The 576,716-nt window shown below is 43.9% G+C and overlaps 2 protein-coding genes and 1 long non-coding RNA gene across 6 annotated transcripts; 1 reads left to right on the top strand and 2 right to left on the bottom strand.

Moving 5' to 3' along the window:
- The first annotated feature begins 126,121 nt into the window (after window positions 1-126,121).
- Window positions 126,122-561,874, top strand: MCPH1 (microcephalin 1). Of its 4 annotated transcripts, XR_013221834.1 has the most exons (15): window positions 126,122-126,367; window positions 133,119-133,210; window positions 143,624-143,742; window positions 143,977-144,064; window positions 144,817-144,931; window positions 167,216-167,350; window positions 178,185-178,271; window positions 185,923-187,014; window positions 222,029-222,141; window positions 255,643-255,680; window positions 308,299-308,461; window positions 320,769-320,846; window positions 518,074-518,311; window positions 539,889-539,998; window positions 558,608-561,874. XR_013221834.1 is itself a non-coding variant. In XM_077290055.1 (14 exons), exons 1-13 carry the CDS (start codon window positions 126,325-126,327, stop codon window positions 415,970-415,972), a joined length of 2,181 nt encoding a protein of 726 aa, XP_077146170.1. In that variant the 5' UTR covers window positions 126,122-126,324; the 3' UTR covers window position 415,973; window positions 518,074-518,120. The 4 variants fall into 4 exon arrangements, 3 of the variants coding, with proteins under 3 accessions (XP_077146170.1, XP_077146169.1, XP_077146167.1); XM_077290055.1 differs by lacking the exons at window positions 539,889-539,998; window positions 558,608-561,874 and adding an exon at window positions 415,955-415,973 and having other exon boundaries at window positions 518,074-518,120; XM_077290052.1 differs by lacking the exon at window positions 539,889-539,998 and having other exon boundaries at window positions 126,123-126,367; window positions 558,608-561,873.
- Window positions 336,221-385,858, bottom strand: ANGPT2 (angiopoietin 2). Its single transcript, XM_077290051.1, has 9 exons — window positions 385,390-385,858; window positions 363,739-363,894; window positions 359,082-359,203; window positions 351,826-352,058; window positions 348,032-348,162; window positions 344,244-344,345; window positions 342,028-342,194; window positions 339,767-339,897; window positions 336,221-338,640 (listed from the first exon to the last, which is right to left on the bottom strand). The coding sequence occupies exons 1-9, from the start codon at window positions 385,687-385,689 to the stop codon at window positions 338,468-338,470; spliced, it is 1,515 nt and encodes a 504-aa protein (XP_077146166.1). The 5' UTR covers window positions 385,690-385,858; the 3' UTR covers window positions 336,221-338,467.
- On the bottom strand, window positions 407,360-421,628 carry LOC143807938 (uncharacterized). Its single transcript, XR_013221835.1, has 3 exons — window positions 421,502-421,628; window positions 420,992-421,247; window positions 407,360-408,271 (listed from the first exon to the last, which is right to left on the bottom strand). It is a non-coding gene; the product is annotated as an uncharacterized LOC143807938 (long non-coding RNA).
- Window positions 561,875-576,716: the final 14,842 nt, after the last annotated feature.

Genomic DNA, 576,716 nt, shown 5'->3' with positions numbered 1-576,716 from the left:
TATCTTTAACATTGGGTACGCAGGACATGCAGATGTATGCGGATGTATGCGGATGTGTTGTTTTGACATGCCCGCCATGTGCATTGGGAACGTAACAAGTTGCATCTTGTGTGGACGGCATGCGCATCAAAACAATGCAACCACTTACATCCGCATGTCCTGTGTACCCAATGTTAAAGATAGGTACGCAGGACGCATGCAGAAGTATACGTAAGTAGGCGGAGCTTAACGGAGGAAGTACACAACCCTCCGCAAAGCCCCCAACGCAAATGTGAACCCTGTCTAAGCCTATCTATACACAGCCTCCTTATCTCAGCCCATCTACAGTATACACAGCCTCTTTATCACAGCCCATCTATATACAGCCTCCTTATCACAGCCCATCTATACACAGCCTCCTTATGCAGTACATTATTTGGCAACTCACTGTAGTGCAGTGGGGTTGGTGCAGTGCAACAGATAGGCAGGGACCAAAGAAAGTTCAATATAAATGGAGTCTTTATTCTCAGAACTAACACATAGGAGTGATGTCCTCCAGATCGCAGCCGGGTTTCCATAAACACAGTCCAGAACTCACAACAACATGTTGCCATGGACAATGGCACCTCCATGTCTTTTGGGTGTGTCAGTCGCCTAGAAGTCCCTGGCTCTGTGATAGCTCCACATAGACCTGGGTTGCACAGAGCCACTTGCTCTGCAGCTTGCAAACTCCAACACTAACACACCCAAAGCAAAAATGACAGATTTATATGGAATCGTGGCCATAGAGCCACTTCCAAATCCTGGAGTGGAGAGAGGGATTTACCCCACTATCAAACCTGCAAATCCCTCTAAAAATAAAAGCCCTTAATGGGTTTTCCTAAAAATCTGACTGAGTCACTACTTGGACCCAATCCATACTTTCTTTTATTTTGCCTTGTGACTCACAGGCGTCCTGCTGTGAACACAAGACACTCCAACGAGCTTAATAGGACTCCATCCGCATCCTGGGGGACACATATCGACCTTCGCATATGATCCCCTCACTACCTCACATCCTGCATACGCAGCTTCTATATGCAGTACATTTCTCCTCAGCCTATCTAAACACAAGCTCCATATGCAGTACATCACTCCTCAGCCACTGTATACACTGCCTCCATGTGCAGAACAAAACTCCTCAGCACCTATATATACAGCCTTCACATGCACTTCATCACTCCTTAGCTTTAATAGTCTCCATATGCAGTACACTCCTGAGTCCCTCTATTCAAAGCCTCTAAATGCAGTACATCATTTCTCAGTCCTTCCAATTGGAAGAGTGTTTCAAGTTGGGTACAACAAGACTCTGTCTTGGCCCCAGTGTTGTTCAACATTTTTATAAATGATGTAGCTAGGAGAACTATTATTATTATTATTATTATTATTATTATTATTAAGATTATTATAATCAAATTTGCAGATGACACAAAACTAGGAGGGATAGCTAATACTAGAGAAGATACAAAAAGGATTCAGAAGGATCTAGATATGCTTGAACGATGGGCAGTGACTAATAGAATGGTATTTAAAAGGGGGAAGTGCAAGATTTCAGATCTGGACAAGAAAAAATAAAACAACGTCTACAAAATGGGAGTAATAGAACCAAGCAACAGCACGTGTCAAAAAGACTTGGGTATACTAATAGATCACAGATTGCACATCAGTCAACAGTGTGATGCAGCAGCAAAAAAGGCAAACACAGTTCTGGGATGTATTAAGAGAAGCATAGATTCTAAATCACTTGAAGTAATTATCCCACTCTACTCCTCGTTGGTCAGGCCTCATTTGGAATACTGTGTCAAGTTCTGGGCACCACATTTTAAAAAAGACATTGAAAAACTGGAGCAAGTTCAGAGTAGAGCTACCACAATGGTAAGTTGACTGCCAACTATGTCGTACAAGGAATGGTTAAAGGATCTGGGAATGTTTATCCTGCAAAAAAGAAGGCGGAGATTTAATAGCTGCTGTGGTAGAGTGGCTCACTCAGGCTGGTTTCACATTTGCGTTTGTTGCTGCAGCGTTTGTACCGCATATAAACGCATGCGTCATGTTTTCCTATATTTAACATTAAAAACGCATGCGGTTTTTTTTGTTCATGTTTTGCCGCGTTTGACGACGCATGCGTCGTCTCGTCGTTTGCAGCTTGGCGCGGAAATGCAACATGTAGTAATTTCTAGAGGCATCTATTTGCCACCAGGAAACGCATGTGGTCCATTGCGCAAGGATTGCGACCAAAAAACGCATTGCTGTCTATGTAAACGCAAATTGCCTCTTCTGAGAAAAAGAGGACTTAACTCTATAGCGCCACCTGTTGGAAGTAGCGATCCTACAAATCACAATCAACCCTCTAACAAGTCGATTTGGCTAGGTGAGAGGCTCTGGACTGGGGTCTAAGGGGTATCGTTTCTCCTTATGGAGAGTGACATACCATCTCTGGCTTGTCAAGGTAAGGAGGCTTATTTGCCGTACAATGCTCCTCTGGAAAATTAAATATGCAAATTGCCTCTTCTGAGAAAAAGAGGACTTAACTCTATAGCGCCACCTGTTGGAAGTAGCGATCCTACAAGTCACAATCAACCCTCTAACGAGTCGTGAAATATGACTTAGGATAAAAGCCAAATCAGTATCTCAATTCACAGACATGGTGTTTCGGGCTGTTGGCCCTCGTCAGTGCGAAGCATGAGAACTGATTTGGCTAGGTGAGAGGCTCTGGACTGGGGTCTAAGGGGTATCGTTTCTCCTTAAGGAGAGTGACATACCATCTCTGGCTTGTCAAGGTAAGGAGGCTTATTTGCCATACAATGCTCCTCTGGGAAATTAAATATGCAAATTGCCTCTTCTGAGAAAAGAGGATTTAACTCTATAGCGCCACCAGTTGGAGGTAGCGATCCTACAAGTCACAATCAACCCTCTAACGAGTCGTGCAATATGACTTAGGATAAAAGCCAAATCAGTATCTCAATTCGCAGACACGGTGTTTCGGGCTGTTGGCCCTCATCAGTGCGAAGCATGAGAACTGATTTGGCTAGGTGAGAAGCTCTGGACTGGGGTCTAAGGGGTATCGTTTCTCCTTATGGAGAGTGACATACCATCTCTGGCTTGTCAAGGTAGGGAGGCTTATTTGCCGTACAATGCTCCTCTGGGAAACTAAATATGCAAATTGCCTCTTCTGAGAAAAAGAGGACTTAACTCTATAGCGCCACCTGTTGGAAGTAGCGATCCTACAAGTCACAATCAACCCCCTAACGAGTCGTGCAATATGACTTAGGATAAAAGCCAAATCAGTATCTCAATTCGCAGACACAGTGTTTCGGGCTGTTGGCCCTCGTCAGTGCAAAGCATGAGAACTGATTTGGCTAGGTGAGAGGCTCTGGACTGGGGTCTAAGGGGTATCGTTTCTCCTTATGGAGAGTGACATACCATCTCTGGCTTGTCAAGGTAAGGAGGCTTATTTGCCATACAATGCTCCTCTGGGAAATTAAATATGCAAATTGCCTCTTCTGAGAAAATGAGGACTTAACTCTATAGCGCCACCTGTTGGAAGTAGCGATCCTACAAGTCACAATCAACCCTCTAACGAGTCGTGCAATATGACTTAGGATAAAAGCCAAATCAGTATCTCAATTCGCAGACACGGTGTTTCGGGCTGTTGGCCCTCGTCAGTGCGAAGCATGAGAACTGATTTGGCTAGGTGAGAGGCTCTGGACTGGGGTCTAAGGGGTATCGTTTCTCCTTATGGAGAGTGACATACCATCTCTGGCTTGTCAAGGTAAGGAGGCTTATTTGCCGTACAATGCTCCTCTGGGAAATTAAATATGCAAATTGCCTCTTCTGAGAAAAAGAGGACTTAACTCTATAGCGCCACCTGTTGGAAGTAGCGATCCTACAAGTCACAATCAACCCTCTAACGAGTCGTGCAATATGACTTAGGATAAAAGCCAAATCAGTATCTCAATTCGCAGACACGGTGTTTCGGGCTGTAGGCCCTCGTTAGTGCGAAGCATGAGAACTGATTTGGCTAGGTGAGAGGCTCTAGACTGGGGTCTAAGGGGTATCGTTTCTCCTTATGGAGAGTTTTTTAGCACATGCGTTTGGTTGCGTTTTTGAACGCATGCGTTTCAATTGAGAAAAACATGTCTAGACACTGATAAGCCACCCCCCACCATCAAGGTGATAAAAGGGAGGGTGTTGACAGTTGCAGGTCACTTCTCACCAGACAGCCAAGCAGAGCAGACGGACCACAGTGGACAGCCAAGCAGAGCAGACGGCCCATGGCGGACAGCCAAGCAGAGCAGACGGCCCACAGCAGACAGCCAAGCAGAGCAGACGGCCCACAGCGGACAGCCAAGCAGAGCAGACGGCCCACGGCGGACAGCCAAGCTGAGCAGACGGACCACAGCACCTTGGAGCAAACAAGGCTCAGAACAATGTGAGTATATCCTAGCCAATGCCTTTATTTTCTATTTTCTGTCTCTCCATGTCCTAATTTCTGCAATTTCTTTCTTTCTACATGCATCAGAATGTCTTCGGATTCTTCATCTCGTGAGGAGTTTCGGCCAGGACAGTCGGAAGTGGAGCATGTCAGTGAGGTGAGTACTTGCCTCGTCAGATTGGTAAGTATTCACTGTCACATCGACATATGTGACAATTTACATTTTTCTTTTTTTAGAGCTCTTCTACTGCGGCAGAGACAGGGCAGGAGCAGCGGAGTCAAGGTCCGGTGGAAAGACGGCAGCGGGTATGTATACAAGGCTGACTGTCCTCAGTGTAATATTCTTGAATCTTCCTTTCTTTCCATTCTTATTTCTTTACTTTTTTCTTGTGGAATCCTTTTGTATGTTGACTTTACTATTCATGTCATTTCTCAGCATCTTTTTTCTTTCTTTTCCTTCTGTTAATTGAGCAAACTGTAATGACTTTCTTTAATTTTTAGGTTTCACAACGGGAGGATGATCTTATCGAGAATGACCTCCTCATCCCCCTGGTCCAGGAGAGAGTTCCGTTGTGGGACACCCGGGATCCACTGCACTCAAACAACATGACGATCCGGCGGGTATGGAATGAGGTGGCCCAAGCGATGTGGGATGGCTGGAACAACGCCCCGACATGGGTCCGAGCTGCATTTGGTAAGTATTGCACTGCAGTGTGAAGCACCAGAGACCTTGGCCATGCTCACTCGACTGTGTGTGATGAAATAAACTTTCTGGAGTTTCTCTCATCACACACAGTTGTGTGAGCACGGCCAAAAGTACTTTTTCTGACCACCATTTTTTTTTTAACAGTATCCAAAGTCAAAACACGTTGGCGTTCGATGAAGGACCGCTTCAACAAGGACCTGCGTCAAGAGAGCCATGTTCCCAGTGGTTCAGGAGCAAGGATCAGAAGATACAAATACCATTGAGTTCTGGCATTTTTAAGACTGGTCCTTGCCCAGAGAACGTAAGTATTTATCACGTGCATTAGGTTGTATTGTATTGCCATAATCTGTATTTTTACATTCCACAGGATTTTGTGTCTGTTAAATTTTTGATAGTAATTTTCTTTTTCCTTTTTTCACAGCACATACAGCACTACTGTTGGCCCAGGTTCTGGAGCGGTCCTTCATCCGACAGCCACAGACCCGTCCCAGCCATCCAGCAGCGCAGCAGCAAGTGGGCCTTCCACACTAACTGGAGACCAGGGAGCTGGTCCATCAGGTTTTCCCCTTTCGCAGTCCTCTTCCACTGCCCCTTTTTTCGGGGGGCTCCTCTCTGCAGCGGCAGAGGGCTTCGGACAGGTCACTCATGCCCGAGTTTTTGCACTTGAGCTCGGTTTTACACGAAGCAATCAAGGCTTTGGGTGACCGAATGGATGTGTCACATAGCCTCTTGAATGCACGTATCCAGGAGGTCAGCAAAAGCCTTGATCAAGTGAAAGCCAACCTCCAGAGGCCAGCACATCATTTTTTTAACCAAATTGAGCAGGGCATGTCGGAACACCTTACTCCTGATCTCCAGCTGAGTGTCATGCAGGTCTGCAATGCTGCTTACGTGCAGGCTATGCAGCAGAGTTGGTATTTCCAGCAGACAGTGGGGGCATATCCACCTGTGCCTTCACTGTCATGCTTGACCACAATGTCGACCTCTGCTGCATCCCACTGCACGGCCACGTCAATTCCTTCTGCAGCCGGACACCACTACAGCACCACCACCATGCCAAGTGCAGTTGGACATCCCACCGCCACCACCATGACTTCCGCTGCTCCTGCTTGGACCTCCTCCACTGACACCATGATGCAGCAGGACCCTGGCATGGCCTTTCGTACCGCCACCTCCACGATGCAGCAGGACCCTGGCATGGCCTTCCGTACCGCCACCACCACGATGCAGCAGGACCCTGGCATGGCCTTCCGTACCGCCACCACCACAATGCAGCAGGACCCTGGCATGGCCTTCCGTACCGCCACCACCATGATGCAGCAGGACCCTGGCATGGCCTTCCGTACCGCCACCTCCACGATGCAGCAGGACCCTGGCATGGCCTTCCGCTCTACAAGCGCTATGGACTCTGGCATGGCTGCACGCTCTACAAGCACTATGGACTCTGGCATGGCTGCACGCTCTACGAGCACTATGGACTCTGGCATGGCTGCACGCTCTACGAGCACTATGGACTCTGGCATGGCTGCACGCTCTACAAGCACTATGGACTCTGGCATGGCTGCACGATCTACGAGCACTATGGACTCTGACACAGTGCAGCCGGACCCTGACAGGTCACCCGCCGCCACGCCACACCATATGAGCCCACCAAGACCTCCCACAACCAGGCAAACCAAAAAGAAAACACAGAAAAAAAAACAACAAAGGACTCTTAGCATTCCTCCCCCTTCATCTCCCAATGTGTCTGTAATGTCAGGTTTGTCTCACCCTTCCAGTGCATCTCAAGCCTCTCATGTGTCAAGCCCCATCCCCGAACTTCCAGACCCTTCTACTTTCATTGCCCCTACTCCTGCCACCTCTGCTTCGTCCACGGTTAGCCAGGCCTCTGTTCTTCACACCCCCTGTTTACATCACTCTACCCCAAGCCGGCGCAGTAAATAATTTTTTGAGTTGTTTACAAAATAAAAAAAGTTTGATTTGCCACAATTATGTTTGGTTTCTTGTGTCTTCCGCCGCCGGCAACACACACCGTGCGCCAAGAAACTTCGCCACACACTTACTTTTTGGGCCACATCATATCTCCAGTAGTTAAAAATAAAAAACTGCAGCTTTGTGTGTCTTTAGTATACAGATATGAGGTGGGCCAAAGAATATTACATGTATCTCCATAATCTCTTTTTGTCTGTGCCTAGTGTGGCAGTCTGAAGAGAAAATGGTGGAAATACAGTGCAGACCTCTACTGAACAGGTCAGGTGTCAAAAAACTCATTAGTTATGACACCTGACCTGTTGATTAGAGAACTGCCTTGTATAACCACCATTTTCTCTTCTTCATACATAATCTATTACACACAACTTGAGGGACAATGGTGGTCACACACTACATATCTATGCTCACCTGCACAGGTGTCAGAAATAGTGAATTCATGAGCATGTATATGTTTATCATGAATTCATTATTTCTGACACCTGACTTGATGAGTATAGATAGTGTGACAGTGATTGTCTGTTCAGTTTGTGTCCAATTGGTACAGGAGAAGAGAATCATGACGCAATGACGTCAACAAGCTTACCAATAAAGAAACATGGCTGCCATTACAAGCAGTATGTGCCCAGTGTTGTATATCAGTATTTGTAAGCCAAAACAAGGAGTGAACAATTAGAGGTAAATTATGATATTAACATAATAACTAGCACCTCGGCTTTTATCACCCACTCCTGGTTTGAGATTACAAAAAATTATATTAAATACAGATCAAATATTGCAAGTTTAGGACAGCCTTGGTTTGGAGAGGAAAAAGATAGAAGACACGGTCAACTCAACCAAAACTAAAGTTTATTAATGAGAAATATTATAAAGTTTATTAATGAGAAATATTATTATCATTGTAGAAAATAACTGGTACAGATCGAATTACAACTGGACATTTACACAACATTGTCCTGCCATGACACACGTCCAATATCTGAATCAAAAAAGGCTGCAAATTGGTCCCGCATGTGACCAACTGCTGCAGTTGACCGCAGAGGGTGATGCTGGAAATTGGGCAGTGGGTGTGCAACTGGTTCATCCAGTTCAATGTTGGGTTGCTCCTTAACCATTATATAATTATGCAGAACCACACAGGCTTTGACCACCTCGTCATCTGTTTCCACTTTTAGATTTATGGCTGATGCAAGAATGCGCCATTTAGTGACCAGAATGCAAAAGGTACACTCTACAGTTCTTCGGGCCCTGGTCAGTCTGTAGTTAATGATCCTTCTAGTGTGGTTCAAGTCCCTACTGGAATAGGGCTTCAGTAGGTTTTCACACATCTGAAAGGCCTCATCCCCAACCATAACAAATGGCATTGGTGGTCCTTGAGTGTTGTGGAGAGGTTGTGGCGGGGGAAAATTGAAATTGTTGCCATACACATGGCGTCCCATATCCAAGTTCTTGAAAGTCTGGGAATCGTTGCCACGTCCAAAAGCTCCAATGTCCACGGCGATGAAGCGACAGTTCGCATCGGCAATTGCCATGAGCACAACAGAAAAATATTTTTTGTAATTGAAGTACTCTGATCCTGTTCTGGCTGGTTTGATAATGCGAATGTGCTTTCCATCCTCTGCTCCTAAACAGTTGGGGAAATCACACACACTCCAGAATTTCTCCGCAATTTCTAGCCACATGTCCATGGTGGGTAGGGGTATAAACTCATCCCGGAGTACATTCCACAAAGCCCGGCAGGTGTCCACAACTATTCCGGACAGGGCGGATATTCCAAGCCGGTTTGGAAGTGGAGGGATGATAAACTCTCTCCGGTGGCCAGAAATCTGGAAGAAAAACAAACACAAAAAACATTACAATCTATTCTTTTTATGGTGTGGTTACGCTAAAGAAAGAAAGGAAAATACCCAAAAAATACATGTCTGAAAACACTAAATTTGGACTGTCATTGGTTTAGATTTTGAACGTACCTTAATGTAACCAGCAGACGTTCCTTGGGTGAAATCGCTCTACGGAGCTGGGTGTCCTGTCGCCGTATGGCTCCTTGGACACGAGAAAGCAAATCCCGGAATGAGCCTTGCGACATTCGTGTGTATTCCTGGAATTTCTCCGGGTTGGCATTAAGCTCGGCATAGAGTATGTGGTAGGCTCCACAGCTCTCACGTAGTTCGATAATGGGGTGCCTCCAAAAACGCCTACGTTGTCTCCTTCTCCATCTTTGGCGATTTCTGTCTTGCTCCCAAGCAAAAGCACAGACAAGAAACAGTTTGAAGCTGAAATCCAGGTTGAAATAAAAGCTCTCCATGCGAAGATCCATCATGACCCAGGATACAGTAGCAAACTGTTAAAATTTCAGTAGCCCTAGGGTCTATATATAGAGATTCCATAATACACACCCTCTGTAGTCCCATTGGCGTTGTCTGGTTATCTAGATTTTTCTCTTGTGAAATTTCTCATCATGCGCACCAAAAACGCAAACGCAGGAAAAAAAGCATGTAAACGCATACAAACGTGGCGTTTTTTTAACCGCATGCGTCAAAAAAACGCCGCATTTGTACTCGTTTATATGCGTTTTTTCCACCACTTGCGAATGCGTTTTAAACGCTGCAGATTTAAACGCAAATGTGAAACTAGCCTCAGCTGTACACAGAGGTAGGCACAGGAATGCTATCTCTTTAAGTCCTTCACGGTTTTATTATGTACATGGGGAATAAACCACGGTAAAGAAAAATAAACACGGCCCTTAGTTCAAAACAGGAAAACAAAGCTAAATCATTTATCACAGTCCATACATCTGCGGGGATCTGCCAGCTCAGGAGAATTCAGCATCCAAAGGTTCAGCTTTCCTTAACAGGACACAAAGCACTGGAACTCCACTCTCCAGGCCTACCAAACACTGAATGCCTCTGGAGGCTGTTTAAGCTCCAGACCACACGCTGGGGTGGAGATAAAGTGGACAACCTCCCACCCGCTCTATACTGTAGTTGTCCACAAAAACCCAGCAATCAAACTAAATGGCTGATTAACACCTCTCAACACTTAGTGTGCTGGAGAAAAACCTCTGGGTTTCAAATCACTGAAGCCAATAGCCTCAGCGACACATAACTCCTTTCCAGCACTTTGCCAGTGATTTTATCACATATCGCCCCCTCTGCCCAAAGTCGGGGGTTTTCGCACCTTCACTCACTAAACAGGGAAGTCTGGACAGGGCATCTGCTTTACCATCTAGCTTCCTGGGCCTGTGCTCCACATGAAAACTACAGTCCTGGAGCGCTAGAAACCACCTTGTCACCCGGGCATTTTTCCACTTATTTTTCCTCATCCATCTCAGGGACACATGATCTGACACTAGCCTGAACTTTCAGCCTAACAGGTAATATCTCAGGGTGTCAATTGCCCAATTGATAGACAAGCACTCTTTCTCTAAGATGGCATAGTTCTTTTCACAGGAGGAGAGCTTCTCACTCAGGAATAGGACTGGATGATCATCCCAATCTTTTTCCTGGGACAGTATAGCTCCCAGACCTCGGAGGCATCCGTCTGGACCACTTACTCCTTAGTGAAGTCAGGTGCGACCAAGATCAGCTATTTGCACAGGGAGAGCTTCAACTCCTGCAATGCCATCTGTGCTTCAGAGGACCATTTGGCCATTGACGTCTTTGTGCTCTTGGGAAGTTCAGTCAGGGGAGCAGCCATCATGGTGAAATTCAGGATAAATCAACGACAGTATCACACATTCCTAGAAACGCCCTAACTTGCTTTTTGGAGACCAGTTGCGGCCACTTTTGGCTTGCCTCCACCTTATATATTTGCGGCTTTATTTCGCCCCTCCCAACGATGTAGCCAAAGATTTTGCCTCTTCTTTCCCCACGGTGCATTTTTGGGGGTTTATGGTAAACCCTGTCTTCCTCAGTGCATCCAGTATTATCGCCTGGATATTCCACAGGTGACTTCCCCAATCCGGGCTGAAAATCACAATGCTGTACAGATAAGCTACAGCATACTTTTTGTGAGTGGCTATGATCCAGTCTATAGCCCTCTGGAAGGTAGCCCCAGGCTCCCTGCAGATCAAATGGCATCCTGGTATACTGAAAGCACCCATCAGGTGTAGAGAAAGCTGTCTTCTCCTTGGCACTTGGAGACAGGAGAATTTGCCCTAGCCTCTCAATGAGCTCGTCGACCCAGGGCATCGGATATGCATTGAACTTGGACACCTCATTCAGCTTCCTGTAGTCTTCACAGAAACGCCATTTTCTATTCGGCTTCGGCCCAAGGACAATAGGGCTGTACCAACCACTCTTTGACTACTTGATGACGCCAAGACTCAACATTCTCCTCACCTCCTTAGAGATCACCTTGAGGCGAACTTCAGGAATCCGAAATGGCTTTGCGTTCACCCTCACATGTGGTTCTGTCAGGATTTCATGCTCCACAACCTGCATACAACATGGCAACTCCGAAAACAGGTCCCGGTTGCCCCAGGCATGTAGCTTCTACTGGTTTCCTGTCTCGCCATGGTTTGAGCAGGTTAATGTGGTACACCTGGTACAGCTTTCTTCTCCCTGGTTGGTTAACCTTGCTGTTGACATCACTCAATTTTTCAACCACTTCATATGGCCCTTGCCACTTGGCCAGGAACGAACTTTCCACCGTGGGGATCAACAACAACACCTGGTCTCCAGCGCTAAACTATCTCAGTCTTGCCAACTGACCCTTGCCTGAACCTCTTGAGCTTGAAGGAGGCTCTCCCTCACAATCGTCATCATCTTCGTGATCCTGTCCTGCATGTGAACCACATGCTCAATGACCATTCGGTGGGGTGTTATCTCCGCTTCCTAGTTCTCCATTGCAATGTCCAGAAGTCTCCAAGGGTGCTGTCTGTATAGCAGCTCGAACGGCAAGATTCCCGTAAAGGCCTATAGGACTTCTCTCATGGAGAACAGTAGGTATGGTAATAGGTAATCCCAGTCCTAGCCATCCTTCTCCACAAACTTCTTTAAGGGAACCTGTCACCAGGTTGGCCGATACAAGTTAAGGCCACCCCCTTTCAGTGCTTATATACAGCATTCCATAATGCTGTATACAGTATATGCCCCCGATACAACCTGTAAGAGAAGAAAAATAACTTTTTATTATACTCACCTGGGGGTGGTCTGGTCCGATGGGTGTCACTCGTCTTGGTCTGGCACCTCCCATCTTCTTACGATACCCGTCCTCCTGCTTGCTTTATGTGGATGATGCACCCTGCTTCACCCACACAGGATCCCCAGAATCATGCTCCTGTGCAGGCGTACTTACCTGCCCTGTGGAGGGAAGAGCAAAGTACTGCAGTGCGCAGGCACCTCGAAAGGCCCAGGACTCTCAACAGGGCAGATAAGTATGCCTGCGCAGGAGCGCAGTGTTGAGGAGACTGTATGGATGATGCAGGGATGCATCATCCACATGAAGCAAGCAGGAGGACAGGGATTTTAAGAAGAAGGGAGGCGCCGGACATAAAAAACAAAAGTTATTTTTCTTATCTTACAGGTCGGACCGGGGGCTTATATGCAGCATTATAGAATGCTGTATATAAGCCCTGAAATGGTGTGGCCGTAACTCGTATCGGCCCAAACCTGGTGACAGGTTCCCTTTAAGCATAGATTTTAAGGTCTTGTTGAACCTCTCCATGAGGCCATCAGTCTGCAGATGGTACAGAGATGTCCTGAGTTGGGGAATCTGGAGGGCCTTTCATAAATATTTCATTACCTTGGACATTCCTTGGTCTGTCAGAATCTCTCTTTGCATGTCCATCTGGAAGAAAATATGGAAGAACTCTTGAGCTATACTCCTGGCTGAGGAATTCCTCAGTGGCAAGGCTTCTGGGTACCATGTTGCATAGTCCATGATCACCAAGCTGTATTATTGGCCTCTGACAGACTTAACTAGGGGCACTACAAGGTCCATGGCAATCCGGTCATATGGGACCCCTAAAATGGGTAATGGAACTAGGGGACTGTGGAAGTGGGTAACGGGAGAAGATAACTGACATGTAGGACAAGATCAACAATAATTAACAATCTCTCTGTGACACCCAGGCCAGTAGAAGCTTTCAGGGGCCCACTCTTGGTTTTATCTATGCCTAGATCCCCCCCCCAAGACATGAGAATGCTCCAGATCTAGTACCCTATGCTTATAAGGTCCTGGGACTAACAGCTGTTCTCATACTTCCCCTCGCTGTTTAGTGAAACGATAAAACAAATCTTAATTAACAGCGAAATAAGGGAAACTGGTATTGGCCCCCGGCTCTTGGGCAACCCAATTTATCACAGTCACATTGTCCCATGCCCCTTATAACTTAAGGTCCTCCATTTGAGCAGTCACAAAATTCCACCTAGAAACCTCCAACTCAGGAATCTCATCCTTATGGGTCACTGTCTCTTCTTCGTCGTCATCAAGTACACGCAGGGGCAACTCATCCGCTGCCGACTGCAATGGGATTATTCCTGGATGAATACACTCCTAGATTAAACAGGAGAAAATGAGTCAAAAGAATGCTAGTATTTGAAAAAAGTAAACAAACTTTATTAAATCACACATACAAAAGTTAAAAACCATTTAGAATGTAACGCACAAAATTCATTCAGCAACCAATGTATGGCATGATTTTATGAGGTAAGTGACAGAGTTACCAACTAGGTGAGTGCTGGTAAAGCATGCCTGCACAAATGGGATAACATAAAGTGTAAAAGATGCTGTGTAGCAAACAATGTACAAAGCTAAATGTCACAAAACATTTAGAAGTTAGAGGCTGCTAGAAAGAGTGGTGGCAAATATAGCTGCCGCTAGTGCAGATCCATGTGGATGTCAAATACTGCCGACATCAATCCTACACTCTAACAACAATCCCCTAGCTTTATAGGTATACTTCACAGCAATGTATAGTAAAGTTCATAGTTCATAAAGTAAGTATAGTAAAGTTCATAGCCCATCTTGGCGTGAGGGACAGGAAGGTGGTGGGAGCAGCTCTGAGGAAGAGATTCCCCGTACGGCCCAAAGAGGGAGAGGGAGAGGGAGGGGGAAGACTGCGGATCCTGCAGCCTCCGCTTTGGCACCCGTTAGGAGCATGTCTCTTCCAAAAGCCAAAAAGGGCGCTCCCAAGACTTGCAGTGCCTGGTCCTTTTTTGACACAGTTGCAGATGACATTTGCTATGTCAAATGCAAGGTGTGTCATCACAAAGTCAAAAGAGGGAAAAATGTCAGCAACGTCAATACCTCCAACATGTGGAAACATGTGCGCACCAGGCGGAGTTAGAAAAACACACTGAAGAGCTAGGCCAACCAACAGCGGCAGCTACCACCTCTTCAGCTCGTGTTGCTTCTTCTTCCTCCAGCTCACACGCAGCTGGTTCGGCTTCCTCCCAGGATCGCCGTGGAAGAACCTCTGGCCCTGTTGTCCAGAGACCCGCTGTAATTCCACCCGCAGCACCACTTTCCCAGTCATCCACACACTCCCAGCCCAGTCTACAGCCATCGGTAGTACAGGCATGGGAGAAAAGGCGGCCTTTCTCGTCAAACCACCCACGAGCACAGGCTCTGACTGCAGGCATTGCCAAACTTCTGTCACTGGAAATGCTGTCATTCAGGCCGGTGGAGACTGACAGCTTCCGTGACTTGATGTCATTGGCAGTCCCACAGTACAATGTGCCCAGCCGCTTTTACTTCAGCAGGCAAGCCGTCCCTGCCCTGCACAAGCATGTGGAGGGACACATAAAACACGCGCTACTGAATGCCGTCAGTAGCAAGGTCCACCTCACCACCGATGCGTGGACCAGTCAACATGGACAGGGGCGATACCTTTCCCTCACTGCCCATTGGGTTAATGTCATTGAGCCGGGTACAGATCGTGCGAGTGGCGCAGGACGTGCCCTGCCCACTCCAAGGATTGCAGGAATCCATTCTGTACGCATTGACTCCTCCTCTTACACCAGTTCCTCAGAATCATCACTGCAGGAGCCGTCACAGTCCACCTCCACATGGACCCGTGATGAACGTTTACCTGTTACGACCGACATGAGCACAGCCGTGGCCAAACGTCAACAGGCCGTCTTGAAATTAATTTCTTTGGGGAATCGAAGCCACACAGCGCAGGAGCTCTGGAATGCCATCAAGCAGGAGAGCGATGTGTGGTTTGTGCCAGCGAATCTCCAGCCAGGCATGGTAGTGTGTGATAATGGCCGAAATCTGGTGGCAGCTCTGGGCCTCGGCAACCTCACTCACATCCCATGTCTGGCACATGTGCTCAATTTGGTCGTGCAGAGTTTTTTGAGGGACTATCCGGATCTTGATGCACTGCTGCACAAGGTCCGCCTAGAGTGTGCTCACTTGCGGCGTTCCAGCACGGCAAAAGCGCGCATTGCGGCTCTGCAGCGCCGACACCGCCTGCCGGAACATCGCATCATATGTGACCTACCTACCAGGTGGAATTCCACGTTACATATGTTGGAGCGGTTGTGTGAGCAGCAGCAAGCTGTAATGGAGTACCAGCTGCTTCAGGCGCAAAGAAGTCGCAGTCAGCGCTGTACAGACTTCACAACCACAGAGTGGGCCACTATGAATGACGTCTGCCAGGTTTTGCGTCCCTTTGATTATTCCACGCAAATGGCGAGTGCAGATGATGCACTAGTCAGCATGACTGTCCCCCTTATCTGCCTGCTTGAAAAATCACTGCAAGCGCTAAGGGATGATGTTGTGGAAGAGGTGGAGGATGAGGATTCAGCATTTCCATCATCTTCTGGACAGTCAGCGCCACGTGGTTCCTCACAAACGCGTAGGCAGGGGACAGTTTGTGAGGAGGATGAGGAGGAGTCAATGGAGGAGGAAGACATCCGTCCAGAGGAGGGAGTTAAACAATTGTCCAGTACTCAGTGTGTACAGCGAGGGTGGGGTGATGACGAGCGGGCAGAGATCACGCCTCCAGCAGGGGACAGCGTTTCTTGGGCAGTTGGCAGTCTGCAGCACATGGTGGATTACATGCTGCAGTGCCTGAGAAACGACCGCCGCATCGCCCACATTCTCAACATGTCTGATTATTGGTTGTTCACCCTCCTCGATCCTCGCTACCGGGACAACGTAGAAAGCCTCATCAAACCGTTGAACCGGGAGCGAAAAATGCGGGAGTACCAAGACACACTGGTGAATTCCATCATCTTCTCCATTCCAACTGAGAGAAGTGCTGCTAGTGCATTCCAAAGCAGTTCAGTGCGTCCAGGCAGTGATGGAGGCTCTGCACAAAGAGGGAGCAGAAGCAGTGCCTCTGCCCAAGGCAAGACCAGTATGGCCCAACTGTGGCACAGTTTTCTGTGCCCGCCACAAAAGTCTACACCATCACAGACGGCTCCAGTCAGCAGGAGGCAACGGTTCCGTCAGATGGTGACAGACTACATGTCTTGCCCTCTTGCTGTACTCCCAGACGGCTCTTCCCCTTTCAAGTTTTGGGTCTCAAAGCTGGATACATGGCCAGAGCTAAGCCAGTATGCATTGGAGGTGCTGTCTTGCCCTGCGGCCAGTGTATTATCGGAACGTGTCTTTAGTGCTGCAGGTGGTGTACTAACTGACCGTCGCATGCGACTATCCTCCGATAACGTTGACAAGCTTACTTTCCTGAAAATGAACAAGGCCTGGATCTCGCAGGAATTTGCCACTCCTCTTTCTGATTAAATAATTAGGTGACTGTCTACAGTATCCAGGTCTCCTGTTGTGTTCATCTTTCTACCACCTGAACTTAAATTCCTGGGCTCCAACACCGCCAGTTGAGGCTCAGAAGTGCCATCTGCACAGTCAAAACATACGACCCAGTGTTATTGGGTTTCAGTAACGTCAGCTGATCCCCAGCTGTGTAGCCGGCAATGTGTCCTGCGACCGCCACGCTGACACAACAACTGAAATGTAAGGGAACCTGTCCCCCCCCCCTCAAGGCGTTTGTTACTGAAAGAGCCACCTTGTACAGCAGTAATGCTGCACAAGGAAAAGGTAGCTATTTTTGTTTAGCTCCTTGCACACGCAGAACTTAACACTTATAAAATGTGTCCACTGATACCGTAAAACCGTCCCGGAGGTGGGACTTTCCTTCGTAATATGACGCAGCACAGCCGTCATTCCTACCCCCTTGGCGCCGTGCCCCGGCTCCTCAGCGTTGTTTGATTCCGTCCCGGAGCCTGCGCTGATATGTTATCCCTTGGCCAGGCACACTTAGCGCTGCCCGTCTTCTGACATCATTTGGTGTCAGGATGGCTGCACCTGTGCGGCCGCGCTGGCCGAGAGCCCGCCTCGCAGTGTCTTCTGATTTAATCCCACTGGGGGCCTGAGATCCATGGACATGCGCAGTGCATATCTGAACCTCCACCTCTCACTCATCTCCCTACGGCTTCTTCAGACTGTGCGGTGTCAGCTGGTCCCTAATAGCATGCCACGGCCGTGACACCGCACAGTCTTAAGAAGCCGTAGGGAGGGGAGTGAGAGGCGAGGATATGCACTGCGCATGGCCACGGATCCCAGGCCCGCGGTGGGATTACATTAGACGACACTGCAAGGCGGGCTCTCGGCCAGCGCGGCCGCACAGGCGCAGCCAGCCTGACACCAAATGATGTCAGAAGATGGGCAGCGCTAAGTGTGCCTGGCCAAGGGATAACATAACAGCGCAGGCTCCGGGATGGAATCAAACAACGCTGAGGAGCCGGGGAACGGCGCCAAGGAGGTAGGAATGACGGCTGTGCTGCGTCATATTACGAAGGAAAGTCCCACCTCCGGGACGGTCTCACGGTATCAGGGGACACATTTTATAAGTGTTTAGTTCTGTGTTTGCAAGGAGCATCATGAAAAGAGCCACATTTTCCTTTTGCATCTTTTTTGCTGCACAAGCTGGCTCTTTCAGCTACAAACGCCTTGGGGGGGGGGTTAAAGGTTCCCTTTCGACTGTCTCCAATCAGGCTTCGGCCTACATTGTGTTCCTCTGCTTCTCCTCCTGTCCCTGGGCTCCAACACCGCTAGTTGCCGTCCAGAAGTGCTGTCCGCACAGTCCCAACAGTCGCTCCTCTGTTATTGGGGTTCAGTAACATCAGCTGTTCCCCTGCTGTGGGTGTGGCAATCCCTCCTATCTCCTCCACCTCCACCTCCCCCTCCTGTCCCTGGGCTCCAACACCGCTAGTTGCCGTCCAGAAGTGCTGTCCGCACAGTCCCAACAGTCGCTCCTCTGTTATTGGGGTTCAGTAACGTCAGCTGTTCCCCTGCTGTGTGTGTGGCAATCCCTCCTATCTCCTCCACCTCCACCTCCCCCTCCTGTCCCTGGGCTCCAACACCGCTAGTTGCCGTCCAGTAGTGCTGTACGCACAGTCAACAGTCCCTCCTCTGTTATTGGGGTTCAGTAACGTCAGCTGTTCCCCTGCTGTGTGTGTGGCAATCCCTCCTATCTCCTCCACCTCCACCTCCCCCTCCTGTCCCTGGGCTCCAACACCGCTAGTTGCCGTCCAGTAGTGCTGTACGCACAGTCAACAGTCCCTCCTCTGTTATTGGGGTTCAGTAACGTCAGCTGTTCCCCTGCTGTGTGTGTGGCAATCCCTCCTATCTCCTCCACCTCCACCTCCCCCTTCTGTCCCTGGGCTCCAACACCGCTAGTTGCCGTCCAGTAGTGCTGTACGCACAGTCAACAGTCCCTCCTCTGTTATTGGGGTTCAGTAACGTCAGCTGTTCCCCTGCTGTGTGTGTGGCAATCCCTCCTATCTCCTCCACCTCCCCCTCCTGTCCCTGGGCTCCAACACCGCTACTTGCCGTCCAGTAGTGCTGTACGCACAGTCAACAGTCCCTCCTCTGTTATTGGGGTTCAGTAACGTCAGCTGTTCCCCTGCTGTGTGTGTGGCAATCCCTCCTATCTCCTCCTACCTCCTCCACCTCCTCCTCCTCCACCTGTCCCTGGGCTCCAACACCGCTAGTTGCCGTCCAGAAGTGCTGTCCGCACAGTCCCAACAGTCACTCCTCTGTTATTGGGGTTCAGTAACGTCTGCTGTTCCCCTGCTGTGTGTGTGGCAATCCCTCCTATCTCCTCCACCTCCACCTCCCCCTCCTGTCCCTGGGCTCCAACACCGCTAGTTGCCGTCCAGTAGTGCTGTACGCACAGTCAACAGTCCCTCCTCTGTTATTGGGGTTCAGTAACGTCAGCTGTTCCCCTGCTGTGTGTGTGGCAATCCCTCCTATCTCCTCCACCTCCACCTCCCCCTCCTGTCCCTGGGCTCCAACACCGCTAGTTGCCATCCAGTAGTGCTGTACGCACAGTCAACAGTCCCTCCTCTGTTATTGGGGTTCAGTAACGTCAGCTGTTCCCCTGCTGTGTGTGTGGCAATCCCTCCTACCTCCTCCTACCTCCTCCACCTCCTCCTCCTCCACCTGTCCCTGGGCTCCAACACCACGGCTAGTTGCCATCCAGAAGTGCTGTCCGCACAGTCCCAACAGTCGCTCCTCTGTTATTGGGGTTCAGTAACGTCAGCTAATCCCCTGCTGTGTGTGTGGCAATCCCTCCTATCTCCTCCACCTCCACCTCCCCCTCCTGTCCCTGGGCTCCAACACCGCTAGTTGCCGTCCAGTAGTGCTGTACGCACAGTCAACAGTCCCTCCTCTGTTATTGGGGTTCAGTAACGTCAGCTGTTCCCCTGCTGTGTGTGTGGCAATCCCTCCTATCTCCTCCACCTCCACCTCCCCCTCCTGTCCCTGGGCTCCAACACCACTAGTTGCCGTCCAGTAGTGCTGTACGCACAGTCAACAGTCCCTCCTCTGTTATTGGGGTTCAGTAATGTCAGCTGTTCCCCTGCTGTGTGTGTGGCAATCCCTCCTACCTCCTCCTACCTCCTCCACCTCCTCCTCCTCCACCTGTCCCTGGGCTCCAACACCGCTAGTTGCCGTCCAGAAGTGCTGTCCGCACAGTCCCAACAGTCGCTCCTCTGTTATTGGGGTTCAGTAACGTCAGCTGTTCCCCTGCTGTGTGTGTGGCAATCCCTCCTACCTCCTCCTACCTCCTCCACCTCCTCCTCCTCCACCTGTCCCTGGGCTCCAACACCGCTAGTTGCCGTCCAGAAGTGCTGTCCGCACAGTCCCAACAGTCGCTCCTCTGTTATTGGGGTTCAGTAACGTCTGCTGTTCCCCTGCTGTGTGTGTGGCAATCCCTCCTATCTCCTCCACCTCCACCTCCCCCTCCTGTCCCTGGGCTCCAACACCGCTAGTTGCTGTCCAGTAGTGCTGTACGCACAGTCAACAGTCCCTCCTCTGTTATTGGGGTTCAGTAACGTCAGCTGTTCCCCTGCTGTGTGTGTGGCAATCCCTCCTATCTCCTCCACCTCCCCCTCCTGTCCCTGGGCTCCAACACCGCTAGTTGCCGTCCAGTAGTGCTGTACGCACAGTCAACAGTCCCTCCTCTGTTATTGGGGTTCAGTAACGTTAGCTGTTCCCCTGCTGTGTGTGTAGCAATCCCTCCTACCTCCTCCTACCTCTTCCACCTCCTCCTCCTCCACCTGTCCCTGGGCTCCAACACCGCTAGTTGCCGTCCAGAAGTGCTGTCCGCACAGTCCCAACAGTCGCTCCTCTGTTATTGGGGTTCAGTAACGTCAGCTGTTCCCCTGCTGTGTGTGTGGCAATCCCTCCTATCTCCTCCACCTCCACCTCCCCCTCCTGTCCCTGGGCTCCAACACCGCTAGTTGCCGTCCAGTAGTGCTGTACGCACAGTCAACAGTCCCTCCTGTTATTGGGGTTCAGTAACGTCAGCTGTCCCCCTGCTGTGTGTGTGGCAGTCCCTCCTATCTCCTCCACCTCCACCTCCCCCTCCTGTCCCTGGGCTCCAACACCACTAGTTGCCATCCAGTAGTGCTGTACGCACAGTCAACAGTCCCTCCTCTGTTATTGGGGTTCAGTAACGTCAGCTGTTCCCCTGCTGTGTGTGTGGCAATCCCTCCTACCTCCTCCTACCTCCTCCACCTCCTCCTCCTCCACCTGTCCCTGGGCTCCAACACCGCTAGTTGCCGTCCAGAAGTGCTGTCCGCACAGTCCCAACAGTCGCTCCTCTGTTATTGGGGTTCAGTAACGTCAGCTGTTCCCCTGCTGTGTGTGTGGCAATCCCTCCTACCTCCTCCTACCTCCTCCACCTCCTCCTCCTCCACCTGTCCCTGGGCTCCAACACCGCTAGTTGCCGTCCAGAAGTGCTGTCCGCACAGTCCCAACAGTCGCTCCTCTGTTATTGGGGTTCAGTAACGTCTGCTGTTCCCCTGCTGTGTGTGTGGCAATCCCTCCTATCTCCTCCACCTCCACCTCCCCCTCCTGTCCCTGGGCTCCAACACCGCTAGTTGCCGTCCAGTAGTGCTGTACGCACAGTCAACAGTCCCTCCTCTTTTATTGGGGTTCAGTAACGTCAGCTGTTCCCCTGCTGTGTGTGTGGCAATCCCTCCTATCTCCTCCACCTCCACCTCCCCCTCCTGTCCCTGGGCTCCAACACCGCTAGTTGCCGTCCAGTAGTGCTGTACGCACAGTCAACAGTCCCTCCTCTGTTATTGGGGTTCAGTAACGTCAGCTGTTCCCCTGCTGTGTGTGTGGCAATCCCTCCTACCTCCTCCTACCTCCTCCACCTCCTCCTCCTCCACCTGTCCCTGGGCTCCAACACCGCTAGTTGCCGTCCAGAAGTGCTGTCCGCACAGTCCCAACAGTCGCTCCTCTGTTATTGGGGTTCAGTAACGTCAGCTGTTCCCCTGCTGTGTGTGTGGCAATCCCTCCTACCTCCTCCTACCTCCTCCACCTCCTCCTCCTCCACCTGTCCCTGGGCTCCAACACCGCTAGTTGCCGTCCAGAAGTGCTGTCCGCACAGTCCCAACAGTCGCTCCTCTGTTATTGGGGTTCAGTAACGTCTGCTGTTCCCCTGCTGTGTGTGTGGCAATCCCTCCTATCTCCTCCACCTCCACCTCCCCCTCCTGTCCCTGGGCTCCAACACCGCTAGTTGCCGTCCAGTAGTGCTGTACGCACAGTCAACAGTCCCTCCTCTTTTATTGGGGTTCAGTAACGTCAGCTGTTCCCCTGCTGTGTGTGTGGCAATCCCTCCTATCTCCTCCACCTCCACCTCCCCCTCCTGTCCCTGGGCTCCAACACCGCTAGTTGCCGTCCAGTAGTGCTGTACGCACAGTCAACAGTCCCTCCTCTGTTATTGGGGTTCAGTAACGTCAGCTGTTCCCCTGCTGTGTGTGTGGCAATCCCTCCTACCTCCTCCTACCTCCTCCACCTCCTCCTCCTCCACCTGTCCCTGGGCTCCAACACCGCTAGTTGCCGTCCAGTAGTGCTGTACGCACAGTCAACAGTCCCTCCTCTGTTATTGGGGTTCAGTAACGTCAGCTGTTCCCCTGCTGTGTGTGTGGCAATCCCTCCTATCTCCTCCACCTCCACCTCCCCCTCCTGTCCCTGGGCTCCAACACCGCTAGTTGCCGTCCAGTAGTGCTGTACGCACAGTCAACAGTCCCTCCTCTGTTATTGGGGTTCAGTAACGTCAGCTGTTCCCCTGCTGTGTGTGTGGCAATCCCTCCTACCTCCTCCTACCTCCTCCACCTCCTCCTCCTCCACCTGTCCCTGGGCTCCAACACCGCTAGTTGCCGTCCAGAAGTGCTGTCCGCACAGTCCCAACAGTCGCTCCTCTGTTATTGGGGTTCAGTAACGTCAGCTGTTCCCCTGCTGTGTGTGTGGCAATCCCTCCTATCTCCTCCACCTCCACCTCCCCCTCCTGTCCCTGGGCTCCAACACCGCTAGTTGCCGTCCAGTAGTGCTGTACGCACAGTCAACAGTCCCTCCTCTGTTATTGGGGTTCAGTAACGTCAGCTGTTCCCCTGCTGTGTGTGTGGCAATCCCTCCTATCTCCTCCACCTCCACCTCCCCCTCCTGTCCCTGGGCTCCAACACTGCTAGTTGCCGTCCAGTAGTGCTGTACGCACAGTCAACAGTCCCTCCTCTGTTATTGGGGTTCAGTAACGTCAGCTGTTCCCCTGCTGTGTGTGTGGCAATCCCTCCTACCTCCTCCTACCTCCTCCACCTCCTCCACCTGTCCCTGGGCTCCAACACCGCTAGTTGCCGTCCAGAAGTGCTGTCCGCACAGTCCCAACAGTCGCTCCTCTGTTATTGGGGTTCAGTAACGTCAGCTGTTCCCCTGCTGTGTGTGTGGCAATCCCTCCTATCTCCTCCACCTCCCCCTCCTGTCCCTGGGCTCCAACACCGCTAGTTGCCGTCCAGTAGTGCTGTACGCACAGTCAACAGTCCCTCCTCTGTTATTGGGGTTCATTAACGTCAGCTGTTCCCCTGCTGTGTGTGTGGCAATCCCTCCTATCTCCTCCACCTCCACCTCCCCCTCCTGTCCCTGGGCTCCAACACCGCTAGTTGCCGTCCAGTAGTGCTGTACGCACAGTCAACAGTCCCTCCTCTGTTATTGGGGTTCATTAACGTCAGCTGTTCCCCTGCTGTGTGTGTGGCAATCCCTCCTATCTCCTCCACCTCCACCTCCCCCTCCTGTCCCTGGGCTCCAACACCGCTAGTTGCCGTCCAGAAGTGCTGTCCGCACAGAGCCAAACACCTCGCCAATGTGTTAGTGGGGTTCAGCACCACCAGCTGTTCCCCTGCTGTGTATACGGCAACGTGTACTGCGACCGCCACGCAGGCACAACAAGTTAAATTTAAGGGAACCTGTCCCCCCCCCCCAGGCGTTTGTTACTGAAGGAGCCACCTTGTGCAGCAGTAATGATGCAAAGGGAAAAAGTGCCTCTTTTCGTGGTGCTCCTTGCACATGCTGAACCTAACACTTATGAAAAGTGTCCCCTCCTACCGTGATACCGTCCGGTTGGTGGAACTTTCCTTTGTGATGTGACGCAGCACAGCCGTCATTCTTACCCCCTTGGCGCCGCCTCCTCAGCGTTGTTTGAATCAGTCCCGGAGCCTGCGCTGTTAGGTTAGCCCTTGGCCATGCACACATTTTGCGCTGCCCGTCTTCTGACATCATTTGGTGTCAGGCTGGCTGCGCCTGTGCGGCCGCGCTGGCCGAGATCCCGCCTCGTACTGTCTTCTGATTTAATCCCACTGGGGGCCTGAGATCCATGGACATGCGCAGTGCATATCTGAACCTCCACCTCTCACTCATCTCCCTACGGCTTCTTCAAACTGTGCGGTGTCAGCTGGTCCCTAATAGCATGCCACGGCCGTGACACCGCACAGTCTGAAGAAGCCGTAGGGAGGGGAGTGAGAGGCGAGGATATGCACTGCGCATGGCCACAGATCTCAGGCCCCCAGTGGGATTAAATCAGAAGACAGTACGAGGCGGGATCTCGGCCAGCGCGGCCGCACAGGCACAGCCAGCCTGACACCAAATGATGTCAGAAGACGGGCAGCGCAAAATGTGTGCATGGCCAAGGGCTAACCTAACAGCGCAGGCTCCGGGACTGATTCAAACAACGCTGAGGAGGCGGCGCACGGCGCCAAGGGGGTAAGAATGACGGCTGTGCTGCGTCACATCACAAAGGAAAGTTCCACCTACCGGACGGTATCACGGTAGGAGGGGACACTTTTCATAAGTGTTAGGTTCAGCATGTGCAAGGACCATAATTAAAAGAGCTAAGTTTACCTTTTCCAGCATTAGTGCTGTACACGATGGCTCTTTCAGCTACAAACGCCTGGGGGGGGGGGTTAAAGTTTCCCTTTCAACTTGCTCCAGTGCAGGCTTCGGCCTACACTCTGCTCCCTCTCCTCCTCCTGCTGACCCTGGGCTCTAACACCGCCAGTTGGGGCCCAGATGTGCTAGCTGCACAGAGCTAAACACCAGCCAATGTGTCAGTGGGGTTCAGCACCGCCAGCTGTTCCCCTGCTGTGTAGCCGGCAACGTGTCCTGCAACAGCCACGCAGACACAAGAACTGAAATTGAAGGAAACCTGTCCCCCCTCCCCCAGGCGTTTTTACGTTTTACAGCCACCTTGTACGACAGTAATGCTGCATGTGTGCAAGATGGCTCAGAAACTTATTCTCCTTGCCCATGTTGAAGTGAACACGTCTAAAAATGAGTCCTCTGCGACCATTAAAACGTCCCTCAGGTGTGATTTTCCTTTGTATTGACACGCAACAAGCTCCTTGGTAGCGCTGCCCGTCTTCTGGCATCATTGTTTGGCTGCCTGCGCCTCTGCGGCCGCCTTGCCCCACACAACGCCCCTCGGTGTCTTATTTATTGGGACTGCGAGGGTGTGATTGATGGGCATGAACGGTGCATTTCTTCGCCTGTCCCTCATCTCCTTCCGCCTTCTTCGGACTGTGCGTCTTCATGGCCGTGGCATGCGATAAGGGATCAGCTGACGCCGCATAGTCTGAAGCGGGTGTAAGAACCCAAGCGAGAGGCGAACATATGTACTGCGCCAGGCCATGAATCCCAGCCCCGCAGTGTTTTAACAATGTTAAGACACTGGGGGGCTGGGATTCATGGTCATCGCAAACCGCAACGGCCGACATAACATGATGTCAGAGGATGGGCAGCGCTAACAGCGCAAGGCCAAGGGATAACACAAAAGCGCAGACTCCTGTGCAACAAATAACGATGCTCAGGAGGCCGCGCAAAGCACCAAGGTGGCATTTTTGCCAGCTGTACTGCGTCTCTTTACGAAGGGAACTCACGCCTCAAAATCAGTTTGACTGTGTAAGGGCCTAAATGTTATACGTGTTCCTTTCAGCGTGTGCAAGGAGCAAAATTAAAAGAGCAACCTTTGACTTGTGCAGCATTACTGCTGCATAAGCTGTGGCTCTTCTACTTTGTAACCCCTGAGGGGGGGTTAAAGGTTACCTTTGAAATTGGTTCAATTAGGCTTCGGCCTACACTCTGCTCCCCCTGCAGAGCCCGGGCTCCAAAACCGCCAGTTGGGGCCCGGTACTGCTAGCTGCACAGAGCCAAACACCAGCCAATGTGTCAGTGGGGTTCAGCACCGCCAGCTGTTCCCCTGCTGTGCAGCCGGCAACGTGTCCTGCAACAGCCACGCAGGCACAACAGACCCAAAGCTGCCGCCAGTGCAGGCTTCGGCCTACACTCTGCTCCCTCTCCTCCTCCTGCTGACCCTGGGCTCTAACACCGCCAGTTGGGGCCCGGTACTGCTAGCTGCACAGAGAAAAACACCAGCCAATGTGTCAGTGGGGTTCAGCACCGCCAGCTGTTCCCCTGCTGTGTAGCCGGCATCGTGTCCTGCAAAAGCCACGCAGACACAAGAACTGAAATTGAAGGGAACCTGTCCCCCCTCCCCCAGGCGTTTGTACGTTTTACAGCCACCTTGTACAGCGGTAATGCTGCATGTGTGCAAGGTGGCTCATAAACGTATTCTCCTCGCACATGTGGAACTGAAAACACGTCTAAAATGTGTCCTCTGTGTGACCATTTAACCGTCCCGGTGGTGTGACTTTCCTTTGTAATGACACGCTGCAACCCCCTTGGTAGCACTGCCCGTCTTCTGGCATCATTGTTTGGCTGCCTGCGCCTCTGCGGCCGCCCTGACCCACACAACGCCCCTCGGTGTCTTATTTATTGGGACTGCGAGGGTGTGATTGATGGGCATGAGCAGTGCATCAGTTCGCCTGTCCCTCATCTCCTTCCGCCTTCTTCAGACTGTGCGGCTTCATGGCCGTGGCATGCGATAAGGGATCAGCTGACGCCGCACAGTCTGAAGCGGGTGTAAGGACCCGAGTGTGAGAGGCGAACATATGTGCTGCGCCAGGCCATGAATCCCAGACCCGCAGTGTTTTAACAATGTTAAGACACTGCGGGGCTGGGATTCATGGTCATCGCGAACCGCACCGGCCGACATTAAATGATGTCAGAAGATGGGCAGCGCTAACAGCGCTAGGCCAGGGGATAACACGACAGCGCAGACTCCTGTACAGCAAATAACAACGCTCAGGAGGCTGCACCCAGCACCAAGGTGGGATTCTTGACATCTGTGCTGCGTCTCATTACGAAGGGAACTCGCGCCTCCAACACAGTTTGACTGTATAAAGGGCTAAATGTTATACGTGTTTCATTCAGCGTGTGCAAGGAGAAACATTAAAAGAGCAACCTTTGACTTGTGCAGCACTACTGCTGCATAAGCTGTGGCTCTTCTACTTTGTAACCCCTGAGGGGGGGTTAAAGGTTACCTTTGAAATTGGTTCAATTAGGCTTCGGCCTACACTCTGCTCCCCCTGCAGAGCCCGGGCTCCAACACCGCCAGTTGGGGCCCGGTACTGCTAGCTGCACAGAGCCAAACACCAGCCAATGTGTCAGTGGGGTTCAGCACCGCCAGCTGTTCCCCTGCTGTGTAGCCGGCAACGTGTCCTGCAACAGCCACGCAGACACAAGAACTGAAATTGAAGGAAACCTGTCCCCCCTCCCACAGGTGTTTCTATGTTTTACAGCCACCTTGTACGACAGTAATGCTGCATGTGTGCAAGGTGGCTCAGAAACTTATTCTCCTTGCCCATGTTGAAGTGAACACGTCTAAAAATGAATCCTCTGCGACCATTAAAACGTCCCTCAGGTGTGATTTTCCTTTGTATTGACACGCAACAAGCTCCTTGGTAGCGCTGCCCGTCTTCTGGCATCATTGTTTGGCTGCCTGCGCCTCTGCGGCCGCCTTGCCCCACACAACGCCCCTCGGTGTCTTATTTATTGGGACTGCGAGGGTGTGATTGATGGGCATGAACGGTGCATTTCTTCGCCTGTCCCTCATCTCCTTCCGCCTTCTTCGGACTGTGCGTCTTCATGGCCGTGGCATGCGATAAGGGATCAGCTGACGCCGCATAGTCTGAAGCGGGTGTAAGAACCCAAGCGAGAGGCGAACATATGTACTGCGCCAGGCCATGAATCCCAACCCCGCAGTGTTTTAACAATGTTAAGACACTGGGGGGCTGGGATTCATGGTCATCGCAAACCGCAACGGCCGACATAACATGATGTCAGAGGATGGGCAGCGCTAACAGCACAAGGCCAAGGGATAACACAAAAGCGCAGACTCCTGTGCAACAAATAACGATGCTCAGGAGGCCGCGCAAAGCACCAAGGTGGCATTTTTGCCAGCTGTACTGCGTCTCTTTACGAAGGGAACTCACGCCTCAAAATCAGTTTGACTGTGTAAGGGCCTAAATGTTATACGTGTTCCTTTCAGTGTGTGCAAGGAGCAAAATTAAAAGAGCAACCTTTGACTTGTGCAGCATTACTGCTGCATAAGCTGTGGCTCTTCTACTTTGTAACCCCTGAGGGGGGGTTAAAGGTTACCTTTGAAATTGGTTCAATTAGGCTTCGGCCTACACTCTGCTCCCCCTGCAGAGCTCGGGCTCCAACACCGCCAGTTGGGGCCCGGTACTGCTAGCTGCACAGAGCCAAACACCAGCCAATGTGTCAGTGGGGTTCAGCACCGCCAGCTGTTCCCCTGCTGTGCAGCCGGCAACGTGTCCTGCAACAGCCACGCAGGCACAACAGACCCAAAGCTGCCGCCAGTGCAGGCTTCGGCCTACACTCTGCTCCCTCTCCTCCTCCTGCTGACCCTGGGCTCTAACACCGCCAGTTGGGGCCCGCTACTGCTAGCTGCACAGAGGAAAACACCAGCCAATGTGTCAGTGGGGTTCAGCACCGCCAGCTGTTCCCCTGCTGTGTAGCCGGCATCGTGTCCTGCAAAAGCCACGCAGACACAAGAACTGAAATTGAAGGGAACCTGTCCCCCCTCCCCCAGGCGTTTGTACGTTTTACAGCCACCTTGTACAGCGGTAATGCTGCATGTGTGCAAGGTGGCTCATAAACGTATTCTCCTCGCACATGTGGAACTGAAAACACGTCTAAAATGTGTCCTCTGTGTGACCATTTAACCGTCCCGGTGGTGTGACTTTCCTTTGTAATGACACGCTGCAACCCCCTTGGTAGCACTGCCCGTCTTCTGGCATCATTGTTTGGCTGCCTGCGCCTCTGCGGCCGCCCTGACCCACACAACGCCCCTCGGTGTCTTATTTATTGGGACTGCGAGGGTGTGATTGATGGGCATGAGCAGTGCATCAGTTCGCCTGTCCCTCATCTCCTTCCGCCTTCTTCAGACTGTGCGGCTTCATGGCCGTGGCATGCGATAAGGGATCAGCTGACGCCGCACAGTCTGAAGCGGGTGTAAGGACCCGAGTGTGAGAGGCGAACATATGTGCTGCGCCAGGCCATGAATCCCAGACCCGCAGTGTTTTAACAATGTTAAGACACTGCGGGGCTGGGATTCATGGTCATCGCGAACCGCACCGGCCGACATTAAATGATGTCAGAAGATGGGCAGCGCTAACAGCGCTAGGCCAGGGGATAACACGACAGCGCAGACTCCTGTACAGCAAATAACAACGCTCAGGAGGCTGCACCCAGCACCAAGGTGGGATTCTTGACATCTGTGCTGCGTCTCATTACGAAGGGAACTCGTGCCTCCAACACAGTTTGACTGTATAAAGGGCTAAATGTTATACGTGTTTCATTCAGCGTGTGCAAGGAGAAACATTAAAAGAGCAACCTTTGACTTGTGCAGCACTACTGCTGCATAAGCTGTGGCTCTTCTACTTTGTAACCCCTGAGGGGGGGTTAAAGGTTACCTTTGAAATTGGTTCAATTAGGCTTCGGCCTACACTCTGCTCCCCCTGCAGAGCCCGGGCTCCAACACCGCCAGTTGGGGCCCGGTACTGCTAGCTGCACAGAGCCAAACACCAGCCAATGTGTCAGTGGGGTTCAGCACCGCCAGCTGTTCCCCTGCTGTGTAGCCGGCAACGTGTCCTGCAACAGCCACGCAGACACAAGAACTGAAATTGAAGGAAACCTGTCCCCCCTCCCACAGGTGTTTCTATGTTTTACAGCCACCTTGTACGACAGTAATGCTGCATGTGTGCAAGGTGGCTCAGAAACTTATTCTCCTTGCCCATGTTGAAGTGAACACGTCTAAAAATGAATCCTCTGCGACCATTAAAACGTCCCTCAGGTGTGATTTTCCTTTGTATTGACACGCAACAAGCTCCTTGGTAGCGCTGCCCGTCTTCTGGCATCATTGTTTGGCTGCCTGCGCCTCTGCGGCCGCCTTGCCCCACACAACGCCCCTCGGTGTCTTATTTATTGGGACTGCGAGGGTGTGATTGATGGGCATGAACGGTGCATTTCTTCGCCTGTCCCTCATCTCCTTCCGCCTTCTTCGGACTGTGCGTCTTCATGGCCGTGGCATGCGATAAGGGATCAGCTGACGCCGCATAGTCTGAAGCGGGTGTAAGAACCCAAGCGAGAGGCGAACATATGTACTGCGCCAGGCCATGAATCCCAACCCCGCAGTGTTTTAACAATGTTAAGACACTGGGGGGCTGGGATTCATGGTCATCGCAAACCGCAACGGCCGACATAACATGATGTCAGAGGATGGGCAGCGCTAACAGCACAAGGCCAAGGGATAACACAAAAGCGCAGACTCCTGTGCAACAAATAACGATGCTCAGGAGGCCGCGCAAAGCACCAAGGTGGCATTTTTGCCAGCTGTACTGCGTCTCTTTACGAAGGGAACTCACGCCTCAAAATCAGTTTGACTGTGTAAGGGCCTAAATGTTATACGTGTTCCTTTCAGCGTGTGCAAGGAGCAAAATTAAAAGAGCAACCTTTGACTTGTGCAGCATTACTGCTGCATAAGCTGTGGCTCTTCTACTTTGTAACCCCTGAGGGGGGGTTAAAGGTTACCTTTGAAATTGGTTCAATTAGGCTTCGGCCTACACTCTGCTCCCCCTGCAGAGCTCGGGCTCCAACACTGCCAGTTGGGGCCCGGTACTGCTAGCTGCACAGAGCCAAACACCAGCCAATGTGTCAGTGGGGTTCAGCACCGCCAGCTGTTCCCCTGCTGTGCAGCCGGCAACGTGTCCTGCAACAGCCACGCAGGCACAACAGACCCAAAGCTGCCGCCAGTGCAGGCTTCGGCCTACACTCTGCTCCCTCTCCTCCTCCTGCTGACCCTGGGCTCTAACACCGCCAGTTGGGGCCCGGTACTGCTAGCTGCACAGAGGAAAACACCAGCCAATGTGTCAGTGGGGTTCAGCACCGCCAGCTGTTCCCCTGCTATGTAGCCGGCATCGTGTCCTGCAAAAGCCACGCAGACACAAGAACTGAAATTGAAGGGAACCTGTCCCCCCTCCCCCATGTGGAACTGAAAACACGTCTAAAATGTGTCCTCTGTGTGACCATTTAACCGTCCCGGTGGTGTGACTTTCCTTTGTAATGACACGCTGCAACCCCCTTGGTAGCGCTGCCCGTCTTCTGGCATCATTGTTTGGCTGCCTGCGCCTCTGCGGCCGCCCTGACCCACACAACGCCCCTCGGTGTCTTATTTATTGGGACTGCGAGGGTGTGATTGATGGGCATGAGCAGTGCATCAGTTCGCCTGTCCCTCATCTCCTTCCGCCTTCTTCAGACTGTGCGGCTTCATGGCCGTGGCATGCGATAAGGGATCAGCTGACGCCGCACAGTCTGAAGCGGGTGTAAGGACCCGAGTGTGAGAGGCGAACATATGTGCTGCGCCAGGCCATGAATCCCAGACCCGCAGTGTTTTAACAATGTTAAGACACTGCGGGGCTGGGATTCATGGTCATCGCGAACCGCACCGGCCGACATTAAATGATGTCAGAAGATGGGCAGCGCTAACAGCGCTAGGCCAGGGGATAACACGACAGCGCAGACTCCTGTACAGCAAATAACAACGCTCAGGAGGCTGCACCCAGCACCAAGGTGGGATTCTTGACATCTGTGCTGCGTCTCATTACGAAGGGAACTCGCGCCTCCAACACAGTTTGACTGTATAAAGGGCTAAATGTTATACGTGTTTCATTCAGCGTGTGCAAGGAGAAACATTAAAAGAGCAACCTTTGACTTGTGCAGCACTACTGCTGCATAAGCTGTGGCTCTTCTACTTTGTAACCCCTGAGGGGGGGTTAAAGGTTACCTTTGAAATTGGTTCAATTAGGCTTCGGCCTACACTCTGCTCCCCCTGCAGAGCCCGGGCTCCAACACCGCCAGTTGGGGCCCGGTACTGCTAGCTGCACAGAGCCAAACACCAGCCAATGTGTCAGTGGGGTTCAGCACCGCCAGCTGTTCCCCTGCTGTGCAGCCGGCAACGTGTCCTGCAACAGCCACGCAGGCACAACAGACCCAAAGCTGCCGCCAGTGCAGGCTTCGGCCTACACTCTGCTCCCTCTCCTCCTCCTGCTGACCCTGGGCTCCAACACCACCAGTTGGGGCTCTAGGAAGACAAGCTTGAATAGGTCCCCATCCTGGTTCCAGCACCGTCAGCTGGTTTCGGGCAGAGCCTTTGGCTTAGGTGCCTCCCTCTGGGTATCCGAGTTCCACCAACGTCAGGTGGTCCTTGGTAGTGCTTTCAGGCACGGGTACCTCCTGCTTAGTAACCGGGTTCCAGTAACGTCAGCTGGTCCTCGGTCATTCCATTGGCTCTTGGACCTTCGGCTACCCATCCGGGTTCCAGCACCGTCAGCTGGTTCTCGGCAGTGTCTTTTGCTCTTATACCTTTTGCTCCCCATCCTGGTTCCAGTACCGTCAGCTGGTTCCGGGCAGAGCCTTTGGCTTAGGTGCCTCCCTCTGGGTATCCGAGTTCCACCAACGTCAGGTGGTCCTTGGTAGTGCTTTCAGGCATGGGTACCTCCTGCTTAGTAACCGGGTTCCAGTAACATCAGCTGGTCCTCGGTAGTTCCATTGGCTCTTGGACCTTCGGCTACCCATCCAGGTTCCAGCACCGTCAGCTGGTTCTCGGCAGTGTCTTTTGCTCTTGTACCTTCTGCTCCCCATCCTGGTTCCAGTACCGTCAGCTGGTTCCGGGCAGAGCCTTTGGCTTAGGTGCCTCCCTCTGGGTATCTGTTGTGGATTCTGTTTGCGGGCTCCCTCTGGTGGTTACTGCTGGTACTGGGTGACTTTGGTGGGTTGCGGCCTTTGGTTTCCATCTGTACATCAGAGGCTGGGTGTTTCCTATTTTACCTGGCCTCTCTGTCATTTCCCTTGCCGGCTATCAATGTGTTCAGATGTGCTCTGTTTGGTTCCTGCCTACCTGCTCCCAGATCTTTCAGGATAAGCTAAGTGCTGATTTTCAGTTGTTTGGTTTTTTTGTCCAGCTTGCTTAGAATGTCTCTTTGTTAGCTGGTTGCTCTAGTGGACTGAGGTTCTCCCCATGTGCCATGAGTTGGCACATGGGTTCTTGTAATCTCAGGATGGTTTTTTTGATTAGGGTTTTTTGCTGACCGCTCAGTCCCCTTTTGTGTCATTCTGCTTTCTAGTTTTCAGCGGGCCTCTATTTGCTAAAGCTATATACATCATCTCTATGTGTGTGCCTTCCTCTCATTTCACCGTCAATACATGTGGGGGGCAACTATATCTTTGGGGTTAATTCCTCTGGAGGCAAGTGAGGTCTTTGTTTTCTCTGCAGTACTAGTTAGCTCTTAGGCTGGTGCGTGGCGTCTAGAACCAACGTAGGCACGCTCCCTGGCTATCTCTAGTTGCGTTTGTCAGGTGTAGGGCAGCGGTCAGCCCAGGTTCCATCACCCTAGAGCTCATCCGATATTTATTATACTTTGCTTATCCTGTGCTATCCCTAGCCATTGGGGATTCATGACAGTATAGCCGGCCCACAAAGTGTTAATTGTTTGGGCAGAAGAGAAAAAGAAGTGTTCAAGGAAAATTTTTTTTTTTTTTTCCTTCAGAGTTTTGCTGCCTAGCCCTTAATTGCTGTCTAGCTGCTTCTTACCTCCTCTTAACCCTTGAATGGCTCTGATCTTAGCTGTTTATCATGGATGTCCAGAAGTGAACGGCAAAATTATAGGCGGAAAAATGGTTTGTGTTTTTATTGTGGTGATTCAGCTCATGTTATATCAGCATGCTCTAAACGCACAAAAAGGGTTGATAAATCTTTTGCCATTGATACTCTGCAGTCTAAGTTCATTTTGTCTGTGACTCTGATTTTTTCACTGTCTTCCATTTCCGTCGATGCCTATGTGGATTCAGGCGCTGCCCTGAGTCTTATGGATTGGTCATTTGCTAAACGCTGCGGTTTTAGTCTAGAGCCTCTGGAAGTTCCTATTCCTCTGAAAGGAATTGATTCTACACCATTGGCTATGAATAAACCGCAGTATTGGACACAAGTGACCATGCGCATGACTCCCGTTCATCAGGAGGTGATTCGCTTCCTTGTACTGTATAATTTACATGATGTACTAGTGCTTGGTCTGCCATGGTTACAAACTCATAATCCTGTCCTGGACTGGAAAACAATGTCTGTGCTAAGCTGGGGATGTCACGGGGTTCATGATGATGCACCTCCGATTTCTATAGCTTCATCTACTCCTTCGGAGATCCCTGCGTTTTTGTCGGATTATAGGGATGTTTTTGAGGAGCCTAAGCTCAATTCGCTCCCTCCCCATAGAGAGTGTGACTGTGCTATAGAATTGATTCCTGGCAGTAAGTTCCCTAAGGGTCGTTTATTTAATCTGTCACTGCCAGAGCATACTGCTATGCGGAATTATATTAAGGAGTCCTTGGAAAAGGGACATATTCGTCCATCTTCGTCCCCTCTGGGAGCAGGTTTTTTTTTCGTGGCAAAAAAAGATGGTTCCCTGAGGCCTTGTATAGATTATCGCCTTCTGAATAAGATTACAGTCAAATACCAGTATCCATTGCCATTATTTACTGATTTGTTTGCTCGCATTAAGGGGGCTAGGTGGTTCACTAAAATAGATCTTCGTGGTGCGTATAATCTGGTGCGGATAAAACAGGGTGATGAGTGGAAAACCGCATTTAATACGCCTGAGGGCCATTTTGAGTATTTGGTAATGCCTTTTGGACTCTCCAATGCTCCGTCAGTCTTTCAGTCCTTTATGCACAATATTTTCCGTGAATATCTGGATAAGTTTATGATTGTGTATTTGGATGATATTTTGGTGTTTTCTGATGACTGGGAGTCTCATGTTCTACAGGTCAGGAAGGTGTTTCAGGTTTTGCGGGCCAATTCTCTGTTTGTGAAGGGCTCAAAGTGTCTCTTCGGAGTCCAGAAGATTTCTTTTTTGGGGTACATTTTTTCTCCTTCTACTATTGAGATGGATCCCGTTAAGGTTCAGGCTATTTGTGACTGGACACAACCTACATCTGTTAAGAGCCTTCAGAAGTTCTTGGGGTTTGCTAATTTTTATCGTCGGTTCATTGCTAATTTTTCCAGTATTGTTAAACCTTTGACTGATTTGACTAAAAAGGGTGCTGATGTTGCTGATTGGTCTCCTGCGGCCGTGGAGGCCTTTCGGGAACTTAAGCGCCGGTTTTCTTCTGCTCCTGTGTTGTGTCAACCAGATGTTTCACTTCCTTTCCAGGTGGAGGTTGATGCTTCCGAGATTGGAGCGGGGGCGGTTTTGTCACAGAGAAGTTCTAATGGCTCGGTGATGAAGCCATGTGCTTTCTTCTCTAGAAAATTCTCGCCCGCCGAGCGCAATTATGATGTGGGTAATCGGGAGCTTTTGGCCATGAAGTGGGCATTTGAGGAGTGGCGTCATTGGCTTGAGGGTGCTAAACATCGTGTGGTGGTCTTGACTGATCACAAGAATCTCATTTACCTTGAGTCTGCCAGGCGTTTGAATCCTAGACAGGCTCGTTGGTCGTTATTTTTTTCTCGTTTCAATTTCGTGGTTTCATACCTGCCAGGTTCAAAGAATGTGAAGGCAGATGCGCTTTCCAGGAGTTTTGTGCCTGACTCTCCTGGAGACACTGGGCCTGCTGGTATCCTTAGGGATGGGGTAATATTGTCCGCCGTATCCCCAGACTTGCGACGCGCATTGCAGGAGTTTCAGGTGGATAAACCGGATCGATGTCCACCAGAAAGACTGTTTGTTCCGGATGATTGGACCAGTAGAGTCATCTCCGAGGTCCATTCTTCTGTGTTGGCTGGTCATCCTGGAATATTTGGTACAAGAGACTTGGTGGCCAGGTCTTTTTGGTGGCCTTCCTTGTCTAGGGATGTGCGTACCTTTGTGCAGTCTTGTGAAGTGTGTGCTCGAGCTAAGCCTTGCTGTTCACGGGCTAGTGGGTTGTTGTTATCCTTGCCCATCCCGAAGAGGCCTTGGACGCACATTTCCATGGATTTTATTTCTGATCTCCCGGTTTCACAGAAAATGTCCGTTATCTGGGTTGTGTGTGACCGCTTTTCTAAGATGGTTCATTTGGTGCCCTTGCCTAAGTTGCCCTCCTCCTCTGAGTTGGTTCCTTTGTTTTTTCAGAACGTGGTTCGTTTGCATGGGATTCCGGAGAATATCGTTTCTGACAGGGGATCCCAGTTTGTGTCTAGATTTTGGCGGATGTTTTGTGCCAAGATGGGCATTGATTTGTCTTTCTCGTCTGCATTCCATCCTCAGACGAATGGCCAGACGGAGCGAACTAATCAGACCTTGGAAACTTATTTGAGGTGTTTTGTTTCTGCTGATCAGGATGACTGGGTTGCTTTTTTGCCACTGGCCGAATTTGCTCTTAATAATCGGGCTAGTTCGGCCACGTTGGTCTCTCCTTTTTTTTGTAATTCGGGGTTTCATCCTCGTTTTTCCTCTGGTCAGGTGGAGTCTTCGGATTGTCCGGGAGTGGACGTGGTGGTGGACAGGCTACATCACATTTGGAATCAGGTGGTGGACAATTTGAAGTTATCTCAGGAGAAGACTCAGCAGTTTGCTAATCGCCGTCGCCGCGTGGGTCCCCGACTTCTTGTTGGGGACTTGGTGTGGTTGTCTTCTCGTTTTGTCCCTATGAAGGTCTCTTCTCCTAAGTTCAAGCCTCGGTTCATCGGTCCTTATAGGATCTCGGAGATTCTTAACCCTGTATCTTTCCGTTTGGATCTCCCAGCATCGTTCGCTATTCATAATGTGTTCCATCGGTCGTTGTTGCGGAGGTATGAGGTGCCTGTTGTTCCTTCGGTCGAGCCTCCTGCTCCGGTGCTGGTGGAGGGAGAATTGGAGTATGTTGTTGAAAAGATCTTGGATTCTCGTGTTTCCAGACGCAAACTCCAGTATTTGGTTAAGTGGAAGGGTTATGGTCAGGAGGACAATGCCTGGGTGGTCGCCTCCGATGTTCATGCGACTGATTTGGTCCGCGCCTTCCATAGAGCTCACCCTGATCGCCCTGGGGGTTCTCGTGAGGGTTCGGTGACCCCTCCTCAAGGGGGGGGTACTGTTGTGGATTCTGTTTGCGGGCTCCCTCTGGTGGTTACTGCTGGTACTGGGTGACTTTGGTGGGTTGCGGCCTTTGGTTTCCATCTGTCCATCAGAGGCTGGGTGTTTCCTATTTTACCTGGCCTCTCTGTCATTTCCCTTGCCGGCTATCAATGTGTTCAGATGTGCTCTGTTTGGTTCCTGCCTACCTGCTCCCAGATCTTTCAGGATAAGCTAAGTGCTGATTTTCAGTTGTTTGGTTTTTTTGTCCAGCTTGCTTAGAATGTCTCTTTGTTAGCTGGTTGCTCTAGTGGACTGAGGTTCTCCCCATGTGCCATGAGTTGGCACATGGGTTCTTGTAATCTCAGGATGGTTTTTTTGATTAGGGTTTTTTGTTGACCGCTCAGTCCCCTTTTGTGTCATTCTGCTTTCTAGTTTTCAGCGGGCCTCTATTTGCTAAAGCTATATACATCATCTCTATGTGTGTGCCTTCCTCTCATTTCACCGTCAATACATGTGGGGGGCAACTATATCTTTGGGGTTAATTCCTCTGGAGGCAAGTGAGGTCTTTGTTTTCTCTGCAGTACTAGTTAGCTCTTAGGCTCGTGCGTGGCGTCTAGAACCAACGTAGGCACGCTCCCTGGCTATCTCTAGTTGCGTTTGTCAGGCGTAGGGCAGCGGTCAGCCCAGGTTCCATCACCCTAGAGCTCGTCCGATATTTATTATACTTTGCTTATCCTGTGCTATCCCTAGCCATTGGGGATTCATGACAGGTATCCGAGTTCCACCAACGTCAGGTGGTCCTTGGTAGTGCTTTCAGGCACGGGTACCTCCTGCTTAGTAACCGGGTTCCAGTAACGTCAGCTGGTCCTCGGTAGTTCCATTGGCTCTTGGACCTTCGGGTAGCCATCCGAGTTCCAGTTCCATCAGCTGTTTCTCGGCATTTTCTCAGCCTTCTTGTACCTTCTGCTACATTTCCAAGTTCAAGAGACTAAACACGATGACCCGGAAGACCACCCCTAAGATGACGACGACACCAGAGACGACAACCACCGTGATGACGACGACCCTGGAGACGATGACCCTGAAGACCACCCCGATGACGACGACCCCGGAGACGACAACCACCGTGATGACGACGACCCTGGAGACGATGACCCTGAAGACCACCCCGATGACGACGACCCCGGAGACGACGACCCTGGAGACGACGACGACCTGGAAGACCGAGAAGCAGAAGAACAAGAGGCTGCAGAACAAAGAGCAGAAGAACATTAAGCATAAGACTAAATATCAGAGCAAAAGATATTATCTAAATTATAAGCAGAAGAAGACTAAGCAGTGTATGGGGGTGAGTCCGTTCCTCCTCGTAGTGCCCCTGGATAAAGCCTGATGCTGCAGGCCAAACTGAACGCGGACAAATGTAACTGTTTTGTGACAGGCAGAACGGAAGGTGTAATCTTCAAACTTTTATAGATAACAACTACGGGAATGCCTGTCACAAATAAGAATATGATGAAGAAGTTGAATATGAAGAAGATAACACAGGTCAACAAAAAAAAAAATTTTTTTTCTGGTGTCCAAAATATTTTAATGAATTTGGGGTATTTTTGGGGTGCTGATTCTGAATATGCTATCAGTTTTGCCAGATTGGCTCAAGTTTTTGAGATTTTTGGTATCTTATTTATTTCACTTGTTGGTAAATGCGACGCATCATCTCATTAATTTCTTTGGATTAGTACTTGAACTGAGCAGTTCTCAATATAGTTTTGTGTTAATTAGTGTTCTAAAAGTTTGTTCATAGCTTGATTTTTGCACTAACTTTATGTTGTTGTCTGTTTTCCAGTGAAAAGCATGAACTCATCAAGAAGAAGTTGTCTTAACGATCCAGACTCATTCTGTTACATTTGTGGTGAATACACACTGCCAAAACATAGAAGAAACATAACAGACTTCGTAAAAAAAAGTGTATTTTGCCTATTTTGGGGTTATGCTTGGGGACCAAGACAAGTTTTGGGCACCACACATAGTGTGCAAAGCATGTATCGAATTATTACGAAAATGGAGCAAAGGACAAAGAAAAAGCTTCAAATTTGGTGTTCCAATGGTGTGGAGAGAGCCAAAAAATCATCATGATGACTGTTATTTCTGTGCAGTGCAAGTGCAAGGATTCAATAAGCATAAGAAACGAAAATGGGAGTAACATGGAATCTGCAAGAAGGCCTGTCCCTCATTGTGAAGATGTGCCTGTACCTGTGTTTACCATAAATAACAGTCATCATGATGATTTTTTGGCTCTCTCCACACCATTGGAACACCAAATTTGAAGCTTTTTCTTTGTCCTTTGCTCCATTTTCGTAATAATTCGATACATGCTTTGCACACTATGTGTGGTGCCCAAAACTTGTCTTGGTCCCCAAGCATAACCCCAAAATAGGCAAAATACACTTTTTTTACGAAGTCTGTTATGTTTCTTCTATGTTTTGGCAGTGTGTATTCACCACAAATGTAACAGAATGAGTCTGGATCGTTAAGACAACTTCTTCTTGATGAGTTCATGCTTTTCACTGGAAAACAGACAACAACATAAAGTTAGTGCAAAAATCAAGCTATGAACAAACTTTTAGAACACTAATTAACACAAAACTATATTGAGAACTGCTCAGTTCAAGTACTAATCCAAAGAAATTAATGAGATGATGCGTCGCATTTACCAACAAGTGCTATAAATAAGATACCAAAAATCTCAAAAACTTGAGCCAATCTGGCAAAACTGATGACATATTCAGAATCAGCACCCCAAAAATACCCTAAATTCGATTAAATATCTTTGGCACCAAAAATGCTGTTGACCAGTGTAATAGTAAAATAAAAAGAATATGAACAATGTAACAAAAAAAATAATAGGTAGAAGATGAAGAAGATGAATAAGGTGAAGAAGTTGATGTCAAAGAAGCTGATGATGAGGATAATGAAGAAGAAAGTGTGGGAGAAGTAAAAAAGAAGGTGAAGGGCGTGGAAGTAGTGAAACATCAATATCTGACAAAATAAAATAAAAAAAAATAACAGTCAAAATCTTTCTAACGCCGAACGTCATAAAAAAAAATAAAAATCCTGCTATTCTATTTGATTGGGCTAAACCTCTGTGCCTTTAATGTCTCCGCCACCTCCCCCAATACATCCTACATTATTCTTAGTTGTTTTCCTTCATGTAGAATGAACCTACAAGTTTATAAAGGGTTTATTTTAATTCCGATATTTTCGTCCCATTGACTTGCATTGGGATCGGGTATCGGTATCGGATTAGATCCGATACTTTGACGGTATCGGCCGATACTTTCCGATACCGATACTTTCCGATATCGGAAGGTATCGCTCAAAACTACTGATTAAGAAAACAAGCATTCCTAGTGTAACTGCAAAGATTAAATCAGTTAAAACTGTACATGTCTTTTAGAAGAAAGATGGTTCTTATCTATGTTGCTCATGACACTTGCATAGCAGAAATCTGTACAATTAATGAATACAAATCATCACAATGTGGGAGGAAAATGTTTCTGAAGTAACAGGTGGCACTGCACTAATTAGAGATTTTAACTGTGTAAAACTGATTAATTGAAGAAACCAGCTTATAATTAAGAAACTTTCCTTTGAAATGGTAGACATCAATTCAAGAGCAGGTGCCAACTCCACATGACCTTCTTAAAGTAGTTTTATATCCCAATGCCCCAGCAGCCGTAGCATTTCATGAAAAAGCAATTGTGCCTGCTAAGCTTTAGTAGTTAGCTGCATATAAAAGTGATATTGTTACATATCAGGCATAATTGTATGTAATATAATCAGATATGAAAGTCAATCTGTATATTGTGAGCATTATTAAAACTATTAATCACATTAAATGAAAAGTGTTAGTTGGGACATACGGTAATTTACCATTAATTAGTATGATGTTTTACATTTATAAGGCAGGAATTAAAAAAGTCATAATCCTATATAATAAAAGAATAAAACATTGTTTTACGTACTCTCTTGGCTCCTCTTATATATATTCTTATATATATTTAGAAACTAATATTGGACATTGAATCTAAAGATAATTTTTCCCTTTAGAATAACATTATTAGAATAGAAAATATTGTTTCCGTTTTTTATTAGCTAGTTACATAGGCTGAAAAAAGACACAGGTCCATAAAGTTCATCATTTCTCTACCAGTTGTACATTCTCTATCACTAGATTATTTATAATCCATAATGGCTCAATTTTTCCAACCTCTCTTTATAGGAGAGACCTTTCATCTTATGTAGTAAACTACAATAATTAATACAATAATTACACCTTTATTATATTACAAAAATGATATAAAATACAAACATCTCAAAAGAAGAATGAGTGCAGAGAAACTATGCCACTCAGGAATCCCTCTATACAGTAAATAAGCAACAAATGTCCATGTTGTGCCTAGAAAGAGAGCAGTGCAACATTAGCCCCATCACTCCGTGCCTGTTTACACCTTCCTGACCGGGCCAATTTTTACAATTCTGACCAGTGTCACTTTATATGGTAAAAACTCTGGAAGGCTTCCACGGATCCTAGTGATTCTGAGAACATTTTCTTGAGACATATTATACTTCATGATAGTAGTAAAATTTGTTCAATGTGACTTGCATTTATTTGTGAAAATATAGGAAATTTGGCAAAAATCTTTAAAATTTCACAATTTTTAAACGTTTCATTTTTATGGCCTTAAACTAGAGAGTTTTGTCACACAATATAGTTAATACATAACATTTCTCACATGTTTACATCAGTACAATTTTTGAAACAGATTTTTTTTTGTTAGGAAGTTAGATGGGTTAAAATTTGATCAGCAATTTCTCATTTTTCTAACAATATTTACAAAACCATTTTTGGGGGGACCACATCACATATGAAGTGACTTTGAAGAGGCCTTTATGACACATAAAACATAAAAGTGACACTATTCTAAAACTGTTCTCCTCCTCTTCATGTGCTTCACAGGCATTAATGCAATGTAGAAGGAAAAAATGAACATTTTACAAAAATTTTATTATAACCCCCAAACCCCAATTTTTTTTATTTTCAAAAAATTTCTTGTGCAATTTCTTTTGACTATGCAGATACTCAATATGTGGGTGAAAACTACTGTTTGGGCGCACGGCAGGGCTCGGAAGGGAAGGAGCGGCAACTGGTTTTTGGAATGCTAAATTGCTTAAGTATATAGCGGACACCATGCCATGTTTGCAGAGCCCTTGATGTGCCTAAACAGTGGAAACCCCCCGCAAGTGACCCCATTTTTGAAACTACACCCCTCAAGGAACATATATACAGGTGTGTTAAGCACCTTCAACCCACAGGTGCTTCACATAATTTAATATCATTGAGCCATGAAAATGAAAAAATACATTTTTCTTACAGAAATCCACAATAACAAAACAAACAATTATCCCCATTTTTTATTTTCACAAGGGTAGTAGGAGAAATAGGAGAAAATGGACTACAAAATTTGTAGTGTAATTTGTCCTGATTACAAAGATATCCCATATGTGGTGGAAAACTACTGTTTGGGCACACAACAGGGCTCAGAAGGGAAGCAGAGCCAATTAAATTCTGGATCTCAATTTTGTCTGGAACAGATTGCCTGACATGCCAAAACAGCAAAATGTCCCACAAGTGACCCCATTTTGGAAACTATACATATTGAGGAATTCATCTAGTGGTATAGTGAGCATTTTTAACCTTCAAACGCTTCACAGAATTGTATGAGATTGAGTCAATGGAAAATTACTATTTTTCCACTAAAATGTTATTTTGGCATTCATTTCTCAGTTTTCCAAAGTACTAATCCCCCATAAGTGACTTCATTTTAGAAACTACACTTTTAAATGAATTCTTTCCATGGGAACCCTGGTGTAAGCGCTTAGCGTAGAGCACAGGATTATTGTGAGCTGAGCCTAACTGCAATCTTTGGGAGGCAAAATGAAAAAAAATCAACAGCAGGTAAAGAATTTCTCCTGCGGTATAAGTGGTTAGATGACTTTATTCTGTATGTAGTTGCAACTACAGCAATACCTGGTTTATATCAGTTTTGTTTTTGTTTTGTTACACACTAAAAGATGCTTTGTTTTGCAAAATAAAGTTTTTGCATTGCCATATTTTGAAAGCTATAATTTTTCTATATTTTTGCCGACAGAGTCATGTGATGGTTTGTTTTTTGCGGAACGAGTTGACATTTTTATTGGCATGATTTTCGTTCACATAAGATTTTTTGATCGCTTTCTATTCTGATTTTTGGGAGGCAGAATGAACAAAAATCAGCAATTCAGGAATTTTTTGTTGTCTTTTAATGCTGTTCATTGTGTGGTAAAAGTGATAGCGCAGCTTTCTTTTTTGGGTCAGTACTATTAGAGCGATACAACAATTATAGATTTTTTTATGTTTTGGCTCTTTTGCACAATAAAAACTATTTCATATAAAAAAAGAATTGTTTTTGCATAACTTTATTCTGAAAGCTATAACTTTTTTATTTTGGCATTGATGGAGCTGTAAGGAGGATTGTTTTTCGCAGGACAAGATGACATTTTCAGCGATACCATTTTTATTAACATTCGTCTATTATATCGCATTTTATTCTACTTTTGTTTAGCAGTATGATGAAAAATCATATTTTGTTGCCATTTTTTTACAGTGTTTACTGAAGGGGTTTACTAGTGGGACCCTTAACGACCAGAGGTAAGTTTGGTTTTGGATTTTCATTTTTGCTCCCCTTCTTCCCAGAGCCATAACTTTTTAATTTTTTGGGTAAAAATGGCCATGTGATGGCTTGTTTTTTGCTGAATGAGTTGTACTTTTGAACAACATCATTGGATTTAACATATCATGTACTGGAAAATGGGAAAAAAATTCAAAGTGCAGTGAAATTGCAAAAAATGTGCTATCCCACAGTTGTTTTTTGTTTTGCTTTTTTACTATGTTCACTAAATGCTAAAACTGACCTGTTATTATGATTCTCCAGTTCATTATGAGTTCAGTGACATTAAACATGTCTAGGTTCTTTTTTATCTAAGTGGTGAAAAAAAATCCTAAACTTTCTTAAAAAAAATAAAATGAAATAAAAATTGCACCATTTTCCAATACCCGTAGCATCTCCATTTTTCTTTTGATCTGGGGTTGGGTGAGGGCTTATTTTTTGCATGCCGAGCTGATGTTTTTAATAATACCATATTAGTGCAGATATGATATTTTGATGGCCCGTTATTGCATTTTATTGCAATGTCCCCCAAAAAACGTAATTCTGGAGTTTTTACTTCTTTTTCTCACTATGCCATTTAGTGATCAGGGTAATCCATTTTCTTATTGATAGATCGAGCGATTCTGAACACGGCGATACCAAATATGTGAATGTTTGATTTTTTTATTGTTTTATTTTGAATGGGGTGAAAGGGGGATGATTTGTACTTTTATATTCTTTTCATATTTTTAAAAACATTTTTTTTACTTTTTGCATGTTTCAATGGGCTCCATGGAAGACTAGAAGCTGCCATAACCCGATCGGCTCTGCTACATACTGGCAATGATCAGATCGCCTATATGTAGCAGAATTGCTGACCTGCAAAGAGAGCCTACCACCGGGCGTCGCTCATAGCAATCCAGCAGTGACAACCAAAGAGGTCTGCAGGAGACCTTCGTTTGTCATGCCAACTCATCGATGACCCGCCATCACGTGACGGGGGTCACCGATGGGCGGATTTCTGGCACAATTACCAGAATCGCATGTTAAACGCCGCTGTCAGAGTTTCACAGAGGCATTTAACGGGTTAATAGCAGCTGGTGGATCACGATTCCACCCGGCTGTTCCGGGCACATGTCAGCTGTTCAAAACAGCTGACATGTGCCGGAAAAGATGTGGACTCACTGCCGGAGCCCACATCAAAGGGAAGGAGTCTGACATCGGTGTACTATTACGCCCGATGTCAGAAAGGGGTTAATAGGTTGAGTCGTTATGGACGCATCTATATCAAATATGTGTGCTTTATTAGTTTATTTTTGCTTTTACATATTGTATATGTATTTATTGGATTCACATTTTTTCTTTTTTTGTTCTTTATTTTGTGATTTTTTAAAAAAAATATTTTTAGATCTTTTTTGTTTACTTTTTTACCTTGTCCCAGGATGGGACATCAATTTTTCTGCCCTGATCACTGATCTAATACTCTGCAATGCTTTTGTAATACAGCATTTGGCAGTCAGGGAGGAGGCGTGTCAGCTTCTGCTCTGAGTAGGAGCTTACAGGCTCCCATCCTTGGGTGACTGTGCAGCCATTTTTCAGCCTGGGGTCACCATGGAGACCATCAGCATAATGCATTGCGCTGTGCCGATGGGAGCAGAGAGGGAGTTTCCTCCCTCTGCGATGCCCATTGATATTGTCACTTTTTACAGCAGCATCAGGGGGGTCAAACATACGCGATCGGTGCTAGCACTGATTGTGGGCATTGCTGCAGGGTGTTAGCTTTCATTTTGAGCTGACACCAGCATTTGATCGTGGCGGTGCTCGGCGTGAGCCAGCACAATCGTCATGAAGTATATATATTCGGTGGTTTGCAGGAACGCAGCCTTTGCAGTGCCGTACATATAAGGTGCATGTCGCGAAGGTGTTAAAGGGGAGGTCCGAAGGCAAAACATTTTTCTCCTAACTCCCTATCTATTAAAGGGAACCTGTCACCCCCAAAAATGAAGGTGAGCTAAGCCCACCGGCATCAGGGGCTTATCTACAGCATTCTGTAATGCTGTAGATAAGCCCCCGATGTATCCTGAAAGATGAGAAAAAGAGGTTAGATTATACTCACCTGGGCAGGCGGTCCGATCCAATGGGCGTCGCGGTCCGGTCTGGGGCCTCCCATCTTCATAGGATGACATCCTCTTCTTGTCTTCACGCTGCGGCTCCGGCGTACTTTGTCTGCCCTGTTGAGGGCAGAGCAAAGTACTGCAGTGCACAGGCGCCGGGCGCTCAGAGAGAAACACGTGTGCTCCGTGACTGTGAATACAAAGCATGTGCCACATAGAGAAAGCTGAGCACTGGACAGACATCTGCGGCCTACCTTGCCAGTTGACACTGGCCAGTCCACGTTGGGCTCTGTCAGTGCTGCGACCCTGTTTGCTTTGGCTGCACCAAATTATGGACTAGGGGCTCAGTGGAAGGTGCCGGAGATCGACCGCTGCCTCCATAAGACGGACCGTTGTTTGCAGGACCCCACTGGAACAGCACTGCGCCAGCCGTTGTTGGCGTCACTACCTTCAGAGCTTCAGTTGTGAACTGGGGAGCCTCTGACACAATAAGTGATTTAAAGAACTGCCGTTATGCTGTTTATTGCTCATTAACTTTGACTATTGCTTGCCATTGAACTGTTTATCCCTCATTTAACCATTTATCTCCCTGCAAGGAGTTAAACCGCTGTTAAATTAAAAATGTTAAATTTGTTAACCCTTGCTCTGCCTTCTGTCTGTCACTGCATCCTGCAACCTGATTACCGAGGCAGAGCTGGGGGTGGAGCCTGGGCGGAGTATCAAGGGGGCTCCAAGAAAAAAAATTTACAGTATGTGTCCTGAAATTCCTGGTGGCAGCCCTGTATAAAATAATCTTGTTGCCCACCTCAAAACCGACTCTAGCTTTCCAAAATCCTTTTTAAAAATGTGGAGCCCATATTCTAGATATGGCCATACAAATGATTTATAGAGGGGTAACAATACATTTGGATCACAGAATTGTATCTCTCTTAATACACATTAAAATCTGATTTTCTTTTGCAGCTGCTGCTTGACATTGAGTACTGTTAAGTTAATTTAATATGGTGTCGGTCCACCTTTTGCGGCGATTACAGCCTCAATACTCCGAGGTATGGATTCATACAAGGAGTGAATTGTTTCCAAAGGAATTTTATCCCATTCTGCAGTTAAAACACCCCCCAGCTCTTTGAGCGACGATGGTGGCGGAAATCAACGTCTAACTTGAATGTCTAAAATCGACCATAAATGCTCAATAATTTTGAGGTCTGGGGATTGTGGGGGCCAGATGAAATGCTCAACTTCATTAAAATGTTCCTTGTGCCATGCTTTAATGATTCTAGCTGTATGAATTGGTGCATTATCATCCTGAAAGATGGCGTTCCCCTCCGGGAACAGTGTTTCAAACATTGGATGCACTTGGTCGCACAAAATGCCTAAATAATCTCAGCTGTTAATTCTTCCATGAAGGGATATCATTGGCCCAGCGGATCTCCACAAAATAGCACCCCAGATCATCACAGAACCTCCACCATGTTTTCGGTTAGGAGAAGGCAGTCTGGATGGAATGCTTCTTTTGGCTGTCTCCAAACGTACACTTGGCCAGAGGTCGGAAATAGGGTAAACGATGTCTGAGAATATCACATGTTTCCACTGCTCGAGGGACCAATTCTGGAGGTTTCTACACCACTCTAAACGCTTGGAAACATTTGTCATTGAGAGCAGCGGTTTTCTAATTGCAGCTCTTCCATGGAATCCAGATTTGTGCAGCTCCCGACTAACAGTTTTCGTGGAAACTGGGTTCTATAGGTGTTCATTGAGCTCAGCAGTGATTTTCGGAGCCGTGGTCTTGCGATCCTCTCTCACAATTCGCTTTAGAGTCCGACGGTCTCTCTCAGTCAACTTTGACTTTCGGCCGGACCTGTGCTTTGCTGCGGACGTTTTTCCTTCTCTTTCAAATGCAGGCATTACTTTGGAGACAGTATGTCTTGACACGCTAAGCATTCGGGCACTTTCTGTTACACTAGCGCCTGCCATACGAGCACCAACAATTTGACCTCTTTGAAAATCCAAGAGGTCTGCCATTGGTATCAGGTTCTCATCAATGTTCTTACAATTATGCAAAACAAACAGTTAATTTACATACACATATCACATAACACAAATAATCAGCTACAAAACATTACCATATGTCACGGTTTGCATGTTTATCACATGTTCAAAGATTATGATGCCAAAACGTTAGGTGTTTCCATTATTTTGTCCAACCCCTGTATATGCAGCAATTGGATTACTTTGGCATTACTCTACATTTATCAACATTAAAATCTATTTGCCATGTTTTTTGCCCCTATGGCCAGCTTATCTAGAGAGTTTATCAATATAATAGAGTCAAGCTCAGTTTTTAGAATCATTAATAAAAAGATTAAAAATAATTGGGCCTAACACAGATTCTTGTGGTTCCCACTAGTGATGAGCAAGTGTGCTCGTTACTCGAGATTTCCGAGCATGCTCGGGTGGTCTCCGAGTTTCTTGGGAGTGCTCGGAAATTATGTTTGAGTCACCGCAGCTGCATGATTTGCGGCTGTTAGACAACCTGAACGCATGCAGGGATTGCCTGTTTGTTACGGAATCCTCACATGTATTCAGGCTGTCTAGCAGCCACAAATCATGCAGCTGCGGGGACACAAACATAATCTACGAGCACACCCAAGATACTCGGAGAACACCCGAGCATGCTCAGGAAAACTCGAGTAACGAGCACAGTTCCCACTGCTGACTTTTTTCCATTTAGAGAATGTACCATTTACAATTACTCAATTTCCTATTCCCTAGTCAGGTGCACATAGTGACCTCTAGTCTCTGCTTATGAAGCGTTGTTATGTAGGACAGTATCTAATGCCTTTGCTAAGTCAAGATATTTTTATTAAGGTTTTTTGGAAAAAATATGTATGTGGTCAATTTAAGGAGCGCTATGGCTATAGAGCACACTGCAATAGATTAGTGGTAAACAAACCGTTTATTAAACCACTACGCGTTTCGGCAGCGGACTGCTACCTTCCTCAGGTGGATTTACAGATAGTGTAGGAAGTGACACATTAAATAGGGGTAGTGACCAATAGGATGGAAGCATTTAATGTTGTCGATTAACCCTTTCTATACAAGCAGTCAGCTGTCAGAAATGCAGCAATAAAACAAAAAATATAAAAAACAAAGTAAAAAAATGCTAAAAAAATAAAATGATATAAAATGTACAATATATAGATGTAAAAATATGTAAAATATAGCAATATCATGATAAAATGAAATATAATATTTGACCTAAAAATAATATATTTCAAAGTGATTCAACCACCTAATCACCTACAAAACTCTTTTTACAAAATGTTTTTTACAAAATATTTATCATACACAATCTAAAAATACTAATAACAGATTAAACTGTAGCATATAAAATTCTTATTTAAAAACTATAAGAACACAAAGGAAATATGAATTGATCCATTTTATCTTTTTTCTTTATTAATGTCATAACCAGAGACTCCCAGCCTATCTCCCATGCTAGTGCTGACCCAGCCTCAACGTGTTTAGCATCTACAATCTGACAAGGAAATGCATATTCAGTCCTTCCCTCCTATCCTTTTCTAATCATTACCATGCAATGCATTTCTTTTATCCTTACTACTGTTACTTAGCCACATTCTCAATGGCTAAGTTCAGACCCTCAGGACTCAAAGTACCCAATTTAAAGATCCAAAAACGTTCCTTCTTTATCAAGCTGCTATAACGATTCAGACCAGTAACAGCTGCTTTTATCTATAATTATAAGTTTTAAGAATTTGGGATATTTTTGGAAAGTGCAAAAATGTTTGGACACACTATGTTGTTGACACCTATTGCATATATTGTGACGATGCTTGTTTAATCTAGCATGCATCGTCTCAATAGTGCGACCCACATATTGTAGGCCACATGTGCATTGCAGGAGATAAACAATATAAGTGGACTGACAGTCCACCCTGCAATTGATGGTGAAGCTCTCCCCAATACTTGCTTAATAACCTTTGAATTCTTGCTCGAGATTGGTTGTAAGTGGTTACCATACTCCATTCCCTAGATTTAATTTCATTGATCTTATTATCGGAAAGGATTTTTGCAATGAAAGAATCTTGTGTGAGAGGTTGAGTTCTCTTATAGGCATCTATTGATAACTTCTTAGGATATCCTTTCTGTAGGAATCTCTGCCTAAGAATTCTCGATTCCTTCATGAAATCCTGATCGTTTGTGCATTTTTTATGAACCCTCCAATACTGGCCATATGGAATATTAGATGGTGGCCCGATTCTAACGCATCGGGTATTCTAGAATGCACAGCCACGTAGTATATAACACACCCCACGTAGTATATAGCATAGCCACGTAGCATATTGCACAGGCACCTACTATATAGCACAGGCCACGTAGTATATAGCACAGCCCATGTAGTATATAGCACAGCCACGTAGTATATAGCACAACCACGTAGTATACAGCACAGCTCACGTAGTATATAACACAGGCCACGTAGTATATAACACAGCCCACGTAATATATAACACAGCCCATGCAGTATATAACACAGTCCACGCTGTATATAACACAGCCCATGCAGTATATAACAGCCCACATAGTATATAGCACAGCCCACGCAGTATATAACAGCCCATGTAGTATATAACGCGCTCTGGTCCTAAGAATGCATTGCGGCAATGAGTCGAGATCATGTAGCGGTCTCGCAAGACCGTCACGTCATCACCTTGCGAGACTGCTACGTGATCTTGAGTCAGTGCCGCAATGCATTCTTAGGACCGGAGCGCGAGGAGCGGGAAAGGCTGCGGCGGACTTTGGAAGGTGAGAATATAATGTTTGGTTTTTTTTTATTATTTTTAACATTCTAAGTGAAGCGGTGTTCAAATCCCGCCCCAATCTCGCTGACAGCGATTAACCACTTGTGGAATCTTAAAAAGAATATAATGTTAAAATTAGTACAAGATTATGATGCAAAATACTGTTAAAACCGATAAAAAACCCATCCCTAAAAAAGATGCTTCAAATAGTTGTATTATTCCCCTGGGGCGACAGGGGAACGCCGGACTACCCGATACCACTGAATACATTGTACCCACCTACCTAGGTGTTGCAGCGGTGAGATAACTTATATCTTTTAATTTTTGTACCTGTTTGCCTAAGCAACATAGAACGGATTCACCGTGTAATGAAATATGGCTAGTAGGCATGCATTGGGCTGATTGAGCTATACACTGTAATGGTTTATAATGTTTCTAATCATGTGGGCCGTTCTATTTTCTATGTTTTTCTGATGGCATATTTATTATTTATTTTTTTATGACGGTATATACATATTTGGAGGGTATTTTCCGGTCCTCTGGGTATTTCTTTGTTCTATATGTTCCATAAACCATTGTTTTTATAAATTTGATTAAATAAATAATGGATTTTATTCAGTCTCTTATGGATCTCTTCATTGGAGTCAGGGGTTAATTCCACTGAACTTCCAAATTGTTGTTTCTTGTGCTGGGAAGTGCCATACTATATTTTCGGACACAGTTGTTGAATTATATATAGATTCTTGATCCATCTGGGGAGGTGCCTACTATCAAACCTGAGATAGCTGTTTACATAAACAGGTTTGAAATGTGTTAACGTGGACAACCTCCCCAGATCATCCACTTTAATGAGATCAAGAAATTGGATGGATAAGTTGGTCATGGATGCTGTAAATGATAAGCCCCATGGATTCCTATTTAATTCATCAATGAAATCAAGGGCCGTAATTTAGGGGCCATTCCAAATCAAAATCAAATCGTCTATGAAACAATGGTAAAAATTAATACGGCCCATTGCCAGGGGGGGGACTGCGCGATGAAAACGGACTCAAAAGGGCCCATATACAAGTTGGCAAAACTTGGGGCGAATCTCGTCCCCATCGCACAGCCCCTGACCTGTCTGTATATTGTGCCATCAAAAGTGAAGACATTATTGTTTAAGATAAAACTGATGGCTGCTAAAATAAAATTCCTTTGTTCCTCCGGCATGGATATGTCAGTACTTAGAAAATGATCCACTGCTTGCATACCCAATTCATGGGTGATATACTGCTATACAGTGAAGCCACATCTAAAGTTAGCAATAAACAATTACTCTGAGGGGGTAGATCCCTCACTAATTTGATAAATTCAGAAGAATCTTTCAAATAGGAGTCCAAATTCAATACAAACTTTTGAAGAAATAGATCAACATAATGTATTAAGTTTGAAGTTATTGAGTTAATACCCAAGATGATAGGGCGGCCAGGGGGGTTGGTTGCGTTCTTGTGTAATTTCAGGAGGTAATAAAAAAAGGGTGTTCTATAACGGGGGATATCCCAAAAAAATTTCTCATTTTTATTCAGGATCCCTTTTTCCCAAGCTTTCTTTACCAGAGTATTATAATTCAAATAAATTGATATGGCAGGATCTGAACCTAACTTCTGGTAGTAATTCTGATCACCCAAAATTCATTTGCCCTCATTCAAATACCAGGTTATGTCCATTATCTGGACTTTTTATTATAATCTCTTTGTTCTCCCTTAGGGATGTTATTGCTTTCCTTTCTTCCACTTTAAGATTATCCACTTTTTTACAGTGTTCAATCGAGCGCAAATTTATTAGTACTAATTGTTGGAAGGTTTCAACATGAGCACCTTTATGGTGTAGGGGATAAAAATTATTTGAAGTCCCCTTTACCGGTACATGTGCAAATTGAATGTCAGGAGTCGTGAGGTTATTTCCACCAACACCTATAGCTAACGAGGGAGTTGAATTAGTCTTGCTCTTCTATGATAAAATGACGTTTAATTGTAATTTTTCTGAAGAATTCATTTAGGTCTAAATACAACTTAAAAGTATTTAACATGGAATTAGGGCAAAATGAAAGACGCTTTTTCAGGAGGGAGGTTTCTCCACTATTTAACTCATAGCTGGAAAGATTGAAAATGCCGGTTGAATCAATATTAGTATTGTCTTTATTTCTAATCCTAATTAAATCGCTTAAAATTTTTTTTTGTAAAAAACATTTTGCAGGTGATTAGGTGTTTGAACCACTTTGAAATATATTATCTTTAGATCAAATATTATATTTCATTGTATCATGGTACTGCTATATTTTACATATTTTACATCTATATATTGTACATTTTATATTTTATATCATTTTATATCACTTTATTTTTTGAGCACTTTTTGACTATTCATTTTGTTTTATTGCTGTATTTCTGACAGCTGACCACTTGCATAGAAAGGGTTAATCAACATCATTGAATGCTTCCATCCTGTTGGTCACTACAACTATTTAATGTGTCACTTCCTACACTGTCTGTAAATTTACCTGAGGAAGGTAGCAGTCTGCTGCTGAAACGTGTAGTGGTTTAATAGAAGGTTTGTTTATCCCTAATCTATTGCAGTGTGCTCTATAGCCATAGCGCTCCTTAAATTGACCACATACATATTTTTTCCAAAAACCGTTGATATTCCCTTGAGGGATTGTGGCTGGAGCAGCTTGGAGCCATAGAGTTCATCTCCAGAAAACAGAACCTGAAGTGACGTCACATCCTGTGTAGTGGCATCACGGGACTGGATCTTGGGCCCATGTGACCAGACCAGGAAGCGCAGCAGAGGAGCAGTCCCGGAGCAACACAGACGGAGTTCTCGGAGACGTATGCACGGAGGGGTGCACAACCCTTCCAGGTGAGAGGCTAATCCCCCCACCTTTCATTGAAACATCCCAATTAAACCACCTGGTGCTTCTCATGCTGCGCTCTTCCATGTTTATTGTCTTAAGATGTTTTTATTAGTTAGTTCTAAATCAGGTGAACAAAGATAGATAACATAAAATAGTAACTGTTTCAGTATAAAGGTGGTAAAAGAATGTGCAAACTTATAAAGTCTAGTAGAGGTGTATTACGTTATTCAGTTTATAATTGAGATGGCTTTTTTAAGTAGCACTTGTCACAATTCTCGGCCATGTGTGTCCCCCTTACATTGAACCTGTACAAGAGGGAATTTCATGTGCAGTGGCTAGGAGCAGGATCCTTCAGGAGTAATTACTTTCTTTAACAGGTTCCAGGGCTAAGGAATGCACGGTGACATGAGCAACAAGAAATTGAGCTGTCAGCCTGGTCATGGTATTAAATCCGGCAAAGTAGGTTTGCTTCTGCAGCTTCTTTTCAGTTTTCGCTCTCTGCTAGACACGAGGTATAGGAGCCTTCGGGCAAATGAACTGAAGAGAAATTCTAGACCGCTAAATGAGAGAAAAGACTAAATATAAAATATAAGATGATTAGACCCCCAGGAATCAGGCACTTTCACTGACCACCAGATACAGGCAAATACGGTAGGGCTGAAAATCAAGGACTGGATGACAATTGTGACTTAACAATAAATGTTCATGAACCACCAGTAACAAACACTGTAAAGAGCTTAGTGACATTCTAAGTTTATAACATGTCACTAGAATATATTGTAATTTCCTCATCTGTGGTGTTATGAATTCTGGGAGCTCCAGAATCTGAAAATAACGCGAAGTAGTGTGAAGCAAACACTCAGCACAGAATTTCCTAACAATTATACTACTTCCACTATGTAACAATTTACAACACAGCACCTTAAAGGGAATCTATCCATAGGATCAACCCTCTTAAACCATCTATATGGGTGCGCAGGTCGTAGGAAGCTGAATTAAAAAACTACCTAAATATATGTGATCCAATGTCTTATTCCACAGATATCCATGTTTTTATTAATTGTAAATGAGCTGTCCAGAACTATGGGATGGACATAGATCTCCCTGAGAATCTGCAATAAAAAGGCTTTGTAAACCCATAATGCATCAAGAAATAGTAATATGGGGCGTAACAACTATAAGAATCCAGATCAGACTAATACCGCGACTTTAAATATATCAAAGAGAAATATAGATCGAAATAGTTTCATGATTAAACAGAGTAATCTTTATTACAAAAATCACACAGTGAGAGAAAGACAGTACAAAAAAGCCCCCCCAAAAAACCTTAAAAAGTTAGGGCAGTATGGTTCAGATAAAAAATAAATAACTGGCATGTATAAATATGGCATGTGTTGCACTAGAAATGCTACTCCAAAAAAAAGACTGCAATAGCATTTCTGCTGTGCAAATCGCTGGCATTTTTTATGAACTTATCGGGTGGCAAAGTGGACAGTCTCCTATCATCACTCAATTCTGCAGAGCTTATTCACACTGGCGCGGAAATGCCAAAAGTCAGAAAATGTTTGCACAACTGCACATTACGCAAAAATTGGTGACTTTACACAGCTTTTTCGCTACTTTTCTGGCATAAAATCCATGATGAACTGGCCCCTATGCTTGTATAGTTGTCATTGCCATAACCTTACTAACCCAAGGAAAAAATTACTAGAGTATTTGGCTGTGTAAAAACAATTCCCCCCCCCCCCCCCCCCAAAAAAAAATGAGCAAAATTTTATTTTTTTTCCAATCTTTCAGTACATTACATGGTGAAATGAATAGAGTGATGCAAAAATATAACTTGTCCCTCATGTCAGCTATGTAAGAAAAACCCCATTAAAAACATTATACTTATTTTAAAGAGATGAGCAAAAACCAAAGAGTTAACAAGCCTTGCATTTGCAGAGCTGTAGTTGGAAGCATCTTGTCTAGTTCCTGATCATAACCACAAAATTGCCTCCTATCAGATAAAATGAGTTTAAAGGACATATGTATTTCTCTATTTAATGTTCGCCTTGGGTCAATACTGCACGTATGATGGTATTTTTTCTTTAGTATGAGTTATTATTACATTTTTCAGTTTCCTATTAACAAAAAAAGGGAAAAATAACGAAAGTATCTTTAGATTAGTTGAATGTCACGTGATGCCACCTAAGTGTTGCCACTTATGCGACTTTTAGCTCTTAAGAAATGTAAAACTAATGGTTTGAAAAGAGTAGGTTCTTTTGCCTCCAGACAAATAAAGCCTAAAACTGCAGGAAAAGCATTAACGGATGATTCTGCAAGTGGAAGACAGTGAAGCAATCACCGTTCCATCGCAGACTGCTGTTTAGACAGCAGAGTGCATTATGCAAGAGCCGGTATTAAAAGAGAAATGGCTGCCAAGATCAAAGAGAAAAGTCTATCACAATCTCCCTTAGATGAGGCAACTGAAATGTAAGCAAGTCATTACATTGCCAATTTAGAGCACTCAGCAGCGTTCACGCCACATCCTTATTTGGGGTATTATGCTTCAAAGGTTCCCCGATGCAAAAATGGAACAATTCAAATGCAAAATACTGCATTCATTAAGAAGAAATAATATCATATTAATGTCTACAGATGTAAATTCCTCTGCTAAACACAAAGATTTAGTCTCATTACAAAATGAACAGTAATTCCTACTGCAGTTCATACAGTTTTAGACCAAGGTAGTAAATATTCAGATGAGGAAGCAGGTTTTGAGGGAACGCTGAAGAACTGAGCCACGTTATGAATGTACAAAGTAAGGCTCTGACAGTGAGATCTGAACATTCAATTCTATGAGCGAGCATGTGTCAGCAGTGTGATCAGCCAGGACTCCAGAGCAACGTGCATATTCCTGTAGGAAACAGTCAGTACAATGTAAGGCTCCGACAGTAAGAACTGAACATTCCCTTCTATAGCGAGCATGTGTCAGCAGTGTGATCAGCCAGGACTCCAGAGCAACGTGCATATTCCTGTAGGAAACAGTCAGTACAATGTAAGGCTCTGACAGTAAGAACTGAACATTTCCTTCTATAGCGAGCATGTGTCAGCAGTGTGATCAGCCAGGACTCCAGAGCAACGTGCATATTCCTGTAGGAAACAGTCAGTACAATGTAAGGCTCCGACAGTAAGAACTGAACATTCCCTTCTATAGCGAGCATGTGTCAGCAGTGTGATCAGCCAGGACTCCAGAGCAACGTGCATATTCCTGTAGGAAACAGTCAGTACAATGTAAGGCTCCGACAGTAAGAACTGAACATTCCCTTCTATAGCGAGCATGTGTCAGCAGTGTGATCAGCCAGGACTCCAGAGCAACGTGCATATTCCTGTAGGAAACAGTCAGTACAATGTAAGGCTCCGACAGTAAGAACTGAACATTCCCTTCTATAGCGAGCATGTGTCGGCAGTGTGATCAGCCAGGACTCCAGATCAATGTGCATATTCCTGTAGGAAATAGTCAGCACAATGTAAGGCTCCAATGGTAAGGACTGAACATTCCCTTCTATAGCGAGCATGTGTCGGCAGTGTGAAGAGCCCCATGTCAGCAATTAGTCATGCGAGCAGCTCTCTCTTGATTCTGGAAAAGCTGATCACACCCTTACTAGAGTTTTCCAGTCGGCAGAAACTGGACATAATGTCACAGCTGAAGCTATACCCCCAGTATCTGCCACATTCTCCTCCTGCTCCAGCCTGCCCTTGCAGCACACAGGCAGCAGGGTTAAGACAGCAGGGGAATGTGTGTGAAGGACCTTTGGGTCACATGACCGCCTCATGTGACTGGAAAACAGAAATAAGAAGGTGCTGAACACCCAGTCCTCTCCTGAAACTCCAGGAAGGAAAAGGCTTCTACATAGACACACACAGCACATTATACTCACCTATCTATCCAAAATCTATCTATTAATCTAGCAATCATCTACCTATCCCTTTATTTATCAATCTCTTTATCTATATATATGAGGCATCGTGATTACTCGCTAATCCCACCCCCTGCACAGTAGCTCCGCCCCCCACCATATCACCACACATAATCCCGCCCCTTCAACACATCACCACACATAATCCCGCCCCCAACACATCACCACACAATCCCGCCTCTCCACCACATCACCACACATAATCCCGCCACCCCACCCCATTACCACACATAATGCCGCCCCCCACCACATCACCACACATAATCCCGCCACCCCACCACATTACTACACATAATCCCCCACCACATTACCACACATAATCCTGCCCCCACCACATTACCACACATAATGCCGCCCCCCACCACATCACCACACATAATCCCGCCACCCCACCACATTACTACACATAATCCCCCACATTACCACACATAATCCTGCCCCCACCACATTACCACACATAATGCCGCCCCCCACCACATCACCACACATAATCCCGCCACTCCACCACATTACTACACATAATCCCCCACCACATTACCACACATAATCCTGCCCCCACCACATTACCACACATAAAATTTACCACACATAATCCCACCCCCCCACCCCATTACCACACATAATCCCACCACCCCACCCCATCACCACACATAATCCCGCCACCCCACCCCATTACCACACATAATCCCCCCCACCACATTACCACACATAATCCCGCCCCCCACCACATTACCACACATAATCCTGCCCCCACCACATTACCACACATAATCCCACCCCCACCCCATTACCACACATAATCCGGCCCCCACCACATCACCACACATAATCCCGCCACCCCACCCCATTAACACACATAATCCTGCCCCCCACCACATCACCACACATAATCCCGCGACCCCACCACATTACTACACATAATCCCGCCCCCCCACCACATTACCACACATAATCCCGCCCCCCACCACATTACCACACATAATCCGGCCCCCACCACATTACCACACATAATCCCACCCCCCCACCCCATTACCACACATAATCCCACCCCCCACCCCATTACCACACATAATCCCACCCCCCACCCCATTACCACACATAATCCCATCCCCCACCCCATTACCACACATAAGCCCACCCCTCACCCCATTACCACACATAATCCGGCGCCCACCACATCACCACACACAATACCGCCACCCCACCACATTACTACACATAATCCTGACCCCCACCCCATTACCACACACAATCCCGCCCCCACCACATTGCCACACACAATCCGCACCACATCACCACACATTCCCACCCCCCCACAAATCCTGCCCCCCACATCACCACACATAATCCCGCCCCCCCACCACATCACCACACAATCCCGCCCCTTCAACACATCACCACACATAATCCCGCCCAACACATCACCACACATAATCCAGGCGCCCCACCACATCACCACACATAATCCCCCCACCACATTACTACACATAATCCCGCCCCCCCACCACATTACCACACATAATCCCACCCCCCACCACATTACCACACATAATCCCGCCCCCCACCACATTACCACACATAATCCCGCCCCCCCACCACATCACCACACACAATCACGCCACCCCACCACATTACACATAATCCTGCCCCCCACCCCATTACCACACACAATCCCACCCCCACCACATTACCACACACAATCCGCACCACATCACCACACACATTCCCGCCCCCCACAAATCCCACCCCCCACCACATCACCACACATAATCCTGCCCCCCACATCACCACACAATCCTGCCCCTTCAACACATCACCACACAATCCCACCTCCTCAACACATCATCGCACATAATCCCGCCACCCCACCCCATTACCACACATAATCCCGCCCCCCACCACTTCACCACACATAATCCCGCCCCCCCACCCCATCACCACACATAATCCCTCCCCCCCACCCCATCACCACACATAATCCCTCCCCCCCACCCCATCACCACACATAATCCCTCCCCCCACCCCATCACCACACATAATCCCTCTCCCCCACCCCATCACCACATATAATCCCTCCCCCCAGCCCATCACCACACATAATCCCGCCCCCCACCGCATCACCACACATAATCCCGCCCTCCCACCCCAATACCACACATATTCCCGCCCTCCCACCCCATTACCACATAATCCCGCACCCCCACCACATTACCACATAATCCCGCCCCATCACATTACCACAGATAATCCCACCCCCACCACATTACCACACATAATCCCGCCCCCACCCTATTACCACACATAATCCCGCCCCCCACCACATTACCACACACAATCCCACCCCACCACCCCACATAAGCCCGCCCCCCACCCCATCACCACACATAAGCCCGCCCCCCACCCCATCACCACACATAATCCCGCCCTCTCATCCCATCACCACACGTAATCCCGCCCCCCACCCCATCACCACACATAATCCCGTCCCCACCACATCACCACACACAATCCCGCCCCTTCAACACATCACCACACATAATCCCGCCCCCAACATATCACCACACAATCCCGCCTCCCCAACACATCACCACACATAATCCCGCCACACCAACCCATTACCACATAATCCTGCCCCCCACCACATCACCACACATAATCCCGCCCCCTCACATTACCACACATAATCCCACCCCCCCACCACATTACCACACATAATCCCGCCCCCCACCACATTACCACACATAATCCCGCCCCCCACCACATTACCACACATAATCCCACCCCCCACCACATCACCACACACAATCCCGCCACCCCACCACATTACTACACATAATCCTGCCCCCCACCCCATTACCACACACAATCCCACCCTCAACACATTACCACACACAATCCGCACCACATCACCACACACATTACCGCCCCCCCACAAATCCCACCCCCCACCACATCACCACACATAATCCCGCCCCTCCACATCACCACACAATCCCGCCCCCCAACACATCACCACACATCCCACCTCCTCAACACATCACCACACATAATCCCGCCACCCCACCCCATTACCACACATAATCCCGCCCCCCACCACATATAATCCCGTCCCCCCACCCCATCACCACACATAATCCCGTCCCCCCACCCCATCACCACACATAATCCCGCCCCCCCACCCCATCACCACACAATCCCGCCCCCCCACCCCATCACCACACATAATCCCTCTCCCCACCCCACCACCACACATAATCCCGCCCCCCAACCCCATCACCACATAATCCCGCCCTCCCACCCCATTACCACGCATAATCCCGCCCTCCCACCACATTACCACACATAATCCCACCCCCCACCACATTAACACACAATCCCGCCCCTTCAACACATCACCACACATAATCCCGCCCCCCAACACATCACCACACATAATCCAGGCGCCCCACCACATCACCACACATAATCCCCCCACCACATTACTACACATAATCCCGCCCCCCCACCACATTACCACACATAATCCCACCCCCCACCACATTACCACACATAATCCCGCCCCCCACCACATTACCACACATAATCTCGCCCCCCCACCACATCACCACACACAATCCCGCCACCCCACCACATTACACATAATCCTGCCCCCCACCCCATTACCACACACAATCCCACCCCCACCACATTACCACACACAATCCGCACCACATCACCACACACATTCCCGCCCCCCACAAATCCCACCCCCCACCACATCACCACACATAATCCTGCCCCCCACATCACCACACAATCCTGCCCCTTCAACACATCACCACACAATCCCGCCCCCGAACACATCACCACACAATCCCACCTCCTCAACACATCATCGCACATAATCCCGCCACCCCACCCCATTACCACACATAATCCCGCCCCCCACCACATCACCACACATAATCCCGCCCCCCCACCCCATCACCACACATAATCCCTCCCCCCCACCCCATCACCACACATAATCCCTCCCCCCACCCCATCACCACACATAATCCCTCTCCCCCACCCCATCACCACATATAATCCCTCCCCCCAGCCCATCACCACACATAATCCCGCCCCCCACTGCATCACCACACATAATCCCGCCCTCCCACCCCAATACCACACATATTCCCGCCCTCCCACCCCATTACCACATAATCCCTGTTATGACCCCAATGGCAGAGGGTCTCAGAAATAAATACCAAGTCTGCAAACACAAAAAACCAGCTCATAGGGCAGTGGTAACTGGGCTGACCGTATATCTAATCCTAGCACCACAAATAGCAGCAGCCGGGGAATGTGCCTACGTTGGTTCTAGACGTCTCGCGCCAGCCGGAGAACTAACTAACCCTAGAAGGGAAAAGATAGACCTTTCTTGCCTCCAGAGAAAAGACCCCAAAAGTTGGATACAAGCCCCCAACAAATAATAACGGTGAGGTAAGAAGAAAAGACAAACGTAAGAATGAACTAGATATTTAGCAAAGAGAGGCCCACTGACTAATAGCAGAATATAGTAAGATGACTTATACGGTCAGCAAAAACCCTATCAAAATTTCCATGCTGGATATTCAAGAACCCCCGTACCGTCTAACGGCCCGGGGGGAGAATACCAGCCCCCTAGAGCTTCCAGCAAAATCAGGAATCACATTTAGTACAAGCTGGACAAAAAATAAGAGCAAAGCAAAAACCAAAAAACAAAGAAGCAGGACTTAGCTAAATTTTGCAAGATCCAGGACCAGCAGACAGGAGCAAACAGAAAGGAACTGATTACAATGATGCCAGGCACCAGACTGAGAATTCAGGAAGTTTATATAGCAACACCCCTGGACTAACGACCCAGGTGGGTGCCAAACTGAGGAAAGACAATCCCAGAGTCATATCACTAGTGACCACAAGAGGGAGCCAAAAAAGTCTAATTCACAACAGTACCCCCCCTTTAAGGAGGGGTCACCGAACCCTCACCAAGACCACCAGGGCGATCAGGATGAGCAGCGTGAAAGGCACGAACTAAATCGGCCGCATGCACATCAGAGGCAACCACCCAGGAATTATCCTCCTGACCATAGCCCTTCCACTTGACCAGATACTGAAGCCTCCGCCTGGAGAGACGAGAATCCAAGATCTTCTCCACCACATACTCCAACTCTCCCTCAACCAAGACCGGAGCAGGAGGCTCAACAGAAGGAACCACAGGTACAACGTACCGCCGCAACAAAGACCTATGGAACACGTTGTGAATGGCAAACGACACCGGAAGATCCAAGCGAAAGGACACAGGATTAAGGATTTCCAATATCTTGTAAGGACCGATGAAGCGAGGCTTAAATTTAGGAGAGGAGACCTTCATAGGAACAAATCGAGAAGACAGCCATACCAAATCCGCAACACGAAGTCGGGGACCCACACCGCGGCGGCGGTTGGCAAACCGCTGAGCCTTCTCCTGTGACAACTTTAAGTTGTCCACCACATGATTCCAAATCTGCTGCAACCTATCCACCACGGAATCTACCCCAGGACAGTTAGAAGGCTCCAAATGTCCCGAGGAAAAACGAGGATGGAAACCAGAGTTGCAGAAAAATGGCGAAACCAAAGTAGTGGAACTAGCCCGATTATTAAGGGCAAACTCAGCCAACGGCAAGAAGGTCACCCAATCATCCTGATCTGCAGAAACAAAACACCTCAAATAAGCCTCCAGAGTCTGATTAGTTCGCTCCGTTTGTCCATTAGTCTGAGGATGAAAGGCAGACGAAAACGACAAATCAATGCCCATCTTAGCACAAAAGGATCGCCAGAACCTGGAAACAAACTGGGATCCTCTGTCAGACACAATATTCTCAGGAATGCCGTGTAAACGAACCACATTCTGAAAGAACAAAGGAACCAGATCGGAAGAGGAAGGCAGCTTAGGCAAAGATACCAAATGGACCATCTTGGAAAACCGATCACATACCACCCAGATGACAGACATGCCCTGAGACACCGGAAGATCTGAAATGAAATCCATGGAAATGTGTGTCCAAGGCCTCTTCGGGACAGGCAAGGGCAAGAGCAACCCGCTGGCACGAGAACAGCAAGGCTTAGCTCGAGCACAAGTCCCACAGGACTGCACAAAAGACCGCACATCCCGTGACAAGGAAGGCCACCAAAAGGACCTAGCCACCAAATCTCTGGTGCCAAAAATTCCCGGATGCCCTGCCAACACCGAGGAATGAACCTCGGAAATGACTCTGCTGGTCCACTTATCAGGAACGAACAGTCTGTCAGGTGGACAAGAATCAGGTCTACCAGCCTGAAATCTCTGCAACACACGTCGCAAATCCGGAGAAATGGCCGACAAAATAACTCCCTCCTTAAGAATACCAACTGGTTCTGCGACTCCAGGAGAGTCAGGCACAAAGCTCCTTGAAAGAGCATCAGCCTTCACATTCTTTGAAGCTGGTAAATACGAGACCACAAAGTCAAAACGGGAGAAAAACAATGACCAACGGGCCTGTCTAGGATTCAGGCGTTTAGCAGACTCGAGATACATCAGATTTTTGTGATCAGTCAAGACCACCACACGATGCTTAGCACCCTCGAGCCAATGACGCCACTCCTCAAATGCCCACTTCATGGCCAACAACTCCCGATTGCCAACATCATCATTCCGCTCAGCAGGCGAAAACTTCCTAGAGAAAAAAGCACATGGTCTCATTACAGAGCAACCAGGGCCTCTCTGCGACAAAACGGCCCCTGCCCCAATCTCAGAAGCATCCACCTCAACCTGAAAGGGAAGTGAGACATCAGGCTGGCACAAAACAACTCTTGGAAAGCTTCCACGACTGCAGGAGCCCAGTTAGAAACATCTGAACCTTTCTTGGTCATATCCGTCAAAGGTTTAACAACGCTAGAAAAGTTAGCGATAAAACGACGGTAGAAGTTAGCAAAACCCAAGAACTTCTGAAGACTCTTAACTGACGTGGGTTGAGTCCAATCATGAATAGCTCGGACCTTGACTGGGTCCATCTCCACCGCAGAAGGGGAAAAAATAAAACCCAAAAAGGGAACCTTCTGTACTCCAAAGAGACACGTTGAGCCCTTAACAAACAAAGCATTCTCACGCAAAACCTGAAACACCATCCTGACCTGCTCCACATGCGAGTCCCAATCATCAGAAAAAACCAGAATATCATCCAGATAAACAATCATAAATTTATCCAGATACTTCCGGAAAATATCATGCATAAAGGACTGAAACACTGAAGGAGCATTAGAGAGCCCAAAAGGCATCACCAAGTACTCAAAATGACCTTCGGGCGTATTAAATGCAGTTTTCCATTCATCTCCTTGCTTAATGCGCACAAGGTTGTACGCACCACGAAGATCTATCTTGGTGAACCACTTGGCACCTTTAATCCGGGCAAACAAGTCCGACAACAGAGGCAAAGGATACTGAAATTTAACAGTGATTTTATTCAGAAGCCGATAGTCAATACAAGGTCTCAAAGATCCGTCCTTCTTGGCCACAAAAAAGAATCCCGCACCAAGAGGGGAAGAGGATGGACGGATATGCCCCTTCTCCAGAGATTCCTTGATATACGAACGCATTGCGGTATGCTCAGGTACAGACAGATTAAATAATCTTCCCTTAGGAAATTTACTACCTGGAATCAAATCTATAGCGCAGTCACAGTCCCTATGAGGAGGCAGAGCACTGGACCTGGACTCGCTGAATACATCCTGATAATCAGACAAATACTCAGGAACTTCCGAAGGAGTAGAGGAAGCAATAGACACCGGCGGGGAATCACCATGAATTCCCTGACAGCCCCAACTTGACACAGACATTGCCTTCCAATCCAAGACTGGATTATGGGTCTGTAACCATGGCAGACCCAAAACGACCAAATCATGCATTTTATGCAGAACAAGAAAACGAATCACCTCCCGATGTTCAGGAGTCATGCACATGGTTACCTGTGTCCAAAACTGCGGTTTATTTTCCGCCAATGGCGTAGCATCAATACCTCTAAGAGGGATAGGATTTACCAACGGCTCAAGAGCAAAACCACAGCGCTTGGCAAATGACAGATCCATAAGACTCAGGGCAGCACCTGAATCCACAAACGCCATAACAGGGTAGGAGGACAATGAGCAAATTAAAGTCACAGACAAAATAAATTTAGGTTGCAAATTACCAATGGCGACAGGACTAACAACCCTTGTTAGGCGTTTAGAGCATGCTGATATAACATGTGTAGAATCACCACAGTAAAAACACAGCCCATTCTGACGTCTATGATTTTTCCGTTCATTTCTAGTCTGAATTTTACCACATTGCATTAAATCAGGTGTTTGTTCAGACAAAACCACCAGAGGATTAGCGGATTTGCGCTCCCGCAAACGGCGGTCAATTTGAATAGCCAGCGCCATGGAATCATTCAGACTTGTAGGAATGGAGAAACCCACCATCACATTCTTAATGGCTTCAGAAAGGCCATTTCTGAAATTTGCGGCCAGAGCACACTCATTCCACTGAGTAAGCACGGACCATTTCCGAAATTTTTGGCAGTACACTTCAGCTTCATCCTGGCCCTGAGAAATAGCCAGCAAGGCTTTTTCTGCCTGAATTTCAAGATTGGGTTCCTCGTAAAGCAATCCGAGCGCCAGAAAAAACGCATCAATATTTGCCAATGCCGGATCTCCTGGCGCTAGCGAGAAAGCCCAATCCTGAGGGTCGCCCCGTAAGAAAGAGATAACAATTTTAACTTGCTGAGCTGAGTCTCCAGATGAACGGGGTCTCAGAGATAGAAACAATTTACAATTATTCCTGAAATTCCTAAACTCAAATCGGTCTCCAGAGAACAGTTCAGGAATAGGTATTTTAGGTTCAGACATGGGACTACTGGTAACAAAATCTTGTATGCCCTGCACACGAGCAGCAAGCTGATCCACACTTGTAATCAAAGTCTGGACATTCATGTCTGCAGCAAGCTTAAGCCACTCAGAGGTAAAGGGGAGGAAGAAAGAGAGGAAAAAAAAAACAAAAAAAAACTCAGAATTTCCTTTCTTATTATCCCACTTCTGCAATGCATTAAACATTCAACTTTGGCCTGGCATACTGTTATGACCCCAATGGCAGAGGGTCTCAGAAATAAATACCAAGTCTGCAAACACAAAAAACCAGCTCATAGGGCAGTGGTAACTGGGCTGACCGTATATCTAATCCTAGCACCACAAATAGCAGCAGCCGGGGAACGTGCCTACGTTGGTTCTAGACGTCTCGCGCCAGCCGGAGAACTAACTAACCCTAGAAGGGAAAAGATAGACCTTTCTTGCCTCCAGAGAAAAGACCCCAAAAGTTGGATACAAGCCCCCAACAAATAATAACGGTGAGGTAAGAAGAAAAGACAAACGTAAGAATGAACTAGATATTTAGCAAAGAGAGGCCCACTGACTAATAGCAGAATATAGTAAGATGACTTATACGGTCAGCAAAAACCCTATCAAAATTTCCATGCTGGATATTCAAGAACCCCCGAACCGTCTAACGGCCCGGGGGGAGAATACCAGCCCCCTAGAGCTTCCAGCAAAATCAGGAATCACATTTAGTACAAGCTGGACAAAAAATAAGAGCAAAGCAAAAACCAAAAAACAAAGAAGCAGGACTTAGCTAAATTTTGCAAGATCCAGGACCAGCAGACAGGAGCAAACAGAAAGTAACTGATTACAACGATGCCAGGCACCAGACTGAGAATTCAGGAAGTTTATATAGCAACACCCCTGGACTAACGACCCAGGTGGGTGCCAAACTGAGGAAAGACAATCCCAGAGTCATATCACTAGTGACCACAAGAGGGAGCCAAAAAAGTCTAATTCACAACAAATCCCGCACCCCCACCACATTACCACATAATCCCGCCCCATCACATTACCACAGATAATCCCACCCCCACCACATTACCACACATAATCCCGCCCCCACCCTATTACCACACATAATCCCGCCCCCCACCACATTACCACACATAATCCCACCCCACCACCCCACATAAGCCCGCCCCCCACCCCATCACCACACATAAGCCCGCCCCCCACCCCATCACCACACATAAGCCCGCCCCCCACCCCATCACCACACATAATCCCGCCCCCCCATCCCATCACCACACGTAATCCCGCCCCCCACCCCATCACCACACATAATCCCGTCCCCACCACATCACCACACACAATCCCGCCCCTTCAACACATCACCACACATAATCCCGCCCCCAACATATCACCACACAATCCTGCCTCCCCAACACATCACCACACATAATCCCGCCACACCAACCCATTACCACATAATCCCACCCCCCACCACATCACCACACACAATCCCGCCACCCCACCACATTACTACACATAATCCTGCCCCCCACCCCATTACCACACACAATCCCACCCTCAACACATTACCACACACAATCCGCACCACATCACCACACACATTCCCGCCCCCCCACAAATCCCACCCCCCACCACACATAATCCCGCCCCTCCACATCACCACACAATCCCGCCCCCCAACACATCACCACACATCCCACCTCCTCAACACATCACCACACATAATCCCGCCACCCCACCCCATTACCACACATAATCCCGCCCCCCACCACATCACCACGCATAATCCCGTCCCCCCACCCCATCACCACGCATAATCCCGCCCCCCCACCCCATCACCACACATAATCCCACCCCCCCACCCCATCACCACACATAATCCCGCCCCCCCACCCCATCACCACACATAATCCCGCCCCCCCACCCCATCACCACAATCCCGCCCCCCCACCCCATCACCACACATAATCCCTCTCCCCACCCCACCACCACACATAATCCCACCCCCCAACCCCATCACCACATAATCCCGCCCTCCCACCCCATTACCACACATAATCCCGCCCTCCCACCACATTACCACATAATCCCACCCCCCACCACATTACCACACATAATCCCGCCCCATCACATTACCACAGATAATCCTGCCCCCACCACATTACCACACATAATCCCACCCCACCCCCCCACATAAGCCCGCCCCCCATCCCATCACCACACATAATCCCGCCCCCCCACCCCATCACCACACATAATCCTGGCCCCCACCACATCACCACACATAATCCCGCCCCCCACCCCATTACCACACATAATCCCCCCACCACATTACCACACATAATCCCGCCCCCACCACATTACCACAGATAATCCCTCCCCCCACCACATTACCACACATAATCGTGCCCCCCCACCTCATCACCACACATAATCCCGCCCTCCCACCCCAACACCACACATAATCCCGCCCCCCACCCCATTACCACACATAATCCCGCCCCCACATTATTACACATAATCCCACCCCCCCACTACATTACCACACATAATCCCGCCCCCACCACGTTACCACAGATAATCCCTCCCCCCACCACATTACCACACATAATCGTGCCCCCCCACCTCATCACCACACATAATCCTGCCCCCCACCACATCACCACACATAATCCCATCCCCCCACCCCATCACCACACATAATCCTGCCCCCCACCCCATCACCACACAATCCCGCCCCCCCCACCACATCACCACACATAATCCCACCCCACCACTACATTACCACACATGATCCCACCCACCACATTACCAAATATAATCCCACCCCCACCACATTACCACACATAATCCCGCTCCCCCACCACATTACCACACATAAACTCGTCCCCCACATTACCACATATAATCTCGCCCACCATCACATCACCATACATAATCCCGTCCCTCCACCACATCACCACACATAATCCCGCCCCACCACCACATTACCACACATAATCCCGCCCCCACATTACCACACATAATCCCACCCCCCACATTACACACATAACCCCGCCCCCCACCACATTACCACACATAATCCCACCCCCCACATTACCACACATAATCCCGCCCCCCACCACATTACCACACATAATCCCGCCCCCACCACATTACCACACATAATCCCGCCACCCCACCACATTACCACACATAATCCCACCCCCCCACCACATTACCACACATAATCCCGCCCACCACATTACCAAATATAATCCCGCCCCCCACTTCATCACCACACATAATCCCACTTCCCCACCACATTACCACACATAATCTCGCCCCCCACCACATTACCACACATAATCCCGCCCCCCCCACCCCATCACCACATAATCCCACCCCCCCACCCCATCACCACACATAATCCCGCCCCCCCACATCATCACACATAATTCCGCCCCCCACATCACCACACATAATCCCGCCCCCCACCACATCACCATACATAATCCCGCCCCCCACATTACTACACATAATCCTGCCCCCCACCATATTACCACACATAGTCCCGCCCCCCACCACACATAATCCTGCCCCCCACCACATCACCACACATAATCCCGCCCCCCAACACATCACCACACATAATCCTGCCCCCAACACATCACCACACTATTGTTATTAACTTCATTTTAAGTTAATTTACCACCTGCGTTCTTTATTAACACAACTTACAACAAATAGTTAAAAACAATTAAAACGTCAAGAAGGAATACGGTGATCCCATATTCATTTTTAGTGGTGCCCTCTTTTTCATTGTATATTAGTACCCTTGAAATTGTTCCAGAAAATTATTGCAATTACACATGTATATGTTTTTCCTTTGTGTGTATTGGAACAACACAAAGAAACAGAAAAAAAAGTAAAATTGGAAGTTGAGTCGCCCGCCAAGGCCTAGGGGTACTCGGTACGGGTCCGGTCGTCATTAAAGGGGAGGTCACAGTGGCGGCGATCCGGTCCGTGGCCCTGGGCGCCCAAGTAAAAGGGAAAGTTTTTAAAGGGAGTTGTAAAGCAATAAAAGTTTGTGACGCCACCTGTGGTACTCGGTCAGGGGTGACCGACGCTGCTTAAAGGGGTCCTCTGGGGGTGATGGTACGGCAGCAAGATGGTATCGCTTCCCACAGGTGAAGCTGGGTCCCCAGGGCTCCTGGTGTGCTAGGCAGGGATGGTGTGGTGCTGGTAATAAACGGAGGACATGGGGTTGCAGTTTCTTTACCTGGTTTACTGTTGTAGACAGCCTCAGTCCAGGATATTGGCAACAGGTGTTGATGGAGTCCAGGCAGCCTGAAAACAAGTGGGAATCCCTTAGCCAGGTCAGTTTGGGAGCCTTCCACTATGCGCTGGTTACTAGTCCCTTGCTGCCTATGGCTTACTGACAAGGTCCTCATTTACTCTCTGTCCTGGGACAGTCCCTGCATGGTAGGCAACGCGAGCCATTCCCTTGGGGTCTCTATACACGGTGACTCCGGGCTTTGGATGTTGCTGTACCTCAGGTGTAGTGTGAGCAAGTCACTTTCAGCTTCCTGCCCTCCGGTTCTGCCGTGGGACTTGTAGTTCCACACGGCCTTGGGCTCCTGGTGCCCAATTTCTGCGCCTCTGCCCTTCAAGCTCTTTGGTTCTCCTGTGCTCCTTCTCTCTTCCTTGTCTGCCCCAGACTAACTAGCTCATCCTCCAGACCAGAATGTATAAAGGGAAGTTCCCCTGAAAACCGGGTTCAGAGCTCCCCTTCTGGCCTTGAGTCAGAATGTGTTGAATGTACAGCTTACCTGCCAAAGGGATCCTCCTCGTTTCCAAGCATGGCATCACCCTCCCCGAGAGGAGGGCAATACCTCTGTGGTACCTGACAGTGGCGTATCCAGGGGGGGGCAGCCGGGGCATGTGCCCCGGGCGCAGCCGACAGGGAGGAGCCAGTGGGCCGCCTGATGATGCGGCGGTCCAAGGAGGGGGTTGGCAGGGCCAGGGAGCGGGGGCTGTCTAATTATACTCACCTCCTGGTGCGGTCCCTGCAGGTCCCTGGCTGCCCGGCGCCCCGGCTTCTTCCTGTACTGAGCGGTCACATGGTACCGCTCATTACAGTAATGAATATGCGGCTCCACCTCCCATAGGGGTGGAGCCGCATATTCATGACTGTAATGAGCGGTAATGGTGACAGCTCAGTACAGGAAGAAGCAACAGCGCCGGGGAAGCAGGGACTGCACAGCGCCAGGAGTAGGTGAGTATAACGGGGAGGGGGAGCGCTGCACTGCGCGATATTCACCTGCTCCTCGTTCCAGCCGCCGCTCCGTTTTCTGCAGTGACGCTGAGGTCAGAGGGCGCGATGGCGTAGTTAGTGCGCACCCTCTGTCTGAACGTCAGTGCAGAGGAGGCGGAAGATGGAGCGGCGAATGGAACGAGGAGCAGGTCAATATTGAAAGTGTCGGGGGCCTGAGCGACGGAGAGGTGAGTATGTGATTTTTTTTTTTTATCGCATCAACAGCAAATGGGGCAAATATCTGTATGGGGCATCTTATGGGGCTATAACATTTGTGCAGCACTATATGGGGGCCATAATGTTTGTGCAGCACTATATGGGGGCCATGTTTGTGCAGCACTATATGGGGGCCATAACATTTGTGCAGCACTATATGGGGGCCATAACATTTGTGCAGCACTATAACGGGGCAAGTGTCTGTATGGAGCATCTATGGGGCCATAACATTTGTGCAGCACTATATGGGGCAAGTATCTGTATAGAGCATCTTATGGGGCCATAACGTTTGTGCAGCACTATAATGGGGCAAGCGTCTGTATAGAGCATCTTATGGGGCCATAACGTTTGTGCAGCACTATATGGGGCAAATGTCTCTATGGAGCATCTTATGGGGCCATAATCAACGTTTCTGCAGCATTATATTGGGAAAATGTCTCTATGGAGCATCTTATGGGGCCATTATTAACCTTTATGCAGGATTATATGGGGCTCCTGATTCAATATGGATATTCAAAAACACTTAACCTACTGATGTCTCAATTAAATTTACTTTTATTGGTATCTATTTTAACATTATGGAGATTCAGGAATGTACCTTGGCTTGGTCATACAGTTTCAATAGAGTTAAGGTTCAAATGGGGGAGGTTTTTTGGGGGAGGAGGTTTGGAGGGGGGGGTTTGGAGGGGGAAGGGGGGGCACCAAACTGATCCTTTGCCCCGGGTGCAGGAAAGGCTAGATACACTTCTGGTACCTGAACTCCTGGGGTGCCACAACATAATTTCACACAACTAATAAAGCTGCACTTAGTAGTGCTATAGCATGAAAACATTAAACATATGAAATTTGAATTGCATCACAGCCCTAGAAAATAGGAAGAAATTAGAATACTTAGCGCCTAAATTGGCCAATTCATGTATACTCAGCAGCTGCGAAAAGGCAATTCTCAAATCCTTTGGTAATCTTCAGATTTCATGGTGCCTTGAACGCAGTAATAATAATAATAATCTTTATTTTCATATTGCGCTAACATATTCCGCAGCACTTTACAGTTTTGTATACATTATCATCGCTGTCCCCATTGGGGATCACAATCTAGATTTCCTATCAGTATGTCTTTGGAATGTGGGAGGAAACTGGAGTACCCGGAGGAAACCCACGCAAACACGGAGAGAACATACAAACTCTTTGCAGATGTTGCCCTTGGTGGGGTTTGAACCCAGGCCTCCAGCGCTGCAAGGCTACAGTGCTAACCACTGCACCACCATGCTGCCCAACGCAGTCAAGACACACAGTGCCAGAGGCAGCAAAACAATCCCAAAACATCATTGAACTTCCATCATATTTGACAATAGGTATTGTGTTCTTTTCTTTGTAGGCCTCATTCCGTTTTGGGTAAACATTAGAATGATGTGCTTTACCAAAAAGCTCTATCATGGTTTCATCTGTCCACATGACGCTCTCCTAGAAGGATTTCGGGTTACTCACGCACATTTTGACAAATTGCAGTCTAGCTTTTTTATGTCTCCCGCCATAGCGTTTCATTTAATTTAAATCTCAATGGATAGTTAGTGCTGAAATTGATGCACTTTGAGCCTGCATGACAGCTTGATTTTCTTGAGAACTTGATTGGGGCTGCTTATGCACCATCCGGATTGTCCTGCGTTGCAACCTTTCATTAATTTTTCTCTACTGTCCTCGTCCAAGGAAATTAGTTACAGTGCCATGGGTTGTAAACCTTTTGATTATGTTGCGCACCCTGGACAAAGGAGTATCAAAATATCTAAAGATGGACTTGTAACCTTGAGATTATTGATATTTTTCCACAATTTTGTTTCTCAAGTCCTCTGACAGTTGTCTTCTCCTCTTTCTGTTCTCCATACTTAGTGTGGTACACACAGACACACAATTCAAAGATTGAGTCAACTAACTTCTCTCCTTTTTATATGGTTTCAGGTGTAATTTTCATATTGACCATATCTGTTACTTGCCACAGATGAGTTTGAATGAGCATCACAAGCTTGAAACAAAGTTGTTTACCTACTATTTTGGAAATGTTCCAACGATTTTATCTTGCCCATTTTGGGGGTTTTGTGTGAAATTACATCCAATTTGCCTATCTTTTACTCTGTTTTTCTGTGTTGTTCCAAATAAAATAAACATACAAACATACGTGTAACAAAACAAGTTTAATTGCAATAATTTTCTGGGAAAAATACTTCATTTTCTGGAACTATTTCAAGAGTGCCAACACTTTCGGCCATGACTGTTTCTATCTATTAATTATCTATCTCTCTATACTAATCTTTGCACATCTTTAAAGGGAACCTGTGACCAGCAAGAAACGCTATTAACTTGCAGATATGGGGATAATCTGCAGAGTGTGAGGGGTTGACACACTCAGCTGCTTCCACAAGGTACACAGGAACGGTTCTGTTAGTGGATCACCTGCTGGTTTGTTATGGACAGCATAAACCTTAGCAGGGTTCAGCATAATAACAAAGCCTTTCTGGCATAATGATAAAACAGAACAAAGATAAAGTGCAAAAGAGTCCTTTTCCTGCAGGCTACATGGGAGTTCCTGCTCTCCAAAGAGACAACACCCCACTAACTCTCTAGACCAGCTATTTAAGCTAGACCATCTGATGATCACCTGACCGTGACATCATCCCAGGTCCTGTCAGTACACCTGCCGGTGTTGGCTCTGCAGGTGGAGATATAGCAGGCATCCTCCCACCCACTCAATGGATGCCCACATAAAACCAGCCCATGTATGCAACTTTAAATTAACCCTCTCAACACATAGTGTGCAGGAGGAAAAATATTCTGTTTCACATCACTGATGCCAATATGTGCAGTGGCGCATATCTCACCTCATGCACTGTGCCAGTGACCCTGTCACAAGCATAATACTGCCTGGCGCCTGCACTTTTCAAAAAACTGTGGGAAGAAAATTAACTTTATCCCCCACAGCATTCTGTTTTCAGTTACTGGGATGCCAATGTCACATTGCAGCCTACAATCCAAGATGCAGGTTTGCCGGACCTACCCTGGACCCAGGTGTCCTTTTGCAAGCAGAATATCCTTTATACCATTCAGTGACCTTTGCCAACAGCGACTATATGAATAAGATCCTATGAGGGTCGAAACGTTATGTTCTTGTCGCCTCACCATTTTCTCTATCCCTGCGCTAATTCCTTATTCATGAATTGTGTTATTGCTGCATCTATATCTGTACAATAAAGTCCTCACAAGCATCTATCAAGAGTGTACGGTGATGGAACATTACACTATTACGGGGATTGCCATCCCACTTCAGCAGCAACTCGGATCTCCGCAAAGAGCTCGCCACACTACTCGTCCCACTGTATATAGTGTAGAGGTAATACAGTGATCAGCAGTGACATTACACACAGGAGCTCTGCATATATAATGTCAGTGTACAGGTAATACAGTGATCACTAGTGACATTATACACAGGAGTTCCGTATATAGTGTACAGCATATAATGTCATTGTACAGGTAACACACTGACTCACCAGTGACGTCTCTAATTGAAGTCCTTCATCTTCGCTTTTCTTCTTCCTCCAGTTCAGACCACCATCACTTCTTCTAACCAGGACTTGTCTCTGCAGAACATAACAGTTACCTAGAGCACATTCCCCAATTTTTCCCCAACCTCTACACTACCCCAGATGAAGAAAAAAGCGACCGTGTCACCCTGCACAGTAACAGGACCTCTCCTCCCCACAATGAAAGCAGTATCCTCAAAAATAATATCCTTTAATTGGCCTCAACAGTAATAATATCCCACATTCTGGACCCCACATGTCCTCCCATTCTGCCTCATGTCTCTCCATATTGCCCCCCATAGTCAGCCATAATAGTATAATGCAGCCCCATAGCCATAAATAGTCATATAATGCACCCCTATAGGGGTATAATGCACCCCATAGTATAATGCACCCCCATAGGGGTATAGTGCACTTCATAGTATAATGCACCCCCATAGTGGTATAATGCACCCCATAGTATAATGCAGCCCTATGGCAGTATAATGCAGCCCATTGTAGTATAATGCCCCTCATGGTATAATGCAGCCCCATAGTAGTATAATGCACCCCATATTATAATGCACCCCGATAGTGGTATAATGCACCCAACAGTATAATGCAGCCCTATAGTAATATAATGCACCCCATAATATAATGCACCCCCATAGTGGTATAATGCACCCCCATAGTGGCATAATGCACTACCATAGGGGTATAATGCACTCCTAAAGATGTACAGTGGGTACGCAAACTATTCAGACCCCTTTAAATTTTTAACTTTTTGTTTCATTGCAGCCATTTAGCAAATTCGAAAAAAGTTCATTTTTTTCACATTAATATACACTCTGCACCCCATCTTGACTGAAAAAAACCAGAAATAAAGAGATTTTTGCAAATTTAATAGAAAAGAAAAACTGAAATATCACATGGTCATAAGCACTCAGACCCTTTGCTCGGACACTCATATTTAAGTCACATGCTGTCCATTTCCTTGTGATCCTCCTTGAGATGGTTCTACTCCTTCAATGGAGTCCAGCTGTGTTTAATTAAACTAATAGGATGTGATTTGGAAAGGCACACACCTGTCTATATAAGACCGCACAGCTTAAAGTGAATGTCAGACCAAATGAGAATCATGAGGTCAAAGGAACTGGCCAAGGGGCTCAGATACAGAATTGAGGCAAGCAACAGATCTGGCCAAGGTTACAACAGAATTTTTGCAGTACTCAAGGTTCCAAAGAGCACAGTGGCCTCAATAATCCTTAAATGGAAAAAGTTTGGGACCACCAGAAGTCTTCCTAGACCTGGCCGTCCAGCCAAACTGAGCATTCGTGGCTGAGCTCCAGAGATGTAGTAGGGAGATGGGAGAAAGTTCCACAAAGTCAACTGTCACTGCAGACCTTCATCAGTTGGGCCTTTATGACAGAGTGGCTAGACGGAAGCCTTTCCTCAGTGCAAGACAAATGAAAGCCCGCATAGAGTTTGATAAAAAAAACACATGAAGGACTCCCAGACTATAAGAAAAAAGATTCTCTGGTCTGATGAGATGAAGATAGGCCTTTTTGGTGATAATTCTAAGCGGTATGTGTGAAGAAAACCAGGCACTGCTCATCACATGCCCAATACAATCCCAACAGTAAAACATGGTTGTGGCAGCATTATGCTATGGAGGAGTTTCAGCTGCAGGGACAGGACGACTGGTTGTTATTGAAGAAAACATGAATGCGGCCAAGTAGAGAGATATCCTGGTTGAAAACCTCTTCCAGAGTGCTCTGGACCTCAGACTTGGCCAAAGGTTCACCTTCCAACAAGACAATGACCCTAAGCACACAGCTAAAATAACAAAGGAGTGGCTTCAGAACAACTCTGTGACCATTCTTGACTGGCCCAGCCCTGACCTAAACACAATTGAGCATCTCTGGAGGGACCTGAAAATGGCTGTCCACCAACATTCACCATCCAACCTGAAGGAACTGAAAAGGATCTGCAAGGAAGAGTGGCACAGGATCCCAAGATCCAGGTGTGAAAAACTTGTTGCATCATTCCCAAGAAGACTCATGGCTGTACTAGCTCAAAAGGGTGCTTCTACTCAATACTGAGCAAAGGGACTGAATACTTATGATCATGTGATATTTCAGGTTTTCTTTTTTAATAAATTTGCAAAAATTTCTACATTTGTTTCTTTCTGTCAAGATGTGGTGCAGAGTGTACATTAACCCCTTCATGACCGTGGGATTTTTCGTTTTTCCATTTTCGTTTTTCACTCCCCTCCTTCCCAGAGCCATAACTTTTTTATTTTTCTGTCAATTTGGCCATGTGAGGGCTTATTTTTTGCGGGACGAGTTGTACTTTTGAATGACACCATTGGTTTTACCATGGCGTGTACTAGAAAACGGGAAAAAAATTCCAAGTGCGGTGAAATTGCAAAAAAAGTGCAATCCCACACTTGTTTTTTGGTTGTTTTTTTTTTGCTAGGTTCACTAAATGATAAAACTGACCTGCCATTATGATTCTCCAGGTCAGTACGAGTTCATAGACACCTCACATGTCTAGGTTATGTTTTACCTAAGTGGTGAAAAAAAATTCCAAACTTTGCAAAAAAAAAAATAAATAAAATTGCGACATTTTCCGATACCCGTAGCGTCTCCATTTTTCGTGATCTGGGGTCGGTTGAGGGCTTATTTTTTGCGTGCCGAGCTTGCGTTTTTAATAATAGCATTTCAGTGCAGATACGTTCTTTTGATCGCCCGTTATTGCATTTTAATGCAATGTCGTGGCGACCAAAAAAACGTAATTCTGGCGTTTCGATTTTTTTTCTCGTTACGCCGTTTTGCGATCAGGTTAATGCTTTTTTTTTATTGATAGATCGGGCGATTCTGAACGCGGCGATACCAAATATGTGTAGATTTGATATTTTTTTTATTGATTTATTTTGATTGGGGCGAAAGGGGGGTGATTTAAACTTTTATATTTTTAGTATTTTTTTCACATTTTTTTTAACTATTTTTTTTAAATTTTGCCATGCTTCTATAGCCTCCATGGGAGGCTAGAAGCAGGCACAGCCCGATCGGCTCTGCTACATAACAGCGATCATCAGATCGCTGTTATGTAGCTAAAATGCAGGTGTGCTGTGAGTGCCGACCACAGGGGGGCGCTCACAGCCACCGGCGATCAGTAACCATAGAGGTCTCAAGGACCTCTATGGTTACCTTCCTGACTCATCGCCGACCCCCGATCATGTGACGGGGGTCGGCGATGCGCTCATTTCCGGCCGCCCAGCCGGATGCGGTAGTTAAATGCCGCTGTCTGCGTTTGACAGCGGCATTTAACTAGTTAATAGCGGCGGGTGATCGCGATTTCACCCGCCGCTATTGCGCGCACATGTCAGCTGTAAAAAACAGCTGACATGTCGCGACTTTGATGTGCGCTTACCGCCGGAGCGCACATCAAAGCAGGGGACCCGACATCGGACGGTATAGTACGTCCGATGTCGGGAAGGGGTTAAGGAGTAAAAAAATTAACTTTTTTGAATTTATCAAATGGCTGCAATGAAACAAAGAGTGAAAAATTTAAAGGGGTATGAATACTTTCCATACCCAGCGTATAATGCACCCCCATAGTGGTATAATGCACCCCATAGTGCGGCTTTACAAAAAAATAAAACAGTTTCTCTTTAACTGGCTGATATCCAGCGGTGTCCTCCGCTTGATACATCTGAGGCGCGGATCTTCGTTCCGGAGTATGACAGTGATGTCATACACTGGCGATGTGCCCACCGACGTCAGCTGCCAGCCTGTGATTGGCTGGCGGCTAACTGTTGCTGTGCGAGAGGAATCTCCCACATGGCAACAAATTCTAACTGCCCGGGCGTCTGACCATGCATGGGCAGTTACTGAGCCTGCAGAATCCTGCCACTGGGGCTCCCTGAGCAGAGGAGAGGGGGCACGCTGCAGTTTAACAGTTTCAAACGCAAGTCATAAGTAACAACGTTAACAATACAATAATTAAAGCACAATAAGATGACCCTACTTGTGAGAGCTTACAATCTACAATGAGGTGGGGGAGATACAAAGTACAGGAGCTTATTTACAATGATGTATTTACGATGGCCCAGCCATCTTCAGGGGTGAGGGATAGATGGAAGTAGTGAATTGGGCTACACACAAGCCCTTACACATAAAATGACTTTTATTAGGGAACGTGATAGGCCGCTCTAAAACTATGCAAATTGTGAATGGTCCTAACTTCTTGGGGTAGAGCATTCCAGAGGATTGATGCAGCGCAGGAGAAGTCTTGGAGACAGGAGTGGGAGGTACGGATTAGTGCAGAGGTTAGTTGAAAGTCATTTTCAGAGCGCAGCGGTTGGCTAGGCCAATAGACCGAAATGAGGGAGGAGATGTAAGGGGGTGCTGCACCGTGAAGAGCTTTGTGGGTGAGAACAAGTACTTTGAATTGGATCCTATAATGAATAGGTAGCCAGTGTAACGACTGGCGAAGAGCAGCTGCATCTGAATACTGATTAGCCAGGTAAATGACCCTGGCTGCTGCATTAAGGATAGACTGAAGAGGGGAAAGTCGAGTAACGGGGAGGCCAATTAATAGAGTTACAGTAGTCCAGGCGGGAGTGTATCAGGGCAACAGTGAGGGTTTTCGTTGTTACCATGGTGAGAAAAGGGCAGATTCTAGAGATGTTCTTTTAGGTGTAAGCGGCATGAGCGGAAAAGAGATTGTGGAGAGGTAATGGGTAAGGCGGGAGTAGACCAGGTGCTCCAAGAGTTTAGAGATGAAGTGGAGGTTGGAGACTGGTCTGTAGTTATTTGTGCAGGATGGATCGACAAAGGGTTTCTTAGTGTGGAGTAATGATAGAGTGTTTGAAGGAGGATGGGAAGATGCCAGAGGAGAGGTAGAGATTAAAGATTGTAGTTAGGTGAGTTGTGACGACTGCAGAGAGCGACTGGAGGAGGTGTGAGGGAATGGGGTCAGTAGTGCATGTAGTCAGACGAGAAGAAGAGAGGAGCCTGGAGACTTCTTCTGTGATGGGATCAAATGTGGAGAGTGAGCCATGGGAAATGCAGGGAGGGATGGGAGTCACAGCACTTAGTGGCTGGGAGTGGATTTCCTGATGGATATTATCTATTTTCTCTATAAAGTGGGAGGCCAGGTCATCAGCACATATGTCTGTGATAGGGGCTTGTGCTTTTGGCCTGAGGAGGGAATGAAAGGTGTGAAAATGTTTCTTGGGGCTGTTGGATAGTGAGATCAGGGTGGTGAAGTAGGTCTGTTTGGCGAGGTGAAGGGCAGAATTATAGGTTCTTAATGTTAGCTCTTTCGGAACTCCTAAGGTGAACCCACAGAACCACAACAACAAACCTCCCAAGGGCGAGCTGGCCAGGTAGACCACCCCCAATACAGGGAGCGTTAGGGGCAGGCCTGAGGGAGAATATTGCCGCAGAAGCTGATACCCGGGGACAGGAAGTAGGAGGGAAAAGACGCAGAACTGGCTAAAACGGAGACACAGGACTGACTGGCAATGACCGAGACAAAGAATAGGCAGGGTATGGCGGACGACCAGGACAGACTGGATATGGCGGGAACACAGGACAGGCAGCGTATGGCGGAAACACAAGACAGGCAAGGCACGACGAATGCACAGGACAGAGCAAGGCACAGAGGGACCTGGGTCAAATGAGGACAAATGACAATCAGGCATGGAGCAGAGGAAGGAGTTACCTTAAATAGGAGAGACGCAGAAGGACTTCCGGGTCAGGGTCCTCCAGGGTCAGAGAGAGGAGGAAGGGAGCGTCAGTAGAGCAGAGGAAGGAAGTGCGCGTGCGCGGAAGGAGGTGGAGAGAGGAGTGCGCATGCGCACCCGATGGGAGCCAGGTGCCGGCGGTGAGACTGGAGAAGAGACCGGAAGGCGCGCGCACACCGCAGGAGCGCGCAGGGTCGAGTAAGTATGCGGGCGAACAGTGGGCGGAGCGGCAGGCGGGGCGGCAGAAGCGGCGGCGCTGAGTGGTGCCGTGACAGTACCCCTCTCCTTACTCCCCCTCTTTCTAAGACCAGAAAGGAATCTGGCTAAAATACGAGGAACCTGTATGTTTTCACAGGGTTTCCAAGACCTCTCCTCAGGACCAAAACCCTTCCAATCAACCAAAAAGAGTTTTACCTCTAGACCTTTTCATGGCAAGAATATCTTTAACCTCAAAAACGTCCGGGTCAGAAACCGGCAAAGGAGTTTGAGCAAGAGAAGCATGGAACTGATTGAAAACGACTGGTTTCAGAAGGGAAACGTGAAAAGAGTTGGGTATGCGAAGAGAAGCGGGCAATTTCAATTTGTAGGCAACGTCGTTAATACGAGCCAAAATCTCGAAAGGACCAATGTACCAAGGACCCAATTTATACGAAGGAATTTTAAGACGAATGAACCTGGAAGACAACCAGGGCTGTTTTACTCTGTGCTTGGAGGTTCTGAGAGAGAGGGGCGCTACTTGGTCCAGGGTGCTTCTAAGAGTGTCACTTTAGTGGATGTAAGGTTTGTACTCACTCAGGTGCGTTGGAGGAAACAGGAGGCACATTCTCTTTAATGTCCATGTGGATTTATTTGCTCCATAAACCAGCAAGGCAGCAACAATAAGGAAAGCAGTCCGTATATCAGGCCGACACAGCATAAAAGTCCATAGAAGAGCTCTGCTCTTCTCAGGCCTGACGTCACACAGGCTGTGCAATGTCCAGCACTCAGGCTCTATCTGAAGCCACAGACACAGAAGGGCTTCTTCCTCTCAAAACACAGACTCCTGTCTGTAGTGTCCACCTGGACACATGGAAATCTGTCCACCCTGACAGACTCCCAAACACTCACTCCATGTGCTAAACACTAGCCTATCTTTTATGGATCTAACCACAAACAGGAAGCCATCACATGATTAGACATGTGGTTATGACATCACCACAGGTCCTGAAACACACATAGATAGGCATGGTTATGCCCCTTACCCAGGGGTGAGGTATATGGGTAGCCAGACCCTCCCATCTCTCATAGCTACCCGTAACCCGGACCCAAATATACTAAACAATTCCTTATTGCTTTATGTGCATTAAATAAAACACTCCGGGTTACATCACAGCGACAAGCCTTCTCTGTGATACATACCTCCCGTTGACTATACAACCTTTGGCCACGCTACACGTGTACAGCCAGATCAGGACGGAAAAAGAGGAGATTGGGGACCATGATGAGTGAAGGGAGTCTGAAAGTGTATGAGGGTTAATAGCATGTAGATTTCTGAATGTGTGGTAGGTAGGAGTGTGCTGGGGTGGGTGAGGAATTGTGAGTGTGAAGGAGAGAATATTGTGGTCAGAGAGGGGAAGTGGTGAGTTATCTACAGGTCCTTCTCAAAAAATTAGCATATAGTGTTAAATTTCATTATTTACCATAATGTAATGATTACAATTAAAATTTCATATATTATAGATTCATTATCCACCAACTGAAATTTGTCAGGTCTTTTATTGTTTTAATACTGATGATTTTGGCCTACAACTCCTGATAACCCAAAAAACCTGTCTCAATAAATTAGCATATCAAGAAAAGGTTCTCTAAACGACCTATTACCCTAATCTTCTGAATCAACTAATTAACTCTAAACACATGCAAAAGATACCTGAGGCTTTTAAAAATTCCCTGCCTGGTTCATTACTCAAAACCCCCATCATGGGTAAGACTAGCGACCTGACAGATGTCAAGAAGGCCATCATTGACACCCTCAAGCAAGAGGGTAAGACCCAGAAAGAAATTTCTCAACAAATAGGCTGTTCCCAGAGTGCTGTATCAAGGCACCTCAATGGTAAGTCTGTTGGAAGGAAACAATGTGGCAGAAAACGCTGTACAACGAGAAGAGGTGACCGGACCCTGAGGAAGATTGTGGAGAAGGACCGATTCCAGACCTTGGGGAACCTGAGGAAGCAGTGGACTGAGTCTGGTGTGGAAACATCCAGAGCCACCGTGCACAGGCGTGTGCAGGAAATGGGCTACAGGTGCCGTATTCCCCAGGTAAAGCCACTTTTGAACCATAAACAGCGGCAGAAGCGCCTGACCTGGGCTACAGAGAAGCAGCACTGGACTGTTGCTAAGTGGTCCCAAGTACTTTTTTCTGATGAAAGCAAATTTTGCATGTCATTCGGAAATCAAGGTGCCAGAGTCTGGAGGAAGACTGGGGAGAAGGAAATGCCAAAATGCCTGAAGTCCAGTGTCAAGTACCCACAGTCAGTGATGGTGTGGGGTGCCATGTCAGCTGCTGGTGTTGGTCCACTGTTTCATCAAGGGCAGGGTCAATGCAGCTAGCTATCAGGAGATTTTGGAGCACTTCATGCTTCCATCGGCTGAAATGCTTTATGGAGATGAAGATTTCATTTTTCAGCACGACCTGGCACCTGCTCTCAATTGGCCTGCCAACTCTCCTGACCTGAACCCCATAGAGAATCTGTGGGATATTGTGAAGAGAAAGTTGAGAGACGCAAGACCCAACACTCTGGATGAGCTTAAGGCCGCTATTGAAGCATCCTGGGCCTCCATAACATCTCAGCAGTGTCACAGGCTGATTGCCTCCATGCCACGCCGCATTGAAGCAGTCATTTCTGCCAAAGGATTCCCGACCAAGTATTGAGTGCATAACTGAACATTATTATTTGATGGTTTTTTTGTTTGTTATTAAAAAACACTTTTATTTGATTGGACGGGTGAAATATGCTAATTTATTGAGACAGGTTTTTTGGGTTATCAGGAGTTGTAGGCCAAAATCATCAGTATTAAAACAATAAAAGACCTGACAAATTTCAGTTGGTGGATAATGAATCTATAATATATGAAAGTTTAATTGTAATCATTACATTATGGTAAATAATGAAATTTAACACTATATGCTAATTTTTTGAGAAGGACCTGTAGGTAGGAGATTGAGCAAAACCGGGCGAAGACCTGGTCAGGGGTGTTATCGTCTTTGTGTGTTTCAGAGGTTGAGAGCTGTGAGAGGCCGAGAGAAGTGGTTAGTGATAGAAGCTGGGATGCAGATGTGGAAGTGGGGCTGTTTATGGGGTTGTTGAAGTCTCCCAGGATAAGGGTTGGGAGTTCTGAGGACATGAAGTGTGGCAGCCAGGCTGAGAAGGGGTCAAGGAACTGGGTAGGCGAGCCGGGGGGCCGATATATGACCGCTACTCTGAGGGAGAGGGGACGAAAGAAACTGATGGTGTGGACCTCAAAAGAAGGGAATGAGAGTGATGGAACTGGGGGGATGACCTGGAAGGTGCATTGTGGAGACAGGAATATGCCGACTACACCACCATGTCTGTTTGTGGGTCTCAGGGAATGGGAGAATTGTAAGTCACCATAGGAAATGGCAGCAGGAGAGACAGTGTCAGAGTCCTGGATCCAGGGTTCAGAGAGGGCTAACAGATACAGAGTTGTTCAGAAAGTAATTGTGCAGAAAAGAAAGTTTGTTACATACAGACCGTGGATTCCAAAGGGCACAATAAAAAAGGATATGAAGGAGTGCAAGTAATTGTCATGCTCGCGTCCAGACTGGTTGGCGTGGGCGTGCGTGGGTGTGGCCCCACTGGACCACAGACCAGACTACCCTGGAAGGGGCGTAACTAAGTAGCTTCCTTGGTATTCGCTGGAGACTCTGATGGTGAGGTCAGACTTGTGCGGCAGGAAGCTACCAGGTACCACTCCAGGGTGGCGTCTGGCTGTGACTGCTGATCCCACCGGAGAACGGAACACAGACAGGCAAGCGGGCACAGCTGGCACTCTGGCAGACAGGTGGGCATGGCTGGGACACAGGCAGGCGGATGGGTACAACAGAGACACTGGCAGGCAGGCGGGCACGGCTGGCTCTCTGGTTGGCAGGCAGGTACGGCTGGCTCTAGCAGGACTGGCGAACAAGGCTGGTACACTGGAAGAACTGGGAGGGACCGGTCTGCAGGCAGGTATGTAAAACAGGTAAGAACCTGTTCAGACAGGAGGACTTATGAATAAGTAGAGAAAGACCGCAAGAGCGGATGCAAAGCGGAAGCACAGGAGCTAGAGCCAATAACAGAAACGCAGGAGGCGGAGCCAAAAGCAGGAGGCGGAGCCAAACACAGAAATGCAGAAGGCGGGGCCAAGAGCAGGAGGCAGAGCCAAGACTTCTATAGACTTTTCACTTCACAGTACTCATATGCCAGGGGTGTTGTGGAGATGTGAAGCTCTATCACCACTGTGGATGTGATGTGGGGACATGTGAAGCTCTATCACCACTGTGGATGTGATGTGTGGATATGTGAAGCTCTATCACCACTGAGGATGTGAGGTGGGGACATGTGATGCGCTATCACCACTGTGGATGTGAGGTGGGGACATGTGAAGCTCTATAACCACTGTGGATGTGAGGTGGGGACATGTGATGCGCTATCACCAGTGTGAATGTGATGTGGGGACATGTGAAGCTCTATCACCACTGTGGATGTGAGGTGGGGACATGTGAAGCTCTATCACCACTGTGGATGTGATGTGTGGACATGTGAAGCTCTATCACCACTGTGGATGTGAGGTGTGGACATGTGAAGCTCTATCACCACTGTGGATGTGAGGTCGGGACATGAGAAGCTCTATCACCACTGTGGATGTGATGTGGGGACATGTGAAGCTCTATCACCACTGTGGATGTGATGTGGGGACATGGGAAGCTCTATCACCACTGTGGATGTGATGTGGGAACATGTGAAGCTCTATCACCACTGTGGATGTGAGGTGGGGACATGTGATGTGCTATCACCACTGTGGATGTGAGGTGGGGACATGTGAAGCTCTATCACCACTGTGGATGTGAGGTGGGGACATGTGATGCGCTATCACCACTGTGGATGTGAGGTGGGGACATGTGTGTCATGTCAGACGCTGTTCAGACCAGGTCGTTCGACAGACAGCGGTAATTCCGCTTTTGACCACTATTTGCTCACTGGCGTCGGCTAGATTTTTTCTAGCTGTTCCAGGGTTAATTTACCTGATCCTCGGATTGGAAGCTGTGCCATGCCCATTGCCTTTAAATAGTTCTCCTGATCATTGGGCGTCGCAGATTATAGCTTCTGTCTTGTGCGTTGTTATCTTGGTCTGAAGTGGAGAGCTGGTTGTTGGAGATTCGTTGCTGGTGGTGTATTTTCCTTAGTCTTATTCACTCCTTCCTATATTTGTATTTATTTTGCCCTGCTTATAGTGTATTCCTGAGTGACTGCGGCGTGGTGTATATTTTCCTTTATCCTTGTCTGTGCTAACTGTGGGTATTGGTGTATTACCTCTTCACTGGGTGGTGGGCGGAGGTTTCAGCCTAGGGTTGAAACAGGAGAAAGGGTGAGGTTCGAGGCCTGGACATGCACACCATCAGTGTAAACTCCAGGTAGAGGGTCAGTCAGGATTTCCCTAGTCTGAGAGAAATTGCAGGGGCCCGGGTTATTAGCTCTCGCTCACCTAGTCTCCCCGTGACATTATAATCGGCCCAACAACAAAAAAGAGAAAAAAAAAAAGGGGTTTATTTTTTTTTCTTTTGTCATGGATCCCATGACTTCCATAACCCGCCAGTTGGAGGCGCTGTCCCTACAGGTCACTGAGTTGAGGGGGGCAGTTCAGCAACAGGGACTAGCAGTATCTAATGTGCAAGCTGGAGCAACAGGAAGAGTTGCTGAGCCTAAATTCCCTTTGCCTGAAAAATTTGCTGGGGAACGCAGTAAATTTGCTTCTTTTCGTGAAGCTTGCAAACTATATTTCCGTATGCGCCCGATCTCCTCGGGTAATGAGGCTCAGCGTGTGGGCCTGATGTTGTCATTGTTAAGCGGGGATCCCCAAGCATGGGCATTTTCTTTGCCATCTGATTCTGCTGCATTTGACTCTGTGGAGAGTTTTTTTTCCTCTCTTGGAAAAATCTACGATGAACCTGACAGAATGGCTCTAGCAGAATCTAAGATACGCACTATTCGCCAGGGGGAGCGAGTTGCAGAGGATTACTGTTCTGAATTTCGTCGCTGGGCGATCGATACACAATGGAATGATCCAGCATTGCGGAGTCAGTTTATTCATGGGGTTTCTGGAAGGGTTAAAAAAGCCCTTCTGATGTACGAGACTCCTGCTTCTCTAGATTCCGCTATGAGTCTGGTTGTCCGCATTGATCGCCGTTTGCGTCAGGGGGAGCATGAGACACCGCCTATGGGAGAGGGTTTAGGTTCACGTGAGGTTGCTGCAGGTGAGCCCACGGAGCCTATGCAAATCGCAGGGGTGTCACATGTGAAGCGTCGAGCCCCTGAGCTCAGGAAGCAGGGAGCCTGTTTTTACTGTGGTAAATCTGGTCATTTTATTAACATCTGTCCTCTGCTGTCTAAGAAAAACGCAACGGCAGAAAACTTCTAAGCTCAGAGGGTGTGGAGGAGACCAATCTGAGCTTATGTATATCCTACATGGTGGTTTCTCAATGCATGCTCCCTGCTAAGGTTTTTATCGCTGGCAGTGAGCTGCCAATTACTGTTTTTGTGGATAGTGGTTCAGCCACAAATCTCATTGATGAGGAGTTTGCGCGCACAGCAGGTTTTAAGATTGAAAAACTGTCTCATCCTATCCACGTGGTCACCATCAATGCTGCTCCTCTCTCTCAGGGGGAGATTACTGAATTTGTGGCTGAGGTGAAACTCCACATTGGGGTTCTACATTCCGAGCGGGTTACATGTAAGGTGCTCAGGAATCTTCCTGCTCAGCTGGTTTTGGGTTTTCCTTGGTTGTCCATGCACAACCCGGTAATTGACTGGAAAACTCAGGACATAATTCAGTGGAGCGAGTTCTGCCAGGAGAATTGCCTGGCCACATGTGTGGCTGCGGTGACTTCAAGCGTTCCGGAGTCACTTCTGGATTTTGTGGATGTGTTCTCTGAAAAGGGTTGTTCAGAGTTGCCGCCACATCGTCCCTATGACTGTTCTATCAGGTTTAAACCAGGGGCCAAGTTGCCTAAAGCAAGGATGTTTAACATCATCGGTCCGGAGAGACAAGCGTTAAAAGATTATATTGCTGAAAGCTTGAGCAAAGGGCACATCAGGCCGTCATCCTCGCCAGTGGCAGCAGGGTTCTTCTTTGTGAAGAAGAAAGATGGTGGATTACGCCCGTGTTTGGATTTCAGGGAGTTGAACCAGATTACGGTTTGTGATCCATAACCGATGCCACTGATACCAGATTTGTTCAACCAGGTGGCGGGTGCTAAGTGGTTTACCAAGCTTGACCTCAGGGGGGCGTACAACCTCATAAGAGTCCGTCAAGGTGATGAGTGGAAGACGGCTTTTAATACCCCTGAGGGTCATTTTGAAAATTTGGTGATGCCTTTTGGGTTGACTAACGCACCTGCAGTGTTCCAACATTTCATCAATGATGTGTTCTCGCATGTTTTGGGGAAATTCGTTATCGTGTACCTAGATGACATCCTCATATATTCTTGCGACCGTGATACTCATTTAAATCATGTCAGGCAGTTGTTACAGCTTCTCAGAGAGAATAAGCTGTATGCTAAACTTGAGAAATGTGTATTTTCTGTTCAAGAGTTGCCTTTCTTGGGTTATATTGTGTCTGCTTCTGGTTTTAAAATGGACGCCGCTAAGGTGCAAGCGGTGCTGCATTGGGAACGTCCTGATAACCTGAAAGCACTTCAGCGGTTCCTTGGGTTTTCTAACTACTATAGGAAATTTATCAAGGATTTTTCCATCATTGCTAAACCGCTAACTGACATGACTAAAAAGGGTACCAATTTCTCCGTTTGGCCTGAGGCTGCTGTGCGCGCATTTGAGTTTCTTAAGAACAGTTTTGTTTCAGCCCCCATTCTTGTGCAGCCAGACGTATCAAAACCCTTTGTTGTGGAAGTCGATGCGTCTGAGGTTGGTGTGGGGGCGGTACTATCTCAAGGCTCATCTTTGAGTGGTTTGCGTCCGTGCGCCTATTTCTCCAAGAAACTGTCGTCCGCCGAACGTAACTACGATATCGGCAACAGGGAGCTGTTGGCAATGAAGTTGGCCTTTGAGGAATGGCGACACTTCTTGGAGGGGTCGGTACATCAGGTTACTTTTATTACCAATCATAAGAATCTGCTGTATTTGGAGTCAGCCAAGCGTCTGTCCCCCAAGCAGGCTCGCTGGGCATTGTTTTTCACGCGGTTCAATTTTGTTGTCACTTACAGACCGGGGTCTAAAAACACTAAGGCGAATGCTCTGTCCAGGTGTTTTCCGGGGGGTGAACCTCGGGAGGATCCAGTACCCATCCTCCAAAAGGGTGTTGTAGTTTTGGCTCTCACTACCGAGGTTGAGGCTGAGATTGCCGAGGCTCAGGAGGAGGTATCATCTGAGCTTCCCATCAACAAATCTTTTGTACCGCTTCATCTCCGCTTAAAGGTTTTGGCGGAGCATCATGATGCTGTCCTGGCTGGCCACCCAGGGGTTAGAGGTACCTTGGAGTTGGTGTCACGTCGGTTTTGGTGGCCCAAGATCCGACAGGACGTGGTCTCATACGTGTCAGCTTGTACCACGTGCGCTAGGGCTAAGACGCCCCGCTCCCGTCCTGTTGGCACACTACTTCCTCTTGAAGTACCTAGTAAGCCATGGACAGAAATCTCCATGGATTTCATCACTGATTTGCCCTCATCAGCTGGGAACACGGTCATCTTGGTGATTGTTGATCGGTTTTCTAAAATGTCGCACTTTGTGTCTTTGCCTTCATTGCCTAACGCTAAGACTCTGTCTCAGGTATTTGTGCAGGAGGTGGTCAGACTTCATGGGGTTCCGTCTGACATCGTGTCTGATAGGGGGTCTCAGTTTGTGGCAAAATTTTGGAAAGCATTTTGCTCACGGCTGAGGATCAAGTTGTCTCATTCTTCGGCGTTCCATCCTCAGTCAAATGGTCAGACTGAGCGTATGAACCAAAATTTGGAACAGTACCTACTCTGCTTTGTCTCTGATAACCAGGGGGAGTGGTCTACCTTTCTTCCTTTGGCTGAGTTTCCCATCAATAATCACCGCCAGGAGTCGTCTGGGGAGTCTCCGTTTTTTTGTGTTTACGGGCTCCATCCTCAATTTTGTACCTTGAGTCAGAGGGGCTCTTCCGGCGTTCTGGAGGAGGATCAGTTAGGAGCACAATTGTCATCAGTCTGGAGGAGAGTTAAACAGCGCCTGTTGAATGTGGGTGCTAGGTACAAACGTGTGGCTGACAGTAGGCGTGTGCCAGGTCCGGACCTAAGTGTGGATGACTGGGTGTGGTTATCCACAAAAAACATGAGACTCAAAATACCGTCCCTTAAATTGGGTCCACGGTTTATTGGTCCATTTAGGGTCACCGCCGTCATTAACCCAGTAGCGTACCGATTGGAGCTCCCTACGGTGTATAAGATACACAACGTGTTCCACAGGTCTCTTCTTAAGAAGGTGGTGGGTTCTCTGGACGCGGCGCCTATGCCACCTCCAGTCTTGGTGGATGGTAATTTGGAGTTTGAAGTCTCCAAGGTGGTTGACTCTCGTGTAGTGCGTCGCACTTTACAGTACTTGGTACACTGGCATGGTTATGGGCCTGAGGAGAGGTCCTGGGTACCAGCCTCGGATATTCATGCGGATCGGCTGGTCAGGTTTTTTCATCGTCGCCATCCAGACGAGCCGGGTCCTATAAGCCGTGAGGGCGGGGTACTGTCATGTCGGACGCTGTTCAGACCAGGTCGTTCGACAGACAGCGGTAATTCCGCTTTTGACCACTATTTGCTCATTGGCATCGGCTAGATTTTATCTAGCTGTTCCGGGGTTAATTTACCTGATCCTCGAATTGGAAGCTGGGCCATGCCCATTGCCTTTAAATAGTTCTCCTGATCATTGGGCGTCGCCGATTATAGCTTCTGTCTTGTGCGTTGTTATCTCTGTCTGGAGTGGAGAGCTGGTTGTTGGAGATTCGTTGCTGGTGGTGTATTTTCCTTAGTCTTATTCACTCCTTCCTATATATGTATTTATTTTGCCCTGCACATTTATAGTGTATTCCTGAGTGACTGCGGCGTGGTGTATATTTTCCTTTATCCTTGTCTGTGCTAACTGTGGGTATTGGTGTATTACCTCTTCACTGGGTGGTGGGTGGAGGTTTCAGCCTAGGGTTGAAACAGGAGACAGGGTGAGGTTCGAGGCCTGGACATGCACACCATCAGTGTAAACTCCAGGTAGAGGGTCAGTCAGGATTTCCCTAGTCTCAGGGAAATTGTAGGGGCCTGGGTTATTAGCTCTCGCTCACCTAGTCTCCCCGTGACAATGTGATGTGCTATCACCAGTGTGGATGTGATGTGGGGACATGTGATGCGCTATCACCACTGTGGATGTGAGGTGGGGACATGTGAAGCTCTATCATCACTGTGGATGTGATGTGTGGACATGTGAAGCTCTATCACCACTGTGGATGTGAGGTGGGGACATGTGAAGCTCTATCACCACTGTGGATGTGATGTGGGAACATATGAAGCTTTATCACCACTGTGGATGTGAGGTGGGGATATGTGATGCGCTAGCCTATCACCACTGTGGATGTGAGGTGGGGACATGTGAAGCTCTATCACCACTGTGGATGTGATGTGTGGACATGTGAATCTCTATCACCACTGTGGATGTGAGGTGGGGACATGTGAAGCTCTATCACCACTGTGGATGTGATGTGTGGACATGTGAAGCTCTATCACCACTGTAGATGTGAGGTGGGGACATGTGAATCTCTATCACCACTGTGGATGTGAGGTGTGGACATGAGAAGCTCTATCACCACTGTGGATGTGAGGTGGGGACATGTGAAGCTCTATAACCACTGTAGATGTGAGGTGGGGACATGTGAAGCTCTATCATCACTGTGGATGTGATGTGGGGACATGTGATGCGCTATCACCACTGTGGATGTGATGTGGGGACATGTGATGCGCTACCACCACTGTGGATGTGATGTGTTGTGAATTAGACTTTTTTGGCTCCCTCTTGTGGTCACTAGTGATATGACTCTGGGATTTTCTTTCTTCAGTTTTGGCACCCACCTGGGTCGTTAGTCCAGGGGTTTTGCTATATAAACTTCCTGAATTCTCAGTCTGGTGCCTGGCATCGTTGTAATCAGTTCCTTTCTGTTTGCTCCTGTCTGCTGGTCCTGGATCTTGCAAAATTAAGCTAAGTCCTGCTTCTTTGTTTTTTGGTTATTTGCATTGCTCTTATTTTTTGTCCAGCTTGTACTAAATGTGATTCCTGATTTTGCTGGAAGCTCTAGGGGGCTGGTATTCTTGAATATCCAGTGTGGGAATTTTGATAGGGTTTTTGCTGACCGTATAAGTCATCTTACTATATTCTGCTATTAGTCAGTGGGCCTCTCTTTGCTAAATATCTAGTTCATTCTTACGTTTGTCTTTTCTCCTTACCTCACCGTTATTATTTGTTGGGGGCTTGTATCCAACTTTTGGGGTCTTTTCTCTGGAGGCAAGAAAGGTCTATCTTTTCCCTTCTAGGGTTAGTTAGTTCTCCGGCTGGCGCGAGACGTCTAGAACCAACGTAGGCACGTTCCCCGGCTGCTGCTATTTGTGGTGCTAGGTTTAGATATACGGTCAGCCCAGTTACCACTGCCCTATGAGCTGTTTTTTTGTGTTTGCAGACTTGGTATTTACTCTTGAGACCCTCTGCCATTGGGGTCATAACAGTATGCCAGGCCCAAGTTGAATGTTTAATGCATTGCAGAAGTGGGATAATAAGAAAAGAAATTCTGAGTTTGTTTTTTTTCCTCTCTTTCTTTCTCCCCTTTACCTCTGAGTGGCTTGAGCTTGCTGCAGACATGAATGTCCAGACCTTGATTACAAGTGTAGATCAGCTTGCTGCTCGTGTGCAGGGCATACAAGATTTTGTTACCAGTAGTCCAATGTCTGAACCTAAAATACCTATTCCTGAACTGTTCACTGGAGACCGATTTAAGTTTAGGAATTTCAGGAATAATTGTAAATTGTTTCTATCTCTGAGACCCCGTTCATCTGGAGACTCAGCTCAGCAAGTTAAAATTGTTATCTCTTTCTTACGGGGCGACCCTCAGGATTGGGCCTTCTCGCTAGCGCCAGGAGATCCAGCATTGGCAAATATTGATGCGTTTTTTCTGGCGCTCGGATTGCTTTACGAGGAACCCAATCTTGAAATTCAGGCAGAAAAAGCCTTGCTGGCTATTTCTCAGGGCCAGGATGAAGCTGAAGTGTATTGCCAAAAATTTCGGAAATGGTCCGTGCTTACTCAGTGGAATGAGTGTGCTCTGGCCGCAAATTTCAGAAATGGCCTTTCTGAAGCCATTAAGAATGTGATGGTGTGTTTCTCCATTCCTACAAGTCTGAATGATTCAATGGCGCTGGCTATTCAAATTGACCGGCGTTTGCGGGAGCGCAAAGCCGCTAATTCTCTGGTGGTGTTGTCTGAACAAACACCTGATTTAATGCAATGTGGTAGAATTCAGACTAGAAATGAACGGAAAAATCATAGACGTCAGAATGGGTTGTGTTTTTACTGTGGTGATTCAACACATGTTATATCAGCATGCTCTAAACGCCCAACAAGGGTTGTTAGTCCTGTCGCCATTGGTAATTTGCAACCTAAATTTATTTTGTCTGTGACTTTAATTTGCTCATTGTCCTCCTACCCTGTTATGGCGTTTGTGGATTCAGGTGCTGCCCTGAGTCTTATGGATCTGTCATTTGCCAAGCGCTGTGGTTTTGTTCTTGAGCCGTTGGTAAATCCTATCCCTCTTAGAGGTATTGATGCTACGCCATTGGCGGAAAATAAACCGCAGTTTTGGACGCAGGTAACCATGTGCATGACTCCTGAACATCGGGATGTGATTCGTTTTCTTGTTCTGCATAAAATGCATGATTTGGTCGTTTTGGGTCTGCCATGGTTACAGACCCACAATCCAGTCTTGGATTGGAAGGCAATGTCTGTGTCAAGTTGGGGCTGTCAGGGAATTCATGGTGATTCCCCACCGGTGTCTATTGCTTCCTCTACTCCTTCGGAAGTTCCTGAGTATTTGTCTGATTATCAGGATGTATTCAGCGAGTCCAGGTCCAGTGCTCTTCCTCCTCATAGGGACTGTGACTGTGCTATAGATTTGATTCCAGGTAGTAAATTTCCTAAGGGAAGATTATTTAATCTGTCTGTACCTGAGCATACCGCAATGCGTTCGTATATCAAGGAATCTCTGGAGAAGGGGCATATCCGTCCATCCTCTTCCCCTCTTGGTGCGGGATTCTTTTTTGTGGCCAAGAAGGACGGATCTTTGAGACCTTGTATTGACTATCGGCTTCTGAATAAAATCACTGTTAAATTTCAGTATCCTTTGCCTCTGTTGTCGGACTTGTTTGCCCGGATTAAAGGTGCCAAGTGGTTCACCAAGATAGATCTTCGTGGTGCGTACAACCTTGTGCGCATTAAGCAAGGAGATGAATGGAAAACTGCATTTAATACGCGCGAAGGTCATTTTGAGTACTTGGTGATGCCTTTTGGGCTCTCTAATGCTCCTTCAGTGTTTCAGTCCTTTATGCATGATATTTTCCGGAAGTATCTGGATAAATTTATGATTGTTTATCTGGATGATATTCTGTTTTTTTCTGATGATTGGGACTCGCATGTAGAGCAGGTCAGGATGGTGTTTCAGGTTTTGCGTGAGAATGCTTTGTTTGTTAAGGGCTCAAAGTGTCTCTTTGGAGTACAGAAGGTTCCCTTTTTGGGTTTTATTTTTTCCCCTTCTGCGGTGGAGATGGACCCAGTCAAGGTCCGAGCTATTCATGATTGGACTCAACCCACGTCAGTTAAGAGTCTTCAGAAGTTCTTGGGTTTTGCTAACTTCTACCGTCGTTTTATCGTTAATTTTTCTAGCGTTGTTAAACCTTTGACGGATATGACCAAGAAAGGTTCTGATGTTGCTAACTGGGCTCCTGCAGCCGTGGAGGCTTTCCAGGAGTTGAAGCGCCGGTTTACTTCGGCGCCTGTTTTGTGCCAGCCTGATGTCTCACTTCCCTTTCAGGTTGAAGTGGATGCTTCTGAGATTGGGGCAGGGGCCGTTTTGTCGCAGAGAGGCCCTGGTTGCTCTGTAATGAGACCATGTGCTTTTTTCTCTAGGAAGTTTTCGCCTGCTGAGCGGAATTATGATGTTGGCAATCGGGAGTTGTTGGCCATGAAGTGGGCATTTGAGGAGTGGCGTCATTGGCTCGAGGGTGCTAAGCATCGTGTGGTGGTCTTGACTGATCACAAAAATCTGATGTATCTCGAGTCTGCTAAACGCCTGAATCCTAGACAGGCCCGTTGGTCATTGTTTTTCTCCCGTTTTGACTTTGTGGTCTCGTATTTACCAGGTTCAAAGAATGTGAAGGCTGATGCTCTTTCAAGGAGCTTTGTGCCGGACTCTCCTGGAGTCGCAGAACCAGTTGGTATTCTTAAAGAGGGAGTTATCTTGTCAGCCATTTCTCCGGATTTGCGACGTGTGTTGCAGAGATTTCAGGCTGGTAGACCTGACTCTTGTCCACCTGACAGACTGTTTGTTCCTGATAAGTGGACCAGCAGAGTCATTTCCGAGGTTCATTCCTCGGTGTTGGCAGGGCATCCGGGAATTTTTGGCACCAGAGATTTGGTGGCTAGGTCCTTTTGGTGGCCTTCCTTGTCACGGGATGTGCGGTCATTTGTGCAGTCCTGTGGGACTTGTGCTCGAGCTAAGCCTTGCTGTTCTCGTGCCAGCGGGTTGCTCTTGATCTTGCCTGTCCCGAAGAGGCCCTGGACACACATTTCCATGGATTTCATTTCAGATCTTCCGGTGTCTCAGGGCATGTCTGTCATCTGGGTGGTATGTGATCGCTTTTCCAAGATGGTCCATTTGGTATCTTTGCCTAAGCTGCCTTCCTCTTCCGATCTGGTTCCTTTGTTCTTTCAGAATGTGGTTCGTTTACACGGCATTCCTGAGAATATTGTGTCTGACAGAGGATCCCAGTTTGTTTCCAGGTTCTGGCGATCCTTTTGTGCTAAGATGGGCATTGATTTGTCGTTTTCGTCTGCCTTTCATCCTCAGACTAATGGACAAACGGAGCGAACTAATCAGACTCTGGAGGCTTATTTGAGGTGTTTTGTTTCTGCAGATCAGGATGATTGGGTGACCTTCTTGCCGTTGGCTGAGTTTGCCCTTAATAATCGGGCTAGTTCCGCTACTTTGGTTTCGCCATTTTTTTGCAACTCTGGTTTCCATCCTCGTTTTTCCTCGGGACATGTGGAGCCTTCTGACTGTCCTGGGGTGGATTCTGTGGTGGATAGGTTGCAGCAGATTTGGAATCATGTGGTGGACAACTTAAAGTTGTCACAGGAGAAGGCTCAGCGTTTTGCCAACCGCCGCCGCGGTGTGGGTCCCCGACTTCGTGTTGGGGATTTGGTATGGCTGTCTTCTCGATTTGTTCCTATGAAGGTCTCCTCTCCTAAATTTAAGCCTCGCTTCATCGGTCCTTACAAGATATTGGAAATCCTTAATCCTGTGTCCTTTCGCTTGGATCTTCCGGTGTCGTTTGCCATTCACAACGTGTTCCATAGGTCTTTGTTGCGGCGGTACGTTGTACCTGTGGTTACTTCTGTTGAGCCTCCTGCTCCGGTGTTGGTTGAGGGCGAGTTGGAGTACGTAGTGGAGAAGATCTTGGATTTTCGTCTCTCCAGGCGGAGGCTTCAGTATCTGGTCAAGTGGAAGGGCTATGGTCAGGAGGATAATTCCTGGGTGGTTGCCTCTGATGTGCATGCGGCCGATTTAGTTCGTGCCTTTCACGCTGCTCATCCTGATCGCCCTGGTGGTCTTGGTGAGGGTTCGGTGACCCCTCCTTAAAGGGGGGGTACTGTTGTGAATTAGACTTTTTTTGCTCCCTCTTGTGGTCACTAGTGATATGACTCTGGGATTGTCTTTCTTCAGTTTTGGCACCCACCTGGGTCGTTAGTCCAGGGGTGTTGCTATATAAACTTCCTGAATTCTCAGTCTGGTGCCTGGCATCGTTGTAATCAGTTCCTTTCTGTTTACTCCTGTCTGCTGGTCCTGGATCTTGCAAAATTAAGCTAAGTCCTGCTTCTTTGTTTTTTGGTTATTTGCATTGCTCTTATTTTTTGTCCAGCTTGTACTAAATGTGATTCCTGATTTTGCTGGAAGCTCTAGGGGGCTGGTATTCTCCCCCCGGGCCGTTAGACGGTTCGGGGGTTCTTGAATATCCAGCGTGGGAATTTTGATAGGGTTTTTGCTGACCGTATAAGTCATCTTACTATATTCTGCTATTAGTCAGTGGGCCTCTCTTTGCTAAATATCTAGTTCATTCTTACGTTTGTCTTTTCTCCTTACCTCACCGTTATTATTTGTTGGGGGCTTGTATCCAACTTTTGGGGTCTTTTCTCTGGAGGCAAGAAAGGTCTATCTTTTCCCTTCTAGGGTTAGTTAGTTCTCCGGCTGGCGCGAGACGTCTAGAACCAACGTAGGCACGTTCCCCGGCTGCTGCTATTTGTGGTGCTAGGTTTAGATATACGGTCAGCCCAGTTACCACTGCCCTATGAGCTGGTTTTTTGTGTTTGCAGACTTGGTATTTACTCTTGAGACCCTCTGCCATTGGGGTCATAACAGTGATGTGGGGACATGTGAAGGTCTATATCCACTGTGGATGTGATGTGGGGACATGTGAAGCTCTATCACCAGTGTGGATGTGATGTGGGGGCATGTGATGCGCTATCACCACTGTGGATGTGATGTGGGGAAATGTGAAGCTCTATAACCACTGTGGATGTGATGTGGGGACAAGTGAAGCTCTATCACCAGTGTGGATGTGATGTGGGGACATGTGATGCGCTATCACCACTGTGGATGTGATGTGGGGACATGTGAAGCTCTATAACCACTGTGGATGTGAGGTGGGGACATGTGAAGCTCTATAACCACTGTGGATGTGATGTGGGGACATTTGAAGCTCTACAACCACTGTGGATGTGAGGTGGGGACATGTGAAGCTCTATAACCACTGTGGATGTGGGGACACGTGAAGCTCTATAACACTGTGGATGTGAGGTGTGGACATGTGAAGCTCTATCACCACTGTGGATGTGAGGTGGGGACATGTGAAGCTCTATCACCAGTGTGGATGTGATGTGGAGACATGTGATGCGTTATCACCACTGTGGATGTGATGTGGGGACATGTGAAGCTCTATCACCAGTGTGGATGTGATGTGGGGACATGTGAAGCTCTATCACCACTGTGGATGTGATGTGGGGACATGTGAATCTCTAACACCACTGTGGATGTGATGTGGGGACATGTGATGCGCTATCACCAGTGTGGATGTGAGGTGGGGACATGTGAAGCTCTATCACCACTGTGGAAGTGATGTGGGGACATGTGATGCACTATCACCACTGTGGATGTGATGTGGAGATATGTGAAGCTCTATTACCACTGTGGATGTGATGTGGGGACATGTGAAGCTCTATCACCACTGTGGATGTGATGTGGGGACATGTGAAGCTCTATCACCACTGTGGATGTGGTGTGGACATGTGAAGCTCTATCACCACTGTGGATGTGATGTTGGGACATGTGAAGCTCTATCACCAGTGTGGATGTGATGTGGGGACATGTGAAGCTCTATCACCAGTGTGGATGTGATGTGGGGACATGTGAAGCTCTATCACCACTGTAGATGTGAGGTGAGGACATGTGAAGCTCTATCACCAGTGTGGATGTGATGTGGGGACATGTGATGCGCTATCACCACTGTGGATGTGAGGTGGGGACATGTGAAGCTCTATCACCACTGTGGATGTGATGTGGGGACATGTGATGCGCTATCACCACTGAGGATGTGAGGTGGGGACATGTGATGCGCTATCACCAGTGTGGATGTGAGGTGGGGACATGTGAAGCTCTATAACCACTGTAGATGTGAGGTGGGGACATGTGAAGCTCTATCACCACTGTGGATGTGATGTGTGGACATGTGAAGCTCTATCACCACTGTGGATGTGAGGTGCGGACATGTGAAGCTCTATCACCACTGTGGATGTGATGTGGGGACATGTGAAGCTCTATCACCACTGTGGATGTGATGAGGGGACATGTGAAGCTCTATCACCACTGTGGATGTGATGTGGGAACATGTGAAGCTCTATCACCACTGTGGATGTGAGGTGGGGACATGTGATGCGCTATCACCACTGTGGATGTGAGGTGGGGACATGTGAAGCTCTATCACCACTGTGGATGTGATGTGGGGACATGTGAAGCTCTATCACCACTGTGGATGTGATGTGGGGACATGTGATGCGCTATCACCACTGTGGATGTGATGTGGGGACATGTGAAGCTCTATCACCAGTGTGGATGTGATGTGGGGACATGTGAAGCTCTATCACCACTGTGGATGTGAGGTGGGGGCATGTGATGCGCTATCACCACTGTGGATGTGAGGTGGGGACATGTGATGCGCTATCACCACTGTGGATGTGATGTGGAATGTAGTGACTGTGCTGCTTTCCACAGATTCGGATGCAGGATCACTGCTCTCTTTCCAATACTGAAGTGATGACAAAGGTCAGAGAAGGTGCAGATTACTGACAGCCAATGAGTGTGCAGTGGGTGGGCAGAGGAAGGTGCTGGATACTGAGGCTGGGTGGTGCCAACTCTGACTGTGAGGTTAGATAATACAACACATGGAGCTGTCATGTTTAGTAGAGCCGCAGGTAAACAAAGTGGGTGAACGGAATGAAGTGAAATTCAGGAGGAACAAAAGAAAAAAGCAAAATATATAGAGGTGTTGTATAATAGACCACAGTACAGATTAGCTTAAAAAATTGGATTTGGGGGTAGGAGAACCTCTAATGCAGCCGAATTGACATAGAAATGTGGAGCTGATACAACAGAGCTGATTTTGTAATGATGGTTGAATGCGGCTGAGGTAGAAGAGCTATGTAGCAGAGTTACCTTGGCAAAGGGGAACCACAGTAGAAAAACCGAGTTGCCTGGAGAGGTTCAATATAGCAGGTTTGGCACGATGATGTAGCAGAGATGATTCAGGGAAGGGAAACTGGCCTGGGAGGATGAGGTCATTAGAACACATCTGGATGCTGTAGGACCCAGGAGAAGAAGACATAGGATGTAGTGCCAGCATTGTAACCATTGTGGGGAGCAAACATCATTACCTAAATATTCAGGAGCTAAAATGTTGGAGGACTTTACAAAAAAAAAAAAGAAGAGCAATAACATTATGGCAGTGTTTGATCCGAATCATGGCGGTCACTGAAATCACCCAATGGACCCCATGAACTAAGATGGCCCATCAAGTTACCATCACTGTGACCATCTGTTTACCTGCATACTAATTTACACACAATAGGCTGACTATAGTCTTAAGGCCCCGTCACACTTAGCGACGCTAAAGCGATCCCGACAACGATACGACCTGTCAGGGATCGTTGCTGCGTCGCTATGTGGTCGCTGGTGAGATGTCAAACAGTGAGATCTTCCCAACGACGCAGCAGCGATGCGGCGACCTGTACAACGATGTCGTTGGTCGTTGTGACCCTGTCACATGGCAGCTATTATGACGATTCAGACCTCGATGAGGGACGTCCTGTGTGACGTTGTAGTCAACGAGGTCGTTGGTAAGGTGTCAAACACAGCGATGTGTGCTACCCAGCGGGACCTCAACGATCAAAAAAAGGTCCAGGCCATTCCAACACGACCAGCGATCTCACAGCAGGGGCCTGGTCGCTGGTACGTGTCAAACATAGCGAGATCGCTACTGAGGTCGCTGTTGCGTGACAAAACTTGTGACTCAGCAGCGATCTCGCTAGCGACCTCGCTTAGTGTGACGGGGGCTTTAGATGCAGTAGATATGACCAAAGCCCTAAAGTGTTATCTAGTCTTCTTTTCTAGCAGACCTTTGTTTTTTTGCCAACAGAATCTAGAACTGTATGACTCCAGACAAGAATATGAGAGGCACATACAGAATTTTGTGAGGTTGTGGGGGAGGGGTCAAGACCAAGTACCTCAGGGGTCTCAAACTTGACTGGCTAAATGAGCCGCACATAGAAAAATTTGACGGGCCACATTCTTTGCAGGGCAAGATGACATTTTCAGTCATTCCATTTTTTTCTATACAACTCTTTGATGATTCTTGCTGTGTTTTTTTAATATACTTCTTTGTATAGTTTATAGTACAGATTTAAAACTTGGCTTGTTACGGATGCAGTGCCAACAAACATTTACTTCTTTAGTTTGTGCATAAAACAGCATTTTTAGTCGCAAATAATTTTTGATTATTTTTTCATACTGTATTTGGAATTATTTTATATTTTTTTCCTTTTTCTGTCCTCTAATTGACCCTATACAGTAATGTTTTCTTACAATTAGCACCATATAGTAATTATGGCCAACATCTTCTAACAGTGTTCCCCTTCCTGGTCCCATCTTGTAGGAATGTCTCCAATCCTGGTCAGTCCCCATCTTTTAGCACTGTCCCCATACTGGTCTCCATCTTGTAGTAACAACCCCCATCTTGTAGCAGTGTCCCTGTCCCCATCCATGTTGTAATATCTCTCTCCATCATAGTCCCAATCTTGTAGTAATGTTGCATCATACTGGTCCCTTTCTTGTGGCAATGCCCCATCCTGGTCACCTTCTTGTAGAAATGTTCCTACCCTGGTCACCTTCTTGTACCAATGCCCCCATCCTGGTCACCTTCTTGTAGAAATGCCCCCTCCCTTGTCGCCTTCTTGTAGCAATGCCCCCATCCTGGTCACGTTCTTGTAGAAATGTCCCCTCCCTTGTCGCCTTCTTGTAGCAATGCCCCCATCCTGGTCACCTTCTTGTAGAAATGTCCCCTTCCTGGTCACCTTCATGTAGAAATGTCCCCATCCTGGTCACCTTCATGTAGCAATGTTCCCATCCTGGTCCCAATCTTGTAGGAATGTCTCCAATCCTGGAGATGATGTCTCCAATCCTTTTAGCAATGTCCCCATCCTGGCTCCCATCTTGTAGTAACAATCCCCATCTTGTAGCTGTGTCCTTGTTCCCATCCATGTAGTAATATCTCTCCATCCTGGTCCCCATCTTGTAGTAATGTTACCTTATACTGGTTCCTTTCTTGTAGCAATGTCACATACACAAACAAAAAAAGATCTTCCTGACCTGACTTTGCTCTCTCGGTGAACAGAATCCTTTTCTCTCTGCACAGCTGTGCCGCAATACATTTCTAGTGAATGTGCATCCAAGGACGCACATTCAGCTGAAACAAAATGCTGGAGTCTGTGGCCCTTGAACCTGGGACACGATCATCAGGGGGAGCCCCGCTGTCTGCGAGCCACATGATGACGCCTCAGTGGCTGTCTGTTTGGTACCCCTGATGTACAGTACACTGTGCTGTCCAAGCCATTTATCAACTACTAGATGGTGGCCCGATTCTAACGCATCGGGTATTCTAGAATATGCATGTCCACGTAGTATATTGCACAGCCACGTAGTATATTGCCCAGCGACGTAGTATATTGCCCAGCCACGTAGTATATAGCCCAGCCACGTAGTATATAGCCCAGCCACGTAGTATATTGCCCAGCGACGTAGTATATAGCCCAGCCACGTAGTATATTGCCCAGTGATGTAGTATACAGCAAAGAGCCACGTAGTATATTGCACAGCGACGTAGTATATTGCACAGCGACGTAGTATACAGCACAGAGCCACGTACTGTATTGCACAGCGACATAGTATATTGCCCAGTGACGTAGTATATTGCACAGCGACGTAGTATATTGCACAGCGACGTAGTATACAGCAAAGAGCCACGCAGTATATTGCCCAGTGACGTAGTATATTGCCCAGAGACGTAGTATACAGCACAGAGCCACGTACTGCCCAGCCACGTAGTATATTGCCCAGCCACGTTGTATATTGCCCAGCCACGTATGTCACAGGTTAAAAAATACACATACTCACCTTCCGATCCGAGGGCCCCTTGTAGTTCCAACATACTCCCCATACTTGTAGTTCTGTCGCCTGTGCGCGGTACAGGCGGCAGCTTCCGGTCCCAGGGTGTGATGACGTCGCGGTCACATGACCGTGACGTCATGGCAGGTCCTGCTCGCGCAGGTGCACAGGGCCTGTGATGACGTTGCGGTCACATGACCGTGACGTCATGGCAGGTCCTTCTGCCATACGATCCTTGATACCGGAACCTGCCGCTTGCACACAGCGGTTACCGGAGGGTGGCGAGGAACGGGAAAGGCGGCGGAAAGTGAGTATATAATGATTTTTTTTAAATTATTTTTATTATTTTTAACATTAGATCCTTTTACTATTGACGCTGCATAGGCTGCGTCAATAGTAAAAACTTGGTCACACAGGGTTAATACCGGCGGTAACGGAGTGAGTTACCCGCGGCATAACGCGGTCCATTACCGCTGGCATTAACCCTGTGGGGAGTATGGAGCAGCCGCCCGGCACTGACTGCAGGGGAGTAGGGAGGGACTAATTGGACTGTGCCCGTCACTGATTGGTCGCGGAAGCCATGACAGGCAGCTGGCGAGACCAATCAGCGAATGAATAACCGTTACGGAAGTTGAGGACAGACAGACGGAAGTACCCCTTAGACAATTATATATATAGATGTGCTGTATTCATTATGTCTAGTTGTGCTTTTTTGCAGTGTTTAGGAAGCCTTTGCTGCCATCTCCTGGCCATTGTGATAATACACTTGTACTGTATGTGCAGCTGTAATTTCCCATTGTGCCCTTGTCTCTGTAACGCCTCCTATTCTATTATCTCACATCCTGTTCTTACACTGCCATCTAGGGAGAGATATGCATCGAAGCGGGAAGCAGGAAGGACAATTTTCCTGTAAACTTCATCCCTTCAATTTCTCTAGACCTCTCCATCTCATCATGTAGATACGATCAATAAACTACCTAAGTGGTTTCCATTGCACCTTCCTCACTGGATTGCGTACATGCAGCTGGTGTGGCGAGAGAAGTACAGAGATCGTCGCTCTGTTCTTTCAGACACATTGATGGCAGAATATACACACCGGCAAAGTAAAAGCTTACACACAAAACACACACATTCATTGAAAAGCACCAAGAAAAATACTGTGATGGATATAGAAACACATGCATAGTATACACTGTTTGACAATCAATTTCACATGCTGTTGTGTAAATGGAATAGATAACAGATGGAAATTATTGGCAATTATCAAGACACACTCAATAAAGGAGTGGTTCTGCAGGTGGGGACCACAGACCACATCTCAGTACCAATGCTTTCTGGCTGATGGTTTGGTCACTTTTGAATGTTGGTTGTGCTTTCACACTCGTGGTAGCATGAGATGGACTTTACAACCCACACAAGTGGCCCAGGTAGTGAAGCTCATCCAGGATAGCACATCAATGTGAGCTGTGGCAATGTTTGCTGTGTCTGTCAGCGTAGTGTCCAGAGGCTGGAGGTGCTACCAGGAGACAGGCTAGTACACCAGGAGATGTGGAGGGGGCCGTAGGAGGGCAACAACCCAGCAGCAAGACCGCTACCTCAGCCTTTGTGCAAGGAGGAACAGGAGGAGCACTGCCTGTGCCCTGCAAAATGACCTCCAGCAGGCCACAAATGTGCATATGTCTGCATAAACGGTTAGAAACCGACTCCATGAGGATGGTCTGAGTGCCCGACGTCCACATATGGGGGTTGTGCTCACAGCCCAACATCGTGCAGGACGATTGGCATTTGCCACAGAACACCAGGATTGGCAAATTCACCACTGGCGCCGTGATCTTCATAGATGAAAGCAGGTTCACACTGAGCACGTGTGACAGACGTGAGAGTCTGGAGATGCCATGGAGAGCAATCTGCTGCCTGCAACATCCTTCAGCATGACCGGTTTGGCAGTGGGTCAGTAATGATGTGGGGTGGCATTTCTTTGGAGGGCCGCACAGCCCTCCATGTGTTCGCCAGAGGTATCTGACTGCCTTTAGGGACCGAGATGAGATCCTCAGGCCCCTTGGGAGACCATATGCTGGTGCGGTTGGCCCTGGGTCCTCCTAATGTAGGACAATGCCAGACCTCATGTGGCTGGAGTATGTCAGCAGTTCCTGCAAGATGAAGGCATTGAAGCTATGGACTGGCCTGCCCGTTCCCCAGACCTGAATCCAATTGAACACATCTGGGACATCATGTCTCGCACCATCCACCACCATCACGTTGCACCACAGACTGTCCAGGAGTTGGCAGATGCTTTAATCCAGATCAGGGAGGAGATCCCTCAGGAGACCATCCGCCACCTCATCAGGAGCATGCCCAGGCTTTGTAGGGAGGTCATACAGGCACGTGGAGGCCACACACACTACTGAGCATCATTTCCTTGTCTTGAGGCATTTCCACTAAAGTTGGATCAGCCTGTAACTTCATTTTGCACCTTGATTTTGAGCATCATTCCAAATCCAGATGTCAGGACTCTGAACATTTTTTTTTTTTTTTAGCTTTTATGCATTACTGCCCTTTTCCAAGATGGCGTCTTTGGTCTCATGTGCACTATGTCTTCCTGCTATAAAACTCCACCCCAGCCTTCAGTCCGTGCTAGAGTATTCTGCCTTGCATCCAGCTCCTGACTCCGATTACTCCCTGGCTGTATACCTGCTCCTGTGTGGTGATCCTGCTACTCTGGTCTGAGTTCCTGCTGCATTCACCAGTTTCCAGTAATCCTCCGTCATCTGCTGCTCATGTTTACTTCCATCTGCATTTGCTGGACATGTAAGCTGCTGCTGCTCTGCAAAAACCTGAGACTATTATCCAGGCCACCCTGGTTGAGCTAAGATATTATGTGAACTGCCTTATAAACATATGTATCTGGGTTTTGGACTAAGGAAGGACTCATTTGTGTCAAGTATCCTCAAGAATAATTGTGCTTCATAGACTTTCTGCGTGATTGCATTTTCCTATGAAGCTCCCTATAGACTGCTAAGCTGCGTTTAATATTTACACCAAGTGTTGTGGACTTGAGTTTCTCTCTGCACCTGTTTGAATCACCGTGTGATAATATAGACTTTACCAGTTATAAAACTGTGTCCTGTAGTTGTCTTTTTCCATGCAAAGAGTCTCCTGAGTTATCCCCTATAATTATTACACCAGACGTCCGTGGGATATTAGTTGTGATTTACCTTGATTATTTTTAGGTTTTATTGTTCTCAACACATTCCACTATGTAATGAATAAAGAATTACAACTGGAATATTTCATTCAGTGATATCCAGAATGTGGTATTTTAGTGTTCCCTTTATTTTTTTGAGCAGTGTACATCTAAGGAAACACATATAGACAGAACTGGTGTATATAAAAAATATTCCTAGGAGCAGTGACAATTGAGCCACGTCCTACATTTACAATAAGTAGGTGCACGTTTCTAACTGACATCACTTCACAGTCGGCATATTCATATGTTGTTGAAACCTAATGCAACCACCGCAAAATATAGAAAAGTGTTTGATGAAGGAACACAGGTATCAGTGCATGCCTTAACCCCTTCATGACCCAGCCTATTTTGGCCTTAATGACCTTGCCGTTTTTTGCAATTCTGACCAGTGTCCCTTTATGATGTACTGTAATAACTCGGGAACGCTTCAACGGATCCTAGCGATTCTGAGATTGTTTTTTCGTGACATATTGGGCTTCATGTTAGTGGTAAATTTAGGTCGATAATTTCTGCGTTTATTTGTGAAAAAAATGGAAATTTGGCGAAAATTTTGAAAATTTTGCAATTTTCACATTTTGAATTTTTATTCTGTTAAACCAGAGAGTTATGTGACACAAAATAGTTAATAAATAACATTTCCCACATGTCTACTTTACATCAGCACAATTTTGGAAAAAACATTTTTTTTTTGCTAGGAAGTTATAAGGGTTAAAATTTGACCAGTGATTTCTCATTTTTACAACAAAATTTACAAAACCATTTCTTTTAGGGACCACCTCACATTTGAAGTCATTTTGAGGGTTCTATATGGCTGAAAATACCCAAAAGTGACACCATTCTAAAAACTGCACCCCTCAAGGTGCTCAAAACCACATTCAAGAAGTTAAGAAGTTTATTAACCCTTCAGGTGTTTCACAGCAGCAGAAGCAACATGGAAGGAAAAAATGAACATTTAACTTTTTAGTCACAAAAATTATCTTTTAGCAACAATTTTTTTATTTTCCCAAGGGTAAAAGGAGAAACTGGACCACAAAAGTTGTTGTCCAATTTGTTCTGAGTACGCTGATACCTCATATGTGGGGGTAAACCACTGTTTGGGCGCACGGCAGAACTCGGAAGGGAAGGAGCGCCATTTGACTTTTTGAATGAAAAATTGGCTCCAATCTTTAGCGGACACCATGTCGCGTTTGGAGAGCCCCTGTGTGCCTAAACATTGGAGCTCCCCCACAAGTGACCCCATTTTGGAAACTAGACGCCCCAAGGAACTTATCTAGATGCATAGTGAGCACTTTAAACCCCCAGGTGCTTCACAAATTGATCCGTAAAAATGAAAAAGTACTTTTTTTTCACAAAAGAATTATTTTAGCCTCAATTTTTTAATTTTCACATGGGCAACAGGATAAAATGGATCCTAAAATTTGTTGGGCAATTTCTCCTGAGTACACTGATACCTCACATGTGGGAGTAAACCACTGTTTGGGCACAAGGTAAGGCTTGGAAGGGAAGGAGCGCCATTTGACTTTTTGAATGAAAAATTATCTCCATCGTTAGCGGACACCATGTCGCGTTTGGAGTGCCCCTGTGTGCCTAAACATTGGAGCTTCACAAATTGATCTGTAAAAATGAAAAAGTACTTTTTTTTCACAAAAAAATTCTTTTAGCCTCAATTTTTTTATTTTCACATGGGCGACAGGATAAAATGGATCCTAAAATTTGTTGGGCAATTTCTCCTGAGTACGCCGATACCTCATATGTGGGGGTAAACCACTGTTTGGGCGCATGGCAAGGCTCGGAAGGGAAGGCGCGCCATTTGACTTTTTGAATGGAAAATGAGCTCCAATCGTTAGCGGACACCATGTCGCGTTTGGAGAGCCCCTGTGTGCCTAAACATTGGAGCTCCCCCACAAGTGACCCCATTTTGGAAACTAGACCCCCCAAGGAACTTATCTAGATGCATAGTGAGCACTTTAAACCAACAAGTGCTTCACAGAAGTTTATAACGCAGAGCCGTGAAAATAAAAAATAATTTTTCTTTCCTCAAAAATGATTTTTAGCCCAGAATTTTTTATTTTCCCAAGGGTAACAGGAGAAATTGGACCCCAAATGTTGTTGTCCAGTTTGTCCTGAGTACGATGATACCCCATATGTGGGGGTAAACCACTGTTTGGGTGCACGGCAGGGCTTGGAAGGGAAGGCACGCCATTTGGCTTTTTGAATGGAAAATTAGCTCCAATCATTAGCGGACACCATGTCGCGTTTGGAGAGCCCCTGTGTGCCTAAACATTGGAGCTTCCCCATAAGTGCCCCCATTTTGGAAACTAGACCTCCCAAGGAACTAATCTAGATGTGTGGTGAGCACTTTGAACCCCCAAGTACTTCACAGAAGTTTATAACGCAGAGCCATGAAAATAAAAAAAAAATTTCTTTTCTCAAAAAATTTTTTTTAGCCCTGAATTTTTTATTTTACAAAGGGTAACAGGGGAAATTTGACCCCAATAGTTGTTGTCCAGTTTCTCCTGAGTACGCTGATACCCCATATGTGGGGGTAAACCACTGTTTGGGCACACGTCGGGGTTCGGAAAGGAAGTAGTGACGTTTTGAAATGCAGACTTTGATGGAATGCTCTGCGGGCGTCACGTTGCATTTGCAGAGCCCCTGATGTGCCTAAACAGTAGAAACCCCCCCACAAGTGACCCCATTTTGGAAACTAGACCCCCAAAGGAACTTATCTAGATGTGTGGTGAGCACTTTGAACCCCTAAGTGCTTCACAGAAGTTTATAACGCAGAGCCGTGAAAATAATAAATACGTTTTCTTTCCTCAAAAAAAAATTTTTTAGACCTGATTTTTTTATTTTTCCAAGGGTAACAGGAGAAATTTGACCCCAAGAGTTGTTGTCCAGTTTCTCCTGAGTACGCTGATACCCCATATGTGGGGGTAAACCACTGTTTGGGCACACGTCGGGGTTCGGAAAGGAAGTAGTGACGTTTTGAAATGCAGACTTTGATGGAATGCTCTGCGGGCGTCACGTTGCATTTGCAGAGCCCCTGATGTGCCTAAACAGTAGAAACCCCCCCACAAGTGACCCCATTTTGGAAACTAGACCCCCAAAGGAACTTATCTAGATGTGTGGTGAGCACTTTGAACCCCTAAGTGCTTCACAGAAGTTTATAACGCAGAGCCGTGAAAATAATAAATACGTTTTCTTTCCTCAAAAAAATTTTTTTTAGCCCTGATTTTTTTATTTTCCCAAGGGTAACAGGAGAAATTTGACCCCAAGAATTGTTGTCCAGTTTCTCCTGAGTACGCTGATACCCCATATGTGGGGGTAAACCACTGTTTGGGCACACGTCGGGGTTCGGAAAGGAAGTAGTGACGTTTTGAAATGCAGACTTTGATGGAATGCTCTGCGGGCATCACATTGCGTTTGCAGAGCCCCTGATGTGCCTAAACAGTAGAAACCCCCCACAAGTGACCCCATTTTGGAAACTAAACCCCCAAGGGAACTTATCTAGATGTGTGGTGAGCACCTTGAACCCCCAAGTGCTTCACAGAAGTTTATAACGCAGAGCCGTGAAAATAAAAAATCATTTTTCTTTCCTCAAAAATAATTTTTTAGCCCGCAATTTTTTATTTTCCCAAGGGTTACAGGAGAAATTGGACCCCAAAAGTTGTTGATCAGTTTCTCCTGAGTACGCTGGTACCCCATATGTGGGGGTAAACCACTGTTTGGGCACACGTCGGGGCTCGGAAGGGAGAGAGCACCATTTTACTTTTTCAACGCAGGATTGGCTGGAATCAATGGTGGCGCCGTGTCGCGTTTGGAGACCCCCTGATGTGCCTAAAAAGTGGAAACCCCTCAATTCTAACTCCAGCACTAACCCCAACACACCCCTAACTCTAATCCCAACCCTAACTACAACCCTAACCCCAACACACCCCTAACCCTAGTCTTACCCCTAATTCCAACCCTAACCCTAAGGCTATGTGCTCACGTTGCGGATTTGTGTGGATTTTTCCGCAGTTTTTGAAAAATCTGCAGGTAAAACGCACTGCGCTTTACCTGCTGATTTACCGCGGATTTCCAGTGTTTTTTTGTGTGGATTTCACTTGCGGATTCCTATTATGGAGCAGGTGTAAAACGCTGCGGAATTGCACAAAGAATTGACATGCTGCGGAAAATACAACGCAGCGTTTCCACGCTGTATTTTCCGCACCATGGGCACAGCGGATTTGGTTTTCCATAGGTTTACGTGGTACTGTAAACGTGATGGAAAACTGATACGAATCCGCAGCGACCAATCCGCTGCGGATCCGCAGCCAAATCCGCACCATGTGCACATAGCCTAATTCTAACCCTAATTCCAACCCTAACCCTAATTCTAACCCTAATTCTAACCCTAATTCTAACCCTAGCCCTAAGTGCAACCCTAGCCCTAGGTGCAACCCTAGCCCTAGGTGCAACCCTAGCCCTAAGTGCATCCCTAGCCCTAAGTGCATCCCTAGCCCTAAGTGCAACCCTAGCCCTAAGTGCAACCCTAAGTGCAACCCTAAGTGCAACCCTAGCCCTAAGTGCAACCCTAAGTGCAACCCTAGCCCTAAGTGCAACCCTAAGTGCAACCCTAGCCCTAAGTGCAACCCTAAGTGCAACCCTAGCCCTAAGTGCAACCCTAGCCCTAAGTGCAACCCTAAGTGCAACCCTAAGTGCAACCCTACCCCTAACCGTACCCCTAACCCTAATGGAAAAACAATAAAAATAATTATATTTTCTATATTTTATGGGGGTGATAAAGGGGGGGGATTTATTTACTATTTTTTTTATTTTGATCGCTGTGATAGAACTTATCACAGCGACCAAAATGTGCAGGAACGAATCTGCCGGCTGGCAGATTCGGCGGGCGCACTGCGCATGCGCTCGCCATTTTCCAAGATGGCGGCGCCCATGAAGAAGACGGCCGGACACCGGGAGGGACATCGGAGCTAGGTAAGTATGGGGGGGTGGGATTGGAACACGGGGGGGGGGGGGGGAAATCGGAGGACCTGGGGAGCGGACAGGAGGACCGGGGGAGCCGACAGGAGGGAGGAGGGGAGCGGAACGGAGATCGGGGCAAAAAGGACGACTGGGGAGGTGATCGGTGGGGTGGGGGCAGATCGGGGTCTCCAGCCATGGCAGATGCTATTGCAGCATCGGCCATGGCTGGATTGTAATATTTCACCATTTTCATAGGTGAAATATTACAAATCGCTCTGATTGGCAGTTTCACTTTCAACAGCCAATCAGAGCGATCGTAGCCACGGGGGTTGAAGCCACCCCCCCTGGGCTGAAGTACCAGTCCCCCTGTCTCTGCAGATCGGGTAAAATGGGAGTTAACCCCTTCACCCGATCTGCAGGGACGCGATAATTCTGTGACACAGCATATGCGTCACAGGTCGGATTGGCACCGACTTTCATGACGCATACGCTGTGTCACAGGTCGGGAAGGGGTTAAAGAGAATTTGTCACCAGATTTTGCTACCCCATTGGAGAACAACATAATGTAAGAGAAGAGACCCTGATTCCAGTGATGTTTCACTTACTGGGCTATGTTATTTATTTTTATAAAATCACTGTTTTACCTGCTGCAGATCTACCAGTTCTCTGAATCCTGAGCTCTGTATAACTCCGCCAACACCCAATTGGCAGCTTTCTGGGTACACTGTGCATAGGCAGAAATCTGCCAATCAGTGGTGGGGTTATATAGAGAGCATGAGTATGGAGGACTAAATGGCAGGTTTACTAGTTCCTAGTGTTAAAGGGAATCTGACAACATGAGGTAAGGGTAGAGACCTGGATTCCAGTGATGTATCACTTAGTTTACTGAGTGTTGCAGTTATAATAGAGTTACAGTTTTCTCTGCTGATGAGCTAATAGGGCAGCACGGTGGCTCAGTGGTTAGCACAGCAGCGCTGGAGTCCTGGGTTCAAACCCCACCAAGGACAACATCTGCAAAGAGTTTGTATGTTCTCTCCGTGTTTGCGTGGGTTTCCTCCGGGTTCTCCGGTTTCCTCCCAGATTCCAAAGACATACTGATAGGAAATTTAGATTGTGAGCCCCAACGGGGACAGCGATGATAATATATGTGCAACCTGTAAAGAGCTGCGGAATAGGTTAGCGCTATATAAAAATAAAGATTATTAAAATAAAGATTATTTATTTAGAGATAACATGCTGATTTGTGTTTAGACTTACCTATACTACTGGTTTGCCGCTTTCTGTGTATATTATATAATGACAGTAAGCTGCTAATCGGTGCTGGGGACATGGTTTGACTAGCTCAGTTGTCATGTAGTGATAATCTCCTGCTGATAAAACACTGATTATACTGAAAGATCAAACAGTAAAGCAAGTAATACATTGCTGTAATCAAGCTCTCTTCCACACATCATGGTGCTCTCACATTACATAGCAAAAATCTGGTGACAGATTCACTTTAATCTATTGATAAAACTGTGATTACATCAAAGTCAAGCAAACCAATAAGTGACACTTTGCTAGAATCAGGGTCTATGTCTCTAACTTATGCTAAGTTATGACAAGGCTAAGCGCCAGAATATGCCATCTAATAGATGTGCTATTTCTGGGGCAGTGGAAGGATAGTGTTATTAGTCTGGGAGGGGGCCAATATCCATGGCCCCTTTCCAGCCTATTAATATCAGATTAATATTAGCCCGCAGCTATCTGCTTAGCCTTTGCTGGTTATTAACCCTTTCAACCCCGAGACAGTTTTCACCTTCATGACTAAGCCAAATTTTACAATTCTAACCAGGGTCACTTAAATAACTCTGGAACGCTTCAACGGATCCCACTGATTTTGAGAATGTTTTATATGACATATTGTAATTCATGACAGTGGTAAAAAATTTTTGCTATGACTTGCATTTATTTGTGAAAAAAATCAGAAATTTGGAGAAAGTTTTGCAATTTTCAAACTTTTAATTCTTCTGCCATTAAATCAGAGTTATGTCATACAAAAGAGTTAATAAATGACATTTTCCACATGTCTACTTTGCATCAGCACAATTTTTGAATCATATTTTTTTTGTTAGGTAGAAGGGTTAAAAGTTCACCAACGATTTCTCATTTTTACGAGAAAATTCTATATGACAGAAAATACCCAAATGTGACGCCATTCTAAAAACTGCACAGCTCAAGAAGTTTATTAACCCTTTGGGTGCTTCACAGGAACTGAAGCAATGTGGAAGGAAAAAATTAACATTTACCTTTTTTCACAAAAATTTTACTTCAGACCCCTTTTTATTTTCAAAAGGAGAAAATAGGCAGGACAATAGGTTGTGGTGCAATTTTTCCGGAGTACGCCAATACCCCATATGTGGGGGAAAACTACTGTTTGGACTAATGGCAGGACTTAGAAGAGAAGGAGTGCAATTTGACTTTTTGAATGCAAAATTTGCTGGAATCATTGGCAGGCGCCATGTCGCGTTTTAAGAGCCCCTGATGTGCCTAAACAGTGGAAACCCTCAACAAGTGACACCATTTTGGAAACTTGATCCTTCAAGGAACTTATCTAAATGTGTGGTGAGCACCTTGAACCCCCAGGAGCTTCAAAGAAGTTTATAACGTAGGGCCGTGATAATAAAACACAAATCACATTTTTCCCACAAAAATGTTTTTTAGCCCCAAATTTTGCATTTCCATAAAGATAACAGGAGAAATTGCACAATACAGTTTGTGGTGCAATCTCTCCTGAATATGTCTATATGTGGGGAAACATTACTGTTTGGGTGCATGGCAGGACTTGGAAGGGAAGGAGCTCAATTTGACTTTTTGCATGCAAAATTTGCTGGAGTGCCGAAACAGTGGAAACCCCCCACAAGTGACCCCATTTTGGAAACTAGACCCTTCAAGTTACTTATCTAGATATGTGGTGAGCACTTTGAATCCCTAGGTGCTTCACAGAAGTTTATAATGTTGAGCGGTAAACATAAAAAGTCAAATTTTTCCAGCAAAAATGTTCCTTTAGCCCCAATTTTTTTATTTTCACCTAGGTAATGTGAGAAAATGTACCATGTGAGAACATGTACCATATCATTTGTTGTGCAATTTCTCCTGAGTATGCCAATACCCAATATGATGAGAAAAACTACTGTTTGGGCGCACAGAAGGGCTCAGAAGGAAAGGAGTCATTTGGCTTACTGAATGCAAAATTAGCTGGAATGATTAGCAGATGCCATGTTGCATTTGGAAAGCCCTTAATTTGCCGAAACAGTGGAAACCCCCACAAGTGACCCAATTGGTGACCATCTTGAACTTCCAGGTGCTTCACAGAAGTTTATAACGTTGAGCCGTGAAAATAAATCACATTTTTCCCACAAAAATGTCCTTTAGCCCCAACTTTTTTATTTTCACAAGGGTAACAAGAGAAAATGGACCCTAAAATTTGTTGTGCAATTTCTCCTGACTATGCAGACACCCCATATGTGGGGGAAAACCACTGTTTGGGTACACACAGGGCTCAGAAAGGAAGGAATAAAACACAGATTTTGATGGAATGGTCTGATGGGGTTATGCTGTGTTTGGAGAGCCCCTGATGTGCCTAAACATTGGAAAACCCCAACAAGTGACACCATTTTGGAAACTAGACCCCTCAAGGAATTTATCTAGAACTGTGTTGAGCACCTTCAACTCACAGATGCTTCACAGAATTTTACAACGTTGATCTGTGAATATGAAAAAAAAATTCCAACAAACATCTTATTTTAGCCCCAATTTTTTTCATTTTCACAAGGATAGCAGTAGAAAATGGACCCAAAAATTTGTTGTGCAATTTCTCCTGAGTACACCGATACCCCATATGTGGTCAAAAACTACTTCTGAGGCACAATGCAAAGCTCAAAAAGGGAAGAAGCGCCATACTGGAATTCAGATTTTGCTGGACTCATTTGAGAGTTCCATGTCACAATGGTAGAATCCCTGAGGTGCCAGACAGCAGAACAAGCATAAGTGTAACGATTTTACAAACTACACTCTAAACGAATTCATCTAGGAGAGCAGTGATTATATTAACACTAGTGATGAGCGAATATACTCGTTACTCGAGATTTCCCGAGCACGCTCAGGGGTCCTCCGAGTATTTTTTAGTGCTCGGAGATTTAGTTTTTCTTGCCGCAGCTGAATGATTTACATCTGTTAGCCAGCTTGATTACATGTGGGGATTCCCTAGCAACCAGGCAACCCCCACATGTACTCATGCTGGCTAACAGATGTAAATCATTCAGCTGCGGCGAAGAAAACTAAATCTCCGAGCACTAACAAATACTCGGAGGACTTGAGTAACGAGTATATTCGCTCATCACTAAAAATGAACAAACACAAGCAGTTCTGGAATCGTTTTTTTTTTTTAATGCCGTTTTGTGTGTGGTAAAATTGATAAGACAGCTTTATTCTTCGGGTCAGTACTATTACAGCAATACCACATTTATATAGTTTTTTTTATGTTCTGGATCTTTTACACAATAAAAATTATTTTAGAGAAAATAATTTTGTATCGCTTTGTTCTGAGAGCTATATTTTTTTTTTCTTTTTGCTGACGGAGCTGTGTGGCAGCTTGTTTTTGCAGGACAAGATCACGGTATGTTTTCAGCGATATCATTTTTATTTAAATCCGTCTTTATTCAACTTTTTGATTGGCGGTATGATAGTAAAGCATCATTTTTTGCTTTTTTATGGTGTTCATTGAAGGGGTTAACTAGTGAGATTGTTTTATAGGTCAGGTTATTTCGGACGCGGCAATACCAAATATGTGTACTTTTTTGTTTTTACATAAATAAATGTATTTACTGGATTCATATTTTTTTCAGGTTTTTTCGTGATTTTTAAAAAAACATTTTTAATAACTTTTTTTTATATTGCCCCAGGATGGGACATCAGCTTCACACTGACAGATCGCTGATCCAATACTCTGCAATGCTTCTGCATTGCAGAGCATTAGATCAGCGTCTGACATGCAGGTAGGAAGCGTGTCAGCTCGTGCTCTCAGTATGAGCTAAAAGGTAACCTTCCCTGGGTGATCCGGCGGCCATCTTTCGGCCCAAGGTCACCACGGAGACCATCGTCAGAACGCGATCGCAGTCATGTTATGCCCATCAACATCGCTGTCACAATTAACAGAATCATCAGAAGGGTTACATGTCCACGATTGGTGCTAGCACCAATCACAGGTGTTGCTACAGGGTGTTAGCTCTCATATAGAACTGACACAAATATATGATCGAGGTGGCGCTCAGCATTACCCAGCGCGATCGTGAAGCTATATATATATATATATATATATATATATATATATATATATATATATTTATTACAGAGGTTTGCAGGAACATAGCTCCCACAGCCCCATACATATACGGCTCATGTTGAGAACGGGTTAAAAATCAGGGTGACCCCACATTTTATTTTTAGGGCCCCCCTTTTTAATAACCAGTAAAGGCTACGCAGTTAGCTGTGAGCTTTTAATAATATAGAAGGTACGAAAGGCTAGCACTCGACTGTTGAGGATATGACGGTGCAAGTGAACGGAACCAGTAGTCCCATGAACCATCCAAATATATAATCACTGCACACGTACTATGGAATATGCTTGATGCAGGTGAACAAGTTTATTGAAATAATTGTTGCAGTAAGGTGAACTGAAGAAGCGATAGGCGTAAATGACGTTTCGGCCAGCTCGTGGCCTTGATCACATCATCGCTAAAAATAAATCATACAAAAGTAATGAATAACTATATACAAAAAGTAATAAATAACAATATACATAACATATCTACATATATACAGTTCTAGAATACATGTCAAAACACCATAGTCAGAGTGATTCATATGATGCCAAATACTAGTACATCTACCATGTATGGTGAAATGGACGAAAAATAGAACAACCAGGAGAACTGGAGGTAGATATGGCGTGCATTGGAGCTGGAGAATAAGGAGATGATAAACATAATGTAACATAATGTAACATACCCTGGTGAAAGGTTCCTTGTATACTGCCGTATTAGAGTGTTTACTAAGGGTGTCAGCCAAAGATAGAGGAATAAGGTAATCCTATAAAGAATGATGGAATATAGTCAGTAGTGGCCATGGTACAGGAAGGCTGTAACGTACTCGCAGATCTATACTTTTGCTGCTACTCATAAACGTGACCGTATGATGTAAAATGGGGCATACGTGCACCCATTGCTGTAAAACAGACAGGAATATGATATCCGCTAGGTTCATAATGAGGGGACTACGGTATACTTGCCAATTGAGTGCCTTTGTTGTAACAATTGCACCAGGCTGGTCGTCGTAGTATGCGGCACCTGTATAGGTATGGCTATGGGGATATACAGACATATAGTGAGATGAATCTGTAGGTTCAGTTCATAAAAGGTCAGAACAGAGAACTATAGTGTACTTGCCAATGTGATTTTAATGTTGTATGTCCTATAGTCCATCAGACGCCCCGAATAAACGGATCGTGTACATAAGTATAGCTGTGGGAATAGACATACACAGGGTAAATGAGTAGTCAGATAGGCTTATAAGATAATTGTATGTTATATGCGCTACCTGCCAGTATGCAGACCCAGTCCTGGCCCAATTATACGGATCCCCTGCTCTAGAATCAGTGAGAGCTGTGGTGCACGGATGTTTTGCTATAAGAGAAAAAGATGTAAGGATGGGGTTTAATGGATGTCCCGAGTAACTTATCTGGTAAGTGAAGTCTCACATCCGCAGTCCGCTGGTGGCGTTCGTGGCTGGGAGGCAGCGTAGGTGGCCAAATGGAGGATGCAGACACAGACAGTGTCGTTGCTGAGGAATGGCTGCCATGTTCAGTCTGGCAGTACTCTATAAAGCCCCGGCCGGGCTTTATAGAGTACTGCCAGACTGAACATGGCAGCCATTCCTCAGCAACGACACTGTCTGTGTCTGCATCCTCCATTTGGCCACCTACGCTGCCTCCCAGCCACGAACGCCACCAGCGGACTGCGGATGTGAGACTTCACTTACCAGATAAGTTACTCGGGACATCCATTAAACCCCATCCTTACATCTTTTTCTCTTATAGCAAAACATCCGTGCACCACAGCTCTCACTGATTCTAGAGCAGGGGATCCGTATAATTGGGCCAGGACTGGGTCTGCATACTGGCAGGTAGCGCATATAACATACAATTATCTTATAAGCCTATCTGACTACTCATTTACCCTGTGTATGTCTATTCCCACAGCTATACTTATGTACACGATCCGTTTATTCGGGGCGTCTGATGGACTATAGGACATACAACATTAAAATCACATTGGCAAGTACACTATAGTTCTCTGTTCTGACCTTTTATGAACTGAACCTACAGATTCATCTCACTATATGTCTGTATATCCCCATAGCCATACCTATACAGGTGCCGCATACTACGACGACCAGCCTGGTGCAATTGTTACAACAAAGGCACTCAATTGGCAAGTATACCGTAGTCCCCTCATTATGAACCTAGCGGATATCATATTCCTGTCTGTTTTACAGCAATGGGTGCACGTATGCCCCATTTTACATCATACGGTCACGTTTATGAGTAGCAGCAAAAGTATAGATCTGCGAGTACGTTACAGCCTTCCTGTACCATGGCCACTACTGACTATATTCCATCATTCTTTATAGGATTACCTTATTCCTCTATCTTTGGCTGACACCCTTAGTAAACACTCTAATACGGCAGTATACAAGGAACCTTTCACCAGGGTATGTTACATTATGTTACATTATGTTTATCATCTCCTTATTCTCCAGCTCCAATGCACGCCATATCTACCTCCAGTTCTCCTGGTTGTTCTATTTTTCGTCCATTTCACCATACATGGTAGATGTACTAGTTTTGGCATCATATGAATCACTCTGACTATGGTGTTTTGACATGTATTCTAGAACTGTATATATGTAGATATGTTATGTATATTGTTATTTATTACTTTTTGTATATAGTTATTCATTACTTTTGTATGATTTATTTTTAGCGATGATGTGATCAAGGCCACGAGCTGGCCGAAACGTCATTTACGCCTATCGCTTCTTCAGTTCACCTTACTGCAACAATTATTTCAATAAACTTGTTCACCTGCATCAAGCATATTCCATAGTACGTGTGCAGTGATTATATTTTTGAAAGCTTTTAATAATAGGCTGGAAAGATCCATGGACAGTGGCCCTTGCCAGAATAATAACACCAGCCCCCAGCTGTCAGCTTTCCCTTGTCTGCTTATTAAAAATGAGGGGATCCCATGCCATTTTTTTCTCATTTATATTTACTAGGTAAACACATGTACAGTAAACTACACATGCACTGCACTAATTATTTATCTCACTGACATCTATCTATTCTGAGGGTTCACTCTGTGATTTGACTGTACTCGGTTAATGAAATGTCGGGTTTTCTACATGTTTGCGTAAAAATTAGGTATCCAAGAAGTATTGTTTCTCCTTGCAGAGATTGACATGCTAAGTATGAAGAGATGAGGAGACTTAAAGCCGCAATGCTCCTCTGGGAAATATGCAAATTGTCTCTTCAGGGAGGAAGAGAACTAGAACTCTAGTGCCACCTATTGGAAGTAGCAATCCTAAAAGTATCCTAAGTCATGTGACAAGGCTTGTTAAAGGGTTGACATTGACTTTTAGGATAGCTACTTCCAGTAGGTGTCACTAGAGTTCTAATCCTCTTCCTCTCTGAAGAGACTATTTGCATTTTAAAAATTGTATGGCACACGCATCGTCCGTATGCCGTGCGATTTTTTTTCTTCCATCCATTGACTTTGCATTGGTGAGTCTCAGCCATTTTACGTACCAGGCTGTGATTTTTCCTTACCTCAATTCCATTAAAACTGCCTAATTGAAAAAACTGTTGTGAATGCAATGCAATTTTTTTCTCCCTTGTCGACTTTATACGCAGCTGTGAGTGCAGCCTTAATGAAGAAATCCACCTCCTGGTTGTTTAACCCTCTGTCAGGGGCAAGGGCAATATGTTTCATAACGAGTTTAGGGGCATTGCGCCTGTCCGGCACAGGCTAGAAAATTGGCTATATTTTCCTTTTTTTTTAAATTTCAATGCTCTAAAAGTGATCAGTTACCTTAATAGGAATGTAATAAATGAGAATACATATAATCAGGTGTAAAAAAAAATGTTTAAGAACCAGAAAAGTAATATGTTTCTATGTCTTGAGCATCCTCCTCACTCTCTCCATCTTGATCTGTATCAGACACATCTGGACATTCTTCCACATCATCTTCTGAATCAATGTCACTTTCTTCCCCTAAATCTTCTAGCTGTATGGGGTCTGTCTCATCATCAATCAGTATATTTTGCACTTGCTCAACATGAAGGGCATTGGACAAGTCAAATATTCTCCTCGCCATTTCAGAAGAAAAGCTGAAGCAAGAGAGAGAATATGTGTTAGGGCGCAATGTGCCTGAGAAGCACAATCTTATTTCTAACAAAACCTTTTATGACAAATCCACAAATTTAGCACTAGCTATTCATAAAACAAGCTAAAAAAACAATTGGGATGAATAAAAACAGCAAATTCTAATCGTCAAAGGTGTGACGTGTTCAGGGGCAATGAGCCGGAGAAGCCAAAACACTGATATCTGATCTCCTACAGCTCTGCAGCACAAGAGGCTTCTCAGGTTTCACACAGCCTTTAAAGTTAGGAAGGTACTGGGAGGAGGGTGTTTCCCAGACAAACCACTGAAAATAGAGAAATGAAACTAAGGGTACCGTCACACAGTGCAATTTTGATCGCTACGACGGCACGATCCGTGACGTCGCAGCGATCATATGATTATCGCTCCAGCGTCGTAGACTGCGGTCACACGTTGCAATCACGGCGCTGGAGCGATGCCGAAGTCCCCGGGTAACCAGGGTAAACATCGGGTTACTAAGCGCAGGGCCGCGCTTAGTAACCCGATGTTTACCGTGGTTACCAGCGTAAAAGTAAAAAAAAACAAACCGTACATGCTCACCATCTGATGTCCGTCCGGTCCCTTGCCGTCCGCTTCCTGCTCTGACAGATCCGGCCGTACAGTGAGAGCAGAGTGCAGCGGTGACGTCACCGCTGTGATCTGCTCTCACTTTCCGGCCGGCAGACAGTCAGAGCGGGAAGCGGACGGCAAGGGACCGGACGGACATCAGATGGTGAGCATGTACGGTTTGGTTTTTTTTACTTTTACGCTGGTAACCACGGTAAACATCGGGTCACTAAGCGCGGCCCTGCGCTTAGTTACCCGATGTTTACCCTGGTTACCAGCGAACGCATCGCTGGATCGCTGTCACACACAACGATCCAGCGATGTCAGCGGGTGATCAAGCGACGAAAGAAAGTTCCAAACGATCTGCTGCGACGTACGATTCTCAGCAGGATCCCTGATCGCTGCTGCGTGTCAGACACTGCGATATCGTAACGATATCGCTAGAACGTCACGAATCGTACCGTCGTAGCGATCAAAATGGCACTGTGTGACGGTACCCTAAGGCTAGGTTCCCATTGCGTTAATGGGATAGCGCTAACGGACAGCGTTGCACGGCGAAATTAACGCCGTGCACCGCGTCCGTTAGCGCTCCCATTGCCGGCAATGTTAGAGCGCATTGCTAGCGCGTGTCATTTTCGGCACGCGCTAGCGATGTGCCGGTCTTTTGTAGCGCGCCTCGGACGCTGCTTGCAGCGTCCGCGGCACGCCAGAGGTCCGTTCCCCGCTCTCGCAGATCGGGGATCTGCGAGAGCGGGGACGTTAACGCGACCCCTGAACGCGGCCCCGAAAAAGACATTGCGTTAGCGCAATCCGCTAGCGCTAAACGGATTGCACTAACGCAATCTGAACCTAGCCTAAGGGTACTGTCACACAGTGCCATTTTGATCGCTACGACGGCACGATCCGTGACGTCGCAGCGATCGTATGATTATCGCTCCAGCGTTGTAGACTGCGGTCACACGTTGCAATCACGGCGCTGGAGCGATGCCGAAGTCCCCGGGTAACCAGGGTAAACATCGGGTTACTAAGCGCAGGGCCGCGCTTAGTAACCCGATGTTTACCCTGGTTACCAGCGTAAACGTAAAAAAAACAAACAGTACATACTCACATTCCGGTGTCTGTCCTCCGGCGTCTCAGCTTCTCTGCACTGTGTAAGCACAGCGGCTGGAAAGCACAGCGGTGACGTCAGACGTCACCGCTGTGCTCGCTTTCTGGCTGGCCGGCGCTCACAGTGCAGAGAAGCTGAGACGCCGGAGGACAGACACCGGAATGTGAGTATGTACTGTTTGTTTTTTTTACGTTTACGCTGGTAACCACGGTAAACATCGGGTTACTAAGCGCGGCCCTGCGCTTAGTTACCCGATGTTTACCCTGGTTACAAGCGAACACATCGCTGGATCGCTGTCACACACAACGATCCAGCGATGTCAGCGGGTGATCAAGCGACGAAAGAAAGTTCCAAACGATCTGCTACGACGTACGATTCTCAGCAGGGTCCCTGATCGCTGCTGCGTGTCAGACACTGCGATATCGTAACGATATCGCTAGAACGTCACGAATCGTACCGTCGTAGCGATCAAAATGGCACTGTGTGACAGTACCCTAAGTGAGCTGCGCCTGTCAGATCAGTTGCCCCTGACGGAGGGTTAGGGTACTGTCACACAGTGCCATTTTGATCGCTACGACGGTACGATTCGTGACGTTCTAGCGATATCGTTACGATATCGCAGTGTCTGACACGCAGCAGCGATCAGGGACCCTGCTGAGAATCGTACGTCGTAGCAGATCGTTTGGAACTTTCTTTCGTCGCTTGATCACCCGCTGACATCGCTGGATCGTTGTGTGTGACAGCGATCCAGCGATGTGTTCGCTTGTAACCAGGGTAAACATCGGGTAACTAAGCGCACGGCCGCGCTTAGTAACCCGATGTTTACCGTGGTTACCAGCGTAAACGTAAAAAAACAAACAAACAGTACATACTCACATTCCGGTGTCTGTCCTCCGGCGTCTCAGCTTCTTTGCACTGTGAGCGCCGGCCAGCCAGAAAGCGAGCACAGCGGTGACGTTTGACGTCACCGCTGTGCTTTCCGGCCGCTGTGCTTACACAGTGCAGAGAAGCTGAGACGCCGGGGGACAGACACCGGAATGTGAGTATGTACTGTTTGTTTTTTTTACGTTTACGCTGGTAACCAGGGTAAACATCGGGTTACTAAGCGCGGCCCTGCGCTTAGTAACCCGATGTTTACCCTGGTTACCCGGGGACTTTGGCATCGCTCCAGCTCCGTGATTGCAACGTGTGACCGCAGTCTACATGTGCCTTTGAGGTTCGGGAGTTGTAACCTTCTTGTGTTTAGAGATGGGACTGTGTGTAGGGTTTTCAGGTCAGCCTTGGCTCATGTGGTGTCTGTCCTCCTTTCATAAAGTTTGCGACAGCACCGTTCTTGCCTCGAGCAGAGTTTGCGCAGATTTCTCTCCCAGCAGTCTTTAGTTAAATGGTGCCGCTGACAGCTCAGATTTAGATCTCAGCTCATTGATGAGCAGACATCTTCCTCTGTGCACGCGTCGCCATCAATGCCAGGAGATGAAGCAGCACAAACGCTAACCGTGGCAAGGACGCCGCTATGGCGAAATTTAGAAAAGGAGGATATTACAGACATCAGAGGCAGATGGAGGGGCTGGGCAGACCTGAAGACCCTTCTCACAGTCCCGCCATGTTGCACCAAAAAGGTCATTACAGACTTCAAGTGCAGATTAAAGAACAATCAGGATACAGATTACTTCACTAAAATTATCTATTGACTCTGTATAACTGCGCCATTATAGCCATGGCTTTACTTGTGATGCCACGTTCTCTTTACATCTGCCTTTGCAGCAGGTATGTCCCCTGTGACAGCAGTAATGCAGTGCAATCTCATCCATCATCATAGCGGGTATATAGGGTATCCTGGGATGGACCCATAGAGAGTATATATAGGGTCTACAGCGATGAACCCACAAAGGGTATAAAGGGTCTACAGGGATAGACCCATAGAGGATATATAGGATCTACAGGGATGGACCCAGAGGGTATATAGGATCTACAGGGATGGACCCATAGAGGGTATATAGGGTCTACAGGGATGGACCCATAGAGGGTATATAGGGTCTACAGGGATGGACCCAGCGATGTTCTGCGCCATACAACATAAGTGGCTTCTCACATCAGCCACGTAGTCCGTTAACGCCGCCATTGAATGCAATGTCGGACCCACAATGGGCGTGCACTAGCCATGTGCAGTCATTGAGTGACGGACCCTGAGACGTGGGCTGTAGCGTTTCCGGGTCCGTCACTGCTAGCGCAAATAGAGCTAGCAGATGCTCCATCTGCGCTAGCGCGATGACAAATTGGCACTTGCGTTAACAGCAGCCCGTTAACGCATGTGTTGAACGGGCTGCTGCTAACGCAATGTGAACCTAGCCTTATAAAGCACTCCCAAGACAGTGTCGCATCCAGCTTCAAGCACCTCCTCTGCCAGGTTTATCATCTGCTCTCCAGCAAACCATACTTAAATCCTCTCAAAACCCCAAGCCCTGTCTATGCGCATCCAGATCTGTTCTTCCATGCAGGGATACGCACAAACTTCACCATTTTCAGATGTGCTCTTCATAACTGTTTGCTGCAACTGGAGCTAATGCGCCAAGCTGACAGCCGTGAGCCACATGTTAGGGAGCCCTGACCTACACTATAAAAGCTGTCCCATACTATCCGACCTGCAGGTGACATGGCGGTAACTGTTCTCCTTGTGCACACAGAGCCCTCAGTTGTGCTGGCAGACTCACACCATTCACCAGCAGTGAAGCTATGCTATGGCCCCCACACACAGGAGTCAGCGCGGGACCGGCGTGCCTGCGGCACTGACACTGTGAAGCAATGGCCAATCCTGCCTTCCACGTGCATGAGCACTTCTAACTAGCAACTTCCGCCCTCACCTCGCTGTGTGCGGCGGCGGCGCCGAGTGATGACGTCATACAGCGGAAGTCAGGTTTGAAGCTGTGGCGGGCGAGGAGGCGGCTGTGGCGGCGCTCATGGAGCTGTCCCCGGGCGGCGGTGATAGCGGCATCCTTACAGGTAGCGCCCGGTGCTTCCCAGCTCACATACGGTTTCTGTGCATGCTTTATCTCCTGTCGTGCAGCGTTGCCATGACTACTAGGAGCACTGTACACTGTAGGGACAGACTATGAGAACTAAGACAAAATTTCCTTGCCTATTGCAACCAATCACAGCACAGCTCTCATTTTTTAAGGCAACCTGTCGGGTAATGCTATTGGCCTGCAGATATTGGGTTACTCTTCAGGCTGGCAGCAGGTTGGCTGTGGGAGAAAGTGAGCTTTATTCCTTCAGGGAGCTGCCGGCTGTCAGTCATACAGGCGTACCAGCGTAGCTACAGTCACAGCATTGAGTGACGGTTGTACACACGCTCCAGCACTGATGTACAGCCGGCTGTCAGTCATACAGGCGTACCAGCGCGGCTACAGTCACCGCACTGAGAGTGATGGTTGTACGCACGCTCCAGCACTGATGCACAGCCGGCTGTCAGTCATACAGGCGTACCAGCGCGGCTACAGTCACAGCATTGAGTGACGGTTGTACGCCCGCTCCAGCCCTGATGTACAGCCGGCTGTCAGTCATACAGGCGTACCAGCGTAGCTACAGTCACAGCATTGAGTGACGGTTGTACACACGCTCCAGCACTGATGTACAGCCGGCTGTCAGTCATACAGGCGTACCAGCGCGGCTACAGTCACCGCACTGAGAGTGATGGTTGTACGCACGCTCCAGCACTGATGCACAGCCGGCTGTCAGTCATACAGGCGTACCAGCGCGGCTACAGTCACAGCATTGAGTGACGGTTGTACGCCCGCTCCAGCCCTGATGTACAGCCGGCTGTCAGTCATACAGGCGTACCAGCGTAGCTACAGTCACAGCATTGAGTGACGGTTGTACGCACGCTCCAGCACTGATGCACAGCCGGCTGTCAGTCATACAGGCGTACCAGCGCGGCTACAGTCACCGCACTGAGAGTGATGGTTGTACGCACGCTCCAGCACTGATGCACTGCCGGCTGTCAGTCATACAGGCGTACCAGCGTAGCTACAGTCACAGCATTGAGTGATGGTTGTACGCGCGCTCCAGCACTGATGCACAGCCGACTGTCAGTCATACATGTGTACCAGCGCGGCTACAGTCACAGTACTGAGAGTGACGGTTGTACGCACGCTCCAGCAGTGATGCACAGCCAGCTGTCAGTCATACATATGTACCAGCGCGGCTACAGCGGCGGTTGGCACCCTAAACACAGATACGAGATTGGTGCCCCCACTCACCGTCGGCTGACCCTATGACTCCTATTGTACGCCCTGACATACGTGTCTCATATGCGCCAGCATTTATACTTAACCGGAAATGATAGGCGGGATTGAGGAGCAATTAGTGTGTATGTATATATATATACATACATAACACACATATCATACATATACATACATAACATACATATAGGCCTATTTGTGGCAGGGTGAGATACACGGACAAAGACAATAAGTGCAAAACAAAAAGGTGCTCGTGCTTAAAAGTAAACCTCACTACCTCTGTCTCCTGCTGATATAAGCCCTGCCTGACTGTGGGGGTTGGCACCCTACTTGTCAGCGGATATGGCGCCCCCACTCATCAATGGCTGACCCTGGGACACCCTACTGATATTGTAATGATAGTTTTATCTAGAATTCTAGAATATGCATGTCCACGTAGTATATTGCAGAGCCCACGTGGTATATTGCTCAGCCACATAGTGTATAGCTCAGCCACGTAGTATATTGCCCAGTGACGTAGTATACAGCACAGAGCCACGTAGTATATTGCCCAGTGACGTAGTATATTGCCTAGTGACGTGGCCCAGTGACGTAGTATATTGCCCAGCCATGTAGTATATTGCCCAGCTATGTAGTATATTGCCCAGTGACGTAGTATACAGCACAGAGCCACGTAGTATATTGCCGCGGCAGCTTCCGGTCCCAGGGTGTGATGACGTCGCGGTCACATGACAGTGACGTCATGACAGGTCCTGCTCGCACAGGGCCTGTGATGACGTCGCGGTCACATGATCGTGACGTCATGGCAGGTCCTGCTCGCGCAGGGCCTGTGATGACGTCACGGTCACATGACCGTGACGTCATGGCAGGTCCTTCTGCCATACGATAATTGGTACCGGAACCTGCCGCTTGCACAGAGCGGTTACCGGAGGGTGGCGAGGAACGGGAAAGGCAGCGAAAGGTGAGTATATAATGATTTTTTTATTTTTTTTAAACATTTTTAACATTAGATCCTTTTACTATTGACGCTGCATAGGCAGCGTCAATAGTAAAAACTTGGTCACACAGGGTTAATAGCGGCGGTAACGGAGTGAGTTACCCGCGGCATAACGCGGTCCGTTACCACTGGCATTAACCCTGTGTGAGCCGTGACTGCGGGGAGTATGGAGCGGCCGGCCGGCACTGACTGCAGGGGAGTAGGGAGGGACTAATTGGACTGTGCCCATCGCTGATTGGTCGCGGCAGCCATGACAGGCAGCGACGGGCACAGTCCATGCGACGACATGCACCATGCGGCGACATGCACCATGCGACGACATGCACCATGCGACGACATGCACCATGCGACGACATGCACCATGCGACGACATGCACCATGCGACGACATGCACCATGCGACGACATGCACCATGCGACGACATGCAACATGCGACGACATGCAACATGCGACGACATGCAGCATGCACCATGTGACGACATGCACCATGTGACGACATGCACCATGCGACGACATGCACCATTCGACGACATGCAACATGCACCATTTGGCGACATGCACCATGTGATGACATGCACCATGCGACGACATGCAACATATGACATGCAGCATGCGACAACATGTGACATGCGGCAACATGCAGCATGCAACATGCAATGACATGCGACGACATGCAACATGTGACATGCAACATGCCACATACAGTACGTACATACATACAACATACATACAGACATACAGTACATATAACATAGAGTACATACTCACCATCACTTGTCACTTTGATCCCCGAAGCCAGTGTCATCTGTAAAAAATATTAAAATAATAAACAAACACTATACTCCCTGATCCGCAGAAATCCAATTAAAACGAGTGTCCCTCGACGATCTCCCGTGGAGAGCAGGAGCATCAGCTGATGCGACCGCTCTCCAGGGGCTTCAGGAATACAATGATGGAAGGTATCCTTCCACTATGTATGCCTCACAATGTATTCCTACGCCCCTGTGAGAAAATAGTCCCTAGTCTCACTTTATGCCATTGCTGTTTGAGAAATTTTCCCAGGCAGCAATTGCCATAAAGTGAGACTTTGTCCTAAGGTAACCTCTCAGTGATGCACTGCAGGAGCCATTGTCTCCTGTCAGTGTGTCACTGAGGGTCCTATAGAGCAGTGACATCACCCGATGTCACTGTTCTATAGGGGAGATCGTCGTGGGACACTCGTTATTAATTGGACTACGACGGACAGGTAGTATACGGTTTATTATTTTACGTTTTTTGCAGGCGCTGAAGTATGGTCAGTATGGTTAAATGAATAATATTAAAATACTTTTTTCCTAATGTGTGTGTGTGTTTTATTAACCCTTTATTAGTATTGAATTAATAATGGATAGGCGTCTTATTGACGCCTCTCCGTTATTAACCCGAGAGGGGCTAAGTGCTGGATTTGGAAGTGCTTACAGATGCGCCATTTCTGGGGCAGCTGCGGACTGGTATTTGTAGCCGGGGGGGACCAATATCCATGGCCCCTCCCTAGGCTATGAATATCAGCCCGCAGCTGTCTGCGTAGCCTTTCTGGCTATAAAATATAGGGGGACCCCACGTCATTTTTTTGGGGGTCCCCCTATTTTAATAGACAGTAAAGGCTACGCAGACAGCTGCGGGCTGATATTCATAGCAGGCTACAAATATTGGCCGTCGGCTTTCCCCCTCTGGCGCAGAAAATTGCGCTGGAGCCCACTCCGTTTTTTTCCATTTTTTTAAATTAAATTCAACAAACATCGGCCTTTCTATTATATATCTATGGATATATCTATCTATAGATATATTTATAGATAGATATATCTATAGATACATAGATGTATCTATCCATATATCTGGCTGCTTTCACACATCAGGTTTTTGCCGTCAGGCACAATCCGGCGAGTTTTGTAAAAAACGGATCCATTTTTTTCCGCCGGAGCCGTTTTTTTCTCATAGAGTTGTATTAGCGCCGGATTGCGCCTGATGACCACACGTTTCATCCGTTTTTTGCCGGATCAGTCAAAAAAAGCTGTTTCCGCCGGACGGAAAACACATACAGAGGAACGTTTTTTCTGTCCGGCAAAAAAAACGCACAGTGACGGATCCGGCAAAAACCGTATGAAACTGAGATGTGAAATGATGAATCCGGCCTCCGAATCCATTTTTTCATGCATGTTTCCATTCAAATCATGCACATTTTCCGTTTATTTATTTCCAAAAACTGCATCAAAACCACGCAAAAACCGCACCAAAAACAGCATCAAAATCACCAAAAACTGCATCAAAACCTAGTGCGGTTTTGATGCCGTTTTTGGTTTGGTTTTTGATGCAGTTTTTGCGCGGTTTTGATGCATTTTTTAATTCGCTTTTGGTGCATTTTTTGCGCGGTTTTTATGCGTTTTGGAAAGCTAAAAAAAATGTATTATTGAACAAAAAAAAAAAGATTTGTGATGTCATTATTGTCCAACCTCCTCTTTTATATTTGTCCAACCCACACTCCATTACACACACGGATAGACAGATAGATGATAGATGAAATGGATAGACAGATCTATATATAGATAGATCTATAGATGCATACATCTATCTATTCCTATATCTATCTATAGATATATCTGGATAGATATATCTATTGATAGATGTATGGATAGCGTAGGGTGTGTGTCCACTGTCAGGATTACATCCGAATTAGCTGCAGATTGGATGCTGTGTACTTGTAGTCCTATCGGATGATGCCTGCACACACCCCCCAAAAGACCCCCCGCACCCACCCGAACAGCCCCGCACCCACCCGAACAGCCCCGCACCCACCCGAACAGCCCCGCACCCACCCGAACAGCCCCGCACCCACCCACACGCACGCCCCGCACCCACCCACACGCACGCCGTCACCGCCCACTTTCCGCCCAACACTTCCCTCCTCCCGAACTGCAGCGTTTCTCGGACCCACATCCGCAGCAAAACTGCAGATCTTTTTTACATCTGCGGTTTTGCTGCGGATGTGCCCGACTCAATGAAAATCTAAAGGTGCAGAAACGCTGCAGTTCCGCACAAAAGAAGTGACATGCTGCGAGAAAAAAAAGCTGCGTTTCGGTGCGGCCTTTTCCGCAGCATGTGCACAACAAGTCTGCGGCACCCATAGACTTACATTGGTTGAGCACTACACTGTGGATTTGATGCAATTCTGTGCAGCAAAAAACCCTGCGGATCTGCAATCAAATCCGCAACGTGTGCACACAGCCTTAGTGAACCTAGCAAAAAAGCCAAGCAAAAAACAAGTGTGGGATTGCACTTTATTTGCAATTTCATTGCACTTTGAATTTTTTTCACATTTTCTGTTACACGACATGCTAAATCCAATGGTGTCGTTCAAAAGTAGAACTTGTCCCGCAAAAAATAAGCCCCCACATGGCCATATTGATGGAAAAATTATGGCTCTGGAAAGAAGGGGAGCGATAAACGAAAAAAGCTCCAGGGGTGAAGGGGTTTAGAAACATGGATATGGACATATATATAGAAATAGACATAGATGAATACATACAGATATATCTATATATTTATCTATCTATTTGTCATCCATCCATCCATCCGTGTGTAATGGAGTGTGGGTATCTATCTATCTATCTATCTATCTATCTATCTATCTATCTATCTATCTATCTATCTATCTATCTATCTATCTATCTATCTATCTATCTATCTATCTATCTGTAATGGAGTGTGGGTTGGACGAATGTAAAAGGGGAGGTTGGACAGAAATGACATCACAAATCTTTTTGAAGATAGAGGAGGGAGGGGTTGGGGTGTGTTTTGGAGTGGGTGTGCCAGGTGCAGAGTTACAGGCGAGTGCAATGCATCATGGAACTTGTAGTATTAGAGCACAATAACTCAGGAGAAAGGAAGTTGTTGATTAACCCCATGAGAGCTGGATCCAGCACTAAAGATGTGCTGCTACAGCATGATAAAAGGTAATATTGCTAAAATAAACACAGTAGATGTTTTCAGTGGCACATAATAGCAAGATTTATGGAAAAAAAAAAGTTATAGTAGTGGACAACTTCTTTAATGAAAAATGATGGATTAGATAATTAATCTTGTTATATTTATTTTCTATTACTCTGAGTAGTTTCTTTTGCTCCTAATAGCGTTATCTGACCTGGAAGGTTCTGTTTAAGAGCGAAATACAAAATGGAATTTGCTCTATTATTGGTTGCCAATGGCAACAAGAGTTTCTCCTTGTAATTTTTATACTTGTCCTCATATGAATAGTTTTTTTTTAAAAAAGTCCTAAGTACATATCATGTTCATTAGGGAGGTCTCCAGAATTCTCAGTGAGTGACTATTAAATTACCATGTTCTTGTGATCGTCACTGGGGACATCTGCCCCTCAGATCACAGCTGATAGGATGAGGAGAGGAATACCTGCATAATAGAATCCACAACAGAAGCCATTTCATTCTTCTGACATCTACAATCATTTGTCCTTTTTTAGGAGTCATCGCATTTATAGATGTGTGGTCATCCAACCGCACAGAAAATTACTCCAAAATGTTTTCACAGCAACTTCTTAACTTGGGGGCGAAGGTAAGATGCTGATGTTTCTTCTTTTAATCAGTGGGTGGTGGCAGTTAGTAGCCCTGTGACTACTATAATGGTGCTCCTGGTTAGACCAGGCTTTTGCTGGGCATCATAGAAGACAGTGATATGAACTATATATTGAAGAAATGCAGAATATAGTACAAGTGATGGACTGATTGCAGGTTCAAGTCCTCTGGGGGGACTATACAGGAGAATAAAACATAAAAGTACGAATCAACCCTCTCCCCTTTTTATACAATTCACCGTAATTAACCGTAATTAAAATAAGCATGTTTTGGTATTGCTGCCTCCTTAAGTCCTAAAATTTTCATCCTGCACAGAAAATTTCATTAAAGGGAGCCTGTCAGCAGGATTGTGCATAGTAACCTACACACAGTGTCAGGTCGGCGCCGTTATACTGATTAAAATTATACCTTGGGTGATTAAATCCATCTTGTGGTTGTTCTTTAATCTTTATTTTCAGTTTGTAGTTAATAAGATTCTCATGCCCTTAGGCGGGGTCGGTGTATATGGTGCTCTGATTATATATTCATAATGCAGACTGCTGACAGTTCTCTGATCCCTCACTGACCTGCCCCCTCGTTTGCATAATGAATACCAGCACATACTGAAGAGAAAGAGACAAAAAAACGCTTCATCAGGCAGGTGGCAGTCGTGGCCCCTGCTCTGCAGCACAGTCGCATGGTTAGTGTGCCAATAATACATTTTCTTGATGTTATCCAGCTGGGGGGGGGGGGGGGGAATGTGAAAATGGAGCCTGCGCAGTAGCTGCCATCAGTGTCTATAGCTGTTATCTGAGGACTGCCACTGCGCAGGCGCCGCCATCTCACTGGAGAAGAAAAAAAATCCTCCTCCAAGATAGCTGCTACTGCGCGGGCGGCACCATCTTGGAGGAGGATTTTTTTTTTCTTTCTCCAGTAAGATGTCGGCGCCTGCGCAGTAGCAGCTATCGGATCACAGCTAGACACCTATAACTGTGCAGCCGGCACCATTTTCAAATAGTTTTTTTTCCCCCTAGCTGGATAACATCAAGAAAATGTATTATTGGCACACTAGCCATGCGATTGTGCTGCAGGCAGGTGCCACGGCTGCCACCTGCCTGATGAAGCGTTTTTTGTCCCTTTCTCTTCAGTACGTTAGGTATTTATTATGCAAACGAGGGGGCAGGTCAGTGAGGGAGCAGTGACCTGTCATCAGTCTGCATTATGAATATATAATCCGAGCACCGCATACACCAACCCTGCCTTAGGGCACGAGAATCTCGTTAACACGAAACTGAAAATAAAGATTAAAGAACAACCAAAATATGGATTTCATCAACCAAGGTATCATTTTATTCAATATAACGGTACCAACCTGACACTGTCTGTAGGCTACTGTGCACAATCCTGCTGACAGGTTCCCTTTAAGAAAATTATTTTTATTTTTTATTACTCTGTCGCCTCATTGGGGGACACAGGACCATGGGACCATGGGTGTTATGCTGCTGTCCACTAGGAGGCGACACTATGCATAATCTGAAAAAGATTAACTGTGGCTCCTCCTGTGCAGTATACACCCCTGGACGGCATCAGCCTTCTCCAGTTTTTGCTTAGTGTCGCATAGGAGGCACACCTAAAAGATTTTTACTCCGTTTTTTCCGACGGGATTACAGATGAAGAAAAGAGGGTCTCCTGTGAGACTCCCGGCATGGCTCCTTCCTCGGCCCCCTATTATGGGGTGCCCAGTTGAAGTAGAGATGGCTATTCCCCATGTTGCTCCTTCCCCAGTCCCTCGGGTGCTGGTTCGAAGTCGAGACCCCCCTCCTTCCCCAATTCCTTTTGGTTTCTGGGTTGAGGTCGAGGCGAGGATAAAGGCCCCTGAAGGTGACAACAGCACCCTCCCTATCCCCCCTCCGGGGGGTATTAGGTTGAGACACCTCAGGTAGGGCCTGTACAGGCAGCATTCTACAGCTCCCAGCAATGGGCCAGCACACTGCGCCTGCATCCAGGGACCCCAGCCCAGCTGCGGGCTCCTGTTGGGGCCGGGGGGAGTGCAGGCAGGCATGGCACAATACAGACACAGGGCTCCCTGCGCCCCTGTCTCTGCGGCAGCACCAGCTCTATACTGCCTCAGGGAGACCCCTACCGGGCTCCCCCTTCCGCTTATAGCCCCACCGCCATCCTGCCTTTAAATCCGGAGGGGTCCGGTTCAGATCCGACCCCCTCCCGGACTTTCGCGCCAGCCTGGAGCCCTTCTGGGCCTCAGGCATCTAATTTAGGCCCCGGCTTTGGCCCAGCTGAAGCTGCCGCCTCCTCCCCGCCCCCCGGATGACAAATATGACACTCTACAGTGTCATAAAGTGGGTGGATCGAGACAGAAAGGGTGTGTTTTTACACAGCCTTGCCGCCTTTTTCCAGCTCTCCGCCCCATTCTCCTCCTTTCCTCTCTGTCTCAGCAGCCATTTTCGGCTGCAGATTAACCCTGCATCTCCCGGTCTGCAGGACCAGGACCAGGCAGCCAGTCTCCGGGGGGCACAGGACTGTGGATCTTCGGCGCTGGACCTAGGGGCACACTGGTGGGGTAAGATCACAGCTGGGTTTTTTACTCAGCTGTGAATCCATATTACCTATAAGGCTCCCCTATAGGTTTCTCTACCCCTGTAAGGTCCTCTGCTGGCAGCACTTCTGCACTCTGTGCACTATGCCAGGCTCAAGGTCCAAGAGAACGAGGCAGAACTGCTATTATGCATTCTGCACAGCCTGCGGGACCGCTCTCCCCAGTAGTAGCACGTACCCGCATTGTCAGAACTGTATACAAACTAATGTGTCGGAGCCCCAAGAAGCCCCTGCCAATGCCACGCCGGAATGGGCTACTCAGATATCGCAATCTATGACGCAGTCTATAGATAACCTAACCTCCACATTGCTTCAAGCTCCGCAGGGTCATGCCCCGGCTATGACCGTTACCCAGCAAAGGGAGAGCTTGACTCAGGAACAAGATGACCCTGGCACATCCACGTCTAAGTCAGGACGCAAGCGGACCCGTAGATCAAGTCCATCTGCGTCATCCCATAGCACACGGTCATCCCCCTCTAGGGATAGACACCGTAGCTCCAGGTCATCTAGACCGTCCCATTCCGGGGACAGACAATGCAGATCTCCGCAATCCCCGACCAGAGAAGGCCTCCTCCCCGGCCCACTCAGCAGGGGACGCCTCGGAAGGCATCTGCGACTCTGACTCAGACAGAGAAACGGAGGGGTCCCTGATCCCAATCCCTCCTAGCAATACAGCGCTAGTTGAGGACATAATTTCATCCATCCATCGGGTGCTGGACATTTCTGATCTGCCACCAGAGGCCCTAGAACATAAGATTTCCTTTGAAGGACCTCTGAAGCCGCCTAAGGTTTTCTCTAACCGCCCAGAGTTTAAGGCGATCCTTAAAAAGCAGCTCTCACAGCCTGAGAAAAAATTCGCTAATCGCAAATATCTGGAGGCGAGGTACCCCTTCCCACAGAAGGACACCAAGGAATGGACAGATCCACCTGAAGTGGACCCCCCAGTCTCTAGGCTAGCAGCACAGACCCTCCTTTCACTTCCAGATAGCTCAACCCTCAGGGACGCAGCAGACCGGCAGGTAGATCGCATGGCTCGTTCAATTTTCGAGGCAGCAGGGGCATCCCTGGCTCCCGCGTTCGCCTCAGTTTGGGCTGCCAAGGCCATTCTGGCCTGGGCAAAGAATTTACAAGCTCTCCAAGCATCCGCTCCTGAGCTGTCGGACCAAGCGGTTCGAATAGCAGTTGTAGCAGACTACATGCTCCATGCAGCTCTGGATTCAGCAAGGGGAGTAGCGGGGATAGCATCAAACGCCATCACGATTCGGTTCATCCTCTGGCTGCGGGAATGGAAAGCGGACGCAGCCTCAAAGAAGTCCCTCACGCACCTCCCCTACCTCTGGGAGACTTTTCGGTGAACAGTTGGACACTATGATATCCAACGCCACCGGGGGTAAGAGTACTTCTCTTCCCCAACTGAAACCTAGTATAGAAGAAATAGGAGACAAAAAAGCGCAAATAGGGTCTTATCCTCAGGACTGCTCTTAAAGATTTATAAGAGAACTGCTCACCTGATGGTGCAAAGAAAAGGCGTGTAATTTGTCAGCTGCTGCAGATCCACAGGTCGGCGCTGCGACCTCTTAGAGACGTTATAATAGATGAATGTGGTTATAATCTGCGCTGCTGTAACAAGTAATGAATCCAGATATAGTTGTAAGGTGTTCGGGTGGTTTATTCAACGCGTTTCGAAGCTCATGGCTTCTTCTTCAGGAAGTTTCCACACAGAGTCCACTCTGTGTGGAAACTTCCTGAAGAAGAAGCCATGAGCTTCGAAACGCGTTGAATAAACCACCCGAACACCTTACAACTATATCTGGATTCATTACTTGTTACAGCAGCGCAGATTATAATCACATTCATCTATTATAACGCCAACTGAAACCTAAACGCACTTACAAGAAGCGTAACCAAACTCGATTCCGATCCTTTCGGAATTCCTCCGGCTGGTCCGTCTCGCGTCCAGCACAAAATCGTAACCGTTCCCCACGCAGGGACAACTCACGATCGACGCAAAGGTCGGACAAGACCTGGCAGTCAAAAGCAGGCCAGCCTAATCCCAGAGGAGGAAAATCTCAGACTTTCTCCTCATCATGACTCACGGACTCCGGAAGACACCACACCAGTAGGCGGCCGACTTTTGCTCTTTCATCAAGTCTGGCTGCCTATTACAGAAGACAGGTGGGTCATGGAACTAGTGTCTTCCGGATACAAAATAGACTTCACCTCCAACCCACCGGACCGATTCTTCCTCTCTGTCCCCCCAAAACCGCCAGCCAAGGCTCGTGCCTACCACCAAGCGGTCTCCTCGCTTTTTCAAGCAGGAGTCATAGTACCGGTACCCACGACCGACCGCTTCCGAGGGTTCTACTCCAATCTGTTCGTAGTTCCCAAGAAAGGAGGTAGCGTACGGCCCATACTAGACCTAAAACAGCTCAACAAATATTTACGGGTCCGTTATTTCCGCATGGAGTCCCTTCGGTCCATCATTGCGTTCATGGAGAAGGGAGAATATCTCGCCTCCATAGACATACAAGACGTATACCTGCATATACCCATTGCACCTGCCCATCAGAGGTTTCTCAGGTTCGCAATAGGCCAGGACCACTAGCAATTCGTGGCTCTCCCTTTCGGACTCGCCACGGCTCCCAGAGTGTTCACCAAGGTCATGGCAGCCACCATGGACGTCCTGCACGCCTGAGGCATAGTAGTCGTTCCATACCTGGACGATCTACTCATCAAGGCTCCCACCTTCAAGGACTGCGAGCTCAGCGTCTCAATCACAACCGATACTCTCAGTCGCATGGGCTGGTTAATCAACCTACAAAAGTCATCACCAACCCCGAGTCAGTCCCTGACCTTCCTGGGAATGTTATTCAACACCTCCAGGGGTCTAGTGCTCCTTCCCAAGGACAAGGCACTGGCTCTCCGACTAGCAGTTCGCACCCTCCTCCGCAAACCCCCTCGATCTCTCCGGTTTGCCATGAGAGTCCTCGGCAAGATGGCAGCAGCAATAGAAGCTGTCCCATTTGCCCAGTTTCACCTCAGACCTCTCCAACTAGCCATTCTCAAGTCCTGGGACAGGAATCCCTTTTCTCTCGACAGGGAGTTCCAGCTAACGTCGTCAACCAGGAGGTCCCTGCACTGGTGGCTCAAGCCAACCTCGCTAGCAAAGGGGAAATCCTTTCTCACAGGTCAATGGAAGGTTCTGACCACCGACGCGAGCCTGACGGGTTGGGGTGCGGTGCACCTACACCACAGGGCAAGTGGTCCCCAGTAGAAGCGACCATGCCCATCAACATCCTGGAAATTCGTGCCATCCTTCTGGCATTGAGGGCCTTCCATCACTTACTGGCAGCCTCTCACATCAGAATACAGTCGGACAATGCCACGGCTGTGGCATATGTGAATCACCAAGGGGGGACCTGCAGTACCCAGGCGATGCGAGAAGTGTCACATATCCTCCGCTGGGCGGAGGACACAGGGTCGGTTCTTTCGGCGGTCCACATTCCGGGTGTGGACAACTGGGAAGCAGACTTCCTCAGCCAACAAGGAATAGACTCGGGAGAGTGGTCTCTCCATCCCGAAATTTTTTCACCAGATCTGTCTCCGATGGGGGACCCCGGATGTGGACCTAATGGCATCCCACTTCAATGCCAAGGTCTCCAACTTCATGGCCAGAACACACGATCCGCGGTCGCTCGGAGCAGACGCTCTGGTTCAGGACTGGACCCAGTTCCAGCTTCTGTATATTTTTCCACCTCTCCCCCTGATATCCAGAGTGGTGAGGAAGATCAAACAAGAGGGAGTTCCAACCATCCTAATTGCACCGGACTGGGCCAGACGCACATGGTACGCCGACATCGTACAACTCACAGCAGACGCCCCCTGGTGTCTCCCCGACCGCCACGATCTTCTATCACAAGGCCCGTTCTACCACCAGAACTCAGGGGCTCTCAATTTGACGGCGTGGCCCTTGAGACCTGGATTCTAACCCAGGCAGGGCTCTCGACGGACGTCATTGGAACCATGATCAGAGCACGGAAACCAGCCTCTGCCAAGATTTATTACCGTACCTGGAAAGCTTTCTTTACCTGGTGCGAATCTCGTGGCCAGATCCCACTCCCTTATTCCCTACCCAAAGTACTTGGTTTTCTCCAATCGGGTCTGGAGGCCAGGCTGTCATTGGGCTCGCTTAAGAGCCAGGTGTCAGCCCTCTCAGTGCTTTTTCAAAGACGCATTGCTACCAAGCCGCAAGTAAGGACTTTCCTTCAGGGGGTTTCCCGATTGGTTCCCCCCTACAGACGACCACTAGAAACGTGGGACCTCAACCTGGTCCTGACAGCATTGCAGGAACCACCCTTCGAACCCCTTAAGGAGGTCCCGCTCTGCCTTCTTTCCCAGAAGGTGGTTTTCCTGGTGGCAATCACCTCGCTACGCAGGGTGTCTGAACTGACAGCACTCTCCTGCAGACGGCCCTTCCTGGCTTTTCACCAGGACAAGGTAGTTCTTCGTACGGTCCCATCCTTCCTTCCGAAGGTTGTGTCCGACTTCCACCTCAATGAGGAAATTTCACTTCCATCCCTTTGTCCGGTTCCGGTTCATAGAGTGGAGAAGGCTCTGCATACGCTTGACCTTGTCAGAGCATTGCGTATATACGTGTCTAGGACTGCGTCCTTCCGGAGGTCTGATTCTCTTTTCCTCCTTCCGGAAGGCGGCCACAAGGGTCTGCCAGCTTCCAAAGCTACCCTTGCCAGGTGGATCAAATCCACCATACAAGAGGCCTACCGCCTTAAGAATTCTCCTCTTCCAGCCGGTATTAAGGCACACTCTACACGGGCGGTAGGGGCCTCCTGGGCCATTCGGCACAACAAGTGTGTAAGGCGGCCACTTGGACTAGCTTACACACGTTTACTAAACACTGCAGGGTTCATACCCAGTCCTCAGCGGACGCGAGCCTGGGTAGATGTGTCCTGCAGGCGGCGGTGCCCTAAGTGTAGGGGCCTGTTGTGAACTCTGTTTTCAGGCTCCCTCTTGTGGTCACAGATGGTATTGTGTGACTTTTGTTTTGGGCTCCCCCTGGTGGCTTTGTTTGTTATCCTGCGGGTCTGTGGCTGATCAGCTGCCTCGTTATGCACTTGGGAGTTTCCTATTTAGCTCTGTTCCACTTCCACTTGTTGCCGGCTGGCAATGTACTCAGTGCTATTCTGATTACTCCTGATTATCTTCGGTTTCAGTCTCTTCAGGAGAAGCTAAGTTCTGTTTATTTATTTTTTGCTCATCAGTCTGCAATATGATTTCTGTGTATGATGAGTTTAGTCCAGCTTGCTAATATGTGATTTCTTCTGCTGGTTTGCTCTGGGGTACAGAGTTGCTTTCCCCGCACCGTTAGTTGGTGCGGGGGCTCGAGCGATCTCTGCGTGGATATTTTTGAATAGGGTTTTTAATTGACCGCACAGTTCCCTTCCTATTTTCTGCTTTCTAGTGTTAGCGGGCCTCATTTGCTTAATCTAATTTCATCTCTGCGTTTGTGCTTTCCCCTTGACTCACCGTTAATATTTGTGGGGGGCTATTCTATATCTTTGGGGTCATTTCACTGAGGCAAGTGAGGACTTTCGTTCCCTCTAGGAATAGTCAGTTTCTCAGGCCGTGAAGAGACGTCTAGGATTTTCAGGTACGTTCCACGGCTGCCTATAGTTGTTTGCGGATAGGATCAGGTTGCGGTCAATTCAGTTACCACTTCCCCAGAGTTTGTAGTCGGTTTAGTTACTTAGCTAGTCCTACTTGCGATCCTTGCCACTAGGATCATAACAGGGGCCTGTCTGCACAATATTCGTCCATTGCTTCCCACCCAGGGACTGCTTTAGGACGTCCCATGGTCCTGTGTCCCCCAATGAGGCGACAGAGTAAAGGAGATTTTTGTGTACTCACCGTAAAATCTCTTTCTCTTAGCCTCTAATTGGGGGACACAGCTCCCACCCTGTTGCCCTTTTCGGGCCGTTGTAACTGTTGAGTTCTCATATTGTTTTCTTGAGCTCGTACATAGTTGCCTTCTTACAGGCATAATTATGTTATTCATGTTACATAGTTGCCTTCTTACAGGCATAATTATGTTATTCATGTTACGTTCCTCCTACTGCTTTTGCACAAAACTGGAGAAGGCTGATGCCGTCCAGGGGTGTATACTGCACAGGAGGAGCCACAGTTAATCTTTTTCAGATTATGCATAGTGTCGCCTCCTAGTGGACAGCAGCATAACACCCATGGTCCCATGGTCCTGTGTCCCCCAATTAGAGGCTAAGAGAGATTTTACGGTGAGTACACAAAAATCTCCTTTTTTTTTTGCCACCACACCACCCAGAAATGATGCAATCAAGACCAGCGTGTTTCATGCCAGTCTTGGTGAGGGGCCATGCTGTAGTCAGATGCGCCTGATACATTAAAGGGGATATCTACCTTTTGGGGACTTTTTTTTCTTAAATGCATGCAATTGGGGAAGAAATAAGTTTTGCAATTGCATTTTATAATAAATGTTGCATCATTTTCCTACTATTGCCTCAGTATTACATTGTCTTTTGCTGGCTGCAGAGTGACTTGGGTCGGCCACATTCTCTTTATTTTAACAGCTGTGTTGAGGACATGATTTTGTGGCACTTACTATTATACAGGTATGACAGGTTCTCTTCCGTCTCGTTAGTGCAGCTTTCCTCACACACTGCACAGCTCTCCAGTCCATACAGTGGCTGCTGATGGAGGAGCACGTGACCAGATCAGTTTATCAGTCTCCTCCAATAGAAAAGCAATTTTCTCATGTGAGGTTTTCAATTGGACACGGCTGATAAACTGATCTGGTCACATGCTCCTTCATTAGCCATTGTATGGACTGGAGAGCTGTGCAGTGTGTGAGGAAAGCTGCACTAACGAGAAGGAAGAGAACCTGTCATACCTGTATAATAGTAAGTGCCACAAAATCATGTCCTCAACACGGCTGTTAAAATAAAGAGAATGTGGCCGACCCAAGTCACTCATTCTGCATCTAGCAGAATGTCCCAGCACAGCCACTTTGTTGGAGCTTGGTGAAAATGCTGTGAGAACACCAAAAATTGAAAAATAGTATGGCTATCTCGGGTTGCACCAAACATTTACAACTTATCTAAACTTTCTGGAGTAAAAGCTTTGATAGATAGAATCCATAGTGTGTACCGATAATATCTACCATTCACCTAAAGAAAGCAAAGCCTCAGGCCTCACACAGCTCCATAGAAAGCAAAATGAAAAAGTTACAGGTCACGTTTTTTTTGTAATCCACTTAAATAGCAAAAAAAATACAAATTTGCTATCTCTGTGATTGTACTGAAGTGGTGAATCATGTTGCCATGTCATTTTTACCACAGAAATAATGCCGTATATATGACCCTGAAAAAAAAAGTGATAAAAGAATTTGCGTTTTTTTCCACCATTGCACATCTCTTGGAATTGTTTGTATTAGACAATTCTCTGACGCCATTTTGCTGAAACCCATTGTTTTTTGTTGTTGTTGATGGAGCTGTTTAAGAGCTTTGCCACTTCGCTCTTCTCGGACAGCGTGTATGGATTCACAGATGGTCTACAGACGATTTAAATGCATAAAGCCTGTATAATGATAATGTTTTCTTACTGCGTCTATCTTATAATATATGCTTATGGGGCAGAGCCTCTGATTTATGTATCCTCTGACCCAGTTTTGTGTAACTTTTATGTTTGCGCTGTATACTTATTGTAAAGGGTGACGTTTCTACTGAATCATCTTGGTGATTTGCATCTGTAGGTCTCAAAGACATTCAATAAGCAAGTTACTCACGTCATTTATAAAGATGGCAGTCAAAGTACATGGGAGAAGGCAGTGAAGAATAAAGTCCAACTGGTGTCTGTCCTTTGGGTGGACAAGTAAGTATTGCTCCTAAGGACAAGAAATGTTACAAAAAATATCTGTATTTTTTTGTAACTGATTTCTATATCTTTAAAGCAAGGAGTGAAGCATTCAGGTAATACAAAAGCAACCTGAACACTAGGATCCTTACAGCAATGGGCTGCCGTGCTTAGTAAATGGATACTGGATCATCCAGTTGGGTTGCATGACAATTTTGCGTCCAGTACATGTCTTGCCTAAATCTTTTACAGATGTCGGGAGACTTCTGTGCATGTAGAAGAATCTGGGTATCCAGCTATAAATACAAATGATGACTTACCTCAAATTATGAAGAAAAAAGTAGGTGAAACTACATTTTAATATACATCTAATTTGTACTTTAACTATGTAACCATCAGTACACGAAGGCTGACGTCTCAGAACACCGCACCTAACTATATGGGAGGTGTTTTTAAGAGGACCTGACATTTGCTGTAAAAAATAAATAGATCCTTTTTTTCTGGTGTAAATGCTGCTGTGTTTGGCATTATATTTGTTTCTATTTTCTTGAGAGACGGTCCTATTGTTCATGTATAGAAATATAGTCTTGTTAGACAACTGGGCGTGGCCCTCAAGAAGCCTCCCACAGAGGAGTTGAGAACCACACCCACTCAGCTAAAAATATTAGGTTTACATACAGAGAAGGGGGGGCATATCTCAAAAGCAGAGTGGATCAGGGGAAAAAAAGACATTCAGGAGCAGAGAGGGATTTATATCGGGCAAAGCAGGAAAAAAAATACATTTTCATGGTAAGTGACAGGGTCCCCTTTAAGCTCCTATAGGTCTAATAGTTTAGTGTCATAATACTTGTGGCCTTATAGGCTATTTGTTCCTCGGCAATCCGGTTTTCAGTTGGTGCACTATATTTGTAAACTGTGTTTGGGATAAACTATGTCTGTTATAAATGTTCATCGGGATTCACTCTTTCCATTGAATTAAATGCCAGAAATTATATTGGCCTCTTACTTACATTTGAGCTTGATGAATATTGTGAATTATGGATTTCTGCTGTCTTGGAAAAAATTGCAAAAAATATGTTTCTACTCCTACAGAGAAAATGTATGCAACCCAAGGATTTTGTTGAAAGAACACCAGAAAATTGCAAATGGCTTGCACGAAAATTTGATAAAATGTGCAAGGACCTTGATGTACAAAAAGCATCTGTTGGTGAGTTGCTGCTCAAAGTATAATTGACCAGTTGCCTACTAGGCTTTGCATTTTATCCACCTCTATGTTGTATTGCTTTGACAAATGCTATTTCATGGTTTCAATGGAGTTGATCATTGGAAGGACTGGCAACATAAAACCTGGTTCTTCAGTTAAATTCTTGTCTTAAGTCGCTGTTCTCTGTTTATCATAAGTACATAATACATACTCAGTGCCCAATTTATGAGGGGTCATGCTGCAGTCAGACACTCCTGATTCAAGAGGTGCATGCCTGTGCATGAATATGAAGCGAATGGGACTAAAGTGAGATTTCTGGTGTAGGGGACGCTACAACTTTTCATGAACTAAATTAACTGCGGCGTCATGCCCCAGCTCCATTTTGGCGGAACTGGGAGAGACTGGCATGAAAGCACCAAAAGTTGCAATATTTTGGTGTACACTGACGAGTAAAAGGGTAACAATGTTTTGAACTTTTGACTTTCAGGCTCCATATCTCATCATCAACTCCTGCTTCGAACATGAGACTACCATCATCTTGGCTATCTCATACATAAATTTTACTTGTAACTATTTAGCATGTGATTAATTGTGTAGATTCTTGTCATATCACTGCGTTGTCACTGTTTTGCTCCTGGTGGTTGAAAAATATTTTTCTTCCTGTATATTAAAAAATACAGCCTGTTCTTACATTCCTTTAATAGCTCAGTATGTTATTAGGTTAATTCCCAAGCGAAAGGTCACTGGTTCATGGTTGCTCCTCAATTCGAAGAAGTTTTCCCAAGAAAAGAAAAACCGAATCATTCAGCTCATCGATGGCGGTCTGTTAGCCAACGAAGTTGCCAACCTGCATCATGTGAGTGCCATGACAGTCGGAAGAATACGAAATGAACTCTGTACATTCAAAAGCCAACAGGTGGACATCCAGGCAAAATATCGGAGTCAACAAGTCGGCTCAACACAAGGTCTATCCGTTCTGGTGTCACAAACACAGCAGTGGAGGTGGCTCGTATGCTTTGGAATAGTGTGATCACAGACATCCATGCAACCACCGTGTGATGCATGTTACACAAGTCTGGAATGGTGGCCAGAAAAAAGATGAAGGACCTTCGACTTAAATGTCGTCATAAGAAGCATCCGCTCCAGTTTGCAAAAAAGTACGAGTAGTTGACATTAGAAATTGGAAACAGGTGATTTAGAGTGATAAAACGGGTGCTTTCGAGTGGGCTAACGAATCGAAAAATTTAAGGAAATGTCAAGTTCGGTGGAGAAAGACTGATAATATGGGTTTGTTTCACAGCCAAAGGCGTTGGATACTAGACCAGAATTGATGGTGGTCTCTGTGTTAAGCTATTCTTGAGTATCCTACAAGAAGAGTTACTTTGTACACTTGAGTAGGATGGGTATGAAAAGGATGACATAGAGTTCCAATAGGACAACAACCCGAAGCATACATCGAGATTGGCAAACAAATGGTTCAGTAAACATGAAGTAGAGGTGCTGGATTGCCCCAACACCTCAAACCAATCGAACACTTAAGGGTAGAGTTGAAGAAAAACTGTATACATACCCACGTGAGTCGACCAGTATGCACCAACTTTGGGAACGTGTAGAAGAGACACGTTTGAATCTGATCAAGAGCATGCTCAGAAGGATTCAGGCAGTGTTGAAAGCCAAAGTTGGATTTACAATATACTGACAGAATAATAAAAATGTAAATTTAGATTTTAAAAGGCAAAGCAGTAACCATGCTGTGACATGACCAGAATCTGCATAACTCGCCTTCGAAGCAGTAGTGGATGGTGAGATATGGAGCCTTAAAGTCAAAAGTTCAAAACATTGTTACCCTTTTGCTTGTCAGTATAACTCAGAGTTGACCTAAGGGTATAGCCACTAAATGTGTGCAGCATTGCAAAACCCCGTATTTTACAGCAAAGTGCCACCTTTTTTTTTTTTTTTTTTTTTATATATGGCTTGTAGCCTGAAACACATATGACGTGATGTTTACTTGTGGTTTGTGACTGGGCGTCACACTATCTGCCCTGGTGAATTTTATTTCCAACACAGAGCTGCACATGTTGTTAAATGGGTACCAGAGGAATTGTAGTAGGACAGACCTGGGCAAGCTGTGGTCCGCTGACCACATCTGGCCCTCTGGCTGTTCCAAGTTTGTCCCACGAACCAAAACAGCTCTGAAGTACTGAAACTGTGGTCCATGGGCAGTACCATTCCCTTCCCCGTTCACCGACCATCTGTCGCTGCTGCCTGCATCCTCAGGATGCAGACAGCGGTGAATACATTGGTGGTGGACGGGGCCATCGGCTCCATCTTCCAAAATTCGTTGTGTGAGACAGCAGACACTGACGTCATTTAATTACGCTGCTGATGAGACTCGCTGCACCGGGGGAGGATCAGAGCATTGGAGGGACAGGAGTGAGGCAAGTATGTGTTGTTTTTATCCATGTGTATGAGATATTTGTATGTATATAGGAGGCTATGTTGGGCTCACACTGTATATATGGAGGCTATGTGGGCCTCACACTGTATATATGGAGGCTATGTGGCTTGCAAAAGTATTCACCCCCTCCCTCTTGGCAATTTACATATTTTGTTACATTGAAAACTGTTTAAATAGTTTAGTAATCAAATTTGTGTCTGATGCATCAGCACAAAATAGGTTAAGTTGGTAAAGTGAGAAAATTATAGACATAATTTAAATTTATGGGATCAAATACTGTATATACTCGTGTATAAGTTGACCCGAGGCACCTGATTTTGCCACGAAAAACTGGGAGAACTTATTGACTCGAATATAAGCAGAGTATGCATTGTCCTCTTATCCCTGTCCTTGTATGCATGGCTCCCCATCCCTGTCCTTGTATCCATGGCTCCCCATCCCTGTCCTTGTATCCATGGCTCCCCATCTCTGTGCTTGTATGCATGGCTCCTCATCCATGTCCTTGTATGCGTGGCTCCCCATCCCAGTCCATGTATGCGTGGCCCCCCTGTCCTTGTATGCATGGCTCCTTATCCCCTATCCTTGCATGCATGGCTCCCCATCCATGTCCTTGTATGCATGGCTTCCCATCCCTGTCCTTGTATGCATGGGTCCCTGTATGCATGGCTCTTTATTTCCTATCCTTGTATGCATGGCTCCCCATCCCTGTCCTTGTATGCATGGTTCCTATAAAAAAACACATCCAACTTACCTTCTCTGCGCACCCTCGCTTCATCTTTTTCCTGCGCCAGCAGCTCTTCCAGCCGAGCGATCACATGTCCTCGCTCATTAAGGTAATGAATATTCACTCCATGCCTATGGAAGGGAGAGAGGTGAATATTTATTACCTTAATGAGTGGGGGACACGTGATCGCTCGGCCAGAAGAGCTGCTGGCACCAGAACTAGATGCGGTGAGGGCACGCAGGGAAGCGAAGTTGGATGTGTGCTGGAAGCCGGTGGCTGTGGCTGTAACTGTGCGTGCTATAAGAGAAATGAATATTCACTGCCAGCGCAGTGAATATTAATTTCTCTTTAGCAGAGGGCACAGGCTTTAGCATATGTATTCACTCCTTTTTCTATGAAGTCCCTAAAAATTTTCTGGTGCAAGCAGTTACCTTCATAAGCCACATTCTTAGTGAAAGGAAATCCACCTGTGGGCAATCTAAGGCGGTTTTTGCAGCGCTTTTTTATGCACATTTTGAGCTGCGTTTTACAGTACCAGCAAAGTTTAAGATTTCAGAAATTCATGTGAACGGCTTTTTTTTGATCATCGGGATTTTGTGCTTTGCATCGTTTTTTGCACAGTGGAACATGTCACTTCTTTCGGCGTTTTTTTCTACGTAATGTTGCAGTGTTTTTCACCCATTGAACTGAATGAAAAAAACGCTTAGTGTGAACTTACCCTAAGTGCCACCTGGTCTGTCATATCCACACTTTTTCTGAAAAGCCATCGAGGCTGCAACACCATTAAGCAAGAGGCACCACTAACCAAAGCCCATATGAGTATAGGTTTTATTATTTTATCGGGGCCTAACATTTAGTTTAAGGGGTTGTCCCTTATCAATGTTTGACATAATATTACGTCAGGTGCCAGTATATGGAACGCCGTGGGAGCTGAGTCTGCGCCATTAGTTGGGAGAAGACGGCTGTAATACACTTGCTTGCTCCTATTGCTTCACTTTAACCATTTAAATGCTGCTATCCATCACTGACCAACTTTTAAATAGCATGATTGATGATGCAATTCAAATCCACCCTCTTTATAATGAAGAAATAAAATAAGAATATTTGGAATCTACATGTCCTTAAAGGGAACCTGTCACCTGAAAAAAAAGCTGTTATCTGCAGATATGGGGTTAATATGCAACTTAATAACGTTGTGAACCTGCCCGGGGCTGACATTTAGATCCACGCAGCCAGGATGAAATTAACTTTTTTTGTACCCCAAATTTGTATCAATAAAATGTCATCTTGCCACACACAAAAAAAAGCCTCTAAGGCTACTTTCACACTAGCGTTAACTGCAAACCGTCACAAATCGTCTTTTTGCAGAAAAAACGGATGCGTCAAAAAAAGTGAAAAACGTATGCAACGCATACAGCATTTAGACGGATCCGTCGCAAATCCGCTAAACGGTTCCGTCGAAATACTGGATGCGTTGCATACGTTTTTACCATCCGTTGCATCTGTTTTTACGACGGATCCGTTTTTAAAATGGGAGGCTCCCAAATTTGATTGGCTACTCGAAAATATGGAAAACTATATAGTGACTGTTTTTACAGCCCATCTTTGAGGGTTTTAGTTTAGTGGCAGAGATGGAAGGAGTACTTGGTAGGATTGCGAGTTTGGTTACTGACGTTATGTTTGAGACGAATCGCCTGGATATCATAGTGCGGGAGAAGGAGGCGGCAGCAGAAAGACGGAGGATGCTTCTGCAGGAACGGAGACTGAGACGACTCTGGATACATCCGATAAATGAACTGCGGATGACCCGGGGTGTCCAGTCCACTCTCTACCTGGAGTTGCGGCAGAACCCAGACAAATTCTACAATTACGTACGGATGAGGATGGAACATTTTGACTATTTGCTTGAAAAACTAGGGGATGTCATCCAAAGGCAGGACACAAGGATGAGGCTTGCCATCACACCGGCGGAGCGGCTGATGGTGACCCTGCGGTAAGCCTCTTTTTTTTATGTCATTGCTCATATTGAATGTCATATAACATACTGCAGAAAATACTGCGCTGAAACATTGCGTTGCATTTTCTGCAGAATGTTTTTTTTTGTTGTTGTTTTGTGGACATTCCACTCCTTTTTTTTAATGTCATTGCTCATATTTAATGTTATATTACATGCTGCAGACAATACTGCGCTGACACATTGCGTACCATTTTCTGCAGCATGTAATTTTTGTATTGTTTGCGGCCATTCCACTGCTTTTTTTTTTTTTTTCAATTTTTTTTCAATTTTTTTCTAACATTTATTTTTTTTTCTACAGCTTCCTAGCTACGGGTGAATCTCTGACTTCGCTCCATTACCAATTCCGGCTGGGCATTTCCACTATTTCCGGAATAGTGAAGGAGACATGTCGGGCTATTTGGGACATTTTACAGCCGGAGTATATCCCCCAACCATCAATGGACATCTGGTTGAGAAGTGCAGAACAGATTGAGCAAATTTGCCATTTCCCAAATTGTGTGGGTGCCGTTGACGGGAAACACATAAGGATTGCAAAACCGGCAGGAACAGGCTCTGAGTACTACAATTACAAGAAATATTTCTCCATAGTACTCATGGCTATAGCAGACGCCAACTGCAAGTTCCTTGCTGTGGACATAGGAGCGTATGGCCGGTCCAACGATTCTCAAGTTTTTAAAAACTCTCCAATGGGCCGTTGCCTGTATGGAGAGACATACGATTTCCCGCCAGCCAGACCACTGCCAGGAACAAGTGAACCAGCCATGCAATATGTTTGTGTAGTTGATAAAGCGTTTCAACTTTCGCCGCACCTACTGAAACCATATAGTAGCCGGGACTTAAACCGTACCAAACGGGTATTTAATTACCGGCTTACTAGAGCAAGAAGAGTAGTAGAGTGTTCTTTTGGTATATTGACGGCAAAGTGGAGAGTTCTGCTGACGGCAATCAAACTGCAAACCAAAACTGTAGACGAGGTTGTTAAGGCATGTGTGGTGCTCCATAACTTTGTCCTTTCAAAGGAGCCCGTTTCCTTGGATGACGAAGAATTGGAGACAGCCTTGTGGGATTACCGCAGCAGCTTGGTTCGCTCCACAGGTTCTGTTACCAGGATGAGAGACCAGTTTGCGGATTATTTTGTGTCACCTGTTGGGCGGATTCCATGGCAAGACATCATTGTGTGACATGTTTTTCATGGGTTTTTTTTATGTAAAAATTGTGTTTCTCACAAAAAAAAATCCAAAAGCGTGGTTTTCTTGGTAATAAAACCAATAGGTTTTACCTTTCAAACGTCTGGTGTTTATTTTTATTTTAACTTTTTTATTAGTTACCATATTACCTTAATGAATCCACACACACACAGAGTAGAATTTAAATCAGACCGAATTTTTTATTTGAACTCTTTTTTTTAAAAAAAATTGTTTTTTTTCTTTGCAAAAAACATAAACATATTTTTGTTATTTTCAAAAAATTTTTCTTAAATTTTCAATTTTTTTTAAATAAAATTAGAAAAAATTTAACATTTGTACATGTGTTACAAATCTTCAAAGTCTGGGGGTGGAGATACGAGGGGAGGAGGGGCTGGAAGGTTGGACCACGTCGATAGGTGGGGAAACCCTACTTGGTTGGGGTGCAGTGGAAGGGGGGTAAAAGCAGGAGGCTGACCAGAGGGGGGGGGGGGGGTGGTGTTGTGGTAGGGGGAATACTTAATGGGGAAGAAAAGCTGGGCAAGGAAGAAAACATTGGGGAAGAAATTTGGTTTGGGGGCCGGGATGGGTATTGGGACTGGGTTGGGTATTGGGGCTGGGTTGGGTATTGGGACTGGCGTGGGTATTGGGACTGGCGTGGGTATTGGGACTGGCGTGGGTATTGGGACTGGGTTGGTTAATGGGGGGCATGGTGTGGAAATGGGGCCTGGGGTGGGGCATGGTGTGGAAATGGGGCCTGGGGTGGGGCATGGTGTGGAAATGGGGCCTGGGGTGGAAATGGAGCCTGGGGTGGAAATATAGTGGATATGTGGGGGTAGATTGGGGTTCGTGAAGGGCCTTAAGTAGAGCATTATGGCAGGTATTCATTACCCGCATCTGTTGCTCAAAAGAAAGCTTCTCCATGCTCCTGAGCATGGATTGGAAAAAAAGATTGGCCGGAGATTGACTTACATCTGAATGCAGCCTATCCAAGCGACTGCTGGTTTCATGGCTTGTTTCACTGATGCGTGATTGCACCATGTTGAAACCAGCAGTCACTTGCTCTCCCAAAATTTTGAAAGAGCTTTGGAAGGATGCATTCAGATGTAAGAACTCAGGAGCATAGCTCCTTTCCTGACCCCTCTGTCGCTGCCGCCACGAACCTAATGGTGGTCTAGAGGTGGCAGGATCAGAGGGGTGGGGTAAAGGGAACGCTATCTGTTGAGCATCAGATTCGAGAGAGGGCAGGGCCGTGTTTATATTTGCCCCTCTTCCTTCCTGCTGAGCCACTCGGGGCCTGCATCTCCTCGTTAAATTCCCTTTTAAAGCGATCCCTCAGTGACCGCCACCGCTTCCTAACCTTTCCACCTGTGAAAACAAGAATGAAAAGAAAAAAAAAAATTTGTTAAATGCAATACATTACATTCAGCTCAAAACATCACTGAAAAGTGAATACTTACATAGTTTGCTCTGCTGCTGTGGAAGAAGGTCCTCCCACCTCGGAAAGATGTTATGGCACACTTCGTCCCAGAGCCGACGGGTTACACTGCTATCGGCATGCCTGCGGTCAGCCATGTTCCACAGCGGCTCCCGCTCGCGAACCTCCTCAATGAGACAGTCGATATCTATGTCATCATCAAAGTCTTCGGCGGGAGCACGCTGTGAAGCCTGTGCAGAAAAAAGAAGAAAAACAAAAAAATTAGTACACTGAAACACAAAAGTACCAATAGAATCCCCCCCAAAAAAACCTCACTGATGGCCGACCGCGGCGACGATTCCGCCGACTCTGGGAGCGGCTGGGAGAACCTTCACGGTTTGCTGAATGTTCAGCAGCAGCAGCAGCAGGAGCAGCAGGAGACTGAAATAAAGGAAACAAATTCTCTTTAATGTAGGCATATGTTTTCTATGTTTAGTTATGTATGAAAATCTGTTTTGTGTATGATGCAGTGTGATGTGTGAAGCAACTGTTTTACCACTACTTACACTTGGTTCCTCCTCCACTTGCATCTCTCCACCCATTTCGCCCCCTTCTGACAGCTCCTCATCTGATTTAGCTTCCTGTTTAAACATAATTCATGCATGTAGTGATCAACAAAAATGTAAAGTACAAAACCAAAAAAAACCCAAAAAAACAATTTTTGTGTTAACTTACCGATACACGCTATTGTTGTGGAGGAGGGCTGTCAGAAGAGGACATTGTGGCGGTAGCAAGGCCGGCGGCTGTGGTCCTGGTGTCTCTGTAAGTTAAAAGACACTTGCAATCTGCTCTACACATTGAGGTAGCAGATTTGGGGTCTTCAAAACTTACTTTTAAAGATTTGTGGATGTGGTCCTGGTGGGCTGGTCCTGGTATGAAGACAGGCGGCGGCTGTGGCCCTGGTGTCTCTGTAAGTTAACCCCTTCCCGACCTTTGACGCCACGTAGGCGTCATGAAAACCCGTGCCAATCCGACCCATGACGCCTATGTGGCGTCATGGAATGATCGCGTCCCTGCAGATCGGGTGAAAGGGTTAACTCCAATTTCACCCGATCTGCAGGGACATGGGGAGTGGTACTTCAGCCCAGGGGGGGTGGCTTCACCCCCCTGTGGCTACGATCACTCTGATTGGCTGTTGAAAGTGAAACTGCCAATCAGAGCGATTTTTAATATTTCACCTAAAAAACTGGTGAAATATTACAAGCCAGCCATGGCCGATGCTGCAATATCATCGGCCATGGCTGGAAAACCTAATCTGCCCCCCCCCCCCACACCCACCGATCTCCTCCCCAGTCCTCCGTTATGTGGTCCGCCCCCCTAAGTCCTCCTGCCCGCTCCCCCCGTGCTCCGATGCCCCCCCCCTGTCCTCCGATCCACCCCCCATGCTCAGATCCCCCCCCCCTCATACTTACCGAGCCTCCGGGCGTCCGTCCGTCTTCTCCATGGGCGCCGCCATCTTCCAAAATGGCGGGCGCATGCGCAGTGCGGCCGCCGAATCGGCCGGCAGATTCGTTCCAGGTATATTTTGATCACTGCGATATAACCTATCAAAGTGATCAAAATAAAAAAAATAGTAAATGACCCCCCCCCTTTATCACCCCCATAGGTAGGGACAATAATAAAAAAAAGAAAATATTTTTTTTTCTTTTTCCACTAGGGTTAGGGTTAGAACTAGGGGTAGGGTTAGGGTTAGGGCATGTGCACACAGTGCGGATTTGGATGCGGATCCGCAGCGGATTGGCCGCGGATCTGCAGCGGATCGGCCGCTGCGAATTCGTAGCAGTTTTCCATCAGGTTTACAGTACCATGTACACCTATGGAAAATCAAGTCCGCTGTGCCCATGGTGCGGAAAATACCGTGCGGAAACGCTGTGTTGTATTTTCCACAGCATGTCAATTTTGTGCGGATTCCGCAGCGTTTTACACCTGTTCCTCAATAGGAATCCGCAGGTGAAATCCGCTGTAAATCCGCAGGTAAAACGCAGTGCCTTTTACCTGCGGATTTTTCAAAAATGGTGCAGAAAAATCTCACACGAATCCGCAACGTGGGCACATAGCCTTAGGGTTAGGGTTGGAATTAGATTTAGGGTTGGAATTAGGGCTAGGGTTGGAAATAGGGTTAAGATTAGGCTAGTGGTTAGGGTTACGGATAGGGTTAGGGGTGTGTTGGGGTTACAGTTGTGGTTAGGGTTGGGATTAGGGTAAGGGTTGGGATTAGGGTTAGGATTAGGGTTAGGGTTGGGATTAGGGTTACGGGTGTGTTGGGGTTAGGGTTGTGGTTAGGGGTGTGTTGGGGTTAGGGTTGTGATTAGGTTTATGGCTACAGTTGGGATTAGGGTTAGGGGTTGTGTTGGGGTTAGTGTTGAAGTTAGAATTGAGGGGTTTCCACTGTTTAGGCACATCAGGGGTCTCCAAACGCAACATGGCGCCACCATTGATTCCAGCCAATCTTGCGTTCAAAAAGTCAAATGGTGCTCCCTCCCTTCCAAGCCCCGACGTGCGCCCAAACAGTGGTTTACCCCCACATATGGGGTACAAGCGTACTCAGGACAAACTGGGCAACAAATATTGGGGTCCAATTTCTCCTGTTACCCTTGCGAAAATAAAAAATGACTTGCTAAAACATAATTTTTGAGGAAAGAACAATTATTTTTTATTTTCACGGCTCTGCGTTATAAACTTCTGTGAAGCACTTGGGGTTTGAAAGTGCTCACCACACATCTAGATAAGTTCCTTGGGGGGTCTAGTTTCCAAAATGGGGTCACTTGTGGGGTGTTTCTACTGTTTAAGTACATCAGGGGCTCTGCAAATGCAACGTGACGCCCGCAGACCATTCCATCAAAGTCTGCATTTCAAATGTCCCTACTTTCCTTCCGAGCCCTGACGTGCGCCCAAACAGTGGTTTACCCCCACATATGGGGTATCAGCGTACTCACAACAAACTGGGCAACAAATATTGGGGTCCAATTTCTCCTGTTACCCTTGTGAAAATTAAAAATTGCTTGCTAAAACATCTTTTTTGAGGAAAGAAAAATGATTTTTTATTTTCACGGCTCTGCGTTGTAAACTTCTGTGAAGCACTTGGGGGTTGAACGTGCTCACCACACATCTAGATAAGTTCCTTGGGGGGTCTAGTTTCCAAAATGGGGTCACTTGTGGGGTGTTTCTACTGTTTAGGCACATCAGGGGCTCTGCAAACGTAACATGATGCCCGCAGACCATTCCATCAAAGTCTGCATTCCAAATCATCACTACTTCCCTTCCGAGCCCCGGCATGTGCCCAAACAGTGGTTTACCCCCACATATGGGGTGTCAGCGTACTCAGGAGAAACTGGACAACAAATTTTGGGGTCCAATTTCTCCTGTTACCCTTGGGAAAATAAAAAATTGTGGGCTAAAAAATCATTTTTGAGAAAAAAAAAATATTTTTTATTTTCATGGCTCTGCGTTATAAACATCTGTGAAGCACTTGGGGGTTCAAAGTGCTCACCACACATCTAGATTAGTTCCATGGGAGGTCTAGTTTCCAAAATGGGGTCAATTGTGCGGGAGCTCCAATGTTTAGGCACACAGGGGCTCTCCAAACGCTACATGGTGTCCGCTAATGATTGAAGCTAATTTTCCATTCAAAAAGCCAAATGGCGTGCCTTCCCTTCCGAGCCCTGCCGTGCGCCCAAACAGTGGTTTACCCCCACATATGGGGTATCATCGTACTCAGGACAAACTGGACAACAACATTTGGGGTCCAATTTCTCCTATTATCCTTGGGAAAATAAAAAATTCCGGGCTAAAAATCATTTTTGAGGAAAGAAAAATATTTTTTTTATTTTCATGGCTCTACGTTATAAACTTCTGTGAAGCACCTGGGGGTTATAAGTGCTCACTATGCATCTAGATAAGTTCCTTGGGGGGTCTAGTTTCCAAAATGGGGTCACTTGTAGGGGAGCTCCAATGTTTAGGCACAGAGGGGCTCTCCAAACGTGACATGGTGTCCGCTAACGATTGGAGCTAATTTTCCATTCAAAAAGTCAAATGGCGCGCCTTCCCTTCCGAGCCTTGCCGTGCACCCAAACAGTGGTTTACCCCCACATATGAGGTATCGGCGTACTCGGGAGAAATTGCACAACAAATTTTAGGATCCATTTTATCCTGTTGCCCATGTGAAAATGAAAAAATTGAGGCTAAAAGAAATTTTGTGTGAAAAAAAAGTACTTTTTAATTTTTACGGATCAATTTGTGAAGCACCTGAGGGTTTAAAGTGCTCACGATGCTTCTAGATAAGTTCCTTGGGGGTCTAGTTTCCAAAATGGGGTCACTTGTGGGGGAGCTCCAATGTTTAGGCACACAGGGGCTCTCCAAACCTGACATGGTGTCCGCTAGCGATGGAGATGATTTTTCATTCAAAAAGTCAAATGGCGCTCCTTCCCTTCCGAGCCTTACCATGTGCCCAAACAGTGGTTTACCCCCACATGTGAGGTATCGGTGTACTCAGGAGAAATTGTCCAACAAATTTTAGGATCCATTTTATCCTGTTGCCCATGTGAAAATTAAAAAATTGAGGCTAAAATAATTTTTTTGCGAAAAAAAAGTACTTTTTCATTTTTACGGATTAATTTGTGAAGCACATGGGGGTTTAAAGTGCTCACTATGCTTCTAGATAAGTTCCTTGGGGGGTCTAGTTTCCAAAATGGGGTCACTTGTGGGGGAGCTCCAATGTTTAGGCACACGGGGGCTCTCCAAACGCGACATGGTGTCCGCTAAAGATTGGAGCCAATTTTTCATTCAAAAAGTCAAATGGCGCTCCTTCCCTTCCGAGCCCTGCCGTGCGCCCAAACAGTGGTTTACCCACACATATGAGGTATCAGCGTACTCAGGACAAATTGCACAACAACATTCGTGGTCCAGTTTCTCCTTTTACCCTTGGGAAAATAACAAAATTGTTGCTAAAAGATAATTTTTGTGACTAAAAAGTTAAATGTTCATTTTTTCCTTCCATGTTGCTTCTGCTGCTGTGAAACACCTGAAGGGTTAATAAACTTCTTGAATGTGGTTTTGAGCACCTTGAGGGGTGCAGTTTTTAGAATGGTGTCACTTTTGGGTATTTTCTGCCATATAGAACCCTCAAACTGACTTCAAATGTGAGGTGGTCCCTAAAAAAAATGGTTTTGTAAATGTTGTTGTAAGAATGAGAAATCACTGGTCAAATTTTAACCCTTATAACTTCCTAGCAAAAAAAAAATTTGTTTCCAAAATTGTGCTGATGTAAAGTAGACATGTGGGAAATGTTATTTATCAACTATTTTGTGTCACATAACTCTCTGGTTTAACAGAATAAAAATTCAAAATGTGAAAATTGAGAAATTTTCTAAATTTTCGCCAAATTTCTGTTTTTTTCACAAATAAACTCAGAAATTATCGACCTAAATTTACCACTAACATGAAGCTCAATATGTCACGAAAAAACAGTCTCAGAATCGCTAGGATCCGTTGAAGCGTTCCTGAGTTATTACCTCATAAAGGGACACTGGTCAGAATTGCAAAAAACGGCAAGGTCATTAAGGCCAAAATAGGCTGGGTCATGAAGGGGTTAAAAGACACTTGCAATCTGCTCTACACATTGAAGTAGCAGATTTGGGGTCTTCAAAACTTACTTTTAAAGATTTGTGGATGTGGTCCTGGTGGGCTGGTCCTGGTATGAAGACAGGCGGCGGCTGTGGTCCTGGTGTCTCTGTAATAAGTATAATGGATTTATAGTTAGACCACCCCCCGAACTAGGTAATGTTTAACGATAAACACCCTGCTAAAATGATGTGAGAAATTTTAATTAAAGGTGAACACCAAAACCCAAACACAGGTGCACGTTATACCATTCATTTCCATGTCCCCCAAAAAAAATTTTGAAATGTGAACCCACCATGTAAAAATATATTTACCACATTTTATTTTCAAAAATCACCTCCCCCAAAAAACCTTTAAAGTATAACCTTTATTAAAAAATGAGCCCTCAACCAACTCTGTATTGCATGTGTAACCATTGGTACATACACCAGTTTTAAATTTACTTTTCTGAAATGATACTACGGACATTTTTTTAATAAACATTTTATTAGTTTTTTTTTTTTTTCTTTTTTTTTTTTTACATCACAATTAGGAGCTGAAATGCTCTTTATTTTAAATACAAGTACATCAACTGGGAATGGTTTCAACAGTAATAAGAAAATCAACACTTTTAATAGAAAAAAAAAACGCACGCTCACACATTCAAACCACTAGACTTTGCAAAAATACATCCGATTTAAAAAAAAAAAAAAATTTTAAGAGAAAAAAAAAACACATTTAAACCACATGCTGCACAGACCACTATACTTAGTAAATACATCAGAAAAAGGCAATTAACCAATTAAGGCATGGACAAATGCACATGCAATCAACAAGACGCACACAAACATGCCTGTAAGCACAGAGGCGCAGTCATAATACAAGCATAACACATGAACAGGCATAAGATTGGCAAAGGCATAATAAGGTGCAGGCACATGAAGACATACATACAAAAGCACACAGCCGTACGAAAATACACACACATATGTACAAATGCACAAAGGCGGACCCAAACAGAAGACGCATACGCACACACATACACACACAAACGTAAAAAAGGCTGACAGTCCTCCGGCTGGAGCTGCATGTCTTCACAGTGGCTGGCATCAGGGTGGATCTGGACTCTAGCATGGCACTGGCTGTTGCAGGACGATGGCAGGCCTCTGTTTCTCTTCAGGTTTTAAGCTCTTGCTGTAGTCAGTACCTCATACACACACAAATGCACAGGCACACAGACGCACAAAAAAATTGCAATACTCACACTGGCTCTATGGTGGCTGGAGTCTTGCTGTCAGTCTGGAGTCTTGCTGTCAGTCTGGAGTCTTGCTGTCAGTCTGGAGTCTTGCTGTCAGTCTGGAGTCTTGCTGTCAGTCTGGAGTCTTGCTGTCAGTCTGGAGTCTTGCTGTCAGTCTGGAGTCTTGCTGTCAGTCTGGAGTCTTGCTGTCAGTCTGGAGTCTTGCTGTCAGTCTGGAGTCTTGCTGTCAGTCTGGAGTCTTGCTGTCAGTCTGGAGTCTTGCTGTCAGTCTGGAGTCTTGCTGTCAGTCTGGAGTCTTGCTGTCAGTCTGGAGTCTTGCTGTCAGTCTGGAGTCTTGCTGTCAGTCTGGAGTCTTGCTGTCAGTCTGGAGTCTTGCTGTCAGTCTGGAGTCTTGCTGTCAGTCTGGAGTCTTGCTGTCAGTCTGGAGTCTTGCTGTCAGTCTGGAGTCTTGCTGTCAGTCTGGAGTCTTGCTGTCAGTCTGGAGTCTTGCTGTCAGTCTGGAGTCTTGCTGTCAGTCTGGAGTCTTGCTGTCAGTCTGGAGTCTTGCTGTCAGTCTGGAGTCTTGCTGTCAGTCTGGAGTCTTGCTGTCAGTCTGGAGTCTTGCTGTCAGTCTGGAGTCTTGCTGTCAGTCTGGAGTCTTGCTGTCAGTCTGGAGTCTTGCTGTCAGTCTGGAGTCTTGCTGTCAGTCTGGAGTCTTGCTGTCAGTCTGGAGTCTTGCTGTCAGTCTGGAGTCTTGCTGTCAGTCTGGAGTCTTGCTGTCAGTCTGGAGTCTTGCTGTCAGTCTGGAGTCTTGCTGTCAGTCTGGAGTCTTGCTGTCAGTCTGGAGTCTTGCTGTCAGTCTGGAGTCTTGCTGTCAGTCTGGAGTCTTGCTGTCAGTCTGGAGTCTTGCTGTCAGTCTGGAGTCTTGCTGTCAGTCTGGAGTCTTGCTGTCAGTCTGGAGTCTTGCTGTCAGTCTGGAGTCTTGCTGTCAGTCTGGAGTCTTGCTGTCAGTCTGGAGTCTTGCTGTCAGTCTGGAGTCTTGCTGTCAGTCTGGAGTCTTGCTGTCAGTCTGGAGTCTTGCTGTCAGTCTGGAGTCTTGCTGTCAGTCTGGAGTCTTGCTGTCAGTCTGGAGTCTTGCTGTCAGTCTGGAGTCTTGCTGTCAGTCTGGAGTCTTGCTGTCAGTCTGGAGTCTTGCTGTCAGTCTGGAGTCTTGCTGTCAGTCTGGAGTCTTGCTGTCAGTCTGGAGTCTTGCTGTCAGTCTGGAGTCTTGCTGTCAGTCTGGAGTCTTGCTGTCAGTCTGGAGTCTTGCTGTCAGTCTGGAGTCTTGCTGTCAGTCTGGAGTCTTGCTGTCAGTCTGGAGTCTTGCTGTCAGTCTGGAGTCTTGCTGTCAGTCTGGAGTCTTGCTGTCAGTCTGGAGTCTTGCTGTCAGTCTGGAGTCTTGCTGTCAGTCTGGAGTCTTGCTGTCAGTCTGGAGTCTTGCTGTCAGTCTGGAGTCTTGCTGTCAGTCTGGAGTCTTGCTGTCAGTCTGGAGTCTTGCTGTCAGTCTGGAGTCTTGCTGTCAGTCTGGAGTCTTGCTGTCAGTCTGGAGTCTTGCTGTCAGTCTGGAGTCTTGCTGTCAGTCTGGAGTCTTGCTGTCAGTCTGGAGTCTTGCTGTCAGTCTGGAGTCTTGCTGTCAGTCTGGAGTCTTGCTGTCAGTCTGGAGTCTTGCTGTCAGTCTGGAGTCTTGCTGTCAGTCTGGAGTCTTGCTGTCAGTCTGGAGTCTTGCTGTCAGTCTGGAGTCTTGCTGTCAGTCTGGAGTCTTGCTGTCAGTCTGGAGTCTTGCTGTCAGTCTGGAGTCTTGCTGTCAGTCTGGAGTCTTGCTGTCAGTCTGGAGTCTTGCTGTCAGTCTGGAGTCTTGCTGTCAGTCTGGAGTCTTGCTGTCAGTCTGGAGTCTTGCTGTCAGTCTGGAGTCTTGCTGTCAGTCTGGAGTCTTGCTGTCAGTCTGGAGTCTTGCTGTCAGTCTGGAGTCTTGCTGTCAGTCTGGAGTCTTGCTGTCAGTCTGGAGTCTTGCTGTCAGTCTGGAGTCTTGCTGTCAGTCTGGAGTCTTGCTGTCAGTCTGGAGTCTTGCTGTCAGTCTGGAGTCTTGCTGTCAGTCTGGAGTCTTGCTGTCAGTCTGGAGTCTTGCTGTCAGTCTGGAGTCTTGCTGTCAGTCTGGAGTCTTGCTGTCAGTCTGGAGTCTTGCTGTCAGTCTGGAGTCTTGCTGTCAGTCTGGAGTCTTGCTGTCAGTCTGGAGTCTTGCTGTCAGTCTGGAGTCTTGCTGTCAGTCTGGAGTCTTGCTGTCAGTCTGGAGTCTTGCTGTCAGTCTGGAGTCTTGCTGTCAGTCTGGAGTCTTGCTGTCAGTCTGGAGTCTTGCTGTCAGTCTGGAGTCTTGCTGTCAGTCTGGAGTCTTGCTGTCAGTCTGGAGTCTTGCTGTCAGTCTGGAGTCTTGCTGTCAGTCTGGAGTCTTGCTGTCAGTCTGGAGTCTTGCTGTCAGTCTGGAGTCTTGCTGTCAGTCTGGAGTCTTGCTGTCAGTCTGGAGTCTTGCTGTCAGTCTGGAGTCTTGCTGTCAGTCTGGAGTCTTGCTGTCAGTCTGGAGTCTTGCTGTCAGTCTGGAGTCTTGCTGTCAGTCTGGAGTCTTGCTGTCAGTCTGGAGTCTTGCTGTCAGTCTGGAGTCTTGCTGTCAGTCTGGAGTCTTGCTGTCAGTCTGGAGTCTTGCTGTCAGTCTGGAGTCTTGCTGTCAGTCTGGAGTCTTGCTGTCAGTCTGGAGTCTTGCTGTCAGTCTGGAGTCTTGCTGTCAGTCTGGAGTCTTGCTGTCAGTCTGGAGTCTTGCTGTCAGTCTGGAGTCTTGCTGTCAGTCTGGAGTCTTGCTGTCAGTCTGGAGTCTTGCTGTCAGTCTGGAGTCTTGCTGTCAGTCTGGAGTCTTGCTGTCAGTCTGGAGTCTTGCTGTCAGTCTGGAGTCTTGCTGTCAGTCTGGAGTCTTGCTGTCAGTCTGGAGTCTTGCTGTCAGTCTGGAGTCTTGCTGTCAGTCTGGAGTCTTGCTGTCAGTCTGGAGTCTTGCTGTCAGTCTGGAGTCTTGCTGTCAGTCTGGAGTCTTGCTGTCAGTCTGGAGTCTTGCTGTCAGTCTGGAGTCTTGCTGTCAGTCTGGAGTCTTGCTGTCAGTCTGGAGTCTTGCTGTCAGTCTGGAGTCTTGCTGTCAGTCTGGAGTCTTGCTGTCAGTCTGGAGTCTTGCTGTCAGTCTGGAGTCTTGCTGTCAGTCTGGAGTCTTGCTGTCAGTCTGGAGTCTTGCTGTCAGTCTGGAGTCTTGCTGTCAGTCTGGAGTCTTGCTGTCAGTCTGGAGTCTTGCTGTCAGTCTGGAGTCTTGCTGTCAGTCTGGAGTCTTGCTGTCAGTCTGGAGTCTTGCTGTCAGTCTGGAGTCTTGCTGTCAGTCTGGAGTCTTGCTGTCAGTCTGGAGTCTTGCTGTCAGTCTGGAGTCTTGCTGTCAGTCTGGAGTCTTGCTGTCAGTCTGGAGTCTTGCTGTCAGTCTGGAGTCTTGCTGTCAGTCTGGAGTCTTGCTGTCAGTCTGGAGTCTTGCTGTCAGTCTGGAGTCTTGCTGTCAGTCTGGAGTCTTGCTGTCAGTCTGGAGTCTTGCTGTCAGTCTGGAGTCTTGCTGTCAGTCTGGAGTCTTGCTGTCAGTCTGGAGTCTTGCTGTCAGTCTGGAGTCTTGCTGTCAGTCTGGAGTCTTGCTGTCAGTCTGGAGTCTTGCTGTCAGTCTGGAGTCTTGCTGTCAGTCTGGAGTCTTGCTGTCAGTCTGGAGTCTTGCTGTCAGTCTGGAGTCTTGCTGTCAGTCTGGAGTCTTGCTGTCAGTCTGGAGTCTTGCTGTCAGTCTGGAGTCTTGCTGTCAGTCTGGAGTCTTGCTGTCAGTCTGGAGTCTTGCTGTCAGTCTGGAGTCTTGCTGTCAGTCTGGAGTCTTGCTGTCAGTCTGGAGTCTTGCTGTCAGTCTGGAGTCTTGCTGTCAGTCTGGAGTCTTGCTGTCAGTCTGGAGTCTTGCTGTCAGTCTGGAGTCTTGCTGTCAGTCTGGAGTCTTGCTGTCAGTCTGGAGTCTTGCTGTCAGTCTGGAGTCTTGCTGTCAGTCTGGAGTCTTGCTGTCAGTCTGGAGTCTTGCTGTCAGTCTGGAGTCTTGCTGTCAGTCTGGAGTCTTGCTGTCAGTCTGGAGTCTTGCTGTCAGTCTGGAGTCTTGCTGTCAGTCTGGAGTCTTGCTGTCAGTCTGGAGTCTTGCTGTCAGTCTGGAGTCTTGCTGTCAGTCTGGAGTCTTGCTGTCAGTCTGGAGTCTTGCTGTCAGTCTGGAGTCTTGCTGTCAGTCTGGAGTCTTGCTGTCAGTCTGGAGTCTTGCTGTCAGTCTGGAGTCTTGCTGTCAGTCTGGAGTCTTGCTGTCAGTCTGGAGTCTTGCTGTCAGTCTGGAGTCTTGCTGTCAGTCTGGAGTCTTGCTGTCAGTCTGGAGTCTTGCTGTCAGTCTGGAGTCTTGCTGTCAGTCTGGAGTCTTGCTGTCAGTCTGGAGTCTTGCTGTCAGTCTGGAGTCTTGCTGTCAGTCTGGAGTCTTGCTGTCAGTCTGGAGTCTTGCTGTCAGTCTGGAGTCTTGCTGTCAGTCTGGAGTCTTGCTGTCAGTCTGGAGTCTTGCTGTCAGTCTGGAGTCTTGCTGTCAGTCTGGAGTCTTGCTGTCAGTCTGGAGTCTTGCTGTCAGTCTGGAGTCTTGCTGTCAGTCTGGAGTCTTGCTGTCAGTCTGGAGTCTTGCTGTCAGTCTGGAGTCTTGCTGTCAGTCTGGAGTCTTGCTGTCAGTCTGGAGTCTTGCTGTCAGTCTGGAGTCTTGCTGTCAGTCTGGAGTCTTGCTGTCAGTCTGGAGTCTTGCTGTCAGTCTGGAGTCTTGCTGTCAGTCTGGAGTCTTGCTGTCAGTCTGGAGTCTTGCTGTCAGTCTGGAGTCTTGCTGTCAGTCTGGAGTCTTGCTGTCAGTCTGGAGTCTTGCTGTCAGTCTGGAGTCTTGCTGTCAGTCTGGAGTCTTGCTGTCAGTCTGGAGTCTTGCTGTCAGTCTGGAGTCTTGCTGTCAGTCTGGAGTCTTGCTGTCAGTCTGGAGTCTTGCTGTCAGTCTGGAGTCTTGCTGTCAGTCTGGAGTCTTGCTGTCAGTCTGGAGTCTTGCTGTCAGTCTGGAGTCTTGCTGTCAGTCTGGAGTCTTGCTGTCAGTCTGGAGTCTTGCTGTCAGTCTGGAGTCTTGCTGTCAGTCTGGAGTCTTGCTGTCAGTCTGGAGTCTTGCTGTCAGTCTGGAGTCTTGCTGTCAGTCTGGAGTCTTGCTGTCAGTCTGGAGTCTTGCTGTCAGTCTGGAGTCTTGCTGTCAGTCTGGAGTCTTGCTGTCAGTCTGGAGTCTTGCTGTCAGTCTGGAGTCTTGCTGTCAGTCTGGAGTCTTGCTGTCAGTCTGGAGTCTTGCTGTCAGTCTGGAGTCTTGCTGTCAGTCTGGAGTCTTGCTGTCAGTCTGGAGTCTTGCTGTCAGTCTGGAGTCTTGCTGTCAGTCTGGAGTCTTGCTGTCAGTCTGGAGTCTTGCTGTCAGTCTGGAGTCTTGCTGTCAGTCTTCTTTCATGTAGGCTTCTTGCTTGCATATGTGGGGTTGAAGGCCCAGGCCAGGTTTATATAGATTTGGGGGTGTCTGGCCAATTGGCAACAAAATCCTGCTTCTGAGCATGCTCAGTGTAAAAAAACGTATTGCAGCGCTGCATTGCGTCGTACGACGTTTCCCGACGCATCCGTCGCTCATAGGCTTCCATTGTAGCCAACGACGCATGCCGCAGGATGCGTCGCAACACGTTTTTTAGGCGGAGACAAAAACGTTACAATCAACGTTTTTTGCCGACGACGTGTTGCCAAATTTCGACGCATACGTCGTACGACGTACACGACGTATGACAATCCATCGCAATGCGTCGCCAATACAAGTCTATGGGGAAAAAACGCATCCTGCAAACACTTTTGCAGGATGCGTTTTTTCTGCTAAACGACGCATTTTAACGTATTGCAGTTAACGCTAGTGTGAAAGTAGCCTAAGGCTACATTCACACTTGCATACCGGGGCTTTGCGTACGGCTGCGTACTTCCTCCCTGACGCTCTGCCCACTTCCGTTTAGGTCCACCTACTTCTGCATGCGTCCTGCGTACCTATCTTTAACATTGGGTACGCAGGACATGCGGCATTGCGGATACGTAGTTTTGACGTGCCCACAGACCGCAAGGAAATGCAACACTATTCTATCATTGGAAACATTCAAGTTACAAGTCTCAGAAGATGGCACAAACCCCTTTTTTCACAATTTAAAGGGAATCTGTTATTCAATTTATGCTGTTTGTGCAGGCAGAAGGAATCAGCGCCTGATTATATGATTCCTGCCAGGCATAGTCCTCTGAAGCGCTCCAATATTTCAGAGAAAACATACTTTAAAGGACCGTAGCAGGAGACGAGACTAGTCTGGGAAAGGCCCTAGCCAGCTCTTTCCGGCACTGCTGCAGGTGTTTGACAGATCTCTTTATGGCGGAGAGAGCTGTCAATTACCTGCAGCGGCAACAGACTGTTCTCTGGCTATGTTTCCTATCTGGTTCTTCAAAGTATATGTAGCTGAAATGCCAGAGCGTTTCTGAGAATTATATACGGTACTTGCAATCGTGCAGCCAGGTTGCCTAACATTTGGGCAGCATGAATTGGCTGACAGATTTCTTGTTTAAGGAAAAAAAAAACCTATACATGTTTATTAGCATTGTAATCATACCGACCTGGGAAATCAGGGAAATTATGGTGCCAGGTTATTTTTACCGCACAATCAACACCATAAAAGCGCGCACACACACACACACACACACACACACACACACACACACACACACACACACACACACACACACACACACACACACACACACACCCAACAATGATTGCGAAATTATAAGTGTATATTTTGCCATTTCATCATAATTTAAAATGTTCTGCTCGTGTTAAAGTACATCGTATAATGTAATGAATTGTATCATTCAAAACTTCAACACGTTCCACAAAAAAACAAGCTATCAAGAATTTGACTGTTAGGCTACTTTCACACTAGCGTCGGGCTCGGCCCGTCGCGGTGCGTCGGGCCGAGGTTCACGACGCTAGCGTTGTCTCCGCCGCACAACGGGGGCAGCGGATGCATTTTTCCAGCGCATCCGCTGCCCCATTGTGAGGTGCGGGGAGGTGGGGGCGGAGTTCCGGCCGCGCATGCGCGGTTGCAAAAAGCGGACCGTCGTGAGTAAAAAACGTTACATGTAGCGTTTTTTGGTCCCGACGGTCCGCCACAACACGGCGCAACCGTCGCACGACGGTTGCGACGTGTGTCAATCCGTCGCAATACATCGCTTAATGTAAGTCTATGGGGAAAAAACGCATCCTGCAAGCACTTTTGCAGGATGCGTTTTTTCGGCAAAACGACGCATTGTGGCGGATTGCAGTTAACGCTAGTGTGAAAGTAGCCTTAGCATATAAGGTGATAGTTCGGGCTTGCTCTCTTATAGAATTTGCTCTTCCTCGACAGATATCCCTATTTTAACATTTGACGATGATGGTACACTGTTGTACAGCCCTAAATCAGTGGTTGCAGATCGCTTCAATGCCATGGAAAAAAGAATACAAGACATGAAGGATAAAAGGGAAAATTTATCTCCTACAGGTAGGAAAAATGCTGGTTCTTTAAAATGACTTGTCACTTGCCATAGATGTGTAATTTTTACCCACCGTGAATGCTGCTGTTCTGCTGTATCTAGCATGGTTTTTTTTTTTTTTTATATCCTGCTCTTTTCCATTTCCTGTGAAATTTATAGAAAATGTGAAAAGTTCATGCTACAGTGATATTTTATCATGAAAGTAGAATATTTAAGTAGAAGCAATGGTGATTTCCTTTTCTCAAACAATTTCTTGAAACTAAAGCCAACAGTGGAAGGTATTCACTCCCCAGAAAAAATAAATGAATTAAATTAAAATAAAGTGACTGTCTCAATAACTTGTCATGTGGCCTTGAGCATCATTTACAGCCTGACAATGGTGTCTCATGCTGTTCAGAAGTGGAGTTATTGTCTGCTGGGGCATAGCATTCCATTCTTGAAGGGCGGCCCTCAGGTCATTAACCCCTTCCCGACATCTGACGTTATAGTACGTCAGATGTCGGGTCCCCTCACAGCACACCAGCATTTCTGCTGTGTAGCAGCGATCTTATGATCGCTGCTGCATAGCAGAGCCGATCGCGTTGTGCCTGCTTCTAGCCTCCCATGGAGGCTATAGAAGCATGGCAAAAGTAAAAAAAAAAAAGTAAAAAAAAATGTGAAAAAAATAAAAAAAATATAAAAGTTTAAATCACCCCCCTTTCGCCCCAATCAAAATAAATAAATAAAAAAAAAACCCCAACCTACACATATTTGGTATCGCCACGTTCAGAATCGCCCGATCTATCAATAAAAAAAAAAAGCATTAACCTGATCGCTAAACGGCGTAATGAGAAAAAAAATCGAAACGCCAGATTTACGTTTTTTTGGTCGCCACGACATTGCATTAAAATGCAATAACGGGCGATCAAAAGAACGTATCTGCACCAAAATGCTATCATTAAAAATGCCAGCTCGGCACGCAAAAAATAAGCCCTCACCTGACCCCAGATCACGAAAAATGGAGACGCTACGAGTATCGGAAAATGGCGCAATTTTGTTTTGTTTTGTTTTTTGCAAAGTTTGGAATTTTTTTTCACCACTTAGGTAAAAAATAACCTAGTCATGTTAGCTGTCTATGAACTCGTACTGACCTGGAGAATCATAATGGCAGGTCAGTTTTAGCATTTAGTGAACCTAGCAAAATAGGAAAGCAAAAAACAAGTGTGGGATTGCACTTTTTTTGCAATTTCACTGCACTTTGAATTTTTTTCCCGTTTTCTAGTACACGACATGGTAAAACCAATGATGTCGTTCAAAAGTACAACTCGTCCTGCAAAAAATAAGCCCTCACATGGCCAAATTGACGGAAAAATAAAAAAGTTATGGCTCTGGGAAGGAGGGGAGCGAAAAACTAAAACTGAAAAAGCTCCGGGGGTGAAGGGGTTAAGGTTCTGGGGTACAGCGTTACCAGCCTCTACACATCTACTAAGCAGATCCCATAGGTTTTCTATGAGATTCAGTCTGGAAAAAATTCAGACCACGCCAATGCGACCTCAACGAGCTGGAGCATTGTCATCCATGAAGATGAAATTAGGCCTTTGTTCATGGAGAGGCACACTGACTGGATTAATGATGTTATTCAAGTAATAGGAGCTTTTCTCAAAGTGTAAGGCAATTCTGTATTTACTAGACACACCAGCCCACACTGTAACTGTAACACCACCAAAGGCTCATTTGGTGACAGTGGCTGATGCATAGCTCTCTCCTTAACATCTCCAACATCGTTGGCGGACATAATTTCTGCTCAGTGTGATTTGACTTTCATCCACGTCCAACGTAAATGCTCCCTGGCCCAGGCAAGACAATGGTGTGTTTAGGTACCCTTGCAGGTCATTTAGGGCAAAGACCATGCTGATGTTAATGTCAGGATCACACTCAGTCGGAGCAGCCTTTGGAAATGGGGAATCACCAGAAATAATACACAAGACACGTCTTGTATAGTGTATCACTGGGAAGTCTCTGAAGCACGCCTGCCTTCAAGGTGCTATCCCTTCTTTATATAGTTGTTTCGGTAGGTTTAGTGGTTATACAAGTTTTGCATGTTTAAACAAAGAGACAAAAGAGGAAAGAAAGAAAAGAAAAGAAAACAGTTTCGTGGGCGGCAGTTTCACAACAAACAGTACAAAGGCAATTCCACAGACAAGAAAAACAGGATTTCATACTATAGCTAAAATGTCCTTGAATGGACAGGTCAATATTTATCACAAATTCTTTTTTTTTATTTTTGTTCATTGAGGTAATCATTTTTGTTCTGCTCTTCACAATCCCCCCTTTGACATATTCCATTCAAAACCTTGTCGATCATTTTAGTCATTCTTTTTGTGATATTACAAAAAAAACTTTATATTCTCGCATCCATTACACAAAATTTATTTGTGCATACCGAGATACCCTTGAGTACAACCTTGAATAATACATATATAATTACAATAACCATAACTGTATGTATTAGGCTTTGCATAATCCCGGTAACCCACCCACCGATCCCTCTGAACCAATTGGCCGGGTTAAGAAAAGAAAAGGTATCTGACCACCAGCTATCCTTATTTTGGTCATTGTCTTTGTCATACTGATCCCTGAGTCGTTGTACGTCTTTTAATTTAAATCTCATACTCATAGTACTATTCGGGTCTATATAATGATAGCAGGTGGGTCCGATGATTTGACACATACCCCCTTGTGAGGCAGTTAGGTAATCCAATACCAGGGTATGTTGGTTAGTGACTATTATAAGCTGATTCTGTACAGCTATACTAGTATTTAATATGTCCAATATATCCCAAATCTGATCATCTAGATAATCCGTGGCTCTAACTAATTTATCCCACATCTGTGTTAACATAGGATAAATAAAAATGGTACTAGCAATTTTGTTGGGAATTCCCATTTGTACTATATGCGGCCTCCCCGAGGGACGTGGTGAGTTATCTGCAGCTCTTTTATACAGTGTGTGCTTGGGCACGGCTTGCATATTCACTTGTTTATTTGAAATTATGAAAGTAGCCGGGGTTAGGCGTCCTAATGTACAAGTACCCTTTATACCTACGGGAAGCCATTTATATGCTCCTTCTCCGCATATCCAAAATGTACCCTCAGGCAGGTCCCACAAAGCTGAGTGCTGCAATACCAATCTGTGAGCCAAATCCACAAAACTAGATACATTCTGAAGCATACACCAAGAGGGTTTTTGTCCCAAGGGGCTACAGTACCCGGCTGCGGGATTCCCACATACATGCATTCCGTTGACATACTCATTGGATTCATTACAAACCAGGTTCCCCGGCTTACTTGTACAACTGTTTGCATCACCTTGGGGGAACAACTCAGAATGTTCCCATTTTCTATTATGTATGTATCTTTTCAATACTGTAGGTTTGAAAGCATCAGAGGAAGGGGTGGTTGTACTGAAACAGAGCTGTAGATTTTCAGTGGGGACCTGTCCTAAATCAGTTAATCCAGTCTTATTCCTAGGTACCCATTTTCCTCCCTTGAATGCTAAATATTGTAAGTTGTCTATTTTTCCTGAAAGATTGCCCTGCCACCAAGGAAATTCTACCCATCCCACAACTGGTATGGCGATTGTAGTATTCCATAGTCTAGTATTGCCAGGTTGGTTGTTGGCCAGGTTGTCTGAACAATTAGGCCAAGCGAATATTTCTTCAGCTGACACGGGAACTGCTAGAAAAGGTATACTTGTGGCTGATACTGGTGAATGGGTACAGATCCAACAATCTGCCAGGGGTTGCGTATTATTTAACAAGTCATGCACTAATTTTCTATGATGTTGTACGAATCTATTGTTCAAAGGGGCTAGAGAATTCAGTCTTTCCCATGCCTCCGTTGAGGTTAACATTATTAACATCAATATCATGAGTCTTATACTGCTTTTTTGCAATGGCTTGCATGTATCCATGATGCCTTTCCTTCAAGCTTGACTGCTGTTGGAGTTGTTAACAGGACTTGGAAAGGTCCGTCAAATCTCGGTTCCAGAGTCTTTCTGGTGTGTCTTTTCACGTAGACTTGATCACCAGGTTCCAACTTGTGGCCTCCTTCGAGATTTTCTGGATCTGGAAGGGAAGCAAAAACTTGCGAATGCACTTTAGTTAAACGTTTTTGTAATTCTTGTACATAAGCAGTTAAAGTCTCAGTATCAACATCAGTTGTTGTGGAAAATAACAACCCAAATTTGCTGCTCTACCAAAAAGAATCTCATGTGATGACAGCTTAGCCTTCCCCCTTGGGGCGTTTCGGATGGAATACAGGGCAAGTGGTAGACACTCGGTCCAAGGCTTTCCTGTTTCTGCCATGGCCTTCTGGATTTTTAATTTTATTGTTCCATTTAATCTTTCCACTTTACCTGAACTCTGTGGGTGATACGGAGTGTGAAACTGGTTTTCTACTCCCAACATTTTCATAACATTCTGGAATATTTCCCCAGTAAAATGGGTACCCCTATCTGACTCGATCACCTCAGGCATGCCGTAACGGGGTATCAGTTCATGTGCTATTTTAATGGCAGTAGTTTTTGCTGAGGCTTTACGAACTGGATAAGCCTCTGGCCACCCTGAGAACATGTCCACACACACAAGCACATATTCGTATCCATTGTACCTAGGAAGTTGGATGTAGTCGATCTGGAGTCTTTGAAAGGGATACAGTGGTCTTACATGATGCTTGGTTGGGGTTTTAATGGCCTGACCTGGATTGTGTGCCAGGCATATAGCGCATGCAGCACACATGTTCCGAGCAAAATTACCAAAGCCTGGAGCCAACCACCTTTCTTTTACCTTGAGCGTCATACCATTTGCCGACACATGCGTGGGTAGGTGGAGGTCACTTGCCACTGCGGGGTACCAGGCTCTGGGTAAACACAACAAAGTTCCTTTTTTCCATAATCCTTGCTGATCTTCTGCCCCTTTTTTCTGCCACTGCCCTCGTTCTTCGTCGTCTACCTGTTTCTGAGCTTCCTTCAATCTCTCCTCATCATCTTCAGAGCTATCTAGTGTGTGGGCATGATGTAAGGGTTTACGTGCTGCCTGTTTTGCTGCCTTATCGGCTTTATCGTTACCCCTGGCTTCCTCGGTGTCGAGTCTCACATGTGCAGCTACCTTTATCACCGCTATTTCTTTAGTTTCTTGTGCTGCCTCCAGAATCTGTCTAATGAGGGAGGCATGTTTAACAGGTTGGCCTGAAGCAGTCATATAACTCCATATTACGCCAAAATCGAAAATAATGCCATGTGCATATCTAGAATCAGTGTATATGTTTGCTGTCTGATCTTTGGCTATTTATAGAGCTTCAACCAATGCCGTAAGTTCTGCTTCTTGTGCAGACTGATTAGCAGGGAGAGGTTCTGCTTTCAGCACTTCATGCTGAGTTACTACCGCATAACCTGTATGAAATTGTCCATTCATATCTGCATATCTACTGCCATCTATGAAAAGTTCAAATGTAGCATTACAGAGTGGCTTGTCACGTACATTACATAAGCCCTGAGTCTCTTGTTCCATTAATTGTACACAATCATGCATTGACTTTGATGGGTCAAAGGAGTTGGAGAGTGCAGTTTCCTCAGGTATGGTACCCCCCTCAGACTCTAAAGGGAGCAAAGACGCGAGATTAAGAGTCTGAATCCTGGCAAAGGAAATGTTGGGCGGCAGTAGTAGGGAACATTGGAGACGGAGGTGTCTGGCCATTGAAATATGTTTAGGTTGGACCTGGTTAAGAATGCCATGTACATCATGAGTGGTCTGAACTAGAAGTGGGTGATCAAGAACAATCTCAGAAGCTTTATCTAATAACAGTGAAATTGCGGCTACTACTCTTACACAAGAAGGTGCGGCTCTAGCTACAGGGTCCAGATGAGCTGATATGTATGCCACCGGTCTCTGTTTGTTTCCATGTTTTTGTGTGAGCACCCCTGTAGCATGTGAGGATATCTCAGCTGCCATCAATTGAAAAGGTTTAGTGTAGTCTGGGAGTCCCAAAGCCGGAGCTGATACCAGTGCTGTTTTCAAAGAGGAAAATGACTGTTTAGCCTCTTCACTGAGTGAATATGGCGTGTTGGCAATACAGTCATATAAAGACTGCATGAGTTGACTTGCATGTATGATCCACTGTCTACAGTGTGAAACAATACCTAGGAAAGCACGCAGCTGTTTGTGATTCCTGGGTTCAAGCATGTTACGTATGGCTTCCGTACGTTGAGGTGTGAGGTGTCTGATGCCCTGTGATATGCAGTGACCTAAAAACACGACTGTTTGTTGACAAGCCTGGAGTTTCTGTCTATTTACTTTACAGCCTTCTTGCGCTAGGAAAATTAAGAAATTAACAGTTGAGGTAACTGCCGTCTGCTCATCAGGGCAACAAATAAGTAAGTCATCTACATACTGTAGAATGACTACTCCTGGTTCTGGGGTGAAATTTTTCAGCACGGTCTGCATTGCTTCAGAGTACAAAGTTGGTGAGTGTACCATACCTTGTGGCAATCTTGTCCATGCTAATTGTTTACCCTTGAATGTAAAGGCAAACAAATGCCAACAGTTCTTATGTAGTGGCACAGAAAAAAATGCGTTTGATAAGTCAATTACCGTAAAATATGCAGCAGTGCTGGGAATTTGAAACAGTAAGGTATGAGGATTCGGTACCACAGGGGTGACCGGTGCCAAAACCTTATTGATTTCCCGTAAGTCGTGCACCATGCGATATTTCACCATAGTTTCTTTGGAGGACACTTTCTTTTTAACAGGATATAAGGGTGTATTGGCGGGTGACCTGATTTCTACCAAAACACCTTGTAACACATAATCCTGAATTTGTTGAGAAATCGCCTGTTCTTGCTGGGCGCTGATGGGGTATTGCCTGAGCTGAGGTAAAATGGTTCCCGGGGCAGTTTCTAACAGTATAGGAGCTACTGATAAAAATCCTACATCAGTGTCTCCTTTTGCCCATAGGCTGTCAGGAACCCGAGACAAGTCAATTTTTGCTTGTTGAGTGTAAATTTCGGGAAAATCCTCCATTGCCTGTATTCTAACATATGGTTCCAGAGATTCTGCATCTTCAGGGATGGTCAGCATAACTGTGCCATCTTCTCTAAAATGGATGTTTGCATGCATTTTACTTAAGACATCAGTACCCAACAAGCAGGTAGGTGCACCTTTAGCAAATAAAAATTTGGATACAAAAGTTTTAGGGCCAAAGCTCACATTTAAAGGTTTTGTAAAGGGCAACGCTTGAATTTTACCATCATACCCTTCTGCATATGTAACCTTTGAGGATATATTGTCAGGATATGGTAAAAAGTCCTGATTTAAAATGGAGGATGTTGCTCCCGTATCTATCAGAAAAGGTACATTTTTACCCTCAACCTCAACTTGTATTATTGGTCTTCTAGAAGGAAGAGAGACCTGCATAACTTTCAGTCATTCTGAGCTGTCTGTTTGATCAGGCACTGGGTTATTTATCCTATTTTTGGGTACAAAGGTTCCTGAATCTATATCTGCTTTTCTCTTCCTACATTCCCTTTGGAAATGTCCTGGCTTCTTACAGTAATGACAAGTAAACTTTTGATTAGCAGAGCCAGTATTAGCCTGTGCAATTCTTACTGGCTTAGAATTTTCTCTTAAGTCCATTTCTATCCCTACAGCTTTCTGTCTAGCCAGGTGTGGGTCTTCCAAGGTTCTCCAATCAGGGGTTGCGGCCTTAAGCTTTTCCTTCACTTTTGGAGACAATCCATCTATAAAGGTTTTTGTAACTAACCTCATCATTCCTGGAGCGGTTAGATCCATGCCTTCATCTCTGAAATTATTTTCTACACTTAGATAATATTCGTCTACTGATTGTCCAGATTTCTGAGCCACCACTCCCGTTGTTCCTCTCTGCCTCTGTCTCTCCCTCATGAAAACCATTAAGTGATCTACAAATTGCGTACCTGATTCTATCGTTTGTAAGGCACCATCTCCTGCTTGGGGCCTATGTACCTGTAGATTTGCTAATAGCTCCTGGAAGAGTCCAGGAGTCATTTTCATTCTACATAATTCTTCTCCATCTGCCCAAACTCCAGCGTGAGTCTGCATAATTTGCTGTATATATTGTGCAAATCTAACTGGACACTGGGTGGGATCTGGTGCGTTATGCAAGAGAGACATGCCTTCAGCGGGGGACCAAGGGAAATATTGTCGAGTTTGGTGATATCTAGTTCCCATTACTCCGTCAGCACCAGGTTCCCTAAAGGGTCTTGGTACTACCCTAACAGGGGCAAGTACAGCGCCATGTCTAGGTGTACCACAGGCTAGGCAATCATTTCTCCAGTCTGGATTTTGTTGTCCACAGTGCGGACATACCCATCCTCCTGGTCCGGCTAAACTTTGAGGTAGTGTTTGGAGAAAAGATGGGGCATGTGGGTTAAGGTATGGGGGTGGGGTATTTTTAGATTCCACATTTTGTTTTTCTCCACAGCCTGTGGGTCTAATACACCACTTTTTACTCTGTTGATTATATGTCCATCCCTCATTTTCTGCTACCCTAGAGACATCAATCAATGCTTGGATCTGATCTATCCATTTCTTGTCTCTGATTATGCCTTTTTTTCTTTCCTGAATTCCTTCCCATAGTTTTCTACTAAAAGCTTCTGCCCTAGTAACTCCAAACTTACTAAAAATCTTTTTCAGCCCCTTAGTGGCATCTTCACCACTTCTCTCCTTTATGATAGTATAGATATCTAATTCTTCTGGTTCCGACTTTGTTTGCTTATTCCCCATTTTCTTATCCTGAGCTTTCTTGCCCTAGGTGGCGTTTGGGTATGAGAATACCTCGTTACCTTCTTCCTAAGGAGCTAGGATGTCTTTTTCTTGCCCTAGGTGGCGTTTGGGTATGAGAATACCTCGTTACCTTCTTCCTAAGGAGCTAGGATGTTTAAACTGTGTTGATGTAAGAAAATCCTGATTCCTACACCTATAGCAAACAACACAAATGCAACCAGACAGAAAAAGAACATACAACGTATCTTGTCCCAGGCTAATTTATCTGTCCTGGGCTCATACTATCATACACAACGTATTCTTGTCCCAGGCTAATTTATCTGTCCTGGGCTCATACTATCATACACTTATCTGTCACCAGGTTTTTGTCAAAGACAGGATCAGAGATTGAACATAGGCGCGGAGGTCTCCCCGAAAGGACGCAACCACGTTGCCCAGTGGGACAGTCACTTCTTCTGTTTCAACCCCCTGGGCGGCTTATAGGGCTATTCCCAACTTCCACACACCTTCTATTCACATTCACTCTCATTCAATGCCGTACTCCGTGAGGTGATCAATTCCTAAATAGTTCAAGAACCCGAGCTATAGGTATCCTCCTCTACTAGAACTACCCGCTAAAGAACACGACACAGAAAATCTTACGGACAGTGCAGGGCAGATATAAGAGATCTAACAGTGTCTCTTACCTGGCCAGGTTTTTGTTCATCTGCCGTCCATTATCCCAGATTCTCTTTTCGTTCGTATTCTGCCGGTGTTCTTGAAGGAATACACAGACCTCGGGTCCCTGTTCAGGCGCCAGGAAATGTCAGGATCACACTCAGTCGGAGAAGCCTTTGGAAATGGGGAATCACCAGAAATAATACACAAGACACGTCTTGTATAGTGTATCACTGGGAAGTCTCTGAAGCACGCCTGCCTTCAAGGTGCTATCCCTTCTTTATATAGTTGTTTCGGTAGGTTTAGTGGTTATACAAGTTTTGCATGTTTAAACAAAGAGACAAAACAGGAAAGAAAGAAAAGAAAAGAAAACAGTTTCGTGGGCGGCAGTTTCACAACAAACAGTACAAAGGCAATTCCACAGACAAGAAAAACAGGATTTCATACTATAGCTAAAATGTCCTTGAATGGACAGGTCAATATTTTTGTTCATTGAGGTAATCATTTTTGTTCTGCTCTTCACATTAACAATGATCTGACTTGACACTTGGGTGTCTTTGACCTCCCTTAAATGTGCCTGGAGTTGTGTGGCATTCATCATCTGTTTCCAAAGGACATTATTCACAATGAAGCTGTCATCAGTGTGGGATGTGACTAAATGATGCCCACTTAATGCCTTTACGTGACTCATCCAGTCTCTCTGTATCACTTGCAACCTGCTGATGACATTATGTGACACTCTAAGCTCAGGGGCCACTTCCGTCTGAGAACATCCTGCTTGAAGCCTCTCAATGACGTGGTACTGTTGATCAATTGTTAACTGTCATCTTGGTCTCATGATGTCAAAATGTGAACAGCATGATGTGGAGGACTGTTTAATACCAATTCTAATCGACCACCCAAATTTATTGCCTGATCATTTTGCAAATTTTGCCATTAAGCTCCTTGTTAGAGAGTGACCTTGCTCCACCACAGCCGCCCTATCCCCGGTAGGCTACACTAAAATTGGACTAGTAAAGTGCGCCAGCATTTTATTAAAAAAAAAGTTTCTCTATCCTCCTCCCCAAAATTTGGGGTACGTCTTATGGTCCAGTGAGTCTTATAGTCTGCAAAATCCGGTGACTCTTGTCTTTGTCTTCTGCCCCTACATGAGTCTGCTCTGATTAGGTAACAAAAACTTGGCGACAGATTCCCTTTGAAACCGATAAGAAAATTTCCAAAACCTGTGTCCACACTGTCTAATTGGCTTTCTCAGCCGCTCTTCTTTTACTGCCAGTCTTGTTTGCCGTTGCCAGTTGCTGTTTTTAGTGCTGAAGTTGCTCTATCTATTGTGACTTTTTTTATATTAATAGAAAAATAATCATTTTTTTTCTTTTTTTTCTTTCAGCTTCTCAGATGTCACAGATATTTAATACTTCATCACATGAACCATCACTTGGAAATAGTCCTACCATCTTCTCAATCTCTCCACACGGTACGTCAAAATAACGAAATGCCTGATCAGAGGGAAATGCCCTTAAAAACTTTTTAGTGGCCCTCTGTAGAAGGCAGACCCTCCCCCAATCCACTCAATCGCTGCACATGAAGCTGTGTCAGTCAGTGCAAAATGTTTTCTGTCTTCTTTTTTTTTTTTCTAATTTTACTTCTAAAGTAAACTTGAACCTGTGATCTTCTGATCTTATACTATATACTGGAATACCCCAGTATTTGTTACATAGTGTAAATCTTGGTCTCCTTCATATAGCTGAGCTGTTAGAACGATACTAAGATGGTAGCAACAAGGTCGTTCAGCAGGTCTCTGTCAGACATAGTAGCCCTTCGACACCCTCCAATTCCATCCCAGAGCCGTTAAAGACGAGCTGTGTACCATTTAGCGTAAATTTCTCTGTTAAGATATTGACGGTGATGTTTAAATACAGTTGTGCTCAAAAGTTTACATACCCCGGCATAATTTTTGCTTTCTTGGCCTTTTTCCAGATTATATAAATGATAACACCAAAACTTTATCTCCACTCATGGTTAGTGGTTGGGTGAAGCCATTTATTGTCAAACTACTGTGTTTTCTATTTTTAAACCATAATGACAACCCAAAACATCCAAATGACCCTGATCAAAAGTTCACATACCCTGGTGATTTTGGCCTGAAAACATGCACAGAAGTTGACACAAATGTGTTTGAATGGCTACAAACGGTAACATCCTCACCCGTGACCTGTTTGCTTGTAATGAATGTGAGCATAACAGCTGAGTGAGTTTCTGGGATCCAGACAGCCTCTTGCATCTTTCATCGAAACACTGATGTTTCTGGATTGTGAGTCATGGGTAAAGCAAAAGAATTCTCAATGGATCTACGGGAAAAGGTAGTTGAACTGTATAAAACAGGAAAGGGATACAAAAAAGATATCCAAGTAATTGATAATGCCAGTCTGCAGCGTTCAAGCTGTGATTAACAAATGGAAAATCAGGGGTTCTGTAAAAACAAAACCACTGTCAGGTAGACCAACAGAAATTTTGTCCACAACCACCAGGAAAATTGTTCGGGATGCAAAGAAAAACTCACAAAAAACATCAGCTGAAATACTGAACTCTCTGAAAGCTAGCAATGTGGCTGTTTCAAGATGCACAATAAGGAGGCACTTGGAAGAAAAATGGCTGCATGGTTGAGTTGCCAGAAGAAAGCCATTACTGTGCAAATTCCACAAAGTATCACACCTATAATACGCAAAACAGCACAGAGACAAGCCTCAAAACTTCTGGAACAAGGTAATTTGGAGTGATGAGACAAAAATTTGAACATTTTGGCCACAACCATAAAAGTTATATTTGGAGAGAGGCCAGGAAGGCCTATGATGAAAGGAACACCATTTCTACTGTAAAGCACGGACGTGAATCGCTGATGTTTTGGGGATGTGTGAGCTACAAAGGCACAGGAAACTTGGTCAAAGTTGAAGGAAAGATGAATGCTGCATGTTATCAGCAAATACTGGAGGCAAATTTGCAATCAACCTGGAAGCTGCGCATGGGACATACTTGGACGTTCCAACATGACAATGTTCCAAAACATAAGGAAATGATGAGGAATCCAGCTCAACGAGGTAGTGGAAAAAAAAACCCCTTCCTTTATTCACTTCAAATCATATTCAGTGGAGGATAAAACATCAGCAACAACATGGATTAAAATGCGATATCAACGCGTTTCTGGTGAACAAGAACCCTTAATCATTATGATTTTTTTCACTACCTCGTTGAGCTGGATTCCTCATCATTTCCTTAATTCTTCTACACCCTGAAACAGCGGTTCCGTGCTCCGAGTTCCATAGGATGCCGACTATGGTGAGCTGGACTATTTCATTTTCCAAAACATAAGGCCAAGTTGACCTGTCATTGGCTACAGCAGAACAAAGTGCAGGTTCTGGAGTGGCCATCTCAGTCTCCTGACCTCAATATCATTGAGACACTCTGCGGAGAGCTCAAGGTTGCAGTTCATGCTAGACAACACAGCAATTTACAGGAATCGGAGGGTTTTTGCCATGAAGAGTGGGCAGCTGTACCATCTGAGAAAATAAAGAACCTCATCCACAACTACCACAAAAAACTTCAAGCTGTCATTGATGTTAGTGTGGGGCAATACATGGTATTAAGAAATGGGGTATGTGAACTTTTGATCAGGGTCATTTGGATGTTTTGGGTCGTCACTGTGATTTTAAAAGAGAAAACACAGTAGTTTGACAATAAATGGCTTCACCCAACCACTAACCATGAGTGAAGAAAAAAGTTTTGGTGCCGCCATTCATTTTCTCTCAAAAAAGGCCAAGAAAGCAAAAAATTCTGCTGGGGTATGTAAACTTTTGAGCACAACTGTAGTTAACAGCTGTGGCTGGAGATGAGCTCTTAGTGACAGATGCGGGTTATTTAGTTTAGCCCGTATCTGACGTGTTGAGAGAGTTCAGCTCCTGAGCTCTCTGCCACACATGATAATAACCCTTACAATCACTAAAACAGCGATGGGTGAATATTGCGATTGGTATTTTTAACCTTTTCAAAATGGTAAAAAAATACCTTTTATTATTAATCATCTGCAGGTTTGAGGAACTGAAAATGCTCGATTCCCTTTAACAGATTGCTGATTGAGGTGGCAGACCACATTAGTAACTGAAAATGACAGTTTTAGTAATGGCCATTACAGTCATGGCCAAAAGTATTCACACCCCTGCAATTCTGTCAGATAATACTCAGTTTCTTCTTGAAAATGATTGCAAACACAAATTCTTTGGTATTATTATCTTCATTTAATTTGTCTTAAATGAAAAAACACAAAAGAGAATGAAGCAAAAAGCAAAACATTGATCATTTCACACAAAACTCCAAAAATGGGCCAGACAAAAGTATTGGCACCCTCAGCCTAATACTTGGTTGCACAACCTTTAGCCAAAATAACTGCGACCAACCGCTTACGGTAACCATCACTGAGTTTCTTACAATGCTCTGCTGGAATTTTAGACCATTCTTCCTTGGCAAACTGCTCCAGGTCCCTGATATTTGAAGGGTGCCTTCTCCAAACTGCCATTTTTAGATCTCTCCACAGGTGTTCTATGGGATTGAGGTCTGGACTCATTGCTGGCCACCTTAGAAGTCTCCAGTGCTTTATCTCAAACCATTTTCTAGTGTATTTTGAAGTGTGTTTTGGGTCATTGTCCTGCTGGAAGACCCATGACCTCTGAGGGAGACCCAGCTTTCTCACACTGGGCCCTACATTATGCTGCAAAATTTGTTGGGAGTCTTCAGACTTCATAATCCCATGCACACGGTCAAGCAGTCCAGTGCCAGAGGCAGCAAAGCAACCCCAAAACATCAGGGAACCTCCTCCATGTTTGACTGTAGGGACCGTGTTCTTTTCTTTGAATGCCTCTTTTTTTTTTCTCCTGTAAACTCTATGTTGATGCCTTTGCCCAAAAAGCTCTACTTTTGTCTCATCTGACCAGAGAACATTCTTCCAAAACGTTTTAGGCTTTTTCAGGTAAGTTTTGGCAAACTCCAGCCTGGCTTTTTTATGTCTCAGGGTAAGAAGTGGGGTCTTCCTGGGTCTCCTACCATACAGTCCCTTTTCATTCAGATGCCGACGGATAGTACGGGTTGACACTGTTGTACCCTCGGACTACAGGGCAGCTTGAACTTGTTTGGATGTTAGTCGAGGTTCTTTATCCAACATCCGCACAATCTTGCGTTGAAATCTCTTGTCAATTTTTCTTTTCCGTCCACATCTAGGGAGGTTAGCCACAGTGCCATGGGCTTTAAACTTCTTGTTGACTCTGCGCACGGTAGACACAGGAACATTCAGGTCTTTGGAGATGGACTTGTAGCCTTGAGATTGCTCATGCTTCCTCACAATTTGGTTTCTCAAGTCCTCAGACAGTTCTTTGGTCTTCTTTCTTTTCTCCATGCTCAATGTGGTACACACAAGGACACAGGACAGAGGTTGAGTCAACTTTAATCCATGTCAACTGGCTGCAAGTGTGATTTAGTTATTGCCAACACCTGTTAGGTGCCACAGGTAAGTTACAGGTGCTGTTAATTACACAAATTAGAGAAGCGTCACATGATTTTTCGAACAGCGCCAATACTTTTGTCCACCCCTTTTTTATGTTTGGTGTGGAATTATATCCAATTTGGCTTTAGGACAATTCTTTTTGTGTTTTTTCATTTAAGACAAATTAAATGAAGATAATTATACCAAAGAATTTGTGTTTGCAATCATTTTCAGGACGAAACTGAGTATTATCTGACAGAATTGCACGGGTGTGAATACTTTTGGCCATGACTGTATAAACTGAAAAACAACTTGAGATCATATACAGCTCTGGCAAAAATTAAGACCACTGCAGAATTTTCAGTTAGTCTGATTTTTCTCTTTATAGGTATATTTTTGAGTAAAATGTAAATTGTTCTTTTATTCTATAAACTACTGACAACATGTCTCCGAAGTTCCAAGCAATACATTTTGTATTTATTTTCTGAAAATGAGAAATGGTCAAAATAACAAAAAAGTGCATTGCTTGCAGACCTCAAATAATGCAAAGAAAACCAGTTCATAATCATTTAGAAACAACAATACTAATGTTTTAACTCAGGAAGAGTTCAGAAATCAATATTTTGTGGAATAACTATGATTTTTAATCACAGCTTTCAGTGTACATTATTGCGAAAAAATGAACTTTTTTGAATTTACCAAATGGCTGAAATGAAACAAAGACTGAAAAATTTAAAGGGGTCTGAATACTTTCCGAACCCACTGTATATTACAGAATTGCAATGTATTTGTAAAATATGGGCACACCCTTAGATTTGAATGGATGAGTCTCATCCAATTTATGGAAGAAACTGGTACATGCTGCAAGTTGATATTTTTGCGTTATTATTGTTAATTTATTTTTGAAAAAAGTCTATGTATGTTAGACAAAACCCAGAGTAAGGGTATGTGCACACGTCAGGATTTTATGCAGAAATTTCCTGAGCAAAACCGGAGATTTTCCTCATAAAATCCGCATGCGTTTTTCTCGCGTTTTTTTGCGCTGATTTTATGCGGATTTTTTGCGTTTTATTCCGGAGCTTCCCAATTCAATAACATAGTGGGAAATCCGCAAAAAAATCCTCAAAATTAATGAACATGCTGCGTATTTTTCCACATGCGTTTTTTTGGCGGAAAAATCCGCAACATGTGCACAAAAATTGCAGAATGCATTGAAAATGGTGGGATGCATAATGTATGTGTTTTTTATGCGTTTTTGCCACGGAATACGGCGAAAAAACGTGAAAAATCCGCGAATAATCCGGAACGTGTGCACATACCCTAAAACTGTAATGTTGTTTAATGTTATTGCCTAGGTAAAAACATTTATATTTCTCAATTAAGGGGGTTATCCACTATTGGGACAACCCCTTCTCGATCTGAACATTTGCTCCCGTGAAAATGAAAACACTTATACTCGCCTCCGGTGTCGGCACTCATGTAAACTTTTGGGGCTCGTGCGGTTAAGACACGTGAGCCCTTTGAAAGGTCAGCTCTCGCTTCACTGTTCCCACCTTCGGATGTATGAGTAAATAAGAGAAAGTACCGTAGTTTTTGGACTATAAGGCTCATCGGACGATAAGACGCACCTAGGTTTAGAGGAGGAAATTATGAAAAAATTAATTTGAATTAAAAAAAATGGTCAAATCTGTACTGTAATATCCCCTATCCTGGTATATATGGTCCCCTCATCCCCATTCTGATACACATGGCACCCTCATCCCTATCCTGGTATGCACGGCCCCATCCCAGTCCTGGTATGCACGGCCCCATCCCGGTCCTGGTACCCCTTCCCGGTCCTGGTCGGTCCTAGTATGCACGGGCCCTATCCCGGTCCTGGCATGCACGGCCCCATCCCGGTCCTGGTCGGTCCTGGCATGCACGGCCCCGTCCCGGTCCTGGCATGCACGGCCCCATCCCGGTCCTGGCATGCACGGCCCCGTCCCGGTCCTGGCATGCACGGCCCCGTCCCGGTCCTGGCATGCACGGCCCCGTCCCGGTCCTGGCATGCACGGCCCCGTCTCGGTCCTGGCATGCACGGCCCCGTCCCGGTCCTGGCATGCACGGCCCCGTCCCGGTCCTGGCATGCACGGCCCCGTCCCGGTCCTGGCATGCACGGCCCCGTCCCGGTCCTGGCATGCACGGCCCCGTCCCGGTCCTGGCATGCACGGCCCCATCCCGAAAGATTAAAAACAAAAAATCCATTACACTCACCTTTACGGCGCTCCCGTGCAGCGTCCTGCTCCGGTGCGAGCAGCTGCTTAATGCTTGTAAGCAGTGCATGGCAGGGACGTCATGCGCTGCTCACATGCAGAGCACAGCTGCCGGAATACTCACTGGGGGACCGTTCATCGCAGAGAATGGTGAGTATCCATTCCTCTTCAGTAGCATGCACTGTCACCTGGAGACTTCTTGCTGTGGCCGGCGGTCACGTGTGCCGATACTTAAGAAATGAATATTCAGAATATAAATTTATTTTAAGTATCGGCACATGTGACCGCCGGCCCCAGCAGGAAGCCGGTGGCTGATACTGCGCACTACTGAAGAGGAATGGATACTCACTGCTCTCTGCGATGAACGGTCCTAGTGAGTATTCCGGCAGCTGTGCTTTACTTGTGAGCAGCGCATGACGTCCCTGCCATGCACTGCTTACAAGCAATAAGCAGCTGCTGGCACTGGAGCAGGAGCTGCGAGGGAGGTCCGTGAACGTGAGAGAGTGTTTTTTTTTTATTTTTTTTTTTTTTTAATCTTTCCTGATGGGGCCAATTATAAAAGAAAAAATGATGGAACCATTTATATCAGGATGCCAGAAAAATGAATCTGCATTGTCCTCCACGCCCATGGGCGTGGAATGCAGTGCATATTAATTTCTCTTCAGCAGCGGGCACAGGAGTTAGCCGGAGCCGCCAACTCCAGCCTCATGTGACCCAATGCTCCGCCGAAACGGCGCCACCACAGCCAGATCTCATGCATCTGGACTATAAGACGCACCCCTCATTTCCTCCACATTTTGGGAGGAAAAAAGTGCGTCTTATAGTCCGAAAAATAAGTAATCAGCCGGCTGCAGCTTTTACTTCCTTTTGATTATGTATACATCCAAAGATGAGGACAGTAACGCCAGAGCATCATAACCGTATGTGAGCCACATGAACGAGAGTGCTGAAACTGCTGAAAAGGCCCCGGCACAGGAGGTCAGTAGAAGTGTTTTAAATTTTCACGGGGGTATACATTCAGAAAGAGAAGGAGTTACCCCAGTCGTGGACAACCTCTTAATACAAAATCCAAATTGGCACTGTTTTTAGATGCATTGCCTACTACAGGGATTTGATCACCTATATTATATATTATACTAAGTAATTGGGATTTATAGTACAGTTTACAGTACATATAATTGTTTTTCTTATCTTATATCCGAGTGTGGTGAGTAATTGAGAGACAATCTAACAATGTGTGAAATTGTGTTTTATTTGGAATTATTTTCAACAAAGATTTAGGTCTATCCCCTTTAAGCCCTTATTTCTAAACCTATTAATTGTTTTTTTTTTCTGTTTTATATTAGTGAATGACAGCAGCTTGCTTGATACTAGCTATGAGGAAGTTTTCCAAAGTGTTTTGACAAAAGACAATGTTCCTAGCTCTCCAATCAATAATAAAATCCACACCGCTAAAAAAGACTCAGTCAACTCAATAGCTTCAGGATCAGGTTTAATAACGCCTCAAAAAACCAAGGGATTTAAATCTAGTCCTGAAAGAGTAAAGAGGCGATCACGACCTCAAACCAAGATCCGGAAAACAAATCTTTTCAAACTTGAACATCGTACAAATAGCGCAGCACTCTTTACCATGAATGATCCGGATATGGATTTTACAGCTACGGGATGTAGAGCTATTTCAAATCTCAGTGTTGATGCTGAAAAAGGGGAAACTACAAACTTTTCTATACTAACTTCACCTAAGAACCAAAAGTGCAATAGAAAAGTGGACGCTGCTTATAGCACGACTAACAGTAGGAGTGATGGTTTTTTGAATACCTCTCCAGAAAAGGACAGAATCACAGGCTCGGAATATTCATCTATGGCAAATCGACTTATTGCATTGTGTGAAGAGAAGAACCAGTCCAAGAAAACAGGACGTCGCAGCCTGAAACCCGAAATTCCGTTTTCCCATGGTAAAAATAAAGCTATTAAGATGGAAACAAAATCACGTTTATCATCATGTAATGCAGACTCTGATGCGACTTATCCTAGTTTTGAAGATTTTTTTACTTCGATAGATGAAAATACCCATCAAAACAAAATTAGTCCGTTTTCACTGACTAAGGATTCAAGAACGTCACCCAGCCTCCCTCCACTTGTGTCAAATGATAAAGACAGGAGCAAACGAAGAAGATCCTTGGGCAATGCCCTTCCAGAAAAGTGCACTCTGAAAAAGAGGAGAACCATACATTTAGTATCGCATTCAGATTCAAGCCCATTAGAAGATTCTAAAAAATGTGCAGCTTCAACAAGAAAGGAGTCTCCAGTTGTTAGTAAGCCTGAAAAGAGTGTCTGTATAAAGAAATGCGGAAACCAGGATGTCACTGTTGATCAAGAGATCTTGCTTCTGACAACTGGTACAGATGATGGCGAACAGCTGAAACTTTTTTCTCCAAGTACGTGAGCTTTGTAATCTGTAGTTTTAGGCTTCAGTCACACATCCATATTTCTCGTAAATGTTTTTTTTAAAATATAGAACATGTACCCATCAACTAAACATAAACTATAATTATGTTAACCTTTGTATTTTCTTTTGTGAACTTCCTGCAAAATATCATTTGAACATTGTCCATTTTCCCCTCACTCATGACAGCACACGTGAGTAATTAGGATCTGTCACTATTCCTGTGCAGAAACCCCACGCACAGTATAAAAAGGAAGCTCCCACTTCCTTGTTCAATGTGGTTTCATGTCCTCTGGATGGAGGAGACTTAACTACACGGCTGGACCAGCTGTGAATCATGTAACACCATGGTGTTCTATAGCAAGTTAACAACCTCTAGTAAACCAGGCAGTGCGTACAGGGGCCCAGTTGGGCTCTGAAATGCTAACAACAATATTGGGAGAATCTACATTTAATGATTCAGTACCTTCCTATGGTTGATTTTGGCCTAGTGCTTTGCGTCGCACAGCCTGGAAAGGTGGCTTGCAGCCCGGCGTTTCTCTCTGCTTTGGCTTAGTTGGCTCAAAGAGCCTGTCTTGTAAACATATGCTGTATTCGATTTTTAGTAAACTCTTGCATAGTGCTTGGGTATTGAGCCTCACGGCTGGCCTCGTGGCTTGGGTATTGAGCCTCATGGCTGGCCTTATGGTTTTAGTATTGAGCCTCATGGCTGGCCTCATGGTTTGGGGTTTGAGCCTCACGGCTGACCTCAGGGTTTGGGTATTGAGCCTCACGGCTGACCTCATGGCTTGGGTATTGAGCCTCATGGCTTGGGTATTGAGCCTCATGACTGGCCTCATGGCTCGTGTAATGAGCCTCATGGCTCGTGTATTGCAAAAATTGCAATAATAATTGAAACACCAAAGTTACACTATATATATATATATATATATATATATATATATATATATATATATATATATATATATATATATATATATATATATATATATATATATATAATTTAATGTCAATTTTTTTTTTTACTTTTTTCTTTGGTAGAATTCACATTAACCTCCATAACATGGTATAATTATATCATGTCATTATTAAATACACTTTGGGCTTTTTATTCTGGTGTATGATTTAATTTTTCCCATTTCAACATCACACTATTGCATGTGTTTATTATAATTTTGGTGTGTGACTTTATATATAATTTTTTACACCTGCACTGTGGAAAAATTCATGGACACTAATAATTTGCAGTTTTGTAATTCTAGTATTTGCTACATCGCTTGCTATACACCCAGTTAAGTGAATTAAGAACACTGTGTTATACCTTGTAAAAGAATATATAAATGACTGCATGTTATTTGACCATTAGTCATGAGTAAGACTGCCTAGTGCAGTCGAAGCGTGTGACTGGGTCATGTCGACCATGTAAATTTTTCTTTTGTATGCACCATATTTTCTTTTGAAAAATAAAAAGGAAAGGAAAATCCAATCCTGTTGAGACGGACTCCAATTTTTTCTATTTTCCTTGATGTGAGGCCAGGGCGAGGCCATTGTCTGAGCCCCAGGTAGATGAGCATAGAGCAACTGGGTGAGCTGGAATCAAGTTTTTATAATTATTCAGACTCATAGCTGGCCTCAAGCCTTGTATAATGAGCCTCATGGCAGCCCTCATGGCTTGTGTATTGAACCTCATGACTGGCCTCGTGTCGTGTGTATTGAGCCTCATAACTGGCCTCTTTTCTTGGGTATTGATCATCATGTCTGGTGGTTTGCCTACCATTTAAACTCCGGCCTTGTGTCTCATGGTTAACATGACACCTCAGGTTTCGTGTTTAGCCTGCCTAAAGGTTTTCGGGTCACTTCATAGTTGTGGAAGAGCCTTCCATGTTAGGTCTAGGATTTTCCAAAGCTGTCTTTTTCATGATGGGACTTGATGGGGTTTTTGGTGGAGTATAACTTTCAGTGGTATGTACAGTGTGGGGGCTATGGCTTTTGCCTGGTTATCCAGCCGAATTGGCGCTTGTAGAACTGTTTCCCTAAGATCTCAAAGCTTAACTACCCTTTGTCAATATTGGTCATGTTGGTAAGGATGGCTTCCGAACGATGTTCTCTGTCTGTGGTGACTCTATTAATATAAAGGGTAGCTGATGAGTCCAACAGATTCTAGTCAATCCGTCATACTTGGATAGTATATTGAACTGGTCTGCATTTAACATTTATATCCCTGCGGACCTCTTGGTAAGAGGTGTAAATGATGGCTCTAATCAGAATGCCAATTTAAGCCCAGTTGATCTTTCCAGTCTGGGATCATAAGATTGACTGTAAAGCATTTCAGCTAATAAACATCTACAGCTCAATTCACCCACCGAGTTTGAGGTGCAAGATGGACTTGGCTGCGCTAATCTGAATTAAACCACCTTTAATCCAGATAAGGTTCCTAGCTGGAGTCTTCAAATGGCCTTCTGGACGCTAAGTGATTAAAACTCTCAATTCCCCAAACTACCCCTCTGATATGGAGTGGTAAGATGATACTGATAGTGCCAATTCGGGCAGCACTATACCAGTCTGCTTTTCAAAGGGAGGTGTGAGCTGGTCTTGCCGTTATCGAGGGCTGATAAACCACCAATTACCCCAATCTACCCTCCTGGTATGGAGTGGTAAGATGATTTTGCCAAGTGGAGCTGAATTTTACTGGTGTGCCCTCCTAGCGGAGGTGCATGGTGGTACTTGCTGGTAGGGGGGCTGATAAGCCACCAATTGCCCCAATCTACTCTCCTGGTATGGAGTGGTAAAGTAAACTTGATTGTGCCAAGTCTGGCGTCACTATACCGGCCTGCCCTCCTAAGGCAGGTGCAAGTTGAACTCGCCGGTATTGGGGGCTGATAAATCACCAGTTGCCCAAATCTACGCTCCTGGTATGGAATGGCAAGATAAACCTGATTGTCGAGTGGCACTAAACCGGCCTGCCCTCCTAAGGGAGGGTCGAGCTGGACTTGCCGGTATGGGACTGTCAAACCAGCATTATCACAGTCAATCCCCCTAATAAATAGAGTTGCACAACAGACATGGTTATATGGGATTTGGTAAAAGTATTTCAAGACCATTGTATCCTCTCTGTTAAAGTGGGAAAATGGACTAATTGGAAATTAAGCATGCATGAAAGGAGAAAGAGAGCATTCAGTTGTAACTAGTAAAAAACATTTTATTGGTGGTTCAATAAAAGGATATATATCCAACATAACAATCAAAAATATACAACATGAGACAACAGCAGGATGAAAACAGGATACCAACAATTGCAACTGCCAAAGAGTTTTGCTATATAAAGTGCTAATGCAATAGTAACTAGGATGGTAAGACCACCGCTCTGAAAAAGTATCAAACGATCGAATTGATCAAAAATTAGTAACAAAGAGGGGCAGAACTTACCAAGGGCAGAGGTAGAAGGACCCTGGGCCAGGTGTGGAGGACCCGATGCGCGTTTTGCGTGTCAAATGCACTGCTTTATCAAGGGGAATGTGTAGATATTGCAAACAGGACCTTTTATGGCCATGTGACCCGACACATGATGCATAAAGAACCAATGCTAATGGTTTGAGCGGGGCATGCGCACCGTTTGTCCCAGTTCCCGGCAGATACATCAGAGCGTCAAGCATTACTACACATCACCCTTGATGTGCAAACATAGGAACAATAATAATTGAAGTAAGAGTGAAATATACTATCATTAAATGTGATAGATTACCTACGTAGGCACAGCGAAGGCGGAGAAAATAAATTCCATACACAGTTCACATACACATAAATAGTATAAGTATAATTACCAAGAGGGAAGCACTCAAAGGACCCACCACACCCGACGTGCGTTTCGCATTGAAATGCTTCGTCCAGGGGTCCTTATACTATTTACTAGATGATGCCCCGGGTCTAACGTATCGGGTATTCTAGAATATGCATGTCCACGTAGTATATTGCCCAGCCCACGTAGTATATTGCCCAGCCCACGTAGTATATTGCCCAGCCCACGTAGTATATTGCCCAGCCCACGTAGTATATTGCCCAATCCACGTAGTATATTGCCCAGCCCACGTAGTATATTGCCCAGCCCACGTAGTATATTGCCCAATCCACGTAGTATATTGCCCAGCCCACGTAGTATATTGCCCAGCCCACGTAGTATATTGCCCAGCCCACGTAGTATATTGCCCAGCCCACGTAGTATATTGCCCAGCCCACGTAGTATATTGCCCAGCCCACGTAGTATATTGCCCAGCCACGTAGTATATTGCCCAGCGACGTAGTATATTGCCCAGCCACGTAGTTTATTGCCCAGTGACGTAGTTTACAGCACAGAGCCACGTAGTATATTGCCCAGTGACGTAGTATATTGCCCAGCCACGTAGTATATTGCCCAGTAACGTAGTATATTGCCCAGTGACGTAGTATACAGCACATAGCCACATAGTATATTGCCCAGCCACGTTTTATATTGCCCAGCCATGTAGTATATTGCCCAGCCACGTAGTATATTGGCCAGTCACGTAGTATATTGGCCAGTCACGTAGTATATTGCCCAGTTACGTAGTATATTGCCCAGTGACGTAGTATATTGCCCAGCCACGTAGTATATTGCCCAGTTACGTAGTATATTGCCCAGTTACGTAGTATATTGCCCAGTGGCGTAGTATACAGCACAGAGCCACGTAGTATATTGCACAGCGACGTAGTATACAGCACAGAGCCACGTAGTATATTGGCCAGTCACGTAGTATATTGCCCAGCCACGTAGTATATTGCCCAGTTACGTAGTATATTGCCCAGTGACGTAGTATATTGCCCAGCCACGTAGTATATTGCCCAGTTACGTAGTATATTGCCCAGTTACGTAGTATATTGCCCAGTGGCGTAGTATACAGCACAGAGCCACGTAGTATATTGCCCAGTGGCGTAGTATACAGCACAGAGCCACGTAGTATATTGCACAGCGACGTAGTATACAGCACAGAGCCACGTAGTATATTGGCCAGTCACGTAGTATATTGCCCAGCCACTTATGTCACAGGTTAAAAAATAAACATATACTCACCTTCGGAGGGCCCCTTGTAGTCCTGTCGCCTCCTTCTCGCGCAGGCCATGTGATGACGTCGCGGTCACATGACCGTGTCGCGGTCACATGACCGTGTCGCGGTCACATGACCGTGTCGCGGTCACATGACCGTGACGTCATGGCAGGTCCTTCTTGCGCAGGCGCGCAGGACCTGTGATGACGTCACGGTCACATGACCATGACGTCATGGCAGGTCCTTCTCGCAGACCATCCTTGCCACCGGAACCTGCCGCTTGCATGGAGCGGTCACCGGAGCGTCGCGAGGAGCGGGAAAGGCGGCGGAAGGTGAGTATATAATGATTTTTTATTTTTTAAATTATTTTTAACATTAGATGTTTTTACTATTGACGCTGCATAGGCAGCATCAATAGTAAAAACTTGGTCACACAGGGTTAATAGCGGCGGTAACGGAGTGAGTTACCCGCGGCATAACGCGGTCCGTTACCGCCGGCATTAACCCTGTGTGAGTGGTGACTGGATGGGAGTATGGAGCGGGCGCCGGGCACTGACTGCAGGGGAGTAGGGAGGGACTAATTGGACTGTGGCCGTCGCTGATTGGTCGCGGCAGCCATGACAGGCAGCTGGCGAGACCAATCAGCGACTTGGATTCCATGACAGACAGAGGCCGCGACCAATGAATATCCGTGATAGAAAGAAAGACAGGAGGACAGAAAGACTGAAGTGACACTTAGACAATTATATAGTAGATTATGTGTATGTGAAGCCTGTATCTGTAGTTTGCCTGTTCGAGTTGTATCAACTCTTAGTACTTGGCTAGGATGCGGTATCCAGAAATTCACCATGATTGAAATCTGAAACTATAAGTGAACTAAATACATTTCTTGGGGGTCTTAATGTTACATCCTAGGGTTTATAACAAAGTAATAAATATTTCTGCTGGTTTCTGTAACCGCGTTGGCATTCTGGGATGCCCAATCTACACTTGATAGCATAGAGTTGGGATGGATTTTGAACAATTAAGTGATGATTGACACAAGATGGGTTTCGTACAGGCCTTAAGGGGGGGGGGGGGGGCTTTCAATGGAAAATGTCAACAATATAGGGTAGAAACCCTATTCAAATCCTTGTTAAGGTTACCAGGTTCTTTGAATAGCTTAAATTCCTGTTTCCATTAACATGCTCAGTCCTAATACCAGTTCCTATATACTTCACTTATTGGTTAGGTTATTTAATAAGTACAGAATATCTAATCAAATCTGAGGAAGATAACCAACCAACCAACCAACCAACCAACCAACCATACATACAACCCCTGGCAAAAATGATGGAATCACCGGCCTTGGAGGATGTTCATTCAATTGTTTAATTTTGTAGAAAAAAAGCAGATTACAGACATGGCACAAAACTAAAGTCATTTCAAATGGCAACTTTCTGGCTTTAAGAAACACTAAAAGAAATCAAGAACAAAGAATGTGGTAGTCAGTGATGGTTACTTTTTTTTTAACCAAGCATGGAGGGAAAAATATAGAATCACTCAATTCTGAGGAAAAAATTATGGAATCATGAAAAACAAAAAAAAAACACCCCAAAACATCACTAGTATTTTGTTGCACCACCTCTGGCTTTTATGACAGCTTGTAGTCTCCGAGGCAGGAACTTAATGAGTGCCAAACAGTACTCTTCATCAATCTGGCTCCAACTTTCTGATTGCTGTTGCTAGATCAGCTTTGCAGGTTGGAGCCTTGTCATGGACCTTTTTCTTCAACTTCCACGAAAGATTTTCAATTGAATTGAGATCTGGACTATTTGCATGCCAAGACATTAACCTTATGTGTCTTTTTTCAAGGAATGTTTTCACAGTTTTTGTTCTATGGCAGGATGCTTTATCATCTTGAAAAATTATTTCATCATCCCCAAACATCCTTTCAATTGATGGGATAAGAAAAGTGTCCAAAATATCAACATGAACTTGTGCATTTATTGAAGATGTAGTGACAGCCATCTCCCCAGTGCCTTTACCTGACATGCAGTCCCATATCAATGACTGTGGAAACTTGCATGTTCTCTTCAGGCAGTCATCTTTATAAATCTCATTGGAACGGCACCAAACAAAAGTTCCAGCATCATCACCTTGCTCAATGCAGATTAGTGATTCATCACTGAATATGACTTTCATCCAGTCATCCGCAGTCCACGATTGCTTTTCCTTAGCCCATTGTAACCTTGTTTTCTTTCTGATAAGGTGTTAACCCCTTAACGACCGCCGATACGCCTTTTAACGGCGGCCGCTAAGGGTACTTAAACCACAGCGGCGTTAATTAACGGCGCTGTGGAAAAAGTGAATAGTGCCCCCCAGAGTCGGATTTTCTCTGGGGTCTCGGTTACCGGGGGTACACGAGACCCCAGAGAACATGATTCGGGGTTTTTTTACCGACCCCCGAGTTGCGATCGTCGGTAATTAACCGTTTACCGGCGGTCGCAAAAAACCCCAAAAAAACGCACATCAGAGGACAGAGAAATGGGGTCCCCGATCGCCCCCGATAGCCCCCCATACTCACCTGTGTCCCCCGGTGCTCCTCGTGGCTCCCGATGGGCGTCGCCATCTTTTTCCGGCAAAAAAATGGCGGGCGAATGCGCAGTGGGCCCGCAGGCCGGCACCCGGGAGATATTTGGGGTCTCGGCTGCCGGGGGTAGCCGAGACCCCAGAGAACATGATTCGGGGTTTTTTTTACCGACCCCCGAGTTGCGATCGCTGGTAATTTACCGTTTACCGGCGGTCGCAAAAAAAAAACAAAACGCGATTTCCTATTTAATTTCTCTGTCCTCCGATGTGATCGCACATCAGAGGACAGAGAAATGGGGTCCCCGATCGCCCCCGATAGCCCCCCCATACTCACCTGTCTCCCCCGGTGCTCCTCGTGGCTCCCGATGGGTGCCGCCATCTTCTTCCGGCAAAAAAATGGCGGGTGCATGCCGGCCGGCACCTGGGAGATCTTTGGGGTCTCGGCTGCCGGGGGTAGCCGAGACCCCAAAGAACATGATCGGGGTCAGTTTTTACCGACCCCTGTTTTGCGATCGCCGGTAATTAACTGTTTAAATAAATTGCACAATACATTTTGGGGTCCAATTTCTCCTGCTACCCTTGTGAAAGCAAAAATTTGGGGGTGAAAAATCATTTTTGTGGAAAAAATATTATTTTTTTTATTTTCATGGCTCTACATTATTAACTTCTGTGAAGCAGTTGGGGGTTCATAGTCCTCATCACACATCTAGATAAGCTCTTTGGGGGGTCTAGTTTCCAAAATGGGGTCACTTGTGGGGGGTTTCTACTGTTTCTACTGTTTAGGTACATCAGGAGCTCTGCATCATGACGCCCGCAGACCATCCCATCAAAGTCTGCATTCCAAGCGGCGCTCCTTCCCTTCCGAGCCCCGATGGGTGCCCAAACAGTGCCCCCACCCACATATGGGGTATCAGCGTACTCAGGACAAACTGGTCAACAGATTTTGGGGTCCAATGTCTCCTGTTACCCTTGAGAAAATTAAAAATTGCAGGCTAAAAAAAAATCATTTTTGAGGGAAAAAAAAGGATTTTTTATTTTCACGGCTCTACTTTATAAATTTCTGTGAAGCACTTGGGGGTTTAAAGTGCTCACCACACATCTAGATAAGTTCCATAAGTGGTCTAGTTTCCAAAATGGGGTCACTTGTGGGGGGTTTCTACTGTTTAGGCACATCAGGGGCTCTCCAAACGCGACATGGTGTCCGATCTCAATTCCAGCCAATTCTACATTGAAAAAGTAAAATGGCACTCCTTCTCTTCCAAGCTCTGCAGTGCGCCCAAACAGTGGTTTACCCCCACATATGGGGTATCGATGTACTCAGGAGAAATTGCACAGCAACTTTTGTGGTCTAATTTCTCCTGTTACCCTTGTCAAAATAAAAATTTTGGGGCAAAAAGATCATTTTTGTAGAAAAAATGCGACTTTTTATTTTCACGTCTCAACGCTATAAACTTCCGTGAAGCACCTGGGGGTTTAAAGTGCTCACCACACATCTAGATAAGTTCCTTAAGGGGTCCAGTTTCCAAAATGGTGTCACTTGTGGGGGGATTCCACTGTTTAGGCACATCAGGGGCTCTCCAAACGCGACATGGCGTCCGATCTCAATTCCAGCCAATTCTACATCGAAAAAGTCAAACGGCGCTCCTTCTCTTCCAAGCTCTGTGGTGCGCCCAAACAGTGGTTTACCCCCACATATGGGGTATCGGCGTATTCAGGAGAAATTGCACAACAACATTTATGGTTAAATTTCTGTTTTTACACTTGTGAAAATAAAAAAAAATGGTTCTGAAGTAAAATGTTTGCAAAAAAAAGTTAAATGTTCATTTTTGCCTTCCACATTGTTTCAGTTCCTGTGAAGCACGTAAAGGGTTAATAAACTTCTTGAATGTGGTTTAGAGCACCTTGAGGGGTGCAGTTTTTAGAATGGTTGGTTATTTTCTATCATATAGACCCCTCAAAATGACTTCAAATGTGATGTGGTCCCTAAAAAAAAAAATGGTGTTGTAAAAATGAGAAATTGCTGGTCAACTTTTAACCCTTATAACTCCCTAACAAAAAAAAATTTTGTTTCCAAAATTGTGCTGATGTAAAGTAGACATGTGGGAAATGTTATTTATTAACTATTTTTTGTGACATATCTCTCTGATTTAAGGGGATAAAAATACAAAGTTTGAAAATTGCAAAATTTAAAAATTTTTTGCCATATTTCTGTTTTTTTCATAAATAATCGCAAGTAATATCGAAGAAATTTTACCACTAACATGAAGTACAATATGTCACGAAAAAACAGTCTCAGAATCAGCAGGATCCGTTGAAGTGTTCCAGAGTTATAACCTCATAAAGTGACACTGGTCAGAATTATAAAAATTGGCCTGGTCATTAAGAACCAAATTGGCTCTATCACTAAGGGGTTAATGATGGCTTTCGTTTAGCTGTTCTATATGTAAATCCCATTTCCTTTAGGCGGTTTCTTACAGTTCGATACGTTAACTCCAGTTTCCACCCATTCGTTCCTCATTTGTTTTGTTGTGCATTTCCTGTTTTGGAGACATATTGCTTTAAGTTTCCGGTCTTGACGCTTTGATGTCTTCCTTGGTCTACCAGTATGTTTGCCTTTAACAACCTTCCCATGTTGTTTGTATTTGGTCCAGATTTTAGACACAGCTGACTGTGAACAACCAACATCTTTTGCGTGATGATTTACCCTATTAAGAGTTTGATAATCCTCTCCTTTGTTTCAATTGACATCTCTCGTGTTGGGGCCATGATTCATGTCAGTCCACTTGGTGCAACAGCTCTCTAAGTCTAAGTTCGCATTAGCGTTTGTCGCCGCATGCGTCGGGCGCCGCAGCGTCGCCGCATGCGTCATGCGCCCCTATATTTAACATGGGGGCGCATGGACATGCGTTGTGCTGCGTTTTGCGACGCATGGCCGCAAGCGTTGGGCGCAGAGAACGCAGCAAGTTGCATTTTTTTTGCGTCCAACTTTCGGCAAAAAAGGACGCATGCGTCGCAAAACGCAGTGTTTTAGTGTGCGTTTTGTTGCTTTTTTGTTTGCGTTGTGCGTTGCGTCGCCGACGCTGCGGCGCACAACGCAAATGTGAACGTAGCCTAAGGTGTGATCACTCCTTTTTAGATGCAGACTAACAAGCAAATCTAATTTGATGCAGGTGTTAGTTTTGGTTATGAAAATTGACAGGGTGATTCCATAATTTTTTCCTCAGAATTGAGTGATTTCATAATTTTTCCCCTATGCTTGGTTAAAAAAAGTAACCATTACTGACTACCACATTTTTTGTTCTTGATTTCTTTTAGTGTTTCTTAAAGCAGGAAAGTTGCCGTTTGAAATTACTTTAGTTTTGTGCAATGTCTGTGATCTGCTTTTTTTCTACAAAATTAAACAATTGAATGAACATCCTCCAAAGACCGGTGATTCCATAATTTTTCCAGGGGTTGTGAAGTGAAGTATCTAAATATAGACCCTCTCTGGGAAAAAAGAGCAAAAAGTTGGAAACTGTAAAAAGAATTCTTTTCTTTTTTTACTCTTGTTGGTGCTTTTTTGTTGAAGCTCCAAATCGATAGAGAAACATTTTCTTGATTGAATAGCTGAAACTTTCACAATCTTCCCTACTGAAGCACAATTCATTGAATTAGGATATTCTGGGGATCTTTCTTCAGGTGTAATATCCTATACGGGTGCTCCCTCTCTATTAGAAGATCCCTTGACTCCTTGGAAAAAACAATGAAGGAGGACGTGGGAGCTGTCTTTTTATTTTGTGCTAGAGGCTTCCTGTCCAGTAGTTGGGGCGTATCCTTTATCTCTCTCATGTGTATTGTCATGAGTGAGGGGAAAATCAAATTACCGGTAAGTAATTATCATTTTTTCTCTATAATGTATAATGTCTGTTTTTAACATTGCAATGGGTAGGAAGAACTTTACACTTTATATGATTTTTTTTTATGAAAAAATGTCACGAATAGTAAAAACTGATGGAAACTATACCATTTTTTGCATACAAGAAAAATCACTGATATCTGAATGAGGTCTTAATAGGTTTTATATGTCCAGTTTCAAGTTAATGGGGTACTCACATCTCCAAGATCCTATCACAATATGTAGAAGGTGTAATAGTAATAATAGCAATATCAAATATCTCTAATTAGAAATGTAATATAATTTTTTTGATTTGCTATGTCACTTACCCCATGTGCAGGACATTTCTGTTACTTATATATCCACTAGATGGTTGCCCGATTCGAACGCATCGGGTGTTCTAGAATATGCATGTGCACGTAGTATATTCCACAGCCCACGTAGTATGTTGCCCAGCCACGTAGTATGTTGCCCAGCCACGTAGTATGTTGCCCAGCCACGTAGTATGTTGCCCAGCCACGTAGTATGTTGCCCAGCCACGTAGTATATTGCCCAGCCACGTAGTATATTGCCCAGCCACGTAGTATATTGCCCAGCCACGTAGTATATTGCCCAGCCACGTAGTATATTGCCCAGCCACGTAGTATATTGCCCAGCCACGTAGTATATTGCCCAGCCACGTAGTATATTGCCCAGCCACGTAGTATATTGCCCAGCCACGTAGTATATTGCCCAGCCACGTAGTATATTGCCCAGCCACGTAGTATATTGCCCAGCCACGTAGTATATTGCCCAGCCACGTAGTATATTGCCCAGCCACGTAGTATATTGCCCAGCCACGTAGTATATTGCCCAGCCACGTGGTATATTGCCCAGCCACGTGGTATATTGCCCAGCCACGTGGTATATTGCCCAGCCACGTGGTATATAGCACAGCCACGTGGTATATTGCCCAGTCACGTGGTATATTGCACAGCCCACGTGGTATATTGCACAGCCACGTAGTATATTGCCCAGCCACGTAGTATATTGCCCAGCCACGTAGTATATTGCCCAGCGATGTAGTATATTGCCCAGCCACGTAGTATATTGCCCAGCCACGTAGTATATTGCCAAGTCACGTAGTATATTGCCCAGCCACGTAGTATATTGCCCAGCCACGTAGTATATTGCCCAGCCACGTAGTATATTGCCCAGCCACGTAGTATATTGCCCAGCCACGTAGTATATTGCCCAGCCACGTAGTATATTGCCCAGCCACGTAGTATATTGCCCAGCCACGTAGTATATTGCCCAGCCACGTAGTATATTGCCCAGCCACGTAGTATATTGCCCAGCCACGTAGTATATTGCCCAGCCACGTAGTATATTGCCCAGCCACGTAGTATATTGCCCAGCCACGTAGTATATTGCCCAGCCACGTAGTATATTGCCCAGCCACGTAGTATATTGCCAAGCCACGTAGTATATTGCCCAGCCACGTAGTATATTGCCCAGCCACGTAGTATATTGCCCAGCCACGTGGTATATTGCCCAGCCACGTGGTATATTGCCCAGCCACGTGGTATATTGCCCAGCCACGTGGTATATTGCCCAGCCACGTGGTATATTGCCCAGCCACGTGGTATATAGCACAGCCACGTGGTATATTGCCCAGTCACGTGGTATATTGCACAGCCCACGTGGTATATTGCACAGCCACGTAGTATATTGCCCAGCCACGTAGTATATTGCCCAGCCACGTAGTATATTGCCCAGCCACGTAGTATATTGCCCAGCGATGTAGTATATTGCCCAGCCACGTAGTATATTGCCCAGTCACGTAGTATATTGCCCAGCCACGTAGTATATTGCCCTGCCACGTAGTATATTGCCCAGCCACGTAGTATATTGCCCAGCCACGTAGTATATTGCCCAGCCACTTAGTATATTGCCCAGCCACGTAGTATATTGCCCAGCCACGTAGTATATTGCCCAGTCATGTATATTGCCCAGACACCCAGCCACGTAGTATGTAGTATATTGCTCAGCCACGTAGTATGTAGTATATTGGTCAGCCACGTAGTATATTGCCCAGCCACGTAGTATATTGCCCAGTGACGTAAAATAAACATATACTCACCTTCTGAAGTGCCGTTGAAGCCCTGGCGCCTGTGTACGGTGCACGCGTCCGCTTCCGGTCCCAGGGTTGGTATGAGCGCAGGACCTGTGATGACGTCGCGGTCACATGACCGTGACGTCATGGCAGGTCCTTCTCGCATAACATCCTTGGCACCGGAACCTGCCGCTTGCACTGCCGAAGACAGCGCGCCACGTCGGAGGGTGAGAATAACCTTTTTTTTTTAATTATTATTTGTAACAGATCTTTTTACTATTGATGCTGCATGCGCTGCATCAATAGTAAAAAGTTGGTCACACAGGGTTAATAGCTGCGTTAATGGAGTGCGTTACACCGCGGTCCATTAACGCTGGCATTAACCCTGTGTGAGCGCTGACTGGAGGGGAGTATGGAGCGGGCACTGACTGCAGGGAGGAAGGAGCGGCCATGTTGCCGCCGGACTGTGCCCGCCGCTGATTGGTCGTGGCAATGGTCGTGGGCGTTTTGCCACGACCAATCAGCGACTTGGATTTCCATGACAGACAGAGGCCGCGACCAATGAATATCCATGACAGACAGAAGGACAGACGGAAGTGACCCTTAGACAATTATATAGTAGATGGTTATAACCACTCATATAGTGATAATTAGTGGTCATTACCATGAATAACTAAGATCCTGCAATGCCCTGCACATGGGGTAAGTGACATCGCAAATCAAAAGAATTATATTACATTTCTAATTGGAGGCATTTGCTAAAATTATTATTATTGTTGCACCTACTACATATTGGGATATGATATTGGCGATGTGAATACCCCTTTAACTTTACAAAACTTGAAAGAAGCGTTCATGTATTGCCGGGTTCACATAATTGTCAGGTCCCTTTAGAGCAGGGACTGGCTGCTATGTAACCCATCAGCACCCCGGCATCAGAGTCAGTGATTGACAGCAGTATTTAAATGGCTAAAGAGCAGTAATTGCTGGTCGCTTCGATCACTGCTCTTAGAGGCAGATGCTGGCTGTTTACCACAGCCAGCATCTGACCAATATAGAGCAGGTTCAGTTACTGATCCAGTTTTATACATCCCTCACATGACCTGTGACAAAAATGTATGTCATGGACTGTTAAAGGGATTGTCTTGGGTGTGATATTTGAAGATCTCCCCTAAGGATAGTTCATGAATATTATTATTGGTGGGTGTCTGACACCCAGCACTCCCCACTGATCCGTTATTAACTTTTGCTTTAGCTGGATATAAACATTGTATGATGTGTAACATCAGAGCTGTGTTCAATGTGCAGGAATCACTCCCGGGTGCTGCAGATCAGCTCCTATTTAAGAGCATAGGAGCAGCTCTGCAGCTTTGTACAGCGGCTGCTACATATTTATCAAGGCTGTGATGTTCAGCTTCATTCACTGCTCAAGTATAAGCCTGGTATGCATTGTTCCCTCATTCCCATCCTGGTATGCATTGTCCCCTCATTCACATCCTGGTGCCCACAGCCTCAACATCCCCATCCTGGTATGCATGCCCTCCTCATCCCTATCCTGGTATGCATGGCTCTTCATTCCTATCCTGGTATGCATGGCTCCTCATCCCTATCCTTGTCTGCATGGCTCCTCATCCCTATCCTTGTCTGCATGGCTCCTCATCCCTATCCTTGTCTGCATGGCTCTTCATCCCTTTCCTTGTCTGCATGGCTCCTTATCCTTATCCTTGTCTGCATGGCTCCTCATCCCTATTCTTGTATTCATGGCTCCATTCCTATCCTTGTATGCATGGCCCATCCCTATACTTGTATGCATGGCCCCATCCCTATCCTGGTATGCATGGCCCCATCCCTGTCCTGGTATGCATGGCCCCATCCCTATTCTGGTATTGATTGCTCCCATCCCTATCCTGGTATGCATAGCTCCCATCCCTATCCTGTTTACATAGCTCCCATCCCTATCCTAGTATGCATGGCTCCTCATCCCTATCCTGGTATGCATGGCTCCTCATCCCTATCCTGGTATGCATGACCCCATCCCTATCTTTAAATGCATGGCCCCATCCCTATCCATGTATGCATGGCTCCATGCCTAGCCTTGTTTGCATGGCCCCATGCCTAGCCTTGTTTGCATGGCCCCATCCTTATCCTGGTATTATTAGCCCCCATCAAAAACATGAAAAAAATTAAATCATCATACTTACCGTATATACTCGAGTATAAGCCGACCCCCCTAATTTTGCCACAAAAAACTGGGAAAACTTATTGACTCGAGTATAAGCCTAGGGTGGAAAATGCAGCAGCTACCGGTGAATTTCAAAAATAAAAATAGATGCTCCATACCATTCATTATTGCCCCATAGATGCTCCATATAAAGCTGTGCCATATATAATGCTCCATACCATTGATTATTGCCCCATATATTATCCATATATAGCTGTGCCATATAGAATGCTCTGCACCGTTCATTATGGCCCCATAGATGCTCCATATAAAGCTGTGCCACATATACAATGCTCTGCACCGTTCATTATGGCCCTATAGATGCTCCATATAAAGCTGTGCCATATATGCTCTGCACCGTTCATTATGGCCCCATAGATGCTCCATATAAAGCTGTGCCATATATGCTCTGCACCGTTCATTATGGCCCTATAGATGCTCCACATAAAGCTGTGCCATATATGCTCTGCACCGTTCATTATGGCCCTATAGATGCTCCATATAAAGCTGTGCCATATATGCTCTGCACCGTTCATTATGGCCCCATAGATGCTCCTTATAAAGCTGTGCCATATATGCTGTGCCATATATGCTCTGCACCGTTCATTATGGCCCCATAGATGCTCCACATAAAGCTGTGCCATATATGCTCTGCACCGTTCATTATGGCCCTATAGATGCTCCACATAAAGCTGTGCCATATATGCTCTGCACCGTTCATTATGGCCCTATAGATGCTCCATATAAAGCTGTGCCATATATGCTCTGCACCGTTCATTATGGCCCCATAGATGCTCCTTATATAGCTGTGCCATATATGCTCTGCACCGTTCATTATAGCCCCATAGATGCTCCTTATAAAGCTGTGCCATATATGCTCTGCACCGTTCATTATGGCCCCATAGATGCTCCTTATAAAGCTGTGCCATATATGCTCTGCACCGTTCATTATGGCCCCATAGATGCTCCTTATAAAGCTGTGCCCTATATGCTCTGCACTGTTCAGTTTGGCCCCATAGATGATCCATATATAGCTGTGCCCTATATGCTCTGCAGCGTTCAGTTTGGCCCCATAGATGCTCCACATAAATCTGTGCCATATATAACGCTGGTGCTGCTGCTGCAATAAAAAAAACACATACTCACCTCTCTTGCTTGCAGCTCCTCAGCATCCCGTCCCGGCGTCTCTCCGCACTGACTGATCAGGCAGAGGGCGCCGCGCACACTATATGCGTCATCGCGCCCTCTGACCTGAACAGTCAGAGCGGAGAGACGCCGGGAAGACAGAGCGGCGCCCGGCGTGTGGAACGAGGACAGGTAAATATGCGATACTTACCTGCTCCCGGCGTCCCGCTCCTTCCCCCGGACAGCTGGTCTCCGGGTGCCGCAGCCTCTTCCTCTATCAGCGGTCACCGGCACCGCTGATTAGAGAAATGAATATGGGGCTCCACCCCTATGGGAGTGGAGTACATATTCATAAGTTTAATGAGCGGTCCCACGTGACCGCTGTACAGGGGAAGAGCTGCGGCACCCGGAGACAGTGTGACGGGCAGGGGGAGCGTCAGGATCGCCGGGACTAGGTAAGTATGCCTCAGCGCCCTCTCCCCCTCACCCGCCGACCCTGCCACAGACCGTGACTCGAGTATAAGCCGAGAGGGGCACTTTCAGCCCAAAAATTTGGGCTGAAAATCTCGGCTTATACTCGAGTATATACGGTACCTTCCTGCGCTCCCTCGCAGCGTTTTGTTCCGGTGCCAGCAGTTCCTTGTAAGCAGTGCATGGAAGGGACTTGCACTGCTCACAAGCAGAGCACAGCTGCCGGAATGCTCACTGATCCCCAGGCCGGAACTACGTGCGTCGAGAGCAGTGAGTATTTAGTAGCGCGCACAGTGTCAGCCTCCGGGAGGTCATGTGTGCCCACTACTTAAAAGAAATGAATATTCACGTCTCTCCATGCCCATGGGAGTGGAGAGAGGTAAATATTCATTTCTCTTAGGTAAGCGGGCACACGTGACTGCCCGGCAGCTTCAGGAGCCGGCTGCTGTGGCTAACACTGCGTGCGATTACAGGGAAATGAGTATTTACTGCCAGCGCAGTGAATATTCATTTCTCTTTAGCAGCGGGCACAGGTTTTAGCCGCAGCAGCCGGCTCCTTCCCACGTGATGTGCTGCTCCCCCTCCATTTTCTGGACACCTCACTTGAGTATAAGCCGGGGTGGGGGGGGGGGGGGTCTTGCGTTTTTAGCACAAAAGAGTGTGCTGAAACATTCTGCTTTACTCGAGTGTTTACGGAATATTCCCAAACTGGAATATTCCATCAATTTATGCAGTTAACAATTTAAAAAAAAATGGACAGAAGACTTTCATAAGTTAGGAGTTTTTTTTTTTTTCATTGGCCATGGCTTCATCATGCTTGCATAAAGTTTGATTTTAGCCTAAAACCAAATCTTCATGTAACCTTGGCATATGCAATAGAAGGACCTCCTTACTTTTTCAATGCGCCACCTTTAGAAATTAGTCAAAGGTGTGATATGATAGGCAGCAAAGTACAGTCATGGCCACGTTTTGAGACTGACACAAATTTTGTTTTTTACAGGGTTTGATGCTTCAGTTTTTAGGGCGGCTGCAGATGAACATAAGAAAAGATTTTTTTTCTAATTTATGGTCCGATTTTCCGTTTGTCAGTTTATGTCCGTTTCACATCCGTGTGCGTTTTCATATAACTACATTAAAAAATGTACATGAGCAAATACTGTTCTAAGTTTATAATAGAAATGTATCCTTAAAAATCAAATACCATGTTATTTTTTGTGTGAAATCCGTTTTTTTTTTGTTTTGTTTTTACAAACTCATAGACTTAAATGGATGAGTCTCCCAAGAAAGGAGTGCATGTTGCAGGGTTTTTTTTTCAGTTTTTTCTTGGTGCTCACGGACACTTGGACCGAGAAGAGTCGTACATTTGCACAACACTATTGAATGACATGGGTCAGTGTGTTGTACGTGTGCTATCCGGTTAGAAATTGGACATCGCACGTCCGATGTATACGATTGTCTGCATGAGCCCATAGATGTTTCTATAGTGATGAAGCCCAAATCTTGTGGCCAAAGCTTTAGAGTGCACTTTTTTAACCATGTGCCACAAGAGCATGAAAATATTAGCTAAAACAACATCTAAAGATGAGCTATAATTTTTTTCTTTTCATGTTTCAGCATTGACAATCACTAGTACAGTTGCGTTTACTGTTGATTTGCTATCATTAGTACTGTGAAATAGATATCTCTTACTATCTTTCTTGATTTTAGTGTTTATAATTCAATGGTCTTATACAATAAAACACAATATGTTTTGTAAAGTTAATGATTGCGTGTTAAATTGAGTGTGGCTGTTTTATTTTGAGTCTGAGAGACCATGGATCAATCAAGCAAGACGAAACTTAAAGAAGTGGTTATTTATGTTTGTGTTGAGAAAAATGTGGAAACTATTAAAAATTAAAAAATGGTTTGTTGCAATCTATTTTTTTCCAATTGTTGGAGCTGTGTAAGGGAATTGATTTGTATTTTTTTGCTTGTTCAACTGGGTCATTCCATTGTAGCTTACGTTACATCACAATATAGTAACTTACGTTACAAAGATGGTGGTAACTCACCTTATAATAAGTTTAATCCAATGGATGGTAACATATTGTAACGTAAGTTACTATCAGCTTAGTAACATAAGTTATCTATATTTCTTGTAATAAAAATTGTTGCAAATTGTTGCTTTTAACTTGAGAGGTTAAATTTAATTTTTTAAAGTTGCTGGGACTATGGTGTTTTAATACAATAAAAATAGTGTTTCTCCCCTGTTTACCAGAACAGAAAATTTGGCAGACTCATGAAGGACAATTGCCTTTCCTTTTTTTGTAATGTAAGTTACCAAGTAATAACACTGTATTTTGTATTTAATTTTATTGGTGAAAAATCAAACTGTGTTGAAATCTAATGAGAATAGTTTAATGTACAATGTACATTCACTCCTTTTTGTGCCATTTTTTGGCTTGTGAATGTAACGTAAGTTACCATGGAATGACCCATCTGATGTTTTTAAACCATTTTGGGGTCCATACAATGTTTTATTACTTTTTATTGCATTTTTAAGGGGAGGTGCAATGACAAAAAAAAAAGCAAAACAGCAATTTTGGCATTTCGGTTTTGCTTTACAGTGTTGTATGGTTTCCTTCCTCCTTCCCTGATATTTGATGTATATGTACATTATAATGGGGAAGGTCTATGTCATAATGGAGGAAAAAGTTGGCGTAATTGCTGCCAGGAGCATGGCTTAACTGACACTGAGTCTCTATAGTGACAGCCAGGGACGTTGCTGACACCATTCCTGGCTGTTAAAGTGAACCTGTCAGCGTGATTTTACGAAGTAAAATACAGGCATTTTCATGTTGGCGTTGTTACACTGATTAAAATGATACCTCGGGTGAAGAAATCAGTCTGGTGGTTCTTGTATAATCAGTGTTAGAAGTTTTCAGTTAATGAGATGCCCGTGCTTCAGGGCGGGACTGTAAGCAGAGTCTTATCTCTGAGCTCTAGGCCAGAGAAACCAAGGAAATCCAATAAATAAGGCAGTACTCTGTAGCGCCATAGCTTGCAAATATGAAAATTTAATTGCATTACTGCACTAGAAATATGAAAATTTGAGAAAGCTTAGCGCATAAATTGGCCAATTCATGTGTACCTGGAAGCCACGGTAAGGCGTTTCTCATTACTAGGACCTATCAATGCCAATCCTCTCTTAGAATACAGTCCTCATCTGTATGGGAACCTGTGATTCCTCTCTCAGACTAAAATCTATATCTCTGTGGAGAATCAATGTAACAGCGCTAACGTGACAATACTTGTAGTTTACTGAGCAAAATCCTGCTGACAGGTTCACTTCAAACCTTCTAAATCAATAGCGATCGCAGCATTTAGAAAGTTGTAAGAGAGAGGGGACTCCCTATTTTAACGGAATGGCCCATTCCAACCCTAGTGACGTGGCTGAAGGAAACTGATGGATGTCTTTACATTTAGAGGTCAAACTATGACTTCCAGCTCTGTGGCTTGTTAGACCCAGCTTATGGCAGGATCCAGCAGGCCTCTTGTCAGTGTATGACTGGTAGGTCTAATACTCTGCAATGCATCAATATTGCTGGGTGTTAGACTAGTAATCAAACACTAACATGTTCAAGTCCCATAAAGACCAAGTAAAATGAAACTGTAAAAAAAACCCAAAACCTAAAACTGTTTTGCCAATAAATATGCGTAGTACAGATTTTTGGTATTGTCTTGGTCAACCTGATCTATAGCTTTGTTACACCATTTAATCCCTACAGTGAACACCATAAATAATCACAACAAACTGGTACAGCTAAAAATATCATCTCATCGCCTAAAAGACATGTTGGAAAAATAACTTTACAGCTCTGTATATCGCAATTTATAAACAATTTTGTTTTTTTCCTAAAAAATATTTGTGTGCAAAAGTAACCATACATAAAAACAAAAAAAGCTAACTAAGGGTGTTGCATTTTGCCTGTGGAAAAAAAACACACCATTTTATAGTACCAGCAAAGGTGAATTACATTTTTGAAATCTCATGCACATGCTGCTTATTTTCTTTGCAGATTTGAAGTAGTTTCAGATCTGCAGCATTTTTCACTGATTCCAATGAACAAGAAAAAACACATGCGAAAAGCGTCCATTTTTTTTCCTGAGGACAGTCCAGTATTTTCAGCAGATTTTCCTGCTGCAAAGACTGAATGGTGATCATGCCCAATTTCACGCTCATTCTGATCACTCTCACCCAAAGAATAAAGTTGTTTTATTACTTTTACTGGATAGTAAGAAGTATAAAATCTAAATGTAAATTTTTAGTATGCATAAGTAGCAAAACATAACCGCTTTAAATCTGTTATTGCTGTGATTGTTCTAACCTGGAGTATAAAGTCGTGTTATCACTTATACCGCAGAGTGGACTGCATATAAAAATAAAAACGCTTCTTGAACTGCTATTGATTTGTTCATTCTGCCCAAAAATCTCATTAGACTCTGATCATTTATCCCATGCCTTATGTTTGGTGTTTCCATCTAAATCGCTAAAAAAAAACAGGATTTAGACAAATCCCTGTACAGAACCATTCACTTTGATGCAGATGGAGTCACTTTAAACTCCATCCAACCTCTTTCCCAGCAGCCTACTATGTTTTTATCCCTTTCGCGCCCGAGCCTGTTTTTGCCTTCGTGACCGGGGCAATTTTTACACTTTATGAATAACTCTGGAATGCTTGAACGGATCCCGGTGATTCTGAGACTCTTTTCTCGTGACATATTGTACTTTATGATAGTGGTAAAATTTCTTCGATATGACTTGCGTTTATTTGTGGGAAAAAAAAAAGGAAATTTGGTAAAAATCTTGAAAATTTCACAATTTTCAAACTTTAAATTTTTATGCCCTTAAATCAGAGAGTCATATTGCACAAAATATTTAAAAAACATTTCCCTGTTTGTTATGCAACCCCCACATGTATTCAAGCTGTCAAGTAGCCGCAAATCAGGCAGCTGCGTTGACCTAAACTAAATCTCCGAGCACGCCAAAATATTCGGAGAGCACCCGAGCATGCTCGTAGAAACCTGAGTAACGAGCATACTCATCACTAACCTGCACCCCTCAAGGTACTCAAAACCACATTCAAGAAGTTTATTAACCCTTCTGGTGCTTCACAGGAATTAGTGAGATGTGGAATGAAAAAATGAAAGTTTTACTTTTTCCCACAAAACTTTTACTTCAACTGCAAATTTTTCATTTTCACAAGGGAGAAAAAAGCATAATAAAACTTGTTGTGCGATTTCTCCTGAATACGTCGATACCGCAAATGTGATAGAAAGCTACAGTTTGAAGTCACGGCAGGGCTCGGAATCCAAGAAGCACCATTTGACTTTTGGAATACAATATTGGTTGGAATCAATAGTGGACACCGTGTCGCGTTTGGAGAGTGCCAGACATGACTAAACAGTGGAAACCCCCATCAAGTGACCCCATTTTGGAAACTAGACCCCCCAAGGAACTTATCTAGATGTGTGGTGAACCCCAAAGTGCTTTACAGAAGATAATAACGTAGAGCTGTGAAAATAAAAAATCATATTTTTTCCACAAAAATTATCTTTTCGACCTCAATTTTTTATTTTTACAAGGGTAGCAAGAAAAAGTGGTCCCCAAGGTTTGTTGTGCATTTCTCCTGAGTATGACAATACCCAGTATTTGGTGGAAAACTGTCTGGGAGCATGGCAGAGCATGAAAGAGAAGGAGCACCATTTGACTTTTGGAATACAAAATTGGCTGGAATCGATAGCTGATGTCATGTTGCGTTTGGTGTGCCCCTGACGTGCCTAAACAGTGGAAACCCCCAACAAGTGACCCCATTTTGGAAACTAGACCCCCCCCAAGGAACTTATCTAGATGTGTGGTGAGCACTCTGAACCCCCAAGTGCTTCACAGAAGTTAATAACGTAGAGCCGTGAAAATAAAAAAATCATGTTTTCTCCACAAAAATGATTTTTCGACCTCAATTTTTTATTTTCCAAAGGGTAACAGGAGAACTTGGACTCCAAAAGTTGTTGTGCAATTTATCCTGAGTATGCTGACACCTCATATGTGGGGGTAAATCACTGTTTGGGTGCATGGCCGAGCTCGAAAGGGAAGGAGCACCATATTGGAGAGCAGATTTTGCTGGAATTGTTTGTGGGTGACATGTCACATTGTCAGAGCCCCTAAGGTGCCAGAACAGCATAAGCCCCCCCAAATGACTGCATTTTACAAAATACTTCCCTGAATAAATTCTTCTAGTGCTGCAGTGAGCAAACTGGCACCACGGCTATTCCATAGACAATTATACCATTGGGCAGTGAAGAAAAAATAATTACATTTTTGTGTAAATCATGTTTATTAAAGCGAGTAAACAATACATAAACAAAGTAGAATAAGAACATAATCAGTCTAATTAATAGAATCATACTTATATTTCTGGCATAAGGTTAATGACCTATCATTTTCAAGATCTTTATTGGCCAGAGCCAAGATTATCTCTTCTTCCGTTTAATAACGTTAGTTATTATTATAATAATCAGTAAGAGAACCAATCAATAATTACATTTTTACCACTAAAATGTTTTTTTTAACCCCAGAATTTACATTGGAAAATAGGTAAATAGGTAAATGGTCACTTCACCCATAGATGAATTTGCAGAGGGGTATTTTGGAGAGCCGCTACATGCCAGAACAACAGAATCCCCCTGAAGTGACCCCATTTTGGAAATGATACCCCTCTGGGAATTCATCTATGGATATAGTGACCATTTGCACTACATGGATGATTTCCAGAAACACATATTGGAAGTTTTAGAGCAAAAGTGTCATGGTAGTGCCCAATATATTATGCACAGTTTGTGTCTCTGGAGATATCCCTCCACCTACCCTTGAAAATTAAGACAGCTCTACTCAAATGTGTCGGTCACTAAATAAACCAAATACTTGAATGTCAAAACAGTTTAAAAACGTGGTTCTGTGTGGAAGATTTTAAAGCAGTCATGGAGGCATAAGGCTGGTAATGATGGGCATTGTGGGCAATAATGGGTATCATGCCTCATTCCTCTCTTGGAACATATACGACATCTTTGGGGGGTTCTTTTTTATTCCTGTTACTGGGATGAGTGCAATAAAATGTCGCTCAGTGAGTCTTCTGACCTCTTCAGATTCTAAAGGATGGGTGGGGACAACATTTTCAAAAACAAGATTTTCAATTACCTTTTCCTGATAATCAAGGAAATTATCTGCATTTCCGGCTTTTTTGTATATCACGAAAGAATTTTATGTGGCCACTTGAAACAAATAAATGACTAACTTCTTATACCAGGTATATGATTTTCTTGATACCTTGTATGGCTGTAGAACCTGATCTGCAAGGTCCACACCCCACATATATTTGTTGTCAATGACAGACACAGGTTTTCGAGTAGTGGATAACTGTTCTTCAATGGCATCTGTGTGGATCGAGCTCAAGATAAAAATCTCTTTTTATCCTTATACTTAAGGGAAAGCTGCTCTCCATTGCATAAAGACCCTGACTGCCCCTTTTGGAACTTTTCGTTGACCAACGATTGTGGAAACCGCTGACGGTTTTTGCAAATGGTCCCACAAGCCCCTATGTTATGTTCAACTAGACTTTTAAATAGGGGTATCCTAGTTGTAGTAGTTGTCAACATTCAGATTGTAGCCTTTTTGTAAAAATGGAGTTATCTGCTCCCAAACGACTTTTCCAGATGTTCCCATATAAGTAGGGCATCCTGGTGGGTTTAGTTGGCTGTCTTTCCCCTCATAAATGCGAAAAGCTGATGTATATCCAGTTGAACTCTCGCACATTTTGTAAAGCTTTATTCCGAACCTTGCCCTCTTAGAAGGAATAAATTGCTTGAGGTGCAGTCTTCCTTTGAATGTTACAAGGGACTCCTCAATGGAAATGTTTTCTGTTTGTTTAAGAACTTTTCTGTTAAGTCTTCAATGATGAGTCTGATATTGAATAGTCTGTCATGTTCTGGGGCATTTTTGGGCAGGCATCGACTATTGTTGTTAAAATGCCAAAATCTCATGAGCATTTCATAACTGGTCCTAGGAAGAAAGGCAGAAAACATAGGGGTAGCTTGAACAGGGTAGTTGGACCAATAGGACCGAATGCTCGTTTTTTTTTTTAAACAAGCCGCATAGCGAATGTACACTACCGTTCAAAAGTATAGGGTCACCCAGACAATTTTGTGTTTTCCATGAAAACTCATACTTTTATTAATCAAATGAGTTGCCAAATGAATTGAAAATCTAGTCCAGACATTGACAAGGTTCGAAAAAAAAGATTTTTTGAAATAATAATTTTCTCCTTCAAACTTCAAAGAATGCTCCCTTTGTAGCAATTACAGCATTGCAGACCATTGGCATGCTAGCAGTTAATTTGCTGAGGTAATCTGGAGAAATTTCACCCCATGCTTCCAAAAGCCACTCCCACAAGTTGGTTTGGCTTGATGGGCACTTTTTACATACCATACGGTCAAGCTGCTCCCACAACAGCTCAATGGGGTTGAGATCTGGTGACTGCGCTGGCCACTCCATTACAGATAGAATACCAGCTGCCTGCTTCTTCCCTAAATACATCAAAAAGGAAAATACCTGCCTAGATAAATGGCAAAGCTTCAAATCAATATAACCATCAAAAAAACGAACCTAGAAGCTATTTAGCCATAAAATAACAGTTTTGTTAAAGACCTACAAAGGTACAACATCAATAAACAAAAATAAAAAAATGGAGGAAGAAAATATGCAAAAAAACCACCAAGAGGTAATACAATGCAATGATGTTAAATATACACAGGGTTAATGAACAAGTGTTTAATTCTAATACAAATGTGCGCAAGGATCAATTTAATGGGGTCCAAACAAGGTACTTCCCTTCGCCAAAAAAAACAATGTTAAAAATGAGATAATAAATGGCACTATGCGCATATAAATATAAACCCAGGCATATTAATAATAGGGCCTACCAAAGAAAATGCAGACTCCAAAAAACATGTGGCATTATCTATTTTGTATGAAGGCTACAGCAGAAATCAAAAGGAATATAATCCTTAAATGAACAAAAAAATCATACAAAAAACCAAAATAATTTAAAGTGCATACAGTGATCTAAGTAGTATAGCAGCCTATATAGTATAGTAGCCTACATAAAGGGAATATAGTCCTTAATGTATAATGAGCCAGTCTCATACCAATAGTAAAACTGATTGGTTCAAAGTGCATACAGTGATCTAAATAATATAACAGCCTGTATAGTATAGTAGCCTGCATAAAAGGAATGTAATCCTTAATATATAGTGAGCCAGTCTCATACCAATAGTGAAACTAATTGGTTCAAAGTGCATACCGTGACCTGAGTGATGCAGCAGCCTACAAAAAGGTTAATTCACATGTGAAGAAATTTACAAAGTAACATGTATAAAGAAAAACAGCCTGGGATATTACCTCAAGGTGGTGGCAGCAACCCGACGCGCGTTTCGCGTATTGCTTCGTCTAAGGGAAAGTGCGCGGGGGAGTGGTCAGGCGTCACGTGACGCCGACTAGCAGTGACATCACGCGGGATCGCCGACGGAAGCGCCGTCATCAGACTGCCACCAATGCCAATTAAACTCCTGTTATTTAAGTAACCGGCAACATACATTCAATACACACTTTCCCTTAGACGAAGCAATACGGTTTTTTAATGGTTCTTCCCTAAATAGTTCTTCCATAATTTGGAGGTGTGCTTTGGGTCATTGTCCTGTTGCAGGATGAAATTGGCTCCAATCAAGGGCTGTCCACAGGGTATGGCATGGCGTTGCAAAAATGGAGTGATAGCCTTCCTTATTCAAAATCACTTTTACCTTGTACAAATCTCCCACTTTACCAGCACCAAAGCAACCCCAGACCATCACATTACTTCCACCATGCTTGACAGATGGCGTCAGGCACTCTTCCAGCAACTTTTCTGTTGTTCTGCGTCTCACAAATGTTCTTCTGTGTGATACAAATGCCTTAAACTTGGATTCAAGAACACTGACAGTGGACAGAGGAACATTGGAAAAAAGGGTTATGGACAGACGAATCCAAGAGTTTCTCTGGAGTCTTGGCTACCGGGGGGTAGCTGAGACCCCAGAGAACGTGATTTGGGTCAGTTTTTACTGACCCCGGTGTTGCGGTCGCCGTTATTAAAGATATAACGGCTGCCGCAAAAAAGTCAGATTTTCCATTTAATTTCTCTCTCCCCTGATGTGATCGCACATCAGAGGAGAGAGAAATAGGGTCCCCCCCACCCCCGGTATCTCCGTTGTCCCTGAAACTCCTCCTTCCCCCCGTGAAATCCCTCTGGTCACCGGCATCTTCTCCTGGGAGTAAATGGCGGCGCAGTGCGCCCGCCGAGATCTGCCGGCCGACACCTGGCAACAATAGGACATTTTTCCTATAGATTGATTTTGATCACGGGGATAGACCCTATCACAGTGATCAAAATAAAAATAATAGTAAATCAAACCCCCCTTTATCACCCCTTAGTCAGCTAAAAATAATAAAATAAAAAATGTATTTCTCTTTTTCCATTAGGGTTAGAGTTGGGCTAAAGTGAGTTGGGCTAAAGTGAGTTGGGCTAAAGTGAGTTGGGCTAAAGTGAGTTGGGCTAAAGTGAGTTGGGCTAAAGTGAGTTGGGCTTGGCTAAAGTGAGCTGGGCTAAAGTGAGGGTTAGGGTTTGGCTAAAGTGAGTTGGTCTAAAGTGAGGATTAGGGTTGAGCTAAACTGAGTTGGGCTAATGTGAGTTGGGATAAATTTAGGGTTGGGCTAAAGTGAGTTGGGCTAAAGTTAGGGTTGGGGTAAGGATTGGGCTAGGGTTGTGGTTATGTTTGGGATTAGGATTAGGGGCGTGTTGGGGTTAGGGTTGGAGTTAGAGGGGGTTTCCACTGTTTAGGTACATCCGGGGCTCTCCAAACGTGACATGGCGCCACCATTTGATTCCAGACAATTTTGCATTCAGAAAGTCAAACTGTGCTCCGTCCCTTCTGAGCCCTGCAATGCGCCCAAACAGTGGCTTTCCCCCACGGGTATCGGCGTACTAAAGAGAAATTGCACAACAAATTTTGTGCCTTCATTTACTCCTGATACCCTTGTGAAAATAAAAAAAAATAGTTCCTAAGTAAATTTTTTGTGAAAAAAGTAAAATGTAAATTTTTTCCTTCCACATTGCTTTAGTTCTTGTGAAGCATCTGAAGGGTTAATAAACTTCTTCAATGTGGTTTTGCGCACTTTGAGGGGTGCAGTTTTTAGAATGGTGTCACTTTTGGGTATTTTCTGTTACAATGACCCCCCAAAGTCACTTCAAATGTTAGGTGGTCCCTAACAAAAATGGCTTTGTAAATTTTGTTGGAAAAATGAGAAATCGCTGGTCAACTTTTAAGCCTTATAACGTCCTAACAAAAAAGTTGTTTCCAAAATTGTGCTGATGCAAAGTTGACATGTAGGAAATGTTATTTATTAACTATTTTGTGTGACACCACTCTCTGATTTAAGGGTACAAAAATTTAAAGTTTGAAAATGGCAACATTTTCAACATTTTTGCGAAATTTCCGTTTTTTCATAAATGCAAGTTATATCGGAGAAATTTTACCACTATCATGAAGTACAATATGTCACGAAAAAATAGTCTTTGAATCAGTGTGATACCTTGAAGCGTTCCAGAGCTATCTATATATAATTGTCTAAGGGGTACTTCCGTCTGTTTGTCTGTAACTTCCGTAACGGAAATCCCGAGTCGCTGATTGGTCGCGTCCGGCCGGCCGTGACAAATGAGCGTTATTGGGGCGGGAGTTAAACACCGCTTCACTTTTTACTATTGATGCTGCCTATGCAGCATCAATAGTAAAAACAGATAATGTTAAAAATAATAATTAAAAAAAAACATTATATTCTCACCTTCCGGCGTCCGCAGCACCCTTTCCCGCTCCTCGCGACGCTCCGGTCCCAAGAATGCATTGCGGCAGTGACTCGAGATCACGTAGCGGTCTCGCGAGATGATGACTTAGCGGTCTTGCGAGACCGCTACATGATCACGAGTTATTACCGAAAGGCATTACTGGGAACGGAGCGTCGCGAGGAGCATCGCTAAAGTCCTGGGCTGGATCCGGGGGCCGCTGAAAGGTGAGTATATACAGTGGGGCAAAAAAGTATTTAGTCAGTCAGCAATAGTGCAAGTTCCACCACTTAAAAAGATGAGAGGCGTCTGTAATTTACATCATAGTTAGACCTCAACTATGGGAGACAAACAGAAATAAAAATCCAGAAAATCACTGTCTGTTTTTTTATCATTTTATTTGCATATTATGGTGGAAAATAAGTATTTGATCAGAAACAAACAATCAAGATTTCTTGCTCTCACAGACCTGTAACTTCTTCTTTAAGAGTCTCCTCTTTCCTCCACTCATTACCTGTAGTAATGGCACCTGTTTAAACTTGTTATCAGTATAAAAAGACACCTGTGCACACCCTCAAACAGTCTGACTCCAAACTCCACTATGGTGAAGACCAAAGAGCTGTCAAAGGACACCAGAAACAAAATTGTAGCCCTGCACCAGGCTGGGAAGACTAAATCTGCAATAGCCAACCAGCTTGGAGTGAAGAAATCAACAGTGGGAGCAATAATTAGAAAATGGAAGACATTCAAGACCACTGATAATCTCCCTCGATCTGGGGCTCCACGCAAAATCCCACCCCGTGGGGTCAGAATGATCACAAGAACGGTGAGCAAAAATCCCAGAACCACGCGGGGGGACCTAGTGAATGAACTGCAGAGAGCTGGGACCAATGTAACAAGGCCTACCATAAGTAACACACTACGCCACCATGGACTCAGATCCTGCAGTGCCAGTCGTGTCCCACTGCTTAAGCCAGTACATGTCCGGGCCCGTCTGAAGTTTGCTAGAGAGCATTTGGATGATCCAGAGGAGTTTTGGGAGAATGTCCTATGGTCTGATGAAACCAAACTGGAACTGTTTGGTAGAAACACAACTTGTCGTGTTTGGAGGAAAAAGAATACTGAGTTGCATCCATCAAACACCATACCTACTGTAAAGCATGGTGGTGGAAACATCATGCTTTGGGGCTGTTTCTCTGCAAAGGGGCTAGGACGACTGATCCGGGTACATGAAAGAATGAATGGGGCCATGTATCGTGAGATTTTGAGTGCAAACCTCCTTCCATCAGCAAGGGCATTGAAGATGAAACGTGGCTGGGTCTTTCAACATGACAATGATCCAAAGCACACCGCCAGGGCAATGAAGGATTGGCTTCGTAAGAAGCATTTCAAGGTCCTGGAGTGGCCTAGCCAGTCTCCAGATCTCAACCCTATAGAAAACCTTTGGAGGGAGTTGAAAGTCCATGTTGCCAAGCGAAAAGCCAAAAATATCACTGCTCTAGAGGAGATCTGCATGGAGGAATGGGCCAACATACCAACAACAGTGTGTGGCAACCTTGTGAAGACTTACAGAAAACGTTTGACCTCTGTCATTGCCAACAAAGGATATATTACAAAGTATTGAGATGAAATTTTGTTTCTGACCAAATACTTATTTTCCACCATAATATGCAAATAAAATGATAAAAAAACAGACAATGTGATTTTCTGGATTTTTATTTCTCAGTTTGTCTCCCATAGTTGAGGTCTAACTATGATGTAAATTACAGACGCCTCTCATCTTTTTAAGTGGTGGAACTTGCACTATTGCTGACTGACTAAATACTTTTTTGCCCCACTGTAACTATATTTATTTTAATTATTTTTTTAACAAGGATATTGTGCCCACAATGTTATATACTGCGTGGGCTGTGTTATATACTGCGTGGGCTGTGTTATATACTGCGTGGGCTGTGTTATATACTGCGTGGGCTGTGTTATATACTGCGTGGGCTGTGTTATATACTGCGCGGGCTGTGTTATATACTGCGCGGGCTGTGTTATATACTGCGCGGGCTGTGTTATATACTGCGCGGGCTGTGTTATATACTGCGCGGGCTGTGTTATATACTGCGCGGGCTGTGTTATATACTGCGCGGGCTGTGTTATATACTGCGCGGGCTGTGTTATATACTGCGCGGGCTGTGTTATATACTGCGCGGGCTGTGTTATATACTGCGCGGGCTGTGTTATATACTGCGCGGGCTGTGTTATATACTGCGCGGGCTGTGTTATATACTGCGCGGGCTGTGTTATATACTGCGCGGGCTGTGTTATATACTGCGCGGGCTGTGTTATATACTGCGCGGGCTGTGTTATATACTGCGCGGGCTGTGTTATATACTGCGCGGGCTGTGTTATATACTGCGCGGGCTGTGTTATATACTGCGCGGGCTGTGTTATATACTGCGCGGGCTGTGTTATATACTGCGCGGGCTGAGTTATATGATATGTGGGGTGTATTATATACTACATGGCTGTGCAATATACTAAGTGGGCTGTGTATATACTGTGGGCTGTGTTATATACTGTGTGGGCTGTGTTATATACTGTGTGGGCTGTGTTATATACTGTGTGGGCTGTGTTATATACTGTGTGGGCTGTGTTATAGACTGTGTGGGCTGTGTTATATACTGCGTGGCCTGTGTTATATACTACATCGCTGTGCTATATGCTACGTGGGGTGTTATATACTACGTGGCTGTGCAATATACTTCGTGAGCTGTTATATACTACGTGGCCTGTTATATGCTCCGTGGCCTGTGTTATATACTGTGTGGCCTGTGGTATATACTATGTTGCTGTGCTATATACTACGTGGGGTGTGTTATATACTATGTGGGCTGTGTTATATACTGCGTGGGCTGTGTTATATACTGCGTGGGCTGTTATATACTGCGTGGGCTGTGTTATATACTGCGTGGGCTGTGTTATATACTGCGCGGGCTGTGTTATATACTGCGCGGGCTGTGTTATATACTGCGCGGGCTGTGTTATATACTGCGCGGGCTGTGTTATATACTGCGCGGGCTGTGTTATATACTGCGCGGGCTGTGTTATATACTGCGCGGGCTGTGTTATATACTGCGCGGGCTGTGTTATATACTGCGCGGGCTGTGTTATATACTGCGCGGGCTGTGTTATATACTGCGCGGGCTGAGTTATATGATATGTGGGGTGTATTATATACTACATGGCTGTGCAATATACTAAGTGGGCTGTGTATATACTGTGGGCTGTGTTATATACTGTGTGGGCTGTGTTATATACTGTGTGGGCTGTGTTATATACTGTGTGGGCTGTGTTATAGACTGTGTGGGCTGTGTTATATACTGCGTGGCCTGTGTTATATACTACATCGCTGTGCTATATGCTACGTGGGGTGTTATATACTACGTGGCTGTGCAATATACTTCGTGAGCTGTTATATACTACGTGGCCTGTTATATGCTCCGTGGCCTGTGTTATATACTGTGTGGCCTGTGGTATATACTATGTTGCTGTGCTATATACTACGTGGGGTGTGTTATATACTATGTGGGCTGTGTTATATACTGCGTGGGCTGTGTTATATACTGCGTGGGCTGTGTTATATACTGCGTGGGCTGTGTTATATACTGCGTGGGCTATGTTATAATGCGTGGGCTGTGTTATATACTGTGTGGGCTGTGTTTTATACTGCATGGCCTGTGTTATATACTACGTCGCTGTGCTATTTACTATGTGGCTGTGCAATATACTACGTGGTCTGTGTTATATCCTGCGTGGGCTGTGTTATATACCGTACTCCGTGGGCTGTGTTATATACTCCGTGCTGCTGAGAAATCTACATCTTTTCTTAATATGTAAATGAACTCGTAAGGAGATCCATGTCCGGCCCACAGATCTTCAGTATCAAGACAGTAAGTCATTACATGTCTCACACTGGTAACGCCCCTTTTCATTTACAATAAGCACTGGAGTCAGATACTGAAGGTCTGTGGGCCGGACATGGATCTCCGTATGATCTCAATTACATATTAAGAAAAGATGTAGATTTTTCGGGAACGAGACATTGGATTAGCGATATCAAGGTATTATTTTATTCAGCTTCCTTTGACCTGCATGCCCATATAGATGGCTTAGGAGGGTTGATCCTACGGACACATTACCTTTAATAATGTCCCTTTTATTTATATGTTTTACTTCACTTTTTGATAGTTCATAGAAGTACACTCCGCCACAAAGTAAATGACACTTTTAGAACCGGAAAGTAAAGGGCAAACAAAGACTATATTGATTCATGTTTAAAGGGCACCTGTCACCCCCAAAATGGCTGGTGAGGTAAGCTCACCGGCATCAGGGGCTTATCTACAGCATTCTGTAATGCTGTAGATAAGCCGCCGATGTTACCTGAAAGAGGAGAAAAAGACGTTAGATTATACTCACCCAGGGGCGGTCCCGCTCTGGTCCGCGTCTGATGGGTGTCTCCGGTCCGCTCCGGCGCCTCCCATCTTCGTTCCATGACGTCCTCTTCGGGTCTTCGCGCCGCGGCTCCGGCGCAGGCGTACTTTGTCTGCCCTATTGAGGGCAGAGCAAAGTACTGCATTGCGCAGGCGCCGGGCCTCTCTGACCTTTCCGGCGCCTGCGCACTGCAGTACTTTGCTCTGCCCTCAACAGGGCAGACAAAGTACGCCTGCGCCGGAGCCGCGGCGTAAAGACCCGAAGAGGACGCCATGGAATGAAGATGGGAGGCGCCGGAGCGGACCGGAGACACCCATCGGACGCGGACCAGAGCGGGACCGCCCCTGGGTGAGTATAATCTAACGTCTTTTTCTCCTCTTTCAGGTAACATCGGCGGCTTATCTACAGCATTACAGAATGCTGTAGATAAGCCCCTGATGCCGGTGAGCTTACCTCACCAGCCATTTTGGGGGTGACAGGTTCCCTTTAAAGCCAAAGTAGAGAACTGGTATCTGGAATGCAGGCATGCAGAGATGTACTGCACAGCAGGAGAGCCATGTAATGGGCTTTAGTCCCGAACACTCAGATGCATCTTATCTATTGCGTGTTTTAATCTAAATCAATAAAACGTTCTTTTTTTTTCCTCTTTCTCTCTTTACTTTATTGTCCTAATATATCTGTTATGTTGTGGAGAGAAGAAGGTGGCGGGATATTAAAGCTTCCTTTCAGTTTTTGGGTTATGGCTTTTCAAATCCCTTCTATACTATGTATGTGAGCAGGGGGCTTAAAGGCTTGACGGGTGATCTGACGTGTTCTCCGTCCTTCTCTGTGATTTTAGTTCTTACGGTAGATTGATTTTATGTAGCACTATACGTGTTCCGCCTACTTTTTTTTAACGTGATTTATATATGGCCTTTTGCATAAGATGTCTCTTTGTGGAGGAGTCTTTCATGTTCTCTAGACGTCTGTCATACTTGGGCATGAAAATAGATATAATGGCCTTACATGTGCCTACGCAAGAGCGATTGGGGAGATTATAGCGTTTTGTCTCATTCATTTTGTCAATACCGTTCAGAACGGTGAACTGTTCAAGGTTTATATTTTTGAGCCCTAATTAGATGTTTCATTTAATTGATTCTTTTTTTAGGTGCAGGAAGTAAAACTTCTGCTTCTGATGCAATAGGCGGTCTGTCTGAAATGTTTAATGAACAAAGAAATAAATGCACAGAGGATTCAAGGAAAGCGGAGAAAAGCAGAAAGGTCAGTTGAACTGTAAATTACTTTGATTGGTCCTTTTTTAGTGTTTTGCTCAGCAGTGGATTTCTGAATGTGTAGCACAAATCTGTATTGATTGGGTAAAGTACTGAAGCCGTTGAATATGCCGCTAATGCCGACAGCTTATTGACTCGTCTCTTCTGACCAGGAATGACAAAGCCGTGAGAATAATTTGTACATTGTATGCAATGAGAATGGAGGTGAAAAGCATAAAAAACAATACATAAACCAGTTATTACATTGCTGTCTACTTTGCACAAGAAGCAGAGAAACATCTGCTGTATCTCTGTCATTGCCGTAACTACTTAAATCACCTATTCTAACAAGCCTGATGGCAGGGAGTGTTCGGCATGTGTAAAACAGGCAGGGATCGCAGCAGCAGCTGAAAGAATTAAGATGCACTGCCTATAAAACTGAGGTTCCATTTTACACTCAAACCTGAGGATTCAAATGCGAAGATGTAAAATGCTATATACAGGTGCTTCTCGCTAAATTAGAATATCATCAAAAAGTTAATTTTCAGATCTTCAATACAAAAAGTGAAATTCATATTATATAGAGTCATTACAAACAGAGTGATCTATTTCAAGTGTTCATTTCTGTTAATGTTGATGATTATGGCTTATAGCCAATGAAAACCCAAATGTCATTATCTCAGTAAATTAGAATACTTTTTGGAAGGCCAGGTTGCTTTGATAGCAGCCTTCAGCTCATCTGCATTGTTGGGTCTGGTGTCTCTCATCTTCCTGTTGACAATTCCCCATAGGGTTAAGATCAGACAAATTTGCTGGCCAATCAAGCACAGTGATACTGTTGTTTTTAACCCCTTAAAAGACCAGAGCTATTTTGTTAGTTTTTTATTTTCATTTTTTTGTTTTCCTTTTTCCCAGAGCCATAACTTTTTTACTTTTTGGTCAAAATGGTCATGTTAGGAGCTTGTTTTTGTGGGACAAATTGTACTTTTGAACGACACCATTGGTTTTAACATATCGTGTACTGGAAAAAGGGAAAAAAAAATCAAAGTACGGTGAAATTGCAAAAAAGTGCAATCCCACAGTTGTTTTTTGTTTTGCTTTTTTACTATGTTCACTAAATGCTAAAACTGACCTGCCTTTAGTGCGTTATGAGCCTTTAGTCATAGAATAGTCTGAACAAAATGACATACACAAAATAAAAAGATAATCGTATAGAAGGAAAAAAAAAACACTTTAAATACATGAAAGTGCTATTAAGAGAAATGCAGAAATCAGACCAGGAATGAACAGATTTTAACAATTTAAACACTTTAATAATTTAAGAGTTCCTGTCGCCTGGTTTCAATCCGCCATTTTCCTGTATGGAGCCGCACAAGTTAATTAGGACTAACTCGGTGGCATCAGTTGTATTATCTTTTTTGTGTGGTTGGAGCGCCATTGGGGGTCATGAACTCCATAAGGACCAGGCTTAAAGGGAACCTGTCACCCCCCTCAGGCGTTTGTAACTAAAAGAGCCATATTGTGCAGCACTAATGCTGCGTTCTGACTAGGTGGCTCTTTTAGTTATGATGCCTGCACACGCTGAAATAAGCGTTTATAAAATGTGCCCCCTCATACCGTGAAACCGTCCGGGAGGCGGGACTTTCCTTCCTTGTCAGACGCAGCACAGCCGTCACTCTGGGCCTGTGCGCACCGAGCGCCGCCTCCTCTTCCAGCATTATCGTCCCCGGCGCCTGCGCTGTAAGTACGAAGGGCAGCGTAACTGCTCATGACTGAAAAAAAAACTTAATGCGCAGGCGCCGGGGACGATAACGCTGCAAGAGGCGGCGGCGCCTGGCGCACACAGGCCCGGAGTGACGGCTGTGCTGCGTCTGACAAGGAAGGAAAGTCCCGCCTCCCGGACGGTTTCATGGTATGAGGGGGCACATTTTATAAACGTTTATTTCCGCCTGTGCAGGCATCATAACTAAAAGAGCCACCTTGTCAGAACGCAGCATTTGTGCTGCACAAGGTGGCTCTTTTAGTTACAAACGCCTGAGGGGGGTGACAGGTTCCCTTTAATTTTGCTCTAATGTCCATACTAATTACCACTGTTACATTCCTGGAGCTATAGCATTATTTTTTTATAGATGTAGCTTAATGAAGTTTTATTTTTTCCATAGGAAAAGTTGTATTTGTCTGTGGCACCATTTTAGGGTATATGCAATCTAATTCATTACTTTTATTAACTCTGCATGCGAAGATATAAAAACAATACCAATTCTGCTCCTGTTCTTTGACATTTGTTATTTTACACTATTTGTGCAGCAGATAAAGTGTTTATTCTGTCAGTAAGCACAAATATGGTGATACCAAAGTTATTTCGCTTTTATTTATTACTTTTATTTTTATTCAATAATAATATATATATATTTTTTTTTTTTTAAAGGATCATTTGTCTTTGTATTGCTATACGGTGAGAGTCATAACTAATATTTTCCTGCCAACAGAGCTTTGTGAGGGTTTATTTCTTGTGGGTCAAGCTGAAGCTTTAACTAGTACCATGTTGGGATACATTAAACCTTTTGAACAAGAAAATGCAAATCTGGCATTGTGTTTACATATATGAGTATATATTATATACTTTTTTGAATACACAATGCCTTGTTTGCATTGGTACTAAAAAAAACAAAAAAAACAAAACAAAAACTAAAGAAACCTCTAAAACAATATTTTATTTATAATAGTTAAGAACTAGAATAGTATTCAAACACACACAAAAAATGAGATACACTGAGGGAACATTGGGTACAGTCTAACGAGGTAAAATAATAGAATTTATACCTGTATTGCTCTACTAGGCCCTATAGGCTGATGGCCTACCTGTCAGCGGGTGTTGGCACCCTATATGAGCGCCCCCGCTCCTTGACGGCTGTCCCTTAGTTGCCTATTACCCCCTACCTAATGATAATATACACAACAGAAAAGAACAGATTCACTTTAGACCCAATGTGTGTATCAAGTGAATCTGTGAGTCTATCTTCCAGATAATAGTATATCTTGTAAAGCTATATGTTCTAGGTTAGATCACCGCTTCAGGACTTGTTTAGCGTATGTTATTAAATATATAAGGCCTTGTAATGGATTAGTATCTGGACAGTGAGTCAGGAGAAAAAAAGCTAAGCTAGATCAGAGGCTCAACTACTACATATTGCGTTTGTAGTTCTGAGTGTTATCCAGCCTGTCAGTAGTACCCTGACAGGCTGCCTAATAGACCATACTCAGAGACCCTGCTAACTGCTTCCTGCTTACCAGCATTCCAGGTTTTCTGATTAGTAGGCCTGGTGCAACGTCAGGCGTACATCACCCCATATCTACAGATCAGCAAAAGCACTGACTCTGGCAGGTAGGAGGCAGTTTGAAGGTCTCCCATCCAGTGGCCATGGACTACTGACGTAGCCACTGGGCCATCATGCTTTGAATAGATTTGCTCATTTTTATGGCTAGGCCTTATTGGCTGCATCGAGCCATTACCGCTGCAGCCCTGTAAACAAAACCTGATGTGGGTAATAGTGGAGATGCGGTGCTGGAGTATTGGTATCCTCAAGTAAGTAATGCTTCTTTTGTTATTTTAAGCCATAAAGAGCGTAATAACCTCCAATCCACAATGCTTCTTGGTGGTAGAATTCTATATGTCAGAGTCTCTATACCATGACATACAAAGGGCCTTAGTACATTACGTTGCCTTTATAGCCATGGGGGGATAATTTTAAAGATAGTTTTTAAAAAATTATGCAAAAACAACTTTTTGTATTTTAATAGTTTTTTCTGGTCTAATTTAATAAGCATTTGTACCACAACAAAACTGGTGGCTGTACCTATAGTATTCTTGGTTATATTTTTTGTTGCGGTTGGATAAGTGTTTAAAAACATAAACATTTAATTTGAAATCCTCATACATGTATTTACTTTGTGAATACTGGTTTTACTACTCAAATTTGGCAACTGTACACCCCGCAACTATACTGTTGAATTTTGATGCAGTGTTCTGCCACCTCCTTACATGGTCCTTTTTGGGAAGGGCAATTAATTTGCTTTAACCAAAAGAAGAAGCTGGAGGCAAACGCATGTCAGGGGTGAGGGGACGTCTGAGTTTTCACGCAAAACCTGGATGCTATTCTTTCTCTTGCATAAGGTAAAAACTGCACGTAGCACTTTCTAGTATTGCTTACATATATCACCTACTATTGGCTCGGCCAGTTACATCCTTTTGATGGACCATGGTCTCCACTTGTGGGACTCGATTTTGGGTTTATCCAATAATGTTTACATATTGTCTTTCTTTACCTCACAACCTTATTTATATTATTTATATTGATTTATATGATTCATTCATTGACCCCTTGATCCTCTTCCCTATTTTATGTATGTGAGCCATCTCTTCATTATCAGCAAGTGTGATTTCCATTCTGCCTTGCTTTGCCATCTATTGATTATTATTTTTTTTGTTTTATGTTGTCAATTCCTTGCCTTGACTATGCCAAACAGGCACGAGACATGCATCTGCGGGGACTCAAACATGTTTTTCGAGCACGCCATGAGCATGCTTGGATGACACCTTATCTGAGGTCATTCGCTCATCACTAATCTTTATCCTTTCACGTGTACCCTACTTAGCATTCCTTTTTGAGTCCAAACTTGGATAAGTGTGTAACATTTTTGTAAAGGTCATAAACATTACACCTCTTTCCAAAATGGATGTTAAACAAAAAGTGGTAGTGTGAGAGAAAAAAAAAAACATACCACCGCAAAAGAATGGGATCCGCTAGGATAAGCACCATCGGCCAACTAGTCTCAAGTTGTCCTCCTCCCCTTCTCATCATGCTAGTCTTTCTGTCAGCCATGACACACGATGAAATAGTATCTAATCTATATCCTCATTATCATCATCATGCACTACTGCTTGTCTTTCTCAGAGAATCCCTCCTGCTCTGTTGCGCCGGCAAAAATACATTTCTGATGGTGTTTCAAGGAAATAGGCATATGTTTTGAGGAAACCAGGCATATACTGCCAATCAGCCACTGGTTTGCCAACAAAACTCTCCCCTGGACAAGTTTCTGGTGGGGAATTCAATGCCGTACCACCTTGTGGAGTCTGCTGCCTTTCGAGGAATGGTGGCATGTGCTCATGCTCACTGGAAGGTACCAAGCCGCCATAATCTTGCAGAAAGAGGTGCCCACTCTGCTCCCACATGCAGGACTGCTCTTTTGACTTGTATTTGAACTTCAAAGTGTACTGTACTATAGACAACTAGGACAGAAACTATGGGCAATGATAATACAGGATTTTCGTGACCTCAGTCTTACCGGCAGATTTACCGCAGATTTATCGTGGAATTACAGCGTTTTTTGTGCGGTTTTCAACAGCGTTTTTACCCCTGCGGATTCCTATTATGGAGCAGGTGTAAAACGCTGCGGAATCCGCACAAAGAATTGACATGCTGCAGAAAATACAACACAGCATTTCCGCGCGGTATTTTCCGCAGCATGTGTACTGCAGATTTTGTTTTCCATACGTTTACATGGTACTGTACAACGCATGGAAAACTGCTGCAGATCCACAGCAAAATCCGCAACGTGTTCACATAGCCTGAGAAACACTTCACCACTTCTGTATTTCTCGCCCTCCTGGTTTTGGCATACATATGCCGATTTGAAATACTGACCAAACATCCTCACTCCAAAAAAAAGCTGAAAAAAGTGTGAAGAACACCACAAAACAAGCTGAAAAACAGGCGTTTTGAACGCAACATTTTTACTGCTAATAGAAAAGGTTTTGGCTACTGAAAAAAAATGCTGCATGTGAACATAGTCTTAGTCTGAAATGCTATGTCTATCTGTGGTGTTACATAGGACTGCATGTGACATCTACTGTACTACATTATCTGTTCTCAGAGAGTTAAGGTACCTTCACACGAAGCGACGCTGCAGCGATAGCGACAACGATGCCGATCGCTGCAGCGTCGCTGTTTGATCGCTGGAGAGCTGTCACACAGACTGCTCTCCAGCGACCAACGATGCCGAGGTCCCCGGGTAACCAGGGTAAACATCGGGTTACTAAGCGCAGGGCCGCGCTTAGTAACCCGATGTTTACCCTGGTTACCAGCGTAAAATGTAAAAAAACCAAACAGTACATACTTACATGCGTCCCCCGGCGTCCGCTTCCTGCACTGACTGAGCGCCGGCAGTAGCAGGGCACAGCGGTGACGTCACCGCTGTGCTGTGCTTTCACTTTCACTTTGCGGCGCTCAGTCAGTGTGGGAAGCGGTTGCCGGGGGACGCATTTAAGTATGCACTGTTTGTTTTTTTTACATTTTACGCTGGTAACCAGGGTAAACATCGGGTTACTAAGCGCGGCCCTGCGCTTAGTAACCCGATGTTTACCCTGGTTACCAGTGTAAAATATCGCTGGTATCATTGCTTTTGCTGTCAAACACAACGATACACGGCGATCGGACGACCAAATAAAGTTCTGAACTTTATTCAGCGACCAGCGATATCACAGCAGGATCCTGATCGCTGCTGCCTGTCAAACTAAACGATATCGCTAGCCAGGACGCTGCAACGTCACGGATTGCTAGCGATATCGTTACAAAGTCGTTTCGTGTGAAGGTACCTTTAGCACTGTTTTATCTGAAGAGTTAGGCTGCCGTCACACTATCAGTATTTGGTCAGTATTTTACATCAGTATTTGTAAGCCAAAACCAGGAGTGGAACAAATAGAGGAAAAGTATAACAGAAACATATGCACCACTTCTGTATTTATCATCCACTCCTGGTTTTGGCTTACAAATACTGATGTAAAATACTGACCAAATACTGCTAGTGTGACGGCAGCCTTAAAAAAAAATTAAGAGGGGGTTGGGAGCAACTCTTTGTCTTGGGCCCCCAATCTTTTTTGACCCTAGCAACACCCCTGCGTACAGCTAATAGTGGCAGACCCGTTGGCCGATATAAGGCCCCTAAATATGGGGGCCACAGTGCAATGTTTTCATTTGGGGCCCCCACTTTAAATTTTTGCCTAGGGCCTCACTTTGTCTAAAACCGGCCCTGGTGGTGACTTTCATTCAACTACGATTAATGTCAAATATTAGATCAGTTATATCATCTGCCTCAGGAAACAAAGGAAGGGGAAAATGCGAGCTTGCTGTGCCTGCTAGTTTCTCTCCGGAGCACAGAGGAAGCATCACTTTCAGAGATTAAAACAATTAGGTAAATAGTCAAGAGATACCTTTAAACTGAGTAAAAATCTTCACATCTAATTAATGAACTACAGATGCATATAAAGTTCCTTTTAGCAATAAAGCTGAAGCCTGTTACTCCATTGAGCTGGATCTCCTGACTATGTACCATCTGCCTGCCAGTTATCTGCTTCTTTACAGTTCTGCTTTTATCACTGCCGATACCCCATGCTCTGCTCGACATCTTCTCGCTGTCCACAATCTCATCTGTACCATAGTACTGCCGCTGTTGTGGTATTGCTGACCCTACACTGCCACACATCTCCTTTTCTACCCCTTCTTATTTTCCTATGATACAGCGTCTGCACAGCCACCCCAGTCACATATCTTTTGGCTGCGTACTTTGTTTTAGGCTGTATGCACACGGTGCGTTTTTGCTGCGTTTTTTCCGCTCCAATATGGGCCAAAAAATGCTATGGAATCCTTAGTCAAGCTAATTTAATGACAATCCTGGAATGTTGTGCACATGATCAGTAAATTTCCTTTGAGTATTTGCAGTGTGTTTTTTTTCTGCAGCATGTCAATTCTTTGTGCGTTTCTGCAGCATTTTTGTACTAGTTTTACAGTTTTTAAGTTGCCTAAAAAGCCTGTTACTACAGTGTGTTGCTAAATAGGCTGTTGAGTGCCATCTATTTTTCCCTAGCCAGATAGGTTGGGGTCAGTTGTACGTTACTAAGGGTGTGTTTGTGTTTAATTAGCTCAACAGTACTTCAGTTCGGTCCTAGGAGTCCTCGGAGTGATTTACATGTATTATTATGGCATTTAGTGGCTGTGCAGTATTTCAGTTTGCGATTAATTTATTAGCTGTAAATCAAACTTTTTGAGATAATTCGGTGAAGTTGGCGAATTTGAATTTCAGAAGATCTGCTCATTTTTAGTCTGGACTTCTTTTTTTTCCTTTGCAATTTTTATTATTCTTCCAGCCTAGTTTTCAAATACCTCCCTTCATGAATGATATGATTTATGTGTACATGACTTCTTGTGTTTCAACATTTGTTAAGGGAGCGTCAATGAGGTGTGTCTAAAACAATCTGCTAATGGTGTTCATCACAGCCATTGCCTTTGATGACGCTGACATTTTTCAGTTTCTAGATATATTTATTAGACTTTTTTGTTTTCTCTCTTCTTTTATTCATTCATTCATTCATTCATTCATTCATTCTTTCTTTGTGTTTTTATACTACACAAAATCCTTACTCTTGCACATATAAACATTTATAGACGCTGCAAATGCTTTCAAGCTTATTTTGATAATTGTACCATTTAACTGCGCGGGCGCGATATCTCACAGCGATTTACGTCATCAATGACTGCGTGCAGCAGCCGAGGAGAGGGGTGGAGTGAGTGAACCGAAGCTACGCCCATTGGATCGAATGGACCCTATAAGCATACGTCGCGAGAGAAATATAAAAGGTTTTTATGAGTGATTCATGGTGAGTCAGGGGGTTACATAAGTATTTAGGGAATGCATAGCTGACACTGAATAAAATGATATTTTTAGCTGGTAGGACACAAAAGTGGTTACAAGTTCCCTGTAATTTTTTTCTTCCACATTGCTTTAGTTCTCGTGAAACACCTGAAGGGTTAATAAACTACTTTAATGTGGTTTTGTGCACCTTGAGGGGTGCAGTTTTTAGAATGGTGTCACTTTTGCATGTTTTATGTTATATTGACCCCCCAAAGTAACTTCAAATGTGAGATCGTCCCTAAAAAAATGGTTTTGTCAATTTTGTTGGAAAAATGAGAAATTGCAGGGCCAACTTTTTACCCTTATAACATCCTAGCAAAAAAAAAAATTGGGAAATGTTCAATATGTCACGAATCAATGGAAGCTGTTGAAGCGTTACAGAGTTATAACCTCATAAAGTGACACTGGTCAGAATTGTAAGAATTGGCTTGGTCTTTAAGGTCAAAATTGGCTCGGTCACTAAGGGGTTAAACGGTCACTGTGTGTGTGTGCATAGACACGCGGTGACCGTTCCGTGCCAAGCGACACGAGAAGAGGTGTGGGTACTCATGCCATCGGTCTCCGCACTCTGGGCTCTGTGATTGGTCAGTCAATCTGACGGACCGATCACAGCATGATTGCGCAGGAAGTGCTGTAATACCAGCAGCTCCCGCACGATCAAAGAAGGAGCATGGCGCTGCTCTTGGCCAAGTTTCTGCAGTAACAGCCAGAGACCATGCCAGCAAAGCCCCTGGTTGTTTATCCCCCTAAATGCTGCTATCAAGAGTGATCGCAGCATTTACAAGGAGAGAAGAGTGAGGGGGCCATCTCTCCCGTTAGGTTGGTGCCCCTGGGTCACCAAGCTATGGAAAGCATCGTAGACAATGCTCAGAGCGTGGTCTAAGATGCTTCTGGCAGTGCCCCACTGACCGGTGGTATAAATCATTGCACTGCTGGTGCACAGCAATGCTTTATATCAGCTATCAAAGTAAAAAAAATTGAAAGTCACGTAGGGGGACAAAGTAAAAAAAAAAAAAAAAAAAGTAAAGAAAAAAAAGTAAATTTATTATTTTTTAAATATTATACCATTAAATTCACCTTTTAATGTAAAAAAAATAAGTAAATTAACACGTATCGCTGCGTCCGGAACCACCTATAACACTGTCACACTAGTTAACCCCCTTCAGTGAACACCGTAAAAAGTGGTGCAGCGCCCCAGGGTCCTGGTCATTGCAGTAATATCATTCTCCTCTAGGGGGGGAGTGATGTTACGTTTGGAGGCAATAAAGGAGATCTCTTCACCAGGCAAACACAATGCATGCAACATGTTCACACTCCAGACCAGAAGGGGGAGCTCTAAGCCTGTTTAAGGTGAACTCCCCTATAAGAACATCCTGATCTGGAGGGAAAGGGTTCAGTTCCTGTCAGGGAGACAGGGAGAGAGGAAGCATAGGAGCCCTGTGGCATGAAGTGCTGCAGCTCCTGGAAGAAGACACTAAAGCGAACATATTGCAGAGAGTGTGCAGGAAAGCAGAGCAAAGGAGAGGATATCAGAGGGAGATCAGCCAGGAGCAGGCTGCTCCCTTCTAAGGCGCAGAAATCCAGTAGCCAGAATACCGAGGGAGTAAGGATCTCTACGCTTTACTTCAGAGACTGGCAGGACAGCTAATTGCAAGTTACTGATCCGCCCAACACCCAGGAGGCACGGTGGCAACTTGTGGATGCCGGGGCGTGCTAGAGTCCCTGTAAAAAGCCTCAGGCCACCAGTCATACGGGTTTGTCCTATCCATCTGGGGGACAGAGAGAAAGAGACATAACATCTAGAACATCTATAACAGTTGTGAGGACCTTATGAGAGGCTCAGCAGTAAGGTACTACAACACCTAGGCGCTAGAGGAAGGCTACTGATTTCCACCTGGATAAGGGGACTCTGGATTTGCCTTCAGACCGGCCGGACTCTGCCTGCCCTGTGATCTGGTGCTCTGGACTGTGGATGCTGAAGCCTTCAGTAAAGGTAAAGAGACTGCAACCTTGTGTGCTCGTTCTTCACTGCGTCTCACACCATCCACCATCTACACACTGGGAAGCCCTGGGGACACACTTCACCTGTGGGAAGGTATACCATCTTGCTGCCATAACATCATCCCAGCAGACCCCTAAGCAGCGTCGGTCACCCTGACCGAATACCACAGGTGGCGTCACAAACATTTCCCCTTTAAAGACCTTTCCTTTTTTACAACGGACCTCCCGAGGGCCACGGACCGGGTCAGCCACCGTGACATCCCCCTTGAGAACTGAAGGACCTGGTACCGAGTACCCCATAGCCCTTGGGGGCGATCCAGTGGCAAACTATGATTTTTCATCATATCGCTTGAAAAAAGTGGAATAAAATGCAAACAAAAGATGAATGTAAATTAAAATGGTATAGCTGAAAATGTCATCTTGTCTCTGCCTGTCTCCCTCTCTCGGGTGATAACCGAGTGTTGTGCATTGTCACTTGCACGCATAGACTATATGAGTGCGAGTGAGCGGAGTCTCGCTGCCAATCGCAGCATGCTGATTCTGCATGAGAAAATAATCGCAGATGGGAGCTGTCCCATAGAGTAACACTGTGCCGAGTGCTGTGTGATGTTTTATCGCATAGCACTTGGCCGTGTTGTACGGCAGTGTGACTGGCCTTTCTCTGTTTCTATCTGTCTCTCTTGCTCCTTCTCTCGGTGTCTCACTCTGCCTCTGTCTCTCTCTGCCTCTGTATGTCTCTGCCTCTGTATGTGTCTCTCTCTGCCTCTGTCTCTCTGCCTCTCTCTCTGCCTCTGTCTCTCTCTGTGTCTTTATGTCTCTCTCTCTCTCTGTTTCTCTCTGCCTGTCTCTCTCTGTTTCTCTCTGCCTATGTCTCTCTCTCTGTTTCTCTCTGCCTCTGTCTCTCTGGATCTTTCTATGTCTCTCTCTGCCTCTGTCTCTCTCTCTCTGCCTCTGTCTCTTTCTCTCTATGTATCTCTCTGTCTCTCTCTCTGTCTGTGTTCAGAGTTTAGCACCAAGTCGGGTTCGCTCATCTCTAGATGTGCACACAGCTAATCAATGGCCTGGTGCAGCCCTGGATTCACATACTTCTGTCTCATAGGCACACCTACTCTGTTCCCAGTCTTGACTTGACACTGTCCTATGCTTTTAGAGTGGGTTGAAAAACGTTTTATTTTATTTTTTTGTATTATTATATTGTAACACATGCTGTTGTCAGCTGGCAGAAAATATTGTTATTTCTCTTGATACAAGAATGAATTCTTAATATCAAGTGCACATGGAAGGAAGATTGACAAGAACACAAAACTTTGGCCCTGACGTCCTGTGTCTCCGCATTGTTCCGCAGCTTCTCTATCCTGCGGTTTCTTTCATGTCCTGTGCATTACTGCCATCATGCTGTTACCTAGCTTGTAGGCTGCTATGTTCCGTATCAGTATACTTGTCTGTTATTCCGCCTGCTACTCTCATACTGCACGCAGTCATAGACACCTTCCAAATTGTTGGTTGTTTCTACATTTCTTTGAAGTCCTCTTTATTGCTTTACTAGTAATTATTAGGTTCAGATTTTCTAAGGAAAACATGATCTTGTTACAAATCATCCAACAATGTTCAGCACAGTACCCTGATTGATATTCACAGCTTGACATTAATATTTTGGGCCGCGGGCGCTGATACATTTAATTAGTAAAATGCTAAAGCATATCACATGCTGTTCAGTATCTATTTCCCCAAACCAGGTTATGGCTAGAGGCAAGTATTCGATTAATATCCAACGGTGGCCTCTATCATTAGATGAACTTCTGTGTCCTGTGTTTACTATGGAAATCTGTAGTTTGCTCTTAAATAAAAATGAATCTCAAGTATTAAACCCATGGTAGGGCGTCACAAACTCCCACCCTGTGTACATTATATATAGTGTATATATACATTATACATGGTGTATATGTATGCACGCCTGGTGTGTGTACCACATGTACGATGCTTGTACTATATGTGTGCAGTATACAGACCTGTAAGTGCGGGTACTTCTGTGTGTGGGGCTGCTACTCCATACTGAATAAAATGTGGAAGTCAGAGGTAACGGTCACAAGTTCTCAATGCAAGTCTATGAGAGCCAGAACGAATCTCCGAGACATGCATTGAAAAGTGACCACTGACTTGCTGCAGCAAACAGTGAAGCGATCTGGCAGGTCACAAACTGACAGAGACCGATCAGAATGGCGCCCATAACAGCATGAGTTTAAGACTAAGAGAAGGAGCTTTACATCAGTAATACCACTCCATCTCTGCAATAAAAAAAAATGCGGAAGCGGTGCTTTAAATATGGGAGCAGCGGCCTATCACTGCAACCTTTGCTGGTTTTTTTTTTTTTTTTGTTGTTTTTTTTTAAACCCTAATCATGACCCTATAGTCTATTATATGGAGCCCGACAAAATTATTGGAAAAAAAAAAAAAAACATGGTTGTGTTTTTAAGTGCAGAATTAGAGCTTTTTGATACAAAAACGACGCTGCTTCAAATCTGCATCAAAAAAGGTGAAAAAAAAGTGTTATAAAGAAAATCTACAAAAACACAATAATCAGATGATTTTTGTGTATTTTGTTGGTATCCACTGCAGAATACACACTCTGCATGTTAACACTGCCATATACTTTCCGCCCCTGGCGCTTCTTTGGCATCCACACGTGAGGACACAGCATTACTGAGGCCAAAGACTCAGAGACTCCAAAGTGTTTTTCTTTCAGAAGCCAAAACTGCTCTCTTGGCAGTAAAGAAGCTGCTTACAAAAAGAAGGTTTTGTTTCATCTTTTGTACATGCTGATAAAGTTTAGTGCCCCAACAAAATCATGATGCAACTTCTTTAGGTTTTGCACTAAAAACCCAGCAAAACCCGATGGCTGCACTTTTGCTGCATTTTTCCACTTACTCATTACTTTCTATGGGTGAAAAAACGCTGATAGAAGGGACATGCTGCAGTTTGTAAAAATGCATCAGTTTTCCAATTCAGTCAGGAAAAAAACCCAATGTGCATGAGATTTCTGAACTCTCATAGCTTTTACTGGTACTGTAAATTGCAATGTATTTTGAACACATCCTTAGGAGAGTATATATATATATATATATATATATTATTATTATTTATACTGTTTAGGAAAACAATGAAAAATAGTCTATAATTAAAAAAAAAAAAAAAAAAATCACCCAGGCCTAACATATATAATATACATTTTACTTTGTATGTTTATGAACAAATATATAATATACAAAACCAGCAACTTTGGCAATGTAAAACGGGTGGTGTACTCCTCCTCTATGGGCTTGGTCCACAGTATATATAGTGGAGCAGCTCATCCAGCAAGGTGGAAAGAGCTTTTCATTCACCTATACAGCGTGGGGGAATAAAAGATATATATATTTATTGTAAGGAGGCTGGTGGCTGTGTAATCAGTGGGAGGTAGGTGTTGCAGAGATGGCTGCTCCCTGCGATGCAACCAGGAGTATTTTGTCTTTACTGCACCTGAGCACTAGGATGTTGTTTGGTGCACCTGGGTCCGGGTTGCGGGTAGCTATGAGAGATGGGAGGGTCTGGTTACCCGCATACCTCACCACCCTTTTCCCTGCAGGTGGTTGGGGACCTGCAGTGATGTCACGATCACATGACCAGCCCTTGTGCCACATGCCTCACTGAAAGGTGTGGTTACAGCATATGTAATGGACGTGTTTGGAGTCTGTCAGGGTGGGCGGATTTCCATGTGTCCAGGCAGGACACTACAGAGTGGTCGGTGACTTGGGAGGTAGTAGGCCTCCTGTGTGTGGCTCCAGGCCGAGCCTCAGGCCTGGACATTGCCCTAGCCTGTGTGTCCACAGGCCTGAGGGAACAGAGAGCCCGGTTAAAGGACTGTTATGTGGTGTTTGCCAGATCTGAAGGCTGTTGATTTTGTGTTTGTGCTGCTGGGTCTTTAATAGCCCATGTGGCGACGTTTTGGTCCTAGGTGCGGACCTTTCTCAAGCAGAGAATATCTCTCTCTCTCTCTCTGTATGGATATATGGATATATTCTCTAGCTGCTAGGTGTGACCATAACTTTAGGCTTAGCATCAGGTTGTCTCCTATATACCTATTTACAGCAGCGGCTGGAAAACAATGTATCGTTACAAGTCACAGTATGTGTCCCTACATAAAATATGCACTGCAGCAGCTAATAAAGCCTCATTTTCTGTCTCTTCAGAACGCTTTTGAAGGCGCAGCACCTGAGAGCGATGCACTGTAAAGTCTTTACAAGCCTAACGCGAGTGAAACATTAATAAGTATATTTGAACATTCTGTTTGAGGTTCCAGCTATCAGCAAATGATTCATCTGGAGCTTCTGAGAAAGGAATTGAAATCAAATTGTTGATTCTCAAGTGTTTTAATGGCCTAGTTTCTGAATCTTCTAAAATGTTCAATTAAGGCTGATGCATGTTTTTCTTTCGGCAGTGAACAATAACTTTATGTACTGACATAAAGAGGTACCGCCACTAGGTTGTGCTGTTGTATTGGTAATATAGTGTTCATAGATTGCATTGGTAACACAGAGTTCAGGGCTTGTATAGAAGAAAAGGGGTTTGGTACCGTGTTAGCCAGTTGAAAAAATAATGTTCTCAGTGTGAACAACAAGATCATCTTGTAGTTATGATACCTTTTAATGGCTATCAAAAATAAAATAAATGATGTTCCAAAGCAAGCTTTCGGTATTTCTTAGGCCTCTTCCTCAGGCATGGTATAACGAAGTTTCTGAAAAAAAAACACAAATATTTACACACAAGCAAAAAAAAAAAAAATTTGAGTTTTATAAAACTTTCACACCACTAATCTAATCCAATTAAGGACTTTGTGTTCAACTTGTTTGTTTCTTCAGAAACTTTGTTATACCATGCCTGAGAAAGGCACCTAAGAAATACCAAAAGCTTACCTTGTAGCATCATTTACTTTTATTTTTGTTAGCCATTAAAAGGTATCATAACTTGGCTTGTGGCTCGAATAGCTAATACAGGGTTCAGGTCTTGTATTGGTCATACAGAATTCCTGCTGGTCAAAGCTCACATTGGTTGTATAGCGCTCAGGCCTCGCATTGGTTGTATAGCGCTCAGGCCTAGCATTGGTTGTATAGCGCTCAGGCCTAGCATTGGTTGTATAGCGCTCAGGCCTCGCATTGGTTGTATAGCGCTCAGGCCTAGCATTGGTTGTATAGCGCTCAGGCCTCGCATTGGTTGTATAGCGCTCAGGCCTCGCGTTGGTTGTATAGCGCTCAGGCCTCGCATTGGTTGTATAGCGCTCAGACTTCACTTTGGTTTTATAGCGCTCAGGGCTCGCTGGTTGTATAGCGCTCAGGCCTCGCATTGGTTGTATAGCGCTCAGACCTCACGTTGGTTGTATAGCCCTCAGGACTCGCATTGGTTGTATAGCGCTCAGACCTCACGTTGGTTGTATAGCCCTCAGGCCTCGCATTGGTTGTATAACGCTCAGACCTCGCATTGGTTGTATAGCCCTCAGGCCTCGCATTGGTTGTATAGTGCTCAGGCCTCGCGTTGGTTATATAGCTCTCAGGCCTCGCGTTGGTTGTATAGCCCTCAGGCCTCACGTTGGTTGTATAGCCCTCAGTCCTCGCGTTGGTTGTATAGCCCTCAGTCCTCGCGTTGGTTGTATAGCCCTCAGGCCTCGCATTGGTTGTATAGCGCTCAGACCTCACGTTGGTTGTATAGCCCTCAGACCTCGCATTGGTTGTATAGCGCTCAGACCTCACATTGGTTGTATAGCGCTCAGGCCTAGCATTGGTTGTATAGCCCTCAGGCCTTGCGTTGGTTGTAGAGCGCTCGGGCCTCGCGTTGGTTATATAGCTCTCAGGCCTCGCATTGGTTGTATAGCACTCAGACTTCACATTGGTTGTATAGCGCTCAGACCTTGCGTTGGTTGTATAGCCCTCAGGCCTCGCGTTGGTTGTATAGTGCTCAGACTTCACATTGGTTGTATAGTGCTCAGTCCTCGCATTGGTTGTATAGCCCTCAGGCCTCGCATTAGTTGTATAGCGCACAGTGATCGCATTGGTTGTATAGCCATCAGGCCTCGCATTGGTTGTATAGCGCTCAGACTTCACATTGGTTGTATAGCCCTTATGCCTCACACTGGTTGTATAGCTCTCGGGGCTTGTTTGAGAACTACAGTCTTAGTTTTACTAGTATCATTATGTTTTAAGATTTGTGTAGTTTCTAAGTGATTGATTAAAGAAAACCTGTCACCATGAAAATACAGTCCAATCTACAGGCACCATGTTATAGAACAGGGGATCCGAGTAGATTGATAAATTGTTTTGTGAAAAAGACTCAGTACTTATTTATTCATTTAACCCCTTCAGGACATGCGCCGTACATGTACTGCGCATGCCGTGTCTCCCCCTTTGATGTGGGCTCCGGCGCTGAGCCCACATCAAAGTCGCGACATGTCAGCTGTTTTGTACAGCTGACATGTGCGCGCAATAGCGGCGGGTGAAATTGCTATTCACCCGCCGCTATTAACCTGTTAAATGCCACTGTCAAACGCAGACAGCGGCATTTAACTACCGCATCCGGCCGGGCGGCCGGAAATGACATCATCGCCGACCCCCGTCACATGATCGGGGGTCGGCGATGTGTCAGGATGGTAACCATAGAGGTCCTTGAGACCTCAATGGTTACTGATGCCGGCCTGCTGTGAGTGGCCCCCCTGTGGTCGGCGCTCACAGCACACCTGCATTTCAGCTACATAGGAGCGATCTGATGATCGCTGCTATGTAGCTGAGCCAATTGAATTGTGCCTGCTTCTAGCCTCCCATGGAGACTATTGAAGCATGGCACAGGTAAAAAAAAATGTTTTTAAAAATATGAAAAAAATGTATAAAACATAAAAGTTTAAATCACCCCCCTTTCGCCCCATCCTAAATAAAACAATTAAAAAAAAATCAAACCTACACGTATTTGGTATCGCCGCGTTCAGAATCGCCCGATCTATCAATAAAAAAAAAACATTCACCTGATCGCTAAACAGCGTAGCGAGAAAAAAATTCAAAACGCCAGAATTAGGTTTTTTTTGGTCGCCACAACATTGCATTAAAATGCAATAACGGGCGATCAAAAGAACGTATCTGCACAAAAGTGATATTATTAAAAACGTCAGCTCGGCACGCATAAAATAAGCCCTCACCCGACCCCAGATCACGAAAAATGGAGACGCTACGGGTATCGGAAAATTGCATTTTTTTTTTATTTTTTTTTTAAGCAAAGTTTTGAATTTTTTTTCACCACTTGGATAAAAAATAACCTAGTCATGTTAGGTGTCTATGAACTCGTAATGACCTGGAGAATCATAATATCAGGTCAGTTTTAGCATTTAGTGAACCTAGCAAAAAAGCCAAACAAAAAACAAGTGTGGGATTGCACTTTTTTTGCAATTTCACCGCACTTGGAATTTTTTTCCTGTTTTCTAGTAAAAGACATGGTAAAACCCTCACACGACCATATTGACGGAAAAATAAAAAAGTTATGGCTCTGGGAAGGAGGGGAGTGAAAAACGAAAACACAAAAACGAAAAAGGGCCGCGACTTGAAGGGGTTAAACCACTGCTCTTTCTGGGTCCAGTGGGCGATCCTATTAGTGACTGACAGCTGTCTTTATAGAAGTGTGCGTATAGAGAGTTGCCAATCACTGATTTTTTTTTCTCACAAGATTATATGATGCAAGGTGATGTAGCTGCCTTTGGATATTAAAAATTTGATTTGCAATTGACTACTTTTTAACTTAAGGGGGTTGTCCCACCACTATTACATGGTACTTCCATGTTATACAGTAGGTCATCACAGAAGAATCATAATTTCAATGCTGTAAAATGATTCCGGGATAAGTAATACATTTTTTTTGCAGTGGGGTGAAATCTAAACTGACTGGTAATGTTTACTGAGTGACATCAACGTGGTCATTGCCCTGTGCCTTGGGTAGAGAGACCTTCATATTACAGGACAGAATAACCAAAAGGCTGAGTTCACACGTAGCAGAATTGCCGCGGAAATTTCCGCGGCAATTCTGCGCCTCCTGCCGCGGGTATATCGCATGCGGAATTGGCATGCATATTCCCGCAGAAAACTAGCGTTCTGCAAGCATAATTAGCTTGCAGAATGCTAGCGTTTTCCAAGTGATCTGTAGCATCGCTTGGAAAACTGTTTGACAGGTTGGTCACACTTGTCAAACATAGTGTTTGACAAGTGTGACCAACTTTTTACTATAGATGCAGCCTATGCAGCATCTATAGTAAAAGATAGAATGTTTAAATTAATAAAAAAAAGAAAAAAAAAAGGTTATACTCACCTCAGCGGCGTCCGTTCCTAATGCTGTGTGTTCAGGACCTTCCATTGACGTGACCGCGGGTCATGTGACCGCGACGTCATCGCAGGTCCTTCACACACACCTCGGAAGCCGGAAGAGAAGGTCGGGCCGCCAGAGGGTGAGTATATCGCTATTTTTTATTTTAATTCTTTTTTTTTTTACCACTTATATGGTGCCCAGTCCGTGGAGGAGAGTCTCCTCTCCTCCACCCTGGGTACCAACCGCACATGATCTGCTTACTTCCCGCATGGTGTGCACAGCCCCGTGCGGGAAGTAAGCAGATCAATGCACTCCTATGTGTGCAGAATCGCCACAATCCGCAATTTTAATGAACATGCTGCGTTTTTTTTGGATTGCGATTCCGCTCAGGAAAAAAATACAGCATGTGCACAAAAAATGCGGATTGCATTCTGTTACATAGGATGCTTAATGTTAGCGTTTTTTTCACGGTTTTATAGCGTTTTTATAGCGAAAAAACGCGAAAAAAACGCATAAAATCTGCTACGTGTGCACACAGCCTTAGCCTTTCATTTTCTGAAATATCTTGCTACTGGAGATGATCATAATGTAGTGTGTGGGACCCAATTCACATACGAATCGGGATCCATGTTTTCCAGTTCTGCCTATCATTAGCAGTGGTAAGGACTACTTTAAGGCTATGTGCCCACATTGCGGATTAGCCTCAGGAATTTTTTTGTGCGGATTCTGCATCTCTTGGCAGAAAACACTGGTGTGGATTTGACGCTTATTTTGTGCGGATTTGCTGCGGATTTCCTGCGGATTTTGTGAGGATTTCATGCGTTTTTACCCCTGCGGATTTCTGTAATGGAATGGGTACAAAAACGCTGCAGATCCGCACAAAAGAAGTGACACGCTACTGCTTTTAATCCGCAGCGTTTCCGCACCATCAGCACAGCATTTTTTTTTTCCTATTGATTTACTTTGTACTGTAAATCACTTGCGGATCTGCAGCGTTTCTGCAAGGCAAAAAACGCTGCGGATCCGCAGGAAAACCGCAACATGTTCACATACCCTTCACCCCTTAATGACACCACTCTAGGGAGGTAAATCTCAGGCACTTCTCATAAAAACCTCTAGTTCCAAACAGAATCTTCATGTTTATTAAATATGTAAAAATCAAATTAATAAAAAGCATGTCTATATTAACCGAACATGTTTACGAACCAGTAAGCTGATCTTTATCAGGTGTTAGACTCGTGGTGGTAGTACCAAATGCTTAAAAAATTAAAGGATATGTGTTGCAATGTTTATTTTTGTATTCATTTTTTATTTTTAGAATTTATTTTTTATACAAAACTAAATATACCGTTTTAACATTCATTTCTTTCTGCAGCCACTGGAGCCATTTTAATTTGCTGCTGTGCCAGTGTCTGAGCACGACACTCACACACTGCAAATATGGCAGCCCCAGGCCATGCAGCTGATGTCCAACCGCATCACCTATAATTGTGGCTGCCACAGCTATGAACTGGGTACAGCTGTGGGGGAGGCCATGCACCACTTTATGTTGGCCCTTTGCTGTGCACATAGGTACAATTTCCCCCTGTCACCACTCTTGCAGTGTTCAGTGGTGACAGGAGGCCAGAGCAGTGGTGGTGAGCACAGTTAGGGCAGCCTGACAAAGTACTACTAATGACAAGTTGTTCTCACAACTGGAAGAAGACACTGCTGACTGCAGTCCTGCTCTAAATGGTGAGAGCAGTGCTGTGGCGGTGACTTCTTCCAACTCGGTAGCCTGGCATTAGTAGTACAGTGTCAGGCTGCTCGACCAGTTCTCCATTCTGCATTGCTTAGAAATGAGCAGTGTAACCATTGTGCTGCTGTGCTCTGAACACTGAATTAGCTCTGCTCAGTCAGATTAAAGCCAGCTTTGACCATGATGACCAGTTCAAATTTTTTAAATCTTACCAGTATCACTTTATTTGGTAATATCTCTGGAACGGTTCAACAGATCCCACTGATTCGGAGATTGTTTTTTTTTTTTTGTGACATACTGTACTTCATAATAGTGGTAAAATTTGCTCGTTATGACTTACGTTTATTTGTGAAAATATCCGAAATTTGGAGGAAATTTCGCAATTTCCAAACTTTTAATTCTTATGTCCTTAAACCAAAGACTTATGCCACACATAATAGTTAATAAATAACATGTACCACATGTCTACCTTGCATATGTACCATTATTAAAACATTATTTTTTAAGACGTTAGAAGGGTTAAAAGTTGATCAGCAATTACTTATGTTTCCAACAAAATTCACAAAACAATTTTTGTAGGGACCGCAATCACATTTGAAGTGACTTTGGGTGCCTATATGACAAAAAATACCCAAAAGTGACACCATTCTAAGGCCGATTTCACATTAGCGTTTTGAGGAGCTGCGGACTTCCTCCGTGAAGCCCTGCTCTCGGCTGCACCTCCGCCGCTAGCTCCGCCTACTTCTGCATGCGGCCTGTATACCTATCTTTAACATTAGGTACGCAGGTCGTGCGGGTGTATGCGGATGCTTCCGCATGCGTCGTTTTGACGATGCGGCGACCAGCGTAGGACGCAGCTGGTAGCAATTTCTTTTTTGTATGCATCCGCATACAGCCACACGACCTGCGTACCTAATGTTAAAGATAGGTACGCAGGCTGCATGCAGAAGTAGGCGGAGCTAGCGGCGGAGGTGCGGCCGAGGGCGGGGCTTCATGGAGGAAGTCCGCAGCCCCTCAAAACGCTGGTGTGAAACTACCCTAAAAACTGCACTCCTGAAAGTCCCCAAAACCACACCACATTCGAGAAGTTCATTAATACTTGTTTCAATATTATGCTTCTCATCAAACCACTGACTGTGTTGTAAGTAGACACAAAAGGGATACGTTTTTCTCTCATCTTGACCTTCTTTTTTCTCACATCGGATCTCGATGTCTCTCTTGCCCTTTTCTTCTGTTCCTTGACACTAGCATCGGGATAGCCCCTATCAAAAAATTTATTGCACATCTCCTCTAGTCTAGAGTCTAAAAGTGAATCATCCGAAATTATTTTACGCACTCTGAGCATCTGGCTCCAGGGCAAAGATTCAACCATCTTTCTTGGATGGTGACTATTAAATTGTAGTAGGCTATTCTTGTCCGTGCTTTTCACAAATAGGTCAGTTTTCAAAGTAGACCCATCTTTATATACCATTTTGTCTAAAAATTGGACACGCTCGTTAGAGTACGTCACTGTAAAGTCAAGTTCTGGATAGATATTGTTTAATTCATGATGGAAATCATGGCCCCCACTTATGCTAACATCTACATGGCGGTACTCGAGGACCAGCACGTGTATGTCTCCCGGTTTTGGCCCCATGTCCAGGCCTGGTGGCGCTACATTGACGATGTATTTGTAGTGTGGGAGGGGCAGCTTGGTGAGCTCCTAGATTTCCATCATGAATTAAACAATATCTATCCAGAACTTGACTTTACAGTGACGTACTCTAACGAGCGTGTCCAATTTTTAGACACGATGGTATATAAAGATGGGTCTACTTTGAAAACTGACCTATTCATTTTGATCTCTGGTCTCATATACTGCAGTACTCGTATACTGCAGTGCATGAGACTGTCCGTGTCTCACTGACACAGGTCACCATACCCTGGAGTCATCACATGACCTCATGGTATCATGTTAACCATCGGAACACGCAATTCTCATCGCGTTGGTCCAGTGGTTTATAAGGGGGTCTTGTAACCCCCGTGTAACCAATTAAATACCGCTGTTGCAATTCAGTGGTATTTAAGGGGTTAATCTGCCACGATCAGCTCCAAAACCGAACGGGGCTGATACCGTAGGGTGTTAGTTGTCATGTACAACTGACACCCGTAGGAATTTCAGACTCGGGGCGGTGCTATACTCTTATTCCTCAGTGTTGGTAAAAAGCGGCGCTGAGGAATAAGGCCCCTTAACGGCCACCTTTAAAAGGTGTATCGGTGGTCGTTAAGGGGTAAGATGTCTCTGATGTAGGGATGTCTGAATAAGGCTTTACAGCTGCATCTGCAAAGTGTATCGGAAGAGCTGACTTTGTCACAATCTCTTTTGAAGTCATCATAGACATCTGAATGAGGCTTTACACTGAGCAGAGCAGTAGTTACAATCCTATTATGTGTGATAAAGCCCGCTAAGCCATGTATTTAATCCTGTCATGTGTGACACATCCTATCCTATAATACGATGAGCAGAATCCGTGCTGCCAGCCGTCCTTGGTGACACTGTCCACATGTCATTATCATTTTTCAATCACCAAAAAGGCTTCACACTGTGATCACAAAGTTCATTCTCCCTTATCCCTTTGCACCCAGAATGCGGGGAGCAGTGACGTCGGACACAAATGAGCAGACCCTGTCCACATTTGCTGCAATCGTAATGCGAGTCAGCAACACGTTAGGTTTTCATGGACAATTTTAACAGCTTCTTGGCCTAATTTTTAAATGTTTGAAAATATCAAAATTTTTTTTTTTCATGTGCTATACCATTTTAAAAAATGAAAATACGATTATGGAAAAAATACACCTTTTTAAATTTTTTCCACTTGTTTACGTTTTTAACCCCTTTACCCCCAAGGGTGGTTTGCACGTTAATGACCGGGCCAATTTTTACAATTCTGACCACTGTCCCTTTATGAGGTTATAACTCTGGAACGCTTCAACGGATCTTGGCGATTCTGACACTGTTTTCTCGTGACATATTGTACTTCATGATAGTGGTAAAATTTCTTCGATATAACTTGCGTTTATTTGTGAAAAAAAAACAGAAATTTGGCGAAAATTTTGAAAATCTCGCAATTTTCCAACTTTTCATTTTTATGCCCTTAAATCACAGAGATATGTCACGCAAAATACTTAATAGGTAACATTTCCCACATGTCTACTTTACATCAGCACAATTTAGGAACCAAATTTTTTTTTGTTAGGGAGTTATAAGGGTTAAAATTTGACCAGCAATTTCTCATTTTTACAACACCATTTTTTTTAGGGACCACATCTCATTTGAAGTCATTTTGAGGGGTCTATATGATAGAAAATACCCAAATGTGACACCATTCTAAAAACTGCACCCCTCAAGGTGCTCAAAACCACATTCAAGAAATGTATTAACACTTCAGGTGTTTCACAGGAATTTTTGGAATGTTTACATAAAAATTAACATTAAAATTTTTTTTACACAATTTATTTCAGCTCCAATTTGTTTTATTTTACCAAGGGTAACAGGAGAAAATGGACACCGAAAGTTATTGTACAATTTGTGCTGAGTACGCTGATACCCCATATGTGGGGGTAAACCACTGTTTGGGCGCACCGCAGAGCTCGGAAGGGAAGGAGCGCCATTTGACTTTTCAATGCAAAATTGACTGGAATTGAGATGGAACGCTATGTTGCGTTTGGAGAGCCCCTGATGTGCCTAAACATTGAAACCCCCCACAAGTGACACCATTTTGGAAAGTAGACCCCCTAAGGAACTTATCTAGATGTGTGGTGAGCACTTTGATCCCCCAGGTGTTTCACTAGAGTTTATAACGCAGAGCCGTGAAAATAAAAATTCTTCTTTTTTTCACAAAAATGATTTTTTAGCCCCCAGTTTTGTATTTTCACAAGGGTAACAGGATAAATTGGACCCCAAAAGTTGTTGTCCAATTTGTTCTGAGTATGCTGATACCCCATATGTGGGAGGGAACCACTGTTTGGGCGCATGGCAGAGCTCGGAAGGGAAGGAGCGCCATTTGGAATGCAGACTTAGATGGATTGGTCTGCAGGCATCGCATTGCATTTGCAGAGCCCCTGATGTACCCAAACAGTAGAAACCCCCCACAAGTGACCCCATATTGGAAACTAGACCCCCCAAGGAACTTATCTAGATGTGTTGTGAGAACTTTGAACCCCCAAGTGTTTCACTACAGTTTACAACGCAGAGCCGTGAAAATAAAAAATCTTTTTTTCCCACAAAAATTATTTTTAGCCCCCCAAATTTATATTTTCCCAAGGGTAACAAGAGAACTTGGACCCCAAAAGTTGATATCCAACTTGTCCCGAGTACGCTGATGCCCCATATGTTGGGGTAAACCCCTGTTTGGGCGCACGGGAAAGCTCGGAAGGGAAGGAGCACTGTTTTACTTTTTCAATGCAGAATTGGCTGGAATTGAGATCGGACGCCATGTCGCGTTTGGAGAGCCCCTGATGTGCCTAAACAGTGGAAACTCCCTAATTCTAACTGAAACCCTAATCCAAACACACCCCTAACCCTAATCCCAATGGTAACCCTAACCACAACCCTAACCCTGACACACCCCTAACTCTAATCCCAACCCTAATCCCAACCGTAAATGTAATCCTAACCCTAACTTTCTAATAATAATATAATAATAATTCTTATTTATATAGCGCCAACATATTCCGCAGCGCTTTACAACTTATAGAGGGGACTTGTACAGACAATAGACATTACAGCATAACAGAAATCACAGTTCAAAATAGATACCAGGAGGAATGAGGGCCCTGCTCGCAAGCTTACAAACTATGAGGAAAAGGGGAGACACGAGAGGTGGATGGTAACAATTGCTTTAGTTATTTGGACCAGCCATAGTGTAAGGCTCGGGTGTTCATGTAAAGCTGCATGAACCAGTTAACAGCCTAAGTATGTAGCAGTACAGACACAGAGGGCTATTAACTGCATAAAGTGTATGAGAACACGATGCAAGGAACCTGATTATGTGTTTTTTTTTTTCTATTTTTAATAGGCCACACAGGGATAGTTAGGTTAATGCGTTGAGGCGGTAGGCCAGTCTGAACAAATGCGTTTTTAGGGCACGCTTAAAACTGTGGGGATTGGGGATTAATCGTATTAACCTAGGTAGTGCATTCCAAAGAATCGGCGCAGCACGTGTAAAGTCTTGGAGACGGGAGTGGGAGGTTCTGATTATTGAGGATGCTAACCTGAGGTCATTAGCGGAGCGGAGGGCACGGGTAGAGTGGTAGACTGAGACCAGAGAGGAGATGTAGGGTGGTGCTGAGCCATGGAGTGCTTTGTGGATGAGGGTAGTAGTTTTGTACTGGATTCTGGAGTCGATGGGTAGCCAGTGTAATGACTGGCACAAGGTAGAGGCATCGGTGTAACGGTTGGTGAGGAATATGATCCTGGCAGCAGCATTCAGGACAGATTGGAGCGGGGAGAGTTTGGTAAGAGGGAGGCCGATTAGTAGAGAGTTACAATAGTCCAGACGGGAATGAATAAGAGAAACAGTAAGAGTTTTTGCAGAGTCGAAAGTAAGAAAAGGGCGAATTCTAGAAATGTTTTTGAGATGCAGATAAGAAGAGCGAGCCAGTGATCGGATGTGGGGGGTGAATGAAAGCTCGGAATCAAGGATGACCCCAAGGCAGCGGGCATGTTGCTTTGGAGTAATGATTGAACCGCACACGGAGATGGCAATGTCAGGCAAAGGTAGGTTAGTAGAGGGAGAGAACACGAGGAGTTCAGTTTTTGACAGGTTCAGTTTCAGATAGAGGGAGGACATGATGTTAGAGACAGCGGTAAGACAATCAGTGGTGTTTTCCAAGAAGGTCGGAGTGAAAGCAGGAGAAGAGGTGTATAATTGGGTGTCATCAGCATAGAGATGGTACTGGAACCCAAATCTACTGATCGTATACTGCCCCTATTGGACAAACAAAGAGAAGAGGAGGGGGCCTAGGACTGATCCTTGAGGAACCCCAACAGTAAGGGGAAGGTGAGAGGAGGAGGAACCAGCAAAACATACAGTGAAGGATCGGTCAGAGAGATAGGAGGAGAACCAAGAGAGAACGGTGTCCTTGATGCCGATGGAGCGGAGCATAGTGAGGAGGAGCTGATGATCCACAGTGTTGAATGCTGCGGAAAGATCCAATAGAATTAGCATGGAGTAGTGACCATTAGATTTAGCTGTTAGTAGGTCATTAGAGACTTTAGTGAGGGCAGTTTCAGTAGAGTGTAAAGAGCGGAAGCCAGATTGAAGAGGGTCGAGAAGAGAGTTATCTGAGAGATAGCGGGTAAGATGGGAGTGGACCAGGCGTTCCAGGAGTTTAGAGATGAAGGGAAGATTAGAGACAGGTCTATAATTAGCGGCACAGTTTTGGTCGAGGGAGGGTTTTTTAAGTAATGGATGTATGATGGCATGCTTAAATGAGGAGGGAAAAATACCGGAAGTGAGGGAAAGGTTGAATATTTTTGTTATGTGAGAGGTGACAGCCGGGGAAAGGGACTGGAGGAGATGTGACGGAATGGGGTCACTGGTGCAAGTGGTCGGGCGAGAAGATGCAAGGAGCCTGCTTACTTCTTCAGTAACTGGTTCAAAGTCAGAGAGTGAACTAAATGCAGTGGGGAGGGAGGACAGTGCCTGGTATGAAGAGATTGGGAGATGATTTCCTGTCGAATGTGGTCAATTTTTTCTTTGAAGTAATTGGCCAGATCGTCAGCGCGGAGATCTGTGGTTGGGGCCTGCTCTCTTGGGTTGAGTAGGGACTGGAAAGTGTCGAAGAGACGTTTAGGGTTATTGGACAGTGAGGTGATGAGGGTGTTGAAATAGGTTTGTTTGGAGAGGTGAAGGGCAGAGTTGTATGTTTTTAGCATGAACTTATAATGGATGAAATCTTCGGGTAGATTAGATTTACTCCACAGACGTTCGGCGCACCTGGAGCATTGCTGCAGGAAGCGTGTTTGCAGCGTGTGCCACGGTTGTCGCCGTCTGTGTCGAGTTGCTCTATGTATAGAAGGAGCAGCTTCATCCAGGGCACTTTGCAGGGTTTCATTGTAATGGTTCAGAGCAGAATCAGGACATGAGATGGAGGAGATTGGGGCCAATGAGGACTGCAAGTTCTTCATAAGTTTCTGGGTGTTAATGGCCTGTATGTTTCTATAAGTGTGGAAAGTGGGGGTGACCTGAGCGGGATGGCAGTTCTTGATAGAGAATGAAAGAAGGTTGTGGTCAGAGAGCGGGAGAGGGGTGTTTGTGAAATCATCCACTGAGCAAAGTCGGGAGAAGACCAAGTCAAGGGAGTTTCCATCTTCATGCGTTGGAGAGTTAGTATGCTACGAGAGGCCGAAAGAGGAGGTTAGAGATAAAAGGTGAGAAGCAGACGGGGAAAGGGGAGAAGCAATGGGGATGTTGAAATCACCCATGATAAGGGTGGTGGTGTCACAGGAGAGAAAGTGTGGAAGCCAGGTGGCAAAGTGATCCAGGAACTGATGAGAGGGGCCAGGAGGACGATACACCACCGCCACTCGCATGGAGAAGGGGACGTAGAGTCTGACAGCATGGACCTCAAAGGAAGGGAATACAAGTGAGGGTACTTGGGGGATAACTTGGAAGGTACATTTGGGTGAAAGGAGCAGCCCAACGCCTCCACCTGCTCTGTTGTCTGATCTTGGGGTATGAGAAAAGTGTAGTCCACCATAGGAGAGAGCAGCAGCAGCGGTTGTGTCTGACTGCTGGATCCAGGTTTCAGTAAGAGCCAGGAGATTAAGAGCCTTAGAAAGGAAGTAATCATGGGTGAAGGAGAGTTTATTACACAAAGAGCGAGAATTCCAAAGAGCACAATTGAAAGAGACAGAATGCATGGAATATTAATAAGGTTAGAGGGGTTTCTGGGTGTAGCAGTTGGGAGGTTTGACTGGCTATAACATGGGGGGCCGGGGTTTGGAGAGATGTCTCCAGCGACTAGGAGGAGGATAGAAAGAGTGAGCAGATGGTTAAGTGATTTGTGAGAGCGTCTTTTGTGTTGGATGGTGGGACTGAATGGATCTGCGCTGTTAAGCAATGTGAACAGAGCATGAGTGCTATACATAGGAGAGGCAAGGACAGAGGGGCCGATATGGATGGAGTTTAAAGAGTTTATGCAAGGGCGGTGAGTGAATGCAGCAGCCAGGATATAGATTATACAGATACATATGGTGTGTATTTGTTCTGTTTCAAGTGAATAGGGAGTAGGTTTAGATTGTCTTACCTGTCTCCTGCCCTGTCTAACTGCCATGTTATAACTGCGTCATACTTAGAAAAAAAATATACTTTGAAACCCTAACTTTAGCTCCAACCCTAACCCTAGCCCTAACCCTAACCCAAATGGAAATAAATAAATTTTTTTAATTTTATTATTTTTCCCTAACTAAGGGGGTGATGAAGGGGGGTTTGATTTACTTTTATAGCATTTTTATAGTGGATTTATATGATTGGCAGCCGTCAAACACTAAAAGACGCTAAGTTTTTCCATATTTGAGTCCACAGAGTCATGTGAGGTCTTGTTTTTTGCAGGACGAGTTGACTTTTTTATTGGTAACATTTTCGGACATGTGACAGTTTTTGATCGCTTTTTATTCCGATTTTTGTGAGGCAGAATGACAAAAAAACAGCTATTCATGAATTTCTTTTTTGGGAGGCGTTTATACCGTTCCACGTTTGGTAAAATTGATAAAGCAGTTTTATTCTTCGGGTTAGTACAATTACAGCGATGCCTCATTTATATCATTTTTTTATGCTTTGGCGCTTTTATACGATAAAAACTATTTTATAGAATAAATAATTATTTTGGCATCGCTTTATTCTGAGGACTATAACTTTTTTATCTTTTCTTTGATGATGCTGTATGGCGGCTCGTTTTTTGCGGGACAAGATGACGTTTTCAGCGGTACCATGGTTATTTATATCTGTCTTTTTGATCGCGTGTTATTCCACTTTTTGTTCGGCGGTATGATAATAAAGCGTTGTTTTTTGCCTCGTTTTTTTTTTTTCCTACTGTGTTCACTGAAGGGGTTAATTAGTGATATAGTTTTATAGGTGGGGTCGTTACGGACGCGGCGATACTAAATGTGTACCTTTTTTGTTTTTTTTTTATTTAGATAAAGAAATGTATTTATGGGAATTATTTTTTATTTTTTTTTTTAATTAGGAATTTTTATTTTTTATTTTTTTACACATGTGGAAATTTTTTTTTTAACTTTTTTACTTTGTCCCAGGGGGGGACATCACAGATCACTGATCTGACAGTTTGCACAGCACTCTGTCAGATCACCGATCTGCACTGCAGGCTTACCAAGCGCCTACTCCGAGCATGCACTCTGTAAGCCACCTCCCTCCCTGCAGGACTCGGATGCCGCGGCCATCTTGGATCCGGGCACCTGCAGCGAGGAGGAGGTAAGAGACCCGCGCAGCAACGCAATCACATCGCGTTGCTCCGGGGGTCTCAGGGAAGCACGCATGGAGCCCCTCCCTGCGCGATGCTTCCCTGTACCGCCGGCACACCGCGATCATTTTTGATCGCGGTGTGCCGGGGGTTAATGTGCCGGGGGCGGTCCGTGACCGCTCCTGGCACATAGTGTCAGATGTCAGCTGCAATAGTCAGCTGACACCCGGCCCCGATCGCGCGGGATGTACTATCCCGTCGGTGGTCATACGGGCCCACCCCACCTCGACGGGATAGTACGTCCAATGTCAGAAAGGGGTTAATGACATATTTCTATAAAAAGTACTATCGGTGCCTATAAAGTCCAAAAAATATTCTGATAAGTGCTTTATTCTGATAAGGGGCTTTAGTGGCAGTAAAGTTATAGTGGTCAGAATATGAAGATGCTGAAACAGATTTATATATTTTTTTTTAAGGGAGCCTGTCATGTTCCCCGTGCCCCCAGAACCACCAGCAGTTGTCTACATCGCTTAATTCCTTGCCTCAGTCCCTGTATTACATTACACGCATAAACAGATCTTTAAAAAAAGTATTTCTGAAAGCAGATTTTGATATTGTGAGGCAGTGACCCCTGTTACAGCTAGGGGAGCGCTGCTTGTGCTCCAGAATGCGCATGGAGGCGTAGTGAGTCCATGAGGGTGTATGGCAGTCACAGGTGTGGCTGTGATTAGGATGGTGAAGCAGTGACTGATTAAAAAGCCCTGTAGTAGAGGGGGAGGTGTGTCAGTGTTGGTCTGGAAGCAGACAGAGCAGTTGTCTGCAGAGCTCTCTCTCTGTGGAGTAACACAGGGGCAAAAGGAACCAAAGAGACTGACACCCTTCGTCTTGGGCTGTCATGTGCTTACCCGGCAGCAATCCGGAGGATAAAGAGTGCTGTGCACTGCGTGAGTACAGAGACTTGGTATCGTCTTGCGGTCGCCCAGGGAAACTGGTCCAAGGGAAGTCCGGCCTGTTTATGGACTGCAAACTAAAGCCGAGTATTGTGTATTTCTAATGGACTGTGTGAAGTAACACATTAAAGAAACATTTTGTTTGAACTTGCTTGGGTCACTGGCGTTTCACTGCGTACGGTGCTACCGCTGCATCACAATATGTAAATAAAGCCTTTGACTAGTCCATAGGACGTTGGTTTCCCCCCGACTAGTCTGCCTACTAAGCATGTTATCACGTCCCTGTGGGATTTTTTTTTTTTAAACATAAAATATTCAATATGTAAAATAGGGGCAGGTCACTGAGGGATCACTGAGCCATCAGTATTAATATCTAAGCAGACCACCACATGAAGACCCCCCCTAACTGACCTCCCCTAAGCACGAGCACATCATTAACTCAAAACTGAAAATAAAAATTAAACAACCACAGAACGGATTTCATCACCAGGTATCATTTTATTCAGTATAAAGACGCCAACCTGACACTGTCTGTAGGTTACTGAGCACAATCCTGCTGACAGGTTCCCTTGCTTTAATGTTAGGCCTATCTATTCCTTTTCCCATTTGTCCCATTAGGACACTTAGCCTGTCATTGTTGCCTTACATCAATCTAATTGAAGCAGGAGTTCATGATCTTCCGCTCTTCGCTAAATGGGTTGAAGCCAAGAGACTTTAAGCCAAAACAAATTCTTTGTGAATAACAATTTGGATCTAAGAGAGTTTTTTCAAGGTCCTCTCGATGGCTCACATGTAATTTTGCAATCCCTTCTGTCAAAAGTCACACACTACAGTGCAAGATCATGCTTTTGCGAGAACAGATCTGTAAATTGATGATGGATTGACTCTGGCTCTGTTTTACATCTTCTTTTTCTGCCAAGTATTACTCTTAACAAAAAAGCGAAACATTCCTATGTGCCATTATTTCTCTGTACGCAGCAAAATTACCACTTGTGTACAGTGTTGAGCTTGCGGCTTGGCTCATTTTATTTCTTTAATTGGGTCCTACTGCCCCATGAGGCTTAACATTTTTACTCCCATGTATTTTTTACCATCTTTTGAAAGTTTTTAATGCAGTGATGTACTGTACTTTGTAATGGTTCTTGTAAGACAATTCCATAAGCTGAATACTTTTTAAGGACTCTTAGCAGCAGCTGGTATTGTAAGGTATGTTTTTATTGATCTATATGAAATACTGTATTTCTGGAAATCCTAGTAATAAATATGGTGGCATCTGTGACAAAAATATACCGTGTGCAACCTAAACTAGAGGTTAGCCGGTATCACGTCTTAGTATTGTATTTGCCTGGTGATGTTTTGTTTTTGGAGGGGGTGATTTTTTTTTTAAAAAAAAAGCTGGACATATGGGGTAAGGTGTAAACGCATTAAAAGGGTTGTATGTTAGCAAAATTTTGTTGACATCCCAAGGATAGGTCATCAATACCAGATCAGTGAGAAACAGACTTCTGGCACCCCCACCCATAAGCTGTTATAAGCCGAGGCGAATGCTGGATACTGCCGAACAAGTCTCATTTAAGGATAGGCCATCGATGTCTCGTGGCTGGATAACCCCATGGAGGGCTCATTCACATGGCCGTATTTTTGGTCCAAGTGCTGTACGTGGAATAGGGCAACACTCGGACCAGTTATTCAATAGCTGCTATAAAAAATGGATTATATACGAATTGCATACAAATGACAAGTGAGAAGGAAATCATCCCATTTTTCTGGATGAAGCACTGAATAATTATTCTATACGCTCATGTGAACCTACCTCTCAGGGTAATCTAAAAAAAATCAGTCAGTTTCTTCTAGAAAAATGGGACAATCATGTGCACAGCCACTTCATTTGTGCTAATAAGAGTGTCGAACATCAGCAGAGCGCACGGCTCGGCCATCTCCCCTAAGGAGTGAGAGGAGCTGCGGGGTGCATGATTGACTACCACTCCGTTCAGCCGGGGCCTTTCAGATCTACAGTTCTGTAAATCACTGGTGGCCACGATGGTCAGACACTCAGCGAGTGGAAAATTATCCCCTATCCCAGGGATTGAATTTAGCTTTTATACTTGAGAATATCCTTTAACGAATAGTCAATTTAATGGCAGTTTGCAAAATATTGTCTTTTTAGACAGATGCATACTACTTGTATTTAGCATATTAATAATCTCTATTCTTATTTTTTTTTCTTTTGTATTTTTTTTAGGTTACAAGATCACTAGTTATGACAAGCATGTCCACTGAGTAAGTTCCTCCACTCCATTCCTGTTTTGTATTTTTTTTCATGATGTACAGTGATGGTTCCTCCAAATAGAAGTACTATTAGGCCATGTGCACACGTTCAGGATTTTTCGCGTTTTTTTCGCGTTTTTTCGCTATAAAAACGTGATAAAAACGCGAAAAAAACGCTTACATATGCCTCCTATTATTTACAGGGTATTCCGCATTTTTTGTGCAAATGTTGCATTTTTTTCCGCGAAAAAATCACATCGCGGAAAAAAAAGCAACATGTTCATTAAAAATGTGGAATTGTGGGGATTCCACACACCTAGGAGTGCATTGATCTGCTTACTTCCCGCACGGGGCTATGCCCACCATGCGGGAAGTAAGCAGATTATGTGCGGTTGGTACCCAGGGTGGAGGAGAGGAGACTCTCCTCCACGGACTGGGCACCATATAATTGGTAAAAAAAAAAGAATTAAAATAAAAAATAGTGATATACTTACCTTCTGATGGCCCCCGAAGTGTTCCCGCCTCTCCGGTGCATGCTCTCTCTTCCGTTCCTATAGATGGTGTGGTTCAGGACCTGTGATGACGTCGCTGTCTTGTGATTGGTCGCTTGGAAAACTTTAGCATTCTGCAAGCTAATTACGCTGGCAGAATGCTAAAAAAACCGCGAAAAAACAGGAAAAAAAACAAAAAAAAGGCGGATTTCTTGCAGAAAATTTTCGGTTTTCTTAAGGAAATTTCTGCAAGAAATCCGGACGTGTGCACATACCCTTAATGTATTGTCTGTGTAATCTGTTGATTACTGGAAGCCTATAATAATTGCAATACAAGCCTTGCTGTTCAATTCCGACTTTCCAGTTTTAAGCAGAAGTTTATTGTAAATTATACAGAAAAGGAACAAATCGGTGGCTTCACTTGCACTTTTACCTTTACTATTAAAGGGATACTTGTGTCTTCATAAAGTAACACCTATCTATTATGCAAATTGCCTCTTCAGAAAAAAAGAGGACTTGAACTCTATAGCGCCACCTATTGGAAGTAGCGATCCTACAAGTCACAATCAACCCTGTAACGAGTCTTGCAACATGACTTAGGATAAGAGCCAAATCAGTATTTCAATTCGCAGACATGGTGTTTCGGGCTGTTGGCCCTCATCAGCGTGAAGCATGAGAACTGATTTGGCTAGATGAGAGGCTCTGGACTGAGGTCTAAGAGGTGGTAAGGTTTCTCCTTGTGGAGCATGACATACCAGCTCTGGCTTGTCAAGGTAAGGAGGCTTATTAGCCGTGCAATGCTCCTCTGGGAAATTTAATATGCAAATTGCCTTTTCAGAGAAAAAGAGGGCTTGAACTCTATAGCACCACCTATTGGAAGTAGCAATCCTACAAGTCACAATCAACCCTTTAACGAGTCGTGCAATATGACTTAGGATTTAGGATAAGAGCCAAATCAGTATCTCAATTCGCAGACACGGTGTTTCGGGCTGTTGGCCCTCGTCAGTGCGAAGCATGAGAACTGATTTGACTAGGTGAGAGGCTCTGGACTGAGGTGTAAGAGGTAAGGTTTCTCCTTGTGGAGAGTGACATACCAGCTCTTGCTTATCAAGGTAAGGTGGCTTATTCGCCGTGCATTAGATAGCCAAAAACAGATTGGTAGGGGTCGCTCCACTGGGACCTAACCGATTGCCAAATAGCACTTACAGTCAAAAAAAAAAAAAGAAGCTGAGCACTGCGCTGAATTACCGTTAGCAAGTTTTGTCAGTGCATCGACTTTAAATGGAAAATGTTCTCCTTACCATAGCCTGGTGGTCAGAGGAAGATTAGTGGGGATCCCAATGGCAGGACCTACATTGAGAGAACAATTATTACTAATTCACTGGATATGGGATTATTTATGAAGAATGAATAACCTATTGAATAAATGAGATTTATATAAATCAAAGTTTAAGTATAGGTATAGTAGAATCCCACCCAGCTCTCCTGCTTTGTCTGTCTATGAAGTGCATATAGTACATCACCCATTTTTCCACACAGACTTGCCTCTGCTCCTAGCATTCACATGGTATGTTCATCCACCCAGCTCTCCTGCTTTGTCTGTCTATGAAGTACATATAGTACATCACCCAACTTTCCACACAGACTTGCCTCTGCTCCTAGCATTCACATGGTATGTCTTTGAACTAACCCCAGCTTTACCCCAGTGTTATTTATGACCTTGTTTACTTTGGCTTCACTATATGCATCTGGTCCACTCTTAATTCTCTGACCAAGATGAACAGAGACCACTCCTCTCTGCTTCACGCCTGAATGCACTTTGTAGCACATATATTGCATAGCTCAAGTTTGCAAAGACTTTAGTCTGCAGTGTGTATCCTATAAGTGTGTCATTGAAGTGTGAAGTTTACTGTAGAATTAAAACCAGAATTGAACCAGAAGGGAACTGAAGGTAACTAGACACAGTCACTGTAAACCATGTTTCTGTTAGTTTTAACTCTCACCCCTATAATCCTTCACTTTCTGCTAACTCCCCTAATCCCTACTCCTAGTAAGGAACTGTTCATCTCCTCTTCAATCCTCCCCATCCATCTCACCTCCTCGTCTGAACTGTTCCTCAACATACAATCCTCTGTCTCCAAGCACAGACAGGCCCCTCATGCCCTATCCTGCTCTCACCTGCTAACACTTTCTCTGCTCCTTCTCACTGCTGGTGATATCTCTCCAAATCCTGATCCTCCTCGCCACATCCCCACAGTTATTTTTACCTCCCATCCACGCTCTATCACAAACTTCCGTAACCTCTCTAGCCTTATACCCATTCGCCGAGCCCGATTCCCCAGTCCCACTAAAAGGAGCTCTGTTGAACGCTCACTCTGTCTGCAACAAGCTTTCCTACATCCATGATCTTTTTGTTACTACCAAACTTTCCCTCCTCGCCATCATCGACACCTGGCTCACCCCTTCTGACACAGCCTCTCCTGCTCCACTTTCGTATGGTGGCTTCCACCTTTCTCACACACCCCGCCCCAGCAGCAAGCATGGCGGAGGAGTTGGTTTTCTCTTGTCAGATAACTGCTCGTTCACCCCAATCCCACTTCCTCCTTCTGTTACCCTCCCTTCCTTTGAGGTGCACACTCTGCGCATCTACTCTCCCTCCAACTGGCTGTCATTTACCGCCCCCCAGGGCCAGTCACCACCTTCTTTGACCACTTCACCACCTGGCTACTTCATTTCCTCCACTGACATCCCCATTATCATCTTGGGCGACTTCAACATCCCCATTGACACTTCCCTCTCAGCTGCCACTAAACTTCTATCTCTCACTTCCTCCTTCTTCCTCACTCAGTGGTCTTCAACAGCCTCCCACAAAGACGGTCACACACTGGACCTAATCTTCAACCGCCTCTGCTCCCTATCTAACCTCTCTAACTCGCCTCTTCCTCTTTCTGACCACAACTTACTCACATTCTCTTCCCTCTCCACTCCTTGTCTACAATCCCCACCCCACAAACTTGCACACCCTCGCAGAAATCTTAAATACCTTGACCTATATTCATTCTCTGAATCCCTCCTCCCTCTCACAGATATAAGTTCCCTACACAATGCGGATGACGCTGCCGCTCTATATAACACCACAATAGCTGTAACTTTGGAATCTGTTGCCCCTCTCACACATACCAAAGCTTGCAAAATCAACAGACAGCCCTGGGACACCAGCCTGACCAAAGAACTGAGGCAAGCTTCCAGGGCTGCTGAGCGGAGATGGAAAAGATCCCACTCCAACGAGCACTTCATCGCATTCAAACAGTCCCTCACTACTTTCAAGACCACACTCGCCTCAACAAAACAAACCTACTTCTCATCTCTCATATCCTCCCTGTCTCACAACCCTAAACAGTAATTCAACACCTTCAATTCTCTCCTCCGTCCCCAGCACCTCCTCCCTCCCCACTCATCTCAGCTGAAGACTTTGACTCATTTTTCAAGCAGAAGATTGATAACATCAGAGACAGTTTTGGTCAAAAACCCCCAGAGCCCGTCCTCCCAACTTCCCAGCCCTCCAACTCCAAAACCAACTTCTCCACCATTACAATAGATCAACTCTCAAGATCGCATCTCACCACCTGTGCACTTGACCCGATCCCATCCCACTTCATCCCAAACCTCGCCAAAGTTTTCTTCCCAACCCTAACCCATCTCTTCAACCTATCACTAACAACTGGTGTTTTCCCCTCAAGCTTTAAACATGCCTCAATCACACCTATCCTCAAAAAGCCCTCTCTTGACCCATCCTCTGTATCTAGCTATCGCCCTATATCACTTCTCCTCTATGCCTCCAAACTACTGGAACAACACGACCATCTTGAACTGTCCTCCCATCTCTCTTCTTGCTCCCTCTTCGACCACTTGCAATCTGGCTTCCGGTCACACCACTCCACTGAAAGTGCCCTAACTAAGGTCACCAATTACCTATTAACCGCCAAGAGCAAGCGACACTACTCTGTCCTCCTCCTTGACCTGTCCTCTGCCTTTGACACAGTGGACCATTCCCTATTACTACAGACCCTCTCATCCCTTGGCATCACAGACTTGGCCCTATCCTGGATCTCGTCATACCTAACAGACCGGACATTCAGCGTCTCCCACTCACACACCACCTCGTCACCTCGCCCCTATCCGTCTGAGTCCCGCAAGGTTCAGTCCTAGGGCCCCTGCTCTTCTCCATTTACACCTTTGGCCTGGGGCAGCTCATAGAATCTCACGGCTTTCAGTATCTCTATGCCGTCGACACACAGATCTACATCTCTGGACCAGATATCACCACCCTACTAACCAGAATCCCTCAATGTCTGTCTGATATTTTATCCTTCTCCACTAGATTTCTGAAACTTAACATGGACAAAACAGAATTAATCATCTTTCCCCCATCTCACGCGACCCCCCCCCCCCAAACGAACCTATCCATTACAGTAAACAGCTGCCCACTCTCCCCAGTCCCACAAGCTCGCTGTCTTGGGGTAATCCTTGACACTGATCTCTCCTTCAAACCACATATCCAAGCCCTTTCCACTTCCTGCCGCCTTCAACTCAAAAATATTTCACAGATCCGTACATTCCTAAACCAAGAATCGGCAAGAACCCTAGTCCATGCCCTCATAATCTCTCGCCTTGACTACTGCAACCTCCTGCTCTGTGGCCTCCCCTCTAACACTCTTGCACCCCTCCAGTCTATTCTAAACTCTGCTGCCCGACTAATCCACCTGTCCCCCCGCTATTCCCCGGCCACTCTTCTCTGTCAATCCCTTCACTGGCTCCCCATTGCCCAGAGACTCCAGTACAAAACCCTAACCATGACATACAAAGCCATCCACAACCTGTCTCCTCCATACATCTGTGACTTCGTCTCCCGGTACTTACCTGCACGCAGCCTCCGATCCTCACAAGATCTCCTTCTCTACTCCCCTCTTACCTCCTCTTCCCACAATCGCATACAAGATTTCTCTCTCGCATCACCCCTACTCTGGAACTCTCTACCACAACATATCAGACTCTCGCCTACGATCGAAACCTTCAAAAAGAGCCTGAAGACCCACCTCTTCTGACAAGCCTACAACCTGCAGTAACCACCGATCGACCAAACCGCTGCACGACCAACTCTACCCTCGCCTACTGTATTCTCACCCATCCCTTGTAGATTGTGAGCCCTCGCGGGCATGGTCCTCTCTCCTCCTGTACAGTTGTGACTTGTATTGTTTAAGATTATTGTACTTGTTTTTATGTATAACCCTCCTCACATGTAAAGTGCCATGGAATAAATGGTGCTATAATAATAAATAATAATAATATAAACTAATCCCCCTTAATCTTATCCAATAGAGAGCAGGATATCATTACGTGATTTCAGAAGCTCAGTGATTTAGTGATAGGTTAAATGACATTTCTTGCAATGAAATCATTATTTTTCTTATAATCTGTCTGATTAAACTTGGCAAGTTGAAATGGAGTCGCCTTAGGGCTGCCGACCCCGAGTGTAAGACGTATAAGCAAGATATGTTCTTTGGAGTGTACAGCAGTAAGGATAAGGATATCAATACTTGATTTTATTACTTACTAGCTGTACTACCCGGCTTCGCCCGGGTTAATGACTGCTGTTAGCAAAATAGAATGTGTTAACAAAAATTTATTCTGCACACAAAAACCACAAAACAAATAGATAGAAATGTAATTATTAAAAGGCAAAAACTAAGCAAATAGAAGCATTTCACAACATATATTAGCTTTGTTATACTGAGAATGTCTTTGTTGCCTATATTAACCAATCAGAGCTCAGGTTAATTAACTGTAGCAAAATAGAAGCTGAGCTGTGATTGGTTGCTATTGGCAGCCTGATAAATCCCCAGCCAACAGGAAGCCCTCCCCCCTGGCAGTATATATTAGCTCACACATACACATAATAGACAGGTCATGTGACTGACAGCTGCCGTATTTCCTATATGGTACATTTGTTGCTCTTGTAGTTTGCTTATTAATCAGATTTTTATTTTTGAAGGACAATACCAGACTTGTGTGTGTTTTAGGGCGAGTTTTATGTGTCAAGTTGTGTGTGTTGAGTTGCGTGTGGCGACATGCATGTAGCGACTTTTGTGAGATGAGTTTTGTGTGGCGACATGCGTGTAGCAACATTTTGTGTGTTGAGTTGCATGTGACAGGTTAGTGTAGCAAGTTGTGTGCAGCAAGATTTGTGCATGGCGAGTTTTGCGCGTGGCGAGTTTTATGTGTGGTGCATTTTGAGTATGTGCAAGTTTTGTGTGAGGCAACTTTTGCATGTGGTGCAACTTTTGTACATGTGGCAATTTTTCTGTGTGTGCAAGTTTTGCATGAGGTGAGTTTTCCATGAGGTGAGTTTTGCACGTGTGGCGAGTTTTGCGTGAGCCTAGTTTTGCATATGGCGAGTTTTGCATGTAGCGAGTTTTGAGTGGTGACTTTTGTGTTTCGACTTTTATGTGGCGAGGTTGGTGTGTGTGTGTGGTGAAATGTGTGCTGAGGGTGGTATATGTGTTCAAGCACGTGGTAGTGTGTGGCGCATTTTGTGTTTGTGTTCATATCCCCGTGTGTGGTGAGTATCCCATGTCGGGGCCCCACCTTAGCAACTGTACGGTATATACTCTTTGTCGCCATCGCTCTCATTCTTTAAGTCCTCATTGTTCACATCTGGCAGCTGTCAATTTTCCTCCAACACTTTTCCCTTCACTTTTTCCCCATTATGTAGATAGGAGCAAAATTGTTTGGTGAATTGGAACGCGCGGGGTTAAAATTTCACCTCACAACATAGCCTATGACGCTCTCGGGGTCCAGACGTGTGACTGTGCAAAATTTTGTGGCTGTAGCTGCGACGGTACAGATGCCAATCCCGGACATACACACATACATACATACACACATTCAGCTTTATATATTAGATATACCTGTATGTAATCTCCTGTATATAGTATATACCTGTGTGTCATCTCACCTATATATAGTATATATCTGTGTGTCATCTCCTGTATATAGTATATACCTGTATGTCATCTCCTCCTATACATAGCATATACCTGTGTCATCTCCTCCTGTATATACTATATACCTGTAGGTAATCTGCTCCTGTATATAGTATATACCTGTGTGTCATCTCCTCCTGTATATAGTATATACCTGTATGTCATCTCCTCCTGTATGTAGTATGTACCTGTATGTCATCTCCTCCTCTATATAGTATATACCTGTGTGTCATCTCTCCTGTATATAGTATATATCTGTGTGTCATCTCCTCCTGTATATAGTATATACCTGTGTGTCATCTCCCCTGTAAATAGTATATACCTGTGTGTCATCTCCTGTATATAGTATATAGCTGTATGCCATCTCCTCCTGTATTAGCCCTCGTTCACACGTTATTTGGTCAGTATTTTTACCTCAGTATTTGTAAGCTAAAATGGCAGCCTGATAAATCCCCAGCCAACAGTAAGCCCACCCCCTGGCAGTATATATTAGCTCACACATACACATAATAGACTGGTCATGTGACTGACAGCTGCCGGATTCCTATATGGTACATTTGTTGCTCTTGTAGTTTGTCTGCTTATTAATCAGATTTTTATTTTTGAAGGATACCAGACTTGTGTGTGTTTTAGGGCGAGTTTCGTGTGTCAAGTTGTGTGTGTTGAGTTGCGTGTGGCGACATGCATGTAGGGACTTTTGTGAGATGAGTTTTGTGTGGCGACATGCGTGTAGCAACTTTTTGTGTGTCGAGTTGCATGTGACAGGTTAGTGTAGCAAGTTGTGTGCAGCAAGTTTTGCGCATGGCGAGTTTTGCGCGTGGCGAGTTTTATGTGTGGTGCCTTTTGAGTATGTGCAAGTTTTGTGTGAGGCAACTTTTGCATGTGTTGCAACTTTTGTGCATGTGGCAATTTTTCTGCGTGTGGCAATTTTTCTGCGTGTGCAAGTTTTGCGTGTGGCGAGTTTTGCACGTGTGGCGAGTTTTGCATGTGGAGAGTTTTGCGCGTGGCGAGTTTTGAGCGGCGACTTTTGCGTTTCTACTTTTATGTGGCGAGGTTGGTGTATGTGTGGTGAAATGTGCACTGAGGGTGGTATATGTGTTCGAGCACGTGGTAGTGTGTGGCGCATTTTGTGTGTGTGTTCATATCCCCGTGGTGGTGTGATTATCCCATGTTGGGGCCCCACCTTAGCAACTGTACAGTATATACTCTTTGGTGCCATCGCTGTCATTCTTTAAGTCCCCCTTGTTCACATCTGGCAGCTGTTAATTTGCCTCCAACACTTTTCCTTTCATTTTTTCCCCATTATGTAGATAGGGGCAAAATTGTTTGGTGACTTGGAAAGCGCGGGGTTAAAATTTCACCTCACAATATAGCTTTGACGCTCTCAGGGTCCAGACGTGTGACTGTGCAAAATTTTGTGCCTGTAGCTGCGACGCCTCCAACACTTTTCCTTTCACTTTTTCCCCATTATGTAGATAGGGGCAAAATTGTTTGGTGAATTGGAAAGCGCGGGGTTAAAATTTCACCTCACAACATAGCCTATGACGCTCTCGGGGTCCAGACGTGTGACTGTGCAAAATTTTGTGGCTGTAGCTGCTACGGTTCAGATGCCAATCCCGGACATACATACATACATACATACATACACACACACACACATTCAGCTTTATATATTAGACTAGCTGTACTACCCGGCTTCGCCCGGGTTAATGACTGCTGTTAGCAAAATAGAATGTGTTAACAAAAATTTATTCTGCACACAAAAACCACAAAACAAATAGATAGAAATGTAATTATTAAAAGGCAAAAACTAAGCAAATAGAAGCATTTCACAACATATATTAGCTTTGTTATACTGAGAATGTCTTTGTTGCCTATATTAACCAATCAGAGCTCAGGTTAATTAACTGTAGCAAAATAGAAGCTGAGCTGTGATTGGTTGCTATTGGCAGCCTGATAAATCCCCAGCCAACAGGAAGCCCTCCCCCCTGGCAGTATATATTAGCTCACACATACACATAATAGACAGGTCATGTGACTGACAGCTGCCGTATTTCCTATATGGTACATTTGTTGCTCTTGTAGTTTGCTTATTAATCAGATTTTTATTTTTGAAGGACAATACCAGACTTGTGTGTGTTTTACGGCGAGTTTCATGTGTCAAGTTGTGTGTGTTGAGTTGCGTGTGGCGACATGCATGTAGCGACTTTTGTGAGATGAGTTTTGTGTGGCGACATGCGTGTAGCAACATTTTGTGTGTTGAGTTGCATGTGACAGGTTAGTGTAGCAAGTTGTGTGCAGCAAGATTTGTGCATGGCGAGTTTTGCGCGTGGCGAGTTTTATGTGTGGTGCATTTTGAGTATGTGCAAGTTTTGTGTGAGGCAACTTTTGCATGTGGTGCAACTTTTGTACATGTGGCAATTTTTCTGTGTGTGCAAGTTTTGCATGAGGTGAGTTTTCCATGAGGTGAGTTTTGCACGTGTGGCGAGTTTTGCGTGAGCCTAGTTTTGCATATGGCGAGTTTTGCATGTAGCGAGTTTTGAGTGGTGACTTTTGTGTTTCGACTTTTATGTGGCGAGGTTGGTGTGTGTGTGTGGTGAAATGTGTGCTGAGGGTGGTATATGTGTTCAAGCACGTGGTAGTGTGTGGCGCATTTTGTGTTTGTGTTCATATCCCCGTGTGTGGTGAGTATCCCATGTCGGGGCCCCACCTTAGCAACTGTACGGTATATACTCTTTGTCGCCATCGCTCTCATTCTTTAAGTCCTCATTGTTCACATCTGGCAGCTGTCAATTTTCCTCCAACACTTTTCCCTTCACTTTTTCCCCATTATGTAGATAGGAGCAAAATTGTTTGGTGAATTGGAACGCGCGGGGTTAAAATTTCACCTCACAACATAGCCTATGACGCTCTCGGGGTCCAGACGTGTGACTGTGCAAAATTTTGTGGCTGTAGCTGCGACGGTACAGATGCCAATCCCGGACATACACACATACATACATACACACATTCAGCTTTATATATTAGATATACCTGTATGTAATCTCCTGTATATAGTATATACCTGTGTGTCATCTCACCTATATATAGTATATATCTGTGTGTCATCTCCTGTATATAGTATATACCTGTATGTCATCTCCTCCTATACATAGCATATACCTGTGTCATCTCCTCCTGTATATACTATATACCTGTAGGTAATCTGCTCCTGTATATAGTATATACCTGTGTGTCATCTCCTCCTGTATATAGTATATACCTGTATGTCATCTCCTCCTGTATGTAGTATGTACCTGTATGTCATCTCCTCCTCTATATAGTATATACCTGTGTGTCATCTCTCCTGTATATAGTATATATCTGTGTGTCATCTCCTCCTGTATATAGTATATACCTGTGTGTCATCTCCCCTGTAAATAGTATATACCTGTGTGTCATCTCCTGTATATAGTATATAGCTGTATGCCATCTCCTCCTGTATTAGCCCTCGTTCACACGTTATTTGGTCAGTATTTTTACCTCAGTATTTGTAAGCTAAAATGGCAGCCTGATAAATCCCCAGCCAACAGTAAGCCCACCCCCTGGCAGTATATATTAGCTCACACATACACATAATAGACTGGTCATGTGACTGACAGCTGCCGGATTCCTATATGGTACATTTGTTGCTCTTGTAGTTTGTCTGCTTATTAATCAGATTTTTATTTTTGAAGGATACCAGACTTGTGTGTGTTTTAGGGCGAGTTTCGTGTGTCAAGTTGTGTGTGTTGAGTTGCGTGTGGCGACATGCATGTAGGGACTTTTGTGAGATGAGTTTTGTGTGGCGACATGCGTGTAGCAACTTTTTGTGTGTCGAGTTGCATGTGACAGGTTAGTGTAGCAAGTTGTGTGCAGCAAGTTTTGCGCATGGCGAGTTTTGCGCGTGGCGAGTTTTATGTGTGGTGCCTTTTGAGTATGTGCAAGTTTTGTGTGAGGCAACTTTTGCATGTGTTGCAACTTTTGTGCATGTGGCAATTTTTCTGCGTGTGGCAATTTTTCTGCGTGTGCAAGTTTTGCGTGTGGCGAGTTTTGCACGTGTGGCGAGTTTTGCATGTGGAGAGTTTTGCGCGTGGCGAGTTTTGAGCGGCGACTTTTGTGTTTCTACTTTTATGTGGCGAGGTTGGTGTATGTGTGGTGAAATGTGCACTGAGGGTGGTATATGTGTTCGAGCACGTGGTAGTGTGTGGCGCATTTTGTGTGTGTGTTCATATCCCCGTGGTGGTGTGATTATCCCATGTTGGGGCCCCACCTTAGCAACTGTACAGTATATACTCTTTGGTGCCATCGCTGTCATTCTTTAAGTCCCCCTTGTTCACATCTGGCAGCTGTTAATTTGCCTCCAACACTTTTCCTTTCATTTTTTCCCCATTATGTAGATAGGGGCAAAATTGTTTGGTGACTTGGAAAGCGCGGGGTTAAAATTTCACCTCACAATATAGCTTTGACGCTCTCAGGGTCCAGACGTGTGACTGTGCAAAATTTTGTGCCTGTAGCTGCGACGCCTCCAACACTTTTCCTTTCACTTTTTCCCCATTATGTAGATAGGGGCAAAATTGTTTGGTGAATTGGAAAGCGCGGGGTTAAAATTTCACCTCACAACATAGCCTATGACGCTCTCGGGGTCCAGACGTGTGACTGTGCAAAATTTTGTGGCTGTAGCTGCTACGGTTCAGATGCCAATCCCGGACATACATACATACATACATACATACACACACACACACATTCAGCTTTATATATTAGATTAAATCAAGGATCTCCCTTCTCTAAAATGTAACTGATCATGCTTAACAAAATTATTTTTCAAGAATCTTATTAATGTAAGTCTTAATTGTGCCACATATGTATCCAAAATTTTGTATAAATACTTTAGTACTTAGAAAATTGATTGCTTAACATTTGCATTCTGTAAGAAGTATACCATTTTTATATATTTTTTAAATTGGTATAGACAAACATATTTTAGAATATTACCAGAAAATTTACACTACCATGCATAAAACTTGAGTTCTGGTTTAGAGTCATTATACAATGAGATGAGGCAGATTTAACCAATGTTGCATTTTAGACTTCAGAAGTTCATCAAGGTATACTCTTAGGTGGCTCTTGTAACATGACAAGCAATTGAAAGGGTTATTTCCACAAGTTATCCCCTACCCATAGGATAGGGAATAACTTACTGATTGTTGGGGATCTAACTTCTATGACATTCAGTGATTCGGGGATTTAGGACCCTGAGGACAGGCCCTGCAGTTTTGTCTTGAATGGAGTGGGGGTGCACATTTGACCTTGTGCCATTCATTGTCAATGGGACTATAGAAAATGGTGTACAGTGCTCTGTCAGACCCAGAGAATGAGTGGAGGTGTCTAGCATGAGCACCTTCATTCCATTCAGGAAGGGACTGCAGAGTCCCGTTCTTGGGGCTCCAGCACTCTGATCTAAGGATCGTTGAAAATTTCATGAGTGTGTCCACGAGCGATGTGCAATTATTGACTATTCTGCGGATTCAGGATAACTCATGATTTTGACAATCTACTAGGGTGCCATTGCATTTAAGGACTTGCATTTTCGATTAGGAACATTGCTTATGGGCTAGAATTGTCAACAGCTAGTATGGTATCCCTAAAATACCATGTTTCCAAAGTCTGACTCCTCCAAAGAGAGCCATCTCTTCACATAGAGTACATCAAGTATATTTGATGGAATATCTTTGCTTCATCATATTGCACAATAATAAAGCTGCTTGCCACAGACAAACCAAGCTATCATCTCTGTGACTTAAATCCAAATATTCACTTATTTAACAGTGACTAAAGGGAGAAGTTGCATAGTCAACTAATATTTTCCTTTCAATATTTTGTTGAGTTTGGGAAAACCTCTTGCCCATTTGGTTTTGTAAAATACTACTTTTAAGGGCTCTTTTGGACATCAGTGTCTCAGGTACGTGTGGTGACAGTTTTCACACGTACCGGAGACATTTACACAAGTACACTCATTCAAGTGTATGGGTCTGTGCACATGTCAGTTTGTTTCCACAGACTGTGTGTCCGTGGGCAAAACACACTGACATGTCCAGCACAAAATGTCCCGCAGACTTGCACATTGATGACACACAAATGAACACTTGTGTGTCATCATTGTCCCACGTACCGGCACCTAGGAACCAGCGTGAACAGTACCGCTGATTCCCAGGTGCCGGTACGTGTGATACTGATGCGGCACATAAATTAAACACACGTACACACAGACATGGATATCTCTGATACTGTTTTTTCCAGTACCGGAAAAAGGATGTGTGAACGAGCCCAAAATTGCAAAAAAATGGGCAGCTGCTAATTTTGATATTATTTGCAGTGTTGCCTTTTTGTCCTTGACAGACCAGAGTGTCTCTTGTCCCTAGCTAGGATCTATTCCTCATTTTGCTCTTGCCTGTGTAAACCACAATGGCCTGCAGAATTGTGAACTGGGACTTATAGAAAATCATTCTACTGTATATTGAGTAATAATGGTGGAATCCATATGATCACCCAACTTCTTTATCAATAAGATACCATTGGGTTTGGCTTTACTCAGTTCAGTCATGTCATTTGTCATTTTTTCTTACTGCTGTTCTTTACAAATATAGATTTGATCCAATGTTGGGAGTCAATAACCTTTATATTACTCACGCAGGGGCAAGATATTTGTTTGTACTTTTTCTTTCCTATGCAGGGGGATTGGAACAGTGGCTCCATGTCTCAAGATATTTGCCATAACCATTGTGTTTTTTTGCACAAAAAATCAGACAAGAAATCATAATTATAAGGGTTTAGGTATGCTTTAGAGTTGAGTTTCTATTACCACAGCCCTGGAGTGATATATAACTTGATCCGTTAACAAAAAATGCATATATTTGTAAGAATGTTGTTTGCAGCACAAGTTTTTGCACTCCTAAAACCACAATCCCTGTAACTAGGCCAACAAAGCAGAAATACAAATAACCTCTGAGAAGAGTGACTTTTCAAAGAAGGAGAAAGGTACAAAAAAATAGAACAGCACAATACCATTAAGTGGGTGCACGCCTCCTCAACAAAGCATCCAATACTTGCCCCAATCCAGACAGAGGAAAAAATTAAGGCAGCACTCCATAGATTTAGATGAAAAAATGTGGTTTATTTCAAACCCACATGGTGTGGCAACGTTTCTGCTCACACGGAGCCTTTCTCAACTAATATTGTAGTACAGTGGCGCTGGTGCAATGTGACAGATAGGCAGGGACCACAGAAAGTTCAACATAAATGGAGCCTTTATTTTCAGGGCTCGCACGCATGGGTGATATCCTCCAGATTGCAGCCAGGTTTCCACAATCTCAGTCTAGAACTCAAAACCCGTTGCCATGAACAATGGCACTGCCGTGTCTCTTGGGTACGGCAGCCGCCTGGAAGTCCCTGGCTCTGTGTCAGCTCCATACAGATCTGGGTTGCACAGAGCCACCTGCTCTGCAGTTTGCAAACTCCAACACTGACGCACCCAAGGCAAAACTGACAGATTTTTAAATGGAATTGTGGCCATAGAGCCACTTCCAAAATCCGAAGTGGAGACAGGGATTCGCCCCACTACCAAAACAGCAAATCCCTCTAAAAATAAAAGCCCTTAATGGGTTTATTTAAAAATCCAGCTGAGTCGCTACTTGGACCCAATCCACTCTTTCTTTTACTTTGACTTGTGACTCGCACGTATGCTGCTGTGAACACAAGGCACTCCAGCGGGTTTAATAGTACTCGGTCCGCATCCTCGGGGACAAATATCGACCCTCGCTTACACATGCTAGACAATACCAATGAGGCTAATGGTTTGTACACCTGGAAGAAGCGATACACTGTTCTACATCATCACAATATATGTAAGTAAGCTCAACAAATCAATAATAAATATTATAGCAATTCACAAGATCATCTAAAGTGAATATTGCCAAAGATAACTTTAAGCAAATCTGTCAGCAGGTTGCACAATGCCTCACTAGCAGCACACTGGGACCACTTTAATAGCCCAAAACGACGTATCAGGTTCTCTTTAAGGATGATATATTGTATTTATATAAATAGAGCAGAAAATGAGAAGTATGGCAAATTAAAATCATGTGCCACTCATAGATACCTCAAAAAACAATGACTGTATAGCGATTTATTTATACCATTAACCAAAAAGCCGTTCAAAAGTAAAATGTTGTTGGACTTATTTGAAGTATCATCACTGGTGACTAGTGTTGAGCGATACTTTCCGATATCGGAAAGTATCGGTATCGGAAAGTATCGGCCGATACCGTCAAAATATCGGATCTAATCTGATACCGATACCCGATCCCAATGCAAGTCAATGGGACGAAAATATCGGAATTAAAATAAACCCTTTATAAACTTGTAGGTTCATTCTACATGAAGGAAAACAACTAAGAATAATGTAGGATGTATTGGGGGACGTGGCGGAGACATTAAAGGCACAGAGGTTTAGCCCAATGTAATAGAATAGCAGGATTTTGTTTTTTTTTATGACGTTCGGCGGTAGAAAGATTTTGACTGTTATTTTTTTTTAAATTTTGTCAGATATTGATGTTTCACTACTTCCACGCCCTTCACCTTCTTTTTTACTTCTCCCACACTTTCTTCCTCATTATCCTCATCATCAGCTTCTTTGACATCAACTTCTTCACCTTATTCATCTTCTTCTTCATCTTCTACCTATTATTTTTTTTGGTTACATTGTTCATATTCTTTTTATTTTACTATTATCTTCATCATATTCTACTTCTTCATCATATTCTTATTTGTGACAGGCATTCCCGTAGTTGTTATCTATAAAAGTTTGAAGATTACACCTTCCGTTCTGCCTGTCACAAAAGAGTTACATTTGTCCGCGTTCAGTTTGGCCTGCAGCATCAGGCTTTATCCAGGGGCACCACGAGGAGGAACGGACTCACCCCCATACACTGCTTAGTCGTCTTCTGCTTATAATTTAGATAATATCTTTTGCTCTGATATTTAGTCTTATGCTTAATGTTCTTCTGCTCTTTGTTCTGCAGCCTCTTGTTCTTCTGCTTCTCGGTCTCCCATGTCGTCGTCGTCTCCAGGGTCGTCGTCTCCGGGGTCGTCGTCATCGGGGTCGTCGTCATCGGGGTCGTCTTCAGGGTCATCGTCTCCAGGGTCATCGTCATCTCGGTGGTTGTCGTCTCTGGTGTCGTCATCATCTTAGGGGTGGTCTTCCGGGTCATCGTCTTTAGGGTCTTGAACTTGGAAATGTAGCAGAAGGTACAAGAAGGCTGAGAAAATGCCGAGAAACAGCTGATGGATCTTGAACTCGGATGGCTACCCGAAGGTCCAAGAGCCAATGGAACTACCGTGGACCAGCTGACGTTACTGGAACCCGGTTACTAAGCAGGAGGTACCCATGCCTGAAAGCACTACCAAGGACCACCTGACGTTGGTGGAACTCGGATACCCAGAGGGAGGCACCTAAGCCAAAGGCTCTGCCCGGAACCAGCTGACTGTACTGGAACCAGGATGGGGAGCAGAAGGTACAAGAGCAAAAGACACTGCCGAGAACCAGCTGACGGTACTGGAACCCGGATGGGTAGCCGAAGGTCCAAGAGCCAATGGAACTACCGAGGACCAGCTGACGTTACTGGAACCCGGTTACTAAGCAGGAGGTACCCGTGCCTGAAAGCACTACCAAGGACCACCTGACGGTGGAACTCGGATACCCAGAGGGAGGCACCTAAGCCAAAGGCTCTGCCCAGAACCAGCTGACGGTACTGGAACCAGGATGGGGAGCAGAAGGTACAAGAGCAAGTGTCTGCGTGGCTTTTGCAGGACACGATGCCGGCTGCACAGCAGGGGAACAGCTGGCGGTGCTGAACCCCACTGACACATTGGCTGGTGTTTTTCTCTGTGCAGCTAGCAGTACCGGGCCCCAACTGGCGGTGTTAGAGCCCGGGGTCAGCAGGAGGAGGAGATGGAGCAGAGTGTAGGCCGAAGCCTGCACTGGCGGCAGCTTTGGGTCTGTTGTGCCTGCGTGGCAGTTGCAGGACACGTTGCCGACTGCACAGCAGAGGAACAGCTGGCGGTGCTGAACCCCACTGACACATTGGCTGGTGTTTGGCTCTGTGCAGCTAGCAGTACCGGGCCCCAACTGGCGGTGTTGGAGCCCGGGCTCTGCAGGGGGAGCAGAGTGTAGGCCGAAGCCTACTTGAACCAATTTCAAAGGTAACCTTTAACCCCCCCTCAGGGGTTACAAAGTAGAAGAGCCACAGCTTATGCAGCAGTAGTGCTGCACAAGTCAAAGGTTGCTCTTTTAATTTTGCTCCTTGCACACGCTGAATGAAACACGTATAACATTTAGCCCTTTATACAGTCAAACTGTGTTGGAGGCGCGAGTTCCCTTCGTAATGAGACGCAGCACAGATGTCAAGAATCCCACCTTGGTGCTGGGTGCAGCCTCCTGAGCGTTGTTATTTGCTGTACAGGAGTCTGCACTGTCGTGTTATCCCCTGGCCTAGCGCTGTTAGCGCTGCCCATCTTCTGACCTAATTTAATGTCGGCCGGTGCGGTTCGCGATGACCATGAATCCCAGCCCCGCAGTGTCTTAACATTGTTAAAACACTGCGGGGCTGGGATTCATGGCCTGGCGCAGCACATATGTTCGCCTCTCGCACTCGGGTCCTTACACCCGCTTCAGACTGTGCGGCGTCAGCTGATCCCTTATCGCATGCCGCGGCCATGAAGCCGCACAGTCTGAAGAAGGCGGAAGGAGATGAGGGACAGGCGAAGTGATGCACCGCTCATGCCCATCAATCACACCCTCGCAGTCCCAAGAAATAAGACACCGAGGGGCGTTGTGTGGGTCAGGGCGGCCGCAGAGGCGCAGGCAGCCAAACAATGATGCCAGAAGACGGGCAGCGCTACCAAGGGGGTGCAGCGTGTCATTACAAAGGAAAGTCACACCACCGGGACGGTTAAATGGTCACACAGAGGACACATTTTAGACGTGTTTTCAGTTCCACATGTGCGAGGAGAATACGTTTATGAGCCACCTTGCACACATGCAGCATTACCGCTGTACAAGGTGGCCTTAAAAACGTACAAACGCCTGGGGGAGGGGGGACAGGTTCCCTTCAATTTAAGTTCTTGTGTCTGAGTGGCTTTTGCAGGACACGATGCCGGCTGCACAGCAGGGGAACAGCTGGCGGTGCTGAACCCCACTGACACATTGGCTGGTGTTTTTCTCTGTGCAGCTAGCAGTACCGGGCCCCAACTGGCGGTGTTAGAGCCCGGGGTCAGCAGGAGGAGGAGATGGAGCAGAGTGTAGGCCGAAGCCTGCACTGGCGGCAGCTTTGGGTCTGTTGTGCCTGCGTGGCAGTTGCAGGACACGTTGCCGGCTGCACAGCAGGGGAACAGCTGGCGGTGCTGAACCCCACTGACACATTGGCTGGTGTTTGGCTCTGTGCAGCTAGCAGTACCGGGCCCCAACTGGCGGTGTTGGAGCCCGGGCTCTGCAGGGGGAGCAGAGTGTAGGCCGAAGCCTACTTGAACCAATTTCAAAGGTAACCTTTAACCCCCCCTCAGGGGTTACAAAGTAGAAGAGCCACAGCTTATGCAGCAGTAGTGCTGCACAAGTCAAAGGTTGCTCTTTTAATTTTGCTCCTTGCACACGCTGAAAGGAACACGTATAACATTTAGGCCCTTACACAGTCAAACTGATTTTGAGGCGTGAGTTCCCTTCGTAAAGAGACGCAGTACAGCTGGCAAAAATGCCACCTTGGTGCTTGGCGCGACCTCCTGAGCATCGTTATTTGTTGCACAGGAGTCTGCGCTGTCGCGTTATCCCTTAGCCTTGCGCTGTTAGCGCTGCCCATCTTCTGACCTAATTTAATGTCGGCCGGTGCGGTTCGCGATGACCATGAATCCCAGCCCCGCAGTGTCTTAACATTGTTAAAACACTGCGGGGCTGGGATTCATGGCCTGGCGCAGCACATATGTTCGCCTCTCGCTTGGGTTCTTACACCCGCTTCAGACTATGCGGCGTCAGCTGATCCCTTATCGCATGCCACGGCCATGAAGCCGCACAGTCCGAAGAAGGCGGAAGGAGATGAGGGACAGGCGAAGAAATGCACCGTTCATGCCCATCAATCACACCCTCGCAGTCCAAATAAATAAGACACCGAGGGGCGTTGTGTGGGGCAAGGCGGCCGCAGAGGCGCAGGCAGCCAAACAATGATGCCAGAAGACGGGCAGCGCTACCAAGGAGCTTGTTGCGTGTCAAAACAAAGGAAAATCACACCTGAGGGACGTTTTAATGGTCGCAGAGGACTCATTTTAGACGTGTTCAGTTCAACATGGGCAAGGAGAATAAGTTTCTGAGCCACCTTGCACACATGCAGCATTACTGTCGTACAAGGTGGCTGTAAAACGTAGAAACACCTGGGGGAGGGGGGACAGGTTTCCTTCAATTCCAGTTCTTGTGTCTGCGTGGCTGTTGCAGGACACGTTGCTGGCTGCACAGCAGGGGAACAGCTGGCGGTGCTGAACCACACTGACACATTGGCTGGTGTTTTTCTCTGTGCAGCTAGCACATCTGGGCCCCAACTGGCGGTGTTAGAGCCCAGGGTCAGCAGGAGGAGGAGAGGGAGCAGAGTGTAGGCCGAAGCCTGCACTGGAGCAAGTTGAAAGGGAAACTTTAACCCCCCCCCCCAGGCGTTTGTAGCTGAAAGAGCCATCGTGTACAGCACTAATGCTGGAAAAGGTAAACTTAGCTCTTTTAATTATGGTCCTTGCACATGCTGAACCTAACACTTATGAAAAGTGTCCCCTCCTACCGTGATACCGTCCGGTAGGTGGAACTTTCCTTTGTGATGTGACGCAGCACAGCCGTCACTTTTACCCCCTTGGCGCCGTGCGCCGCCTCCTCAGCGTTGTTTGAATCAGTCCCGGAGCCTGCGCTGTTAGGTTAGCCCTTGGCCATGCACACATTTTGCGCTGCCCGTCTTCTGACATCATTTGGTGTCAGGCTGGCTGCGCCTGTGCGGCCGCGCTGGCCGAGATCCCGCCTCGTACTGTCTTCTGATTTAATCCCACTGGGGGCCTGAGATCCGTGGCCATGCGCAGTGCATATCCTCGCCTCTCACTCCCCTCCCTACGGCTTCTTCAGACTGTGCGGTGTCACGGCCGTGGCATGCTATTAGGGACCAGCTGACACCGCACAGTTTGAAGAAGCCGTAGGGAGATGAGTGAGAGGTGGAGGTTCAGATATGCACTGCGCATGTCCATGGATCTCAGGCCCCCAGTGGGATGAAATCAGAAGACAGTACGAGGCGGGATCTCGGCCAGCGCGGCCGCACAGGCGCAGCCAGCCTGACACCAAATGATGTCAGAAGACGGGCAGCGCAAAATGTGTGCATGGCCAAGGGCTAACCTAACAGCGCAGGCTCCGGGACTGATTCAAACAACGCTGAGGAGGTGGCGCACGGCTCTAAGGGGGTAAGAATGACGGCTGTGCTGCGTCACATCACAAAGGAAAGTTCCACCAACCGAACGGTATCACGGTAGGAGGGGACACTTTTCATAAGTGTTAGGATCAGCATGTGCAAGGAGCACCACGAAAAGAGGCACTTTTTCCCTTTGCATCATTACTGCTGCACAAGGTGGCTCCTTCAGTAACAAACGCCTGGGGGGGGGGACAGGTTCCCTTAAATTTAACTTGTTGTGCCTGCGTGGCGGTCGCAGTACACGTTGCCGGCTGCACAGCAGGGGAACAGCTGGCGGTGCTGAACCCCACTAACACATTGGCGAGGTGTTTGGCTCTGTGCGGACAGCACTTCTGGACGGCAACTAGCGGTGTTGGAGCCCAGGGACAGGTGGAGGAAGAGGAGGTGGAGGAGGTAGGAGGGATTGCCACACACACAGCAGGGGAACAGCTGACGTTACTGAACCCCAATAACAGAGGAGGGACTGTTGGGACTGTGCGTACAGCACTACCAGGCAACAACTAGCGGTGTTGGAGCCCAGGGACAGGTGGAGGAGGTGGAGGAGGTAGGAGGAGGTAGGAGGGATTGCCACACACACAGCAGGGGAACAGCTGACGTTACTGAACCCCAATAACAGAGGAGGGACTGTCGGGACTGCGCGTACAGCACTACCAGGCAACAACTAGCGGTGTTGGAGCCCAGGGACAGGTGGAGGAGGTGGAGGAGGTAGGAGGGATTGCCACACACACAGCAGGGGAACAGCTGACGTTACTGAACCCCAATAACAGAGGAGGGACTGTCGGGACTGCGCGTACAGCACTACCAGGCAACAACTAGCGGTGTTGGAGCCCAGGGACAGGTGGAGGAGGTGGTGGAGGTAGGAGGAGGTAGGAGGGATTGCCACACACACAGCAGGGGAACAGCTGACGTTACTGAACCCCAATAACAGAGGAGGGACTATCGGGACTGCGCGTACAGCACTACCAGGCAACAACTAGCGGTGTTGGAGCCCAGGGACAGGTGGAGGAGGAGGAGGTGGAGGAGGTAGGAGGGATTGCCACACACACAGCAGGGGAACAGCTGACGTTACTGAACCCCAATAACAGAGGAGGGACTGTTGGGACTGTGCGTACAGCACTACCAGGCAACAACTAGCGGTGTTGGAGCCCAGGGACAGGTGGAGGAGGTGGAGGAGGTAGGAGGGATTGCCACACACACAGCAGGGGAACAGCTGACGTTACTGAACCCCAATAACAGAGGAGGGACTGTTGGGACTGCGCGTACAGCACTACCAGGCAACAACTAGCGGTGTTGGAGCCCAGGGACAGGTGGAGGAGGTGGAGGAGGTAGGAGGGATTGCCACACACACAGCAGGGGAACAGCTGACGTTACTGAACCCCAATAACAGAGGAGGGACTGTCTGGACTGCGCGTACAGCACTACCAGGCAACAACTAGCGGTGTTGGAGCCCAGGGACAGGTGGAGGAGGAGGAGGTGGAGGAGGTAGGAGGGATTGCCACACACACAGCAGGGGAACAGCGGACGTTACTGAACCCCAATAACAGAGGAGGGACTGTTGGGACTGTGCGTACAGCACTACCAGGCAACAACTAGCGGTGTTGGAGCCCAGGGACAGGTGGAGGAGGAGGTGGAGGAGGTAGGAGGGATTGCCACACACACAGCAGGGGAACAGCTGACGTTACTGAACCCCAATAACAGAGGAGGGACTGTTGGGACTGTGCGTACAGCACTACCAGGCAACAACTAGCGGTGTTGGAGCCCAGGGACAGGTGGAGGAGGAGGAGGTGGAGGAGGTAGGAGGGATTGCCACACACACAGCAGGGGAACAGCTGACATTACTGAACCCCAATAACAGAGGAGGGACTGTTGACTGTGCGTACAGCACTACCAGGCAACAACTAGCGGTGTTGGATCCCAGGGACAGGTGGAGGAGGAGGTGGAGGAGGTAGGAGGGATTGCCACACACACAGCAGGGGAACAGCTGACGTTACTGAACCCCAATAACAGAGGAGGGACTGTTGGGACTGTGCGTACAGCACTACCAGGCAACAACTAGCGGTGTTGGAGCCCAGGGACAGGTGGAGGAGGAGGTGGAGGAGGTAGGAGGGATTGCCACACACACAGCAGGGGAACAGCTGACGTTACTGAACCCCAATAACAGAGGAGCGACTGTTGGAACTGTGCGTACAGCACTACCAGGCAACAACTAGCGGTGTTGGAGCCCAGGGACAGGTGGAGGAGGAGGAGGTGGAGGAGGTAGGAGGGATTGCCACACACACAGCAGGGGAACAGCTGACATTACTGAACCCCAATAACAGAGGAGGGACTGTTGACTGTGCGTACAGCACTACCAGGCAACAACTAGCTGTGTTGGAGCCCAGGGACAGGTGGAGGAGGAGGTGGAGGAGATAGGAGGGATTGCCACACACACAGCAGGGGAACAGCTGACGTTACTGAACCCCAATAACAGAGGAGCGACTGTTGGGACTGTGCGGACAGCACTTCTGGACGGCAACTAGCGGTGTTGGAGCCCAGGGACAGGTGGAAAAGCAGAGGAACACAATGTAGGCCGAAGCCTGAGAAAGTCGAAAGGGAACCTTTAACCCCCCCCCAAGGCGTTTGTAGCTGAAAGAGCCAGCTTGTGCAGCACAAAAGATGCAAAAGGAAAAGGTGGCTCTTTTCATCATGCTCCTTGCAAACACAGAACTAAACACTTATAAAATGTGTCCCCTGAAACCGTGAAACCGTCCCGGAGGTGGGACTTTCCTTCATAATATGACGCAGCACAGCCGTCATTCCTCCCCCCCGGGCGCCGCACCCCGGCTCCTCAGCGTAGTTTGATTCCGTCCCGGAGCCTGCGCTGTTATGTTATCCCTTGGCCAGGCACACTTAGCGCTGCCCATCTTCTGATATCATTTGGTGTCAGGCTGGCTGCGCCTGTGCGGCCGCGCTGGCCGAGAGCCTGCCTCGCAGTGTCTTCTGATTTTATCCCACTGGGGGCCTGGGATCCATGGCCATGCGCAGTGCATATCCTCGCCTCTCACTCCCCTCCCTACGGCTTCTTAAGACTGTGCGGTGTCACGGCCGTGGCATGCTATTAGGGACCAGCTGACACCGAACAGTCTGAAGAAGCCATAGGGAGATGAGTGAGAGGTGGAGGTTCAGATATGCACTGCGCATGTCCATGGATCCCAGGCCCCCAGTGGGATTAAATCAGAAGACACTGCGAGGCGGGCTCTCGGCCAGCGCGGCCGCACAGGCGCAGCCATCCTGACACCAAATGATGCCAGAAGACGGGCAGCGCTAAGTGTGCCTGGCCACGGGATAACATAACAGCGCAGGCTCCGGGACGGAATCAAACAACGCTGAGGAGCCGGGGCGCGGCGCCGGGGGGGGGAGGAATGACGGCTGTGCTGCGTCATATTACGAAGGAAAGTCCCACCTCCGGGACGGTTTTACGGTATCAGTGGACACATTTTATAAGTGTTAAGTTCTGCGTGTGCAAGGAGCTAAACCAAAATAGCTACCTTTTCCTTGTGCAGCATTACTGCTGCACAAGGAGGCTCTTTCAGTAACAAACGCCTTGGGGGGGGACAGATTCCCTTACATTTCAGTTGTTGTGTCAGCGTGGCGGTCGCATGACACATTGCCGGCTACACAGCTGGGGATCAGCTGACGTTACTGAAACCCAATAACACTGGGTCGTATGTTTTGACTGTGCAGACGGCACTTCTGAGCCTCAACTGGCGGTGTTGGAGCCCAGGAATTTAAGTTCAGGTGGTAGAAAGATGAACACAACAGGAGACCTGGATAACGTATACATTGACCTAATTATTTAATCAGGAGGAGGAGTGGCAAATTCCTGCGAGATCCAGGCCTTGTTCATTTTCAGGAAAGTAAGCCGGTCAACGTTATCGGAGGATAGTCGCATGCGACGGTCAGTTAGTACACCACCTGCAGCACTAAAGACACGTTCCGATAATACACTGGCCGCAGGGCAAGACAGCACCTCCAATGCATACTGGCTTAGCTCTGGCCATGTATCCAGCTTTGAGACCCAAAACTTGAAAGGGGAAGAGCCGTCTGGGAGTACAGCAAGAGGGCAAGACATGTAGTCTGTCACCATCTGACGGAACCGTTGCCTCCTGCTGACTGGAGCCGTCTGTGATGGTGTAGACTTTTGTGGGGGGCACAGAAAACTGTGCCACAGTTGGGCCATACTGGTCTTGCCTTGGGCAGAGGCACTGCTTCTGCTCCCTCTTTGTGCAGAGCCTCCACCACTGCCTGGACGCACTGAGCTGCTTTGGAATGCACTAGCAGCACTTCTCTCAGTTGGAATGGAGAAGATGATGGAATTGACCAGTGTGTCTTGGTACTCCCGCATTTTTCGCTCCCGGTTCAACGGTGTGATGAGGCTTTCTACGTTGTCCCGGTAGCGAGGATCGAGGAGGGTGAACACCCAATAATCAGACATGTTGAGAATGTGGGCGATGCGGCGGTCGTTTCTCAGGCACTGCAGCATGTAATCCACCATGTGCTGCAGACTGCCAACTGCCCAAGAAACGCTGTCCCCTGCTGGAGGCGTGATATCTGCCCGCTCGTCATCACCCCAACCTTGCTGTACACACTGAGTACTGGACAATTCGGTAACTCCCTCCTCTGGACGGATGTCTTCCTCCTCCATTGACTCCTCCTCATCCTCCTCACAAACTGTCCCCTGCCTACGCGTTTGTGAGGAACCACGTGGCGCTGACTGTCCAGAAGATGATGGAAATGGTGAATCCTCATCCTCCACCTCTTCCACAACATCATCCCTTAGCGCTTGCAGTGATTTTTCAAGCAGGCAGATAAGGGGGACAGTCATGCTGACTAGTGCATCATCTGCACTCGCCATCCGCGTGGAATAATCAAAGGGACGCAAAACCTGGCAGACGTCATTCATAGTGGCCCACTCTGTGGTTGTGAAGTCTGTACGGCGCTGAGTGCGACTTCTTTGCGCCTGAAGCAGCTGGTACTCCATTACAGCTTGCTGCTGCTCACACAACCGCTCCAACATATGTAACGTGGAATTCCACCTGGTAGGTAGGTCACATATGATGCGATGTTCCGGCAGGCGGTGTCGGCGCTGCAGAGCCGCAATGCGCGCTTTTGCCGTGCTGGAACGCCGCAAGTGAGCACACTCTAGGCGGACCTTGTGCAGCAGTGCATCAAGATCCGGATAGTCCCTCAAAAAGCTCTGCACGACCAAATTGAGCACATGTGCCAGACATGGGATGTGAGTGAGGTTGCCGAGGCCCAGAGCTGCCACCAGATTTCGGCCATTATCACACACTACCATGCCTGGCTGGAGATTCGCTGGCACAAACCACACATCGCTCTCCTGCTTGATGGCATTCCAGAGCTCCTGCGCTGTGTGGCTACGATTCCCCAAAAAAATTAATTTCAAGACGGCCTGTTGACGTTTGGCCACGGCTGTGCTCATGTCGGTCGTAACAGGTACACGTTCATCACGGGTCCATGTGGAGGTGGACTGTGACGGCTCCTGCAGCGATGATTCTGAGGAACTGGTGTAAGAGGAGGAGTCAATGCGTACAGAATGGATTCCTGCAATCCTTGGAGTGGGCAGGACACGTCCTGCGCCACTCGCACGGTCTGTACCCGGCTCAACGACATTAACCCAATGGGCAGTGAGGGAAAGGTATCGCCCCTGTCCATGTTGACTGGTCCACGCATCGGTGGTGAGGTGGACCTTGCTACTGACGGCGTTCAGTAGCGCGTGTTTTATGTGTCCCTCCACATGCTTGTGCAGGGCAGGGACGGCTTGCCTGCTGAAGTAAAAGCGGCTGGGCACATTGTACTGTGGGACTGCCAATGACATCAAGTCACGGAAGCTGTCAGTCTCCACCAGCCTGAATGACAGCATTTCCAGTGACAGAAGTTTGGCAATGCCTGCAGTCAGAGCCTGTGCTCGTGGGTGGTTTGACGAGAAAGGCCGCCTTTTCTCCCATGCCTGTACTACCGATGGCTGTAGACTGGGCTGGGAGTGTGTGGATGACTGGGAAAGTGGTGCTGCGGGTGGAATTACAGCGGGTCTCTGGACAACAGGGCCAGAGGTTCTTCCACGGCGATCCTGGGAGGAAGCCGAACCAGCTGCGTGTGAGCTAGAGGAAGAGGCAACACGAGCTGAAGAGGTGGTAGCTGCCGCTGTTGGTTGGCCTAGCTCTTCAGTGTGTTTTTCTAACTCCGCCGGGTGCCTGTTGTGCACATGTTTCCACATGTTGGAGGTATTGAGGTTGCTGACATTTCGACCTCTTTTGACTTTTTGATGACACACCTTGCATCTGACATAGCAAATGTCATCTGCAACTGTGTCAAAAAAGGACCAGGCACTGCAAGTCTTGGGAGCGCCCTTTTTGGCTTTTGGAAGAGACATGCTCCTAACGGGTGCCAAAGCGGAGGCTGCAGGATCCGCAGTCTTCCCCCTCCCTCTCCCTCTTTGGGCCGTACGGGGAATCTCTTCCTCAGAGCTGCTCCCACCACCTTCCTGTCCCTCACGCCAAGATGGGTCAAGGACCTCATCATCTACACTACCCTCTGCCCCCAACTGCTCCTCCTGGGTAGTCTCAGCAGCAGAGCACGCACCAGTAAGTGGCACCTGAGTGTCATCATCAGCTGATGCGGCCTGCGATGTGGTGACCGGAGCCACTGGCCCACCCGCCTCTTCAGAGGAAGAGAGAAAAAGCTGTTGGGCATCACTGCACCCTGCCTCTTCTTCCATTTCTCCAATGCTGCTTGGCTGGCCCCCTGTTTCCAAGCCAAGAGATTCAGAGAACAGAAGTAGAGACGGCTCCTGTCCTGGGCTCTCTGTCTGCCTGGGCAATTTGGCAGGTGGTGAAGAGACAGATGGCTGCTCTCCAGTGCTCTGTGTCTGAGAGGATGTGGCACTAATTGAAGTTGATGCATTAGCTGCCATCCATCCGACAACGGCTTCAATTTGTTCTTCACGCAGCAGCGGTGTACGGCGCTCTGACACAAAGCTGCGCATGAATGACTGTTGCCTGGTGAAAGTGGGTGCTGATGAGTCACCGGTGCCCGCAGCAGGCACAGAATCCCCACGTCCCCTCCCTGCTCCGCGCCCACGCCCACGTGCCTTACTCACTGCCTTCTTCATCTTGGTTGACTGATAAAGATAAGCAGAAAAGTACTAATGGCTTTGTGTGCTTATTCCTGAGCAACTCCTCCTAACAGGTATAAGAAACACTAATTTTCTAAAGTGTGGACTAGACTTTAATATGAGCTAATGTGGCCTACACAAATGTAAAGTGGTGTAACTGGTGTGTTTGGTGAACTTTATTATTTATTTATTTTTGGGGGGCTGAACTGACAACGGATAGAGCTGCAGTCACACGGAGACCGTGCAGACAGACGTAAACGGCGCTGCAAGGCCCAAAAACCCTCCTCTACGTTATCCTATGTAGTGTTTTTCCACAAATTAGCTGGAGACGGGTGGAAAGACACTAATAGGATTTTTTTGAATAAATTAGCAGCAGACTACACTACTTGAAAAAAAAAAAAAAAAGAACAGTATGAGGCAATGAACCACCCTCCCTGAACTGAATACAACCAGCTATGGATGGCCTATGTGGCTGCACTCAGACTAGAGAGTGGGCTGCACTCACACACACACACACACACAGACCTTGCAGATCGCTGTGAAAACAGCGCTACAAGGCAAAAGCAAGGTGAATAGTAGGTGAACACAGCGGTTGCTAAATTAGCCTTTGGAAAGCACAAAGAAGCAAATCGCTATCTCTAAACTGTCCCTCAGTCAGCAAACAGCGTCCTGTCACTAACTGAATTCACAGCAGAGTAATCGCAAAATGGCGCCAGCGACTTTTAAACTGCATCATGACATCATTTCAGCAGCCAATCACAGCCTTGCCAGTAGTTTCATGCCCTCCATGCTAAACAGGATGTGCCCACACTTGGAATCATTCTCATTGGCTGAATTTCTGCATTTTGAATCTTGGAACTTCCGATTCCGGTATCCGATACGCGGCAAGTATCGGATCTCGGTATCGGAATTCCGATACCGCAAGTATCGGCCGATACCCGATACTTGCGGTATCGGAATGCTCAACACTACTGGTGACCATAAGTCTGTGTGGCCAATAAATATTATTCTTTATCCCATATCTGAAGGATACAATTACAATTTTAAGAATTATGGAACTCCTCCATATTCCATACGTCTTAGCCAACTAATACTCTACACTTAAACTCTATTTTCCAGCCGCCTGAAGATCAAGCAGACACAGCACTCACTTATATTTGTGACTTCTATGCATCTGTACCCTGTACCTAACAAAGCTTAATTTTGCCATTATTGCAATCTCATTTTTCTATGTGTCTTAAAGAGCTGCTAAATGGGGAAAGTTTCTCCTTGTGGAAAGCACAAGTTGGTGTAGGGAGACATATAGGCCATGCAATGCTCCCCCCAGAAAATCAGTTATGCGAACAGGTCTTAGACGTGGAAGAGAGCAGAGTCTCTAGTGCCACCTACTGGAAGCAGCAATCATAAAATTCATTAACATCCCTTTAAATAGCATTGGCACATGACTTAAGATATATAGCCAAACCAAAAAATTAATTTGCAAGCACGTTTTGGGGATTTATTTTGTCCTTCATCGGTACTGCTATGCACTGATGAGGGGCAAAAACTCTGAACTAAATGTATGCTAACAGGATGTATAGCCAAATTTAAAAACTCTTAGCCTTGGTCATGGCTTTTTAAAGGGAATCTGTCACCGGGTGTTTTGCTACTGCATCTGGGAACAACACGATTTAGAGACAGAGGCCATGATTAAAGTGATATATCACACTATGCTGAGCTGCTTGCTGCAGGTATGATCATTGTGTTCTCTGCTGATCTACTAGTTCTCTGAATTCTGAGCTCGGTGTAACCCTGCCCATAAAACTGATTTGACAGAGAGCAATTACACTGAATTTTTCAGATCATAAGATGCACTTTTTTCCTCCAAATTTGGGAGGAAAATGGGAATGTGTCATATAATCCGAAGTACACTTACCGGGGGCCAGTGACTCTGGTGCGGTGTCACTGGAGACAGGGTAGCTGCTGGATAGCGATGGGCGCCGTCCAGTGGCTGGAACTCAAAGCAAATGAGCATTTTAGCTGCACATAGCAGGTCTGCAGCCCTGCTGTGTAGCACAGGTGATCGGATGGTCCCAGCTTCTAGTCTCCCATGGAGACTATTTAAGCAAGTGAAAAGTAAATAAAATGTTTAAAAGAAAAAAAGTTTAAATCGCACCACACAAAATAAAACAATAAAAAGTGCACGTTTGGTATCGCTGCATTCAGAATTGCCCGGTCTATCAATGTATAAAACGAGTTAATCCGATCGGTAAACGGTGTAACGATAAAAAAAAACAAAACGCCAGAATTACGTTTTTCGGGGGGTCACAGCAACATTGCAATAAAATGCAACAACGGGCGATCAGAAGATCATATCTACGCCAAAATGGTATCAATACAAATGTCAGCTCAGCACTAAAAAATAAGCCCTCACCCAACCCGAGATCCTGAACAATGGATACTCTGCAGGTCTCGGGAAATAGCAACTTTTTTCTTTAAGAAACTTTGGACTTTTTTCAGCACTTACCGTATTTTCCGGCATATAAGACGACTGGGCGTATAAGACGACCCCCCAACTTTTCCAGTTAAAATATGAAATCATCTTAAGTCGGGGGTCTTCTTATATGCCGTATGTCTTCTTATAGGGCCGGTGACTAATGTGCCTTTTGGGGTGGGTTGTGGTCCCGATGACGAAGAGAGGGGGCGTCTCACAGGAAAGTGTGAGTGGAGTAGCCCCCCTGTTACCTCATTGCGGCAGCATGGGGGTCTCTGTGCTGGGGAGCGGCGGCTCCTCATTGCGGTAGCATAGGGTTCCTGTGCTGGGAGCGGCAGCTCCTCTTCGTGCCGTGGGTGCTGTGGGGCGGTGCATCTTCTTGCAGCGTCGGGGCTCCTCCGGCATCTCCTCAAGGCCCGGAGGCACTGGCAGCTCCATTGCTTCGATGCGGTGGCCTCCGGGAAAATGGCCGCTGGGGACGGCGCATGCTCAGATTCAGATCTCGTCCCGAGATCTCGGGAGACGAGATCTGAATCTGAGCATGCGCTGCCCCCAGTGGCCATTTTCCCGGAGGCCACCGCATCGTAATAATGGAGCTGCCGGTGCCTTCGGACCTTGCGGAGATGCCGGAGGAGCCCCGACGCTGCGAGAAGATGCACCGCCCCACAGCACAGAGCCCCCACGGCACGAAGAGGAGCTGCCGCTCCCAGCACAGGAACCCTATGCTACCGCAATGAGGAGCCGCCGCTCCCCAGCACAGAGACCCCCACGCTGCCGCAATGAGGTAACAGGAGGCTACTCCACTCACACTTTCCTGTGAGACGCCCCCTCTCTTCGTCATCGGGACCACTCCCCCCCCACCCACCATATGCACATTTGTCTGTACCCGGCGTATAAGACGACCCCCGACTTTTAAGAAGATTTTGAGGGGTTAAAAAGTCGTCTTATACGCCGGAAAATACGGTAAATAAAATAACCTAGATATGTTTGGTGTCTGTGAACTCATAATGACCTGGAGAGTTATAATGGCAGATAAATTTTAGCATTAATTGAACATGGTAAAAAAAAAGAGAAAAAAACCCACAGTTGTGGAATTGCACTTTTTTTTTCAATTTCATCTCAATTTGAATTTTTTCCCCATTTTTCCAGTACACGATATTGTAAAACCAATGATGTCTTTCCAAAGTACAACTCGTCCCGCAAAAACAAGCCTTCACATGGCCATAATGACTGAAGTATAAAAGTTACGGCTCTGGAAGGAAGGACAGCAAAAAAACGGAAACTCCAAAACGGAAAAACCCAAGGTGGTTAAAGGGAACCTGTCACCAGAATAAAACCCTATTGACCTGCAGATGTGTGGTTATTCTTCAGGTTAATAGCGTAATTAAGCTGTCTGGCACCTGCTCTTGGCCTAATGTTACAAGGAGACAATTAACTGTATCTCCCCCCCCCCCCCCCCCCCAACCTCCAGCCCCGTAGTGTTCCGGTTTCAGTCACGGTGCTACACTAGTTCAGGCACTGCTCTGAGTATTTCTTCTTGCAGCGTTTGGCTAAGTGCGGGTAGGTTAAAAACCTTATTAATCCCATATCGACAGATTACCAGAATTTTTTTCTGGTGACAGGTTCCCTTTAAAGTGTCCATATTTTCACATTTCTGGATTGCTGCTTCCAGTAAGTGACACTAGAGTCCCTGCTCTTTCTCTGTGAAGGGGGTATTCGCTTACTGAAGGCCAGCAAAACTGTTGTTTTGTTTTGTTTTTTTGTCTTTTGAGGCTGGCATGCCACTGTGTCAGAGCTAAACCAGTTACCCCTGCGCCAAACAGGTAAAGGTTGACCTAGGGTTATGCTGCCTGTCCATTTTATACCCCAACAATAATACTATCAGATCTTATAGACAGTGAAGGCAATCCCTCGTTAATATGGATGTATAGGTGCCACATTAGTGTCTTTATGCCCTGCGCTTCCAATTTCTTTTTTATACTTGGTTGCCATATTGGCATTCAGTTAATAATCACATACCTGAGTAAGGTGGCAAGATAAATCTTAGATTTTTTTTCTTTAACAGGAAATGTTTGCTATTGCTTTTATGTTTTCCATCAAACATGTTTTCGTTAAACATCGTCTTTTATATCATTTTGTGCTACACTTGCTTTGTATTTAATGAGTGTAAACCCTCTTTTGTTTCATAAGCAAAACGTAAATGAATCGCTTGTGGCAGAGAGTATATTTATTGCTGTAGCTTTCCCTAGTGTACTAAGGCTGATTCTAGTATTAATGGCGTATAACATTGGTCAGACGTACAGACTTCAGCTGTGTCCTACAGTTAATTTATCGTGATGGGGTCTGGGTGGTATGTGGTATAGGGGACAGTTTCACACAATTAGACTCCCGAGTAAACATTAAACAGTCTTTATGATTCCGATTTCTAAAATCCTGACCTCCAGGGCACCCAGGAAAGACTGGTGTTGAAGGCAAAACAAATGAGGCAGAACTTAAAGGAAATACTTTTTCTGCAGAGTACAGCACACCTCTACCATTAGCAACTTTATCTCCTGGATCTGTTGAGACTCCTGCTTTGCTGAGATCCTTGTGGGTCTGTTATGACATGTCCCTATGTTACATGTTAATACTCTGCCAATCATGATGTAGATGATGCAAAAAGGCACCTATTGTACAGAGATAATGTAGCTCCCTGCCAGGGCCGTGGGGTACTTGGTACCGGGTCCGACACAGCAGTTCTTAAAGGGGAAGGTCACAGCAGCAGTGACCCGATCCATGGCCCTTGGCGTCCAATTAAAGTGTAAATTGAAATTAAAGGGGAAAAATAAAGTTTATATAGTCGATGGCTCGTGACGTCACCCGTGGTATTCGGCAATGAGATGATGGCCGACGCTACAGTTCAGATCCTCTGGGGCAGATGGTGATGCAGCAGAGTTGGTACAGCTCCCCACAGGTAGAGCTAACCCCAGGGCAGATGTAAAATTAGGTATTAAGATGGTGGTTGTGGTTATGCGGGGCATGTGACGCAGCAATAACTCAAAGAACACTGTGAGGTGCAGTTTCCACTTTACTCACAGTTTTCCAGTCCACAAATGCCAGCCTGGTGCTGTGTCCTTCAGGTCAGTGATCCAGCAAACTCCCTTGTAGATTGGGATGCACCTTTCCAGGACTCCTTTCGTATGCCGTTGTTTGGCCGTCTCACTACGCTTGCCTCCACTTCTCCTGCCCAGCACCTAACCCACAGTGTCCCAAGCCAACAGCCACGAACGAATCTGGTTGGGCGACATTTTCGGAGTCCCATGGATTGTATACGACTGCCTTTGTGGCGAAGTATGGGTGGATTTGGCTGTGCTTCTTGCAAAAGCCACAGCCTCTGGTTTCTTAGCTGAACTTGAAGTATTCCACTAAGTTGGGGCCAGTCCCCTAACTGCGACCTGGTCCCTCCACATCTGGATGCGGGCCCCACGGGTGGATTCTGCACGTCCCGTGCCCATAGGACCCCTTCTATTCTTCTGGGAGCTTATTTCTGTCTCTCTCACACTTCTCTGTTCTGTCTGTCAGGAGGTGCAGACCCAAAATTCTGCTCAGCTCCACTTCTCCTTTCAGACTCCTCTCTGCACTGTTTTTCCCACCTTCTAAACTCCTCCCCTTTTTCTATTTACCCCACCCACTCCACCACCCAGTCCATTCCAGCCTGGGATGAGGCCTTCCTCCCTAAGGGTACACCCAGGTGCCCCGACTGAACTGGTGTGTGTTGGGTGCGAGTGTTAGAGTCCTGGGTAGTGCTCCCTCCTTACCAGAGAGTGGGATACCACACCTCTGGATGAGGTGCAGTACCTATCTGGCGACTGGACCCCAGGGGCAATACAATGACATTCAACTTACACTCATACAATTAATATAGCATTGTGCATATCAAGCATACAAAAGTTTTAACTTTTTCTGTTCATCAGTAGATAGAACGTGGTTGGCACTGCTACATCAGACGCGAGTCAAGATTGAGCATGCACCCAGGAATTAATATGGTGATACTCTGCAGTTAGGTGCAGTCAAACACGGTTTGAAAAAGTTAAAGGTAATACTACTAGGCAACAGCAAAACCGATTTGTGAAGTAGGAAAGAACAGGTGCTTCTCACAAAATTAGAATATCATCAACAAGTTAATTTATTTTAGTTCTTCAATACAAAAAGTGATACTCATAAATCGTATAGAGTCATTGTAAACAGAGTGATCTATTTCAAGTGTTTATTTCTGTTTATGTTGATGATTATGGCTTACCGCCAATGAAAACCCAAAAGTCGTTATCTCAGTAAATTAGAATTTATTAACAAAAACCACCTGAAAAGGTTTCCTAAGTGTTTAAAAAGGTCCCTTAGTCTGTTTCAGTAGGCTCCAGAATTGTGGGGATGACCGCTGACTTGACAGATGTCCAGAAGGCAGTCATTGACACACTCCACAAGGAGGTAAAGCCACAAAAGGTCATTGCTAAAAAAAAGCTGAATGTTCATAGAGTGCTGTATCCAAGAATATTAATGGAAAGTTGAGTGGAAGGCTTGATTGGCCAGCAAACTCGTCTGACCTTAACCCCATAGAGAATCTGTGGGGTATTGTCAAGAGGAAGATGAGACACCAACCCAACAATGCAGACGAGCTGAAGGCTGCTATCAAAGCAACCTTCCATAACACCTCAGCAGTGTCACACACTGATCGCCTCTATGCCACGCCGCATTTATGCAGTAATTGATGCAAAAGGAGCCCCAACCAAGTTTTGAGTGCATTTACTGAACATAGGTTTCAGTATGACAACATTTCGGATTTTATAATCAGTTTTCAAGCTGGTGTTATAAAGTATTCTAATTTACTGATATAACGACTTTCGGGTTTTCATTGGCTGTAACCCATAATCATCAGAAATAAACACTTGAAATAGATTACTCTGTAATGACTATAATAACTTTTTGTATTGAAGAACTTAAATAAATTAACTTTTTGATGATATTCTAATTTTTGTTACAATCACCTGTAATATACAGTGCCTTGCGAAAGTATTCGGCTCCCTGGAACTTTTCAACCTTTTCCCACATATCAAGCATAAAGATACCAAATGTAAATTTTTGGTGAAGAATCAACAACAAGTGGAACACAATTGTGAAGTTGAACGAAATGTATTGGTTATTTTACATTTTTGTGGAAATTCAAAAACTGAAAAGTGGGGTGTGCAATATTATTCGGCCCCTTTTACTTTCAGGGCAGGAAACTCACTCCAGAAGTTCATTGTGGATCTCTGAATGATCCAATGTTATCCTAAATGCCTAATGATGATAAATATAACCTGTGTGTAATCCGTATAAATGCATCTGCTCTGTGATAGTCTCAGGGTTCTGTTTGAAGCACTGAGAGCATCATGAAGACCAAGGAACACACTGAATTCCACACCGAAAGTACACTGATGCAAAAGGCATTTTAGCTCATTGTCATCACTTGGTAAGTCAATTTCATTACAAAATACTTGCCCTGAAACATACGGAAAAACATTATCATTAGAAGAATATTTCTCATCTTCACAGATGGATGTTATCGGATAGTGCTTGTACATAAAAGGCTTTTGCCACTTACTGCTTGTTAAAATTTGCATCTGTTCTTGATATATTCTCTCCATAGTTAGGAGATAACAAAGCACACTAGCGTTCCTTAAACAAAAGTGTTTAATATCTCAAGAATGGCTGAAAATTTAAATAAGCAGTAAATTGCAAAAGTGGTTGTCTTTTGGGCTCATACTCATTTGCGAGAAACTCGGATGAGTCTCGCACGGCAATACCCATCACTCAGATCGGAGCGTGCGGCCGCATAGCAATACATGCAGCCGCACGCTCCGCTCCTGAGTGCCGTGTGCTGTACCGGGTATTGTCGTGCAAGACTCATCCAAGTTTCTCGCAACTGAGTATGAGCCCTTGAAAGCACAATTCGACAACACTTGTTTATGAATATAGGAAAAAACCCTTTAACTATAGCTGTGAGCATACCTTCTTCCCTAAGTGCTACCCAGGTGCCACATGGTTTGTTTGCTAGCATAACAGATTTCTCATGCCAACTTTATAATTTACATCTTATTACAGTAAAATAAAATACAAATCACTCCCCTCCATTGCTAGATCCACCACAAAATCTGTTGAGAATTGGACGTGCTCTGAGTCTCACAGACCGGAGACACAGGGCCGTGGTTAAAGCTGATGTGTATGGCTCAATAAGAGTCTACAGGTCAGTGTGCTCTCTGTGAAAAACTGACATCACATGTCACACAGATATGTGAATGTAGCCTTAGGGTATGTGCACACGTTGCTGTTTTTACTGCAAAACCGCAGTAGAATCCGCACAAAAACCGTGGAAAATCCGCAGGAAAAACGCAGTGTTTTTGCCCTGCAGATTTATCAAACTCTGTGCGGAAAAATCCGCACACCAGTCCGCAACATGCGCACATACCCTTAGGCGCAAGAGCTTATCAGAAACCCTTGAAAAGTTATTTTACAGAGATGTTTACAATGGCCAGAGCTATAGTATCATAAATCTGTATGCGCCCATAGATTGTCAGTTTAAAGGGGTTCTCCAAGAAATGTAAAAATAAATACTGAAATACATATTTAAATATTAAATATTTTATAAATATACTTTATATAGCAAAAAGGTATGCTTTATCTACTGCACTCTGTCAGTATCTTAAACATGGCAACTGCCAGAACACGCAGTAGGACAGGCTGCATGAGACAGATGCATGAAAACTGTCAAGCTGACTGAGATAGATGCTCATTCTCCATCAGCTAAAGAAACCTTATTTATCTTTTTCTTTAGTTCCTCTCCACTCAGTGTCCTGTCAGGATGACTGAACAGAGGAATGTACATTCACAATGCCTGATAGGAAACTGCTCTGATGTGACCTCTGTCTGGAGCTTCACACAGCCCGTCATACTCCTACTGAGATCGAGGAGGAGTTGTGATGGATGGTAGCTGCCATATTTGAATCCTGACCTAGTACAATAGACAAAGCATAACTTTTGCTATATAAAATTACACTGATAAGGAAAAGGGTAACAGTGTTTTGAACTTTTGACTTCCTCTACTGCTTCGTCTACCATCATTTTATAGACAATCATCTTGAATAACTCATACATAAATTTGACTTGCAACTATGTAGCATATTATTAGTTGTGCAGTTGTCATGTCAGTGCATTGTTAATGTTTTGCTCCTGGTGGCGGAACGATCTTTTTCTTCATGCATACTACACATTGCAACCTTTTTTCACATACCCTATTAGCTCAGGGTGTTACTAGGTTGATTCCCAAGGTCACTGGTTTGAATTGATTAGCAGTCATGAAAAAGATTTCCCAAGAAAAGAGAAACTGCATCATCTACCTCATCGATAGCGTTCTCTTGGCCAAGAATATTGCCAAATTGCATCATGTGAGTGCCATGACAGTTGGAGAAATATGAAATAAAGTCTATCATCCATTCAAAAGCCAAAAGGACGACGCCCAGGCAAAATAGCCAAGTCAACAAGTCGGATCATCACAAAGTCTATTGGTACTGGGGCGACAAACACAGCAGTGGAGGTGGTTTATTTGCTTGGTAATAGTGAGATCAGATGTCCATGCAAGCACCTTGAGACGCTCGTTACACAAGTCTGGACTGGTGCCCCAAAAAGTGATGAAGAAGCCTCAACTTCATTATTGTTGTAAGAAACGTCGGTTCGAGTTTGCAAAAAAGTTGAAAAAGAGGAAAGTAGGAGATTGGAAACAGGTGATTTGGAGCGATGAGACGAAAGTCAATTGATCTAGGCTCTGGTGGGTGGAATTGGGTCTGAAAGGAACAAGGGGAAAAGGGGCTCACTGATTGGGAAATTGAAGAAACTGTTAAGTCGATAAGTTCGATGGTGGAAACCTGATGATATGTGGTTGTTTCAAAAAGCATTGTATACTTAACCAGGATCGATGTTGTTCTCAGTTCTGAGCTATATGTGAGTATCCTACAAGACAAGTTATTTCGCACACTCGGGTACTATGGATATGAAAATGACGACAGTGTTCCAGGAGGGCAACGACAAGATTGGCGAAGAAATGGTTCCATGACAATGAAGTAGAGGTGGTGGATTGGTCCCCACAGTCAACAGATCTCAACCCAATTGAATACGTATGGGTAGAGTTGAAGAAAAAGCTGTAGACATACCCAAGTGAGTCGACCAGTATGCTTCAACATGGGAACGTGTAGAAGAGACTTGGTATCTGCTTTTGGTCAAAACATGCATGAATCTGATCAATAGGAAGCCTAGAAGGATTCTGACAGTGTTGAAAGCCAAAGGTGGATTTACAAAATACTAACTAAATAATAACAATGTAGATTTTTAGGAAATTGTCTCTTCAGAGAGGAAGAGCGCTAGAACTCTAGTGCCACCTATTGGAAGTAGCTTTGAACAGCTGACATGTGCCCGCAACAGCTGCTGGTGGAATTGCGATCCACTCGCAGCTGTTAACCCATTAAATGCCATTGTCAATCTCTGACAACGGCATTTAATGTGATCGCACCGGAAGCGCGTCACTAATTCCGCCCATCTGTGACCCGTCACATGATCGCTGGTCACGGTGGGTCGGCATGACAACCAGACATCTCCACCAGACCTCTATGGTTGTCATAGCCAGATTGCTATGAGCACTGCCTGGTGATCGGCGCTCATAGCAAGTGAGCATTTCTGCTACACACATCTGGTCATCGCCTGTGTGTAGCGATCGGATAACTGCAGCTTCCAGTCTCCCCTGGAGACTATTGAAGCATGCAAAAATTTCAATAAAATAAAAAAAAAAAAAAAAAAAAAAAAAGCTATGAAAAGAATTAATCCGATCGGTAAACTGCGTAGCGTAAAAGTCAAAAGTCAAAGCCAGAATTACGGTTTTTTGGTTCCCACAACATTGCATTAAAATGCAATACCGGGCGTTCAAAAGATTGTATCTGCACCAAAATGGTATATTTAAAAACACTAGCTCGGCACGCAAAAAATAAGAGCTCGCTTAGCCCCAGGTCATGAAAAATGGAGACGCTATGGGTCTTGGAAAACTTTGTTTGTTTTTTATTTAAATGGTAAAAAAAAAAATCTGTACATGTTTGGTATCTATGAACTTGCAATGACCTGGAGAATCATAATGGCAGGTCAGTTTTAGCATTTGGTGAACATGGTAAAAAAAATTCCAAAAAACAGTTGTGGAATTGCACATTGTTGCAATATTACCGTACTGGAATTTTTTTTTCCCGTTTTCCAGTGCATGACATGGCAAAACCAATGGTGTCATTTAAAAGTACAACTAGTCCCACAAAAAATAAGCCCTCACATGGCCATATTGATGGAAAAATAAAAAAGTTATGGCTCTGGGAAGAAGGGGAGAGAAAAAGAAACGCCAAAAGGGGGAAATGTTTAAATATTATTTATTTGTTTTAAAACATTTCTCAGAGCAGTTCTCTAAGATCCCTACAGATGACTGATCCATTCCTTCAATGTACTTGAATAAACCAAGAATCCATGAACTAGGGCTCTGAACAGCGGAGGTCAATCAGCACACTGCCTTTTCATTCAGTCCAATAGAGTGCTGAAGATCAGACGAGCAATACTCTGGTGCTGCCATTAAGAATGAATGGAGAGGCATTGCGCATGATGATTCCTACTCCATTCAGCCTTGGCTCTGAAGAGATCTCTGTATCATTGGGGATCATCAGCGGTTTCACCCTCAGGGATCAGATCGTCATTCCCTATCCTATGGCTGGACAATAATTTTTAAACTTGCGAACACCCGTCTGTGCTCTTGGTTTATTCAAATACATTGATGAAATGAAGCCGTCATCTGTAGAGTTCTTAAACTGGCCATCTATGGGCTTCATACAAATCCTCTGAGAACTCCGGCCACTGTAGACAACTCTGTAAGATAACTTTTCAAGGGTTTCTGGTAACAAGCTCCTGGTCAAGCTAGCCTGTCATTGATCCATACACATGTTGGTTTTAACCATGGGTATGTGTGACCCAGAGCATGTACTATTCTCAGCACATTTTGTGGATCAAACTTGGCCTTTAAAATCTGAGGATCCGTGAGACACAGATGAAACTAGGAAGACAGACTGTGTACTTCAGACCTCCATCCTAGTTTTTATCCGGTACATTAAGAGGCATGGGATTATAAAAAGTTCAGAAAGTCTACCTGCTTCAGTGACAAAAAAAAATGTAGGAAAATCTAATGCAATTAAGCCACATTCACACGTTCAGTATTTGGTCAGTATTTTACATCTGTATTTTTAAGCCAAAAAGTATAATAGAAACACGTCGCCACTTCTGTATTTATCACCCACTCCTGGTTTTGGCTTGCAGATACTGATGTTCAAATACTGAACGTGTGAATGTGGCCTAATTGCATTAGATTTTCCTAAAAAAAAAATATATATCCATTGCCTCTTAATGTACCAGATAAAAATGTGGCCTTAAGATGTAACTAGGACGTTGAAAAAATCACTCTGTTTCTCTTGAATGGTAACACTCACATGAATGTGTGTATGTTGCCTTATACAGAAGGCTACCATAATCACTGCTGAGCTCAAGCTTGTGTAGTCATTACCAGGGGTTGGGGGTTTGAATTAATTTTACCGTACTTTTTCCATTTCACTTTACCAGCATTATTGCAATGTACCACATAAAGATAGGACGTTCGTTGAACTTTTCACATGGAATGCTCTAGATGGATTAAATAAGAATTAAGCAGATGGAAGAGAAGTTGTGCGTATTTGTCAAATTAATAATTGGGTGAGGGCAATGTATTTGAATAAACCAAGAGCCCTTAAGCTACACTATTGTTAATGAGCAATATATGACCCTCTTAAAGGTCAGTTCTTACATAATAAATCATAATAGGAGCAAATTAAAGTGTTTATATTACAGTTGATGTCTCGTTATACAATGTCTGAAGTGACTTGCTGTCTATTCACAGAATGTATTCATAAACTTATCCACATCCTTATTTAGTGATTTAAGCTGAACGTGGGTCTTTCAAGTGATGGAACCCCTCTATGTAACGCACGGCAATGTCTATAGTATACTGTTCTACACAGTCTTTTATCTTCCGTTTATAAAGAGTAGAAATATAGTAGTGTTATGCAGTGGATGTGTTATTTTATTACCAGCTAGCTATTTTCTTTTTTTCCTATTTTGATTTTTTTTTTTCTGGAAACATATAGGCCTTCTTTTGATTGTAGAAGAAAAGACATACATGTGTCACTTACTGTGCTGCTTACTGTAGTTTTGATAAAATCCCTTTTTTATTAGCAAGAAATGATCACTAGAGGACTAGTAAACCTGCTCACATGTAGTCCTCAATATTCATGAGCTTTGTATAGTCACACCACCTACACTATTTGGCTGGTTTCTGCCTATGCACAGTATACACAGAAAACTGCTAATCAGTGATGTGGGGGGGTTGTAATACACATTTTATGCACATAAATGAGTGATTTTATAAATAATGCAGAAAGCGGCCCAGTAAGTGACACATCCATGGAATCAGGGTCTGCTCCCCACATTATACTGCTCTCAGATAGGGTAGCCTAAACAGGATGATAGCTTCCTTTTAAAGATCAATATCCTTATTTGTCCATGTGTTGATTCGATTAATGTAAAGTTTATTTGACAGTCTTGTTTACAATTAGCTGGAAGTCTATAATATTCTGTGTCTTATGTGAATCCCATTTGTAAAATCAGGCTGTTTTATGATGGCCTGCCCGCTGCTCCATAGACATAATACAGGGTGCACTATGCGCTCAATTACTGCAGTCGTCAAATGTTACAGCACATTCTGTTGCTGCTAAAAGAGCAGAAGTTTGACCCTAATGGTAATGTTTGCCACACATTTGCGGTGCAGTATTATTCATATACTTGGGAGCTATCAGATAGGATTACTACCAAATGATCCTCCCTTGTGTTCATAAAAAGGCCATTTAACCACTTAACAAATGCCGATGAGCATTTAAACGGCACCCGCTAAGAGGCCTTATTCCCTCATCGGGAATAAGGGTATAGCGCCCAAAAATCTCCTGGGTTTCAGCTACAGGGGGTAGCTGAGACACGGGGAAATGATCAGGGCCGAATTTTCCTTTTCCCAATCACGTGATCGCCGTTATTCAATTTATAATGGCGTTCATGTAAAAAAAAAAAAAAAAAGTGCCCGCTATTAAAATCATTCTTCTCTTCTCTCCTCTGCCATGATACACATATCTGGTTTCCAATATGAGATCGCTTGTGGGAGGATTTTCACTGTATAGGCACATCAGAGGCTCTCCCTACGGGACATGGCGTCTGCTCTCGATTCCAGCTATTTTTGCATTCAAAAAGTCAAATGGCGCTCTGAGCTCTGACATGCCCCGAAATAGTAGTTTTCTCCCACAAATGAGGCATCAGCCTACTCCGGAGAAGTTCCCCAACAAATTTTGGGGTTTGTTTTCTCTTGTTACCCTTGTAAATATAAAAGAAATTGGGGTTAAATTAACATTTTTGTGAAAGCAAGTGTTAATTTTTTCCTTCCACATTCTATTAATTCCTGTGAAGCACCTTAAGGGTTAATAAACTTCTTGAATGTGGTTTTGAGGGGGTGCAGTTTTTTGAATGGTGTCACTTTTGGGTATTTTCTGTCATATAAGCCCCTCAAAATCACTTTAACCCCTTCACCCCCAAGGGTGGTTTGCACGTTAATGACCAGGCCAATTTTTACAATTCTGACCACTGTCCCTTTATGAGGTTATAACTCTGGAACTCTTCAACGGATCTTGGCGATTCTGACATTGTTTTCTCGTGACATATTGTACTTCATGTTAATGGTAAAATTTATTCGATATAACTTGCGTTTATTTGTGAAAAAAACAGATATTTGGCGAAAATTTAGAAAATTTCGCAATTTTCCAACTTTGAATTTTTATGCCCTTAAATCACAGAGATATGTCACGCAAAATACTTAATAAGTAACATTCCCCACATGTCTATTTTACATCAGCAGAATTTTGGAACCAAAATTTTTTTTTGTTAGGGAGTTATAAGGGTTAAAAGTTGACCAGAAATTTCTCATTTTTACAACACCATTTTTTTTTAGGGACCACATCTCATTTGAAGTCATTTTGAGGGGTCTATATGATAGAAAATACCCAAGTGTGACACCATTCTAAAAACTGCACCCCTCAAGGTGCTCAAAACCACATTCAAGAACTTTATTAACCCTTCAGGTGCTTCACAGGAATTTTTGGAATGTTTAAATAAAAATGAACATTTAACTTTTTTTCACACAAAATTTGTTTCAGCTGCAATTTGTTTTATTTTACCAAGGGTAACAGGAGAAAATGGACCCCAAAAGTTGTTGTACAATTTGTCCTGAGTACGCTGATACCACATATGTGGGTGTAAACCATTGTTTGGGCGCATGACAGAGCTCGGAAGGGAAGGAGCGCCATTTGACTTTTCAATGCAAAATTGACTGGAATTGAGATGGGACGCTATGTTGGGTTTGGAGAGCCCCTGATGTGCCTAAACATTGAAACCCCCCACAAGTGACACCATTTTGGAAAGTAGACCCCTTAAGGAACTTATCTAGATGTGTGGTGAGCACTTTGACCCAACAAGTGCTTCACAGAAGTTTATAATGCAGAGCCGTAAAAATAAAAAATCACATTTTTTCACAAAAGTGATCTTTTTGCCCCCAATTTTTTATTTTCCCAAGGGTAAGAGAAGAAATTAGACCACAAAAGTTGTTGTCCAATTTGTCCTGAGTACGCTGATACCCCATATGTGAGGGGGAACCACTGTCTGGGCGCATGGCAGAGCTCGGAAGGGAAGGAGCGCCATTTGGAATGCAGACTTAGATGGATTGGTCTGCAGGCGTCACATTGCATTTGCAGAGCCCCTGATGTACCCAAACAGTAGAAACCCCCCACAAGTGACCCCATATTGGAAACTAAACCTCCCAAGGAACTTATCTAGCTGTGTTGTGAGAACTTTGAACCCCCAAGTGTTTCACTACAGTTTACAACGCAGAGCCGTGAAAATAAAAAATCCTTTTTTTTCCCACAAAAATGATTTTTAGCCCCCCAAATTTTTATTTTCCCAAGGATAACAAGGGAACTTCGACCCCAAAAGTTGTTGTCCAATTTGTCCCGAGTACTCTGATACCCCATATGTTGGGGTAAACCCCTGTTTGGGCGCACGGGAAAGCTCGGAAGGGAAGGAGCACTGTTTTACTTTTCAACGCAGAAATGGCTGGAATTGAGATCGAACGCCATGTCGCGTTTGGAGAGCCCCTGATGTGCCTAAACAGTGGAAACCCCCCAATTCTACCTGAAACCCTAATCCAAACACACCCCTAACCCTAATCCCAACGGTAACCCTTACCACACCCCTAACCCTGACACACCCCTAACTCTAATCCCAACCCTAATCCCAACCGTAAATGTAATCCTAACCCTAACTTTAGCCCCAACCCTAACTTTAGCCCCAACCCTAACCCTAACTTTAGCCCCAACCCTAACTCTAACCCTAGCTCTAACCCTAACCCTAGCCCTAACCCTAACCTTAGCCCTAATGGGAAAATGGAAATAAATACATTTTTTAAATTTTTTTTATTTTTCGCTAACTAAGGGGGTGATGAAGGGGGGTTTGATTTACTTTTATAGCGGGCTTTTTAGCGGATTTTTATGATTGGCAGCTGTCACACACTGAAAGACGCTTTTTATTGCAAAAAATATTTTTTGCGTTGCCACATTTTGAGACCTATAATTTTTCCATATTTTGGTCCACAGAGTCATGTGAGGTCTTGTTTTTTGCGGGACGAGTTAACGTTTTTATTGGTAACATTTTCAGACACGTGACAGTTTTTGATCACTTTTTATTTCGATTTTTGTGAGGCAGAATGACCAAAAACCAGCTATTCATGAATTTCTTTTGGGGGAGGCGTTTATACCGTTCCACGTTTGGTAAAATTGATAAAGCAGTTTTATTCTTCGGGTCAGTACGATTACAGCGATATTCTCATTTATATCATTTTTTTATGTTTTGGCGCTTTTATACGATAAAAGCTATTTTATAGAAAAAATAATTATTTTGGCATCGCTTTATTCTGAGGACTATAACTTTTTTATTTTTTTGCTTATGATGCTGTATGGTGGCTCGTTTTTTGCAGGACAAGATGACGTTTTCAGCGGTACCATGGTTATTTATATCCGTCTTTTTGATTGCGTGTTATTCCACTTTTTGTTCCGCGGTATGATAATAAAGCGTTGTTTTTTGGCTCGTTTTTTTTTTTTTTTTTTTACGGTGTTCACTGAAGGGGTTAACTAGTGGGACACTTTTATAGGTTGGGTCATTACGGATGCGGCGATACTAAATATGTGTACTTTTATTGTTTTTTTTGTTTTTTTTTTAGATAAAGAAATGTATTTATGGGAATAATATATTTTTTTTTTCTTTATTTAGGAATTTTTTTTTTTTTACTTTGTCCCAGGCGGGGACATCACAGATCGCCCATCTGACAGTTTGCACAGCACTCTGTCAGATGGGCGATCTTTCATCAGAGCAGGCTGCTCTGCAGCCTGCTCCGGACCCTGACCCGGAAGTACTCCCTGCAGGACCCGGATGCAGCCCCGCGGCCATTTTGGATCCGGGGCCTGCAGGGAGAAGACGCTCGGTACAAAGTGAGTACATCACCTTGTACCGATCGTCTCAGGGAAGCCCGCAGGGAGCCCCCTCCCTGCGCGATGCTTCGGTGTGCCGGGGAGTTAATGTGCCAGGGGCGGTCCGTGACCACTCCTGGCACATAGTGCCGGATGTCAGCTGCGATAAAAAATGGCTTTGTAAATTTTGTTGGAAAAATGAGAAACTGCTGGTCAACTTCCTAAGAAAATAAAATTATGTTTAAAAAAAAATGATGCAGATGTAAAGTAGACATGCAGAAAATGTTATTTATTAACTTTTGTGTGGTATAACTCTCTTGATTTAAAGGCATAAAAATTAAAATTTGAACATTTCACAATTTTCAAACTTTGTGTCAAATTTTCTATCTTTTCATGAATATGTGCAAATCATAGCAACCAAAATTTACCACTAGCATGAAGTGTCAGAAGAAAACAAGCTCAGACTCATTGGGTATCCTTTGACTTGTTCCAGAGTTACCATATAAAGTGACACTAGTCAGATAAAAAACAAAATTGACCTGGTCATTACGGTCAAAATTAGCTCCATCACTAAGGGGTTAAACAGTTCATCCAAACTCAAGCTTTTTAAGTGTAGGTGACCCATAAACCACCCTTATCAATTAATCAGAGGATAAATGTTTGATCTCTAAATGCCCCACCAATTACTAGAGCAGAGGTCCTGCCCTCCACCATAGCCCCTTAAATGGAGCTGTGGTCACACATACGCACTAGCTTTATTGTCTATGAGAGTGACAATGGGTACATAGTGTTCAGACCCCTTTACATTTTTCACTCTTTGTTTCATTGCAGCCATTTGGTAAATTCAAAAATGTTCATTTTTTTTTCATTAATGTACACTCTGCACCCCATCTTGTCTGAAAAAAACGAAATGTAGTAATTTTTGCAAATTTATTAAAAAAGAAAAAGTGAAACATCACATAGCCATGATTATTCAGACCCTTTGCCTTAGGCTGGTTTCACATTTGCGTCTGTGCGCGCAGCATACGATCCACATGCGTCATGCTTGCCTATGTTTAACATGGTGTATGCATGGACATGCGTTCGCAAGCTTTTGCGTACGCATGCGTTTTTTCACTTTGTGAGGCGGAGCGTGGCGAACGCAACATGTTGCAGTTTTGGAAGCGTCAAAAATCAGTCAAATATGCGCAGGCATGCGGATCCGTGCGTCAAAAAAACACATTACTGTCTATGGGAACGCATACGTATGCAAGGACCTGCATACTCATGCGTTCGATGCGCTGTTTCGGACTGCGCATGTCCAGGAACTGTTTTGAGACACACCCTCCTGGAAATATCGAACGCATGCTCATAAAAAGCGCAAACGCTGCTTTTTTTTGCCTTTCTGTGTAAGCTGATGCTGATAAAAAGCGCTGCGTTAGCATGGCCATAAAGGCCTGACTGGTGGAGGGTTGCAGTGATAGTTATTTTTTGGAACTACTCCCATCTCCCTACTGCATCTCTGGAGGTCAGCCACAGTGATCTTAGGGCTTTTTACCTCTCTCACCAAGGCTCTTCTCCCACGATTGCTCAGCTTGGCTGGACGGCCAGGTCTAGGAAGGCTTCTGGTGGTCCCAAACTTCTTCCATTTAAGGATTATTGAGGCCACTGTGCTCTTAGGACCCTTGACTACTGCAGAAATTCTTTTGTAACTTTGGCTAGATCTGTGCCTTCCCACAATTCTGTCTCTGAGCTCCTTGGCCAGTTTCTTTGACCTCATGATTCTCATTTGGCCTGACATGCACTGTTAGCTGTGAGGTCTTATATAGACAGGTGTATGCCTTTCCAAATCAAGTCCTATCATTTTAATTAAACACAGCTGGACTCCAAAGAAGGAGTAGAACTATCACAAGGAGGATCACAAGGAAATGGACAGCATGTGACTTAAATATGAGTGTCTGAGCAAACGGTCTGAATACTTATGACCATGTGATATTTGTTTTACTTTTTTATAAAATTTGCAAAATTTTCTACATTTCTATTTTTATTTTCTGTCGAGATGGGGTACAGAGTGTACATTAATGAGAAAAAATGAACTTTTTGTGAATTTACCAGATGGCTGCAATGAAACAGAGTGAAAAATTTTAAGGAGTCCGAATACTTTCTGTACCCACCATATATAGCCGAGTCCCATTGTTTTGAATGGAGAGGTAGTGCACGTGTGTGACCACTGCTGCATTTAACCAGGAAACATTGACTTGGTGAATATACAATACTGTGCAAACATTTGTCAGGTGTGGCAAAAATGCTGCAAATTAAGAATGTCTTAAAAAAAAAAAAAAGTGTTAATAGTTTAATTTTATCAATTAACAAATTGCGACATGAATGAACAAAATAGAAATCAAATCCGTATTTGGTGGGGCAGAAATTTTGTCTTCAAATATGCATCAATTCTTCTCAAGTGCACTTGTGCACGGTTTTTAAAGGGACTCATTAGGATCGTTGATCCAAACATCTTGGAGTAGTATCCACAGACCTTCTGTGGATTTAGCCTTGTGTAAATCCTTCAGTCTCTTCAAGTAATCCCAGGGAGAATCAATGTTGAGATCAAGGCTATGTGGAGGCCAGATCATTAATTCCAGGACTCCTTGTTTTTCTTTATGCTGAATATGGTTCTTAATGGCTTTGCCTGTAAGTTTTAGATCATTGTCCTACTTAAGAATAAACTTTAATCCAATCAGATGCGTGTCTGATTGTTTTGTGTGATGGATACGTTTCTGCCATTTATTTTTTTTTGCAGCATTGAGGACACCATTAATCCTGACCAAATCTATTTCTAGTCTCTCACTTGCAATGTCCCTCCACCATGCTTCTCTGTTGCCTGCAGACATTAATTAGTCTACCGCTCTAAAGTTCTTTGGCAAACACATACATTTGTGTATTTCACATTTTGACTGATCAGTCCAGAACACATGTTGCCATTTTTCTGCATTACAGTTCTTATGGTTTTCGTCCTCAGTGGTTGATACCTTTTAATGGCTAACGAAAAAGATGGTAACTATTCTGGCTTTTTAAGGCAGTATGAGTCTCTAAATCCTTAGCCATCAATCCCTTAGATTACTGTATGATTGTTGTACTCACATGCAATGCGTCCACAGATAGTTCCAACTCAGCCACACTGACTTGTAATAAGAGTCCAGGAGAAAGAGTTGATTTTCTCTGAAATCTTGTATTTAAGCACAGTGCAGCAGGTGGAACGAGTAATCCCAAACAGAGAAGTACACATGTACATCCAAAATGGCTACAGCAAACTGATAATGAGAAAGAAGGGGGGAGCATAGGCTGACATCATCAACTACAGGAGAGAAAAAGGGACAAACTTCTAAGGGCAGAGCTTCTCCCTAGCAACAGCAGAATGAAATGCATAACATAGAAAATACATAACAAGTTGTTCCCAATCATGGGACACCACAGTAACAAGCTGCAAAAAAATAACACATATTTTGAGGTGTCACATATTTATTCACTAAAAGACACAGGAATTGTGTATAAATATGTGACTCTTCAGATTTTGTAATAACAAAAAACTGACTGGCTCTTCCAAATCAGAAAACTGGTGTTTACATGTGCTATCTAGGAGTAGCCTTCTCTATAGATAACAAAGTTGCACTCTGTAGTGCTAAAGCATGTAAATATGAAATATGAATAGAATTAAGGATCTAGATAACCCCTTTCTGACCTCGGACGGGATAGTACGTCCGAGGTCAGAACCCCCACTTTGATGCGGGCTCCGGCGGTGAGCCCGCATCAAAGCCGGGACATGTTAGCTGTTTTGAACAGCTGACATGTGCCCGCAATAGGCGCGGACAGAAACGCGATTCGCCTGCGCCTATTAACTAGTTAAATGCCGCTGTCAAACGCTGACAGCGGCATTTAACGGGCGCTTCCGGCCGGGCGGCCGGAAATGAGCGCATCGCTGACCCCCGTCACATGATCGGGGGTCACCGATGCTTCTGTATAGTAACCATAGAGGTCCTTGAGACCTCTATGGTTACTGATCCCCGGTAGCTGTGAGCGCCACCCTGTGGGCGGCGCTCATAGCACACCTGCATTTCTGCTGCTTAGCAGCGATCTATGATGATCTATGTTTTTAATGTAGCTTTTTTCCTTTTAGGCCAGCGGGAGTTAATGTCAGTTTCCCCTACTGGCAGCCTGCTGCAACTGCAGAGTTGCTAGGTCAGCTGATGTGGGTGGTCCACTTGCACCATCCTTTAAATGGTCACCTGATGCATCAGCTGTTGGTGATAGTTTCTCTATGGAGACCAGCCTTGCTGTTGCAGCTGTCTGGTGTCAGCTACTTCTGTAATTTGGAGTCCTGTTTCTGTGTCATCTGCGGTGTGGAGCTTGGCAGCGGAGTCTGGAAGCGAAGTAGTGTGTTTATACCTTGTTTGTCTCGTGTTTGTCACCACCCCCTGTGTTGTACCATCTGCAGTGGTGAGGCTAGCGCCCTTGCTAGCCAGTGCACTAGCCAGGGCCGTGCAAAGAGTCAGCGAGGGACGGGGCTCGTGATGGCAGAAGGGGGAAGGATCCGCTTAGGGCGTTAGGGGTGTGCAGGGACAGGCTCATGTTGGAGCTAAGGTGTCCCATCCATCATTCCCTATCGGTAGGGCCTTCCTCTCCCCTGTACCATCCCGTTGTGTGTGTCATCCACTGACCGACCTCCTGGTGGGATCATGACAAAGACTGTCTCTGAGCAACAATTGAATTATATCTGTACAAAGTACTTGAAGCAGATTTAAATATATATGAACATCCAAGATTAGGCATCCTCAAAGTTGGTACAAAAAACACCTATTAATAGGCCCTATTATGTGTGCCCCTAATGCGTGTGCATGTATGGAGAGGTAGGTATGAAACAGCAGTTTGGCTGTCCGTCACCAAGTTTTAAGTTTCCTACACAGATGAGTTTTTTTTTTCAACCCACCGTGTTACGACCTATACCGTATATGAAAATCACTATCATAATTGATGACTCCTTCATCTCACTATAATCCTACAAAATCCCTGACTTTGTGCCAGTGTACCTAGAAGTACTGATGATGCTTTGAAGACAAAGGAAGATGGCAACAAATCCTGATTGAACTTCTCTTTTTTCATTCACTTTATATTGTATGATTGAAAAAAAGACGAAAATATTAACACTGTTTTTTAAAAGCATTCATAATTTGCAAATGTTGCATAGTACTGTACATTTATCATCTATCCTGTGGACATGGGACTTTTAAAGCTAAAAACGTAAAGTCCTTCTGTGATGTTAAATGCAATATCCAAAGACAAAGACACTCCCATAAAGAGCACCCCTAAAAGTATGCCTCTGATATTTCCCTTGCAGTGGATGAACTCTCCTAATGATAATGTGTGTAAAGCGCTGCGGAATATGTTAGCGCTATATAAAAATAAAGATTATTATATTATTAATAGGTCATATAAGGAACCCTTGTACGCTTATCATAGAAATATCTGTTCACAGCCATGTCTGTGTCTGCCATAAACATAGCCTGTTTTCGTTTGTTTCTATTCTTTTTTTTTTTTTTTTTTTTCTAATGGGAGCGGCAAAATACTGATCACAGACACATTGGGCAGCACTGTTGAAATCCGACCAATGTTAAAGGGGACAGTGTTTCCCTCTAGAAATTGGCATGGTCCACTAACAAAAACCCCATGTTGGCTTAGCACAGTGCAAATTATTAGGACGTTTTCTACGGTTAAGGGGATTATCTGACTAAATCATCTCAATCTGTATCTAAATAAGTGCTTGGTCAAAGAACTTTATCGGGTACGACAGTTCTCCTGCCTGACTGCAAAAATTCATGTATTTGCTTTACAAATATACATATCTGTTGTAGCTCTTAGGATATATATCATATTTTTACTTGGTGCAGTCTTAGTTATATTAATTTGTTCATCATTGCTTATGTCTTTAATCGCGCACACAATTTACACCATACCTGTGTGTCTAAAACCATTCTTTTAATTTCCAATATTACATTTTTATATGAAGGCGTTTGGAAAATGGATATATCGTACAAGTAGACAATCATAGCATAATGTGATACTACAGTCAATATACTGTAAGCATAATATTATTGCATCACTTCACATATTCTTACATTTTTATATTTTCAGGAAGCAGAGCACTATAATCCAAGTTGTGAAAAAGTTTGGAGGCTTTGTGTTTTCAGATGAAGTCTCTGAGACCACCTCTCATGTGATCGCTGGAAGTCCTCGGCGAACTTTAAATATTATCTTGGGCATTGCCAGAGGCTGTTGGATCTTGTCCTCTGACTGGGTAGGTAACTGCTTACATTGATATTTCCAATCATTTTAGATAGCAAACAATGTAAGAACAGGTAACTACCTACAACCAATCTAGCAGGCTAAGTAACAGAAATGCTCCTGTGTATCATTAAATAAACCAAACAAAAAAAGGATGTGCTGCAATAGATTTCACTTATATCACAACCTTTATATTTGAAAAGAATACAGAAAAAGAAGATAAAAACAGAATAACTCAACGGAGGGCTAAAAAAGTCACACCAAGGGTTATAAAACATATATCATTTAATAGACAGAGGATATATTTTGATCCCACAGTGTGTTGCATATCCTCAATATTGCAAAGTATTCATAAGTAAACTTACATGGTACAAGTGTGAAGGCCTGATGGTATTTAGCCTGGTGCCCCAATGTGCGTTTCACCCAACTTCATCAGGGGGTTTGTCAGGAAGGCAAGTATATAAAGCGCGTGTGGCCAATAGCAACAAAACACGTCATGTCTACGTCAGAGTCGTCATCTGGCGTGTGCCAGAACCATGACATTGGAGATTGCGCTGTCTGAGAGTCTCCCCATCACGGGAACTTCCGCTCGTTGGATATGATCATAACGCTTGGTGACACCAAGGAAACCTTCTCCATAGTGACGCAGGCTCATCATGATACTAGTGCTAGCTGATCCGAAGACCCGGAGAGGGAAGACAGAGCGCATACTACCTACAGGACCTACAAAATATGCCAAAGAAAAGAACATGTGTAGCTAGAAAACAAGGATGAATGAAAAACATATCTGTTGAATGTTATATTTCGCATAGAAATGTGTGAGTGTATGTAATAAGGTGCATAAATTACAGTTATATGTGCATGGACTATTTGGCATAAAAATGCATAAAGTGCTAAGGCGTGTGAAATGACTAAATAGCTAACAATGAATCATTGTATATAAAGATCACACTATGTTAAAAATAATTTGTCACCAGGCTTTTTCTACCCCATTTGAGAGTTGCATAACATAGGGGTAGAGACCCTGATTCTAGCGATGTGTCACTTACTGAGCTGCTTACTGTCATTTTGATATTTGCTGCAGATCTAGCAGTTCTCTGAATACTGAGCTTTGTATAACCCCACCCACACCACTGATTTACAGTTCTCTGCCCATGTGTAAAATACGCAGACAGCTACCAGCCAGTAGTGGGGGCGGGGTTATACAGAGCTCCTGAATATGCCTGACTACCTGGCAGCAGGTTTACTAGTCCTCTAGTAATAATTTCCTGCTTTTAAAATAGAGAGAACCTTGTGACACATTCCCTTTAACCCCTTAGTAACCATGTAAAATTGTTGAAATCTGACCAGTGTCCCTTTTATGTGGCAATAACTCAACAATTCCCAGTGATTTTGAGATTGTTTTTTCATGGCACATTATAATTTCTGATGGTGGTAAATTTAGGTCAATATGTTTTGTGTTTATTTATAAAACTTTGATTATCCCTTTAATCCAGCTAGTCATACTGCAGAAATTTTTTTATAAATAACATTTCCCTCATGTCTGCTTTACATCAGCACCATTTGTAAAATGTTATTTTCTTTTGTTAGCATTTTAGGAAGTTTAAAAATGTAGCAGCAATTTTTTATTTTTTCAAGGAAATTTACAAAATTTGTTTTTTGAGGGACCTATCCAGGTTTGAAGTGACTTTAGGGATCCTATATATTTGAAAACCCCCAAAAGTGATAGCATTTTAAAACTGCACCCCTCGACATATTGAAAACCGCTGTCAGGTAGTTTATTAACCCTTCAGGTGATTTTCAGGTATTAATGCAAAGTGACATGACCGGAATAAAAAAATGTATTTTTACCACCTATATGTCGCTAACTTCTGAACAGGCCGCTATAGCCGACAGACAATAAGGCCGCTATTTGGTTGTGAACTGCCATGGCAAACACAGGACCACACAATCATAATCTCAGGGTGCCGATGGGGATAGAGAGGAAGCCCCCACACTCTGTTAAACATTTATATGATATAGTCACTATTGACAGCAGCATCTAGGGGGTTAAACAGATATGGACGGTGACAACACTGATTGTGGCTAATGCAACAAGTTGTCAGCTATAGTGTACAGCTGACAGCTGCTGGATTGTCACCTGTATGGGGATGCTATTCTCTTATATCTCAGGTCAGTAAAAAGACGTATTAGTGGTCATTAAGGGGTTAAGTGAACTGTGAAGAATATTGGAGATCTAATTCCTTATCAATCATTTGTATCCTATTTGGCATCTATCTATATATATAATTGTCTAAGGGTTTTTCTGTCTGTCTGTCCTGGAAATCCCGCGCGTCTGATTGGTCGAGGCCCCCAGGCCTCGACCAATCAGCGACGGGCACAGCATGGCGACGATGATGTCATAAAGGTTGCCTCGACCAATCAGCGATGGGCACAGTCTGCCGCGAATACGCCTCGACCAATCAGCGACGGGCACAGTATCGACGTAGATGTCATAATGGTTGCCATGGCGACGATGATGTCATAAAGGTTTCCTCGACCAATCAGCGACGGGCACAGTCTGCCGCAAATTCTGGAATCATCATTGTCCATATACTTCGGGGACATGCATATTCTAGAATACCCGATGCGTTAGAATCGGGCCACAATCCAGTGGGATTATAAAAGCCCTTCAGTGTGTATTTGTACCCGAAAGCCAAGCAGCAGGGAGGGTCCTGAGAGTCAAAGGGCTGTGAGTGACAGAACTCACACCCCCACCAGCTAGCTATAATCCAGCTCCTACAGGAAGACCAAGACCCCCTGTCAATTCAAACCATGTGGTCTGCTGTGTTTGGACAACTAGGATTTCATAAGGAGAATATGGGCTTATCGTATGCTTTGGCCACTCACCGGTTATATTTCTGAGATACCCAGAACATGGCAAGTGCCCGGCTGGGTTGTGAACCGTCCAAGCCTCACTGATTGGGGAGATACCTTGAACAGCCAAACCAGATAGTAAAGCTGTGTTAGGTCTGAACGTGTAGCAGGAGCCCATCTGGATCTGATGGCGTTAGGACCGCCCAGAAAGGAGTTATGAACTTTTATAAGTTTTGGAGTTTTGCAGCTGCAGAGGGGATTTAGGTTAAGCCCAGAAGGCAGAAAGGGAGCGACCCAGAGGGTTAAATGCTTCTGCAGAGATTGGCCTATTGCATTTTCTCTGGGGAGGTTAAGACAAAATATCATGTGAGAAGTTCAGGAACCGAGGGGACCACAAACCTCCCATGTGGCAGCCCCTCCTCCACAAGCCAGACCTTTCACCTACTTGTAACTGACCCATATATTCTGCTTATATCTTTTGTCCTACCACTATTGTATTTGCATATCTGACCATGATATATGTATAACCATTGTGTATACAGTGTATTGTCTAGTGTGCACTTAAGGGGATCAAATATATAATTTAACCTTGGGCTGCTGTTTTATCTCAATTTACGAATCCACATGTCCTTTTCTCGGTTTAATGTTCCGTACTACCGGGGTTCGCTGCTGGCCCAATATAACGCTGTTAACGGACTAGGTTTATATAAAATTAGGAACTGGTGGCAGCGCTCTGTTTCACTGGGGCTAGTGAAAGCGACCTCTTAGCATGCCAAGGTTGTGGGTGAGCGTGGTGCGACATCTGTGTGGGCCACATCTGTGTTGGCCGCATCCCCTCACTCCCTGGGCCAGTGTCTGTGTAAAACTATGCCAAGCTGACCTTGCGTGTCCCCACCGGGTGCGGAACGTCACGTTGGTACGTGTTGGGAGACGTTACCAAATGATCCCGATGACGTTATATTGACGTGAGGCGAGGTGCGGATCCTTCACGTGTGATGGCAGCAGAGGGATTCTGCGTGATTCTCTCTGGTGACATCCTTCATTATTTACATAGACTAAAAACTAAAATGTAATAACAATAAAGAAAGGCAAGAAACCTCAGGCCGGTCCACATCTTAATTGAGTCATAGTATTTTTGTACTTTCTCCATGCTTTTTACGATCGTTGTACTTTTATTTAAATTGCTTGCAGTTTGTACACACAAACTAGACACAAGCAATGGATAATGAGTACTTTCTCAAACACTTTCAATTAATGTAAGCAAGTATAGAAATGTGTGTTAGATACAGTTGGCCTAAGCATTTTATATTATTGTATAAAGGGTGATCTTAACAAAAAAGATTCTGATAGTTGATCATTTTTGTTTCTTTTTTTCCCGTTAGGTCTTTGGCTTTTTAAAATGAATCCAGTCATTGTATATTAAAGCTTGCTAAAAAGTCATTAGCTTCTGTGTTTATTTGTGTGGCTTATCTGCGTAATGTTCGGTAGTTGCTGCATAAGAACCAGTTCTGTCTGTGCTTTGTCAGTCATCCATGCTGCTAAAATACACAACAGTAAAATGATAACTTTCCTAAAGCATAAACTCTGAACCTGGATCAATCAGCAGACACTCGTGTATTCATAACACTGAGTATCCCAGTTGATCATCACTTCAATATTAATCATTTCAATTACTTTACAGCGCAAAAGAAACAGTATAAAATGCTGAGAATTGAGGTGCCACTGAGGGAAAACATAGAAAGCGATGTATGACATAACAGCCATTCTCCACGCGCTGATATATCATTTTCAATATAGACTGCACCGTAGAAGCCAAATAATATCTTGCTCTGTATTTTAAAACATGTCATTAACTAGTGATATTAAACGCATCTGAGTTAAATATTAAGGGCTTGTTCACACTGAGTGTTTTTGCCCCAGGAGAAAACACAGCATTTTACAGTAAGTGAATGTGTGAGATGTGTGTCAGCTCACCAGGGTGGTATAATTGAAGATAAATGTAATTGTACTCACTCCTGAATAATCTTTGTATTTGTTGTCAAAGGATTTGTTTCTTTATAGTTAGGGTACTGTCACACAGTGGCACTTTGATCGCTCCGACGGCACGATCCGTGACGTTGCAGCGTCGCTTGATTATCGCTCCAGCGTCGTAGACTGCGGTCACACTTTGCAATGCACGGCGCTGGAGCGATAATTTCATGACGTAGTTGCGATGTAGAAGTCATACGGGACATTGGGAATATCGTGCACACCTTTGTTACACGCTGCGATCATGCCGCCACAGCGGGACACTTGACGACGAAATAAAGTTTCAAACAATCTGCTACGACGTATGATTCTCAGCGGGGTCCCTGATCGCAGTAGCGTGTCAGACACAGCGATATCGTAACTATATCGCTGGAACGTCACGGATCGTGCCGTTGTAGCGACCAAAGTGCCACTGTGTGACATTACCCTTAATGTTGTTAACATGCCACAAGATTTCACTGTTGTTTGAACATGGTTAAGAGACTGTGATATGTCTGTAAGATGTGAAAGGGAGGGCTTTTTAAAGTGAAAGACAGGAAGATAAAGCGTTGCCTTCTTTGTCGGAGCCTACAGGAATGAGAAGTGTATGAGGCTGAGCTGGAAAGGGATACGGAGACATCCCCTCGTGACAGCACCCGAATGAGTAAAGAGCAGCGGCAGGTTGAAGCTGAACTGAAACGGTATCCGAACCTGTCCAGATGCACGGGGAATTCCTGCTGGAAAAGTTGTTGGAAGAGCAGAAGGCGCCTTGGACCTGTGAAGTGAAAGGTGCCGCATCCTGTGGAAGCCTTATAGCACAAGCCTCCTTAGTATTGCTCACCGGCTGGAAGAACTGTGCAGCCGCCTGCGTGTCCTGATTGTGTAGTTCGAAGCAGTCCTGGCAGTAAGAAACACTAAAAGCCCACTGCGACGCCGCAGTAAATAAACGTGCACGCATCACTATATTTTGATGCCAAGAGACATGCGGCCGGGACAAATCCTTTAGTTAGGTATATTGACTTTATGGACCACATTTTCCTACCAGAATCAATGGCCAGAAACCCTAGATTTTTCACTACGTTTTCGTGCTGTACAGTAACTAAGGATTCTACATTTAGGTGCTGACACAGCACACCACAAACCCCAGACAAGACTTGCATTTTCCTCTCTGTTCTGCTGGAAGAGGGTTTCCTTTGTGGGACAATATAAGGTAGAGCAGTGATTCAGCTCCAACAGACTTTGTCCATGGCACCTTCCCTGATATATGTGTGTGTGTGTATATATGCACTGCTCAAAAAAATAAAGGGAACAAATCTTTATTCATTACATAGTGGAATGTGTTGAGAACAATAAAACCTAAAAATGATCAATGTAAATCACAACTAATATCCCACGGAGGTCTGGAGTTGGAATGATGCTCAAAATCAAAGTGGAAAATGAAGTTACAGGCTGGTCCAACTTCAGTGGAAATGCTTCAAGACAAGGAAATGATGCTCAGTAGTGTGTGTGGCCTCCACGTGCCTGTATGATCTCCCTACAACGCCTGGGCATGCTCCGGATGAGGCGGCGGATGGTCTCCTGGGGGATCTCCTCCCAGACCTGGACTAAAACATCACCAACTCCTGGACAGTCTGTGGTGCAACGTGACATTGGTGGATGGTGCGAGACATGATATCCCAGATGTGTTCAGTTGGATTCAGGTCTGGGGAGTGGGTGGGCCAGTCCATAGCTTCAATGCCTTCATCTTGCAGGAACTGCTGACACACTCCAGCCACATGATGTCTGGCATTGTCCTGCATTAGGAGGAAACCAGGGCCAACCGCACCAGCATATGGTCTCACAAGGGGTCTGAGGATCTCATCTCGGTACCTAATGGCAGCAAGGCTACCTCTGGCGAGCACATGGAGGGTTGTGCGGCCTTCCAAAGAAATGCCACCCCACACCATTACTGACCCACTGACAAACCGGTCATGCTGAAGGATGTAGCAAGCAGCAGATCGCTCTCCACGGCATCTCCAGACTCTGTCACGTCTATCACATGTGCACAGTGTGAACCTGCTTTCATCTGTGAGGAGCACAGGGCGCCAGTGGCGTATTTGCCAATCCTGGTGTTCTGTGGCAAATGCCAAGCGTCCTGCACAGTGTTGGGTTGTGAACACAACCCCCATCTGTGGACGTTGGGCACTCGGACCATCCTCATGGAGTCGGTTTCTAACCGTTTGTACAGACACATGCACATTTGTGACCTGCTGGAGGTAATTTTGCAGGGCTCTGGCAGTGCTCCTCCTGTTCCACCATGCATAAAGGCTGAGGTAGCGGTCCTGCTGCTGGGTTGTTGCCCTCCTATGGCCCACTCCACGTCTCCTGGTGTACTGGCCTGTCTCCTCATAGTGCCTCCAGCCTCTCGACACTACGCTGACAGACACAGCAAACCTTCTTGCCACAGCTTACATTGATGTGCCATCCTGGATGACCTGCACTGCCTGAGCCACTTGTGTGGGTTGTGGAGTCCGTCTCATTCTACCACGAGAATGAAAGCACAACCAACATTCAAAAGTGACCAAAACATCAGCCAGAAAGCATTGGTACTGAGATGTGGTCTGTGGTCCCCACCTGCCGAACCACTCCTTTATTGAGTGTGTCTTGATAATTGCCAATAATTTCCATCTGTTGTCTATACCATTTGCACGACAGCATGTGAAATTGATTGTCAAACAGCGTTGCTTCCTAAATGGACAGTTTGATTTCACAGAAGTTTGATTTTTCTTGGAGTTATATTCTGTTTAAGTGTTCCCTTTATTTTTTTGAGCAGTGTATATATACCGTATATACTCGAGTATAAGCCGACCCGAGTTTAAGCCGAGGCACCAACTTTTGCAATGAAAAACTGGGTAAGCTTATTGACTCAATATAAGCTGGGTGTGCATTGTCCCCTCATCCCTATTGTGGTATGCATGGCTCCCCCATCCCTGTCATTGTATGCATGGCTTCCCCCGTCCCTGTCATTGTATGCATGGCTCCCTTCCCAGTCATTGTGTGCATGGCTCCCCCCATCCCTGTCATTGTATGCATGGCTCCCCCCATCCCTGTCATTGTATGCATGGCTCCCCCGTCCCAGTCATTGTATGCATGGCTCCTCAGTCATTGAAGGCATGGCTCCCCAGTCCCTGTCATTGTATGCATGGCTCCCCCGTCCTTGTCATTGTATGCATGGCTCCCCAGTCCCTGTCAATGTATGCATGGCATTTCAATCCCTGTCCTGCTATGCATGGCTCCCCAGTCCCTAGCCTGCTGTGCATGTCTCCCCAGTCCCTGTCCTGCTGTGCATGGCTCCCCAGTCCCTGACCTGTTGTGCATGGCGCCCCCAAAGTCCCTGTCCTGGTGTGCATGGCTCTCCCCAGTCCCTGTCCTGGTGTGCATGGCTCCCCCAGTCCATGTCTTGGTGTGCATGGCTCCACCCAGTGCCTGTCCTGGTGTGTATGGTCCCCCCAGTGCCTGTCCTGGTGTGCATGGCTCTCCCCAGTCCCTGTCCTGGTGTGCATGGCTCCCCCCAGTCCCTGACCTGGTGAGCATGGCTCCCCACAGTCCCTGTCCTGGTGTGCATGGATCCTGATCCTCTTATTCCTATGTATGATTCATCTTATAAAAAAAGTCATCCTTTCAACCTGCTTGCGCCCCTCCGTGACACTTCCTTTTGTTCCGGCTTCCAGCTGCTCTTCCTGCTGAGCGATCATGTGGCTCCACTCATTAAAGTAATTAATATGCACGCCTCACCTATGGGAGTGGAGAGGTGTGCATATTCATGACCTTAATGAGCCGTGCCACGTGATCGCTTGGCTTGAAGAGCTGCAGGCGCAGTGGGAGGTTTGGATTATTGGGGATGTTAGTTTTACATCATTAGCAGAACAGAGCACGGGTAGGGTGGTAAATTGAGACAAGAGAAGAGATGTAGGGTGGTGCTGAATCATGGAGCACATTGTGGGTGAGATTGATAAGTTTATATTGAACTCTGTAACAGATGGGCAACCAGTGAAATGACTGGCACAGGATAGAGGCATTGTTGTGGCGTTTTAGAGTTTAGTAAGAGGGTTTTAGTAGAGAGTTGCAAGAGTCCAGACTACAAAGAATATGCTCAACCGTAACAGTTTTTACCAAGTCAAGGGTTAGAAAAGGTCGAATTCTAGAATCTAGAAATGTTTTTTAAAGTGTAAGCAACAAGAGAGAGTGAGTGATCGGATGTGGAGGAATGAATGAGAGATCTGAATCAAATATAACCCCAAGACAGCCACTGGGGAGTAATGGTAGAACCACACACGGATATGGCAATATTTGGATTAGGTAGATTAGTGGAGGGAGGAAACACAAGGAGTTTGATGATGATAGGACATGATGCATATAATTGGGTGTCATCAGCATAGAGATGGTACTGAAAATAAAAACTATGGATTGTTTGTCCAGTAAGGGCATTGGATAAGAATTAGAGGAGGGGAACTAGGACTGAGCCTTGAGGAACCTCGACCGTAAAGGGAAGAGGCGCCAGCAAAAGATAGAGTGAAGGAGAGGTAGGAGGAGAATCAAGAAAAAGCGATATCTTTGCGACCAATAGAATGGAGAATAGTGAGGAGGAGCTTGTGATCGACAGTGGTGAATCCTGCAGAGGGATCCACGAGAATCAGCATGCTGTAAGGACCGTTAGATTTAGCTGTTAGTAGATCATTAGAGACTTTAGTAAGGGTAGTTTCAGTAGAGTGTAAGCAGCAGAATCCAGATAGAAAAGGGTCAAGAAAAGAGTGATATCAGGGATAGTGGATTAGACGGAAGTGGACCAAGAATTCCCGGAGTTAAGGGACGAAGTGAAGATTGAAGACAGGTCTGTAGTTAGGAGCACGGTTCTGGTTGAGGGATGGTTTTTAAACTAATGGATGTATGCTGGCTTATTTAAATGAGGGAAAGAAAGCAGATGAGAGTGCTTAAATATTTTAGTTATGTGAGTGGTGACTTTCATAGAAAGGGACTGGAGGAGATGTGGGGTAATAGGGTCGCTGGTGCAGGTAGTAGGCCGAGAAGATGCAAGGAGCCTGGTCACTTCTGCCATGACCGGTTCAAAGACAGAAAGTTAGCTAGATGCAGTGCAGGAGGAAAGAGGATGCTTGATATTGGGGAATTTCGAGAAAAATTCCTGTCGGATATTGTAATTTTTTTTATTTTAAACAATTGGACAAATCATCAGCACTGTTGATGGGGACCTGCACTCTTGGATTGAGGAGAGAATGAATAGTACAAGAGTCATTTAGGATTGTTGGATAGTGCAGTGATAAGGGTGATGAAGTAGTTTTGTGGGGAGAGGTGAAGGGCAGAGTTGTATGTTTTAAGCATAAAATTCTAATGGATGAAATGTTCGTCGTGATTGGATTTTCTCCACAGATTTTAGTAGTAAAAATATAAATGGCTTACTAAAGCTGGCAGACTCTATAATCATTACTTGGTCTTGGATTGCCATAGTAACTGTCAGGACCACACAATCACAATATTGGAGTTAAAGAAGGTGCGCCCAAGCTCATTGAAGCATTTAGATGATGATGTCGCTGTATTTTTTTACTTTGAAAATATAGTGACAGAAATTTGGTATCTTCATAATTGTACTGACCTGGGAATCATGGTAGCAGATTATTTTTAGTGCACTATTAACACAATGAAAACAAAACCCGAATTGCAGTTTTTTTTACAATGTCATCCTATTACCGTAAATTTTTTTCCCCTTTCTTCGGTATATTTAATGTTAAATGAATGGTATTATTCAGACTTCCGTTTGTCTAAAAATAAAACAAGTGCTTGTATTGGCTATATTACGGTAATGGAAAAAGTGATTTCTCTTGAAAGGAGAGCAAAAATAAAAAGCAAAAGAGCCTAACCATGCCTATTTTTTCTCTTGCCTGTTTTGGTGTAAGAAGACAAATATTGCAAATATGGCACAATTATAGTTGCAACTTTGTAACCTGTGCAATTTCTGCTCATAATAAATGCGGACCATATGAGTTCTGTTTCTTTTTTTCTCGATAGTAGCCACTTTGAGGTCATATTCCTTTACAATTAATTCTACCAAATGATGGTGAATGGGGTTAAAACCAACAATTAAATTGCTGTGTTCTTTTAAAATAATGTTAAAACCATTACAAAATGATTGCATGTCTTCGTGTGCATCCCATCATTAATCTCTGACATCAATTTGTTTTCTTTTGTAATGACAGCTGGATTGTTTATTGTGCTGTGCCACAAATTAAGCATCACCAGAGGACTTGCAGGGTTTCACATGTTTTTTAAAGCTGGGCATAAATCAGTGACAATTGTTGCTAATTCATTCCAAAGCATAGAAATGTGCTAGATCTCCCATGACCTGAGAGTAACGATTTCCAACCAAAATGTACTCTGCTTAATTGGCTACTTAAAGGCATTTTAGAACTTGATGAACATGTTGAAATATCAGCATATTTTTGCTTTTCAGAAAGATACCATGTAAAAAAATTTTTTTTACTGCATCTCCTCTCCTCCTTATGAAAACCTCTAAACCTATAATGGCATTGTGTACTACAAAAGATTGTTGATCATTTTTAAGCAGCACAGATTGGAATAGAGCCACAGACTACAAAACTGTTGGACTCTGGTTTAGATGGGTCTTAGGCCACAGTCAGACATCACTGTTTTTAGAAAATGGTACCGGTTTTCACTTCCGGATAAATAAATTACAAAGCTTCTATCTGAAATGTTAAATATGGACCGCTCACAGATTGTACTCTGATATCATCCGTGGGCTGTACGTGTTTTTCGTCAACGCATTGACTTGTTTTGACACTTTTCATCTGTGCTGCCGGAATATAACGGACATGTCTCTGTGATCTTTGCACAGATATACGGTCCAGGAAAAAGCACATATATATGAATAGCACCATAGATTATAATGTGTACATGTGAAAAATACGGATAGAACACGTACATGAAACACGGACATCTGAGTGAGTCCTTACTAGGGATGAGCGCAAGTTCTCGTTACTAAAGCTTGCTGAGGGTGCTCGACTAAGCACTGAGTATGAGTGCTCGAGTGAGATGTTCGCGGCCGCATGTTTCGCAGCTGTTTGATAACCACAAACTGTGCAGGGATTGCCCGTGTTTGTCAGGCAATCCCCACATGTTTTATAGCTAACAGCCTCTAAACATGCAGCTGCGAGGACTCAAACATTTCGCTCGAGCAACCACGAGACCCTGTGCCTACCCGAGCACCCTAGGCAAACTTGAGTAACGAGCACTTGCGCTCATCACTGGTCTTTACTGACTCTGCCTTAAAGCACCTATATAGATGTCTTAAAGCACTCACATTTTTAAATGGCTATAACCTGAAAAAAAAAACTTGTGTAACTGTTAATTACACTAATAACTCATGGCCCTTTTTATTAAATATAAAGGTGCTGTGGTCTCTAGAACGTGGGCACTGGATTCCAGAGGAACCCTACGAGCTGTCTGACCATTTTCCTGGAGCTCCTGTAAGTTTTCAATTTTATTTAACAAGCAATTTTGTCCAAGTGATTTGCTTCTGATATTCAGTACAATAAGCAGTTCTAGAAGATGATACAGATCTGAAATTCACACTACCAGTCAACAATTTGGTGTATCTAAACAATTAAAAATCCAGAACCCTATCTCCTAATTCTGGTATTATAACTAGAGATGAGCACATTTTTCAATATTCGGTTCGGATTATGATCACCGTATTTGCATTATTCGCCGAACGCCATTGGGGTCAATGGGAGTAGAGATGAGCAAATATGTTCGGAAACGATCGTCTAACATAAATTCGGCACGAACAGGGCCCCAATGTGGCACATATAAGGCAAATATGGCTATCATTTTGTGAATATATTCACTCATCTCTAATTATAACCCCCTGTTCTTTTCATTTCTATTCCACAGTTAGTACAAAGAAGTGTAGGAAAAGGGGGAAAGCATGGTGGTCCTTTTAAAATACGATTCTATCAGCACAAAATGACCAAGCTTACGCGCTCAATGCACCCATAGTATGGCCAAGTAGTTAAATGCACGTGTGCGCCTACTTGTTTTCCATTGATCTCTGCTCATGTGTGGCTCATGCAATGTCAGATCAGACAATTAAGGAATAGGGGGCTGTTATAAATGTAAAACAATTAGATGAGAAGGTGCACTCGTTTTTTAACCTCACCAATAGTGCACCGAGCACCAGTGCTTGGTTTGAACAGTCATTCTGTGCAGACAGAGAATATTTCAAAGCACATACATTTTCTTGATATCCCAAGACACAAAATTAAACTCTTTCTATGCAAAATGTCATTTGCTTAATTGGCTGCTGAAAAAAAAGTGTTTCAGAACTTTTTGACAAATTTGTTAATACAGCAACATATTTTTGCTTTTCTTAAGCCCTGCTCTACCTCCTGCTAAGTCAGAGCTTTTGAGCAAGGAAGAGGGAAAGAACAGGTATTTTTTGTTCACAGACTCCGTATAAATAGGACCTTTCATGATAATCTACCTTTTTAAACTGGCTATATCCTGAGATAGGTGTGGAAGAGCGGATTACCAAGTTTTTTGCTTATTTTTTGATTTGTAATAGACCTGGTAATTCCAGAGGTATGCGCTTATAAAATTTTTATCAACATTTTCCCAAGTCACATGGGTGATATCCGATTCCTCTCAGGGGGTGTGTCCTTTTTTCACCTATGTTACACTGGCCAATCATAAAACAGGATGTGTCTCAGAAGTCTTAGATGGAGCATTCAGAAAACAATCCCAGACACATTCAGACAAGGGATTCTCCGTTTAATTAGTCTTCGCTGCCTATATTTCCAGGTTCATTCAGCATGAATACAGGAGGGAGAGTAGCAGATGAGCACATATTTAACAAAATCAGCTGCATTTAGCAACCAAAATTATGCCCACCAGTGGCCAAAACAAAACAAAATGGTCATGTCCGGCAGCCGAAACACCTCCCAGCCAGTGATTTCATTGGTTGGCTGTAGGTGACCATGGTTTTGGTTGCCGAGTTTTTATGCTAAAGGGAATCTGTCATCAGGTTTTTGCTGTGTAATCTGAAGACAGCAGGAGATAGAGGGTGAAACACAGAGTTCAGGGATGTGTCAAACACAGTGCTGTTGTTTACTAACTGTGAAGGATTTATCACTAAGAGGATAACATTGCTGGAGTAGTCTGACAACGCCCCACCTGCGAGAAGCACCACACTATCTATGGACAGCGAGAGCCTGGTGTGGGCGGGTTTAGACTGGTGTGGGTGGGTTAGCTTTCACAGCTCTACTTCATTCTAAATTTAAAAGCTCCAATTGTATGAGAACGGCTGCACCCATTAAACTAAGTCATACATTGTTGGATTCAGCTTCTCTTTGCCTACATTACGCTCCTCTCAGATAAAGTAGCAAAAACCTGCTGACAGATTCCCTTTAAATATGTACTCACCTGTGTGAATACATATTTGATAGGGATCCCTTTGGTATCCAAAGAAGCCGGTTCATTTTGTTGAGCATGCCAAATGAGGCAGCTCACCAAAAAGTGCTAGACTGCCTATTACTAGCTCCTACAATAATCTGCACCTCCTGCTGCTGCTCTCTTCCTGTTTCCATACTATATGAACCAAGAAATATAATCTTTGAGGACAATTCTCTCTGAGAATCCTTGGATTTACCGACTCTGGGGCGTATTTTGTATGTGCCACCTTTGTGACGCTTCCTGCCCGTATTGGTCAGCATCACAAAGGTAGAAAAAGTACATGCCACCTGAGAAGAATCTGGTTACAGCCAGGGCTGTGGAGTCAGTGTCCATTTTGGTGGAGTCGGTATAAAATGGACAGACTCCTAATATTTATAATACATTTGGTACAGTAGTTCAGTGTAGGATGTGCTGAACATTTTTTCATTATTTCGGAAAGTTAGGAAATGTCCTATAAATGTCTGTTCTATTCCTCATCTTATTCCTCATCTAAGGATCTTGGCTGTTAGTTGAGCTTAATCTGTGCTGCACTTTATGTACAGTACATGCTCATTAGTGAGGCAGTGCTGAGGAGTCGGAGGTTTGTCTTAACAACTCCACAGCCCTGGTTACAGTCCATGTGGCTGAAGGAAAAATTTAGATAAAAACTTTAAGCTCATATTTCGAAAACTACAAGGACTATTGCAAAATGCAAAAAATGTGTTAAGCAGCTCTTCCCTATATCATAATATAGCTACTGTAAAAAGTCATAAAAGGTCTTTTTTAGCAAGGACCTTTAACACATTGTTCATGTTGAACTGGACACAAGATGTAATAGTGGCTGCCGAGTGGAATTTAACTTTTATACTTTTATTTTGCTTTTCCATTGCAGAAATGTTAGCATTGTATTGCATCTCACGGTGGCTCAGTGGTTAGCACTGCAGCCTTACAGCGCTGGAGTCCTGGGTTCAAATCCAACCAAGGAGATCTGCAAGGAGTTTGTATGTTCTCCCCGTGTTTGTGTGGGTTTCCTCCCACATTCCAAAGACATACTGATAGGGAATTTAGATTGTGAGCCCCATCGGGGACAGTGATGATAATGTGTGCAAACTGTAAAGCGCTGCGGAATATGTTAGCGCTATATAAAAATAAAGATTATTATTATCTCACATTGAGAAACATGCTCTGAGCTTTTGTGGGGGCCTGTTTTTCTTTCCTTGGAGTATAAGTGCCTGCTCATGATTGGTCAGCATCATACAGGTAAAAGTAGTACAAGCCCCCAGTGATATCGATCTGATAACATCAACTTGGGCCTAACTTCTGTTAACTCATTGGAAACCTAATACTTTAATATCTCAGTAACAGAGGCAAAATTTATAAAACAAAAGCTTTATTCGGCTCTGTGGCCACTATTGCATCTTTTGGTCCAGTTCAACATGAAAAATTTGGTGAATGGTCCTTTTTAAGAACCTTGTACACCACATCACTTCGGGTTATGTATATGCAGCCATGCCTCAAGTTACAATATTTTTAACAGACAGTGGTTCGTGTTATTGGCATCCCATAACAAATATTTTGTGTTATTTTTTTTTACATGTGTGCATAAATATTCATTCTTCATCCATTTAATATATAATGCTATAACTGAACAATTATAATACTTTGAAAAAAAAAATGTATAAATTGCCAAATGTACGATTTCCCACATACTCTTGGTTCGTCCGCTCTGGCAGAGACTTCCAACAGATATTTCTTTTAATTGTCTAGAAGTCTCTGACGTTGACTTGATGATTGTCTTTCCCCACAGCATCTTACTAGTTTGTACATTTATTGTCATGGATTGATTGTCATGTGACAAGAAACACATCTTCATAGGCATCTACTTCTGACAAACTATTTCACATTATCCTTAAAGGGAAGGTGCCATAAAAAAAAATAATTTTCCAGCGATTGAAAAAATGTAAAGAATTAATGTTTACATTTTCTTAAAAAATATTATCATTTGTTTATAATTTAGTAAAATGTGAAAAATAATTTTGAAAGGTTTGGCATTTCCACTTTTAAACACTAGGGGGAGCAGCTAATGAAATTTGATAAAAACAGTGTGTACAACTAGCTCACATTACTGCACTGCAGTAATTATGGGCGGAGTCTGCTGACGTGTGTGATGTCTCCTCTCCTCACCTTCTGGGTGTTTGCTAAGGGATAAGAGAGGATGATATTCAGGAACCCAGTGAGCAGCCATTTTGTTGGTGACTGCAGAGTAAGGCTGCGGTCACACGATCAGTATTTGGTCAGTATTTTACATCAGTATTTGTAAGCCAAAACCAGGAGTGGAACAAATAGAGGAAAAGTATAATAGAAACATATGCACCACTTCTGTATTTATCACCCACTCCTGGTTTTGGCTTAAAAATACTGATGTAAAATACTGACCAAATACTGATCGTGTGACCGCAGCCTTATACTGACAAGTAGACAGTCACCGAGGATGGCAGGCAGCAAGGATTCTGGGAGATATGTGGTGGAGGGAGCAGGGTGACAGCAGCACAGAGTATTTCAGGAGAGCAGTGTGCTGGTCTATGGGGGGGCACCATGTTCAGTGCGCGGAGCAGCCAGGGATTTACATAGAGCGCTGTCTTTTATAAACATGGATAGACCGTCTGCTTGTCTGCTCCACAGAAATCCAGGAAACATTTCTGCGGATTGACGGCCTGTTCTGATCCAGACTTTGCTTGCAAAGACCCCATTCCCCTCCTCAGATCCTGTCTTCTCCATCCTGACCTGGCGATGTGTGAAAGCGAGGCGACAGGCGAAGTACGGGGTGACGCTGGGAAGGAAAAGTAGCCATATAGTAACGATAAAAATGAGACCCCTCTCTTCAGCTGCCTCACCAGCCCTCCCCTGACTGCACCTAACTGGAGGTCATGCTGCCCCCTCTATCACCCCAGACCCGTGTGCAGGTGCTCAGCCAGAACCACCATAGAATGGGTCCGCTTTCTGAAGATAATACTGCCATAGTGTTCTCACATAATACCGCCATATATATCACACACAATACTGTCCTATAGTTCTCACATAATACCATCATATAGATCGCAAATAACGATGCCATAGTGTTCTCACATAATACCGCCATATAGATCACACATAATATCGCCATATAGTTCACACATATCGCCATATAGATCACACATAATATCGCCATATAGATCACACATATCGCCATATAGATCACTCATAATACTGCCATATAGAGCACACATAATACTGTTCTATAGTTCTCACATAATACCATCATATAGATCGCAAATAACGACGCCACAGTGTTCTCACATAATACCGACATATAGATCTCACATAATACCGCCATATAGAGCACACATAATACCGCCATATAGAGCACACATAATACCACCATATAGATCTCACATAATACAGCCAGTGTTCTCACATAATACCGCCATATAGAGCACACATAATACCGCCATATAGAGCACACATAATACTGTTCTATAGTTGTCACATAATACCATCATATAGATCGCAAATAACGACGCCATAGTGTTCTCACATAATACCGACATATAGATCTCACATAATACCGCCATATAGATCACACATAACGGGGGAGAGGAGTGCATAGGAGAGGATTAGATACACAGCTCAGCAGTCAGTATAACACAGGACAGTATTAGATACACAGCTCAGTCAGTATCATACAGGATAGGATTAGATACATGGCTCAGCCGTCAGTATCACAAAGGATAGCATTAGATACACAGCTCAGCAGTCAATATCACACAGGGGAGGATTAGATACACATCTCTGCACAGTAACACACAGAATAGGACTAGATGCACGGCTCAGCAGACAGTATCACACAGGATAGGATTAGATACACGGCTCAGCAGACAGTATCACACAGGAGAGGATTAGATACACAGCTCAGTCAGTATCACACAGGATAGGATTAGATACATGGCTCAGCAGTCAGTATCACACATGATAGGATTAGATACACCGCTCAGCAGACAGTATCACACAGGATAGGATTAGATACACGGCTCAGCAGACAGTATCACACAGGAGAGGATTAGATACACAGCTCAGTCAGTATCACACAGGATAGGATTAGATACATGGCTCAGCAGACAGCATCACACAGGAGAGGATTAGATACACAGCTCAGTCAGTATCACACAGGATAGGATTAGATACACGGCTCAGCAGACAGTATCACACAGGAGAGGATTAGATACACAGCTCAGTCAGTATCACACAGGATAGGATTAGATACATGGCTCAGCAGACAGTATCACACAGGATAGGATTAGATACACGGCTCAGCAGATGGTATCACACAGGACAGGATTAGGTACATGGCTCAGCAGACAGTATCACACAGGATAGGATTAGATACACAGCTCAGTCAGTATCACACAGGATAGGATTAGATACATGGTGCAGCAGACAGTATCATACAGGATAGGATTAGATGCATGGCTCAGCAGACAGTATCACACAGGAGAGGATTAGATACACATCTCAGCAAAGTATCACACAGGAGAGGATTAGATACACAGCTCAGTCAGTATCACACAGTATAGGATTAGATGCATGGCTCAGCAGACTATCACACAGAAGAGTAGATAAACAGCTCAGCAAAGTATCACACGAGAGGATTAGATACACAGCTCAGCAAAGTATCACACAGGAGAGGATTAGATACACAGCTCAGTTAGTATCACACAGGATAGGATTAGATGCATGGCTCAGCAGACAGTATCACACAGGAGAGGATTAGATACACGTCTCAGCAAAGTATCACACAGGAGAGGATTAGATACATAGCTAAGCAAAGTATCACACAGGAGAGGATTAGATACACAGCTCAGTTAGTATCACACAGGATAGGATTAGATGCATGGCTCAGCAGACAGTATCACACAGGAGAGGATTAGATACACAGTCAGCACCACAAAGGACAGGATTAGATTCCCTCTCCCCCTCCCCACTGATACTTACTTCACTGCTCCCTGCGGAGTCCTTTCTCCCTCCCGTCCTTGGTCTCCTCCTTCTCCTCCTCCTATAACCGCAGGGCTCCTGCGATTATACTGGGAAACAGGAGCTCACAGATGCACTGTAAGCTCCAGGAAGATGGCGCCGATCTCCTGCCTCTGCTGTGATGTGGACGGCTCGGGGAGTGGCCAGAACACAGCAGAGAGCAGCTCAATGTAAACTATATGGTCGGAAGCCGACTGCAGATGTCTATGCCCAGGGCGGCCGTATTTGCAGAGTGTAAGTGTCGTGCAGCTGCACTTACACTCCCGCAAAGCAAAATGGTTGCGCCCAGTGGCTGAAAAAAAAATTAATAACAAAAAAAATGTTAAAGTTAAAAAATGTAAATTTGAATTAAAAATAATTGTTTATATAAACAATCATTTTTAATACAAAAAATAAAATGCGGCACCTTCCCTTTAAGCAATGGTGATAATGTTTACTTTTATTTTTATTACATTTGAACCTATTATGAGGTTGCATTCTTACACGTGCTGTGTATAATAAGACTGATCTTGGGGATTAACTTGTCTAAAGTTAGTGAATACTGAAGTCTACTTTTCAGACTCCTTTTTAACAAAGGAAAAGTTACACTGTTGTTTATAGCTGAAAGGAAATTATGAAACAGCCTTAATCACTGGCTATTAAGATAGTTATGCAGTTATGGGCTCAAGTACCTCAGCAGGATATTCATTAAAAACCGAAAAACTCTATAACTTCAAAGCCTAATGGCTTGTAAAGGTCAAAACATTAGAACCACAGTGTCGTTGGAGAGCTTATGCCATGGACTCTTTCATTATGGTATTGCTATGAATGGTTCCACCTATTATTTCCAAAGAAACATTGAAAGAATACCCAAAATCCTTATCAAAGTAAAACCTGAAGTTATAAACAGAGCTTTGTTTTTCCATTAATTCAGTTCATAATCTGCTATTGAGAAAACATGTAATGTACCATGTAAACCATTTAATTTTATTTGTAACTTTTTAGTGCTTACAATAGAATATTATAATAATAATAATCTTTATTTTTATATAGCGCCAACATATTCCGCAGCGCTTTACAGTGTGCACACATTATCATCACTGTCCCCGATGGGGCTCACAATCTAAATTCCCTATCAAGAACCGGAGAACCCAGAGGAAACCCACCCAAACACGGAGAGAACATACAAACTCTTTGCAAATGATGTCCTTGGTGGGGTTTGAACCCAGGACTCCAGCGCTGCAAGGCTGCTGTGCTATCCACTGCGCCACCGTACTGCCCATATTCAAAGATTTCATATGTATATTACACCTTTTATTGGTATTATTGTATACTTTAATCTTGTTGATGATTATTAATTCTAAGGAGATGACTAATATACATACAGTTATGGCCAAAAGTATTCACACCCCTGCAATTCTGTCAGATAATACTCAGTTTCTTCCTGAAAATGATTGCAAACACAAATTTTCTGGTATTATTATCTTCATTTAATTTGTCTTAAATGAAAAAAACACAAAAAGAATTGTTCTAAAGCCAAATTGGATAAAACACAAAAAGAATTGTTCTAAAGCCAAATTGGATATAATTCCACACCAAACATAAAAAAGGGGGTGGACAAAAGTATTGGCACTGTTCGAAAAATCATGTGATGCTTCTCTAATTTGTGTAACTAACAGCACCTCTAACTTACCTGTGGCACCTAACAGGTGTTGGCAATAACTAAATCACACTTGCAGCCAGTTGACATGGATTAAAGTTGACTCAACCTCTGTCCTGTGTCCTTGTGTGTACCACATTGAGCATGGAGAAAAGAAAGAAGACCAAAGAACTGTCTGAGGACTTGAGAAACCAAATTGTGAGGAAGCATGAGCAATCTCAAGGCTACAAGTCCATCTCCAAAGACCTGAATGTTCCTGTGTCTACCGTGCGCAGTGTCATCAAGAAGTTTAAAGCCCATGGCACTGTGGCTAACCTCCCTAGATGTGGACGGAAAAGAAAAATTGACAAGAGATTTCATCGCAAAATTGTGCGGATGTTGGATAAAGAACCTCGACTAACATCCAAGTTCAAGCTGCCCTGCAGTCCGAGGGTACAACAGTGTCAACCCGTACTATCCGTCGGCGTCTGAATGAAAAGGGACTGTATGGTAGGAGACCCAGGAAGACCCCACTTCTTACCCTGAGACATAAACAAGCCAGGCTGGAGTTTGCCAAAACTTACCTGAAAAAGCCTAAACCGTTTTGGAAGAATGTTCTCTGGTCAGATGAGACAAAAGTGGAGCTTTTTGGGCAAAGGCATTAACATAGAGTTTACAGGAGAAAAGAAGAGGCATTCAAAGAAAAGAACACGGTCCCTACAGTCAAACATGGCGGAGGTTCCCTGATGTTTTTGGGTTGCTTTGCTGCCTCTGGCACTGGACTGCTTGACCGTGTGCATGGCATTATGAAGTCTGAAGACTACCAACAAATTTTGCAGCATAATGTAGGGCCCAGTGTGAGAAAGCTGGGTCTCCCTCAGAGGTCATGGGTCTTCCAGCAGGACAATGACCCAAAACACACTTCAAAAAACGCTAGAAAATGGTTTGAGAGAAAGCACTGGAGACTTCTAAGGTGGCCAGCAATGAGTCCAGACCTGAATCCCATAGAACACCTGTGGAGAGATCTAAAAATGGCAGTTTGGAGAAGGCACCCTTCAAATATCAGGGACCTGAAGCAGTTTGCCAAAGAAGAATGGTCTAAAATTCCAGCAGAGCATTGTAAGAAACTCATTGATGGTTACCGGTAGCGGTTAGTCGCAGTTATTTTGGCTAAAGGTTGTGCAACCAAGTATTAGGCTGAGGGTGCCAATACTTTTGTCTGGCCCATTTTTGGAGTTTTGTGTGAAATGATCAATGTTTTGCTTTTTGCTTCTTTCTCTTTTGTGTTTTTTCATTTAAGACAAATTAAATGAAGATAATAATACCAAAGAATTTGTGTTTGCAATCATTTTCCGGAAGAAACTGAGCATTATCTGACAGAATTGCAGGGGTGTGAATACTTTTGGCCATGACTGTATATATAGTGAGGAGACTAATGGCCGCATAATCAATGGGAGGTATGTGTCACAGGAATGGCTGCTCCCTGTGATGTAACCCGGAGTATTTTTCTCTAGTGCACGTAAGCACTAGGATGTTGTTTGGTGCACCTTTGTCCAGGTAGCTATGAGAGATGGGGGGGTCTGGCTACCCACATACCTCACCTGTGGGTGTTGGGTAAAGCTACATAATGGAGGCTGTTTGGCATATGATCTGTGTCTGGCGGGAAAAGCCCTCCTGTGTATGTTAGTCCAGCCATTTGTTCTTTACTCAAGCGCAGATGAATACATAGCGGCAGGGGAGAAGAGGCGGAGTCCACATCTCTCCTCTTCCAGTATGTGTTCATCTGCTCTTGAATAAAGAACAAACGACCGGTAGGGTGAGTGCTGCCTTTTCTCTTCACTGGACATTTTCGTTGCTATGTTTTTTTTGGGTTGGCACCCTGATTATCACACATTACCATACCGGACCCTCCAGGTGCTGTTCCAGTCAGGTGCATTGGGACCGACTTTTGAGCCTGTGCCGGACTATACTACGCTTTCTACCCACTGACTATATACCGTATATACTTGAGCATAAGCTGAGTTTTTCAGCCCATTTTTTTAGGCTGAAAGTGCCTCTCTCGGCTTATACTCGAGTCATTGTCCCAGGGGGTTGGCAGAGGAGGGGAAGCGGCAGGAGTGGCGGCTGTCACATCATACTCACCTGCTCCCTGCTCAGTCTCTGCACTTCCATGCTTCTCCGATGGTCTTCGGCGCCCACAGCTCTTCCTGTGTTCAGCGGTCATGCGGTACCTCTTATTAAAGTAATGAATATGGAAGCAACTACACTCCCATAGGTGTGGCACCCATATTCATTACTTTAATGAGCGGTACCATGTGACCGCTGAAAACAGGAACAAGCTTCTGACGCGTCGGAGACCATCGGAGAAGCAGGGACTTGCAGAGAGGAGAGGGTGAGTATGACGGGGGAGGGTGAGCCATGCGATATTCACCTGTCCTCGTTCCACCACCCGGCTCTGTCTTCCGCGTCCTCTGACTGTGACGTTCTGGTCAAAGGGCGCGATTATGTGGTTAGTGCGCGCCCTCTGCCTGAACAGTCACTGCAGAGACCTGGAAGACACAGCGGCGCACGGCAGTGGAATGGGGACAGGTGAATATCGCAAGTGCCGATGCCCTGAGCCAGTGGCGACTCCGGCACTTGGCCCCCATAGCGCGCCGGTGTCCCAGCCTGCTCAGGACGAGAGGTATGTAATTTTTTTTTTTTTTTTTATTTTTTTAATCGCACCAACAGCATACGGACCATATTATTCTATGGAGCATCTTATGGGGCCATCAACCTTTATGCAGCAGCATATGGGGCATATTATTCTATTGAGCATCTTATGGGGCCACAACCTTTGTGCAGCGTTATTTGAGGCATAATATTCTATGGAGCATCTTATGGAGCCATCAACCTTTATGGAGCAGCATGTGGGGCATATTATTCTATGGAGCATCTTATGGGGCCATCAACCTTTGTGCAGCATTATATGGGGCATAATATTCTATGGAGCATATAATGAGGCCATCATTAACCTTTTATGCAGCATTATATGGGGCGTATTTTGTATGGAGCATCTTATGGGGCCCATCATGAACTGTATGGAGCATTATATGGGGCTCCTGATGCAATATGGATATTCAAAAACACTTAACCTACTGATGTCTCAATTAATTTTACTTTTATTGGTATCTATTTTTGTTTTGAAATTTACCACTAGCTGCTGCTTTTCCCACCCTAGGCTTATACTCGAGTCATTAAGTTTTCCCAGTTCTTTGTGGCAAAATTATGGGTCTCGGCGGTGTGTATATATTTATGTGTGTATGCAAAAAAAGAAAAATATAACGGCACTGCTGTGGGGCCAGACAACCATATGCTGAATGGAGTGCTTTCCGGATAGAGACCGCCTCTATGGACTCCAGGTGCTCATGCAAAAACAGGGTGTATGCAGCAAAGAAGAAAAATGCAGATAGCACTCACCGGTCCTTAAAACTTCATCCTTTATTGAAACTTTAAAATGTCATGGCCAGAGGTACAGGTTGCTGGGATGTGCGAGCTGGTGTAAGACTTACACAGCTCGCACATCCCAGCAACCTGTTCCTCTGGCCATGACATTTTAAAGTTTCAATAAAGGATGAAGTTTTAAGGACCGGTGAGTGCTATCTGCATTTTTCTTCTTGGCCGCATATTTGTTTGTGTGTGTGTGTGTGTGTGTGTGTGTGTGTGTGTGTGTGTGTGTGTGTGTGTGTGTGTGTGTAAAACCGCACAAAGGAAGGTTTGAAAAAAAGTGGAGTTTACTGCGCAGACCCGCTCTGAAGATCATGTTTGTTAAGGTATATAGATGTATAGCTAGTGCATGAGCATATAGTTACATAGAAACTACACATACATGGGCCGTGGCATCACCATACAGTAAAGCATATGAGATTGCAAATATTTATATATTACCGTATATACTCGAGTATAAGCCGAGATTTTCAGCCCAAATTTTTGGGCTGAAAGTGCCCCTCTCGGCTTATACTCGAGTCACGGTCGGCGGGTGAGGGGGAGAGGGCTTTGAGGCATACTTACCTGCTTCCGAGGCTCCTGGCGCTGTCCCTGCAGTCCCACGGTCTCCAGGTGCCGCAGCTCTTCCCCTGTTCAGCGGTCACGTGGGACCGCTCATTAGAGAAATTAATATGGACTCCACTCCCATAGGGGCGGAGCCGCCTATTCATTTCTCTAATCAGCGGTGCCGGTGACCGCTGACAGAGGAAGAGGCTGCGGCACCGAAGACCAGCTGTCCGGGGGAAGGAGCGGGACGCCGGGAGCAGGTAAGTATTATATATTCACCTGTCCGCGTTCCACACGCCGGGTGCCGCTCTGTCTTCCCAGCGTCTCTCTCTCCGCACTGACTGTGCAGGTCAGAGGGCGCGATGACGCATATAGTGTGCGCGCCGCCCTCTGCCTGATCAGTCAGTGCGGAGAGACGCCGGGACGGGACGCTGAGGAGCTGCAAGCAAGAGAGGTGAGTATGTGTTTTATTATTTTTATTGCAGCAGCAGCACAGCTTTCTATGGAGCATCTATGGGGCAGTAATGAACGGTGCAGAGCACTATATGGCACAGCTATGGGGCAATAAGGAGCGGTGCAGAGCACTATATGGCACAGCTATGGGGCAATAAGGAGCGGTGCAGAGCACTATATGGCACAGCTATGGGGCAATAAGGAGCGGTGCAGAGCACTATATGGCACAGCTATGGGGCAATAATGAACGGTGCAGAGCACTATATGGCACAGCTTTCTATTGTACAGCTATGGGGCAATAATGAACGGTGCAGAGCACTATATGGCACAGCTATGGGGCAATAATGAACGGTGCAGAGCACTATATGGCACAGCTATGGGGCAATAATGAACGGTGCAGAGCACTATATGGCACAGCTATGGGGCAATAATGAACGGTGCAGAGCACTATATGGCACAGCTTTCTATTGTACAGCTATGGGGCAATAATGAATGGTGCAGAGCACTATATGGCACAGCTATGGGGCCATAATGAACGGTATGGTGCATCTATTTTTATTTTTGAAATTCACCAGTAGCTGCTGCATTTTCCACCCTAGGCTTATACTCGAGTCAATAAGTTTTCCCAGTTTTTTGAGGCAAAATTAGGGGGGTCGGCTTATACTCGGGTCGGCTTATACTCGAGTATATACGGTAATTACTTTTAAATAAAAAACACCTGTATTATCATTGGTCATATGTCAAATGCACTGCAATTCTCTTGAGGGACAGATTTATATATGCCGCAGAAACAACGGGTCAGGACGTAAGCCCAATATAGTATCACTAGGTCTGGGAAACCCTCCCAAATTAAGTGGGGCATCCCATTCCTATGGACGGACATAGAGACCTTAAGGGGAGGCTAATCCCACGTTCCCCCGTGTTTCTCTTATCCATAACCTGTGACACAGAATGACCACACATCTTTGGCATCTGTTATCTTAATTCCCATTAATGCATGCTTAGTGAATACATTACAAGACCATGATAACTTCATGAAAAAAAATATTTTAAAAAAATTTCCGAAAGAGGATGCCCCAAAGGTTTATTAAAGCACTTTAATAGTCACCTATTATGAATGCACTATTATTATATTTTTTTAATGTTTGCTTATAATCAATTTACTAATGAGAAATGTATGTGCACCCTATAAATATACCACTAATGTGTTCATTGCTTGAGAAAGGATATTACATCCGAAATGTTGCCATGCCATTTGGGCAATAAAGTCAACTTTTTTTTTTCTAACCTTTTTTTGTGCTGCTTTCCTTTTTTTTACTCTACTATTGGAAACCATTGGATTGCTGGTTGGGAAAGCTCTGCATGACATTTGAGGTAATAATCGATGCTGTTCCAATTTTTCTTCTTTAATATATATATTGTACATGTGTCAGGCGTGGGCTTAAATAACCGAGTTCTACAGACAGTCTAGGTTCATCAAGCTTGGGGAGAGGAGTTTTCAGTGGCTTTCTGTGTCTTGTAGAAGGACGGACTGATCCTGTGTTGCTCCAGAGCGGGGTGCCATCCGCATAAGTGCGGACTGTGTTGCAGTGTTTGTTTTCTTTGTTATTTTCTATTATAGCCTGAAGGGCTGTGTTTATTTTTGCCCTTGTGTTGGTTTATGCTGCCTTTTAATAAGCCAACCAAGATTTAAAGAGACAGTGTTCCTATTTTTCTACCTCCGCATACCGCCACGTGAGTTGGACTACTACAGTGCCCTAACACAACTTCTGTATATGTTACCCTTTCTTACCTTTGTGCTCTTTTATGAGACTTCAAAAGTATATAACTTTTTTACAAATACAGCTGAAACTCTCCATTTAACCTCTGGAGATATTTTCGTTTTTTAATTTTCCGGTCAATATGGCCATATGAGGGCTTGTTTGTTGCGGGACGAGTTGTACTTTCGAAAGACACCATGTTGTGCTTTTTTCTTATTAATTTATTTGTAATCCTGCCTGAAGAAGGAGCCACTGTGCTCTAAAAGCTTGCAGACATATTATTTTCTGGTTAGCCAATAAAGGTATCACTCCTAGAATACTTTCGTCATCATTGGGCAAAAAAGTATTCATATCGAATTTTCTGGCTAACCCGGTACCACAATACAATTTGTTATTGTACATCAACATATAATTAAGAAATCTATAGAAACGACTATCAGCAATGCAAAAAAAAAAATCAAACTTTTGAGACTGGCAAATTCTATGAAAACCGGAAAATAAATAATTACTCATTTATTGAAGTAGGTCTATGTTTACAGAAAAAAAGACAGTGTTCACAAAGGACATACACTTCATAACAAAGTATAAAAAAAAATTATAAAATGCAAATTAAATGGATCTTGCATAGACTAGATATTTTAGAGAAAATTGCTTTAATATGCAGTTGGCTGTAATATAGCAAAGTATTTTTTCTACTGCAAGCTGTGAAATTTTGCAAACACAAGTTGAAGGGGTTTTTGTTTTTTTAGAAAATAGGGTGTTTGTTTTTTATGCTGTTTTTAAGAAATGCCCATACTTTTGCCCATGAGTCATCCCCAGTATTTCAGCTTATCCCATTTTACTTTACTAGTCATATGCCATGCAGAAGAATGGCGCTGATTCTGTCTGAAAGACTGGATAGATCCTTTATAATTTTCTAATTATGTAGGCTTTCAAATTGTTATAATTAATACAGAGAATTAGAGGGGTGTTTTTAGGTTCCTAAATTGCTTTAATTAGTTGGACAGCATGAAAATAAGCAAGTTTGCGATTGACTTGCTTTTTCTATCTACTGCCATTCTTCTTTCTGTAATGAAAGATTTATTCTTTTATAGTGTACAGATGGTTTACATGGAGCCCAGCCGGCAAGTGCCTGATTGGAAAGTGGGCAGTAGTTACAATCCAGGATGGGGTTAACTCTTATTCCAGTCAACTCTCTATACCAATGTTCCCCAACTCCGGTCCTCAAGAGCCACCAACAGGTCATGTTTTCAGGATTTCCTTAGTGTTGCCCAGGTGATAATTGCATCACCTTCACAGGCAATAATTCCATCACCTGTGAAACACTAAGGAAATCCTGAACACATGACCTGTTGGTGGCTCTTGAGGACCGGAGTTGGGGAACACTGCTCTATACAGCAAATAGTTTCTCACCTTCCTCCTGTTTTTCTCATCTTCTGAAGAGATGGTTATAGATCAGCAGCCCGGCAGCTTTCACTGCAGGTCCTCCTAAACAAGACTCTCTGCTCTTACTGTCTGGAGCTGTGTACTTGTTTAAATGCTTTGTTATCTCTATGTGTAAGTCTAGGGATGACCATGTAGACTCAGAACAAACTACTGATAGCTGAAGGTGTTATAGCAGAACTTGTGCTGGGGTTTATAGTTCTACTAATACTGCAGTTCTATTCTCCAAAGCTGTTAAGAAGGAGAGCCCGCCCTGCTAGAAACCAAGAAGTAAGTAGACTGTATTGCTCGGAACTGCTCTAGAGCGAGGTTGAGAATACTTTCTTAATATAGGTTATTATAACATTCAAAATCATTTTTTTGACTAGACTTTGCTTAACCTCCTACTCCGGCTACAACTAGTTTGTGTGAAGTTGTTTTTTTTCCCAATCTCTGATGTTTTTTTATAGAATTGTAAAATAATCCAAATTAATATACAAATAAAACCTTCTTATATGCAGATGCAATGTAACAGGTCATGCTGAAGTCAAATGACTTTTGCTGACTTCCCCCTCAATCTCATGAAACCATAGCGGCACACATTAGCCATATTTGACTCTATAAACAGAAGTAATGATTATCTTTTGTGAATTCTACTCTTATGTGTATATGTAAATATAATCTCATCTACTATATCAGTAACGTTTGTTCACCAGTTTACTTCTGTGTTATGCAGGTCACACAAACCATTGAGTCTTTGCGAGAAGTCAAGATTCTTTGGCAATTTGAATCGTACCTCGATTACATGTGGAATTTGCATGTTTGCTTTTTTAACCATTAAGTAATGGGATTACCTATAATTATCTAAAATATGTAAACAAGTCATAAAATATAATCTGGGCTACTCTTATTTATATGCTTAACACATTATCAAAATCTGTATACAGTTAATTTACAGTCATATGTACACCACATAATACAAAATATCATACAAAGTGGTTTGCAGGTAGGCTGCCATGAAGACTGCAAGTATGTGTCTGCAGAGAGGCACAACTTTGGGTTTCTGTATACTTCACAGTTCCAGTTATTTACATCCAAATAAATGTTGATCACAGCAGAAAGTTTCTCACAGGCCGTGTCAAAGCTGCCTTGAAGTCTTATAGATATGAGTTTTAATAATTCTTCCCTTTAGTAAAGTAGTCCACTTTCTGGAGTATTGTTTCTCGATTTCCAATCAACATGGCGGCAGGTATGACTTTTTAATGTTTATTGATCTTGCAACTGTTTCCATAATGGAAGGAACGTTTTAGTTTTGTATTTGAAAGTCAACTGGTCGGATCATCATTGTTGTCGCTTTCAGAGAATACCCCGATCCTTTCCAGTAGTACCATTTGATTCCATTAAATTTATTTGTATTCTGCCCCAATGAGTAATACATCCCATTCAAGTTAGAAGGACCACAGGCATCAAACCACCAACCTGGAAGAAAGGACACCAAACATTTTAGTTTAACTCCATAGTTCATTGGCTAAGTAGCCTATAACTTGTTAATTAAAGATTGTAATCAAATTTGTCTTAAGAATTGAAAACCTATTTTCTTAAATGTGGAACTATTGACACTTCAACAAAAAGCTTTTTCAGGCAAATAAAAAAAAAAATCTCTTGCTGCAGTTGCACAGGTAGAAGTCTACTTCAGAGTTACCGTGTGCCAACATTCAAACCTCTTTGTGGAGGTTCAAGGTAAATTTGAGAGGTAGTCCCTTAGATTCCACTCATCAAAGTAACCAGTGCCAACCCGACCAGGTGCAGTATGAACGCTATGGCAATTTTTCTATGAGTCTTTTCAATTGAATAAACTCATCAGATGAGCAGTGATGAGAGTTTAGCAAAAGGGCTCATGCTGCTCTAGTCCATCGTCCATCCACAGCCCTGCATCTTGGGCACCTCTTTGTTTTGACTAAGCTTCATGCGATGTCATGACATGCATCACGCCATAACGATGCCACTGAGCATAATAAATGCCAGAGGCCCCCAGAATGCTGGCCACAGAGATGAAGACTGCACTGATCCAGCTAAAACAGGGACAGATTAGACATCGGACTAGCGAAGCACTAATTTTTTTTGCTTCACTTTAGTATTGACACATTTTAGCATTTGTAAGCAATTTATTTTAATTTACTACAGCAGATTACTATAAACTATATTATATAGAAAAAGTTATAGACTTGCTTGAAAATTAAGTAAATGGGACCTAAATTGGATTAGAAAAACTATTTTAGGCAGGGATGACACCGCCCCCAAAAATCACCCAATTGTAATGCAACCTCAATGTTTCTTTATAGGAAAGCAAGGTCCCAACCTGTGACTGATTGCTGTGAGGTTGTTTACCAAAGTCTTTTGTTTTTTCGCTTTTTTGCTTGTTTTTTTTTTTTTTTTAAATAAATCTGCAACCAGACTTGTCTTGTAATCCCAGCATAAAAGAGAGATTCTGATTTCACAGTTCAGAGGCAGACGCAACATTTCGGCCATCTCACGTTCCAAGAACATAGCAGTGTTCAAATGCCAGTAAAAATAGGAAGACCATAAAATTGAAAACCGTTCCTACCTCCTGTCGCCATTTGTGAGCACTTGCAGATACATTTGTCATTGTCTGCATCCTTTGTGCTAAACTCATTTCCTGGTTGGCTTATACTGTTTATTTTGCCCGCTGTCCCAGTATATCCTTTGAGGTGAATCCTGCGGTAATTGAAAATGGAAAGAGAATTGATGTTGGAAGTAAAGTGTTTTGCTGGTTCACATTAATGGAAAAATCTATCACCGTGTATACAGAAAAGCTTTCCGTGTCTGGCTTCATATTGAATATGTTGGTTCCTGTATTCTCGTTTCTTCCAACTGTTGGATATTGCTTTCTGTTATAAATGTGTATTATTATCCTTGACTGAAAGGCTTTTCGCATTTACTGTTTACACTATACTCTCACAGACAGATCATCAAAAGTAACGTTACATCAAGTGTAAACTTGTCCATGAACATAAATGTAGAAACAAGCTGGTCCTCAGAAACATAAAGTATTGGAGCTATTTATAGAGCCTCCATCCATGATCTATCACATATTTGCTTATATTTCGAGAGGAAATGCCGTCTTAGCAGCCTAATCTTTGGCATTTACTTGGAAGCTGTGCTATTGGCTGACTGTAATGACCCATCGCTGTCCTTTGCTCCCAAAAGCATTTGAGTGTCTGATGTTAAAAAAAAAAAAATATATATATATATATATATATATATATATATATATATATATATATATACTGTATAAGTTCTAACTAGCACCAAATGACAAAGATTTAGTTTTGACTGAAGATAGTGAGTGCTGAATGACAAGATTATTAGTAAAGTTTTTTCCTATTTTCCTCCCAAAAATTTGGGGTGCGTCTTATAATCCACAAAATACAGTACACACATGGAAAAAATTGTTTATACCTTTCTTTTAAAGTAAGAAAAACCCACAATGGTCCCTAAAATAATTAAAACTGGCAAAATTATTTTTCACTTTATATTTACTGAATATCAACTAATGAATATCAGACATTACTTTTTAATTGTGGTTCAAACAGAAGATTTAAAAAAAAAAAAACAACTTACTGTATATACTCGAGTATAAGCCGACCCAAGTATAAGCCGCGGCACCTTCCCCCGTCATATGCATGGCTCTCCCGTCATATGCGTGGCTCTCCCGTCATATGCGTGTCTTTCCCGGTCCCCTCGTATGCGTGTCTTCCCCGTCATACTCGTCCTCCTCCGTCTGTTGCTGCCTGTCCCTGCAACCTCCTTTGTACCGGCACGGCACTAGCAGCTCTACTGTGCTGAGTGGTCACGTGGTACCGCTCATTAAGGCAATGAATATGCGCTCCACGCCTATGGGAGTGGAGATGCGTCCATATTCATCACCTTAGTGAGCGGTACCACGTGACCACTCAGCACAGGAGAGCTGCCAGTGCCACGCTGGTACAATAGAGATTGCAGGGACGTGCAGCAACGGACCGAGGAGGGTGAATATGATGTCCCTGCCGCTGCTCTGCCACTCCTCTCCCCCTCCCCTGCTGACTTTCTGGGACAATGACGCGTGTATAAGCCAAGGGGGGCATTTTCAGCACAAAAAGTGTGCTGAAAATCTCAGCTTATACACAAGTATATACAGTAACTAAATTCCCCATCAGTACATCTTTGGAGTGTGGGAGGAGACCAGAGAACCCAGAAGAAATGTAGCAAACACGGGGAGAACATACAAACATGTTGTCCTTGGTGGGATTTGAACCCACGACCCCAGTGCTGCAAGGTTAACTATTGATCCACCGTGCTGCCCTAATGTTGTCCAGAACAGTTTATAATCTGTCTATAGAATGTCATCAATACAAGATTGTCAACTGGCACCTCTGCTCTGGCAGTAAGTGAATGGGGTTAAAGGATCGTGTATGCAGCGGCCAATTAACAATGTATAGGTCTGGCATGTTACGCCCCATACTTAGCTTATAACTAACTTCTACCGGAGCAGATTTCAGCTGATCACTGATCGTATTTGCCTTCACTCCCAAATCTCCACTTTCATGTTGATGACACATTCGATGGATAGATCATCAATCGTTAAGCTTTAGATAGACAATCTCTTTAATGCCATATTGCTTTAATATATGATTTGGTAATGAGATGTGCAGTAGTTACTATTTTTTACGGTACGTTGTGTAGATTTGTATGTGGTCTATTTATTTTACTGCTGCTAATTATGTAGACAAGCACTTTCTGTTCTATGGCATACATGTTATCTCATTTTACCTACTACCTTTTCTACCGTCTCTTACCGATTCTCACCTGAATTTCTGGGCCTCCGTTCCTAAATAAAACTGGTCGTAGAGCGAATAGGCTTCATTTCCCTCCCAGTCTTTAAGCTGGATCTTGAGAACATAGCGCTGTAGATTTGTTAGTTGGGAGACGAGCTCATTGCCCAGCCAGTATTCTCCAGATGGGTCACCAAATCCCTAGGAAATAATTATCATTTCATAAAGAACTATTAATATCTTCAGCAAAAATAAAACAAATGTTTGTGCTTAATAGGTGTCCAAAACTAAGCACAGCTTTTGAGTTGTCTTGGCTTTATCTTTTTCAAACTGTGTAAAACATGCATAAACGATAGTTTATGGAAAAAGTTATTGTCAGGCAGTGGACAATCTTTTATTTTACTCAGCAAAGGTTTGGTTTTTTTTGTGTTTTTTTAAAGGAAATCAACTTATAAATTAATAATAAACATGCATAGATGTGCATGGATAGTGCAGGATTATCTACATATTTCGATAACAAAACAGTCTAGCAGACATCTTGCAGCGAACAATAGACTTAATTTCGCTGTGATTTCTTTAGATAGCCAAGGAGATGGGGCTTAGCCAAGAGGGTGGGGCTTAACATGATTTCCAATGCTGACAGAAAAGTGGGGCGGTGACCTGATGCAACTAATTACCTTAGGCTACGTTCACATTTGCGTCTTTGGGCACAGCGTCGTCGACGGATACCGACGCATGCGTCATGCGCCCCTATCTTTAACATGGGTGGCGCATAGACATGCGCCGGTATGCGTTGTCATGCGTTGTATGACGCATGCGTTTTTTGGGCACACCAGACAGGGCGCGGACGACGCTACAGGTTGCAGTTTTGATGCGTCACATTTCCGAAGAAAAACGCATGCAACGCACCTGCGTCGTAAATGCGCCAAAAAATACATTAGTGTCTATGAAAAATGCATAGGGCGCAGTTGCCTGCGTTGAGCTGCGTTTTTTGACGCATGCGCCTTTTGACTAAATGTATTTTTTGGGGGGCGTTTTGGATCTTCAATTGTATAGGACAACGCATGCGTCAAAAAACGCTGCGTTGTGTATGCGTTTGACATGAATTGTGCGTTGCGTCGACGACGCTGCGACCAACAACGCAAATGTGAACGTAGCCTTACAGATGCTGAAAATACAGGAATATGCAGGGAAAATGACTGCTCTCCGGTGACACGTTTATGTACAGTACAATTCTATATAATTATATACAATTCTTTCAGATTGTCAGTATACTCACCTGTGACGACAGTGTATATACTTTTTAAGTATGCAATTTTCTGCACTTTTTTATATATTTAATACCAATCCTACGGTGTGCACCCTAGCGTTTCCAAACATGTGTGAAACGATGTAAGCCTTGCTTCCCTATGTCTCCTGTCCTGATTAATTTTTTCTAATAAAGTCAATTTTGTATTCAACATTAATAGATTCTTCTGGGTATCTTTGATCGCGTAGTTGCTGCGGTTTTTTAATTCTTTCAGATTGCAGAAGGAGATCAAGGGAGGAGTTGTTGAGAGCTATTTATATGTTTTGCAGGGTTTTTTTAATAGATGTTAAAGGAATTGTCTACCTCTGGTACAATTTTTTTAAAGTAATAGTAATTAGTGCTAAATATCTTTTTTGAAATTGGGTTTCACTCAAAATATTGGCAAATGCAGTATAAGTTAACGAAAAATTTATTAGTGAACCCGTTTCAAGGCTGGACATACACATTACATGGTTGTCGGCTGAACGTTGCTTCGGGCAATCATTCAGTTGACCACCATCTTAACCGACTCGCCATACATAGGAGTGCTCCTATGTTTTTTGTGAGAAACCTGCCGATTTTATCAACAGGAAACAATGCGCACAGCAGTCCAAAATCGGACATCCGCTTTCAACATATTCCCCAACCATCAGTTGTCCGGTGCTCCATGCACATTAGACGGCCAGCCAAACTCATTGATATAAGAGGGGTTGTTGGTCTAATGTGTATAAGGGCTTAAAAGTCTGACTGGAGAGTTTGTAACTCTTTTTCTGAGCTCCTCTCATCTGATTTATGACCACATACTATAACAAAGTTGAATGTGCAAGGCAAAATTTTTGATGGAACCCAATTGCAAAATTGATTTTTAGCCCCAAATATGTGCACTTAAAATGAAAATATATATAGAAATACTTTGTCCCCGTTGACAACCCCAAGCCAAAAATAATTGTCTTTCTCGTTACCTTTTTATATTCTTTCCATGTTCTGTGGAAATCCACACTGCCATCAAAGCGTTTTTGAATAACGGTCCAACCACCACCGGCATTTTTCATGTCGCAGTATGTCTGTAATAAGAGCATACATGATTTTTTTTTAAACTTTTATTACAATCTCATGTAGAATCTAGCAGGTGATCCTTTTTTTACTAACCAGCATGCAAAGTGTTAAATGCAGAAAGAAAAATATTAAATGTCTTTCCTCTACAATAATCAAAATAAAATAACTGCAATTTTGTATATATTTACATAGTTCAGTCCGCCCTTCCTGTCTGTATGTTTAATGTGAACATATAGGGCCTGATTCATTATTGCATTATTTTTTTGTTATTGATGGTTTTCGCCTATTTTTCATCTTCTTCCTCTTTCAGGTGACTTATTAATTGTGACTTTTTAAAAAGTGACCTTTTTTAAATAATAAAAACGTGCTCCATTCCAGTTTTGAGTGCTTTTAGGCACGTCTGTAATTTTATCTGCCTATTTTGAGTCATTTTACCAGAAGATGCAACTTTTCTCCAAAAAATCGTAAGTAAAAAGTTAAAGACAAAAATAAAAAAACAAGTCTACGAGTCCGTGAAAAACACAGGCAACACATGTATGTCATCCGTGTGCTGTTCGTGTTTAACATTTCAAAGGATAGGAGAGGCTTTGGCACGTTTTTGCTTATCAATATGTGAAAAACACTGATGACACCGGAATCATTTTTTTGCAAAAAAAAAGTAAAATACTGACGTCTGAGACCTTAGTGGGCAAATTGCCTTTCTACTGTGTCCCTGCTTGATCTCCACAATAGTAGAGTGGTGAGACATGTCGTCCTCCCCACCGTTATGTTTTTAAGCAACTTATCAAACTTCTTTGCGTTTCTGATTGATGGTCACAGTTTTGCCTCGTTATTCGCTGAAAAAATATTTACAATGATTTTATTTTTTAACCTCTAAGTGCTACACACTTATCACGGCCCTAACATTTTATTCTTCCTCCGCCTGACACATGGCCTCGCTTAATAAGCCTTGCCGGTTAGGAAGCCACCTAAGCAGCTTAGGAAAAAACAAGAGGGAATTCTGGAAACAAAATCCGGCACTTGTCTGGTAGCATCTTATGAATGCAATGCGAATAGCATAAACAATGGAAAATGAAAACAGGATCTCCGTTTCATAGTTTCACTATATGAGTTTGGCCCAGCACACAATGCCATAGGATGCTGATCAAAACATGTTTCTTTTCAAAGAAAAAAATATGACATAATTTGCAAATGTTTAATCCATGCTTATTATTTCCACGTTGAAAAAAGTATTTTTAGATTTTTATGACCAAAATAAGTATAGTATTGAAATACAGCCATAAGGTAATACACAGAAATGTCACACCCACATGAAAAGTTGACAACAAATTGATCTATTTGCAACCAGTTGTTTGCACATTTTGGGCCCCATTTATTGGATTTGCGCCTGTTTTTTTGATTTTCATTCGTGCCTATTTTTTTGTGTTAAATTTGCGTTTTTTTATACGGACCGTATGTCAGTGCAAAAAACAGACATGTCTGTTTTTTTCAGGCAGCACGGGTGACAAGGGCCAACACAAGTGACTGAGTCTGTGAAAAATCGTGTACAGCACACTGATGGCATCCGGATGGCATTTAACATTGCAAAGTGTAGGAGAAGCTTTGTGATTTCTTTCTTTATCCATACTGGGAAAACACTGATGACCACACTGATGGTATAAAAGGAACCACTATTGGAAAATGCTGATGACACTGGTACGAGTTTTTCACATACGTGTTTTATACAGATGTGTGACGGAGGCCTTGGAGTCCTTTTTATGAGTTCACCTGTTGTCATTGTGGCTAAAGTTTGGGGTTTCCAGATGTTTTTGAGCGAGTCATAAATTGCAACTTTTTAGAAAGTCGCAAAATGTGACGCACATAACGTAAGTCAATTATTTTAGTGCAATTTTTTTTTTTTCTGAAACATGCCACTTTCTGTGCTAAAAAGTGACAAAGGGTGTCAGAGACAAAAGACAGACCATTTTTGACTCAAAATTCATGAACCACGTGAATCATTTAAACAACCCCCCCCCCCCAAAAAAAAAAAAAAAAAAAAAAAGAAATAAAGTTCTCAAATACCAGAAGATAAAAAAGATAAGTGAATAAAAAATAAATGAAAGCATATGATGAATCCAGGCCAAGTCATCCAAAGTATATGGAGCTGTATACTTTTGGATAATTTGTACTTTATAATTTAATTTGAAACACTAAAATGGACACTTGAAGGATCAGTGTAATTCATGATTTTAATCTCACAAATCGTGCAGAAATTTTTCTTCAGCACTTGCCAGTATTGAAAATGGGCATGATTATAACAGTTTGGGCATGACCTGCAAGTTTGAGCCATGTTTACTGAGAGGCTGAAGGCTCATATACTGGTGCAAATGCACCCCATAGTAGATTTGGAACAAATGACGTCTTGTTCTTTTAGGGGACTGAAAGACATGCTGGTCCTCAAATCATGGTTTGTTTTTTTTCACTTGGGTTTTTCCTTTGTTGTTTTTTCTTGGCTCAATATTAATATTGATGATGTTTTTTTTTTTAATAAAGTCCCACATCTTGCGTGTGAGCTCTTATAAAGTAAAATAAGCAATTTTTTTTTTATTATTATAAGACCAATCATTAATACGTTAAATTTTTAACATATAGAATAGAAAAAAAATCTGGAACCTTTGCCAAGTGTTGAAGGAAGCATTGAATAAATGAGTCATCAGTTTTCACAAAACCTTAAGCTGCAGAGGTGTTAAATGACTTGCAGATGCACATCAAAATAGTTGTTCCCAGGGGAGCAACTGTAGGGGAAAGTAAGTCTGCTGAGGGGCACTTAAGAGCTCTTTGATTTTATAGTACTAATAAGGAACTGACCCGTTCTTTTACTCTACAGTGAAAATATTACAAAGTAGCTGGTATCTGGACTCCAGACTGTGTCTATGGAGAGTCAGCAGTCATTCTATGTCCAAAGTCCTTTCTTGAAAAGCTTGTTCTGGTATTGCCATTACTGATCACAAGACACACACTTATCATTAATGATCCTGAAGTAGGGAAACTCTTTATGATGGAGTGTTGGTGACTAGGGTTGAGCGACCTTTAGTTTTTTAGGGTCGAGTCGGGTTTTGTGAAACCCGACTGTCTTAAAAGTCGAGTCGAGTGAAATCGGCCGACCACCGTGAAAAGTCGGGTTTCGGCCGAAACACGAAACCCAATGAAGAATTATTTTTTTTTTCTTTTTTTTTTTTTTCTTCTTCTCTCTCTCTCTCTCTCTCTCCCCTCCGTCCCAGCACAGAAAATTTCGTATTGCACATTCCAAATCCCTACTGCGCACAAGCGATAACATGACGATAGGCGTTCACTCCCCTAAGACCTACGTCATCACTCTGCCCACGCTCATTCATTGGCTGAAAAAATGGCGCTAAACGCGTCATACGAAACGCGACTTTAGCGCCAAGATCGCGTACCGCATGGCCGACCCCGCACAGGGATCAGGTCGGGTTTCATGAGACGCCGACTTTGCCAAAAGTCGGCGACTTATGAAAATGAACGACCCGTTTCGCTCAACCCTATTGGTGACTTCTAGAGTACCTCCACAAGGTACTGGGCATGTTGGAATTCAGTTTGTTTGTAGCGAATCGGGAATTATATAGCTTAAAAAATTGGCCAATCGTGAGTGACTATTTACGGACCGCTGTTTGACGACTGCTTGCAATTTGCTTACCTTGACCTGCTCAGTGGTATTTGCTATCATCAATGTATAAATGCCATTTGAAGTCAACCCAGATTTATAGGCTTCAGCACAGTCTTTGAATGTTATTTGCTCTTCTTTGGCAACAAATGACGATCTCGATGCTAAAATTAAATTGAAACAGAGACTTATGGTATATAAATCAGCAACAATATGAACTGTCTCACATATGTACCAGTGGCTATAGATTGGATGCGGAAACATTATTAATTTGGTTGAGCCTCTAACAAAGCCTTTTCGTCTAGCTGGTATATCTGGGTATTCAAACCATAGTTAAATGGAGTCTATAACCACAAAATGACTGATCAAACCAAGCACAGTCGCTCAGTGCATCCTTGGCTTGGACAAACAAATCAGTGCACCTTTCCACTGTCTTATTTTCCCTCTATCTCGGGAAAATGTGAAAAAGAAAACATTAAAACTATAATTTTAGTCGATTATAATAAAGCCACAGCAACATTTAGTCACAATAGCAATGGCAAATTTGACCAACAATAAGGTCATAAGTCATTTTATTTTTTTTTTCCATATTTCTCCTCCCTTCTCCCTCTGAGAAGGTGCAGCAAACTGCCCTCACATCAGGTTGCACTGAGCACTTGTGCTTGGTTTGAACAGTCATTTTGTACTGACAGACACCCTTTTAAAAGGACTCTGTTAGCACTGAACAGTTCAAAACAAGTACAGGTACTTGATGCTTTATGGCCAAAAGTTTAAGTGCACCTCTCCACTTGCTTGTTTTCTGTTTATCTCCACATGATGCCCCCAACGCTTGTACTTGGCTTGAACAGTCATTCTGTGTTGACAGGCAAATACCAAGCTAAATATTGATCTCCGCTAAGAGCTTGAGAAAAAGTAAAATGTCTAGCAAGATGCCCAGGTTCCACCACACAGAGTAGACCACAGTGGAAGAAATACTCTCATTAAAGTTTTTATCATCTTAATATATTTCAGTTATCATATTATATAGCACTGTGCGCTTACAATTGCTCATTTTGCCCATATACCCAATAAATTCTCCTGTTTTCCACTATGTCTATGACATCACGTGAGTATAAACTGACTAGCTGAATCCTTCTAAGCTCTATGTGGAAAACAGGAGGTCAATTTTCATTTTCTCTGTACAAGTCATGAGTCACTGCGAAGGTCTATGGCAGATGGTGCAGCTGGGTCAGGAATTGAAGAGGGGAATGATAAATGCAGGGACTAGATACTTCCTGTTTCTACATAGAGAACAGAAAAGAGAATAATTAACTGGGTGGAAAGACAAAATGAGCAATTGTAAGTGCACAATGCTATATAATATAATTGCAATATATTAAGAGGATAAAACTTTGATGGGAGTGCTTCTTGAACAATTTAGCGCATCTTCTCTCTGCCTACTCTAGTTGTAAACGTCATGAATTTAAGGCCAATATTATCTACTTACATGTATTTTTATCTAAGATATTGAGGCTTTTAGATTTTTATGTTGATAACATTTTACTATGAAAATTCAGCTTTTATTCTAATATTCACTTTCATATTTTATTTCTAATATTTTGGTTTTAATTTTATCCTTTGCTTTTATGAGACCAATGTACTTGTCGCTCCATCCTGTCTGACTAATCACTCCGCATTATTCACTGATATTTATGCTTGTTTGCCAGTTAGATAAGTTGCTTGTCTTCATGCATATACGTATTATATTACATTTTTTTATTATATTTTTTCCCATTTGGGGGTTTTGCAATCCTGTGAAATCTGATACTAGTATTCTTTGTTATTAGTTTCCTGTTTGAAATAAATATCAATATCTTACAGGGCACCAAGTCAATTTCTAAATTTAATACCCATCTGTTTCTGGAAAGTATTATGTTCTTAAGTTTGTGATCCAAAGTTTAAGAACACTTGAAATAACAGTTTTGTTATTGTGCTAGGCTAATCTTGCTTGGTAACCGTCCAGAAAAACACAACTGCTTGGTCCAAAATTTTGTTTTCATCAGACAATTTTTTTTTCACTGCTTTCAATTGAAAACCATTAGTTTCAAAGTAGTTTACAAGGGGATATAGGATGATAAAATGCATGCATGTTTATGTGAGTATGGTGTGCACATGCAAAGTCATTTATTACATGCTTCATTTAATGGGGTTGTAAAATGTAACATTAGCTGTTCTGCTGTTGTAGGCATGTATCCATTTATCACACTATAGAACAATACATAGAAAGTCTTGCTATAGATAAAACATTTATGGACTAAGGAATGGCTGTCTTACAAAGTTTAACACATTTTAAAAAATGTTTAGACACAATAGTTGACTGCAGGGACCTCACCCCTAATGTCACTGTTTAAATTGTCTTAACTTGTACTGAATTTGTTTGTACATGTCCCCGCTTAATTGTAAAGTGCTGCGGAATATGTTGGCGCTATATAAATAAAAAAAATTATTATTATTATCTGAAGAAAAGGCTTAGTACATCGAATTTGAACATGCCCAATATGTCGTCTTCATGCTGTTTCTATACATTTTAAATTGTTAGTTAACACCCAACTAATAGGACAAATGGATCCACATCCCTTTTAGTGTTATAGTTTAAAGTGCATTTACACTGCACGATTAGCATGGACATGCATTCCTGTGTATGCTAGTTTTACGGTAGTCGTGTAGTCTAAACAGGCTGCCAATTACCTGCTCATTCACTGGGTGAAATGATCTTTTGATTTACACAATAGACCATTGAATTCAGCTGCACATTTTCATGTGTAAATAGGACTTGTGCTGCCGAGAACAATTGTAGCCTGCGTGCACTGAATGAAATGTTACAGATTAAAAGCACATCTGAAGCATGGTTGGCATGGGTGTATGCGCGAACAGCAAACATTTCGGTGCTCGCCAAATGCTGCGCATCGGCGCCTGCACTGTAAGTTTTTTTCAGGCATGCACAATTGCGCTGCCCTTCGAACTTACAGCGCAGGCGCTGGGGACGCTAATGAAGGAAGAGGAGGCGGCGCGCTGAGGCCCTGAGTGACGGCTGGGAGACAATTCAGTCCGGGGGAAAAGACCTGCCCCCGGGTCTATTTCAAGGTATCAGGGACAAATTCTAAAAGCGATTATTGCAGCGTTTGCAGGGACCCGAACTAAAAGAGCCACCTTGACAGAATGCAGCATTAGTGCTGCACAAGGTGGCTCTTTTAGTTAAAAACGCCTAGGGGGGTGACAGGTTCCCTTTAAAAATGATGGGAAAAATTTACTTTTAACACAACTTTCCCTTTAAAAAGAACTTCAGTTATTGGACAAAATATTAATTCTTGACAATAATTTACATATTCCTACTAGTCTAGAAATGTAGATCTGGAAAATCTGTATCTAATTTCACATGATATCTGAAATCTATGTGGATACATTGTTATTAATTTAATATGTATTTAGTCTTGGACAATCTTTAGATTTTTTTCTGTAGGATAGTTAATAAATGTCTATTCACTTGGGGCCCTACAATTAGGGCCTCCATCAATCACTGGAACAAGGTCCTGATCATTTGTTTCTCCTCACTGTAGTCCTACATTCATGGAGCTACATGGTCATATATGATGAAGCCACTTTAGATATGACTGCAGTAAGGATAAGCAAAGGATCAGGATCCCCATCATGGTGATCAATGGAGGGTCCATAATTAGTTAGGTGATAAATGTCTTTCTTGTCCAAAAGCCTTTTAAAAATCTTCAAAATGTCTTAAAAAAATACAAAAACTTGTCATGCCTTGTATTTCCTGGGTGTGTGTATCGTACCTGTTTGAGGTGCCATCCGTGTTAACAAATTGTCAACGGTCTGCATCAAGTCATGCTGCTGTTTTTGTAGAAGGGAATTATTTGCTGATGCTGTGATGAGCTGCTTTTCTAGGTCTTCAATTATCGAGTTTTGTTTCAGCACCAAGACTTGAAGTTTATCCTTTTCTTCTTTCATTGATTGCAGTTGTTGAGAATGCTTATCTTCCATGCTTAGAACTTTCTTCTCTAAATAGCTGGAACAAAAAAAAAATATTATTCATCACGAAAGCAGATGTGAATATCATGTTTACAATTAAAGCTGACATGGTATTGTACCCCTTCTCAATTGCTATATTCCCCCATATAATATAATAACCGCCTAGCTTCGGGTCTCCCTAGGTTCCTAGGACGTTGTTACACCATGTGAGCCCTGCAGTCAATCAGTGGCTGCTTTGCTCTCACTACCTTCGGACAAAAATAATACCCTGAAAAAATGGGAGCTGCCACTCTCATTACCTCCGGTGGTCAATTACCGTACTTCTGAAGGAATTGCGAGTGGAGCAGCCACTGATTGGCTACAGGGCTGACATGCTACAACAACTTCCCGGGAGACCAGCGCCTACTCTGATGGAATGGCGCTGTCACCGAAAGTGAGTATATGCTGTATTTATTTTATACTGGAGGATTATAGTAATTGAGAAGGGGCTGTCCGAGTAGTAGACAACCTCTTTGAGGACCTGGAGATTTTTCATTTTTGCATTTTAGTTTTGACCTTGCCTATTTGCCATTACTACTTTTATGTTTTCCATCGACATAGCCATATGAGGACTTGTTTTTCATGGGGTAAATTCTAGTTTTGAATGGCATAATCCATTTTACCTTACATTACAACATGATTATCCAGGTCAGTATGATTTTGATAATACCAAATTAGCAATTTATTTGCTTTTTGTTAGTGTAAAAAATTCAGAAGTTGTTACCAAACAAAAATGGTTTTCTATTTTTTATTTATTCATTGAACTGTATGTACAGATTCCATGGAGTAGGTAAAAAAAAACTACGGTAAGTTCTTATCTTTTCCTGTTTTTTGGGATAAATCTTAGGTCATGTATCTACAAGAACAGCGCACAGGTCGTACCCATATGCCTAATATACAGTTAGGTCCATATATATTTGAACAGAGACAACATTTTTCTAATATTGGTTATAGACATTACCACAATGAATTTTAAACCAAACAATTCAGATGCAGTTGAAGGTCAGACTTTCAGCTTTCATTTGAGGGTATCCACATTAAAATTTTAATGAAGGGTTTTAGGAGTTTCAGCTCCTTAACATGTGCCACCCTGTTTTTAAAGGGACCAAAAGTAATTGGACAGATTCAATAATTTTAAATAAGATGTTCATATTTATGGTTGAAAACCCTTTGTTGGTAATGACTGCCTGAAGTCTTGAACTCATGGACATCACCAGACGCTGTGTTTCCTCCTTTTTGATGCTCTGCCAGGCCTTCACTGCAGTGGTTTTCAGTTGCTGTTTGTTTGTGGGCCTTTCTGTCTGAAGTTTAGTTTTTAACAAGTGAAATGCTGCTCAATTGGGTTGAGATCAGGTGACTGACTTGGCCATTCAAGAATGTTCCACTTCTTTGCTTTAATAAACTCCTGGGTTGCTTTGGCTTTATGTTTTGGGTCATTATCCATCTGTAGTATGAAACGACGACCAATCAGTTTTTCTGCATTTGGCTGGATCTGAGCACACAGTATGGCTCTGAATATTTCAGAATTCATTCGGCTGCTTCTGTCCTGTGTCACATCATCAATAAACACTAGTGACCCAGAGCCACTGGCAGCCATGCATGCCCAAGCCATCACACTGCCTCCGCCGTGTTTTACAGATGATGTGGTATGCTTTGGATCATGAGCTGTACCACGCCTTCGCCATACTTTTCTCTTTCCATCATTCTGGTAGAGGTTGATCTTGGTTTCATCTGTCCAAAGAATGTTATTCCAGAACTGTGCTGGCTTTTTAAGGCTACTTTCACATTAGCATCGCAATGCGTCGTTGTGTAGAAAAAACGCATCCTGCAAAGTTGCCCGCAGGATGCGCTTTTTCTCCATAGACTTTCATTAGCGACGCATTACGATGGAGTGCCACATGTCACAACCGTTGTGCGACGGTTGCGTCGTGTTTTGGCGGACAAAAAAAGTTACATGTAACTTTTTTTGTGCATCGTGTCTGCCATTTTTGACCGCGCATGTGATGCCGAAACTCCGCCCCCTCCTCCCCGGACATTACAATGGCATAGCGACGGCCCCGTGCCGACACTAGTGTGAAAGAAGCCTTAGATGTTTTTTAAGCAAAGTCCAGTCTAGCCTTTTTATTCTTGATGCTTATGACTGGCTTGCACCGTGCAGTGAACCCTCTGTACTTACTTTCATGCAGTCTTCTCATTATGGTAGATTTGGATATTGATACGCCGACCTCCTGGAGAGTGTTGTTCACTTGGTCGGCTGTTTTGAAGGGGTTTCTCTTCACCATGGAGATTATTCTGCGATCATCCACCACTGTTGCCTTCCATGGGCACCCAGGTCTTTTTGCATTGATGAGTTCACCAGTGCTTTCTTTCTTTCTCAGGATGTACCAAACTGTAGATTTTGCCACTCCTAATATTGTAGCAATTTCTCGGATGGGTTTTTTCTGTTTTCGCAGCTTAAGGATGGCTTGTTTCACCTGCATGGAGAGCTCCTTTGACCACATGTTTACTTCACAGCAAAACCTCCCAAATGCAAGCACCACACTTCAAATCAACTCCAGGCCTTTTATCTGCTTAATTGAGAATGACGTAACAAAGGAATTGCCCACACCTGTCCATGAAATAGCCTTGGAGTCAATTGTCCAATTTCTTTTGGTCCCTTTAAAAACAGGGTGGCACATGTTAGGGAGCTGAAACTCCTAAACCCTTCATCCAATTTTAATGTGGATACCCTCAAATGAAAGCTGAAAGTCTGAACTTCAATTGCATCTGAATTGTTTTGTTTAAAATTCATTGTGGTAATGTCTAGAACCAAAATTAGAAAAATGTTGTCTCTGTCCAAATGTATATGGACCTAACTGTAATAGGACTTTGCTGAAGGCACACCTTGCATTTTGAGTACTTCTTCATTGATGTTTAATTCCACAAAAATAGTCACATTGAAATGTTGAAACTGGTTGCTGAAAATAAAGTTTGCACCCCTGACGTAAGCAATATTTGGGTCAACTGAACCTTTTATAATTTAGTCCACATCTTTTATGACCGTCAGACGAACAATGATTTGGCTGATAATTCAGTCTGCTGGTTATTTTTTTTTAAAGCCTTATATTCAGCCTGAAGTGATCTTGCCTGACTCCTATACACAGGTGCTATTGCTTTGCCTAGTGCTCCTGTTTTCTCCATGAATGAGCTGCTGCCAGCCATCTCTAAGGGAGAACTACGGGATTTTTAACTCCTCCGAAAATCTAATGGGATGGGATCCTTAACTCCTCCGAAAATCATCTGGGGCTCCAATACTTTATAGCATTAGGCTAATGTGTATGGGGAGATTGGTTTAGGTATGGATCAAAACGCAGCACATCTACATGGGTTAAATAACTTTATTTTTATTGGGTCTTGTATGTATTGGACATTTAATATGTTCAGCATTAGACCTGGCGTAATAGTAATTTGTTGTGTCATGCCCAAATCCCTGTGGGAAGGCTATTGATTGAGGTTACTTAAGCCGTGTTGTCTTGCACACTCTAGTATTTTATTCTTCAAGCATTAGAAAGGCGACAGCCATGTCAGTTGTCTGTTCAGTCCACATTAGGTATTTATTACTTTCTATTTATAACAGATGGAGCTACTGGAATGTTAAAAATGTTCACTAACCTAATACATATGGCAACCTAGATAACATGGTTTAACCCTGGCATTGAAAGGCCCTTTTACAAGCTAATAGTGATAAAGTCTGTGTTATCACATCTTTATTGTGTCAAGTTGTATTTATTTCAGATGTGGGTTTGTACCATTCGCTGGTATGCAGTAATGACAAATAGGGGTTACTAGAAAGACCGAGCTTCTGATTCTTGGAATCCCGGTACAGAAAGTTAAACCAGTTTGTTGTAGCTTCCACTGAGATTCTAAAGACGATTTTAAAAAAGATAAAGAAAATTCAATAAACGGAAGATTTGTTGAAATGTAGTCATAATCCATGTGCGAACCCAACCCAGTATAAATGTGTACAACTATGAGAAGTGGACCAACTGCAAGTGATAACAGATTTAAAAAAATTGCTCGGTCAGCCTGCTAGGATTAAATACAGAGACTGAAAGTTAACATAAGCAAATATTAAATGAAAATGTATTTCATTTTTATTATTTTTTTTGGATGTGGGAGGGAGTTTTTTCTTTGAGGGGTCAGTATGGCAACAAATAATTTATACTCCATTGATTTCCCTTCAAAGAGTCTTCCTGGGTTCTCCTGGTCTCTACCTTCTAGTCCCCCTCGACAAACCAAAAATAATTACTACAGCCAAACACTGAGCAGAGTTGAGAAAAAAAGATTCACATGGCCTTGTTCCGGCAGCCACATTGATAGTCTGTGGCGTATAAACCAGAGTTCTGCAAACCTCCTCCTACTTCTACATCCTTGTCACTTCTGACCAGTAGGTTAAGCGCAATGTCACTTATCCATCGATTCGCAACAGTAATGTCATGCCAGACTTGCCAATCAAAAGATTTGCTGGGAAAGATGTAAGAGGAAAAGGTTCTGAGGGCTCTGGCCTAGTGGCCACAGACAAGCAACGGGACCAAGGTCCTACGAAAGTTTTGGCTCAATTGTACTGGGCAGTCATTTCTTGTTTGGAGAGAGACCAGAAACAAAAGTAGCCAGAAACCTCGGAAATATCAGTGCAGAGGGGGAAACATGCGGTGAATATCAATATTTTTTTTTTTATAAATAGTGTAACAGTATTTGAACTGTAATAAAAAAAGATGTGCAAATATGCCGAGGTCTGTAACTATGTAGTAATACTGCACATCTGAAAAATTGTGTTCTGTGATGCTTTCAACCCAACCAAAATCCTGTAGCATTACCCCAAGGGCTACTCAACACAGCAATGTTTAATGTCTGTCTGGTATCCTCGTATACCCTACTGTCTGCACACTGGTCCTATAGTTATATTACGATAGTAATTTTACTTTTTTATGTTTTTACATTAAATGTTGCACTGTACACCATTAAATGTTGATTTCTGGCCGACAATTGTCCATAGAAGGCAAAGATCCATAATATTCACATTCATAATACAGATGTGAAAATGGCATGCAGTTTAGATCTGTGTTACAGATGTGACAATGTAGAATTTTATTTTTGATAATTTGAGAATATATAGAGGCAAGCTGCACAAACATGCTGTATTGATTAGTGATGTATGGTGTAAAGAATAGTGATATACGGTATGTTTCTATCTAGATGTGCAGAGTATAGTTGGATCTTGTTTATCTTGCAATATAGTTCATTCAGACTGCATAAATACACGTATTCCAGGCACAGGATGGGATGTAATAGACAGAAAGAGAGAATAATATGTCATTGTGTCTGTGGAAATGCTTTTTATCTCCGTCCTGAGGAAGAACCCCTGAACTCTGGCACAATTGCTGTTTTATGAAAACAGATGGTATTTCCTCTATTGATCACTGGGGAAATGAGCATGATCACCGTAATAATCACCTTGTAAAAAACATTGTCTATGGCTTTTGGACACCGGCAGTGCACAATGAATAGACTTGTGTTACCCAATACTACTGCACTGTGCTCAAAGCAACTCTGGCCAAGTCCTGCAGCTCGTCAGGAAAGTACCAACTAGTGAAACATTTTCATGGTTGCTTTAATATCTGGGCACTTGTACTTTTTCTTTTTAAGTTTCACAAATTAGCCAGATAATTAAATTGCAAAGCACTTTACTTTGAGTCATATCAGATTGTAAAATTTTGTTTTAAAAATTAATTCTGCTTTCAGATATATTAGAAAACATTTAGATTTCCAAACTCATAAATAATAAATCCTTATGCACAATAAGACTATATTATGATCTGTTGTGTTCAAGTTCATTGCTGATAATGTTTATAGAGGTTTACAACCCCTAATGAAGACTACTTTGTTTCTCGTTACTGCCGTGTAAGAAAGTGCGTCCGACTAGTTTAAAGGTGTTGTCTGAAACCAAAGGTGAATTTCACACTAAATGTCTATCCATTTAACTTAATAAACTATTCACTTTTCTAATATACTTCAATTAAACCTTTCCTACCATTCTTTCTCTACTCTACTTTTTTTTATATCTAAAATTTTTCATTACCTCCCTTTTGAGAATTTCCAGTGCATGCTGGGACTCTTAAAGGAGTCATCATCATGGGGCTGAGGTGGGAGTCACTGCCACAGCTGCTGCCTCCCACCCTTAAACGAAGCTGTATTGGTGATGTCCGTCTCTACTGACCATGCGTCGGTTGTCAATTACATCACATGCTCAGAATGCGCTAGTTTGGTTAGAATGTGCACTAACATTGTGCTCACTGTCAGGATCTAATGTGAAATAACAAACCGGCAAGAGAGCACACTGTCATTGTCTATGGAAAAGGACAGAAAGCAGTAAGCAGGGAGAACCGAGACCAGCCCCTGTAATGGACACCACCACCTTGAGGCCGGAAACATCAGTGACGTCTGTTTCGAGGGCTTGTCTGGTTTCTGTTCTCCCTGCTTTCCAATTTCTCGCCTTTTCAGTGTGCACTGACAATGTGCTCTCTTTCCGGCATGTCTCTTTACTTTAGACCAGGTGAGAGTGCACATTTAAAGGAATATAGCACACAGCGCATATACTGAGCAAGCGTTGTAAATGACAACAGGGCATGCTCCGTAGAGTAGGGACGAGCCCAACCCTGAAACGGACATCACTGATGACGCTTCATTTCGTGGTGGGGATTGCAGCTGCGGCAGTGAACACAGCCCTGGCCCCTGATGACATCATGTGTAAAAATCCTCATTGTATGCTAGATTACTCAAACAAAATGTCAATGCAAGTTTTTTTTAAAAAATCATCGGAATATTTACAATAGAGAGGGAATCATAAGGAATTTTTAATTGAAGTACCGTACAATAGAAAAGTGGTTAGATTAAATACATAAACATTTAAGAAATTCACCTTTGATTTCGGACAGCGCATTTAAGTTGTTGTGTAAATAAAGAAACAAGTCCAATGCTTTACCTGTTCTTGTCTTGTAATTTGTTTATTTCAGTGGTTTGATCTGTTATTTGCTTTTCCAGTTTGTTAGTCGAAAATGAGTTTTCCAGAAGCTGAAGTTCAAGACGGCTTGTTTGATTAAATACCTGTTAAAATAAATGAAAATGGGTGCTGAATGCGATTTCATATTGCTGATGCAATTTTAGACTCATAGGCTTACACTGGCACTGTTGCATTTGCTATACCAGTGGTCATCAACCTTCGGACGAGGCAGCATTAAGTCTATTGTAGTCTCTTGCATCATGTGTACTTGGAGTAATCTACTATATAATTGTGAAGGGGGACTTCCGTCTTTCTGTCTCTCCTTCTGTCTGTCCAGGCTGCCGTGACCAATCAGCGACGGGCACAGTCCGGCCGAGAATTAGTCCCTCCCTACTTCCGTCCAGTCAGTGCCTGGCGCCCGCATACTCCACTCCAGTCAGCGCTCACACAGGGTTAATGCCTGTGTTAACGGACCGCGTTATGCAACAGGTAACGCACTCCGTTAACGCTGCTATTTACCCTGTGTGTCCCCAATTTTTTACTATTGATGCTGCCTATGCAGCATCAATAGTAAAAAGATGTCATGTTAAAAATAATTTAAAAAAACAAAAAAACATGCTATTCTCACCTTCCGTAGTCTGCCGAGGCGCGCGCGGCTGCCGCCATCTTCCGTTCCCAGAGATGCATTGCGAAATTACCCAGAAGACTTAGCGGTCTTAGCGGTGAGTATATAACTATTTTTTATTTTAATTATTTTTTTTACAGGGATATGGTGCCCACACTGCTAATACACTACGTGGGCTGTGTTATATACCGCGAGGCTGCTATATACTACCTGGCTAGTGTTAGATACTATGTGGGCAGTGTTATATACTGCGTGGGCTGTGTTATATACTGCGTGGGCTGTGTTATATACTGCGTGGGCTGTGTTATATACTGCGTGGGCTGTGTTATATACTGCGTGGGCTGTTATATACTGCGTGGGCTGTGCTATATATTACATGGCCAGTGGTATATACTGCGTGGCCTGTGTTATACACTACATCGCCTGTGTTATACTACGTGGCTGCTATATACTGTGTGGGCTGTGTTGTATACTGCATGGGCTGTGATACATATTACTTATTTTTTATAATCAAAGTTAATCTTTCATTTAACTGCAATGTTTTTATCTTGTGACCACATTATTTGTTTTCTAATTGTGGTTATAATCTGAAGTAGCTGATTTCCTAGACAAGAAGCACGGGCTTGTATGCTATACTGCAGGCGCTGGCCGGACTTCTTGATTTAGTGCTCCTGAGCTACGGAGAATACACAGTTTAGGCTGGCGGCTCAGCCATCCCGCTGACTTGAGTATCAATCATGATCAGTGCGCCACCCCCTTTATGCAGTGCTGGGAGACAGAAGTGGTGCACACCTAAAAAGTGAAAGTGAGTTTACCACTTTAATGATCAAACTAACTTGGCACCAGGTCGACACCCCAATAACCATCAAAAAAAAAGACTTAGCACTGTGGACTCATGTGAAGCCACCACTAATTACATAATATTTTGTGGATAATTAATCATTTTCAGTGGTTGGAAAATCCCCTTTAATCTAATGCTGATTTATTAAACCTACGTGAAAAGCATGGCATACCTAAGAAATGACTATGTTTTTATATGAGAAATAGTTCAAGATTTTTGTCTTCTGCTTAGATCATTCTTAGGAATGTTATTTATTCCATTGATGAGAATGTCTCGGAAGGAAAACGCTGCGATAGACGTTTGTACATTTTGCATCATCATGCTACATGCTGTTCAGACAATACTATTTGTGTAATTGTTACATTTTCTGCTTTTATCTGGAGCCTGTGTCTGTTGACAGGAAGACCTCATTACTCATATCCGTCATGCTAAATTTTTACTTGAGGATAAGATTTCACATTTTTAGGTTCCTTGGAAAAAGAAAGCTCTTTACTATGATCCCGACACATTTTCCAAAGGAGCGCAAAAAAAGAGTAGATTCAATTCACAAGTGCTATTATGTGTTTATTAACATGCTCTGTTCACATTTAAAAGGAATGTCCCTTTTTAAGGGTGGATGCAATAGCGTGGTTGTAGGGCTTCATGCAAGACTAGTGAATGAGTGCGAGGTGGGCTCCCCTGGATGCAATTCTAGGCCTTGGTGTGATTTCTGCTGGGAAGCTTTGACTGTCAGTATGCCAATAATAGAGCTGGATGTCACTACTTGGTGGGAGAGGGTGGTGAGGATGAATCTTGGATGTGGCTCGCGACCCTCTCTGAGCTGAATGTGGCTCTCAAGGCTAGAAAGGTTTGGAATTTCTGCTCTAGTTTCTAACAGTGGGAAATATGGAAACATTTTATTTTATTTTTTTCTATATAAAAAATCTAAAAACCTTTAAAATGTAATTGATAATTTTAAACAACATATTTCTTTTAAGATTAGTATAGTTGTTATTAAATACATATTATTGCATTTATGAAGTGGAGCTACCACTAAACAGGGCTCTGTGAATCGTTGATTGGTGTCTGTATCTTTCTGTCTTCAGGGTTGCAATATAAATGTCTTAATCCCCAAAAAAGCAGTAATTTGACAAGTAAACTGCTTTGATTACACTGGAGGTAATGGCCTATGTTATCAGTAATTTGAAAACTACTGCTGTCAATTTTGGGACATGATGTATGACTAGTACTTGACACCGTTCCCCTTTCTTGGAAAAAAAGGAAACATTTAGCAATAGTTTATAATTAGGACATTATTGAGCAACTTATAGGCAGGAAATTGCCTACCTTATAGCAGCCAGCCTATTGTTATTTTTTCACTACAAGTTAGAAAACCAAGCGCCCATTTACATTGGCCAATAATCGGGAATGGTCTTAAAGGGAACCTGTCACCCCCCAGGCGTTTTTAACTGAAAGAGCCATCTTGTGCAGCACTAATGCAGCATTCTGTCAAGGTGGCTCTTTTAGTTGTGGTCCCTTTCAATGCTAAAATAATTGTTTTTATAATTTGTCCCTGATACCTCGAATTTGTCAGGGGGGCATGTTTTTTCCCACCGGACCCAAACGCCTCCCAGCCATCACTCAGTACTCTGTGGCCTAGGCTCCGCCTCCTCTGCCTTCATTAACGTCCCACTCGCACTCCCGGATTTACCGCCTTGTCAGTGACCACTGCGGTGCGTCCCTCGCTTCCCAGACGACCTTCCGCGGTCGGAGCAGCAGCCGCAACAGCGACCACTTTGAGGAAGTCAACACGCAGCAGTCGCCCCGGTGCCTGCGCTGTACATTTTTTTTCGGGCATGCGCAGTTTTCGCTGCCCTTTGAATTTACAGCGCAGGCGCCGGGGCCACAGCAGAACACACGGACGACTGCTGCGGAAGCGAGGCATGCACCGCGGTGGTCACTGACAAGGCGGTAAATCCGAGAGCCCCAGTGGGACGTTAATGAAGGCAGAGGAGGCGGAGCCCGGCACGCAGAGTATTGAGTGATGGCTGGGAGGCGTTTGTGTCCAGGGGGAAAAGACAATTCTCCCCTGACAAATTCGAGGTATCGGGGACAAATTAGAAAAACTATTATTTTAGCCTTGAAAGGGACCACAACTAAAAGAGCCACCTTGACAAAATGCATCATTAGTGCTGCACAAGGTGGCTCTTTTAGTTAAAAACACCTGGGGGGGAAGGTGACAGGTTCCCCTTAATAGGCTGGCAAACACCTTGCTTAAAAATGATTGTCATGTGTAAGCAGGACATGTGCTGCCGTGAACTGATATTCTATGCGCACAGAATGATTGTTGTGCATATGGAAATGTGCTCAGACTGTTACAGGCCAAACCGGTTAGGGTATGTTCCCATGTAAACGCTGCGGGTTGGATGCTGCGTACAACCACAGCCTCCAACCTGCAGCAGCCAGATGTTACAGCATAGGTGATGGGATTTCAAGAAATCCCATCTTCACTATGCGTGCACAGACGCCTCTGGCTTCCCTGCGGAGACGGACATGCGGCGCGTCTTTCCAGACCGCAGCATGTCTATTTGTCTTGCGGAGACGCTCATTCTCCGCAAGATAAATATCACCAGTCCAATGTATTGGGTGCTGTGATTCCGCACGGTTCAATGAACACATGCGGAATCACCTGCGTTCAAAAGCCGGCAGCTGATTATTGACCTTGGGGAAGTAGCCTTATTAATCACCGGTTATTAAACTGGAAATATCTAGATTCAAGTATACAGCTAATTTTTTTTAAGTTTTGAGAGTTATTTAATTAGGTTTTCTGGAGTTAAATAACTATGTCCATCTTGCCTTGTTCTAGTTTCTCGGATGGTCATACAAAAGGTGGGGGCGAGGGTTTAGGTCTGGGTGGTAATAGCAACTCTTGTGATTAAGGTGATTTATGGAGAACAGAAATGCTTTAGTCTGGCGAGAGTGGATGCTCAGCTCTGAACCAGAGATTAATGGAGCATTTTACAGACCATGTTTCTTCCGGAGTGGGTTAATAGTACACACATTTTACATAAACATCACAAACTGTATGACTGCCCCTAAGACAATATTCTCCTTTGTTCGGGCATATTTTGAGGTGCAGCACCACCCTGGTACTCATATGGCAGACTGCACGAAATGTTGCTGTGCCCATTTACCTGGGCTTCGACGTCTGTTAGCTTCTTCGTCTGCTCTGCAGTTTGATTGAGCAGATTTGTCCCAATCTCCATCATCATAGCAGTGTGATTCTGCACTGCGTGTTTTTGCATCTCCACCATCTCTTTTTTCATGCTGTCTTGGACGTAGTTTTCAAGCTGCCAAAGAGAAAAAACATGAAAGGTTTCTGGATGTCGGACAATGCTACCTACAAGTGACATCTTGGATCATGACTGCCTTGTGAGGCACAAGTACTAACAGTCCATATTGGAAAAAGTCCACTTGTGTTTGGACGCAATGGAGGTGGTTAATAACCATACATCAAGTCATACCAGTTTTCGTTTTAGGCTAACCCAGAAGAGTGCAATGTTTTAGATGCCCATACAAACATATCTATAGGACACAACATAGAAAGTGATTCATTGGCAGCAAATTTTGAGATCCGTTTGTTTCCTGCTTATTTGGATTTGTTCAGTGTTGTCTTTAAAGGGAATCTGTCACCAGGTATTTGCTACCCCATCAGAAGAATTATTATACGGGCAGAGTCCCTGATTCCAGTGATGTATCACTTACTAGGCTGCTTGCTGCAGCTTTAATACAATCACTATTTTAAATATTTCAGATCTAGCTGTATAACCCCGCCCACACCACTGATTGACAGCTTACTGTGTCCACTGTGCATAGGCAAAAAGCTGCTAATCACTAGTGGGTGTGCAATTGGACTAGATGACAGCAGATTTACTAGTCCTCTTGTGATAATCTCCTGGTGATAAAATAGTGATTTTTATCAAAACTACACCAATCAGCCCAGTAAGTGACTCATCGCTGGAATCAACATCTCTCTGTTATGTTGCTCTCAAATTAGGTTTAAAAAAACTGGCGACAGATTCCCTTTTAAGTAAGCTTATTTCACAGGTTTTCCTTTAGAACATTACCATCAGTCATTGCTAACTGTGATGGGGAAGGGTCAAGACTAATTTTATGTTGTGTTTTTTTTTTGTTTTTTTTTTTGTTTTTTTTTTTTTGGGGGGGGGGGGGGGTTAATGCAGGTCACCTTAGTTACAGTTTCATAGCTTCTATGCCAGAATCTTAAAGACAGAAGAAAGGCAGACATTTTTAGAATGTCTTCCGCAGTGATAAAGTCTTTTGAATTGAGTACTAATGTACAGTAGCCGGCCTGTTACAGTAGCAGTACAAAGCCTGTTAGTTGTTACTTGCCAGTCGTTGGCCATAGGTCATCAGTATGTCTTGTATTGTACATGTTGCATCTGTTCTATTACTAGTTCTCATCTAAAGAAGTGCTTGTGTGAAAGCTTGTAGACCATCATCTGCTAGTTGAGCACTGCAAGGGATTGGAGCGCTGATGCTGTAATGTATTGCATTACATTGTTTTCCTTAGCTTTACACCGATTTCTCTTTGATCTCGGAGGAGATAGCGCATCCTTTCTCAATCTTTAAAGAACTGTATCCTGAAAATAATTTAGATGTGTAGTGCCTTAACAACATACAGTACAGTTGCATCTTTCTTTTTTTTTTTCTTTTAACAACTTTAATCTGCTTGAAAATTGACCTGTGGGTACAGATTTTAATTCTGCAGCATGTCAGTTTCTGCTGCTGATTTTCACTCTTTGCTATGCATATCTGACACAAAAATATACAACTAATGAGTATGTTACTGATTTTTGCCTTGGATCGGTTGGAGTTTTTTCCCTAAATTTACTCCCCTTTTGGGCATACTGTAAATGTCGAAAATTTACATAGCCATGTGTTCATCCAGCCACCAACACACTGTCGAAAATTGACTTAGCCATGTGTTCATCCAGCCACCAACACACTGTCGAAAATTGACTTAGCCATGTGTTCATCCAGCCACCAACACACTGTCGAAAATTGACTTAGCCGTGTGTTCATCCAGCCACCAACACACTGTCGAAAATTGACTTTGCCGTGTGTTCATCCAGCCACCAACACACTGTCGAAAATTGACTTTGCCATGTGTTCATCCAGCCACCAACACACTGTCGAAAATTGACATAACCATATGTTTATCCTGCCACCAACGCACTGTCGAAAATTGACTTTGCCATGTGTTCATCCAGCCACCAACACACTGTCGAAAAGTGACATAACCATATGTTTATCCTGCCACCAACGCACTGTTGAAAATTGACAGAGCCATGTGTTCATCCTGCCACCAACGCACTGCACTAGTGGAATAAATCAAGATTCTGATTAAATAAGCCCATGTTGACGTTATTTATCACCAGTTTAGAAGTGGCCCAGAATATTTTAACGATCTGGAATAAATGAATGCCACGCATTTGACATGCAGCCTAATTTCAAACATGTGTAATATTGAAGACCTGAAATATATACGGTTGGTGTTACACAAACAAACATGAGTGATTGAACTCATTATTCTGTTAGGATATTCTAACCGCATATTATTCCATGGTAATGCACAACTTGCAACTTGTCAACTAAATTGACTATAAACTTTGAATTCTGTGATGAGAGTTGACTGACATAGAGTTATATAGAAAATTGCAGAGAGGCTGGGGAGTATTTAGTTCTGGGTCAGGGTTCAGGATTCATTACTATTTTTCTATGCAGAGCCCTCAGACTGCTTATTCCAATACAGGTAACTAGCAAAAAGAGTAACCCGAGAAGAATTCTAAAGTAGCAACATAAGTTCCTATTTACTAATGCATGTAGTGCACAGCAGGTACATGGGCATAAATGCCAAATTTTCTCTTTTGAAAGCCATTTGTCATCTGTTCTTGTAGGAATGTGCACATTTTATGGCCCACTGGAGATATTTGGATTTGACAATGTTATGTTTGGATCATGTGCCACCTGTCATTTTTACACAAAACTGACGTGAAAAGATTAATGAGATGGTGCGAATATGCTGGTATTCTTCACAATTTTAAAAGTTTTGTTTTTTTTAATAACTCAGTGTATTCTATGTCTTTGTATGATTATGAATATAATGTTGCTTGTTTTTTAAGGGTAGGAAGATATTTATTTATGCTGTTCGTTTTCTACCATAGTGGCTATTCTGATAATATTCCTTTTTGTCAGTCATTATCCAATTGATGTTATATAGTTTTGAGGGTTGCAACTTGTCTTCTGCAGCAAGAGCCTAAACAAAAACATCCCAAACATCTTTTGATATTTCAAGTGGTATTTTGTGTACATACATGTTCCATGAATCGGGCAGGATGTTCTATTCAGGTAGATATCTTGAAAAGCTACACTAGCCCCGTAACTTTCAATACTGGCAGCTTGTTGGAGAGGACTGCCATAATTAGCTACCGTGATATGTCTGTTTGGTAAGTAATCCCAATGAAATAAGAGTTCAGAAGTACCTTTTCCTAGAACACTGCTTCGGTTATTCCTAGCAGGAATTTAGGAATAAATGAACAACTGGGGAGATGGTATCCCTACACAGTTTAACATTGACCATGTGGTGGCGACTTTGTAGGGACATGCCCTTTTAACAAAGCAGAATGTTACCACTCAGATGTCAATTCATAAATTTCCATAAGGAATATTAAAAAAACAACTTTGTTTTAGGATATATTAGAGTTCTGTTATTGTATTATTTTCCTTAACTGAATTTTCCAAATAATTGTTACAAACAAGGACTTACAGGGAGAGCGACAAACGGGGAAAACCTTCACGTTGCAGAGAGCTGAAATTGAGCCTGAAATGTAAGGGCTAATCTGAATGCACTGGCTCAGAGACATGGGAACAGATTGTTACATATATGATCTTATAAACTGTGGGGCCTTTAGTTGTTTTTTTTAATCAACAATAGATTATCACATGGTACTTTTCTTGCCACCAGCATGAAGTTTTGGAAACTTTTTAACTAAGGCCTAATAAAGTTGTCAGCCATGAGTTTTCTTCTTAACATCTAGTAAGACATTTCTCTAATAGTAGAAATACTAATGATGGGGTTGTTGTGAAAATGGTTGGTACAGCATCGGTTTGTATTTTGCATATTGTCATCCCTTGGATCCATATTCTTGAGCATTTAGTTTTGCATGCTCAAAGGTGCACAGGAGTCTATAAAATAAATAATGTGGACAAGTGATCAAAAGCCCTGCTTGTACAAAACATGGAAGGGATTATAGATAAAGCAGAAACAGGTCTGTTGGATGTGTTACCCTTAACAAATGTTTGACCTTGGTTTACAAAAAGTATGTAATGAAGAATGAGAAGCATGTCAAAGTTCAAATGTCTAAAGTGATCTTTTATTTCACTGTCACGTACCACAAACAAACACTGTGCATGGAAAGTTGAACTTTATGTAGTCATTTGAGGGCATCACAGATTTGGTACCCCACTGACAAAGTATCTACTGACATGTTCGAGTAACACTCCGAGTACACATTTAAAAGGTTGCTCTTTTTTGCCATTTGTTTGGTCAATGGTGAATTTAAATGCATGATTCTGTGGGCCTGTCAACTTCTTTATCAGTAACAGTCATACTTAAAGGAGTATGCTCAAGTTGTGTCTTGGTTGGTTAGGAGCTTCTCCTGCTACTGTAAGGCTACTTTCACACTAGCGTCGGGAACAACCCGTCGCTGTGCGTCGGGCCGACGTTCCCGACGCTAGCGTGGTCTCCGCCGCACAACGGGGGCAGCGGATGCATTTTTCCCACGCATCCGCTGCCCCATTGTGAGGTGCGGGGAGGTGGGGGCGGAGTTCCGGCCGCGCATGCGCGGTCGGAAAAAGCGGACCGTCGGGAGCAAAAAACGTTACATGTAACGTTTTTTTCTCCCGACGGTCCGCTACCACACGCCCAAGCGTCGCAAAACGGACGCGACGTTTGGCAATGCGTCGCAAATGCGTCGCTAATGTTAGTCTATGACGAAAAAACGTATCCAGCAAGAACTTTTGCTGGATGCGTATTTTCGGCAAAACGACGCATTTGCGACGTATTGCAGTTAACGCTAGTGTGAAAGTAGCCTAACACGTTAATTTGTTGTCATTGTCCTGAAGTGTAGACTTTTGTCACTATATTTACATATAGAGAAAACATGCCCTTTGAACAAGCACATGGCTCAGGAAAGTAAGCAGCCATGATTAGGAGAACTGCTCTGGAAAATGCTAATGTGGAAGCTGGTGACTTTTGCCGGACTGAGAACAGCTTAGGAGTTGAGAGGTAACAGGAGTGAGGCGATCAGCTAGAAACCAATCAGCTGAAAAGAGCTGACTGAGATCATCAGAGTTAACTTATCAGCTTGGATATAGTATTGTAAATACATTTAATAATCTCTATACAGTTATCAGGTTCTCCAATCTGGGAGATATAATACAACTTTAACAGTATACTATAGAGCTGACAAACAAAAGTATTACCAATGCATAAAGGGAAATTACCATCAGAAAATGACCTATTGATTTATCTTTTTTACACAATAGAATGTACCTGTACGTGATTTCGAGGGTGATCGTCTGTGGAGAAGGCTAAGTAGTACAGAAATCTCCATATGCTGCAGATAACTCCTATATTAAATAGCCAGCATCTGTTTCTAACAGCCATGGCCAGACCTAAGCTTTGACAGCTTTGACTGTGGCTGTCAGCCAATTAAGCACCACTGTCAATCACTCAAAGTGGTGTGTAAATGGAACACGTACCATTGTTCTCCTTTATCAGCTCCCATTGGTACCCCGTGACACTAGGCCAATGGGTTACCATAACAGCCAGGGGGCCTGATGAAGTACCATGTAACTGCCAACTTGGTCCTTGAAGGAGACCTCAATTTTCACTATATACTTGAATACTAGGTATTGCATTACATAGTATATGATAGGACGATTGCAGGCTGTAGTCCCCTGTGGGGACTAAAATATTAAGTAAAAAAAATTGTTTAAAAAAAATTATCACCCACCTTTACCCCCATTAAAAATAAACATATAGTATCACCACGTTCATAAAAGTCATATTTATGAAAAAAAAAATCATAAACCAGATTGGCAAATGCCGTTGCAAGAATAAAAGTCAAAATGCCAGAATTGCAGTTCTTCGGTCAACATAGCCAAAAAAAAAAATCTGCAAAAACAGATCCAAGCATCTCATTGTACCCCAAATTGGTGTCAATAAAACCGTCATCTTGTCACGCAAAAATCAAACCCCACGTAGCTCAATCAATGGGAAAAAAAAAGTGAGGTTTCTAGGAAAATGGCGGAAAACCCAAAAAATTTCGTTTTTACAAATCTTTGAAATTGGCATTCTAACATAATTTGCACGAGCCGACGTCGTCGGTGCTCATGCAAATCTAGCGAATGCGCGCCGCTCATTCCGGGAGCATCAGTGCGTCTCTGAAGCTGGGTGTACGCTTCTACATCTGTGAGATAGGGGCCGATTTTCTTTGTGTCATCCGTGTTTTGTTGACTTTGCATATTCTCATCCATTTCTAATAACTGCAGGAGATAAACTGATTTTTTTCTCCATTTAATCTTAACAGTGGATTAGTGGATAACAGATGAAACACTGATGTGCAAATTATGTCTTCCGTACGTTTTGCCCGGATCCCCAAAGACCGTAATAACCGAGTCTGATTTGCAAAACTGTTCAGAATAGGACATGTTTGGTATTCCACAGACCAGACACATAGTTCAGTGTTTAAAACTGATGTGTGTATGGATTAGTGCCCCTCTCTGAGACCAAAAACCAGAGCGCACACTAACGTATACAGCAGATGTGTGAATGTAGCCTTACTTTCAGTACGTTTTAGTGCAGTGTTGAAAAAATTGTTCCTAATTTCTTGTATGGAAGAATCGCAATATTTTCTAATTATATTTATTAACACTGTTTTTCCTCGGAGTATCCTACAATTATAGTGAAAGCGGCAGAGGTCAACAGGTTGTCGTATCATGCTACCTAAACCATTTCTCTCATGTTTCTAGCCAGAACGAAGCTGATTTTATGAGAAATCGAATCCCATTCCACCAAGCACATGTTTAGTGTCTACATATGAGCATGCAGATTCCACATGACACTCTTGCAGTGATTGCCTGGCCTCACCTTTCTGTCCCAGCATTTTCTAGTGATTGCCACTTGCCTCAGCTAATCCCAAAACACAAAATCCCTTTGACCCCCCCCCCCCCGTCACTGAACACTTGCCGCGCAGGAATGTGCTGCAGATTATAGGAATACTATTTCTGATGGAATGTCTGTCTTTCTTTTGAATGTTTGTTACAAGAAAATAATCCATCACGATAAACCTGTATTGTTTTTTAAGAAACTGTAACAATTCTACCATTTTGGAAGAGCCTCTAGGAAGTGAAAGTGATGGACACCCATTGAATTTGAAGGGATGGCCCAGATTAGTCTCTAAAGGGACACCCACTACACCCAGTGGACCTCATTTGACTCTTAGTGAGGTCTGTTGGTTACCTTTATGGTGTTTGGCATTTTAGCTAAAGAATTTAGCAGCATGCTGAGCTAATTTCTCTGTATAAGGGGTTATTCCTTTTCAAAGGTTATCATTCCAGGGGCTCAGAGAAGCAAGAAATTAAAGCTGAGCTGTCACTCGCTCTCCTGGGGTCCGGCGCTGCCTCTCGCCACTGCCCCAGTGATTGTATATATGCTGGCAGCAGTCAAAATGACCGTTCTGTATCCAGTCGCTAAGCTTAGCTCTCCTACCGATGTACACACCACAATATGATCTCAGTGATTGGCTACAGCTACCTTGATATTCTGGAGGGATAATCTTTTGAAAGGGCAATCCCGTTAAATATGATTGATTCTATGACAGAGGATGCAATTGGAGACTCTAGCACATGTAAGCATAGCTTAAGTCTGTTTGCAGAAGCTCAGAGTTTACATTAGTTGGAATTTTTGCAGTAGTTGTTACCAATGCAGGTATATGACCCAGCTAAACCTATTTGTGTATATTAGTGATAACTAGCGAACGTGCTTGGATAAAGTGTTATCAGAGCATGCTCAGGTGCTAAGAGGGTCTTCGGCGTGCTCGAAAAATATGTTTGAGTCCCCACAGCTGCATGTTTTGCAGCTATTTTTGACAGCCGCAATGTATTCAGGGATAGCCTAACAAAGAGCCATCGGGGACTTGAACATATTGAGATGTGCAGCCGCGGGGACTCGTACATATTTTTCAAGAACGCCGAAAAAACTCGGTTAGCAACTGAGCATGCTCAGGTAACACCTTATCCCAGCACGTTCCCTCATCACTAGTGTAGATCAGTTGCGTATTCGATTCAGTTCTGCTATAATAGATTTAATAGGACATATTTATAGACTGACATAGAAGTGAAAGATGCGCTGCCTCCTCCGATGAGTTGACCTGTTTAGGAAGGTGGCACTGATTGGGCAGATGGCGGAATATACTGGAAGCCTATTGGACGTTTTGACCCTTTTTACATAAAGTCCCACGTGATTGGCTTTCCCCATCTATGGTATCACCTTCTCCCACTTGTACTTTTATGCTTTTTATTGTGTTATCTTGAATTGTTTGCTAAATGTGGTATTATATAACATTTACAGATATTTTGCAAGAATAAAAAACAGTAGTATAAATATCTATTACAGAGATATTCACAATCACTATTGACTTATGTAAAAAGAAAAACAAAATCATATTTAATGTAAAACTAGTCTAATTCTATTAATAAAACACAAGAGCGATTATAAAATTTCCTGTAGTCATTTTTGCTAAACCAGAGCGATAGAACACTATAAACCACAGCGTGTGAATAGGAGCCAATGAAGATGATGATTTTTCTTGTTTTTGTATTTATAAAGATTTAATGTGCACACAATGTCTTTTTTAGGCAGGTAATACTCTTATGTTAACAAGAATGTATATAAGCACTGCAGTGTAAAAACAACCCACTGCTCATGTGTACAGACTTTTGAGGTTTTTTTTTAACTGCTTAATGTTTCTAAAGACGTAAATCGGTTAGGAGAAGTGCCATGTCCAATTCATCAGGCAGCTTCTGCTTAGAAGTGGCTCACTCAAGGGTGGACATATGATTGGTTCAACCTGTGCAGCCGCACAGGGGCCTAAGAGGTAAGGGGGCCCATTTCCACTTCCAAAGCAAGTGGAATTGAACATTTTAATGAAAAAAAGCCCAACTATTGGACTGAAATGGGTTCTTATATTGTTCTTGCACAGGAGTCCTTTCCTGTGTTTGTCCGCCACTGCGCTCACTCAGGGTCGGTGTCAGCACCCGGGCAAGTGACGTGGCCCTAGCAAGATGGGGGGTCCATTTTGACAAGTGTGACCAACTTTTTACTATTGAAGCTGCCTATGCAGCATCAATAGTAAAAAGATATAATGTTAAAAATAATTTAAAAAAATAAAAATTCGTACTATTCTCACCTTCCGGCGGCCCCCGCAGCCTTCCCGATCCTCGCGGTGCTCCCATTCCCAGTAATTCTTTGCGAAATGACCCCAGATGACGTAGGATCACGCGAGACCACTATGTCATCACAGGTCATTGTCGCAAAGCATCACTGGGAACGGGAGCTGGAGGGAGCATCGCTAAGGAGTGGGCTGGATCCGAGGGTCGCTAGAAGGTGCGTATATAACTTTTTATTTTAATTCTTTTTCTTAACAGGGATATGGTGCCCACACTGCTATATACTACGTGGCTGTGTTATATACTACGTGGTTGTATTATATACTACGTGGGCTGTGCTATATACTACGTAGGCTGTGCTATATACTACATGGGCTGTGTTATATACTATGTGGGCTGTGCTATATACTATGTGGGCTGTGTTATATGCTATGTGGCTGTGTTATATGCTGCGTGGCAGTGTTATATGCTACGTGGCTGTGTTATATACTTGTATAAATCCAAAAGCAAAATATACACACCACACCAAAAAAATATATAAACGGGGTGCCAGGGTATATCTAGTAAGGTTCAGTGCTAATTGAATATAATAAACCAATGAGAGAAGAAGCACCAGGAAAACCAAGGGTAAAATATAGTAACAACTTTATTGAAGACAAAAATGTAGACATGTAAAAACACAGAGGAAACACAGGATAGATGACAGGGAACACACCATGAAGGTGGCACCACAGGAACCAACAGGTACACCACAGTATAAGAGCATCAGTAAGCCTAAATTATGTGCCGAAACGCGGCGTTGGGGTGGGTGGCATCACGGTCCCACAGGTATTTTCCTCGTTATTGTTACCTCTTGCATCCTTACATGTCCTCTTTTGGATATAGTCACTCCTTAATGGTGCCCCTCTTTACTGGCATTTGTCCAAGTATTATTGGGATACATATATGCTTACTTTGATTGGGTGCACATAATTTAGGCTTACTGATGCTCTTATACTGTGGTGTACCTGTTGGTTCCTGTGGTGCCACCTTCATGGTGTGTTCCCTGTCATCTATCCTGTGTTTCCTCTGTGTTTTTACATGTCTACATTTTTGTCTTCAATAAAGTTGTTACTATATTTTACCCTTGGTTTTCCTGGTGCTTCTTCTCTCATTGGTTTATTATTGTGTTATATACTTGGGCTGTGTTATATGCTACGTGGCTGTGCTATATGCTATGTGGCTGTGCTATATGCTACGTGGCTGTGCTATATGCTACGTGGGCTGTGTTATATACTATGTGGGCTGTGTTATATGCTACGTGGCTGTGCTATATGCTACATGAGCTGTTATATACTACGTGGCTGTTCTATATGCTACCCATTTTGCACTTTTACAAATGTTCTACTTTAATACTTTCTAATGTTTACTTTAAAAAGTTTTCCATTAAAAAAATTGTCATATTCAATGTATACAGTTTTTTCTTTGCAGCAAGTTCAACTAACAATAAAATGCCTACTGGTAACTGAGGAAGAGGGAGTAGGTCACAAAATTGGCATATATGGGGTTGACTTATATAAAGCCCCTCTGCTGTATGGTATTGTAGAATTTACAATAGCTATCACTCATGTAAGAAGTGAAATCTGGCTTTGTACTATACCTATATTTCTCTGCTGTATCTGTGCATCATGAATCGTGGTATGTGTGAAAGGGGGGGCCCACTGAGACTCTTTTGCCCGGGGCCCTCAAAAACCTGGAGCCGGCCCTGCACTCACTATTTTATATATGCAAAAAAAAAAAGACCACTATGATGCCAAAGAGGACTCTGCCGGTATTTTCCCTGAAACGTCTTCTGCTTGCAAAACTCTGCGGCAATGCCATTTAGAAAAACGTTGTGTAGGCTGGGTTTACATTGCGTTATGGCAGTCCGTTAACATAGCATGTTACATAGTTATTAAGGTTGAAGGAAGCCTTTAAGTCCATCTAGTTCAACCCATAGCCTAACCTAACATGCCCTAACATGTTGATCCAGAGGAAGGCAAAAAAAAAACATGTGGCAAAGAGTAAGCTCCACCTTGGAGAAAAAAATTCCTTCCCGACTCCACATACGGCAATCAGACTAGTTCCCTGGATCAACGCCCTATCAAGGAATCTAGTGTATATACCCTGTAACATTATACTTTTCCAGAAAGGTATCCAGTCCCCTCTTAAGTTTAAGTAATGAATCACTCATTACAACATCATACGGCAGAGAGTTCCATAGTCTCACTGCTCTTACAGTAAAGAATCCGCGTCTGTTATTATGCTTAAACCTTCTTTCCTCCAGACGTAGAGGATGCCCCTTTGTCCCTGTCACCGGTCTATGATTAAAGATCATCAGAAAGGTCTTTGTACTGTCCCCTCATATATTTATACATTAACATAAGATCACCCCTTAGCCTTCGTTTTTCCCAAACTAAATAGCCCCAAGTGTAATAACCTATCTTGGTATTGCAGACCCCCCAGTCCTCTAATAACCTTGGTCGCTCTTCTCTGCACCCTCTCCAGTTCAGCTATGTCTTTCTTATACACCGGAGACCAGAACTGTGCACAGTATTCTAAGTGTGGTCGAACTAGTGACTTGTATAGAGGTAAAATTATGTTCTCCTCATGAGCATCTATGCCTCTTTTAATGCATCCCATTATTTTATTTGCCTTTGTAGCAGCTGCCTGACACTGGCCACTGAATATGAGTTTGTCATCCACCCATACACCCAGGTCTTTTTCATTGACGGTTTTGCCCAGAGTTTTAGAATTAAGCACATAGTTATACATCTTATTACTTCTACCCAAGTGCATGACCTTACATTTATCCCCATTAAAGGTCATTTGCCATTTATCAGCCCAAGCTTCTAGTTTACATACATCATCCTGTAATATAAAATTGTCCTCCCCTGTATTGATTACCCTGCAGAGTTTAGTATCATCTGCAAATATTGAAATTCTAATCTGAATGCCCCCTACAAGGTCATTAATAAATATGTTAAAAAGAAGAGGGCCCAATACTGACCCCTGTGGTACCCCACTGCTAACCGCGACCCAGTCCGAGTGTGCTCCATTAATAACCACCCTTTGTTTCCTATCCCTGAGCCAGCTCTCAATCCACTTACACATATTTTCCCCTATCCCCATTATTCTCATTTTATGTAACAACCTTTTGTGTGGCACCGTATCAAAAGCTTTTGAAAAGTCCATATACACTACATCCACTGGGCTCCCTTAGTCCAGTCCGGAACTTACCTCTTCATAGAAGCTGATCAAATTAGTCTGACATGAACGGTCCCTAGTAAACCCGTGCTGATACTGGGTCATAAGGTTATTCCTCTTCAGATACTCCAGTATAGTATCCCTTAGAATGCCCTCCAGGATTTTACCCACAGTAGAGGTTAAGCTTACTGGCCTATAATTACCGAGTTCAGTTTTTGTCCCCTTTTTGAATATTGGCACCACATTTGCTATACGCCAGTCCTGTGGTACAGACCCTGTTATTATGGACTCTTTAAAGATTAAAAATAATGGTCTATCAATGACTGTACTTAATTCCTGCAGTACTCGGGGGTGTATCCCATCCGGGCCCGGAGATTTGTCAATTTTAGTGATTTTTAGACGCCGCCGTACTTCCTGCTGGGTTAAGCAGGTGACATTTAATTGGGAATTTTTATCACTAGTCATTTTGTCTGCCATGGGATTTTCTTTTGTAAATACTGATGAAAAACAGTCATTTAGCATGTTGGCTTTTTCCTCATCCTCATCCACCATTTCACCCAGACTATTTTTAAGGGGGCCAACACTATCATTTTTTAGTTTCTTACTATTTATGTAGTTAAAGAATATTTTGGGATTATTTTTACTCTCTCTGGCAATGAGTCTCTCTGTCTCAATCTTTGCTGCCTTGATTTGCTCTTTACAGAATTTATTTAATTTTCTGTATTTATTTAATGCCTCATCACTACCTACTTCCTTTAATTCTCTAAATGCTTTTTTTTTGTCACTTATTGCGCCCCTTACAGCTCTATTTAGCCATATTGGTTTCCTCCTATTTCTAGTATGTTTATTCCCATACGGTATATACTGTGCACAGGTCCCACCCAGGATGCTAATAAATGTCTCTCATTTTCTTTGTGTATTTTTATGTCTCAGGATATCGTCCCAGTTAATTGCACCAAGATCCTCTCTTATCCGTTGGAAATTTGCCCTCCTGAAGTTTAGTGTCCGTGTAACCCCTCTACTACACATCTTATTAAAGGATACATGAAAACTTATTATTTTGTGATCACTATTCCCCAAGTGACGCCCAACCCTTATATTTGATATGCGGTCTGGCCTGTTGGTTAATATTAGGTCTAGCAGTGCCCCCCTTCTTGTTGGGTCCTGAACCAGTTGTAAAAGGTAATTGTCTCTCATAGTTGTCAAAAACCGATTACCTTTGCTGGAACTGCAGGTTTCTGTTCCCCAATCTATTTCAGGGTAGTCGAAGTCCCCCATAATAATGACTTCTCCTTGAGTCGCAGCTTCATCTATTTGCTTTACGAGGATATTCTCCATTGCTTCCATTATTTTTGGAGATTTATAACAAACCCCTATCAGTAATTTATTATTTTTCCCCCTCCCCTTATCTCCACCCACAGGGACTCTACATTTTCATTAAATTCACCTATATTATCACGCAGGATGGGTTTTAAAGATGATTTTACATATAGACACACCCCACCCCCTCGCTTATATGTACGGTCATTTCTGAACAGGCTATAGCCCTGCAAGTTAACAGCCCAGTCATGGCTCTCATCCAGCCATGTTTCAGATATCCCCACCATGTCATAATTATGCTCCAACAACATTAGTTCTAATTCGTCCGTTTTGTTGGTGAGGCTTCTGGCATTAGTATACATGCACTTTTTGTATCTCTCTGCACCTCTGTTCTTTATTAAATTATTAACTGTACTAACCCCACCCCCCCATGCCACTGCCACCCCAAACTTCCTTACCTGTGCCCAGGTCTCTATCTGCACTATCTTCCCCTCCTATAAATTGAATACCCTCTCCCCCAATCCCTAGTTTAAACACTCCTCCAACCTTCTAGCCATTTTCTCCCCCAGCACAGCTGCACCTTCCCCATTGAGGTGCAGCCCGTCCCTAGCGTAGAGCCAGTCGGCCCAGTTCTACAGGAACCCAAACCCCTCCTTCCTACACCAATTCTTGAGCCACTTATTAACCTCCCTAATCTCCCGTTGCCTCTCTGGCGTAGCACGTGGTACAGGCAGTATTTCGGAAAATACCACGTTGGAGGTCCTTGCTTTCAGCTTGCAACCTAATTCCCTGAAATCATCTTTAAGGACCTTCCACCTACCTCTAACTTTGTCATTTGTGCCAATGTGCACCATGACCGCTGGGTCCTCACCAGCCCCTCCCAGTAATCTGTTCACCCGATCAGCGATGTGTCGGACTCGAGCGCCAAGTAGGCAGCACACCGTTCGACGATCCCTGTCTTTGTGACAGATTGCCCTATCTGTTCCCCTAATAATTGAGTCCCCCACTACCAGCACCTGTCTGGCCTGCCCTGCTCTCCTATTTCCCTCCTTACTGGAGCAGTCACTCCTCCGGCTTTCAGAGGACATGCCTGGCTGCAGCAGTGCTACCCCTGTACTGGCACCCCCCTCATCTGCCAACTTAGCAAACTTGTTAGGGTGTGCCAGATCAGGACTAGCCTCCCTGGCACTCTTCCCTCTACCCCGCTTCCTAATTGTCACCCAGCTTGCTTCTTCACTGTCCTGCAGCTCCATCCTACCATCCCCCCTCATCTATCCCATTGAGCATCTGCTCAGTGAGCAGAAGACTCCTTTCCATGTTGTCAATGGATCTCAATGTTGCCAGCTGCACATTTAAATCCAGAATCTGGGCTTCCAAATGCTCAACGTGCTCACATCTCGCACAGCAGTATGCACCCTCGACCGGCTGATCAAGGATTGCATACATGTGGCAAGATGTGCACTGGATGGCATTAACAATAGTGGAGCACATTTCCGAATGGGGATTGCACCACACAGAAACGTTAAATAAAAAATAAATACAAAGTATTAATAAAAAACAGACAGCAATTCCTCCCTTGGAAACTCCCTGATTCCAAATTCACTGAATCACAAGTCACACTTACCGCCGTTCACACTTGCGCTCAGGTCACACTCAGCTCGTTCACACTCGCAAAGCTGAAGATTTAAATATTTTTTTTCTCTATTTCCCCTCAACAGCAATCCACCTTGCTGTTCAAATGCACTTCCAAAAAGGACTTGAGCCCCAAACAGCTGCCCCTTATAAACCCTTAATTATGAGCCCCCACCCTAAGTTAACCCCTTGTGAATATAGCTACTCCCAATTCAGCAACTCACACCAATTCCCACAGGTATTTGTTAAAGGCTTTCCAAATACCTCTTCACTGAATCACAAGTCACACTTACCGCCAATCACACTTACGCTCAGGTCACACTCACTTCGCTCACACTCGCTATGCTGAAGATTTATAGATTTTTTTTTTCTCTATTTCCCCTCAACAGCAATCCACCTTGCTGTTCAAATGCACTTCCAAAAAGGAAAAGGAAGAAAACGCTGCCATTAACCCCTATTATCGGGCGCATCGCCAATGCATGTGCATGCCATAATCGGCATGCGCTAGCGATGTGCCGTCATTCAGTGACGGAGCCCCGGACGTGGGCTGCAGTGTCTGAGGCTCCGTATAGCATAATGCGATGGCGTGTATGCTATTGCGTTAACGCAGCCCGTCAACGCTAAGCGTTGAACGGGCTGCTTTAGCGCAATGTGAACCTGGGCTAAGAATTTGTAAAGGTATCTGCACGCATTCTTGTAAAGCTACTTGATAACCTGCTGTGTTTAAAGATTTTGCTCCCTTTCGAATGTATTACACCCACTAGCCTTAGTAGAAATATTGTAAATAGTGACGATAGGCACACAAATTGCATCTATTCATTCCCTTAAAATAAGTTCACACTGATTCTTGTGGATTTTCCTTGAAATTCCACAAAAAAAAATAATTTGTGATTAGTTTGTTGCAAATGCTATTGTATTTGTTTTTTGATGATTGGCAATCGAATTTGTGTGTGGGCAACCCGATTTAATTTGTAAATGGAGTACCATATGTTAGTTCCATCTGGGACTTCTTTTTGTATTATGATTGTTCTTGACACTAAACAAAAATTAGGTTTTTTTTTGTTTTTTTTTATTTAAAGATTCATTTATTACACTCTGATGACTACAGAAATGTATGGTATGTCAAGTAGAATACGTTCCAGTGTTTAGGTAAGAACACGTGTGCTAGATTTGGAGGTAATTTGTGGCTTAAAAAATTACCTTTTAAGTGTACAAATATTTTATAAATGATTTTCATTCTAACAGTATAAACAAACTGTAAGGTAAGAGAAGGTTAGCTAGATTAATTTATGATTGTGCAATTTAGGCACATGATAAATGGAGGTAAAGTAATTGCCCAAGGTCAGGATGGAAGCTGGTACTAGGATTCTTAATGCTAATAAACTAGTCTTTCATCCTAATTCCACTTGACCTATGGCTACAACAGTAACCCGAGGAGCTCCTAAGATACTAGGAGTTGCAAAAGATATAATGGAATACATAAAATACAGACTAAAAGCAAATTGGTCCAGTAAAATGGAAACAGATGGACCAATTATGATATTAGAATGGATCGCTTTCTAACTGTTTAAAGGTGTTTCATTTTATTGGTGCCCATCTGAGCAAGTGTGTAACCTTAATGTATGCAGACCTAAAAGCAGTAATTCAAGATTGCAAATGGGGGGATTCTAAAAAGTGACATCACCAAACTTAATTCAGTATGCTGTTCTTAAGTTGGCCATGCGTTCATTTGGCAGACCACGATCTCTCCCAACTCCTCCATACTCCTGAGTGATTGGTCAAATGTTCATATGTTTTAAATGAGGAGAGAATAGAAGGTCCGTTGCCAGATTACTCTGGCAGCAGCCTATGTCCTCTGAAAACAAATGGATCCGGCCTTGAAATTTCATCTGTATGGGGTAAGGGCAAACCACCTCTCTACTGCAAATTGGGGGTCTGCAGTGGGGGAAATAAGTATTTGATCCCTTGCTGATTTTGTAAGTTTGCCCACTGACAAAGACATGAGCAGTCTATAATGTTAAGGCTAGGTTAATTTTAACATTGAGATATAAAGTATCAAAATAAAACCCAGAAAATCACATTGTATAAATTATATAAATTTGTTTGTTTTTTACAGTGAGAAATAAGTATTTGATCCCCTACTAACCATTAAGAGTTCTGGCTCCTACAGACCAGTTAGACATTCCTAATCAACTCATTACCTTCACTAAAGACAGCTGTTATACATAGTAACCTTTATAAAAGATTCCTGTATACAGACTTAATGAATCAGTCAGACTCTAACCTCTACAACATGGGCAAGACCAAAGAGCTTTATAAGGATGTCAGGGACAAGATCAAAGACCTGCACAAATCTGAAATGGGCTGCAAAACCATAAGACGCTGGGTGAGAAGGAGACAACTGTTGGTGCAATAGTAAGAAAATGGAAGAAATACAAAATGACTCAATCTACATCGGGGCACCATGCAAAATCTCACCTCGTGGGGTATCATTGATAATGTGGAAGGTGAGTGATCAGCCTAAAACTACCCGGGGGAACTTGTTAATGATCTCCAGGCAGCTGGGACCACAATCCCCAAAAATCCATTGGTAACACATTACTCCATAAAGGTTTAAACTCCTGCAGCTCCCGCAAGGTCCCCCAGCTAAAGAAGGCGCATGTGCAGGCCCGTGTGAAGTTTGCCAATGAACACTTAGATGATTCTGTGAGTGATTGGGAGAAGGTGTGGTCAGATGAGTTTAAAATTGAGGTCTTTGGCATTAACTCAACTCGACATGTTTGGAGGAAGAGAAATGCTGCCTATGACCCAAAGAACACTGTCCCCATTGTCAAGCATGGAGGTGGAAACATGTTTTTGGGGGTGTTTCTCTGCTAAGTGCACAGGACTGCTTCACTGCATCAATGGGAAAATGGATGGAGCCATGTACTGTAAAATCCTGAGTGACAACCTCCTTCCCTTCGCCAGGACATGAAAAATGGGTCGTGGCTGGGTCTTCCAGCAAGACAATGACCCAAAATATACTGCTAAGGCAACAAAGGAGTGGCTCAAAAAGAAGCACATTAAGGTCATGGGGAGGCCTAGCCAGTCTCCAGACCTTAATCCCATAGAAAACGTATGGAGAGAGTTGAAGCTCCGAGTTGCCAAGCGACAGCCTCAAAATCTTAATGATTTAGAGATGATCCGGCAAAGAGGAGTGGACCAAAATTCCTCCTGACATGTGCGCAAACCTCATCTTAAACTACAAAAACCGTCTGACTGCTGTGCTTGCCAATAAGGGTTTTGCCACCAAGTATTAAGTCTTGTTTGCCAGAGGGATCAAATACTTATTTCTCACTGCAAAATGCAAAAAAAATTATATAATTTATACATTGTGACTTTCTGGATTTTATTTTTGATATTCTATCTCTCAATGTTAAAACTAACCTACCCTTAAAATTATATAGACTGTTCATGTCTTTGTCAGTGGGCAAACTTACAAAATCAGCAAGGGATCAAATGCTTATTTCCCTCTCTGTATAGGTATGCTATAAATATGAACCACAGAAGACACCCTGTCATAGTCCTGATATTGTCCACACGCAAGAGGGTGTTCGCCACTGTGATCAGTGGGTACGCACCATCAAGGACCAGAGGGTGCTCACCACCAGGAGCCACCCATTGCACGCAAATAAATATCTTGTTCATTAATGTTTAGGGTAGTTAAGTAAAAAACAGAAACTGACCCTAAAACTATTAGACTATTTTATAAGCAAGCAGATTGTGTAGCTCTGCTCTGGAGAACGGTCTTGCATTCACCATGAGAATATTTCTTTTGTGGACCTTCAGTGAACCCTGCTCCATGCCTCCATTTACATGACCCTCATGTGACAATCATAAACATGATTTATTATCTTGCACTCTTAGTACTGTACAAACTGTATTTTTCTTTCTAATCGTTATGAGATATGGAAAAGGGTGACTTCACAACGGCAACAAGGGACTTGTTCGGCTTTATGGTCTGCACTAAAAGGTAAAACCTCCATGGCAGAAGGATAGCAGCTGGTTTATGTGGCTTACCTGTGTGGGTGGCCAAGTGCTCCATTTTCTTTAGTATTTGTTATTCTGGCATTTCTCTAGCCACTGGATTGATATAAAATCAGTCAACAGACCCCTTTAAGAAAGAGCATATAGAGGATGCCCTATAATGTAGCTCATTGAGGCACTAATTATGGTGCCTTCCAGAGTGATTGGCTTAGGGAGCCTTTAGTCGCACCCATGGCACCTATGTGCAGCCATGACCACATGGTACCTCTACTTATAAGATGTCCCATACAACTAGCTGACAGAATCACTTAAAGTCAGGCTATTATGAATGCAGATGGAGCACAATGTGTCATTGACCTGTTTGGCAACTTGCCTGTGCTTATTAATAAGAGTATGATAGTAGGCACTATGGAAAGCGACATATTGTGTTATTCTGTGCCAAATGGCAAGCTCAGCTCTGCTACATCTGTGATACATCAGGGAATTTCACAAGAGGCATTTCCCTAGTATAATACTCTTATCTGAATTGTTTCCCTACCAGCGTTCAGAAGAAATCCTAGTCCTCCAGCAGACACCATCAGAATACAAATGTCCGTGTCCCCTCTGATCGATCTACACAGAGGATGTGGAAATTATAGGGAATGAGCCAGAAGCTCTGATGTCCATTCCCAAATTTAGTTTCTTCAGTCATTAATTGGAATCACTTTCTATTGGAAACTCAGAAAACTGCTTAGATTACAATTCCTCTATTATGTCCCCAAAGCAAAGCTTTATTTCCTGCTTTCTGATGGTATCTAATAGCAGTAACTACTATTTGGCCATCGGTAATATGTAGATATTGGTTTATTTAGTGTTATCTGTAGTATACGGCATATTTATTAGTATACAGTACTGTATATATTATACTTTCAGCAAATAGTAGTTGAAATATAATAATTCTCCTGCTTTTGCTTTTGTACTTGACTCAATAAAAATGTCCCAACCCTCTTAGAATCATGAAACAGTCTAATAATAAAGTCTGAGATTCTGAATATGACGTGTGCAATCACCTCTTGCATACTGCCCCCAATATGTTATAGACATGATATATAGGCACCGATAACTCCTAATTTCCACACGGTTCCATCATTTACAGCTTGCCTCTGTGCCCCCTGTAATTACCCTGTGCTTAAAGGGTTATACTCAAAAATATGAAGTTTTCCCCTATCCAGAGCATAATCAATATATTTTTATTATGTAGCACCAATATATTCTGCAGCACTTTACAATTCTGAGAGAACCTGTCCAAACAATATCAGACATTAGGCTGTGAATCCCAAGGACAGTCTCCGCAGGGCACCTTCTTGCATACAGTGACGGTGCGGTGCGCATGCTCGACATCCTATCCATTCATTGACTATGAGCCCCAGTGAATGGATCCTCAGCGATCAGTAAGTTATTAATTATCCAATAAAATAACCCTTTAATAGATTTCTCACCTGTGATGGATGGTGAAATCGGTCGGAGTAGACCATTTACACCCACAAATATTTTGTAAGGATAGAACCAGTCATCTTGTTCATCAGTTACAATTGTCCTACAATAAAACCTTAATATTATCTATAGTGGGGTCATCCTATAGATTCTGTTGAACACTACAGTTAGGTTTTTAGGCTTGTCAGTTTTCTGGCAGATGAGACCGATTTCAGTCAGATCAATTGGTCGTTTCCACACACCAATTTAAATCCCTGTTGGTCTGATTGGACAGAAATTGGTCAGATCTAGCACAATGCTATTATATATAAATAGATAGATTTTACACGCAACCATAACAGTTACCAATATCTTTTACATCCTTGTCTGCTCTTCTTCAGAATCCTATCCTATGAGTCTGGTGGTCCTGACATACTGGATGTTAGGTTATTGGGTAAAATGGAGACACAATTTAGCAGTTTTTTGCTTTAATGGTAATGTTCTCCTTGATCTACATAGTGATGAATGATGCACACTTGTCCTAAATATTAGATGATAAATTCAGCTCTGCTACATCTGCATATTGTTTGGTTCATTAGATATGAGAAAAAGTTCTCACATGAGTGACATTTTGTAGCACTCTTTATCTAGCTCACCTTTAGAAGCCACTGTGTGTTATTCTCCATGATGTTCTCCAAAAGCTGTAATCTCTGCACAGAATCATCATAGTCCAGGGGAGCATCCCTTTGTACAGAATTGGACACATAAGGACTGGCCGGAGCAGAGCGGCAGCTGTCCACCTCTGGCAGTAGAAAGGTATAGCTACAAGCTCCATGCTGCACCTGATATTGCTTTTTTCCTGGACTTTCCGCATTTTTCCGAATTGTTGCCAGACACCCGTCAAAGCTCCCAAAGACCAGCAGCAGCATGGTGATCGCAGAAAGCCACATGATCATTTTTGCGTATTAAAAAGTTTAAAATCTAAAAAAAAATAAAATAATGTATATTCAAATATCTCAAAGCTAATAAACTCAGGGTTTTAGTTATAGAAAATGTGCGAACAAGAGTGGTCTTAGTATTTCCAAATCAAAGCAGTGTTGCTTGTGGGTGAGAGATTTGGAGCCTGAAATACTTAGTCTCAAACAGCAAGCAGATGACATGTGGACAGCCTGGCAGGACCACCCCTCTCCTGCCATAGGAGAACTCTACTACACCACGCCTGTTTCATAGGCTTTTGAGGGACTCTCACCAGAGACCCTGGGGAAGGTCAGATGAAAATGTCTTTAAACCAAAGCATTTCAGTCCGCTGAACTGTTCTGTAAAGGAAGACAGCCGCTTCCCTTTTGCTTAAGTAACTGAGAATCCAGAGCAGTCTAAGTTCCGATTGCAAATCTACTAAACAGCAGAGATCTGGAGAGCTGACAATTCAGGGAGCGAGTATCTGCTAATAACTAGTGGCATGCTGGCAAGCATGGGCTAAGTGCATTGCCGGCCACTCATCCTAGCAGAGTGCTATCTTGGGGTTAAAAATGTGCGAAAATAATGATACTGTCTTATCACACGTGCGCTCTGGAGCCGTATACAATGATCTATCCGGTCATTGAGAAATGCACCAAGTGGCGTGCGCGTCATAAGAGATCCATCTACTAAAGTAAAGGCACTGCAGCACTTCTGTTTTCAAGCAGAACAATTTTCTGTTGTCGATAGGACTTTATCTTTGTGCAATGTGTCATCCTGAAATCTTGCAGTATACCTGGGGTTCCCCAAAATGGGTCCCAAAGGCAGTTAATAGAGATGAGCGAACGTGCTCTGATAAGGTGTTACAGAGTGTCTTCAGCGTGTTCAAAAACTATGTTCGAGTCCTTCAGCTGCTACGAGACATGCAGCCGCGGGGACTCGGAACATATTATTCGAGCACGCTGAAGACACTCGGTTAGCACACAAGCATGACGGAAAACACCTTATCCGAGCACGTTCTCTCATCACTAGTAGTTAATGTACGTGGATGTGAGACGGGTCATGAACAGTACATGTTTCACCATAGCAGCTAGTTTTGTCTTGAAAAATTAAAAAAAAAAACTGTACCAAAAAACTTTGTGCTTAAAAGCCTCCAGAAATGATTTTTTATGTTGAAGGCCACAAATGTCCACCGGCTTTTCTGCTCCACATATGGTAGGTAATGTAGGAGTTATAACGATTTGCTAGGAATATTACAACACTCCTTTTAATCTTTTTTTTATATAATTTTTGGGGATTTGTTCCTCTGCATGATGATATAGAATAGTCAATCATAAATACAAAAGTAATTGTGAACCAGTTATGTCCACAAAGTTCAAGTTCCAGGAACATAGCAGCAGAATTTCGGCATTCTCCCTTCTCATCTGTCACCCCTCCTTCCTCCTACTACACAGAAAATCACGTTTCTGCTGCTATCTTCATGTCTGCGTGAGACTGACTGCTCAGTTTTCTCTGGGTGGGATTTTGTCTGATGTACGAGTTCACAATATGCAGAAGTGCTATATGCTCTTTCTGTATTGTGTGACCTGTTTGAGGACAGTCACTGACTTTTGGGGGGGGGGTTTGTATTTTCTGTTGTGCTTGCTACACTTAAAGAGGTTGTCTACTACTTTATCATTGATAACCTATCCTTAGGATAGGCCATCAATGTCTGATTGTTTGGGGTCCAACACCAGGCACCCCCACCTATTGGCTGTTTTAGGTGACAGTAACCGGAATTGCTCATTTGTGGAGCGGCTTCGTCTTCTGGTAGTGGCCGAGAAGGGTACTGCACATCCGCCTCCTAGTCAAATCCCCCTGCCACGGCCACTATCAGAAGCCTGAGTATCTCTGCGATTGAGCAGTGGTGGCCATGGCCACTGAGAGCAGCTGATCAACGGGGGTGCCGTGAGTCAGACCTGACCAATCAGACATTGATGACCTATCCTAAGGATATTTCATCAACAATTAAGTAGTTTTCAATCTCTTTAATGAGAATCTTTAAAGCTACACTCCAGTGTTTGTTTTTTTAGTGCAGCGCTGGAGTGGTGGCTCTAATCTAAGTTCCCTACATTTAGTCTCTTACTTACCAACTGCCGTCTTCATCCTTTACCGGTTTGTGACCTGCTGGGTCTATCCGTTGTTTGCCAGACAATCCAGAAGTCACAATTCAATGTAAGTCTATCAGAACCAGATTGTGGCCAGAGCGAGGGCCCTCGTAGACTTACATTGAGAGCTTGTGACTGTTTCCTCTGACTTCTGGTCAGTCAGAAGTAGCGCTCCATAAATGGCAGCACAGGACTGAAGCCGCATCGGGAAAAGCTGAAGACAGTGTCTGGTATAACACTATGGTCAGGGAACTTCCAGTAGTGCCACCGCTCCAGCTCTGAAATAAAAAAAAAATGCTGGAGTGTTGCTTTAACATTGAAAATGCAGTCTAGTCTGCAGGCACCATGTTTATACAGCCTGAAGTGCTGAGCAGATGGATCTTTAATTTTTAGGAAAAAGATTAAGTACAACTTGTGTATTAGTCATTCAAACTTTTGCAGTGAGCAGCCCTACCAAGTGACTGCTATCTCTTTCTGCACTTATACTGGGAAGGCTGCCAGTCACTGATAGGACCTCCCATATGACTATAAAGCACAGAATAAGCATATATTTAAATGGAATCCGTCAGCAGGTTTTTGCTATGTAATCTGAAGACAGCAGGAGATAGGGGGTGAAATACTGAATTCATTGATGTCATTTATTAGGCTCTGTGCTGTTGTTTACTTAAAATGATGGTTTAATCACCAGGACATTATCACTCCCAGGTCAGGATCTGTTTTCATACACCTTGCGGCTCTCAGACGAGGTAGAAAAAACCTGGTGATGGATTCCCTTTAAATGACAAAAACCAAGGTTTCTTGCAAAACTCCCTTTATGAGCCAGAGCTGAGAGCCCCTATCAAGCAGTGTTGTAGTAGATGAGTAGCCATGCATTTGAATAGCTGTACATGATATTACAATTTCAATCGAGTGGCAATTGTTGGGAAAATGACAAGCTTGAGGACATTTTATAGATAACCCTTTAATATGGGAATCACGAGATCTAACATCTATCATTGTGGATCTTGTTCAGGACCTGGATCTGTGTTGATCAGCTGATTGGCCCAGCAGCTCTCATAGAAGAATGGTTGCCCATTATCATACAGATATTTAGAAAAAGCATTTTCTAGTTTTATGTTAATCTGTTTTTTTTTGCCAACACTAACTTTTCAGTTCCTCACCATTTCCAAGATACGGTAAGTGTTTGGTATCAGTGAATGGTAACATTATTTATGTCCAGAGACCAAAAAAACCTATATAGACTCAATTGCTTATAGAAGTTGGTTATTATGTATTTATTCTCGACAATCCTCTGTGAGCTAAACCTATCAGCAGTACAATTCTCTCCTCTCCCCTGAGGGTTTATTATATCTGTGTAGGTAAACCCTATCTCACTAAGTTATAGGTTATCTTTATACTCTGTTACTTTTAACAGAAAATAGCAGCTGTCTAATGACAGGTCAACCATAATGAAGTACAAGCATATGATACTATCTTGGGAAAGTGGTTAAAGATGTACATCTGTCAGCACCTCATCTGGATGATAAAGGGTCTCATGCAGAGCTGAAGATCACGCCATAAGCATCCTTTTTGTGTAGGCGCTCATTTCGGTGTAAAAAAGCACATAACTCTGTTAGTTGTCCAAGAAGGTCCACCTGTCCCACCACTTTCTCATAGAGGAGTCATTGAGAGAGTCAAGCAACTGCCCATCAACAAATGGATATGTGCCTTATAAGATCCAGAGTGCACTGATGCAGTTTGGGGTGTTCTTACTTTATTATAACTAAAGTACAACTTAACTTGTGTTCACCAGACAACCCATTTATGATCTATACAGGGTGGGCCACTTACACTGTATATGGATACACCTAAATAATATGGCAATGGTTGGTGATATCAACTTCCTGTTTGTGGTACATTAGTATATGGGAAAGAGAAAGCTTTTCAAGATGGGTGGTGACCTTGGCGGCCATTTTGTATCCAGCTTTATTGAAATCCTTCTGCCATTAAGCCCCGCCCACTGCCGTGCCTCTTCCTTCAGCTTCGCCTACGTCTGCATGCATCCTGTGTACCCTATCTTTAACCCCTTCACCCCCAAGGTTGGTTTGCACGTTAATGACCGGGCCAATTTTTACAATTCTGACCACTGTCCCTTTATGAGGTTATAACTCTGGAACGCTTCAACGGATCTTGGCGATTTTGACATTTTCTCGTGACATATTGTACTTCATGATAGTGGTAAAATTTCTTCGATATAACTTGCGTTTATTTGTGAAAAAAACGAATATTTGGCGAAAATTTTAAAAATTTTGCAATTTTACAACTTTGAATTTTTATGTCCTTAAATCACAGACATATGTCACGCAAAATACTTAATAAGTAACATTTCCCACATGTCTACTTTACATCAGCACAATTTTGGAACCAAAATTTTTTTTTGTGACGGAGTTATAAGGGTTAAAAGTTGACCAGCAATTTCTCATTTTTACAACACCATTTTTTTTTAGGGACCACATCTCATTTGAAGTCATTTTGAGGGGTCTATATGATAGAAAATACCCAAGTGTGACACCATTCTAAAAACTGCACCCCTCAAGGTACTCAAAACCACTTTCAAGAAGTTTATTAACCCTTCAGGTGTTTCACAGGAATTTTTGGAATGTTTAAATAAAAATAAACATTTAACTTTTTTTCACACAAAATTTATTTCAGCTCCAATTTGTTTTATTTTACCAAGGGTAACAGGAGAAAATAGACCCCAAAATTTGTTGTACAATTTGTCCTGAGTACGCTGATACCCCATATGTGGGTGTAAACCATTGTTTGGGCGCAGGGCAGAGCTCGGAAGGGAAGGAGCGCCATTTGACTTTTCAATGCAAAATAGACTGGAATTGAGATGGGACGCCATGTTGCGTTTGGAGAGCCCCTGATGTGCCTAAACATTGAAACCCCCCACAAGTGACACCATTTTGGAAAGTAGACCCCCTAAGGATCTTATCTAGATGTGTGGTGAGCACTTTGACCCAACAAGTGCTTCACAGAAGTTTATAATGCAGAGCCGTAAAAATAAAAAATCATATTTTTTCACAAAAATGATCTTTTCGCCCCCATTTTTTTATTTCCCCAAGGGTAAGAGAAGAAATTAGACCACAAAAGTTGTTGTGCAATTTGTCCTGAGTACGACGATACCCCATATGTGGGGGTAAACCACTGTTTGGGCGCATAGCAGAGCTCGGAAGGGAAGGAGCGCTATTTTACTTTTCAATGCAAAATTGACTGGAATTAAGATGGGATGCCATGTTGCGTTTGGAGAGCCCCTGATGTGCCTAAACATTAAAAACCCCCACATGTGACACCATTTTGGAAAGTAGACCCCCTAAGGAACTTATCTAGATGTGTTTTGAGAGCTTTGAACCCCCAAGTGTTTCACTACAGTTTATAACGCAGAGCCGTGAAAATAAAAATTCTTTTTTTTTTCACAAAAATGATTTTTTTAGCCCCCAGTTTTGTATTTTCACAAGGGTATCAGGATAAATTGGACCCCAAACGTTGTTGTCCAATTTGTCCTGAGTACGATGATACCCCATATGTGGGGGGAACCACTGTTTGGGCGCATGACAGAGCTCGGAAGGGAAGGAGCGCCATTTGGAATGCAGACTTAAATGGATTGGTCTGCAGGCGTCACATTGCATTTGCAGAGCCCCTGATGTACCCAAACAGTACAACCCCCCCACAAGTGACCCCATATTGGAAACAAGACCCCCCAAGGAACTTATCTAGATGTGTTTTGAGAGCTTTGAACCCCCAAGTGTTTCACTACAGTTTACAACGCAGAGCCGTGAAAATAAAAAATCTTTTTTTTCCCACAAAACTTATTTTTTGGCCCCCAGTTTTGTATTTTCCCAAGGGTAGCAGGAGAAATTGGACCCCAAAAGATGATGTCCAATTTGTCCTGAGTACGCTGATACCCCATATGTTGGGGTATACCCCTGTTTGGGCACACGGGAGAGCTCTGAAGGGAAGGAGCACTGTTTTCCTTTTTCAACGCAGAATTGGCTGGAATTCAGATCGGATGCCATGTCCCGTTTGGAGAGCCCCTGATGTGCCTAAACAGTGGAAACCCCCCAATTATAACTGAAACCCTAATCCAAACACACCCCTTACCCTAATCCCAACAGTAACCCTAACCACTCCTCTAACCCAGACACACCCAACCCTATTCCCAACCGTAAATGTAATCCAAACCCTAACCCTATCTTTAGCCCCAACCCTAACTGTAGCCCCAACCCTAGCCCTAACCCTAGCAATAACCCTAGCCCTATCACTAGCCCTAACACTAGCCGTAACACTAGCCCTAACCCTAGCCCCAACCCTAGCCCTAACCCTAGCCCCAACCCTAGCCCCAACCCTAGCCCCAACCCTAGCCCCAACCCTAGCCCCAACCCTAGCCCCAACCCTAGCCCCAACCCTAGCCCCAACCCTAGCCCCAACCCTAGCCCCAACCCTAGCCCCAACCCTAGCCCCAACCCTAGCCCTAACCCTTGCCCTAACCCTAGCCCTAACTCTAGTCCTAACTCTAGCCCTAGCCCTAACCCTAACCCTAATGGGAAAATGGAAATAAATACATTTTTAAATTTTTTTATTTTTCCCTAACTAAGGGGGTGATGAAGGGGGGTTTGATTTACTTTTATAGCGGGTTTTTTAGCGGATTTTTATGATTGGCAGCCATCACACACTGAAAGACGCTTTTCATTGCAAAAAATATTTTTTGCGTTACCACATTTTGAGAGCTGTAATTTTTCCATATTTGAGTCCACAGAGTCATGTGAGATCTTGTTTTTTGCGGGACGAGTTGATGTTTTTATTGGTAACATTTTCGGATACATGACATTTTTTGATCGCTTTTTATTCCGATTTTTGTGAGGCAGAGTGATCAAAAACCAGCTATTAATGAATTTCTTTTGGGGGAGGCGTTTATACCGTTCCGCGTTTGGTAAAATTGATAAAGCAGTTTTATTCGTCGGGTCAGTACGATTACAGCGATATCTCATTTATATCATTTTTTTTATGTTTTGGAGCTTTTATACGATAAAAACTATTTTATAGAAAAAATAATTATTTTGGTATCGCTTTATTCTCAGGACTATAACTTTTTTATTTTTTTGCTGATGATGCTGTATGGCAGCTCATTTTTTGCGGGACAAGATGACGTTTTCAGCGGTACCATGGTTATTTATATCAGTCTTTTTGATCGCGTGTTATTCCACTTTTTGTTCGGCGGTATGATAATAAAGCGTTGGTTTTTGCCTCGTTTTTTTTTTTTTCTTACGGTGTTTACTGAAGGGGTTAACTAGTGGGGCATTTTTATAGGTTGGGTCGTTACGGACGCGGCGATACTAAATATGTGTACTTTTATTGTTTTTTTTTATTTTATTTAGCTAAAGAAATGTATTTATGGGAATAATAATTTTTCTTTTTCTTTATTTAGGATATATATATATATTTTTTTTTTTACACACATGTGGGGAATTTTTTTCTTACTTTTTTACTTTCTCCCAGGGGGTGACATTACAGATCATTGATCTGACAGTGTGCACAGCACTCTGTCAGATTGACGATCTGCTGTGCAGGGCTGCAGGCTTACCAAGTGTCTGCTCTGAGCAGGCACTCGGTAAGCCACCTCCCTCCCTGCAGGACCTGGATGCCGCGGCCATCTTGGATCCGGGACCTGCGGCGAGGAGGGAGGTAGGAGACCCTCGGAGCAACGCGATCACATCGCGTTGCTCCGGGGGTCTCAGGGAAGCCCGCAGGGAGCCCCCTCCCTGCGCGATGCTTCCCTATACCGCCGGTACACCGCGATCATGTTTGATCGCGGTGTGCCGGGGGTTAATGTGCCGGGGGCGGTCCGTGACCGCTCCTGGCACATAGTGCCGGATGTCAGCTGCGATATGCAGCTGACACCCGGCCGCGCTCCCCCCGTGAGCGCGGCCAATCGCGTATGACGTACTATCCCGTCGGTGGTCATACGGGCCCACCCCACCTCGACGGGATAGTACGTCTGATGTCAGGAAGGGGTTAACATTGGGTACACAGGCCATGCAAATGCCTTCGCATGCGTCGTTTTGACCCTGTGCCGGCCGCAACAAAATGCAACATGTTGCGTTCGATGCAGGTCAGTGCAGCGTCAAGACGACGCATGCGGAGGCATCCGCATATAGAACGCCTGCCTGGGCCGTGGGGTACTCTGCACGGGTCCGATTGCTCTTAAAGGGGATGTCACGGTGGCTGTGGCCCGGTCCGTTGCCCTGGGCACCCAATTAAAGGGGAAAGGTTTTTAAAGGGAATATGGTATAAAGTCTATTGTTCGTGACGCCACTAGTGGTTTTCGGTCAGTGGGGACCGACGCCGCTTAAAGAGGTCCTCTGGTCTGATGGTATGGCGTCTGGATGGTGACTCTTCCCACAGGTGAAGTGGGCTCCCCAGGGCTCCCAAGGTGTGTGGCAAGGATGTTGTATGCCGACGAATAAGTGGAGGACACAAGTTGAAAGTCTTTACGTGGTGTACTGATGGTAGTAGTACATCTCAGTCCAGAGTACCAGGTACAGGTGCAGCTGTGGTCCGGACGGCATGGAGGTAATAGAGGATCCCTTTCCCAGTTGAAGTCCGTGAGCCTTTCCTCCTTGCGCTGTTGTATGAGGTCCCTGCTGCCTGAAGCTTACTGGCAAAGTCCTCTTTCCCCTGTCCTAGAACAGGTACCTGCATGGCGGGCAGCTTGAGTTGTTTTATAAGTACTCTATCATGCCCCAGGCTCTTCAGGTGCTGCTGTGTCTCAGGTGTGGGCCAATCACATAAAGATCTTAGCCCTACCAGAGTGGCAGGCCAAGGGAATTCCTTACATGTATCAGATAATTGAGCAGCGAGAGCTGAAATCCTTTTCCCAATTGCGGTTGGAGTTTGGTCTCAGGTCCTCGGGGGAATACCAGTATGCGCAGATGAGACACGCATTTAGAGCTCAAAACAGGGGGGAAAGCCTTAGAATCCAAGGAGATATGTGTGCGGTGAAGGGACTACGGGAGGGGTTATCTCCACTTTATATAAAGACTTGCTACATACGCACCTCTTGGGATTCCCGATAAATGAGAGAATTAGGTGGGAAAGTGAGCTGGGCCCCCTGGAGGATGAAACATGGGAATCTGTGTTGGAATGGGTTCCAAAACTGTCACTGAGTGAACCGTATAGGCTGTCGCAGCTTTATGTAATACACAGAGTGTACAAATCTCCGGAATTATTGTACAAAGCAGGATTGCGAGCTAATTCTGAATGCCCGAGGTGTAAGAATGAAAATGCCGGAATATTTCACATGATGTGGACGTGTCTGACATTGGCTGCTTTTTGGCTGGTGGTTCTGAGTCGTGTTGAAGGAGGGTATAGATGCTCAGTACCAAGGGAACCAAACCGGTGGTGTGTTTGCTGGGCTATGGGGATGAGATTGGAGTGGACAACACCCTGAAGATAGCAATTGCCAGATTATTGTATATGGCCTGAAAGGTAATAGCGAGAAATTGGATAAAGGAGGAACCGCCCACAAGAGGAGAATTCCTTCAATATGTGAAGCAGGGTCTGGCATTGGAAAAAGGGGTCTATAAGAAAAGAGGGAAAGTAGAAATGTTTGACAAACTGTGGTCTTCGTGGCTTGAAATGGGCTAGACGCTGGATAAAGGGGGAAAGGAGGTTGAGGGCCTGTGGACGGAAGGAATTTTATACATGCGGTCTTAATTGTGATGAGATCTATTATTTGTCGCTTGAGGAAGCTTTAATAAAAGATGTGAGCTGTCTACTGGAAGGGGGGATAAGTTAGGGTTAACGGGGTTTGATACTGTTAAAATTTGAAATGAAAACAAGGATGTTACATGTAAAATGCAATGTTATTCTTAATAAAAATCTATTTGATTTAAAAAAAAAAAAAAAAAAAGATCTTAGCCCTCCGGTTCTGCTAAGTGTTCTAGAGTCCCACTAAAGCCTCGGGCTCCCGGTGCCCGGTTGCTGCGCTCTGGCTCTGAGGGTGTCCTGCCGCTGTTCCCCTCCTGAGCCTCTTCCTCCTCTGTGCTCCTTTCCTCTAAGGTCCTCCACTATTTAACTCCTTCAAGTTCACTCTTTCCAGAGGCTGCAGCTCTCATTTGGCTGCCTCTCTGTCTGTTCCAGACGTCCTTCCTCTCTCTCTCCCTCCTGGAGACTAACTCGCTCCTCCTCCAAGCCAGGATACATAAAGTCCAAGGAAGCTCCCCTGAATCCGGGTCCTGAGCTCCCCCTTCTGGCCTAGATTTGGAATGTGTTGCATGTGGGTGCCCTACCTGATAAAGAGAACTCCATTGCCTCCACGCATGATATTGCCCTCCCCGAAAGGAAGGCAACATCACTGTAACAACCAGTTACCTGGAGTGTTACACATACATCCACATGGCCTGCGTACCCAATGTTAAAGATAGGGTACGCAGGACGCATGCAGACATAGGCGGAGTGAAGGAAGAAGCACGGCAATGGCCAGGGTTTAACGGAGGAAGAAGGATTTCATCCGCAGCCCTGCCAAACGCTAGTGTGAAACCAGCCTAAGTAAATAAATGGAACATGTAAATAGCATAAGGTACTTAGTTTACACTATTTTGATCAAAAGATCATTTTGCCTGTTAAATGGCAACAGAGTGAATGTGCACCTACTGGTGATGAGCGAACGTGCTCTGATAACATGTTATCCGAGCATGCTCGGGAATATCCGAGTATCTGGGCGTGCTCGGATAATGTGTTCCAGTCCCTGCGGCTGCATGTTTTCCTGCTGTTAGACTGCCGCAAAACACATGTGAGGATTCCCTTAGAAATAGACAATCCCCGCATGTGTTGCAGCTGTCTTAATAGCCGCAAATCATTCAGCAGCAGGGACTCACACATCCGGGCACACCCAAGATACTTGGATAACACCCGAGCATGCTGCGATAACGCGTTATCCGAGCATGTTCGCTTATCACTAGCACCTTCACATCACACTTATGCCAACATGTGTTCCTGCTCAGTTCTTTGGTTTGACAGCAGATTAGATTCCTATAGAGCAGAAAGAGCTCCCATGATTGACATAAAGTTTTCTTTCAGTAGCGCTTGTATCTCTGAGATCTCTGCACTTTCTATGTGTAGGAGTCTGGTTTGCTGTCCTAATCAGTCAATTCACTCGTTAGGTGACTTGTCCAATGGACTCCTTAGCTCGAAATGAACAGGAATTAAATACAAGTTATACTGAATATTTTCCTATTGACCTATGTCTGCTCTATAACATGCCGCTCATTGGTCTCATAGAATTTTTAAAATGACAGGTTTCCTTTTAATTGTTGTGGCCCAGCAACTTTCTGCCTGATTTTATGACTCCCGAAATCTACAAGAGACTGCTGTAGCATCAATTTGGACTTCACATTAGATTCTGTGGTCTCCTATTACTAATAGAAGTCTTGGACTCGCTATGAAAATAGGGACATGTTCTCCTTTCCCTTTCACACTGACTCTGCATGTTATTGGGAAGACTTTTACACCTCTAAGTTCCAGAGGTGTAACTCTAGTGCTGCTGTTCACCCAGACCTTTCTGAGGTACAGCACCACCAGTCTAGCAGTGGTTATTGATCTGACATTCTGGATTGTGTTGCTTGTACATTATCACACTTTTAACAGCGCTTAATGACCTATTCACAACCCTGTCATGTTACTTCAAGCTATGGAGCTCGACTGTTTTGCTATTTTAGGCTTCTTATCGCATTGAAGTGAAGTTCAATTTCAGCTTTTTATCTCTGTAAGGAGACTCTAGACAAGGCCTCAGAGGGGTGTCCTGCGAAATTAAGTCTCTCTCTTTTTTTTAAACTTAACTTTTCAACTGGAAACTATTTTTGATGATTGTCAAATCTGAATGTACAAAAAGAACAATAACAAACCAGTGATTAAACTAATTGTGCACATGTAAAATTTGTAAATGGCTTCCACAGAAAGAGAGAGGACGGGAATATTGGTGAGTGAACGTGCTCGGATAAGGCGTTACCCGAGAATGCTTGTGTGCCAACAGACTGTCTTCGGCGTGCTCGAGAAAAATATGTTCAAGTCCCCGCGGCTGCATGTCTCGCAGCTGTTATATAGCCAGAACTCATGCAAGGATTGCCTAACAGACAGATGTTCGGCACACTGCTGTTTGTTAGGCAATACTTGCATGAGTTGCAGCTGTCTAACATTCAAAATTCAATTTTGACCTCTAAAATTCAATATTGACTCTTTAAAGGGCCTTTCCACATGACTTAGTACAAGAAGCCAAACCAGAAACTCCATTTGCAGACATGTCTTTTGGGGTGCTTGCTCCTCATTAGTGCAAATCAGAAATTTGGGTTTGGCCCAGGACACACCTGTCTGCAAATTTAAGTTTTTGGTTTGGCTTCTTATACTAAGCCATGAGGCAAGAATCCTTAGGGTTTATTTCCATGGTCAGTACTGTCAGTGCTTTGGACGCAGCTCCATCCAAAGTGCTGCCGGCCTTTGTACGCGCGGTGATTCCACATGTGTTCACGGAGCGTCTCCGCAAGTTAAATTGACATGCTGCGGTCTAGAAAGACGCGCCGCATGTGGGGATACTCAGGGAAGCTGGAGGCATCCCTGCACGCATAGTGGAGATGGGATTTCATAAAATCCCATCCATTATGCTGTAACATCTGGATGCTGCTGATTGGACGCTGCGGCTGACCGTGGAAACATACGCTAAAAGTATCTATTTAATTTGCTGTGTAGAAATAATTTCTTGCTCTTACTTGGAGTCAACCATCAAGCCGTTGATGGTCTCTTTTGATGTGTATGTTTAGTACATTACTCTGAAAGTAAAAATCCATATTCTACTTGTTGGAGAAATCTGCAAACTGGAACTATTGTTGACAATGTCTGCACCAAGTCCACAACAACAGAACTCGGCCTAATGGTGTACTACAATTTAAAAAAAAAAAAAAAAACTTTGGGCCATTTTAGTACAACAGCTGCTCTTTCACTAACCCATGGATACTTCAAGTATTATATAGTTGTTAGACTATTTGGTATGCTATAATAATAATACTAGTGTCATGTAATTTAGCTGACCTGCTTATAATATTCACAATGACCATATTAATGATATACTATATGGGCAAAAGTATTGGAATGTAAGATGAACTGGTCCGGGGGTACCTCTCTTGCGCCGGTTCTGGGACTGTCACCATTGTTGCATGAGGGAGAGCTTTCTGGCCCAGTCCGACCTTTACACTTGTCATCAGGGGGCGGGTCAGAGATAAAAAGGATTGTGTGCGGGAGAAAGGCAGGAGTTCTGGCGGGAAGACAGAGCGCGCAGCAGGGTGAGGTGCAGGCCTTTCAGTCGGGACAACTTGTAAGCGTAGACCCACTAAGTGCAACCCCTGTAATTGTGTCCACTGCTCACGGACATCAGACAGCGACTCTCCCGACGTTCCCCGTGCCAGGAGGTTACTCATACTTAAGACCTGCGACTGCTGCGTGTGTGCGGCCTAGCCTTGTACCAGTGACTGAAGCAGCACATACCGACCCCTTCCCCGCTTGCACTGGGGAGCAGAGCCACGCTCCGGTGATACCGTATAAAGAACTGAGACCAGTACGAGGAAACCGCGAGTACGGGAACCTGACTAGTGTATCAGTCTCCATCTGCATCGAGGGACCGGACCTCCATCCATCCAGGACAACCCCGAGACATCATGTGCCGCTGTTGTCGGTGCCACTGTTGGAAACTGAGACACTGCAATCAAGAAGCCGACAGACTGAATTTGTACTCTTCTTTCCCCTTTCTGAACATTCGCCTAACACCTGTTTACCCTTCTCCCCTCCAGTACCCATATCATTATATCCTTTGTCTCCCATACCCATTCTGTCCCTGCGTCGAGTATTAATCTGTTAATAAATTTAACTCTTGATTTGCCTCCTGTCCATGACGATATCCCGATCTCTGCAAGTCTACAGGGACACCAACCTTTTACACCAAGCTTTTATGACATCCTATTCTAAAGTCAGTCTTGCCAGTCTTGTTCTTCCACACACAACTAATCCCAACCATGCTTTTATGGACCTTGATTTGGGAACTGGTTTACAGTCATGCTGGAAAAAGAAGGGGCCTTTGCTTAACTGTTTCCAGAAAGCTGGAAACATAGAATTGACAAAAATGTCTTGGTATGCTCAAGTATTAAAGGAGGTGAACACTGCTTTTATTTTGTGGGCTGTCTTTAGGACTGGCTATTAAAATCTGATCCTTGAGGGTGCTACACCCACCACCCCCGACGATCAGCTGTTACGAGCTTCGAGCAGAAGTTTCGAGCTTCCGAAACACAGCAGCTCCATCGTTTCTGTACTGGTCATGGCCGTGTACTTCATTTCCACCCCCTATTCAAATCTAAAAGGGAAGATCTGCAGTATGTGGCCACTTTAGTTTTGACGAAAGTTCTGTGTTCTGACAGTATCCGATAACTTCCGAACATAGCCGCTAACAGCTGATCGTCCAGGATGATAGATTGCAGGCCACCACCGATTTGATATTGACATCCTATCATATGGGTTGGTCATGAATAAAAAAAGTAGTTGCCAAGCTCTTTAAAGGAGGTCTCCAAGAAAGGTAATAAAATAATTTAAATATTACTAATTTAACTAAATACCTAAATTTACCAAAAAGTTACTCTTAATTTCAGGATTGTAACTGTCAAAAGCCATCTATAGCCGTTTCCCAGACGTCCTAGCTGAGACGTAGTAGGACCAACTGCGTAAAGACTTCCGCTCGAGACAGACGTCTGGTGAGAGCAGTGTTCTGTCAGGTATCGTGATCGCGCATTTCTCTGTTCACTAAACCATGTCAGGAGCTGCCGAAATAAACAACACATACTGTCCTCAGCCTTCCAGGCATTTCTGCTCAGTAACTGACAGAATCCTCTCAGTACCATAAGTATCCTGAGTAAAAATGTAGGCATTGTTTATTGCAGCACTCCATGCTGTCATGTCCTCCACTGTTCCTGTCAGGCTGACTTGGATAAATGTTCTATCTCAGTGAGCTAAAGGATGTTTCTTCTGCTTTAGTCAGCTCTGCTCCGCCTTGGTGTCCTGTCAGGTTCAGTTAATGGGGTTATTGCGCGATCATGATGCCTGACAGGACACTGCTGTCACCCAATGTCGGTCACCAGCAGATGTCTTTACACAACCCATCCTACTATGTGTCAGCTGGGAAACAGCTATAGATGGTAGGTGACATACCATATTTAAAATCCTGACAGTACACTTAATCTTGCCTTTTTGATAATTTTTTCTAAATATAGGCATTTAGTAAAATATGTAGTATTTAAATGTATTTTATTTGTTTTATTAAATTTCATGGAGAACCCCTTTAAGATTTTCTTTCACTGGAGCTAAGGAGGCTAGGCCAGCCTCTGGGGAAAAAGGCCATAGCCTTATCCCTCCTCCTCCTGTACAGTCAGCAACGTGCATTGTAGCACGCAACTTTCTCCAGGCATTTGCCGAATGGCCTCAGCCCTGAGACTGCCAGATAAAGAAGCTTTGGACATTTCCATGGCTGCAAAATCTAGTGGCAACATTTTTAAAGTTTCTGTCTGCTAGGCATTATGCTCGGGTAAGGCATGCAACCAAATGCTCGCGAATCCATGCTATGAAACTCCCAGTACACGGCTTTTGGGCTGCTATTTCCAGAAGAGGTTTGGGGCTCTGTAACATTACTTGGTCTCCACCTCATGGCTGAGTTACTGTTTCTAAATGCTTCCACTTTCAATAATACTCACAGATGATCGTGAATTATATAGGAGGGACAAGTTAACTGACTTCTTACAATGGTGGCATCCTATTACAGTACCAGATTTGAATTCAGGGAATAACTCATTCTTTCACAAATGTTTGTAAAGGCAGAGTGCATGGTTGGTTTAATATTACTGTGGCAATGGGTCTTAGTAAAAAAACTGAGTTTAAAGGGAACCTGTCATCAGGATTGTGCTCAGTAACCTACAGACAGTGTCAGGTCGTCGCCGTTATACTGAATAAAATTATACCTTTGTTGATGAAATCTGTCTTGTGGTTGTTGTGTAATCTTTATTTTCAATTGTCAGTTAATGAGATTCTCGTGCTCTGGGACGGCCTGTGGGGGGGTCTTCATGTGGCGCTTTGCTTAGCTGTTCATATTGATGGCTTATGACAGGTCACTGATCCCTCAGTGACCTTCTCCCTATTTTACAGTATACTGATTATATGCATAGAAAAAAAATCACCTTCAGCAGGCAAGCCGCGGCGCCTTCGATGCAACATGACCGCATGTATAAAGTTCATTAAATTGTTTTGTTTAGTAATATAGAGTGATTGTGAGAAAAAAAAAGGTTCTCAAAATAGCAACGGCGGCGCCTGTGCAGTAGCATCAGTCGGCGATCCGATAGATACTACTACTCAGGCGGTGCCATTTTGCTAGGGAAAAAAAATTGCACCAAGATGGCGCCGGTAACACCTGCGCAGTAGCATCTATCAGCGATTCAATAGATCCTACTGTGCCACTTTGGTGGAGACACTTTTTTTCCTCTAGCAAAATGGCGCCGCCTACCTAGTAGCATCTGAGAAAGTTTTTTTTTTTCAGATTCAATGTATAAGACTAAGTAAAACGATTTAATGCATATTAAACATGCAATCATGCTACAGTGCAGGCACCACCGCTGTTTGCCTGCTGAAAGTGTTTCTTTTCAATACATATAATAATCATTATGTAAAATAGGGGCAGGTCACTGAGGGATCGGTGAGCTGTCATAAGCCTATAAGGATTGATATATAAGCAGAGCACCACATTAAGACCCCCTCCCCCCGGAGCACAAGAATCTCATTAACTGAAAATAAAGATTACACAACAACCACAAGACGGATTTCATCACCAAGGTATGTTTGTAATCAGTATAACGGCACCGACCTGACAGTGTCTGTAGGTTACTGTGCACAATGCTGACAGGTTCCCTATAATAATTAAGATGTGGGTCCCCATATTTTTGTCCATGTATTAGAATAAAAATAAATTTGCAAGTCCCATTAATAATTAAAACAAAGTAATATGGAATCAGTGACAATATGATTTTTGCATGGCTTTGTATAATAGACTTGCACACAGCAAATAAGGGTTAATAATAAACTATCTTACAAAAAGCCTCCGATAAAGAGTGCATTCAGATGAATGTCTGTAAAACAGACAGCACATGAACCCAATGTTGACCTTTGTGCCAGTTTATATGTGCCATTTTTCACACCAATATAACCTAGAATATAAACAATGTATAGATATTTGTTATGATCCGGTGACCTTGGAGCCGCATGAGACACTTTCTCAGGAGTAAGTGGTATCTGTACTGACCGCAAACCCTAAACTGACACCGCAACTAGAAGTAGCCGTGGGGTGTGCCTAACGTCCTAGACACCTCGACACAGCCGGAGGACTAAATACCCCTATAGGTGGAAATGGGAATTCTATCTTGCCTCAGAGCAGAACCCCAAAGGATAGGCAGCCCTCCACAAATATTGACTGTGAGTATAAGAGGAAAGACACACGCAGGCAGAAAAACAGAATTTAGCAAAAGAGGCACTTCTAGCTAAATAGAAAAGGATAGGACAGAATTCTAAGCGGTCAGTATTAAAATCCTAAAAATCTCCACAGCAGAAAATACAAATATTCTACATCTAACTAAAGACATAGCAAGTATATCTGCAACTCCTGAGAATCCAGCATGACTGAAAAATCCAAACAAAGTCTAAGCTGGACAAAACACAATGAATTGCACTGAATTGCAAAGCACACTGCATGTGTGCACAGAGACAAAAAAAACAGACACTTATCTTAGCTGAATTGGCAGCAAAGTATGAGGAACCAGAGAGAGATGTAATCCCTCTAAGAACAATGGACAACTGGCCAGGAGTAATGGATCCTGCACACCTAAATACCTAGTAGAGCTGCAATCAGCAGAAACACCTGCCCAGGACTACAACCCCAAGACAACTGCACTATCATTAACAACCACCGGAGGGAGCCCAAGAGCAGAATTCACAACAGATATTCTGCAGTAAGTGAATAAATAATAGTAATACATTTAAAAAAAAGAAACATCCCGTACTTAGACTTTTTTATCAAAAAAGCATTAAACAATCCCGCCATGACAAGGTGTACACATTAAATTTCTCACGTGGACCTCAAGTTAGTTATTAGCAGCAAGCCCTAGTCTGGACCAATTATCAGACCAGACTAGAGCATGTATATAGGTTGGGTGCAGGAGATGCCTGATATGTGTGTAGGCACATGATACATGAAGTAGACCTGTTGGACGTAGTCTAACGTACCACCTGTCCTAGAAGGAGCAAACTGATAACTTACCAATCCTCCCAGTTGTCAGGCAGTCATTACAGCACACAGTTACATAGAGCTCTGGTTTGTTTGGCTTTTGGTATTAGATCTATCCACTCCATTGCTTGAGCCAATCATTTTCTGCGCTCCCTCTGCTCCTGCACATCCTATTTTTCCATTAAAGGCAGCACTATAATATGAAGTAGTGCCGGCCCTTGTGGAAGACTTGAAACATGAGTCCTATTTCTGGGCCACTTAAATATATGATAAAAACTAGTGTTTTTGAGGTATCGTTTGCCCACTGTTGAGAAAGAAACCAGACTGCTTGGATTCCCCTGGGAACACATGAAGGGATTATGTAGTGAAGATCTATAGTGCTCAGGGTTTGTTTGTATGGGAGCCTCTGTCATCTGAAGAGCGCACTGACAGCTAGTCTAGAAGATAAGACGGCTGCGGAGTGCGTGATACAGTATGAACACTGCCAGCGTGGAAGCTCTTGTCTGCCACGGTCCCTTGTGTTTTTATTGGAGGACACTTTGTGTATATTGTCAGTATGGATTGGTTTACATTTCTATTTTCAACAGTATACTTTGGGTCGCTATCACTTTCAACAATTTTTTTTCCTTTAACTCTTCATGAAATGTGAATGACACACTTTCATCGTACAAATACATTGTACCATCAGATGCAGCATTGGTGTCCCTTACTGACTATATAAGAGGGTAAGACCAGATGGTGCACCTGTGATATGGTCAATACTATTTTTGCATAAATAATCATGTTTTGACCGAGCTTATTTAGCTGGGTAATTACCATTAGTGGTGCGCGTTGATCAAATGTACCAATTAAATTTGGTAAAAAATGAGAATTCGGCACTCCAAAGAATTGGTGCAAAAAATTAGCGATTTTGTTAAGGAACGTGTTCCACGGACATTTCGGCCTATATTGGCCTTCTTCAGAAATGTAAATAATTACCGAAATATACATGTATCATATAAATTAAATATTTACAAACTATATCTATGTGCATTTGAAGAGATTCTATTAATAAGGGTACATATCGATATGTATTTTTCGATAATTTACAGTTCTGAAGAAGGTCAAATATAGGCCGAAACGTTAGTTGAACGCGGTATTTAATAAAAAATGTCATCAATTTTGTAGGAGGGCCGAATTCTCATTTTTTATTATATTGGAGTGGAATCCTATTTGTGGACCCTGAGAGAAGTGATTCGTAGTCCTTTTTATTCCAATTAAATTTGTGTTGCGCAGTCAAAAAATGCCTTGCCTTATTTAACATGCCTTGTTGATTTCAGCCTCCTTGCTGATTAATAGTGATGAGCGAACATGCTCGGCTAAGGCTTTATTCAGGCATGCTCGTGTGCTAGCCAGGTGTCATCGGCGTGCTTAAAAATTATGTTTGTGCCCCCGCGGCTGCGTGTCTCTTGGCTGTTAGCTGCAAAACATGCCAGGATTGCTTAACAAACAGGCAATCCCTGCATATGTTGCGGCTGTTGAGCAGCCTCGGGGACTCGAACATATTTTTCGAGCACGCCGAAGACACTCCTCACACGAGCATGCCTGGATAAGACCTTATCGCTCATCACTACTGATAAGGGCTGGGGCTACACAAAGATTTTGGCTGTGACCTATGTCACGCGGCCAAATATCAATCTATGACGTTCCTTTATTACAACGTAATGCAGGCGGCTCTACATACATCTACAAGAAGGTTGCAAAAAATCTGAACCAGCTGGATTTTCTGTAACTTAATTGTTTCAGTTGAAGGTCGACCCTATTTACCTGCATCACACTGCGATGCTCAAAGTGCATTGCTGCACCATTAACAGTTCTGTTTTTCTCTACGCACATAGATTGTTTCCGCAACATGCAGCGTCATGCAGGTAAATGGGGTCACAATAGAGTCTCAACAAGTATTTCATAAAAAATCCAACTGGTTCCGACTTGCTTGTCATATTGTTATACAGGCCACACAATAACCCCTTTTACCTGCATTATATTGCAATGTAGCAGCGGTTTAAAGTGATTTTTCTCTAACGTTTGTGTTGCAACTAAATATGCCATGTAGCCCCAGTCTTCGAAAAGCAACTGTTAAGACTGCAATAAGGAACATGAGGACGTTGGTGTAACTGCATAACACCCTTTTTAACACCCATAGACAGCAGCTTGGCAACTCCTATTGACACTTTTACATTTCAATTACACAGTGATAAAAGACATATTTACATGTGGCTTTCTTAACGTGAAGAGCAAACATAATGGGAGAGCTGCCTGGCTAAATACGCAATCATTATTTGCCTCTCAAAAAGTGGTGTGGCCTTGTAACGCGACTGTGCACCAGTATTGCTTTGGAATTTTGGCATTAATTTTTGGTATAAAGTAAGCCAACTAATAAGTGGTATAAACTTAGACTAGATAGATAAAAATTAAAAAAATTCACCAGTTTCACTACACAACACGTAAAAAAAACATGGCTCTATAAATATACAATGTATAGAATATATGCTTACATTTAAAAGGGTTGTCCAGGATTAACATATTGATGATCTATCCACAGGATGGAAAATCGGTGGGGGTCTGACACTTGTTAACAGCTTTGGTTGTGCCCAAATGTAAATCATACAACGAGCCGGAACAATTTGACTCTATATAATGTCCGGTAGCCATTCTGGGGCATCTCTGCCTCCATTTATTTGAATAATTGAGCTGCAATACCAAGAAACGGCCACTACACGGTGTAAGGAGCTGTGCTATTTCGGCTCCATACACTGTTTACAATGGCACCACCACCACAGAAGTAGGTATCCTAAGAATTGATCATCTATATATCAGTCATTTGCAATGATTTTTATATAAAATGATTTGTTTATGCGCAAAAGCATGAAAATGTGATGTTCATCATGTATAGATTTATATAATACGTAAATGTAATCTTGTACTTCAGACAGCCTAGTATAAAATAATCAAATAATCAACCCCTGGGGCTCTGAGTCTGCCAAAGAACCTAGTTTTTGATGTGTATTTATAAAAGCGCTTGCCGCTCTGCCCTGTGATATTTAGATTTCATCATAACTTGGCTTGTAGCGGATGTCGGGTCTTAGAACGTCGTCTACATAATGAATTGTTCATCGCTTAACCTAATCTCATCTTATCTGTTCACTTTTATTCAAACAGTTTGCCTTTCCTGGAACATAAAACAGGCTATCCTCATACATGACAAGCGCTTCAGCCTTGAACCAAACCAGCATTTTCCACATACCAGCATGCTTTACTTCCACTGTTACTTGCAGCGTAAAAAGAAGCGATTATTTGAGTCTCGATAAGCGTGTTTACGGAGATAGATATACAGTCTGTTCTGCTTGGTGAGCCGTCACCTCGCACGTTCTTGTCAGAACACATTCTCTAGTCTGTATATGTTGGTAGTTTATACTTCAGCACCCGACATATTATGGAGAATTTGGAGTACAGACCTCTTGAAGACATGCCGCCTTTATACTATAAATTTACACACTGGGAGGGGGTATATAATAAAAAAAATCCATATCTAATGTGGAAGAGGAAAATGGCAAATGTCTACATACCGCAAATTGCTACGGCGTAGTAGTTGTAGGACTAGAAGGCCTACATACATAATGTGCAGCTGCACATGTTCCCACTACGGCCTCAATAGCAGCTCACAATCCTTCATGGTTTGTTATATGAAAGTAAGCTGTTCTTATATGGGAGTCCTTATTACTGTATCTGCCTTTGAAGACATCACTTATGCCTGGTTTATGTGGTTCATGTTCAAGGAAAAACAATACCATATTTTTACCTAAGGCAAAAGAATACATGGTCTTTTTGAAAATTTTGCCAAAAACTGCAATCACAATTTGACTCTGTGTGATCAAGGTTACTTCCAGGGGCCCAAAAGCTTTTGGTACATTTAAATGGTGTCTTTCATTTCAAAACGCTTTGCATAAATCAGCTGTGCGTAAATCAGGAACCACTTCTCCTTTTTCCAGAATTCGACATTCACTGTAAAAAAAAAAAAAAAACAGTTAAAATGTATCTTGCTTAAGACCAGAAGAGCTGCCAGATCACTGAGGGTACAGATTACAGCTACTTATTAAAGTCTTTGGAGAGGGGTGGGAGAGGAGGAGGAGGGAGGAGTCGAAGTGAGAAAAGCACAGAAACACAAATAATAATGCTAATGTTTCAGTATTGCTGCTTTCAAGTGTTTAGTCTAACTACAGTGCTGAATTCACAGCTACAATGCTCAATGCTGCTGTAAGGACTCAAAGTAACTACTGTACTGTGCAAAAGCTTTTGGCAAGAATTGCTGCAAAGTAAGAATGCTTTCAAGAACAAAAAGTTTCAAAGTTTATTTTTATCAATTACAAAATGCAAAGTGAATTAACAAGATACATATAAGTATTTGGTTTCATCCCCTAGTGTCTTCATAACAACATCAATTCTTCTAGGTATAATTGCACAATGTCAGAGGTTTTGTAGGATTATAGTTAGATGTATGAGTAACTAATTATACCAAAGAGGTGATAATGATTATCATTTTCATATGTAGGTTTGAACAGTCAATAAATGGAATCTGTTAGTAAAATCAATGCCCTCTCCCCCAAAGTTTGCAAATATGGGCAAACTTTTCTTTTAAGTGCAAATCCATCAACACATATCTATTATCAAGTATTATTATTATTCATTTTTATAGCGCAATTTATTCCATGGCACTTTACATGTGAAAAGGGGGCAAATATAAACAATTACAATAAACATGAGGGAAAAACAAGGCACTAACAGGTACAGAAGGTTGGAGGACCCTGCTCAAGAGGGCTCAGTCTGCAGGGGATGGGTGAGGATACACTAGGAGAGGGTAGAGCTGGTCGTGCAGGGGTTCAGTAGGTTGAGGATCACTGCAGGCTTGTAGGCTTGTCAGAAGAGGTGAGTCGTCAGGTTTTTATTGAAGGTTTCTATGGTAGGCGAGAGTCTGATGTGTTGGGGTAGAGAGTTCCAGAGTATGGGGGAAGCACGGGAGGTCTTGGATGTGGGAACAAGAGATGAGGGGAGTAGAGAAGGAGATCTTGTGAGGATCTAAGGTTGCATGTAGGTAAGTACCGGGAGACCATGTCGCAGTTGTATGGAGGAAACTGGTTGTGGATGGCTTTGTATGTCACAGTAAGGGTTTTGAACTGGATTCTCTGGACAATAGGAAGCCATTGAAGGGCTTGGCATAGAGGAGGGGCTGGGGAATAGCGGGTAGACAGGTGGATTGGTCGGGCAGCAGAGTTTAAGATAGATTGGAGTGGTGCAAGATTGGTAGAGGGGAGGCCAGAGAGTAGGATGTTGCAGTAGTCAAGGTGGGAGATAAGGGTGTGCACTAGTGTTTTTGTGGTTTCGTTGTCGAGGAATGCGCGGATCCGGAAAATATTTTTTAGTTTGAGATGGCAGGAGGAGGCAAGGGCTTTGATATGTGGCTTGAAAGAGAGGGCAGAGTCGAGGATCACCCCGAGGCACTGAGCATGTGGGACTGGGGAAAGTGAGCGCCATTGACATTGATGGATAGGTCTTGTGGAGGGGTAGAGTGAGATGGGGGAAAGATGATGAATTCTGTTTTGTCCATGTTCAGTTTTAGAAAGTGAGCAGAAAAGAAGGCCAGGATAGCAGACACAGTGTGGGATTTTGGTGAGTAAGGAGGTGAGGTCAGGTCCGGATAGGTAGATCTGCGTGTCATCGGTGTAGAGATGATACTGCAAACCGTGGGATTCTATGAGCTGTCCCAGGCCGAAGGTGTATATGGAGAAGAGTAGGGGTCCCAGAACTGAGCCTTGAGGGACACCGACAGACAAGGGGTGAGGTGAGGAGGTGGTGTGGGAGAGGGAGACACTGAAAGTTCGGTCTGTTAGATATGACGAGATCCAGGATAGGGCCAAATCTGTGATGCCAAGAGATGATAGAATCTGTAGCAAGAGGGAATGGTCCACAGTGTCAAAGGCAGGAGACAGGTCCAGGAGAGAGGACAGAGTAGTGTCTCTTGCTCATGGCGGTTAGTAGGTCATTAGTGACTTTAGTTAGGGCAGTTTCAGTTGAGTGATGGGGTCAGAAGCCAGATTGTAACCAGTCAAAGAGGAAGCAGGAGGAGAGGTGGGAGGACAGTTCAAGATGGACATGCTGTTCCAGTAGTTTAGAGGCATAATGGAGAAAAGATATTGGGCTAGACACAGAGGATGGGTCGAGGGAGGGCTTTTTGATGATGGGTGTGATCTTGGCATGTTTGAAGGATGAGGGGAAGACACCAGTTGTGAGTGAGAGGTTGAAGAGTTGTGTTAGGGTTGGGATGAAGACTGTGGTGAGGTTAGGGATGAGGTGGGACGGGAGCGGATCAAGCGTGCAAGTGGTGAGATGTGATCTAGACAGGAGGATGGAGAGCTGATCTTCTGTCATGGTGGAGAAGCTGGTTTTGGAGGAACAGGGTTGAGCAGCTAAGAGGGGCTTTGGGCGCTGTGGGCCAAAGCTTTCTCAGATTGTATCAATCTTCTGTTTAAAGAAAGAGGCAAAGTCTTCAGCAGAAATGAGGCAGGAGGTGCTGGGGGACGTAGTAAAGAATTGAAAGTGTTGAAAAGCTGTTTAGGGTTGTGAGACAGGGAGGATATGAGAGATGAGAATTAAGTTTTTTTTGCGGCAGTGAGCGTAGACTTAAAGCTGGCGAGGGACTGCTTGTATGCGCTGAAGTGCTCGTCAGATCTCTTCCATCTCCGCTCAGCGACCCTGGAAGCCCGTCTCAGTTTTTTGGTAAGGCTGGTCAGGCAGGGCTGTCTGTTGATTGTACGAGTTTTGCTATGCGTGAGGGGGAGCGGCCCAATCGAGTGTAGCTGTTATTGTGGTGTTATAAAAAGTGACAGCAGCATCTGTGTCATGTAAGGATACTTTCACACTTGCGTCTTGTGACGTTCGTCGCAATGCGTCGTTTTGGGAAAAAACAGATCCTGCAAATGTGCCCACAGGATGCGTTTTTTGCCCATAGACTTGTATTGCTGACGGATCGCGACGTATGGCCATACGTCGCGTCCATCGTGCACTAGATCCGTCGTGTTTTGGCGGACCGTCGTCACGAAAAAATGTTCAATGTAACGTTTTCTTGTACGTCGGATCCGCCTTTTCTTACCGCGCATGCGCGGCCGGAACTCCGCCCCCTCCTCCCCGGACTTTAGAATGGGCAGCGGATGTGTTGAAAAATTGCATTCGCTGCCCACGTCGTGCCAAATTTTCACAACGTGCGTCGGTACTTTGCACCGACGCTTAGCGACAGACCCATACCGACGCAAGTGTGAAAGTAGCCTTAAAGGGAGAAGGGACTCAGAGAGTGATTGTAAATTGAGGTATTTGAGATTTCTGCGAGGGTGAGTGAGTTTGTGGAGTGGGGTTTGCGCACGAGGAGAGGTAAGAGAATGTCAGTAGGTTGTGGTCAGACAGGGGGGCGAGTTAGTGAGATTGGTAAAGGAACAGAATCAGGTAAAGATAAAGTCTAGTGTGTGACCATCTTTGTGAGTGGCCCCAGAAGACCATTAAGTGAGGCCAAAGGAGGCAGTAAGCGATAAAAGTTTAGAGGCAGCTGAGGTGGAAGTGTCAATGGGGATATTGAAGTAACCCATGGCTGGGGAGGATGGAGGGTGAAATGACTTATTCCTTACTAGGTGGGGGGATTACAGGAGGTAGGGAAAAATAGAGTAGTATAGGTGTGAAAGAGAAAAGAAACCGAAACATGGTAGTGGTTTGATATTCCATAACTAGCATAAGTAATTAGCAGTTTAATTAAAATAAACTATTTATAATTTTGAAAGTATTCTTACTATGCAGCATTTTTCCACACTTTTTCAAATTACTGTAGTCTTTACCCCATAGCTCAGAGACAAATGGAAATCAGAGAGAGATAACTGGCCAAAGTGTAGGTTGCAAGGGATAAAATGGCCATAAATGTTATTCCTTTGGCAACTTTTCATGAATAACCTGTAAGTTAACAGAATATCTTTTCTGATCATTACATGGTCATATTGTGTCATATGAGAGCAGTGATGCCCAACTGGCCTCTCAAATGTAAGGTGCTGCCCCAGGGAAAGGTCGATTTTATATGATGCAACTGATCTACAAGAGCAAAGATCTGTTCAGACCCAAATACCGGCAGAGAGATTTGATGTGTGCTGCTAAAGAAGTAATGAAATCCTTTGTTTTGTTTTTGTTTTAAATCCTGTTAGGTTTTACTTCAACCTAGAAATAAACCCCACCCAATAGCGAATTGAACTATTCTTACGCTTTCCCCCATTATTAATTAGATTAGCATCCTATTTTATGGTGGGCTCTTCCTGGCATTACCTTGCCAGTCTCCGTCCCTAGCTAACGTGACTTCCAGCAATCACTTGAAGGCAAAGTGTTCAGTTTTACTGTAGTATTATAACGGGAACTGAAGCTTTATTTGGGGCCAATGGACATCAATGGTCAGCCCAGGAATCATGGCCAGACTAGTTTCTCTAGAGAAAGAGACCCAGAAAGCAGCTCTCTTCCTCGGCTTATTGAATGATTCATTTCCCTATATTACATCGCTGACATTTTCTGTGTATAAATCGCTTTCATAAATTTGTTCTAAAGTGCTGTGAAATATGATGGCGCTATATAAATAAGCAAAATCAGTAACATAATTTCCAATCTTATAGTAACTTTTAGAGCGCTGTTCTGCGCTTTAGCCTGTCTCTTCCTCACAGTCTGTTGTGCACGGCTGCTATTGACAAGTATTATTTATTTCCATATGCTCGGACAGGAAGTCAAAGTTTGAGTTAATTCCCTGAGGAAGGAAACATCTGACAAACAGTTCTATTTTTTCATGTATAATGTTTGATAACGCATACTGCTCGCACATTTTTTAAAGGGGTTGTGCAGGATTTGTCAAAACTGAGCTAATAGAATGGTACCCTTCCAGTGGTCCCCATTGTCCCAGACTTCACATCCATGTACACTGGCATGTGAACCTTTGCGGCCAGTGATTAGTGGCAGTGGTTCTGTGAATGATGGACAAGACATCAGTGTATCAGGTCTGGCCAGAATCACTGCAGCGATAGTGATTTGTGTATTTAGTTTGTTTTTTCATCAAATAATTCTTACTATAACCTTTCCTGCCAGGGACACCGAGGGTGATCCATCCATGCACCCCTGTCATCAACTTAAAACTTTAAAAACCTTTTATAAAACCTCTATAAAAGAAAAACTGTCTTTGTGGCTCATAGCAGCCAATCGAACCTCAACTTTAATTTTGCCAAAACTGTTTCAGAAATGTAAATTGTGCTCTAGTTGCTAAGAGCAAAAGAGACAGTTTGTCTTTTAGACAGTTTTGATAAGTGATTGTATATCGTTAGAGAATCTGTCAGCAGGTACAGCCTCCTATATACAGGATGTGACCCCCACATAACCCTCCTATATACAGTATGAGCCCTCACTATGCCTCCAATATTCAGAATAAGCCACCACATAGCCTCCTATATACATGTAAACATCCCTTGCACAAATTAAGTAAAACATATACTCACCTCGCTCCCATTTCTCCGGTACTCTGCTCCTGTGTCCCGCTCCTAGAGTCTCAGCAGCAGCATGATGAAGTGACGCCATCACGTCTGCCGTCTCACACACTGATGGGTGAAAGAAGGACCCAGCGGTTTTGTCCTCCAATAATTTTTATCACCGTTATTCGCATCTTGATGATGCTGATAGTGGTGACAGCCGACGGGTGGCAGAAGGCGGCATGGTGCGGCCTGTGGGTCACTGTTTTCAGCTCCTTGGCTGTTTCGGTCTGCAGGCCAGACTGGAACTACCAAAGAGCCGGATATGGCCCGTGGGCTGTACTCTGCTATCATCTGCAGGCTGCACCCCTCAAATTCATGCATAGAACGGGATGCAGCCTGATAAGTCAATCTTGAATTACTTCTTGGAGAAGTAAGACATAGCTAATCCTAAGCTGTCAATTCAAACTGACCAAAGATATTCAACATCTTCAAATGCCTAAATGGATCCATCACCAAGTCAAAAGTGGCCATTTTTTTCTCTTGTATTATTCCTGCTACTCTAATGACTAATATTTTATTTGTTTGCCTGTCTTTGTTTTTTTTTTTCTTTGTTTTAAATCCACCATATGGTTCCAGAAGTTTGGAAATTTGTATTTAGCACTCCCCATATGCACTGTAAGCAATGCCCCCTTGTAAAGACTATAAAAATGAGCATAATGGGCACACTAAATAAAAAGACCCATATCTCTGGAACTGTGTCAAATTAAATATATATATATAGTATAGCTTTACCTTTTAGTTTTGGAGAAAAAAAGAAACCAATCTGCACTACTTAAAAAGAAATAAGCTGCAAGAGGGTCTGTAAAAAACAAAAAAGTGTAGCTCTGATGGATGTTATGTGTCACTTATATAATTGGATTACTGAAGTGCTTGTATGTAGTTTTCCCTAACTTATCCAGTGATAGGTGCCAATAAATCACTCTCCGCAGACAAGCCCATAGAGAGTTTGGCAATATTTAGATCGTAGAGCAGGACAAAAGCTGAGAATACACTGCAGATTTTAAGGAAAACTTTAGTGCTTTTTTTTTTTTATTAACTTGACAAATTTCTACCTTCTTGATCTGATGGTAATCTTTGTCCAGATGAAATAAAAGCCAGTTTTCTAGTTAATCACTGACAATAGTCAAGTATAAGAACCAATAGTGTATTATGAATTGATCATGTCAACGTTACAGGGAACTACTTTAATTTGCATAACCTTGCTATGCTGCAACTTTCATAAAGCAGGTCCAATATTTGGGGTACATCGATTCATAGGTGCAGGTGTAGTGTAACATCAACATCAGTGGCGTAACTAAATTTAGAAATGATGATTGCTGGGTACACTGCTGTGGAGAAGTATGCTGTCCAGCACTTGTCCACCTCAGGGAGCCTGCACACACAACAGATTTGTCTTCTGAAAAAATTAGCATGTCTTACTTGTGGATTTTGATGTAGATTTGCCTTTGCATTGCAAGAGAGTGAAAATGTGCAAACATAATTGTCAGGCTTTGGATTTTGAAACCTGCATCATTGTGAATTTCTGTGCAAAATCTCTGGAATTTGTAGATGATCTATTTAAAGGGAACCTGTCACCCCCCCCCCCCCCGCCCCCAGTCGTTTCAAACTAAAAGAGCCACCTTGTGCTGCATTCTGACAAGGTGGCTCTTTTAGTTCTGGCTGCTGTAGCTTGAGAAATAATCAGTTTTATAATTTGTCTGAAGTACCTGGTCCTCAGTCAAGTAGGCCGGCGTTTCCCCCCTGCTTCAGACAGCACACAGCTGTCACTCACATCTTCTTGGCGCCTCCTCCTCAGCGCTGTTTTGGAAATAGCCGGTTCCTGCGCTCTTATCCCCTGCCTGGTGCAGGCGCAGTGAGCGCTGCCCGTCTGTCCTCATACGCAGTCCAGCTGACTGCGCCTGCGTGGCCGCCCTGCCTGTGAATCCCAGCCCCGCAATGTGAATAAATCATAAGTCACTGATTTTTTATTTTGATTTTTTTTTTAATTTTGATTTTTTTTTAATCAAAATAGTGTTAACTAAGTCCCCTATGTTATTTCCATCTACTATTACTATGTATTAATTTACTTACGATATGGTATATTTTGTTTTTATCTTAGGTCGCAATGGTTTTTTAAGGTAGGAAAAAAGCAAACTTTTTTTTTTTTTAAGAAATCCACTTCAGAAATACCTGTTATTTTTCAACTTTTTAATATATAGTTTTTGAGAGATTTTTTTTCACACAAGATTTAATCTTTATATTTAAGAAAAACCTTTGACTTAAAGTATAGTGCAAACTCTGAGAGCAATCCATAACAAAGTGCTGACATGTCACTTCTCCAAATCTGCTCCAAAATCTGCTCCAAAATCTGCTTCAAAAGGCTGTGTGAACATATCTTAAAATACATTTGAACCTGTGTGTGTGTGTGTGTATGTATGTGTGTAGGTATGTATGTGTGGGGGGGTGTGTGTATGTACATAAATATACATATATTATATTCAAAAGATCGCCCTTTAGTGACGTGCCATAAGAAGTGCTATAGTAACTCCCTAGAGGTTCTTTAACTTTGTGTCATGGTTAAACCTTCCGTGATTGAGCAGATCTTTCCTTTATAGCATCTGTTTAGATGGTAGTCACCCAAATAGGATGTCTTATTTGTTGCAGAAGGAGTTGCACATGAAGCCTTTTATTCGTCGAATTCCTCAACAATGGTTAGGATTAAAGGACAAGCTGATTTTGGGTGATGAGCACAGTTGTTGGCTGGGTAACCTCAATTATTTCAAGTATCACCCAACATTTCATTGTAAGAACTTGTGCATGGTTCACATTATTGCTTGGTAATCACATAAAATATTTAGTACATATCTGTAAACATCCTTAAACTCTTCTGAACCTAGGCATCCCAATAAGCCTTTTTTTGGAACACACTATATAAACATATTATATTTTGCGGATCTGGAATACTTTTTTTCTTGGTTGTGTAATATGGGATTTGTCTTAAGTGAGGGCTGTTTGGGTTAAGCTAGTTCACTAACATTTATATACGATCCCATTCCTAGGTCTTTCTATAGAGATGAAACCGTTTTCATTTCATTGCACTCCATGTGAAAATGACTTAAGCAAACAACTCTGTACCCAAACAGCTGAAATACAATAAATATATTTTGGATGTGGCTGTGCATATTTTTTATCCACGAAATTAGAAGGACTTGATGATAAACTACACGATTATGCTCATGTGCTAGTGGTTAGCCGTCATAGTCTATTTCAATCACACTCTGTTGCCAATGAAAACGTTTGGTCTCTTCGACCCTGTCTGAAAGAAAAGCTTAACCCAGAAATGTTCATGTATGAAGCTTCAAGGGTTACATACAGTACAGACCAAAAGTTTGGACACACCTTCTCATTTAAAGATTTTTCTGTATTTTCATGACTATGAAAATTGTAAATTCACACTGAAGGCATCAAAACTATGAATTAACACATGTGGAATTATGTACTTAACAAAAAAGTGTGAAACAACTGAAAATATGTCTTATATTGTAGGTTCTTCAAAGTAGCCACCTTTTGCTTTGATGACTGCTTTGCACACTCTTGGCATTCTCTTGATGAGCTTCAAGAGGTAGTCACCGGGAATGGTTTTCACTTCACAGGTGTGCCCTGTCAGGTTTAATAAGTGGGATTTCTGTGCCTTTTACCCGGTCACAGTTCCCTGGTCCTCCGTACTGGACACCGTGCTTATGTGTGACTTCTGAACCAAGTGGGTTTCCGTGCCCGGCTTCACATACCAGCAAAGGGACATTTAATCTCTTGAAAAAGGCTTTTTAGCCGAAACGTTGAGAAGGAAATTGTATATGTCCAAACAAGGTGTATTGAAGAAGCATATTCGTTTTTTTCTATTTTTGGAAACCCTGTATCCTGAATTAAGTGGGGAAACCCTATTTCTTGAACAAACTTTGAGTATGTTAAAAATAAACTTTGAGATTTTTCAGTTGTAGTGTGCCGGAGTTTTTCTCATATGTCAGAATTTGTATTATGGCAAGAAAAAAGCAGCTAAGAAAAGAAAAATGAGTGTCCATCATTACTTTAAGAAATGAAGGTCAGTCAGTCCAAAAAATTGGGAAAACTTTGAAAGTGTCCCCAAGTGCAGTTGCAAAAACCATCAAGCGCTACAAAGAAACTGGCTCACACGAGGACCGCCCCAGGAAAGGAAGACCAAGAGTCACCTCTGCTTCTGAGGATAAGTTTATCCGAGTCACCAGCATCAGAAATCGCAGGTTAATAGCAGCTCAGATTAGAGACAAGATCAATGCCACACAGAGTTCTAGCAACAGACACATCTCTATAACAACTGTTAAGAGGAGACTTTGTGCAGCATTCCTTCATGGTAAAATAGCTGCTATGAAACCACTGCTAAGGACAGGCAACAAGCAGAAGAGACTTGTTTGGGCTAAAGAACACACGGAATGGACATTAGACCAGTAGAAATCTGTGCTTTGGTCTGATGTGTCCAAATTTGAAATCTTTAGTTCCAACTACTGTGTCTTTGTGCGACGCAGAAAAAGGTGAACGGATGGACTCTACATGCCTGGTTCCCACCGTGAAGCATGGAGGAGGAGGTGTGATGGTGTGGGGGTGCTTTGCTGGTGACACTGTTGGGGATTTATTCAAAATTGAAGGCATACTGAACCAGCATGGCTACCACAGCATCTTGCAGCGGCATGCTATTCCATCCGGTTTGCGTTTAGTTGGACCATCATTTATTTTTCAACAGGACAATGACCCCAAACACACCTCCAGGCTGTGTAATGGATATTTGACAAAGGAGAGTGATGAGGTGCTACGCCAGACCTGAGCCCAAACAGGATGGTTTGGGGTGAGCTGGACCGCAGAGTGAAGGCAAAAGGGCCAACAAGTGCTAAGCATCTCTGGGAACTCCTTCAAGACTGTTGGAAGACCATTTCCGGTGACTACCTCTTGAAGCTCATTAAGAGAATGCCAAGAGTGTGCAAAGCAGTCATCAAAGCAAAGGGTGGCTACTTTGAAAAACCTAGAATATAAGACATATTTTCAGTTGTTTCACACTTTTTTGTTAAGTATATAATTCCACATTTGTTAATTCATAGTTTTGATGCCTTCAGTGTGAATGTACAAGTTTCATAGTCATGAAAATACAGAAAAATCTTTAAATGAGAAGGCGTGTCCAAACTTTTGGTCTGTACTGTACATGGCTAATACTTGGGATGAGTTACAATTTGTGCAGCTTATATATATATATATATATATATATATATATATATATATATATATATATATATATATATATATATATATATATATATATTGTATTATTAACTGTAATTTTCGTACTATAAGATGCACTTTTTCCCAAAAGAATTTGGGAGGAAAATGGGGGGGTGTCTTATAGTACAAGCGCAGGCTTACCAGGGGGTTGCGGCAGTGGTGTAGCAGCGTCCCTTCCTCAGGGAACCGGCGGCGGCAGAGGTGTGGCGATGCCGAGGCTTGGTGTCGGCGGTGCGGAGTGCATCGTTGGTTTGCCTGCGGCCATCTTCCTGAAGCCATGAGCCGCCAGAGGTGGCCCATACACGGATTGAGATCTCTGCTGACCTCTCACGCTCCATTTTCCTGAGGCTGTGGGCTTGAGATTCAGCGGCCCTCGGATTCAGGAAAATGAATCTGAGGGCCACCGAGATCTCAATCTGCGTACGCGCGGCCTCAGGAAGATGGCGGCCGAGAAACCAGTGATGCACTCGGCTCTGCTCACCTTGGACACCGGGCCACGGCATCGTCACATTTCTGCCGCCGGCATCCTGAGGATGGGCATATGCTCTGCCTCATTGCCGACACTGGACCCAGAGCATCGCACCGCTCGGATACCCCGGGACTGCAGCATTGCCTCACTTCTGCCGCCGCCGGCTTTCTGAGGACGGGACCATGTCTCCTGTGACCCCGTTCTACCACCACCGGCCCTCAGGTAAGATACCTTAAATTCGGACAATAAGACCGACCCTCATCTTATAAAAATCTTTTTTCTGCTATTTTCCATCCCAAAATTTGGGGTGCGTCTTATGGTCCGGTGCGTCTTTAGTCCGAAAAATATGGTAGCTAAAACTCAGTGCATTACTAGAAAGAGGACATACCGTATAAAGGGAAGACTTTATTTTTCTTTCACTGGTTTTACATAAAAATATGCATTGTGTGAACAAGGCTTAAAGGAATGTCCCACTGTGCCACTAAATAAGTGTATCACTTTTCCTCAGAATAGATGATAAATGTATGATCACAGGACGGGCGAGGAGATTTAAATGTCCCCATTGTGAGTGGAGCAGTTGGGCCCATGTCTGACCTTCACTCTCTTTAATCTCTATGGTACTGAAGGAGTCGACTATCTCCATAAGTGCTATAGACAGTAACTGGAGCATTTTAAATGCGTGGACATGCCATTCACATAGGAGATTTGGGAATTTCCCATTCTCTTGATTAGTGGACGTTGGACCCTCAGCTATCATATATTTATCCCCTATCCTGTAAATAAGTATAAAATGTATTTATTGGGAAAAGCTTATTATATATATTGGGCATAAAAAATCTACATAGCCTAGGTTTTTATCACATGAAAAAATTACAATAAGGAATAATTTCGGGATTTTTTCCACTTTTACTTTCACTTTTTGCATTTATGACACTATTCAGTCTTTTTGGGTAAGAATCTATCAGCATGGCACATCTAGAATTGGTAATATTTGCCCACTCTTCCTTGCAGTAGTCTACAATCTGTAAGATTGGGAAGTCATCTCCTGTGTACAGCCCTCTTTAGGTCAACCCACAGATATTTAATTTGATTCAATTTGGGCTCTTCCAAAGCTTTGATCCTTGATTCTTTTGTTAATTTGGAGGAATGCTTAGGGTTGTTGTTGTGCTGAAAGATGAAATTCGTCTTCACCTTTTTAGTAGAAGCTTGAAAGTTTTGATGCAAAATTGACAAATATTTGGAACTGTTCATAATTTCCTCTACCTTAACTGAAGACCTAGTTCCAGCTGCCAAAAAAGAGTCCCAAAGCATAATGCTACCTCTACCATGCATCACTATGGGTATGGTGTTCTCTTGGTGATGTGCAGTGTTGGCTAAACATACCTTTTGGAATTATGGATAAAATGTTCACCCTTGGTTTCCTCGGGCCGTGACATGTTTTCCCACTTGCTGTTGATAGACTTGATGTAGTTTTTGTCAAAACATAGCCGGGCTTGAATGATTTTCTTGGTAAGAAAAGACTTCCAACTTACCATTCCTTCCTGCAGGCCAGATATATGAAGAATACCGGAGATTGTTGTCACATGCAGTACACAGCCTGTACTTGCCAGAGATTCTTGCAGCTCCTTTAAAAATACACCTAAGAAAATGTCAAGAAAATCTTAGAACAGCTAAACTTTAATATCATGCATAATCTGTATAAATCCATTGACAAATTGAGATCATTTTGAAGGGGGAAATAAAAATAACCGATGTGGTTGTGTTCAGAATTAGCCAAGCACATTCATAGTTGTCAGTACACAACTGCCATCATTTTTTTGTCATATTGATTAACCCCTTTCAAATAGACTATCTTGGACGTATTCATTTTTTACTATGAGCCTAAGAACTAACAGGCTGATAATCTCTGCCGGTTCACAATGGTCACAGATCACTGCTGCTGGAGATCATCTGCTTTTCTACCGCTCTGCTCTGTTGACAGGGTGTCACTGACGATGCCATGCTGACTGACAGCTAGTTCCTAAAGGCGGTAAGCCAACTGTCAATCAGCATGACGCTGGCAGTCATGCCTCGTTGACAGAGCAGCCCGGAAGAGAAGAGCTGCTCGATTAACTTGAAGCAGCAGGAGCGGTCAGTGACTGCTCTGAGCAGGGGATCGGATAGAACAGGCAAATAGTAACTACCGACCAGTTCGTTTTTAGGCCCATAATTAAAAAATAAAATAAAATAGTCTCCTTTAAAAAGTGGATAAAGATTAAGATTCTCCTTAGTGTGATTTGTTTGTTTTTTTACTTTACAATAATCTGGCAATTTTAACAGTGGTGTGTTTGGCTTTTTATATCCACTTGGCTTTTTTCCTGAATGTTTTTATGTATGCGTCTATATTACAAGTAAGTTACGTTTTATTTCCCATGTAAGTCATCCTAGAACATGAGGGGCAAAAGTCAAGATGTTGGCAGTGCGAGCGAGGGATCATGAATGTTTCATTTTTGTTCAAATCAGTCCGGGTAAGTTATACCGCTATAAGAAAAACCTATGGCAATGTTAAAGGGGTTGCCCACTAGTAGGACAACCCCTTCTTATACTAAATGTTTGGCCCCAATAAAATAATTAATCCTATAATCACTTCCCGTTCTGGTGCCGTTCCCGCTGTGTCGGCACTTGCTAGTAGTGGACAAACCCTTTAACTGGCTACAAATTACATTGTCATATATGTCCTTAAAGGAGTTGAACCATAAATACAATCTATCTCCACACAGAATAGGTGATAAGTTCACCTATAATGATAAGAATCGCCAAGATCCCACATCTGGAACTGCCATGGATTTCTAAAATGGGGTCCCCTGTTTGAATGGAGTGATGCTCCCTCATGTGCACAACCGCTGCATTCATTGTCTTTTGGATTCTACTTTTCTCTGGTGTTCCCATGGTCCACTCACATTCAACTTGTTAAGAAATTAGAATGTAAACACTATCACAACAATGTAGCCATTAGGCTATGAGGGGACTGCAGGTGTAATGCACATGATTTAGCTATTTGAGTGTTGTAGCAAAAACTGCACAGCCGGTTGGACATCTTGCATCAGATCAGTTGTTGTAACATTGAATTCAGTGAAGAGATGGATACAGTGGATAAGAAAATGTTAATTATGTCACTTTCTTCCTTTCATTATAACAATGGTGTTATGGAATATTAAAATCTATTGACAGATTTAATGGGAGAAAAGCTACCATTTTTCTGTACAATGAAAATAAATTGGACAATAGATAGCAAAATGTATGCAACCGATGACATTTCCTTCTGTAATTGTTCTCAGAAAGTAGTTACAATCATTCAGTCATTTGATACTTCTGGAGTTTATGATGTCTCATAGTCAGTCTGTATGCCATCCCTTCTCTCTCCTGTCCTCTTCCCTCTTTATATGTAAGTCAGTATTGGCTGCCTGCCACTAACAGATCAAAAATGTTGACTAATACAAAATCCTACATTAAGGGCTTGTGCCCACGCTGCGGATTCCATTGCGGAATTTTCCGCAGCGGATTTGGTAAATCTGCAGTGCAAAACCGCTGCGGTTTTTACTGCGGATTTATCGCGGTTTCTATTGCGGTATCCTCTGCGGGTTTTCACCTGCAGTTTTCTATTCCGCCCGTTTTTTTCCGCCGCATGTGCACTGCGGATTTCGTTTCCCATAGGTTTACATTGTACTGTAAACTCATGGGAAACCGCTGCGGACCCGCAGGTGCGGAAACGCTGCGGTTCCGCAGCAAAATCCGCAGCGTGTGCACATACCCTTAAAGTAGCAGGTAGCTATGTATTCTTTTTGTTATTCATTATTTTACTAGTTCCTCAGTATATAGAATTCAGCTAGCATCACCTTATTTAGTTGTTACGATGAATCTGGAAATTCATGGTTAACTACCCTTCTGCAGGTAGGTCATGAGATCTCATGGTGACCTCTCAGAATTACATGCCTTTTTGTCCTCTGAAGGAGGCATTAATTCTGATACTGCAACTTCCTGTATGATTAAATTTGCATGGACTGTACCACAGAAGTGCAGCGCCCCAGAGTCCTGGTCGTTGCAGTACTGTGGCTCCGCCACTATGGGGAGCCATGGTGCGTCCGATGGCACTGAAGGAGTTCATCTGACCAGGTATCACAGACACCAATACATTTCACAGCAGGGCCTCCGGGGGGAGCTAAGGGTGCTATTCATTAGGCCACTCCCCACCATAGTGGGTAAACCGGGGGTCAGGCAGGAAGTTAGATCAGAAAGCTGACTGGATTGGACGAAGCAACACCTTGTGGCAGAGGGTGTTGTGGAGGAAGAGACAGTAGGGTCTCTGTCAGGGGTGGGATCCTGACAGAGGCTTGGCATTGGAAAGAACGTAACGGGTCCGCGCCAGCTCCGGGAAGCGGCGGGGCCCAAGAAAGGACTAGAAGCGAGATAGATTGTGCTGAGTGAGAAAAGAGATCAAGCGATAGGAGAATTCCAGTAGGGGTCGTGCTGTAAGACCGGAGCAACACCCTACTGAGGCGCACTACCGGTGGCCGGAACGCCAAGGGAGTATTATAACATTCAGCTTCAAGCAATACTCTAAACAGCGGCAGGACAGTCAGTTTAAGGCGGGCTGTCTAACACATATCACCTATGAAGTCTTGGGAGGCAATTGCGGGAGAGGGGCGTCTCTAGGGTCCCGGAAGAACTCCAGGCCTACCCGACAAACGGGTGCCGTTCTAACTGTAACATCAGGAAGGGACGGACGATTAGAAGAACATCATTTAATCGAGTTGTGAGGGAACTTAAGAAACAGACACAACAGTTGTGGGGTACTTTCCGTAAGCACAGCAGGGAAGGACTACAACACATAGCGCTAAGAAGGAAGGCACCGATTTCCACCTGTGAAGTGAACTCTGGAGGTGCCATTGGACCGGCCGGACTTGCGCAGCCTGGTGAACCGTATTCTGGACTGAGGACTCAGAGATCTCCAGTAAAGAGACTGCAACCTGGTGTCCTCGTTATTTACCGCGACCTGCACCCCACAACTGCACCGTTACAACACCACTTGTTACACCGGACGTCCCCCACTGACAGACAGGGCCACGGACCGGGTCTAGCCACCGTGACAACCCCAGGAGCAGAGACTCAGAGGCCCGGTACCGGGTACCCCTCGGCCCTGCGGCGGTGGGGGCGCTCCAGAAGCACAGTAGGGGACAAACAGCTATTAATCTTACAAGAAAAAAGGAAAGAAAAATCCAGCTCACCGATCTTCAGAAGGTGCACGGAACCCCTGTCCTGATGAGACGATCCAATAGCATATGGAAAAAAAAATGTTCCAGCTCTTCTTGATAAAATACTTGACTTTATTTCATGCATTTAAAATACAAACAGGCCCACGGACAACGCACAGGAGGACATGAGCTCCGCGTTTTGAACCTCTCCATGATCTTTATCAAAGCTTTGATAAAGATCGTGGTAGCAATCGAAACGCGTAGCTCATGTCCTCCTCTGCGTTGTCTATGGGGCTGTTTGTATTTTAAGTGCATGAAATAAAGTCAAGTATTTTATCAAGAAGAGCTGGAACATTTTATTTTTTTTTTTCCATTTACTGGCAAACCGCTATCACAGTTACTGATGATGACTGTGTGGCTCCTGACACACAATTGTAATGAAATGCAGACACATAGTGAGACCGGAAACTGTCAAGTCGGATTGTGGTCGGGAGTATACATATGACATACTTGTAGTCACATGTCGGGCCGGTGCAGACACCTCAGAATCCTCACAGCGTGCATGATGTGACGATTCACAAGTCTGCAGTCACATACAGTGACTGCAAACTTGTAGCTTTAGACAGGACAACCCCTTTTAAGTGTTGAGTTTTATTCAAAAGCAAAATTCCTTGCAAGACAATGTGAGACATTTAGTCCATATGAAATATTGGCTTGCTTTGAATTATGTGCTGCTGGACATTATAATTTATAGAAATATTCAAACTGTGATAATCAAACAATGATGAATGGTGTGAAATCATAAGTGGGAGCTTGTGCGAAATCTGCTGCAGAATTGTGGCTCTGTGTGTTGTTTGTGTTTGTCGCTTGTTGATACAGCTAAACCACTGATACCCGCAAATATGAAAACGTTGATTTTCCACTTCATCAGTCATTTTCTATAGCGCCTACTGTGTGACTTCCGCATAAGCGCAACAGAGTGGTGCAAACACTCTAGTGGGTTTAATGAGGCATTTTGTGCAAACAGATTAAGGGGAAAATGAAGGTGTTTTGATCACAAAAGTGACTGTCACCTCTGATTTGATTCAGGAAGAGTGTGTCAGACCGTGTAATTTGCCGTTCTCTGCTCTGGACAGCTTGGCACTTCCTGGTGAAAGTGTAATCTCCCAGGCTAGTAAGAGACTTCAGTGCTCTATTAGTCAGCGTGGATTATACAGTTACTGATTTGGGTCAGACTTCCCCAACTTTCCCCATGAGAATTCTCCACTCCGTGCTGATCGGCCCTGGGCTGAATAACTTAACCCCAAGTAGAATTTCCTATCCAAGAAGTCCCAGCCGCCCATTTTCCTCAATTCTTTCAGCAGTCCCGTAGTTATTATTTACATTACACAAATTGACTATGGCAATCCTGTCTTCCTGAGCTTTTCCCAGACTGATTTCCTTGTCATGACAGCTTAAATTACATGACACAATTTCATTTTCTCTTCCCTCAAAGTGTGAGAGATTCTCTATTTCGTCTGTGCCGGCACACTAAGGTACAAAGCAAGCTGCATCGCTCAATGAGTCTCCGTGACTGTGACAACTTACTGTTATCTTAAAACGGTTTGATCCACCTTTATAATGGAGCCAATTTTTTGTTCCAGGTCAAGTAGACCTTCCAGTTTCTTTTGAGGACAGTGCTGTTCTTTGCTTTGGAGCCAGTAGCTTTATTATCAGGACTATTAACAATCGTGCATTCAATCTAAAAGGGGGTTTTCCAGGACTTTGCTATTTATGATCTATCCTATGGATCCTTGGGGTCTGACACCCCGTACTTCCACCAATCATTTATTTGCTGCTCCTGAAACCGCAGAATGTACACTTTGTACAAAGCCAGAGTAGCACAGCTCTTTACATCGTGTTGAGGCTATGTAGGTAATGCAGCTAAGCTCCATTCACTTTGGACCGCCACCTGTTGTGAAATTGGATTCTGGGCTCCCCCGGTGGCCACTTGTGGAATTGAACTTGTGTGCATCATCCCCTCTGTTCACCTGCTCCTATCAGGATGTGGGAGTCGCTATATAACCTTGCTCCTCTGTCAGTTTCATGCCGGTCAACAATGTAATCAGAAGCCTTCTGTGCTTGTTCCTGCTACTAGACAACCCCCAGCTAAGTTGGACTTTTGTCCTTGTGTGTTTTTGCATTTTGTTCCTGTTCACAGCTGCTGTTTCGTTACTGTTTCTGGAAAGCTCTAGTGATCGGAAATTGCCACTCTGGTGTTATGAGTTAATGCTAGAGTCTTAAAGTAATTTCTGGATGGTGTTTTGATAGGGTTTTCTGCTGACCATGAAAGTGCCCTTTCTGTCTTCCTGCTATCTAGTAAGCGGACCTCGATTTTGCTAAACCTATTTTCATACTACGTTTGTCATTTCATCTAAAATCACCGCCAATATATGTGGGGGCCTCTGTCTGCCTTTTGGGAAAATTTCTCTAGAGGTGAGCCAGGACTGTCTTTTCCTCTGCTAGGATTAGGTAGTTCTCCGGCTGGCGCTGGGCATCTAGGGATAAAAGAAACGTAGGCATGCTACCCGGCCACTTCTAGTTGTGCGGCAGGTTTAGTTCATGGTCAGTATAGTTTCCATCTTCCAAGAGCTAGTTCTCATATATGCTGGGCTATGTTCTCTCGCCATTGAGAATCACGACAGCCACCATTCTGATATTGATGATCTATGTATTAAAATAAAAAATGAAGGTTTTATAGGGGTTTTATAGGGGTTTTACGGTGATTCACCAAGTCCCATTGTCTCTGTAGTATAGAGCTGGGCTTCTCAAACTGTGTGGCTGGCCTCACCAGTGCGGCACCCGTTAAATGCTGGTGAAGTGCAGCTGGGGATCAGTTTTTACAGAAGTGATCTTACGCTAGACAGTCCTTTCTATGGCTGCAGTAATATTTAGTAACATAACTGACTCATTTTGTACGTATTCTAATCCTATATTGGGTTTAGAGGACACAAAAATGATCATTGAGAGAGATTTTTCCATGTAGTATTGACTTCCAGTACCGATGGAGAGGCTCCGCATTATTTTGGTTGATCTGTTGAGGCCTCAGATGATAGAGCCTCATTGCTCTGTCTGGTGCCTTTTCTTGGAACGATCACCCCCTGGAAACTATTGTTTTGTAGTATCTCCATAATATGACATGTAAAAGAGAAAATCACATTTTCCGTCAGATTTTTTTTAAGAAAGCCATATTATTAACTCAAAGACCTATTCGGGTGCAAACAGAGCCCACAGATCCTTCTATGGGTGATCCTCCGTGGGGACTTCATACAACACCGCCATATTACTGCCATACAGGTCTCCTGTTTAAAGTTAAGAATCCTCCAATTTTGCACTTAGAACGTAGCGGACAAAATATTTAGCAAATAATAAGCTGCTCCACTCTCATTGAATATTCCAGTGTGGTAACAAGAGTTTCTAGGAACCAGATGTTTCACTTCTGCTAAGCATCTGAAAGGTAAGGAGTGAGGTTTGTAGTAATTTATTTATTGCCTCTAATGTAATCATCAGACTCCCCCCAACATTGCCTAATCATTATGAATTTCCTTGACTGTTTCTGTTAACACTTTCTCTGAATTTATTACTTACTAAGCTTCTTACAGAACCCCTGAAGACCAGACAATAGTTCAGCAACACATACGAAAGCACTATGCTTAGGTTTCTTATAGGGGTTATCCGGGACTTTGTATTTTTTTTTTTCTTGATGGGGCTAAGAACTTACCAGCAGGTAGTTGCTAAGTACCTGCCTGTTCTGTGACATCTTGGGCAGCGATTTTATGGCTTCATTTGACATCAACAAATCAGCTGTTTTCCTTTTGGTGTCCTCTGTTGACATGGCCTATGTGACGTCTGTTAGGTGTCGAGTTCCTGCCGATGCACAGGGGGAATCTCAAACCATGTCCGCTGCGGTCTCCCATTCTTCTCCAGCCGCAGTGGAACCTGCCCAGTGGAGACGTCGGTCCCAACGCCTGGCTCGGACATATACTGCACGTTTGGTTACTGCTGCCCTTCCAGGTTCAGCCATTATAACCAGTACTGTTCGGCGGTGAGCAGGCGCTCCTGGGACTAAGTCCTGCTTTTCTCCTTCTGAGCATGCCCAAAAGAAGACCTCTCATTGGAGGTCGGGGGTCACACGCTCAGGTCCTGTAGCAGCTCCTATTGGTCCCCTAGGAAGGTCCTGGAGAGCTACAACTAAGAGGTTTGCATGGCCGCACAGCCATGCGCTAGTATCATTTGTGTTTGGCTGTTGCGAGTGGATACAATACCACTCAGTTCACATGTGGTGTGAGTCTGTTTAGCTTTGGGGCTGTACACTCAGGCAAGCAGCTAGCGTCAGTGGGGGCAATTAGCCTTGGCTTAGCATCTGGTTCCTTCATGTGTGCGGTTAGCACAGAATTCCAGAGCAAGCACAACCCTAGTTAGAGTATTATTCCATGTGTACAGCGCAACTCTGTGAGGCAACAGAGCTCGCTTTCATTTCACACGGGGGTGAAGTTTAACCCACGTGTGAGCTCAGTGTCTATCCGCCATTACTTTGTAGCAAGTATCTCTGCACGGTGAACCCCAGGCTGCGAACGCACGGCGTATCAATCTCTCTATTACTTGTTACGTTCCGCTAGCCCTAACAACGTCATGCTGATTAACAGCCGGCTCCCCGCAGTTGGGCAGAGGGGAGCCAGCTGTCAATCAGTATGACATCGGTAGTGACCCCTGCCCTGTTAACAGAGCAGAAGAGAGTAGCTGCTCTTTCAATGTAATATTACTGAAAGCAAGAGAAGCGCTGGCCAGAGCAGTTTATGGCCACTCTGAGGCAGAACAGACAGCTGGTTAGCGCCAACCCAACTGTCATTGCAAAAAAAGTCCTGGATAACCACTTTAATTGTACATTGTTATAGTTGTGCTAATTTCTCTATTACAGTAATAGTTTGCTTATGTCTGACATAAAAGCTGTCCGAGCATCATAGGGTTTTTTGTTTAAAGGGTCATTTTTTAACTCTGTCTTACGTTCCTTAATTCATATCTGTAATGTGGGTCCATGTGTAGGCTTTATATTCTGCGTCTGAGACATGTATTAAATCCCATAATGTGTATGTGGTTTTAGATTGCTTATTTCTAATTTTTGAGGTTTACAATGTTGTGTTCCCTATAGTTCTAATGCATGATGTAACATTTTAAAAGCACTTAATTTTTTTTCTTGTGAGACACTTGTTGGTGTGAACATATGATTTTTAGAGTTCTATCCATAAGCCACATATAAAGGAGAAAAGTGTCAGCCAAGAAAAGCAGATCTGTCTCAATCACAAAACTAAATTCACAGAGGACAGTATTAGTTGTGGTTGCTGTATATAGGCAACAATATGGCTTCCATCAAAGACATCCGTTTAGTGTAAGCAACTTTTCATGACCCATATGTTAAACAGTTGCCCTTATAGCCTGTGGGTTAATTGTGTATGTTTGGGGTTTTCGTTGGGAAATCCTTTCGACGGAAACTATTGTCGCCCACAGAAGATTAGGCATAATAGGAGCCTTAGGCATCAGTGACAATGTTCCAACATAAAGTAAGAGATGAGAAAGGCATTTATATATTGTAATTTTATTATTATTCATCTGGATCATGACTTGGAAGTTGGAACAAAATGTTGCAAGTTGCTAGACCTCCTACAAATAAGCAACACCTTGTCTTTTAAATATGTTGTGTTGTATCCTACCTTATAACTTGTATATCTAACATTTGCATCTGAAAACACAATGTGCAGATGCTTATTCCTACATACATTTTTCCCCATGGAATGCCCATGGAAAGATTTATCATCAGGAACCCATCAGTGATACATGCCTATAAAATCACTTTTTTATTTTTATTTTTTTCTATTCAGAATTACACTATAAGGACAAAAATATTGAGGCACTTGCACATTATACTTACAGGATCTTTTTGACCTCACATTCTAAATCAATTTCCATTAACATGAAGTAAGTCCTCTCCTTGTTTATAGCTAAAACATATTCCACTCCTTCAGGAAGGCTTTCTACAAGATTTTAGAGTGTGACTTCTGGAATTTTTGCTCACTCATCCAGTTTTTCTGAGTTCAGAAGCGAATATTAAACGAGAGAACCTGAATTGAAATCTCTGTTCTAGTTCATCCCAAAGATGTTTGATGAGTTTGTGTTCAGGCCAGTCAAGTTTTTCCAAACCAAACTCGACCAACCATGCATTTATGTACCTTGATTGCAGTTTTGCTGGAACACAGAAGGACCCTCCCCAAACTGTTCTCACAAAGATGGAAGCATAAAATTGTCCAAAATGTCTTAGTATGCTGAAGCATTAAAGGTATTGGTCTGAAGTCAAAGTAAATTTCATCCTAAATCCTTATCTCTTTAGTGCCATAATCTAGACTATTTTCTTTTATACTTACATTAAAGGTTCCCTAGTGTTCCCTAACTACACTATCAAACTGCTATTCTATTTTTTTTGTTCATGTCTTTTGAAATGACAATTTGAGTATCCCAGTGACACTTGTTTCAGGGACGGGGCTAGTCCTTGCTTTGTCCCTGAGCGCTGTGAACTGTGATAAGCACAATCACAGTGCGTGCTCTGTTGTCAGCTGAGTAACAAGCCGGTAACAGAAGGGTATCACAATGCCAGGCCTGCAAAACACCAATGACTTCATTTGTGGGGGATAGCGCATGGTGGCGCAGTGGTTAGCACCGCAGCTTTGCAGCGCTGGAGTCCTGGATACAAATCCCACCAAGGGCAACATCTGCAAAGAGTTTGTATGTTCTCTCCGTGTTTGCGTGGGTTTCCTCCGGGTACTCCGGTTTCCTCCCACATTTCAAAGACATACTGATAGGGAATTTAGATTGTGAGCCCCATCGAGGACAGCGATAATGTGTGCAAAACTGTAAAGCGCTGTGGAATATGTTAGCGCTATATAAAAATAAAGATTATTATTATTATAGCGCAGGTTTTCTGCAGATCGAGTATTCTGACTCCACTCTATTACCGGCTGGTTACTACTGACATCAGTGGACAACAGAGCACGCACTGTGATTGTGTTTATCACACAGACCACAGCAGGCAGAGACTAGCCCAGCCCCGGAAAGAGTGCCACGGATTATGCTTCTTTTCAGGGAGGGGACAGGGGCTGCAACAGTGACTGCAGCCTCTGCTCACTGTAGATACTTTGTTTGCGTATCCCAACATACTCTGGGAAACGCAAACAAATCATTACACAGGAAATGAAGAAAAAAATTGAATATCAGTTATAGTAGGGAATGGCAGGGAAATTTTAATGCAAGTATATTAGAAAATAGTTTATATTACTACACTACCACTTTAAGATTTCCATCAGCATTAGAGACTTAGACCAACCCCTGAAGAACAGTCCACTAACATTATTCCTCCTCCATCAAACTTTATAAATAGATTAAACTTTATAAATGGATCAATATAGTCAGGCAGGTAACATCCTCCTGACATTTGCCCAATCCAGTCATCCATCAGATTGACTCATGATTCCACAGAACAATCACTATAGCTCTAGTGTTGCGTCCACTGTGATAGACTAATCTGACATTAGTAATTGTGCTTAGTGTTTTAAAATCCATTGGTGACCAGGCCAAATTTTTGTAAATCTGACCAATGTCACTTTACGTAGTAATAACTCTTGAACGCTTCAACATATCCCATTGTTTTGGAGATTTTTTTTTTTTGTGACACACTATAGTTTATGATAATGGTATATTTAGGTTATGTTTTGTGTTTATAAAAAAATATCAAAAATTTGACAAAAATGTACAAAAAAATTAGAATTTTCAAACTATGATTGATTATCTCTTTAATCCATATTGTCATAACATGGCAAAACATTAATAAATAACATTTCCCTCATGTCTGCTTTAAATCGGCCCCATTTGAAAAATGTTTTTATTTTGTTCGCATTTTAGGAGGTGTAAAAATGTAGCTGTAATTTTTCCTTTTTGCCAGGAAATTTACAAAGTTATTTTTTTAGGGACCTATCCAAGTTTGAAGTGACTTTGAGGGTCCTATATATTGGAAACCCCCCAAAAGTGCTAGCATTTTAAAAGCAGCACCCCCTGACATGTTGAAACCTTGTATCAGGTAGTTTATTAACCTTTTAGGTGATTTTCTGGAATTAATGCAAAGTAACATGACAGGAATGAAAAAGTGTATTTTTACCACCTAATTGTCGGTAACGTCTGAACAGGTTAGTATAGCCGGCAGACTCTAAGGCCACTATTTGGCAGTGAACTGCCATCACAAACATCAGGGCGGTCAAGTTCTCAGGGTGATGTTGGGGATAAATAGGAAGCCCCCACACTCTGATAACCATTTATATGATGTAGTCACTATTTACAGCAGCATCTAAGGAGTTAAACAGATTTTGACGGTTCGGACACTGATCGTGGCTGATGCAGCAAGTTGTCAGCTATAGTGTAGAGCCGACAGCTGCTGGATTGTCACCTGTATGGGGATGCTAAAAAGATGTATTGTCAGTCATTAGGGGGTTAAGACTTGGATGCAGCTAATCATTCTGGAAATCCATGCCGTGATGCTCCTGCCGCCCAGTTTTTGTGCTGATGTTAATGCCTGAGGAGGTGTAGCACTAACCAATTTTTGAGGGTTGGCAACCTTTCTGCACTTTGTGCCTCAGCACTTGGGAAACCCGCTCTGTAACATATGGTGGTCTGCCACTTCGTGGATGAGTTGCTCTCCTAAACGCTTCCACTTTTCACTATACCACTCACAGATAATGGTACAATATTTAGGAGGCCAATAATGTTGTGACCTTACTGTATTATCAGATTACCGCACAAAGCTGGAACTCGGGGAGCTCTTTAGAGTGATTTAAAGCCCAATTTTTTCACATATGTCTGTAAGGGCAGACTGCAGGGCGAGGCGCTGGATGTTATATACCTGTGCCAATGGGGCTGAATGAAAAACCTGATTATAATGATGAAAACTTTTTGTTAGTATAGTGTATACACATTCCAAACGTCTAAATGTTGGTTCTGCACAGTGTCATTATATGCCAGCCTCATGCACTGTACTGCTATGTTGGTTTTTAGCTTGCCAGCAAAGCTCTTATCAGAGAATATATGTAAAAAGACATTTTTACTGCATTCCTTAAAGAAATGCTGCTCACTACACATAACTAGCCATCTGCTTAAAGTATAGTTTAGCCACTTAGGGTAAACATTTTAATGTTTGTTTTATAAATCAATAATACAAATTAAAATTAGAAACTTTGGAATATATCTCAATTACTGTGATAGATGACAGTTGGTGCTCATAAAGCTCTACGGGATGGAGAGGCTCATGAATCAGACAGAGATTCTGCTGAAACATAGACATGAAAGCAGGAGACTACGCACAGACCAGCTAGGGTAGCTTCAGTGAACATAGATAAGTCAGAGGGCTGTCTAGCAAGAAGTGCTCAATAAAACTTCACATGTATTAGAGATAATGAAAAGTCCATCCAGTAGTTAAATGCACAACAAGGGACAGATGAATACGATCTGCATGTTTTGGCGTGCAGCCTTATTCATGGTATGATATAATATAGTGAATTTTTCCTTGAGAAAGCCAAAGGCGAACATATGTTCGAGTCTTGGGATCCTGATTACTGCGTTGGTCTCTCTCTGATTATACGGTATGTCGGTGTGATACTTGCATCTACATTTTCTTGCCTTATCTTTTTTATTTACATCATCCTTAATCCAATTATCAGGCATAGATATAAATATACATACATAGCACTTTTTCTATTATCTAACAAGGCCATATTTTGTATACCTACCATCTTTAATTTGTCAGAGAATATAACACTAACTACTTATGACACCCATATCTGAAATGTGTCATGCCCTTTCTTTTGTGTATTGCCCCCCCCCCCCCCACACACACACACACACACACACACACACACACACACACACACACACACATTTTTTGTGTAAACTTAAAATTTTGTATGCACCAATCAAATTTACATTTATAGATATTTCCTTTTGTGGTTATTCACTCTTTTGTAGGTTTGTATGTATTTAATAAATGTAAAGTTTTATTTTCTATAGACTGCTTCTCACTGGACATTCCTATAACTTATCTATATTCTGCTGAAATTTTACAGTTCTCCATAGAACTTAAAGGGACTCTGTCACCTGAATTTGGAGGGAACAATTTTCAGCCATAGGGGCGGGGTTTACGATATGATATATGATATGATATGATACACTTTATTGATCCCGTGGGAAATTATCGTATCACAGCAGCACAACTTAAATCATAAAAATCATAAATGAATTACTTAATTGACATGACAGTGGGGTTGACAGAAGAACATTATATATTATACATTAGAATAGGACATACACAATGAGTGGACTGAAATGTAGAGAAATAAAGTAGACAATCCCCTTTATGATTTAACCCTAATGTTATTGTTGTACATTACCATGGCAGTTGGCACAAACGATTTCCTATATTTTTCCTTCTTACACCTCAGAAGTATTAGCCGGTTACTGAAGGTGCTCTTCTGTCTCATGAATAGCTCATATAATGGATGTGCATTATTGTTCATAATTGCCCTACACTTTCTCAGAGTTCTTCTCTCCACTACCTCCTCAAAAGAGTCCAGATTGCAGCCCACAGCAGAACTTGCCTTCTTGATAATCTTATTCAGCTTATTAGCATCAGAGGCCCGAACACTACTACCCCAGCATATGATTGCAAAAAAGATGGCACTTGCCACCACAGACTGGTAGAACATTTCTAACATTTTGCTGCACACATTAAAAGACCTCAGTTTCCTTAGGAAATACAATCTGCTCATCCCCTTCTTGTAGACAAACTCTGAGTGGCATCTCCAGTCCAGTTTGCTATCCAAATGGACCCCCAAATATTTGTAACTCTCCACCTGCTCTACCTCCTGCCCAGCAATAGTGATCGGTAAGCATTCCATCTTTATCCTGCTATAGTTGGCCACCAACTCCTTAGTTTTCTTAACATTTAGTTATAGATAGTTACCATTGCACCAATCCACGAAATTCGACACCATCCTTCTGTATTCCTCATCCCCCTGATCTCCCCTAATGCATCCCACAACCACAGAGTCATCAGAAAATTTTTGAAGGTGGCAAAGATCAGATTTATACTGAAAGTCTGAAGTATACAGTGTGAAAAGAAAGGGCGCAAGCACCGTTCCCTGGGGGGCACCTACACTGCTCAATAATCTGCTTGACACAACTGCTCCCATCTGTACAAACTGTGGCCGATCTGATAGGTAGTCAGTTATCGGGTGTTTGATTCACCCTTTCGTTACCCGCTGGCTGCAATATTGGATTGAAGTTCATTCTCTGTCCTCCGTAGTACATGCCTGCACAAGGCAATCTTGCCTTACGCAGGCGTGTACTACGGAGGACAGAGAATGAACTTCAATCCAATATTGCAGCCAGCATGCAGCCAGCGGGCAAGGAAAGGGTGAATCAAACACCCGAAAACCCCGCCCCTATGGCTGAAAATTGTTCCCTCCAAATTCAGGTGACAGAGTCCCTTTAATGAGCACTCACTGTAATTTGTTTATCGGGAAAATCTATATTCACTCAAGACAGGTTTTACCTGTGAAGTGAACATTTTAAGAATGAAAGATCATGGCAAAATATCTTGCTACGGTATGTGGAATGTCTAGAGAGAGAACAGTTTGAACTGAAGGGAACAGATGATATTTGGGACTTCACAAGTCTAGTTTACATGTGGCCCATTTTGAACAATCCATAATTTATAATACACCATTCAATTGGCAAAATGAGCAAATAATGCCCAGACAAGACTGGGGCAGTTTATTTACATCATGGAACCTGTTGAAACCTGGACCTATTATACATTTTTTTAGCTTTTTATTTTTGGGGATTTTCAAAAATTTAGAAAAAGTTATATGTAGCTTACACAAAGATAAAATATAGTAACTCAGAATACATAATTCCAGTTTTGGCATGAGAATAAAGAAAAAAAATCTTCCTTCTCTTTTTTTTTTTTTTTTTACTTTCAAACTCTTAGCATGTGGAATTCTTACACAGGTCAACCGCGTTCCCCAGATCTTCAAGAAAACATCCAATTTACTCTTGAATAGATGATATATCTTTTCTCTCATAATTGCGTTAGTGAAACCAGAAAACCACATTTCAGAACATGAGCTCTTCTTGGATATCCATTGTCTTCAAATAGTTTTACAAGCTGCAAAAATAGATCTTAAAATTCCCAGTCCTTCATTTAATTTCCATGTTTAGTGAATAAGTTTAATTTAGTTTTCCAACACGTTATAATTTTATCTCTGGACACTTCCACTTAAGATTTATAAGAGAACACACAATTTTGAAGTTTTCTGACCCCAAAATTTATACAATGGCAGAGTATAATTCGGTACCTTTTGCAATATTCTTTGTGGAAACTTGGGTCTATTTCTCACGAGCCCTATTAAAGAGTTTGTCCTCTACTTTTATATTGATCACCAAATCATCATCAGCCTCAGATCGGAGGGGTCAGAAGTCCAGCAACCAGGCTTGGACTGGCCCACAGGAGTAAAGTAGAGTCCTCCGGTGGGCCCCAGTGCAAGATTGAGCCACCACCCTCTTACATGGGCAGTACTTGGCAATATATACTGAATCGCTATGTACAAACAAGGGCAGCATCTTATTCATCTAAAAATCTACCCAGCTCATTGTTATATAAATTTGTGATTGAGGATAAGGTCATATTTGCATGTGGCTGAAAAATGGGGCCCTGAAGTTGGTTACTGGTGAGCCCTTGGCACCCCAGTCCGACACTGTCAGCAACCGCACCAATCTGCTGTTATCAGCTCTGGGTGAAAGGAAATCTATAAGTATAGTTTGATATTTAAGCCTTGTTTATAAATGGATAACTATTTCTGTAAATATTGCAACTTTTCTCATATAGGTAATTTAGGACACGGCCCCCGTTATATAATTTATTTATTGTGCATGTTTATATAGCACCATCACATTCCACAGGGCTTTACAGACCTCATCATCTCTGTCTACATTGGGACCGATGTTGTCCTTGGTGGGATTTGAACCCACTGCACTGCAATACTACAGTATTAACCACTGAGTCACCCTGTTGAACCCACTGCACTGCAATACTACAGTATTAACCACTGAGTCACCCTGTTGGTCATATTTTCAAAACTGTCTTCAAATCCCCCTCCCTCTTTTAACTTTTTCCAATTTTCAGAACACACCAATTTTAAGTCCTATCAACAACGGGCATTTCCATACAGGTGTAAAAATGCTAAATTCATGTTAACCCAAACTTCTACTAAACATGCAGCAGATTATTTATATCATCAGTAATCCACAGGGATCTAAGGAAAGCCTAAAGAGATTGGCAATGTAAAAGTAGTTGACCCCTTTAACATCTTGTTCCCTTGATACATTGCATTGCAATTGTTATATATATATTATATTTAACCCCTTACTGACCTCGGACGGGATAGTACGTCCGAGGTCAGCTCCCCTGCTTTGATGCAGGGCTCCGCGGTGAGCCTGCATCAAAGCCGGGACATGTCAGCTGTTTTGAACAGCTAAGCAAAAAAGGCAGCACACTGCAGCGCTAACACATGCAAACATGAAACACGGAAATTGAACTGCATTACTGCACTAGAAATATGAAAAATGAGAGCGTTAAGTGCATGAAAAATACCAATTTTATGTGTACCTGGTAGCCACTTTACGGCATCTCTCTTATACCAGGTCCTACGCTTTCCTTCCTCGCTGAGAATAAACGTCTCCATGTGAATGGGTACCTATGAAAACCTCTTCTTAGACAACATTCTCTCTCTCTGTGGAGGGGTACTGGACCTGCTGCAATTAAAACACCTGTGACTAGGAGGCCTTTTTTATGCGCTAAACGCTCTCATTTTTCATATTTCTAGTGCAGTAATGCAGTTCAATTTCCGTGTTTCATGTTTGCATGTGTTAGCGCTGCAGTGTGCTGCCTTTTTTGCTTGACTGTATAGGAGTTGGTGACTCTAAGGTTCAGCACCTGTTCACACTTAATCTATGTTTGGATGTGACGGTCAGTTTTTTCAAATGTTTTGAACAGCTGACATGTGCCCGCAATAGCGGCGGGTGAAATCGCAATTCACCCGCCGCTATTAACTAGTTAAATGCCGCTGTCAAACGCAGACAGCGGCATTTAACTACCGCATCCGGCCGGGCAGCCGGATATGAGCGCATCGCCGACCCCGTCACATGATCGGAGGTCGGCGATACTTCTCCATTGTAACCATAGAGGTCCTTGACACCTCAGCTGTGAGCGCCACCCTGTGGTCGGCGCTCACAGCACACCTGATTTTCTGCTACATAGCAGCAACAGCAGGTCGCTGCTATGTAGCAGAGGCGATCGTGCTGTGCCTGCTTCTAGCCTCCCATGGAGGCTATTGAAGCATGGCAAAAGTATAAAAAAAAAAAAAAAAGTGAAAAAAATAAAAAAAATATAAAAGTTTAAATCACCCCCCTTTCGCCCCAATCAAAATAAATCAATAAAAAAAAATCAAACCTACACATATTTGGTATCGCCGTGTTCAGAATCGCCCGATATATCAATTAAAAAAAGCATTAACCTGATCGCTAAACGGCGTAACGAGAAAAAAAATCGAAACGCCAGAATTACGTTTTTTTTGGTCGCCACGACATTGCATTAAAATGCAATAACGGGCGATCAAAAGAACGTATCTGCACCGAATTGGAATCATTAAAAACGCCAGCTCAGCACGCAAATAATAAGCCCTCAACCGACCCCAGATCAAGAAAAATGGAGACGCTACAAGTATCGGAAAATGGCGCAATTTTTTTTTTTTATTTTTTTATTTTAGCAAAGTTTGGAATTTTTTTTCACCACTTAGGTCAGTTTTAGCATTTAGTGAACCTAGCAAAAAAGCCAAACAAAAAACAAGTGTGGGATTGCACTTTTTTTGCAATTTCACCGCACTTGGAATTTTTTTCCCGTTTTCTAGTACACGACATGGTAAAACCAATGATGTCGTTCAAAAGTACAACTCGTCCCGCAAAAAATAAGCCCTCACATGGCCAAATTGACGGAAAAATAAAAAAGTTATGGCTCTGGGAAGGAGGGGAGTAAAAAACTAACACGGAAAAATGAAAAATCCCAAGGTCATGAAGGGGTTAAGTGATTATATTTCTACACCCATATATTTCTTTATTCTACAATTGGTCTGGCAAAATATCGTCCTTTCCCTGCTTGCTTCAATCCTCCAAACTTTCACGTTTTTAGCAATCCTCCATCTACCATATTTTACCTAAACATTTTGTGGGAACAGAAAGGAGCTGGACAGGTTAGGCTAACAGATCTGAATATTGGTTGGAAGAGTGGACGCAGAAAAAAGCAAGTCCATGCTAATAAGTGCCTGCTTCCCATTTTGTTAACCACTTCATTGCTCCAGGGACTAAAAGTCTACATTGTAAGAATCATGAGTTTTACATAACGGAAATGTCTTCTTGGCATGTGTCCATTCAATTTGTGGTTCATTTAGCTGCAGAGATATCTATCTATTTTTTATGGGGTGGAGTGAATATAAAATGGTTGCCTTTTCCTCTCATAGGAAATAATACACGTTTCCTTTCCTAATAATTGAATGTAATTTATATTAATTTTCAGAATAATGGGTACTTATATTATATCTGGCTTCAGCAGATATTAAGTGGAAACAGCAGATAAAGTGAAGTGCACCTATTTTAAGTGTCTACAAACGAAACAGAAAAACAAAAGTTCTGGCAGTGCCCAGTACTGCATCTCAGCCAAAGTGGGCGATCTGAAATGCCCCAGAAATAGTGTGGGCAAAATTAAGACTGTTCCAGGGGGGAAATGGCCTTGTTTTGTTTTGGTTTTTTTTTTTCTTTCTTTTCAAACCTTCTAAACTCAAGGTCTTGAATGTGCTGAGTGATCTATGTTCTTATAGAACAGGCCTTGTTACCTTTAAGATGGAGAATTTGTAAAGTTTGTCATGATCGCTGTTATTTGTTGTATTTGTGATTAAAAAAACGGCCCTGATTGTGTTCTCCAGGGTCTCTGCTACCACCGGTGGCTGAAACCACAGAGATTATCCAAGTCTGAGGGGAGCTATTACCTTATTCCCAATAATAAATAAGGCCCTTCAGTGGCCTCTTTTTATTTTTTTATGCGTATCGTCGGACGTTAAGGTGTTAAAAAATGCTGCTGTGAAACAGTCAAATGAACTGCCAGACAACATTTCAGAAAATACTCAACAGGCACACCAGCATCTAAAAGACACCTTGTGAACATACTCTGAAAGATTCATTCTTGCACATAAAGCAAAATGCCAAGTATGAGCAACCAACTTTCATAAAGTCCATATGCCCAAAAGGACAGTGAGCTCAACTGATCTCCAGACCTGTTACCTAAATTTCCCAGAAACATGAGCTCCAGCTGACTAGCGGCTGCCCATTGGCTACAGTCTACACGCGACACAACAATGTCACCTCACCACCTGGAATGGTGCCATCATTACTGGAACTACGCCATTGCAGGAGGTGAGTATACCCTTTTTGTTTTATTATAGGCCCCTTGAATTAAGAGGGGGGGTTGTCCAGAACTTTACAAGCCCTTTTAAGGTCTCACTTATACTAAAAACGGACATGTATATGTGCTGTCTTTTTTTTTTTTTTTTTAAAGCACGGAACACAAAACATTGACTTTTCACAAGAGTGTTTATTTGCTGACTGATGGTTTGATTTGTGGAATAAGCTGACATATTTCAATGAAGGGTTTCGTGATGTTTCCGGACGGCAGACCTATGCCATTTGTGTGCAGTCCATTTAAAACAGACCTGTGGGTTCTGGCTAAGATGCACCAATGGATAACTACACAAATGAGTCATTCTGGAACTGGGGAAAACGGAGTGACAACCTTCTGAGATCTGTAATGCTTCCCATATAAGTTATCACCCATCGCACTGAATCTAAATCATCCTCTATTATGTAGAATGCTTTCTTCTCAGAATAAAATGTAAGCCGTGGTAAAATGATGAATTTATTAATGTAACTCCGTATCCATAATTAACCAACAAGCCGGTAAGCCCCTAGAAGTTCTCATGTCGTAAGACATTGCGCTGCTTGCATGCCTGTATCGAATTGTGAAGAGGTGACATTTCTCTTCCTCATTCTTTGAACGCAGCAACTTCCTGACAGAAATGCCAAAGCGACTGGAGTTGGTCTCCTGGGCTTCTTTAGGAAGTGATACGTGTCAATTCTGTAAAGCGTTTACCGGAACAGCGTGTCGGGACTTGTTTACTGGAGTCGTTATTTGTTGTGGAATTTGTTTTTTCCTTATGTTTTATAAATAGCATGGATTAAATAACAAACTATGCTTTTAGGTTTCACTGACATATGGTATACATATTTTATTGCATATTCTGAAGTCCAATGGTCTAATTGGGATCGAAATATATAAAAAAAAATTATGTACATATGTAAAAGCTCTGAAAGAAACAACATTTCCACATTTTTTTCAAGTTACACCCAAAAACTTAAATGTATTTTATTGGGATTTCATGTGATATACCAACACAAAGTAGCAAGTATTTGTGAAGTGTAAAGGAAATTATACATGGTTTTCTACAAATTAAAAAAATATATGAATCTGAAAATTGTGACGTTCATTTGTATTCAGCCTCCGTGTAGTTTAATACACCTAAATAAAATCCTCATTGACCAATTGCCTCCAGGAGTCACATAATTAGTAAATTGAGTCCACCTTTGTGTAGTTCTCAGTATACAAACAGCTGTTCTGTGAAGGCCTCAGAGGTTTGTTTGAGAAAATTAGGGATCAAATAGTATCGAGAAAAGCAAGGAACGCAGCAGACAGTTCAGGAATAATGTTGTGGAGAAGAGTAAAGAAGGGTTAGGTTATGTATAAGAAAAAAAATACAGCCTAAGCTCGGAACATCTTACAGAGCACTGTTCAATCCATCATCCAAAAATAAACGTATGGCACAACTACCAACCTACCATTGTCTCTCTGGAGGAGTTGCAGAGATCAACAGCTAGGTGGGAGAAACTGTTCACATGACTACTATTAGTCACATACTCCACACATCTGGACTTTAGAAGAGTGGCAAGAAGAAAGCCATTTCTGGATGGAAACCATAAGAAGCTCTTTTGCAGTTTGCAAAAAGTCATGTAAGAGACACAGCCACCATGTAGCACAAGCTGCTATAGTCAGGCGAGACCATAGTAGAACTTTTTTTGTTTTTTAGCTAAATGCAAAACGCCATGTTTGGCGGAGAACTAAACCCCACCCATGAAACAATTTGCAAGGATTTTGTATGTTTTTTATGTGTTTGCGTAGGAAATTTTAGATTGAGCCCCAAAGGACCCTGTGAAATCTGGTTGTGCTATATAAGCAAGCAAAATAAATAATTATATCGATAGAAACCAAAAAGCAGCACAAGTCAAACCAAATAGTGGCTGCAAGACACCCAGTTTCATAGCTTACACTAACATAAATCCATGTGCAAAAAGAGACAGACCCACATGAAAGTCTTAAGTGCAAAGTGACTTTTTTAAACAACTAGAAATAGGCCCGATGCTACCGCATCGGGAGTGCAGTGACATATATCTGTCACTTGCGCAGGCACAGTTCGTGGCCGTAAGGCTGTTAATGCGGCTGCACAAGTAAAACATAGATGTCACCGCTATTCCCCACGCAGGTGCAGTAACAGCCGCGTCGTTACCGCGCATGCGCAGGTAGAGTGCGCAGTTGTGGCTGTTACTGCGCATGCGTGGGAATAGCGGTGACGTCTGTTTTATTTGTGCAGCTGCAGTAACAGCCTTATGGCCACGAACTGCGCCTGTGCAAGTGACACTGCCGTGGTGCCTTATGGGATTCGGGGACAGCGGCCGGAAGTCCCAACTGGTGATTATTATATAGGATGAACATTGTGATACCCAGTGTCTACAGGCCTTTTTCGAGCATTACAATGAAGTCTTATACGAATTTATAAAGGTAAAACCATAAGATTATTTGATTTGTATAATCAAACAATTACAGTTTACGAGCTATAGAATCATGTGCAGTATATACAAAAGAACATCAAGAAATATCTAACATACATGGGGATAACAATTCTGATACACAGTGCAATATATCGTGTGAATATAAAATGCTGATGCATCAATTACATAATGCAATATTAGGTGGATCGTGAACCATCCTTAATCATTTGAAGATCATAGACACAATACTCATACATACACCTGAGACTTTGCTACGAATAGTGGGAATAACTGTCAATAGGTATTTCAGCAGATACGTAAAAGTGTAACATGCATCATATGAAAATATGCAAAGTCAACATGATTGGACGAACCTACAGGCTGTATTGGAAAATTGGCTATCCAACCCAGATTTAGCTTACGACCCGTAAATTAGATTAACACCTTCTATAGTAGTGATGTTGTGGTATATTCTTGTTATATTTAGTGGGGTTCACTGTAATAATAGACAAATGTTAGACGTGTAACAAAAAAGCTCTTCTTTCCTAATTAATATTGTAAAGGACGTGTGACTCTTATGGCAACCAGTTTCTTCATTTTTCTGACTCATTGGTTTATGAAGCAAAGGAAGTGCTTGGATGCACAGTAATCCTGGTATCTGTTACTGTATCCTGTCTTTCAAATAAATTAACACCTTTGTTGCACACAGTGGGCGGCCACAAGTGGCTCCTGGTCATCCTGTCTGTTTTTCTTCTGTTCTTTCCTGTTGTATACTTTATAGTTAACTTGTAGCTGTTCCAGCTTTTGCAATGTGGTACAGGAACTTCAAATTATAATCTGAACTTAGTGACAATGATGTCAAGCCTCCCTGCCCTATTTTATTGCATGTTACAACATGTCTGATCATAGACTCATATGCCAATATTTTGTTATTGAGACTTTTCTTGGTCAGATGTTGAATTTTCTAGTCTATCATGCTCCAGTTTAACTATATTCTTAACTTTACATAAATAAAGTGCAAATATTTTTTTTTTGTCCAATCCGCTTACCTTAAAAACAATTGTTGAGTCTTTGAAAACTTTCTTCCTAAAGTTTCCCTTTTCCATTTCTTAGAATGCTAATAAAGTCCCACATTGCTTATTTGTCACTGGAAATGAATGTGTTTAATAAAGAATATACCGTAACTTTTGAAGAAATGTTCTATAAATTATATATGTATGGATATGAAGTACAAGAGGTATTGGTTTTCAAGCCATAAATTGATTTAAACGTCAACAACGAAAAATCCTTTTTTTTAACTCAATCCTTCGCCTTTGTATATTTGCCTAAAGTTTGTTACATTCTTATGTTTGGACTAATTTTATTTTTGAAAGGTTAGAGAGGCCTTTTAGTCAATGAAGTTTTGTTTTGAAAAACTGAGTAATGGCATGCTAGACCTCAGAGATTCCTAATAGCTGCACAGAATATATTAGGAGATGTTTGTTTCTGTTGGAATAACCACATGATACTGTGACCAGTGATATAGAGCTTGGGTTGGAGGGTCAGTAGCTGGGTAGGGTTCCACTTCATAAAAGCTATTAATTTAATAAACTTTGCACTCCTTAAGATTGAAGTGATGCAAGTACAAGTACGTTATTGAACAATCCAAAATAATATAAGTCTATTGACATTTCGGTCCACAGAATTGAACCTTCATCTGGCCCAATAATTGAACACATCTATCCATCTAATACAACCTTTCAGAACTAAAAAACATTTGATTTAGTGTAAAACAAGAAACCACATATTTGATTGACATGGTCCAATCTGATGTAGTAGTGGAAAATATTAGCCAGACTCCCTAATGACAATTTGTCAAATCTGGTTAAACATTCTGCACTTGTAATACCAATAACCCCATAACTTGTGTTCTTGTAAGATCTAACCCTTTCTTCAGTCTATCAACACGTTCTACTATTGTCTGTTCTTCTGGGAGTATTCCCCTTAACATCTATAGCTCTGCTGATAAACTTGAACTTTTTAGATTAAATCTTTTTTAATATATATAGTGAGTGAAATTTACTTTTGAGCCTGCCTATAGTAGATGTTAATAGAGAAGATTACAATAAATGTTTCTTCCATACAAGGTTGCAGTCAATGTTTCTTTCATAAAGTTGCAATCAAATTTACTTAACCACCATTGCAAATTAGGTTTCTAGAGAAGTGTTATACATTTTTAGCTGTTTGCTAATCAATTATTAAAAAAAATTATTTCAGGCGCCATATTGCATTTGAAGAGCTGTTATGGTGCCAAAACAGCAGAAACCACACACTTGAACTCATTTTGGAAAGTGCACCTCTTGAGAAATTTATCTATTGGTGTAGTGAGTATTTTAGAGCCACAGATGATTCGCAGAATTGTGTAATATTGGGCTGTTTTTCATTTTTAAAAGTGCTATCAGGAGGAAATGGACCACATAATTTGCTGCGGTATTTCTCCTGAGTTCGCCAATATCCTATATGTGGTTGAAAACTACTTTTCAGGCACAGTGCAAAGTTCAGAAGGGAAGGAGCGCCATATCGAAATGCAGATTGTGCTGGAATGATTTGCGGGCGTCATGTCACATTGGCAGAGTCTCTGAGGTGCCAGAAGAGCAGGACCCTCTATAAGTGACCCCATTTTACAAACTGCACCCCTCAGTGAAATACATCTTGTGATGCAGTGAGGATATTGACACTAGTGGTGTGTAGCAGAATTTTATACCATTCTAAGGTGGAGAATACTAAAATATTGTTTTGGCCCTAGAATTATTTTCAGAAATGAAAATGGGTATAAAAAAGGCCACATCATTTGTTGTGCAATTTCTCCTGAATGTGGCAATACCTCATATAAGTCTGTACAAGTACTATTTCCCATACGGCAGGGGTTCGGAGGGAAGGAGCGCTATTTGACTATTGCTGCACAGATTTTTCTACAAAAGCTTGCAGACTCCATTTTCAGAGCCCATGATGTGCCTAAACATTGGAAACCTTCTCACATGGCTCTTTTTTGGAATTTACACCCCTCTGGGAATTCATCAATGGGTATAATGATGATTTTTACGCTATGGGTATTTTCCAGAAACATGCAGTGAAAGTTGCAGAGTGAAAATTGCAATTATGCCATTGTAGTGCCCAGTACATTGTAGTACCAAATACATTGTGCTCAGCTTGTGCTTCTGGAACCACGCACCCGTAAATTAAGTGAGTTCTCCTCACTAAGTTAATGTTAAACATGTGGGTGCCAACTGCAGTTTAGTCACATTGTGGGGTTAAAAGGGAGGTGACATTTGGATTTTACTAGCATAGATTTTGCTACATTTCTTTTGGTGGGAGCCATGTCACTTTTCCAGCGCCTATTTGCTACCATTAACTTGGACACGCCCTTTATTTCTGTTACCAGGTGACAGACCCCAGTGAAGACTTGTTTTTTTTGTGGGTTGAGTTGAGTCTTTTATTGGTGGAATTTTGGAATGGAGAATGTTTTGAATCAGTTTACATTTATCCTGTGCTTTACACTGAGCACTTACATCTTTTTTATATATTTATATTTGTATTAAATTAATAAAGATTGCAATTTTATGAGGTGGAGGGAGTTTATAGTTATTATAATTTGTATGTTTATAGGTTCACACACTTATTGTAGTTGTACCCAGATAGCTCAAGGTCCGAGAGTAGCAGCCGGGCTGACTGTACTAAGTCTGATCCGGCCGGAGCTGTTTAGTATAATATATCGTTTGGGGGCAAGATTGCAGGGCGATGGAGGTGTGGATATATAAGAACAGCAGCAGTGCAGGCGCCATACCTTGAGAAAGAGGGACGTTTCCCTCGAAACGCGTCGGGATTGGCCCTTGCACACGTCCGTCAACTTCGGACAGGTGACGTCACCAATACACCACGCCCCTCGCTAACCCCGCTACGCTGACGGCGGCGCCATCGGCCGAGGCTATCGCTGTACCACAGCGGCGGGTGTTTTTTCAGGGGACTGCAATCACGGGGAGGACGCTCCCATTCCTCAACACCACTGAATAGTGGAGAAGACATCGCGATATAAACGGAAATTATTTCACTCAGGACTAGAAGCTTCAATCTGTAAGTGCCTTCAGCGCGGCAACCCTCTTTATATATATCAATGTTTTGGATCAGTTAACATTTATCCTGTGCTTTACACTGAGCACTTACAGTTGTGTGAAAAAGTGCTTGCCTGTTTTCCTATTCTTTTGCATGTTTTTCACACTTAAATGTTTCAGATCACCAAGCTAATTTAAATATTACAAAGATAACACAACAGAGCCCTGCATTTTATTCCACTTGTTCAGTGGTGTAATAATAAAGCATAGTTTTTTGCCACGTTTTTTTCCTTTTTTTCCAAGTTCGCTGAAGGGGTTAAACAGTGTGACTGTTTTATAGATCGGGCCGTTTAAAATGAGGCAATACCAAATGTGTGTCCTTAGTCAATGCATAATACCTGGCAGACACTGACAGAATGCCTTTTTAGACTATGCTCTCAGAATTTTCTAACAGGCATGCCATAGCTGGCTGACCTGGAGGTCATCATGTGACCTCGGGTTTCCATGGCAACGACCGTCAGCCGACAAAGATGTTGTGGAGGGTTCCAATCGTGCAGGAGAGGGAACCCCCTCCCTCTCCCAGTCTCCTAAATGCTGCGCTCGCTATTGATTGCGGCATTTAGGGGGTTGAACAGCCTGGGGCGGTGCAGTCACCGCTTCGGCCCGTGACATCCGGACTTCGACAATCACTTAAGTGAGCTCCCTGCGTAAACAATGTTAAAGATAGGTATACAGGATGCATGTGGAAGTAGGTGGAGCTTAAGGAAAGAAGTCCGCGACATCACGCTGCCGACTCAAACACTAATGTGAACCCGGCCTTAGGGTATAATTATGAGGCTAGTTTGGTGTTCACTGGAGCTTCTAGTGGTGAGGTCAGGCTTATGCTTCAGGTAGCCTCCAGATACCACTCCTGGGCGGAGCCCGTTGCTGCAGCTGCTGACCACAGGGGTCAGGTACACTGACAATGATTAGGGCTAGAGCAATGTTCAGACATACTGGAACTGAGGTTTTCGGGAGGGATAATGTTCATGCAGCTGCATTACACAAGTGCTTTGGGTAGGCTGAATTTTATAGGCAAATAAGCTTTCTAATTTTCAACATTTAGGCTGTGTGCACACGCTCAGTATTTTATTTTCGCTATAAAAACGTGAAAAAAGCGCATACATTAAGCATCCTATTATTAGAATGCAATCTGCAATTTTTGTGCACATGTTGCGTTTTTCCACAGCGGAATCGCATTCTTGAAAAAACGCAGCATGTTCATTCTTTGTGTGGAATCGCGGGGATTTCTCACACACAGGAATGCATTGATGCACTTACTTTCTGCATGTGGCTATGCCCACCATGCGGGAAGTAAGCGGATCATGTGCGGTTGGTATCCAGGGTGGAGGAGAGGAGACTCTCCTCCAGGCCCTGGGAACCATATAATTGTTAAAAAAAAAAAAAAAAAAGAAATAAAATAAAAAATTGTGATATCCTCACCTTCTGGTGGCCCCGGCAGCCTTCCCGCTCCTCGCGATGCTCTCGTTCCCAGGGATGCTTTGCGGCAATGCCTGTGATGACGTAGCGGTCTCGCAAGACCGCTACGTCATCTGGGGTCATTGCCGCGAGGCATTATTGGGAACGGAAGCATCGCGAGGAGCAGGAAGGCTGCGAGGGACGCCGGAAAGTGAGAATATCACGATTTTTTTTTTTTTAACATTAGATCTTTTTACTATTGATGCTGCATAGGCCGCATAAATAGTAAAAGTTGGTAACACTTGTCAAAGCTACAGATAGCTTGGAAAACGCTAGCATTCTGAAAGCTAATTATTCTTGTAAAACGCTAGTGTTCAGCGGGAAAATGCATGCCAATTCCGCATGCGTTTTATCCCTGGCACAGTTGCGGAATTGCCGCGGAATTTTCTGCAATTCCGGACGTGTGCACATAGCCTTAGGCTATGTGCACACTTTGCGGTGTGCTCTGCGGGTTCTCCCGCAGCGGAATTGATAAATCTGCAGGGCAAACCCGCTGCGGTTATCCCTGCAGATTTATCGCGGCTTGTTCCGCGGTTTCCGCTGCGGGTTTCCGCCTATACTATTGATGCTGCATATGCAGCAATATGCAGCATCAATAGTATAATGTTAAAATAATAAAAATTGGTTATACTCACCCTCTCTGACGTCCCGATCTCCTCGGCGCTGCACTCGGCGGTCCGCTTCCAAAGATGATGTGCGAGAAGGACCCTTCGTGACGTCACGGTCATGTGACCGCGGCGTCATCACGGTCATGTGACCGCGACGTCACCGCAGGTCCTGTTCGCACATCAACCCAGACCGGACGCCGCGGGCAGCGCTGAGAGGTGAGTATAACATGATTTTTTATTTTAATTCTTTTTTTTACACCCAAATATGCTTCCCCAGGGCCTGGAGGAGAGTCTCCTCTCCTCCACCCCGGGTACCACCCGCACATTAACCGCTTACTTCCCGCAACGTGGGCACAGCCCCATGCGGGAAGTAAGCGGTTCAATGCATTCCTATGGGTGCAGAATCGCAGCGATTCTGCACAAAGAAGTGACATGCTGCGGGTTGTAAACCGCTGCGTTTCTGCGCGGTTTTTCCCGCAGCATGTGCACTGCGGTTTGCGGTTTCCATAGGGTTTACATGTTAATGTAAATGCTATGGAAACTGCTGCGGACCCGCAGCATCAAAATCGCGGTGGTTCCGCGGTAAAAACCGCAAAGTGTGAACATGGCCTTAAGGAAAAAATGCATAATTTACATCAGCGTTCTCTAGGAGCTCTATACTTCACACTTCTTTGATCAGGTCATTTTAAAGTGAAGTATGATTGTACTTTTTCTAGAATACTTTTCCTAAAATTTCCAAAAAAGAAGGGTAGGTAATTTAGGGAATGTCTGAAGATTTCTGTTTTAACTCTTCCCTAAGTCGTAAACTAAACCATGGATATGAATGTGCCTTGGGGGTTGTCCAAGCCAGAGGTTCAAGCATCGCAATTTTTCTAAACAAGTTACTCTTCAAATTACTAACCTATCATTGGACTGAAGTTATACCTCATGTACAACATTTTTTATTGTTTTCATCCTAATGCCCCTATAACACACCTATTTGTAAGTACAGAAATGGAGTAGGGGGATTCACGTTTAGTCAGGGCTACTTTTACAATATCAATTCACTTGATTTATGGTGGGAAACAGGAACAGCTTTGGAAAATCCGGACACATGAGAGACACAACATGTACAACCTGCTCCTGGCATCCACAGAGAACATGATGTCAGTCCACATTGTTGAGAGAATAAGAGGAAGTGAGCAGCTATATTTCTATCATTGTAGACCATAGGGTGCTGCCATATACATTTAGTAATGTGTTGTTCCGTTTACTGATACAGGGGACAGCTTAGACAACAAATGTATATTAGGAGGTTGATATCTCATTATCCAATATATATATATATATATATATATATATTATAGGAAAATTCTAGTTTCTCCCCCTAACAAAAATAGTTTTCCATCACCAATTCACTGGTAGGAGTTTCTTCATTGGGCAGTGATTTATGAAATATTGACAGCATGACAGCCTAGGATAGTAGCACTAGCTGTGACCAAGGCCCTATACTGGCAACATTTTCCACATCCTCACCAATCACACATTAACAGTTCCCATAGAACAGCATATCACATAGGCCTCTTTCACACTAGCATCGTGCACTGCACGTCACTATGCGTCGTTCTGTAGAAAAAACGCATCCTGCAAAATTGCAGGATGCGTTTTTTGTCCATAGACTTGAATTAGCGACACAGTGCGACGATTGCCACATGTCGCTTCGGACCGTCGGCACAAAAAAAGTTACATGTAACGTTTTTTTGTGCGTCGATAGCGTCTTTTCCGACCTCGCATGCGCGGCCGGAACTCCGCCCCCGCCTCCCCGCACATCACAATGGGGCTGTGGATGTGTGGAAAAACAGCATCCGCTGCCCCCGTTGTGCAGCGCTTCCACACTATGCGTCGCTGCGCTGCAACGTCGCATAGCGACGTGCAGTGCACGACGCTAGTGTGAAAGTAGCCATACATTGCTGTCAGCTTTTGTTTTGGCCAAATGATTTTTTTAAGCCTTCCACCATGACAAGGTAGACTCTTTTGACAGGGCCCTACTCTTCTCAAACCTATTAAACATTTCTTAAAAAATCCAATACACGTTTTAGGTATATTTTTAATTATTTTTTTTTCAAAGGGAATGAGTCACATATTATTTATTATTATTTATTGTTATAGCGCCATTTATTCCATGGCGCTTTACAAGTGAGGAGGGGTATACATAAATAAAACAAGTACAATAATCTTAAACAATACAAGTCATAACTGGTACAGGAGGAGTGAGGACCCTGCCCGCGAAGGCTCACAATCTACAAGAGATGGGTGAGAATACAGTAGGTGAGGATAGAGCTGATCGTGCAGCGGTTGGTTGATCGGTGGTTACTGCAGCTTGTAGGCTTGTCGGAAGAGGTGGGTCTTCTTTTTGAAGATTCTGATGGTAGGCGAGAGTCTGATGTGTTGTGGTAGAAGGTTCCAGAGTAGGGGTGATACGCGAGAGAAATCTTGTATACGATTGTGGGAAGAGGAGATAAGAGGGGAGTAGAGAAGGAGATCTTGTGAGGATCGGAGGTTGCGTGTAGGTAAGTACCGGGAGACGAGGTCACAGATGTATGGAGGAGACAGGTTGTGGATGGCTTTGTATGTCATCGTTAGGGTTTTGTACTGGAGTCTCTGGGCAATGGGGAGCCAGTGAAGGGATTGACAGAGGGGAGAGGCCGGAGAATAGCGGGGGGACAGGTGGATTAGTCGGGCAGCAGAGTTTAGAATAGATTGGAGGGGTGTGAGAGTGTTCGAGGGGAGGCCACAGAGCAGGAGGTTGCAGTAGTCGAGGCGAGAGATGATGAGGGCATGGACTAGGGTTTTTGCAGATTCTTGGTTGAGGAATGAACGGATTTGTGAAATATTTTTGAGTTGAAGTCGGCAGGAAGTGGAAAGGGCTTGGATATGTGGTTTGAAGGAGAGATCAGCATCAAGGATTACCCCGAGGCAGCGAGCTTGTGGGACTGGGGAGAGTGGGCAGCCATTTACTGTAATGGATAGGTTCGTTGGGGGGGTCGCGTGAGATGGGGGAAAGATGATGAATTCTGTTTTGTCCATGTTAAGTTTGAGAAATCTAGCGGAGAAGAAGGATGAAATAGTGGACAGACATTGAGGGATTCTGGTTAGTAGGGAGGTGATATCTGGTCCAGAGATGTAGATCTGTGTGTCATCAGCATAGAGGTGATACTGAAAGCCATGAGATTCTATGAGCTGTCCCAGGCCAAAGGTGTAAATGGAGAAGAGCAGGGGCCCAAGGACTGAACCTTGTGGGACTCCGACAGATAGGGGGCGAGGTGAGGAGGTGGTTTGTGAGTGGGAGACGCTGAATGTCCGGTCTGTTAGGTATGAGGAGATCCAGGATAGGGCCAAGTCTGTGATGCCAAGGGATGAGAGCGTCTGTAATAATAGGGAATGGTCCACTGTGTCAAAGGCAGCCGACAGGTCGAGGAGGAGGAGAACGGAGTAGTGTCGCTTGTTCTTGGCGGTTAAGAGGTCATTGGTGACCTTAGTTAGGGCAGTTTCAGTGGAATGGTGTGACCGGAAGCCAGATTGTAAGGGGTTAAAGAGGGAGCAAGAAGAGAGATGGGAGGACAGTTCAAGGTAGACGTGGTGTTCCAGTAGTTTTGAGGCATACGGGAGAAGTGATATATGGTGATAGCTAGATACAGAGGATGGGTCAAGAGAGGGCTTTTTGAGGATAGGTGTGATGGAAGCATGTTTAAAGCTTGAGGGGAAAACACCAGTTGTTAGTGATAGGTTGAATAGATGGGTTAGGGTTGGGATGAAGATTGGGATGAGGTTGGATTGGAGCGGGTCAAGTGCACAGGTGGTGAGATGCGATCTTGAGAGTAGAGTGGCGAGTTGATCTTCTGTAATGGTGGAGAAGTTGGTTTTGGAGGTGGAGGGTAGGGAAGTTGGGAGGAAGGGCTCTGGGGCTTGTTGACCAAAACTGTCTCTGATGTTATCAATCTTCTGCTTGAAGAATGAGGCAAAGTCTTCAGCGGAGATAAGTGGGGAGGGAGGAGGTGCTGGGGGACGGAGGAGAGAATTGAAGGTGTTGAATAACTGTTTAGGGTTGTGAGACAGGGAGGATATGAGAGATGAGAAGTAGGTTTCTTTTGCTGTGGCGAGTGTGGTCTTGAAAGTAGTGAGGGACTGTTTGAATGCGATGAAGTGGTCGTTGGAGTGGGATCTTTTCCATCTGCGCTCAGCAGCCCTGGAAGCTCGCCTCAGTTCTTTGGTCAGGCTGGTGTGCCAGGGCTGTCTGTTGATTTTGCGAGCTTTGGTATGTGTAAGTGGGGCAGCAGATTCCAGAGCTACAGCTATTGTGGTGTTATATAGAGTGGCAGCGTCATCCGCATTGTGTATGGAACTTATGTCTGTGAGAGGGAGGAGGGATTCAGAGAATGAATGTAGGTCAAGATGTTTAAGATTTCTGCGAGGGTGTGAAAGTTTGTGGGGTGGGGATTGTAGACATGGAGTGGAGAGAGATGAGAATGTGAGAAGGTTGTGGTCAGAGAGAGGAAGAGGTGAGTTAGAGAGGTTAGATAGGGAGCAGAGGCAGGTGAAGATGAGGTCCAGTGTGTGACCATCTTTGTGAGTGGCTGCAGAAGACCATTGAGTGAGGCCGAAGGAGGAAGTCAGAGATAGAAGTTTAGTGGCAGCTGAGAGGGAAGTGTCAATGGGGATGTTGAAATCGCCCATGATGATAGTGGGGATGTCTGCAGAAAGGAAATGAAGTAGCCAGGTGGTGAAGTGGTCAAATAAGATGGTGGCTGGCCCTGGGGGGCGGTAAATGACAGCCAGTTGGAGGTTGGAGGGGGAGTAGATGCGCACAGAGTGCACCTCAAAGGAAGGGAGGGTAACAGAGGGTGGCAGTGGGATTGGGGTGAAGGAGCAGTTATCTGACAGGAGAAAACCAACTCCTCCGCCATGCTTGCTGCTGGGGCGGGGTGTGTGAGAAAGGTGGAAGCCACCGTAAGAGAGTGCAGCAGGGGAGGCTGTGTCAGAAGGGGTGAGCCAGGTTTCGGTGATGGCGAGGAAGGAAAGATTGGTAGTAACAAAAAGATCATGGATGTAGGGAAGCTTGTTACAGACAGAGCGAGCGTTCCACAGAGCTCCTGTTAGTGGGACTGGGGAAGCGGGGGCTGGGTGAATGGGTATAAGGTTAGAGAGGTTACGGAAGTTTGTGATGGAGCGTGGGTGGGAGGTAGAAATGACTGTGGGAATATGGTGAGGAGGACCAGGATTTGGAGAGATATCACCAGCAGTGAGAAGTAGCAGAGAAAGTGTTAGCAGGTGGGAGCAGGAGAGGGCGTGAGGGGGCTGCCTGTGCTTTGACACAGAGGATTGTATGTTAAGGAACAGTTCTGAGGAGGAGGTGAGATGGATGGGGAGATACATTTTTAAACTAATTGAAACCAGTTTGTGATCATTTGTATTATAATTTGTATTTCTTATTCAGATGATTGTCTTCTTAGCTTTAATGGAAGCTACTGTCTTACCTGTTTAGATGCTATAAAAAAAAAATCTCAATTCTGCAGCATGATCTCATGTATAATGTGCATTTAATTTTTTTTTTGCTGGTATAAATAAAGAAAAAAAAATTCTGTCTCAACTTGGCACCGGCCACGCCATCTTGCTAGAGGAAAAAGAAAAAATTGACTCCACTAAGATGGCGCCGGCCGCGCTTGCAAAATAGCATCAATCGGCGATCCGATAGATGGTACTGCACAGGCTCCGCCGGCGCCATCTTACTAGAGAAAAAGAAAATTGTCTCCACTAAGATGGCGCTGCATCTATCAGCAATCCGATAGATGCTACTGCGCAGGCGCCGGCAGCACCATCTTGGTGAAGACAATTTTTTTTCTGTAGCAACATGTCGATGGCGGAGCCTGTGCAGTAACATCTATCGGATCGCCGATAGATGATATTTTTCAGGCGCGTCCGGCACCATCTTAGTGGAGTCAATTTTTTCTTTTTCCTCTATAAAGATGGTGGGGCCAGTGCCAGTTTGAGACTGATTTTCTTTTCTTTATTTATACCAGCAAAAAAAATTTTTTTAATGCACATTATACATGAGATCAAGCTGCAGCGCAGATATTGGCACCTACCTACTTAATTGATTTTTTTTTCCAATAAACTAAATATTCAATATGTAAAATAGTGGGAAGGTTACTGAGGGATCAGTGACCTGTCAGAAGCCGTCGGTCTGAATAGCGAAGCAGACCACCACATGAAAACCCCCACAGCCTTGCCCTGAGCACGAGAATCTCATTAACTCAAAACTGAAAATAAATATTAAACAACAACTACCACAAGGTATTATTTTAATAAGTAACACCGCGCCAATTTGACACTGTCTGTAGGTAACTTAGCACAATCCTGCTGACAGTTTCCCTTTAAAGGGTCGATAATGACTTGTAGGATTGCTGCTTCCAACAGGTGGCACTATAGAGTTCAATTTCTCTTATATAACATTTATATGGAAACTAAGTGAGAAGTAAAACTAGTGGATTCTAGGACTAGAGTTTATGGAGCATGGCTGCTGATTTATGGGTATGTAAAAGAATGCAGAATAAGGAGTAAAGAGAGAAATATGGTGAGTAATGAGTACACAGATAAGAGAGGCGACTAGAGGCATAACTTGAGTCCAACTACGTGCAGCTGCATAGCACGCCCGCTCCATTTAATAAGTGGAACATCCACCTAACTCCATGGCTGCAGTCCCCACATATACACGACAGACTGTGCCCTGCACCACCGCTGAATGAGCACAATCCAGACTTGGCCAATTACAACTCCAGCATTTGCTCTCTAAACAGGACAAACATTCAGTAAGTGATGGAGTGTTCAGGAATGTGTTTCATGTAATGATTTAATATGTGCATGGAATAAAGTGCAGCTGTAGTTTTAGGGCAAAGGTTTATACATTTAACAGAACTGAAATAAAGCAAGTGACTTGTACAGAAAAGTATACAGTGGGCTCCCTTTAATCTGCTGTCAATAAAACTTGATATAGCAGATATTCTAGATTACCAGAAAATTAAAAAAAAGTCACTTATGAGACTAAGAACTCTTAGAAAGCCCCATTAAAGGTAACCTGTCAGCAGGATTGTGCACAGTAACCTACAGACAGTGTCAGGTTGGGTCCATTACACTGATTACAATGATACCTTGGGTGATGAAATCCGTCTTGTGGTTGTTTAATCTTTATTTTCAGCTTTCAGTTAATGATATGCTCGTGCTTCGGGGCGGCCTGTGGGGCTCTTCATGTGGTGCTCTGCTTACATATTTATGCTCATCCACATTCATCAGGCAGACGCCTGCGCTGTAGCAAGATATAGTGGATAACATGCATGTATTCATTTTATTTAGACACATCATTTTTTATTTTTTTTCCAACAAAACTAACTTAATCAAAATGGCGCATGCAGCCACACCTGTGCAGTAGCATCTATCGCGTTCCAATAGATGCTACTATGCAGGCACCATCTTGATGGAGCCTATTTTTATTTTCTCTAGCAAAATGTTGCTGGCGGTTTGTTATTTACGGAACCATATATTTATATATTTTTTTTATTAATGGAGCTGTAAGAGTGCATGTATCTTACATGTTGAGCTATATTGGTACCCTTTTGGGGTTCAAATGACATGTTCAATACTTTCTATTGCTGCTTTTTGGGTGAGGTGTGACAACTGAAAAACAGCAACTCTGACATTTGGATTCTTTCTTTATGGCATTAACCGCCAGTTATAACTAATTTTCTATTTTGATTGTTCGTTTACAAATACAGGGATAATAAATATACTTTATTTAAAATATATATTTGTTTTTGAATATGAAAAAGGGAGCTGTTTTTATTTAATTGAATTCTTTTTTTTTCTTACGTTTCACATAATTTTTTAGTAACCCTGTAGAGGACTTGAACATTTGATCCTTGTACTATTTACTGTAACATTTTAGTATTGTATACAGTAGTGTTCAAAATAGCAGTGTGTTTCAAAACATGAGTTAATCACAAAATCTTTATGCTATTTTGAACACTACTGTGTGTAGTAAAAAAAAAAAAAAAAATTTCTCATGTGAAGCCCAGTTTATGGTTGGAGTTTAGAAGAGTACCAAAATGACAGAAACAGATTCCTTTAGCAGGCATGGCTACTCAATGCCAGCCCACAATCGCGTTGTATGGGGGAGAGGTGGGGGTGATATTCATCTAATCAAACACTTTACTAGAGATTGACAGCTGCATTTAAGTGGTTAAACTGTAAGGAAGTGGTGGGGACCCTCAATTGCTTTCCCTCTCCTGAACACCGAGCACAAGTGTTACGTGCGGCTTCCTAACGTTTTATTAATGTAATTTGCGGTTTAATAATGTTATGTTCTCTTAAAGGGAACCTGTCACCACTTTTTTGCTCTATCAGCTAAAAATATCATTTAATTGTCAGGTATGCATTCCACATCTACATTTGAAACCCCCTGACACCCCATGCATCACCCATAAAAACCTTTTTAATTTTTTCCACGCTGTATGTTAATCTGTTCAGTCCGGTCCGATGGGCGTTGCCTCTGTTCCCTCACTCCACCCCTCCCCAGTTTGCTGTACGCATTCTTCGTCATGAATCTCGCAGAGCGCATACAGACTTTGCGCGTGCGCATTGCAATGTGACCATGCACAGTATGCTTGCCCAACTGCGTGCAAAGCCAAAGAGCAGTACGGCGCAGTACTGGCGCATGCGTCATACTGCTTTTCGGCTTTGCCCACAATTGGGCAAAGCATACTGTGCACGCGCGAGGTCACATTGCAATGCGCACGCGCAAAATCTGTACACACTCTGCGAGATTCACGGCGAAGAATGCGTACAGCAAGCCGAGGAGGGGTGGAGTGAGGGAACAGAGGTAACGCCCATCGGACCAGACTGAACAGATTAACATACAGCATGGGACAAATAAAAAAGGTTTTTATAGGTGATGCATGGGGTGTCAGGGGGTTTCAAATGTAGATGTGGAATGCATACCTGACAATCAATTAAATGATATTTTTAGCTGATAGAGCAAAAAAGTGGTGACAGGTTCCCTTTAATGTCTTATTACTAAAATGTTAATGTATTTTACCTATGTGCTTTAGTTCAGGGACAGAATGGGGTTTAGAAGGGTTAAACTGTTGGGAAGAGTTAAAAGGGGGACGGTGCAAAGCCTCTGGGACTTGAGGAAGGCAGTTCCTTCTCTTAGAGCAGAGCCCAGGCAGGCTTGCCCAGGGGGAGACCTGTGCCATAGCGAGGACAGAGGATTCCTCGGTTGTGGGGATAAAAGCTGCCCTAGTTTGTCGGGCAGCATGGACGGACACTGGCTCTGCAGGATCTCCCCCAGGAGAAATATGGGGTCTAGAACCAGGATAGGAGCTGGTGTCATGCAACATACAGAGGCTGCAGGGAAAGTGCAGGAAACCTTGTCTTGTTTGCACCGTGTTCAGTAAAGTTTTACCGTTGGAACAGAACTGTGACTTGTGGTGTTTCCTGAGATCTCATCCCCTGCAACTTAATTGAACGTGTGTTGAAGGTAACTGACTGTACCGCAGGACTGGGACTTCATTTGTCTTTTCATGTGCAAGGTGCTGGGGTGCTCACTGACTGTGCCTTAGTGAGCTCGCCCACGACTACCACCCTGTGCCACCTTGTTACAAAACAACACAAGTTCCAATTACTGCTGTTAGAGGTAGATGCTGCCTGTATAACACAGCTGGTACCTTCCTGGTTTGGAGCGGGCTCAGCTCTGAAGCCTGCACAGAACACCCACGCTATGACATGGTAGTCTGTCATTTAACAGGAAAAGGTTAAAAAATAACAGTTTGGGTTTCTTTTTTATCTGGGGAATCATGTTGACTATTCCAAGTGTAAATTCACTCATGGCAGATTTGTTGCTTTTAAGGCTGTCGTAGATTTCTGAATGCAGCTTGCAACAATCCTTAAATATTGTGTAGTTTTGAACTGAAACAAGTCCAAATTAACCCCTTAAAGACCAGGGGTATTTCCATTTTTGCATCTTCTTCTCTGAGCCATAATTTTTTTTTATTTTTCCATCAATATGGCCATTTGAGGGCTTTTTTTTTGCAAGATGAGTTGTACTTTTGAGTGACGTGATTGGTTTTGCCAAATAGTGTACTGGAAAATAAGAAAAAAATTAAAAGTGGGGTGAAATTGCAAAAAAAGTGCAACTTTACAATTTTTTTCTTTTTTACCATGTTTACTAAATACTTAAACTGACCTGACATGAGTCTCCAGATCATTACGAATTCTTTCATACCAAACATGTATAGGTTCTTTTTTATTTAAAGGGAGCCTGTCACCCCCAAAATCGAGGGTGAGGTAAGCATTCTGTAATGCTGTAGATAAGCCCCCGATGTATCCTAAAAGATGAGAAAAAGAGGTTATGTTATACTCACCCAGAGGCGGTCCCACTGCTGGTCCGGTCCGGCACCTCCTATCTTCATCAGATGACGTCCTCTTCTTGTCTTTAGGCTGTGGCTCCTGCACAGGCGTAGTTTGTCTGCCCTGTTGAGGGCAGAGCAAAGTACTTTGAAAGAAGGAATATAAACCAGCTCACCCGTGATGCATAAACCAATCCTCGGGAGCACGGACCCGCTGTGTTCAGGCGTATAGAGTCCAAAAAAGAAAAGAATGTCCAGCTTCACCGAATCCGTAAAAAAGAGTTTTCTTTATTCACATACTTTTAAGCATAGAGGATACAGACTTCAGCACAAGCCATATGGGTAAGAATCTCAACGCGTTTCTGGAGACTAAGCTCCCTTAATCAAGACATGTCATGATTAAGGGAGCTTAGTCTCCAGAAACGCATTGAGATTCTTACCCATATGGCTTGTGCTGAAGTCTGTATCCTCTATGCTTAAAAGTATGTGAATAAAGAAAACTCTTTTTTACGGATTCGGTGAAGCTGGACATTCTGTTCTTTTTTAGAGCAAAGTACTGCAGTGCGCGGGCGCCGGGCCTCTCTGACCTTTCCCGGCGCCTGTGCACTGCAATACTTTGCTCTGCCCTCAACAGGGCAGACAAAGTGCACCGGAGCCGCAGCATGAAGACCAGAAGAGGACGTCATCGTAAGAAGATGGGAGGCCTCGGACCAGACCGCGACGCCCATCGGATCGGACGGCCCGCGCAGGTGAGTATAATCTAACCTTTTTTTCTCATCTTTAAGGATACATCGGGGGCTTATCTACAGCATTACAGAATGCTGTAGATAAGGCCCTGATGCCGGTCTGCTTACCTCACCCTTGATTTTGGGGGTGACAGATTCCCTTTAAGTGGTTAAAAAAATCCAAAGTTTAAAAAAAAAAAAAAAGTCATAATTTTCCATTTTTCGTGACCTCGGGCTGGGTGAGGGCTTATCTTTTGCCCAACTTGACATTTTTATTGATACCATTTTGGTGTAGATACGATCTTTTGATCGCCCATTATTGCATTTTAATGCAATGTTGCAGCGACCAAAAATGTAATTCTGGCGTTTTGATTTTGAGATTGACCTACATGCCCATCGTCTTTTCAGCCAAATCCTGTGGTGCCAAAATGTTACAATGGCAGCCATGGGCCTACTGTGATGCCTTTCTTAATTCTATCACTATTGCCTCCTAGCCTGTGTAAACCACCTTAAAATATGTTGGTCCCATATAAGCAAAAGAAAATCAATAATTTTATATTCTCTGTTGTGTAAACCACCAAAACACTGTTTTCTTGCTCTGCAAAAGGGGTGTTAGAACAGGTTATTTGGATATTGAGCTTTAGCTCAACGGGAGGCCCCAGACCGGACCGCGACGCCCATCGGAAAGAACCGCCCGCCCAGGTGAGTATAATCTAACCTCTTTTTCTCATCTTTCAGGTTACATCGGGGGATTATCTACAGCATTACAGAATGCTGTAGATAAGCCCCTGATGCCGTTGGGCTTAGCTCATCTACGAATTTGGGGGTGACAGGTTCCCTTTAAATTCTGAAAAGAAACATTTACATGATACCTCCTAAATACACATCAATTTTCAGGACCTTGAGAGGTTAAACTTATAGTTTACAGGTCTTTTAGTTAGACAAACATATATCATAGGTTGGCAAGGGAAATAAATTCTATACAGGAGAAAAAAAAAAGATTGAGTGTTACAGTATGCAAAACAACAGATAAGAGGAAGATATTAATAGACTGAAAGTACAGTTTACAGAAAGATAAAACTGCAGATAAAAACGGTATTTCCCAGCTTTCACTCATCTTCATTGCCTCATGGTGCTGATGGTTAGAAACTAATGGTACAATTATTGCTTCTAGTTAAATAATTTAAACGTTGTTAGGCTGGTTTCACACTTGCGTTTTGATCTGCAGCGCTTTTAAAAAAAACGCATGTGGTGAAAAAACGCATGTAAACGCGGCAAAACACTGCGTTTTTTAGACGCATGCGTTTTTGCATGCAGAAAAAAACGCGGCGTTTTGCCGCGTTTACATGCGTTTTTTCCTGCGTTTGCGTTTTTTAAACGCATGCTGAGAAGTGTGTGACAGCTGCCAATCATCAAAATCAACTAGGAAACCCACTATAAACAGAAATAGCTAGGGTTAGGGTTATGGATAGGGTTAGGATCCCTAGGGTTAGGGTTAGGGGTAGCTTTTTATTAGAAGAATGTCCTGGTCACCAGGTCACTAATAAGCCACCCCCCACCATCAAGGTGATAAAGGGATCCTAACACTGACAAGCCACCCCCCACCATCAAGGTGATAAAGGGATCCAAACCCTAAAGGTACCGTCACATTAAGCGACGCTGCAGCGATAGCGACAGCGATGCCGATCGCTGCAGCGTCGCTGTTTGATCGCTGGAGAGCTGTCACACAGACCGCTCTCCAGCGACCAACGATGCCGAGGTCCCCGGGTAACCAGGGTAAGCATCGGGTTGCTAAGCGCAGGGCCGCGCTTAGTAACCCGATGTTTACCCTGGTTACCAGCGTAAAAGTTAAAAAAACAAACAGCACATACTCACCAGCGCGTCCCCCAGCCTCTGCTTCCTGACACTGACTGAGCTCCGGCCCTAACAGCACAGCGGTGACGTCACCGCTGTGCTTTCACTTTCAGTTTAGGGCCGGCGCTCAGTCAGTGTCAGGAAGCAGAGGCTGGGGGACGCGCTGGTGAGTATGTGCTGTTTGTTTTTTTAACTTTTACGCTGGTAACCAGGGTAAACATCGGGTTACTAAGCGCGGCCCTGCGCTTAGTAACCCGATGTTTACCCTGGTTACCAGTGTAAAATATCGCTGGTATCCTTGCTTTTGCTGTCAAACACGGCGATACACGGCGACCTAGCGACCAAATAAAGTGCAGACCTTCTAGCAGCGACCAGCAATTTCACAGCGGGATCCAGATCGCTGCTGCGTGTCAAATACAGCGATATCGCTATCCAGGTCGCTGCAACGTCACGGATCGCTGGCGATATCGCCTAGTGTGACGGTACCTTAACCCTGACAAGCCACCCCCCACCATCAAAGTTATAAAGGGATCCAAACCCTAACCCTGACAAGCCACCCCCCACCATCAAGGTGATAAAGGGATCCAAACCCTACCCCTAACCCTGACAAGCCACCCCCCACCATCAAGGTGATAAAGGGATCCAAACCCTACCCCTAACCCTACCCCTAGGGATCCATAGGAATTGGCTATTATGTTGACCTGGTGACCAGGACATTCTTCTAATAAAAAGCTTTGTTCAATGTGGACACCCCAAGATATACGGTATTGCTATAGAGTACTAAAAATATAAACTCGTAGAGTATTGACTGTCATATAGGGTTAGGGTTTGGATCCCTTTATCACCTTGATGGTGGGGGTGGCTTATCAGGGGTAGGGTTAGGGTTTTCTTGTTTTTTCTTGTGTTTAGGGTTAGGGTTTTCTTGTTTTTTCTTGTTTTTTCTTGTGTTTTCTTGTGTTTTTCTATAAAAATGCATGCGTTTTTAACACAAGCAAATGCATGTGCTTAAAAACGCATGCGTTTACATAGACAGCAATACATTTTTTTGCCACGAAAAAATGCATGCGTTTTTTTGCGGCAAAAAAACGCCGCTAGAAATTACTACAGGTTGCATTTCTGCAACTGAACGCACGCGTCAAAAAACGCATGTGTTGCCGAAAACGCGTCAAAACGCATGCTAAAAAACGCATGCGTTTTTTTAATGTTAAATATAGGAGAAAAAAACGCATGCGTTTTTTAGCGTTAAAACGCTGCAGATCAAAACGCAAGTGTGAAACCAGCCTTAGATGGTAACAAAGATGAAGTTGTCATTAAACTTTTTCTTTTGCAACCTATGATCACCCACTGAGCGAAGATAACCCAGCAGGCGCTGTGTCTGCAGTTGTATGGAAAAACACAGTTAATACAATATTTTAAATATATGCTGGATATTAGCTTGACTCTGACAAGTAATCAAATTGTTCTCTAAGACATTTTATCCCAAATAGCACATATCTTTAGGAAAAGGGAAAGCGGTGACGGTACACACATTAGAGGCAGACCAACCACAACTGCAGATCTTGTGGGAGCAGGCAGTGCACTGAACAGCTCTTAATACTTTCCTTTACACCATCAGTGAAAGAAATTATAATATTTAGAATTGAGAGTCCTCAGTGGTTGATACCTTTTTTAATGGCTAACTGAAAAGCTTTCGAGACTACTCTGGTCTCTTCATCAGGCATAGACTAATAGAAATTCTGAAGAATCACATATTTATGCACAACACAGTATATGTATATTTATACAACACAGCACAGAAAAATGTGCCATCTTAGAGAAATGATCCACAACCACCCAGATAACGGCACACCAGCCGACAGTGGGATATCGGTGATGAAGTCAATTCCAATATGTTGCCAGAGTGCCAATATACAGGCAAAAGAAGTAGACGACTGGAGGAAATCTGTTCTGGGGTCTTGTTCCGGGCACAAGAGGTACAGGCAGAGATTAAAATTGCAATGTCCTTGCGCAGAATAGGCCACCAGTATTGTCACAAAATAAGGAGAATCATCTTCTGTCCGGCATGTCCCGCTAACTTAGACAAGTGGCCCTAGATCAGAACCCGCTTCCTGTCAGGTTCAGCAATGAATGTCTTACCACGTCTTAACATCTTAGCCCAAGGAGGAAGTGTCCATCTCCAAGAAGAATTAGTTGTTATGGTTAGGACAATGCAGCACGAGGCCGAGGCGAATGCCTGCTTAAGGGATATGAAGACTTCTTCAGCTTCTGTAGTCCACACCTAGGGATTGTCCCCTTTATAGGTCATGACAGAAATGGGAGCCGTCCAGGAGGAAAAATGCGGGATAAATTGGCAATAGTAATTCGCAAACCCATGAAACTGCTGGATAGCCTTGAGACCTTCTGGACTAAGCCAATTCAGGACGGCAGATGCCTACTCAGGATCCATCTTCAAACCGGTCTCTGAGGATATGAAACCCAGAAATGGAAGAAATGTTTGTTCGAAGATACATTTTTCGAATTTAGCATACAAACTGTTAACTCTTAACCTTAACAGAACCTGACAAAAATCCCTACTGTGTGTAGGCAGATCGGGAGAGAATGCCAAGATGTCATCTAGGTATACTACCACACACATGTAGAGGAGGTCACGGAAGATGTCATTTACCAGTTCTTGGAATACGGCTGGGGTTACAGAGGCCAAACGGCATAACATGATGCTTGTAATGGCCGTCGCTGGTGTTAAAGGCCAACTTCCATTAGTCTCCCTGGCAACTTCGAATCAGGTTATTTGCCCCTCGTAGGTCAATCTTTGTAAAGACTCGAGATGCCCTCAGGTGATGAAACAACTCAGAAATGGGAGGCAAGAGATATTTATTCTTAACCGTGATTTGGTTAAGACCACTATAGTCGATGCAGAGTCGCAGAGAGCTGTCCTTCTTTATGAAAAAAAAATCCTGCTCCACAGAGGAAAATGACATCTGTATAAAATCCCTGGCAAAATTCTACTCAATATAGTCAGATATAGCACGGGTCTCAGCCTGAGACAGGAAATAGATTCGACCTCCAGGGACGGATGCACCCAGCAGAAAGTCAATAGGACAGCCATACAGCCAATAGAGGGGTAATGTCATTGCCTCCTTTTTGTCAAAGATGTCAGTGTACATCCAATAAGGTGTAGGCAGACCAGGTAGGCTAGATGGAGAAACTGGAGGTCAAACTGGACAAATGGGAACCAGACAGGTTTTGTGACATCCCTGTCCCCAACGAGGGACCTCTACAGAACTCCAAGACGGGCTTGTGTATCCACATCCACGGCAAACCTAAGAGCAGAGAGTGAGATACACCGAACAGCGCACAAAGAGAAATCTCAGAATTTATCACCCCCACCTGAAGCTCCACGGGCTCCGTAACTAACTGGGTGGTCTCAGGAAGAGGCTTTCCATCCACCAAAGAAATCACCATTGGATCCGGAAAGCGTTGGATCGGAATCTTGTGCTGCTCGACCACAGCCTGTTGAACAAAATTACCTGCTACACCAGAGTCCAAGTGGGCTAACTCAATAAAAGATCTTTTGCCACAGAAGACCAATACTATAAGAGTCCAGGATGGAGAGGAGGGAGTATTGCCCAAGGTAGCATCTCCAACAGACCCTAGGCACTGGCTTTTCCTGGTCTCTCGGGACAGGATCGGATGAAATGTTCGGAGTGGCCACAATAGAAATAAGTTTCTTCAGTGCAGCGAACTTCTTGGCGATGCTTAGTCAGCTTCACCTGGTCAACCTGCATAGGTTCAAGTAGTGATGTCGCAGCAGGAACTTGCTTGGAGATGGGCCTTTCTAAGGTGGGGGCCAAGTGCATGGATCTCCTCTCGTGGGTCACCTCCTTGGTCCGCTCTTGGAACCTAATGTTTATCTGGGGTGCTAGAGACATCAGATGATCTAGTGAGGTGGGTATCTCCCTACCTGCGAGTTCATCCTTCATTCATCTGGAGAGACACTCCCAGAATGTTGCCAAAAGACACTCATTATTCTAAGGGTACGAAAACGGACCGCATACTGGCCCACAGAGATATTACCCTGTGTAAACTGAGTAGAGAAGAAGCTGCAGAAGAAACACGGCTCGTCAAAGACTTTATGAAAGGCTTCTAAGAAGGACTGGAGATTCAAGAACAACAGATTCCCTCTCCCACAGAAGATTGAGCCATGCCAGGGCTTCACCAGATAGATGGGACATGATGAAGGCCACTTCAGGTCTGTCTGAGGCAATCTGATGAGCCAGGTGTTTGAAGTGCATCGTGCATTGTTTAAAGAACTCCAGACATAGGGTGAGACCTCCGCCAAAGGTCCAGAACAGAGTACTTAACTGGTCGCCTGATGGTTTACTGTCGTGGAGACTGTCGTCTGAGAGGATGCAGATGCAGGCGGAGGGGTATTCACAGTTCGTTGGTTAGATAAAATCTTATCCTGTTGATCCGTCTGGCGAGAGACCTCCTGGTATAGATCTGAGATGGAGGATACCTGAAAGCCAGTGGATTCCATGGCCTGTGCACACTGTAACGGACTGGCTGGTGGAACCACTGTGCCAATGCTCAAGGAAGGCCTGGAGGAGTGTGACTAGGAGCCCCACCCAATCTGACCTTGGATATGCAGCAGCATAAAATGCCAAGATCCAAGGAGCGACAAGCAAAGTGGTCCAGGTGCTACTCCAGGACTGACCTTGGGTAATTGGCAGCTGACCCCCTAGAAATGGGTAGCTGGGATGGCGCAAAGGAATGTCAAATAGATGCAGGCACGCTGAGTAAGAAAACTGGTACCACGGGAGCAGACGAGACGGGCTGGCGAGAAGATGAGCAGGTGCAGGCTAGATCGGTTGACAGACAGGCAGGCGGGCACAGCTGATAGACAGCTGGGACCTGAGAACTGTCAAGAATGTTTAAGAACACAGAACATCGCACAGGCACCTCCCACCTGGTTGAGGTACCTTAAATAAGTGCCAATGAATGGTGTACGCTGTTCCTTTAAGTCCCTTTAAATTTATTTTGCAGCAGGACAATGGTCCTGACAACTTGCCAGTAACATTAAGAGCTATCTGGTCTAAAGAAGAACAAGGAGTAATGGAAGTGCAGATATAGCCCTCACAAAGCCTTGATCTGTACGCAGTCTGTCTGGGATTACACAAAGACACGAAGATTTACTCAAACCTACATCCACAGAACATCTGTGGTTAGTTCTCCAACTTCACTTTGCATTTTATGAATTGATAAAATGAAACTATTAGCACTTCAGTTTTTGAAAGTTTACTCAATTTGCGGCATTTTTTTCCCAAGCTGCCTGAAACTTTTGCACAGTTGAAAAAATTCCAGAAAAAAAAAGGTTCATACCTAGTGAAATTATAATGTCCTATTACTCAGAAAAAAAGCTATAAACATTATTTTAATGACCTCAGAAAAAAAAATGCAGCAGCTCAAGCAGAAAACAAATGAAAATTGGAAAAACTATAGTGGACATTAAAGCATATCATTATCTACACTTTTTTTTTACTCATTTGTGACAGACCTGAAAAGCCATACACATCAGTGGGTGTTAGAATACCCCAATAATCTCTTAAAATACTTGTCACGTGTGCTGCTCAGGAAGCGAAGTCACTGTTCTCCTGCATGAGCACAAACGCAGAGCGGTGTATGGGCACGTACACTGTTTTGAGCCCATACCCAGATTTCTTTCAGGGAAAAAGGTTAACTAAAGGGTTAACGATTACATTATCTGGATTAACAAATAGGGTTAGAAGAGTATATAGAAGTAATAAAGTGACATATGGTTACTTGCAGTAATAAAGAGCCCTGTATATTTCAATTGGTTATATTTATAAATAATCTATGAAAATAATTTCTGTTACATCTTGCTACTTTTTGTCTTTTGTAGGCTTTCTCTTTTCAGTTCTGTTTTTTGTTGTTTTCTCCACCACTGAAGCGCTGGCTTGTTTTTGTCAGTCAGTGCAGATGACTGATGCTTGTTTTCCCCTGCTTTTTAATTAGAATATCCATAAGTCTGCCAACAAAAATGTTGGATCAGAGACGCACACGGAAGTTATAGGGACAAGGTTTGATGTAATAGCTTATTTGTAAAGGAAACACAACTTGTTTGGTATTTCTTGAAGCAGGAAGTTCAGAATGCCAATATAACATATTTTCAGGTGCTACTGAGTCATCTGTTGTTAGAAGTTTACAAGTGTAATTTTCCTCTCAAGTTGCTTTTAAAGCAAATACTAAAAAATGTGCGGAAGGAAATTGCTGACAAGTTGCAGTTGTCTAATACACATGGTCAGTCATGTTTACGGCAAACTGTCAGAAGAAGGTAAAGCAGGTTGAATGTTAGATCACTTCCCATTGCTGTTCATAATGCAAATCTGTCATCAGCAGCTTATAGCTTTAAAAATTAAAAAAAAAAATTGTATTAAGCAAATTTTGAGCAATAATCGTTTTGACTGCAATTTAAAGCACCATTCCACTTTATTTCAGTGCTGGAGTGGTGCTGGTCATCTAAATTCCCTGACCCTAGTCTTATACTTACCAGCTGCCTTTTTCAGCTCTTCCCGGCACCGCTCTGGTACCTTGCCACCAACTTGCGACCACAACTTCTGACTGACTGAAAGTCCGAAATAACAGTCGCAAGCTCTCAATGTAAGTCTGAGAGTCTTGTTCTCGTCTCCTTCTGGCTCTCATGGAATACCATTGAGTTGTGACTTCTGGATCACTCCATTAGGTCATAAACTGCTGGAGTCCGACCGGAGCGGCTTTGGGAACAGCTGAAGACGGCGGCTGGGAAGTAAAAGACTAGGGCAGGGAACTTAGATTAGTAGAACTACTCCAACTCCAGTGCTGCAATAAAAAGTAACAACACTGGAGTGGCTCTTCAAGATGGTGGATGCACACGAGCTGTAGAAACATCCCCATTCAAATGTGTTGGATATATAATTAGTCTCAGAAATGTCTACAACTGATTTGGTGGTGGCATTTCTATCATTCTTACAAAAATTATGACGGAATAGATCCCATGATCAATAATGGACTGTTGGGTTCCCATCGATTTTTAAAGAGTACTTGTCACCTCTCCTGTCATTGATCCCATGATTCTAAATACCATCACAGGTTTCTTTGGTTGTTTGTTTTTCTGTGGAAATGGAACAGACAGTTTAATAAGCTTCAGTTGAATTCTACTCTACTAATGTAACAAAAGACCCAATATGGGTCTGAATCCTCAAGACTAGTGCTTTGTACACCAGTCTTAAGGAAAAGTTTATTGTAGTAAGATGCGCCAAATGTACAACCACAGACGTCTTAATAAATTTGGTACATCATCCAGCTGCCTGTGCCTCACAATCTGAAATCTACACCAGTGGTGTAAATTTCTTTATGGTGTAAATCACAGTAAATATGTCAAGCCATGGTTGGCCATACCTATTACCTCTAACCGAAGCCCACTGTGATACTAGTCACTTCTCAATGCTAGGCCGTGAGACTGGGTAGTCAAGAGGACCAAGGTCAAAAGCTAAGAGAGTACTTCATAGACAGAGGAGTAAGGGTACCGTCACACAGTGCCATTTTCATCGCTACGACTGCACGATTCGTGACGTTGCAGCGTCGTATGATTATCGCTCCAGCGTCGTAGACTGCGGTCACACGTTGCAATACACGGCGCTGGAGCGATAATTTCATGACGTATTTGCGATGTAGAAGACGTTGGTTACTGTGCGCACATCGTATACAACCTGTGTCACACGATGCAATCATGCCGCCACAGCGGGACACTAGACGACGAAAGAAAGTTTCAAACGATCTGCTACGACGTACGATTCTCAGCGGGGATCCGGATCGCAGTAGCGTGTCAGACACAACGATATCGTAACGATATCGCTAGAACGTCACGAATCGTGCCGTCGTAGCGATGAAAATGGCACTGTGTGACGGTACCCTAAGACAAATGTGTAGTCAGGAAACAGTCTGAGTTCAGTACATTCCAAGAAGGTAGCTGATGACGACAAAAAGCCTAGGGAAACAAATGTTAAGACAAATCCTAGGTTGAGTAGCAAAGATCAGAATAGAAGAGAAGGAGTACAGGGCAAGCACACACCTCATGAGTAAAGCTACAATTGGCAGCAATCAAAGGGAGAGAGCTGGGTAAATAGCCAGGTCATTACTTCCTGGTCCTGAATGGATGGTTAAACTGTCACTCCAGATTGTGACAGCTCAGCATTCCATAACCATACTGACATCTCATCATGCCTCATTCCTAGATTGGACAGCAGAACTTTCATTCACTGCATCTAGACACTCAGAAGGAATCGTGACACCCACTTAATACAAAAATGTCAGTGCCAGTATGAAACCACCAAAAGTCACAAGATTTTTGTAGTATTACATGTTGCACAAAAATGTGTGAATTTTATATATCAGAAAACTGTTTAATTACCCCCTTAATGACCAGAGATATTTTTGGTTTCACATTTTTTTGCTCCCGTTCTTCCTAGAGCCATAACTTTTTTAGTTTTTGGTCAAAATGGCCATTTGAGGGCTTGTAGTTTGCGGGATGAGCTGTACTTTTGAACATCACCATTGGCTTTACCATGTTGTGTACTCGAAAACGGGGAAAAAATTCCAAGTACGGTCAAATTGCAAAAATAGTGCAATTCCACAGTTTGTTGGGTTTTTTTTTACCGTGTCCACTAAATGCTAAAACTGACCTTCCATTATGATTGTCCGGGTCATTCAGAGTTCAAAGACATCAAATATGTATAGGTTATTTTTCATTTAAGTGGTGAAAAACATTAAATTCCAAAGACTGTAAAAAAAAAAAAATAAGAAAAAAAGCCCCATTTTCCAACCCGATATCATTTTTCGTGATCTCGGGATGGGTAAGGGCTTATTTTTTGCAAGCCGAGCTGACGTTTTTAATTATACCATTTTGGTGCAGATACGATCATTTGATCACCCGTTATTGCATTTTAACCCCTTCACCCCCAAGGGTGGTTTGCACGTTAATGACCGGGCCAATTTTTACAATTCTGACCACTGTCCCTTTATGAGGCTATAACTCTGGAACGCTTTGACGGATCTTGGCGATTCTGACATTGTTTTCTCGTGACATATTGTACTTCATGTTAGTGGTAAAATTTATTCGATATAACTTGCGTTTATTTGTGAAAAAAATGGAAATTTGGCGAAAATTTTGAAAATTTTGCAATTTTCCAACTTTGAATTTTTATGCCCTTAAATCACAGACATATGTCACGCAAAATACTTAATAAGTAACATTTCCCACATGTCTACTTTACATCAGTACAATTTTGGAACCAAAATTTTTTTTTGTGACGGAGTTATAAGGGTTAAAAGTTGACCAGCAATTTCTCATTTTTACAACACCATTTTTTTTTAGGGACCACATCTCATTTGAAGTCATTTTGAGGGGTCTATATGATAGAAAATACTCAAGTGTGACACCATTCTAAAAACTGCACCCCTCAAGGTGCTCAAAACCACATTCAAGAAGTTCATTAACCCTTCAGGTGTTTCACAGGAATTTTTGGAATGTTTAAATAAAAATGAACATTTAACTTTTTTTCACACACAATTTATTTCAGCTCCAATTTGTTTTATTTTACCAAGGGTAACAGGAGAAAATGGACCCCCAAAGTTGTTGTACAATTTGTCCTGAGTACGCTGATACCCCATATGTGAGGGTAAACCACTGTTTGGGCGTATGGCAGAGCTCGGAAGGAAAGGAGCGCCATTTGACTTTTCAATGCAAAATTGACTGGAATTGAGATGGGACGCCATGTTGCGTTTGGAGAGCCCCTGATGTGCCTAAACACTGAAACCCCCTACAAGTGACACCATTTTGGAAAGTAGACCCCCTAAGGAACTTATCTTGATGTGTGGTGAGCACTTTGACCCACCAAGTGCTTCACAGAAGTTTATAATGCAGAGCCGTAAAAATAAAAAATCATATTTTTTCACAAAAATTATCTTTTCGCCCCCAATTTTTTATTTTCCCAAGGGTAAGAGAAGAAATTGGACCCCAGAAAATGTTGTGCAATTTGTCCTGAGTACGATGATACCCCATATGTGGGTGTAAACCATTGTTTGGGCGCATGGCAGAGCTTGGAAGGGAAGGAGCGCCATTTGACTTTTCAATGCAAAATTGACTGGAATTGAGATGGGACGCCATGTTGCGTTTGGAGAGCCCCTGATGTGCCTAAACATTGAAACTCCCTACAAGTGACACCATTTTGGAACGTAGACCCCCTAAGGAACTTATCTAGATGTGTGGTGAGCACTTTGACCCTCCAAGTGCTTCACAGAAGTTTATAATGCAGAGCCGTAAAAATAAAAAATCATATTTTTTCACAAAAATGATCTTTTTGCCCCCAATTTTTTATTTTCCCAAGGGTAAGAGAAGAAATTGGACCCCAAAAAATGTTGTGCAATTTGTCCTGAGTACGATGATACCCCATATGTGGGTGTAAACCATTGTTTGGGCGCATGGCAGAGCTTGGAAGGGAAGGAGCGCCATTTGACTTTTCAATGCAAAATTGACTGGAATTGAGATGGGACGCCATGTTGCGTTTGGAGAGCCCCTGATGTGCCTAAACATTGAAACTCCCTACAAGTGACACCATTTTGGAAAGTAGACCCCCATAAGGAACTTATCTAGATGTGTTTTGAGAGCTTTGAACCCCCAAGTGTTTCACTACAGATTATAACGCAGAGCCGTGAAAATAATTTTTATTTTTTTTCTCAAAAATGATTTTTTAGCACCCAGCTTTGTATTTTTACAAGGGTAACAGAATAAATTGGACCCCAAAATTTGTTTTCCAATTTGTCCTGAGTACGCTGATACCCCATATGTGGGGGGGAACCACTGTTTGGGCGCATGACAGAGCTCGGAAGGGAAGGAGCGCCATTTGGAATGCAGACTTAAATGGATTGGTCAGCAGCCGTCACGTTGCATTTGCAGAGCCCCTGATGTACCCAAACAGTACAAACCCCCCACAAGTGACCCCATATTGGAAACTAGACCTCCCAAGGAACTTATCTAGATGTGTTTTGAGAACTTTGAACCCCCAAGTGTTTCACTAAAGTTTATAGCGCAAAGCCGTGAAAATAAAACATCTTTTTTTTCCCACAAAAATGATTTTTAGCCCCCCAAATTTTTATTTTCCTAAGGATAACAAGAGAACTTGGACCCCAGAAGTTGTTGTTCAATTTGTCCCGAGTACGCTGATAACACATATGTTGGGGTAAACCCCTTTTTGGGCGCACGGGAGAGCTCGGAAGGGAAGGAGCACTGTTTTACTTTTTCAACGCAGAATTGGCTGGAATTGAGATTGGACGCCATGTCGCGCTTGGAGAGCCCCTGATGTGCCTGGACAGTGGAAACTCCCCAATTCTACCTGAAACCCTAACCCAAACACACCCCTAATCCCAACGGTAACCCTAACTGTCATGATCTCAATGGCAAGAGAACATAGCATAAGCATATATAGGAACTAGCTCTTGGAAGATGGGAACTGAGCTGACCATGAACTAAACCTAACGCACAACTAGCAGTGGCCGGGTAGCATGCCTACGTTGATTCTAGATGCCCAGCACCAGCCGGAGGACTAAATAAAGCTAGCAGAGGAAAATATTAGTCCTAGCTCACCTCTAGAGAAATACCCCGAAAGGAGACAGAGGCCCCCCACATGTATTGGCGGTGAGTAGAGATGAAATAACAAACGTAGTATGAAAATAGGTTTAGCAAATTTGAGGTCCACTTACTACATAGCAGAAGACAGAAAGGACACTTTCATGGTCAGCTGAAAACCCTATCAAAAACACCATCCAGAAATTACTTTAAAACTCTGGCATTAACTCATAACACCAGAGTGGCAATTCCTGTTCACAAGAGCTTTCCAGACACAGTAACGAAACTACAGCTGTGAACTGGAACAAAAATGCAAAAACAAACATGGACAAGAGTCCAACTTATCTAGTAGTTGTCTAGGAGCAGGAACAAGCACAGAGAGGCTTCTGATAACATTGTTGACCGGCAAGCAACTAACAGAGCAGCAAGGTTATATAGCGACTCCCACATCTTGATGGGAACAGGTGAACAGAGAAGATGAAGACACCAGTTCAATTCCACCAGTAGCCACCGGGGGAGCCCAGAATCCAAATTCACAACACCTAACCACACCCCTAGCCCTGACACACCCATAATTCTAATCCCAACCCTAATCCAAAGGTAAATGTAATCCAAACCCTAACTTTAGCCCCAACCCTAACTTTAGCCCCAACCCTAACTTTACCTCCAACCCTAGCCCTAACCCTAAACGTGACTGAAATACGTGGCACTGAAATACGTGGCACTGAAATACGTGGCACTGAAATACGTGATACGTGGCACTTAAATACGTGGCACTGAAACACGTGGCACTGAAATACGTGATACGTGGCACTGAAATACGTGGCACTGAAATACGTGGCACTTAAATACGTGGCACTTAAATACGTGGCACTTAAATACATGGCACTGAAATACATGGCACTGAAATATGTGATACGTGGCACTGAAATACGTGGCACTGAAATACGTGGCACTGAAATACGTGGCACTGAAATACGTGGCACTGAACTATGTGATACGTGGCACTTAAATACATGGCACTGAAACACGTGGCACTGAAATACGTGATACGTGGCACTGAAATACGTGGCACTGAAATACGTGGCACTGAAATACGTGGCACTGAAATACGTGCAACTGAAATACGTGGTACTAAAATATGTGGCACTGAAATACGTGATATGTGGCACTGAAATACGTGATACGTGGCACTGAAATACGTGGCACTGAAATACGTGGCACTGAAATACGTGGCACTGAAATACGTGGCACTATGACTGTCAGAAAATGTTCATTAAACGGTTAGGGGTGAGGTTAGGGGTAGAGTTAGGGTTAGGGTTTGGATCCCTTTATCACCTTGATGGTGGTGGGTGGCTTTTCAGTGTGTTTTCTGTTTTTTTTCGATAAAAATGCATGCGTTTTTAACGCAAACAAACGCATGTGCTTAAAAACGCAAGAAAATACTGCAGGTTGTATTTCTGAAAATGAACGCATGCAGAAAAAAACCGCATGCGTTTGAAAACGCGACCAAACGCGTACAAAAAAACCGCATGCGTTTTCAATGTTAAATATAGGGAAAAACCGCATGCGTTTTTTTGTGCAAAAAACGCTGCAGACAAAAACGCAAGTGTGAAACCAGCGACGCTTTTTATAGCAAAAAAGTTTTTGCGTCTCCACATTTTGAGACCTATAATTTTTCCACATTTTGCTCCACAGAGTCATGTGAGGTCTTGTTTTTTGCGGGACGAGTTGACGTTTTTATTGGTAACATTTTCGGACACGTGACCGTTTTTGATCGCTTTTTATTCCGATTTTTGTGAGGCAGAATGACCAAAAACCAGCTATTCATGAATTTCTTTTGGGGGAGGCGTTTATACCGTTCCGCGTTTGGTAAAATTGATAAAGCATTTTTATTCGTCGGGTCAGTATGATTACAGCGATATCTCATTTATATCATTTTTTATGTTTTGGCGCTTTTATACGATAAAAACTAAAATATAGAAAAAATAATTATTTTGGTATCGCTTTATTCTCAGGACTATAACTTTTTAATTTTTTTGCTGATGATGCTGTATGGCGGCTTGTTTTTTGCGGGACAAGATGACGTTTTCAGCGGTACCATGGATATTTATATCAGTCTTTTTGATCGCGTGTTATTCCACTTTTTGTTCGGCGGTATGGTAATAAAGCGTTGTTTTTTGCCTCGTTTTTTTTTTTTTTTTCTTACGGTGTTTACTGAAGGGGTTAACTAGTGGGGCAGTTTTATAGGTTGGGTCGTTACGGACGCGGCGATACTAAATATGTGTACTTTTATTGTTTTGTTTTTTTTATTTAGATAAAGAAATGTATTTATGGGAATAATATATATTTTTTTTATTATTTATTAAGGAATTTTTTTTTATTTTTTTTTACACATGTGGACAAATTTTTTTTTTACTTTTTTACTTTGTCCCAGGGGGGGACATCACAGATCATTGATCTGGCAGTGTGCACAGCACTCTGCCAGATCGACGATCTGCTGTGCAGGGCTGCAGGCTTACCAAGTGTCTGCTCTGAGCAGACACTCGGTAAGCCACCTCCTTCCCTGCAGGACCCGGATGCCGCGGCCATCTTGGATCCGGGACCTGCAGCCAGGAAGGAGGTAGGAGACCCTCGCAGCAACGCGATCACATCGCGTTGCTCCAGGGGTCTCAGGGAAGCACGCAGGGAGCCCCCTCCCTGCGCGATGCTTCCCTATACCGCCGGTACACTGCGATCATGTTTGATCGCGGTGTGCCGGGGGTTAATGTGCCGGGGGCGGTCCATGACCGCTCCTGGCACATAGTGCCGGATGTCAGCTGCGATATGCAGCTGACACCCGGCCGCGATCGGCCGCGCTCCCCCCGTGAGCGCCGCTGATCGGTGATGACGTACTATCCCGTCGGCGGTCATACGGGCCCACCCCACCTCGACGGGATAGTACATCTGATGTCAGGAAGGGGTTAATGCAATGTTGCGGCAACCAAAAAAACGCATTTCTAGTGTTTTGACTGTTTTTCTCGTTACGCCGTTTAGCGTTTGGGTTAATTCTTTCTTTATATTGGTAAATTGAATGCGGCGATACCAAATATGTGTATGTTTGAAATTTTTCTATTGTTTTATTTTGAATGGGGCAAAAGGGTGGTGATTTGAAGTTTTATATTTCTTTTATTTTTTTTTATATTTTTAAAAACATTTTATTAATTTTTTTTACTTCTGGCATGCTTCAGTAGTCTCCAGAATTGAAACTAGAAGCTGCCATAATACGATCGGCTCTGCTACATACAGGCCATGATCAGATCGCTTGTATGTAGCAGAATTGCTCACTTGCTATGAGCACCGACCACCAGGCGGCGCTCATAACAATCTGGCAGTGACAACCATAGAGATCTGGAGGTCTGCTCGAGACCTCTGGTTGTCATGCCAACTCGTCGGTGACCCACAATCACGTGACGGGGTCACAGATGGGCGGGATTTCCGGTGTGCTTGCCGGAAGCGCAAGCTAATTGCCGCTGTCACAGTTTGACAGCGGCATTTAACAGATTAACAGCTGCGGATGGATCGCGATTCCACCCTTAGCTGTTAGAGGCACATGTCAGCTGTTCAAAACAGCTGACATGTGCTGTGAAAGATGTGGGCTCAACACTGAATTCCATCATTGGCTTACTATTACGCCCAATGTCGGAAAGGGGTTCATTTTCACTATAAGGTGTGACAAATTCACTGGTGAATACTAGAGGGGGGATGTGTGTCATTATGCTTAATAACATTAGTGATATAAAGCCAGAGCATTTTCCTCCAGCACACTAAAGTGTTGTGAGGCTTAAACTAAAGTTGCATAAATGGGCTGGTTTTATGTGGACATTCATGGAGCGAGTGGGAGAATGTCCACCTTATCTCCACCTGCAGAGCCTGCATCATCGTGTTCTGAAAGGACCTGTGTGATGTCACAATCGTGATTATTCACATGATGGAGGAGTCACATGGTCTGGGGCTTAAGTAGCTGGCTTCTTAAGGCAGCAGTGTTCAGTGTGCCTGGATAGGAAGCACTCCAGGAAAGTGTTTGTGCCCGTGTTGTTGGTTAAAGGACCTGAACTGAGGACGTTGCTAACCGTGAGCGAGCTGAACCCTGATAAAAGAAGGACTGTGTTTTGTTTTGCCCAAAGGACCGTGTTTATTTTTCCAAGCTTTGTTTATGCTGCCTTTAACCCCTTAACGACCGCCGATACGCCTTTTAACGGCGGCCGCTAAGGGTACTTAAACCACAGCGCCGTTAATTAACGGCGCTGTGGAAAAAGTGAATAGCGCCCCCCAGAGTAGGATTTTCTCTGGGGTCTCGGTTGCCGAGGGTAGCCGAGACCCCAGAGAACATGATTCGGGGGTTTTTTACCGACCCCCGAGTTGCGATCGCCGGTAATTAACCGTTTACCAGCGGTCGCAACAAAAAAAAACAAACCGCGATTTGCCATTTAATTTCTCTGTCCTCCGATGTGATCGCACATCGGAGGACAGAGAAATAGGCTCCCCGATGGCCCCCGATAGCCCCCCAATACTCACCTATCTCCCCCGGTGCTCCTCGTGGCTCCCGATGGGCGCCGCCATCTTTTTTCCGGGGAAAAAATGGCGGGCGCACTCGCAGTGCGCCCGCCGCCCGGCACCCGGAAGATCTTTGGGGTCTCGGCTGCCGGAGGTAGCCGAGACCCCAAAGAACATGATCGGGGTCGGTTTGCACCGACCCCTGTTTTGCGATCGCCGGTAATTAACAGTTTACCGGCGACCGCAAAAAAAAAAGAAGCGATCTGTAATTCTCTGTCCTCTGATGTGATCGCACATCAGAGGACAGAGAAATAGGGGGATTCGGGGACCCTATCATACTCACCCGGTGTCCCTGGGTCCTCTTCTGTCTCCTCCTGACGAGTTGGGGCTAAAATTAGGGTTAGGGCTAGGGTTAGAGTTAGGGTTAGGGCTAGGGTTAGGGTTGGGGCTAAATTTAGGGCTAGGGTTAGGGCTAGGGTTAGAGTTAGGGTTAGGGTTGGGGCTAAATTTAGGGTTAGGCTACTTTCACACTAGCGTTTTTTGGCTTCCGTCGCAATGCGTCTTTGGAGAAAAAACGCATCCTGCAAAAGTGCTTGCAGGATGCGTTTTTGCTCCATTGGCTTGCATTAGCGACGCATTGCGACGGATTGCCACACGTCGCATCCGTCGTGCGACGGATGCGTCGTGCTTTGGTGGACCGTCGGCACAAAAAAAGCTACATGTAACTTTTTTGTGCGACGTGTCCGCCATTTCCGACCGCGCGTGCGCGGCCGGAACTCCGCCCCCGCCTCCCCGCACCTCACAATGGGGCAGCGGAGGCGTTGAAAAAACAGCATCCGGTGCACCCGTTGTGCGGCGCTTACAACGCTAGCGTCGGTACGTCGGCCCGACACACTGCGATGGGCCGAGTACGACGCTAGTGTGAAAGTAGCCTTTGGCTTCTTTCACACTTGCGTCGGTACGGGGCGGTCGCAATGCGTCGGCCCGACGTACCGACGCACGTTGTGAAAATTGTGCACAACGTGGGCAGCGGATGCAGTTTTTCAACGCAGCCGCTGCCCAGTCTATGTCCTGGGGAGGAGGGGGCAGAGTTACGGCCACGCATGCGCGGAAATGGCGGACTCGACGTACAAAAAAAAGGTTACATTGAACTTTTTTGTGACGACGGGGCTAAAGTTATGGTTAGGGTTGGGGCTAAAGTTAGGGTTGGGGCTAAAGTTAGGGTTTGGATTAGGGTTGGGATTAGGTTACGTTTGGGATTAGGGTTGGGATTAGGGTTAGGGGTGTGTTGGATTTAGGGTTTTGATTAGGGTTATGGTTAGGGTTGAGATTAGGGCTGTTTTGGGGTTAGGGTTGTGATTATCGTTAGGGTTGTGATTAGGATTATGGATTGGGTTGAGATTAGGGTTAGGGGTGTGTTGGAGTTAGGGTTGGAGTTATAATTTGGGGGTTTCCACTGTTTAGGTACATCAGGGGGTCTCCAAACACGACAGCCAATTTTGCGCTAAAAAAGTCAAATGGTGCTCCCTCCCTTCTGAGCTCTGCCGTGCGCCCAAACAGTGGTTTACCCCCACATATGGGGCATCAGCGTACTCGGGATAAATTGGACAACAACTTTTGGGGTCCAATTTCTCCTGTTACCCTTGTGAAAATAAAAACTTGGGGGCTAAAAATCTTTTTTGTGGGAAAAAAAAAATTTTTTTTATTTTCGCTACTCTGCATTATAAACTTCTGTGAAGCACTTGAGAATTCAAAGTTCTCACCACATATCTAGATAAGTTTCTTAGGGGGTCTAGTTTCCAAAATGTGGTCACTTGTGGGGGGTTTCTACTGTTTAGGTACATCAGGGGCTCTGCAAACACAACATAACACCCACAGACAATTCTATCAAAGTCTGAATTACAAAATGGCGCTCCTTCTCTTCCGAGCTCTGCCGTGTGCCAAAACAGTGGTTTACCCCCACATATGGGGTACCAGCATACTCAGGACAAATTGGAGAACAAATATTGGCATCCAATTTCTCTTGTTACCCTTGTGAAAATAAAAATTTGGGGGCTAAAAAATCTTTTTTGTGGGAAAAAAAAATATTTTTTATTTTCACTACTCTGCATTATAAACTTCTGTGAAGCACTTGGGCATTCAAAGTTCTCACCACATATCTAGATAAGTTCCTTGGGGGGTCTATTTTCCAAAATGGGGTCACTTGTTGGGGGTTTCTACTGTTTAGGTACATTAGGGGTCTGCAAACGCAACATAACGCCCGCAGACAATTCTATCAAAGTCTGCATTCCAAAATGGCGCTCCTTCCCTTCCGAGCTCTGCCGTGCGCCCAAACAGTGGTTTACCCCCACATATGGGGTACCAGCAAACTCAGGACAAATTGGACAACAACTTTTGGGGTCCAATTTCTCTTGTTACCCTTGTGAAAATAAAAACTTGGGGGCTAAAAAATCTTTATTGTTAAAAAAAATATATTTTTTATTTTCACGACTCTGCATTATAAACTTCTGTGATGCACTTGGGCATTCAAAGTTCTCACTACACATCTAGATAAATTCCATGGGGGGTCTAGTTTCCAAAATGGGGTCACTTTTGGGGGGTTTCTACTGTTTAGGCACATCAGGGGCTCTCCAAACGCGACATGGCGTCCGATCTCAATTCCAGTCAATTTTGCATTGAAAAGTCAAATGGCGCTCCTTTGCTTCCGAGCTCAGCCATGCGCCCAAACAGTGGTTTACCCCCACATATGGGGTGTCGGCGTACTCAAGACAAATTGTACAAGAACTTTTGGGGTCCATTTTCTCCTGTTACCCTTGGTAAAATAAAAATTTGGAGGCAAAAAGATCATTTTTGTAGAAAAAATGCGATTTTTTTATTTTCACGGCTCTACATTATAAACTTCTGTGAAGCACCTGGGGGTTTAAAGTGCTCACCACACATCTAGATAAGTTCCTTAAGGGGTCTAGTTTCCAAAATGGTGTCATTTGTGGGGGGTCTCCACTGTTTAGGCACATCAGCGGCTCTCCAAACGTGACATGGCGTCCGATCTCAATTCCGGCCAATTCTACATTGAAAAAGTAAAACGACACTCCTTCTCTTCCAAGCTCTGCGGTGCGCCCAAACAGTGGTTTACCCCCACATATGGGGTATCGACGTACTCAGGAGAAATTGCACAACAACTTTTGTGGTCTAATTTCTCCTGTTACCCTTGTGAAAATAAAAATTTGGGGGCAAAAAGATCATTTTTGTAGAAAAAATTAGATTTTTTATTTTCACGGGTCTACGTTATAAACTTCTGTGAAGCACTTGGGGGTTCAAAGTGCTCACCACACATCTAGATAAGTTCCTTAAGGGTCTAGTTTCCAAAATGGTGTCACTTGTGGGGGGTTTCCACTGTTTAGGCACATTAGGGGCTCTCCAAACGCGACATGGCGTCCGATCTCAATTCCAGCCAATTCTGCATTGAAACAGTCAAACGGTGCTCCTTCACTTCCAAGCTCTGCGATGCGCCCAAACAGTGGTTTACCTCCACATATGGGGTATCGGCGTACTCAGGAAAAATTGCACAACAAAATTTGTGGTTAAATTTCTGTTTTTACACTTGTGAAAATTAAAAAAAATGGTTCTGAAGTAAAATGTTTGCAAAAAAAAGTTAAATGTTCATTTTTTTCTTCCACATTGTTTCAGTTCCTGTGAAGTACGTAAAGGGTTAATAAACTTCTTGAATGTGGTTTTGAGCAGCTTGAGGGGTGCAGTTTTTAGAATAATGTCACACTTGGTTATTTTCTATCATATAGACCCCTCAAAATGACTTCAAAGGTGATGTGGTCCCTAAAAAAAACATGGTGTTGTAAAAATGAGAAATTGCTGGTCAACTTTTAACCCTTATAACTCCCTAACAAAAAAAAAATTGTTTCCATAATTGTGCTGATGTAAAGTAGACATGTGGGAAATGTTATTTATGAACTATTTTTTGTGACATATCTCTGATTTAAGGGCATAAAAATACAAAATTTGAAAATTGCAAAATTTTAAAAATTTTCGCCATATTTCCATTTTTTTCATAAATAATCGCAAGTAATATCGAAGAAATGTTACCACTCACTTGAAGTACAATATGTCACGAAAAAACAATGTCAGAATCAGCGGGATCCGATAAAGCGTTCCAGAGTTATAACCTCTTAAAGTGACACTGGTCAGAATTGTAAAAATTGGCTCGGTCATTAAGTACCAAATTGGCTCTGTCACTAAGGGGTTAAAGGGAACCTGTCACCCCCAAAATGGAAGTTGAGCTAAGCCCACCGGCATCAGGGGCTTATCTACAGCAGTCTGGAATGCTGTAGATAAGCCCCCGATGTATCGTGAAAGATGAGAAAAAGAGGTTAGATTATATTCACGCGGGCAGTCCGATCCGATGGGCATCGCGGTCCGGGGCCTCCCATCTTCTTACGATGGCGTCCTCTTCTTGTCTTCACGCTGTGGCTCCGGCGCAGGCGTACTTTGTCTGCCCTGTTGAGGGCAGAGCAAAGTACTGCAGTGTGCAGGCACCGGGCAAGGTCAGAGAGGCCCGGCGCCTGCGCACTGCAGTACTTTGGTCTGCCCTCAACAAGACAGACAAAGTACGCCTGCGCCGGAGCCACAGCGTGAAGACAAGAAGAGGATGTCATCCTGTGAAGATGGGAGGCCCCGGACCGCGACGCCCATCGGACCGGACCGCCCCTTTGTGAGTATAATCTAACCTCTTTTTCTCTTTCAGGATACATCGGGGGCTTATCTACAGCATTCCAGAATGCTGTAGATAAGCCCGGATGCCGGTGGGCTTAGCTCAACTTCCATTTTTGGGGCGACAGGTTCCCTTTAATAAACAAAGCATTTTCTTAAAGAGACAGTGTTCAATTTCTACCTCTGTGTTCAGCCAAGTGAGCTGCACTACCACAAAGGATATGTATACACATTTGGTTTGGGGTGTAGAAAAATCTGCTGCAGATACCCAAATGTTGACAGGTAATACGCTGCATAAAATAAATACTTTTTGGTGTGTTCTAACATGCATTTTAACAAACTTTTTTTTTTACCATTAATGTGAATTGTTGAAAAATCATGAAAGAATTGACATACTGCAAACTGTTTGGTGGTTCAAATTCACCAAGAAAAAAATAAGCAGCATGTACATGAGATTTTTAGAAATCTCATTCACTTTGCTGGTACTGTAAATTGCAGCGTTTCTCACCCTGGAGAATGTGTGTAAAAAAAAAAAAAATACATTTTCTGAACAAGCCCTAAAGGTTTCTTATGAATCTTTGTGCAAAGTGCTAATGAGAATGGAGCCTACAAAATTAAGAGCATTCTGAGAACTGGTTCTTTCGCATTGATTAACCTGATATACAATCCATGTGATAAGAGACCGGTTTATTTGTAGTGTATGACACCGGTTACAGATAGATAGGCTACATTTGTTTATAGAGCAGTTATGGAACAGTATTATGTTTCAAAACATCAAGTAGTGAATAACCATTCCCTCAGACCAAACAAGCCCAGGCTGGTACTTTCCCAGGCTAATTGAAAGCAGCATTTTATCTGCTCCCTTGCCATATCATTTGTCATGCCAGTTTATCATAATGCTTACCCATAATTTTAATTTTATCCCCCTGATATTTTTCTGATCAATCAAGGTCAACATAGTTGAAGCAGAGTTCCAGTTCTCATGCTCTATATTTCTGAATATTCTTTTCAAGGTTTGTTCCTCTTTTTGTGATTTATTTATTTTTTTTTATTTATTTATTTTTTTTAATTTGGGCCGAAGCCTAAAAAAGGTTCCTAAGTATTTCAAGTTAAATGCATAGATTAGTCTCAAGTCCAGTCTATACAAACAGCAAGCTAAACTGTTAATCGATCCAGGTTAGTCCTATGCTTCCAGCTCAGTCTGGCGTCTAGTAAGTACAAATATTTGTTATTGATTCCCATCTCTTACATTTGTGGTAAATCCACAGGTAAAGCGTTAAATGTATAGTAGATGCTGGTCCCACCAATGGGATCTTCATGGGTCTTGGGCACTGGGCACTGATGAATGCCTCCGTCAGTGGTGGAATCCAACCACCTCTCCACTGACAGCAGCGTGTCATGAGGCCCTGTGCATGAGATAGATGCGCGTTTCATAGGTGGGACCAACATCTACAAACTTTTGGCATATCTTGTGGTTATACCATAAATGTATGAAATGTAAATACCTCTTGAAAGAGTTACTGGTGTTTTATTTTTTATTTGATAAATCTATAGTTGACCTGAAAATAAGCAACTTTCTAATCTATTTTATCAGAGAAATCTGCTTTCCCTCCTCCAGGACTGATCGATCATTATCAAAATTCTCAATTCACGGGTAAAACCTGTAATCAGGGAAGACAGACTTTAGCATTAATGAGATAGGAGATGGCAGTAGGTTTTTAGAAGATTCTATGTAGACGGGAGAAGGGAGGAGCTCTGTCTCCAGCTCCTGCCTCCTATCTACATATAAACTTATTAGTTGCAATTGTCCTCTCCTATCCCAGAAATGTAACAATCTGTCTTCACCAACTGCAGATTTTACTCAGGAATTGACAATTTTTAGAATGAATGATCAGTCCTGGAAGAGAAAGAAGTAGATTGCTCTGAAAAGATACATTACAAAGTTGCTTATTTATATGTGAACTAAATAAAAAATAAAACGGTAACTCTTTAAGTGGAAGAGGAGGTAAAGCTCGATTTCTGGGTTTCTTACTTAATATTTATCTTTGGAAAATTGCAAGAGAAGCACACTGACAGACCCAACTATTATATCCATTGGCTTGAGCCTCATAGCCGTTTATAGACTCCTATATTTTGCCAACATATCCTAGCCTTTCCTAATTTGAAGTGAACAATGATATAAGCCTTTACATGAAAGTCATTGTCATCTTTGTACGTACAGTGGGGAAAATAAGTATTTGATACACTTCCAATTTTGCAAGTTTTCCCACCTACAAAGAATGGAGAGGGCTGTAATTTTTATTGTAGGTACACTTCAACTGTGAGAGACAGAATCCATAAATAAAAACTAGAAAATCGCATTGCATGATTCTTACATAATTATTTTGCATTTTATTGGAGACTTATTTCCCCCACTGTATGTAAGGATTTAAATTTCCTCTTCATCACCCTTGAAGTTAAAATTCAAGGTAAAATAAGTGAATATATCACATTTCATTTTTCCAGTAATATCCTTCTATCACATTTCAGGTGTAAGATTCAGATATGATCAGATACACTCCCACCTTGTATTTTATCGTTGGACCAACCCCACTGTTACTGTGACTTGGTTGAGGGGGAATAACAACTGTTTCTTAGGTAGGTTGCTTTCTTTGTCCCCGAGGCAACACGTACTGTAAGTCACAATTGTTTTTTTCACAATCATGAAGAGTCTTACATTAACGTAACAAATTCTGCTTGTATGCTGCTGGCAAGAAATGTTTCATCTAAATATAGTAAATGGCTCCATGTTGTGTGACCAAGACGGAGCAGCAGTTTTGGCAGATGATATTAAAGAATGATGGGTTGTAATTAGGGTTAGGAGTCCGATGATTTATGATTCACCGAGTATACTAGTAACAGCTGTGTGAGTATGAATAGGCTCCATTGTTTGTTCTACAACATCCAAATCCCAATAAAGGTGTCATGCTACAACTTTCTAATGGCCCCGAGTTGTCAATCACATTAGCGAGTAGTGCACAGACGTGGCTTCTAGTTAATTGAGCATGCTCTCTGTACTTTATTGGCTTTGAGTCCAGTGGATAGGGTCGGGAAGGTGACCTTCATTCCCAAGATCCCAGGGATTATTTCGATTCCACACCAGATCTCTTATTTCAAACTTCAGGTTCTGAGGTTGTTTTTCCTTGTATTGGCACATTTCATACATTTGCTGAAATGAGTGGTCTTGGAAGTCAGATTTATGACCTTTTTTTAAGTTATTTATGGACTTGAGATGATTATGTTCCCATCTCTTTTTACTGCTTTCATAACAAACTGTGGCCTTTGGCACATGCTAAATACACTGTGTGATGCCTTTACTACTGATTAAAAATGCTCTCGGTGCCATATGTTCTGTGTGAGCCTTGTTTGGATAACGAGTGGTCTCCACTGCATGTGAGTGTGGTCAGATAAATCAGAAAGGCCTTTCTAGTGTCATGTCAGATTAGCTAGCAGATAGGGAAAGAATGTGTCTTGAGAAAGAATCTAGAGTTCTATCTGTGAGTGACCCTTCCTATCGCTATATCCATGACCCGCCACTATTGCCAGACTTTCTCTTTCAGTAACAAGGCTGATTTCTGTTTGTCCTGGAAAGAAACATGTTTTCATTATCTGTACAATATCCATCCTTATGTTGCCAGGTAACCTGAGACTGATGAGCGTTTTATTAGATAAAAAGGAAGTTTTTGTATTAGTAGTTCATGTCCCTTAACCTTTGCTGAAATAAACAGAGACACCTTGTGTAATTGTGCGTATTTTGTCTGGACATCCATGTTTGCATTGGGAATTTGCATGCAGAATATAATAGCTATGGCTCCGTTCATCCAAGTGTTTTTAATTATAAGGTTAGTAATTATTGATGTTATTGTCCATATTCAGTAGTTTTTTATTTTTTCAGACATAGCTTCCTATTTTTGTGCACTAGTTTTTACAGTAGACCTTGATCTTGTTATTGTATTTTTTCCATCACGACCTCTATATTATATCCTCTTTGCAGGTCTCTGTTGGCAGAACGTTTGTTGCTTACCGCCAATGTGGAATTTCCATGTATAAAATGCTTTCTGCAGCAAAACTAGCCTGGTCATTGTAAACAACCAACCCCATGTTTCCTACGGATTATGTGGAAAACACCTTGTGTGTGGGATAACCTTAATTGTTAGCAGGCATATATGAAATCTTTTTCTATGACCTTTACTCTGTACCTTTTACACCAAGGAAATGGCACATTATCTTTACTAGAGGCTACAGACCCCATTGTTTTATGTTTAGAAGTCAATTAACATGGTGGAACGTCTCTTGATGTCTCCAAGTGACCTTCCACATCTCCAAAGTTAACTTTAATTAATGAAGAAATGTCAATCCTTCATGAATGCTATAAGGAACCTGAGCTGTTGTGAATTTGGATTCTGGGCTCCCCCGGTGGCTACTGGTGGAATTGAACTTGTGACATCATCTTCCCTGTTCACCTGTTCTGATTAGATCTGGGTGTCGCTATATAACCTGGCTTCTCTGTTAGATGCTTGCCGGTCAACAATGTTATCAGAAGCCTCTCTGTGCTTGTTCCTGCTCCCAGACATCTACTAGATAAGTTGGACATTCGTCCATGTTTTGTTTTTGTATTTTGGTTCCAGTTCACAGCTGCAGTTTCGTTACTGTGTCTGGAAAGCTCTTGTTGATCAGGAATTGCCACTCTGGTATTATGAGTTAATGCCAGAGTCCTAAAGTAATTTCTGGATGTGTTTTGTTAGGGTTTTCTACTGACCATGAAAGTATGCTTTCTGTCTTCTGCTATCTAGAAAGCGGACCTCAAATTTGCTAAAACTATTTTCCTGCTGCGTTTGTTGTTTCATCTCATATCACCGCCAATATATGTGGGGGGCTTCTGTCTCCTTTTGGGCATTTCTCTAGAGGTGAGTCAGGTCTTATATTTCCCTCTGCTAGCATTATTTAGTTCTCCGGCCGGCGCTGGGCATATAGGGATAAAAAGTAGGACATGCTACCTGGCTACTTCTAGATGATGCGGTAGGTTTAGTTCATGGTCAGTACAGTTACATCTTCCAAGAGCTTGTTCCTATAGAGGCTTATGCTAGTTCTCTGGCCATGGAGATCATGACAGTTTGACCGGCCCACTAAAGGGTTAAAATCCTTGGCTGAGAAAGGAGAGAAATAAGAAGTCTGCTGAGAGTTTTTTTTTTTTTTTTTTTTTTCCTCTGTGCTCTTAATTGGATCACTTGCCAGTCTGTCTATGCTGCAGTCTTTCTTTTTTTTCTCTCTCCTTATAATCTTTGAATGGCTTTGTGTTCACCTGTTAATAATGGATCTTCAGAGTGTAACTGCAGGTTTGAATAATCTCACCACGAAAGTACAAAATTTGCAAGATTTTATTATTCATGCTCCGGTATCTGAGCCGAGAATTCCTTTGCCGGAATTCTTCTCAGGGAATAGATCTAGCTTTCAGAATTTTAGAAATAATTGTAAGCTATTTTTGTCCCTGAAATCTCGTTCTGCTGGAGACTCTGCACAGCAGGTTGGGATTGTGATTTCCTTGCTCCGCGGCGACCCTCAAGACTGGGCTTTTGCATTGGCACCAGGGGATCCTGCGTTGCGCAATGTGGATGCGTTTTTTTTGGCCTTGGGCTTGCTGTATGAGGAACCTCATTTGGAACTTCAGGCAGAAAAAACTTTGATGTCCCTATCGCAGGGGCAAGATGAAGCTGAAATTTACTGCCAAAGATTCCGTAAATGGTCTGTGCTTACTCAGTGGAATGAGTGTGCCTTGGCGGCTACTTTCAGAGAGGGTCTCTCTGATGCCATTAAGGATGTTATGGTGGGGTTCCCTGTGCCTGCGGGTCTGAATGAGTCCATGACAATGGCCATTCAGATCGATAGGCGTCTGCGGGAGCGCAAACCTGTGCACCATCTGGCGGTGTCCACTGAGAAGACGCCAGAAAGCATGCAGTGTGATAGAATTCTGTCCAGAAGCGAGCGGCAGAATTTTAGACGGAAAAATGGGTTGTGTTTCTATTGTGGGGATTCTACTCATGTTATATCAGCGTGCTCTAAGCGTACTAAAAAGCTTGATAAATCCGTTTCCATTGGCACTTTACAGTCTAAATTTATTTTGTCTGTGACCCTGATTTGCTCTTTGTCATCTATTACTACTGACGCCTATATCGACTCTGGCGCCGCTTTGAGTCTTATGGATTGGTCCTTTGCCAATCGTTGTGGGTATGATTTAGAGCCTTTGGAAACTCTTATTCCTCTGAAGGGGATTGACTCCACCCCATTGGCTAATAATAAACCACAATACTGGACACAAGTGACTATGTGTATTAATCCGGATCACCAGGAGACTATTCGTTTTCTAGTGCTGTATAATCTACATGAGGATTTGGTGCTGGGATTGCCATGGCTGCAGTCTCACAACCCAGTCCTTGACTGGAGAGCTATGTCTGTGTTGAGCTGGGGATGTAAGGGGACTCATGGGGACGTACCTTTGGTGTCCATTTCATCATCTATTCCCTCTGAAATCCCTGAGTTCCTGTCTGATTATCGTGACGTCTTTGAAGAACCCAAGCTGGGTTCACTACCTCCGCACCGTGAGTGCGATTGTGCTATAGATTTAATTCCGGGTAGTAAATACCCAAAGGGTCGTTTATTTAATCTGTCTGTGCCTGAACATACTGCTATGCGAGAATATATAAAGGAGTCCTTGGAAAAGGGACATATTCGTCCATCGTCATCTCCCTTAGGAGCCGGTTTTTTCTTTGTGTCAAAAAAAGACGGCTCTTTGAGACCATGTATTGATTATCGGCTTTTGAATAAAATCACGGTTAAATATCAATACCCATTGCCGTTGCTGACTGATTTGTTTGCTCGCATAAAGGGGGCCAAGTGGTTCTCTAAGATTGATCTCCGTGGGGCGTATAATTTGGTGCGGATCAGGCAGGGGGATGAGTGGAAAACCGCATTTAATACGCCCGAGGGCCACTTTGAGTATTTGGTGATGCCTTTTGGTCTTTCTAATGCCCCTTCAGTCTTCCAGTCCTTTATGCATGATATTTTCCGCGATTTTTTGGATAAATTTATGATAGTGTATCTGGATGATATTCTGATTTTTTCGGATGACTGGGACTCTCATGTCCGGCAAGTTAAGAGGGTTTTTCAGGTTTTGCGGTCTAATTCTCTGTGTGTCAAGGGTTCTAAGTGCGTTTTTGGGGTTCAGAGAATTTCCTTTTTGGGATATATTTTTTCTCCCTCTTCCATTGAGATGGATCCTGTCAAGGTTCAAGCTATTTGTGATTGGACGCAGCCCTCTTCTCTTAAAAGTCTTCAGAAATTTTTGGGCTTTGCCAACTTTTATCGTCGATTTATTTCTGGTTTTTCGGATGTCGTTAAGCCATTGACCGATTTGACTAGACAGGGTGCTGATGTTGCTAATTGGTCCCCTGATGCTGTGGAGGCCTTTCAGGAGCTTAAGCGCCGTTTTTCTTCTGCCCCTGTGTTGCGTCAGCCTGATGTGACTCTTCCTTTTCAGGTTGAGGTCGACGCTTCTGAGATCGGAGCTGGGGCAGTGTTGTCGCAGAAAAGTTCTGACTGCGCCGTGATGAGGCCTTGTGCCTTCTTTTCCCGTAAATTTTCGCCCGCTGAGCGGAATTATGATGTTGGGAATCGGGAGCTTTTGGCCATGAAGTGGGCGTTTGAGGAGTGGCGCCATTGGCTCGAGGGGGCCAGACATCAGGTGGTGGTATTGACTGACCACAAAAATTTGATTTATCTTGAGACCGCCAGGCGCCTGAATCCTAGACAGGCGCGCTGGTCATTATTTTTTTCTCGGTTTAATTTTGTGGTATCGTACCTACCAGGTTCTAAGAATGTTAAGGCGGATGCCCTTTCTAGGAGTTTTGAGCCTGATTCACCTGGCAACGCTGACCCCACAGGTATTCTTAAGGAGGGAGTTATCTTGTCAGCTGTTTCTCCAGACCTGCGGCGGGCCTTGCAGGAGTTTCAGGCGGATAGACCGGATCGTTGTCCGCCTGATAGGCTGTTTGTTCCTGATGATTGGACCAGTAAAGTCATCTCTGAGGTGCATTCTTCTGCGTTGGCAGGTCATCCTGGAATTTTTGGTACCAGGGATTTGGTGGCAAGATCCTTCTGGTGGCCTTCCCTGTCACGAGATGTGCGAGGCTTTGTGCAGTCTTGTGACGTTTGTGCTCGGGCCAAGCCTTGTTGTTCTCGGGCTAGTGGATTATTGTTGCCCTTGCCTATTCCTAAGAGGCCTTGGACACACATCTCGATGGATTTTATTTCAGATCTGCCTGTTTCTCAGAAGATGTCTGTCATCTGGGTGGTGTGTGACCGTTTTTCGAAGATGGTTCATTTGGTTCCCCTGCCCAAATTGCCTTCTTCTTCCGAGTTGGTGCCCCTGTTTTTTCAAAATGTTGTTCGTTTGCATGGTATTCCTGAGAATATCGTTTCTGACAGAGGAACCCAATTTGTGTCTAGATTTTGGCGGGCATTTTGTGCTAGGATGGGCATAGATTTGTCTTTTTCGTCTGCTTTTCACCCTCAGACTAATGGCCAGACCGAGCAGACTAATCAGACCCTGGAGACATATCTGAGATGTTTTGTGTCTGCTGACCAGGATGATTGGGTTGCTTTTTTGCCATTGGCGGAGTTCGCCCTCAATAATCGGGCCAGCTCTGCCACCTTGGTTTCCCCGTTTTTCTGTAATTCGGGGTTCCATCCTCGATTTTCCTCCGGTCAGATGGAATCCTCGGATTGTCCTGGAGTGGATGCGGTGGTGGAGAGATTGCATCATATCTGGGGGCAGGTGATGGACAATTTAAAGTTGTCCCAGGAGAAGACTCAGCTTTTTGCCAACCGTCACCGTCGTGTTGGTCCTCGGCTTTGTGTTGGAGATTTGGTGTGGTTGTCTTCTCGTTTTGTCCCTATGAGGGTCTCATCTCCTAAGTTTAAGCCTCGGTTCATCGGTCCGTATAAAATATTGGAGATTCTTAACCCTGTTTCCTTCCGTTTGGACCTCCCTGCATCCTTTTCTATTCATAACGTTTTTCATCGGTCGTTATTGCGCAGGTATGAGGCACCGGTTGTGCCTTCCGTTGAGCCTCCTGCTCCGGTGTTGGTTGAGGGTGAGTTGGAGTACGTTGTGGAAAAAATCCTAGACTCCCGTGTTTCCAGACGGAGACTCCAGTATCTGGTCAAGTGGAAGGGATACGGCCAGGAGGATAATTCTTGGGTCACTGCATCTGATGTTCATGCCTCTGATCTGGTTCGTGCCTTTCATAGGGCCCATCCTGATCGCCCTGGTGGTTCTGGTGAGGGTTCGGTGCCCCCTCCTTGAGGGGGGGGTACTGTTGTGAATTTGGATTCTGGGCTCCCCCGGTGGCTACTGGTGGAATTGAACTTGTGACATCATCTTCCCTGTTCACCTGTTCTGATTAGATCTGGGTGTCGCTATATAACCTGGCTTCTCTGTTAGATGCTTGCCGGTCAACAATGTTATCAGAAGCCTCTCTGTGCTTGTTCCTGCTCCCAGACATCTACTAGATAAGTTGGACATTCGTCCATGTTTTGTTTTTGTATTTTGGTTCCAGTTCACAGCTGCAGTTTCGTTACTGTGTCTGGAAAGCTCTTGTTGATCAGGAATTGCCACTCTGGTATTATGAGTTAATGCCAGAGTCCTAAAGTAATTTCTGGATGTGTTTTGTTAGGGTTTTCTACTGACCATGAAAGTATGCTTTCTGTCTTCTGCTATCTAGAAAGCGGACCTCAAATTTGCTAAAACTATTTTCCTGCTGCGTTTGTTGTTTCATCTCATATCACCGCCAATATATGTGGGGGGCTTCTGTCTCCTTTTGGGCATTTCTCTAGAGGTGAGTCAGGTCTTATATTTCCCTCTGCTAGCATTATTTAGTTCTCCGGCCGGCGCTGGGCATATAGGGATAAAAAGTAGGACATGCTACCTGGCTACTTCTAGATGATGCGGTAGGTTTAGTTCATGGTCAGTACAGTTACATCTTCCAAGAGCTTGTTCCTATAGAGGCTTATGCTAGTTCTCTGGCCATGGAGATCATGACACTGAGCTATCGTTTGCAGAGAATTTTTTTTCCTCCTAAAAGTTTACTTTTATAGTATCACTTATTTTTTATGAACATTTGTAATTTTTAAATAGAATGTTTTGGTTTTTTTGTTTGTTTTCTCTTAAGGCTATGTGCCCACGTTGCAGAATCTAAGCAGAATTTTCCTCATCAAAACCGGATTCCCTTGCCAGGAAATCCGCTTGCATTTTTCTTGCATTTTTTTTTTTGCATTTTTATCGCATATTTGTTGCGTTTTTCATGTGTTTTTTTTTCATGCGTCACAATACAATTCTATACGGGCGAAATTGCCGCGATTCCGCAAAATTAATGAACATGCTGTGTTTTTTTCCGCGATGCGTTTCCGCTGCGGATAAAAATGCAGCATGGGCACAACAATTGCGGAATGCCATTAAAGATAATGGGATGCGTTTTGTAAGCGTTTTTAAGCATTTCCGCAGCTGAAAAACGCAGCAAAAACGCAACATGGACACATAGCCTTAATAGGATTTTTTGTTAGTCCTTACCCATTTTGCGAGTTAAAATTTATTTTTTCCCATTAACCCCTTTACCCTCAAGCCTGTTTTCACCTTCCTGACCAGGGCAAATTTTACAATTCTGACCAGTGTCATTTTATGTGGTAGCAACTCTAGAACGCTTAAATGTTTCCCAGTGATTCTGAGATTGTTTTTTTTCGAGACACATTGTACTTCAAGTAATTAGTAAATTTAGGTCGATATTTTTTGCATTTATTGGTGACAATTTTGGCAAAAAATTAGAAAATTTTGCTGTTTTCAAAATTATAATTTTTATGCCCTTAACCCAGATATTTGTATCACATAATATAGTTAGTAGAGTGGGTGAAATAAGTATTGAACTTGAACTCATCACAGATTTTGTAAGGAAATATATTTATAAAGGTGCTATTGACATGAAATTCTCACCAGATGTCAGTAACAACCCATCCTAATCCACACAGGCAAAAGAAATCAAGCCATAGATGTGTATAAATTAAGTTAAATAGACTTGTTCAATAGTTATTTCACCCTTTTTAAATAATATTTGCCACATATCTACTTTACATCAGAATAATTTTTTAAACATGATTTTTTTTAGGACGTTAGATGGGTTAAAAGTTGATCAGCAATTTCTTAATTTTCCAACAAAATTTTCAAAACCAATTTTTTAGGGACCACATTACATTTGAAGTGACTTTGAGGGGTCTATTTGACAGAAAATACCCAAAAGTGATACAATTTTAAAAACTGCACCCATCATAGTTCTCAAAGCCACATTCAATAAGTTTATTAACCCTTCAAATGGAACATAAAATTATTATTTTTAGTTCAAGTTCTCCTGCATATGCCAATACTGCATATGTGGTAGAAAACTACTGTTTGGGCACAAAGCAGGGTTTGGAAGGTAAGGAGCACCGTTTGACTTTTGGAGTGCAAAACTGTCTGGCATAGATAGCAGACACCATGTTGCATTTGAAGAGCCTTAGATGTGCCTAAACGGTGGAAACCCCTCACAAATTAATCCATTTTGGAAACTACACCCCTCAAAGAACTTACCTAAAGGTGCATTGAGCACTTTGTACCCACAGGTGCCTCCTGGAATTTTTAAAATGTTGAACCATGAAAATGAAAAAATACACTTTAACCACAAAAATATTGGTTATGCCTGAAATTTTTCATTTTCACTAGGGTAACAGGAGAAAATGGACCATGCTTTTTGTTGTGCAATTTCTCCTGAGTACAGCGATACATGTTATGTGTTGGGCACATTGTAGCGCTCAGAAAGTGAAGGAGGGCCACCTGAATTATGGAGATCAGTTTTGACTGGAATAGATTGTGAATGCCATGTCACATTTGAAGAGCCCGTGACATGCCAAATTAGTTTAGCAAAAAACGTTACCCCATTTTGGAAACTTCTCCTCTTCTATTCATCTAGGGTTGTGGTGATTATTTTTAACCTTCAGGTGATTCACAGAATTGTATAACATTTTGCTTAGTACCGGTATATGGAAAATTACCCTTTTATCAACTAAAATGTTGCTTTGGCCCCAAGTTTTTAATTTTCAAAAGGGATAATAGGAGAAAATGAATGATACAATTTCTTACGCAATTTCTCCTGAATACGCCAATACCCCTTATGTGGTGAAAAATTACTTTTGAGGCACAGTGCAAAGCTCACACAGGAAGGAGATCAGATTTTGTTGGAATGGTTTGAGGGTATCCTGTCACATTAGCAGGCTGCCTGAGATGCCAAAACAGCAGAACCCCCCATAAGTGACCCAATTTTATGAATTACACCCCTTAAAGAGTTCTTCTAGGAGTGCAGTGAGCCGCAAACTCTGCATTCAAGCCACAGTACACTCTGAAGACAGTGAAGTATGGTGGGGCAAGCATCATAATATGGGCATGTTTCTCTTATTATGGTGCCGGACCAATTTACCTCATACCGGGAATCATGGATGGACCTGTTTGCATATATTAAAATACTTGGAGATCATGTTGCCTTATGCTGAAGAGGGTATGCCCTTAAAATGGGTGTTTTAACAAGACAATGACCCTAAAACACTAGTAAAGGAGCAAAATCTTGGTTCCAGTCCAACAAAATTGAGGTTATGGAGTGGCCAGCCCAATCCCTGGACCTTAATCCGATAGAACACTTGTGGGGTGACATGCCGTTTCTGAGGCAAAGCCAACAAATGACAAAGAATTGTGGGATGTAGTCCAAGCATCCTGGGCTGTAATAACTGTTGGCAGATGCCAGAAGTTGGTTGACTCTATGCAACATAGAATTGAAGCAGTTCTAAAAAACTGTGGATATACAACTAAATATTAGGTTAGTGATTCACAGGAATACTAAATCTACAAAAAAGTACATATTGTGAGTTTGTAAATTTGTTATTTCTGAATGCCAGCCTTAATGAATTGGGGCCAAAGTTCTTTCCAAACATCATTGCAGGTCTTAGAACTTTAAAGGGAAGGTGCCATCAAAAAAAAATTTTTTACAGCAATTGTAAAAATGTAAAGAATTAATGTTTACATTTTCTTAAAAAATATTATCATTTGTTTATAATTTAGTAAAATATGAAAAATAATTTTAAAAGTTTTGGAATTTCCACTTTTAAACACTAGGGGGAGCAGCTGCTGAAATTTCAGAAAAACCTCGTGTACAAATAGCTCACATTACAGCACTGCAGTAATTATGGGCGGAGTCTGCTGACGTGTGTGATGTCTCCTCTCCTTCCCTTCTGGGTGTCTGCTAAGGGATGAGGATGATATTCAGGAACCCAGTGAGCAGCCATTTTGTTGGTGACTGCAGAGTAAGGCTGCCGTCACACTATCAGTATTTGGTCAGTATTTTACCTCAGTATTTGTAAGCCAAAACCAGGAGTGGAACACTTAGAGAAGTATAATAGAAACATATGCACCACTTCTGCATTTATCACCCACTCCTGGTTTGGGCTTACAAATACTGAGGTAAAATACTGACCAAATACTGATAGTGTGACCGCAGCCTTAGGCTACTTTCACACTAGCGTTGTTTGCAATACGTCGCAATGCGTCGTTTAGGAGAAAAAACGCATCCTGCAAAGTTGTCTGCAGGATGCGTTTTTTCCCCATAGACTAACATTACCGACGCATTGCGATGTATTGCCACACGTCGCAACCGTCGTGCGACCGCCGCCACAAAAAAAGTTACATGTAACTTTTTTTGTTTGTCGAGTCCCACCATTTTCGACCGCGCATGCACGGCCGAAACTCCGCCCCCTCCTACCCAGACCTTACAATGGGGCAGCGGAAGCGTTGTAAGACTGCTTCCGCTGCCCACGTCGGGCATTTCTTTCACAGCATGCGTCGGTACGTCGGGCTCCTCAGATCCTGTCTTGGCGATGTGTGAAAGTGAGACGACAGGCGCAGTCTGGGGTGACGCTGGGGGGAAATGTAGCCATATAGTAACGATAAAAATGAGACCCCTCTCTAAAGCTGCCTCACCAGCCATGACTGCACCTAACTGGAGGTCATGCTGCCCCCTCTATTACCCCAGACCCGCGTGCAGGTGCTCAGCCAGAACCACCATAGAATGGGTCCGCTTTCTGAAGATAATACTGCCATAGTGTTCTCACATAATACCGCCATATAGATCACACATAATACCGCCATATAGATCACACACAATACTATCAAATAGATCACACAATACTGTCATACAGTTCACATAATACCACCATATAGATCACACATACCGCCAGTGTTCTCGCATACCGCCATATAGATCACACAATACCGCCACATACTTCTCACAATGCCGCCATAGTGTTCTCACATAATACCGCCATATAGATCACACACAATACCACCATATAATTCTCACAATTCTGATCAAGCATAATACCACCATACAGATCACATAATACCGTCATATAGATCTCACATAATGCCATAATACAGCATGACCCCTGCAGCTCCTGTTATCGCACGCATAGAGTTGTGTGTGCAATGGGGAAAGACATGCAGGGGGAAAGGATTAGATACACTGTTCACCAGACAGTATCACACAGGATAGGATTAGATACACGGCTCTGTAATAGTATCACACAGGATAGGATAAGATACACGGCTCAGCAGAGAGTATCACACAGGAGAGGATTAGATACACATCTCAGCAGACAGTATCACACAGGAGCAGATTAGATACACGGCTCAGCAGTCAGTATTCCACAGGAGGATTAGATACACAGGTCAGCACAGTATAGGATTAGATACACAGGTCAGCATACAGTATCACAGTATAGGATTAGATACACGGCTCAGCACAGTATCACACAGGAGAGGATTAGATACACAGCTCAGCAGTCAGTATCACACAGGACAGGATTAGCTACACGGCTCAGCAAACAGTATCATACAAGATAGGATTAGATACACGGCTCAGCATAGTATCACACAGTATAGGATTAGATGCATGGCTCAACACAGTATCACACAGGATTAGATACACGGCGCAGCAGACAGTATCACACAGGATAGGATTAGATACACGGCTCAGCAGACAGTATGACACAGGAGAGGATTAGATACACGGCTCAACATAGTATCACACAGGATAGGATTAGATACACGGCTCAGCATAGTATCACACAGTATAGGATTAGATGCATGGCTCAACACAGTATCACACAGGATTAGATACACGGCACAGCAGACAGTATCACACAGGATAGGATTAGATACACGGCTCAGCAGACAGTATGACACAGGAGAGGATTAGATACACGGCTCAACATAGTATCACACAGGATAGGATTAGATACACGGCTCAGCATAGTATCACACAGTATAGGATTAGATGCATGGCTCAACACAGTATCACACAGGATTAGATACACGGCGCAGCAGACAGTATCACACAGGATAGGATTAGATACACGGCTCAGCAGACAGTATCACACAGTATAGGATTAGAAATACAGCTCAACATAGTATCACACAGGATAGGATTAGATACACGGCTCAGTTAGTATCACACAGGAGAGGATTAGATGCACGGCTCAGCATAGTATCACACAGTATAGGATTAGATGCATGGCTCAACACAGTATCACACAGGATTAGATACACGGCGCAGCAGACAGTATCACACAGGATAGGATTAGATACACGGCTCAGCAGACAGTATCACACAGTATAGGATTAGATACACGGCTCAGCAGACAGTATCACACAGGATAGGATTAGATACACGGCTCAACATAGTATCACACAGGATAGGATTAGATACACAGGTCAGCATACAGTATCACACAGTATAGGATTAGATACATGGCTCAACACACAGTATCACACAGGATAGGATTAGGTACACAGCTCAGCAAAGTATCACACAGTATAGGATTAGATGCATGGCTCAGCATAGTATCACACAGTATAGGATTAGATGCATGGCTCAGCACACAGTAGAGGATTAGGTACACAGCTCAGTTAGTATCACACAGGAGATGATTAGATGCATGGCTAAGCAGACAGTATCACACAGGAGAGGAGTAGATACACAGCACAGTAACACACAAAGGAGGAGATAACTGCTCAGAGTCAGCACCACAAAGGAGAGGATTAGATTCCCTCCCCACTGATACTCACGGCTGCCTGCTGAGTCCTTCTCCCTCCCGTCCATGGTCTCCTCCTCCTCCTATGACTGCAGGGCTCCTGCGATCATCCTGGAAAGCTGGCCTGGAGCCCACAGAGGCAGTGTGAGCTCCAGGAAGATGGCGCTGGTCTCCTGCCTCTGCCGTGCTGTGGACGGCTCAGGGGGCGTGGCCAGACACAGCAGAAAGCAGCTTATAATGGTAGGTATAGAGTCGGCTCCCGACTGCAGATCTCTATGCCCTGGGCTGCCGTAAATGCAGAGTGAAAGTGCCGTGCAGCTACACTTACACTCCTGCAAAGCAAAATGGCGGCGCCCAGTGGCTGAAAAAAAAATTAATAATAAAAAAAATGTTAAAGTTAAAAAATGTAAATTTGTATTAAAAATAATTGTTTATATAAACAATCATTTTTAATACAAAAAATAAAATGCGGCACCTTTCCTTTAAGGTGTATATTACTTCTTGTCTGTTTTCAGTATTTTTATTTTTCTCCAGACTAGATGTGGGAATGGTTTTTCATCCCTGTTGTCATACTGATGGCATCATTCTGAAATACGTCAGTGCAATGAATTTGTGATAGATTCTGCTTTTCAAATCCTGGCTCCCTTTGGCCCGTTATATTAGGTAGGAATGTTTTGAGGAGACTGTGTAGTGCTGTCAAGTAATGCAGAAATAAACTGGGTACTTTTTGTTCCCAGCATATTTATTTTTTACTGTGTACTTCGAAACACACGTACAGTATGTATGTGTAACTCTATAGGAAATTGTACCACGTGGGGGTTTGAGTTTTATTGACGGATCCTATGTTAAGAAAGCTATTTAACCAGAGCATAAATGTTATTGATATTTATAAAAAGAATGGTAAGATTTTCCAGCTTTTTTTATGCAACAATTTCACGTTTCATTACATTTCTAAGCAGGGTTTATTTTTCTTTAATAAATTGTTGGAATACCCCAAAAAGGTCAAAATAACATTATTAATTTGGTATATCCTTTACAAAATAGCTTTACTGCCTAAAGAAACAGTAGGGTTGCTTCAAGAAGTCGAACAAAGACTTTGCCACTCAAACCAGGATGAGTGAAAATAATATCCAAATAGTTTCAAGAAGAACCAAATGTTATCTCAAGTATTAGTCGATATTATAATAAACAGACTAATCCTGCAATCATTTTATTTTATCTTAACATGACTTGGTCAGTCACATAACTTAAAATTGGTTTCTGGATAGTGGTGGAATAGAAGGTACTCATTTAGACGGTTCAGTCATGATGACTCCTTGGCACAAATTTTCTCAACTATTTCTCTTGGCTTTTAAGATAAAGAAGATTAAGGATGCGCACGAAGGCGTATTGAGGCCATGAGAGTGCATTGCAGTCACAGGCGTAGCTGTGGTTGCAATGCAGACTAAAGTGAGTATAGGTCCTGGACATGCTGGTTGTCTAAGGCAGATTTAGGGAAAAACTGCTCTGGGCTTTTGTTTTGAAACAGACTGCAGGATGGTAGTCGTACAGTCCATATGTCTGGTATACAGGTGGGAGCAGGCAGGTGCAGGCGGCTATGACTGGTATACAGGTAGGCACAGGCAGGTGCACTGGAAGGCACCAGCAAGGACAGTCAGGAACGAGGCAAGAGCGAGCGGGTACGGACAGGTATGGGCAGAGACTAGCAGACGCTGGTAACCTGTGAACTAGCAAGCATGCTGTGAACAGACTAACCACGTTGCTGAGGAACCTCCCATCAGGTGGAGGTGCCTTAAATAATAAGTGTCTCCCAGCCATTGGCTGGGGACATTCTAGTACGGCTCACATTGTCCCTTCAAGAGGGAGGGAGTGCACATGCACCCTTAGCACAGTGCCCTGTGAGCTGTGCACAGACCCCAGGCAGCAGCCAGAGGAGATGGAGAAGGAAGTGTTGAAGGGGAGACGTGTCGGTGAGTAAGCGAGCTTCAATGCCAAGGAAAGAGGAGAGGAGGCAGGGACGCCGGCGCTACATGCAGATTACATATGTGCATTGTTTACAGTACATGTTTAATAAATGTAGTCTCATTCACTAAAACCGTTTGTTGCGTTTTTTCGCTTATTGCTTTCTGTAGATGAGAAAATGCTGCAGAAACATTGAAAGAATTGACATGCTGCAGATTTAAAAAAACTGTAGTTCTCAAATTCATTCAGGTAAATAAAACAAGTGTGTTCATGAGATTAAGTAGCTTTTTTTCTGGTACTGTAAGGCCTTGTTCACACGATCCTTTTTTCCCTGCGGATTTTTCAGGTCCTGATTTGTGAAAACCGCAGTGCAAAACCTGCGGTGGTTTTCACTGCGGTTTTCAGCTGCTTTTTCCTATTGGTGCAGGTGGAAAACAGCAGCGGAATCCGCAGAAAGAATTGACATGGTACTTCTTTTTTTCCGCAGAAAATCAGCGCGTATTTTCCGGCGGAAAAAAGGATCGTGGGAACAGCGGGTTTTTTTTTCCATTGGGTAACATTGTACTGTACCCTGCATGGAAAAAGGATGCGGATCCGCAGCTGCAAATCCGCTGCGGATCCGCAGTAAAAACCGCATAGTGTGAACATAGCCATAAAGATAGCTTTTTCTTTGCATAAAAATGCAGCAAAAACATTGCATGTGAACATAGTTTAAGGCTATGTTCACATGTTTTTTTTATGCTTGTTTTTTTCTGCAGGCAAAACCTGTTTTTCCTGTATTTTTCAGGATCCCAAAGTTCAGCTTTGCCTCCACCATACCAGCATGAACAATGCTAGCTGATAGGCCACCAGTGCAAGACGTATGTGACACCATAAAACATTTTTGGATAAAAGGGCAAATTGATCAAATTATTTAATGGAAAAAGATTTTTAATGTCTGAAAAATTATTAAATGTTCTGAGCAAAAAAAGGTCCCGAGTTCATTAAAAAATACACAACTGCAAATGTAAAAGAAGTGGGGGGAGTTGAATTGGTGAGGCATAGTTTACCTAAGGCTACTTTCACACTAGCGTCGTTTGGCCTCCGTCGCAATGTGTCGTTTTGGAAAAAAAAACGCATCTTGCAAAAGTGCTTGCAGGATGCGTTTTTTCTCCATTGACTTGCATTAGCGACGCATTGCGACGGATTGCCACACGTCGCATCCGTCGTGCGACGGATGCGTCGTGTTTTGTCGGACCGTCGGCACAAAAAAAGCTACATGTAACTTTTTTGTGCGATGTGTCCGCCATTTCCGACCGCGCATGCGCGGCCAGAACTCCGCCCCCTCCTCCCCGGACCTTACAATGGGGCAGCGGATGCGTTGAAAAACTGCATCCGCTGCCCCCGTTGTGCGGCGCTTTCAACACTAGCGTAGTTGCGTCGGCACGTCGCTAGTGTGAAAGTAGCCTAAGACAATGGGAGTGCATTTTGTAGGTCAGGCACTGTTTACTTTCAAACATTGGTCAGCCCTTGAGTTGGTCAGGTATTATTCAATCTCACACATTGGTCAGGCTTTGTTTACTTTAACACATATCACTAATGTAATTTAACTGTACTAATACTAGCTAGCATTCTCAGGTGAGACAACCAAGACATTAAATGAGTTTCACATCCTGCTGTACCTGCTTTTTTCCCTAAAAACGCAGCAAAAACACTGATGGCAACTTTTTTTGCTGCTTTTTTGCACCTACTCATTGCTTTCTTTGTGGGTAAAAATGTTGCAAAAATGCTGAAAGAATTGACATGCTGTAGTTTAAAAAAAAACAGCAGTTTTCCAATTTAGTCAGGAAAAAAACAATGTGTGCATGAGATTTCTGAAATGTCTTCGCTTTTGTTGGTACTGTAAAAAGCAGCTTTTAATTTGCATAAAAAAGCAAAAATGCAACGTGTCAACATAGCCTGAGGCTATATTTACATTATCAGTATTTGCTGCCTTTTTGTCATGTTTTTTCCGTGCAGTTGTCACGCAAAGTGAATAAGATTCCTGAAGTCTCATGCTCACGTTGCTTATTTTTTCCTTGCAGATTTGTAGCAGTTTCAAATTTGTTGCATGTCAGTTCTTTCAGCATCTTTACAGTGTCTTTCACCCATGTATGGGGAAAAAACGCAAGTATAAAACACAAGTAAAAAAACAGGGGAAAATGTAATTATTTTACACTGTGTTTTTCCTTCCAAGAGACACGTTTTGTGGTACATAAATGTCTGCAGTAAATACCTAACGTGTGCACATCAGTGTTAGGGTCTATTGTATGTACTTCCTTTGCTTCTAATGGCATTGAGGGTCCATAGCAGTCATGTGGAATGATATAAGACATTTGTTCTTTTTAGGGGTTGTCCACGATTTATCCCACCAGGGTTCCAGCTTTTGATCATTCTGCACTACCACCGTTGAGACTGATGGCAATATACTCACTAGTGCAAGTTATGCTAATCATTAAGCGTTATGGAGGACATCAGAGACAGCCAAGCATGCAGCTGAGAAGGCAGAAACAGTATTTTATCAGTGACCAATAAATCATTACTGCAATCTCTGAATGGCTGCAGCAGACAAGTGCAATCTAAGCTTCAAGACACTCTCTGGTCTCTCTTCCAGCATGGATGCATGTGACTGCTGCAGCCAATTACTGGAAACAACGAAGAAAAGAAGGCGAAAAATTGAAATGTGAAAAAGCTTTATTGAGTGAACAACAAGTGCAAACATTAACCCCTTTCTGGCAACCAATGTAACAGATATGGCACTCAAGCCTGAAGATGCTGTAATTAATGTCCGTTATTTGCTACATCCAGCATTTAGACATTCATGGAGAGGCGGCAGGGGGAAGGAAGGAGAGAGGTGCGGGGAGACAGGTGAGGATGACGGCCGTTTCGCGCAGGTGCGCTTCCACGGGTCCAAGTGCAAAAAACACACATGTCACTTCCTTTTAAAGGGGTAGACAATATAGTGAAAAAACGTACATGGGTGCAAAAACTAATAAAATTAATAAAATGTACATTTTGCAATAGAAATGAGTACAAAGACATGTTGCTTACATTATAAAGAGCCAATTAAATGCTTATAAAAATACCGCCATATCAAGCTTGTCGTTGAGGCCAATTGGACCTTGGGCGTTTGTTTTTATAATCCACCTTGCTTCATGTTGAAGTAGAATTTTATTGCGATCGCCACCTTGGAAAGGGGTTTTAACCACTTCCAAACCAGCAAATCGCAAAACATCAGGATTTGCATTATGCCGCTTTTTAATATGTTCAATCAACCGTAAAGAACCTTTTCCTGTGGAAATCGACCTATAGTGTTCTCTAAATCTTGTTGCTAGCGGGCGGATTGTTTTGCCAATGTAAAAGAATAGACATGGACAGAAAATTATATACACTACGTACTTGCTTTTACACAAAATAAAATCCTGAACCGTGTGAGTTATAGAACCTATAAGCAGGGGATTATGTGTTAAATGGAGATGGCAATAATTACAATTCCCACATTTGTGATTTCCTTTAGGCAGGGATTTCTCTAGCCAATTAAAATTTTCTGGCAATAGATGATTTTGGACAAGAAGATCTCCCAGATTTTTAGTGCATTTATATGCAAATTGGGGTTGGGTGGATGTTATTTTGGAAAGATCCCTGTCACTTTGCAAGACATGCCAATCGCAGAGTATATTTCTTTGTCCATTTGGCTGTGTGTGAAAGCAAAAGTAAATCTCTGCTGTTTTTGTTGCGATTGTCTTATTTTTTTACGATTTTTTAGCAGATCATTTTGTGATAATTTATTAACCCTATTTATTAACCCCTTTCTGACCTTGGACGGGATAGAACGTCCGAGGTCAGCTCCCCTGCTTTGATGCAGGGCTCCGGCGGTGAGCCCGCATCAAAGCCAGGACATGTCAGCTGTTTTGAACAGCTGACATGTGCCCGCAATAGCGGCGGGTGAAATCGCGATTCACCCGCCGCTATTAACTAGTTAAATGCCGCTGTCAAACGCTGACAGCAGCATTTAACCGGCGCTTCCGGCCGGGCGGCCAGAAATGAGCGCATCGCTGACCCCCGTCACATGATCGGGGGTCAGCGATACTTCTGCAGAGTAACCATAGAGGTCCTTGAGACCTCTATGGTTACTGATCCCGGATAGCTGTGAGCGCCACCCTGTGGTCGGCGCTCATAGCACACCTGCATTTCTGCTGCATAGCAGTGACCTGATGATCGCTGCTATGTAGCAGGCCCGATCGCGTTGTGCCAGCTTCTAGCCTCCCATGGAGGCTATTAAAGCATGGCAAAAGTGAAAAAAAAATGGAAAAAATTTAAAAAAAATATATAAAAGTTTAAATCACCCCCCTTTCGCCCCATTCAAAATAAATCAATAAAAAAAATCAAACCTACACATATTTGGTATCGCTGCGTTCAGAATCGCTCGATCTATCAATAAAAAAAGCATTAACCTGATCGCTAAACAGCGTAGCAAGAAAAAAATTGAAACGCCAGAATTCCGTTTTTTTAGTCGCCGCGACATTGCATTAAAATGCAATAACGGGCGATCAAAAGAACGTATCTGCACCGAAATGGTATCATTAAAAACGCCATCTCGGCACACAAAAAATAAGCCCTCAACCGACCCCAGATCATGAACAATGGAGACGCTACGGGTATCGGAAAATGGCTTTTTTTTTTTTTTTAAGCAAAGTTTGGATTTTTTTTTCACCACTTAGATAAAAAATAACCTAGTCAAGTTAGGTGTGTATGAACTCATAATGACCTGGAGAATCATAATGGCAGGTCAGTTTTAGCATTTAGTGAACCTAGCAAAAAAGACAAACAAAAAACAAGTGTGGGATTGCACTTTTTTTGCAATTTCATCGCACTTGGAATTTTTTTCCCGTTTTCTAGTACACGACATGCTAAAACCAATGATGTCGTTCAAAAGTACAACCTGTTTCACAAAAAATAAGCCCTCACATGGCCATATTGACAGAAAAATAAAAAAAGTTATGGCTCTGGGAAGGAGGGGAGCGAAAAACGAACACGGAAAAACGGAAAATCCCAAGGTCATGAAGGGGTTAATAGCATTTAAAAATACATAAAAAGGGAAGCATGGTAGAGACTCACAGTAAACACATGAATATAAGGTATCACAATGAAAAAACCTCTAAGCCTCAAAAATGGCAAGGCTGGAATAAGCCCTATGTATGGGCTGGGGGGGATGTAATTGGTATGGAATAAATACCAGAACATATACCAGTAGATAATAGTTGTAAACACATATATATTATATTAGAACAAATGTACTGTATATATACCATTTGTCTAGGAAAAAAGTATATACCTGATAATATACAATAGATCGTCAAATTACCACATACAATAAAAATAAAAATTTTTGCCCTCGCTATTTAATTGACAGGCATCTTTCATGCTCATTAGCATTATAAAACAAGCATTTTTCTTGTCTTTATCTCTTTTTGCATGGTGGTAAACGGTCACTGGGGATGTCTACTCCTAGTCTTCATATACTATTTTTATTGTATGTGACCCCTGAGTCCGTGGGACTCTGGAGACCAGAAGCACATAACGATAACTGGGACCAGGGAGGAATGGGGGCTTCTTTGGACGTACATTTATCTCTCTGCACCGCAATGGCTATACGTGCCACTGGCCAGTCAGAGGCTGTGCCACCCCACTCCTCTACACTGGCTATGAAGCAGGAAGCGTATTCGGCACATTATGGGAACAAAGGCTGGTGAGAAGAATCATTTATTTTTATTTATTTTTTTAGTATGTGCAAAGTGGCAGGATGGGGCCTAGGGTTCTGGAAATTGTTACAGAATGGGGTTCAGGACATGAGCCATTATTACAGGATGGGGGCCAAAACAGAGGATATTACTAGGGGCCGGAACAGGGAACATTATTGTAGAATGGGGGTCAGGACTGAGGATGTTATTACAGGATAGGGGTCGTTATTAGGCCTCATTTCAGATGTCTTTTTTTTTTTTTTTACAAATGAGAAAACTGGACTGATTTTCATTGGGTATTTTCATCAATGAGTTTAATTGTGCATTTTCAGCAGCGTTTCATTGGGGATTTTCACCAGTGTTTCATCGGGGATTTGTATCAGCGTTTCATCAGGGACTTTTATCAAAGTTTGGTCAGTTTTTTTTTCACTAAGAGAAATGTTTCTCCACCCTTTGCTATCAGTCAGTGAAAAACAGAACAAGGATGGCATCCTAATGCTGTCAGATTTTTTCACTTACCAATAGACTTGCATTATTGATCTTGATTTGAAACTTGGATCAACATCTGACATGTTTTCGCAATTTTCCATGGACCATTCGGTCTGAGAAAAAAAAATTGGCCTGAACAACCCTATTAGTCTCACAAGTACTAGTGCTATCCATGAAAAAATAACAGATAGTACTTGTGCATGAAAAACTGACGTATGAATGAGCCCTTGCAAGACAAAGGCCAGGAAAGAGGTCCTTATTACAGGATGGAGGGGGCCAGGGCTGGGGACATTATTACAGTATGGGGGCCAGGATGGAGGACATTATTACAGGATGGAGGATAGTACTGGGGAAATTATTACAGAATCGGGGACATTATTACAGAATGGGGACCAGGACTGAGGACCTTATTACAGGATGGGGGACATTATAATAGGATAGGGGCCAGGATGGAGGACATTATTCCAGAATGATGTCTAGGATTGGCCTATAGGGGAATATTATTGATAGGAAGACACAGGGTTTGACCTGCAAAATATCAGTGTAAAACTTAGATATATTATCCTGCTGTACAGAAGTATTGCAGGATATTACATTAGCGATCAGACAAGTAAAAGTTAAGATCCCATATAGCTACTACAGTGTGTAAAGAATTTTTTTGTAAAGTTTGTAAACGTTAAAAAATCAAAATAAAGTATGAAAAAAATAATGAAAAAACATTTATCCACTAAAACCATTTTATGAGAAAGTGAACAAAGTACGTTTGGTATTGCCATATTTGGAATGACCCAAGATATGGAACTGTACCATAATTCATAGAATTTACACTGTATAAAATATCTAATTTTTTTCAGTATACTGACACGCAAAATGGAATAAAAAGTGATCAAAATGTTGTGCAGAAAAAAAATGTCATCAGATCCTTCAAGAAATGCAGCCCGTCAACTTCAAAAAATTTTTTTATGTGCATCTCATTTATCCGCCTGAGTTTGGGACCTGTGGTATAGTAGTTTTGTATACTATGTGGTGGTGGTTCTTTTTTTCAGGCCTCTTATTTTCAAAATGTGCAGCACGGGCACATTTTTAAAATAAAAAGGGATGAAGAACCCCTTGAATAATGAATAATTCCAAACAAGTGAAATAAACTTCAGGTCACTAATGTCATGCCTACAACATGTCACCATGTGATGTAGCGTTCTGATGTGAGGCAGAGTATGGACCGTGGCCGATTTTTTGGGGATTTATTGTAGTGAAGTCACTTTGTATAAATGAGGTTATAGATGTGACAGATTTGAATATAACATTGATTAGATTTGGATATTAGGAAAAACTTTGTCCTTCCGTGTTGGGTGAGATTGGTATGCAAGATATGTCTTTCAAGCCATTAATTTTCCGGCTACTGATCCTTTCTATTGGTCCATGTTATGACATGAGACGGTAAGATGAAGTAGTTGTTTATATTGCTTAATAAAGAGACTTGTCATTGTGGACTCTCTGTAACTGCTCTGCTGAGCACAGAACTTCGAGAAGTTCACAGACATGAGAGGTAGAGCACATCTTCTAGATTTGATGAATTACCCTATTAGCACAGTTCACTAACTTGGCACACAGAGGAAGTCTTACGTGTCCAATCCAAACATTATTCATGTTAACCTCACCACACATTCTTAATACTGAAAAATGCTCTTCATCTGAGGTCGGTCATGTTTTCAGAAATGGCTAACAAATTGCTTTCTTTTCTTTTTCCAAATGGTCCGTGATTTATCAGTATATTGTCCTGGCTGACTTGAAGGATTCATTTTTAACTAATCCACTTTGTCTTTTCTATTTTTTTAAACTAGTTAGTTCAGCCCTTTCCAACATCATCTTGTGGTAATACAAATATCCCTCAAAATAAGGCGAAAAAAAAATAAAAACTGAAATGAAATAAAATGGATTTGTGGACAGCATTAACTAAATGGTTAGCACTGTAGTTTATCAACCATGGGATCCTAGGTTGGAATCTAACCATGGACAACCACTGTTTTGAGTTTGTATAGTCTGTTTTCTACAGTTTTCCATGGATACTCCTTGTATTTAAAACATAATGTTAGGGTAACTGGTGTCTTATAAAATATGTGTCTGACATAGAAAATTTACATTGTGAGACCCACTGGAGAATGGGATAGATAGATGATGACTATTTCCTGGCTGCGTTGTAAAATATATTGGCATTACATAGGCTACAGGAAATAAACAGTGCAGAGTTTTCTGATAAATTTGATTTAAAATTGCCTGTAAGCTACAATTGAGGAAAGCAATGGACTAACTTTGGATGGAGAAGCACTCTTTAATAGTGAATTGAACATTTTTAAACAATTTTACTCGGATAACTCCATGTAAAATAACAGCCTGTACGCGTCTCTTGTGTGTGCGCCCATGTGATGTTACATCACTGGTGCCCTGCAGTCAGTCAATGGCCACTAATGGACTGCTTAACGCTCTCTTCCTTTGGTCGAACCTGACATCTGGAATAAACGAGAGCTGCGGCTCTCTTGACTTCCACTGGACATGAGTGAAGTGATCCAGTAGTGGCGTCTGATTGGCTGCAGGGCTCACATAATATAATGTCACAAGAGACTCAGTGCAGGTGTCACTGGAATGGCTCTGGCACTGAAGGTGAGTACTGACTGTGATTATTTTATGTGGGGAATATGGTGATTGAGAAGGGGTTGTCCAAGTGGTGGACAGGCCCTTTAGTAATATTTCCTTTTATATCTACTTGCCATTATACTAAGTCTTACATATCACATTGACTGAACAGATAGTCTTCAAGATGCTTGTTTCCAACCTTACACATTAGTTAACATGCCACCAATCTGTGGAGTTGGAGCGCCCCCACACCGCCGCAGGGCCGAGGGGTACCCGGAGCCGGGCCTCTAGGTCTCAGTCCTGGGGTTGTCACGGTGGCTAGACCCGGTCCGTGGCCCTGTCCGTCAGTGGGGAACGTCCGGTGCAATAAGTGATGTTGTAATGGTAGCGATGTAGCGGTGCAGTTGTGGGGTGCAGGTCGCGGTAAATAACGAGGACACCAGGTTGCAGTCTCTTTACCTCTTTACTGAAGCTCTCTGGGTCCTCAGTCCGGAATACGGCTCACCAGGCTGCGCAAGTCCGGCCGGTCCAATGGCACTTCCAGAGCTCTCCTTGCAGGTGGAAATCGGTGCCTTCCTTCTAGCGCTATGTGTTGCAGTCCTTCCCTGCTGTGCTTACGGAAAGTACCCCACAACTGTTGTGTCTGTTTCTCGTGTTCCCTCACAACAACTTAATTCGCAATGATCTTCCTCGTCCCTCCAGATACTATGGTAGGAACGCACCCGTATGACGGGGAGGCTCGGAGATCTTCCGGGACTCTATCTGCGCCCCTCTCCTGTTGGTACCTCCCTTTGCCTTCCTGGGTGATGCGTGAGACAGTCCGCCTCAAGCTAACTGCCCTGCCGTAGGTCTGAGGTATGGCTTGAAACTCTTTACCTCCTCGGCGTTCCGGCCACCGGTAGTGCGCCTCAGTAAGGTGCTGCCTCTTTCAGCACAACCCTCACTGGTATCTCCTTTCGCTTGATTTCGTTTCTCACTCAGCACAATCTATCTCGCTTCTAGTCCTTTCTTGAGTCCCGCCGCTTCCAGGAGCCTGCGCGGACCCGTTACGTTCTTTCAATGCCAAGCCTCTGCCAGGATCCCACCCCTGGCAGAGACCCTACAGTCTCTCCCTTCACAACACCCCCTGCCACAGGGTGTTGCTCCGTTCAATCCCGTCAGCGTTCTCTCTAACTTCCTGCCTGACCCCCAGTTTACCCACTATGGTGGGGAGTGGCGTAATGAATAGCACCCTTAGCTCCCCCCGGAGGCCCAGCTGTGAAATGTATTGGTGACTGTGATACCTGCTCAGAGAACTCCTTCAGTGCCATCGAACGCACCATGGCCCCCCTTAGTGGCTGAGCCATGATACTGCAACGACCAGGACTCTGGGGCGCTGCACTCCCCCCTGGTTAAACACAGTACTCCGGGACTGGGAAGAAAAACAACAATACAGGTTAGCAAAAAGACATACAATTTTGTTGAGTGCAAATAACAGTAAGTATACTTAAGTAAGCTTCCCTTTATGGGAGGTGAGGACACTTTTAACGTTACAAACATAATCAACATTATAAATTACAGAGCATAAATAACTTCTGTTACCCAACCGGGTATTCTACTTAGTGCAATTTTTGGAACAATAACTTAACATTGCCTTTAAGAAACTCACACTCTTAGTCTATCAAAGGCCTTCCTATAATCACATTATAAGGCATTTCAACTTTACATTCTCCTTCTTGTGAACCTGCAGGACCGCCTGTCCCTACGGCACCAGACCTACTGCCTCTCCTTTCTTTTACAGGACCGCCCTGTTCAGCCAGGGCCTACTGCCTTTCGCTACTATACACAGTATAGACATAACATTCCTTTCATTTAAAGAACTCTGAGCCCGCTCTACTCGGCTCCTTTAAGGACTCACTCTCTAACCCCTACGGGTTCACTCTCTGTCCTTAGTAACAAAGTAACTTTTCAATGGGGACGCGGGGTTTACCTTCTATCCTCACCTTCATTATTACTTCTTTTACTTTCAACTATGCAGGCTTCTACATCTACCCCTACGGGCTCTCTGCATCTTTCCTTTCTACAAAACATTATTCAGATTTCACATTTCAACAACTTCAACACATATAACTCGGCATGTAAAACAGTTACATTTTCTTTTTCAAGGCATCATTATCACATTACTGTTCGGTAACAGTATCTCTTTCAAATTTACTTCGTCACATCCCCTTTAAGAGGGGACCAAGTCTTTCTGAGGTAGCTCGTCTTCTCAGCCTACCAGTCTTATGCAAAGTTCCAGCCCGGGATCTTCACAAAGTGTCTTTAACTAGGACTAGTAGGAAAGGTTTCTTCGCAAAGTGTCTTTAACTAAAACCAGTAGGGAGCACCCTTAAGAAGGTGCAACTTTTTTACAAGGGAGAGTTTGAATCATGCGCAGTTCATGATTTCTGCAGTTTTTTTTTTTTTTTTTTTAAACTTGTGCAAAACTTTGAGAACAACAATAGTGGCCCCGGGTCAACAAGGGGTCACCTTTAACCCTAAACGGGTTTAGCAGCAACTTAGAAGAACAGTAACTATGTACATTTTTCAATGGTATTACTTTACCGTTGAGATGTGGCGGGGGGTCTTCTCTCCGGCCTCACCAAACCAACAGATCGTTCTGGTGAGCCAGGGCGTCGTTCCGGTCCCAGCAGTGCCAGAATCCCCCGCTGGGAGATCCTCTTGGTCGGTAACCGTACACGTTCCCCCGGGGCACGGTGAGGTCGAGCTTCTGATGGTTCCGCGGGACCGGGCTCTGCAGCTTTCCTCGCCGGAGTATCGTCTTCCGGTGCTCCTGCAGCAGCTTGGAGGGCAACGCATCGCTGCACGCCTCGGGCTATCCAGCCCGTCTCACCCGCGGCCCTCCTCCACCGCGTGTAGGTGACAGCATCACCTGGCTCTAAGTTGCAATCAAACCTCCCGCTGCTTGGTTCCACCTCTATCCGATCCACACGGACCTGTAGTAGCTCCCCGATCTCCTGGATTATTCCCCGTCCAGACTGGGGATTGAAGGCCACCACTACACCCCAGTGCGACGGTGGGATCTCTGGGGGGCTTACCAGGTCAATCTGCTCAGCGGGCTGGGGCCGGCTCCGCCAGGCTGCCATCGGACGCCGGTAGTGTTCCGCATCCGGGATTATTTTCAAGTCCGGCGTCGGTGGTGTATCTTTGGATGCGGCCAGGTGGGAAGGAGCAAGGGACACTGGGGACAGGCGGATTTCTGTTGGCTGCCCCATCCGAGCTAGCACACGGGTGTCAACCTTTAGGCGGCGTGCCAGCTGTCGGGTCTCGGCTGCAGCCGCACACTCCGCGGACATCGGCGGAGGGGGTCGTCCCATCGGTGGCCCTGCCAAGGCCGAACCCCGCAGTGTGGGCGTCCCTGAGGCTACCTCAGGCTGCGTATCCTCAGGCCGAGCCGGGTCAGCTCCGCGTGGCACTCTGGATGTCGCCATCTTTTTCTCCTCTTCCGCGTTTTCTTCCCGCGGTCTCTTTCGTGGGCGGCCCCGTCCCCATGGTCTCCACCCTCCAACCAGGATCAGGAGGCGTACCTCGGCTGTTGACGGGCACGTCCTCAGGACACAGAAATACTTAGACTGGGCGGCCATTGTTGTTCGCGCTCTGCAGCTCGTCTACGCCCACTCCACGCCCCTCTTCTCTTCCTGCGCTCTTCTCAGCGCTGCAATGGCGGCGGATTTTGGCGCGAACTCTCAACGGCAAGCAGTAGCACACAGTTCTCTCAATAAAGTACAGTCCAAGCACAACAAATCACAGTCTCTAGGCACACATGACCTGATTCTTCAGGCTTAAGTAAATCCTGTTCGTGACGCCAAGTTGGAGCGCCCCCACACCGCCGCAGGGCCGAGGGGTACCCGGAGCCGGGCCTCTAGGTCTCAGTCCTGGGGTTGTCACGGTGGCTAGACCCGGTCCGTGGCCCTGTCCGTCAGTGGGGAACGTCCGGTGCAATAAGTGATGTTGTAATGGTAGCGATGTAGCGGTGCAGTTGTGGGGTGCAGGTCGCGGTAAATAACGAGGACACCAGGTTGCAGTCTCTTTACCTCTTTACTGAAGCTCTCTGGGTCCTCAGTCCGGAATACGGCTCACCAGGCTGCGCAAGTCCGGCCGGTCCAATGGCACTTCCAGAGCTCTCCTTGCAGGTGGAAATCGGTGCCTTCCTTCTAGCGCTATGTGTTGCAGTCCTTCCCTGCTGTGCTTACGGAAAGTACCCCACAACTGTTGTGTCTGTTTCTCGTGTTCCCTCACAACAACTTAATTCGCAATGATCTTCCTCGTCCCTCCAGATACTATGGTAGGAACGCACCCGTATGACGGGGAGGCTCGGAGATCTTCCGGGACTCTATCTGCGCCCCTCTCCTGTTGGTACCTCCCTTTGCCTTCCTGGGTGATGCGTGAGACAGTCCGCCTCAAGCTAACTGCCCTGCCGTAGGTCTGAGGTATGGCTTGAAACTCTTTACCTCCTCGGTGTTCCGGCCACCGGTAGTGCGCCTCAGTAAGGTGCTGCCTCTTTCAGCACAACCCTCACTGGTATCTCCTTTCGCTTGATTTCGTTTCTCACTCAGCACAATCTATCTCGCTTCTAGTCCTTTCTTGAGTCCCGCCGCTTCCAGGAGCCTGCGCGGACCCGTTACGTTCTTTCAATGCCAAGCCTCTGCCAGGATCCCACCCCTGGCAGAGACCCTACAGTCTCTCCCTTCACAACACCCCCTGCCACAGGGTGTTGCTCCGTTCAATCCCGTCAGCGTTCTCTCTAACTTCCTGCCTGACCCCCAGTTTACCCACTATGGTGGGGAGTGGCCTAATGAATAGCACCCTTAGCTCCCCCCGGAGGCCCAGCTGTGAAATGTATTGGTGACTGTGATACCTGCTCAGAGAACTCCTTCAGTGCCATCGAACGCACCATGGCCCCCCTTAGTGGCTGAGCCATGATACTGCAACGACCAGGACTCTGGGGCGCTGCACTATGAATGCACAAAACACCTTATTTACCATCTGATCTGACTCATGCACATGAGCTCTAAAATTGTTGTCAGCAACACTTCTCCATGTATTTTTTTGGGGGGAGACCTGAATTGAGTAAAAATAATAAGCAGAGGTACATTCCCATTCCAGCTTCCCTGAGGGGCTTTGCGGGTTCCAGCAGTGTTTATTATTTTTAATTCTTCCATGTCTTAAAAAAAATCTATTATATTTTCTGACAAGATGTTTTTTTTTCTGTACATGAGCTCCAATCAACTTGTCAGGTTGACCCATGCCCATACACCCTTAGCCCTTGTTAAACAGCCATATACTCCGTGTCCCCATCTTCATTTCAGGCCCCCAGTGTCTCCATTCCTGGCTACTAGTGTCTTCATTCATAACCCCCAGGGTTTCCATTCCTGGCCCATAGTGTCTTAATTCCTTGCCCCCCTCCTTGCTCCTGCTCACCAAGCCCATACACCAGTAAAGGCAGAAAGGCCCTGAAACTGAGTACCTCTTTCAATTTCCGCTGCTCCACTGATTTTTTTTCTTCTGTGCCCCTCCATTCTAAAATTATGCACCCCAGTAATAATGGTGCAAATTTTCCTTTCACCCAACTGAGTGCATACTACAGAATGTCTATCACGGATTAATTTGGAATAAGACATTGAATCGTTGATATGAAGGTCATTTTATTTATTTTTTTAGGAGCAGCATGACCATATAGAAGGCTAGGAGGGATTATGATACTGACAGATTCCCTTTAATATTGGCATTGCAATAACAAGAAGGAGAAGTTCTGGAATTCTGGAAGTTACAAGATTGATAGACTTGTTAATGATATCCAAATAATGAAAAAATGGAGACATTTTTAAAATATCTTGATTTATTTAATATTGTATATGAGCACAACATGCAGAAACATATGCACTTAGACACCGTGGCATGCTAACAGTGAGGTTATTACTAGTTGTCTGATGAATGTTTTGCCACGGTGAAAGCTCTTGGGCACTCAAATCATCAAGATCTGCTACTGGCAGCTCCCTTTGCAATTGCCGACTCAGATGTGCTCGATGGGAGACTGGAGAAATGGCTGTACTACTAGCTCCCATCAAACTAATGTTTCCCTGGAGCTTCTGCGTGGCCCAAATGTGCTACAGTGGGTTGCAGCGTCTCTAGACTTGACTCCCTTTGAGCACATCTGGGATGTAATTTGTTGGCAATTGTAAAATAAGCTGCCAGCAGTGGACCTTGATGGTTTGCCCAAGTGCATTTAGGGTGCTAGAACATTCTTCAGAAAGCCATTGCACACCTTGACATCACTGATGTTAAGTGCATGTATTTCTGGGTATGTCATTCACACTAGGTACTGAATAAATTGAGACTTTTTGGAAACATTATTGCCACTTTTTCATCATTTTCATGTTATTAACATGTTTATTTATCCTGTGATTTTTAAAATGTCATGACTTTTCCTTCCTGGTATTGCAATTTTAAATGTTAGAAAGTGTATTAAATACTTTTTAATGTTTTTTTTTTTTTTTTTTTTAAATGAGAATGCATTTGTTATTTTGTTATTGGTGGGAGCTTGGGCAATGGAGAAAGTTTATGTACAGGAAACATTTGGCTCATAGATGGTCAGATAAACAATTTCCCTTTTCCCAATAGAGGTGATAGGAAGAGGAAGAAATAAGATTTGGAAGCCAGCAATATTAAGCACAGCAAATGAAGACAATAATACTAAAACGGATACAGTTGTCCATTACCAATTCCTGTACAGTGCTGTAGTATGGCATTATTTTACAGTGTGTGTTTTAGAAAAGCGGTGTTTGATCATATGAATTAACACCTTGTTTTTCTTTATCAGATCTCTAGGTTGCAGTGTCATCTATCGGCAGGAGAGTACCATCAGAATTTGTTCTCTAGTCTTCCAACCTTCTTCATATCTCCAACAAGCCAGCCTCCTTGTGATAAACTTTCTCAAGCAGTGCAGCTATGTGGTGGCAAGGTGTGCAAGGCACTACGCCAAGCCAAGATTTGCATTGGGATGTTTCCTGGAAAGAAACCACCAGAGTTGGAGTTAGTCTCAGAGAAATGGGTGCTAGGTAAGCGAAAAACTTTATTACAGTGTATATTAATCTACAGGATAACTGTAAGATGTTAAGACACACACATCACTGTTTATGGGGTTAAATTTAGTAAACTACACATGTGGGCAAAATTATTCATACCTTTCTGGTAAAGTAAGAAAAACCCTCAGTGGTCACTGAAATAACTTTAATTAATGCACTTTTCAATCTAAAGTTACTGAACATCGACTAATGAAAATCAGACATTGCTCTTGAATTTTGGCTTAACCCCTTCATGACCTTGGGATTTTCCGTTTTTCCGTGTTCGTTTTTCGCTCCCCTCCTTCCCAGAGCCATAACTTTTTTATTTTTCCATCAATATGGCCATGTGAGGGCTTATTTTTTGCGGGACGAGTTGTACTTTTGAACGACATAATTGGTTTTACCATGTTGTGTACTAGAAAACGGGAAAAAAATTCCAAGTGCGGTGAAATTGCAAAAAAAGTGCAATCCCACACTTGTTTTTTGTTTGGCTTTTTTGCTAGGTTCACTAAATACTAAAACTGACCTGATATTATGATTATCCAGGTCATTACGAGTTCATAGACACCAAACATGTATAGGTTCTCTTTTATCTAAGTGGTGAAAAAAAAAATCCAAACTTTGCGAAAAAAATAAAAATAACAAATTGCGCCATTTTCAGATATTTGTAGCGTCTCCATTTTTCGTGATTTGGGGTCGGTTGAGGGCTTATTTTTTGCATTCCAAGCTGACGTTTTTATTGATACCACTTTTGTGCAGATACGTTCTTTTGATCACCCGTTATTGCATTTTAATGCAATGTCGCGGCGACCAAAAAAACGTAAATTTGGCATTTTGAATTTTTTTCTCACTACGCTGTTTAGCGATCAGGTTAATGCTTTTTATTTATTGATAGATCGGGCGATTCTGAACGGCGATACCAAATATGTGTAGGTTTGATTTTTTTTTTTTTATTATTCCGAATGGGGCGAAAGGGGGTTGATTTAAACTTTTACTTTTTTTTATTTTTTTCACTTTTTTTTACTGTTTTTTTTTTTTTTACTTTTGCCATGCTTCAATAGCCTCCATGGGAGCTGGCACAACTCGATCGGCTCTACTACATAGTAGCGATCATCAGATCGCTGCTATGTAGCTGAATTGCAGGCTTGCTATGAGCGCCGACCACAGGGTGGCGCTCACAGCAAGCCAACATCATTAACTATGCAGAAGCATCGCTGACCCCGATCATGTGAAGGGGTCGGCGTTGCGCTCATTTCCGGCCCGATGGCCGGAAGCGCCGGTTAAATGCCGCTGTCTGCGTTTGACACCGGAATTTAACTAGTTAATAGCGGCTGGTGAATTGCGATTTCACCCGCCGCTATTGCGGGCACATGTCAGCTGTTCAAAACAGCTGACATGTCCCGGCTTTGATGCGGGCTCACCGCCGGCGCCCGCATCAAAGCGGGGGTTCTAACCTCTGACTTACTATCCCGTCCGAGGTCAGAAAGGGGTTAAAGGAAGCCTGTCACCATGAAAATGCAGTCCAATCTGCAGGCACCATGTTACAGAGCGGAGTAGATTAATATATAGTTTTGTGTGAAAAGATTCAGTATAACCTCTGTTTTCATCATTTAAACCTCTGGTGTTTCAGGGTCCAGTGGGTGGTCCTATCAGTGACAGCTTCACTTGTATAAAAAAGTGTGCATACACAGACCTTTGTCAGTCTCTGATAAAACCACCCACTGAAAATCCCAGAAACAGCATACCCATGTCATCACACTGCCTCCACCATGTTTTACAGAGGATGTGGTGTGCATTGGATCATGAGTAGTGATGAGCGAATATACTCGTTACTCGAGATTTCTCGAGCATGCTCGGGGGTCCTCCGAGTATTTTTTAGTGCTCGGAGTTTTAGTTTTTATTGCCGCAGCTGGATGATTTACATCTGTTAGCCAGCATAAGTACATGTGGGGGTTGCCTGGTTGCTAGAGAATCCCCACATGTACTTATGCTGGCTAACAGATGTAAATCATTCAGCTGCGGCAAGAAAAACTAAATCTCCGAGCATTAAAAAATACTCAGAGGACCCTCGAGAAATCTCAAGTAATGAGTATATTCGCTCATCACTAATCAGGAGTCGTTCCAAGCCTTCTCCATATTTTCTTCTTATCATTCTGGTACAGGTTGATCTTCATTTGATCTGTCCAAAGAATGCTCTTCCAGAACTGGACAAGCTTCTTTAGATGTCTTTTGGCTTATTTTTGTCCAAATACTTCTGGTCTTTTTACAAAGAGGTAGCTACATGTTAAAGAGCTGTAATTCCTAAACCCTTACTCCAGTTAGGATGTGAATACCATCAAATTTAAGCTCAGAGTCTGCACTTTAACCCCTTAACGACCGCCGATACGCCTTTTAACGGCGGCAGTTAAGGGTACTTAAACCACAGCGCCGTTAATTAACGGCGCTGTGGAAAAAGTGAATAGCGCCCCCCAGAGTCGGATTTTCTCTGGGGTCTCGGTTACCGGGGTAGCCGAGACCACAGAGAACATGATTCGGGGGGGTTTTACCGACCCCCGAGTTGCGATCGCCGGTAATTAACCGTTTACCGGCGGTCGCAAAAAAAAAGACGCGATTTGCCATTTAATTTCTCTGTCCTCCGATGTGACCGCACATCAGAGGACAGAGAAATGGGGTCCCCGATCGCCCCCAATAGTCCCCCGATACTCACCTGTCTCCCCCGGTGCTCCTCGTGGCTCCCGATGGGCGCCACCATCTTCTTCCAGCCAAAAAATGGCGGGCGCATGTGCAGTGCGCCCGCCGGCCGGCACCCGGGAGATCTTTGGGGTCTCGGCTGCTGGGGGTAGCCGAGACCCCAAAGAACATGATCGGGATTGGTTTTTACCGACCCCTGTTTTGCGATCTCCGGTAATTAACTGTTTACCGGCGACCGCAAAAAAACAAAAAAAAAGCGATGTGTAATTCTCTGTCCTCTGATGTGATCACACATCAGAGGACAGAGAAATAGGGGGATTCGGGGACCCTATCATACTTACCGGTGTCCCTGGGTCCTCCTGTGTCCTGTCCTGGCCGCCGGCTTCTTCCTTCTGTAAGAAAATGGCGGGCGCATGCGCAGTGCGCCCACCATGATCTGCCGGCCGGCAGCTAGAGGAGTTGGGGCTAAATTTAGGGTTAGGGTTAGGGCTAAATTTAGGGTTGGGGCTAAATTTAGGGTTAGGGTTGGGGCTAAATTTAGGGTTAGGGTTGGGGCTAAATTTAGGGCTAGGGTTAGGGTTGGGGCTAAATTTAGGGTTGGGGTTGGGGCTAAAGTTAGGGCTAGGGTTGGGGCTAAAGTTAGGGCTAGGGTTGGGGCTAAAGTTAGGACTAGGGTTGCAGCTAAAGTTAGGGTTAGAGTTGGGATTAGGGTTTGGATTAGGGTTGGCATTAGGGTTACGTTTGGGATTAGGGTTAGGTTTGGGATTAGGGTTAAGATTAGGGTTGGGATTAGGGGTGTATTGGGATTAGGGTTAGGGTTGAGATTAGGATTAGGGGTGTGTGGGATTTAGGGTTCTGATTAGGGTTATGGTTGTTTTGGGAATAGGGTTGTGATTATCGTTAGGGTTGTCATTAGGATTATGGATCGGGTTGGCATTAGGGTTAGGGGTGTGTTAGGGTTGGAGTTAGATTTGGGGGGTTTCCACTGCTTAGGTACATCAGGGGGTCTCTAAACGCCATAGTCAATTTTGCGCTCAAAAAGTCAAATGGTGCTCCCTCCCTTCCGAGCTCTGCTGTGCGCCCAAACAGTGGTTTACCCCCACATATGGGGCATCAGCGTACTCGGGATAAATTGGACAACAACTTTTAGGATCCAATTTCTCCTGTTACCCTTGTGAAAATAAAAACGTGGGGGCTAAAAAATCTTTTGTGGAAAAAAAATATATTTTTTATTTTCACAACTCTGCATTATAAACTTCTGTGAAGCCCTTGGGCATTCAAAGTTCTCACCACACATCTAGATAAGTTCCTTGGGGGGGTCTAGTTTCCAAAATGGGGTCACTTGTGGGGGGTTTCTACTGTTTAGGTACATCAGGGTCTCTGCAAACGCAACATCATGCCCGCAGACCATTCTATCAAAGTCTGCATTCCAAAATGGCGTTTCTTCCCTTCCGAGCTCTGCCATGCGCCCAAACAGTGGTCCCCCCAACACATGGGGTATCAGTGTACTCAGGACAAATTGGACAACAACTTTTGGGGTCCAATTTCTCTTGTTACCCTTGTCAAAATAAAAATTGGGGGTGCTAAAAAATCTTTTTTGTAAAAAAAAAAATATATTTTTTATTTTCACAACTCTGCATTATAAACTTCTGTGAAGCCCTTGGGCATTCAAAGTTCTCACCACACATCTAGATAAGTTCCTTGGGGGGTCTAGTTTCCAAAATGGGGTCACTTGTGGGGGGTTTCTACTGTTTAGGTACATCAGGGGCTCAGCAAACGCAACATCATGCCCGCAGACCATTCTATCAAAGTCTGCTTTCCAAAACGGCGCTCCTTCCCTTCCGAGCTCTGCCATGCGCCCAAACAGTGGTTTACCCCACATATGGGGTATCAGCCTACTCAGCATAAATTGCACAATAAATTTTGGGGTCCAATTTCTCCTGTTACCCTTGTGAAAGTAAAAATTTGGGGGTGAAAAATCATTTTTGTGGAAAAAATATGATTTTTTTTATTTTCATGGCTCTACGTTATAAACTTCTGTGAAGCAGTTGGGGGTTCATAGTGCTCACCACACATCTAGATAAGCTCTTTGGGGGGGTCTAGTTTCCAAAATGGTGTCACTTGTGGGGAGTTTTTACTGTTTAGGCACATCAGGGGCTCTCCAAACGCGACATGGTGTCCGATCTCAATTCCAGCCAATTCTACATTGAAAAAGTGAAACGGCACTCCTTCTCTTCCAAGCTCTGCGGTGCGCCCAAACAGTGGTTTACCCCCACATATGGGGTATAGACGTACAGTACTCAGAAGAAATTGCACAACAACTTTTGTGGTCTAATTTCTCCTGTTACCCTTTTCAAAATAAAAATTTGGGGGCAAAAAGATCATTTTTGTAGAAAAAATGAGATTTTTTATTTTCACGGCTCTACGTTATAAACTTCTGTGAAGCACCTGGGGGTTTAAAGTGCTCACCACACATCTAGTTAAGTTCCTTAAGGGGTCTAGTTTCCAAAATGGGGTCACTTGTGGGGGGTTTCCACTGTTTAGGCACATCAAGGGCTCTCTAAACGTGACATGGCATCCGATCTCAATTCCAGCCAATTCTGCATTGAAAAAGTCAAACGGCGCTCCTTCTCTTCCAAGCTCTGTGGTGCGCCCAAACAGTGGTTTACCCCCACATATGGGGTATCGGCGTATTCAGGAGAAATTGCACAACAACATTAAATTTCTGTTTTTACACTTGTGAAAATAAAAAAAAAATGGTTCTGAAGTAAAATGTTTGCAAAAAAAAGTTAAATGTTCATTTTTGCCTTCCACATTGTTTCAGTTCCTGTGAAGCACGTAAAGGGTTAATAAACTTCTTGAATGTGGTTTTGAGCACATTGAGGGGTGCAGTTTTTACAATGGTGTCACACTTGGTTATTTTCTATCATATAGACCCCTCAAAATTACTTCAAATGAGATGTGGTCCCTAAAAAAAAAATGGTGTTGTAAAAATGAGAAATTGCTGGTCAACTTTTAACCCTTATAACTCCCTAACAAAAAAAAATGTTGTTTCCAAAATTGTGCTGATGTAAAGTAGACATGTGGGAAATGTTATTTATTAACTATTTTTTGTGACATATCTCTCTGATTTAAGGGCATAAAAATACCAAGTTTGAAAATTGCAAAATTTTAAAAATTTTCGCCATATTTCCATTTTTTTCATAAATAATCGCCAGTAATATCGAAGAAATGTTACCACTAACATGAAGTACAGTATGTCACGAAAAAACAATCTCAGAATCAGCAGGATCCGTTGAAGCGTTCCAGAGTTATAACCTCATAAAGTGACAGTGGTCAGAATTGTAAAAATTGGCTCGGTCATTAAGTACCAAATTGGCTCTGTCACTTAGGGGTTAAGCCCTTATTGATTATATAACTGTTCCTTGGATATGTTTTGGTAAACAGCCAAAATTGGTGTGAGTTTCCAAATATTTCTCGACTTAACTGTATGCTCGTAAATATAGCTGTCCTATTATTCCACTAGGAGGTTCCGATGGGAAAATATGTATATTAGAATTAGGAATTCTTTGTATACAATTAGCCATCCTCCTCTCACCTGATCAGGATGAGGGATGAGAGATGGGGATTATACCCTTCAAAATATCTTATCCAGAAAAACTCATTGTCAGACCCAAGAGAAATTATGAGTATCATAGATTTGTCCAAATTGCTGCGGTGTCTACTCTGATTAAAAGGTCTCAGATTTAATCTGTACGTTTCTGTATTTTATCCCTTTTATTTTTTTTTATTGTTTGTCTTTTATGAATGTTCTTTTTTATTGCAGATTTTTTCGATCTTGTTAGCTCTGTATTTTTTTATTATTAAATTTATGATGTAATAAGTTTTTTTTAAATCAAATAAATTTTTATTAAGAATAATATCACAGTATGCATAGTACAATAATACTTCCATTTTAGATTTTAACAGTAACAGACCCCAACATCACCAACTTATCCCCCCCTCCCCCATCCCATTTAGACAGCTCACACTCTTTCATTAATATATCCTCCAAAGATGCATATTAGCCATTATCCCCAACCGTAACCGCGTAGACAATATTTCCTCCAGATAAAGGCCCCCGAAGCCTTTCCCCTCTTATCCACCTTCTAGTCCATTTCCAGCCAAGGAGACCACAATTTATCAAACACTTCCATTTTCCCCCTTTTCTTGTAAACCCCTTTTTCCAGAGCAAATCCATGCTTCACATATTTAAGGTATTCTCCTCTTGAAGGCGATTCCTCTTTTATCCAATTCCTCGCTATTACCTTTCGAGCCATATATATTAATCTAGCGATTGCCATTTTCAGGGTGTTATCCACTTTAATTTCCTCTACATAACCCAGCAAACAAACCACCGGTTCCCTTGGTACCACACATCTATAAGCTCCTTCCACACTACTCAAAACCACCAACTAAAAACAGCCAATCTTGGACACGTCCACATCATGTGAAATATTCCAGCATTTTCATTCTTACACCTCGGGCATTCAGAGTTAGCTCACAACCCTGCCTTATACAAAACATCCGGAGACTTATACACTCTATGTAAAATATAGAGCTGAGACAACCTATACGATTCACTCAGTGACAATTTTGGTATCCATTCCAGCACAGATTCCCACGTTTCATCCTCCAAGTGGCCCAGCCCTCTTTCCCATTTAGCCCTCGCATTGATCGGAAAGCCCAATAAATAAGTATATAATAGATCTCTATATAAGGAGGAGATAACCCCCCTCGTAGTCCCATCTCCACACACATATTCCAGCACTAAGTCGCCTTGAATTTTAAGACAGTCCCCCCTGTTTTGAGCTCCAAATGTGTGCCTCATCTGCGCATATTGATAATCCCCAGAAGCCTTAAGACCATATTCTGGACCCGGAATTGGCGGAATCCTATAGGCCAATTTTGTTGCTGACGGCGGATGTTAAGATTTTGGCTAAAGTAGTGGTTAACCGTTTGGCAAGTGTGGTCCAGAATCTGGTCCATCCTTACCAATCTGGTTTTACGCCAAATAAGTCTACAGCGATAAACTTAAGTAGATTATTCCTGAACTTGCAGCTGCCGTCGGACAACGAGGGTAATAGAGTTGTAGTCTCACTGGATGTGCGTAAAGCGTTTGATAGTGTTGAATGGTGCTATCTTTAGGAGGTTTTGAGATCTTTTGGTTTCAGGCCGACTTTTATCTCGTGGGTGAGGGTATTGTATTCTTCTCCGACTGCTAGGGTGAGAGTTAATGGAGAGTTGTCTGGGAGTTTTGGTTTATATAGGGGGACTAGGCAGGGGTGTCCGCTGTCTCCGCTGCTATTTGCGTTGGCAGTGGAGCCCCTGGCATAGTCAATTAGGAGCTCGACTTCGGTTAGGGGGTTCCAGTATGGCATGATAGAGGAGAAAATAGCCCTATATGCAGATGACATGTTACTCTTTTTAGAAAATTCTGGAGAGGCCTTGGAGGGTGTGATGCATATTCTTAGGATATTTGGTGATATATCGGGTCTTGAAATCAATTGGGCGAAGTCAAATATCTTGATAGTGGATAAAGGGGCGTTGACATCCCAATATCAGGGGAAGGTAGCAAGCTGACAGTGGTTTCTCAGTTCAAATATTTAGGTGTTCAAGTGTCTTTTCCTCTCTCTAGCTACGTCGATCTGAATCTATCCCCATTGTTGGACAGATTTAGGAAGAAAATAGGGGCCTGGTGCAAGTTATATCTCTCAGTGGTGGGAAGGATAAACTTAATTAAAATGTGTGTAAAGATAGAAAAGGAATGGCACTAGGTGTTGAACTCACAGCTGAGATATGTCTGAATTTCAGATTATCGTCACTAGGCATATGGGCATATGAGACCCGATCAAAATCCACTGCGGCATGCAGTTAGCAATAGCATAAGGGTGGTGCTCAACATTAACAGCAATGTAAGTCCATAGAAATGAAAGACAAAAGAAGTGGCACTCACCCGATGATGCTGTACAAAAAAAATGTCCTTTATTCAGAGCATACGCTCACAGACATATAGTGGAGAGGCGGCTTGGTAAGGAGAGGAGTGCAAAGGGAGGCAAGAGGACGACAGCCGTTTCGCGCCTGCGCGCTTCCACGGGTCCAGGTGCGTGAATTAGAAACATCACATCCTATATAGGAACTAAACATCATGATGTGAACAGGTGACACAATTAAAAACACATTTGGATGCTTGCACCAAATTTCGCTGATAAGCACAATAGAAAATTCATTTATAATATACATATAAAGAATACAAAGAATCTTAATTTTTTACATTATTAAAGAAAGATGGACATATCCAATTTGTCGTTCAATCCAGTAGCGCCCTGCGCATTCGTTTCAATGATCCACCTTGCCTCGCATTGCAAAAGTTTTTTTCCGCGATCACCCCCATTTGGAGGATTGTTTACAATTTCTAAACCCGCAAACCGCAATATATTTGGATCGGCACAATGCATATCGCGTATATGCTTAATAAAACGAGGACAACCTTTTCCAGAGGAGACCGAATTATAGTGCTCCCTGAACCTGTGAAACAAAGGGCGAATAGTCTTGCCAATATAAAAGAAATGGCATGGGCATACTATTATATAAACCACATATCGTGATTTACATGTTATCAATTGATGGACTGTATGACAAATGGAACCAATACGAATGGGATTATCTATCAATCTGAACTGACAATAGCTACAGTTTCCACATTTGTGGTTGCCTGTAGGTTGCAGTTTTCTCAACCAATTAGGATTTTCATTAGATGACAGACGATTTTTAACAAGAAGATCCCCCAAATTTTTTGTGCGCTTATAGGCGAAAATCGGGTGGCTCATTGTTAAAGATGAAAGCTCCCTATCAGATTGTAGTATGTGCCAATTTTTTTGTATAGCCGCATGGATTGCTTTATTCATTGGGCTATGTGTGAACGTAAAAACGAACTTATCATTGGCACCAACATTAGGAGCGTTTTTAGTTTTTTTATCTTTTTTGCGGCTTTTAAGTAGATCTTCCTGAGTTAATTTTCTAACTCTGTTTTCAGCTGTAGCTAAAATTTTTGGGGGATAATTCCTTTTCAAAAAACTGGTTTTGAGTTCAGTTATTTGCTTATCAAAAACTTCCTCATTGTTAGTGATTTTCCTATATCTAACCATCTGGCTATAGGGTATGCTGTTTTTTGTGTGGAAAGGGTGGGCGCTATTAAAGTGCAATAAACTGTTTGTCGCTGTGGGTTTTTTATGTACACATGTGTTAATTTCCCCTTCCACTACTTCAATTTTAACATCTAAAAACTCCAGCGACAATCCACCAAAGCAGGCAGTAAACTGCATATTCTCCTCATTATTGTTATTGAGGTAAGACACAAAATTCTCAAAGTCTGATTCTGAACTATCCCACACAATAAAGACATCGTCAGCGAATCTGTAGTAGGCACGAATGAACCGCAAAAAAGGATTATTAATTGAAGTTATGTATTTTTCTTCAAATGCTGCAAGGAACAAATTTGCGAATACACACGCGACAGGCGTCCCCATTGCGGTTCCAGTGCGTTGCAAAAACCATTTATTAATAAATCTAAATGCATTATGCGTTAAAACAAAGTCCAGGCTTTCAGCGATAAAATCAAAGAAGTCCTGGTCTTTGTTGCAATTTTGTAAGATTGTGCATATAGCTGCGATGCCCTTATTGTGGGGGATTCGTGTGTACAGATTGACAATGTCGATCGAGACAAGTGAAAAAGTGGGTTGCCACTCTAAAGTACGTAAAGCCAGTAAAAAATCTCCTGAATCTTTAATAAAGGAGGGAATTTTATGCAGCAAGGGCTTGAGTAACCAATCCAGGAATTTGGACAAGGGTTCCGTTAAAGAGCCAATACCGGCTATAATGGGCCTTCCGGGTGGTTTCGTGGCATGTTTATGAATTTTTGGCAAACTGTACCAGTTAGGAATAGTGGGGTGTTCTGGAAGCAGTTTTTCTGCTTTATTTTTAGATAATACACCTTTTACAACAAATTTGTTTAAAAGTTACAATTTAGTGGTGATGTATCATTTCAAAAGGCTTGGGAGGAAATTCATTTGCAATGCTCCCGGAGCCTTCTGGCATTAGTAATTATGCAGAATGAAAAGGAATATGCTGCTTTGTGTGAGCAATTGGACGGCGCTAAACAAGAATTGAGTTCACGCATTATAGAAGCTCAATATAAGGCATTTTTAAAAAAAATTGAATAAAAAATTGGTTTTAATACAGATTGAAACGAAACAAAAGAAAAAAGACAAGTTCTTGAGAGACAAAAATGATTTTGCCACAGGGCAGATTTTTTCCTGGAATAAATCTGGCAATAAGAGGAGAAATTTTCAGAGGAATCAATCTTTTAGAAAATTTAATAAACGTAAAATGCAAAGAGACGGATGGGTAACCGACTCCAGTGGGGTCGAAGAGATCTCGGATAATAAAGGAGTTACAGCTGCCTCCTCTCAGGAGGATATCCCTTTAGGAAAAAGATTCGACGAGGCGGACGAAAAAAGAAACCCACAAAAGAAACGAAAGCAAGTCTCCTGGAGGAAGTAACAACTGATAATAATGAATTGCAAATAATAAATCTTTCTAAAAGAATTCTTACTCAAGATCAAAAATATGTATTATCGTTAGGTTTAAATTTCTGTGTTCCCGAAGAGTTTAATTTTACGGACTTTAAGGTGGACCTGTTTAAAGCCACAAGAAAACTGCATCTAAAAAAATTCTTCTCGGGCGTTAAAGAGAAAAAAACTTCTATTAATACCGCTACGGATAGTCCTGCCCTTATTGGGAATTTAGGCTTTATGGCTTTTCCGCCCAGCGATTTGAACGACATTGAAGATGCGTGGCTTCTTGCAGACTTGAACGAGTCGACCTCATATGACTTTAAGACTACTACAGAAATTAATCCTACTATAGAACCTTTCAAAGGAGGCATCAAATCAACGTTTATGCCCCCTATTTCTCCTGGAAATGCTGTTGACTTGTTCCAGGATCTGGTTATAAAGGACGTGGAAGCCATTCTTTATTGTCCCCCTTTGAACAATTTATCTAAAAAGGAGATGAATGCGATATATGAAATGCAGCACTGGAGTGACACAATCATAAGGAAAGCGGACAAGGGTGGCAATATAGTTATTTTAGATAGAACGTACTATATTGAGGAAGCAATGTCCCAGTTAAACGATGTATGTACTTACACCCCATTGGATTCCAACCCTATTCTGAAATTCAAAGAGAAGTTGAGAAAACTTTTAAACAAATTTGTTGTAAAAGGTGTATTATCTAAAAATAAAGCAGAAAAACTGCTTCCAGAACACCCCACTATTCCTAACTGGTACAGTTTGCCAAAAATTCATAAACATGCCACGAAACCACCCGGAAGGCCCATTATAGCCGGTATTGGCTCTTTAACGGAACCCTTGTCCAAATTCCTGGATTGGTTACTCAAGCCCTTGCTGCATAAAATTCCCTCCTTTATTAAAGATTCAGGAGATTTTTTACTGGCTTTACGTACTTTAGAGTGGCAACCCACTTTTTCACTTGTCTCGATCGACATTGTCAATCTGTACACACGAATCCCCCACAATAAGGGCATCGCAGCTATATGCACAATCTTACAAAATTGCAACAAAGACCAGGACTTCATTGATTTTATCGCTGAAAGCCTGGACTTTGTTTTAACGCATAATGCATTTAGATTTATTAATAAATAGTTTTTGCAACGCACTGGAACCGCAATGGGGACGCCTGTCGCGTGTGTATTCGCAAATTTGTTCCTTGAAGCATTTGAAGAAAAATACATAACTTCAATTAATAATCCTTTTTTGCGGTTCATTCGTGCCTACTACAGATTCGCTGACGATGTCTTTATTGTGTGGGATAGTTCAGAATCAGACTTTGAGAATTTTGTGTCTTACCTCAATAACAATAATGAGGAGAATATGCAGTTTACTGCCTGCTTTGGTGGATTGTCGCTGGAGTTTTTAGATGTTAAAATTGAAGTAGTGGAAGGGGAAATTAACACATGTGTACATAAAAAACCCACAGCGACAAACAGTTTATTGCACTTTAATAGCGCCCACCCTTTCCACACAAAAAACAGCATACCCTATAGCCAGATGGTTAGATATAGGAAAATCACTAACAATGAGGAAGTTTTTGATAAGCAAATAACTGAACTCAAAACCAGTTTTTTGAAAAGGAATTATCCCCCAAAAATTTTAGCTACAGCTGAAAACAGAGTTAGAAAATTAACTCAGGAAGATCTACTTAAAAGCCGCAAAAAAGATAAAAAAACTAAAAACGCTCCTAATGTTGGTGCCAATGATAAGTTTGTTTTTACGTTCACACATAGCCCAATGAATAAAGCAATCCATGCGGCTATACAAAAAAATTGGCACATACTACAATCTGATAGGGAGCTTTCATCTTTAACAATGAGCCACCCGATTTTCGCCTATAAGCGCACAAAAAATTTGGGGGATCTTCTTGTTAAAAATCGTCTGTCATCTAATGAAAATCCTAATTGGTTGAGAAAACTGCAACCTACAGGCAACCACAAATGTGGAAACTGTAGCTATTGTCAGTTCAGATTGATAGATAATCCCATTCGTATTGGTTCCATTTGTCATACAGTCCATCAATTGATAACATGTAAATCACGATATGTGGTTTATATAATAGTATGCCCATGCCATTTCTTTTATATTGGCAAGACTATTCGCCCTTTGTTTCACAGGTTCAGGGAGCACTATAATTCGGTCTCCTCTGGAAAAGGTTGTCCTCGTTTTATTAAGCATATACGCGATATGCATTGTGCCGATCCAAATATATTGCGGTTTGCGGGTTTAGAAATTGTAAACAATCCTCCAAATGGGGGTGATCGCGGAAAAAAACTTTTGCAATGCGAGGCAAGGTGGATCATTGAAACGAATGCGCAGGGCGCTACTGGATTGAACGACAAATTGGATATGTCCATCTTTCTTTAATAATGTAAAAAATTAAGATTCTTTGTATTCTTTATATGTATATTATAAATGAATTTTCTATTGTGCTTATCAGCGAAATTTGGTGCAAGCATCCAAATGTGTTTTTAATTGTGTCACCTGTTCACATCATGATGTTTAGTTCCTATATAGGATGTGATGTTTCTAATTCACGCACCTGGACCCGTGGAAGCGCGCAGGCGCGAAACGGCTGTCGTCCTCTTGCCTCCCTTTGCACTCCTCTCCTTACCAAGCCGCCTCTCCACTATATGTCTGTGAGCGTATGCTCTGAATAAAGGACATTTTTTTTGTACAGCATCATCGGGTGAGTGCCACTTCTTTTGTCTTTCATTTCTATGAACTTAATTAAAATGATTCTTATGCTCCAGTTATTGTATATATTGCATAATTCCCCCGTTTGGTTGCCCCAGAAGTGGTTTCATACCATTAACTCTATATTTCGAGACCTTGTTTGGGGGAAGAAACAGCCAAGATTTAGGCTGGAATTGCTTCAGAGGCCTAAAGATTGGGGGGATTGGCCCTTCCGAATCCCTGGATCTACTTTTTGGCAGCGCAGGGTCAGCAGATGAGAGGTTGGAGAGAGGTGAATGGACTGGGTTCGGTTCAGCGGATTTTGGTTTGGCTGGTGGGAAGGGACCCATTGGTTCAGGGATTGGAGGCAGAGGGATTTGGGAAGTTTGGAACGGCCTATCCTACTTTGATACTGGTTCAAAAAGTATGGGAGGCAATTAAAAAGACAAGAGAAGTGGGACTTTTAACAAATCTCTCCCCAATATGGCATAATGAAATACTACCTGAATTTATTAAAATGGGGGAATTCAAAAATTGGACATCATTAGGTATTCAATATGTGGCTCAGATTCAGGACGCACAAGGACTGTTATCCTTTGAGGCACTGCAGGAGAGTTACGGGTTGCAGGAGACCTGTAGGTTTCAATATGGACAGTTGAGACATGCCTATCTTGCGCAGAGTAAAACGATCGATATGGGAATTTATAGAGACATTCTGGTGAACTATGTCTGCGACGGGAGGAAAGAAAGGGGTAGTCTTGGATATTTATAGGGATTTGTTATATACCTTTATTAATAGATTCCCTATTAAGGCAAAAGAGAAATAGGAGGAAGAGTTGGGAAGGATAGAGGAGGTTAAATGGGAGGATATCATGGAGTATATTCTCCAATTATCATTAAGTGAGCCGGGTAGACTTTTGCAATTATATGTACTTCACAGAGTATATAGAACTCCAGATAGGCTATGTAAGTCAGGATTGAGACAGACTTCCGAGTGTCCTAGGTGCCAGTCCGAGGGGGCAGGGAATCTACACATGTTATGGCAATGTACGAGATTGAATTCATACTGGTTGGAGGTGGGAGAAGCAATTGGTAAATCGTCTGGCTGTACAATCGCAAGCGATCCTGTGATATATATTTTGGGATATGTGGAAGAGATCCGAGTTCCAAATCATCATAAAGTGGCCATAGCTAGATTATTGTATGTTGCACGAAAGCGAATTGCCAGGCACTGGTTGAGTGAGGTACCGCCGACTCTGCAGGAATTTTATAGACAGTCTGATATGGTTATTAATATGGAAAAGGGTATTTATGAAAAAGGAAAAGTCTGAAAACTTTTGAAACACTTTGGAAACCTTGGATGGAGAGGATTGTTTCAAAATGTTTGTAAACATGTTTATTCTCCTTTGCTGACACAATTGTGTGTAGTTGTCAATTTGAATATTGTTAATAAAAATTATCTGATTAAAAAAAAAAAGACCATATTCCAATTGCAACTGGGAAAAGGATTTCAGCTCCCGCTGCTCTACCATCTGATAAACATATCGTATTCCCTTGGTCTTCCACTCTGATAGAACTCCTAACGCCATAAACTCCAGTAGATTATTATTATACCATAACGGAGAAAACCTAGTCAGACATGTAACCCCACGAATTTGTTTGAGTCTACCCCACAGCTTATGTATCAGAAATATCGTTGGGTAAATTTTCCCAAGCGCACCCAAGGATCCATCTTCTAAGCACTGTATCACTGGACATCTTTTCGTCACCTCCTCCATCAGGTGCTGTACCGCACTGGAAGACGCCTCATGCGCCCAGCCCTTTAAATGTTGGCACTGGGCCGCAAGAAAATATATTTGAGGGTTGGGCAAAGCCAATCCTCCATCTTCCTTGGGTCGCTGAAGCGTCTCCAATCTGATATGAGGATGCTGTTTCCCCCATACTAAACTCCTAAATAAGGAGTTAATCTGCTGAAATTTCCCACATGGTATCCAAATAGGCGCGTTATTGAGAGCATATAATATCTTAGGTATCAGAATGATTTTAATGAGATTGACTCGGCCCACCACTGACAAATGCAGTTTAATCCAAGCACCCACCTTCGCCTTAAGAACCCCCAGAACAGGAGTCAGATTCTTATGCAGATAGTCTGTAACCGGCGTAGAGATCAATATCCCCAAATATTTAAATTGATCTACCACCTTAAGTCGTCCTCCATCTACGGACTCACTCGCCTCATCCCCTACATCAACTTTAAACAAAACTGACTTATTCCAGCTTATCGTCAACCCCGATAAAGACCCAAATCTCTCAATAACCCCGATGGCACTTCCCAAGGAAACAATTGGATCACCCAAAAACCGTAGTATATCGTCCGCGTATAGCGCAATCTTTTCTTTTATTGACCCATACTTGAACCCAGACACCTCAGCTGACTGTTCACTCTAATTCTAGCTTCTGGTTGCGTATACAGCAGCTGAATCCAGGACACAAACTGTGAACCAAAGCCCAAACAGTGTAAGATCTGCCACAAATATCCCCATTCTACACTATCAAATGCCTTGTGGGTATCTAAGGATGCGATAACTCTCTGACCATAGTTGTCGGCCCCCCTAGCTGAAAATTCATAAAAAACCTTCTCAGATTAACTGCCGTAGATCTGTCAGGCATAAAGCCAGATTGATCTGAATGTACCAGCTTGGAGATAACACTCGTTAGTCGGGTTGTCAACACCCTAGCCAGAAGCTTGACATCCATTGTGAGCAAAAAAATTGGGCGGTATGACTCAGGTTGCCGTAAATCTTTATCTTCCTTCGGAATTACCACTATTATGGCTTCTCTCATGGAAGCAGGCAAAGTCCCTCTACTCTTAGCCTCCTCCAAAACCACCCTTAATCTAGGCACTAACACTTCCCCCATACTTTTATAAATTTCAGCAGGTAGCCCGTCCACTCGTGGCGCCTTTCCATTTGCCATAGACTGTAATGCCCAACACAACTCCTTATCTGTAATAGGTGCCTCTAAACTTTCCCTATCATCATCATCCAACCTAGGCAACCCGTCCCTCTAAAAATGCCACTGTGTCTCCCACCGATGCATCCACCCGAGAGGAGTATAGGTCTGCGTAAAAATCAGAGAAGACTTTCAAAATCTCCGGAGTCTCCGAAACCTTCGTGCCACTCCCCGAAACCAGCGAATGGACAAACGAAGTACTCCTCTGGGCAGAAGCCACAAGCGACAGCATGTGACCCACAGTCTCCCCCTCCTTGTAATAAGCTAATCTCTGAATTTCCCGTTTCCTCTGTCTTTTCCAAAATAATTTTATCCATATGATTTTGAGCTTCTTCCTTTTCCCAGCCTCAGGGGTACCCAGTATAGCCATCTCATCTTCCGCTGCCCTTAGCCCATCAACCCCTGCTTTCTCTGCTAGTTTTGCCCGCCGCTTACATCTACTGATATCTCTAAACAGCAACCCTCTCAAATACGCTTTCATGGCTTCCCATATAGTGAGAATATCCGCACTCCCGTAATTAAAGTAAAAAAATTCCTCCACCTCCCGCTTTATGTTGTCCAGATCCATACTATGCAACCAATTAGGGTGAATCTTCCACTCTCTCCTGCTTATGGCTTGTGTCCCCATCGATCGAAACTCCACCTCAATTGGACTATGATCTGAAAAAGCCCTTGGTAGATACCTCACAACCCCTACCATTGTGTCTAACATTCGATTGCCAAGAGCCATATTTGTTCTAGACAGGGTATCATGAGCCTGTGAATAACAAGAATACCCCCTCTCCCCAACATGTCTTACTCTCCATAAATCAATCATGCCAACTTCCCGAACGTAGGTACCAAACGCAGTAATGTGACCTTCAGACCTATTCTGAATATTTTTAGTTCTGTCCCAAAAATCATCACATATATTATTAAGGTCTCCAATAATTAAAAGCGGTATCGAGCCCCCACGTCCAACCAGCTCCAACACTTCTCTAATTTTCTTGCTGGAATAGGGAGGCGGAATGTACACCACTGCTACACACAGCAGCACTCCATACATTTCACCACCATATATTGACCATCCGCGTCAACATACACTTCCACCTTTTCATAACGCACACCCGCGGGAACCAATACTAACACTCCCCTTGAATACGTAGAAAAAGTAGAATAATATGCTTTCTGTATCCAGCGCCTACATAGCACATCAACCCTCTCATGCATCAAGTGTGTCTCAAGCAGACATATCATAGAGACCCTTTGATCTCGAGCATACTGTAAGCTCGCCGCCCGTCTGGTCTTATCCACTAGGCCTCTTACATTCCAGCTCATTATTTTAATACGGTCCCCCATTATGCCACTCATCATTTTTCAAAATATCCTCACTCCCAAATGCAAGCTGTCTAACCCCCCTCCCGCCCTTTCAAATCCCAGCTCCCAACCCTAACCCCCCCACAACTAAAGCTTCTTCCTCTCATCAAGAGCGGGGCTCTTCTGCCCGTTGCAAACACTCTTCCTTGGTTTACCCTCACCTCCCGCCACCATAAAAAAAACAACTCTTTACAATTACCAAAAGCATGCCAGCACATATAACAAAGTAAAGAAATTACAAAACATAATTGCAGTACACCATTTAAGCCCTTCTCCCTCCATATTAACTATTACTGCACCATCTGGCCAATCAATTAAGATGGCCAAGCTCAACACCTCAAAAATTGAAAATAGCCCAATTATTGAGCAGGTATATTATATACACAGTTCTCCTCCACAAAGAAATAACACGAATCTGGGTCTCCACAGATTCTCAGTCTCCTTTAGCTTTTAATTTCTTAGCATTAATGTCAATCCACTGGGTAGTGTCCTCTGGTGTCAGAAAAAAATGGATTTTGTCAAAAGCCACCACTCTTAGCTTCACGGGAAACAACATAGAATATTGCACCCCCAGCTCCCTCAGTCGTCTCTTGACACCAGTAAACTTCATTCTCTGTTTCTGGACCGCAGCAGAATAATCTGGGTAAATGACAATCCTCTGTCCTCCAACCGTTAGATCCTCCATTTCTCTGGCCTTCCTGAGAACAATGTCCCTGTCTCTATAGTTCAGTATTTTGGCCAGCATGGTACAGGGATTAGCTCCAGGGGCAGGGGTCTGCGGTGGGACCCTATGAGCTCTCTCAACAGCAAAAACTTTTGTCAGCACCTCGACCCCAATTTTTTCTCTCAGCCAACTGTCAATAAACTCAGTAGGGTTTCTCCCCTCCGTTTTTTCAGGCAGACCCACTATAGAGAGGTTGTTTTTTTTTGGATCTATTTTCCAGGTCCTCATTTTTTGCAGCCAGTTCTGATATCACTTGAGCAAACTTTTTCTCCGCCTTTTGCAGCTTTTCTACATGATCTTCTGCAGTGCTCACCCTCTCCTCCACTACACCCACGCGTCTGCCCATCTTTTGTAGGGCAGCATTTATCTGCGTAGTTTCCCCTTTAACCTCCTGCATCTGGAGGGTTAATGCATTTAAGGATTGCTTACATGAGGAGACTAATGCAAAAACATCCTTCAGGGTCGGCTCTCCTCCCGGCATCACTTCTTCTGGAGCCCGTTACCACCGCCATATTGCTTTCCCCTGCCCCCTTCTGTACCTCATTCTCCCCTGCAGAGATCGCTTCCTCCTTATCAGATCCATCTCCGGCAAGTGTCTCTGCCTCCTCCGCTTCTTCCCCCGGGCAAACTGTTTTAGCTTTGCCGCCACCTCCATGTACCGCTGACATGCGGCGTTAGCTTTATCGGCGTCTTCTCTGGCCGCAGCGCCATCTTGGATAGCTCCTGCATCCCCAGCACCCGCGTCTCTCTGCCTCTGTCGGGTCATCTCCTCCTTTACCGGGCCTCCAATACCACACCGCTCCGCTCCCAGGACCTTCAGCCAGCAGGTATGGCACAATTTAGAATATACAGCAGGGCCTGCACTGGATTTTAACGTTAATAGCAGCGGGAGCGCTCTCCTATGCGTCCACTCACATGGCCAGCTAGGACACGCCCCGATGTAATAAGTTTATTCCTTTCTGCTCTAAATGTTCTATGGTAGATCAGCTTACTCAGCTGCTCAAAGATGTAGTCACAAGAATGTATTCTAAAGCACTCGCTCGTGTCTGTAATCCCCGGCGAATGAAGGAAAGCTGAGTGATCTGTACTTACATTGAGTCGCGGTGAGGCGCCCTCTGGTGGATGAACTCATATGAACTCGAGCGTGGGAACTTTTCCAAGGCTCCAGTTCATGAGAACATCCACCAGAGGGCGCCTCACCGCAACTCAATGTAAGTAAAGATCACTCAGCTTTCCTTTCAGCACCCGGGGGATTACAGACACGAGCGAGTGCTTTAGCGCAGCTCCTGCCTGTAAAATGAGTTAACCCCTTCAGATGGATTACTTCGTGGGACGTGACAGTTCATCAGAGGGTATGTATATTGTGGGTTTATTATTTTGCCAAGCGAGGGTCTTCTGGTGGATTGAGAGAGCAATAAAATATTAAAACAACCTGTGTGTTTATTTCATTAAAATACTTTTTAATAATGTGTGTGTGTGTTTTTTAACCCTTTCATACAATTGGATTAATAATGGATAGGTGACATAATTGACGCCTCTCCATTATTAACCCGGCTTAATGTCACCTTACAATAGCAAGGTGGCATTAACCCTTCATTACCCCATATCCCACCGCTACACGGGAGTGGGAAGAGAGTGGCCAAGTGCCAGAATAGGCGCATCTTCCAGATGTGCCTTTTCTGGGGTGGCTGGGGGCAGATGTTTGTAGCCGGGGGGGGGCCAATAACCATGGACCCTCTCCTGGCTATTAATATCTGCCCTCAGTCACTGGCTTTACCACTCTGGCGGAGAAAATTGCGCTGGAGCCCATGCCAATTTTTTCCGCCATTTAACCCTTTATTTTAGCAGCTACAGCGCCCAAATTTTGCACATACACACTACTAACATTAGTAGTGTGGAATATGCAAAAAAAAGGGGGATATGAGATGGTTTACTGTATGTAAACCATGTCTCATATCCTGTCGGGTTTGGGAAGGAGAAATGAAAAGCCGGCAATTGAATTACCGGCTTTTCACTAACACCGCTGCGTATTTCTCGCAAGTCACACTGCTGGTCCGTGTGGAATCCGTATTTTTCTCGCCCCCATAGACTTTCATTGGCGATTTTTTTTGCGCAATACGGTGACAAACGCAGCATGCTGCGATTTTCTCCGGCCATACAAGACCGTATATTACGGATGCGTAATATACGGCAGATAGAAGCTGGGACATAGGGAATCATTGGGCCGTGTGTAATGCGAATTTTACGGACGTAGTTTATGCGCTCATACGTCCGTAAAACTCGCTAGTGTGAGGCCGGCCTCAGGTGTATTAACTCTGGCGAGAAACCAGGCAGGAGTGTCATATACAATGATATAATGTGCTGTATGTGAGGAGAATGATCAATTATTTATACTTACTAAAGCTCTAAGCTAATATACATTATTACCTTTTTTAACAAGGGATTTAGATGGACACGGTTCTTTAACGTACCCTGCTTGTCTCTACTGGAAACTCTATTTTCAAGAGGAGTATCTGTATAGAAATGTAAAAGATGTAGGAGTCAAATAAGGTAACTAAACAAAAAAAAATGAAACATAAAATTCCTTAAGAAAAATGTTTGAGAATTGAGTTATAATGAGAATCTGGCACAAATAGATATTGAGAGTCTTAAACCCTCAGAATATCACAACTAGTGAGAATTCCAAGGAATAGGAAGAATTCAAAGGTCTAATACATCTAAAGCGGCAGTGAGGCTGAGGGGGACAGAACTAGATTATAGGGGTCATTACAAACTGGCACTTGTAAATGCTGTATTATATATCTTAACCCCTTACTGATATCCGCTGTATATGTATAGTTCAAGGCAGTAGCGGCTGTATGGAGCAAGGTCACATGTGACCCTGACCCAAACCCGGTACATAATGACTGTGACTAACAGCCACGGTTGGAGCGGAGCTCTTCTCATGACTGTTAACCAGTTAAATGCCTCTGTCAAACTGACAGCAGCATTATCCGCGGGCATGAGGGGTGCCAATGGATTGCTATGACAGCTGATGTTCTGTTGAAGGCCTCCATGCCCATCATGCAGCTCCTTTGATACCCTTCATAGGAGATGGTGATTTTTACTATATGCAGCAACACTGTTGTATTGCTGTGTAAAGTACAAGCGATCAGACCATCACAGGTTTAAGTCCCCTAAGGAAAAGAACCAATACAGTGCAAATTGAAAAAAAAAAAGTTTCACATAATATGAAAATAATACATAAATATGAATAAGCTCAAATTACTCCCCTTTCCCCACAGGGAAAAATAAAGATAATAAAAAATATACACGTGGCATCGCTGCGTCCAAAAAAGCCCTATCTATTGAAATATAATTAACCCAATTGGTAAACACCATTAAAATAAATTCAAAAACATTAAAATTGCAATTTATTTTTTTTTTGCCGTGGGTGGAGGGGAGTTGCCGCAATACCACAAAAAATGCCATAAGAAGTGATGAAAAACATTTTATTTATTTTAAAATGGTATCAATAAAAACGTCTCACTCTACATAAAAAAATAGCCATATATAAATACCAGTAGTATGTCCGTATATACCCCCAAAAAAGCAACTCATCAATCAATAGCAAAAAAGGAGAAAACTGAGTCCAAAAAATCAGTTAATTACACATATATAAATAACAATTCCATAAAAAGAAGAAAATTACTCAAAATTATATTCATAATATTATATATTATTATTATTATAGCACCATTTATTTCATGGCGCTTTACATGTGAGGAGGGGTATACATAATAAAAACAAGTACAATAATCTTGAACAATTCAAGTCACAGCTGGTACAGGAGGAGAGAGGACCCTGCCCGCGAGGGCTCACAATCTACAAGATATATATATATATATATATATATATATATATATATATATATATATATATAATACATGGGTTAAATCTGAAGACAGTTATTGACTCCATGAGTGTGAATAAGGGCTGAAGGAAAGGTCAGGATTAATGATTATAAATGCAAACTGAAGGGCAAAGTAAAATGGGTATATGATTCCATTAAAATCTAATGCAATGGTTCATTCAGTGCTTGTGCACAAAGACATATAAGCATTAGATATGTGGATAGTCATAAAGGTAACATGCACTCAATATAGCGTTCTTTAATACCTTACGTTATGCATTGTTATAAAAATTAGTTTTAATAAAATAAGATAATTACCCATTATAGGTCCTCCGTCCTGCCTTAACATCGGCCACGTATCCTGTCACGCGTTTCGCTTTAGCTGTTGCTTCCTAATTTTTATAACAACAATGCATAACGCAGGGTATTAAAAAAAGCTATATTGAGTGCATGTTATCTTTATGACTATTCACATGTCTAATGCCTATATATCTACTAGAAATAGGCCCGATGTTATGGCATCGGGAGTGCGGTGAAATGGACGTCACCGCTATTCCCCACGCAGGCGCAGTAACAGCCATGTCGTTACTGTTCATGCACGGGTAGAGCATGCAGTTGTGGCTGTTACTGCGCCTGTCTGGGAATAGCGGAGACGTGTATTTCACTTGTGCAGGCGCAAGTGACACTGCCGCGGTGCCTTATGGGATTCGGTGACAGCAGCCGGAAGTCCCAACTGGCGATTTATTATATAGGATGTGCACAAACACTGAATGAACCATTGCATTAGATTTTAGTTTAATCAGATTTTATTGGTTATACATAACAAAACAAAATAAAAAATAAATTTTCATTTGGGCCACGCAGGGCTTCATTGCATACAATGACCTGAAAATTATAATATTGCTCCGGTATATCCAGGTTAATCATAGATGCATTTAAGAAAATTTATACATTATACTCTTTTCTCTGTATTATGTTAAAGATATATCAAGTACAGAAAAAAAAATACAAACGGAAAACATACCACAACATTGGTGAATATCGCTTACCTAAGAAGGATATATAAATTCTTTTGGATATAAAAGTAGGAAGAAAGAGGAGGAGTAGAAGAAGAAGATTGCATTAGATTTTAATGGAATCATATACCCTTTTTTACTTTGCCCTTCAGTTTGCATTTATAATCCTTAATCCTGACCTTTCCTTCGGCCCTTATTCACACCCATGGAGTCAATCACTGTCTTCAGATTTAACCCATGTATTAACTATATATACAATATTATGAATATTATTTTGTGTAATTTTCTTCTTTCTTTGGAATTATTTTTGTGTAATAATAAACTTAGATTTTATTGAACTCGGTTTTCATCTTTTTTTGCAAAACAAAAAAGCTATTATGCAGTTCTATTAACTGAAAAATGAAAGTTTTACAGGTCTTGGAAAATGGCGACACAATCAGAAACTTTTTTTATATTATTATTCAAAAAACAATGAATTGTGTTTTTTTTCACAATGTCACTGCACTTGAAATTTGTATTTATTATTATTTATTATTATTATTCATTTATATAGCACCATTAATTCCATGGTGCTGTACATGAGAAAGGGGTTACATACAGAGTTATAGATATCATTTACAGTAAACAGGTTTACAGTGACACACTGGTACAAAGGGGAGAGAGGACCCTGTCCTTGCGGACTTACATTCTATGGGATAGTGGGGAAGAGACAGAAGGTAGGGGTGAGGCGGCGGCGGCTCTGGCGGTGGTGAGGCGGCAGCTCAGTTATTGTAGGTTTTCCTGAAGAGATGGGTTTTCAGGTTCCGTCTGAAGGATCCGAGGGTGGTGGATAATCGGACGTGTTGAGGCATGGAATTCCAGAGGATGGGGGATATTCGGGAGAAATCTTGGAGGCGATTGTGTGAGGAACGAATAAGTGTGGAGGAGAGTAGGACGTCTTGGGATGAACGAAGATTACGTGAGGGAAGATAGTGGGAGATTAGTTCAGAGATATAGGGAGGGGACAGGTTGTGGATGGCTTTGTAGATCAGTGTTAGTAGTTTGAACTGGATTCGTTGGGGGATTGGGAGCCAGTGGAGGGATTTGCAGAGGGGAGAAGCAGGGGAGTAGCGAGGAGAGAGGTGGATTAGGCGGGCAGCAGAGTTGAGGACAGACTGGAGTGGTGCAAGAGAGTTAGCGGGGAGGCCACAGAGGAGGGTGTTGCAGTAATCGAGGCGGGAGATGATGAGAGCATGCGCAAGAGTTTTGGTAGATTGTGGGCTGAGGAAGGAATGGATTCTGGCAATATTTTTGAGTTGGAGGCGACAGGAGGTGGCAAGAGCTTGGACGTGAGGTTTGAAGGACAGGGCAGAGTCAAGAGTTACCCCGAGGCAGCGGATTTCAGGAGCGGGAGAGAGCGTGATGCCGTTCACCATAATAGATATATTGGGTAGGGGGGATACGTGAGGTGGGGGAAAGATGATGAATTCGGTTTTGTCTACATTGAGTTTTAGGAAGCGAGAGGTGAAGAAGGAGAATATGGCTGACAGACACTTCGGGATTCTGGACAGCAGGGAGGTGACATCTGGGCCAGAGAGTATCCCTTTTTCCAGTACACTATGTGGTAAAATGAGTGGTGACATTCAAAAGTGCAACTCGTCCCCCGAAAACAAACCCTCATGTGTCTGTAGACAGAAAAGTATAAAAGTAGCTTTTGGAAGATGGGAAGGAAAAACTAAAAAAAGGAAATTGACCATGTTGGGAAGGGATTAAATAAAGAACTTTATACATTTAGGGGTTGATTGAAAAAGGGAGCATTCTTAAAGGGGTCAAAATTTGGTGACCTATGTTTAGAATATCAATATCATACTAGCATTGGTGTGACACCCTCACCAATCAGCTGTTAATGCCTCCAGTGGCTGCCGGATATAAACGTTAAAAAAAAACAACAGTGGGGAAAAAGGTATTTAGTCAGCCACCAATTGTGCAAGTTCTCCCACTCAAAAAGGTGAGAGAGGCCTGTAATTGACATCATAGGTAGACCGCAACTATGAGAGTCAAAATGAGAAAACAAATCCAGAAAATCACCTTGTCTGATTTCGCAAGATTTATTTTGAAAATTATGGTGGAAAATAAGCATTTGGTCACCTAAAAACATGCAAGATTTCTGGCTCTCACAGACCTGTAACTTTTTCTTTAAGAGGCTCCTCTGTCCTCCACTCATTACCTGTAGTAATGGCACCTGTTTGAACTTATTATAAAAGGCACCTGTCCACAACCTCATCCTCTGTCCTCCACTCATTGCCTGTAGTAATGGCACCTGTTTGAACTTATTATAAAAGACACCTGTCCACAACCTCAAACAGTCACACTCCAAACACCACTATGGTGAAGACCAAAGAGCTGTCGAAGGAGACCAGAAACAAAATTGTAGCCCCTCACCAGGCTAGGAAGACTGATTTTGCAATAGGCCAGCAGCTTGGTGTGACGAAATCAACTGTGGAAGCAATAATAAGAAAATGGAAGACATACAAGATCACTGATAATCTCCCTCGATCTGGGTCTCCACGCAAGATCTCACCCCGTGGGGTCAAAATGATCACAAGAAGTGAGCAAAAATCCCAGAACCACACGGGGGAAACTAGTGAATGACCTGCATAGAGCTGGGATTACAGTAACAAAAGCTACCATCGGTAACACACTGCGCTGCCAGGGACTCAGATCCTGCAGTGCCAGATGTGTCCCCCTGCTTAAGCCAGTACATGTCCGGGCCCGTCTGAAGTTTGCTAGAGCGCATTTGGATTATCCAGAAGAGAATTGGGGGAATGTCATATGGTCTGATGAAACCATGGTAGAACTGTTTGGTAGAAGTAAAAGTTGTTGTGTTTGGAGGAGACAGAATGCTGAGTTGCATCCAAAGAACACCATACCTACTGTGAAGCATGGGGGTAGCAACATCATGTTTTGGTTCTATTTCTCTGCAAAGGGATCAGGATGACTGATCTGTGTACATGAAACAATGAATGGGGCCATATTTCGTGAGATTTTGAGTGCAGACCTCCTTCTATCAGCAAGGGCATTGAAGATGAAACGTGGATGGGTCTTTCAGCATGATAATGTTCCCAAGCATACCACCAGGGCAACGAAGGAGTGGCTTCGTGAGAAGCATATGAAGGTCTTGGAGTGGCCTAGTCCAGTCTCCAGATCTCAACCCCATAGAAAACCTTTGGAGGGAGTTGAAAGTCCGTGTTCCCCAGTGACAGGCCCAAAATATCACTGCTCTAGAGGAGATCTGCATGGAGGAATGGGCCAACATACCACCAACAGTGTGTGCCAACCTTGTGAAGACTTACAGAAAACGTTTGACCTGTGTCATCGCCAACAAAGTATATATAACAAAATATTGAGATGAACTGTTGTTAATGACCAAATACTTATTTTCCACCATAATTTGCAAAATATATCTTGCCAAATCAGACAAGGTTATTTTCTGGATTTGTTTTCTCATTTTGAGAACTTGCACAATTGGTGGCTGACAAAATACTTTTTTCCCCACTGTACACTGCACTTCACAGCTGCATTCTATGTGTAGCTGCTGTGGAGTGCTGAAGATCAGCTCCTATTCAAGTGAATCTAAGGGGTAAAGTTTCTCCTTGTGGAAAGCCCTAAATTAGTGTAGGGAGACTTAAAGGCTTGGGAATTTAATTATGGAAATAAGAACTGTTCTGCAGTACTCAGCAGTGGCTGCTACACATTGAACAAAACTGTGGGAAGGTTACTAGCTTCACACCTAACTTCCTAAAGGTACCGTCACACTCAGCGACGCTGCAGCGATATAGACAACGAGCCTGTTCGCTGCAGCGTCGCTGTTTAGGTCGCTGTAGAGATGTCAAACACAGCAGCTCCAGAACTATGCAGGAGCGATCCTGTGACGTAACGGCGACTCACTTATCGTTGTAGCTGGTTGTTAGCTCCATGTAAAACATTGCTGGCATCGTTGCTTTTGCTGTCAAACACGACGATACACGCTGACCTGACGACCAAATAAAGTTCTGGACTTCTAGCTCCGACCAGCGATATCACAGCGGGATCCAGATCGCTGTTGCGTGTCAAACACAACGAGATCGCTATCCAGGACGCTGCAACGTCACGGATCGTTGTCGTTCTCGTTGTAAAGTTGCTGAGTGTGAAGGTACCTTAAGGCCTCACTCACACATCAGTATTTTTTTATCAGTATCTCATTAGTATTTGTATGCTAAAACCAGGAGTGTCTCCAAAACACAGCACAGGTGTCAATCTTTCGATTATAGTTTTTCCTGTAAGTTCCTCTCCTGGCTTTGTCATACAAACACTGATGCAAAAGTAATGACTATTGAATGAGACCTAAATGTATAGTTTCACAGTTGAATACCATTTTATATGTAAAAATAAGCTAAAAGTAGTATTCAAGTTTTATACTTGTTAGAAAATTGATCCAGGCAGATTATGTTGGGGTTGTGAAATAGAGAACAACTCCTTTAATAAGTTAATCCATTCAGGATCCCATTTACATTAAAAACAGTGTATACTCACCTGCTCTAGAGGCAATGTCTGTGAAGTGGTTCCCGGAGAATGACATGGCTTGTTGTGTTGTGTTGTGTGCAGGCTGCAGTTAGTGAGCAGCCTCTCATCAAATGAAGCTCATCAATATTCGGTCAGAAGGGGATGTCCGCTCTGATGAAAATGTATTGACTGCAGTTGGCAAGCATCTGCTTATTGGCTGCCACCTGCACGTGACACAAGTCACATCACTTCCCTTTAATTATTTTATATTATATATACCATGCACTATTTTAATTGGAGTCCTGATTTGATGATGCTGTTGTCTAATAGTGGACTACTCCTTAAAAAAGTGGTTAGACAGAGAGAGATTTCTTTTAGACGATATAAAATTATGTCCATGGCCAGCTCCATTAACTCAAAAGGTATACCTTTCACAATTTGCCAAGACAAAAAAGCTAATTATTTTTTTAAAGACCTGAATTTTATATAACCTAGTAAAAAAATATAAAAATCTATTGTATTTTGGTGTTACCTTAAATGTGCTGACCCATTAGAATAAAGTTAAAATGGCACTTTTACCACACCGTAATCCATGTAAAATAAAAGTAACAAAATACCCCCAAAATTGCAGAATTGCTGTTTTTTTTCCATTCTCCACCTTCCAAGAAAACTACGTTTTCAACACATGTAACCCAAAACAATGAGATTAAAAATAGAACTCGTTAATAAAAAAAAGTTCTTACGTGGCTACGTCAACTGAAAAATTAAAACGCTATGAAACATAGTAATTAAAAAAAAAGAACTCAGATGAAATTGCTGTGTCCTCCCGTCCCAAAATACCTGCGTCCTTAAAGGGCTTTTCTCAACAAGCATGTACATAAGTGCACTTATCCTGGCCCCGATCTCAACTCTGCGCCGGAGGTGGTGCCCTCCTGAAGATTGACAGTTCAGACCGCCTCTAGTCCAAACTGTGCTTTTTCCCAAGCGACTGGCAGAGGCAGCTTTGCCTCTGCAGAATAGTAGTATTGCAGGCAGGCTGAGGCTAGTTGCATCCAGTGAATCTAGGTAACTTCATAGCCGCGGGGGTAGATCGTAAAACATAGAGCCTGTTAGTGCTGTGCGCTCCTTGCCTTGGTAACCAGCCAGGTTAGACTGCAGAGAATGAAATGTATACTACAGCATTAATAATCCCTACAATATGGGGAACAGAGAGGATTTTTAGTAAGGGATAAATTATTATTATAGCACCATTTCTTCCATGGTGCTTTACATATGAAAAGGAGTATACATAACAAAAAACAAGTACAATGTCTTCAACAAAATGAGTCACCGACTGGTACAAGAGGAGAGAGGAACCTGCCTGTGAGGGCTCACAATCTACAAAGGATGGGTGAGAATACAGAAGGTGAGGAATAGAGCTGGTCATGCAGTGATATGGTTGAACAAGGGTTACTGCAGGTTGTGCGCTTGTCGGAAGAGGTAGATTTCAGATTCTTTTTGAAGGTTTCCACAGTAGATTATAGTCTGATATGTTGGGGTAGAGAGTTCTAGAGTGGGGGGATGCGCGGGAGAAAGCTGGTATGCGACTGTGGGAGATAAGAGGGGAGTAGAGAAGGAGATCTTGTGAGGATCGAAGGTTGCGTGCAGGTAAGTATTGGGAGACGAGGTCACAGATGTATGGAGGGAGACAGGTTGTGGATGGCTTTGTATGCCAAGGTTTGGGTTTTGAACTGAAGTCTCTGGGTGGGGGGACAGGTGGATTAGTCAGGCAGCAGAATTTAGGACAGATTGGAGGGATGCGAGAGTGTTAGATGGGAGTCCACAAAGCCGGAGGTTGCAATAGTCGAGGCGAGAGATGATGAGGGTATGCATTAGTGTTATTGTAGAATCTTGGTTGAGGAATGTGCGAATCAGAGATATTTTGAGTTGGAGTTGGCAGGAATTGGAAAGTGCTTGGATGAGTGGCTTGAAGGAGAGATCAGTGGTGTGTGAGTGGGAGACTTTTAATGTCCAGTCTGTTAGGTATGAAGAGATCCAGGATGGGGTCAAATTTATTAAAAAATAAAAATGAGAAATCTTGCAATTTTTATACTGGGTTTTCTTTAAGACTCTAGCTTGCTGTTGTAACAAGACCCTATCTTTTGTATTGAGGTGTATAGTGAGCCTGTCCAATACTCATTGCGGAGGCACGGGAGGAGCAGGGTCAGTCCTGATCGCCTATTGTGGTTGTGGACCCTGTGTTATCAGCTGTGTACAGAGGTGTTACCTTTCACTGGAATCCTGCCTCTTCTGATAAGAAAACTCCCGTAAACTCTACTGAAAGGACAGGAAGTATGATTATAGAATAGTGTCAGTGTGAAAATTGCAAGAAAAAAATACCTTGCCAAAAAATGTTTAATAAAATACACTGAAGGCTACTTTGACACTAGCGTCGTACTCGGCCCGTCGCAGTGCGTCGGGCCGACGTACCGACGCTAGCGTTGTATGCGCCGCACAATGGGGGCAGCGGATGCATTTTTCCAGCGCATCCGCCGCCCCATTGTGAGGTGCGGGGAGGTGGGGGCGGAGTTCCGGCCGCGCATGCTCGGTCGGAAATGGCGGTCCGTCGGCAGCAAAAAAGTTACATGTAACGTTTTTTGCAGCCGACGGTCCGCCACAACACGGTGCAACCGTCGCACGACGGTTGCGACGTGTGGCAATGCGTCGCAAATGCATCGCTAATGTTAGTCAATGGTGAAAAAACACATCCTGCAAGCACTTTTGCAGGATGCGTTTTTTCGCCAAAACGACGTATTGCAAAAAACGCTAGTGTGAAAGTAGCCTAACACATAAAACTGATTACACCTTTCCTTTAAGAACAGTAATCTTTGCCAGATAGAACTGTAGATATATTAACCCCTTCCCGACCCATGACGCCTATGCGGCGTCATGGAATGATCGCATCCCTGCAGATCGGGTGAAAGGGTTAATTCCTATTTTACCCGATCTGCAGGGAGAGGGGGAGTTGTACTTCAGCCTAGGGGGGGTGGCTTTGCCCCCACGTGGCTACGATCGCTCTGATTGGCTGTTGAAAGTGCAACAGCCAATCAGAGCAATTTGCAATATTTCACCTATGAAAATGGTGAAATATTGCAATCCAGCCATGGCCGATGCTGCAATAGCATCTGCCATGGCTGGAAATCATGTACTGGCCCCCCCCACCGCCCCCGATCTCCTCCCCAGTCGTCCGTTCTGTCAGGTACCCCCCTCCGTCCCCCTGTTCGCTCCCCCGTGCTCCTGTCCGCTCCCCCGTGCTCCTGTCCCCTCCCCCCGTCCTCCGATCCCCCCCCCCCTGTGCTCCGATCCACCCCCCCACCACCCCCTCATACTTACCGATCCTCCCGGTGTCCGGCCGTGTCCTCGCTGGGCGCCGCCATCTTGGAAAATGGCGGGCGCATGCTCAGTACGCCCGCCGAATCTGCAGGCTGGCAGATTCGTTACAGGTACATTTTGATCGCTGTGGTAGGTTCTACCACAGCGATCAAAATAAAAAAATAATAAATAAACCCCCCGCTTTATCACCCCCATAGGTAGGGACAATAATAAAATAAAGAAAATATATTTTTTTCTTTTACCACTAGGGTTAGGGTTAGAACTAGGGGTAGGGTTAGGGGTAGGGTTAGGGTTACGGGTAGGGTTAGGGTTAGGGGTAGGGTTTGGCATGTGCACACAGAGCGGATCGGCCGCGGATCCGCAGCGGATCGGCCGCGGATCGCAGCGGATCCGCAGCGGATCGGCCGCGGATCCGCAGCGGATCGGCCGCGGATCCGCAGCGGATCGGCCGCGGATCCGCAGCGGATCGGCCGCGGATCCGCAGCGGATCGGCCGCGGATCTGCAGCGGATCGGCCGCGGATCCGTAGCGGATCGGCAGCGGATCCGCAGCAGATTGGCCGCGGATCTGCAGCGGATTGGCCGCGGATCCGCAGCGGATCCGCAGCGGATTGGCCGCGGATCCGCAGCGGATCCGCAGCGGATTGGCCGCGGATCTGCAGCGGATTGGCCGCGGATCCGCAGCGGATTGGCCGCGGATCCGCAGCGGATTGGCCGCTGCGAATTCGAAGCAGTTTTCCATCAGGTTTACAGTACCATGTACACCTAAGGAAAACCAAATCTGCTGTGCCCATGGTGCGGAAAATTCCGTGCAGAAACGCTGCATTGTATTTTCCGCAGCATGTCAATTCTTTGTGCGGATTCCGCAGCGGTTTACACCTGTTCCTCAATAGGAATCCGCAGGTGAAATCCGCACAAAAAAACACTGGAAATCTGCTGTAAATCCGCAGGCAAAACGCAGTGCCTTTTACCTGCAGATTTTTCAAAAATCGTGCGGAAAAATCTCACACGAATCCGCAACGTGGGCACATACCCTTAGGGTTAGGGTTGGAATTAGGGCTAGGGTTGGAAATAGGGTTAAGAATAGGCTTGTGGTTAGGGTTACGGATAGGGTTAGGGGTGTGTTGGGGTTACAGTTGTGGTTAGGGTTGGGATTAGGGTTACGGTTGGGATTAGGGTTAGGATTAGGGTTGGAATTAGGGTTACGGTTGTGTTGCGGTTAGGGTTGTGGTTAGGGGTGTGTTGGGGTTAGGGTTGTGATTAGGGTTATGGCTACAGTTGGGATTAGGATTAGGGGTGTGTTGGGGTTAGTGTTGAAGTTAGAATTGAGGGGTTTCCACTGTTTTAGGCACATCAGGGGTCTCCAAACGCAACATGGCGCCACCATTGATTCCAGCCAATCTTGCGTTCAAAAAGTCAAATGGTGCTCCCGCCCTTCCAAGCCCCGACGTGCGCCCAAACAGTGGTTTACCCCCACATTTGGGGTACCAGCGTACTCAGGACAAACTGGGCAACAACTGTTGGGGTCCAATTTCTCCTGTTACCCTTGCAAAAATAAAAAATTACTTGCTAAAACATAATTTTTGAGGAAAGAACAATTATTTTTTATTTTCACGGCTCTGCGTTGTAAACTTCTGTGAAGCACTTGGGGGTTGAACGTGCTCACCACACATCTAGATAAGTTCCTTGGGGGGTCTAGTTTCCAAAATGGGGTCACTTGTGGGGGGTTTCTACTGTTTAGGCATATCAGGGGCTCTGCAAACGTAACATGATGCCCGCAGACCATTCCATCAAAGTCTGCATTCCAAAACGTCACTACTTCCCTTCCGAACCCCGACGTGTGCCAAAACAGTGGTTTACCCCCACATATGGGGTATCAGCGTACTCAGGAGAAACTGGACAACAACTTTTGGGGTCCAATTTCTCCTATTACCCTTGGGAAAATAAAAAATTGTGGGCTAAAAAATCATTTTTGAGAAAAGAAAAATTATTTTTTATTTTCATGGCTCTGCGTTATAAACTTCTGTGAAGCACTTGGGGGTTCAAAGTGCTCACCACACATCTAGATTAGTTCCTTGGGAGGTCTAGTTTCCAAAATGGGGCCACTTGTGCGGGAGCTCCAATGTTTAGGCACACAGGGGCTCTCCAAACGCGACATGGTGTCCGCTAATGATTGGAGCTAATTTTCCATTCAAAAAGCCAAATGGCGTGCCTTCCCTTCCGAGCCCTGCCGTGCGCCCAAACAGTGGTTTACCCCCACATATGGGGTATCATCGTACTCAGGACAAACTGGACAACAACATTTGGGGTCCAATTTCTCCTATTACCCTTGGGAAAATAAAAAATTCTGGGCTAAAAATCATTTTTGAGGAAAGAAAAATTATTTTTTTATTTTCACGGCTCTGCGTTATAAACTTCTGTGAAGCACCTGGGGGTTATAAGTGTTTACTATGCATCTAGATAAGTTCCTTGGGGGGTCTAGTTTCCAAAATGGGGTCACTTGTAGGGGAGCTCCAATGTTTAGGCACACAGGGGCTCTCCAAACGCGACATGGTGTCCGCTAACGATTGGAGCTAATTTTCCATTCAAAAAGTCAAATGGCACGCCTCCCCTTCCGAGCCTTGCCGTGCACCCAAACAGTGGTTTACCCCCACATATGAGGTATCGGCATACTCAGGAGAAATTGCCCAACAAATTTTAGGATCCATTTTATCCTGTTGCCCATGTGAAAATGAAAGAATTGAGGCTAAAAGAAATTGTGTGAAAAAAAAGTACTTTTTCATTTTTGCGGATCAATTTGTGAAGCACCTGGGGGTTTAAAGTGCTCACTATGCCTCTAGATGAGTTCCTTGGGGGGTCTACTTTCCAAAATGGGGTCACTTGTGGAGGAGCTCCAATGTTTAGGCACACAGGGGCTTTCCAAACGCGACATGGTGTCCGCTAACGATGGAGATAATTTTTCATTCAAAAAGTCAAATGGCGCTCCTTCCCTTCCGAGCCTTACCATGTGCCCAAACAGTGGTTTACCCCCACATGTGAGGTATTGGTGTACTCAGGAGAAATTGCCCAACAAAATTTAGGATCCATTTTATCCTGTTGCCCATGTGAAAATGAAAAAATTGAGGCTAAAATAATTTTTTCGTGAAAAAAAAGTACTTTTTCATTTTTACGGATCAATTTGTGAAGCACCTGGGGGTTTAAAGTGCTCACTATGCTTCTAGATAAGTTCCTTGGGGGGTCTAGTTTCCAAAATGGGGTCACTTGTGGGGGAGCTCCAATGTTTAGGCACACGGGGGCTCTCCAAACGCGACATGGTGTCCGCTAAAGATTGGAGCCAATTTTTCATTGAAAAAGTCAAATGGCGCTCCTTCCCTTCCGAGCCCTGCCGTGCGCCCAAACAGTGGTTTACCCCCACATATGAGGTATCAGCGTACTCAGGACAAATTGGACAACAACGTCCGTGGTCCAGTTTCTCCTTTTACCCTTGGGAAAATAAAAAAATTTTCGCTAAAATATCATTTTTGTGACTAAAAAGTTAAATGTTCATTTTTTACTTCCATGTTGCTTCTGCTGCTGTGAAACACCTGAAGGGTTAATAAACTTCTTGAATGTGGTTTTGAGCACCTTGAGGGGTGCAGTTTTTAGAATGGTGTCACTTTTGGGTATTTTCAGCCATATAGAACCCTCAAACTGACTTCAAATGTGAGGTGATCCCTAAAAAAAATGGTTTTGTAAATTTTGTTGTAAAAATGAGAAATCACTGGTCAAATTTTAACCCTTATAACTTCCTAGCAAAAAAAAAATTTGTTTCCAAAATTGTGCTGATGTAAAGTAGACATGTGGGAAATGTTATTTATTAACTATTTTGTGTCACATAACTTTCTGGTTTAACAGAATAAAAATTCAAAATGTGAAAATTGCAAAATTTTCAAAATTTTTGCCAAATTTCCGTTTTTTTCACAAATAAACTCAGAAATTATCGACCTAAATTTACCACTAACATGAAGCCCAATATGTCACGAAAAAACAATCTCAGAATCGCTAGGATCCGTTGAAGCGTTCCTGAGTTATTACCTCATAAAGGGACACTGGTCAGAATTGCAAAAAACGGCAAGGTCATGAAGGGGTTAAGGTACCTTCACACGAAGCGACGCTGCAGCGATAGCGACAACGATGCCGATCGCTGCAGCATCGCTGTTTGATCGCTGGAGAGCTGTCACACAGACCGCTCTCCAGCGACCAACGATGCCGAGGCCCCCGGGTAACCAGGGTAAACATCGGGTTGCTAAGCGCAGGGCCGCGCTTAGTAACCCGATGTTTACCCTGGTTACCAGCGTAAAAGTAAAAAAAACAAACAGTACATGCTCACCTGCGCGTCCCCCGGCGTCTGCTTCCTGACACTGACTGAGCTCCGGCCCTAACAGCACAGCGGTGACGTCACCGCTCTGCTTTCACTTTCACTTTAGGGCCGGCGCTCAGTCAGTGTCAGGAAGCAGAGGCTGGGGGACGCGCAGGTGAGCATGTACTGTTTGTTTTTTTTACTTTTACGCTGGTAACCAGGGTAAACATCGGGTTACTAAGCGCGGCCCTGCGCTTGGTAACCCGATGTTTACCCTGGTTACCAGTGTAAAACATCGCTGGTATCGTTGCTTTTGCTTTCAAACACAACGATACACAGCGATCGGACGACCAAATAAAGTTCTGGACTTTATTCAGCGACCAGCGACATCACAGCAGGATCCTGATCACTGCTGCGTGTCAAACGAAACGATATCGCTAGCCAGGACGCTGCAACGTCACGGATCGCTAGCGATGTCGTTTCGTGTGAAGGTACCTTTAGAGTTAGGCCGCTCTTGGTGAGTGGTGTAGCCTTGTAAAGTGAATATTTACATTTGTATTTGCTGAACCGCGTGTATTCCCATGTAAATTGTGTTGTGTGTATTTATACAATCAGGGGTGTTGTGGATATCCACGGCTGTGGCGATGCTTGCTAAAGGTTTGTCTTCACATAGAGATATATAAGAAGATAGTAGTTTACTCAGTTGACACGTTCTATCATGTAATCCGACACACTCATTAGAAGTGTAAAATATTACATGGTTTAGTTTTTTAGTATAAAAAAAAATAGAATAAAACATGAAAAGCATGTTTTAAAAGTTTTGACATTTTCAACTTTTAAACACAAGGGGGAGCAGCTGCTAACACTAGTGTAATGCTAGCCCACATTATGACTGCAGTAAATAAGGGCAGGCTCTGCTCACGTCTGATGTCACTCCTCTCCTCCACTTCTGGGTGTTTGTAAATGGAGGGGGGATAAAGTTTTGGATCACAGAGCTAGTTTGTTGATTGAAATGACATACCGACATGTTGACATTGGCTTATTCAAATTGTATTTTTTCCTATACATTTTTTTATAGGGAAAAGAAAGCCTCATGACTACAGCCTCATTCAGATGTCCACTCATCATGTCGTTACCTGACTTTCACATAAGCAAATAAAAATGGCAGCTACGGCTACGTTCACATTTGCGTTGTGCGCCGCAGCGTCGGCGACGCAACGCACAACGCAAACAAAAACGCAGCAAAACGCATGCACAACGCTGTGTTTTGCGACGCATGCGTCCTTTTTTTGCTTGATTTTGGCCGCACAAAAAATGCAACTTGTAGCGTCCTCTGCGCCATGACGCGTGCGCCGCAGGGACGCATGCGTCGCAAAACGCAAGTGCAACGCATGTTGCATGTCCCCATGTTAAATATAGGGGTGCATGACGCATGCGGCGACGCTGCGGCGCCCGACGCTGCGGCGCAGAACGCTAATGTGAACCTAGACTAAGTACAAGAATAAATGATACTACAGTAAAATGTATTTTTAATATAAATGTTTATATAATAAATGAAAATTGTGATACATTCCCTGTGAGATATTAATCTAGTACTAGTGCTCCTCCTTGCCACATTCTATGCAGTTTGTATTGTATTTAACAAGGTTTTCCATTTAGTTTTTTCACTACTGATTGTTAAAAAGAAACGAGAATCCTTTTCAGACCTCATTCAGATGTCTGTTTTTCCACATATGTGTTAAATCCGTATTTTTACTGAAAATTCACAGTCCGTATCCAAAACCATATGAATCCTGGAGATTTACCAAAACTGGAGCAGCTGATCAGATTTTCGGGGTGACCGGTTCCCTTTAATGAAATCTAATTCCTGTCATTTGCAGTTGGCAACTAATTATCTTTTGTTTATTCGCTTTTCTTCTTTTTAGAACCTTGCTTATTATGTCTCCCGATTAGAAAGTACATCATGTATAGCATATGTGTATATTATACACAAAATGAATCCGAGCGTGAGCCAAACACATCACTTACTTCAAAAGGGAACGATATAAAGGAAAGCGGCAATGTCACATTCTTTTGTCTTCCAGAGCTGTACATCTCCCAGGGTAGCGTTATTTATAGAGATAATAAAGCTAATGAGAAGCAGCAATGTATAGCACAACATCAGGAAGTAGCCAATGATTTATCATTTATGACAATAAGCTTTTATTATATGACGTGCATGAAATACGCTTACATTCTCCTACAGTTTACGTTGATTTATGATAGTCAGTTTTTGGCTTTCCAGACGGCCTGTTTTTTTTTTTTTTTAAATATGATGTTGCTCAATCCTCCAGTAGACTAATCATTTACACAGCTTATAGGCAATTCAGTCTTATTAAAACTTAGTTCACAAATTTTCTGGCCATCTTCTTGATCCCAAGGAGTTTTATAACTACGGATAAAGTGGTGGTCTCATAATACATTCTCTCTTTTTTATTAGATTAGTTATTGAGAGAGTGAACAAAGCATGAAAAACACATCAGCCATTAAATAATGCTCAGGTATATCAGAGGTGACTGTTACCTGTGCTCCCCCCTTTATCTGGTCCCTTAGTACTACATGTAGAAAAAATTGGATAAGATTGGACCCCTTCTGGTGCTGCTTGTCATCAGCTTTTTCTTTGGAAATATTTATTTAAAAAAATCCTTATTTAAAATCTAGACTACTCTAATTTTTACATTTTAGTGTTTTATAAGTATATTTACTTCCTTTCTTTGTGCTGAATTCCTTAGTGATTATTAACCCCTTCATGACCCGGGGTATTTTCGTTTTTCGCTCCCCTCCTTCCCAGAGCCATAACTTTTTTTATTTTTCCTCAATATGGCCATGTGAGGGCTTATTTTTTGCGGGACAAGTTGTACTTTTGAAAGACATCATTGGTTTTATCATGTCGTGTACTAGAAAACGAGGAAAAAAAAATCCAAGTGCAGTGAAATTACAAAAAGAAGTGCAATCCCACACTGGTTTTTGATTGGCTTTTTTGCTAGGTTCGCTAAATGCTAAAACTGACCTCCCACAATGATTCTCCAGGTCATTACAAGTTCATAGATACCAAACATGTCTAGGTTCTTTTTTATCTAAGTGGTGAAAAAAAATTTCAAACTTTGCTAAAAAAAAATAAATAAATATTGCGCAATTTTCCGATACCCGTAGCGTCTCCGTTTTTCGTGATCTTGGGTTGCGTGAGGGCTTATTTTTTTGCATGCAGAGTTGACTTTTTAATTATACCATTTTGGTGCAGATACGTTCTTTTGAACAGCCCTTTTAATGCAATGTCGCGGCGACCAAAAAAACGTAATTCTGGCGTTTCTTATTTTTTTCTCGCTACGCCCTTTAGCGATCAGGTTAATCCTTTTTTTATTGATAGATCGGGCGATTCTAAACGCGTTGATACCAAATATGCAGATATTTAAGTTTTTTATTGTTTTATTTTGAATGGGCCGAAAGGGGGGGTGATTTAAACCTATATTTTTTTAAAAACATTTTTTTTTTACTTTTGCCATGCTTCAATAGCCTCCATGGTAGGCTAGAAACTGGCACAACTTTATCGGCTCAGCTACATATGAGTGCTGACCACAGGGTGGCGCTCACAGCAATCCTGCATCAACAACCGTAGAGGTCTCAATGAGACCTCTGGTTGTCATGCTGATGCATCGCTGACCCTCGATCACATGACTAGTTAATTGCGGTGGGTGGATCGCGATTCCACCCGCCGCTATTGTGCGCACATGTCAGCTATTCAAAACAGCTGACATGTCCCGGTTTGATGCGGGCTCACCGCCGGAGCCCAAATCAAACCAGGGGATCAGACCTTGGACGTACTATCCCGTCCGAGGTCAGAAAGTGGTTAATAATTGAAAGAGTTGTCTGTTAAATATGTAGGGAAAAGATCTTATGTGGTTCTGTTCTTATTTGGATTGTAGTATGTAGGTGTTCAACTTTCAATTTTTCTATTAATATATTTTTAATTTGTGTTTTCTAGATTCCATCACCCAACATAAATTACTCCCACTTCACAACTACCTCCTGGAACAGTGATGATGCCCATGCACAATGTCTGAGGCCCCCAGGGGCCAAAGACCCGAGAACTCAACTGTGAATAAATGAAATTGCTTGCTTGGATAATTGCTAGACATTCCAGAAAATGTTTTTTTATACTTACAGTCTTTTATTGTCTAACATGTTGCAGATTTCAAACAATGTCTCAACTGGACGTGAATTGTTTGAATATTTTCTACTAATAAAATACACACACAGGGGAGACTGTTCCCATATTTTTATGATAAATTGTTGTTCTGTTAATCTGCCCATTGGGAATTAAGTTATTTCTCTAATACTTCTGTACAGTCATCGCTTTCAAGAACAGATCTGAGCTCTGTCTTTTTTGTCCTTAGAAATTAATTGAAGAAGTTACATAATATTAAGACATAATAATGTTAACTTATTGAAGGGATATGAACTTGTTCACTAGAGAGTTATAAAATAAATGCAAGTAATGCATAGATATTACTAAATTGCCAGTATAAACAAAGAAATCTCCTCTGTATGAACTTCACGGTCTGAGAATACAATCCATTTGGGGAGTGACGCTTCAAATAGCATATTGATTGTAACAGAAAGTTTTTCAGCATTAGCAGCCTCTGTAATCTAATACTTTCCTATACTTTCACAGCATACTGTTATCTGTAGGTTGTTTTTTTAATCAGTACCCAGCTGTGGTGAGCCTGAAGGCCCCCATTCACATTAAATAACTCAACTGACCTGCTGATTTGTATGGGAGCCTCCATACCCCCTCACCTGATAGATGATATTGGGGAAAAGAAGGATTAGGACATTTGAATTTCAACAGATGATCTTTTTTTTTCCTCAAGGGAGATAATCCTCTGCCATAGGATTCTGGCAGTGACTTTCTCTTCTCTCCCTGTTGAGAACACACAGACTTAGCTGAACTGAGCACTCCTGAATATTGGGATTGAGGAGAGATAGCTATTATCTTGTTTGGCTACTAGCCATATACACTGTCAGTAGAAAATACTACTCCTGGAGGTTGGGGTAAACAGCCGACTACCGATTTACATGCTACGTATGCTTATTTCTGCATACGCTAGGAAAGGGAAGCCAATTCCTGCTAGACAGATCTGGCAGCCGCAGTAAACAAGTACCGTATGATAAAAAAAATACGACTGATCTTTTTTTACTTCTGTGGAAATGGTGCTGACAGTTAATCATATAGCATGTAGCGTTAATCGCCTTGACAATTCTTGACATACAGGGCGTTTAGAACTGGCTCACAAGCGGAGCATGCTCCACAAAGGGCAAATACTGGTTATATTACAAAGCTGGTATCTGCCTTTAAAAGGGGCGATTGGGGTCACTGCTAATTGCTGCAGTTACACTGGCTTGCAAAAGTATTCACCCTCCTTAGTTTGTTGCCTATTTTGTTACAATACAACCTGTGTTTAAATATGTTTGTAATCTAATTTCTGTGTGATACATAAGCACTAAGCCTAAGTTGGTTAAGTGAAGTGAGAAAAATATAGGCATAAGTTAAATTTTTTGGATCAAATAACTAAAAATTGGTATGAGCATATATATTCACTCCCATTGCGATTAATCCCCGAAATGTTTTTGCTGCAAGCAATTGCCTTCATAAGTCACATGCTTGGTGAAATTAAGCCCACCTGTGTGCAATCTATGTGTCACATGGTCTGTCAGTATATACACACATTTTCTGTAAGGCCTGTTATGATCCGGTGACTTTGGAGCCGCATGAACTTTCTCTGGAGTAGGTGGAAACTGTACTGACCGCAAAACCTGAACTAACACCGCAACTAGAAGTAGCCGTGGGGTGTGCCTAACAAACCCTAGACACCTCGACACAGCCGGAGGACTAAATACCCCTATAGATGGAAATAGGAATACTACCTTGCCTCAGAGCAGAACCCCAAAGGATAGGCAGCCCCCCACGAATATTGACTGTGAGTAGGAGAGGAAAGACACACGCAGGCAGAAAACAGGATTCAGCAAAAGAGGCCACTCTAGCTAAATAGGGAAAGATAGGACAGAATACTAAGCGGTCAGTATTAAAAACCCTTCCAAAAATATCCACAGCAGATAATACAAAAAGTTCCACAATCTAACTAAAGACATGGAATGTATATCTGCCACTCCAGAGAGTCCAACAAGACTGAGAAAATACTGACACAATCTAAGCTGGACAAAAAAACACTGAATAGCACAGAATTATTAAGCACACAGCATGTGTGCCACAGAAACAAAACCAGACACTTATCTTTGCTGATTTGGCAGAAGGAACCAAACCAGGACCAAAACCTCCCAACAACCATGGACAACTGGCAAGGACTAATGAATCCTGCACGCCTAAATACCCCAGTCAGAACTGCAATCAGCAGATACACCTGACCAGGACTGCAACTCAGGGTCAACTGCATTACCACCTACAACCACCGGAGGGAGCCCAAAAGCAGAATTCACAACAGTAACCCCCCCCCCTTGAGGAGGGGTCACCGAACCCTCACCAGAGCCCCCAGGCCAATCAGGACGAGCCAGATGAAAAGCATGAACCAAATCAGCAGCATGGACATCAGAGGCACAAACCCAAGAATTATCCTCCTGGTCATAACCCTTCCATTTGACAAGATACTGAAGCCTCCGCCTCGAAAAACGAGAATCCAAAATCTTCTCAACCACATACTCCAACTCCCCATCAACCAACACAGGGGCCGGAGGATCAACAGAGGGAACAACGGGTACCACATATTTCCGCAATAAAGATCTATGGAAGACATTATGGATAGCAAAAGAGGCCGGAAGTGCCAATCGAAAAGACACCGGATTAATAATCCCAGAAATCCTATAAGGACCAATAAACCGAGGCTTAAACTTAGGAGAAGAAACCTTCATAGGAACATGACAGGAAGACAACCAGACCAGATCCCCAACCTGAAGCCGGGAACCAACACACCGACGACGGTTAGCAAAACGTTGAGCCTCCTCCTAAGACAAAACCAAATTGTCCACCACATGAGCCCAAATCTGCTGCAACCTGTCAACCACCGAATCCACACCAGGACAGTCAGAAGGCTCAACCTTCCCAGAAGAAAAACGAGGATGAAAACCAAAATTACAAAAAAAAGGCGAATCTAAAGTAGCCGAAGTAGCCCGGTCATTAAGGGCAAACTCGGCCAATGGCAAAAAGGCCACCCAATCATCCTGATCAGCAGACACAAAGCATCTCAAATAAGTCTCCAAGGTCTGATTAGTTCGCTCGGTTTGGCCATTTGTCTGAGGATGAAATGCAGAGGAAAAAGATAAATCAATGCCCAGCCTAGCACAAAAGGCCCGCCAAAACCTAGAAACAAACTGGGAACCTCTGTCAGACACAATATTCTCCGGAATACCATGCAAACGAACCACATGCTGAAAAAACAACGAAACTAAATCTGAAGAGGAAGGCAATTTAGGCAAAGGCACCAAATGAACCATCTTAGAAAACCGGTCACAAACAACCCAGATAACCGACATCCTCTGAGAAACAGGAAGATCAGAAATAAAATCCATAGAAATATGCGTCCAGGGCCTCTCAGGGACCGGCAATGGCAAAAGCAACCCACTAGCACGGGAACAACAAGGCTTGGCCCGCGCACAAGTCCCACAGGACTGCACAAAAGAACACACATCACGTGATAAAGAAGGCCACCAAAAGGACCTACCAACCAAATCTCTGGTACCAAAAATACCAGGATGACCAGCCAACACAGAACAGTGAACCTCAGAAATCACTCTACTAGTCCATCTGTCAGGAACAAACAGTTTCCCCACTGGACAATGATCAGGTCTGTCAGCCTGAAATTCCTGAAGAACCCGTCGTAAATCAGGGGAAATAGCAGAAAGAACCACCCCTTCTTTCAGAATGCCGACCGGTTCAAGGACCTCAGGAGAATCAGGCAAAAAACTCCTAGAAAGGGCATCAGCCTTAATATTCTTGGAACCCGGAAGATACGAGACCACAAAATCAAAACGGGGAAAAACAAGGACCATCGAGCCTGTCTAGGATTCAGCCGCTTGGCAGACTCGAGGTAAATCAAATTCTTATGATCGGTCAAGACCACAATATGGTGCTTAGCTCCCTCAAGCCAATGTCGCCACTCCTCAAATGCCCACTTCATAGCCAACAACTCCCGATTGCCGACATCATAATTGCGTTCAGCAGGCGAAAATTTACGGGAAAAAAGGAACCAACATGATCCCTCTGGGACAAAACGGCCCCTGCGCCAATCTCAGAAGCGTCAATCTCAACCTGAAACGGAAGAGAAACATCCGGTTGGCGCAACACTGGAGCAGAAGTAAATCGACGTTTAAGCTCCTGAAAGGCAGAAACAGCCGCAGAGGACCAATTCGCCACATCAGCGCCTTCGTCAAATTGGTCAATGGTTTAACCACGCTGGAAAAGTTAACAATGATACGGCGATAAAAATTTGCAAAACCCAAAAATTTCTGAAGGCTCTTTACGGACGTGGGTTGAATCCAATCATGAATGGCCTGAACCTTAACCGGATCCATCTCAATAGATGAAGGAGAAAAAATAAAACCCAAAAAAGAAACCTTCTGCACCCCAAAGAGACACTTAGACCCCTTCACAAACAAAGCATTGTCACGAAGGATCTGAAATACCATCCTGACCTGTTCCACATGAGACTCCCAATCATCAGAAAAAATCAAAATATCGTCCAAATATACAATCAAGAATTTATCAATATAAGTCCGGAAGATATCATGCATGAAAGATTGAAAAACAGATGGAGCATTAGTGAGCCCGAACGGCATCACAAGGTATTCAAAATGGCCTTCGGGCATATTGAACGCAGTTTTCCATTCATTACCCTGCTTAATACGAACAAGATTATACGCCCCCCGAAGGTCAATCTTCGTAAACCAACTAGCCCCCTTAATCCTAGCAAACAAATCGGAAAGCAAACGTAAAGGGTATTGAAACTTGACCGTGATCTTATTCAAGAGGCGATAATCAATACAGGGTCTCAAGGAGCCATCCTTCTTAGCAACAAAAAAAAATCCCGCTCCCATCGGTGAAGAAGATGGTCGAATATGCCCTTTCTCCAAAGACTCCTTAACATAACTCCGCATAGCGGTATGTTCAGGCACAGACAGGTTGAAGAGTCGGCCCTTAGGAAACTTACAGCCTGGAATCAAATCAATAGCACAATCACAGTCCCTGTGCGGTGGAAGAGAACTGGACTTGGGCTCATCGAATTCATCCTGAAAATCAGACAAAAACTCTGGAATTTCGGAAGAGGAAGAAGAGGAGATAGACATTAAAGGAACATCATTATGAACCCCCTGACAACCCCAACTAGTCACAGACATAGACTACTTTCAATCCAACACAGGATTATGTACCTGCAACCACGGAAAACCCAACACGATAGCATCATGTAAATTATGCAATACCAGAAATCGACAATCTTCCTGATGGGCTAGCGCCATGCGCATGGTCACCTGTGTCCAAAACTGGGGTTTATTTTTAGCAAAAGGTGTAGCATCAATGCCCCTTAAAGGAATAAGGTTCTTCAAAGGCTGCAAGGGAAAACCACAACGCCTGGCAAACTCAAGGTCCATTAAGTTCAAAGCGGCGCCTGAATCCACAAACGCCAAGACAGAAAATGATGACAATGAGCAGATCAAGGACACCGATAACAGAAATTTAGGTTGTACAGTACTGATGGTCAATGAACTAGCGATCCTCTTTGTCCGCTTAGGGCAGACTGAAATGACATGAGAAGCGTCGCCACAATAATAACACAACCTATTCTGACGTCTGAGTCCTTGTCGTTCTGTCCTAGACAGAATCCTATCACACTGCATTGGCTCAGGACTCTGCTCTGAGGACAACGCCACAGCGCGCACAGTTCTGCGCTCCCGCAAGCGCCGATCAATCTGAATGGCCAAAGACATAGAATCACTCAGACCGACAGGCGTGGGAAACCCCACCATAACATTTTTAACGGATTCAGAAAGACCCTTTCTGAAAATTGCAGCCAAAGCATCATCATTCCATTTAGTCAACACAGACCATTTTCTAAATTTCTGACAATACAATTCTGCCGCATCTTGACCCTGAAATAGGGCCAACAAGGTCTTCTCCGCTTGATCCACAGAATTAGGTTCATCATATAATAGTCCTAAAGCCTGAAAAAAGGAATCTACATTAAGCAAAGCCGGATTCCCAGATTCCAGGGAAAATGCCCAATCCTGTGGGTCACCACGCAGCAGGGAAATAACGATTTTAACCTGCTGAATAGAATCCCCAGAGGATCGAGGTCTCAAAGCAAAAAACAGTTTACAGTTTTTAAAACTCAAAAATTTGGACCTGTCACCAAAAAACAAATCAGGAGTAGGAATCTTCGGCTCTAAAACAGGAGTCTGAACAATATAATCAGAAATTCCCTGTACCCTAGCAGCAAGCTGGTCTACACGAGAAGCTAATTCCTGAACATCCATGTTAACACCAAGACTCCTTAGTCACCCAGAGAAAAAGAGGGAAGATAAGGCAAAGCAAACTACAGAAAAAAAAATGACTCAACACCTTTCTTCCCTTCTTCTGAGATGCATTTAACTCATAGTGGGCCAGTTGTACTGTTATGATCCGGTGACTTTGGAGCCGCATGAACTTTCTCTGGAGTAGGTGGAAACTGTACTGACCACAAAACCTGAACTAACACCGCAACTAGAAGTAGCCGTGGGGTGTGCCTAACAAACCCTAGACACCTCGACACAGCCGGAGGACTAAATACCCCTATAGATGGAAATAGGAATACTACCTTGCCTCAGAGCAGAACCCCAAAGGATAGGCAGCCCCCCACGAATATTGACTGAGTAGGAGAGGAAAGACACACGCAGGCAGAAAACAGGATTCAGCAAAAGAGGCCGCTCTAGCTAAATAGGGAAAGATAGAACAGAATACTAAGCGGTCAGTATTAAAAACCCTTCCAAAAATATCCACAGCAGATAATACAAAAAGTTCCACAATCTAACTAAATACATGGAATGTATATCTGCCACTCCAGAGAGTCCAACAAGACTGAGAAAATACTGACACAATCTAAGCTGGACAAAAAAAACACTGAATAGCACAGAATTATTAAGCACACAGCATGTGTGCCACAGAAACAAAACCAGACACTTATCTTTGCTGATTTGGCAGAAGGCAGAAGGAACCAAACCAGGACCAAAACCTCCCAACAACCATGGACAACTGGCAAGGACTAATGAATCCTGCACGCCTAAATACCCCAGTCAGAACTGCAATCAGCAGATACAGCTGACCAGGACTGCAACTCAGGGACAACTGCATTACCACCTACAACCACCGGAGTGAGCCCAAAAGCAGAATTCACAACAAAGGCCACAGAGTCTGCAACACCATTAAGCAAGAGGTTCCACTAACCAAACAACACCATGAAGAGCATAGAAGATCTCTAAATAAGTCAGAGACAAGTTTAAGAATTACAATTCAGGGGTGTGTTATAAAAAAAAATCTCAGTTTCTGATGATCTCGAGGAGCACCATCAAATCCAGTACCATCAAATGAAAAGAACATGGTACCACAACAAACCTGCCAAGAGAGAGCCACCCACTACAACTCTCAACCTTGGCATGTCACGCTATGTCACGTGCCAAACTAACAGCACAACACCCCAAGAACACCATCCTCACAGTGAAATATGGTGATGGCAACATCATGCTGTGGGGATGTTTTTCAGAAGCAGAGGCAGGGAAAATGGTCCTAGTTAAGAGGAAGATGGATGGGTGCGAAATACAGGGATATTTTTGAGCAAAACCTATTTGTCAGTGATTTGAGAATGGGATGAAAGTTTTCCTTCCAACAAGAGATTGACTGAAGGGATGCTGCTAAAGCAACACTCAAGTGGTTTAAGGGGAAATGTGTAAATGTTTTGGAGTGGCCTAGTCAAAGCCCAGACCTTCATCCAATTGAGATTCTGTTTTCAGACTTGAAGATTGCTGTTCACCAGAGGAAACCATTTAACTTGAAGGAGCTGGAGCAATTTTGCCTTGAGGAATGGGCCAAATTCCCAGCTGCATGATGTGGACTTATCCAAAATTAATTAATTACTGCAAAAGGAGGCTTTAAAAGTAGTGACTTTAGGGTGGTGAATAGTTATGCACACTGAAGTTTTCAGTTATTTTGTCCTATTTCTTGTTTGCGTCACACACAAAAGAAAAACAAATGTTCACAGTTGTATTCATGTTCTTTACATGAACAGATGCAAACTCTAAAAAAAAAAAGTGAAATTCCAGCTTGTGAGGTAGCGAATCTTGAAAAATAACAAACAGGGTGAATACTTTCACAAACCACTGTAACCTCTTAAGTGCCTCTGTCAATCACTGACAGCATCATTTAAGTGCTGCTAGGGAGCCTAGATGTCTAAGTGCTTAGTTTCACCCTCATCCCCTGTAATGCGAACTTTTATAATCGACGGGCCGCTGTGACTGCTGAATGCCCCCGTCCTGTCATGTTAATTATCCTGATATAGTTTGGACCTCCAGCATGTGGTGGTTTTTTAATTTCAACAGTATCCTACCTACCCATAAATTCAGGCTTTAAAGAGAGGTATTCACATCTACTCAGAAATTCAGGCTTCAGTCTTAGGATAGTGCTCACACTAGACACGTAGTTTCCCACCAGTTCTGAGACCGCCTTGTCGTTGGCTGCTTGGCATGCATGAATTGGCCAAATTATGTGCTACGCGTCTGTTTTTTCCTATTATCCAGAAACAGTATTGCTATTCATATTTCATATTGACATGCTTTATCACTACAGAGTGCAACTTTTTTTTGTTTATTGTTTATGGAGATGGCTGCTCCTAGTATGCACCTGTTCACACTAGCTTGGAAGTGCCAGTCAGTCTTTTGTCATTTGCATTTCTACCAAGACTTGGCTGTCCACCTAAACTGACATCCCACGCAAGAAGAACACTAATTATAGAGGCAGCCAAAAGGCCCATGGTCACTCTGGTTGAGCTGCAGAGATCCACAGCTTAGGTGATAGAATCTGTTCACAGAACAACTATTAGTCGTATATGCCACAAATCTGGCCATTGTGAAAGATTGGCAAAAGGGTAAATGCAAAACGGTATGTGTAGCAGAAAACTAACACTGCACATCACCCTGAAAGCATGATGGTAGCAGCATCATGCTGTTCGGATGCTTTTCTTCAGCAGGGTCATATACACTGGTCAGAGTTGGTGTGAAGATGGAAGGAGCTAAATACAGGGCAATTCTGGTCGAAAGCCTATTAAAGGCTGCAAAAGACTTGGGATTGGGCCTTAGGTTCACCTTCCAGAAGGACAACAACGCAAAGCATTCTATTAGAGCTACAATGGAATGGTGTTTGAATGGCTCAGTCAAAGTCCAAACCTAAATCCCATTGAGTGTTAACTCATGACTGAATACAAATACACGTTACAATTTTTCGATTTATATTTTTAAAATATTTAGAAAACCAAAACCATATATCATTTTCTTCACGTTTTACAAATACTTGCTACTTTGTGTTGGTATATCAATTTTTTTCCTCAATGTGGAGCTTACTCTTTGCCACATGGGTTTTTTTTGCCTTCCTCTGGATCAACATGTTAGGGCATGTTAGGTTAAGCTATGGGTTCAACTAGATGGACTTAAAGTCTTCCTTCAACCTTAATAACTATGTTACTATGTTACATACAATGTGAATAAAAAGCATGTTTAAGTTTGTGGGTGTAACATGAAAAAATGTGGAAAAGTTCATTAAGTATTTGTTATTGGGGTTGTGGTGGGTCGACTCGCTTCTTAAAAAAGTAGACACAGGAACCATATCTGTTTAAAGTCCACCTGATTTATTGCAATCGTCATAAACCACGTCACCAAAAAACGTAAATACAGCCTTTGTCTGGCAGAAGGTAAAACATAAAGTAACAAGTCCATACAATAGTACTGGTTAAACCACTCAGCTTAGAGTCCAGATTCCATGTTCGTTAGCAAAGGATATTCAATCAAGGAGACCTGCAATATCCATACATCCTGTTTTCCTTAGCACAAAAACACATCTACAGAGCTTGCACCTCCAGACCCACCCACTCTCAAATGCTCTAGAAAGCTGGGTATTTATCCTCTGGACTCCTCCCACTCTACAGGTGTTCAATCATCCTAGCACTAAACATGGCTGATTAACCCCTCTTATCACTTAGTGTGCTGGATGATTTTTCCTAGGTTTATATTACTGAAGCTAACAACCTCAGTGCTACATATCTCTCCTCTAGGTCTTTGCGAGTGACTTTGTGACAAGGGATATAGTTTCTTCTGTTTCAAGTGCTAAGATTTTCAGCCTTGGGAAACCACAAAAGTGTAATATTAACTCAAATTTGCATGTATCATAGTCATGATGGTAAAAGTATGCTCGGAAACATGGCTGTTACTTTATTCCACTAGGAGGTTCCTGTGGGAAAATGAAAAATTAGAATTTTCTCCTGAAACTATCTTTCCTGTCATGTACATAGATTCGTCCTTCACCTGACCTGGAGGAGGGCTTAAGGGTGTGGATGAGACGCTCTATAATATCTCATCCAGAGACATCAGACCCAAGAGAAACAACTTGAATTGTAAATCTGTCCAATTTCTGTGATGTCTTCTCTACAAAGATTGCTCATTAATCTGTTCCGTTGGAGCGTTCTTCATTTAGCTCTTTTATTTTTGTATTGTATTGCTTTGTTTGTATATCTTTTTATTTCATCTTTTCTCATTTTTTAAGCATTTTTCTTTTTGTATATTAAATCATTTAAAATGTAATACGTTTCTTACTGCTTTAAATGTACACACAACCTTGAAGAAGGAAAGTATTACTGAGCTGTGTTTCCTTGTGTATGTCAGAGTGCTAAAAGTGTACCTGTTTGGTGCTGGAAAGCTGGGAGTGCGTGTGTTATTCTGTGTTACCTAAGGTAGGCATGTCAGTGGTCTAACAAATCTTCAAGGGGTAGCAGGAGGAAATATGGTGTGGATGCGTGCACAGGCTGTGGGTGCACTTAGCTCATTGTTAGCCTATTGCCATAGGTGAGTGGATGAGTGAGTGTGAAAAGTTCACCTTTACAGTCGCATCCGAGTCATGTTCTCAACAAGAGGACTGTGTTCATGACACAAAATGAACACCTAACAATAACACCCCAAAAAAAATGATGATGGTATTGCATTTTTTTTTCTTTCACAACTCAGCGCTTGGAATTTTTCTCTTACTCTATTTTAAAATGAATAGTGCCTTCCAAAGCTACAACTCCTTCCACAAAAATCAAGCCCAAAGGAAAATTGGTTATTTCCTTAAGGGTTTAATTTGCCTACTGTTTTCATTTACAAAGGGTGTTCAGCAATTAATATAAGGGATATTAAATTGTATTAAAATTCTATTCTCCCTCCCATTTTTTTCATGCCATATCTTTCTACCCAATATATTAATGTATAAGGAAAATAAGATTTACAATAAAAATTGTGTTGGACAGGAAAATCTTTGTAAAAAATTTTATACCTAAAAAGACAAAAGTATTTTAAGAGTATTACCTTTAGGCCGGCGTCACACTAGGCGTAAGTAAATACGGTCCGCGTGGGAACTTATCAGAATATTTTCCCACGCTCGAGTTCATATGAGTTCATCCAGCAGAGGGCGCATCACCGCGACTCGAGGTAACTACAGTACATTCCGCATGCATTCCATTCATTCACCAAGTTTTACAGGCAGAAGCACAGCTGCATTAGCAGAGCTCCTGGGTGTAAAATAATTTAACCCCTTCAGATGGATTTACAGCGTGGGACAAGACTGAACGACGGAAGGTATGGAATATTGTTGTTTGTTTTTTTTAACTTTATTTCAGGTGACAAGGGTCTTCAGGTGGATTGAGTATAATAAAATATTAAAACACCATGTGTCATTATTTCATTAAAATACTTTTTAATAATGTGTGTGTTTTATTAAGCATTTCGCACTATTGGATTAATAATGGATAGGTGTCATAATTGACGCCTCTCCATTATTAACCTGGTTTAATGTCACCTTACAATAGCAAGGTGACACTAACCCTTCATTACCCCATATCCCACCGCTACAGGGGAGTGGGAAGAGAGAGGCTAAGTGCCAGAATACAGATGTGCCTTTTCTGGGGTGGCTGGGGGCAGATGTTTTTAGCCAGGGGGGGGGCAGTATCCATGGTCCCTCTCTAGGCTATTAATATCTGCCCTCAGTCACTGGCTTTTCCACTCTGGTGGAGAAAATTGCGCGGGAGCCCATGCCAATTTTTTCCAGGATTTAACCCTTTAATAGCTAGAGCCCCAAAATTTTACACAAAGACTTCTTACATTAGTAAAGAGGAATATGTAATAAATGAAGGGATATGAGATGGTTTACTGTCTGTAAACCATGTCTCATATCCTGTCGGGTTTGTGAAGGAGATATCAAAAGCCGGCAATTGAATTACCGGATTTCTACTATCTAGCGCTGAATTAAATATAAATATATATATATATGTGTCTCACTGACATATATATATATATATATATATATATATATATATATATACACTAGACTGTGGCCCGATTCTAATGCATCGGGTATTCTAGAATATGCATGTCCCCATAGTATATGGACAATGATGATTCCAGAATTCGCGGCAGACTGTGCCCGTCGCTGATTGGTCAAGGCAACCTTTATGACATCATCGTCGCCATGGCAACCATTATGACATCTACGTCGATACTGTGCCCGTCGCTGATTGGTCGAGGCGAATTCGCGGCAGACTGTGCCCGTCGCTGATTGGTCGAGGCAACCTTTATGACATCATCGTCGCCATGCTGTGCCCGTCGCTGATTGGTCGAGGCCTGGCGGCCTCGACCAATCAGAGACCCGGGATTTCCAAGACAGACAGACAGAAAAACCCTTAGACAATTATACATATAGACTGTTGTGGGGTTGGATTTTGGGCTCCCCCGGTGGCCACTGGTGGAGTTGGGCTTGTGTGCGTCGTCCCCTCTGTTCGCCTGTTCCCATCGGGATGTGGGAGTCGCTGTTTGGCCTTGCTCCTCTGTCACTTCCGTGCCGGTCGACATTGTAATCAGAAGCCTTTCTGTGCATGTTCCTGCTACCAGACAACTTCCAGCTAAGTCGGACTTTTGTCCTTGTTTGTTTTTTGCATTTTGTTCCAGTTCACAGCTGCAGTTTCGTTTCTGTGTCTGGAAAGCTCTTGTGATCTGAAATTGCCACTCTGATGTTATGAGTTAATACTAGAGTCTTAAAGTAATTTCAGGATGGTGTATTGATAGGGTTTTCAGCTGACCATGAAAGTACCCTTTCTGTCTTCCTGCTATCTAGTAAGCGGACCTCGATTTTGCTAAACCTATTTTCATACTACGTTTGTCATTTTCATCTTAAATCACCGCCAATATATGTGGGGGCCTCTGTCTGCCTTTCGGGGAAATTTCTCTAGAGGTGAGCCAGGACTATATTTTCCTCTGCCAGGATTAGTTAGTCCTCCGGCCGGCGCTGGGCGTCTAGGGATAAAACGCAGGCTACGCTACCCGGCTACTGTTAGTTGTGCGGCAGGTTTAGTTCATGGTCAGTTTAAGTTTCCATCCTTCCAAGAGCTAGTTCCTATGTATGCTGGGCTATGTTCTCTTGCCATTGAGAACCATAACAATAGACACATTCTATGTATACACATTTATTCTACCTATTCTATTGTCAGTGTGATTTTACTGTACACTGCACTGAATTACCGGCTTTTCTATAGAACACCGGTGCGTATTTCTCACAAGTCTCACACATGGTCCGTGTGTAATCCGTAATTTTCTCGCCCCCATAGACTTTCATTGGCATATTTTTTACGCAATACACTGACAAACGCAGCATGCTGCGATTTTCTACACCCGTAACATACCGTATATTACGGATACCTAATATACGGCAGATAGGAGCTGCCCCATAGAGAATCATTGGGCCGTGTGCAATGCGTATTTTCTGGACGTATTTTCTGCGCTCATACGTCCGTAAAACTCACTAGTGTGACGCCGGCCTTATTGGCTAACCAGAAAAGTTATATTTGCATTAGTGATGAGAAAAGGTGCTCGGATAAGGCATTATCTGAGCATGCTCAGATGCTAACTGAGTATCTTTGGCGTGCTAAAAAAATGTTTTTTGCAGTTGCATGTCTCATGGCTGTTTAATACAACACATGTAGGGATTGCCTAACAGGCCATCCCTGCATGTGTTGCGACTGTCGGACAGTCACGAGACATACAGGCGCAGGGACTCGAACATATTTTTTGAGCTCGCCAAAGACACTCGGTTAGGCTAGTTTCACATTTGCGTTAGAATCCACAGCGTTTAATCCGCAACCTCAAACGCACGAAAAACCACATGAAAACGCATACAAACGCAGTGTTTTTTAGACGCATATGGTAACGCATGCGGTTTAAAAAACGCAGCGTTTTCACGCTTTTTCATGCGTTTTGCATGCGTTTGTGTTTTCTGTGCGCATGGTGGAAAATTTAACAAGAGAAAAATCTAGATAGACACCGCCAGTGGGACTACAGTGGGCGTGTATTATGGGATATCTATATATAGACCCTTGTACAGCTGAAATCTTAACAGTTTGCTACTGTATCCTGTGTCATGATGGCTCTTCGCATGGAGAGTTTTTATTTCAACCTGGATTTAAGCATCAAGCTGTTTATCTGTGCGTTTGCTTGGGAGCAACAAAGAAATAGAGAAAGAAAGAGAAGGACACGGCGTAGGCGTTTTTGGAGACACCCCATTATTGAACTCCGGGAAAGCCGTGGAGCCTATCACATGCTATATGGTGAGCTTAATGCCAACCTGGACAAATTCCCAGAATATACCAGGATGTCTCAAGACTCTTTTCGGGATTTGCTTGGTCGTGTCCAAGGAGCCATCCAGAGACAGGACACCCAGCTCCGTAGAGCGATTCCTGCAGAGGAACGTCTCCTGGTTACATTAAGGTACGTAATAATTCTAAACAAATGCCAGTCATAATTATTATTGGTCTGCCATGTTTTATTTGTATTTTCCTTTATGTCTTTAGCTAAACACCACCATAAATGGAATTGATTGTAATTTTATTTCAGATTCCTGGCTATCGGAGAGAGCTTATCGTCCCTCCACTTTCAGTACCGGCTTGGAATTTCCACTTTGTCTGCAATAGTTGCGGACACCTGCCGGGCTTTGTGGAATGTTCTCCGGGATGAATTTATACCCCTACCCAGCGCGGAAACGTGGATGGAAATTGCCGAAAAATTCTGGAGAGTGTGTGATTTCCCCAACTGTTTGGGAGCAGTGGATGGAAAGCACATACGCATTATCAAACCTGCCAGAACTGGATCAGAGTACTTCAACTACAAAAAATATTTTTCTGTTGTGCTCATGGCAATCGCAGATGCAGACTGTCGCTTCATCGCCGTGGACATTGGAGCTTTTGGCCATGGCAATGACTCACAGACTTTCAAGAACTCTGATATGGGCCAACGTGTGTATGGCAAAAATTTTAATTTTTCACTGCCACGACCTCTCCCCAACACTCAAGGCCCACCGATGCCATTTGTTATGGTTGGGGATGAGGCCTTTCAGATGTGTGAAAACCTACTGAAGCCATATTCCAATCGGGACTTGAACCACACTAAAAGGATTTATAACTACAGACTGACCAGGGCCCGAAGAACAGTAGAGTGTACCTTCGGGATTCTTGTCTCAAAATGGCGCATTCCTGGGACAGCCATTAATCTGAAAATGGAGACAGTCGATGAGGTGGTCAAAGCCTGTGTGGTTCTCCACAATTACATAATGGCTAAGGAGCGACCCAACATTGAACTGGATGAACCAGTTGCAAACCCATTGCCAGATTACCAGCATCACCCGCTGCGGTCAACTGTTGAAGTTGGCCACATGCGGGACGAATTTGCTGCCTGTTTTGATTCTGGTATTGGACGTGTGGCATGGCAAGACAACATTGTGTAAAATGTCCTGTTGTGTTTGGGTCTGTACCAGTTATGTTTTAAAAGTTGGTAATATTTTTTGTTAATAAACTACATGTTTGTATATCTTGACCGAGTCTCCTCTGTATTTCCTCTAAAAACCACTTAGTGTTAAGGTAGTTGACGTCATTACGTCCTGATTCTGTTCTGCAGTATCTATTGGACGCAGACTGAAGAGACGATGGAGGTATAATACAAAGCAGATCTATACTCATCAAGTCAGGTGTCAGAAATAATAAATTGATGATGCACAAATAACAGCCTCATGAATTCACTATTTCTGACATATGTCCAGGTGAGTATAGATATGCCTTGTATGGCCTCCATCATCTCTTCAGTTTGTGTGAACTAGATTACGTACACTGAAGAAAAAATGGAGGTTAATACAAGGCAGTTCTCTACTTACCAGGTCAGGTGTCATAACAAATGAGTTTTTTTTAAACATGACCTGTTGAGTATAGTTCTGCTTTGTATTACCGCCATTTTCTCTTCAGTCTGCAACACAGATTAATCAGACTGAAGAGATTATGGAGAAAATATTAGTAATATTTTTTTTTTGCCACCTCATAGCTCTATAACAAACACACAAAGCTGCAGTGGTGTACTTAATAACTACTGGAGCTATGAGTTGGCAAAAAAATAAAGTGTATGGTGCAGTGTTATATTTGGCACGCGGTGTGTGTTGCCGGCGGCAAAATACACATGATCAAACATTATTGGGGGCAAAAAACATTATTATTTATTTTTTAACAAAAAATAAAATTTAACTGCACCTGCTTGGGGTAGAGTGACGGAACTGTGGGGTGTGTAGCTGTGAGGCCTGGCTAAGTGTTTACGATGCAGGGGTGGCAGGAGAAGGGGCAATTAAAGTAGTGGGGTCTGGGAGTTCGGGGATGGGGCTTGATGGATGAGAGGCCTGAGACACCGGAAGGGTGAGACAAACCTGACATTACAGGCACATTGGAAGGTGAGGGGGGAGGAATACAGATAGTCCGCTGCTTTTTATTTTTTTTTTCCCTTTTTGGGATCTACGTAGTCTGGGGAGCCTCGGTGGGCTCATTTGTTGTGGCCTGGTCGTGGTGGGCGACCTGTCAGGGTCCGGCTGCTGCATTGTGCTCATAGAGCGGACAGCCATGCCAGAGTCCTGCTGCATTGTGCTCGTAGACAGGACAGACATGCCAGAGTCCTGCTGCATCGTGGTGGTGGAGCGGAAGGCCATGCCAGGGTCCAGCTGCATCGTGGTGGTGGAGCGGAAGGCCATGCCAGGGTCCTGCTGCTGCATGGTGGTGGCAGTGGAGGAGGTCCAAGCAGGAGCAGCAGTTGTCATGGTGGTGGCGGTGGGCTGTCCAACAGCACTCTGCATGGTGGTGGTGCTGTAGTTCCAGCAGTGCTTGGAATGGAGGTGGCCGTGCAGTGGTATGCAGCAGAGCTCGGCATTGAGGTCGAGCGTGACAGCGTTGGCACAGGTGGATATGCCGCCACTGTCTGCTGAAAATACCGACTCTGCTGGATAGCCTGCACATAAGCAGCATTGCAGGCCTGCATGACACTAAAATGGAGATCAGGAGTAAGGTGTTCCGACATGCCCTTCTCTATTTGATTGAAAAATGATGTGCTGGCCTCTTGAGGTCGACTTTCACTTGGTCAAGGCTTTTGATTACCTCCTGGATAATTGTATTCATATGGTTTATGGCACTATCCAGTCGGTCACCCATTGCCTTGAGTCCATCATGAAAGACCGAGCTCAAGTGTAAAAACTCGGGCATGAGTGTCCTGTCCGAGGCCCACTGCCGGGAAGAGCCCCCCCCCCAAAAAAAAAGGCAGAGGACTGGGACAGGGGAACACCTGATGGACCAGCTTCCTGGTTTTCAGTCTGTGTTGCAGGCCCACTTGCTGCAGCGCTGCTGGATGGCTGGGATGTGTCCGTGGCTGTTTGACAAAGGACCGCTCCAGAACCAGGGTCAAGAGTGCTG

This window comes from Ranitomeya variabilis, chromosome 2 (genome assembly GCF_051348905.1).
Source record: "Ranitomeya variabilis isolate aRanVar5 chromosome 2, aRanVar5.hap1, whole genome shotgun sequence".
In the NCBI taxonomy this organism is placed as follows: Eukaryota; Metazoa; Chordata; class Amphibia; order Anura; family Dendrobatidae; genus Ranitomeya; species Ranitomeya variabilis.
This window is presented reverse-complemented; position numbering and strand designations above follow the sequence as displayed.

Bases quoted from the DNA above. Each gene is read 5' to 3' on its own strand.
- ANGPT2 (XM_077290051.1), bottom strand. From the start codon at position 385,689: ATGATCATGTGGCTTTCTGCGATCACCATGCTGCTGCTGGTCTTTGGG. The intron at 359,204-363,738 runs GTAAATGGGCAC...TTATTTTAACAG, and splicing joins TAACAGACGTCGAAGCCCAG to GTATTTAATCAAACAAGCCG. The intron at 342,195-344,243 runs GTAACGAGAAAG...ATTATTTCCTAG, and splicing joins CATGGAAAGAATATAAAAAG to GGATTTGGTGACCCATCTGG.
- MCPH1 (XM_077290052.1), top strand. From the start codon at position 126,325: ATGGAGCTGTCCCCGGGCGGCGGTGATAGCGGCATCCTTACAG. The intron at 187,015-222,028 runs GTACGTGAGCTT...TTCTTTTTTTAG, and splicing joins GCTGAAACTTTTTTCTCCAA to GTGCAGGAAGTAAAACTTCT. The intron at 222,142-255,642 runs GTCAGTTGAACT...TATTTTTTTTAG, and splicing joins AAGCGGAGAAAAGCAGAAAG to GTTACAAGATCACTAGTTAT.